At 36.7% G+C, this 530,572-nt stretch overlaps 7 protein-coding genes across 40 annotated transcripts; 2 read left to right on the top strand and 5 right to left on the bottom strand.

The window, feature by feature from the left end:
- Positions 1-26,445: 26,445 nt before the first annotated feature.
- On the bottom strand, positions 26,446-48,232 carry SLC38A11 (solute carrier family 38 member 11). Of its 2 annotated transcripts, XM_075029335.1 has the most exons (10): positions 48,158-48,232; positions 45,782-45,916; positions 44,012-44,077; positions 42,239-42,345; positions 41,607-41,686; positions 33,331-33,401; positions 32,232-32,393; positions 30,374-30,486; positions 29,569-29,700; positions 26,446-26,749 (listed from the first exon to the last, which is right to left on the bottom strand). In XM_075029335.1, exons 1-10 carry the CDS (start codon positions 48,216-48,218, stop codon positions 26,504-26,506), a joined length of 1,173 nt encoding a protein of 390 aa, XP_074885436.1. In that variant the 5' UTR covers positions 48,219-48,232; the 3' UTR covers positions 26,446-26,503. The 2 variants fall into 2 exon arrangements, with proteins under 2 accessions (XP_074885436.1, XP_074885438.1); XM_075029337.1 differs by lacking the exon at positions 44,012-44,077 and having other exon boundaries at positions 48,158-48,218.
- A 49,474-nt stretch (positions 48,233-97,706) lies between these two features.
- LOC142031643 (sodium channel protein type 2 subunit alpha-like) lies at positions 97,707-156,905 on the bottom strand. Of its 17 annotated transcripts, none has more exons than XM_075029326.1 (27): positions 156,639-156,905; positions 152,932-153,050; positions 151,942-152,031; positions 150,312-150,440; positions 149,712-149,803; positions 148,373-148,585; positions 147,953-148,016; positions 146,936-147,077; positions 146,577-146,783; positions 143,429-143,728; positions 138,767-139,132; positions 137,684-137,698; positions 136,852-136,984; positions 135,877-136,115; positions 132,798-132,971; positions 131,201-131,557; positions 129,111-129,596; positions 118,806-118,926; positions 118,062-118,216; positions 116,868-117,041; positions 110,524-110,646; positions 108,267-108,548; positions 104,994-105,047; positions 103,681-103,818; positions 101,870-101,974; positions 100,089-100,359; positions 97,707-99,181 (listed from the first exon to the last, which is right to left on the bottom strand). In XM_075029326.1, the coding sequence occupies exons 1-27, from the start codon at positions 156,903-156,905 to the stop codon at positions 97,989-97,991; spliced, it is 6,009 nt and encodes a 2,002-aa protein (XP_074885427.1). In that variant the 3' UTR covers positions 97,707-97,988. The 17 variants fall into 17 exon arrangements, with proteins under 17 accessions (XP_074885427.1, XP_074885423.1, XP_074885425.1 ...); XM_075029322.1 differs by lacking the exons at positions 137,684-137,698; positions 149,712-149,803 and adding exons at positions 146,122-146,125; positions 149,524-149,615 and having other exon boundaries at positions 143,429-143,721; positions 148,313-148,585; XM_075029324.1 differs by lacking the exons at positions 137,684-137,698; positions 149,712-149,803 and adding exons at positions 146,122-146,125; positions 149,524-149,615 and having other exon boundaries at positions 138,785-139,132; positions 143,429-143,721; positions 148,313-148,585.
- Positions 156,906-206,029: 49,124 nt separating this feature from the next.
- On the top strand, positions 206,030-261,714 carry LOC142031642 (sodium channel protein type 2 subunit alpha). 7 transcript variants are annotated; one of them, XM_075029316.1, is made up of 26 exons: positions 206,030-206,302; positions 209,481-209,599; positions 212,147-212,236; positions 213,972-214,100; positions 214,781-214,872; positions 215,771-216,043; positions 219,454-219,517; positions 220,087-220,228; positions 221,051-221,257; positions 222,804-223,094; positions 226,298-226,678; positions 227,690-227,822; positions 229,485-229,723; positions 230,643-230,816; positions 232,538-232,894; positions 234,515-234,994; positions 245,654-245,774; positions 246,144-246,298; positions 247,285-247,458; positions 249,593-249,715; positions 254,543-254,824; positions 255,369-255,422; positions 256,498-256,635; positions 257,753-257,857; positions 258,918-259,188; positions 260,486-261,714. In XM_075029316.1, the coding sequence occupies exons 1-26, from the start codon at positions 206,036-206,038 to the stop codon at positions 261,679-261,681; spliced, it is 6,057 nt and encodes a 2,018-aa protein (XP_074885417.1). In that variant the 5' UTR covers positions 206,030-206,035; the 3' UTR covers positions 261,682-261,714. The 7 variants fall into 7 exon arrangements, with proteins under 7 accessions (XP_074885417.1, XP_074885415.1, XP_074885414.1 ...); XM_075029314.1 differs by having other exon boundaries at positions 206,036-206,302; positions 226,298-226,502; positions 227,676-227,822; XM_075029313.1 differs by having other exon boundaries at positions 206,036-206,302; positions 226,298-226,594.
- A 21,383-nt stretch (positions 261,715-283,097) lies between these two features.
- CSRNP3 (cysteine and serine rich nuclear protein 3) lies at positions 283,098-367,197 on the top strand. 2 transcript variants are annotated; one of them, XM_075028548.1, is made up of 7 exons: positions 283,276-283,301; positions 285,494-285,558; positions 295,880-296,050; positions 341,292-341,462; positions 356,849-357,108; positions 364,019-364,315; positions 365,830-367,197. In XM_075028548.1, exons 3-7 carry the CDS (start codon positions 295,903-295,905, stop codon positions 366,871-366,873), a joined length of 1,920 nt encoding a protein of 639 aa, XP_074884649.1. In that variant the 5' UTR covers positions 283,276-283,301; positions 285,494-285,558; positions 295,880-295,902; the 3' UTR covers positions 366,874-367,197. The 2 variants fall into 2 exon arrangements, with proteins under 2 accessions (XP_074884650.1, XP_074884649.1); XM_075028549.1 differs by lacking the exon at positions 285,494-285,558 and having other exon boundaries at positions 283,098-283,301.
- Positions 360,265-407,876, bottom strand: GALNT3 (polypeptide N-acetylgalactosaminyltransferase 3). 3 transcript variants are annotated; one of them, XM_075028550.1, is made up of 17 exons: positions 404,951-407,876; positions 398,124-398,721; positions 396,757-396,929; positions 395,363-395,512; positions 394,868-395,102; positions 393,980-394,097; positions 393,397-393,597; positions 392,157-392,288; positions 391,111-391,212; positions 388,336-388,488; positions 387,405-387,855; positions 384,947-385,102; positions 376,989-377,256; positions 373,383-373,472; positions 373,050-373,135; positions 371,764-372,569; positions 360,265-360,645 (listed from the first exon to the last, which is right to left on the bottom strand). In XM_075028550.1, exons 2-11 carry the CDS (start codon positions 398,633-398,635, stop codon positions 387,733-387,735), a joined length of 1,899 nt encoding a protein of 632 aa, XP_074884651.1. In that variant the 5' UTR covers positions 398,636-398,721; positions 404,951-407,876; the 3' UTR covers positions 360,265-360,645; positions 371,764-372,569; positions 373,050-373,135; positions 373,383-373,472; positions 376,989-377,256; positions 384,947-385,102; positions 387,405-387,732. The 3 variants fall into 3 exon arrangements, with proteins under 3 accessions (XP_074884651.1, XP_074884652.1, XP_074884653.1); XM_075028551.1 differs by lacking the exon at positions 387,405-387,855; XM_075028552.1 differs by lacking the exons at positions 360,265-360,645; positions 371,764-372,569; positions 373,050-373,135; ... (1 more) ...; positions 376,989-377,256; positions 387,405-387,855 and having other exon boundaries at positions 383,521-385,102.
- Positions 407,877-408,606: 730 nt separating this feature from the next.
- TTC21B (tetratricopeptide repeat domain 21B) lies at positions 408,607-453,510 on the bottom strand. 2 transcript variants are annotated; one of them, XM_075028545.1, is made up of 29 exons: positions 453,468-453,510; positions 453,087-453,216; positions 451,902-452,012; positions 450,454-450,620; positions 448,055-448,177; positions 445,951-446,108; positions 445,464-445,548; positions 443,800-443,898; positions 443,053-443,245; positions 441,946-442,043; positions 441,239-441,439; positions 439,241-439,370; positions 438,621-438,778; positions 436,989-437,213; positions 435,956-436,194; positions 435,567-435,639; positions 434,409-434,519; positions 432,736-432,874; positions 430,710-430,816; positions 427,961-428,149; positions 424,759-424,869; positions 423,564-423,645; positions 422,655-422,805; positions 421,998-422,159; positions 421,397-421,592; positions 419,391-419,615; positions 416,482-416,602; positions 414,106-414,173; positions 408,607-413,131 (listed from the first exon to the last, which is right to left on the bottom strand). In XM_075028545.1, the coding sequence occupies exons 1-29, from the start codon at positions 453,486-453,488 to the stop codon at positions 413,054-413,056; spliced, it is 3,951 nt and encodes a 1,316-aa protein (XP_074884646.1). In that variant the 5' UTR covers positions 453,489-453,510; the 3' UTR covers positions 408,607-413,053. The 2 variants fall into 2 exon arrangements, with proteins under 2 accessions (XP_074884646.1, XP_074884647.1); XM_075028546.1 differs by lacking the exons at positions 445,464-445,548; positions 445,951-446,108 and having other exon boundaries at positions 408,608-413,131.
- Positions 453,511-455,974: 2,464 nt separating this feature from the next.
- On the bottom strand, positions 455,975-524,116 carry LOC142031311 (sodium channel protein type 1 subunit alpha). 7 transcript variants are annotated; one of them, XM_075028538.1, is made up of 26 exons: positions 523,850-524,116; positions 517,686-517,804; positions 514,329-514,418; positions 513,398-513,526; positions 512,795-512,886; positions 511,418-511,690; positions 505,768-505,831; positions 505,001-505,142; positions 504,642-504,848; positions 503,904-504,209; positions 502,801-503,181; positions 501,476-501,608; positions 500,383-500,621; positions 497,880-498,053; positions 496,881-497,237; positions 495,684-496,166; positions 492,094-492,211; positions 490,443-490,597; positions 487,562-487,735; positions 484,841-484,963; positions 469,681-469,962; positions 462,328-462,381; positions 461,851-461,988; positions 460,070-460,174; positions 459,431-459,701; positions 455,975-459,081 (listed from the first exon to the last, which is right to left on the bottom strand). In XM_075028538.1, exons 1-26 carry the CDS (start codon positions 524,114-524,116, stop codon positions 457,913-457,915), a joined length of 6,045 nt encoding a protein of 2,014 aa, XP_074884639.1. In that variant the 3' UTR covers positions 455,975-457,912. The 7 variants fall into 7 exon arrangements, with proteins under 7 accessions (XP_074884639.1, XP_074884640.1, XP_074884641.1 ...); XM_075028539.1 differs by having other exon boundaries at positions 502,834-503,181; XM_075028540.1 differs by lacking the exon at positions 512,795-512,886 and adding an exon at positions 512,605-512,696.
- Between the last annotated feature and the right edge of the window lie 6,456 nt (positions 524,117-530,572).

Here is a 530,572-nt window from a genome sequence, read left to right as displayed (position 1 = left end):
CAAATGTAACTCTCATACACAATAAACAGAAGGCTGCAAGAGGGAATACCAAGTAAATGGGCTATTAATACACTATTCATGTCTCTCCTATTGAATAGTTGAAAGAACATTTAAAGAAAAGTTCCGCAGCTTTTTTAAGCTGATCTGTGAAGATACCATTGTAGCAGTTAATGAAGTCGCAGGTTATTAATTTCACAGTTGCAATAATGTCATCCTTTCTCTACGGTTTGAGATAAAACAAGCTTTTAGCTGGAGGCATTAATCCGTGTGACAAACAGCCACCTGCTGCACTCAGTGAATGTACTTGGTGCCACTGTATATTCAGTATAAATGTTTGCAGATTAATACCCAGTTCTGATTACTGTTAGCATAACCTTCAAGTTATGCTTGTAGTGAGAACTGTTAATTCCAATTGCTATTTGAAGGAGAACCTCCTGTCTTAGGTAGAGACGTGGAGTTCCAGGCAGCTCACTAAGTATGGGTTTTTCATACAAGTTAAATTACTAAAAACAAAGTCCTGCCTGTTCTGAAAAAACAGTAACATCCCATAGCATTTTTCATAACAGTCAGGAGTTGTCCTAGATGGCTTTGGGAAAATCTCCATGCCTCCACCCACACGGTAGCACAGTGCTGGTGGTTGCTCTCCTCTGTTCAAGAGGTTGCCAGAAATGTGGAATACAAATATTTTGGGATGAAAGATGCTACAGAAATGTACTAGACCGTATGATTTTCAAACAGGTATGCCCATTATTGCCTGCGGTGAAAGCTATTACAAGTGTTAAACAGACTACAGGAGTCTTACGATATTTTTCACTGTTGCAAAGGCCTGTTTACAGGGTCTTTCTTTTAAAATTTATTCATATATAACAGCGTATTAGTGGCCTTTCATGATTTAAGGATGTAACCTGAATGCTCTCTTAATGTAGTTTTGTACACAGAAAATCATACTGTATCACACAGTAGTTGTTTTGAATAATAGTGTGCAAAGTAGGTGTGAAATAGAATATTGAACTGAAGGGTGTTTTCCTTGTTAAATTAATTTTATGATGCATAATTAAAATACATTAGAAAGTTGATCTGTTTTATTCTGCCAGTATAGCAGATATGGTAAAAACCAGGTTTCTACCCTTATAGTATGAAGATAAAACAAGTAATTATTTTATGACTTCCTTTTGTTTAAATGAAAACTAAATCTGTATGTAATTTCATTCTACAGAGCAGGCAATCAGCTTACATCGCATCCTGTTGAACAGTTGCCTTTTCTGTGTTTGCATTCCAGCATGTGGGTGAGGTTTTGGGAAACATGCACACACATGCATATAGCCACTGAAAGCATTGCTGTAGGCACAGGGACAGGTTTTTGTGCCCATCTAAGCTGTGCGCTTCATTGAAGAACACTATAGACATCTCTTCTATAAATATACAAGAGGAATAGTAAGCATTTTATTAACACCTTTTTTCTAAGGAGTTTGGGGAGCATTTCTAAATAGTAAAATGTTACCACCATAAAGAAGTTAAAATTATGATTTCTATTTCTCATGTTAAATAACCTTGGTGCCTGGAGATTATGCAATTTGCTAAAATCACAGCTGGTTAACAGCAAAAATGGATAGCACTACTTTATATCACGAGTTGTATTCTCTACTCTCATCAGCAGATGATCTTAAAGAAAACTGGATGACAATAATAAAAGGCATCCGCCTGGGTGGATGCCATATTTTTAAGTACATGGAAAAGTATAAAACTGCTTTTAAAATGAGTAGGCTCAAAATTTGCATCAGAGATTTACCACGTAGGGCACTGATACATGGATTTGATAAACATCTGAGCATAAAGACATCCTATGCAATCTGTTGATGGACTTATATTCAGGTTATGGTAGGGCTACTGGTTTTGCTTGTTTTTTTTTTTTTTAATAGAATAGAATAGGAATAGTTCAGTTGAGAGGGACCTACAATGATCATCTAGTCCAACTGCCTGACCACTTGGCTAGTTGATTGTTGAAGTGCAATGGAATATATAAAAGAATGATTTATCTCTTCTTACACAAGGAAAAAGTAGAAAATAGATCAAGTTAGGACTGTCGTATCAGTGTGACCTGAAGCAATATTAGAGTTGCCCTACAGCTGGGTTTGTACTGGTGTACTGCTTTGCAATGGAGTCCAATTACAGTAACTAAAGCACCACAGACTCCGCTAACCTAAACAGGATTACACAGATAGTACCATTTTGTCTTTGTGTTTAATGTTATATTTCAGTAATTTATATGTAGGTCATATCTGCTCTGGCCATCTACACAAAGACAAGTTTCACCCTGAGAAGGAGACGGATCATGTTATTCTAAATTGTAAGCAATACAGTTCTCTGTTTAATGCTTTGGCCTGATAGATGAACTATGAATAAGACTACAAAAAGGTACCCCATGTACTGTCAGATACAGGAGTCAGTAATTTTTGCCTTTTATAGAGGGTTTTCCCAACAGTTGCTACTACATATAGTAGTAAATGCAGGGTCAGATCAAAAAATATTTTCTTTCATTAATACTGTCCCAAATATATTTTGCTCCTAATGGGTACGTTACAGGCATTTACTTTCTTAGAGATACATTGTCCTTTTGGGTCACATTTAACATTAGCATGATGCATTCCCATTGCTACCATTATGTATTTTATTTTTGCCTTTGGATCATCAAGGTGAATGTTTTACCACATTACATGTCATGATTTGTAAGTTTGTTTGTTGAACAGTATTTTGGGGAATGCATTAAATAACAATTAGTGAGGCATTCATGTGGGATGACTTTGCACTTGAGTAATATTAGAAAGCTTCAGATGATGCGGAGTAGTGAGTGATTTAAGATATAGAATCACATATGCCTTGAAGTATCCTGTTACAATGTTAATTATTTTTTAAAACAGCTTTGTCTAGTGCTTTCAAATCATGTTAACCACAGTAGTTGCAATGAAGGATAGATAAGAATTCATTTAAATGTTAATTTTACCTAGGGTTTACAAGAAACTACAAGTTCACTACATTGCTATCATGCACTAAATTTATAGATTATGAATGTTTATATATATAACTAGGAAAGTACACTGTGCAAAAATCCTCAACACTTAAGTCTGTAAAGTCTAAACACTAAAAAATATTTATGAAGAAAAACATCTTTGGAAAAAAACACATTCGTAATATTTGTTCAAGTGATTAGTAATGCATTAACTTATGTCTCGCTGTGTCATACAAATAACACTACAAGAAACACAATCTCCTTTTCCTACTAGAAAAACACACTTAGATCCAAAAGAGATTTGGGAATTTCTTCAACAAAGATACAGAAAGCATAGCAATAGCTAAGTTATCAGTAAAGGAGTTATCTTAGGTCCCGAGAGCTATATTGCTATGGTTGTACTGTATCATGAAAGCAAGATATATTAGCCCAGGAGAAGCTTTATGCTGCACAAATTTGTATCTCTTGGTACTTTAGCTAGCTCACTCAGAACTAGGCCAAGTAACTTTACAGAGCTCATGCTTTCTGGACATCCTCTGAGGCACTACATACATTTAGGTGGAATCTAGTGCCATATGTTAAGATGCTTTTGAAGCATGTATAGGGAGTTAAATACTTAATTTGGATGTTATGAACTGCATGCTCTGATTAGATAACTGAATAAAAGGCAAGGAGAGAGGGAAAAGGCACTCCTCCTCTGGAACGCTAACAAGAAAGAGACGCTGCTCTGTGTACAGCATGCTTATTCAGGTATGCTTTAGGGACCTATTGCTGGAATGGACCCCACAACAGAGCTCCCAAGGGAAGTATTTATCACGTCTATTTTAAACACAAGATGGTACTGAGATGTTCAGCATAGACAAATCCAAGATAATTCTGGTCACATGTGTGCATACAGTGAATTCTATGGACCTGAAGAAATCTATTTGTTGAAAAAAAGGCTCATCCCACCTTCAAATGGTGGGAGTTTCAAGAATACAACACTGCACCGAGTTCTATTTAAGTCACACTGTAGGCACATATGCCGCTTCATAGATCTAGAAATTATTAGTGCTTTAAGCTTTTAGAGAGCTTGATTTTTTTTTTTTCCAATAAACGTTTGACTAAAAGTCATGAACAGATACTTACATAAAGGTTTCAGTCAGAGTACCTGGCAGAGTTTACCAACTGTGATAATTCCCACAACCTTTTCAAACACATTTTCCAAGTATATAATTTATCGCTATGATTCTAAGAAGCAAGAATGAACATGGGTAGGAGCTCAAGACTTGTGTATTACAGCTGAATGTGGCTTTATGTCTAGTATTTGCCTCATCAGGGTGAGATGAAACATCAATTGCAGAAATTCTTTGAGGTCTTCAGCTGAAAATTACTACTTATTTGAGTTTGAGAGTTTGCATAAAAAATTTCAAGTAATTTCAAAGCCCAGCTTCGACTCGGTTTCTTTTCTGCAGTTTGCCTTACAGAATTACCTCATTAGTAAGCACCTATGTATAGTCAACACAGCTTGTGCAGACATGTCAAAGACAGTTTGAAACTAGCAGCTGCATGAAGCTCAGCATGGGCTAACAACTCATTTTCAGAGCCAGGTTTCCTGGAGAATGTAGAAGAGAAATTCTTTATCTCTTTGGCTATGCTTAGCAGCAGTACACAGGACAGGATAGCTCAAGGGTAACACAAGTATATTCTCTCGTACATATGCACCAGTATATGTATCACTGTATCTGCCCTGTAAACAAAAAATGGTAATTAAGCAGCAAAGTAATCTCACACATAACCATAAGTCAATGGCAACATGGACTGAGAAAGCTGTCTAGCCTTTGTATGTGTTGTATAAAAACATAACTTGTATGGATACCTATTTGTTACTGATTTACCAAACTGCAGTGTATATATTCAGCATCTTGAAATGCTTCTAATTTAAGTAGTTAAGTTTTAGCTAAGTTTAATTTTATTTAAGAAATATATGAGCATTTTCTAGCACTAGTTTTCCCATTTTTTTTAAAGAGAACATTAAAACACCATGGGAAGCACTCTTCCTGGCACAGAGCTGCTGTTACTTCATTCTTCCTTTCCTCCAAACTGCTATGCTAAAGTCACTGCTTACTATCCACCGAGTATAGCACAGCTTAGAAAGTTTCATTCATATCTTGACACAATCAGGAGGGAAAAAAAGGCTTAACAATCTAGTTTGGTTTTGTTCTGTTTACTATGGCATAAAAACATACAATGACGCTTAGAATTCTCACATGCTAATTACTATGTATACATGGAGCAGTTTACATTGCTTTTTACTGTATGTTAACTTCTATTAATTCACTCTAGTTAAGTACTGGGTACTAATCAAAGACAAAGGTTGCATGAAATTGTCCAGATATTTTCGTTAAAAATAAAGTAAAAAAATAAACAAGCTAGGCTAGAGCTTTAAATGCTCCATATGGAACCAGCAAACAGAAATGCCATTAGCTCAACCAATTTGACTTGGGCATTAGACCAGATTTAGAAGACTGTGCAATGTTCTATGCATAGCAGTACAACTGCACAATTAAAAGATCTGAAGATTTAACTTTTAAGTAGCTCGTTAAAGGTATTTTTAACCTTTTCCTTTGAAGAGAAAAACCCAACTAAATACAGCAAAAAGATTTTGAATGCATCAGTCAGTCCCACTCCATGACCAATGTGTAGCTCCAGTGTCACACATTTATGCCAGGAAATGTGAAATTGCCATGGTCATTCTACACTGGAGCCGTAGGCCACTCAGCTGCTGTAACAGCACTGCAGCTATTTCTGAGTTTGTGGAATGGGGCCAATGTTTTTCCCAGAAACAAAGGTTAGAAAATGAAAAGAGCACCAATTTTATCTCCCCTATCTCTTCCTGGAGAAGATTGGGCAAGTTAATGGGAAAGAAATCCATCAAGAGTTATTAAATGCAAAGCACCATCTCTGGCTCAGGAAGTTCCTGAACCACAGATTGCTTGGTGATAGGAATATCTGTGGAAGTATGTATGCTTTTCCTTCATTTATAGTGTTCTCTCAGCATCCATTTTTGGACATTGTCTGAGACAGGATACCAGGCTAGACATTTGGTCTGACATAGAGAGAGGCCATTCTTATGTTCTGAGGTTCTTTAGATATATTTGGAGGTCTGACTTTAAAACAGAAGGGCCTCATTTTTTAATAAAGGTAAAGGAGTGCTATAGATGTCTGTAGTTTCTTTGAACCTACTGTAATTATTATTTCGAGGTTTTGCCTTCAGTCTTACTTTTTACATTGTAATGCACCACACCTTTCAAGCATTAGGCATTCAAAGAGCTGGTAAAGGCAGTTTGGTGGTGTTAGGAGGTAAATTGCAGCTCTGCTGAATGGCTTGCTTGGGTATTGACTTCAGAAGCTCTATGTAATGTGGTGATGCTGAATGGCCTTATTAACAACTTTGAGGCCAGCGTGTGTGAAAGTGACAGCACTGGGACAAGAAGATGTTTTATCTCTCACTAGCAGTGTATGAAATGCTTATTGACCTGGTTGAATCTTAAAAGTCAGCCCATTACAGTCAAATACAAGTTCTTGGGCTTCATTCCAGGCTAAGATTCACAAAGATAAACATGTATATGCTAATTAAATGCATCAGCATCTATTTAGGCTAAACAGTTAAAGAGAAAAGACTGAAACAGGGTTGAGCTGCCCAGATGCAGAAACAGGAGAAAATAAGGGGAAATAAAGAGTTAGCTTAAATGGTCTGTACTCTCTTTCATTTTACTACTTATGAAACTGCATTTGAGAAATAAGCAGCTGTAGACTCTGGTCAACATGTTATCAATTTGGGTTGAGTCACAGAACCATTTTTCAAGTGAACTAACTCTTCTCTCTTGATTTTACAGACAGAACCCTGCTGCATAACCCGTTTTAAGTAATTCAAGATGCACCTTAAAGAATCCTTGGCCCAAGGGCAAAAATTTTGAAACATTTAAAGTGAATGAAAAAGACCAGGGAGGTAAAGATGTACGGTGGCTCAGGAGATAGACTCCTGTGAGGGCAAAAGGAAATATTTTAAAACGTAGACTGTGATTATCAATGTTAAAAGTAAACATGACATTTTTCAGCATAAAATATGAAGACTGAGATGACAGGAGAAGAACCAAGAGGTAAAAATGCCCAGCAAGGCCAGACTACATGGTTAAGGAACATAAAGGTACAGGAACAGATTCATGGCACAAGTAAAAATAATGTTCTTGGGCTGGACAGAAGTTTAACCTTGCATACTGATGCTTTAATCCCCAAGTCACTCTGTCCTCTCTAGATCACAGTGACTATTAGGCTAGACTGTATAACTTTTTGTAACCATTTCTAGCAAATAACCTATTCCTTTTTTTTTTTTTACTTCTTCAAGCCACCTTTTTTCTACTTCATATGCCACTGATGAAAAAAATGTAGAGTGCATAAAGAAGAGTGCCGTATGAATTTTGCCACAATTTCATCCTTAGTCAAGAATGAGAGAGTTTAATGCTGGCAGTCTTCAAGGTCTGCGCTCCGATGACTTTGATCAACTAAGACTGAGTCACGAAATCAGATTTGTTATCTTAATGTATGAAAAGAATAGAAGCAAAGTGATGCAACTTCATCAAGCAATTACCATTCCTATGTAAACCTGAAAGGTAGTGAATGTGAATCTGAATTTAGGTCTTTCAAACTGAAATGGCAGAGACAACTACATTTCTAATGATCTGGGCTACTGCAATTTTTGGTTGGAATTAAAGAATATAAAATTAAATTATTTTTGCCGGTGTTTTTCAATAAAATAACAGATATTTAATCCTTCTTATGATAAGAATTATATCTGTGTCGTGGTTTAACCCCAGCCAGCAACTAAGCACCACGCAGCCGCTCACTCACTCCCCCCAACCCAGTGGGATGGGGGAGAAAATCGGGAAAAGAAGCAAAACCCGTGAGTTGAGATAAGAACAGTTTAATAAAACAGAAAAGAAGAAACTAATAATGATAATGATAACACTAATAAAATGACAACAGCAATAATAAAAGGATTGGAATGTACAAATGATGCGCAGGGCAATTGCTCACCACCCGCCGACCGACACCCAGCCAGTCCCCGAGCGGCGATTCCCTGCCCCCTACTTCCCAGTTCCTAAACTAGATGGGACGTCCCATGGTATGGAATACACTGTTGGCCAGTTTGGGTCAGCTGCCCTGGTTGTGTCCTGTGCCAACTTCTTGTGCCCCTCCAGCTTTCTCGCTGGCTGGGCATGAGAAGCTGAAAAATCCTTGACTTTAGTCTAAACACTACTTAGCAACAGCTGAAAACATCGGTGTTATCAACATTCTTCACATACTGAACTCAAAACATAGCACTGCACCAGCTACTAGAAAGACAATTAACTCTATCCCAGCTGAAACCAGGACAATCTGTTACAGAATAAATTTGTAGCTGACAAAAAGTAAACTCTAGTTCATAAAGATTTAAACCACTGATAGTTAACCTGAATACATCTTTATTCAGTTAATGTGATGCTTATGAATTGCATATCAGACTAAATATATGTTCTGTTGAAAGCAAAGCAAACAATAAAAGTGAATCTGTTGTATTCTAAGAGTCAAGGAGTCACAGAAACATGTATTGCTTCTCCAGTAAAACATAACAGAAATTACTCTCTACAAAGAAGAGAACCTGTTCTACTGATTCACTAACGCAGAACAGTCAGACACCATGGATGAACTCCAACCTACTGCCTCCAAGGGCAAGATCCTTTGTGATTCTTAGGCATGCAAATTTACCTTATTTTTCAAGGTTCAAGCATAGGTGTTTTCAAGGTTTTCCTTCTCCCTAACATTCAGGCTAAGAAGTCTAATTTTTCAAAGGTCATAGATATTTAAGTCCCATTTCTCTTTAAATTAGTTCACAAAAGCAGGTAAAAGACAGGACTTAGATAGGGATTATTTAGATGGGGAATAATGAGGAAGGGGGGATTATCTTAAACTATTTTAAATGTTTGTGAAAGCTTTTTTTATTTCTTTTTCCTAATAAATTTTAATATTGTGGACTACATGTACCTTGCTTTATATGTGACATAATACAACTTGTATACTTTTTCTTTTATTAAGACTTCTAGTCTTGATGCTACTTACAGCATTTTTTTCATGCATAGTTTATGACTGAGACTTTAATCAGAAGCCTGTTCACCTGCATGAGGCAGACAGACGGAAAATGCTGTCCTATCTTCTGAGTGAATTTGTACCAGGATTTCCATCTGTGCTATATAGGTGCCTGCAAGGGTACCAATAAAAATTACTGATCATTGCAAAGATCATCCCTAACTGATGGCTCTTTCAATGTTATTTTTGAACACATTCCACAGGTTTCTCTAAGTTCAGAGAAAGATTTGAACCACAGTGCTGAAGGAGAAAAAAAGCCACAAGGCACATTTCAGAGCAACAATTTTGTAATATATTGAAGTTCTATCCTTACACATGTCCATTTTTCTAGTTTTAACTGAGTCTCTCTCTTAACTCCAAATTAAATCACGAGATATTTTCTGAAAGTTAATTCTGTGAAAGAATCCTAGACATCTGGGGCCTATGATAAGAAAAGAAGCACTTTGCAATCTTCAGCAAAATAGAACTTGGGGGAGATAGTGAGGGCAGTGTTCAGAATTCATTATCGCAGTCACCATGAAGAGAATCTTCTCTGAAGAGCTGTAGCAATTATGTGTAGCTAACTGTTACAAGCAGGAATCTAAGTTGTATACAGTTCCTTAAAAAAAAGACTATAATCTGGAAGCTTTCTCTGATGACTGTGCAAATCAAATATCATCCAGGTAAAAAACAAGAGTACAGCACAGAAAAGGTATCCAAGTTCAGTATGATATGACAGAGAACACCAGGAATCTGTAATGTGCTTAAGTCATGACGACTTCACCGTGATGCTGGGAAGAAGAAAGTGAAATAATATTTCTTAAATCCTTCCGTGCAACACATCTTACTCCTTGTGTTTATCCAGCAAACTTGCCTTTCCAGAGATCTCTCCAGGTTGCACCAGATACCAGCGAGTATCACACATTGCAAAATGCCATAGCAGACAGCAATCTGATTAGAACTGTAGCATTTCATTTGCAAACAGTCTACTTCAGTTACAGATTAACAGAAAGGATTTAATTTATTGAAGGAGAAAATTAGTGGCTGGTAAAAGCGAGGTATGAAAAAAGCATGCTGGAAATTACAGGAAAACCTCAGGACCTGATTGTAGTATATGATTTTAGTTTTGCATACAGTTTATCATTTTTATGTGAGAAGTCTCATCAAGACAAAATATACTTTCCAGAGATTATTAATGGTTTCACCTTGTCCTATGAAAAAAAGTGATTTTACTGAATTGTAGAAGTCAGCTCAGCACCTCTGAAGTCAGGCCTCGTATTTACATAGTAGGCATGACAAAAAAATGGGACCTATTGGGAATAGTGGAATTATAATCTAATCTATTAAATTTTTTAAGATTGCCACCATGGAACTGGTGGTAAAGGAATGGGGTGGTAATGCCTTTTCCCACTTCTGCTAGAAATCTCGCTCCTTATCTGCTTCAGGATCTACTTCACCAGCAGATCCTGCTTGAATAGTACTTGTGTTTAATCTGCACTACATGAAACAGAGAAGAGGAATAATGAGATGGCTAGAATCCCCTGCCAAATTTGCAACAAACAGCAAGTTCTAACAACTTCTCCCATCCTCCCTTTCACTACCCAGAGGCATACAAAAGTCAGCTAACTGTTGCAATTTAATCTCTTTAGCAACATCTGACCTGGCAGACCTAAGAGTATTTTTTGTATTCTCATACCTAGATACATGCACTAGGCATCATAAGCCTAATTTACTAGAATATTATAGAGTCCATTGTAAGGATGGGGAGATTCTACAGAAAGAGACCTGTGTCAGCCAGCAAGAAAAGCTTTCCTGAATTTCTTCCACCTGGCAATCACTGTAACCCTAGTCACTTTTCAAATTGTTAAGGCTCATAAACTATTTTACTGGAAGTGTGAATAAGCAGAAAGGGCTCTGTATTAAAAATACGATTGAGAGTAGCAAGTCTTAGCACACCATCTGCAGTGATTGCTCTCAAATATTTATTATGTAAGTTCCACTAAGGAATAGTCAATAAGCTTTGTCAAAGAGCTGATGAGAGTTCAGAGGAGAAAGCTGTGTGTCAAGCGGCTTGTGACAGTATAAAGAGACTACAGAAATATATGCATCCAAGGGGAGAGCTGTCAGGCACTTAGAAGTTGGAATATAGCATTCAGTCACTCTCAGTTTCATGAATATGTGCTGGATTGTTACATGAAAGGAAACTGCAGTTCTAGCGATACTGTGTTCTGCAATACAGGTGCGTCTGCTGCCAAGGTTGACCTTCCTGACAAGCACCTTATCCTCATCTCAATGCCCTGGATTCTCAGTGATATACTTCACAGACACTTTGACATAATGAATACAGACTTCCTCAGAATATTGTCTTATGGCTTGTGGTAAGAATGAATGCCCAAAAGTAGAATGACTAGTCTCAAAAAGAGGCAGAAACTCCTCTTGTTCCTCATTCTCCATTTCTTAAAGCTCTATTATCAGCTGTTATAGGCTTCTAACAGTCATCTTCTCTTCCAGAGGCACCTAAGGATCAACAACTGTCTCATGAATAGGATCTCAAGTGTTCTGTGCTTCAGCTTGTCTCTTGTGCAGACTAATACTGCCCTGCCAGTGTTTGTTCCGCAGTTGCCATTGTCTGATACAATGGGCCCAGGTTACCATTTATCAGACCTGTTCTTCCAGCTAGTCTACATTCCTTGCCCCTGCCACTTCCAGGATGGGGAGATCCTTTATGAAGATACTTCCTGAGTCTCCCAAAGGGGCATGCTCCCTCTCCATGAAAACAACAATAATCACTTCCATAATAAATTTAAAACTGAAACAAATACTTTGAAAAATATTTTGAATAATAGGCCTGATATAATGATCTTTTTCCTCTTATGCTTCTTGGTTCCAAGAAAATAAAATACCATCTTTCTACACTCTTGCTTGATTTCATTATGTCTTTTCCAAAATTTTCATATTTGCAACTTTTGCTGTTCTCTGCAAGTTCAGGGCAGTCTCTGTGGAGTAGCTTTACTGAAAAGGAGTTTAAGAGTTTAGCACTGTGCACAAACTAAGTGTAAAAATTTATTAAAATGCAAAGGGTAGAAATTAGTAATAATAATTTTAAAAATTTTGTAACTGAGAATGTCGTTCAGCAAGCAAAATGGTATTTTTGCTTAGAAATATGTCTGACCATCTCTTACAACTCTTCTCACAACCACATTTTTCAGCTGTTTCATATATACCCAGCTATAGGTTCTCAGTCTGTAGAGAAGGCAGGTATGCTCAGTAAACCAAGTATCACAAGGCTCCTGATTCATGCACCCTTAACTGAGATAACCATAAATAATCCCTTGAATTCACTGTCAACTGGAGAGGAATGATGTACTGAATAGTATGAATGCCCTCTACAGGTAGAAAAAGAAACCGCTATAATTCTGGTATTGATTTCAGTTTGTCTATTTACAAAGTAGGTACTAAATAAACAAGTCTATATTAGTCCTTATTAGCCTGTTTTGACATTGTCTGAAAATTGTAACTGGTACAGTGGTATCTCCTGATATCGTTGATAGACAGTTGATAATCCATCACAGACTTTTCACCAGTCATAAAGACAGGCTGTGTCTATACTGCTGAATTATACAGAAACATGGAGCAAGATTGAACCCTGCGCCCTTGTTCATCAATGCTGCTTAATTGTTACAACACTCTTGGCGTGGTTTGACTGTACCAGCTAGTATTCTCTCCCATACCCTCTGTATAACACTATCTATGACTGTTTTACCATAAGCTGCTGCACATCCTTCACACAATTCTAAATATTTTGAGCTGAAAAAAATCTCTCTCTCTCATGCACACATGTGCGTGCACAAACAAATTATGCCTAGAGCCAGAGTAGTACTCTATTTTGTCCAGGGGACATCAAGGGCCAACTCCTATGTATCGTGGGTATAACCAGTTCTGTGCCATTTGTCCTCTGATCTGGAGACCAGTACCCACTCTCTAAAGCCTCAATAACCTATTGCAAGAGCCAGGTTTTGAGGTAATCAATACTGCATTTTCCTGAAGGGCCAATTTAGTGTGGGGGACACCATATGTTAGGTAGCCCACAAGCATCAGGTGAAAACAGCTTCCTGTTGAAGCTATTATCATAACAGTTGCTAAACCACCAAGCTTATATAGGCCTGCTCTGAGCCTACTGCTGTTTCTGTCCACTACACGTTCCCAGACGTTTCAGAGCCTCTGTCACAGCAAGCTCCTATTCTCCACAGAAAAACAGCAGTCAGCAACTACTCCATGCCTGAACTCCGTGACATTCAGCCCCATGACCTCTATCTCAGCATATCCATGCTGGTTTTCCAGTTGGCCAAGTCTACTGTGGATGAGATCAACAAAAATATAAATATATGCACTCAGTTTAAGAGAAGAATGATCTCATCCCCTAGCCAAAGATGAATGTGAATAAAAAACTGTTTGAAGACTATTATGAATTCAGAGCAGGAAACAAGGCTTTTAAACAGTCTTTACTGGAATAAGAAGACTGATGTGACATCATGTGGAGCGCAATAAATGTCATATGCAACAAGAGTAGCAAAGCAACAAAAGCACTAAAAATCAAAACCAAGAAAGGATGGTGGTGTGACAAAGAAAACTCTATGGCCATGCTTAATTTTAATAGTCACTATCATCCTTGTTATTTCCAAAGGAGCTCCTGACCAATTCCGTGAGAACATGCCCAAAACATCTTGCTTTGGTGTAGATTCACTCTAATGAATGACCTTGATCTCAAGCTGCACATGATTTGCAGTTCTAAGTTCATACGCAGTACAGAGTAATAGCTGCATTCAAAGACTCTAGCTGTATAGATAAACGACTTGCTTCTATTTGTCCCTAACTCTGCCACGGAAGTTCAGGTAACACATGCAGTCCACAAAATCAATATACACCATTACAATGCTTGTCTGTTCACTAAAAACATGAACAAATGACTTCATCCCTACATTTGAGAAAGCAAAGAGAGGTGTTCTACATACAGGAGCCTAAGCTGCCAGCAGAATAACTGAGGAGCAGAAAACTGTTTGATCAGCTTTGAGTTCAGAGACATGTCACAGCATATGTAACTTTCAAACTGGATTATTGTGACACTGGCAGTTACAAAAATACCTTTTTCTGTTCAGGCCTACAGCATGCTTGAAATTCATCAATCTCCATATATATAGCTTTGGACTTGCTGGGTAGTCTGATTCATTCTCAATCTATCAAAGATCATAAGTCATATTTAAGGTCCATGAAAATCACATTGTATGTATGCTTACACAGTTTTGAATTAAATCATAATTTACATTTTATTAATTTAATTTTTTCTGCTGGAAATGCAGCAATCTCAGTAGCTTACAGCAGAAAACCTAACACAGAGACATGCTTCTCATGGATGCTGCAGGTGTGCCAAGCACTGAGGAGTATACAGAGCAACTATAAGAGCTGTGATTATTTGAAAATGCTTTTCTGAAGGTCCTATATTAATGTCCCTCCTTTTTTTGTGCAACCTAACAGAGAGCAGATAAATCTTCACTTTTTTCCCGATGGATCTGTTGAAACACCAATGAAAAGTTTATCTTTAAGACTAAATCTATAACAATGGGCTTAGCAGCAAGAGGCAAAGACCACTACCTTGTTTTATTTGTATGCTGTGTAAACTATCTGTTTTGCAAGTTTTTCTTGTTTCTTAAATTGCATTTTCTCCTTTCCAAAGAATGTATGAGTCGTTTTGGTGTGGGGATGGGGTGGGTGGGGTGTATGCACACATATAATTTCTACTTCCTAAACTCCACTGTAGTGCATAGTCTACTCGCATTTTTCTGGAATTTATGTAACCCAAAATTTGTTACTTGCCGTATACTTCTAACCTTAATTATGAGTTCTGTAGCTGTCTCCACTGATATGCAAGCTAACACGGTATACACCCCTTTCCTGCCAAAGGCCAGTCTAAGGACATGGACCTGTTGGAGCGAGTCCAGAGGAGGGCCACGAAGATGATCAGAGGGCTGGAGCACCTCTCTTATGAGGACAGGCTGAGAGAGTTGGGGTTGTTCAGCCTGGAGAAGAAAAGACTCCAGGGAGACCTTACAGCAGCCTTCCAGTACTTAAAGGGGGCCTACAGGAAAGCTGGAGAAGGACTTTTTACAAGGGCATGTAGTAATAGGACAAGGGGTAATAGCTTTAAACTGAAAGAGGGTAGATTTAGATTAGATGTAAGGAAGTTCTTCACTGTGCGGGTGGTGAGGCACTGGAACAGGTTGCCCAGAGAAGCTGTGGATGCCCTGTCCCTGGAAGTGTTCAAGGCCAGGTTGGATGGGGCTTTGAGCAACCTGGTCTAGTGGAAGGTGTCCCTGCCCATGGCAGCGGGGCTGGAACTAGATGATCTTTAAGGTCCCTTCCAACCACAACCATTCTATGATTCTATCATTCTAATTCATCCTTCCTTCACAAAGTGCCACCACCAGTACACCATTTGTCACATTTCTGACTCCTTGTCAAATCTCTGCCTTCTTTCCAGTACATATACCTCAAGGCAGTTACTGCCAATGTTAAGCTTTTACTATTCAAACAAAACAGCTTCATTAACTTGCCAATAAATTTAATTAAAAACAGACTATACACCTTGGGTGGGGTTTACCAAAGCTCCCAAGCTAGGTTCCTTTTCACACTCTGTTGCAGAAACCGAAGTGGGCATTTATCAAGGTGGCTGCAAGTAAAATATCCAAGAAAGCAGGGACTGTAAAGCTGCCAGGTTTCAAAGTACCTGGGCGTATCACTCACAGCATCTAGAATATAGCATGTCAACAGGTTGTCACAGCCGTAGACTGAGAGTTAACAGGATGGCAGAGAATGTTAAGTTTACTGCATTTTAACACAGGCCAATGCTTGCTTTGTGAATATGAAATTAACATTGAATTTTCTGATTTGCAGAAGGTTTTATGGTTAATATATTGTGTATGAAATACCCAAGGCTCTTAGGATTACTCGTGTTTCTTTGCAGCTTAACTTCAGTTCAAGCAAGGACTTTTTCTACTTATTTTTTTTTATTTAATAACTATCATCTGCAGCTTCCATCACTCTCCAAATATCATTACAATTATTCTTAAATCTACAAGGCAAACCATCTCAGTCTGATTAGGATGAAAACTAGAGTTTTAAGATAAAACCGTTAACATTTGAACTGAAATTAAGTAATATAATAAATGATGAAATTAAAACAAACAATTATTGCTAGAAGAAAACTAGTAAGGATTCAGAGATTGATTTCCCAGAATTGTTGGGTATCCTGTTCTTCCATCCTTATTCACATTTTCATTTAATTAACAAATGTGTGTAATAACTATTCTATAAAGAACAAAAAAAAGAAAAATAAATTAATTGAAAATGCACCATCACAACTCAGTTATGCTGCGGTTAATTTTTGAGCACCATCTGCTGGTCTGCTGCTAAAACAACCACCAAATTTCTCTACTGGTAACATCTAGATACCTATCAGGTCTGTATTGACTTATCACTTATTTTGTTACATATTTATTAAGAGCGCCCGCGAGCCATGCGTTATCATCATATGAGAGGAAATAACAGAATTCATGTAATAATGGACGGCTGTAGAGGATATGTGTTGGAAAGGTTAAAATAGGTGCTCTGCGGTTAACACAGGTTGAGATAAGCCTGTCACAGTGATGTTTTTAAGCTGAAAAGGTTTCTAAAGTACACTGAAAATGAAAGCAACTTGGCCACTGTTTTCGTCTTAACGTACCATATGCCACCCCTACCACAACTCTTGTCAGCAAGGAAAGAAGAGATATCACTGCCACCTTTTATTTCTTGCAGATTCTCAGATACTACTGGAAAGAGTTGTAAAGAAATCTACAAAGACAGAACCTCACCCTCAAATATATCATCATGATTACTTCTTGCTCACCTCTTGCTCCTAGCAATACAGTGCCATCTGCTTTTCTTGTCTTTCTCCTTACTCCATTCCAGAAAGAGAAAGACCTAACATTTCCTCTAGGACAAGATGACAAGGTCCCATGTTACGAGCCTAGATTCTGATGGGGTTAACTACTGGCAAATCTGGAGCCTTACTCTTTTTTCCTTCTCCCTAGAACACTAAAATATTTGCTTAATTTGCACTTACCAAAATATTTTGTAATGTAAGAAATCTATACTTGCTTTCTGTTCAAGTTAATTTATTTCCAGTTTGAATTGTGTTGTAATGTCCAGTTTAGAAGACAGCATTTGAATCTTGCCACTTTCTTCCCACACTTCTGACAAATATACTTAAACACCACAAACACATATAATGAACTTTTTTTTTAATATAAAAAAAATCTAAATAAAAATTAGTTTCCTTATCAAACTGAAGGTACAACCTGCAAGGCCTAGATATAAAATTCTGGTCTGTCAATATGCTGAACAGTTACTTAATTAATTTGAGTATTGAATTATTGAATAGTCACTAACAATTATCAATTGAATTATTAATTTATTCATGCTCCACAGTTGCTTTGTCTACTGCCCAGAATATTGCAGTCAATCTAGGTATATTCTGTGTAATGGTCGATATTTCACAGTAGACTGTTGTCAGAGTAAAATCTTGATTCCTGCAATATTGCAACAAACACTTAAACCTTTTTTCTTTTTTTCATGTTGAAGTAAATAGGACTGCTTCTGCATTTTTAGTTAACCATATATGTTCAAGATTGAGACTTTGGAGCCCTGTGGAGGCTCACAAAAATTTAAATCCAAGTAAAAGAGCATGCAGAAGGCTACTCTTCATGAATGGAGTCTTTTCAGAATTGAAATATGCTTAATACTTCAAGGAACACTAACATTTCACACAGGAGAAAAAAAATCCAAGTTGTTTGTCTAGATCAAGATGGTTCTAAAATAAAGAAAGTGCAATGAATTTGTAATACACATTAGAAATTTCCAGGAATCCCAAGGGCATTGATACAGAGTTTCAGTTACAAGAATACTGATACTAGTGTTAGTCCAAAAGAGAAGATCCTTAAATAACATTAATAAAAATGTTTCTGCAATTCCTTTAACATTCCAATGAAGACATCAATTTTGCACTTGCAAAACAGCAGTTAAAGGTTTGGTTTGTGCTCTTTTTCTTAAAAGAGGTAGGTATACTACAATGAAAATATATAAACAACTTTTTATTTATTGTTGTTCAATAGAGAAGGAAAGTTAACTAAAAATTTTAACACAACAGTTTATCTAGTTGCCTGGTTGTTCCTAGTTCACTTCATCTTTTCACACTAACAATTTCTTTCTCTTGGGTCACAGTGATATTCTTCATTAACTTGTATCAGTCCCATGACACTCTGTCTAGCACCTAGTGACATCCTGACGCATGGGATCTGTTATTTTATAATTCTACATTGGCACCATCCCACTTACAGGAAATGGCTAGAAGCTGTTGCACAAGTTACTAAATCTCATCATAAGCAGTAATTACTTGTAAAACATTCTTATCTCAAGAATTTAAAAACACAGTCCAATGAAATGCAGTTCACATTGTTAAAATACTGATATTATGAATGAGTTCCAACTGAGTTCCCAGCTAATATCTAACTATAGCACAAGCACAATGTTGGGATTTTTTTGGCTCTAGTTTTGGAAGCATTAACCGTCAGTTTGGAGTATCTGCAAATTTTCAACAAAGTTCCTTCCTCAGTTCCAGAAGGCTCCTCTTTTGATGCCCTACTAAAGTTTCAGGATGTTTTTCTTGTTGCATCCTGCTTTAGTTCCAAGATATAAGCCCTCTTGGAAGCCCCCTACAAGTTTCACAGTCTTCCAAGGAAAATATTACAATATAACATCCATCTAAGGAAGAACTGCATCCTAATAAAAGACAGTGGGAACAGACTACCAGCAATTAATAATACAAAGTAGCATGCAACAGAACTCAAAGAACCTTTTAGAGCTAATTCTGCTCTAAGAAGTCCACAGTTCTTTACTGTTACAGATTGAGTTATGTGTGTATTAGAGGAAACAGTATTGCTATCTATTAAAGAAGACTTGCATTTTAAATGCTTATATTGATTTCCTGGTTCAGCTGACATTTAATAACAGCAGATGCTGCCAAAGTGAAAGACTAGTTTCAAGTTTCCTTGCATCTTTCTGCATTTCCCTGACTTTTTAGTCAATAGTTGCAGTTGACTTCAGAGTAGACAGAGGTGACTAAATCAATTCCAAAAGTTTAATTTGTTTACAGCAAGCAGAACTGTTAGTATCTTTACGGTTGGTGTTCTTAGGCAATACAAGATTAGATATTTGCAGAAAGCAGATAGAAGTATCAGTTCTTAATTTAAAATAACAAGCTTCCTGTACCATGTTTTCTGTATTTTGCATGTGCAAAAAATGAAATAGGGTTTCTTGTCCAGTTCTCCTTGAAGGATAATGGCATGGGTCTTCAGTGCACCTGCAGATCTGCAGGATCAACAGCTACACCATTCCCTCTGTTAAAGCTTCTCACACTCTTGTCTCTCTACCTACAAAGTTAGAATACTGATCCAGCTCACCCACACCCATGGTCTTTTCCTATTACAGTGCCCTGTAAACCACTTAATGCAATAGACTAGGACCACAGGGTTGAAGGGAGGAATTACAAGGAAGAAATGTGTATTATGCCATTGATTCCCACTGCTTTTGTAGCTAAACCTAAATTAAGAAAATTGGTGGTGCTTCACACCTACAGGGTCTAGCTCCCCTTCCTCTCTCCAGTGTGCTGGTTTAAGACTGCTGCATCCACATGCTTTTCCCACAGTTGTGATGAGTACAACAGTGCCTACCAGCAATGATTTGATATGCCACCAATTATATATTTGCGTTTCACCATTGAGGCCTACCATTCTTTTATAAAACCTGGATTAAATTACATCTGATTTCTGAAAGACCAAAAATGTCAATTATCCTACAGTAACTGGTTAACTTCACACTTGTCCCACCTCTCCAGGCAGGCTTCATGATGGTTTATGAAGTCTCTGGAAGGACCAGCATGCTAAAACTGCTCTTTGATAACCAGATTTCTGCACAAAATGGGCTATACCATAATCTTTTTGTATAGTTTAAAAAATATTGTCTTATCAGAAGAACCAATCTTTTTTTTTTTCATCCCACTGCCCAGTCATTGGATGGGAACAGATTTAATATATGCTGTTAAATACATGAATGGAGTCTAAGAGCATCATTTGTCTCGCACTGTAGGCAGACTAGCACTGTTACAAATATTTGGTGTCAGCATACAGCATGCTGCTAATTTAAAATGCTGTAAAACACTGTGTTATGGTATTGTCTTATATCTTACCTCCTTCAAAATTTAATTTTAGGGATTTATCTCTTCTCTGGAAGACAGCTAGCTACATAGTCCTGGGAAGGTAATAATCCTTCTGTGAAAACTCGTGTTATTTAAGACTTCTATTATTCTGTAGTAGGCCAATGCCAAGAATTTTAATGTAAAGAAAAACAGACAGAAAAGACTTTGCACTTCACACATCAGAGAGCTGAGCTGGGATATAAAAAGACCTGATTCAAAAGACAGACAATCCTATCTGTGAAAAAATAAAACAGAGAAAAGATGGAAAGAGAAGGACCAAGTGAGAAGTGAATTGATGTGACCTGAACATTGTTTAAACATGCTCACGTTTTATCATCTCTTTTCCAGTTTTTGGGTTTTTTTATGTTAGTGCCTAGTCAAGTGACTTCTTCAGTCAAACAGCGTAGGAAGATATTTGTATTTACCTCTTCTCAGCTAACATATCTCTTGCAATATGATAGAAAAGAGCGTGAAACTTATTTGCTGAAGTTCATTAGAAACATTCCTTTCCTGATATATAAAGGTAGGATGAAAGGAAAATGCTAGTGCTCAGTATAAGAGAAAGAGTTTAAAATATAAGTCCCTGTAATCACATAACTTTTTTGCTCTGTAGGGTCTATTTTAATCATTTACATTCTATCCAAGCAGTCAGTCAGTTTTGGCTTTAAGAGAAAATACTTGTCTTTTGCCCTCAGAATTATCTTCCTAAAGGAGTTGATATGAAAGGCCAAAATTAGACAGCTGTCACTTCATCAAATGTCATGTGACCTCAGCCATGCCTCCTTTGATAAGCTAATTAGTGTTCCAAGAGGGCCAGGGCTGCCCTGTATTTGAACACATTCTGTATAATAGGCACGGTACTGCTTTTCACAAGAGTTCTTGTGCAGCACTACAAAACCTAGAATAACTACTCATTACTTTGGCTACATAAATAAGGTGTTTGACACCTGTGTCCTTTTCAGAAGAGCCACAAAATGCAGTGAACCAAGTATGGAGACATCTTCTAAGCCTTTTTTCCCCCAAAAAAGATTTGAACCAGGACACAAAATGCAGTTAACCAAGTATGGAAACATTTTCTAAGCCTTTTTGTCTCAAAAAAAATATCTGAACCAAAAATAAAAGCAAAGGGACCCTCTGTCACCCAGTAACTTATGTTACTCATTCGTGATAGGGATAAAATATAATAGAGAAACAGCACAATATGTCCAAAGTATAATGATTACTGTTTATGTTATACAGCACCTAGGAGGCCCTGTCATCAATCAGAAGCCACTGTACTAAGCAGTATATGAACACAGAAAAAAAAAAAAAAAGCAAGCCCCTGCCTCTAGAAACAAAAGTCACGAGAGATGCGTCCCATGTACAACCACAAAATCTCAGTCAGTCAGTCTCGGCAAGATAGCGATATCACCACTGTCAGGTTTTCTGCCACTGTCAAGACAAAGGACACTGCTGAAAAGTCAAAGGAAAATAGGAGGCAAGTGGAGGAGGCTGTGTGGAATTACTTCAGTATAGAGCTTTATATTTGCTACAGCTGAGTCTGCCAAGTGTATTGCTTGTGGCAGACATAAGCTTCCCACTGAAAGCTAATTTGCATGATCCCACCTAAAGCAGGTTTTACAGAATGACATCTGTAATTTATTCCTACAGTGTCTAATGGTAATTTTCACTTATGTTTCTAATTTCCTTTTTTTGTCTTCAGCTCATTACTTCAGTACTTGTATGAATTCAGTAAGTCCATGAATTTTACTGGGAGTTTCCAGTGTTTAGTGGCCATCACCTGTCTCCTTTAGGAAACCACATGTGAAAATTCAGACCTTCCCAAAATTTTCTTGAATGCCTGCTGCATGTGATTTTGGAATTCTATACAGCAACTATAGCTTTCCCATATGGTATTGTCTTATGAAGCACCTAGAATCAACATTTAGCTAGAAGGGAACAGAAAAATAAGCAGAAAGAGGAATAATCAAATAATCCAACTTCTCTCCCTGAAAAGTTTTGAGTTATATGTTGAATTTGTAATAAGCATGTACCTGAATCATCTTCTCCAATAGCACTAAATGACAGAAACTGGAAAGCTTCTACTTATTTCCTTCACTGGCCTTCACTACGCCTTCACTGAATTCAAATTCTTTCTTTGTAGAATTTATGCCAATTCTAAAAAAAATATCCAAACAACAAATGTTGCAATACTGTTTCTAGGCTGAAACTGAAGAATTGATTTTTAAAATTAGATCTCCATGTTACATAACTACTATAAAAATATAAACCTTCTGTGCATTACGTTTGTTTTTTCATTTTTCCCCTCCTTCCTGCTATGGGAATGTGTTCAATCTCATGCTTTGCACTCACGATACATTTGTTTAGTCTACCACTTTTTTGTCTTTCCAGACAGAATCCGAGTAAATCCTCACACTACATTTAAGTTTTGCTTCCTACTGAGTCACAAATACTAAACAGTTTATCTACTAAATTGATAAATATCCTTCCTGTATTGGATCCAGATAATGTGTGTGATAGGAGATATAAAGATTATGTGTGTGAAAAAATATATAGAATTATGTCCATTTAGCAAAGCTGAGCCATTCTGCCCCCCTCCATAGAGAACCTTGAGAAGGAAGGAATATTCTCTAGGGAATCTATGGTAGTGCATGGGGTTTGCTCATCTGCCAAACTTTCTGGAGAAAGTATTTTGTGAATGTGCATAAGTCTGTGATTGATTAAGAAGCACACTGCTCTAGAAAGTCAGAAACTGTCTGCTTAGCTCCTGTAAGAATGGTAATTGTACATCTGGTGTCCTGAAATGCCTTCTCAGCTGGAAAGGAACTTGGAAGAAATAGTGAGTCACACTACCAGCTTTTGATGTGAAAAACCTGCCAGCAAGTGCTTGTGAAACATTGCTGTTCTCCCTCCACCCAGACTTCATGAAATCCTGTCACCAAGAGCATTTGGAGTTGGGGATACTGCTGCTTCCAGCACTCCTTCCACTTTTGTGCACAGCACTCCTCTGCTTGAATGCTTAAAGTACTATGATAGTGGTGAGATCCTGCACATGCTGAGGCCAGCGAGAGCATCCCAATGGATTTTACAAAGCTAGAACAAACCCCAGCCTTCACTGTCAACAAGCCAAAAGATAAAAATCTGAAAAGATACTGAGATGAAAAAGAAACTTTTATGATACTGAAAAATAAAGAGCCAGAGGTTATGATTTGTTCTGTAGTTAAGCAATGCTAAATACCTCTAGCTTACCAACCAAACCTAACTACAACTCTAAAGTATACTCTCCAGTGCAAAAGTCTGTCCAATAGTATAACACAGGTAGTAACTAGTTCTCATTCATTGTCAGTGAGCTCCATTAAAACTACCAGATTGTAAATTGCTGCTTTTGCCTTACTTTTTTAGTCACAGAAAGACACTTCTGTTTGAAGCTTAAATTAAGTATATTTGCAAGTAATTCTTTAGTGTGGTTGTACTTTCTCTGCTGTAATGTTTCCTTTTAAGTTTACATATCTTTCTTTGCTGTTGCATCAAGACTTACCTACTGTCATATTTATAACAGCTTTATTTTTATATCCTTAAATACTTTCTGTATTGCTTGGGTCATAGCTACATTGTATTTTGGGGACTCTTAACTGTTTCCAAAAAACATTGGCTATCACAGTTTTTATTATGAAATAAAAAGGTGCTTCTTTCTGTATTCAGACCTCCTAGGTCCTAAGAAAGCATATAGCATGTTACTGTTATTTGCCATTTCAATAAAGGTAAGTTACACTATGTAATACTGGAAAGGAAGAAACCATAGCTTCTATAAAGCCATTAGCCAAATAGCAGTTAACTTTAAATTCTGGCATCCATGATGTCTGACTTCCCTTTTTCAGTATACTTATGGTTGGGAGAGCCCCATCGCCACCTGGCAAATTCATGAATGCAAACCACTGAGCATATGATTACATGAATGCAATTAATTTTGGCAAAAGAAACTTTTAAGAGCAAAAGAAGCTTTATCAACAATGAAAACATTTAACTGACCATTACTACCTCAGACTTTACACTTTTCAAATTACAAAGCATCATGAAACAAATTTTCTTTAAATCTGCATTTATAAAGTAGAAAGGCATAGAAAGACTTGTTCTTCATAAAGGACATGTAAGCATGATTTAATATTGACACAGCCTCAGTAGAATCTTTAAGTTGAACAGGTAATACTACAATGCATCCTGTAAATTATTCCATTGACCTTCTAAAGCAAGAATAGCTTCTAGTTAATACTTGGAACAGGGTAACATACTTCAACAAAAAATAAAATTTTGAAAAAAACAGAAAAACACATGAGAGATTTCTGATTCATCAGAAAGATCTCATTAGCTGTCATGAGGAAATATTATTTAACTCCATTTGGCATAGAAGAAGGGGAATCTATCCAGCAACTATTCACTCACAGCTAAGACAAAATCAGCTATTGCTGGATCTAAACTGGTGAAAAATATTCTCTGTCAACAGTACCAGGTAGCTGGACAACAGATAAATTTACACCCTCAAAGTTGACTCTATGTAGGGAAGTTAAAGCACAATAAGACTCAAAAAAACCCCAACAATACTTAAAACATTTATTATGAAAGCACTGCTTTTAAAAAGTGTGTTATTCTTATGAATATTATCACTGTCTAGCTACCCTTACTTAAAGATCTTTTTAGCTAGAAGTCTTGAATGAAATAGCATTGTCATGCAGGATGAACTGTAGACAAAAACCATCACCACCTCATTTAGCAGCATAAAAAAATGGAGTAGCTTTATACATATAGTTGTCAAGGAATGGTTGGCAAAAGGAACCACAACGACCACAATAATGCAAAAACTAATTCAAAGTACACAGTTCGATTTGATAACAAAACATTTTCAAAATCCCAGTACTGATACAGAGGATACTTATATTACTAATTCTCAACTTCTAATTACTCATATTCTTTAGGCATGTGTGTGCATGTATTTTTATATATGCAGATGTATATCTTAACATACATATACATGAATCCTTAATGTTAAATGAACTTTGGAGAACATAACAAATCACCAAAATTTAACAAACCATGACAAAATCAATAGCCATGTGTTAAAAGAATCAGAGGACTAGAATGATAACCAATTTTAGAATACTTTCTTACAGAATTTGCTCAAGCTGCACATGCCTGGCATATTGCAATGTTTCAATCCAGTTTCAGAAATAGTAAATAGGGTTATAAATGTAAGAATTAAGTTACATACATCATTTTCTTCTCTGTCAATCTTGAAATTTTTACAAATACCATTTACTTGAATCTTTTTAAATTCACCTGTGTGGATTTATTCATGCAATATCTTTTAATTAGAAGACGACAAATTGTAACAGTTACAGTTGAATTGTATCAGTTACAGTTCAGTCAGAATACAAAATTGCCCTTGACTCAAGAGCCAGTACAAGGGATGCTTTCAGCACTAAAGGACAGTTATTGCAAAATCAAAGACAGAATTAACAGGGGTCTTTCAATTTAACAGCAGTAGTTTAATACACAGAGAGAAACCCAGACATACTTTTTTTTCAGGCCTTCAAAAAACCCCATAATATAGTGTACTAATAAATATACATTAAAAGATTATAAAATTAATAAAAACTAAATGACAGCAATAATACATGGGAGATGTTTACACTCCTAAACATTTCATTTATAGCTTTTAAACAACACTGCAGACTAAATTAAAAAAAATGCAGCTTTTTTTGATAGGTTTGCAAGTTATTAAAGTAATGTCTACTGAAAGGCACCTCTGAGAATTTCTGTTTCAACAGCTAAAACTTAAGTCTTATTGGGAAAAGGATGGCAGCATAAAACCAAGTGTGTAAATACAGTTATACAGTTTAAAATTCTTAGTGCCTATCAAAATGAAAGCTCTTTGTTCCACTCTCCTTTAAACTGGCATGTATGGCTTGCTGCGAGAGGTACCTGATCTAGTCTGGAGATTGATGTGCTACCTATGGTGGAAGTGTACTGTTGTGAAAAGAAACATTACTAGGGAAGCAATAGAACATTTCTTTTCCATGGCTACATTCCTGGGGATGCAAGATAGTCAAAACAAACCCAACTGTCATCACTAGCACACCGACAGCAAGAATCAGGCAGGATATGAGGTTATCTGAATGGTTCCATCGTTCTTTGGACAGCCTTAGATAACACGCTGTTGGGATGATAAAAACAAGTGGGGTAGCACTCAGAACTCCCTGTGTGTGGGAAACAACAATAGAAAAAACCCTCATAAGCATGTATATTTAGATGTGAAAATGAAAAACCTAAATTTTAAAATGGTTGTGATTAGGTTGATGCAACAGTAAAGCCAGAGAATAGAGGCCTTTTCCAGTGTTACTATATGGTAAACTTTCTTTTCAAAGTCACAAATAACTTACAAAAATATCTGTAAAAATATTTGAAAAAGTTCAGATTTATTTAAATGCTTTTGCTTTGTTGATACAGAATATTTTATGTTGCAAGTACTATTAAATCTGATTACCAGAAGTTTCTCAGCTATAGAAGTACAGTAAAAGTCCAAACATAATAGTTCTGCAATACTGTAACTGACTTAAAATATTTAAGATTGTTCCATGTAGGAGTCTAGATATAATACTGCCTAAAAAAATAAAAAAAAGTGAAAACATAATGTAGCAGTTCAAAGAATTCTGATCAATTTCTACATTTATGACCTGATTTAGGTTGACTTCACTATGAAAGCAAAGCTCCCTTTGAGAGAGTAGAACCTCCTCTCTTATTAAAAATTCAGCTCCTCTTTAAATGCTCTCTTAGATAGGGACAGATAAAAAGCACCTTCTTAAATGCTTTTTATAGTAAAGCCACGGCAGATTAACTTGACCTACATGCCAAAAGAAAGCATTTTTATGCAGAAAAAGTTGAACATTTACTTTGTCACATACTTAACAAACACTATGTTTCAACTTAATTATGGTGAGGTAGTAATCCAGCCTGCTGAATATCTTTGCATCATTGTTTGTACAAACTTTTGTATATTTTTGTGGTAGAACCTGTTAACAATGAACAGTACAGACATCAAAAATAGGCACATGCACAAAGTATCTTCTTCATAAAAACTGAGACTCTTGTATGTGAAGCAACACAAACCAGCAACCCAGTAAAAGAACAGCACAGCAAAATCTGTGGACCCTGCCCTTGATACCTGTATGACTGAATGGTTTCCTTGGGGAATTATCCCAGGGCAAACACAATGGCTTGTGTTTTGTTTTAAAACCAGAAAGCAGGAAAAAAGTAAGCAGAGTCAGAGAAACAGCAGCAAATGGTCTCTGTGGTGAAGAGCCAAAAGCTCTTCTGCTGGACAGAAAGCCTTCTGAGAAGACAGATCATCTTATTTTCACATATACAGACTGCCTATTCATATTTCTCTACTGGTGGATATCAAGACTGTTGAAGTTCAACAAGGCCAAGTGCAAGGTCCTGCACATGGGTCAGGGCAATCCCCAGCACAAATACAGGCTGGGTGGAGAATGGATGGAGAGCAGCCCTGAGGAGTAGGACTTGGGAGTGTTGGTTGACAAGAAGCTCAACATGACCCACCAATATGTGTTTGCAGCCCAGAAAGCCAACCATATCCTGGGCTGCATCAAAAGAAGCATGACCAGCAGGTAGAGGAAGGTGATTCTCCCACTCTACTCTGCTCTTGTGAGACCCCAGCTGGAGTATTGCGTTCAGCTCTGGGGCCTCCAACATAAGAAGGAAATGGACCTGTTGGAGCGAGTCCAGAGGAGGGCCATGAAGATGATCAGAGGGCTGGAGCACCTCTCTTATGAGGACAGGCTGAGAGAGTTGGGGTTGTTCAGCCTGGAGAAGAGAAGGCTCCAGGGAGATCTTATAGCAACCTTCCAGTACTTAAAGGGGCCTACAGGAAAGCTAGAGAGGGACTTTTTACAAGGGCATGTAGTGATAGGACAAGGGGTATTGGCTTTAAACTGAAAGAGGGTAGATTTAGATTAGATGTAAGGAAGTTCTTCACTGTGCGGGTGGTGAGGCACTAGAACAGGTTGCCCAGAGAGGTGGTAGATGCCCCGTCCCTGGAAGTGTTCAAGGCCAGGTTGGATGGTTGAGCAACCTGGTCCAGTGGAAGATGTCCCTGCCCATGGCAGGGGGTTGGAACTAGATGATCTTTAAGGTCCCTTCCAAACAAAACCATTCTATGATTTTATGATAAATGAAGACTATTGTTTATTTTTTTTTAATATTCCCTTTGATTAAATGTACATTCTGTGCCAAACCAGACTGACTTAATCTGGTAAACCTACTTTGCTAACTAGTAGTCTAGGACTCAAGTAGACTACGTGGAAGTTCCAGCTAACCAAAAGAGTTACATACACTTGTGTTAAAACTGGTTCAAGGCAGTAAGTGCCTTGTGTGGCCTGCCTGGTAAGCTCCATCTCTGCTATGAGGTGATACCAGACACAGGAATGTTTACCGGCAAAGCAGTTTCCTCCTAAAAATCATACACTCAGGTTATGAAATTACTCAGTTTTGCTCCTTGCTAAGTCCAAAGCAGGGAAAAATTCCAGTTACTATCTCTGTGGTCTCACTACTACTGGTTCTTTCTTTCTTCCTCCCCACCCCCCTTTGTTTTTTGCCCCTTTGGCACAAGGCAGTCATTAGGATCTGCCCCAGTGTTTGGTAATTTGCCAACTTCATCAGAAGCAGGGATTAGAGAAAGAAATGCTAGATTCAGTCCTGCAATACAGTTCGGATGAGTATTTTGGTGATTTCCACTGCAGTTTAAATACATGAGGTAAGTCTTGCCATATCTCCAGAACTGTTCTAAAAGCCCTTCCCAACCATATGAACTTTACACCCTGAACTTGCTTTCTCTTTAATTATCTGATTTTGAAGCAGTGAATACTTTTTTTCCTGCTAACATTTCTACTGACTACTGTGTCAAATTACATAAGATTTTCAGTAGAGCTGTGGATTTTGCAGAGTTCTGTTTTATAAAAAGAGTGATCTATTAAATAAAAGAGTATACAGGTTCACTTACATTCAGCTCTAAAACTATTCCAAGGCAATCATACACTAATGACACACCAGTCGCCACAGCAATGATAACTACTGTCACAACAATATGGAAAACTGTTGAGAGGTTCCCATGGAAAAACACATTGGCAATCACCTGAAACAGAACCACAATTTTAAACCTTGATTTTGCTCTTTATGTTAACAAACAGCTTATTCCAAATCTTCTAACCTTAGGAAACTAAAAGAATGGGTAAGAATATACTGATTGAACTTTACCTATCTTGCTTCAAGAAAACATCTTCACCCGCTTCCAAAAATAAATCATAACAAGCATTACTAAAATTGCAAAACACTTGTAAGACTGACTTAGTTATACCTGCAGGATTTAGGGTATTATTACTTTCTTCTCATTTGCCCAGTATAGAATAAAACCCACTCACAATTATTTATTGAACAGATGGATTTTCTAGATGGAGATACTTTCACAAAGCACAACTAGTAAGCATGATAAATATGCTATTTTTGCCTATTCTCAATATAACACCACCACTGGCATTTATGCCAAACTTGGACTTTTAAGAAGTCCTGATATTATGAAGTAATTATTAATATAATATTGGATAATATTATAATAAATGTAATACAACATTATATTGTCAGAATCTAAGCAGTACTAGTACTTCATACTCATTGCATGTAGCAGGATAGGATATGCTGATTTTTATTACAGATTAAGCATTGAATTCAGCTACAATATGTATTAATAATGTGAGAATATTATTAATATATATCAACATTGTTGAAAGGAGAATGTAATAAATTCTTACCTCTCTGGTCACAAAACATTCAAGGGGGAAGGTCAGAATTACAGTAACTCCATAACAAAACCTTCCAAATGTAGCAAAGTTGTCATCTCTACAGTAGTTTTCAAATATATCTCCTGAGGCATAGCAAAACATCAATTAGTTTGAACTTCATGTAATTTGCCTATTTGCAAACTGAAGTGTAAGTTACTGGAGTTACTGGAGTAATTGAGACTTTCTGATCCCCTCTCCTGACACATGTCAAGAAACTGTAGTTACAGTGACGAATTACATTCAGGAGGAACTTCCACCTTATCCTGCTAGTAGCAGTGTTTTTATTTCAAGTAGCATTTACTTTTCAAAAATATGTTAACATACACACAGAGTTTTTAATCTGTTATATTCCCCTTAGCACAGATTTTGTACAAGATGCTGGTGCTTATTTAAATAAATATGTGACAGATTCAGAAAGAAAGTTGGTATGTAAAAGATAACATTTCCTTTAAAAATGTAATGCCTAGAACAACAACAGTTACACAAGGAAGACCAGGGAGTTACCTCTGAAGAACTGCATTTCCCTGATAGTATTTAGTCAGAGATGGTAAACTGCAGGATTTTAAATATTCTGACCCTGAAAGCCCATTATAAACATATGGATTATTGCCTTGCAAATCTTACATCTAACAACAAAAGCATTGCTAGATAATCAAATCACCATTTTGCTTAGTGTTTACCACAAAGAATCTGGAATAATGATCTCTGAGGCACAAGAGACACTGCAAGACAGTGATCAGCTATCAGGTCTTTTCTACCCATTTACTATACCATCTTATGATTTACGACTTTTAGGATCACAATGGCACTGAAGAAGCAATAAGGTGTACTTTCAGAGAAAACAGCCAAAAGATTTTGACAAGGGAGACAAAAGGTAAGACAGAACCTGCTTACAGTAGAGTCATATGCTGAGGGATACCTGCAGTTAGAGCTTTCTATACTCGAAATATCTCAGCCAGTTTGCACTTAGTCTAGCTCCAGTTGCATCTAGGACAGTAAGTTATTCTGCATAAACAGCACTGGAAGCAGGAAAAAAGGACAGATCAACCAGTAACCCCCATCCTACTATTCCTCTGTTCTCAACTACATGCTGCTGCTCATCAGGAAAGGAAAAAGCTTGGAAGCTGCCTTCTACAATTTGGAACAGCACTATTAAATAACAGAAAATCTGCTTGCTTATGAAATGTGTATTTTTCCCCGATGAAGCTAACGCACTGAACAAATTTGCCTTGTTCTTCTGAAAGCACCTTTTCTACTTCAACAAAATGATGTTAAACAGTATGATGTAACATTGATTATATATATTTATACTTATACACATATTCATATACCCACAGAGGTGACAGTAGGATTAGTTACACCAGAATACGCTGTTACAAAGATACGAAATATCTCTAAGTCAGAGCTAGGACGCTATATTAGCATAGACAGGAAAAGATACAGGAGAATGTATAGAAATATATGCCAGGCACCCTGTAGAAAAATCAAGGCAATTTTTGTTCGTACTGCTCTCTGATAGTGAACCATTTGGCTAAGTTATAGATGTCTAGTCCTCAGAAGTATTTTGATTATGGAAGTATTCAAAGGGGACTTTCACCTGTGAGGCTTACGCTTGGGAATCTGATGCCTGTTAGCACATAGCTAACATCTTTGTATCCTGTTTTGGTTTTTGGGTAACTACAAAGACTGTCCTAACGAATTCTGTCCAAACATAGTGATTGTAAAACTGCCAAAATCATACTAAGATATTAACAGCAAAAGTCAGACAGAAAGGTGGAAATGTAAGGATTACAGCAAGCAACAAAATTGAGGGGGTCGAGCAGTTTACCTTCCGTGTATCCTGTAAAAGTCATATATCCACACGCAGCAAACACTACACTGATAACAACGGCGAGTGAGACAGACACATGTGTGACTCGAGACCAGTTCTTTAATGTGGGTTCTTCCAGAGACCCATATATTAAAAAGCTGTTATGGTTGCAGATGAATGCTGAAACAGACATGACAGTTAAAGCAAATGTATGAATTCAGGCATGTAAAATAAGTTTACAGAGTGTATATTCCAAGGTAGGAGAGACACAGCACAGTTTGAAGCCACTCATATTAAATACAAACATTAATCCTGCAATGAGTGGCAAAGATAAATGGCTTGAACTTTCACTTAATTATTTGATTTGATGAAGGTTTATATTCATCTTGAGATTATTCCATTTACATTATCCTAAAATGCCATGCTGTTTCCCACCCTCCACACCTCCATTCCACCTCTATTTCCTCTTCCTACTTTTCTTTTGCTTAAGAACTCAATAGCAATTCTGAGATTTTTTTTTTTTAAATTCACAGAGACATTTGCTGCTTTCAGACTTCCTATAACATCCATTTTAGGCAGCAGCAAGCATTGGGAGGCCTCAGATTATCGCAGCGTTAACAAGAAGTAATATACCAGACCCTGCAGGCAAGAACAGATTTTAGAATGAGGTTAATGGAGGAGAGTTGAGACTCACCTGAATGATTCATTGTGAGAAATGGGAAGCAACAGGCCCTCTCTAGCAAATGTATGCATTGCAGTCTAAGATTTTTCTGTTAGAGGTTATCTAAGAGAACACAGAATGATCACAGCCTCCTCAGTTTATCAGACTAACCCTGTTGGTGCAGGTGTTTTAAGATGACCCAGGCAGTTGAGCTGGATTCACATGCCACACCACTGTCTCTGCTACAGTGGCAATAGCCTCTAAAGGCAGATGGGCAATGGATGGGGATAATGTCTTAAACCATAACAATTAAATTCATATAGATGACTCCGTCAATTTAATTTTTTTTCCTAAATCAGCTTAACATGAATATTAAAAAATTAAAAAATGCAATTTCTAGATCCAAATATTAAATAATTTCTTACAGTTGATCTGAATATTGAAAAAATTACTTACCAAATGACATCACCCCAACGGCTTGTACTGCATTTGATTTTGCAAATATCCATGCATTTTCTGATTTGGGACTAAAACAGACATTTGTTTTAATAGATTATCCTCTTTTCAACTACCAGTTATTAAAAATAACTTATACTCAGAACTGCTAGTCAGATCTCCAGAACTCTCTAAAGTAGGCCACAGTGTTCATCAACAATAAGTCAAAACTAGGGAGATACCCTTCTCATGTCCCTTGTTTTGACTGAAATATTTCTGTAATCAGTTTTTACAGCCAAAAATGTCAGCCTGTTTCAGTGACCACTTTTGTAAATAAACTCTTCAAGTCATCATATACCAAGAAACACCAACAGGCAAGATAGAAGCTTTTACTGATTCTAAGTAAGGATATCTCAACCCAAAATCTCTTCTGACTATTTAGAGACAAATTCTTCCTTTGAATTTGAACATGTAATCCATGCAGTCTAGAAATGCTTTTTTCCTAGGCTACAAATCAAGTGAGGCAGTTTGCCTTTCTTTACACCTGTTCTAACTATTCCTCATAGTAAAGGCATTCTGCTAGTTCCCAAAGGAGTGATAAATTAAAGCATAAGAGAGTATATAGAGACTTTTATTAACAGGCAAGAATGGAATATCCCCCACATCTGCTCCTCTAAGATATGCCCACAATTTTGAACCTTTGGTGATTGTAATTCTTAAAGGAGGACCACAGAAAACCATCAGGGAACTTTGTTAAAATCCATTTGATGCATGAACTTCCTCTCTGAATAAAGAGCCAAAGTGAAGGAAAGGGGAAGGACATGAAACATCCTTTCTGGAACTACACTTTGCTAAAAATAATAAATGAAATTCACAAGCCAGTTTATTATATTTGTAATACTGAAGCACAGACAAAGGAACAGCATAAGGAAGCTTGCTCTTAAAAAGTTGGCTGCTGCCACATTTGATTGTTCTGTTTTTATTTAGAGGGAAAGCTGCTGCCACCTGAGGCCTTAGCTGCTATTTTCCTACTGCCCTAGAAAGCAGTACAGCACTCTGACATCACACACTGACATCAGTTCTGTGAAGGTAATGGCAGCTTTTTCTCTCCCTCTATCTGGTGATAACTAGCTGGTTTTGACAGCTGTAATGGCACACGCTATGCTAGGTTTCATTGCTTTCAAATGTTTAAACTCCATCCCCACCCCCTAAAAAGAAAAAGAAGACAAAAAATATGTAGCTGTTTCCCCTTTCAGGACTCATTATCTTACTATTTCTTGAGAGCTCAAATAGTCAATCCTACCTTTTCCATATTAAAAAACCAGTTTTACAGTATCTAATGCACATTTAGTTCAGACTCAGAGCACCTTTTCAGCTCTTAAGCTGTGGCTGCTAAGCTTAACTTTAAGTGAACAGAACCGGAGCATCAAAGTCAAGTTCATTTTTGTCCTCAGATGCAGTATATTGACTTGACTACTGTAACATACTGCTTCTAGACTTATGCAGCTGAGTATGGCCCTCCTAAAACATTCTCAGACTCAGCATGTAGATGTAAGAAATACTATGGATGAAATATAGATATCTGGCATTTCTCTTGTGAAACAGGAATTCTGACCTGCTACAGCTGCTGTAGTTCCTTATATAGAGTAGTCTCCCATAACCTGATGCCACTGATTGCAAACCACTAGAGATGTCTGTGGACAATTCATATTCATAATTTTAAATGCATTATTTTTCAAGAAAACTTCACATCTGATTGGGGGAAAAAAAAAAATCAATAAAATTTCAAAATAAAAATAGAATACAGAAAGCTAACATTACAACTGTTCCATTCTGTAACCACTAGAGGTCAGCTTTGATATCAAACATGCAGAATGAATTTTTTTTTTTTTATATTATTCTTTGACAACAGAATTTGTGGAAGTCTCCTCACCTCCTTTTCTATTAATAATTAACACTTAGATTATCTATAAACCAAAATATTTTTAAAATGCACAGAAATAAAAAATGCTTTTGTCTGAAACACCATTTAATTTCTGTGAAAACGGTACATCTTGTGCAACAGTATAGCTATATTATAAGCTCCTACAAACAGGAATTTAAAAAATGGAATGTAGAAAGCATGTGAATTTCAGTTGTAACATTTTGAAGAAAGTGGCCAAACAATCAATTTAAAAAAAAAATAATAAAAATCACAGGAGCTAGTTTTCCCCCTGCACAGCATTCGCTTATGCGCTAGCAATATGCAACAGACCAAAATACAGCTTTGCTTTATGGATGAATAACAAATCACATTAGGAGTATTACTGGGGGGGGTGGTGGGGTGGGGGGGTGTCCAAAAGAACAAAATCCTGCTTATTTAGCAGCCTAAGAAGATAAATTCCTTCCACTCTAGTTGCAGAACTGAGGAAGAATTTCAGATTCATGATTTGAACACTACCAGCAGATTGCAATGTCATACAATGCACGCTGGTACAGATGACATATGCAACAGTATGTGACTATTCCTTACAGTAAGTCAAATACTGCTGCATGTGTTTTGAAAAACATTTTCATACCATGGGAATAGATGGATCTCGCACAGATGTGGTACATAAACTAATTGAAAGCAACACAGTAAGAAATTTCATTTCTGACTGTTTAGAACCAAGAGTCAACAGCTCTAGAGTTCTCACTGTATCAACAACAAATCACCCTCAAGTCCAGTCTGCATACAGGACATACAGACTTATGCAAAGCTCCTGGAAAAGGGTGCAGGTGACATGAAAGTGTCCATATAAAATAAGACTTCAGACTGGGAAAGAGAAAACTGTGTCAGGAAACAGTAGCTGTTATTTATGGAAGAGCCATACAGTGAACAATCACTTAAAATGACTTACAAGACAAAGGGTACCCAATGGAAATATCAAGTATCAAGTGTCAAGGTAAACATACATACATTCATATAAATATATGTCTGTGTAGGCAGATGCATACACAGGCTGATAGAGTCTGTCACAAGCATACCAGGTAAGACTATACCTGTTCTGCTTTTTCAATCCTGATGCTACTGTTCAAGATGGATATATTTTTTTTTTTTTTTTTTTTTTGAGACAGACCTTTGTTCTAACCAGTTTGACCTACATTCTTGTTAGGAATTGTTAGGGGAAGATTTTAACTGCTGCTCATACAAGAATAGCAGTAGCTGCAAATATCCATGAATGACAAAACCAGCTAGCTTACTGCTCCTGACTCAGTGTATAAAACACAGGTTATGCCTGCATGAACACAAAGTTTTTTTCATGCTGGAGAAGGAGAAGTAGTTAGATAAAACACAACGAAAGTTAACAGAAGAAATATGTTTGTGATACTAAATGTACTTGTTGAGAGCTGTACCGTCTATCACACATAGCAGAAGTCGTAACACAAAGTAAAAGCTGAGAGGTAATAAAACTGTGATCCTTGGAAGAAAAATAATAAAAGATTGAAAAAAAAGACATTCCAAGGGAGATCCCAGATGGGAAAAAAATCTCAGCTGAAATTCAGACAACAGCAAGACAGACTGACAATAAGAACTGTCCTTAGGAAGGTAGTGAAGCCTAGCAATGAAGAAAGCCTAGAGGTTAAGAAAATAAGACTCTACTCAGTCTTCGGTAAACTTAAGGGAAAGTATAGCACAATAACCGTGCTAGTGAGTTTAAAAAAGTTTTGAAAATATTCGTGTTTACCTACATAAGAACAGGGGAAAATGAAAAGAACAAATGAGCCAGGCAAAGGTTAGACCTCCTAACGGGGTAAAAGGTATTTCACATCCAGATCATGACATAAGAGTTGGGCAAATTTGTTTGGTGGTCTAAAACAGCATATCTTCTACTTCTTGTAAAACATTTACAGTATAATATTGCCCAGCTTAAGATCCATGTTATGCAAAAAATCTTTTCTGTCATTTATGTAGAAATGCTGCCAAATATAATACAGCAACAGAGTGCATCAGAAGCAAAATATCTTTAAGGAGGGCAAGAGAAACATACATCCCTGATCTGAACCCAGCTCACAGGTATGAAACACTGACTGAAGAAAAAAAAAAAGTTAATTTCTAGAGAGGAAGCAAAGTCATATGTTTGACAGGGGTGCTACATGCTTGAATGAGCAAAAGAGTTCCATTGTTTTGGACTGAAGATCAGTGACAAACTGCCAAGTTTAGGTGCAAACCAGCAGTTATCAAAATAATCCAAGAACACATGGCAGATTAATTCAAGTTTAATTCAATGATTTAGATATTTAGGAAATTAATTGTAAAATTTCAATTCAAGCCTACTCTAAGGTAAAACACCTTTTTGAGTTTTTGTTTAATCTTTAAGTTTAGAGACACTGAAAAAGTTTATAGATGCTGAATATAATTTAAATCAATATAATGGAAAGAAAATGAGTAATGCTCACATCAGCCTTGAATTTTATATTAATCAGTCATCTTGGTTGTTAAAAAGCACAGACGAGGCAAAACTATGTCAGCCCCACTTAATTACAGCTGCTTTAACTCCTCTTTCTTCCTTAATGAACTACTTAGGAGTTCTGTAAATATGCAGTAGCTTAGTTTTATTTTTTAATTTCATCACACATTAAATTTTATCTTGCTTACTATTGGATTATTTATATGAAAGAAAGAATCAACTTTCTACTTTCAAGTTATTTTCCTGACCACTTGGTGTTTCATCCCTGTGATCAGCTGCCAGCTGAGTAATTCTCACATCCTATTTATGTGTAGCAGATAATCTTGAAGTTTTTCCGAGAGATATATGTATTATGCAGACACTGACATCATGACATTCTTTCCAAAAGAACACCAAATTAAAAAGATCCATCTTCATAAGCTATATAAAATATTGCTTTTTACAGCAATGAATGTTATTTTCAGCTTTGAAGCATGAAGTTATTCTATGCAGTATTTACATGCTGCACATTCAGTTTGAGATAATTCTAACACATTGTTTTTGATCACAGTAGAAAAACACCCAGCTATTAGCAGGTGGAAATAAAGTAAAGAATGGATTATCAAAATTATCTTAAACTTGAGATTAAACTCTGGGTCCAAAATTTTAAAAAACCCTGGATTTTATCTGCAGGTTTATTATGTCCTTCAGTCAACAATAATCATATGGATGATATTAATCAAAAGCAAAACTGGGGAAAAAAGTACTCGAGTTTCATATTTGTCATAAGAGGAAATAAATTAAACCAAGTAATCCCTCATCATAAATACATTATTTTTTTTCCTGAGAACTAACAAGAAAATAACATCCCTACAATGTCCCTGAACAACCAGCCCCACTCCCAAAGCAACAAAAAAAAAAAAAAAAAAAGCAATACTCCAAAGACTTATAATTGCTGTTTTTCAACCTACAGTTTCAAGCATATCAAATCATTAAAAACAGTAATAAAGTTGTCTAACACATTGCAGAAGGTTTCTAGGAAAGATAATATTTTCTGTTGTCCAAATAATAGATACCATTTTCAACTGGAACATGGATTGAATTTAAGCAGAAAGACAGTTTTATCATCCCCAGATAATCTTGTTGTACCTCTCAAAGGGAAGCAATCTTCACTTTGAAAAATGTAAAGGTAAGTGAGAGAGTAATTATCAAAGTGGGAAGATAACCAAACAGGATTCCAGTGGAACCTGACCTGAGTGCAGCACTTCTGAATGTACTGAGCAGTAACTTGAATGATGAAACAAAAAGTAAGAAGCATCCTTAGCAGAAAGCATGAAATGTGCAGTTAACACAAGCATGCTAGAGAACAGGGTGAAAAAAGAAAATCATAAATATGTCAGTAAATGGAGAAATCATCTGATAAAGCAGTATTCAATTCTGTAATGACAAATTCTACAGTTATTCGGAGGGAAAAGGCTTCACGAGAACAGAGGAGGGAGGGATAAGAAAACCCCACACTTCATGAAAACAGAGTAAAAGAAAGGAAAAATTGCCAGCTCACATTTCTGCAGAGAAAGGCCTGGTGCTTCTATTACACTGAAAACTCAAGGCATGTCCACAACATCATGCTACTTTCCGAAGACACAAACATCAAACTAGGTTACATAAACAGGAGTGTGGCAATCCCCGAGAGATGCAGTTGAAAGGGACCTCAAGACACTCTGCATTCTTCTCTGCTCCTCAATGGGAACGCCACAGGCAGTTGGGGCACCACCATCTCACTTTAATTTGCAGAGAACTTAAGGCAGCCATTGAGAATGATCAATAGCACAGGAAATAACAAGCAAGAGAAACACTGAAGGAACTGTGTTTAGTCTATAGAAAGGATCACCAAAGGGGAACAAATCACAGCTCTTTATAGGTGTTTGTTAAGCATTTGAAAAAGAATGAACAGTTTGCTGTCCATGTCCACTGTGGTTAGGCCAAAAAGCAACCAACATGAAATCCAGTAAGAGACATACAATACACATTTAGGAAGAATTCGTAACAAAAGTCTAGTTAAGAACTGGAATGGGAAATCACGGAATTGCCAAGAACAAACTGGACAATCAACTGTCATCAATGACAGGCATACAATCAGTTCTGAAGTGTAACAATGGTAGGGATTAAATATTGTCTCTTGGCCCTATCAAGCCTTTATCTAGGATTGTACAAATTCTTTTCCTATATGACAGATCTAAGCACTGTTTCATAATAATGATTTTTTACATCTCTTTGAAAACACCAACTTCTATTGTATTTTCATAAGGGTTTACAGTAAATGCGTTATTTGTTTCACTTGTTATAACACTATGATGAGAGCCATATTAAAATGTATTAGTGTTCTTTATTCTCATTGTATAAAAAGAGATGGCATACCATTATACCATTAACAAAATATTAGAAGAGGATTTTAATAAAGTATATGTCTATTTCTAACTGTAAAATACAAATAGTAAAAATATTAAAAATAGACATTGATAGAATGTTTGTGAGGCAAAAAAAATCTGATTAACAGTTTATCAGCTTGCTAGATGCATTTTGAAAACAATAGTGTAAAGGCAAAAACGGAAGTTTCTAAAGAATTAAAAAGCAAAACTTCAAGAATCACTCAAAACCCAACATTACTTATTGTAAGAAAAAATAAAACCATGCCTTCCATATTTTTCAATGCATCACAACCATTGAGAAGAAATGTCACCCTAGTAACAAGGTCATCGGTAACCATTAGATAGATTATATATATGTATATATATTTAACCATTATATACAACCATTCTTTCTTTTTTGACAGGGGATTTTGAGATTACCCTTTCAAATACCCCTTTAACACACAGCATGAAAAACACGCTGCTTCAGCAAGATGGCGGGGGGGGCAAGTCCCACACTGTTCTGAGGGCATCATTTTATGGATGATAGACAACATCATCTGGTACAACCTTAGAAACTGCTGTTCTAGCCATCTTCCTAGCATTAAACATGAATATCCTGCAACTAACCCAAGTACCATAGCAGTAAGACAAATTAACAATTATGCGTAACACTGCTGAAAATCATGGTGGAAAAATCCATTCCTTCAAGAAACATCAGAAATACTATATAAAACTATTCCAGTAGATAAATAAGCATTCAGTACCCACCACATTAATATATTTTCACATTTAAAGGATAAGGAAAAAGGCAGACCTTCTAGGCCATAAGTAAAGATAATAGATTCATAACACTTCGTTGCAATATAATTATAAAAATATTGCCACATGTGTACTAAATTGTCTAGAACACTCCAATGTCCAATGTTAAATACTACCTTTCACAGTATGAGTGCTGGAAAACAGTTTTGCATACTTATATTGTTTTCTCAATTGACAGAATAAAGTTTTTATTATTGTGTTCTCTTTTTTCTTTTCATTATTTGTATTCAGTTTTTATTATGAAATCATTATATTAACAGAAAAAGAAATATTCCTAAGATACTATCTATTTTAAGATTTTCAATATCAGCTGTCTGACAATAATGGACAAAATTAAAGATTTCTCAAATGACAAACAACCTCACAGGCCCATTCAGGAGCCACCTGCTATTAGCCATACCACCTGCAATTTCCAATTAACTTGTAGGTTTTTTGAGACTTTTTCTAAATTTGCTTATGTGCAATAGAAGAAAAAAAAAAGAGATAAAGTATGTTTTAGCAGTTCATTTTGTATTACCGTTAATACAGGTTTATTTTTTCAATTATCTGTCTCTCCCAAAACAGCCATGTTCCAAAACTATGCACCTATATGTAATAGTGAAATAACAGATTACATATGATCAAAAATTCACTTTGCAGCAAGTGCAAGAATACTCACACTTCCGGACTGAATGTTACTGTTCTCACCATTACAATAACCAAGATGACAATGGTTAAAATCAGAGAAATAAGCGATACCTGTAAAGGTAAAAACATGACTTCAGTCAGTAAGCTGCTGAAAGGTTGTCCTCTTATTAAGCAGCATAATGTATAATGCACTTTTTTTTCTAAGAATAATTAACAACCAAGTAAAGTTCTAAATATCAGATCAAATACTTATAATTAGAAAGCTTGTCCTATATCATCATCTTTTAATTTGCTATTCTTTTTGAGTAACTAGCCAATTGCAACTCTTTGTCTAATTTTAAGTGATATTCCCATTTAAACATTTCTAATCAACAGTGCTCAGCATTTCAAGATCAGGCCTGTATCACCCGGTGTTTACAAGATTTAAGTTCTACTAGCAGTAGATGGAAAAACTCCAGCAATTCATATGGAGACCAAAGTTTTGCTTAAACTATTCTAAGTTTTCTGATCTTTCTTAGGATAGAAGACAGTCTGAACTTTTAAAATATTTAACATGCTCTAGCCAGATGTAAATGAGTTCAAATACATTAAGTTATGACTGACACTTATTTTCTAATGGCATACAGAAAAGTAAACCAAAAATCAACTGCTATTATGATTTACCTTTCCCAGTTTTGCTATGTCTCGATATAAAGATATAGGCAAGGTAAAGACGATGGTGGTAAGAAGAATTATGAAGTGACGGTCAGTAAGCACATTATCTGGTCCAACTAAAGCAAAAAAGAAAACAATTTATTTCTCTAAGAGACTGACATGAGGAACAAATTAGTTATATTTGAAAGGCTAGGAGTAACAAACTCTGATGTTGATCAGGCTTTTATCTCCTTTACTCAAGCTAAGTAACACTGAAATAAAGACTAGGCATTAACTAACCTTGAGGAAGCCATACACAGCATGTACATAATCACAAGAATTCTGCAAATTCAAACCAAATGCTTAACATATGGGATATATTATACCAAACTTTGGAAGCCTGGCATTTCTACATATAGATTAGTATTTCTTTCATCATGCCTGGGTCAAGTAAAGCATTCTGTTACTTCTTTCTGCCACTTACTCAAGGATTTTTTGACACTGTGTGTTGACATCAATTACTGTGCTGTTGAAGATAAGCAAATTCTTAAAGAATGACCCTAAATAAGTTAATTTTGAGGTTTCTTTTGAGCACCTCCTTTCTTGCTGTCAGCTGGCTTCCACTTGCAAAATACAGATTATCATGTGAAGGCAACAATAATGTTATAATACTCCCTGCAATCAGTGGGATTTATTTGTACAACTGGTAGTTTTTTTCAAGCCAATGACAACTTAAAATAAAACATATCTCAGTTTCAGTCAGGCTACCATGAATCATGGGCTTGAATGAAAGCTTGCTGAATGATTACGGCTGGAAAGTGACTAGCAATTGACATGGAAAGTCTGTGTTCAGTTCCCTCTATTCTTTGGGAGTTTATAATGCTTTCCCACCTCTTTCCAGGCAGGCATTCTACCAGCCAGTGAAAAGATGTGCCATGCTGGGGGTTCCTCCTATTACAGAAGTCATATTGTATATAAATTATTAGACATTCACTATCACTATCAACCTGATCAGGTATTCACAGAACAGAGTGAGACAGTTAAAACTCCATCCACACCTTGCAGGCTTCACCTGCTAAAAATCATAGTTCTCTTGTGGAAATCAAACAGTTCATACAAATACTAACTTCCACTTCATTGCAGACATGTTCTTTTTAGTTTAATTTCCCACTGAAGAATGTTTTAACTTTGTGCTAAAGTAGATGGCAAACATGCACACAAATTGCTCCACTGATTCTGCTGTGAAAACTTACAGCAGAGGAAGGGTAACAAATGCATGAATTAAAAAGCTCCAAGTGCCACATCTGGTTTTGCAGTGAGTATCTAAGAGAACTGGAAGTTACATATGGAGTCCATGACCAACTATTAGAGATATATTTAAGTAAGGATTAAATCCATTATATTATTTGCAAGTAATCCAGAATTATTCACTAGATGAAGTGCAGGTTCAGTATTCAAATGATTATTATAAGAAATATCTAAAAAAGATGACAGATACGATGACCTTGTAAATATACCACTGTGGAAGATTCCTTCTATTTGCTTAGTATTTCATTGAAGCATGTGGTCTCTTCACTGACACTGAGTCCAAGGATAACCAAGGACTAGGATTCATAGGTTTTATTTGAGAAAGACTTAAAAAAAAAAACAACTCACCAAAACACACTCATACAAATATGCTTCAAGTTCTTAACTTGAACTACATTTAAGAGTAATTTAAAAGCAAAGTAACAGGTAATCCCTAAACACTTATGCTATACCCCAATACATTTGCCCTGTTCTGAATTTTTCAATGCATCTTACCTCCAGGAATTCTCTGAAAAACTTTAGTTAAAGTATCTCCTGTTATTATGTTGTAACTGATCATAGCTTAAAGAAAATAAAATTTTTTGTTAGTACAAGTCAAATATGAAATATCTGATAAGCATTTAATACACATATTTTGTAGACTTCAGGATTATATGCCACTACCCCTCTTGTATGAATTCTGGCTAGCACCAACAACTTCTCAAGTTTTAGGTTTAAAACAAAATTTAAAAAACTTCTTCAACACTCTCCTTTATTTCCTATCTTTTTTTTTTTTTTTAACAGGTACAACCTCAGCAAGAATCCAGTCCAGTAAGCAAGGCCATCGTGCTGACTTGCCATATAAACTTACTTCAGAAGATGAAAAATACACTTTTTAAAATTGTTTGTTTCTAACAGCAATTCTTTGCCAGTTTATTTTCAAATTCTTGTTTCTATTTAGTTTCTATTCCCATGTTAGCCTAACAATCAATCCTGCAATCAAGTGCACAGGACTTTCTAGCTCATGTAAAAAGTTAGCAAAAACTTTAAACCAGAAGAACGGAGGAGAAAATAGATGAAGATATTAGCTATTGAATTCCATTCCTTCCTCTCGTTAATAAGAACTGTGGCCTTAACATTCATATTTCATTCTTATCTTACTCTACGCTAGAAGTGTGTATATGTGTGCATGTGTGTGCATATATACACACAAAATATATTTATATACTCATGTGGTCTTCACCATTTAGACAGCCTACATACTGGTATTGTCCTTAACTAATGCATAAATATTCACTGTTGTGAAATTGTAAGTCATTAACACTACTTATAGAAATAAATTCAAGCACATACATACGCATAACTGGTTCCAGGGTAAGGACTGAGATCTTTACAATTCTTTTCCATATTCTTTATGAAGTAGTAATTATACTCTTTAAGTCAACATGTGTAACATTGTTGCCTGCAGTAACAGTAACTTGACTCCCTTAAAAATTTTGGCTATCTGTAATAAATTCAGATTGATTATTCCCAAAGTAGGAATTTTGATCTGGGACTCTGCGGTCAGAGTCCAGACTCTTGGTATCTCAAGTCACCACCTCTTGCAGCCCCATGTGTGAAAATACCAAGCTTATTTAAGATTTGATTTAATTATGTTACTACTGTAGGGGACAGATTCAGAATATCACTTCATTTTAAACTTCTGGTCTAATTAGTTCCTGCCCAGATTATACCTGTTTGTTCTTTTACTATTTCTTCTTCAAAGGGGTCTTGACTGCCCAATTTCCTAGCAGCTCATTGGTTATGAGCCTGAATTAATGCTTTTGAAGAACAATAACTGCACATAATATTCAAGCAAGATCTGCTCAGTGGCTTCTCCAATGACAGTAATACTACATCTTTGGAAAAATATTAATTCAATATAGTTCTAAAGTCATATTTTCCTTTTGCTTCAGGCACATCAACTTTGTGCTCTGTTATTCATTCTAGAACAGAACCTCTTCTTTGCTATTTCTCATAGCTACTTTTGTCATTAAGTGTGTGATCATGAATTTCTCTGCTATTACATTTAAGTTAATTTCTATTATTCTGGTCCTCCAATTCATTGAATTCTTCCTCAGTAGTTCTTCAGAAGACACCAAGTAATTTATTTTTTTTTAATAGGAAAGAGGCATATACAGTATATTCTTTACAGAGTTCTTAATATATAACCAGTGAAAGAATGAGGAAATGTGAAAAACCTTGTTATTTATAAAACTTAAACATTTATATTTTATGTGATCTTACCAATAAATGGATATAAAAATTGAAGAGTTGAAAGAATTAGATAACCTACAAGACCATATGTTTTTCTGACCAGCTCTTGATAGGTGTTGGTACCGGAGAGGTTTCCTCCTTTGATCAGTAATATAATGGAATAATCTGTTAAAATATAGAATAACTGTTAAAGACAGTATGAGTCAACTTGCGGTTGGTTACTTTTCATCTTTTTTACTCCTTAAAAAAAAGTCTGCAAAAAGGAAAACACTGGCACTGGGAAGACCAGGGATGAGAAATCTTGCACAGGATCTCAATCCACCAAACCCAGGAGTTACAGGCTCATATTGGAAGGAAATTCCAGCTTTCCCTCTTAGGGACAGCAGAAACAGACTCATTTTCATTGGTTTTCAGTATGGTCAAAGAGAATGAGAACTGTTATGAGCACCAAAAAAAGGAAAATTCAATTATAATGCAGAGGCTTCCTGAATGGATGAAGCCTTTGATTATATCCTGAAAGGGGGTAAAATGCGAGTACCGTCTGTGTCATGGTTCTAGAACTCTCAATCACTTTACTCAGCTATTTTTCTAAGTTTGTGAAAGATAAAGCCTGGTTAGTATTTTGTGTCTTCTCCATTGTTTATGATAAAAATATTATAAACATTATTATTGGATACTTTTAAAATAAAACACGCACAAAGTGATTTATCTGCAAAACCATGAAGCAATGTGCCTTGAGATAGAGCTGATGTCAAAGCGAAATTACTCCTAGATTGAACCTCAACTTTTTATGAAGCACAGTTCAAAATATTGCTGTTATGTCAAGCTATGCTTTAGTATTCATTTGAGCACCATGGGATTTTTCAGTCCAGATTAGGTACAGCACAGAATTTATTACCTTAGTGCAGATGTCTTGACAGATAGTAGCTAGACCTCGTCTATTCCTCATCTGGCTTTCACTTAGCTTGTAATCTATGCTGCGATAGGAACAGTTCCTTTCTGTGAACAGTATCAGTGTTTATTATCTTCTGGGAATTACTAAAATTACAAAATTTTCAGTGTCTTTACAAAGATCTCTAGCATTTGTTAATGTGAAAGCCAATCCAGAGATTCGCATATGCAATTCTTACATAATATATACTCACACTATAATTGGGAGCAGACAAAAACAGAAATACAGAATTGTTCATTATCAATTATGTTGCATACTGAGCTGATCTTGTACAAGAAATATTAAGTCTTTTTAGCAAGGGATTTTACACTCACAGAACTTGAAAAAGATTTATCATTAAATGACCTAAAATTGTATATGTCTGTCAATCTAGAACTACACCCAGCATAATTCAAAAACATCCCCCAAAATGAAATACTTTTCAGCATACTTTTCAAACAGCTATTTGCCAATTATTCAGTAAAAACTATGGAAAATAAATGCTAATGTTATATACTTAGCCTGTACTTTAAATGCTACAAGTCAAAAAGTTGTAACTATAGTTATGATTTGCTTGTGCAAGATATATTGAGCCACATCTTTAAGATAATAAAATGCTGAGTTTAATTCACAAGTTCTGGGCCTATGGCTATAAAGTCTTCAGAATACTTAGAAATGCAAAGGAAAAATCAGGAAAGTAACTGAAATTTCTGAGCTATGTTTATGATACAATTTCATTAATGTATTTTGCTATCAGCCGTAGAGAAAATTTTCCATGCATATTGAACATATTCCTTATGTTATATTCCCCTCTAGTCAAACATCAATCACTTATGCAGACCCTTAAATAATATTATAAGCAATGAAAAGCATCAACTGCTGCTCAGCGTATGGGTAACATAATTTGTGCCATTCATGCCATTTTAAGACTTGAACCCACAGAGTCCTTACAAAAATTCTCCTCTGATGGCAATGGATTTACTTATGTTTAAGTTTATTTATCATGTGATTTCACAACTTGCCCCTTTTTGAAGGTAAATCAATTTTTTTTGATGAATCATAATTAACTAAAATATTCAAAATCATAGTACAACCAAAAGTTTTCATTCTGTGGTATGTTTAAAAGAAGTGACATACAACCCACTCAAGGATCAGTCACTTAATTAGGGTAAAAACAGTGGACTACAACAGGTGATTATGAGGCACAAATAAGAGCTATTCTTCCAAATGTCACCTTGACCTAGTCTAAGAAACTAGGCTTTACGAAAATAAACTGCACACAAAAAGCAGCTTTATATGTTGTATGGTATAATTCTCTACTTTTACTAATCTGCTCAAGGAATTAGTGATGTAAGGAAAAAATTTGTCATTTTTATTGTCATAGATATACTTGTTTAAGGTAACATTAAGCTCAAGATCAGCTAAACATTGCAAGACTAATTTTCACTTTACAACAGAAACTTCTTTTAGAGTACCTGTGATATAGGCAACCCCAAATAAAAGCAGTACTCCTAGTGGAAAACCAGCTTCCTTCATTGAATATGGCAATCCTGTAAATAAAAAAAGCAGAGATTATAGAAGAACCTTTCCAAATACTTGTGATGACCAAAATAAAAAAATATTCAGATTAATAAAAATGCTATCGCCCAAATTGGACCAGCATGCTTAATAAGCTCAGAAAGATGATTTTTAGTGGACAAAGTGTTGCCTAGGTATGAAGTTCCATCAGCACCTGCCCAACCAGTTCTCTCTGATCATTATGGCAAAGAGGTGGTAGGGTATTTACCACTGTGAGATGTGATCTCAGCTGACACCTCTGCATTTTTGCATAGTAAGCAAATAAAAATAGGGAAAAATCTTTAGGAACAGCAGCAGAAAGTAAGACGACAGTATTATTCTCCAAACTGGATAGTCATACACGTATAAACAAGGCTGAACACAGGGTGGTGAAGAAAAGTATACTTACCTATAATGCCTGATCCTATGATAGAGTTGATAATGTTAAATCCAGCTGATGCCAGATCACTGTTTCCTCCTTTGTTCTTGGGCTTATTAACAAGGGCTGTTTGGTCATCTGTTTCTACCTATTTCAGGAAGACAATGATAACATTATACATGAGAAAAATAGGTGAGCACAAAGATTTTACACACAGTCTAGTCAAGATCAAAAAAAATTGTCATAGACTCAGATTTGTAGAGGTATTTTGATAACTAAATCCCCTTTTTTTTCAGTGAGAAATCAAAGGGGCATTAGGCATCTAATTCCCGTATAAGTCTGACCCATAATCTTCTGTAATTAATTCTTCTCTGAAAAAAAATAAGTGGAAGGACAGAAACATATATAAACTCAGAGGTAGGCTGTTAAACAAAGAGCTTTTTAGTCATGTTCCAAAGGCAGAAAAGTGAATCAAGTATTTTTGAAAACATTTTGGCTAATACAACTGGTCAGTAAAAATAGGCCCTCGAATCAGGGGAATGAAATCAATTTCAAGAGTTGCTAGTAAAGTATGCCAACATCTGAAGATGCTCTATTTCAAGGTTTTATCCAGCATTTTAAATATTTGTATGTCATCCAATGGTTTAGTTCATTACGAATAGTTAACAACACTATAACATTGTCTAGTGCCAGGAAGTTTATGTGGGAAGGTCTGGTACAAACCAAACTTCAAAGCACAATTTGTAGCCAGTAGCTTCAAAAATTAAAGTTTTTATCTTCAAAAAGCATTTCCTTATAAGCATGCATAAAATGGTCCTCAGATCATCACTCTGCTGTCAGAGAACATTTTAGAATCACTCATTAGAAGGCCAGTATTTTAAATCAAAAGAGGAGCATGCATTTAATGAAGAAAATGCCCACCTGTGTTCTACAAAAGCAAAACATTGTGTAGTTACCATGAAAATAAAACTACCATTTCATGGATGCAGGAGCCTACTTAACATACATAGCAGGTAGTACAAACTCAGATGCTTGGCACCAATTCTCCTGGAAAAAAAGAAAAAATGACTGATATAACTAAGTAATCTGTAGATAGTGGTAGAAGCTGCCACGCACAAGAGTGCTTCCAAGAGGGCTACATATTTAAGCAGAACCTTTTAATCTTTAAGCAATACTAACATAAGAAGAGTGATACTGGCTCAGATCAAAGGCCAGTATAGCCTGGTATCCCATTTCTGAAAGAGGCCATGGAAAGCACCTAAGGAAGACTATAAGAACATGAAAAATAGCTAGTTAGCAAATAACTTTCCTGTCCCAGCTTTCCTCAGTTTGCATAACCCAGACTTCCCAAAGCAGATATATTTTTGATGCACCACATCCCTTAATAGATTGTTCCTTCAATTTGCCCCTTTTGAAGCCATGTATACTTTTCAGCATCTGCAATGTCATATGACATCTTAATTACGCACCATATGAAGAGACGGGTACTTTTCTTTGTTCTGAATCTACCATTAAATATTTCTACTTAGCATCCCAAAAATTGTTGTATCCTCACAGATAAACCAACCACTATTCCTGCTTATCTTCTCCATATCACATGCAGTTTTATAGGTAATATTCTCCCTCAGCTGTTTCTCATCTAGACTTACAGGTGCTACATTTTATTTCACCACTGATTTGAGCAGCAGAAGCATCACTGTCATTCCCTCCTGAAATTTTAATGCTCTCTGCTACTTACAGCACAGTACACATGAAATTGCACTGAACTAGAACAGTCCAGTTCTCTCTTTTCAGTTGTTACAAGAAAATGAACATAATTTGACACATTTGATTTGGTAGAAAGGACAAGGGCAACAGAAATTGTGACACAGGTGAAATGGCTCCTGTGTGAAGACTAGCACCCTTGAAGGAGCACTGGGACTGCAGGCGGGGAGAGAATGCCTGTTGGGAGGCATGCCAGTGAGCTATGCAATGTGGAAGGCTGCGGAAGACGTGAACGGGATGCGTTTGCCTCTTGTAGGGTCCTCTCCCAGGGACTAGCTGCAGGCCATGAGACAGCCAGGGCCACTCACTATCACATTGACAGCAGCGTGCCCACCATGAGATAGGGTGCTCAAGTTCTGGTCCTCAAGAAACACTGCGCCAAGCAGCCACAGCTCCCCTACCTCACAAGAATAAGGCCCCTCAGGTTGCATTTTTTTCCCTGCGTGGTGTCTATGAGCCTTTCTTCCTCACACGAATTAGGGGGAAACCGAACAGAGATGAAAAAGCCATAGCTGCTGTCAGCGCCTCAGCACAGCCGGGGAGCCGGGCTGAAGTGCCGACCGCCCGGGAGGCTTCCCGCAGCTGCTCGCCATAAAGCCCGCCAAAACCTGCCACGGAGCCCCTCAAACGTTCACACGCTCCCATCCGCTCCCAGCGTCCCGCGGCGACGGGCCGAGGAAAGTAAAGCGAAGTCAGGTGAACGCCGGCGGGCTCGCTGAGCGGCGGAGAGCCTCCCACCTCACCGCTCCCTGCCGCCGCTCATCTCAGCCCAAGTACCTGGTGAGAGGCGGCCGGCGGCGGCTCCGGCCCGCCGCGGTCCATCGCTGGCTGCCGCAGGGGAGGAGCGGTGCTTCCCTCACGGCCGCCGCCGAGTTGCTGCGGGCCGCCGCTGCTGCCTGAGCCCCGCGGGCCCCGGGAGAGGGAGCGGAGAGGCGCGGCGGGCAGGCTGTCTCGCTCTTCCCGGGCGGGCGAGGAGCGGTGGCAAGCAGGCGCCGGCGCGGGCTCCTCTCAGGTGGGCTCGGAAGGGTCCCGCGGCACCTCCACGGGTTTTGAAAAGGCGTGAGCTTATGGGCCGGGCTCGCCGGCGCCCCGCTTGGCCCCGTGTCTGCACAGAGACCTGTTGAATCGGGGTCAGGTGCCGGGAGGAGTGCCGAGGCCTCGTACGGGCGGGAGGGCGGGCGCCGCCTCGGGGCTGTGAGGCGGCGGCTTGGGGCGCCCCGGCGTGAGGGGGGCGGCGGCGGCTGCTCCTCGGGTCGGTCCCTCGCTTGAAACTTCAGAAAGTGAGCACTTCTGCCTCGTATTTATGAGACCCCGGATTTCCGAAACACTTGTTTATCCTGAATGCATGAGGAAAGCTTTCTCTGTAGGGTGTGTGGCGAAAGCCTGCTTATTTGTTGTTGCTTTTCAATAGCCATGTTACTTAGGAGGCCTCGCTACTGCAGTCGTTTTTTCTCCTCTGGGAGGGCAGGCTACTGAAAGAGTGCTAAGTCAGCAAAACGGGGATAAGTCAGTTAAAGAACATGCTGGGCTTACAGTGGAGGTATAGGAAGAGGCCAGGCTAATTAAAAGATGCGAAATTACAGTGCTGAAAGTCTAGAGTTTGTAGAGCCCTCAGTTATCTTGAGCTGAGACCAGGCAGTCTCCAGCAGAAACATACTTTGTGAACATAGGACAAGCTACACAAAGAAATGTACATCTTAAACAAAAACATGTAGGAAGTAGTACGCAATAATAAAAAATTAGAGACAGTCATTAATTTTGTGAAATACTACTGGACGTAAAATTTACAGGAGTCAAAAAATAACTTTGGGAACTTAATCCAGTTACTGGAGGGCCCCATCAATAGAATGTGGATCCAAAATTTTGAACAAGATTAAATCATTATGGGGAAAAAAAGCCTGAGATGACAACTAAATAGCAGAAGAAAGGAGCATGCTAATTTCCTTTCTATAGTCTTAAGAACGCTTACATTTGATAATATTTTGCTAGGGTAAACTGCAGTGGTTAAAGGAGTGCATGTGCTGTGCATCAGTAATTTTGTCCTTAAAGATCTATGATGCGTATGATTTAATATGGAGAACAAAGTGCACATAAAGAGCATATATGACATTTTTGTTTAATAGTTTAAGCACATTAGCTTCAGCTCGTTCAAAAAAAAAATCTGTAATCAGCTCCATGACAAGCTACAAGCTGACATGTATTCTTGTGTGACCAGTCAGATGACATGACTCAGCAGAGAAAATTTTAGAGGCCTAAGGTGCAGAGAAAGTTCCTGTGATTTAGTAGCAACATTATTTTTTTTCCTTGGACTTTACAAAGAATTCACAGGGAATTAAGGTGTTTTGAAGCAGAGTGTAATAAAGCGTATAGTAGGTTTTCATGACAGTACTCTGCCAGACTCGGTATGTTTAAGTACTGTAGCAACTTCCTCACAAACCCTTTTTATCTAACACCCACATGCTCTATGGTAGTCCCTCCGAGTCCTGCAATTTTGTTTTAATTCCCATCTGGAGAGTGCATTTGTTACCTTAGAAAATAATTTCTGTTTTGTGCAAATGCTTTCTCCTGTATGTCCTTGTTATTAATCAGATACATTCTTCAGGCATTTATTTGATGCAAATTAAGTCAAGCTTCTGCTATGCAGCTCTTAATGTGTGAGGGGGCCAGTGCCTGAATGTGGCACCCACTTATTTAAGAGTCCTAGAATTTTACTTGTATCAGTCATACTAGCATGATTCTGAGCAGCGTTTGTAAACTTAAAAGCTTTAATTCAGTATACTAGCAGTGAATTATGGAAAGGAATTGGCACTTCCCAAAAGATTGTGAAAAGTGTCTTTTTTCCTGTATTATGAGAGTAGTCTTTGATCACTTGGATTGGTTTGTGCTCCTTGCCATGCTTTGGGATGTATGAAAAGTTTAATATTGGTTTTAATCTTAGCAATGAGACTAGTAGTGATATTGTGAATAAAATTGCAGGGTGCATGAAGGTCCATAATTCAGTGTTTGCATTATGTTCTTTGGGAGTTTGCTGCAGGACTGTTTGTATAATTGTTTACTTCTGTGGTTGTGGTGGACACAATTAAACCACAGGAGTAGGGCAATTATAAAAAAAAAGAAAGCATCTTCCAAAAAGAAGGGCATGAAGAAAGTTGTGTCCAAAAAAGGAAACAGAAAGGATCATAAATCTTAATGAAATGTGGAAACACATTAAGGCAGGCTAAAATGAGTTAGAGCAACAAGCAGCAAAAAGGAATCACCATTAGTAACTTTAGTATTTATGAGCAGAAATCCTGCAAGAGAATCCTGAGGATCCACAGAGAGTTAAGGTTGGGTGGGAAGAAGAATCATGATAAAACCAGAACAGAGAAAGTAAGGAAGTTTTTTTTGTTGTTCACTGGAGAGTATCTTGGGGAGATTTCCACAGCAGAAATTTTCCCATATGGAAGACCAGATAGAGAATATGCCTGAAACTGAATTAGCAATAGAGTGAATGGAAAAGATAAGCAGTAATGATTTGGGATGATCAGATGTATTCATCTTGGAATCATAAATTAATTTGTAGCTGGGGAAAGAGGAGTGCTAAGTTTTTGCTTAATATCAGTGGTACTAAGTGGTATTGGAAAATGGCAAATGTGTTATAAATATGACTGCCTAAAAGGACTCCAGGAATGATCCAGGAAACTAAATACCAATATGCCTGACATCTCCACTGGGCAAGGTAGTAGAAACTATAATAAATAATAGGATAAGATGGCATTGAGCTGTGTTGGCAGGGCATTGTGGAGAAGCCTGCACTGTTACAGCTTTTGCTTTGCTAGTGTTACTGCTTGAGAACTAAATTTCTAAATGCCAATAAAACCACTGTCTCATCTTTCACAAGCATTAAATACATTAAAGCAAACAAGGCATTAGAAAAATATAGAAAACTCAATACTATAAGCTCTTTGTGTACTCCAAGGATGTGGTCTAGATAGTCTGAAAACATACGAGATAAAAGATGTAAGAAAGGTTAGACACAAAGCAGGCCTAGAAAAAGAAAAGCCATGTGATGCAAACTGACAAACATAAGAGTTATTTCATTTCCTTTTATCTCTTTCTTTAAATGAATGAATAAAACTGAAAAAAATGAGCATTTTTTTTGTAGGGGATGATTGTTATAATCACATGACACTTTAATGTCAGACTTGTTAGTCCTTCCTGAAAAGGTCAGTAACCTTTTACTTTTTAATAGTGTCTTTGTCCATGAGGCAAACATTTAAAAAGAACTACTGTTTTCAACAGTAAATTAATTTAGCTGTAAGATACCTAATAGTCTGCCAGTAAGAGTGATTATTGACCCCTTTTAAAATAGATTTTACTAAGAAATGAGCCTTTGTGATGCATCTGAGCAAGGTGGAATGAAAACTGCCCAGCTTAATCAGGCACCCCTGCAAGGATAGTTAGGACTACAAGCAAATGCAGCCTCCTAATGTTACAGCTGTAAGCAGTCTGTTTGTGTTGCTTAGTTGACAAGTTTAATATACACCAAGCACCTGGTCTCCAGGAGAACATTACAGAAACTACTTAAAAGAACTGTGGTTTGAGGAAAATGTTTGTTTCTACTTTAAAAGTTCTATTGTGGCCTTCATAAGAACCTGTAGTTTTTTGTGAAGTTAGTGGACAAATGCTAAACAACTGAGCTGAAGTTACCAGTACAGTTTTTCCTCCTCTTTAAGTTGCAGCTACCATAATCTGTTTTGGATAAACATGGAGTCTTTAAACATATAGGTGATAAATCTTGTGTAGGCAGTGTTGGTAACCTTTTGTTGATGGTTCTTATTGTGGATCCTGGGTCTTCAGTCCTCTGTGGTAATGGAAATTTTTTGCTTCACGTATAACATGTCCTGCACGTGTCAGAAGAAGCATCTGAAGGGAAAAAAAATCTCAAACTGCAACTGGATCTGCCCTATTAGTTGGTTGTGACGATAATAAAGTATTTATTTAATTTAAATCTCACACAAAGCCAGCTAAATAAGATAATTTGAAGCTTTATATGTGAGTTTTTCTTATGGCAAGTTTGAAATATAAACTCATAATTTTTCTCCAACTCATTAATTCATGGGATCTGTGTCTGGGAAAATCAAAACCAAAATTATTCTGGTTCAAAATAGCCACAATGAAGCCCAGGGGGCAGGCATGCTGGTGTGGGAGGGCTGTACCAAGAACTCATGACTGTGAATTGGGAACTGCCTTGCTGTATTACACCCTGTAACTTTTCAGCTAAACCGTATGAGCTCCAAAAGAACTGGTTATTTGCTTTCCTAGATGTTTCTTTCACCCTTCTTGGAACTTGGGGTTTTTTTCCCCCCTCTTTGTGTACTTTTGAATCCCAGTAGCTCTACTGTTGATTATTTCCTATAATTGCAAAAGAAACTAAGAGAATAAATGGTTGCTTCATATTCAGATGACTTTAAGTGAATAGCATGTGAGTGTAGCTAACTGTGCTTGTGCTTAAGTAAGAGTTTAGGATTGAAATTAATATCACACTTTTATTTCCTGGATTACCTACATTGGGGGGAAAAAAAGAGAAGCTGGAAACAGAAGGCAGTCTGCTTGATTGTTTACCTGGGTATGAGTTAGCATTTGAGTGAGGAGGAAGTTATAAAAATTGGGATTTGCTTGAAGTGTTGCTGTAGCAAGTCTGCATATCTCCTTTTGTGCTGCTTGAACAGATTTGAAAGGGTAGGAGAAAGCAGGCCAAGTGTGGCCCTTCACCACTTGGAAAAAAAAATAAATCTTTCATCCTCAGTCTGAACAGATCTGACTTTCCTACAAATCATAACAATAGTAGTGAGACTGTTATGCCATGTGTTTCAAACTTGTTGCCTATGTAAAGATACAGCGTAGTATGGTTATCAAAGTTATGTTATTAATGTAGGTGTAAATCTTTCTCAGGGATAGTTGCACCTGGCTAACTCCCTCTCTGTTGAATGTTGGGCACATAGATATCTGTAAATTGTGAGAAAGATTAAAGATTTTGCCTGGTCTACAAGAAGCTTGGTTTCTGTACCCCTATAGTATGATCCTGAACATATGATTCTGTTCATTGAGGGCACAGATTTAACACTGTAAAGAAATTTGCAACCTTTGTTTAGTCAGGCTGTTGGGTTATAGGAAAGTTTGCTATTTCTAGAGCTCTAATATAAAACTTTATATAAAAGTCTGCAACTGGGGAAAAAACCACCCTAAAAAGGGTACTTTGAATTGTGAACTGATTGTGAAATATTCACAAACAGAACTTTTCAACAAATGCCTAAAACCTATCACGTTTTGCTTACAGGAATGCAGAAAATATCTGGGGGAAGAGAAAGTACGAAAAAAAATCTTTCCCTTTCCTCCTATCCCCCAGAGTAAGTGTGCCAGCTTTCACAGAGCCTGGTGCCAGGAATGTGGAACAACAAACTGTATAGTTGGGTAGCAGAGAGCAAGGCGTAAGAAACAGGGTCTCTCTGTATCTCCGAAGACTTGATGAATTGGGGTGAAGTTGGGAACCATTTGGAAGCGTGTTGGGGTTGATGACTTACATTCTGCAAAGACAAACTGGTGAGGCAAAATGTTAATCAGTTTAGAATTTTTTCCTCTCATTTTACTTTGCTATTTCACATTAAAATTACCAGTTTTACCTGGAGCTGGAAGTAAATGGTAACAGGCACTGGTTTCCACAAATCAGCCAGGTTTGTAGGAAAGGAATATTCTTGAGAAGACTTTTACAGTTTCTTCTGCAATGATTTTGGTCTCTCAAAAGTCAAGGTAAGATTTTTTCAGTGTTTTCAGCCAGGTCTACTGAAAAAGTATAAACAAACTATCTCCATATGCCTCATATTCAGCGGATAAATTTTTATCCTGGTAGCTGGTAGGGAAAGTTGACTAGTTGTCAGGAAAAAAAAATTAAAGCAATTTTAATTCATGAAGACCTATAAGAAATGATTTGGGTAGCTGCCTAAAACTTTCACCATAATAAAAACAGCTTACTCAGTTGTGTCACTCTGTGCCCCTTCAGTGTTGGCTAAATGGCGACAATGGTACTTGGCTGCAGCCTTGGGTTATTAAGTAGGCTGGCTTACCCAGCTTTTCCATTAGAAGCTTCGACTTTTAGTATCTACTATCTTTTTCCTCTTATCCTGAATCTTACAGTTTTATTTATAACAATCTCTGTTCTTCTTTATACATGTTTATGTTACTGTAAGCCCTTAATGTCAGATTTTTTTTTTCCTAGATGGTAGAGATTGGTGTGCTAATAATGTTTAAAGGAATTACAACATACAGTGTATATCATAGGTTGCTTACTTTACTGAATGTGCAATAGCAGATAAATTGATGTTTTCATGAGGAGTTGAACTCTGGGATCATCAGGCTTTTTATTTAAATTTCTCTTCTGACTACAGGATTATAGAAATAAAAAAAATAATACTACAGAATTATTTTAGATGAAAAAATATAGACATAATAAAGACAATTAGGAGACCTGGAGGCAAGAGGGTAAGTTGCAGGTGACTGATAATATGCTAGCCTGAAGGCATTCAGTGTTCAGAAAATGAAAGATAAGGGCACAGAGACATATTTGGTGAGCATGTATTATGTATAAAGGGTGTTTTTGTGAAGGGTGCTAAAAGTCTTTGCTACATGCGTAGTTTTGATTTATCCTGAGTGTAATGGCATTGTGGTTACCAGTTGGTTAGCTTAACTGGTTCAATTCTATTTCTGAACTGTAGTGGAAGATGATAATACTGCAAGTTCTGGTGTTCTGGTGTATGTTCATGAGTCGCTGATGAAGCCATGTGCTCCACCAGAGCTTTTACTATAGTATTTCTCCAGTGCCTCAACAAATCCTATACAGAAATAAAACAAGTTGATTTGATTACTACTTTTGTGCTTTTATTTTCAAAGAATTAAAAATTGGTGTTACTATATTAATTTCTGTTACTAACGCTTGCTGGTTTGGCCCTGCATTTCTGTGCTTTAATCCTTGAATGTCTTCAGAATGAATACTAATCAATGGCATGATTCCCTTGCTTTTTAGGGAATTATCTTTTCTGTGTTTTCTGAAGTGGATGATGAACTGAGTGTGTACTTGTAGTAGCTTAAAAAATGCTGCTTGTAATGTGATAAGCTGTGGGCTCATTTGGAAAACTAAGATCAATTTACTCAGTACTTTTCTTCTAGTTAACACAATATACTTTGAGTATAAAAAGACCCATTTTCCTTGTATTTTGATATGCATATTCCTTGTATCCCTAATACACAGTATTAATTCTTTCCCGAAGTTCTTTGCTAATGTTTTCAATTCCACTTTGCAGAACTGAGTGGTTCTTACTCAGGTATATACTCATACAGCTCATTTCTAAGCTATATTGTGATGAACTCGCCCATCAAGGGTTAAGGAGTACAGCTTTTTGCTGGGCCTTGGAATTAAGCATTACCGCAATCCTCCATGCTTCTGCGGCAAATTCCTATTGAAAGACTGTGCTGTTGAGGTACAGTGTTAAAAGTCAGTTGTTCGCAAACGCGGTGCTTTGCGCTGCAGGCACTGGGGGGCAATATTGGCCTTCTCTTAGTTGTGTGCTGCGACGCGCTAACGACCCCTCTATAGGTTACCGACATGTCTAGCTTAACGGGGATGGTATCTGGTAAGCACTGAAATCAGTGTCAGGATTCTCACTTACTTCAGTTACAGTATACAGGCCCTGGTGGAAAAGTTTTCTACAAACACAATGACAATTGAAAACAAATGGTGAAAACAGTGCCTGAACTCAGATTCCACTGTTGGCACTTTGACATGCTCAGACACGTTTGTCGGGGATGGAAAATAAAAATAAAATCATGTGATACTGTTCCAATTCTTTTTCTCAAAAGACAGTGTCATATTATAAGAACATGACAAAAATTAAGTACAGTAAGTGATAATTGTGTCAGAGTTTAGTCAAACTCCTGTCTTTTGTTGGCTTGTTCATAACAATCTTAGTAACTTGGCATTCCTTACAACTGTTTGTCCATTTATGAGTCTTGATAATTTTCCAAACTCATGTTTCTCTTTGTTTCTATGCAGAGAGTGAGGAGATAAGATGTTGCAAATCTGATGGAGAAAGTTGGTGTTTGAATCAAGCTAACTAAGTATTTAAGATGTTTACAATGTAAAATGTTACAGGCAATAAACAGATTATAGTTTATTTATGATGTACCAAGTGACTGAACATTTTTGCTATGCTTTTGGAAAATGTGAACTCCCCATAAGTTTTTGTTTGTTTGTCATTTTAAAATCCGATTTATGGGTAGAATATTCATGATGAAAACAGACAAAGTGAAGTCAATGGTGTAACTCCTAAATGCTCTATGGTATTGTACGAATATAGCATAAGAGCTAACCAATTTTGTAGACCTGTAGGATGTAATAGATTATTTTGTTATGCTTCTTGTGTGTTTTTGTTGCTTGTATATCTGACAGAATTGTTTGTATATGTAAAGTCCTGTAGTAGGTTCTACAGTAATGCAGGTTTGGAGGGGGTTAGTAAGTGAAAGACTGATGTGTTTTGAGAAGGAGTAGGAGAGCAAGTAGGTTTTGTTTTTCCAAAAGGGCTAGCAAGGGGAAGGAGGAAAGAGGGAGAAAACTAGAAATGGACTGTGGGAAGTGACAATTTTAAAATGATAGGACAAAAATAATTAGGAGGCGATTGGGCTTGTAAAATGCTGTTTTGCTAATGATTTCCCTGCCATTTAGTTTCTCTTTTGATTGTGTTTGCAGCCTCCTAGATTTTTCTTTCAGAAGTATTTTCTGATTTGCCACTCGTAACATTTTATCTTAGTTAGGTGATTAAGTGCTTCCCAATCACCATTCAATTTGTAATCATATCTGATTGCTTATTTTAACCCTAGATGAATACGTTTCATTGTGAAACGCAGCCAAGAAGTTTTTGGCAACAGATCTTGATTTTACTTTGAGCTACATGCAAATATAGTTTCTTTATTTTTTCATTACTATAAATAAAGAGAAGTGAAGAAAGAGGAAGGGTCTCAAGAGGAAAGAAAAAAAAAAAGTCTAGCAGATTTCCAATGTGTTGGAAATGGTCGATATGTCCATTTGAAGGTCAGTGAAACAGTAAATCTCTTTTAAAGTGTCTACTTGATGTGATCCAAGGGCTTTCGTTAACAGAGAGCAATGTTTAGTCAAATATACCCCTACTGCTATGTAGGGGCTCCATATAATTGAATACAGAGATTTTCCATTAGCAGTAGGATGTGGAGGTGCCTTACAAATATGTCTTCTGTGTCAAACCATAAATGACAGATGGTATCAGTGACACCTTAGTTCTGTCTTCTGCTTCAAAATAGACTTGCTGTCAATTAATTCAGACTAGGAATGAATTAAATTTGGTTATCTATTTTTTTTCGGTTAGTTAAGACTTGGTAGCTTCAGCATTTCCAACTCATTAGTTTGTTAACATTTGGCAGAATGAATCCTGATCCATGACTGGGGCTTCTACACATTAAGGTAGTATGATGAATAAGGTCAAATCAAAAAGTTGCATTCAGCTTAATTAGCATCATGGAACAGCAGTAAGATTATATTGCAGTATTTTCCAAAACACTGAAAGAATTAGGAATGAGAAATACTGTATTTTCAGAAAGGTATTCCTGATTTCAGCATAATTATGATGTTGAACATGCAGTACACTTTCTCTGTGCATCAGTTCCTTATTGCTTAAATGAGGATATTTTAGCAATATTTTACAAAACTATGGTAAAGGAAATGCCATTAATATTTTTCCTCAGATATTAATGTGATAGATACTATAGAAAATGCTGCAAGAAAACAACCACCACAAAAAACCCGTTAGCTTTATTTGAATTAAAAAAAAAAGTGTATTTTCAGTAAGAAGTTAAAGAATAAATTCCCTTTAGAGCAATGAGCTGAATTCATTTCACTTTTGATCCATTTGGAGAGTGACTTATGTAGGAAGAAATCTGAGAGAAGTTAGAAGTTGCTAATGAGGAGCCTGCATGAAGTTGCTAAAAAGGAAAGCTATGTAGGAAGAGCCTATAATTTTCATTCCTATCTTTGGACTTGGATTAATGCCCAGAATAGTGACAAACACAACGTCACTGGGGAAAGACTGAGAATCATCTCCATTGGCAATAACAACTAACTAAAGGAATGGATAACTGCATACAATTATAAAAATAAAGTATTTGCTAATAAAACCAATCTTTTTCTATTTTCAGTATATATAACTGACAAGAGAGACTTTTTTAACACTCAAAGTAGTATTTTCAATGGGGGGAAGAAAGGGAAATGTTGATAACTGTGTATGTGAAACTGTGTGAATATATGCATGATATATATACACATACCTATTTTCAACAAACAATTTGAGCTGAAGGTATTACAAAATATCATCTCTATCTCAAGGCCAAAAACATACTTTCTCTAGGTGAGTTATTGAAGAGACACCTTTTCGAAGAGCTTGGCATACAAGGTGCATAATTTACCTAAGAACATCTCTTTGATAGAAGTAGAGGTGGCATATAACATGATAGTTGTATTTATTGAATTTGTCCCCTCTGTCATTTAATCTTTGTTAAAAAAAACAAAAAGTACATACAGGCACACTCTGGTTTAAGTGGTAAGCACTTTCCCACACATTTTAGTCCCATATTGCTATTATTGCTATCCCTTCAGAAGCCTGACTTTACCCTCTGCTCCTCAAGAAACACTGCTTTACCTGCTCCCCCATTTATGCCTTCCTTCAGAAGATCTACAGAAAACCTCCTTGTGCTGTCTGAGTTGATAATATCCTTGGAGAAAATGGGTAACAGACTTTCCTGGCTGTCTTTGGAGCCTGAGGGAATAACAGTGGTCCCTGTAGTTCTCACCTCCCTTATTCAAAATTCAGATCGTACTTTCTGTCTGGTTTGGGAGTAAAGTATTTGTGACTGTAAGTTGTGGTAGCTCTCACTGTCTTTTGGAAGGGTTTAGAAAAGTGAGTCTCTGGCAAAAGAATAACAAAAAGAGGGCCAAATGGAACAAAATGGTGGTATTTTGTAATGAATAACTGCATAAATGATTTTTAGAGTGGTTTGTGGGAGTTTTTGTTTGTTTTTTTGTTTTTGTTTTTGTGGGGTTTTTTTATTGTTATTAACATGGTTGTATATATGGAAAAGGGAAGTGGGTCATAGCAGCTAGGTCTGTGTATGGAATAAGATGGTGCTATAGTACTGCATGAACAAAAGTTCCCCTTGTGTACCAAGATATTAATTATTAAGTTTGGGGTTTTTGGCTTCCTTGTAGTGCTTTTGAAGCATGGTTGGTCTAAAAGGAATGTAGAATTGTAAGAAGTCCACTGCTAATATTGGCCAAAAACCATCCAGAAACAAGACATGGGATTTGAACAGTAGACATATTTTCCCTGTTGAATGGAGAGTTTACTTGCAGAGATGTCAGCTCCTAAGTGTTCCTATCGCTCTAGTATTCTCTGACCTTATGACTTTCCTCATTTCTGAACATTACTGCCTTAGGAAAGGGATAAATCGTAGATGATAGAGGATCTGTTCAGGCTGGGTCTATATTGAAAGACCAGCTGACTTCATTGGATCCAGTTCATGCTTAGCATAACAAAGGTAGTCTTCCAACACCTCTTCCTTTATTATAGGAAAGTATGCTAATGCAAACATGTATCTAAAGTTAGATACATTATTTTTTTGAAGTCCTTGTATATCCTGCATGTTTTTCGTAGTGAATATAAAATTTGATTGTGACTACTGAAACAATTTCATTTTCTATAAAGAATTTCCCAGCCTTACTTCTTCTATTTGGGGCACTCCCTACTGTGCATGTGGAGTAAAATTGAGTAAAATATAGTAAATATGAAGCTTTAAAATAAAAAGCAGCGTTTTTCTTTACGGGAATAATTTTCACTATGTGCTTAAATATTTTAGGCACTTTAACATATCTGTCATGCTTTTACATATAAAGAGGCAGTATTATTTAAGGCAAAACCAAAGATGCATATGTATATTTTTATACCAGAACCAAGGCTTAATAGGTACCTGGCTTAGTACTAGCTGGTAGAGAGATCTACTTTGGGGCTGAAAGACTGCAGGAACTCAAACTAGTGATATTGCTGGGGAGGTAAAGACATGTTTTAAATATTAACTGGTATGAAATATCTTATTGAAGCCTGTTGTTGACACACATTCTTCAACAACAAGAGTCTGTTTGCAAGCAGAAATAGGAACGTGATGATACAGTTGAGCAAAATACAGTTCTCCATATTATGTGCGGTTGCTAAGGATATAAACCTTTCAGTGATATCTCATTTTAGGATTTCAGAGAATGAATAATAGCTCTGTGACTAACTATTAATGATATGGAGTGAAAAAGAAGCACTGTTGGGTAACAGAAGGTAGAATCATTTTACTATATGCAGTGATGAACATTACCTTGCACAAACAGTACAGCCTTGAAGTAGGGTGGGTGGAGGTGCAGCTGGGTGGGAGGCAGAAAAGAGGATTGAGAGAATATGATTTATGGGTGAGAAATACAATCCTGTAAATAAATTTTAACATTAGCAATTTAACACTAGAGATGTTGCATACTGGACTTTGAGTTTCCATATGCACCCTGATTTCAATTTTGGATTAATGACATTGTTATTTCCACAGCAACCATTAGTGACATTGCAGAAAGGACTGCAGCTAGAGTTTCCATTGTTAGATATAGTTATGCATTACTGCTATTGTAGTTCTAACTAATAAAGATAGTCCTCCATCAATTGCTTTCGTCTTTTCCTCACTACTGTTGTTACTAACATAACATATGCAAATAAGCATTCAATTTATATAACTGAAAACTAGCTGAACGGCCTTGCCCAGGCTTTCCAAATGTTGATTTCCTGGTATAGCAGTAGAGGGAGATCGTATTATTTAAATGCTTTTAAAGATTATTTTAAGATTATTGGTGCTACCTTGAAAACATAATCACAACTGATTATAAAATTGGAAACATCTGCATGATCCAAGTAATGGCCAGCAGGTTATTGGTACAGTTCACCAGATTTGGTTCAGAAGTGCGCTAGTGTGGTCACAGTCATTATAGGCAGGATAAGCATAGATCTGCTTAAAGCCAGGAAACACACATTGCTATGAAGGAGTTGAGTATCTTGATTCCTGTTACAGCCAAGAGATGGAATTGCATAATGAGTTACAACAGTTTATTTCCACTTAAAATCAAAATACTTTTTTTCATGATTATTCTATGCATAATTATTATTGAACTGTAATATGACATTAAAAGCTTGTCTGACTGCTTTCTCTTCTGTCAGTTTTATTTGCAAAATAAATATTTAGTAGTCCTGTGATACAGTGCCAGTTCAGAAAAGAACGTTTGCAGGTGTGTTAAATACTTTTTTCTTGCTGAATCCTCCAGCAGCAGCAAATTAAGGCCAAGGAGTTCTCTCCCATGCAGGCAACTGTTACGTCACTCCTTTCCCATTGTGCATCTCTGTTGAAGAAAACTGCACACTATTGAAACAAGTCATCTTGAGCTATTGCATTACCACACTAGCTCACAAGAGTGCAGTGTAGGGGCAGCCTGAAGGGATGTTGCAGCCAAGAATTGAAACATAACTGATATAGTAAGTCTAATTTGGGGTGGAAGAGCCTCAACAGTTGCTTTACAAATAATGAGAAACAGACTTAAAACTTTCTCAGTAGGTATTATACATGAGCAATGTTATTTTTTTATCTGTCTCTTATTTGTACTTTGTGAATGTATTTGTATACAATTTTTTTAAAAAAAACTTACTTCGTTCCTTTTTTCTTCTCAAATTGTAAGATATTTCAGTCACAATTTCCACAGATATTTTGCAGCTACCTGTGTGTTCTAATACATTCCACTGCGTTACATTTTTTAATTGATGTTTAATAATATAAGCGAATATTTATTTTACTGGAGATTAACATAATCTACAAAGCAAATATCTAACATGATACCTTTTAAAAAACACTTTCTTGTGGGCTTCGTTTTGAACAGCTGTTTCTGAGAATTTTGTTTCCTTTAAAATAATAGCAGCTTTTGTATGAACTGAATTTCAAGATGTTAAGTTATTTAATGAAGTACTGCAACACATCTAGCACATACATAGATATAAATACACTGAGTGGGCCGAGAATAACACCAAATAGATACATGTGCAAAACGCATGCTACAGTATTGATCAAATCACTTAACATCTATAAATAGCAAGGAATCAATTTAAACAATATGAATCTAGTTATTGGGCAACCTTGGCTCCAGAAGTATAGCTCACACACTGCTTTTACCCTGCTGATTGCGTACATTCGACTCAACTAGTGGGCATGGTTGATGGTTGGACTCGATGATCTTGAAGGTCTTTTCCAAACTAAATGATTCTATGATTCTAACTAAATGCAATTCCGTATGCCTTGCACTAGCTGAAGGACCTTTTGAGTAGTACATCCCTGATAGCAGAACCCTGCTTAGTATTGTAGAAGCTGACCTAGTGTAATCCAGTTTCTGAGTTTGCTCCTTCCAGAGCTGCCTAACAGCCCTTAAAGCATGGAGGATTTTTTTTAAAAAATATATTTTTTACAAGGATATTTCTTGGCTTGTTACTTCATTTCTCCCTCACATCCCCCATCTGAAGGACCAGTGGCTGGTGTTGGTGATTGTTTGTGGTGGTGTTTTTGTTTTTTTAATTGAGCTTACATTTAGATTTATTTGGTCTAAAGGGTACTCAATGGAGTTATAGCTCTAGTGACATAGGCCTTGATGGTGTTGGAGTACCTGAACTTACCTGCAGAAAATCCTGATACCAGAAATGTGATATCAATAACTGCAAGTATTCCTTTAGATAATGGTCTTAAAAAATACATCAGTGACAGTGCATGAACTAAATGAACTAAAATGTGGGATTATGAATAGTAAGATTCCTTGGTCTCATGGCAAGGGTCCTGTAGCCTGTAGAGTTGGAATTCAGGCATGTTCCCCACATGCTTTACTAGCAGTTCTAAGTAGAAAAAGTGGTTCATTACAGAATTTAACAGCAGCTTTGCTTTCAGAAGAAAAGGGTCTTAAAATTTTGGCTTCTCATTGTGTTACTAATATAAAAAAGAAAATTCAGTGTAACATCCATATATAATACAAGGCCAATAATGGTAAAAACAATGATAATGATTTAGCTTTTATATGCTGGCCAACATTTGAAATGTTTGTTTTCAAACACTTTTACTCGGCTTCCAGATCTGTACGTGTTTATGGAGACCTAGTTCTGTCAAAAGGGAAATGGTGATAAAATATGCATAGTATTGTTAATAGTGCAAAGATAACACAGTATAAAAACATCTTTAGAAATTAGTGCCACAGATTGAGGACAGAGTGACTTAAACCTGTCTTTAGATAGTCTCTATTTTAAATCCATGTGCTGTTAGGCCTTGTAGTATTTGGATTTCTTCTCTGTTTAGCTGCAGAAAGTTCTTTTGGCTGCAGATGATCAAATAGAAAAACTGTACTCACAAGTTATTTAATTGATAGCATGTGTATTAATATTTATGGAATTTGTTGAACTAAGAAAAAATATAAATAATGAATTTGAAGCAAAGAAACCAAAGTTCTTATGTTAATTCCCGAAGAATAACATTATAGCACAAAGTTCAGTTACAGGCAAGTCACTAATTGGTGTGCACCCCAGGGACTGATACTGGGGCCAGTACTATTCAACCTCTTTTTAATAACCTGGTGATGGGACAGAGTGCACCCTCAGCAAACTTGCAGACAGTACAAAAATGGTGGGGCGTTATTACGCAGTACTATACACCAAGTGGTTGTGCTGCCATTAGATGGACCCAGACAGGCTGGAGAAATGGGCAGAGAGGAATCTCATGATGTTCAACAAAGGGCAGTGCCAAGTCTTGCCGGTACATGCTGGGGGCCAAGTGGCTGGAAAGTGGCTCTGCAGAGTGGTACTTTGGAGTCCTGGTGGACAATAAGCCATGAGCCACCAATGTGCCCTCACAGCAAAGAAAGCCAACAGTATCCTGGGCTGCATTAGGAAGAGCACTGCCAGTAGACTGAGGCAGGTGATCCTTTTCGTCTGTATTCAGCATTGGTGAGGTCATATCTGGAGTACCACATCCATTTCTGGGCTCCCCAGTATGAGAAATATGTGGACTTCTTGGAGCAAGTCCATAAAAGGACCACGGACATCATCAAGGAACTGGAGCATCTGTCATATGAAGAGAGGCTGAGAAAACTAGGACTTTCAGCCTGGAGAAGAGAAGGCTCAGCAGGGATCTTGTTATGTGTATAAGTACCTGCTGGGAGAGAATGAAGAAGAGGAAGCTAGACTCTTGTCAGTAGTGCCTACTTATAGGACAAGAGGCAATGGGCACAAATTAAAACATTTGAAATTCCCTCTGAACCAAGAAAAACCTTTTTTGCTGTAAGGATGGTCAAACATTGAAATGGGTTGCCTGGAGAAGTGGAGTCTCCATCTGTGGAAATATTCAAAAGCCGTCTGGACATGATCTTGCACATCCTGGTCTGGGTGACCCTGCTTGCACACAGGGGTTGGACTAGATGATCTCAAGAGGTCGCTTAGAATCTAAACAATTCTGCAACTTCTCTTACCTTCAGATAATATGGTGGAAAAAAATTATCACAATGTCTGTGTATGTACGTAAACCTCAGGTGGTTGTGCTTAATGAGATTGAAATGTGGAAAGAAGCTGTGGTAAAATCCATTGTTGGAGCAGCAATGCATCCTGTGCTCGTATGCTTCCCCATAAACTTATTGAATTGTGCATAAACCAGTGGATTCCAGTATATTTCCCACCAGGACTTTACTGCTCTGTACAGATCCATTAGCGAAATTTTCCAGTTTCAGCTTTCATAGGTCCAGTCTGTCAGCAGGTGACGGGAAATGTTCATCTGGCACTGAGGTGTGGCAGTAAAAAGAAAGAATGGCCTAATAGAATGTTTGCACAACACAATTTTCACTTAATGTAAGCAGGTTTGATGGAAACATTTACAGACAATCTGAGATATTTAATGCATTGAGAAATTCAAAACTGAGAACTATACTAGTCATAACAGCTAGGTGGCCACTATAACGCGGTTTCTTTGCTTTCAAGCATCTAGATCTCAGGTTGTCTCTTTTTCAGATTTTAAAGGCTCATTCTTGCAGAGATAGGGAAAAACCTATAGTAAACATAATTTTGTAAAAAGTTTTTATTCATCAGCATGAACTCAGTGAGATAAGCTTTTATGGTGTATGAAAATTTTTATCTAAAACCTGATTTTGATAATTATATTTATTAAAATAGCTTTATTCTTTTTGCTAGGTTTTTCCACCTAGTTGTAAGCATGTATGAAGTGTCAGTTTTCTGCTATAGTAGATAGAAATTTTCTGCACTTGTAATCTACTGCCAGTGGTGCAGCTACTGGCAGTAGATAATGTTTTAAGCATTTGCATCAGTGAGCACATTTTACAGGCACTTTGAGCTATCCTACCATGCATCTGAAGGAAACATTGTGTCTCCTTTGACCACAAATTGAATTTACTTACACATCTCCATTTTATAAAATATAAAAAGATGTTCAGTTTCTGCCAAATTCAGTTTTGTGTTTTAAAGTCTCTGTTCTTAAGATAAGCTGAAAGGCATTTTGAATTGGGCAAATCCTTCTTGCTTTCCTGTCAAAAAATGAGATGAAATATGGGAGGTGAATACTTGGGGGGAGCAGGAAAGGAGCTGTAGGATTGTTTTTAAGTAAAAACCTTGATACTCTGTAAAAACTAAGAAATCAACTTAGTTTATGCAAATATCTGAAAACAATCTTTTATAGTGCAACAGAACATCCACCTCTGCAGACATAAAGAGAAGGTCCTACGTGTATCAAATTCCCTGCGTGTCTTGGTGTAGCCTGGTCATTAGTCTACTGGGATCAATGTTCTTGTTGATTCTAGTTTCTAAATTTGCCATCAGTGATTAGCAAGGCTTTCAGAAACTAGAAACTTAGTGGACTGCTGAGTAATAAATTCATGTTCATAATTTTGATCAATATGGAATTTAACTAGATTCAAATCTTTAAACAATTCTATAATCTTAGTAAGATTTACTCATCTAGTTTACCCTTCAATAGTTGTGTCCCATTTCAGTACAGTTAATTCTAAAATGTGTAGTGAATGAATCTTGCAATTTCACTAGAAATATTCTGTGTTCACGAACAGGTAGAATTCAAACCTAGAAGTTGGTGGGTATCAAAAATTGCTTTTGTTTCAGAACATAATTTTATCATTGTCACACCCCCATTTTTTTTAATTAAATTACTCAAACCAACTCTCTTCTACTGTGCCATTAGGTGCTGTGTCATGAATAGTGAAGTTGTGGCAGGTCCAGTGCTGAGTGCCATTCACCATTCATTGTCTTCTCCCATTAAAACTGACAAGGAACAAATATACTGAGAAAGAAGGAGTTTAAGGATATGTAGAAGTGATGCAGCTCATGATATGCTTGATCAGAGTAAGTTAATTTTGCTTTATTTTATGAGACTATCACTAATGACTTTTTTTTTTACAGAGACTTTTTTAACTGTTTGCAAGCAGCACTTGTTCAAGTCTAAGAAACAGGAAAAAAGGGAACGTTAGCCTAGAGAGGAGGAAGTGGGCATGTTGGAATTCTGTGAATTCCTGGCGTATATTAAAATTTAGGTAGTGATTAATTTTTTTTTGTCTTGTATTAGGATGCTGCAGAATGTTTTGGTTTTTTAACTATACTTGTCAGACAAATCTGTATGTAAAATGGTGCTTTTTGTTTATGATGATTTATTCTTTGAAAAAAACAGTGTATTGTTTTGAGCATTGATTTATTTTTCACTGTAAAACAGCCTAGCTGCCCTTTCAGTAAGTCAGCAGACAGAGCATGTCTCCTGTGGGTACTGATATGTATGTAAAATCTTAAAATGGTTGGCTGTGTGTTCATGTGAATAAAATGGAGGGAGAAGGCACTTACCCTGGTGGAGGTCAAGTATATAAGCAGTCAGAAAATTTCATGAAGAAACTGTTCCCCTTTTTAGGATTGAGTTCATTTAAATACATTGAGTGAATACATCTTGTGAACCTATTTACAGTGGGTGAGCATCCTTCCTTAAGGAAACAGAATATAGGTATCACAGGAACGAAACACCAGTATCAGTGTAACTTTGTTCTATTTGCTGCACTAGAATAACTAATTAGGAAGTTAAGGGCATGCCAGGACAATACAAATTGTAAGGACTTTTCAACATTTAATTATATTAATTTCTTTCCTTGTTAGTTCAATTATTTTGTAGATGGCATCATATGAAAACATTTCAGATAGGTTATTGTTTAATTCAGTAATTTAACTAAATGTTTTCTTGCTATAAATTGCTGAAGTTGCTGACCCTCTCCAAAGGGTTATCTGTTTCTTAAAGTGGAGTAGCATTTTTTGATTCACAATATCATGAACATAAAAATGCAGAATAAGAATGTAACAGAACATTTTATTTTTGCAGGTGTCCCCACAGCAAACTAGAATTTTATTTTTTTAAAAAAGTACTAGACTTTATTTGCACAAAATTCTGAAAATGCATCTTAAATGGTGGCCAAATAATATAAAGCTTTTATAAAATATCAGATGTATTATAAAGTTGTATTTGATGATAATGTAGACATTATATGTTACAAAAAGTGCATTGTTTGTGTTGAAGTTGGGGAGGAGACAATTAGATTTGAAATATCTGTAGAAGTTCAGTAGTAACTTGATTCAAATTATTTTAAGGCCACAGAATATCAACATAGATTTTGAATTGTGTTTTGGTTTTAGTTTTTTTTCTCATCTTCCGATGAAGTAATTTAACCTAACTGGAAAATAATGGATTTTTTTTTTTTTTTTTTTTCCTCCTGTGTGACTTGGGAATATTGGGAGGAAATATTTAGCAGAACTATGAAAACTTTCTTCACTGCTTAATTAACTTTATTTCTATTTTGTCTTTATTATTTAGAGATGCAATAATAATAAGAAACATAGCTTTTTGAAGTCTTGTTCATTCAGAATTTTTCTCCTGACACTAAGGTATTCTATAATACCAAATCAGTCAGACTTCTCAAATATTTTCCCTGTGATGCTAAACGATGGATTATTAGATGGAGAAATCCTTTCTTTGCAGTTCTCCATTTCAGGATAAAATATTATTTATTCCAGCTCCTTCATGATGGCAAGGGAGAATATACTTATAAGAAGGTTATAATACTGTTTCAGCTCACTTAAGGACTCTTACTCAGATCTTGCAAAACTTGAATCTTTTTGTAAATTTTTTCCACAGGTCCATTTTCTCATACACCATATTTACTACAGTCTGAGTCTAACTCAACTCAGGTTCAAATAAATCAGTGTGACTCAAGGACATACCTTGCCAAATGTATTGCATGATGTGTGTATCTAAAGTGGTTTTCAAGGGAAACTTATCAAAAATACTCTTTTCTTGTGAATGAAAAGCAATAAATTATAAGACCAAAAGCCCCGGACAGATGAATGAGTCTTCCTTTCAAGACTTCTCTCTTTTGGGAGCTGTAGAGGCAATTTTTAGCTATATCCTCCATCTGTTTAGTTAATACCTTTTCAGAAATGTTCCATAAATCATTAAAAATAAATATATACCCAATGTTTTACAGCTCTGATGCTGGTGTTATATATGTTGTGTACTCTGTTTCATCATTACTTTTTAATCCCTTTACCAGTGTGCTTTGTCTAACACTAATTTCTATGTTTATAAATCTGCGGCATCCTTCTTATTTTGAATAATTCCAGTCCTACAGACTTCAAAAAGAAATGCTTGATCACTTTCCCTTTTAAAAGTTCCCCATCTATTTAGTGATTTCTACATTATTGTCCAGGAAACTGGGTGAAAGAGAGGCAAATTTTCAGCATCACTCTTATCACTGAAAATATGCTGATAAGAATTATTTCCATTCTGAGTTATGATTATCTGAAGAGATTTTTTTTCTTGTCTCTTAGAAATTTCAGAAGCTAGTAGGTGATTTAAGTCATTAATAGTGAATAGGAGAAGGGTATTTGAAATGGGTTGTATTTGAATTGTTTCTTTTGCAACTTTAGGTTCTTGAATTATGAAAAAAAAAGTGTTTAAAGTGTCATTTAAAGGCACAAGAAATGTTTGATCAATACTGATACAATAGAGATTTATTTGTATAGTTTAGTTTCTTATATGCTAAAAATAAAATACTTGGAGATTTGAACTCCAGTTGAAAGAATATTTTGTTTCTGCTTCTTAGGGTATTTTTCTTCTTTATCAGGTTGACTATAGGTACCAGTCAAATCCAAACTACAGGCAATAGGATTAGTTCCTATGTACTTTGAAATTATTCAGCAAAAATGTTATAGTAGTAAGCACCCTGGAGGCTGGAGAATGTGACTAAATAGTTATTCAGCCTTAGAGGTACTTAGTGTTTATTTCTACATGTAAATTTTCCAGCTTAGCATTTTTAAAGCAGCACATCACATCAACATTAAAAAAAGTGCAAGCTGTTGCTGAGAGAGGCAATAGCAAAAAACCAGTGGGCAGAGCTCAAAGATAAAGGTGTGGCTGGTGGTGGTTAGGGCAAAGAAGGTACAATCCTGTCAGCTTTTGCCATTATAATGTGTCCTAATAATTTAGAAATAATACAATCGTGATGTAAAACTTAGGGTTTTTTTTCTTGAATATTAAAACAATCACAATTTAGCAAGTTTTTAGTAAACAGCGACTAAACAAATGGTTTTCCACGTTTTTGTGTGCCATGTAATGTAGTCTAGTGGCATCAGAAGTTTACGGGTCCATGTCTTAGAGTGGTTAGTGATTGCTTTCCCTGCTTCTCAGAGCACTAGTGATGTATTTTTATTCTGCTAACCCTGTATCTAAGCCTGTCCTCCCTCTCGATATCCTGTAGGGCTTGTAAGGTTCAAGTCCTAGGAAGATTTGTGTAATGCTATATATAAGTAAGTTTTTTGTGTGTTTTACAGTTGAGCAGCCTCAAGATTAACTTGCTTAAAATTTATGGATCTGCCAAGCATCATTAAAATTTATAATATACCTTTTTTTATAGCTTTATAATATCTTTTTTTTCATAGTTAGATAGAACTTTTGGATCCAACTCTTACACTCCTGAAGCTACTTAAGTCAGTTGTTTGCTTTAAAAAGGTGCATTTCCTTTTGGAAATTCTGAGTTTAAAATTCTTTAGCTTATAGAGTTTAACTGCTTGTCACTTAAGTTAAGAAAGAGGTCTGATTTATTTTTTTTAATGAGGTCTGATTTTTTTTTTTAATGGAGCAAGATCTGTTCATAAGTGTTTTTTCAATGCCTTAAGAAACCTTCGCAAAATCTTTCACTTTCCTTGATAAATAACATCTGTATGTGAAATTAATATGGATCATATGACTTGTGATGTCTTTTTTCCTCAGGACCTTCTAATTTTTTGTCAAACTGAGTTTTGCAATGTAGATTTTTAATACACATGTGTAACTTTTATGCTCTGAAAATTAAACTACTAGTAAAGGTGACTCCATGTGGTGTCTCCAGACTGTGGCAGAAAGTGAGTGTTCACCTGCTAAAATTCCTGGCTCTAATGTAAAAAGAATAGGAAGAAAAATAACAGGGTCATGTCAACAATCTGTCAGCTAACCCAGTAAACAGGGATTGAAATGTCAGCAGTTTATCTGCCAGGAGGGATGAATCATTTGTCTCCCTGTCTGGGGAGAATCAGGATAGAGTGAACTGGCTTGCCAGACCATCTGCCCAGAGGTGCTGTCCTAGAAGGGAAACAGTCTGCTGGCTAATAGGTTCTGGGATGTTAACCTGTAATCTCTTCTCAGATGGTACTCTAAGCAAATGAGTTACCTAGGAGAGTGAGGGAATGGCAGAAAGAAGAAATCCAAATATAAATTACACTAAGGCAGAATTCTTCAATAACAAGATGTGATTTAAAGAAATATCTTTTAAGATATAAAGCTGTTCTGATGGTGAAAAGGATACTGGAATTGGGCAGTTGTATGTATGTAATCTCAGGTGCGTGATAATACAGTGAATCCGAGGGGAAGTTTGTTTGTCATTTGGGGTTTTTTTTAACCTCTAATACTTGTTATTTTCTATTTCTCAAAGAGGTTTCAATTCTAGTATTTTATCTGTTATTCTAGTAATATTTCTAATAACTCCTCCTCATGAGAGTAAAAGAACATTGTTGTGGTTTAAGCCCAGCCAGCAACTAAGCATCACGCAGCTGCTCAATCACTTCCCCCCGACCCAGTGGGATGGGGGAGAGAATTGGGAAAAAAAAGGGAAAACTTGTGGGTTGAGATAAAAACAGTTTAATGGAACAGAAAGGAAGAAACTAATAATAATAATAATAAAATGACAATAACAATAAAAGGATTGGAATATACAAAACAAGTGATGCACAATGCAATTGCTCACCACTCACTGGCTGATGCCAAGTTAGTTGCCAAGCAGCAATCTCACCCCCAGGCCAACTCCCTCCAGTTTATATACTGGGCATGACGTCACATGGTATGGAACACCCATTTGGCCAGTTTGCCTCAGCTGTCCTGGCTGTGTCCCCTCCCAACTTCTTGTGCCCCTCCAGCCTTCTTGCTGGCTGGGCATGAGAAGCTGAAAAATCCTTGACTTAGTCTAAACACTACTTAGCAACAACTGAAAACATCCGTGTGTTATCAACATTATTCTCATACTAGATCCAAGACGTAACACTATACCAGCTACTAGAAAGAAAATTAACTCTATCCCAACTGAAACCAGGACAAATGTATATAAATCATACTTAAAGAAAAGGGGTGATTTTTACAGAGCTGTAGCTCAAACAGTGCATGTATTCTACAAGAATTCTGAGATTCTGTATTAGGCTTTGCATCTATTACTAGATTATGATATTGAAGAGAATAGTGTGCAAACCATATTCTCTCATAATACTTTACATCTTAAAAATGTAAAAGGAATCTCTTCTGCATGTAAGAACATGTAGATCATAATCACGTTGCTTCAGTATTCAGTTGGATAAAGTAATTAGTATGTGAAGTACTGTTTCCGCTTGTCATTATTTAAGGTCTAAAATTGTTACTTGGCGCTTTATTTTTTTTTTCAGTTTGTAAACTTTTTTCTTTTATTCTCAAGTGAATATGCCAGAATGTGATGCAAGACCACATTCCAGTCTATGATAAAGATGCCTATGTTACTGTTGGCCAAAACCAGCCACATAGGATCTGCATGGGAATGCTCCCTTGTATTAGTAGTATCTCATTTACATTTACCTTTGGATGCCAGTGATTTACATAGATATAATCAATTTCAGACCCTATATAGTTTGGGGTTTTTTTATAATACCGATTTTTTTTTTTTGCCTCAATGTCATACAAGCCTATTAAAAGGCTTCTGCAAGGCATTTGATGTCAACACAGTTACTTTGATCAAATAAACCTGTATTCAGAAAAAAGTGGGTTTTGGCAAGACTTAGTTCTCCTAAAGCTGTTCTGATGCTCATCAGTTATTCTAGCATCTCTAATTCTAAACTGATTGCAGTCTTTATTTTCCATTCTATTATTTTACCCAGGATCAGTATCGAAGTAACCAGCATATATTTACATACCTGTTCTCTTTCATACTTTGAAAATACCTTATATTAGTAAAGGGAGAAAGAGAAAAAGGTCCAAGAAAGTTGTAATTAAAAATAAAGAAACCAGGACAATTCAGAGAGTGAATTCAAGAGAAATATAAGGATCAGAAAGCACATAAATGACAGTGAGGAAATACTAATATTGACATTTCTGCACTAATGGCAACCTCAGCCTCTATTCCTCTATGTTCCTTAAATGCACCTGAGATCAGATGTTTATATAATCAGATAATTTATTTGTATATTGAATAATATTTAAGGTTTTAAATGTAAGTTCACAAAGAATGGCAATGTATACTTAATTTTAGAGGAGATTTAATTTCCTGTGACTACTCTGTTTCCCATCCTTCATCTTTAATTTATCAGGTTTTTTTTTTTATGAATGCCATAGTCTGTGGAAGCAGAACTCTTAAGCTTTCATAATATCGTGTGCTTCTCTGTAGGATGCCAGATTTTGTCATCAAAATGGTTTGTATGCCTTACATTAAAAAAAAGTAGTTTCATGGGAGAAGTCTAGAATACTTGTTTGTGTAGATGTTAAAATGCATTTGTGTAAGTGGTGACATTTGGACGCTTAATGCGGATTGAAGTAAAGAAAATATGTTAACAGTCTTGGCCAAAGGCCTGTAGTTCTGCAGAGGAGCTGGTAATAGAATACAGTCCTTTTGACCTCAGCATTTGTGCATTAACTAAAAAGCCATCCTTTGGAGCAGTGACAGGGATGGAGCTGAATTTACTCAGAATAGTTTGTTAGTATAACATAAAATAAGTTCTGGCACCTTTGTCTTCTGGAACATTTTTCAGGACACTGAGAGTTATAAATTACTTGGGTTCTTTAGCTTCCTTGAAAAATAGGTGCCTTAATGTCCCTTGGTCCTTTGACAGTTTTTCCTGTGTTTCTCTGGTTTACAAGCTCTTTGGAACAGAAATTGTTTCGGTTTGTGTATCACTTTTCAGCTTGTAGTAAGTAACACATTCAATAAATAACAGTAAATCCATCCTGAAATGCATAGTTAGATAATAAAGGATGCAAATACAATGGAAAAAATTACGAATAGAAGAAAACAGGAATAAGTTTGCCTATGTAGATACTTACTGGTGTTTAAGAGTCACTTTTCACATGAAGTGTTTGTTGCAAGTTGAGTGTCTGGATTTTTAATGAGTTATATACAAAAATTACAGGTCACTTTGTTCATCAGCTCGGAGCTTATGTCTTAATTGAAGAATGTTCTGTGGAATTACACTTTCTTTACATGGTTTATGATTTAAAAGGAATTACCCAACCAAGTCTCCTGAAATGTTTACCTCTACTGTTCTTGTGTATTTCAGCATACATTTTAGTATCTGTCTGTGATTTGTTTTATTCTCAAAGAATAAAACTGTTAATTATCCTCTGTTATTTTAAATTCTGATGTAGCTTTGTATTGAATATTAGTTAATGCATAACTGTTTATTTCACAGAAATTCAAGGAAAATAAGAGTTTGTTCTTTCACACTTGTTTAAATTTTAATTGCCTTTTCAAGTAACAAACAAGCTTCAAGCTAAGACTTGCAGATGTTGAAAACTAGGTCATCCTGTTTATGCACAAACTCTGCTTGCTGTACTGCAGTGATGGTCTATAAAAACAAATTAGAAGGATTTTCCTAGGATTAGGCAAGTCAATAAGTACATTAGAGTATCCTTATTGCATCCTGCCATGAACTAACCATTAGTTTTTTAGTAGTTATTCACCTAGTAGTTATTCACCTATTATAGTTCTATTTTTTACTTACTTGGATTTACTTTAACTATCAGACTCTGGATGAGTAATTTTTAAGGAGATTCTTCACTGAAAATGTAACCCATGGAATCAAAGACTGGTATTTAACAGGTATTAATCCAGTGCTTTCTATAATTTAGTCTGCATTGTAGGGTAACTTTACACAGGACTGGTCGCCATGAAGGGAACAGGATCATGCCAGATTACATAGTCATACCGTCTTTTTAACCATAAGGATGATTTGAAATGTGGTGACATAAAGCTGTTTCCTTCCTTTACGTCATGTTAGTCATACCATATATCCAGTAAGGCATTCAGTTTGCTAAAGTGATGCATAAACAGGCTAATAGTTCTTGTCTTCACTGCAAAACCTTATTATTTAACCATTAGTCAGAAGTATGAGGGTAAGTGGTAAAATGCTGACATCACAACTGGTTATATGGAGACTACACATGAAAATGATGTTTAGTATCATGGCGGCAGTTTATACTTACCTTGTACTGTTTTTTAGATTTGAGCTGTCATTTGTTGAGAGAGTAAAAATTTCAGGATCTCAAGCAGGAAACTAGGGTAAACACTCAAAAGACATGGTGAGATTTTTGAAAATTTTGGTCTGCCTTACCTATGCTGCCTGTTCACAGCCAGTATCATCAGTGAATTGATTCTAGTGAGTTAAAATGCAACCTGGTTTCCTAATAAAGACCTACTTGTGGTTCAGTTTTGTTTTCTTTTTCTAAATCTCTTGCCTCTTTATGGAAGTAATAAGAAAGATATTATGAAAAATTTATCAAATTTCAGTGCTTTTTATGTCAGCTTCGTAAATAGCACAAGAATAGTGCTTCATTTACCCCTGCTAGTTTCCAGTCTTGTTCAGAACAAAAATGCAAAGTTTCATGAGAACTGAAAGAGTGAAAGTTGTTAAGGTTTTATTAGTCTTAAGTTTTCCATATTATTTATCTCAGACAGTAAATGAGTAGAGTGGTCATGCTAAAATCTGTATTAATGCAACCCAAGAGATTGAGCGTTTGCCTCTGTGACATACCTTTCTTTTGCGTGTCACCTTTTTATTACTCAGAAAAAGCATAGGAATAGATATACTAGAATCTTTCTGCAGTGCTTGGTAGGTTGAGCATATTGTTCACATGAAAGGCTTATCTCTTTCCATTTCCCTGCCTCCTCCTGTTCTGCCTGCTATCTTCCTGTCTGCTTCTATTTTAGAAACACATGAATATATGTTAATAGATGATCTTGTACAATTCGTGATTTATTTAGGGATTCCTTCACTTTCTAATAGCGTGGGGTGTTTACTCAAGACATTAGCCTTTTAAACTCAGGGAGGTGATAGAACAGAAATGGAGGAAGTTGGCTTTGTTATTCAGAACATTGCTTCACTTAGAAAATTTATTATTTAAGATTAAATTCACAAAAATTACTAGCTAGGTTGATAATGTTCTGTTTTTCACTGACTGGGTTTTTAACAAAACCTCTTCTTTATGGCAAATGGCTAGCTCCTTAAAGCTAAATAACTAAAAACTGAAAAGGGTCCTGTTTTCATCTGAAATTTTGTGTTTCAATGTGAGTAATACTGTAGTAAGTAGATAATTACCGGGTTTGATGCCACTGCTTTCACTTTTCTCTGTACACTGGGTTCTTTGACTTCACTACATAGTCTGCTATGCATACTGAATCTTACTCTCCCTTCTTTCCCCCACTTCACCATGAGGGAAGAAATAACATTTCCTAGTTATTTTAATCATCACTCCTTTACAGATCAAGATGTATTACAAAGAAAAGATTAAGGCTTGAGGCAAAGAGCACATTCAATAGCAGCTATGTGACTCAACAGTCCAAGGATTAAAACGGAATTTAACCCTTGCTAGCTTTTTATAGAAGTTTTAACTTGTGATGTCTTTTATTAATTTATGCACAAATCTCTGTTGCATCACTTGAGTAACTATGCAATGCAGTCTGTTCGGATGCCATAAGGTAATTGTATAGGATGTGTAAAGTGGGGCAATAATCTCTTCATCTCATTGTCTCACTCTGAATTATTAAAACAACCACACAGAAGTTGTTGGTAATACTGGCTGCATATGTCTTACCTACCAGATGCTAGATTGGAATTGTAGGTACAGGTGGTATGTTTTCTTGGAACACTTAGTACAGTTGGCAAAGTGGCATTTGGTCGCAGAAGCCCCTTTTTTGGATCTGAAATGAAACAACAAACTTCAAAATTAAATACTGTTGAGAATAATTGGTCTCAGATTATATGAGAAAGGAGATAGCTGGTTCCTATGGACTGAAGCAGGGAGGGAGGACATAAGCAGGGAAGAGAGCTGTCAAGGTGATCATTTACTTGAGGAGAGTGATAGGTAAATTATAGCCTGTGGGACAAGAATATGTTTCAATCGGGGGTAGCAGAGAAGCCACAAATACCTTAGCTTGACCTTCAAATTCTGTTTCTGGAATTTGAATTTGGAAGGGAAGGGAAACAAACAAAACAATACAACTTAGTGAATGATGTAGTTAAGTTTACTCAATTTGCAAGCCAAATAAATGTAAAATACGTGAGAAGCACTGCAGCAACAATACTATTTTAGTGCAATTTTACAGTCATTTTTCTTCAGAGTTTTGCAGTTGTTCAAGTTGATCTGAAACATCTCGTTGTGTACTCTCTGTTAATTTTTTGCAAATAAAAAACAAGACTGTTAAATAGGCTGGCATTTTTGTGTGTGTGGGGGGGGGGTGTGATTGGGGTTTTCTTGGTTTTTGTTTTTTTGGTTTTTTTTTACTATTCTGGCAGAGGTATTCTTGATGGCATTTGTCCTCTCATAATACAGTTGACTTGCTTTAGAGACTATGTATCTTGAGTAAGTGTATCACACATAGACCCCCTGAAGTCCTTTGAAATCAAAGTAGTTAATAGTTAATGACAGTGTATTATGCATTGTATTGTAATTCCTACTGCTGATTGTATTTGCAGAATATCTGCGTTTTGGGCTAAAACTAGCTAACTGCATGAACCATCTTGGTTTTTCATTTCCACCTGTAGTAGTAGTATTTATTCCTTTTCTCAGATATTCATGATGTATTGTAAAAAGTATTAAATTAGAAAGTAATTTACAGTGTTCTGTTTTGATACTGCTGTTCACATTTTACTAGTTGTTACACTGGCTTGTTCATGGATGATTTGGTTTCAAAATTTTTTTTGGCATCAGTCTCATACCTTTTCTCCTTTTAAAAAAAAAATTGAAAGAATGATTTTTCTAAATAGTTTGCTGATTCTGTGTGCCAGATGTTGTCAAGCACATTGTCTCTAGAATATGTCTACAATATTTAAGGAAAGTGTTTGGGAGAGGAATCTGGTATTTTTGTAGCTCATCAGTATTAGAACTTACTGAAAAAACAGTATCTCTTGATCAAAATGCATCTATGAGGTATACAGTATGACTCAGTGATTTGTATAGCACTGGCTTAATAATATTTGCAGAAGGAAAAAACACCACACAGTGTACTGAAGATAGTGCCTAGCTATTTTGGAGGTTGTTTCTCTTCTTTTGATTCATACAAAACTGAACTCACTACCTGTTTGCCATGGCAACTATCTCTTGATAAACCTGTTGCCTTATCTGTATGAGTCACTCTTGACAGGTGTGATCTGACTTGTCCTAAGTGGTGTAGAAACATCCTTACACTCTCTGATGGGTAGGTATGAGGCATGCTCACATGTAGGTGGCAAAGAGAACAGGATCCCTACATTCAGGTTACAGATTCAGATTTAATGTCTGTTTTGACCATGGGAAGACATCCATATAATCTCTAGTACCGATAAATGAGACATTGTTGTCATCTTTGTGTAACACTGCTGAATCCTTGTATATGAAATTCTCTGAACTGCATTTTGTATATGTAAATATAATATATGCATATAATAAGGAAAGGCAAAGTTATAGATAACTGAAGAAATTGATTTCATTTGATATTCAGTGTCATTGTGTGAAGCATTTTTAGAATATATTTATATTCAGATATCACACCATAATCAGAGTGGGATGTCATGACCAGCACAGAGATATGGTAAGAATTTTTATTCAAAATTGCATCCCATACCTAGAATTTGGATTTGCAAACAATAGTTAGTTTTAAAGTGAGCTGAACCAAAATCTTCACGGTAATTCCCCTGAAAGATTAGTAGCTCAAAATCCATGTCTTAGTTTTGTGGCAGACTTCCATTTCTGATGAAGTTTTACTGAAATTAAGCAATGCCCTATGATGTAACTGATACAACACTCATAAGGCGTAACAGAAACAATCCAGGTGGATTGTACAAATAAATTACAAAATTATACATTTTTTCTCTGTATCTGTATTTCATGTCATATCTGAATTTGTGTACCTCTTGTAGTACTTTCTTTTTAGAAGTGGAAAAAGATGTTCTCATCTTTGACCTGATGGGTATAATCATTTTTTTTCATGGGTAAGGCAGAATTTTGACTCAACAGTCTACCAAGCTAGTCAGCCATGAAAATATTTAATGTCATCACTAAATCAAGCATATTATTATATTGGCCTATCCCACCCCCTTCTCCAAATCAGCTACACTGGAGGTGAGAGGTGACCCAAAAGAGGTCTTCTGGTGATCTTGTTTTCTCTGTGACATAGTTTTTATACCCAGCCAGGCTCATTCAAGGACTCAAAGACAGCAGCATATCTGCAACATCTTCTTGTCTATCTACTGGTAGGATTGTTATCTTTGTCTGGGTAAACAGCCAAAAACTCTATAGACGTATTTTCAGACTGAGGAAAAAAAATCCCAAATGTTCATTACAAATTTTTTTCTTTTTTTTTTTTAATAGCATTTTTTTGTTTGCAGGGACATAGTACACTATCGAGCCATACTTTCTATTGCTTTTTCTTCAGCTTTTTTCTCACTTTCTTGAGTGAAGCTGGCTATACTGCTTTAGGTAGCCCATAAAGAATCCAGGCTTCTAACCCAAGAAAGAAGCTAATTCCTTAATCCTGCTTAAGAAAAAAGTGAATCTCTTCCACAATACTTATACGAGTGACACATATCATGGCTCTAACAATAATGGCTTAAAATGCTATTTTCCCATACTTTGAATCCATTTCATTGTTTTTTAATAAAACACCCTACCTACTTTTTGCTGGGACATAACCGTAGTTTTGACTTCTCATAGGTCAAAAAGTGAAATGTGTTACACGTGTGACATCTCCAACCTAGAGTATTATTCCTATCTAGTAGAAATACTCCTATAAAAGCACCACAGAAGACTTACAGCTTTGCAATAGTCATTATGATCAGAGATTAGGGAAAGTGTCTTAAGGAAGGGTTATATTGAAATAAATTATTTGTATGTAAAGTAGAATCAATGTTTTACTGTTAATTTGATAAAGAGTTTTTATGAGTCATGACTAGGCAGAGATTTTCATTAGAATGAAAACAAATAATAATGCATGTGAAGTGTGATAGCAGTTTGGGAGTTCCTGCCAGGGACAAAGATTTCATGACACTACTGAAATTAGTCACCGGTTAAATTAATATAATTTCATAACATTGTTTTGTACTAATTAACAGTATTCCACACAGGCAGGAAAGAAGGGCTATTTGCATGTTAGAGGAGTATTTAAGCACATTTTAGAATTTATTTTGTTCTTTGATGGTCATAATTTGCTGACAGTTATATATATGGGCAAACTCTTTTGATGTTTGTACCATTGCAGATGCCATTTAGACTTTACCTTTGCATTGATGCTTGCTCTATGCCACATCCAGTTTAAGTAGCAGCCAAAGCAGTAACGAGGATGTTACTCAGCAGCTTATGACAGTGTACTTTACAACTTGTCTTAAGATTGAATGCAGTAGTAGTTCCAGGTGGATTTAATTCATTAACAGATAAGTTCATTAGCCAAAAATAAAACCCGAGTCTTGTTGTAGAGATAGATAAAATTCACTGCTAGGTTTTGATTCCATTTCACATTGAAGAGGTGACAAATTTTCTTGATTGATCTTTCTTCCGGTGTTTGGAAGAAAGAGCCTGACTTGTTTTTTTTCTTTTTTTTTTGAATTACACTGATTTATGATGTTGTCATATCATTGTTTATAACTTTATTGTTTATTTTTCAGAGTGACCAAGAGTCTAGCATAGAGCGTCTGCCCAACTAGAATTAGTACTATATCTTGGGCAATATTGCTCTGTGGTTACTTCTTTAGGACATACAATACTCACTGTGTATGTCTTACCTACCAGATGGTAGATTGTATCTCCCATTTTTCATTCAAAAACCTTTTACTGTCTACTCTTAGGCAGTTAATATACAAATACAAGATACTAATTGTAATAAATTGTAGAGTAGATATATAAAAAAAACAGTGTATTGTGGTATATACCCACAAGATGGCAGATTAGCTTATGTGACCTTCAGCATTTGCTGAATTTTGTATTTAGACATGAAGCCTTAATGGTTTATTGATGCCAGAAAGCCTCTGCCTGCCTGTTAAATGGGTATATGTTGGAAAGAGTGACTGTAGGCAGAGTGCATGAGCACCTCCTCTTTGTGCAGTGGTGTAAGGATCAGTCAAAATTGAACCAACATATCTGAAAGCACTGAACCACTCTTCATTTTTCCTAACTTCATCAAAACTGTCTTCTCTACTAACCATTTGTAAAATAAAATATTTACTGTTTACAAATGATGTAGTAAGGATGGAAGAACTTCTAACCTGATCTCCTATGACAAGGCGACCCACTTAGTGGATGAGGGAAAGGATGTGGATGTTGTCTACCTAGACTTTAGTCAAGCCTTTGACATTGTTTCCCACAGCATTCTCCTGGAGAAACTGGCTGCTCATGGCTTTGGCAGGCGTTTGCTTCACTGGGTAAAAGAACTGGCTGGATGGCTGAGCCCAAAGAGCGGTGGTGAATAGAGTCAAATCCAGTTGGCGGCCGGTCACAAGTGGTGTTCCCCAGGGCTCTGTGTTGGGGCCAGTTCTGTTTAATATCTTAATCAACAATCTGGATGAGGGGACTGAGTGCACCCTCAGTAATTTTGCAGGCGACACCTAGTTGGGCAGGAGTGCTGATCTGCTTGAGGGTAGGAGGGTTCTACAGAGGGATCTGAACAGGCTGGATCGATGGGCTGAGGCCAACTGTATGAGACTCAACAAGGCCAAGTGCCAGGTCCTGCACTTGGGTCACAACAACCCCATGCAACGCTACAGGCTTGGGGAAGAGTGGCTGGAAAGCTGCCCAGCAGAAAAGGACCTGGGGGTGTTGGTCGACAGACGGCTGCATATGAGCCAGCAGTGTGCCCAGGTGGTCAAGAAGGCCAACAGCATCCTGGCTTGTATCTGAAATAGTGTGGCCAGCAGGACTAGGAAAGTGATCATCCCCTTATGCTTGGCACTGGTGAGGCTCTACCTCAAATATTGTGTTCAGTTTGGGGCCCCTCACTACAAGAAAGACATTGAGGTGCTGGAGCACATCCAAAGAAAGGCAATGAAGCTGGGGAAGGGTCTTGTGAGGAGCAGCTGAGGGAACTGGAGTTGTTTATTCTGGAGAAGAAGAGGCTGAAGGAAGACCTTATCGCTCTCTACAACTACCTGAAAGGAGGTTGTAGCCAGGTGGGTGTCGGTCTCTTCTATCAAGTAACTAGTGATAGGACGAGAGGAAATGCCCTCAAGTTGTGCCAGAGGAGGTTTAGACTGGATATTAGGAAAAATTTCTTCACTGAAAGGGTTGTCAGGCATTGGAACAGGCTGCCCAGGGAAGTGGTGGAGTCACCATCCCTGGAGGTATTGAAAAGACGTGTAGATGTAGCGCTTGGGGACATGGTTTAGTGGTGGACTTGGCAGTGTTAGGTTAATGGTTGGACTCGATGACCTTTTGGACCAACTGAAATGATTCTATTATCTTCCACACTGAAAGATGTCATCTGCAGTATTGGGAAACCCAGTGCATGTGAATGGATCAATAGGAGCTCTAGGTTTCCAATAGCTCCTGCCCATTTAGGAAAATAGAGGTCCAACCCAATTCAGCAGCACAGCCTCTGGAAAAATCTACGTATGGTCTCTGATGGTAAATCTAAACCACAAGATGGAGAATTCTGCAGCTTGCCTTTTAGTCCTCACTCTCCAGTCACCTATTTCAGGGAACCTGTTGAACACTGAAAATCCCTACCAGCCTGCATTTCTTTCCTGGGGAAACCCAGTGTGCTGGGAAGAGAAGAGGAAGGGGATACTCGCTGTGTCTTGCCCAGTGTAAGGTCAAGCTAAGGTAGGGGCACACACCCACATCTGAGCTGTGAGGTGCCGCCTAATTCCACAACGTACACATAAACCGAAGGATAGACTATATATATGGGATAAGAAGGAGGAATTCCTCTGCTCCCATTCTGTTTAGGCTGTCTCTTGTCTGTGCTGGGATGCATTTTGCCTGCTTATTTCATTATTTATACTGTTTAATTCTTCACTTCACTGAGTGGTACCATGATAGTAGTTTAGCTAGTTTTTCTGTGATTTTTGGTCAGCTGATGTTTAGAGTCTCAGAAACTGGCAAAATGCTGCAAGCTGGACACTGTTAACTGCAGGCAAACAGTATGTGATAATCTGTGTGCATTTCCTCTGCAATAAAAGCAATGTGTAGTAACAATTGTAGCCTATTGTAAAATCTGTTTCTATAATGCCTGCGTTTTAGACTTCTGGACGTCAAGCATCCCTTTTATGATTTTATGCTCAAAATTGCATTTGGAAGAATGTGAAATATCCATTCATGTAAATTTTCAAGCCACTGTTTGTTTTATTTTTTCATTTTCGTAAGCCTTTATTAATAAATCTGGAAATTTCTTCAGATTTTATACTTTGAAAACTGTTTTCTTTGGTTTCTGTTAGGATCAGGTTATTTGGAAATGTGCTGTATGCATTCAGCAGCAGCAAAACAAAGCTTCGTATTCTGGCTCATTGCCTCTGTTGCAGGGGCAGACAGGTGGTGATGTCCTGTCACCATGACTACATACAGCCCTTAGGGAGGGCTCTTGTAAGATGATAGTAATTCCTGAATGGGGGGAAGGGCATCAAGATATACTCCTGGCTGTGGGTTCTTTTGTATGGGTTGCACTTGATTACCCACCTACCCTGTCGCATGCGTGTGCGCTCCCTGAAATGCAGGAATCGGAAAGAATACATCACTGCAGACAGTGCAACAGGGGCAGCTCACATTTACCATTTAAAGTCTTTACATGGATTAGAAAGGCAAAAGGACGATTACAGTCAGACTGCCTAAGCTTCTGCATTGTAGTGATCATAGGTTTTCCCAGAGTTAGGCACTTGAGAAGGAAAGGTATACCTGTGCTGAGGTGAAAGCAGGTTAATACAGCAGCAGTTAAGGTCATTGGTCTGAATGGGAAGGGAGGGCTCTGTGGCTTTGACGGCATGTAGTGACAGAAAGTACACATGCTGTGGTGGGAAATGCTGCTGAGAGTAAATGGAAAACGTCCTTCAGCTCTGTCTTCCCTCAGTATGTCCCAGCAATTTAGGTAAGTAGAATTAAGAAGATGGACTATGCCTAGCACACACGGACCACCAGCTTTCGCTTGTGAAAAGAGGTCTAATAGCATTTTCAGTGATTAAATGTGGCTTGACCTTGTTGATGTCATAGCTGAAAAATGGGATTGCATCATCTTTGGCTTCGGATTTGAGCGACTCAAAAAGTGCCACCTAGTGAATTGCCAGTATTTTCCCTCTACATGCTTTTCTGTGGACTGACCTGGCATGGCCTTGTTTAAACTTCTGAGATCTGCCAAGACCGCAGCTGGGTTGGTGTTGCTGCAGGACACTTGTTTCAGTTCCACTCCTCCTTTGCAGCAGCGCAGGTAAACATCTCTGCTGCTGGAGGAAGTAATGTGTTTGAGTAAGGAGAGAGAAACTTGAGAGGGGTGTAAGAGAGTTAAATAACATTAGCTGAGAAATGTTAAAGAACTGTGAGACTTGAAGGGACAGAACAACCTAAATGAAAGCTGGCCTTGTGGTTCAGAAGGGATCTTTGTTGTTGTTTATGTGACTAAAATTTTACTTTAAGGACCATGCAGCTGTCACTCTGTGTCTATATCTAATACCTGGTGAAGATGAGTTGTGGAAAAGAGTTTGTGATCTGTGATGTTACTAATATTATTCAGTGTTGGAATTTTCAGCCTAATGTTCAGCTAGGAATGCTGTACACAGACAACAGGAAGGTGTCCCTGTTTCAAATTTAGTGTGGCCTGACAGAAAGGAGAGTATAATGCATGAGGAGAGTAAAGATGGGAAGAAACCCTGCCTTTTTAATGGGGAATTAATTAGAGAGAATTGGCTAAATGGAAGAAAAGACTTCAGCTAGTACTTCCTTCAAGTGTGTAAGTCCCCATGATGAGTGAATGAGAGTTACCACCTGGATCTTAGTTTCCCAAGAGAAGACACTCTGTGTATTTTTCAGTGCTGTGGAGAAGTGTGGGAGCAGTGGTGAGCTGCGGAGAACGATTGGTCTCCTTTGTACTCCATCTTCAGATGCAGCAGTTCCTTCAGTCTGCTGCTTGCTGCCTAATGATTCAGGAACAGAAAGCAGCAGTGACCTAGAAAATATGGAAATATAATTTTACTGTAAAATATTTACAGTTTCTAGCTTCAGCTAGACAAATTCTGCAGAATGATGAATTGGGAGCAGCCATGCTAGTAAACTGCATTGTCTTCCAAAATTGTCAGTTACATATTTGTCATGGTTTAACCCCAGCCAGGAACTAAGCACCACGCAGCTGCTCACTCACTCCCCCCCCCCAGTGGGATGGGGGAGAAAATTAAGAAAAGAAGTAAAACTTGTGGGTTGAAATAAGAACACTTTAATAGAAGAGAAAAGAAGAAACTAATAATGATAACACTAATAAAATGACAACAGTAATAATAAAAGGATTGGAATGTACAAATGATGTGCAGGGCAATTGCTCACCACCTGCCAACCGACACCCAGCCAGTCCCCGAGCAGCGATTCCCCACCCCCACTCCCCCCAGTCCCTATACTAGATGGGACGTCCCATGGTATGGAATACACCGTTGGCCAGTTTGGGTCAGCTGCCCTGGCTCTGTCCTGTGCCAACTTCTTGTGCCCCTCCAGCTTTCTCGCTGGCTGGGCATGAGAAGCTGAAAAATCCTTGACTTTAGTCTAAACACTACTGAGCAACAACTGAAACCATCAGTGTTATCAACATTCTTCTCATACTGAACTCAAAACATAGCACTGCACCAGCTACTAGGAAGACAATTAACTCTATCCCAGCTGAAACCAGGACAGTATTTTAATCTGAAGTATGACAAGGAGCATTCTCATATATACATACAATCTGTAAAATAGAAGTAGAACAATTAGAACAAGAAATACAGGCTTGCAAAATCACTTTGAAAATTTACTATCCCAGCCATCAAATTGCCTGCCTGTTCCATTGACAATTAAAAAGCATAAATCACCAAGCTATAAAACAGACTTGTTCTGGACAAGTATTCTGAGACTAATAAAACAATGGGGGTCTTTGTATTTTTAGTTACCTACTAAGTTTTAAGACTTGTTCTTGCATGTCAATCATGAAGACATGTAAGGTGTCAACATCAGAGTTCTGATGAACTCGGATCATGGTATGCAAAAAGGCTACAATCATGATGGGTCTGGGAACTGAGAATTCCCCTATAGGACTGCCCACTGGAGGCCAAGTACCCCTTAAGGCCCTTTGCACTCAGTATATATTCTCATGTATATGGACAACAAGTGGGATGTTGCTTCATATCCCCATTTGGAACTCTTGAAATTCTGCTGTATATCAAAAACCTGGAGGGCATGGGCAAAGGATGCAGGTGATTTAAATACCACTGCTGCCTTTCCACGTTTCCTATTGCACAACTTGGATGAACTAGATAATTTGTTCTCATTCTTTGGAAGAAAAGGAAGGAAGAAAAAAAGAAAAAAAGTGTGCTAAATGGAGGAGTTACAGGTTTTTATGTCTAAAACACATAATTGAAAATACACATGTAAATTAAGCATTTAAAAATAATAGACTTTGGGTTAAAATGCTGCATTATGAAACAAAGATAACAGTAAAATAAAAATCATTGCTTGTCCTCATTTCTGCACAAACTCTGCAACACATGAATTAAGGATGTGCCTGGTGCAGATGGGAGATGTTAGTAACATCCTTTCTACACAGCACACATTCATGGAAGTAGCATATGCTCTGCCAGTTTTGTCCCTTGTCACTTTCAGAGTTTGAAAAGAATGTGCTGTTCCCTGGTGCCTGGAGTGGCGGTAGCAAAATCCCATCCAAAGAATAAATTATACCTATGATATGTGTCCCACATGTCAGGATCTGACTATGCCAATTAAAGCTACCATTCCTTTTTTCTTCTGTATCTTTTTGTGTTTATGTATTTCATTTAATGTTTCTTAGTTGAGAGAGTGAATTTATACAGCTTTCCCATTGCTTACTTTCACATGCTTCTCAGATCTTTCTCTGCTTATTTGCATGAAGAGGTAGGATAAGGCCTTTGGTATTCAGCAGAGTTAAAAAGCTGTTATTTTTTTCTGGGTCAGTCAATTTCCTTCCTTAGATCAGAGCTGGGATCTCTGAAGTGTATACCAGAACTGAGCTTCCTTCAGTCGTAAAATTAGACCCATCACTGTCATCCCCCTGTAATAGCAACAAGAGAAAAAATGTGAAGAAGTGTAAAATTTTGTGGTTGTTGAACTCAGTCAATCAGCTCCAGTTCTCTGGGAAAGAAACTCATAATACAACCACTTACAGTGTTTGTATGACATAATTAAAAAACCTGTGCATGTTACCTTTGAATATAGCTGCTATTATATGTCATGTTGTTAAATGGCTTCTTTTGGTTTGCTGGATTTGATATCACTGCATTAGAGCGAGGGAAAAAACAGCATGACCCACTTTGATTTAGGATGGCCGATTTCACTCATTAAGACTGTACTTTGCTGCAAGCACATACCTGGGGCTATGCCTTCTGAAAGCAAACCCAAAATTATTAGGAGTCTGGTGGGGCAGGATATTTGTGATCCATGTACAAGCTATAAAAGTTTTAGAATAAATAATCCTCTGATACTGAAATTCTCATGAGAGGCTTATTGTTTTATAAAAAAACAGGAATGCCATGTAAGGTCTGGTAAATGCTTTTTTTATATGTGTTTCCTATAAGAATGAAGAATACCTTTTAGGGCTGATACCATTTTTCCCCCTTACGCCTTAATGTAGCTTATGAGAAAAAACATTAAATGGCTTTTATTATACAGGAAATGTACTTGAAGTGTAGAATGCTTGGGAATGGATGCCTGCTTTACTGCTATAAATTGTTCATGATATGTCTTTTCTTATATGCATCAAACACAGCACTTGCTGCAGAGATGCATGTGATCTGTCTTCTCTCCTGAGAGATGGTAATTGGCTTCAGTTTACTTAGGCTACTGCAGTACAATTTATTTTCTTAGCTTAGCTGAGGCTCATGTTGCAGCATGTTTTCTTCCATGAGGGTGAAGTATTTAATTTGTAAAGTGGTGGAGAGTATGTGTTGCATTACAAAGACAAAGCACATCCCTGCTTTGTGGTGTTTAGTGGAAACGGATTACAGGACTCCACCATCCCCCTTTATCCTGTCTTGTTATTAAATTGTACATGAACTAATCATGATCTTTTAGAGAACATCCATTGTAACTAGCTCAGTAATTTGAACACATGACTAATGAACTGTGGTTACTATTTCCTTTGTCTGTTTATAATGAATTATTTCTGTGGTTTTCAGCCACAGTCACATGGTATTATTTCCCTTTTCTGAGTCTTGTCTCTGTTTGGATAACCAAACATTCTTCAAACAGGCAACAAATAGAAAAATAATGAAAACTTATTTCAAGCATAAGGTTTTGTTGATAGTTCAGTGATCTTTCTTCCTGCTCAGATTTCTTTATGGTTTTTCAAATTTATCTGTCTAGATGAAGAACTAAACAGATGAACATAAAAATCACAACAAAGGGCAATTCAAGAGAGTTAAGCTTTTCAATGTAAAATTATTCACACAATTGTAACAATTCATGTAGCAATAATAATGATGTAACTTGTAAGTCATATACAGGAGATGAACCCTCTGAGTGAGGGCTTTCCTGATTTTATTAATTCCCATCATAATTTTACCTTCTAAAAGATTGACTTTTTTTTTTCTTCCCCCGAGAAAGTATGGTGTGCAATTCATAATGGACTAAGAAGTGCTGAGTACACACAATTCCCTTTAACAAATTAATGAATTTCACAGCAAATACATTTGACTATTGGGGATCTTAATGTGCCATAATGGCAGTCCCGCTTATTGTTATTGTGGCCAGTCTACTCCTTCTTGGGGCGGGGGGGGGGAAGTTGCCACCACACACTGAGCTTTCCTCCTTTGTTAATATTGCTTCAGTGCTGAATTAGCTTCAGTTAATTCTGCAAGCTCATTACTCTTTTATGACTGTGCACATGTTAGTACTGCTGCATTAGCTCATGTGAGGCACTAGGACTTCTGGGAACACTTGCTTGGGAACAGCATTAAGCTGTGCTGCCCTATGAATTAATTTGCAATGTACCGAACAAGAATATGTCTCCTTTCTGGGCATCCATGTGGAAACTTTTTAATCTAAAAACTCATTAAATAAAGCAGCAAGTAATGAACTTCTACTACCAGAGTGACCTAGCTCTACTGTCAGCATTATTAATACTCTCGTTTTGGCAATATATGACAGATAAGGTGTTTAATACAGAGTGGAAGGCATTTTGTCTGTGGTTGGACACATTTAAAATTCACCTGCTCATGGACATGGATCAATATGGTCATGCAATGAGGATTTTAAGTAGCCAATAAGGGATTCTCCTTTGCTGACTGGAAACTGTGGAGAGGGACTACAAGCACAATGTGGTAGGAATATAAAACTATGCTTGATTGGGATAACCATCACTACTGGCTTGCCTAGCAGCATATAGGGAGTTCTTTCAAGTGGCATTTCTGTTCAAATGCTCTGGAAGCATAGGAGAGGAGTGTGTAATGTGCAATTTAAATTTTACAAACTCTATTGATTTCTATGGAAAAAGGAATAGGTAGAAGGGAAGAGGAGGTTCACAGAAGCAGCAAAGGGTAAATGGAAGGACATACATGCCCTCAAAGCAGTGAGCGTATTTAGGGTCCAGGTTAAACCAAGACCATTTTTGCTGGTCCCGTCTGAAAGCATTGTCAATGTTTTCCCACATGCAGTACTTGGTAATGAAGCTGGGTACAGTAATCTTACTTTTACAGAGTACTGTAAGAGACTCCAGGTTCCTGAAAATGAATGATGAACTGTCATTCCTTATCAGAACACTTGCCAGCCTGTTCACAGAGCAGAAGTTCTGCAGATTTTAGGTGCTGTTTTGAACAGGTAATATGAATAGGTATGAGTAAAACACAATTGTTAGATGTGAAGTCAGGGACCAAGGAAGCAGAACAGCTCCAAAAGTCTCTGGAAGTAAACTGAATCGTTTATGAGGTTAGATAAGGTAGTTAGAGGAGTGGTGGAATAAATAACGTACATAACTTTGACTTTGTGATGGATTGACCCTGGCTAAATGCCAGGTGCCCACCAGAGCCGTTCTATCACTCCCCCATCCTCAGCTGGACAGGGGAGAGAAAAATATAACAAAAACTTGCAGGTCGAGATAAGGACAGGAGAGATCATTCACTAATTACTGTCACGGGCAAAACAGACTCAGCTTAGGGAAAATTAACTCAATTTATTACAAATCAGCCAGAGTAAGGTAATGAGAAATAAAACGAAATCTCAGAACACCTTCCCACCACCCCTCCCTTCTTCCCAGGCACAACTTCACTCCCGGATTTCTCCACCAAACCCCCCCAGCGGCACAAGGGGGACAGGGATGGGGTTTACGGTCATCACACGTTATTTTCTGCCACTTCACCTCCTCAGGGTGAGGGCTGATCACACTCTTCCCCCGCTCCAGCGTGGGGTCCCACCCACGGGGTCAGTCCTCCACGAACTTCTCCAACGTGGGCCATTCCCACGGGCTGCAGTTCTTTACAAACTGCTCCAGCATGGGTCCTTTCCACGGTGTGCAGTCCTTCAGGAGCAGACTGCTCCAGCGCGGGTCCCCCACGGGGTCACAAGTCCTGCCAGAAAACCTGCTCCACGGGCTCCTCTCTCCGCAGATCCGCAGGTCCTGCCAGGAACCTGCTCCAGCGCGGGGTTCCCACGGGGTCACAGCCTCCTTCGGGAACCCACCTGCTCCGGCGTGGGGTCCTCCACGGGCTGCAGGTGGAGATCTGCTCCACCGTGGACCTCCCTGGACTGCAGGGGGACAGCCTGCCTCACCAGGGTCTTCACCACGGGCTGCAGGGGAATCTCTGCTCCGGCGCCTGGAGCATCTCCTCCCCCTCCTTCTTCACCGACCTTGGTGTCCGCAGGCTTGTTTCTCTTACATGTTCTCACTCCTCTCTCCGGCGGCTGTTTCTCACTCTCCCAACTTTTTTCCTTCTTAAAAATGTTATCACAGAGGCGTTACCACTATCACTGATTGGCTCGGCCTTGGCCGGCGGCGGGTCCGTCTCAGAGCCGACTGGTATGGGCTCGCTCTCTCTCGAACACAGGGGAAGCTTCCAGCAGCTTCTTACAGAAGCCACCCCTGTAACCCCCCCCGCTACCAAAACCTTGCCACATAAAACCAATACAGACTTCGAGGATTTACATATTGACATTAACACAATGTGATTAGAGGATTCTCTAATTCGGGTCTGGAGGCCAGGTACTTGTAAGGATGCCCAGACAACTGTGGAATGCCATGTCTTGAGCTTTAACCCCATATTCTAAGAGGGCAGGGACCAGCTCCAGGAACTAATGAGTGGTCTAGATAATTCTGTGTGTTCTTGGTAAGGCATATTTTCTGGTGTTGGTAAAGCCATTCCTGTAAGCAAATATGGCTTCCCTATTGCATGGTATACCAACCGTGAGACTCTGCTGCAGTGATTGCTGTTGCTCATCATACTAGAGATCTTAATAGATTGTAGCATTAGAATATTTGAACAATTATTTCATGGCTATCCAAGCAATTTAATATTTAGCCAAAATATGGCTAATATGGCATAATATCCACAGGTGAAGAAAACACTGAAAACATGCCAGTGAGCAAACTCCAAGAATATTCTACTGACTGCTAATTTTGAAATACAATATTTTAAATTCAAGAAGATAATATTGTGTTTCAGTGTACTATATCTTTCTGCCCTTGAACATCATGAAGACATCCATTATAAGTCAAAAGTTACTGTATAACACCTGGATATTATGACTATGAACACAGCACAGCTGAGTTTCAGTGAGGTCCCTTTCTTGTGAGATCAAGTGAAATGTTATTTATTATTTTTGAGAATTACTGGAATAAAAAGAATCACTGTACAATTAAAAAAACCTTCTGTTTGCAGTGAGCTCTTTGGCTGAATGTTATACAGGACCAAACAGAGGAACTTTGTTGGAGTGTTTGTTTGCATATTTAAGACTCGTAAGTATGGGCAGCTTTGGTAGCAGCAGTGTGGCATACTAAAACACCACTTTAGATACTGAGCAGTGCCTTGATGGTTCAGAAGGGATTTTGAGGGTTGTCAGAAAGGCTGTTGGGGTAGAATGTGTAGGTGCCCTGTGTTATCACTAGATAGCACACTGGTGACAAAGAAGTAGAAATCAATGTGGTGTAGTCAAAGTTCCCCCATTTTTTAAAAATCATTTTACATAAAAAAAGATAAACGTGAAGAATAAGGTATTTAGCTCTAGTGATAAGGAAAGCATTCTTTATTTGTACCAAAGCCAGTTTTGGCTTGCTTTAACCAACAGAAGGACAGAGACAAAGAAAAATAAATACGATATAAAAATGAAATCTTTATTTTTTGGCTCATTTGTAATATTGTTTACGTTGTTTATGATAATAACAATTTCCTGCATGCATTTCACCAACACATTACAAGTCAAAAGCATTTGTAAAAGAAAGATTCTACATTTAATGTTAGCTTGTGTATGAAACACACAATGTCCTGATGTCCTTGATTATACAAATGTGCCATTTTGTTCTTGGGAAATATTGTGGATCCTATTTGTACAAGTCTAGTGCAGCGTGATTCAAAAAGAATAAGAATAGGCTATGTAAACAGACACTGCAAGATAGCAAGGATTTAATGGACAGTGAGACTATCTTGGAACTTCTGATGCAAATGGTGCTAGAAATTTGCATGTTCCCCTAATACTTTCCTTGCTATGTCCTGTTACCAGATATAACTATTTGGAAACAAGCTGGGTTCCAGATTTACACAATTTACTTCACATTGAAATATATGCAAATATAATATTAAAACAAGATAGTCTACAAATACTCACTTTTTTTCTCATAGTGTGATGATGCCAGTTTGAAATGACCATGGTTAGAAAGTAAGTCAAGTGGATGAGGAAAGAAATATAAGAAACAGTGATCTAAACTTGAAGACACTTTTCTTATATACAAAACTGTTGCCAAATGGTATTTCTTTACATTATTTATATATGCTAACCACATCTTCAACAGGTTAAACAGTTTGCAATATGGCCTGTACAGTTCGATTCTACACCATATAGTAGCCACTTCAAATTTAAAATGCAAAACTAAAGAAGCGCTTAAATAGCTGCAAACTATTGCTTAATGATTTGAAAGAATGAGGTCTGGTTGAACAATTTGATTCACTTCACCACTGACACATGGCTTCCTATAGTGGCGACTGTGGACAGTGGAAGGAGCAAGATACAGCAGCAAAAGCATTGACATGCATCAGTGATACTCTCCAGACTATCTGTAATGACACAGAATACAACATGTCCTGTTGAGCTCTTGCAAATTACCCATACTGTGGCACATGCACATATCTGATGCAAGTCAATGTGGCAAAGCCGTTCAATTCTATGCTCAAATATGCACGACAGTATACTATTAATATTTACATGGAAAAAGGTATTTTATTGATTCATTGGATGTTGGCCATAATGAGAGAAGACAGTAACTAAAGAACAGTCTAGGAAAAAATTTGAGGTTTTTTAAAAAAAAAAGAGAAAAAAAGAACTCCCAGGTATATTTTGGTGAAGCTATTTTTCCAGTGCAGTAACCACACAATATTTTTTAGGCTGTGAATATTTTAACAAGAACAAGAACTTGTTCATCTTGAATGATTTGCATAAAAATAAGTCATTGCAGATTCCTGTAAATTAGAGGAGACTTTCCAGGCACATTAATCTGGATGCACATAATCTGGATGCAGCCATACAAGTAGTTAGAACGCCTCAAATTTAAGAGCAACCCTGAAACATGGAAGTTCTTAAAATCTTTAGCTTTGTGCAATGTCGTATTTTTATCTAGGCATGATTGACAAGTGCAGCATGCCTGTGCAAATCACTTCTATCTGTACATCATAGAGAATCTGAGAGTAGAACACCTGGTCCTCATACCTCTTTCCCCAACATAAAACCTATTACAAAAATAGTCACATATAATAGTAAACAACTTGTGAATTAAAAAATGATAAATACACTAATACTGATTTTGTAAAAATATGACAAATGTAGCAGTTGCATCACAAACAGTGAAGAGAATTACTGTTCTACGTGTTTTGCAGTAAGTGAAACACAAAAAAAGTATCGCTTTGCACTCATTTCATGCTCCGTGTTCCTGTGGAGCCACTTTTCCCCTCATTCTTTGCAGTGTCAGCTGTAGTGAAAACAGTAACTTCTTGTCAAGTTTGTTACCCTGATTCACAGAGTCACAGTTTGATGATGAAGGTTCACTGTTTTGTTATAGGCACTGACCTTAAGTATATATATAATGTATATATATGCACACACGCGCGCGCGCACACACACATATATATGTGTAAAAACTGTCAGTTTGGCATAAACCTCCTACAGGAGTCCAGTTGATGCTTCATTCTCAAAGACTGTAAACAAGTTGTCCCACAAGCAGAATTCTTAGAGCTTTATTTTTTATTTTCCCTGACATCTTTACCTTTGTAGTTCTTTTCTGCTTTATCTTTTTCATATTTTTCTTTGTCGGGCTTTGTTACACTGTCATAAGAAGGTGGGGAAGTTGTAGAGGAACTCTCATCTGTTTTTTCTGGAGTGGAGTTCCCATTTAGTTTATCAATAATTATCTCTTTTATAACTGGTCCATCTCCTTCTTTGTTTTTATTTCTGTTGTATAAACTAGACACCTTTTTAACTTTTTGCCTTAAAAGATAATGCCTGTAAGCACGCTGAATAATGACAGCAGATACCTCCTCCTGTTTGCGTTTTAATGTGGTTGTGATTGGTTCATAGGAGACTTTTGAAGGATTGGCTGCCATAAACCGATCTTCCATCTGTATTCTGAGGGCATCCATCTCCCCACTTTCCCCCAAAACACGCTTTGTGAAAGCAAACAAGATGTCAAGGCAGTGAATTCTGTCACCGCTTACCATGGGTAGATCCATTGCAATAAGCTGGACTTTGTTTGGTTTTGCTATAAGAAGAGGAGGATCTAATGAAGCTGCAAAATCTGATAGTTTACTGTATTCTATGAATTGTGTTGCATCGGGATCAAACTTCTCCCAGACTTCATAGAACATCTCAAAGTCATCCTCGCTCAAGGGTTCAGCGCTTTCTTCAGTAGCAACACTGAAGTTCTCCAGAATCACAGCAATGTACATGTTCACCACCACCAGAAATGATATGATAATGTAGCTGACAAAGAAGAAAATCCCAACGGAAGGGTTGCCGCAGTCGCCTTTAACGGAGCTCCCTGGATGGTCTTTATGGGGATCACAGTCTGGCTCCCCACTGTTAAGAATTGGGGCTAGCAAACCATCCCAGCCAGCAGATGTGGTAATTTGAAATAGGCAGATCATGCTGTTGCCAAACGTTTCAAAGTTGAACATGTCATCAATCCCAACTTCCCTCTTAACATAGGCAAAGTTGGACATGCCAAATATCGCATAGATAAACATGACCAGGAACAGCAGCAGACCAATGTTGAACAAAGCAGGAAGAGACATCATCAAAGCAAAAAGCAGAGTGCGGATTCCCTTAGCGCCTTTAATAAGACGCAGGATTCGACCAATTCTGGCAAGTCGGATGACTCTGAATAGTGTGGGGGACACAAAATATTTCTCAATCATCTCAGCTAAGAACATACCTAGAGAAAAAAAAGTGAATATTTAAAATATAATTTTAAATATATTCATTATCTATGGAAAGATTTATTTATTGCTGTCTCCAAAACAATCAGTATGGGGACTCTATGTTATAGCAAAACATCATACACGGTATTACATTTATTGAAAGCTGTTATTAAGGTGAAAGCACCTTCCTTATGTTGAAATGCTATCTAGGAGGAGGGAAGTAAGTAAAAGAAAGAAGACTGCTTCTGACAAGGTAGCTAGTGTCTGCCTAAGTTTTCAGTTATTCCTAAAGCAGCCTGGAGAAAGGAGTTTCTGTCTTGGAAATAATTAGTTCTTGAAGCTGAGCCTATTACCACCATCTTTTATGAAGGACTATATTGGCTTAATTTCTGCAAATTACTGATTTTTTTTTAATCTGAGGATCCACACTGTATCAGCACAGCCTCTCTCAGGTGTATTACTCTTTAAGACTTAAGTTTTGTCACACAACTCATTTGCACCTTGGAGAGTCATTAGCTTTCAGTTGACAGAAATCTAAATACTCACCAAGACCTTAGTTAGCAAAAGCAATTAAAAATTTCACCCCCATCACATACTTTTCAGTTTTAGTACTGAAAGCAAATCTGTGGTTAGTTTGCATATACTAGTAAACATTCCTCTTTATATTCGTACATGTTAATCTAATGTGCCAAATAGTTCCTTTATGTCTTTTGATGGGGATGATGACAGTGAATCTAATGGGAGAGATAAAAATCTTATATGCAACATTTCATCTGTTGTATGCTATAAAGTATGAAGTTCTGAATTAACATGTAAGTCGTATAGGAAACAGAAAATTTCATATTCAGTATCATAACATTCTTGAAACAAATGTTCCGTTTTCCTTCTACTAGTTCCTTCCTGAAAGGGAATTGCTCTTACCTACTATGGAGAGAATCACAACCACAAAATCAAAAATATTCCAGCCTATAGTGAAGTAGTAATGGCGAAGTGAAATCAATTTCAAGACACATTCTCCAGTGAAAAGGATAATGAACACAAGGTTAATCCGGGATAAAATTGTTTCCATTTCTTTACTCTGGTCATCTGTTTCTACCATCATTGTGACCATGTTAAGGCAGATGAGTATCATGATGCTGATGTCAAATACTTGTTTTGTTACAAAATCAAAGACCATGCCTTGGAATTTGTTCTGCAAAAACAAGGATGGAATATAGTTTACACTCTGAAAATATTTGTCTTTACAAATGCTAAATGAGAAAGCAAGTCCCTGCAAGATTTAGGAGTGCAGACCAAGACCCATTCACAATACATCTGTTAACATACACCAAACCATGCTGGTTTGTGTTTCATCCTGTTAGAGCACAAGTCTTATGAGGAGCAGCTGAGGGAACTGGGGTTGTTTAGCCTGGAGAAAAGGAGGCTGAGGGGAGACCTTATAGCTCTTTACAACTACCTGAAAGGAGGTTGTAGCAAGGTGGTTGCTGGTCTCTTCTATCAAGTGATTAGTGATAGGACGAGAGGAAATGGCGTCAAGTTGTGTCAGGGGAGGTTTAAATTGGATATTAGAAAAAATTTCATTACTGAAAGGGTTGTCAGGCATTGGAACAGGCTGCCGAGGGAGGTGGTGGAGTCACCATCCCTGGAGGTGTTGAAAGGACATGTAGATGTGGTGCTTCAGGACATGGTTACTGGGCATGGTGGTGTTGGGTTGGCAGTTGGACTTAATCTTAGAGGTCTTTTCCAAACTTTATGATTCTTTTCTATTCTATTCTATTCTAAGAAGTGTACCACTGTTGGCTGAAGGGACGGGAAGGGAAACAATGCAATAATAACAGTAATAATACTGATGATATATATTATTGGTGTAAAAAGGGTAGTATAACTTGATACCCAGCAAGAATGCCAGCCAAATAGAAACACATTTTCTTATCTTTATTCTTAGCTGGTTTTAGAATACTAACCCCCAGAGATGTCTCCCTTAAACTAATTGTGCTTGGTGAGATTGTTGGACCGCTGAAGGTACATGTCTCAAACACACCATGACTGCAATATCCTACTTTTCCTTTAGTACTTAGCTAAATGTTTATTGCCATATGTTTCTCCTTAGAAAGTCTGTTTTTAACCACTTGGTGCATAAGGTTCAACAAGTACTACATTTTTTCCAAACACTGTAGGTGTTCAGTAAATAACAGAGTAGTTTCTTAGAGACAGATTTATCCTAGTTTATGCTTTACTCCCTAGGACATTCTTTTATTCTGTAAGATTGTCTGCATCTGTCTTTCTCTTTCACATTAGGTGACCACTGCCCCCTTCTGTCTTCAGCAGCAAGGGCCAGTGCATCCCCATTTCCTACAAATGCTCTGCGAGGAATAAAAACAGAAAATGAAGTTTATCCGTGGGTAACAAGAACCAATAAATGATCCAATCAACTGTACTTTTCTAGGACCCAACCAGGGAATTGTGGAATTTATCACATTAACCTTTTTAAATCCTACAGTTCATACTTCAGAGTGTATGTTTTTAAATGAAACATGACCTAGTCCGCTGAATTAAAAAAAGGGGGGACAAATTCTACCTTTACCAGAAAATACATGGAAAAAATATTTTCTTTCCAGGCATATAACCTTCTCTTGTTGGCTAAAATCATATTCCCAAATCAATATTTAATATTAGGGGTATTAAAATCAATTCACTCTTACCACTGGCCTCGGTATAGGTTTCTGTGGCTTTTTGGATCCCAGTTTTTTCATTGCATTATAATATTTCTTCTGTTCTTCTGTCATAAATATATCCTGACCTCCAAAGTAAAGAAATAATATCAAAACTAATTACTATCATGTCCACACATGCAACATTTAACTACAGTATGTATCTCTGTAATATAATATTACATTTATATTTGATTTATATAACAAAAGTGATTTTTTCAGGTATTTATAGTGTGGATGCTCATATGCATTCCTAACACACAAAAAAACCTCTTACTGGTGCCTTGTCAGGCTGACGGTTGAGTTTTGCCAGTGTCTTCGTGCTCACTTTTGCTGACACGGCTAAAATGGTTCCTACTATACTGATGCTGTTAAGTAACTTGATGAGTAGGATATGTTTAGTGCATAAGAGCTTGACTGGTGCCTTACATGTCCTAAATTCTAGACAGACTTTTAGGATTACAGCTAACCAGGTCTAAAAGTGGTATAAGTTCGAGGCACAAGTTGTGTCAAGGGAGAGTATTTGGGTCTATGAGGATTTTAATGACAGCAAAAAAAATCACCTTTGATATAAACTTAAGAAAAGTAATCCAAATCATGCCATAGCAAATTATTAATTTGCTTAAAACATCACTGGACACTTGACTAACTCAAATTAACCTTTGTTTGCAGATGCAAATGCTGCCAGTCAGATGTGCGACTGACTGAATTTCAGTATAAAGTAAATTGTGCTTATTGATGAGTCTGAACTAAGTCAGATGGAAACACAAAGTGGATATTGAAGCCCAAAGCATGGCATAGTTGATAGAAAGTGAGGAAGTAGCCCCAGACCTGTTTATGGCTCTTTTAAGAAGCTAAAGAATATTTTCACAAGGAAAAAATTCTGTAGCTCACAATTGACTTTTACCATAGATTCTGTTTGGTGCTGCTGCTTTTTATTTGGTGATTGGATAAAACCAAACCATATGAAACTGCTTTTTCACAGCATGCAAAGATTTAGAGTGATCCTGAGGTTCTCGTTCTTTTTGTGAGTTGAAGGCTAAGAATCTTGAGGCTTCAAAATATTTTAAATGTGATTATTTGTATTTTTAGATTTTTGAAGTTATTTTAAATAACTCTATATGCATTATCAATATAATTATTTTAAACATACTTGTATGTCAACTGTGTACAGAAAAAAATATCTTTCCTTTTATACCTTTGCTTTATTATTGCTATTAAATTATAGATTCTATTTGTTTAACAAGTTCATCTCATTTCTCACAGAAGTGTTAGAAAAATAGAACTCTTTTGTAGACATTTTCACTTGTATCTTTAAGCCTTTTCATGTGAGGTTTATTGCACTTACTCTTAACCCCCTGTTTAATCAGTTTGCAGAACTATTATCTATTGTATGAACACAATGCCATGTTGTATCTTCATTAAGTGTCAACAGTTTATAAGATTAATTAAAAATTAATTTATCTTAATTCTTTAAACATAATTAAAAAAGAAACTCTTCCATGGAAGATAATATTACATCTAATAAAAAGAACAATGCACTTTCCTTTTTTGCATCTTCATTTTAGCTCTTACACAATTTGCATATTATTATGAACTGACTCATGATTTGTCCCTCCTCGCTTGTCAAAATGCTGAAATGCAAAGGTCAAAACCACATCCACAGATTTAACACGGATTATATTTAAAAAGTATTCAAGGACTTCAAATAACTTTTGATTTTTATTAGCTGTACATAAATAAGTTATTAATTCATTAGAGCTATTAATTTATAGCACTGTGGAAACATTTTAAATACTTATCTTCTTTTTTTGTTGGTTGAAGTTGTCTATGATGACACCAATGAAAAGGTTCAAGGTAAAGAATGATCCAAATATGATAAAGATGACAAAATAAAGATACATATACAAGTTGTCCTCATACTTAGGTTGATCTTCTACCTACAAAATATTATAAATTTTATTACCCATGAGAATATTACATGTAAAAAACAATGTATATAATTTATGAATAGGTATATGCTATCTCAGCTAGAAAAGTTATAAAGTGTACTTAGTTATTAAAAAGACCCAACATGTCCATTCCAATCAATATTTGGAGAACTGGAAGCTGACAGAATGTTTACTCATATGGAGTCATTAGTACTTAAAATTTTAACAGCACAAATCTAAATATTTTATATTGTGTTCAGTATATTTTCATGCAACAGAATCAATTACTTTTTCTATTGCTTAAATCTCCCGGAACAATTTTGGTCTTGCATGAGTGTTCTTACATCCAGCTAAGAACAGATGCTTTCAGTAAATTTCTAGTGAGTGTATGTTTTGTGAAATCCATTAAATTGAGGCAAATTTTTAAGGAGGATTTTGTTATTGTTTCAGTTTTCTGGATTCCACATCTCAACACCTGCACCATTACTGCACAATGTGCTACAGTGTAGAAATGCTGAAGTTAATGAAACAGGATATATTACTCTGGGAGATGGATATCCCTGTGTGATGATGGATATCACTAATGTGACTATAACCTAGGTTGTACAGAACTAGTTCAGGCATCTGTGTTGCACTTTTTTGTACAAGGTAAACGTAGTTTTAGTTTTGTAGCCAAGATAAAATTCTAATCCCTAGAAAACTTAACAGATGACCTTCAACCTTAAAATCTAATTGCAATTAAATAGCTAGATAACCTAAGTGCTCAACCTAAAGAAACAATGAAATGCAGTTACAAATTATAAAACAAGATTAATATATTCAATATGTAATAATTACATTATATAAACTTAAATTAATTCATACTCATGATTACCAAAAGAAGTGGTTAAAAAAACTCTTCTTTGTTTTTTTCATTAACATTAGCTTTTCCAAATAAAGTCGTTAAGTTAATTTAACTTATTTGGCTAAACAGAAGGAAGTGGGATTAATTCTTTCCACTACAAATTCTAAGATTCATGAAGTTACATAGAAGTTCCTTTGTAGACTAAATGTATCTGGAAAAAATATGTATTGATGCTGATTATCATTCTTAATGTTATTGTGTGTGTAGCTGTTTAAATTCTATACTCTGTAAGTTTATCAGAATATAACCAACACATGATCTTTGAAAGTCTTACACTTACATCTCGTGAATCAACAGCAGCATACATGATATCCATCCATCCTTTGAAAGTAGCCTAGAAATAAAATACAGTTGTTTATCTTCCCTATAAAAATTCATAATGTGGAAAATAACTAGGTCACAGCATTTGGACCTTAACTTTTAATAAAATCATATCTACATTTATAAACCACATTTAATAACAGGCATAATAAAATATTTTTCATAGTAATACCAGTTTTTTGAGAAATTATTTTTTAGGTATTCAATAAATATTAAAAATCAGGCTCTGAAGGTCTCAGCAAGGGCACAATGTGTTTGGAGCTGCAGATGCTTACTTTGCAGGTGAAGAATGGTAGAGTCAGATAGATGTTAATGCTGGAGATGTTCAAGTAGAATCTACTAGAATCACTCATGGTGACAGCCATTTTATCAAGTTTACAGCATGAATTGATGGAGTCAGCAATACAACTTCTGGACAGATGCCTACATGCATCTGAATGTTTTTGCTATGGTTAAACTGCCATGGTATTTTTAGAAATGTTTTAATCCCACATGACTAAAATGAATAGACTCTGTTCAAAATCAAAATATACATTGGTTCTTGAGGGATAAGATTTACAGAAGACCAAAAAGTGAACTGTGAAAGAGCTGTGATTAACTTCTTTAAAACTTTGGGCTCAGTTCCTATAGAGACTTTGTCTAGGTCTAGGTGTCTAGAATAAAGAGTAAAAAAGATCTGCCGTCATTGCTCTGAGGAGGTGATTTTCATGGACGTGGAATGTCCACTTTCTGAGGAACACCAAAGTGTTGGTGTGACATGCTAGTTGAAGGTGTGAGTGCCTGCTCATTAGCCAGAGTTTCCAAGCTTATTCACAATAACAAAAAAAAAGAGCTAAAAAGCCTGTGAAATGAACAGATAAAGAGCATCTCTCCTGAGGAGATTCAGGAGAGGAACCATCCCAAGGAGTACACTTGCATTTGTGCTTGCCAGAACTAGCTCTGGTACTTTGGTACAGCTGCTAGTTTTCACAGCAGAAAACTTGCACTCTGGGAGTGTTCATGTCCTCCTGAATCTTGCAGTGCAATACAAATTTACTAAGAAGGAATGCTTGGAGCCAGGCTTCGTAGATCTTTCTGGCTCAGTCAACAATTGGCAGCTATTTGGTGCACTTTGCATAGCAGTATTAGAAGAGGAGCAGAGTTTGATAAGAGCAATAAGTACAGAAGTGTGGAGGGAGAATGTTAATGGAGACAATCAGCTGAAGAGGTGACATGATACATGCTCAAGGATCCCTTAATCTCTGGAGGAAAAGTAAAGGGTGGAAGGGAATATTTGAAAAGGAAAATAATGAAAAATCAGAACAAAAAGAAATAAAGAAAGAGAAGAGGAATGAAAGATCCACAGTAGTGATGTAGTAAGTAAAGACCAACACTGTCTGGATGTGTGACACGGATGACATTCAGACACAGCTTCAAGAGATTAGAATCTTTCCTTATACATCTTCAGAGGCAAATATTTGTAATAAGATGGTTCACTTTAATCTCTAATACAAGGGTCACAATGAGGTCTGAAGTCAGAGAATTAGAATCATTGTTCAGTACTACTACTCCGCACATAAGAGTCACATTGACTTTAGAGGCAAAACATTTTAAGCCAGGTAGTTAATTTGGGAATTAAGGTCAACTAGGGATACTGACCTGCTCCACGACAGAAGGGACAAGCATATCATTCTTAGATAACAGTGATACCAGAGCAGTAACAATCCCATGACATTTCTGACATCTTTTCCTATATTGAAGCTGTATGTCAAGTTATAGACAAGTCATTCTACAGCTACAGAGCTCAATCATCTAAACATTATTGCTTGCCTTCTTGCTTGTGTTTTGAGTCAGCTATCAGCTATCAGAAGCTCCACTCTAAGCCAAGGAGCCTGTAAAGAGCTAAGGTCTTTATTCCTCTGGCATAAATAAAAGATATGCTCAGTACCTAGAACAAAACCGTTTCTGTACCACAGCACATAGGAAAAGGACTTGAAGTGGAAATACAATTTACATACTTTGTATAAGTAGCAGTAAATAATAGAATGAATATGCCATGCAATACAATAACATCTAATACTTCACAAGGATAATACTATAAGTAACTTATTATTTGTTTAGTATATTATAATGACTCTTTAAGAAGCATTAATGGAATATGATAGTTATAAATCATGAGTATTTTTTGTGATAAAAGTATTTCACATTTTCCTACTTTACCCACAGTTTAATGTCTTTGTAGTTTCAGGTACTTAATGAAATATATTTATTTTAACAGCAAGTGCTGTTTATCTGCAAACATCAAGAGAAAGTGTTATATGATTAATCTGACCTAATACTCAATTAAGATCTGTCTATCAGTAACTATATTCCCATGGGCAGCTCCTACTTCTCTCAGAGGATTTCAGACCTCTTACACAAATATTATAATAATAGAGAAAGAATTGCCTCCATGCTACATGAAACATTGGGTGCCCCAATCTGAGATCTTGCATTATTTATGATTCCTTTCCCTAAACCCACTTGCAGGTCTGGAAAATCAAGCCCCTATTAAACAAATATCTGCATTGGAGACACCAGGTTGATATATTTTTATTTTTACCATCTAATTTACAACTGGTTCCTTAAATGGAATATAGATGTGAAGAAAAATCCACTCCACCTTGACCAGGCTGTTGACAAAAGAAAAATTACTTCTCAGTGTCAAAAGTGCCTAGATTAACGGATTTTGACTGTGGAAGAATGTTGCTGTGGATGCGTCATGATACCTAGGAATAGATTATGTGGGAGGCACTGGCAGTAGTTGCTCACTTCAGACCAGACAGTCAGTTAGGAAGTCTGCCCTCTTTTAAGCTGCTGTCTGCCTTCCTGTCTTACAAGGTAACTGAGCTCATAAAGGAGGGGAGAGACCTTCTAATAATTAGAGGGACCTCTGAGCCTTGTCCACCATGGCGAGACTCATGAAATGCATTCCTGAATTTTATATTGTGCATGACTAAAAAGATTCTTGTACCATTTTCACTTATTATTTTCACATTATTATCATTACGATGAGATGGTATTCCCTAGCCTTAGAATGGAAAGTTACTCTACTATCATTAATAGAAAAATTACAGGTAACAATGTAATGGAGTTGTGTAAGCTGTACATCATTGCTATGAAGAAATTATTCCACTACTTAACAGTCTTAACTTGCCCATTTTTCCAAGACTTTTTTAAAAAGAGCAAAAAGAAAATATATAAATTTACTTACTACTTGAAGCAGAGCAAGATATCCAGCTCCTACATTATCAAAGTTTACTTTCACATTTTTCCATCGGGCACTTTGATTGTTTTTTATGAGTTCCTCACACTGAGTATAATTGTTGACATCACTGACATCAAACATCTCACCAGTTGTGGTGTTGACACAGTGATAGAATTTGCCAGCAAACAGATTTACTCCCATGATGCTGAAGATGAGCCAGAATATAAGACAAACCAGCAATACATTCATGATAGATGGAATTGCTCCTACAAGGGCATTTACAACCACCTAGTGTACAAATTAGACAAAATAGCCACTTAGTTTGTGAACAGAAAAATAAAAATACTTTTAAAATGTTAAAACAGTATATATATGGAATGGACAGTTAAAATATTACAGTAAAAATTTAAGGGGAAAATGTTATTTAAGGTTCAATAAAAACACTAATGAGATTGCAAAAAGGAAGAAATAAAATAATATGGAAACCAAGACAATGCAAAAGTCTGAAAAAAACTTAAAAAGCAAAATAAAACCTGTTAGTAGCAAGATGGATTCTTAGAATTTGTGTGCTCTGGAGAAAAAAAGAGAAATAAATGTTAAATTCCAACAATACAAATCAAAATCTATAAGTAGAAAATAAACCAGAAAAAGATCAAAGAATGATGATGTGGAAGACTGAATAAAAATGTCTGCATGCAAAACTATCATTACTAATGATTTTTTTCTCAGAAACTTTATATACATATATATAGGCACCAGTGTATTTTAGCTTCTACATACAGTGTAACATAATAAAGCATATTTTATTTAGTGTTTACTAACAGCATCTGCTATAAGTCTTGGTTTTAAATTGCCTGGCTCACTATAGTTGCTCTTACATTTATCCTTTAGGTTTTTTTTTTAATTGGCTGCGTTTAATACAGTTGAGCTACTCTATATGGGCAAGTGGCAGTACAAGATCAGGTGAAATCCCCTGAGAAAAATTTTCTTTTACTTATTGTGGTTGAACTAAAAGAAAGCTGCAGATATTCAGACAATAATTTTCTACCAAATCAGTAAAGACTGCAGTACTTTTTTGTGTATGCTTTTAAAAATTGTAGTATTTTTAAATTCACTAATTTGACTGAAAGTCGTCTAAGATCAATAGAGGTTTTGGCCATTTATTAGATAGGGACTTATGTGTTGTTTGCAATGCAAATCATAAAACGTAACAGTGATGGTGATGTGTCGCAGGACACACTCCCCTACAGTAGACAGTGTGGCCACCTTTAGAATATCAACAGCCTCATCCCCCACAGGAACCACACTATTTATTTGGAAACTTAAGACTTGTGACCAAACTATAAACATGTATTGCCACGTATGGGTATAGGTGAAAGATTAAAAGGAGATTTCTCAATAACATTATCTTGTTCATTTTTTGTGTATCAGTTTTTCCAGGAAATAGCACAGTCTGCATTTTCAGCAGACAGCTTGTAACAGTTGGGTGGAGTTTTTTTGTCAGATTGGTAGAATATGAAAATAATAAATTCCTCAACAGGAAGGATTTAGCTGTGTAGAAGGAGAGGTAAGATGGCAGCAGATGCATTCATATGAAGTAAAAGACACTCGCTGAGAAAATTATTTCCCATCTCTCCCCTTCTATACTTCCAACCCTGTTCTTATTTCAGGTGTATGTTCAGAGAACCATTCCCTAATACTACAGCATTTATTGTGGGTTTTTTTCCCCCCAGGCAGGTAGGCAGGGAGCTGCAGGGAGGCTTTAGTTTCTGATGTGTCACTGTTGTCAGCTTCTTCTCCTTTTTTTGGTTTGGTTCAGTTCGGTTCGGTTTGGTTTCCAGCTAATCCTGTTCCACCCTGAACCACTGACAAACTAACAGAAAATAAAAGTTAGCTACAGAAATTTATAAAATAGACTCCCTAGCTAAAATGGAGGAAAAAACCCCAACCCTCTGTTCTAAAATTTCTCGTATCCTTTTACATTTCTATATAGGTGCAGAAATCAATGGAAATTTTAACAGACAGGGGGCTGGGATAACACAACTATGCAGCAGTGAGCAGGCAAATTTAATGAGCTCAAGGTCTAATCTCCAAATGTAAGCTGTACACCAGTCTTGTGTATAAGGACATGTTGGAAGGCCTTTTTCAACACATTTTTGCATGCATTCCCATTCTGGAGTTCTTTGCAGAAGGCGTGAGTGTCACACTTCTAAATTAATTTTTGTATGCATACATTCATTCAGACTGATTAATTTTATCTCACCCTCATTCCTTCAAATCGTGACAAGGCTCTTAAAGGTCTTAAAGCTCTTAATGTGCGAAGCGATTTAATGGCACCAAGTTCAGAATAGCCCAAAGCATTGGCTATTAAACTAACCAATGAGACCTATAAAAATACAGAAAAAATATTATAAAAATTGTTCTACATTGTTTATTTAAAAAGAATACATGATCAATCAACAGAAAGTTCAACAGTGACAAATAGAAAAACACCATTCTTTCTTCTAGTGATATTGGAGGCTTAATCCCACAATTTTCATACTTGCTGGAAAGCCAAGAGGTCATAAGAAGGCATGTTTGAAAAAGGAATATATGCTATTAAATGTCTATTATACGTGGATAGGGTTTCACAGTCAGATAGAAGCACACTGTTGGTGAAGGATAAGATTTTCAGAAATACTTAAAGACAAGATAGCCATACTTTCAGTAACTTCATTAATGTTCAACCTTCCAAGCGATTTAAAGTTCTGAATACATTTGGATAGTTTATTAACTACTGACAATATTATTAATGCCTGTAATCACTAATAATATGCTAAATAATGTAGTGGTTAATTAGCTTCTGCTATAAATATTATTTCTAAGTAAGTCAAACACTCAGTTCATAGCAACAATAGCCAGGGTATCTATGAAATATATATTGACAGAGGTGGTACTTTCTCACTTGCCCGACAACTCTCTCAATAACATTTTTTTCTCTTCTAAGTATAGGAAAATATTATGGGATAGTTATTAACAGATGCTAGCATTATAACAGTAAGTGCTTTATTATCTACAACAGTAGTGAGCTCCTGATTCATGTTATCGAGATTTTAATATAATCCAGTCCACTTCAGCAAGGAGCAATTAATTTGCTTCTCAAATGGAACTGAGTTTTAAACAGTGCGAATGTGAAAGAATTTAATTTACTTACTTTGAGCAGTTTTGGAGACAGGAGTGGGGAAATATCATACCTTACTCATCTTTTATTCAGTTCTACCACCAAAAGCATAGAAGACACATAAATGAACATAGACATATTTCAGTCCTTGAAAAAAATCCCTCAAATGTTCATTTCTGTACCTCAATCTAGAGAGTTCATCAAATAATTGGCCGTACAGAAATAGACATTCACTGACAATGGTGGTAAGATTTTGCCCACTATATGAAAAGGTGGTTTCCTATGTTAGTAGTATCTGTAAAGAACAATTAGATGAATCACAAACACAAGAGTTACAAGATCATGTCTCAAAAGGACAATCTGAGAGCAGATAGGAATCAATTATTCATTACTATGTTGCTATGTATATTAATCTAACAGAAAATAGTATTTTAGTGAATTCATATCACTGTACCTTTCAACTGGATTACATGTCAGGATGTAATTCTTTTTATCAAAGGAAAGGCTTATTTTATTGCTGTAATGGATAAGTTTGTAAAGAAACTTGCTGTGATTTGTAAGCGTATTAAGAAGAAAATCTTACTGATTTTCTGTAGTCTGTAACTGAAGTCTGTTCACTTACAAGAGATAACATTATTGTTTCTGCCATTACATTAATTATTGTCATTAATTGTTATTAATAATTGTCATTAATACAATTTATTTGTCCTGTGATTCTACAGTGAGAGAGAGTACTTTTTTATCCTTGGCCACCTTTAATATATTTCAGAGATAACAAGACATGGAATTCTCTGTATTTTTAATAGAATAGTCATTGATTCACTCACATCAACAAGATACCCAGACATGACAATAAACTGTAGTGTAAAGACAGCACATTTTATGGATTAAAAATAAACTATGAAATACATGTTAAAAAAAAATATGTCTCTCACTGGGAGAGCAAGACATCTCTTTTAAAATTGAACTCACATTAATGGCTCCTTCATTTTATACTTCCTCCCCAAATTAGCACTGTGCCTTAGCTATCTTTCACAAACAAGACTCCATACAGGCTAGTTACATAGCTGTAGCTCCTGTAACTTCAGTGCCACTGTGTATATTAGCAGTTTTTTGGTTCTGATTGTAAGTCATTCTCCTGAATTGTTTTTGCTTTCCATTTCAACCTATTTGCAGCTTTCTTAGCATGGTGCTAGTGCTCTTACATCATAAACCTGACATTGTTTCACAGAGAAATACTTCATCTACTGTAAACAACACGTTTTCCTCTGAAGCACAGTTCAAATGAGAGGCAAAGATTTGCTTGGAATTCTTTGATATTAATTCTATTTTATATAAAGCATAAGTATATACAGCTGTTCTGTACTGCTCTGGTTTTCTCAGTCTTCTCAGCTTGGTCTTCTGTCATCTGTTCCACCTGGTTTGTTGCTAGTAGGTGAGAAAATAGATGTCTCTGTACACTGATAAATAGATTAATTTATTTCTTTTGAGATAAGAATGCATGCAGATGCAGTAATTTTAAGAAATGAAAATGAACTCAAAATGGTAGAAAGAATTTTTACATTCATCTCCTAAAACTGGAGGGTTGTATGTCCACATTTTTGTGTATGGATCTTCTAATGTAGACTGTTGCAAAAAATGTTTTGAAACTTAACAGTCACAATTAGCCCTGCTGAAGATCTTCAGTCAGGGTTGTCATCTGGGCCAGAGTGTTGGTCATGCAGCTCCACATTGACTTTATTTCTATGTAGGCCTAAAATTTTAATCCAAATTAATTCTGTGCTACTTGGTGAGGTGGCTAATTTATGTGATTTGATTCCAGGTCCTCAGTGGCATATGGCCCTCCTCACTTCCAACACTGCTTATCCTATCTTTCATGCAGTTTAAGTATTCAGGTGTTACACTTAACTAGGAATAAAAACAAACTGCAAGATTTGGGGAAAAAAAAAATCCAAAGATTTTTTCTTTCTATTGAGAAGTTAATGATTTTTCTTATTTTTTGAAAAATAGATACTATATTATTGGTATTCCAGGTAGGCATTTTTTACAATTTCAGAGACAGGACACTGGGCCCAATGTAGCCTTTCTTATGCCTTATGTAGCCTTTCTTATGTTATGGTCCTATGCTAAGGTAATATAATTTCTTCTATATGTACTTGGTGAATAATTCTTACTTTATGGTATTTTACTGGCAAGTATTCAAAATTCATTTTCTTTAGATGCATAATTGCAAGCTATGATTCTGTTCCCTAACTCACTGAACAAGACCCTTAGGTTTCATGCATAGATCATCCAAATATCCCTTTGAATTAATTAATTAATTTCATTAATTTCTGGATTATCCAATGCTATCATAGTGTACCACATTAGATTACACACAAAGACATATGAGACTGTCTAGGAACACAAAGTGACATCTCTTTCTGTATCTGGTTTCCCAACACATGAATATGCTCATCTTCTTATTTCTTCTTATTCTTATTATGAAGTTGTCAGGGCAGCAGTTGCCTCTTACTCTGTGCATACAGCATTTAGTATATTAGTATAATGTGACCCTGATCTTTTCCAGAATGTTGCTGCTGAGTTAATTATTCTGAAAAGCTGATAAAAAGGTTGAAAGCACAGTTTAATTAAATTACTTTACCTGTTTTAACAAAAAGCATGAAACATTTTTAGCTATAAGAAGAAATAATATATAAGCCATCAATATGACCAGCTTCTTAGGTACTATACAACAAGCCCAACTGAAGGGTTGTTTTGCTACATTTAATTGTTCAAAAACTGTACCCATTGAGGCATGAGCATTTTCAGGAAGTTCAAAGATTTCATTCCACTTACAGATTCATTACTGGCCTACAGTATTTGGCAAATACATGATCTGTTTTAAATGTTACTTATTTCCATTTCATTCAAGCACTATTTATTAACACAATAATTTAGAAATAAAGTGTCTACACCAAATTATAGGACTAACTTACAAAGTTTAAAAATATACAGCATAAAATGGTATCCACTTAAGATTATCTAAGATTACATATTGTAACAACAAACTACACAAACAAATTTAATAACTGACAAACTCATTGGGTATTCCCAGATACCCTATCTCCTTCCCTGATGTCCTATCTCCTAGCTTTGTATGTGGCAAAGACATCTTAGAGTCATTACAGCTGTAATGTGTTACGTACCTAGACATAATAAACTTATGACAGATGGCTTCTAGAAAAAGGGATAAGAGCAAAAACCAAGGTACAGGATGACATGCTCTATAGTATATAGTAACCCAGTTTTACTGAGTTAAGATATTGCTGTCTCAAGCTGTTACTGGATAACTCTGCCAGAATTAGTCCCCCCCCAAAAAGTGAGTATGTCCCTGCTTCTCAGCTGCCTGCATCCAAAATTCAGTCTCTTTGCTTATACCACTGATAAATGTGTTTGAACTAATTTACCAGATTGTGATTTTGGGTAGATAAGGCACTCCACCCAAATACCTGCTCCTTGCTACAGATATTGTTGCATCTAGCAGAAGAATGGGGTGGAGAGATGGCATGATAAGGTCTTAAACTGAGATAGCCAGATGTACCAAGAGTCATCTGTCATGGCTGTAAACTGACAGTGCTGAAAATTGCCATTTCTTTGTGTAATTATTAAAATCTAATTTGGTCACAATCACTGAGAGCAACTATGGCTATTTCTCACAGTCAGAGACTCAGGTATGTAAGATATTAAAGGTCAAAGCCCTAAAGGACTATCAGTGTTTACTCTTGAATAACTTTAGAGGATGGAATTAAACAATTTGATTAACTTTAGTCACTTCTGATGAAGAAGGGCTCACTGGTGTTCTCACTGGGAGAATGCCACTGAATCACACCTGTTTAAACTGCCTGTTAAAGCAGTGTAGATTCTCTGCTTTTCTACAGGAAGATAACATGAGTTCATGTATTTCTTTCAAGTGCTGTCTGGTGGTGCTAAAGGAATCGCTGAATTAGCCTTAGGCACAGTAAGACATTTTTTACCACTTTCTGGAACACTGAATATTATTCTTCAAAAGTAGAAGGTTCCAATCTTATTTAGTCATGCTTTTGTTTATAAAATTAAAAATTATGAGTAAAAATTTGGCAAAATAGGATGCTTTACTTATGATGATGTTCTTAATAATTCTGAGAGCCTGCTCAGATAACAGCATCTCTGAGGCTAAACTATTATTAAGAAACCATGGAGTGTGGCTTAGAGTAATCTGTTTAGGTTTATGTTACAAAAAAAGAATAATTAAAACATGAGTCGTAGTTTATCTAAAAAAAAAAATCCATTCTTAACATAATCCTGGAAGGGAGCATCTGTCTTCTGCATTAAAATCCTCTTAAGAAAACCATTCACACTGCTCCATTCAAGCACAGATTTTCAGGACAGAGCTAGAGATTGACAGTATAACAAAACTAAATTCCTCAGGTTAAAAAAAAGAGAAGGTCTTCCATTTTGAGTTTTGGGCCCATCTAGCTAGGTTTTTTCCCCTCTGGGAGTCACAAATCCGATACATTTCTATTATATATTCATAAGAAATAAGTATTTATGGGACCAGGATCTATGCAAACTTCTCAAGAAATATGGTAGCTTGGGCAGAAATTACTATAAATGCACCTTTGCCCTGAGATGCCATCTCTCAGTTCCACACTGAGAACATGTATAGCCAATGAACCGGGTCAGATAATGTGTGAAGGCAAGAGACTAAAATAATCTGGGACTAAACCCAGCTTTGATCCCTTCTGACAACATAAGCAAGGCCTTTGCACAGAAGTTTATCACAGCTGGGAAGGCAGCCAAGAAACCTTGCATTCTCTTCTATCATAAACCCTGCCAAGTCATAGCTCATTTAACTATTGCAGATTGTCAGCCTGTTAAAACTAATTAATTTTTAGACCAAATAGCCACTGTCATTCTGTTTTACTAAAAATGATAACAGGATAGTTTGGGAGGACGAAGTTCTGAGAACTCAGATGTAATCTGGACCAGATGTATTGTTTCACTTGCAAAGCTGCAGTATTTGTAGAAGAAACTTGTGCAATGTAGTGTCTTCTTTGCTAAGGAATAAGGCAGTATGATCATAGCATGATTATGTATGAAAGGTAAGTATGTAGGGTAGTATGAAAATAGCATGTTGCAAAATTAATTTTTTCCTCATAAAATCTCAAGTATGATACATCCTGAGTATGGAATTATTAACCATGAAGAATGAACAAACTTATGCCCAGCCATCCTTTTCCTTCTGGCATATAAATTTACTTTAAATAACACATACAGATCACTGCAGGCTATTACTAGTGCAGTATAACTATACAATGTGAATTATTTTTGCATGTTTATAAGAAGATCACTTAGTAGTAATGAGTTTTACAACATAATGGGCTTTGCTATAGGGAATTTTGCAATATTAAAGACTGTGTACTTACATCAACAATCAAGAAGTCCAGCCAGCACCAGGCATTAGTAAAATATATTTGAAAACCGTATGCTACCCATTTTAAAAGCATTTCCAAAATGAAAATATATGTAAAAACTTTGTCAGCATATTCCAGCATGGTCTTGATAGTTTTGCGCTGTTCAATATAGATATCTTCAAAAGCCTATGAAAGAAATATATTCAGGTATTACTAATGTTTCACAGAACATACATGATAAAAATAAGGAATAAAAAATAAAAAATAAGTAGGTCAGAGCTAATCTTTTCCCTTGTTCTTCTGCATCCTCTTATTTTACATATTTCCCAACTTTAACCAAACTACAAATTGGAGCAACTTTATGTATTCTGCCCTGTCTGGGGTTGAATATATATATATGTCCTATTTTCCTAATGAATGAAGAAATAAACTCAAAGCATGAATTTTTGTCCACAGTGATATTAAGAAACTCACATACACACACAAAAAACACCCTTTCTTATACAAAATCTGTTCCAAATTTGTATATTCCATTCTAGAAAGTGGTTAGGGAGATTACATTTCTATGCTCTATCAAACTTATCTCTAAAGGTCAAATTAAAGAGCAGTATATTTGCTAGAATGTATACTATGCACATTGATACTGTAGCAAATGTTCAACTTGAGTAAAGCTGGAAAGGTAGGTAATGTAATTTTGTTGAAAAGTGGTTGTTAGGTTTAATTTGCTATCACACTCTTCCCTATCTCCTGCTTCCAAAAAAGGAAGAGAATGAAGTAATTATTCCATTTTTTGTATGGTCTTTCGTAATCAGAATCCAAGAAGTGGCTGAGCCTGGAAGGAATTAAGGATTTAAAATCATGCATTTAGCTATATATTCACAGTTAACAATGGTCCTTTGTACTCAAATCTCTTGATAAACATGCTGAAAATTGGTAGGCAGCTTGAATCTTGAGTAGCTACGCTGGCTTAAATAAAATTGCACCAGCTTTACAGTGGTAAACCAAAAGTATTACTAAAAAAATTGCATGTGAAATTTAACAAACTTATTCAAGTTTGGGCCACGTTTCATTCCATCCTGAAATGATGGAATGCAGGTAATTTTATACAGCTCCAAGCAAAACAAGTCCTGAAGCAAATTTGAATTTTGCTGTTGCTTCTAAGGAGATATCTAAATATTTCAGCATCTGCAATTTTTTTCTACTTACTAGAGCTCCACTGCTGAGAAGAATCATGAAGACAATGAAAGTCTCAAACCAGTTGTGCTCAACTATACTGTAGCAGGTTTTTCTAAGATTCCACCAAATTTTTCCTTTGCCATCTTCTATACTTACTTGACAACATGGAAATTTCTGCACACAACCTGCATTAGATTAAGAGATATTAGGATCCAAAAGCAAACTATTTCAAAGTCAATATTTACTGTATCAACTGGTATCAACATTGTTAGAAGCTTTAACAAATTTTATAATAATTTTATAAATTAAACACTGGAATTCTCTTTTATAGGGTGCTGAATATCTGAATTTAGCTGAGTAATTTGGAGAGAATCCAGGCAATAGTGGATGTAATTATGAGTAAACTCAGTCCAAAAAACATTGATATTTTTGACTGTTGGCATGTAACTGTTCCATTTGTTGATGGAGTCGCACAAAAATTAATTTGTTGCAAATTTCAAGGGCCCTTTCAAATAACTGAGAAGCATTTTAAGAATAGAAAAGTTAATGAAGTTTTTTAGTAACAGGACATATGCAGTGGCCAGGCAGATAAAGTTACTCAAAGCCTAGGGAAACCTTGTTTTGGCATCTGATTTCCAGCACTCTAGGCTATGAGTATTTTGTTTCAATTGGTCATGAAGGTCCAGCAGATTTGAAAGTCTCAAGAATTTAAATATGCCTAGAAATAATGCCATTTTACTAATACATCTCATAAGTCAACAGTTATTCTACAACCTTCTGTAAAACAGGCTTCTGGTTCGAGAGCTTCTTCACTTTCAATTTCTGCTTGCTCGCCCTCTCCAGGAGGAGCAATATCAACTGTGCTGCCTTCTGATGAACTGGATGCATTTAGTTTCTGCAAGTAAAGTTCCAAAGAACAATTTTTTTTCATTAGATACATATTCTTTAAAAAATGATACTAAATCAAATCATGCCAGTCTCTGACTTTTGAAGAATGCTAAATTTATACTGATAAATATGCATCACCATAAGTAAAAACATAGTCATGACATGTACATTGTATAGTTTATCTTCTCACAGGGAACAATTAAATATAATTTGGCTACTAACCTGATCCACGTATTCTCAGTAGTATTAAAACTGGAGAGCTTGCATGTACCATGCTCTCGAGTTATTTCATTTTCTTTACTATACTGGATTACATTGAAAATGTGTTTTAATTTTCCCAGCAAAATGAACTAGCAGAAAGCTGCACATATATCTTCATGTCCACTACAGATGGTGTTTTCACAAACATACACCATATCTGGATTAAAAAGTTGTAAATTTAATGGCATTTAATGGCAAATTTCTGCACAGTTTAATTTTTGCAGAAAGCACAAATTACCAGATCCGAAATATCTTCTTTGCATTCCAGTCTCTTCTGCATATTGAGAGACCTCCTGAGGTCCTTTCCATCCCGAATTTTTCTATCATTCTATTACTTTTGTGTACAGTGAAATACTATAGTCCTTACTGCAGTAAAAGCACTTCTAGATCTGAAAACTGCAAGAACTGGAGAGTGATATAAAGCAACTGAAATTAAGTAACTTCTTACCAAGTACATTGAAATTTGGATCAGGTCAAGCTGTTTATCAGTCATGCATGACTGCCCATAATTTTGTCCTTTTAAGAAGCATATTTTGAAAGGACAAACCTGCTAAAGATGCATGCAGCTAATGCAATAATTGGACATAGAGTTTGTACTGTTTGTGTCTTTAATTGCTTTCATCCAAAATACATTCTTTTTTACTGTGAAATAAGGCTTGTAATCAGAAAGCAACATTAGAAAAAGCATGGTAGTGAAATACTTCTGGTTTATACTATGTAGCAGTAATACATAGGAATTTCAGGGGGTAATCTAGCATGCACCTCTAACAAATACTTTAAACTGTACAGGCACTGATGTAACAAAAGGGCATTTGGTCACAGACTAGAGTTGTGGTTTCAGCTAAGCAGATCTGGTCATGCCCTTTGAGCTATATGAAGACCTTTCTATACAAATGTTTTGAAAGAATGCTTAATACAAATTACTTTTACATTTAGCTTTCAAGATAGTGACAGTTTTAGAATATAAAAAAATACTATTCAGATTATTTGAATGATTTTGCAACAAATAATAAACAATAACTTTTTAGTGAGGCATTTCCATGTATTCTCTTCTTCAGAGACACTGCTGCAAATTAAAACTAGTTACTTAACTCTTCAGTTAAAACCCAGTCCCTTCACAAAAATGCATTGGGAGCTAAGACCTTATTTTCTGCCAGAAATTAAGTAAATGGCACATATATCTTTATATAGTTTGGTAAGCAATTCTTTCCTTATATTCAACTCTTTCATGAGATGAATGAAGTTTAAAAAAAAAATTCATGTTGGGTGATAGATAATTTCAGGGTTAAGTTTCAAGAAGCTGCCCTCACACACACACATGCAAATGTAGCCAATATATGGTCACTTAAACCTCAGGCTACATGGCTGCTACTGCATTGTGACCAAAAATAAAGGACTTGTCCCATAATAGAAAAGATTTCTGACAAGCACACAGGTATGCGTTTGAAAACCGTTCTTTCCTTTTTTAAATATCATGATCTGTCATACATGGAAAATCACACTGACAAATGTGAAAAGATTTGGATAAATACATTGAGATTTGGATTTTCCAATGGTTAATTTTTGCTTAGTAAACATGTTAAAATATCATGCTTCCTTTTTCATACTGCACTTCCTCTGTGATTTCCAAAATTTATATACGTAAAATAGTTACAGCTGTATTGCCTCTAAATGGAATCTTTTTATTACCAGTCATGTAGAGCACTAAGTCTGAAATAAAATATTGTGTACCTCATGTAGTGAGAATATTTTAAACTTTGCTTTCTGTATTACATTTACAGACCAAAATGCACATTAATGTATGCTATATTAATTGTTATTAGCACACCACCTTATTATCCGCACATCAGGCTCTCTTTAAAAAGGAAATAGTTTTGTGAATTAACTCTCTTATTATATATCATTGTAATACAAAGAAATAAGAAGTCTGAAATTTGTCACTGAAATTATAGGCAGTTTCTTCATTAAATAAAAACCAAATATTGTGAAAATAATAATCTGTCACATTCAAGTTAGGAAAATTAAAACTAATTCATGGCCTGATCCATCATCATTAAATCAATTACTGACTTAATAGTAGCAAGATAAAGGTTCACAGTAAGCATCAATTATTAATCTATATGAGTGCCAATTAAAGCAATTTTTTAACTGCATCTTCCCTTGTAAACTGTTGCAGATAGTCCTGTCAGCATAGTTGCTAAAAACCAAGTAATAGCAGTGCAATTTATAATCAGTACAAACAAAACCTACTATAATCCCCTTCATTATTTTTCACATAAAGAATTCTCTTCATTATTTTTCAAATAATCTCAAACAATTGCATTGTAAAAAAACCTCATTAAGTTAATAAAACTCCTCTTCTTTGCTTCAAGACCCTAAATTAGGAAAGAACCATTGCATTTTAAATAAGGTGACTTTAATGATCTTTTTTTCTAGCAATAAAACTAATAGAACTAATAGGAAACTGAAGATACATGATGGATTAACAAAATCTTCTTTTCACCTCATAAGTGTGATTATCAGCCTCTAGAACACGCCATGCCCTGTAAATACTTATTTGCATCTTCAGTGATATCACATTTTCCTTTACAAAGATACATTTGAAAGCAATTGCTTATGATGCAGCATTCTCAAGGCCTGAATCAGCAAAACCACATGCTTGACTAGAGCAGAAGCCTGAGCAATACTGTGGAAATCACACACAAAAATAAAATAAAATAAAAAAAACTACCTGAATGGGATTATATTTTTCTGAAAATAGTATTATAGCTACTATTGTATAGGATAGAAAATTAAAAAAAATGCTTCATCACCAACCCAAATACTTGGTTAATATATGTATAATCAGCCTCCATACTGTCCTTTCAGAGCAGTGCATCTCTTTTCAACAGCTTAGATCATTAAAACAAGCTTTGACCAACAGCATGTTAATGTGCCCATTTACAGGAAAATGCATTCACTTAAGACCCAGTCTTGCTCTCATTCATTTGTTTTTGTTCTAGATTTCAATAAGAGCAAGAGCAGGCTACTAAAATTTTAAGCTTTACAAACGGCTTCATGATTCAAGTGACAAATAAAGGGATTCAGCCATTACAAATTGCCTTTAGTAATTCAGCCATGTGATTTTATCCTTTGAATCTTGAAAGCTGCACTGTAATTGAGTGACAAAATATAAAATAATGGGGATCAATGATTCCAAAGTGATTCTAAACTGACTTTAAATCTCAGATCTTATGATATTTGACTTTTATATAATATTAAGAAAACCACTTTAAAAATCTCTTTCCTTAGAGTTTTATTTGACGTTTGAAGCATATCTTGGTTTAAAATTTAATGAGTAAAATCTCAGAATTTTCAGAATACATACCAGTATGAATTTCTTTTGGCATCTCTGGACAATTTATAACACGATATAATATGGGTAGATCATACTACACTATAATTGATGGTACAAAATGAACCATTTGGTTATCCTTTTGAAGCCAGTGAGACTCTGCCTGAAGGAAACAGATTTGAATCCTGCTATAGGACTGAAACCTCAATCCCAACAAAATTTTGACACCTAGTTTTACTAGGGTAATTTGACCTCCTTAGTTTCATGTATCTTTGGCTCCTGTGCAATATTTGCTGTCCTTATTCCTGAAGGCTCTGCCAATTATGCGTCAATGAACATTATACTTGCCTATAATGAAAAACTACCTAGGGTAAATATATATGGAATTTTATAAAAATTATGCCAACTACTCCATAGTCTTTCTAATTTGCACCAAGTAAAGTCCTCCAACTCAGTCACAGACTGCTATCGTGAAACACATTCCAAAATACCACTATTTATGAAGGAGTTTAAGGTTTAAGAAAACAGTATTTGTAAAATGCTTTGCTTCGAGAGTTTTTTAAGGTGGGTTATTTGCTAAGTATAATTTTAGCAATTATGAAACTATTGGCTCTGCTTACAGTTTATAAAACTCAAGATATGCACTGCCCAAATGAATACAGAATGTAGTTTGTAGCATCTTGAATATTTGCATTACAGTGCAATGTAGGTTTAAAAGCATAACAGTGTAATTTTTATGCAAGTAGCTACTGCAATAGTTTAAATGTTGTTCATTAAGGAGCTGAAGTTGTGGCAGTAATCATTACATAAATCACTTAACACATTTCATTAAAAATTTACATTTATAAGGGCTGAATCAAAAAGGGTTGTTTTTATTCTTTAAAAACTATGCATGCTCCCTTTTTCTTTGGCCTCTTTAACATATAACATTCCAGTACTCTTATGATTCATACTTCAAAACCTGTAGAGCATGCAGTTATTGCTAAAGACTGTATCAAAATATCCAGAAAAATCATTAGCAGAGTTAAAAAATATGTCGGGGTTGCCAATCCCGCCTGACCATGCTGTGATGTGAGTCCCGTGACTCAGCAGAGAGCAGCTGTGCATGTTTCTACTGTCTTGCAATGGATAGGGAAGGTACATAGCTGAATAGCATGCAGGCCAGTCAAAATCCATTAAAAAGTGATTATATATATATATACATATATATGTATAACTTGCTTAGGTAACCTGTGTGAAAATGGTGACACGTTGCTCTACCTGGTTAAAAAGCACCAGAGCTGCATTCTTGATTGCTCCAGCTTGGTTTTACCCCTGTGAGAAGTAAGAATGGTAGGTAGTGAAGTTCAAGACACAGGATCTCTAGTTTTCCTCTTTTTGGAATCTCTAATTCAAACATGGCTTTAAGACAATTAAAACATAATTATTAAATATTTTATGATCAGTTGGCAAAAAGGGAAATACATAACACCTGAAATGTTCAACAAACTTTTCTACAGAACTTGTTAGTTTATTTTAGAGAAATAAGAAATGCAGAAGCTGGACCTAAGAATCTGCACTCTGAAATTGTGCTTCATAAATAAAAATACAATGAATTAAATTAGTAAAGACATGGTTAGCAGGTTTGGAAAGTATTCCAGTATTTATATAGTGCAATTTGATTAATGCATATTAATCAAAATTTTAAGGGTTTTTTCTGTTTAATGTTCTAGTCTTCATTTAACTGACTATGTGATTATTTCTTATTTGCCAAAAATGTACATACAGTAAGCAAAATACTTTGAAGATGTATGTCTTCCCATTCCTCCTTCATCCTCTAATAATGGTGGTAGAACTTATAGATCTCAATGAGAATACACCTCCTTAATTTCTGTTCAAATTAAATGTAAAGTGTCATATTGTGTAAGTTTCTAGTTTAGATTTAGTATGCTATATACTTCTGACTCTATAATCTCTCCCTCTAAATGTTTCAAAAGAGGATTTTATTGGTGTCCAGACAATGGCCCATCAGTATGTCCAGAGATATGGTTTCATTCATTAGTTACCCACAGCTAGTCCACAACTTAAAGAATCTGTGACTTTTGAAGATACAGTCCCAGAAATGGGCAGTTTTAGAAAAGGGGAATTTAGATTGTTGGATATTTTAAAAGAAATGTTATAAAAAATCATCCAACAAATCACTACTGGTTGGCTAAGAAATTGATTGAAGCCCAATGGCAACGCTTAACTTTTGGGAATGCAATAACTGTGTTCCTGTCTTTTTACTTCACCTAGGCACAAAGGCACTGGTGAAGCCAATCAGAAAACTGAACTTACTCCTTGTTTTGAAAATTCAGGGGATTAGATGATGAAGGATATTTTAAATTTTATTAAAACCATCTGTTGTGATTTCAGAAGTTAATTGAGCAGCATTACTTCTCCAATCTGAATTTGTACTTACTGCACATACACTGTGGATAGAAAGGCTTTTGGAATTCTGAATGATATAGGCCTGTAGGTATATGTATTTTTTTAGTTGTGAAATAAGCTTTCCGTAACTGATTAATACATTTGTAATTACTTTTCCATGCTGAAATCCAAAACTTTATTCTATGAAGTTGTGATTCAGATATAATGAACAGTTGTTAAGTGGTACAGAAATAGAATAGCTAGGATTCTTATGTTTGGTAAGATTAACATAGTGCATTCATTTCACTGATTAGCAGGCATATTTTAGAATAGAAACAGCATCCACGATGGTAACTTTAAAAAACACTAAATTATCCCCTTTTGTTGCTTATAATTTTATTATCTTCAAAGTTAATTATCTCAAGTATCTGATTTTCAAAACAAAAATCTGTTATTTCTGATGGTTATTTCATTGGGTATTTCACCTCTATTTTCTGATAGTAGATATTAAAAAAATCCTCCTTCAAAGTATCAGTGAAATGTTTGCTTCTTTCAGGTACTTTTGGTAGTGGGTAACTTTTAAATCGAATAAATGTTATTGTCCTGTTTCATCCAGAGACTTCCCCAAATTTCTAGTAATAAGTATTAGAAAGATCTTGTTTACACCTGGAACTTGCAACCAGGTTCCAGAATGGATTCTGGCAGATTTGGAAAGTTATTAACTAAAAAATTAATTAGAAAGTGTCTTTATGAACCTGGGGGGGGGGGGGCGGGGAGGAACCAGCCTTCCAAAAGAAGCTTGGTGGCTAGTTATTTTGTACCATAGTATATAGGTATACTATATAAATAGGAAATATATACTATATAAATAGGAAAAATTACAATTTTTTTCCTCACTCACCACAGTGACAATTTCTATAGTAATGACCTGCTTTTTGCATGCTCCTCAGGGACACACAGTCCCTGCCCCACTTCTAGCATAACCTCTTATTGCTGACAGACTTTAAATAATCATTGTGCTCTTAACGTCAGTGACAGTCAGTAAGACACCAGAAAAAAAATGGTTGATTTTACAGTTCCTGTGCAGATCTAGCTTCCCACAGCTGTGTTGTTAAATAAAAAGTTATTAAAGGGGATACCTCCTGAGGGTATTTTAGATGCTATGTACTGCCACAGTTAAGGCAGGGAAAGTTCTGCCCCATCTCTTATCCCTCCTTTTGCAGACCAGGCCTTCTCCTAGCAGAAATGTTGTCTCAGTGGTATCCCTTGAGAAGCAAAATAAAGCAAATAATGGTGTACTGTTCTAGAGAGGTAACTTAAATGCTGTGCCAATACACTCTTTATCTTCTTCAAAAGACGATCAGAAGGCAGCAAAAGATTCAACAGTACTGTTGACTTGGTAGGAGAAGATTGGGAATCTTCACAAATTCCTGTCACATGCCAGAACATCTGTTCGTATATTACCAAAGCAGGTGGTTTTTTATACACACAATGAAAAACACTTTATCCTTTCCCTAAAAACCATCCAGAAGGAATGGAATAAGGAATACAGAACAGAAACTGCAATTAATATAGAATTCACAGTTTTCAGGGCACTGGTAAGAAATTCCTGTCTTATTAGGTACCATTCACAATATGCACACTTGCACTGTACGAATACATGTCAGACAGTTAAATGCTAAACAGTTGTGTGTGAGCAGAACTTGAGGGAAGCACTATTGCTCCAGCTTCACAATGGTAGTGATAATTACATTCTATGGAAATCTTGAGGCTCCACAGAAGTTCTAAACTTATCCTATCCCCATTGAAAATTTATCCACAAGTTCTTAATATAAACGCCATCCATCATCTACTGGCAGATTTCCCACAATCACCTGAAATTTTCACTTTCAAATTGCTTGTACAGACTTTTGGATTTGGTTTCTTTACCTGAAGACATACGGATACATCTAAAGTCCATAAAAAAAAAGCAAAATCCCTTTTTATTTATTACGGTCCTGAATCTTCAGGATGGCCTTAGAAGAAAAAAGCATGATGTCTGAACCAGGCAAAGATGGGAATGAACAGAGCAATTGACTTGTGAAAGTCACCCTGAAATCGGTATAATTCAGAACTTCTCAGCACAACAAGGGCTTTTAATCCATTTTTGGGGGGTGTACGTACTTCATATATTCACTTGGAAAGCAGAGGAGTTTCTGCCTTTGCAAAGCATTTTATTTTGTCTTCAGCTGTCCTGATAAAATATATGGCAGTACACTGTAAACTGAAGCATTCAATCCATCTTAGAGAAGAAATAAATAAGTAATACCTATGGGATGATGTTATTTAACTTACATCACTCTAGTGACATGCCTTATAGTATGGACCCACAAGCACTGTAGCAAAGAAAGTAAAGACTGCCAGGGGATCAGGAGCCAGGTGTGGATGGGAACTTCCCAAGCCAGCTCTGCTGCTGCAGCTAACAAGTCACGTAACCAACACATTTAGCATCTGCACAGCTTATAAGCCTCCCAACTTCCTAATGCATATTAAAAACTTTTTAAAAAGTAACATATTCATGAAATTTTTAGGCATGTAACTTCATAAGATGATGTTACTAGGAAGGCACTCATCACTGTATTTATGAAAACTAACTGCTATCAAAACTAAGGAAAGCAGAAAATTTATAGTAAAATGTCATTGTAAAGAACATCAGAATATATGAAAAGACTTAGAATACTTTGCTCAAGATTCATTGGAAAAGACAATTAACTTTTATTAGATCAGCTCAGATGAAAAATACTCTCAGACCCAGAGTAACTCTGAAAGCTTTTTTTTTTTTAATAGTAGTTGATCTCATAAATTATATCACTTTACACTTCTTGTATCTCTTATATTCTTAAATTTTTCTGGATAAGCACTACTGCTATACTATCTTATACATCTGCATTGAAAATATTTGTCTCATAACTGAACAACTGAGATGATAGAATATCTTGCTCTTAATCTTACAGTTGTTGTGCAGAGTAACCTTCTTTGCAGTTGCAAATAAACACACACTCTTTAAGTTCCTTCATGTTCTTTAGCAAAAAAACCCCAACTATGATTAACTGGATCATGTCTATCCATTAAAGTTTTGCGGTATGGTTTGGTATTGCTGAGGAATACAGCATTATTTGCAAATATGGCAGCTATACAGCTATGATACAGTAATGAATGCAGGGCTTCTTTGTAGAACTTTCTTTACGGTAACGAAACCCTTTTGTATTAATGAGTTCTCACACAACACCAGAGCTTCTAATCTAACTGAAAACATATTTATCCGTGGTTCCTGATCCCTTAAACCTCACAGTTCCTACATTTCTAATGGCATTGAATATAATTATATTCTGCTAATGCATTTATTAGCTTGTCATTGAACATTACTCCAACATACAAAGTTTTCCTTGAGTAGCACCTGTTTGTGACCACTTCTGGTATTTAAGCCACTTATATTTTGAGGCACATGGCTTCTGGTTTTTAGACCAGCTTTTGTCTCTTTGCACAATAATAATAGCAATGGTAATTTCAAGTAAACTGCTTCCACATGCATCTATATTACAGGATTATTCTGCTCTCCAGGATAACTTGAGATACTGCTTCATCATGACATTGATTGGTATTTGGATTACTTCAGCCAGCCATAGTTTCTGAACCCAAAATCTGTATGAGTATTACTCACAAAACTTTTTAGATAATCCAGAATACATCACTGCTTTATGATGTCTCAGGGTTCATTTTTAGAACTACCCTAAATACAGAAAAAAATATTTTTTCTCCACTTATATTTGATTGGGTATGCAACGCTGTGTACTCTTGATTGTTCCTTAGCCTTCTACAATACTCTTATCCCATAAATCCTGATCACATTATAGGTACTACAGAAAGAATGCTTTATGAAGTGTGTGCTAGTCCTAAAACCTCATAAAGTTGTGAAAGAGATAACCATACTGAAAATTATACATCTTTCAAATGCTAATAAACAGAGTATTAAAAACGTAAACTCTAAGGACGCCCTAATATCCCATCATGTAGGTTATTTTTTTTCTTGAATTATAATTATATAAAATAATAAAATATAAAATATATTTGTATGGGATAAGACAGCTTTTAAACAATTCTAAATATGTAATTAAGAAACATGTAAATGCATGACTACAATTTAATTGTTAAGATTGAAAAAATCCTACCTGTTTGCTTTCTTCCATATCAGATTCGCTGCTAAATTCTTCTGTATTTAAATTTTCAAAATCTGATTCTCCAACTGCAATTGGCACTGTCACAGTGAGGCCTGGGTTGTTTATGAATGACATGTAATCGTTTTCATCGATTACGTATTTTTCCACACTGCTGCCTGTGCCTACACCACTGGTAGTTCCATTCCCGTCTTTAAGATAATTCAGATCTTTGCTTATTTCAACAGCGGTATGATTGGAAATGCAGCTGTCTTTCTTGTTGTTTAGCTCTTCAAGTGCTTTGATTTCCTCTAAAGCTTTCTGCTTTCTAACAAAGGCTTTTTGGATGAACTCCTGTATCTTTTTCTTAACATAATCTATTCCCTTCTGAATCCTTGCCACAGCAATCTGGAGATTGTTCATTTCATTATCATCATCAGTAGCAGCAAGGTTGTCTGAACTAAATGAGCTCAGCAGCAAGGCCAGAAATAGGTTCAATACCTAAAAGATGAGAGAATACAGCTGTATAGTAAATACATACATATAAGAATTGAGTATTTTTACAGGATACTGTCAAATAGCACACATTGTTTTGAAAAAACAACATTCACTAATTTAGACAACCATATAGCACCTTAAATTACAAAAGATCTCCTTACTTGTTTTGATCAGTATTCACTCAGAAGATGAAAACAGACAAGCTAATACCTAAATATTTTTAACTTTTGATCTTTGTTTGAAGCAGCATGGTTGCTTAGACTCTAAAATTTTTAAAAAGTTATAAAAATTCTAGCAATACACATTCATCAGAGGTTTGAAAGGCTTCTGTCTAAATCTCTTAAAATCACTTGGAATTTAAGTAGAATTAAACAAACATGATTCGTAAAATTACATTGGTTTCTATGATGCAGATATTTTAGAAACTTCTATCTGTTAATGCTATAATAACCTACTTATACTTTCTAATTACTATTTGGAAGATTATACCATGAGACTGTGATTTTCTGTTAATTCTGGGTGTGCCTCTTAAATTCTATAAAGCTTGTTATAAAAGGATAAAAGGAATATTTAAAATGAATTTTACACTTTAATCTCTATTATTTATAATACTACTATATAATTTGTAAGTGGATTTTTTTTCCTTTTTCACTTGGCAAAAAAATGAAAATTTTGTTTGCTCTTATGTAGGAATTTAAAATGAAATAGACTTCTTTCATCAGCAGGTAACAATCTTAGCACCAGTATTGCCTGAGACTGTGGTTTATTGCCTCAGAATTTGATCATAGTTATTGTTCATTTAATATAATCTCCTATAAACTGTAGCTATTTCACTAAAGCTTGCAAGAAATTAATCATTTCATACTTTCAGTCTGTTACACCACCAAGCATCAAAAGTTGTCATGATATGGCAAAATGGCATAAATAAACTTCCCCCTTCTTAAATGTGTTTGTTAGGTCTCTCATTTGTACTCTCTATGAAATTTAATTCTGCAGACTTTCACAATTCCAGAAAAGAATGCTGAAGGTAAAAAGTCACTTGGAAGAAAGAAGACAATATGAATTTGGAACAGTATTTCTATGCTGGAATGGGTGTCCAATCAATCTGTATTTCATTTTTGTTTTTTACACCTAAACAGGCTAAAAAGTTCAGTACTTAAGTTGAAGATATATACTTTTTTTTATTAAGTCAGACATATTAGTGCTGGAATTAGCTGTAATATGTGTAAGATAGTCCATTAGATTTTTTTTCTCCAAAGAAGCAGCTTCCTAGGAGCTAGTGCAGCATAAGCTTTATTATTTCAAAAGTAGTTAGGAAGACATTTGGATTTAAAGAGCACCTCTAAACTAGCTGCAGCACTCCTATGATAGGGTGTTTGAGTTGACATTTTGGTGTATTCCTAAATTCCTGGACACATAGTGAGAGTATTTCAGTGTATGCAAATGAGTGAAAAGGGGGAGAAGGGAATCATCACAAGTTTTTACCCAAAAGCTAGCAGAATCAGATTTATGTTTTAAATAGAAGTATGACAAACATTCTCATTGCCTAGCTGTAAGTTATGTACATTTTGCATCAGAGTTAATGTTCAAAAACATTCATCACATACCACTAGGTTTCCGATCACCATGACCAGCATGAAAACAATAAGGCACATGGTTTGGCCTGCAACCTCCATGCAGTCCCACATCGTTTCTATCCATTCTCCACACAGCACTCGGAATACAATCAAGAAAGAGTGGAAAAAGTCATGCATGTGCCAGCGTGGAAGCACACAGTCACTGGAGATCTTGCAGACACATTCCTTGTAGCTTTTCCCAAACAGCTGCATCCCAACCACAGCGAAAATGAACACGATGATGGCCAGCACCAGGGTCAGATTTCCCAAAGCTCCCACTGAGTTGCCAATAATCTTAATCAGCATGTTTAGAGTTGGCCAAGATTTTGCTAACTTAAAAACTCGAAGCTGAAAAAAAATAATGCAGAGGAATCATTAATGGTACTTATGAAATAGAAGCTAGGTCCAAGTTGTTTAGCAAGATGTTTCTGTAGATTAATTTGTTCTTCAGTAGGTAGGTATTATTATTTTAATGGAAAGCAGGGAGCATGGACTATTTGCCTAAACTGCAGTGTTCAGCATTTCGTGATGCACATAGGAAAAAAACACCATAATTTGTGTTTGTACCACATTTGATTTTAGTATTTTTAAACATCCACTTACAGATGATTACTGAACAATTCTTAAAGACATTTTAGAAGTTTGTACTCTTTTCATCATCTTAACTACACACTCTTTGCTAGCTTTGTTCCACATTTCCCTCAGGACCACATTAGGTCTTCCAGGCTTAGTCAGAGGACAATTTTTGACCAAAAATTTGATGCTGATATTGTCACATCCATTCAAATCATAAATGCTAACTTAAAAATAATATTCAGTAACCAAACGATGGTATGTGAAGTAGGGTACCATTGCAACTGGTGCTAGTAAACTAAGTCACTCCTTCCTGCTCTATATATTAGGAAATAACCTAGGTTTTCAAGTAATGTGATAGCTATTAGTAATACAGACTTAAATCACGAATCTTGTGCCTCCGTTTAACATATCTATAAATTAGTATGTGTACAATACTAATTGCTATAAAAAAGACATTTCTAGTAGAAACTCAATAATATTTCAATTTAAGTCAGATTATTATGACTCTTTGTTATATGTAATGGAGTTACTGTATGTTTATTCTCAGTGCCCATTAAAATAAATGTTGTGAAGAGAGGATCTACTTAGGGCCTTTATGAGTAACACAAAGTAATGTTCACAATATAAAGACTGAAAATGGGATGATTCTTTATGTTGATGGCAATATGTATGTTTTTACAGATATTCAGCTTTGATGAATCTTAATGAAATCAGTATAACAAAGATTTACAAAATTCTCAAAAGTTAGCAGTTAGTCTTATGCTGGCAAAGGATTCCAGTAGGATAGGATATCAACAGGATAATTTGATACCAAAAGATATCAAAGGATATCAATTGACAAACATCTTAAACTTGTACTTATCAAATATGGCATGCAAATTAGGCATATATGAAAAATAGTGTGTGCCATTTAAGTATATATCTTTACAATACCGGTAATTATGACAGACATTAGCACTTTTTTTTTTAATGAGACAATTGCATGCAAATATTTAATTATCTAGGTCTTTACCAATCTGAATGACCGAAGAACAGATAATCCTTCAACATTTGCAAGACCGAGCTCCATTAAACTAAGGCTAACGATAATACCATCAAAAATATTCCAGCCTTCTTGGAAATAATAATAAGGGTCCATGGCAATTATCTTTAGTACCATTTCTGCTGTGAATATCCCAGTGAATACCTAAAACAAAATATAATTAATTAGTTCAGGTGTTATGAGAAATTTATATACCTGAGTAAATTTTTCTAATCCAGCTTGAGTTCTCATACTTGCTGCCTGTACCTGGTTACTATAAAAAATAGCTGACTGCTATCTCCAAATTGCATCTAAACACTGAAAATTGATAATGAAAAACAAATTATTAAATCAGGACAGATATAGGAGGGCAGAGGTTTGATAAACATAAAAAAAGCTATTCACCAGTCAGCAGCTCAGCTCCAGTTCATATTTGACTGCTATGTGCTGGACTATCCGTCCAGCAGATGATGTGATATGATCAGGTGTTTCCAGTCCTGTTTCTAGAGGGTAGTCCCAGTAAAGCAAAAGAAGATTTGACAGCTATTTTTTTTCCTTGCTACAGTCTAAACAGAAGTGTTAGAAGAAACTCTCTAAGTTCAGACTCCCTAAGGACAAACTCTCCAAGGTCTGTCTGTCTTTTAGGTCAGAGTTGAAGAGTATGGGTGGAATAGATGGGAAGTTGGAATTTCTTGCACTGGGCTTTTTGTAAGTATATAGATGTTTCACACACAGCTACTATTCTGTGTGACAGCAATTTCCTTTTGGGAAAAAGAACTTCACGGCGATAATGTTCTTTGAAATATCTGGAAGTGCCAAATGTGAAATTATCAATGCTCCGTAGTGTTTTGAAGTCCAGAATTTAACCCAACACTTTCTTTCAATGAATAGTGATCAGTGGTTTGTGCAGCATAATAAAGAAGTTTTGGACCATAATGCAAAACCACTAAAAACATATGAATATTCTGCACAACACTCAAAGGATATCCTAGATGATCCAAAAATCTACTAAAGTACGCCAGTTCTTTACCCAGCTTGTTCTCAGTCCTCTTACAGCAAGTTTTATGGAAGCAAAGCTGACTTTTTTGCAACACTATATAACTATACTCATGATTAACTTTTAATTTAAGAAGATTAGGAGGCAGATATAATGCTGTGGGAACATTCACCTTTGTCAAAGTGTAAATATTAACATTTTAAAAAGTGTATACTTTTGAGAAACTACAAATCTAGCAAGAAATACTATACTAATAACTTGATATATGAGAGATGTTACCATATGGTCAGAAGAATGTAACAGGTATTGCTATGTGTGGTAAAGAGAACACAACAAAGAATATTATTCTTGATAAAACTGTCATACTTGTCAAAATAATTGAAAAAAAAGCAATGAAAAACATTTCATTTTAAAATATTTCCTTCACAAAATAACCAATTCCATCCACAAACTTCTTTTTCTTGAGCATAACTGCATCCCCAAATACACAAAAATACATTTTAACAGAAGTAAACTCAAGTTTTCTTATAAATACTTAGGACTTTTGAATACTGAATGACTCAGTATTACAAAACTGAATCATTGCATTTTAGAACTATTGCTTCCTTCTCATTAAAATGCTACAGAAAAGGCAGAGTCATATGTGTCATATTTAATTTATCCTCAAACAGACCGTGATGTCACAAGCAAAGAGTAAATTAACATATTTTGAATGGAAATCACAAAATTAAGGTTAATAGATTAATACAGTGAGGAACAATTTAATTGAAACCAGCAGGAATAGTATTCACTGCATATATATAGTCCTAATTAAGGATACTGGTTTGTTACAAAGGTAGTTAACAATATGACTGTTGCTAGCTTGGAGTAAAAAAAGTTAAAATATGAGATGGGAAAAGGCAGAAGACATTGTAAGTATAAATGGTTGGAGAGAAATAATTCTAACAATATGACAGAACAACATTTTAAAATACAATATTCTGTAATCTGTGATGAATATAAGAACATGCCAGCAATTAGATTTTTGTCCAGGAGAAAGGAAAGTGTAACATGCACAAGAACGTGTAGGTAGTAAACTCAATTTTGGTTCTATTTTTAAAAAAAGTAATAGAAGGATGTATTACCAGTACATATAAGGAAAATGTTTAGACTTTGAAACATACTCTGACTGAGAAATCTATTACTGCTTCATTTAAATATTAGCAGAGTTTTCAAAACTAATCTTTTTGAGTGATTAGTTCAGAACACTTGGTTGTTTTTGATTTTCAGGATTACATGCTGTGTGAGCCAATCCAGACCTCTCCTGTGTAAACTATTGGTAGTTATGTGAGCTGGCAAAAAATTAAAAATGTATGAATCTTCTTCTGAAACAAACATTTGCAAGGTTCAGTCTTCTGCTTCCTGAGCATTAGAAGCAAGTGGAGAGAAACAGACAAGAACATTTAAGTGTTACTAACATTTAGGTATCTGCTCAGAAAAGGAATTACATGTGACCTGGATCAGGTTAAAATTGGGAAAGGCATCACTAATAAACTTACAGATACAAGGTGCTTTTTGTTAGAGAGTAAATAATAGTTTATTATTTTTTAGTTACCTAAAGTGGCAAGGACTTACTGCTAACAAGAAATATGCCTTTCTTGGAAATGTACTTTCACTGTAGTGTAACCAAAAAAAAATTCAAAGAGAAATTCTGACATCTGAATATTTCATCAATTTCTTACAGAAGAAAAGCATTTTCTGTGATGGAATATCAGTACCATGGTAAAAATTAGATAATCTACCTTAACATTTTAAAGAAAAAACCCAAGGTAGACCTCAAGATATCTGACAATGGAGTGAATACTGCACATCCACACATATTCAGTTATTTTGTTATAGGAGTTACAAAATAAATCCATGAAAGTTAATGGCTCCAGCAAAAATCACTTTATCTATGAAAATCATATATACAGTTTCTGAACTGGTTATAAAACCCAACCTGGAATAAATTTAAAACCAATGCAATGCATTTATGCATTTCTACTTTTAGAAAATGGTATTTTTACACCAAGTAGTGTATGACAAACCACTTACCAGGTTTCCCACAGAAAGTACACTGCTAAACTGTTCTGTCATTGGGTAATGTTCCATGGCCATAAACAAGGTGTTTAAAACAATGCAAATAGTTATAGCAAGATCAACAAATGGATCCATCACAACTAAATTGACGACATGTTTTACTTTTAACCATGGACTCCAGCAATCCCAGATCAAGAAAGTATTTGCAAATCTGTACCAGCATGGTGGGCATTTCTGTCTGGATTCTTCAAGCTCTGAAAAAAAAGAGGAAAAAAAAAATAACAGATAATGAATGTTCCAATTATATCCTCTGGAAGTTCTTGTTTAAAATATGTAAAAAGATTAAATCATTCAAATAAACAGCACACACTAACATGGGATTTCTCTCACCTATGTTTATCCATCTTAACGTTAAGCATTTATGCTTTTTCATATAGTACATATAATGTTTTTTTATCTTTGATACACTTACCTAAGAAAGTTTAAGAAATGCTTAAGGAAGGCAGTTCATGTGCATTGGCATGGGTTGATTACAGCTGGTTGTTTTCTTTAAAACTATTTTTTTCATTCCAATTTCCTATTGTCTATGCTTGGATTTTAAGTCTAAGGGAAATCACTGTTCTAGCACATCACTGCCTTTATCATAGCAATTCCTGTGTATCTTAATGGATTTTTCCTGTTGATGTCTTATACGAAGAAAATCCCTGTATTCTCTGTTTGGGGCTCTGGCAGTCCCCTAGCTATGATTATTTTGTCTCTGTTAGTCCACTCAATAGAGTAATGTTTTGGAAGGTGTCATGAAAAATAAATGACTAAGCATTTAGAATGTGTAAATGATCTTAGAAATGCTCAAAAGCCTTTTGTATCTGATGTTCAGAGATTTCACGTGTCCAGTTTTACATTTACAAAGGGAATTATGTAAATAATTGCTCTGTACATTAGTTAGCAGAAATTCACTGAACTGCCTGTCAGATAAAATGCATCAAATACCTTCCATTGTGTTTGTAAGTATGCTGGCTATACTCATTGCTCTTTGTCTTGCAGCAGAATCTTCCAGCATTTCCATAGAAATTTGATAAGAACTCAGTCGTCTTTTTCTTATTTCTGTTTCTGTAGTGGTGCCCTGTAAATGAAATACTGAGGAATTAAACCATCCATTTCAACAGCCAACGAACAATATTTGCTGTATAAATATTGTCGTGATAATCAAAATCAGCTTTGTGCAGCATACTAGACTTTTCTTACACACTGAAGGTTTCTGTTCCTGTAGGAATTTCTTTGTTCTTTGTTGAGGAACTCAGTGGGAATTTCATACAGGTCTACACATAATTAACTGGGGGACACAATACCAAGGCAATGTGGGACCAAAGATGGTTCTGATTTAAATGACTGAGTGAACAAAATTTTTGCTAGGTATCTCTTTGCTAGTGATAATTATTAGTCTTTCAAGAAAAAATGATCAAAGTTGAAACCTTAATTTCCAGCAGCTAGTCATGTTAAATAATTAAAGTGCGAGTACAGAAAGAGGTGAACTATTACTGAAGAAAATAACTTTGATACAAGAAACATGAGTATAATCCTAGGAATTAATTATCTAATACTATATACTGCATTCCTAACCTGGTAAGTGTGGTTGGAAAATTTTATATGAGAAAAAAATCACATCTTTTTTAATATTTCTTCTACCTAATTCTCACCCACCGCAATGCTTATACAGAATTTGTGATATATTCTTCCAATGAAAATGCAAGTCCTCTCTGTTTTGTATGGCTTCTAATTATCTTTTCAAAGCAATTACACCTAGCTCTGAGTTAAATGTGACTAACATGTCACTACTCTGTAGCTTGTAGGTGTCCTTACAGTTGCTTTGCTTTTCTCCTGGAGTGTGGCCTAGGGATCTAAACACAGGAGTGGGATTAAAAAGTTCCTGAATCTTGGTTCTTTCTCTGCCACAAGAGTGATTCATGGAAACCACTCACTCTTTTCTGATTATTCTGTCCCCATCCAGAAAAAGACTAAAAAAGCCTGCAGAACTCATAAGAGATTTTAAGGTTATCTTAGTGTGAGGAAGAAAAACCATTTCTGAGCATTCACTAGTACTATTTCTTTAGAGAAGACTCCTGAGTTAAATGGCTAAATCTTTTTTCAAGTGAATGTATTTCTGAAATAGAAGTATATAGGCGTAACCTCTGAGATAATCTGATTGAATTTCTGGTATGAGGGTCTATATCAAGATAGGAGAGAAACAAAAATAAAAAGAAATGTGTAATAGTAGCAATGAAATCTTAATAGTTATTTATAATGAAAATATTTTTCAGGTTAAATACATTGCTATTATAGCCAGCAAAATACCATACTGAATCCATATTAAAATACTATGTATGAAAAAGCTTGCTTTTTTGAAAGTTTGAAAGAACATCTTAGCTGACAGAAATCTGAGACTGAGATGTAATGTAATTGCAAAGGAATTGTACGTATTTTTCTTATAAAAGTTATGAGAGAAATTTCGTCAAGATAAATTCAGTAACAGGTATTTCTATTAACTATCACGGTAGTAGTGACTGCATTCTGCTTAATTTTTCAGGTGTTTTCCTATACATATTTCCAATTTATATCCTTAATTATATGTCAAATGTCTACCTTTGTTGATGAGGTGAAACTACATACAAATTGTTGAATTCAGTTTATGTTTTTTTTCTTTCTATGTGCAGATCTTTTGCTGAAGGCAAGGAGAATATAATACTTTACTGAGACTCAGATATAGGAGGTTGAGGACTTTTTTCCCTTATGTTCTGTTACTTAGAAACTATTGCAAGTTATTTCTCACAGCTCTAACAAATTATAAGGCATGCAGAGGTGAGCAGTAAGAAAAAATTCTGTGCCTGAACCAAACTGTAATAATTACTGGTTTATTTATAATTACCTCTGGTATAAGCTGACCAGTAGGTGAAGTTAAAGTTGAAGGTCCTCCAACCAAGGAAACTACTCCATTGCAATCCACAGTGCTGTGCATCTTCCCATTTACTGGAAGGGCTGGTACCATTCTAGAAGACACACTCGCCTGACTAATATTACTGTTGCGCCGTTCTCCGTGTCGATTTGGAACAAAGAGAGAATCTCTTCTGCTCTCATTGTCTTCAAGAGTGCTGTGCTCATCATCAGCAAAGTCATTCTCAGATCCTATATCCTTTGCACGACCTCTGAAACTGAAAATGCTTGTTTTGCTGTTGCGCCTTGGTGAGAACAGGGAACCACGAATACTTAGCAAAGACTGTAAAAGATTTAAAACAAACCAAAACAAAACAGCATTAGAACTGAAGTTCTAAGTTCTTGGCTTTTCAAAGAATAGTTACACTGCTGGAGGAAGGATAGTCACTTTTTTCTTCAATAGTATCAGTGTGTCCATTAGGGGAATGTGCTCATTAGGGGACTTGAAGTAGAGGGGGAAAAATTCTTTTTAAGGTGATGCAGCAGGACTGAGGAAAAGTTGTGCAGAAAACATAAGTAAGGTGGGACAGTTTTGAGCAAAGAAAGCAGGTTGAATTGGTCTGGACCCATGACAGTGCTGCAGACAGTTTTCAACATCCCTATCAAGGTTTTGCAGGTATTTGTCTTTTATTCCTTCTTCTATTAGAGGACAGAGCTAAAAATCTTTTCTTTTTCTTCCTTTCTTTATCCCCTGGATTCTTAGGGATAACAATTGGTGCTCACTAATCATTGTTTTCTATTCTATTTGCTAGAGGCAGAAGTGGTCTTAAGTTTGGTATTAAATTCAGTCTAAGTTGATGTAATGAACTTGTCTGCCGTCTTCACAATAGGCTCACTAGTGTGGGAACAACATACGCAGTACTCTCAAACTAGAAGAAAGAGGCAACAGCTTGGGGAAGCTCTGGAGGTACAACGTGAACATGACTAGTAGCACTCTTGGGCATAGCACTCTGGGGGCTATAGCAGGCTGCACACCTACCAGAAGGTACCACTTGGCCATCAGGCAGCTCAAAGCAAGTATTCACCAGGGACACAGTTACCTATCCTCTTACAAATGACAAAAAAAAAAAAAAATCAGTGGTTGTTGGTAATTCGTCTTTTAATTACAGTAGAAGCTGGTTAATGGAATGTTCTTCTCCCTTGCTACATATTTTATTAACAGCATTCATGAATAAATAAAATGAGTACTAATTGTGGAAAAAAGAAACCTTGCATTAAGCTTTCTTCAGTTCTACATTTGTACAAATCTTCGCATCTTGGTACATTAAAAACCTGGTTTGAGTTGATTCTCAATTTTTCCCTAGTTTTGCAGGTGGAAATTGCTCATATGTAATAGCAGTGGGTTTTATCCCAGAATAATTAAAGTGAAAGTGAAAACTGCACTATAATATATAAGCCTATATTCATACTGTGAAAACCAAACACTGAATATATACATGGATCAATCCATATGTATCTCTGTATATGCATACTCAGATTTATACATACACACACATAATGTGTGTGCTGAACCAGTAGTACTGCCTGTTATAAAGACTGGCAGGTGTTTACCATTATGAGTTGTATTTTTTCTGCTCTTACAGCTATACCAAATTTTAATAATTTGGGCTGAAATTTGCTATGCTGGCTGTCAGCCTCAGGCGGAGTTACTTGAAGAATATCAGCCAAATGGTTTTGCTAACCCATTTATGTAAACTTGGCTGGAGAAAAAGTGATGTTTTGCTTATGCTGAAAGATAATTTTATCTAAAAAAAAAGCTCTAGCTGCTATAGAGCATGACACTGAATTCTGACAAAGTGGTCAGCTAATTACTGCACCCTTTGTACATTTCTCTGTAAATGTGTTTGGCCAACCTACAGTCCTCCAAAAAATCACACACTCACTAGGTTTCATCTGACTACCACTGCTACCCTTGCTTTTTTAGAAAATGTTTCCATGGCTGCTATGTTTTGTTTGTAGTCCAGTCTTTGAAATATGTGTTAACATGCTCTGAGCACAGCTAAATGGATCAGGCCCCTCAGGGATTTGGGAGGAGTGATGCCTGCTTTGCAAGTCCCTGCTGGATTGAGGCAAAAGATATAAGCCAAAATGGTTGCAATTCTAACACATGTAGAGGCAGAAATATATGTGTCTGCGTGCTCCTGGAAAGTAAGGTCTGAAAGGAAAGCTTGGCTTTTCTCGCAGGCTGCATGCATCATTCATTTGCACATGGAATATTGTGTTGGAGGACAAAAACTCTACAGGGGCTGACTGGGCAGATTATCTCCCTTTACCATTCTAGTGTGTTTCATGCTCTGCCACCCTGTTTCACCAGGGAGCTAACTGCATGGCTAACAAGACAAACCAGCTCTTCCTTTACCGGTTCTACTGCCCGTAATCCTTCCACTCTTGTGGCAGCTTAGTGTTATTTCAGTTACATGCAGGCAACGTTTGCCCCAAAGCATTTTTACAACTGCAAAAACAATTACCAAGGCAGTCTTTAATTAATAGATTAGCCTCAATTCGATTATTTACTTGATACAAGTCTCTCTGTATTTTAAAATTTTAAATTAGTTTAAAATTTATTTATTTCAGATGATCACTTATTTCCTTCTTGCTGTGTAATTCACAACATCTCAAGATGAGCTGTTTCCTGACTTTTGCACCATTTCCTTCTTTTTCCTTTCAAATCTAAGACATACACAATATTTATTTTCACTTGATTTTAATGAATTTTAATTATTTTTTCTGCAACATGCATTCACATTTAATTTTAATGTTATCAAAAGTCATTTGAAATGCCTTGCTTTCCTAAGCTTCTTAAGTTTCTGTGGAAGTTTCACAGTTCTTCATGACAATTGACAGGATGAAAGCTTTCTGAGAGTTTCAGAGTATGAACAAATAAATGCAACAATGTTTTACTGTATGTTTATAAAGCTACAGAAAGTTTATTATCTATGGAATCCCTTTGTCTCAAATTCCCCTCCCCTTAGTATACATGCTTCTGTATTAAGTATTTTTTCTGTGCACCAAAAAATTTATTTAATATAAATGTAATATATTCCTTAATCAGTCACTTCACCAGAAGGATATAAAAGAGCATCAGGGAATTTAGACTAGACAATGGAGGGGCCTATTATCAAGTAGTTACAGCACAGGACTAGCAGTCAGAATTTCATTTCTCCTCAGACTTTGTCAGTGACTCTTCTTTAGTGTGGTAAAGTCACTCACTGTCCTCATCTATGAGGTATGGATGCTTATATATACATCTAAGTGAGGCAGGACTGCACAGTCTAAGATGAGATCTTTGGCTGCATCTCCTTGTATCAGCCTGACTCAAAGCCCATTCCAATTAATGAAAGATTTTTTGGAGCAGCTTTGGCCCAAAACTAATAGTACTTTTTATTAGATTGGAAATAAACTTTTACAATATTACTCAAAGAGGTTAAGATAGATTTAATAATTTGTTTTTCTTACATTTTATTTATTTTTTTTTTATCCAGAGAACAAGCTGGTTATTATTCTTAATGATAATAAACATTACTTCATTTCCTTAGAAATGCAAATGTATCTATTTCAGACCAGGCATCATCCCTTATACTTTACTAATTACTGAGGCTTTCTCTCAATATTAAGTTTTCCTCCCCTCAGCACATATATTTCAGTATGAAGTATTTCTGCCACTGAATCTCATATTTTATATGAGTCTGTACACTAACACAGTTGATATGAACTTTAAATAGGGTAAACATTGGTAGTTAAACATGGGTATTATTGGTGGGCAAATGTCATCTATTGGCTGAGACCAGACATGATCATTTTGAAGCGATGCATTTTGAGTGATTTTACTACAAATACCATAACTATGTGTAGGCTTGAAATAAGCAAAGGTATCCTTAAGGGACAGAAGAGATCCTTTGACTTAAGGGAGTAGAGCTTTTACGTTTGGACTAAATGATTTCCAGAGGTCCTTCCTAAACTATTTTTTTTCTACGATTGCAATGATTCTCCATCTTTTATAAGGAATTTCTAATAAAAAAGAACAGTATGAGTCAATTCTTATAATTATAAGCCCAAACGATTCCTATATAGTTTGTCTTTATTGTGGAGTACCAGAGCTACTTTCCTCATTAGCTGCCATTTAAAAAAGCTAGTTAAGTAAAAAAATAGAAACTAATGGTAGTGTGGAATTTCTTATGCAGGGTATTTGATGATGTGGTCTGCTACCCCCCCACCCGCCCCCTTTATTTGTAAAATATTGAAATGGATGCAAAACAGAGAACCTATGGTTGATTAACGGATATATATGCATACTAATGAAAGAGTCCTTGATTCTTTCTCCAATCTACCACATACATCTTCAGAAATACATTTTCAGAAATGTTTTAATTAAGTTTACAATTATCCTTGGTATGTTCTTTTTATCCCTTTGCTAATAGAATGAGTCAAACTATATTAAACTGCAACACTGTTAACGGTACTACCACTGGTTTTTTCCTTCACTCACCTTTTACATAACTCCCAATATGTAAAGCTGCTGTAATGTCAGTCAAAACTAAATTAGAGTAGACATACAGGATATAATTAAAAAGTGCTGTACCTGGTGAGGAGATGTGAACCTTTTTTCATATGTCAGTTGACTTCCTTCTGTGGAGAAGCGGAAACTTTTCCTTCTGATACTGTCTTCTGACTCGGACTTGGGGAACTTATCGATATCTCCTTTGTCCTCTGCTTCAGACATTTCTTTCTGTCTTCTTTTCTTCCTTCTGTTTCTTCTTTCTTTAGCACTTTTTGAGCTCAACTTTGATGCTTCTGAAGAACTTTCCAAGAGTTCTCCTAATCCCCCTACACCACTGAAATCTCTTGATGCAACTGATGCTGCTGCTACTGCTGCTGTTGCCTGTCAGTTTACAAAGCAAGGTATTCTTAGCAAATCCTTCCAAAAGGAACAATTTTATAGGCTTTTATCAACAGTTTTTATTATCACTGTGGTAATACTGCTGATTGTACACTCCTGAGAATGCAAATATACAGAAAAAAATTGAACTGAAAATAAACTATTGAGTTGTAGAGCTCTTCATTGTTTAGTAGCATGAGCTACTTGAAGCATCAACTTCAGCAGAACAATAGCATCACTATTACTTAAAGACTTGCTGCACAAGACACTGGCCTAAAATTAAGGTAGTCAGAAAAGTATAAACATGGTCTTTTTCATGTATTTCAGACCTGCTTCCCCATTTTCTCTCAAGAAAAATCCCTCATCATGCTCTAATTTGGCTGATCCCTTCTGAGTCCTTATGGAGAAAACTAATCCCTAACATCCACCGTATGAGTTAATGTATCATAATCCAACTAGCAGCCTGCAAGTAGTTGAATCCAGCCTTTCCTTACTGTCTTCACAGCAAGGACACTCCCCTCACTTTCCTTCTACCTTGGCAGGCAACAGGCACACTCTCTAGACAGGTATTCAAGCCCTACCTCCCTTTTCATGTGTCCCCTCCCACATTTCCCACTGTAACAGCACTCTAGGTCTTTGTTATAGATACACAAAGTTACATTCATTGCCGGTTGCTGCTGTGGCCAAGGAGAAGAAAAAGTTTAGGTTTCTTCTCTGATGGAAAGGGATGAGATGACTCACTGGAGTGAAAAGCCATCCCAAAACTCAGGACCAGTATCTTCAACTGCAGTGGTCAGCCTATCTGATTTGGTTCATTAGGGAAACTGGTTCATTTAGTCATCAAATAAAGGAAGAATTGAGAATGCGTCCAGTACTCTTCTTAGAAAGAACTATCTGGGAGAGTACTATGAAATTCTGCAGTGGAAAATATGTTTGGGAAGATGATAGGCTGCTGTGAGCTTACAAAAAAGGGTGGTGTGCTAAATGGCAAGAGATTAGGGTTATATAACTAAGATGACTAGTTATTATCCGGCAAAACATATTATATTCAATGCCAAGTATTTCAGAAATTATGAGATATCTCTCTACAGCAGGAAAGAATAATTTGAAAGCTCATAGTATGAATTAATGGCCTTCTGCGCCACAATATACAACCCGTGCTATACAAGTTGACTCAATACATACTTCTGCTAAATGGAGTATTAAAATGATTCTGAAATGTTTATCCATTAAAAAAAAGTGTTACTCAATTTTGTCATACTGTTTTCAGAATATTGTCATTCAAATGCTCTAACAGCAACAAAGGCAGCAGATGCTGAGTCATCACCCATCTACTTCATAATACTAATACCAAAGGTCAAACAGGTGAAGCTATCCAAAGACCGCTGTGATGATTTAGGTTTTGGATGAATAGGTTCAGTGTCAATGGAGTGAACAGATGGGTCCCACACTCATTTCTGTCTGAGCAACCTATTCAGCAGCTCAGTGATCCACCTTGTAATGCATACTTTCTGCTAATATTTTCACATACAAAAGGGATCTTGACTATAATACTGCTTTTCTTATAATTAATTGAGTGGTCATGCATTTAAAAAAGTAACGACTTTCCAGGGCCTTTATCCAACCTTCCTTGTAGTCTCTGCTTCATATGGTTCTGTTCTTCCTAATGCTGGATCAGCTTCATCTCTTTCCCCACTCTCAAACACACAAACATCTAGGTGAGCCTCCTGATATCTTTTGATATAATGTGATTTAGTGCCTTTCATGGATGCAATTATCAGATTAAAAAAAAAAGTATTTTTTGCTGATATTTAACTTTTTTTTAATTTGAATTTTGCAGGATTCTGCTTTTTTTTTTAGTGATTTGGAAGTGATAAGGTTTAATGACTAAAATAGAGATATGCTAATTAGATTTCACAGGTCATGCATAAAGCTTTCTTTTCAAGAAAAAGGTGGAGAGTTTCACTTTCTATTAGCACTTTATAGAATCATTCTAACTTAGTGAAAGTAGCTGTAAAATACTACCAAAATTATAGTTTCATAGAAGATTCTAATTTGCTAGCATTTTATAAACATTGTCCTGTTGAAAATGACTATATGCCAGCTGAAAAGCAATAGAAAATCAGTCCAGAAATTAGACAGAGGTCTGATTCACAAAGCTGAACTCCTGCATATATTTTACTTTCAGATAAGAAAACCTCACACAAAAATATCTATTCAAATGTCTTTTTCTCAGAAAACTTTAAATAATTTTCTTCTCTTTTTCAAAGAAAACAAAATTACTTTAAAAGAAATCTGAAGTAATACCTCTGTTACAAATATTGCTAGTCTGATCTAAGGATATATAAACTTCTGGTTGACTTCAGTGTGCTTGAATTAGGGATATGCTTAAATACCTTGCTGGATAAAAACCTAAAAGAACACTGATTGCAATCCTTCTCTCTATTTTCTGAATATTGGGGAAGAACTATTAACTACAGCAAGCCTAGCAGTTCCCACTCAGACCATAAACCAGAAGTTCATGCTGTTCATAAGATCTGTAACATAAAAGCATCATATACTATGACTACCTAAAGTCAGGTTTCTAGGATACTCTTATCACAAATATTTTACTTTTACAGTCTTTTGGTGAACTTAGTAGCATTCTTTTCTGTACCATTAGCTTGCTTTTTTGCTACTTGGTTATTTCCTGATTTTCATTGGCTATTTCCACTTTTATAACTTATGTGTTAAACAAGACTTTTTTCTTTCTGTAATTCATTGCACAATTTATAGGTGTTCTAATTCTTAAAAGATTATTATCCTTGCCTTAAGAATAAGGCTGTTCAGAAAGTACAATTTCCATCATTACCTGAGCTTCTTCTTGCTGCTTCCTCAGTTGTTCCAGCATCTGTTGAAATTCTGCTTCTTTCTGCTCTGCTTCTTCCATGGTTGCTTGATTCTGTTCTTCATAGGCCATGGCGACCACAGCCAGGATCAAGTTGATCAGATAGAAAGACCCCAGAAAAATCACCAGAACAAAAAATATCATGTATGTCTTCCCAGCAGCACGTAGTGTCTAGGGAGTAGAAAGCATATCTATGTATTATTCCACCACCTATCTTTGTTACTGCAACAGCATTATGCTTTCAGCTCATGTACAAATAAGCCTATTTATATAATTTTGTATGTCACCTACAGTTTACTTTTTATGTCATAAAAATTTCTTACCAGCTGATACAGGTTTTCCCAGAAGTCCTGAGTCATTAGCCGAAAGAGCGACAGAAAAGCCCAACTGAAGGTGTCAAAACTTGTGTAACCATAGTTGGGGTTTCTACCAGCTTTCACACATATATATCCCTCTGGACACTGCCTATGTGAAAACCAAACAGGAGGTACTTAGTCATAACTTTTATGTTCTTCTAGAACATATTAATTATCTTTTGGAACAATATGCATTATTTTTCCACAGGAAATCCATGAATTACGATTAAATTCATTCAGAAAAAAAAGTCCTAAGAAACGAACTAATAAGAGAGTAAATGAAAAATACCCTTTCCATCCGTTCACTGGTTGAAATAACCTAAATATTTAAATTCTCCTCAGTCACATTTTGCAAATAGAATCTTTATTCCAAATTAATAATTTCCTGGCAGAAATAATTGCTAGAATGTTGTTAAGGTTACAGACAGATTAAACAATATTATTAGCTAAATCCAGTTGTACTTTTAGACATCTCCCACATAATGCTGAGATATTTTTTTTTTAATAAGCTTCTTCACTGTTGCCAGTTAGGTATCAGAGTTCAGCTAACAATTCTAGGCTCATAATTGGGCACATGTGTGTGGCAGAATTTGCCATTAATGAAAAAGAGTTAGGCTTGAAAAAAAGATTCAGTCTTTAACTCTGTGCTTTCTTAATATTTTACATATTCTCTTTCTCAGTTCTAACTTTAGCTTTCATCCTACTTTCTTTAGTTAGTACATCTCAAAAATAGACTTTACAAGAGTTCAGATTTTATCATTAACACCAACATAATTTTCCAATCAAGCGGGAAGAAAGGCTATTAATGAGTATTTTGTTTAGCCAGAGAGTGAAATATTTTGACTTAGGTAAGAAATCATTGTTTAGCAGCAAAACTGTAAGTTCTGTAACACTGCTAAATATGGAGTTGCAACTGCTGTGGGTAGGTTTCATGTTACTGCTTTTTCTACAGAACATAACAGAGGATTTTTGAAAGGGTCTTACCCTGCATCAGAGCTATTACCACAAAGTAGGGCATCTCTTTGTCCTTCCAAAATGTAAAAATGAGCTGTGTAGAAAGCATTAGAAATATAAGTGAATAAGTCAAATTAACCTGAAAGTACTAGAAAGTGAAATAAAAATAAATTGTATAAAATCAAAGTGGTTAGCTGCTGGTCACTTTGTAGTTTGTTTAGGAACCCTTCTGGTTATTGTTTATTGTATGTATTTTATCTCTGTCAGTCAGTGACTGTAAGCAGTTCTACATGAGGCAGAAATAGAAACCGTTCAATGTTTGTTTGATCACAAATAGTTACGTGCTATAGCCACAAATATATTAAGAATAGTTATATCAGACATTCTTACTTTCATCCTCAATGTAATCCTTCCAGTTAAATGTGCTCACTGTCATATTAACAAATGTACCATTTTCATCCATTGTGCTGTTAAAGTAGGAAATAATGTTTATTTCAAAAGTAGAATTGTCTGGAGGCCACTGCAGGCATTTATTCCTCAAGTTGCCCATGAACAGCTGCAGCCCTATTAGTGCAAATACACTCAGACAAAACACAGTCAGGATCATAACATCCGAGAGCTTCTTCACCGACTGAATTAGGGCTCCTACAATAGTCTTTAGGCCTGCAAAGAGAAAAGATCCATAGATTTATCAAAGAGTATCTTTGTGCTTCCTATATAATTAAGATGTCATGCAGACACTTAAAAAGAAATTATTTTTTATTTTTCAAAAAGTAAAGCTTCATGAGCAGCCTCAGAGCTTGTGAGGATGAATGAAAGAAAAAGATTCTTTTTTATGAATATGCAATGTACATATATTCCAATAAATTAAGTATAAAAAAGTTGTTCTCAAGCAGGAAATTTTATCAATCATGCTTTCCTGTTATAGATTTGATTTTATTTCTTAATTTTTCTCTGCATTTAATATTCTGCCAATAATTCAGTTTCCAGTTAATATTAAATATGACTTCACAACAGTTTGAAGACAGAATGAGATAGAAAGGCAAGTAATTTTGAGGAAAAAAAATTAATATTATATATGACTTTATAACAGTATAAAGATAGAATGAGATAGAATCGCAAGTAATTTTGAAGAAAAAAAATAATTTGTGTTTGATAAACTTTCCTGTGCAATATTTATCTCCTGTTTTGTAGCTTTTTTTGTTGTTACTTGATTGTCTTTAAGACTAACGTCAATTTGAAGTGGTAAAATAAAGGAAAAAATTCAAAATCAAGAAAGCCATAGCACTAAAGCTTTATTAATGTAAAATAGGCAATTTGTCATAATAAAATGCAGAAAAACAAAGCAAAACAACCCATAGGCCTCATATTTTATGTTTCATGCAACAATCTGTTAAACTCAAAGGCTGATTTTGCAAAATAAAAAAAGCTAATGCTGAAAAGGCAAAGAATCATAATCCAGGCTTATGATCCGTGCCTTTTTTTTTTTTTTTTTTTTTTTTTGGCAACACAAGCAGCAAACAGCAAGACTTATGCTCAAAAGAAGTGAATTCAACTTCAATGGAACGAAAGTCAGCCTCGGTGTTTAACCTCGCTCTCACCTGGAATGACTGATATTGTTTTCAAAGCTCGGAGAACTCTGAATGTTCTCAACGCTGAGACATTGCCCAGGTCCACAAACTCTGTCACATATCTGTAATAGGGGAGTTCACACACAAACACAATGACAGCACACAAATAACAGTTGGAGATACGAGGGGCCTAACACCTTACACCAACTACTTCTTACCTGGGATTACAGAAATAGTTTTCAAAGCTCTCAATACTCTGAAAGTTCGAAGAGCTGAAACATTGCCTAGGTTTACAAATTCTGTTACATACCTGTAGGATTAAATCACAGTTATTCAGAATTGAGGCAGAGCTTATACTAATTACGTGGGTCTTCAAAACCTCTGTGGCAATATTAGCAATCATGCTTCCAAATTTACCTTTCTTTTCAGTACACCTCACTTTCATTATTTATTTCCATCAATTTTGTTTAAATTTCATTGAAGTGAAGTTCACTACTTTGTATTTGAACAGCTAATTAAACTAACTCTCTTGTAATAGGACGGTGACATAAAGTCAAAGGGATGGCTTCCATTCTGGTGAGCAGAAAAATGTAGGACATGAAGTTAGTGTCCCTCAGCAGTAATTACACTAGCAGCTGACACTCTGTGCTGGCTCCTGCCATATTTTACTTTGATTTATGAGTACTAAAATGTGTGATATGGTGTCTAAACTTCACAGGTAGCAGAAATTAAATACTTTTAAATCAATGTATTTATTATAATAATATTTGCCGCTAATTTCATGCCCTAAATGCTTAAAAAGTTCTTAAACCACTTACGCCATTAAAATGACACTGAAGTCAAGCCAGTTCCACGGGTCTCGCAGAAAAGTGAAACCTTCTAAGCAGAAGCCCCTTGCAAGAATTTTGATAAGTGATTCAAAGGTATAAATTCCAGTGAAAGTGTACCTGAAAAGCATCAGAGCGGAAATAATGGATTTTTGCATACTTATGCTTATAGACATTGCCATGCTTCATCAAAGATGACTTACAAGAAAAGTGTTTGGAGGCGAAAGAAGGGAATTATAACTTAACTTGCCCCAAACACTTAATGTAATCATTGTTCAGTAGATGAAATGTGAACCTGACACGTATATAGTATTCATTTTCTAAAAGGTTGATTTAATCTCAGTTTTTGTGCTTGCAAATAATTTCAGACTCTAGTATTTATATATACATTTCAGACTTTGATATTTATATGTACATTCTCTGGCACTCACAGGGCTGCCTCTTAACTTGCATTCACAAATCAGGTAGATCTCCAAGTGTTACAAAAAATGAATTTTTTTTTTAATGTCAAAATCAGTTTTGTGAAAATCAGTTCTGGATAATAACTATACTCATGCCTATAATACAGGTTTATTTCATATATAATCATTAAATATAAGAAAGTATGCCCAGACTGTTATTCTTGAAGATGTGGAGCATGATTACGGATTTGCCTGGTGTGGGAACAACCATTCATCTAAAAACATAGGATAGTCAGTTATAATCAGGATATTGCAGGGACTTCCAGAGACCTACGTGGGTCTCTGCAGACCTCCAGAATAAAGGAAATCTACCTACAGAGCCTACTGTTCTTTCAGACTTTCAGCTAACCCTAACAAGCCATAGTCACAGTTGAGCATACTGGGAATGGGTGAATTCTGGTGCGGTTCCTAAACATAGCATTCAGAGTAAAATTCCTTAATGCAGTGAAATAAATAAATAGAAATCAATAATGGCTATTGGATAACAGGAGGAAATGAAAGAAACCACAAGTGGTTAGGACCAGGTTTTTCATGAGTGGCACTACTGCAAAGGAAAACATAATATTTCAAAGGAAAACTTGTATCTGTATTTTTTTAGAGAACAAGGAAGAGAAACAGAGATACTTGGTGGTTTCCTTACATCTGTCAGCTCTTTGTTACTCCTTCATAGGTAAGGCCCTTTCCTCAGCAGTTTGAGATCCCTGTGGTTTGGGTGTTTTGTGTGCTTGCTGTGGCTGGCACTTGTGAGTTCACATCAGTGAGCCACGATGAATGTCCCACGGTGCTAAGATCATGGATACTCAAGCAATACGTGGCTGGCCTCACCAATGACATGCAAGAATTTTACATGCACATTTGAAGTTCTGGAGCTCCTTTTCCAATTTACAGCTCTGAACACCCAAGGACAAGAGCTTGTGTTTGTACTTCACGGTAGAAGTTCAGATATTCCTCAGACATAACTTTAAAGAACAAGGCATTACTCTTAAAGCATTTACATTATTCAACAGGAAACCAGAAAGATATTGATGATCTCATGTAATCTGATTCTTTGTGACTCTGGAAAAGCCCATTCTGGCATGCAACTTTCCATAAATGCTTCTTGTTTGGAGTCACACAAAAACAAAGATGTAACAATAAAGAAGTAAAAATGTTTAACTTACTCTACATTCTTTGTCCAGTCTGGAGGGTTACTCATGGTCATAAATACACAGTTGGTCAAAATAGTGCACATGATAAGCATGCTGAATAATGTAGAGTATAGTCAAGGCATGTAAGTCAACAAACTATGACAGTTTTATAACACTGAAATAATTAAAAATATTAAGTATATAAAAATATGTAAAAATAAAGTGACATTCTAAATGAAATCTGAAAATAAAGCTTTGCACATAATTTTATCTATTTTAAATCGTATGCCATCTGGCATGTTATGGTGCACTTACTGTAAAACAATGCACTACTTTTATAATTATGGCAGGTTTAGGATTTAAATGAAACTTAAACACATCCTTAAGTCTGTAAAAATATGAAATGAGTACCCAAACATAATTACTAATTGAAGCCAGAGGGGATCATTCTAAAAGATTTTTAGGAAGAGGTTGGTTGTTTACGCCCAAGTTGTTCTTTGGACATAATTGAAATCCATTTGAAGATATTCTCCTTTATTCTGACCTGGATCTTTTGTAGGACACCTACCCCCATGCTGAAAACACAATGCTGAAAAAGTATGCCTGAAAAAGCAGCTGTTTACCCATGCTCTTTTGTCCTTGCTAAGTGAGTCTCGTTCATGAATAGCGCTACTGGTCTTGGTAAAAGTGTGACCTTAGATATGTTCAAGTGCAATGGTTTGTTACTAATTTGGCCTTAGCTGCAAGGCTTAGTATGGGATCAGGTCTCCTTTTGTATATAAAGCCTGATACTTAAACTCTGACAGCTTTAGGTGGTTCAGTAGAGAATTCTCTCAGTAGGAATGAAGATCATACTGCAATTCACATCTGATCATACTTAAAAAGCAGCAATATCACCATATGTTTAGTTAGCATAGTACACCCACATGGACATAATTTGTATATCCATATGAAAAGTATTATTTCAGTAATTCAATAGTTTTAAATGGCAACCCTTAAATCAACATTAAGAAAAAAGGATATGAATGTACCAAAATCTTGATAGCAATTTTTCTGATGGGATTAAAAGGAGTTAAAATGTACAAGGCAGATGTGGCACTGAATCGGAAAATTGCCTTTCCCTTATTCAATACTATGAAAGTCTGCAAAAAAGAAATACAAAATTAAAATACAGTGTTGACTACATAAATCTTTACCTCCTTCTAAAGGATTCCATTCTCTGCCTGTGAGGTTCAAGTTCCATTCTACTGTGTACCTGTGGTAGGAAAACAACTGATTTCTATGAATACAGTGGGTTAAGCCTTCCACAGAAAATTCTCCAATTTGCTGAATTTCCCAGCATGTGGACTGAATTCTGATGTTGTTAAAACCAGTAGGAATTATCAGCACCAATGTCAGTTTATCAATATTAGCAAAATGCAGCATTCCATCACTAAAGTATTTTCAGTTTTATTTCTAACGAAGTCTTTGATTAAAGTCAGAGTTTCAAATTAATTAAATACACTCTACCTTGTGAGCAAACATGAACAAAACCAAAACAGCAAAAGGACAATTCAAAATGCCAGTTGGTGTTGGAAACAAATACTTGACAGAATTATATACACATATATATGTTGACAAGGAAAAACACCTGTCACTAAACAATTAACCATAATTTAAAAATAATTTTGCTTTCATTTTTTATTTTTAAATATTACCAATATAAATTCTATGTATTTTCTAAAAATGTATCTGTGAAAAAAATAAAAGGGATTAATAAATTGCCAGCTGTCATCATTCTGACCAGTCTGAGACAAATGTGCACCAGAATTTGGCATCCTATAACTACAAATCTTTTCTTCAAAAAAATGCTGTTTTCATTTTTAACAATATGCTCTTATTTTCCCTATATGTAAACACCAAATTTAGGTAGTTATTATCTTTTAAAATTTGACCTGATAAACCTACGGTTCATGTTCATTACATTCTGTTCCTGTTGGCGGTCATCGCCTAAGTGTTACCGTTTTTATTCCAAGTGTATTCATGTGTGAGGTTTACTGGCATCTTTGGTGCTGTTTGAAATTTCTTCAGGACATGACTATTCTTCAGTCCTTTCGCTCTTTGTCGACGGTAATGGCTCTGCTTTGTGTTACCATAATAGAGTCTTTGTTACACTCTCAGCAGAGCTATATAGTATCACTGTTCTACATGTTGATTTCCATTCTCTGTAAAAACTTGGCTGTGATCAGAAAAATGCTGCCCTCTCCGTGGCCTTTACTGCCTATCTGGTCTGCCTTCTCCAGGAGAGAAAGCAAACCTCTCTACAGTAGGAAAGAAAATAGGTAAAGGAGTGTTGCCGGTGCCTGTTCACCAAATAACATCAAGCGTAGCACTAAGGGTGACAGAGAATGAACTCACACTCATTGGCATTTCTCTCTGCCCTACAGTCTTTCACCCAGCTAGAAATGCTGGAAAGATGTTGCCTGTCCCAAGGTCACTGCTGCAGCAGGGCCTGAAGACAGACTACAATTCACCTATGATTTTCTCTGCATTGACAAATTGATGATTCTAGTTCATCATTTAAGATGTCCATGTGTTTTCTGTCGAGGACATTAGGCTGGTACGTAACTTAAATACAGATGTCACCTGTGACAACAGATTCTGCAGCTTACTAATTGCTCTTATAGATGAACAAGTCCATCAGTAGTCTGAGTTTTTACACTTTTGTCCCCCAAAATTTTACTATTTTTTCTGATCATTGGAGGTTAGAAAGTATACTTCAGTACTTCTCAGGTTTTCTGATACTTCATTTGTAGAAGACTTGTTTAGAAAACTTTATTCATGAACTTATTTATGCAACTTTGTTCCTGAATTTTTTTGCAGCTAGTCAAGAAAAGGGCTTTGTGTACACAATTATATTGTAAGTAAGAATCTGCATGGAACTGTTGATATAACCAAAACCATACAAATGAAAATAACCCTTGGCAACACTCCTTCTCTGAGTTTTCATGTCTTTAGATTTCCCTAATAATGTTAATATTTGTATTACCTACAGCACTGTTTATTTAACTTTGGCAACTGTTAGGTGATGCAATTTCATATGGATTCTGCTTTCCCGTTCCTATTACTGAAGCCATAATTTTAAAAACAGTTTTGCAAACCACAAATATAGCCACTAAATGGAGAGTGCTATTGGCATGATTTTTTCCTAACAAACAAAGTAAGTTTCTTTACAGCTTGAAACATTTTATGTCTTCATTTTTTTGTAGTTGCTCAACATCAAGTTTCGTATCTCGATGGCAGCCCGTAATGCTTCAAGCCGTCATCAGAGCAACTCTGTCCGTTTTCTTCTCTGTTTCAGAGAGACAGGAAAAGATAATCCCAAGCACTTGTCCATAAAACACCTTCTGCATTTTTGAATTTAGGGTTATCATCCACAGCTTTACCTTCCTTCACTCTCCTTAGCCACAACACTTCGCAGGTCTGTCAGGAACTGAGAGAACATCTTGACGCTGCTAAAGGAGCATGTGGAAATAAGCAGATAGAGAGTACAGAGGAGAACCTGCTCTTACTGTCAGCTGTACCTTTCAGTAACTTGTGCAGCACATAAGGTATTTTTAACCATTCCCAGGCTGGACTGTTTCAGATCCTGGAGGAGTTTAACACAGTCTACAACTGATCCCAGCTACGGAGATATATCTTGTTTGTTACATGTCTTTCTCTTAAGTCATATAATGGTAGTCTGTTTCCAGACTGTATGCATCATTGCTACAAGACCAAAGACTATATACTCTGCTGCAGATCCTGACTTTTAAACGGTCGAGAGGCAAACTTTTTACTTGAATGGATCTGTTTGAACTAGCCTTTCTATCTCCAAGTCCCTGGCTTGCGCATCATGTGAAAATGAGGACTTCGTATGACTGTGCAAATCGGAAGGGGAAGTACACCTCTTTTAGGAGTTTACTTTCTTCATGGAGCACAACTATGCTATTAATGGTCCAGTTGTGTTGTAGCCTCACACATGTAACTCAGGCACTTTACTCTCACAAATCATAACTCTTTGCTCTGCTCTTTCTGTATGAAAACTCTCAGTTAGTCTTCAGAACAACAAAGCTATTGTTTTTCAATTCCTTCATCAAAACCTAGCTTTTCTGTGGTGTCTGCCACAGGCTTCTAATTGACAGCTGTGCAGCACAGATCTATCATAGCAATTCCAAGCACCTCAAGCAACAGTTTTCATTGTGGTAGTTTTATATGACCCAAGACTTACACAGAGTCTCTATATGCTACATATATAGATAGATATATTTTATACATACATATATAGATATATTTTTACATGTGTTACATAGCTGTAACAGAAACAAAGAATATGGTTACAGCCCTTTATATCACTAACTTGGATGGATGCTACCTGGTTATCTACAACTGTCTCCACTGCAAAACCATGCTTGGAAAACCTCGTTTGTCACATCTGGTCTTACTGCTATATGGAAATGAGGAAAATTCAGTCATGCTCTCAAGTTCAGGCAAGCTCAGGAAGCGATATCTTCTGTACAATGAAGTCAATAACAAGTAACTCAATGGAAGCTGAAGGAGTCACAATATAGAAGAGCATAAATCAGTTCTGTTAAATGAAATGATGTTTCTGTGTATTTAGTGGCTTCATGGCTCTAACCTCATATCTTGTGATTAAGCTTTTCTAGTATAGAAAACTATATTCTATTTTGTGCAAAAGATTACTCACTCACTTTTTTATTGATATAATATGGGTCCAGGTCTTCCAAAGGTTCAGATACCATTCCTGGAGGTATGTCACCGTAAATAAATGGCAGTGTCTTTCCTGCCTCCAAGTCACTGTTTGGTTTTGGACCATTTTCATCATCATCATCTGCATGTTCTTGCTTGGGCTTTTTAGCTTTTTCTTCTGCAGAACGCTTTTCAATAGCTGCGAGAGAATCTCTAGTAAAATAGCGGAAGCTTTCAGGTCCTGGTGGTACCAGCAGTGCCTGTGCCATGTTTTCATCCTGCAAATTTAATTACTTTTAGCCTCTTGCATAAGAATGACCTATAAAAGAAAATTAGATAATTTAGGAAAACTACATTGTACCATGTCATGGTTTAACCCCAGCCAGCAACTAAGCACCACGCAGCCGCTCGCTCACTCCCCCCACCCCCAGTGGGATGGGGGAGAAAATTGGGAAAAGAAGTAAAACTTATGGGTTGAGATAAGAATGGTTTAATAGAACAGAAAAGAAGAAACTAATAATGATAATGATAACACTAATAAAATGACAACAGTAATAATAAAAGCATTGGAATGTACAAATGATGCGCAGGGCAATTGCTCACCACCCGCCGACCGACACCCCGCCAGTCCCCGAGCAGCGATTCCCCACCCCCACTCCCCCCAGTTCCTATACGAGATGGGACGTCCCATGGTATGGAATACACCGTTGGCCATTTTGAGTCAGGTGCCCTGGCTGTGTCCTGTGACAACTTCTTGTGCCCCTCCAGCTTTCTCGCTGGCTGGGCATGAGAAGCTGAAAAATCCTTGACTTTAGACTAAACACTACTTAGCAACAACTGAAAACATCGGTGTTATCAACATTCTTCACATACTGAACTCAAAACATAGCACTGCACCAGCTACTAGGAAGACCGTTAACTCTATCCCAGCTGAAACCAGGACATACCAACAGAAAAAAACCCATTTGCTCAGAAACCCTCTCCAGGCCTGAAATAGAAGCAGCATATTTCAAGGCTGAATGAAAGTTAAAAGCAACTGTTCAGAATTTATTTAGATATTTTATAAATTATTTTTCACCTTTTTCCTGTTGGTCTAGAAAAAGACACTACTTCTGCCCACAAACACTGCTTTGCCTGTGTCCTTAGACTCTCCCAGTTAGAGCAAAATACTGATACAAGTGTTTTAACTACATCTTTTTTTAACAGAAGTATAAATGCATATTCTATGAAGTACTCCTGAAAATTTTAAGCCTATATTTTACATTAATACATTTTGTCTTCCTGTATTTTTTCAAGTATCAGCAATCCGACTTTACAAACGTAAATGCTTTCATTAACCAAAAAAGTAGTTTCGTACGATTAATGCTGTTTAAATGACAGAACTGAATTATGGGAGGAACAAACATAATTCTTTCTTACTGACAGTTTACTGTGCTGAAGGTTAATGTTAGAAACCAAAGCAGGTTAGGTTGCATTTATTGACTGTTTGTGAGCTGTGAATCAAAACCACAAGCCTTTTAAGTAAAACGAAACAGGATGTACAATCAAGACTATGTGGGAAAAGAATGCTGTTCCTGATTTTTTGTAAGGCAAGTGTCATAATATTATTTCAGACTAAAACTAGTTTGAAATCTAAGACTCTGGTTCCCTATGAATGTCTTTGGTGCCAGTGCTGGATGATGTAGTCCCTGCTGCTTTTTCTTACCCTCTGCACCAAATTCTCCACTCTAAAATAGGTGTCTTTACAAAGCCTAGCATTGCATCGGCTGAAAGTAATGTTCTTTTCTGTCTTCCAAGTCCTTCTGCAGCAGGACCAGCTACTTAAACTGATGCATTGTACAGCACAGTGGAGAGGGTTGAATGGCTGGAGGGAGGGAATGGCAGAAGACAGGCAGATCTGCTTAAGGAGCAGTGGCACCAAGTAAGAAATGATAGCTTTATTTGATGTCTACTTTGCAAAAGTTTGTGGCATAGTGTAGTAATAATAATTTTAACTATGAAACCCAATTCTTAAGTTCTAATTGTTTTTTCTGTACCTGAAGCCATGTAGCCTTCCCTACGTTACCTCATGAATGTGCAACTTCTATATTCTGGAGTTGCCACATCTAGATTTGAGACATAATATTGTATTCATTCTTATTCATTCAATAGTCTTGTTCCTAAAGCTTCTTGCCTGTCTGGAGCAGTTTGTAGAAATTGCACACATGCACACACACAAAGTGCTATAGTAATAATCTTATGAAAAAAGTGCCTCAAAAATTCAAATCCTGTATGAAGGTAGAGGGGGATGTTAAAAAGTGCTTGAAGAATCTACAATAGAAAACTGGAGGAAAGACATTAAATAGCATATTCCTAAATCTGAATTCCCAATACAATGACATAGTGGGTAAACCTGCTCCTGTGCCACCTCAAGTCTTTGTCTCTGGCGTGGGTTCACAGCACAGCATCAGTGTGTACAATCAACACTGAGATCACTGAAATAATTGAGTCAGTCTAGATTATAGCACCAAGCATCTAAGTAACACAAGACAAGAACTGAGGTACCTGATCATAAATTCATAAATAAAATATACTGTAATGTAGACATGGAGAAAGCTTTTCTCAAGGAAGAGCCTGGAGAACGATGAGTTAATGTAATGTGTAGAATCACAGAGATCCTGGAGGGGCTGGAGGTACTGATGCAGTATAAATTGAAAAATAAATTGTTAAGCCAGCCAGAGTCTCCAGCAGACAACCTTATCACATGTTGCTATACTGAAACTTCTGCTACTAATTTGTACTTTGTACAAGATAGAAGCCTTTGCTGAGACCTGTTTTTTATTAATGCAACTCCCAGTTATAAGGATGCTAAACTCAAAAATTGTCCTTTATTTGAGAATTAAAAGCACACGCATTCTCTGGATACAGTCCACACTCCCTTGATTATTGCTTCTGGCCATCCAGGATAATAAACTAAGAAGATGTTTGAGGTTTCCCTTTGGTCTTTCTGAATAATTGATTCCTTTATTCCACATTTTAGGCAGGTCTGTGATTCAAGTTGTTGACCTAGGTGCCTTTTCTGTGAAACTAGTCTTAAAAGATGTACCCTCCCAGAGTCACCAGTGGGTCTGCCTTCTCTTTATAGTTCAGTGCATTTGGTTAGGCTGCTTTTCATCCGTTAACACCTATGGTTATGAATGCTATAACAAAATACATTGTCCTCACTAGAAATATATGTATTTGTATTGCTGGAAGTCCACAAAGGGGCCAATGGATGACTGGGAAAAGTAATATTAGCAGACTTGGGATTTCACTGTGTTTCTCAGACAATCATTAAACATACTTTTAAAAAGTTTTCTTGACAATTTGGAAAGATTACTTGACTCCTGCCTCCACTACTGTCTAGTGCAGTTATATCTTTCCTGGCTGCTGCTATTACACAAGAAGGTTTTTCCCATACTAAATATGCCCCAAGTGTTTTCATTCAGATTACAGAGTTTAATAGATCAACACAGAAATATGTGTTTGATTACTGTTGCTACACATGTAGTGTTTAATAGAACAATGAAACAAAAGTAATTCTGTTCCATGCACTGAGCCCTGAACAAGCTCTTAGCAATCCTTAAACTATGAACCACTTGTTTGTTAGTGATAGCTTCCCTCTTCTTCCTTCACTAGTTTTAAAACTGCTTGTTATCCGGTAACTAAACTGCCAAGACATGAATGATACTGGGCAGAATTCAGACAAAGAATTCTGTATATATAGTCATTTCAGAATAGCTTTCATTAAAAAAACAATCTTTAAAGGAATAGTCTCAAAAATAGATGTGGTCCAGGCCCCTCAGTACATGATACTGTTCAGCAAAAAGAACTTTAAGTATTTGAAATACAATTTGGGCCTAGATACCATATGTATAATGGTCTCTACAATTCAGTAGATTTCATTAGAAAAAATAAGCTCCAATTTATTAAAGACATGCTTTTGCCAAATAGATCCATTTAGTTATATTTGAGCATTGCATTCCATAAATCCTTTTCCAGTTTTCCTTCAGTCCCTTTCTTTAAATAATAAAATTGAGCAATAAACAGTATCCATATGTTCTTAATTTTATGCATATTTCAGTTAATTATATTATGTCCATGGATAACTTGTTAAATTTTATTTTTTAACATAATTACCTTCTCACCATTTACACAGAAGATGACTCAGAAAGTGAGTGAAATATCTGTGCTAATGATGTCAAATTAATTTTTGTGTGTCTCTGAAAAAGCCAGAAGTGGCCTGAAGGCATCTATTTTTATGATATCTTAAATTAGGCAAATGGTAAAAGTGAAAGTATTGGTGTAAGAACCAGGAGGACACTATGATCATTTATTAAAATCATCAGGTAATATAACAGGTTATTTGCATTCTGCATGAAGCAGTCCACATACATCCTTCAAAATTTTCAAGGTGGAGAATTAGCAAACCCTGCAGTGTTTCTTATGGGATGGGGTTTTTGCTTTTAGAGTACTGGCATTTGAATGATTTTCCTGCTAAAACCTTGAAAAAGCTGACTACTGAGATTTTCATTCCATTAAAACTGAAACACTGGCACACGAATGTGCATCTGATTAGGGTTGGAATAAGTGCAAGGATAGCGAATGGAATCTGTAAAATGACCAACTATCATAATTTTCTTATGCTAATCTTTTATTGGAGAGGCTGTAATTTGGGAATAATACCTTCCTCTTTGCCAAGCACAGCAATAGCCTCTCAGATGCTAAAACCTGGATTAAAAACTCTGCTCTAAATCGCTAGTGTTAGTGAGACTAGCTGTCTCACATCAGGCCAGTAAAGAAGCTTCTCCAAATCAAAAAGGTGGGGCTCCCATGGTAGGACAGACAGAAAAAACAGGGCTAGTGACACCACTTCAGCATCAGCTACAGATTATTTTCTGCAGCTTTAGAAGTAAAAAGTGTAGCTGTTCTGTGCTGATGTCATCAGAAAATTACCTCAACTCAAACTACACTGTCCTGAGGAGGAAAGAAGTGCAGAGGGAGTGTATGCAGGAAGAGTCAGAAGAAATGAGTCATCTTAACCGCCTCTTTTAGTATTTGGGGAGTTGTTTTGCAAAATTCACGTATTAGTTTTCTGGATGTCATGGTTTAACCCCAGCCAGCAACTAAGCACCACGCAGCCGCTCACTCATTGCCCCACCCCACCCCGCCCAGTGGGATGGGGGAGAAAATTGGGAAAAGAAGTAAAACTCGTGGGTTGAGAAAAGAACGGTTTAATAGAACAGAAAAGAGGAAACTAATAATGATAATGATAACACAAATAAAATTACAACAGTAGTAATAAAAGGATTGGAATGTACAAATGATGCGCAAGGCAATTGCTCACCACCCGCCGACCGACACCCAGCCAGTCCCCGAGCGGTGATTCCTCACCCCCACTCCCCCCAGTTCCTATACGAGATGGGACGTCCCATGGTATGGAATACACCGTTGTCCAGTGTAGGGTTCGGCGTTCGGAAGATCTCGCGATGTCACGGAAAGTTAGAGGGTTAGTCGCAGCCTTGTGATGTACCTGCAATCCCGCCTCCCTTTGTTAGTATAAAAGGAATTAACTGCGCAATAAAAGGGTGAAGTTGGCACTCACACTGTGTGTGTTATCTGTCTCTTTCCCTGGTCCAGGCCGACCAGTGATCTAAGCGTGGCACCTTGATATGTAGTGAACACTACAGTCCAGTTTGGGTCAGCTGTCCTGGCTGTGTCCTATGCCAACTTCTTGTGCCCCTCCAGCTTTCTCGCTGGCTGGGCATGAGAAGCTGAAAAATCCTTGACTTTAGTCTAAACACTACTTAGCAACAACTGAAAACATCGGTGTTATCAGCATTCTTCTCATACTGAACTCAAAACAGCACTGTACCAGCTACTAGGAAGACAATTAACTCTATCCCAGCTGAAACCAGGACACTGGAAGTGAAGATAAGTTATGTTTAAGTTACTATGCTCTGATCAAATTCCAAATTGGGTAATGCTGCATTCAATTTATCCTAAAAAAAGAAAGGGGATGGGTAAATATTAGTTGGTTGTGAAGATGATCTAAAATGAAACATTTTTATTGGAATTTCTCATGGCATTTGTGCACAGAGGCTAGTTTCACAAAGAAAAACCTATCCCCTTATCTGCTGAAGTGCTTTGAAGTATTTTTTTACTGTTATAGATTATTATGTTTTCATAAGTGACATTTACCTTGTTTCTCCTGGCATCTTGACACTATTGTTTACTGCTTTAAAAATATTTGAATAAGAAACAGAACTCCAAAAAGAAAAAAAGACCCCCAAAATGTCACTGCTGTAATCCAAAGTGGTAAATGCAATGCAATGCAGAGATAATTGAGATATCTGAAGAGATATCCAGTCAAAACTATCCATGGGTCCTAAGCCAAGGAATCCCTGAATGTCAGTTCCACAAAAGTAGGTGTTTTCAAGGAAAGGAGTGACTTCCTCAAAGCTGAAAACAGCCTCCAGCATTTAGCACCTGCCCAGAACCTTCCTCTTCTTTTAAGTGTAATCTACTATTTTGAACTATGATAATTTGTGGCTACAGGTCCTAACTGACTAATATGTAGGGTTTGTTTTTCTTTTTTCCATTCCTTCCAACATTTATCATTCATATGTTGTGTCCTTTTCCTTAGAATATAATTTATCTGTAGCAATGACTATAATTTTTGTCTGGATTTGTACAGTCAGCCCCAGTAGCCTATAGGCATTACTGTTATGTAACTAAATGAAAATAAAAATAATGAAATCACCACCAAGTATTTGTTAATAAAATTAATAAATCACAGAAGACAAAATACTTCTTATTATGAGAATATGAAATCAACTAATAATGGTATGGAACAGAAGTATTTCCTTAATAAAACCTTACTTTAAAAGGATTTAGAATGGGGTAGTGATAAGTGGCTGAGTATGAATTGGTTATTCGCATTGGCTGAAACCTGACTGAAGAACAGTAAATACAGGAAATACTAATGAATTAATACTAATGAATTAATACTAATGTGGTGCTTCAGGGATGTTACATGCAATTTTATTTAATATCCTCAGTAATGACTTGCAATAAAGTGTGAAAGCATGTTAACTAAATCTTAAGAACCCCAATCTCAACAAAAGAAAGTACTGTAGGAGATTGGAAATCTGGGTAGAATATAATACGTGAGGTTCAATCTGACTGGTGAAAGACTAGGCAGATAGGAAAACACTCAAAACAGATTAGATTACAGACTGGCAAGCAATCTCAGACCTGTCTGAAAGATCCAGAAGCTGTTTCTTTGGAGGATATCTTTGGAAGCTGCTCTCTCTCACCAAGATACTGCTATGGATAGTCTTTCCCCCCTCTTATTTGCCTGTTTGTGCCCACTGCTGTTCCACACTCTTCTCTTTTCTTCCCTTTCTACCTCACTTCAACATTTGCTTTTGAATTAATTTGTTCCTATTTCTTCTCTCCTCCTTCCTAGGAGTGGAAATAGCAGATTAAGATTCTTACATCAAGGCCAACATACACGGTACCTAGTAAACTGGAGTAATCAAAAATAGATAGGTTATGTAAAGAAATGAACCTGGATTCCTCATATACGTACCTGCAAGTTGTAGAACCCCCAAAATAAATTGTTTGACCCATTTATTTATAAAAATTGACCAAAACCTCCAGGGATTCTTTAAATGCGGGCCTGCTTTTATTTTCTTTAACACCATAAGTTGCCTTTGAGAAGGTGTGAAAAAAGAGATCAAGTGTGAATACTTGAAGTATTGGAGAAACCTGAAGAAGGCCAAATGAAAACAATATGCAATTGAAGAGGAAGAGGAAGAGTGTCTTTCTTAGCACATCAACCTAGTTGGAATACAGTACTTCATTAATATTTTTCAAATACCTTCCAATGTTAAAGATCCTTACATTCTAATGGAAAATAGTTACAATATATGTAACACAAATTTCTACAGCTAGACCTCATTAAAGATGTTGATTTAATTTTCCCAATGATATTTTAGTGAAGATATATAGCGCTATATCAAATGGCCATCTTATGAAGTGAAACATTATTTCTGGCTGAGAAGAAAAGATAGTCTTACCTTTGTTTTTCTAAGAAATGCCAGATCTCAGAATTTAGCCACTGGATCTTTTGCTATCAGGAAAACAAAAAGGCTGCATTTGTAGCAGATAATGGAATTGGTAAGAAAAGCTTTTCCTTGGGAGCTGAAGCTTCTTCAAGACTGAAGTTTCTTCAAGACTCTCTCATTCTTTATTGCTGTGTCCAAATCTTCTCAAAATTAATCGCAATAGACAAAGTCTACATATCCACATAAACACATTTTCCCAACCTAAGAGCAAAGAGACATAGGAAAAGCAGGATGGAACATGGGTTAGTCCACAAAACTTAGCACAGACTGAAAGTACATTTAAGAATATTATTTAAGTGATATGAGTTTCAAAAATTCAATTTATTCTGCATGCTTTAGCTAAAAGGGAAAAATGGGTCTTATTGAGATTACTGCATGACTAGTGCAGTCTTTTATAAACATGGGATAACTGTGCCCAGGCTAAACAGGAGTGTTCTCATCTGTCACTTAGGGAACTGCACAGTGTATCATTACTCCCCACTGGCTTTACTGTCTTTAACCAGGAATAGAAGTTAATTCAGTCTATATTTGCATGAAAATATGGATACTTCTTCATGTTAGTTATCTTAGAGAATGTTGGGTTTTCTTCGTGTGACAAAATTTTTCATTTATCTCAAGCAAAGTAATAGAAGAAAAAGACAATTTCTTTTCTAGGTTCTTCAATTTAAAGATTGCATCATTACAAAAGCTAAGCAAAGGTTGGCTACGGCTTCCTCAGTCTTTAAAGCTTTAATAATCTAAGTATCTAGTTCATTACATTTAAATAGTCTACTTACAGCTTACAAACTTTAGTCTTCAGCCATTGAGATTGAGATGAAATGTCTTTAAGACATGTATTCTCATTTGAACTAGATATGTTTCTGTCTCTTTCTGTACTTTTTTTACTGTTGTTATTTTGATTTTAGTCCTAGAGAAGAAAAGAGAAAGAAGACATCCTTCTTTTCTAGATCTCTTCTCCTGCTTAAACAGCCCTTAATAATACTTTTCTCCAAATATAGTGAGAATGAGCAGCCACTGTAGAAACTCTGTAGACAAAGAAAATCAGTGTAGACACAGATCGGGCCAAAGAGAACACAGAAGGTGGGCAAACAGAAAGTGAAAGCTTTCTACTACAGCACTGCTCCTCTTATTTATAAAGACAGAAGATCTACAAGTACTCCTGCAGAAAATATATTTCAAAAACTAACCTAGATTTTACCTAGTACTAGTTATTATTAATCTAGAATTACATTTTTCCCAAAGATACAATAAGTGGTACCCCAATTAGAGCTTCTATTTGTTTAATAATGTAACATTAAGTCATTCCAACGATTGCTAACAGCAAACTCTTTCAACGCTCTGGTCATTTTGAGTAAGGCACTGATTCAGCACATCTTACTGTGGTGAGTCACTACTGAAGAGGCTCCACTGAAGACATCTGAAAGCTGTGTCTCCAGTACTAACCTCAGGGGATCATGACTCTCACACTGCCACCAATGATACTTATCCACCAATGCATATTTTCCACTGAATGCAGCTTTACCTGGGGGTATGGAGGGGATTTCCCCATCCATTTGCCTATTGGGTACATCTGGATTCTGTCTCTGAAGTAGCGTTGTGGCTGAAATCCAATCTCATGGTCAGATACAGTGCAAGTAAGCAAAATGTGTAAGTGCTGTTGCTTGTAAGTTTTAAAATAATATGAAAGGCATACTATATCTTCCTAATAAAAGAGAAATCACTAATACTAATCATTCATATGACATTATTTTCAAAAGAGGGGGTGTAACTTCTATCCAGTTGTTAAAATATTTGCCAGTTTGCAAAAAGTTGAGGAATTCATCTTCAATGTGTGTTGAGGAATTCATCTTCAATGTGAAAATTGTTAATTACTCTAGGAGTGCAGGTAATTTCAATAAATCTGTGTTTTGAATTAGAACACAAGGCAAAGAACCTTTTTTTCACATGTAACCCTATCACCTAGTCTCCATCTCCCTATTTATTACATCCTATGTATGTTTGTATTTGCTGTATCTCCAATGGATAAGAGATGCAGCTTTGTATCTACTAATGCTATACATCATGGTAGTATAGTAGTATCAATGGTAGTCACAGCAAAAACTGAAGGAAGGAGATTGGCAGAATTGTGAGCCCTTTGTCATGAATTTATAATAGGCCTAGGCCATGTCAGAGTAATTTCATTACAGAATTTCAATTATTAATAACTTACCTCATGTGGTTCTTAGCATTTTTTTCTGTATAAACCAGATATTTGCAATACATTTAAAAAAAAAAACAACTTTGGGGTTTTTTTTAATCTAATGTCTTTGGTTCTCACCTCAAGACTAGAAATTTTCATAGGCAGGTCCAGATTATACAGTTTTACTGTAGCTGAAAGTGACAACAGAAAATTATTTTGGCTGATATCATGTTGACCAAAATAATTTTTATTTGGGACAGATTATCCTGATTCAGCTTCTGAGAGTGAATCATAGGTAAAATCTCAGGCCTAGTCAGAGTGATCCCTGATGGACAGACTATACTTTTTCTTTCCTGTGGGACTCTTTCCTGAACTCTTCTGCCTACGTGGCATCAGCATTTATTTTAAGACTGGTTAGAATATCCTTCAAATTCTGACACATGATATTGCTTCAAAAAAATTTTCAAACTACATCCTCATGCACTTGAGCTCCCTTTCAATGAGCTGGAAAAGATAGTTGCATATTATTGTCACATTGTCCTGTGGCAAAATGTGTGATTCCATCCGAAATGTGATTTAGAAAAGACATAGGCTTGTTCAAAATTAGATACTCTTATAAAGACTGTTATAGGACAATATGCCAGTGATGGTTTCAACTAAGCAAAATCTTGTGTTAGAGATGGATGACAGACAATTAATGGAAATCGTGGGCCACTATATGGACATTTGAAGTGTTAAGTGATTATAAAAATGTTAACCTGGTTTTAGATTAACTAGAAACAGAGTTATCCACCAAATTAATTGTCCAGATTCAGAATTATTTGTTGCATGTTCCCCATAACCTAGATTCAACTAATTCCTAATATTTTTTTGTACTCAAAATAAAATTCAAATGTGTTGACAAATGAAACACTGGAACATACACCAGTATCAACTGTGGAGGTGTTAAAGAAGTCACAATAACACATCAGTTAGCAATATCTAAATACATTGCAGTATCAATTTTGCTTTGTAAAAATAATAGAAAGGTCTGTTTGTAAAGTAATACTCTTTTCTAAATTTTTCTAGGGGAACTTATGAAAATGCATTTGCAACAGAAAATATTGCTTATGAACCTAAAAAGAAATAACAAACTAAACTCAGAAAATTAACTGAATCATTAAGAATCATGCAGCTGGAACACTTACTTTCCTAGTCTTACTAAGCCTCAGAAACTAATCAATACAAAATATGAAAGAATAAACTTTGTATAGCACAAGATTAATGGATTGTATTTAGACTTTGACAGTTGTCTAGGAAACTGAAAGGGAAAAAATTGGAACTTCTGGCTGAGAGGCTTACACACAATTCTCAGCTGAATGTGATCGCTACTACACAAGGAGGAAAATGCACAAAAAGTCAACATGAAAATAGAGTGCTTTATACCTGTGGTTTAACACAGCACATGAAAAATGTACATGGATTTCTTCAAGGCATTCATTCAGGCATCATGGAAGTGCCTAATACAATTTAACCAAGCCCTAAGTTTGGAATATTTTCCGAATGGATTATGGAATTATGACTTTGATCTAGTCACTACCTGTATGTAAAAATTCCAAAGGACCAAAGCTTATGAGTTACAGGTTCTACCACCTCTTTAAAAGGTGTCTCTTGTAATGTTGAAATTTAAGTATATTAACAAAGTAATGTACTAATTACAGGCCTATAGCTTTAAGTAATACACACTACAGAATGATAGCTAGTGTTATAGCAGCTACTAGAATTCTGGTATTCTTCCTTTTACAACACAAACTAAAGCAAATTGATGTGTACGAAATACATGGAAAATAACAAACTGGTGTTAGCAAAAACCTTTCGGGAAGACTCCTTTAATACTCAGTTACAACTTCACTCAGTAGGAACAAATCCCTTCCTAGCACAAGTTGAATTTTTTTTATATTGCTTTTGATCAAAACTTCTGTCTCGGGTCAGACTTCTTCATACGAACATTTTGGCCTTAAATATTAGTGACAGGCTTTTCTTCAGACATTTCATCTGAATGAAAGTAAACATTAGGATTGCCCTCTTTCAGTTCAATCTGACCTTGGACCCTTGGGCCTTTTGAGAGTAACTACTTATTTCTGTCAACAAGTTTATTCCATTCAGACCTAATATAACATTATAAATAGATTGCCTTTCTTATTGTAAACCCTAGCACTTTTGCTTTCATCTGTCGTACACAAGTTTTGCAGATGATTGGGATTTAAGTTAAAATAAAGTTAAACAGAATTTTTAAAAAAGATTCAAAGCTGTTTGTGGTAAGTGGAAGTTGCTTTGTTCCTTGATCAGGGGCAAGAGTGCAAGTTTGGCATATGCCTTCACTCATCATTTAAATGTGCTTGGTCTCTCTGTGTAACATAAAAGTTATCACAGGAAACTTGAATTTTTGGACACAGTTTAGATTTAGGGAATTCTTTCCCTCTGAAGAGTGCTTTTCAATGGAAAACACACTCAAGTATCTGTTCAAATAAGAACAATTTATCTGTGGTGAAAAAAGTCTTGCTTTCTAAAATGTATAGGGCTTCTTCATTCCTGTGACTTAATATCCTTTTTTTGTACTCTACTAGCTTGATCCTTATTACTTAACGACTGCACAATCACATGTACATTCAAAAGTAAATGCTCTTAACAGTAGTAACTGTAGAGAAATTTCAGTGCCCAAGGAAATCAAGTTGGTAGCATGTTAACTGCATTTGAGAAAAAAAATATCTGTGTTTTTAGGTGAGACAGAGGTGAAGTCACCTTCAGGTTTCCAGGATCACCACACATATATTTCAAATATGAATTAAAAGGGATAAAAATATTCTTGTATCAAAGTCAGTTACACAGTTGTACTCTGTGACTGGCTTTTGAAAAAGCAGGGAGAGTTTGCTAACAAAGTGCATTCTTTTTAACATCTGAAAACTTATTTGGACATATTTAAAATTAGACCAAGAACTTTGGTTTGGTTGGAGAGTATATTTTTAACCAACATATATTTGGAATTCCTCACTGTGTCCAAATATTAAAAGATAGTACAACAGCACATAAGAAAGGGCAGACTTTTCAGGATACTCAAAACAATATAGGCAAGAATTTGGAACATGTGGGCCCAAATTCAGGCTACATGGGCTCAGGAAATTTCTACTCCTATCCCAGGACTACCAGACAGTGGAAGGACATGATTTATGAGAAATGATGGCAGTTTTTTCTCAATGAATACAGTAGCCAGGCCATGTAGTGCCATGTTGCCCTATATAAAAGGAACTATTTTTCCTGTGAACAATTAATTTCCTTTTATTCCTTGCTCATTTTAATTCTTCATCTGCATTTCTGTAGTGATTTTGAATACTAACTTGTAACTTCTTAGAAACCTATATGTAATCATACATAATAATATTCTATGGTTAAGCGGACCATGCAACAATTTGTGCTAGCCCCAGATTTCACACACACATAAAGGAAGTTTCTCACTTCACATTGTTCTTAAAATAAATTACGCTAAAAGGTCAGAAACACTGCTGCCCTCTCATATCAAAAAGCAGGACCTAATATTAAATAAGCAATGTCTAATCTAAGCATAAATCATCTATAAATGGAAATTGCCTGCTATGTATCTCTATCCCAAGATCTTCCTGTTAAGTGGTTATACTGAGGTATAGTGAAGGGGATCACAGAGCCAATAGTACTGATACTCTTCTCAGCCATTTTCCATACTGGCCTCTGTGATATCCTTTCAGATTTACTAGTGTCCCTCATACTTTCATTCAGGAAATCCTGCAGAGAAGTATGAGGATGTGCCTGATGCAGTGCAGGCATAGGGAGTCAGCTGTACGTGCTGTTTAGCTGATCTATACATAATGTAGTAACTTCAACGTATGTGAAACATCAGCTTTGCTGAGCAGTTAGCTCAACCGTACAGCATGTATGCAGTTGATATACCTGGGATGTGCCAGACTCACTGCATATGGACTACACAGCCAATACATACATATTCAAAACATGATCATTTGATAAAGATATATGACATCCAGGAAGTTGACGGATCAAGTCAGGAATCCAGAGAAGTAGCAGGAAAAACAATTCCAGGTTGAAAAAGGGATCTGTGCACGTGATAGCTCTATGATTACACTTGCCTAAGTAAAACTACTCAGTAAGAAGAGATCAATAACAATAAAGAACAAATAACTAGACAAATAATTAATCTGAGCATAAATAACCTTTTCCTTAAGGTTTTTACAGTGAAAGAGCCTCATAAAAGCTTAATTAAGTTTTAACTTAGTTGCATTTTTTTACTGTAAAACACATTCCATGATCTCTCATAGTTGGTAGAGTAAGTGAACAGTAATTTTTTGTAGGAAGACATTACCAAGACTGGTGACCACTTTGAAGTTTAGCAACAATTTGAAATGACAGTTTTGGGGTGGCTTGGCTAGTGCTTTTGGTTTGGGGGTTTCTTTGTAACGGAAAGAAATAATTTTGGGATGGATAATGAACAACTGAGAGACCAGATACTTTTGTGACCTAGAATTTAACTTGCTTACTCCTGTTTAGGATTACAGTGGTAGTACGCTCACATTATGGTTACTCAAGAGCATATGGTGCTCCTACTCTATATTTATATTTTTAAGTAATACAGTCTCTGCCTGAGCTGCTCTTATCCCTCGTCCCTCTGCTTTACCTCACCATAAGACAAGGAAAATCAAGCAATAACACTATCACAGTAATATACTAGGGATTCCGTTTGTTCATAAAGAAAATTTTGATGAAAGCAGGTGAACTGGTTGTAAGATACCAGCTCCAATATCAAGGTTCTATAGGAGGGGACTCAATACCAAACTTAGGGAGAGATGCCATTGGCAATATGCTTCAGAGATATTAATCAGGAGTATTAGCTGTAATGAGTAACAGTAGCTTTCCAATGAAGAGGATGCAGTTTCCTATAGATGGATTTTATGGTGGTTGACACTTGATTTGATGGACCCACTGAAGCCACAGCTCAGAGTGTACACGTTTGTTCTGTAAGCAGTCTGAACTAGTAAGCATCAATTTTATTATGATATTTTAAACTTTTTATTTATTCAAGTAAGGATGAAAAACCAATATTCCCTCCAAATGGCAACAGTATATATTACTGATTAACAACTATAAGGTAAAAAAATATAGAAGAGATACACTGAGTGGCAAAAATGCTAATTAGACTTTTGAAAGTTAAGTTTCTAACTAGAATTTTTTGATAAAGAACAGTGTAAATGTAATTTCCTGAAACTTACTTTCAATAGCCATTTTCAGAGTTCAACAAATATATCATCTTAACAAATAAAGTACCAAATATCAGAAACTTGCATTTATTTTCTCTAACTTGCATTAAACTTCTCATTTATCTTACTCTCAAGCAGAGTTTGAGCAATTTTTTCATTGTCACCTTATGGCAAGAACAGCATATGGGTAAAAATGGCCAGGATTTGCATGTTAGAGAACAAGGTCACAACTTTCTTGCCTTGCACAAAGAACTCTCTTAGTATCTGCTATTCTCTGATCCATCAAAAGTTGTGGAACTGCAGCAACGTAATTAATACATAGCATACGCATAACAAATTACATAGGGTTGAGAACATGAGTAGCAGAAGCAAATGGATACCATCAGTCAGAAAGTTCCATCTAACATCCCACCATCCTTTTTGCTTCTAAAATCCTTAGTCTTCTGAGGGCAAATAAATTTATCTCCATGCCTAATCTTCATAAGGTACAAGTGAACTCATCTAATGCTATCTGATGAAGAAAAAGAGGTGAAAACACAAAATGTGTCATCAGCATATTGATTAAAAAAACGATACTTTCCATCTGATAGGGCACAGGGAATTGTTTCATGTTCTCCAATGAAAATGCGAAAGTCTCTACCTCTGCTAGCATCTAGTATCATCTAAACAGAACCTTACAATACTGAGCTTAATTGGCACAGCAAAGAAAAACAGTATGGACTCTTAACTTCTTCTCATTAGAGGGAAAAATCATAAGCTAACAACACAAACATAATTTCTATAAATATCAAGGCCTAATAAACAACATATCTGTTTAACAGGTGCTATGAAGCTTCAGACTACTGCAGCAGCTCACATTCTAGTCTTTAACAATCTTTCCTCCCAAAATGGAGATGTGCAAGAGAGTAAAAATTAAATATTAAACTGTTAGAGATAAAAAGTCATCTTCTGAAACTGATTTCTTGACAAATCAATTATGAAAGCACAAACATGATATGTTTTTAAAACAAACATCATCATTGTTATTATTTATTTATTTTGAAGTTACACAAGGACATGGCAGGTACATTGATTTGGCACCATAAAAAATACAAATTAAAAACTTCATTCTTTCATATCACTACTTCAGGTACAGGCCACACTTGCTATTCAGAGTACCACCTGAGACCCAATCCTGCTTTCTTTTTCTTACATGGATTGAGGTGGTGATTTGTAAACAGCGGGCTCCTTATTCTGCTGTATGTTTTTTTGTCATTTTTTAAATTTCTACTGTTTTCTCTTGAAAATAATTTCCAAATTAATACTATGATAACATATATCGTTTTAATGTGAACGTGTGTCTGTAGAACCACTATTGAAAAAAGAATTCACATATCAAAGTGATCTTCAATAGATATATTCCTTTTACCTTTGATAACTGACAGCTTTAATTATTACTGATAACAATGAATGAGACAATAGATAAATGGACAATAACATGAAGAAATAGAATAATTCTTGTGCTGATTTCTTCAAACAGTCCTATTAAGAAGCATATATTAAGGTAAACAGTAATGTTACAGACAAAATGTGAACTGTATTGTCGGTGTGGACCTCTGGTTAATTAACAGTTGGTGAGCCCCTTCTCTCATACAGAGACACACAACCATGCAAAAAAATGGCACAGAAAGAAAATATTTCCTTATATATCTTTTACAAAATCTAGCTAATAAGGGAATTTCTTCAAATAGCATATATATATTGAAAATAGCAGTAACAAGCCACATAGATTTTATTCCTGGATCATCAGAATCTGAGATGCTTAGAATCTTATGAGACCTGCTGTTCCTGAGCCTGAATATCACCAGATTTTTCTTCTTAGGAAACAAGGTCACTTCTATAAAATGCTAGGAATTAATTTAGTATACCTTGATTATAAAATGATCAGATTTTTCAAGTGAGACTACTGCATTACAACATCACATTAAGAGTGAGAGGCCAGATATCAGATTTAACGAGGTTAAAATGGAAAAAAATCACACCATCATCACAATCAGTCAGTACAAAATGGCTTTGAATTCCCCATTCCATCTTTGGCTCTACCTTAACAGCAAACCAGAGGGTACAATCCGATTCCAAAATGTGGAAAAGATCATATTGCCAAGATTTATTATGGGTACAATTAAATGTTTTGCCAGCTTACCTGATTGAAAGAGAATGACAAATCACTGCAAAGCCCAGCATCCAAAAATAATATGATAATATATGTCTCCTCCTGAAATAGTCCAGATTTCCATCCACAAAGCTTTAGTAATTAATTATAATTTCTGTATTCTCAGTGGAAAAGAAAACACAGAGACCTTTCCAGAATCCTCTCTGATTCTGCCTCCGCTTCCTGTTCTCAGTCTCACTCTATGGTACCCAACATATATCAGAAAACAGCTTATTAGGAGAAGGGGGGAGTGAAGGGTGGGGGAATGGAGGGGGAGAAGTGAAAAAAATGCAGCACCTAACGTGGCAGCTCCACCTACTGGTACAGATAATGAATGCGTACAAAGCATCCGCTCATGAGGCAGCTTTATCCCAGTTTATGCTGACCTACACTTCAAACAGCTCCTCTGGAGTTAAGTTCCTCCAGGCAAGAAACAAAGCAGACCAACAAAACCACACTGGTTATTGAATAACCCGTTTAAAGACTTTTTCTGAAAATAATTAAATTAAATTTAAACACATGTCTATATACATTCAGCAAAACATAGAGTTTTAAATGTGCTGTTTCCTTTAAAAATCCACAGAAAGAGAGAAATGTGTAAATAAGAGAGCTTAGACACTGACTGCACCCCTAACTGGTGTATGCTGAGCTTGCTGATTATCTTGATACTGTCTTATTCATTAAATACTACTATGCATTTTTGGCATCATGTTGATTTCTTTTATGTGCGTAAAATGTACCACGCATATGTGAAAAGCACAGCTCAAAGTCTTTCCCTCAGACAGGATTCCTGGGCATGTACGGATTTACATCTGCTTACCTAGGATTCCTCTGGCCATCCTGGGAAGAATTATTAGAGCAGTGGCTCTAACATCGCCCGGTCCGTGGGCAACAGTATTGAGTGAGTAATGTGCTTCAGGCAACATATTATTTTGTCCTGCCTGTCAGTTTGAGGAGTATTGTGTCTGTGGAAAGCAAGATGTAGAAACGCTGAGCAATGTCAGCAAGTGTGTGCAATATATTGACTCATAGCCTTGGGTTAGAGACCACTACACTGCCCAACTAATTTAAAATCAAGCTACCAGCTTTGTTCAGTCATGTGGGATTTAATGACCAAACATTATTTCAGAAAACAAGAAAGACGAGTGTAAGAGACAATGAATATTTTGCTCTCTATCTGGTGGCTCCTGTATTTCTTTAAGTACCTCTTCAGCAGTGGCAAGAGATAGCCCCATTCTCTGTCCCACTTGTCACATACTTCGTTTTGGAAGCCAGGACTTGAAGGCAGCCAGCATGTGTCCAGTCTGATGGCCACTAACGAACCACAACTCCACAAAGCAGCAGTAGCGGTGACAACTGCCTACAGCTGATGTCCCTTATCTCTAATATCACACAGATATCCCTATTTAAATAAGCATACTTAAACCACAGTCTTTCAGCAATTGTGTCCATTTGTGAGTAGTCCTGTTGATTTCAGTTAAGCTTGCTGCGTGCTTGACACATATCAATACCAAATTCCTGAATTTGGCTGATAACAGCAATTAGAAATACATTTTCAGAGGATGTATGTATTCTGTATGTACAGAATAATCTCTAGATATTAAGTGAAGAAGGTGTTCCCCTAGCTTGCAAATGCAACTGCATTACTTTTCTCATTTGTTTTTGTAAAACTGGCGCTCCTGATCCTGTTCAAGCAAATCCCCCCTTTCATTTCAAAAAGACTTTGAGGGTGTGAACATATACCACAGTTTGATAAGAAAAAAAGAGATTTGTTCTCCTTTTGATTTTAATGTTTACATTTTCAAACTTTCAGAAATTAAGAAGGAATGTATTTTTAATAAAAATGTTCATCGTCTCTAGAGCATTGGTTTTGCTTTCATAAGATTATGCTAATTTAGCAAACCCATGAATGAACAGAAGCTGGTGTCTTGATTTGAAACTGCTTAGAGACATTGTTTTGCAACCATATTGTGTTTTGAAAATCAAATCAGTTCTTGGATAGGACTTTCATTTGTTTACATGCTGAGTTTCTTTTATTTATTATTTTTAATCTTAAAATTTTTTCTTCGTAGTCTTTGGAAGTTTTCTTTAGAAAGTCTTTATGTCATAGTCCAAATGCAATCATCATCTAGTTACATGCCAGTTAAGGGTGGATTTTACATGTTGAATCTGCTTCTCCTGGAAAATAAAGAAATTCTAATCTACATAACAAATTATTTCAACCTCATTAAAAAATAGGAAATATAGTCCTTAATACCAGCAGTGTAATTCCAACAGAAAAGTTTGTATAAAAAGCAGGTTTGAACCTAAGCCAGTTTAGAGATTTGACTCTCTGACAAGTTTTATAACAGCATATTCTTAGCGTAACTAATTTTTATGTGCTGATGTTCCAAAAAATGGTTAGATTAACATCATATTACTAGAGAACCTCCAGTCCTGCTTTCTTGCGGTAGTACCCTTATATTGATTGCAATCTTCTATGATGTACTGGTTGGCACAATGACTGTACATAATGTATTCATCTATACCAAGACAGCCTTCTCATAGGTGTAGGTCTGATATTAGAGAAATGTTGTGTCACTGATTTAAACAATTACCAACCATCACACTAAAAAAAAAAAATCCAGAAAGGAAAAGTTTTGTTTGTAGGAATGATCATGCCACAAAAAGTCATGATAAATACTAATTTATGAATATGGCTCACATGTGGCTCATATTCTTCCTTAATCAATGTACAGGATTGCCTGTATAGTGATTCAAAGTCATTGAAACCAGTCAGAGTCTTTGATTTACTGAAACAGAATTTGAATCATGTTCTTAATACCTTAGCACTTTTTTAATCTATCAGTGGAACAACAGGGCAGAAGCAAATGACTATGCAATATGCATAAATATATATTTATACTATAAATACATCAAACCATCTATATGGAACACCCCCCCCACCCACCCATCTGAATTTTTAAACATGAAAATTTCATTTTAAAAAATGATCTTTCACCACAAATCTATATAAAGTGCATATATGCGACACATACTATGTATATCAAATGTATACATATTATGTATACAAAATCTCTCTCCCTCCTTTCCTCTGCCCCACTAGGTCCCACTGAACAGTCGACTGCCAGATCTGAAAAGCAAAAGTGGTTATTTAAAAGACAACAACAAATAGACTGCTTTGACAAAAGTAATTTATAACAATGCCAGCCTGGCACTTGTTTGTAATGTAAATTATTAGTACAACTTTTAATGAATCACCACTGAAAGTTCATTTCAGAATTACGTTTAAAAATATAACTTGAGAAGCCCTGACATTTCTAAATAATCTGTTTGTCTGGGAATCCTGCCCCAGCTGCAGTTATGCTCTCAGTAATGAGTGAATAAATGCAAAGCTATTCAGTCACTTTTAACTGAACAGCTGGAACAGAAATGTTGAAGTATCTTAGTTGCAAAGAGAAATATAATTTTGAAGTGTTAAACTCGAATGAATACAGCCCCTGTATGAGGTCTCATATAAGGGCAAACCCTGAGCATAGCTCACATGTAACTTCTTAGCAATGCGGTCATCAGCTTGTTTTAACATCAAATTTTGATTTTGTTTGATTAATACCATTATTTTTGGACAATAATTCTCTTTCATACTTCTCAGGCACTTTTGTGAACACTATACGTTACACTATTCATAATTTGTCAAAGTAGCACGTACTCAAAGGCACCAAAATACAAGACATGCTGTCATAGCTATTCCTTCAACTACTTACCAGTATTAGCCTTTGAAAGTGACCTAAACTGCAATTATTTAGCTAAGTGTGATGGATCTGACTTTAATTCAAGTTCAAGTGTATAATTGTATTCTTCCACCTTTGGTTTCTTTCTTTTTTCCTCCTTTTTGTCTCTAGAGTGCAGAATCAAAAAACCTGTTTGTAATAAATTTTGTACCAGAGTTACTAAAGTATATTTACAAGCCATGGACCTGCCATAGTGGCTTTCCAGCTAATAATCTGCATTTTTACTTGAGACTCTTTTTATTTGACTCCTGCTTAGGGTGGTAAGCAAAATTTAGGGAAGGCAATACACTCAACTGCAGTGGAAGAATCTGGTCTAACATTTAAGGAAGATCAGTGGTAGGCTTGCAAAGGAGTTTCTACAGTCTCTTTTTATTCAAAAACTTGTAGGTTGCACATGTGGAATTTCAAAACTGGGAAAGAAAATACAAAATGTGGCAAGCAGTCAAATGCTACAGAACAGAACTGCAGAACTTCCTGGGGTAAAGAGGAGCCAGAGGATACACCTCAACTCCATATCCTTGCTGTATCAACAGTAATAACATAATATTCTGTTTGTATAGGATCACTTAAAAATATAAGGACTTCACAGTAACTTAAGCCTTTGACTGCTATGATATTTTAACTGGCCATAGAACATACTATCTGAAAAATTATCTGCTCTGAGTTATTTGTAATAATATCATAATAAAGGTATGTGATCAGCAATCTGTACTTTAATGGTTGTACCTTTCAATAATAATACAAAATTATTTTAACACTAATGTTACTAAATAATAGTTAGACCCCTCCTATTCTTGTAGAAAAACAATACAAAGGCCATACCCAAATGGCTGCAGACAGTGTGGTCCCAATAATTCTGTCATTTTAGTAAAAATGAATTGAAATAATTCTCAAAGCATAAACCACCCCGACCGCCTTCCATATGTGCCTACATGTTTCCAAAATATTGACCTCTAGTTACAACTTTCCGGTCATTCAGATGAATTACAATCACAACTATAAAATTATTGTGAGTTGAACAAAATGTACACAACAATGACAGCTTAGTGATGTCTTAAAATATTCACATTATATTCACAGTATATATATACACACACACTTTGTGTTTATATATCGAAAGAGTAGGGATCTTGTGCATCTACATTTTGAATAAATAAGATTATCATGTGAGACTGATATCTGTTAGTCCAGTGGTCTTACAATGGCCAGTACTACAGGCTTCTAAGTTCAAGATAATTAGCAGCAAACAATAGTAAAATAACTGGTCAATAAAAAGATTTTTTCTTATGCTGGTGATCCTCAAGCTAGAGGCAGGTCTAGCTGGCACACTACTTGGTTGCAGAAGCTTCACAGCCAACTTGGCATTGTTAATTAGTGAGAGAGTCAGTGAGAAGTTCCACAGGTTAACTGGAAAGATGTAGGTTTCCCACCATATACGTGCTAGATGTTTCTATCCTCTAGCATGTAGCAGGCACTGCATCTGCTGCCACTACAGAAGTAGTTTAGGAATTTCTGGGTGCCAGGAGCAATATTCCTTCTCATCTTGTTAATCTTGCATGATACGACTTTTTATTTTATGTCTATTTTGGCATAAGACAGGACAGTCATAGAAGGCAACTAATTCATAAGAAAATACTTTTTGCATGACATATAATATACCTTAAGAACGTGCAGATATACAGGCCAACATCTTAGGAAGATTCTGAAAAAATTATGTGAATAATAAGAGTTAGAACAGGGAGCAGTCACTCAGATAATAAGGATTCAGTCTCTAAGGCTTGCAAGCTTCTTGTGTAACTTCCAGAACATAATGTATGTTTGTATCTCAGTTTCTCATCTACGGAATGGAGACAATAATTCCTGACTTCAGAAGGAGCTATAGGATAAATTAATTCTGTTAGCCAATTATGCTGTAGAGAACAAAACTGAAGAAGTATTTTAATTTAATATTCCCTGTAATGTCCAAAGAGGCCAGCCAGGCCTAGGAAGCTATTATTTTAGGCCCTATAAATTCACAGGACACAGACCATGTTCAAAAGAATCTACTATATATATGACAAGACAAATAAACAAAGACAAAATGCAAGCAAGCAGTTTCAGAGTGAACAAATACAATTTCAGATAGACAGATTTTAAGAGGTGGACAAATGAATTAAATGATACCTCAGCAACAAGTGCAGTAGTGCTCCCAGAGCTAGTAACAAAATCTAATAATGTTCTCCCAGGACACCTATAAACACTGAGATTGCATTCATATGTTTTCATTCCATTTATTGCTACTGAGTCATGTGGTTTAATTGGTCAGATGAAAGGTAATCATCACTTGGAGAGAGGGGAGGTTTTGTTAAGCAAACCTCAAGTTATGATTTATTTATTTGCTAGTCTTTTAAAGCTGGAATGCCTAGAAGAATTGCTCTGTTTAATAACGTGTGATTGCCAAGTTGATTTTGCATTAGAAAGTTTTTCTGCATCTCACAGTATGCCTAGCAGTCATCCGCACTGAAAATAGTACCTTTCTAAGTAAATTGTGAAAATATACTACACTGAGAGTGATGATACAAAATTTCAAACAATTGACTCTAATATGTTAAAAAAACCCAACTTTACCTTGATCCGCTTTTGGCCAAGAATAATAAAGATACAGAACACGTAAACTGTTTAGTGCACTGAATCGTGAAGTAAGCCCAAGTTAATGCCTTAATGGTTCTGACTATAGGCATACTAATGTCTCAGAGAGCAAAGATGGAAGTGATATGTACTTTCAAAAACTGTTGTACACATTCCCTTTCAAATCTGTCTTCACTGTTAGTCATTAAAAGTGACTTCAGTGTTAGCCCCAGGCAGGCAAGAAATGACTGGCTTTACATTTTGAAAATATTATGAATGTGATTTAAAATATTCCCTTCTTCAAAAGTAATTATCAAGACCAAATAGTTTTCATTGCATAGAAAATTTTTCAGAAATCTTTTAAATTCCAAAACTATTTTTCTTCTTAGGCAGAGGTAAAAAAACTGGCAGCCGGCGCTAATACATCTCAGATGCAATGATTTTAGATATGAAAGAAATGTAACAAAATTAAAAGATTGCTGATGTTTAGTAGTCACCGGGGTAATTTCTCTTAAAGTAACTCTGGAACAGGGAAGAAAATATGCTTCATATTTAGAATCATCTTAAAGTTCAGTTTCACTTCAATGAGTAATTTGCAAAGGTGATTCTCAAACTTTAAAGGCAAGAATGATAGGCTTTATGATTTCATCAGAACTAAATAACAAAGGCTGATAACTTTTGATTGAGATTAATTTATGTATTTTAATCAGATGACACATCAAGGAACCATGAACCTGTTCACTCTGCAGACCTCTTTTGCTTTAGCAATTTACAGATTCAGGTTTAGAGTTTGAGAGTTAAGAGATGTATGGATATAAAAGACAAAAAGAAAAAGTAAGGGTTTTAAATATATGAAATAGCTATTTCTTTGAGGCATGTAAAGGACAGGCGAAGATAAGTGTCTCTTGGCCAGAATAGCTACTGGCATTGCTCCTTAGGCTTAAAAACCCATGCGCTGTGGAAACTAGAGTTTGACCTTTTGCTCCATCTCTTCTGGGTAAATGTTTTTGCATGATTTAATAGAATGGTTATTTTTTATGCAGATGACTGTTAGCCATGCTCTGAGAGGCAAAGAGAAATTTCTGGTAGAAATGAGCTCTATCAGCACGGTTGAATAAGCAGAAAGATTCTTCTAGCTATCCTAGTTTTAAGACACTTAAATAAAAATAAAAAAAATCAGAAAATGAGATTTGTTCAATGGGTATTTGTTTTCATTCCTATATAATTACTATTAATATGATTAATAAAACCATGAATAAACCATGTTTGTATGTGTTGCTGGAGAGCTTTAGTAGATTGAGAATCAGCTCTGAAAGATTTACTGGAATTTGTTGATTCTCACAGTGCTCTTCTCAATTTTTCATAGAAAAATTCTGTATTTTCTCACATACTTGTAACTGGGCAAGTATGTGCCACTGACAAATGCAGTTTTTGTAAGAAAATGTAAACTTAGAAAATTCCTGTGAATTTCAGCAGTTAATTTTTTATTGTTTTTGACTTATTATGGCATTTTTTGTGGTATACATGAGATATTATCATACTTCATTTTTATTGTACTCTTCACAGAGGATTCAGAAAAGCAAATCTAGCTTTGCCAGTGAGCTTTACCATTAAGATGTAATTGTCATATACCTACAGATTAAAGAAGTGAGAGTGACAGACTGTAGAAGGATTAAGATTACAGAATAAAAAAAATAAAAAAAATTAAAACTTTCTCTGAGTTTGGGAGAGAGAAAATAGTGTTTATAATGGAGCTGAAATGCATGTTTCTTCCCAGTACTCCTTTAGCTAAATGGTTACTTCACAGCTAAGAATAATATATTAGTATTATTATAAGTAATAAAGATTAATACAATCTCCAAATTTCTTGTAATACTTCTATCTCACTTTTAATATTTCAGATTTTATTAATTCAAATTATTTTGGTTTTTTTTAGATAGCATAGAAATTCTTGTTTTGTTTATGAGGTAGATTAAATTCATACTTGAAATTTTAATGTTACCTATTCCAATGAAATGATTGTTTTGTGAAAAGTACATTCAATAAGGCTTTAGAATATCAGCTGCACCAATTTAGGCCAACAGTGGACCTCTATCCATTCACGGTGCATTTCCGTATTTATACAAAGTTGCCAAAGGACATTCAAAAGTATTTAAGGTTACGTGCACTTTGGACTCCGGCCATTTTGAAGTGCAAGGTCTTCGTGGAATGGCGAGGTGCGCTTCAGCACCACGGACAGCGCCCACCCCCTCCGTTTAACAGGAGCTTGGGAAACATTGTCCATACTTTTCAGTGAAATCCTTTTTCAGGGTATAAATAGTATTTTTTATATAAAACAGTATTTTAGAGCAAATTTCCTTAAAACAAGGTCAAATGAGAGTGTATGTTTCTGTGATAATAGGATTTCTAAAATGCTCAATCCCTGCTCGCACAATAGGTATTTTGACCTATTACTATCATTACTTGAACTATTTTAGTACTTCGGAGTTCTTTCATGGTCCAAGAACCCATTGCAGGGATTGAACAAGCATAGAAATTGATCTTTTTCCTGAAGAACTGACACTCCAAGGGTTTGTGATAACCGTTATGAATGGTTTAAGCTGATACAAATATGAGTTGCTACAGACAGGGACAGTCTCTCCAGCAATTTCCCTGTGTTGACATGAGTGATTTCTGTGGTGAGTTAGATCATGGATCCTAATTAAAAAATCCATGATTTTCATCTAGATCCATTCCTAGTTAACTCTTGCACTTTTTCCTCCCCTAAACTCCATGTTTTGGTGAGATGAAATTTTCCTCCACAGCTGAGAGTTGTTGAGCCAGCCCTGCATGCAGGTGGCTGCTAGCTGTTTGATGTGACAGAGCAGGTGTAAGTAAAAAAAAACTTTTAAGCAAATCGAGAGATAAAAGTAGACACACTCAGTTTTACAGCATTTCAGTATAAGGCATACTTTAGCAACAGTAAATCCAACATTGCTGTCATGGGAATTGTGGCTAGAGACAACTGGGGTGAGGCAGTCAACTTGCATATTAGTTTTTTATAACTAATGGTATTCGGAGTATCAAAGAGCAGTTTCAAGATGCTATAAAATGCAGAAGAGAGCCTTAGATGAAAATAAGTGAAACAGATCACCATAAAAAACTTTTTCTTGAGCAAAATAGTCCTAGCTAAATCCAAGCATCCATTCGTTTTGTCTTACATAACATTTTTTTTCCTCTGGCTTTCAATAAAGGTATAAATGTACTTTACATTTTGCAGAATCAATAATCAAAGGGAAAAAAAAGCAGGCACCCTTATTTTCTACTGTTTTGTAGTGGTGGGTTCTGAATAAAGAATGACTTCTGTATTTTTAAACACAGAGTGCGTTAGTACATAGTAAAATAAGGATAACTGGCAGAACCTTGAGTTTTCTGCAAGTATTTCTATACAGATGTATTGAAATACTTCATTAATTAAAAAAAAAAAAAAAACAACAAACGCTGTGCGGTTTAAATCTCAAACCAATTTTTAAAAATATGTAAGCATTCATTAGTCCTAACCCACTTACTTTATTTTAAAGCTGTATAATCAAGGGCTAATATGCGATTTAAAACTAAAATACAGTTTTGATAGGGTGTTAAGAATCCAGCTGAGCTCATTTCCTTGCCAGTAGGTGGAGCTAGCACGTAATATGCTGCCTCCTTGTTTCCTCCCCCTCATCTCTTCTCCCCCCCCCCCCCCTTTTTTTCCCCCATAACCAATTTTCTGATCGATGCTGGGATTCAAAGAGTGAATCTCAAAACAGGAAGCAGGCGAAGAGACTACAGAATACTGCAGAGGTTCTTTTGTTGCTTTGACGGGGAGGTTCTTTCTTCATTTCTTTCCTTTTTCATTTCAGTGAAATTAAGAGTTTACAAGCATCTTTGCCTAGGAACCTGAACCTGCAGTAGAAGGAGCCTCATCATTTACAAGTGTATGGATATTTCTTTTGCCATGATTTGTAATTCTCTTTTAATCAGGTAAGACAACATGATATTTAATTAAAATGCTTAGGCAACAAATTCCAGTTGTTTTGTACCAAGATTCTTCTGTTGTGGTGCCACACCTAGATTTCAATTAATATTAATAGAGCAAGAGGAGAGGAAATAATAGCCATCTTTGCCACTGCATGGATTTTTCATCGTATTTAATTAGGTCTTAGCACAATAACAAAAAAATGTTGTTTTTCTTTGGAGTTCTCTGGTGCTATGGGTTTTTTTAAGATTCTATGTTTATAATTAGAATTACTTTTGAGTTTGTATTTTTCATCCTAACTGTGGTAATTTGTTGCTGGTTTTTGAGGTGGTCATCCACAAGTGTTTTCTTTTTCTAGTGGAGGCTATGTTGGTGCTGTACCCAGAATACAAATTGGAGTGTATTTTAAAGCATACAAATACATCCCTGGGATTGCCCAGTTTTAATGCAGAAATGTGCTGTTGCTTCTTTATACCATCTTCAGTCAGAGGCTTTCTTTACTTCCTAAATTCATCATTTTGTTTCCGTGAGGCATAAGAGATTTACAGGATTCTCCCCTCCCTCATCTCTCAAAACAGCCTCTCCCTGATGGAAGACAGAATGGAGGACTTGCCTGTGACTAAACATGGTTTTGCACTGCTGCAAATATCATATGAAACACATGTGTTTTGTGAATTGTTTAATATATATATATACAAAAGAATGAATTTTTATTGTAAAAACTTCATTCCATATTGCATGAGAAAGAGGGGAAAAAATGCTCCTTTCACTATTTTTTTTTAGATGCATGATACACACTGGGAGAGACAGCAGAATGACTCAGGAGGTGGGAAGCTCATGCAGCACCCCCTGACTCTTCTTTCAAACCTTCTGGTTTTTTTCTTACCTTCTCTTAATTACAGCAATAATTTATTTAGTTGGGAAAAACAACATAGAGATACATTGACTTACACAGTCACAGATCAGAGAAAGGGCTCAGTAGCCAGTATATGAGAAAAAAAAAAAGTGTGATTAGTGCTTTTTGTTATAAGGTGGTAAGTAGGAAAGCACTTAATCAAAATTTTCACACACCTGTGTAAAGGTAAACTTCTTTTTTTTAGTGGTGATTAGTGAAGCAACAGAAAATTGCCTGTTGGGATTTGAATGGTAGATGCTGCCTTGGCTTTAGATGTTTCCTTACATACATGTGAAATGTTAAGAAGGTTCACCTGCATTCTTGCTGTCTATGCGTGTTGCCTGCTTAGTTGTATTTTTCTGATCAATGTTTACAGCATGCATATGTGGATATGGCTCAACTATTGTAGTTCTGAAGATATTTTCACTAGATGGTATAGGATCATCCATTCTTGAACAGATCTGGAGAAAAGATGAAAAATCGCGTCCAAATGATCTGCAATTTCCTCTGGTGACAAATGCATTAAAGAAATGGTGTTCTCTTATGTCTATAGGCCCCAATTCAACAACAAACAGGCATGTCAATGGGATGACTCACATTCTTAATATTAGGCAAGTGTATAAGTACCTGGCTCTGTTCTCTTGATTTTTTAGACTGCACCAATGCTCAAGGAGACAATAACTTTTTTTAAGCACAGAAATTTTGCAGTGTTCATAAAATGCAGTTAGTAGGCCAAATGAGCATATAGCTTCAAAGACAAGCTATAGATTTACTTCTACATTTAAAAAATAAAAAAGAAAATCCATTGAGTTGTTACAAGACTTAAAGGAAAATATTGAAGCTGAATTCTTACAGATTTTTAGCACGTTAATTGTGAACATCAGTCTTTGGGAAATACAAACACATAAATAGCTATAACATATCAAAGCATGATCCAGTTACCTTTCAGTAGCGATGAAGTCGGATATCTCTGGAGGAGTTCAAGCAAAAGTTGACCCTAAGAGAAAGGTGGCCCTCCCTACATTTTGTGAAACTTAATATTAGGGGATATTTAAGCCTTCTTGTTATTTTTGTTCATCTGAATTACTGTAATTGAAGTGTACTCTGTACACATATAAGCATCAGATCTCCGCAGCAGAGACCAGCAGACCCACTCTGTAGCCAGAGCAAGAGCCCAGCAGCAGTTACCTTGTCAGCGCTGCTTGCTCAATTTCTTCATCACAGACCTTGATGAATGGATTTGCTGGCTCACTACCTGCTCTGCCCCTGAGTAGCCCCTAAACTCTCCCCCTGAGTGTACAGAGAGGACACCGAAATCTAATATGGCCTATCATCTGCTTGAATTGTAGTAGGCACCAACGAATGCAACCGTAATACCTTCTTATGCATGCAGCTCTCAGCTGGAGTACGAAAATCACAAACAAGATTTTACCATGTTGCTTCCATTGTTTTAAGGCCACACACACGCTCACACCAACTTCTCCAGAGGACAGTGTGGATCCTCTGCAGCGGCAGGCCCTGTACTCCCCCAGAGCAGGGGCAGCCCCTCGCCCATCAGAGTCCTCCCGCTCCTTTCTTTTTGCCCTTGGCCCTGGCTTGCCAAGCAGGCGTCGGGAATCCTGGAGGTCTCCTTTCTAGAGGCTTCCCGAAGCCACTCGAAAGAATCCATTTCTTGTGGCTCCTCTCCCCTCACTGACACCTACCAGTCTCAGAAATGCTGGGTTAAAAGACATTTCTGCCAATGGTGGCCTGCATCTCCTGTTCTTCTGTTATTGTCTTTGAAAGACAAATAATGTATCTGATTTCAAAGAGGTGTTAACGAGGGGAGGCAAATGATGTTGTGAATCATTAAATACCACAAGGATAAGAATCATAAAAAAAGCTAAGGAGGAAATTGATGATTCTGTAGTCACTGCATGTTTGGGAAGATGTGCAGTAAAGGTTTGGGACCAAAATACTAAAAGAGGACAATTTAAAGAAACATTGAATAACAATATTCATGTTACTCAGGTCAAATTCTTATTTTTTCCAAGCTTGCAACTTTACCTCTCTTGTTTTTGCTCCTGAACCTACTATTGTTCCTTTTTTCTACCCTTACCTCCAATTTAAGTTAGGCTGCTTCCTCTTTCTGCCTCTAAATGGTTTGGGACCAGTGGAAGGGCTTTGTTTCTGCTCCTGGTTTCAGCATTTGATGCCTCAGCAGCTATTGCTATCAATTACACTGAATGGGCTGCTAATGCTAGGCAGAGACACAGTCAACACGTGGCAGCTCTGTAAGTATTTACTGCAAGCCGCTAAGAAGCTTTTTCTGAGCATATTTAGAAATTATTTTAGAGAAGTGCTGAATCGCCAGATTTCAATAAATTTAAAAAGGAGCAACAAAATTCAAAGTCTTTTATTGCCTGAGCAGCCTACTTGACAAAATTCAGAGTAAAGAGGTTGTAGCAGAAGTTCTCAAAAAATGGCTGGAAATATATTTTAATGTCACAGTATTACCAACATACTCATTAAATAATCACAAAAATAGTTTTAAATCTTCCTATTGAAAAATGTAACAACATAGATTAATTGTTCTTGCCTTTTGGTTTCTAAACTTGTAGACTAGTGGAATAACTTTTCCCAATAAGTCAACTACAATTGTACTTCTTCTATTAAGTGGTGAAGTTTTTGTTGTTGGTAGCACTCAAGCTGAAAGAAATAAGAAGTATCATGAGGACACATGGCTCCACATTGTCAAGTTCAGCTTTTCTTTGTAACTTCATTGAAAGAAGTATCTCACCATTTATAGTGTCATTAAAGAAAGAAATCGGGATGAGGCCAACAGTGTAAACAAATTCAGTCTCAACAATTAATGTTTGGCAAAGCTGAAGGCATTAGGAAGAGATTCTCATGATGGAAACTATTAAGCAAACAAAACTGTCAGCTCTGTTCATATTACATAGAAAAAAGTTCAAAAAATATTAAAAAATCAGCAATAACTTATTGTTTAGATCTCTCCATCTGAAGTTCAGTGATTGTTTCTATATGAAGTTTCCTTAGATTTTTTTATATAATTCTGATCACAGTTGCTTCTTGATTCTTAGGTCAGCTTCCCTTAAATGTGGGCAGAATCTCATTTTGGCCAGATGAACTGTTCTTGAACTGCTAATATTAACCAGTTCTCATTCATCTTTCTAGAGATCCTCACAAGTACTTCCAATTGTGTGGCAAAAATGGAGAATTCCCCCATCAAGAAAGAGGATCATGTTCAATAAGATAATGATTGCTCTATGCAGTGTATAGTCAGTTACCTTATTTGGACAAACTGATAACATAGAACATGAGCAGACATGCATTTTAAGACAATGGATGTCCAGGTTTTGAACACACAGCAAGTGGTGTTCTCATGGTCTACCATAGACCTGTCATATGACAGGAGATGCCTGATTTTTATGCCATATGGTGCTGCTTGTCTGGTCTTAAATAACATGCAGCTTTTGAGTACATTTAGAAGATGTCAAATGACCTGCTGTAGCTAAAAAAATTGGGTACCATTCAACCCTGCAGTAAAAAGCACGACTGCAGTGGGTAAACCAGCTCTCAGCTTAGTACTTTGGTTTCAAAGGCAGTATATGTGCTTTATAGAACTGTACCAACCCACCTGGTTATTTTGGTTACTCATTTGGCCTGCTAGCCTACCAATCCATAGCTTTCCGGTCACTGGTACGGAGCTAACTGAATTAAAGCTACAATATTTCCACATCTACTGCTGTCATTCCTCTGACAGCGGTGCAAATTTTGCTTTAGTTAAACTATTACCAGCAGGCTTTCAAAGTGGGGCAGAAACAGTCTTCCTGTTTGAATGGGTGTTATTTATACATTAATTTCTTTTCTATACCATCCTCACCACGTCTCACCCTCCTCAATGTAACTGCAAAATCCTCGGCAGACTTTGACCCCATGTAGTTTTGTTTGATGATAAATGTAAATGACTCACTCTGAAACGAGGAGTCTGACTCAAGTTCTCTAAAGCGATACACCGTGTTCTAGACTCACCCATTTGTCTCGGTAGGATCGCATATACGTTAGGAGCCAGATTCCACATACGTATACAAAATGGAGTCAGATGCATGCAAAAAAATCTGACAGTCTGTGATCTCAAGGAGAATAGTGGCTGGAGCTTAATGCATTGTACACTGCATACAGATAGAGCAAGGCCAGAAAGAAGTGTCCTTTCCCTAGACACTGTGGTCTGAATTTGCTGTTTAAAAATGAGTTCCATAAACAGGTGCCACCAAAAAGAAGGCTGAAGTAGAACCTGAGAATCTAAACAGATGATGTGCTTATAGGGAAGTGTATAGCAAATTTCTATACAACCACAACTATTATGAAACAAGATATTTGAAATTTGACAGCTGATCTCGAAGTATATTCATTGTATTTTGTTTATTTGTAAGTATTTGTACCAAATGCAAACCAGTGGAAAAATCCTACCTCTTGGGCCACAAGGCAAGCTTTGTTAGATCAGTTTTCCCCCCTGGAAGTCTTTGGCGAGGTTGTTCTAACTGGGACTGTGGCATGCAAGGTCATATCGCAGGAGTGTAACAGGTGTTATTTGTAGAGTGTGTGACCTCCATATGTTTTCTCTTTACTGAAAGTCAATAATGAAACCATGGAAACTAAAAGATAAGTACTGATACCAGGCAGAATGAAAAAATGTTCCATCTCTAGTTGTGTTAACCTGAACGCAGACATAAGGCAAACACTGCACAATTGTTTCCAGATTGAGACTTCAGCATTGGCTGCACAAACATCCTGATGGCAAATGCATTTGCACAGGTTAGATTTTGCAGTGCAGGGGTGGGTTTCTATGTTGTAGAATGGGAAGTACCACAAAAGTGCTGATGGTAGACAGCCTCCTAGGTACCATGATAATACTACTGAACAATTCTCCTAGTGAAGCAATGAGAATACGCTTTGAAAATACTGGGGTGCAGGATGAGCTAAAGTTTAATTTGGCTTCTGGAAAATACTAATAGACAAAATGGAAAGCACCCAATTTTACTGTCAGTAGTAATGGTAAGATGCAAATCTTTAAAGTTACTAAGGAAATCAATTTGATTAGGAAGCAATAGACTGTAAGTGTTACTGGGCCACATTTATGAGAGTCACTTTTCAATAGAATAACATTTTACATCTTGCAAACAGTTTGCTTTTGTAGCTTTGTTGGCTAAACATATGCAACAGTCAGAACATTTTCAAGAGTTATTGTTTCAAATGATTTTTTTTTACAATATTTTCCATTAGAGTTAACATTTAAAGCACTCCACAGCCTTTAAAACATTTGTGACTGTAAAAAGATATTTGTGCTTTTGCCAGCTGTAGTTTTTATGAATTACATGATCTTTGATCTGAAGCAAAGCTTCAGCCCTCTGAGCCAAGCTGAAGGCAGGCTAGTCTTTGCACAGAGAGAAATCTGTTACTCTACTCCACCAGTATCCTTCAGGGGAAAAAAAAAAAAAAAAAATTGAACTTGAATGTAAGCCTCAGGGTATGAAGATGATGACCTTTAATATTATATAGGACACTTGGGTGCTGTTACTCATGCTGATATCTTGCTCTGTGGAGTGGCAGAGGCTGGGAACCCAGAAGCACTCTCCATTGCTGGGAAAGGGATTATATAGCTTTTCTCAGTATTGACCTCACTTCCAAATTAGTTTAAGGATTCACATGTTCTCAAAATAATCTGTCCTTAGTGAGAAAGATGATGGATATGATGCAGAAATTGAGTGAGCTGGTATAAATATTGTGAAGATGGGCAAACAGCTTTGAAATGGTGATAAGGAAAGGAAATATCCAGTGGGAATCTAGATAAGAATGATTGATGGGGGGAAAGCAATCAAGTGTAGGGGGAAAAAGAGAAATTTTAGGAGGGTATGCAAATTCAGTTCATACGAGAAAAAAGTAGCATCCATTGTAAAGCAAATATTGAAACATGTACCTGTGTTCCTGTACAGAGGTAAGCAGTGTGGTGTGCATGGCTCCAGTGGGAAGATCTCCTTGCAGTGGTACGGCTCCAGAATGCAGGTGATACTGTGAGCAAGGAATGCTTGAGAAAAATCTTTGGGGAGCTCTTATATTCCCTCTAATCAGAACCCGTTTTGCTGGCTGATAGTGGGAAAGGAAAAACTCTCCTGAGGAGGTTTTCAACATCTGCTCCCTTGCTTTATTCACATGTACCAACAAAGTCAAATGGAATATACTCCAAGAAAAATTACAGTTAGGAAATTATTCCGAACTGGAGTAAATTGTCAAACTCCACTGAACAATTCTCAGTTCCAAATCACCCAGCTACAAAGGGCTGCACTTGTATTTTAGCCTAGACTTTTGTAGATTATTATCCTAAGCATCCTTCTTTTCCCCATAGTTATAAAATGATACTATAATGAACAAGCCTCCCCTCTTTTTTTTTTTTTTTTTTCTTTTTTTTTTTTAAAAAAAGCAGATTCAGTTTCAAGGTAGCTTTAAAAGACAGTAATTGAACTTTACAGCTGTTGGTTCTCTGGTTTGTTTCCCAGAGGTTTGATGAGGTTTTCCCCCTCTTCTGAAAAAAATCAGGAGCTAAAATAGATTAGTTTGGGGCAGATATATGGTATAACTGTTCAGCTTTCTATTTCTGGCACATTCCCATACTTAAAAGGAAAAGTGGCACAGGAGTTTTCTTAACTTCACTACCCAGGAAAGTGATGTCTAAGTATAAAATAAGGCACCCATGTTTTTGCCATAATGCTTTGCCATCAGGCAGCTTACTAAGGGATTCTCATGAATTTGGTGTGTTCCAGCTGAGGCTCATGTTAAATGAGGGGACTTTTATAAGCCATACCATGCAGAATGTCAGAATAAACACTCATAATGATCTCCTCTGATCCTACATTTATGAATATGTGTTGTTCCCTCAGGCCTTTCAAGTTTCTTGATGGAATAGTTACATTACCTTTCTGCTCTTACTTAGTTGCATATGTCTGCCATATGCACTTTGTCCCTCAGGATAACTTGATCCATAAAGATGTTTTTATAGTGTTCAGAAGATTCTCAATTAATGTCTTGATATGACAGTTAGGTTATCAGGACACTATAAAAGGCAAGCAGAAACTGGGCCTGGCAAGCTCTTTCAGGTTTTCTTTTAATGGCATTTCTATTTAATTGTGAGCCAATTAACTACTCAGTTTCCCTTCAGAAAAAAAATATCTTCTAAATTTAATAGACAGTTGTTTAATGCTTCCTAATGCTGTATATCTGACTGAGCTTTTCATTTCCCAGAGAAACAAACATGCTGGTCAGGTCACCAGGGACTAGTGATGATGTTTGCTGTCTTCCTTTGCATGGGAGGTGGTGGGGATGAAGCTGGAGCTCTTAAGTTTTCTAATGGTTCCTGTATAATGGTCTGGGAAATGCTATATAACAACTCAGCTGTGTTCTGTACAAGTCACCAACCATATTATTCATCATGAGATCTAATTTCATGCTGTTTGGTTTAATTTTTCCTTTTGGGTTGCCAAATCTTGAATATACATCCAGACTTATGTGCCTCACACTGGTGACATCTTCATTTAAAAGACATACTTAATCAACTGTAGAGATGCCTGTACTGTGACATTTTGGACAGTTGGCAGAACTGTAATAAATCATAACTATTTAAATTTACTGTAATTAAAATATATGCTAAGTACTATAACAGGAATATTCAGTTCTCACCCTGCCTCTGTTAATATGTATTGGTATGCAAACCACTTATATTTTCATCTGTCATTCTGTTTCCAAAACCACATGTGGTCCTGTTTCTCAAAATGTAAAGTGGGACTAATGTCAATAGGTGCAAAATAAGTGGCTGATATTTAATAAAGAGGTGTGGAAGTATAACATTCCACTAAATACTTCACATTTTAAAAATTGCATTAGAAGTATGTTAGTAAGTGGCAGAGTTGAGCAGTCAGTTATGGGACACTGAATTAAGGCACTCTTTACAGTCTGGTAATCAGCTACATTGATTTGTAGCCACCTATGAAAAGAGCAATTTGAGTGAATTGCCTGCCATCATATCTGAGTACTGAGTAGGATTCATCTCATCTCTCTCCCTTTAGAGTCAGTGGCGAGAAACAGGCACTTCTAGGGCACAACTTGCCTCACCTTAAGGTAGATATCTAAAATAGGTCAGTAGAATTGCCTTTTAAAGGACCCATTTTTCTCCAGTGAATATGAAAGTAGTTTAGATTGGCTTAGATGTGGATGCCTACAGATACAGACATCTGATGCCAGGGAAGGTGAATCCTACCCGTGACACAGGCAGAGGTGACATCCAGTTCTCCAAGACAGCATACGGACCTTACACAAAAGACAGTATTTTTTTGCCACATCATTATTGTCCCTTTTCCCCTTCCCGCTAGTCACTTCTCCCAATCCACGTGCAGCACCAATGAATCAAGGAAGTCTCCTCCAAAACAAATCTCACTGCTTTTAAGAGCTCGTTGATATTGTATACTAGAGAAGACAGTGAATGTTGCATTATAGTACCTACTGACGAATGAACCAAAAGTAAGGCAGACCTCAATGCTGTCATTTGAGTCCTCCTTGCTGCAGTCATAGGTGTTTTTTATTGGAGTGTTTGTACACAGTTTTAGGGAGACCATATTGGTACCCATATGAATGATCAGGAGTTATCGAATGTATGTTTATACATACTTCACAGACCTCTGAACTTGTCATCTTTATAGTCCTGTATAAACTCATTTTCAGATCTTTTTGTCCATCCTTCCAATTAATTCCAGTCCAGTTATCTCAGCTTTTTATTGCCTGTCTTGCCCATTCAGTCCAAGCTTTTTTGCTTTGTCCTATCTTGGTTATACTGGCTCCCCTCTACTCCCCTTCCCTTTTCTTTCACTTTTTTCCAGCCTTGTCTCCTGTGAGGTCAAACTGATCAACCTAGATGATTTTCTTAATCATAATAATCTACAAGTCTCTGTGCTTTTTGTGTCTCTGCAATCAGCCTCCAGGACAGCTAATTTTGAGACGATTTCTTTATCCAGGCAAACAGTTCTTCCACATATTATTTCGCTTCAGGGGTTTTTTTCTGCTGCCAATCTTTAACCCCAGATAAGTCTCCCTTTCTTCCTACCTCACCCCTTTTCCTTCTGTATTTCCTTTTTTTTTTTTTTTTTTTTTTTTAATAACCAACAGGTAGGATCATTAAGAACACAAAGATGAATGCATTCCCACTCTTAGGTCAGCACAGTCCACACAGACACAGGCTTCAGCTGCAGGAAAATCCCCTTAGCTGGATGCTGAAACTTTAACAGAAAAGGCATTATCTCTGGAATTCACACCTTTAAACCTCTGGGGTGGTCTTCCAAATATATGCAAACTAATTTTTCAAAAATTTTCAGCTCTGGGCAAGTATTATAGGTATCACTTCAATAGAAAATAGACCAAAATTCAGAATGCTGTTCTGCAAAAAGTTCTGCAGACTTGATATTCATGCTTTGAAAATTGGCAGCTATAACATTTTAAAGAGAAATACATATGCATAGCTTTTTCTTGGAAATAGTTGCATCATTTGAGTTGAAGCTTCCCTCCAAAAATCAGCCTGAGGCAAAAATGGAAAATTTTAGCCCCAGTGCTTCAAGTTTGGCATAATCGAGCAAGGGAAAGGGGGAGGGGGGGGAATAGGACAGGTCAAGCATCTCGGTAATAAACAGTACCGCCAGCCTCATCTGTAATTATCATGAAACATGACAACCCGTAACTAGTAGCTGGCTTGGACCCATCTGTACTCTATCCCTAAGGATATAGTAACAACTGCTAACCCATAAACAAACCATCATAAGAATAAAAGAATATTTAAAAGTAAGTATGGGACCTCATCTATGACTTATTTTCCAGAACCACCGAAATGACTTTGCTTCTGGCTTATTTGAAGTGGGACTTCCCTGAAACAAAGCCAGCTCTTCCATTCCAGTGGCAAAGAGAATCTGGTGGAGACCACGCATGGGAAAGGGAGTTGTGCTTTTTAGTTGTGCTTTTTGCTGTCTCTACCTGCTTCAGAGACCTTGCTATGTTTCCAGGTGCAGCTATGTAGTAGGACATGCAGGTAGGGGCATGAGTATTGCTGATGAGGAAACATAGTCTGTGGCATCCTGCCCTTGGAGGCTGATGGATATCCAGGGAGTTAATGCTTCTTTCAAGCTGCATTAACTCCTGCAGGATCCCCTCAGCAGCTGGTGCTGTGCAGCTGCAGGGAGCCTGTCAGTGGCAGTGCAGTTCCCAGAGGAAAATTCTCATATGTTATCCATGGAGATGTTTGTTTCCCCCATGTGGGATGGTCCTCACGCTTTCCGTGTCTATTGTGTTTTGGTTTTAGAAATAAGTTCCTCAAGAGGCAGTTGTGTTTGTTACTAATAAACTATCTTTGCAATTGCAGGCCTATTTAGAGAACACTCCATTTAGATTCAGGTTCTCTTTATTTTGTAAAGTTACAAATTAGATACGTACCTCCTGATGCTCTCTCACCTATACCAAAGCTAAACTCGGGGTTATTTGGCATGTGGGGGAGGAGGTTATTTTTTCCTAAACACATACCAACAGCTTGAAATCAGGACATCTTTTAAAAGCGGAGATGATGTAAAAACTGTCCCAGCACCCCGCTCCCCATGTCCGTTTCTATGGTTTTACAGTCACCATTTCCTATTAAAAAAAACCCCAACAACAGCAACAACAAAAAAACCAAAACCACAACCACCCCCACATGAAGAAGGGGAATTGGCCGACTGCAGACAGTAAGTAAGCAGCGTGGCTATCTGTACCCAACACAGACAGTAAACACGTTTAGCAGAAGAAGGGATGTCGATCCCGCCGGTTCCTTCCCGCCTTGGGGTAAAGCCTGGATTTGGCACCACCCGTGGTGGGACAGAGGGGACCTCGCTCGCCAGGGCTCCCGCCTCTGCCCGGGCTGGGGCTGGCCCAGGGCCTCAGCTCTTCCTCGCTGGTGACTCCGAAAGGCGGATTCACCTCAGCCCCGCGGAGTGAGCCCCCCCTTCTCCACGGCAGCCCCCCTCCCCCCTTCCACTTCTGCCTCTGTGACCCTGCCTTTAGCTACCCAACGCTAAATGCCTGCTCTTTTCCGCCCTCCCCCTGCTTCTCCCGTGTGATTAGGTCCTGCTGAAGCAGGCAGGGGAAGCTTTCCTTCTGGAAAAAACAATCTGCCCGGAGCGGGTTTTCACGGGGAGTCTCCGCAGCCCGCGGGCGGCGGCGCTCCCCCTGCGCTGCGCCGTCTGCCAGGCCGCAGCGCGGGTGCCGCAGCCGCCGGGCCGGTTGCTAGGCAACCTCCCCTCCGCGCCGCCATTGCGGAGCCGCGTCCCTTCACAACCCGGCAGCTCCCCGTCCGTCTCCCCAGCGGGCTTTTCACTCGGCCTTGGCGTTTCGAGCGACGCGGGGCTGCGCGTCTTCCCTCGTTGTGGCGCGGCGTGGCAACGGGAGGCGATGAGGCCCAGGGCGGAGGTTCGGCTGCCGCACCTGAGGCGTCCGGCAGCTGGGGCGGGCTGGGGAGGTGGCAGCCCGGGTGGGCTCGGCTCTGCGGCCTGCGCTCCGCCCTGCCTTCCCTCTCGTTCTCCCGCAGCGCCCGTGTTGCTGGCTTGTTGGCCCTGCGAGGTTGAAAGGAGCGTGCCGGTGGAAGCGGTTTGGGGTTGAAGCGGAAGCCGGTCGCCACGTTTTACCGAGGCGGAGGGGTCCTCGGCCCTTTGTCCTTGACTTGAGGGGAGTTGGGCCCAGCTTCGCTGTCAGAGCCTGACCTGGGCTTACGTAAGCGTTAACTGGAGAAGCACGGTTTTCTTCAGGTTGCGTTTGCGATAGAAGACAGTGAGAGGCTATGAAAGTGGAAACGCATGGTATTTTCCACAATCACTCCTCGGTAGGTTCAGAGTCATGATTGATGTTGTTCATCTAAAATTGCTAGGCAGTTGTTAGGGGATAGTAAAATCTCCTATCTACCTGGTGTCTTTTATCCAAAAGGTTATAAATTATAGATGATTGAATTTTCTGTAGCTGTGCTGTAGTTAAGATTAATGGAGATTTCATTCTAAACATCTTTACATAATGCCCATACTGGGAATGTTAAACTCGGGGTTCTGGTTTGTCAGGAAAGAAATCACAGCATGTTTTATTAACAGCATAAGTAGTCAGCACATTCTCCTATTCAGGCATCTGGAAATATCTAGCTCATCCCATACATATGGCACTTCTGTTATCATTACATCTTTGAGTTGTACAGTCACTCTCCCCACACAAACACACTAAAAATGGATGTATCTTTAGCCTGACACTTAACTTACACAAGAATGTACTTGTGGGCATACATTTCTCACAATGGATATCAGGGCACAGATTGATTTGATGAAAAGCCCACCTCAGCTAGATGGCCAAAAGGCCTTAATCACTTAACCAGCTTCATTAAGGATCTGATGAATGCTCTCCTCGAATTGCTTTGTCTCCTACATTGCTCTTTGCTCTGGAGACAGTATATTTCTCTTTTTGTAAAGAGAAACTTGAACTGTTGTTTTGAATCTTTCTCAGGTGTGCATTGCTCTTTGTTTTTTCCTCTGGTCATGGAGCAGAGGAGGAGCTCATCTGAGTCTGGCAGAAAGCTTATTTCACTGTATACAAAAAAAGTTGAGAATGGTATTTTCATGAAGTGAAAAAAACATTGTCTAATGCTAGAAAGAAGGACTTAAGGGCCTCTTATTGGAAAAACAAATAGTTTTTTGTTCATTCACTGACATTTGATTGAAAATCAGCAATTATTCAGAGACCATTTCTGATAAAAAAAGGAAAATGGACTATGTAACTATAACCAAATGCAAGTCATTGCCAGTTATTGTCTAACAGTAAGTAAAGATAACAATCAACTGATTTTTACCAATTTATTTTTCATACTCCCTTGGAGTACATCTTGCCATAGCCCTGTGGGCAGTACCCTGAAATAAGTTTTAAAGAGAGCAAGAAAATTGGTTTGAAGGAACCCCCAAACTTTGCCAATAGAGGTCTTTCTATACCTATTTTCATATTAGATGATCCTTGCCATATTTTTTGCGTAAAATGCTGTCCTGATGTCATGATGTCCATGTTGAAAGGCAGAGGGTGATCCAGGTCACCTCCTGAGCTTGGAACAGCAGTCCTGAGGCTGCTGTAACTGAATGCTAATCCAATTTGATCCCTAGATTTGCTAGTGTTTGGGCATTTTAATAAACCCTTTTGCTTTTTTTATCCTACCTATACAGGGTTCTACACCAGCTACAGGATCTGTGCTAATACTTGTGGACTGTACAATTGTTAGAGCTCTGTTCAGCTCCAGCATTCGAGTGCTGAAGATCAGTTTATTCATACTCTGGTGCCTTAAGCCCTATTGAGCTTTGTACTTAGGAGAAGCACTAAAATTTGGAAGACACTGTAGATAGTCACCTAGTCCTTTGCACTCTAAAAGTGAGAGGACATACTAAGCCTCTCAATTTCTTTCTTGTAGTGTCATGGAGCAACTCTCTGATCTGTCTGAAATCTGGCCACTTATTTGTAGTTTGCAGCCAGACCAGTGAGCTGATCTGGCTAAAATGCAGAGGTGCAAAAGTGCTCAAGCCAGCACAGTGGGAAATGACCAGAGTTAACAGTGGGTGGAGAATGGGGCTGTCCTTTCTGAAAGCACCATCTCATATTGGCTTAAGATTTTCAGAAACTGCATTTTCAAAGGTGACTTGCTAGTTATACATCCATTTAAAATGTTGGACAATGTGTAGGAAGCTGTATTTTTATATAGCTCTTCTAAGAGCCGTTTGGAAAAATTTGTTGTGTAGAAACACCTACTGTTCAAGTCTCACAATTCAGCACATAGATACTGTATGAAGACAACTGTCAGAGCTCTGACTACTGAACATACCATGCAGCTAGTATGAAACACACAAACCTCAAGCACAGGAGAATTGATTTTTATTTGCTGTCTACTAATTTCAGCAGTGGAGTAGCGAGACCATAAATCTTAGCAGAGATACTGCACCAGCTGTAAACCTTCCACCTTCAGACAGGACAATCACATGTTATACAATCTTTCATGCAGTGCCATGGGGTGCTGACACATCCAGAAAGACTATAGCCCTTTGAGACACAACAGGGTTTTTTCCAGTATTTATCTTACCTATGTATAGGAATAGCAGTGATACAAGGTGCAAGTAAGAGAATGGACTATGAAATAGCTCTTCAAACTTGATTGTTTTAATTTCTCTTTGTCAGGCTAGGGCAAAAAGAAAATACTGGAAGGAGAGAGAAGTAAATAAAGAGAAACTGGGGGCAGACCTCTCCTATTCCACACCAATGCTTCCTTAGGCAATCTTGTCTCTTTCTCTGTGAAGAAGTCCTTGGGACTTTCCTGCATGGGATGTCACTTTTTCTATCCTGCACCCCCCTGGCTCTTCAAGAACTTTCTCAGCCAAGAGTGACTGAAATCATCCCCCCTTCTTTTCTGCCTCTCTGATACATAAACAATAAGCTCTTGCTCCCTTGAGGCCTGGGGAGAAACATAACAGATGGAGCAGCACAAAACCATGAGAAACCTGTGCTTATTAAGACCCTAAACCAGGGAGGGCCTGTTATAAGTTTCATGATTCTCATCCTGATCAGTTTTGCTACAAATCTCACTCATCACTGGTCTTTCTTTTTACAGGGCCTAGACTTTCTTAAAGCCCTTGAATGATTGTGGTGTGTCTACTCTGTTCATTCTCTATTTTCACTGGTAAAATGTTTTCCTAACAAATCCCTCTTGCGCAGTTTAGTCCCACAACCTGTCTGCCTGTATGCCAGATAAAAAGAAAACAAATTCCTCCTCTTCCTTGGAAGAGCTTTCTAGACGTATAAAGACTGTCATCATATCTTCCATCAATCTTTTCAATCTAAAATTAAGACAGAAAGAATTCAAATAAATCCCATAATTCCTTACATGTTTTCTCATAAATTATGTTTTTATTGCTGTGATCTGAATTCTTTCTAGGTGGCCCCCATATTTTTTGAAATGTAATAACCAAGTTGGACAAACTGTTCCAACTAGAAGAGTAGAAGATCGTTTCACAAGTTTATAAATCCAAGTACTTGCTTTGTTTTTTTTTCTTCTGCAAGATTGGCATTTTTCACTCATGCTTGGTTTGTGATGCAGTAAGTACTCCAGATCTTTTCCTGCAGACCTATTGGTGAGGTTGTGTTCCTCATCCTGTAATTTTTCAGTTATTTATTCTTGCCTAAATATAAAACATAGGATTGTATGTCTTAAATTGCATCATATTTTGAGACCATTTTGTTATTTGTCAGGACATTTTGAATTCTAATACTGTCCTCCTGTTCACCTGTAGCCCTTGCAGTTCATGTCATCTGCAAAGCTAGCAAATATGTTTTTCAGTCATCTAGATCACCATGATTAATTTAGTAGTATAGTGTTTTAAGTAGCATGGGGGGAAGAGGTGACAGGAATTTCTTTAGATTCAGTGCATAAGATTAAATGTATACTATTTACAAGAAGAAAAAGCTCCCTTTTCCCTCTTCTACCTCTTTAAATGCAAAAAATACTATCTCATTTTAGAGCATAAACTTCAGATTTTTTTTAAGATGAAAATTCTTGGAGTAGTACTAACATTTTGCAAACTATAGCAAATACCACAGTCACCTACACATTGGTCAAAGTTGCTCATCACCACTATAATTTTAGGACAGATTTTATTTAAAATTTAATTAATTGTTTCAGCAAAGAAAGTGGAGATATGCCAATGTAATTTGCTCATATCACAAAGTTGGGAGGCATTGTCACAGAACAAGCAAGCTTGTTTGATGACTGGTGTTACTGGCATGAGATGAAATTCAGAACTATAAATGAAAAGTCATGCACTTAGGGACAATTCTAATATAGTACAGGAACACATAGCTGGAGAGTAAAAGCATCACAGAACGACAGAATGACGGCAAGTTGCCACATGGGTACATTTTAATGTTTCGCTTTAACATTGAACAAAGTTAATTTTTACAGATTTCTGAGGAGAAGCTGGTAATCTGTTTTCCTTCTGATTTTATTAATCAGGATTGTCTGTAGGTGAAGGGCTTCTAGATGGGCAGGAAAAGACTCAGAAGTTTCTCTCAGCTCTGTCCTGACAAAAATCCTTCACCCTAATGTAGAGTTTCTTTACATATGATACTGAACACTTCTTCAACTCTACCCTTTATATGGGCCATGAGCGTTTTGCCAAATGATTAAAAGACAAAGTCCACTTGAAGCGTTCAGATGTGCCACAGTACTGGGAAAGCAGATACCACTGGTGATAAAATTATTCATAAAATGTACCCATGGCTGTAGGTAGGAAGCTAGACAGCAGTGAGAATTTACCTATTACCAGAATTCTTACTCCATGTCTATATTTTAGGTAACTTTGACCAGGTTTGAACAATAGTTTTTAAATGTAGATTATGTTGGATTGGGTTTTGATTTATATTTACTATCTGATTTGATCATTTTCTCTTCCTCTCTCTACTAATTTTATCTATTATATTTACTATAGCTGTGTAGTATCTAATTATTTTGATCTATTTTAAGGATTGTTACTAGCTTCTCCTGATGTACTACTGTGGTCTCCTCTTTAGAAGTATATATATTTCTCTTTTAGACTGCAAAGATCATATTGCATTTCCTGCCTATTCTGTATCTCTAAAACACTTGTTCTTTTCACCTTACAGCCTAGTAAGACTGTAGACCCAAGCATCTAAGGCAATGGGATACAACGTCCCACTGGCTATTTCCTTTTCATCTTAACTTTTCACTGTCCTTCCTAATGCTATGCATGTAGGTTGTATAGCACTGGTGGAAATCAAATTGAGATCTCAGGTAATTTCAGGCCCATACAATAAGAAACAAATAATCAGACACTTTAACTTAATATACCATTAACAGCAGAATAAAGCTCCTTTTCCATATTGTGTGAATTAGCCCAGCTTTTCCGGTACTTGGTTTACTGTAACTTTAATAAGCAGCTGCATAAACACATACGGACATATCCACACATATAAATAAACAAAATGCTTTTGTAGTTAGGAGCTCCTTTACTCCTTTTGTGAATCCGTGCTGTCTCATAATCCTCTTATTTTGAGACTGCAGAGCAGCTCCGAGTAAGCCACAGTCCTAATTAGAGCCAGCCAGAAGTTTTCATCCAAAGCTTTTTAACAAAAAAAAATTGGTTACATGGAATTGTTTGCAAAATTTCTATTGATTTCATTGAATCATTTGTGAAATTAGAAAACCCTATCAAATAAAAGAGTTTTCTAAAAAAGCTTTTAGTGTGATTTTAAAATATTGCATAATGTTTAAATGATTCAAAAGCAAATCAATACTTCTCATGTGGTTAAATTATATTTCTCAATCAAGACATTTTTTCTTAGTTGCTGAAAATTTTGAAACCACTATTTTGATCCAGTCAATCTGTTTGTTCTCTCACAATTACCAAAGAACCAAATTATCAGTATTTGTCCCTCTCTTAATTGTCTTTTTTTCAAAGCCACAGTGGTGTTTCTTCAGCTGCTGTCGTCTTTCTTTCTCCAACCTTTCTCACTTTAGAGTCACCCTTTGTTTTTTATTACCTTCCACAGCTCCTTTAGTCCTCTTCACAGCTGAAGGAAAGGACATGGCAGAGGGACAAGTAAATGACTGCCTGATGGTCTGAATCTATAGCTACAGGAATTGCTTGGAAGGTTTGAAAGAGATTTGGGTATGTGTGAGAGGAGGAGGGAAGGGCAGAAGGTTGATGGTAGGAAAAGACAGGCTAAAAAAGTTTTATTAGTGCAGTGTGAGAAAAAGTATGAAAATCAGTAAGCATAGAGAATACAAAGAAAGCAGGAGGGTGAAAAGAAGTAGGATGGCATTTAGGTGGAGTGGTGTCCAAAGGTGATGTCTTATTGATTTGCCACATTGGAGGGGCTTGCAGTGCTCCTGATCATCTAGTCTTGCTCCCTGCTACAGTGGGTGATTTCTGTACAAGAATTCACCACTGCAGTGAACACTCAAAACTGCCATCCTTCCCTCTCATTGCTGGCTTTCACCAATTTAGAAAGAATACACATCAAATATATTGTATAAATTTATTTTAGAAAACTGATACAAGCTATAGTTTAAAATAATCCAAACTGCCGATAATTCAGTCTCAGCAACTGCTTTGGTTGTACACTGCTTGTGCAACCTCCATTTTTCTATTTCTCTTACTTTGCTATCCCTCCTACTTTCTTTCTGTGTCACCTTCACAGTTTTAACAGCTATGGTCTCATCAGCAGTAGCTGCTATATATTCAAAAGAATTTTTGAGAATCCTGAGACCTGGCTGGTTATATAAAATCATGTATTTTAGTCACAGACTCTCAGTTTAAGCAAGTGTTCGAGCATGCAAAAATGCTTTACCATTTCTGATGAGAATTTATGGATGTGTATCAGTACCATCTAGTGGCAATAAGAGTTATAGCACTCAGTAGGCTTGCACAGGAAATGCCAGATTTTACTTCAATAACCAGGATCCTTCAGCAGGAAGTTAGGTGTGGTCTGTAGAAGGAGAATTTAAAAAAAAAAAAAAAAGAGAGAGAGAAAAAGAAAAAGGAAAAGACATGATGGAATTTTAGCTGCAGTCTTCCTTGGTGCCATTCCAAACCCACATAAGTGCAAGATTCTTCACTGGTAATGAATTTTTAATTTTTTCCTGCGGTATTAAAACAGGATTATGCCCCCCCCCCCCCCCCCCCATAATTAACAATAAAATCTAACAGGATTCTGCTGCAGGACTACTTTAATTTTCCTAATTAACCCTTTTGCTGCTACTAGTCAGTGCAGCTTCCAGCAGCAGTTTGCTACAGACCGTCCATGACAGAATGCACTAGGTTCATTTGCCTGCAATGGAAGAGCACGCTCATAGGGAGACCTGCAGGAGTTGGGATGTGTGTGGATGTCTGTGTAGGTGTAAATGGCTATGTGCATATGGTTGAAAAGGAGGAGAAAGCATCGTGTTGCAGTTTATTTAGCAGGCTTCAAAAATATGAATTTGTTGCAGCTGTGCTGGAGTATGTGTATTTAGCGAGACAGTAAAATAGAATCATGCTGATTGTATTCTAACTATTGTATTGTTTTAATTTGATTGGTATATTGTCTTACTCAGAAGTTGTTACTTTTTTATTGCATTTGCTATATTTTTAATGTGCTTACTCAGGAGAAGGACTCTTGAGAAAAATTCTTGAAGGCTATGGCAGAGATCCCATTTATGGTTTCAGATCAAATTATTTGCATTGGGAATATTTTCCACTTGTTCTTTTTAACTGAACTGTCTGGAGACATTAAGAAGAGATGGTTCTGGTCTTGTTAGTGAAAATTGTGGGAAAAAAACCCCAAACCCAACGAATTGATATGGTATCAGACGTAAAAGATCTAAGCGCAGTATGTAATGATTAAAGATCATTTTTCTTTAATTCAGCATTTCTTCCAGTGCACAGTGTGTTGCCAGGCAGGGGATCTGAATACAGGTGCTTATGCCTGAATCTTGTTTCCTGAGCTGGCAGCTCTGCAAAGGCAGCATATTTGTACCCAAAGAGAAGGAGCATCTCACATTGCTTTCAAATGATCCTTCTGGCCTTACATGGCAGTAGTGGATTCTAGGAGTCATTTCTGGTCCTTATAGCTAGAGGGAGGGTTGGTCCAAGGTGCAGCTTTCAGGATAATAAGGAGGTGAATTGTCTGGAGTCTCACTCCTCAGCACCAAACAAGAAACACTTCAGAACTGTTGATTCCTCACACTGAATGTGGTGGAAAATATCTCCTACTTTATTCACTGGAATGGATAGCATTACCCTTGATAAAGGCAAGAAGATGTTATTGTATTGTATGTGACATTTTTTAATACAGTCTATAGAATTGGCAATCTATTGTCACAAGCACTAAGTTAATTTTAAATTAAATGTTTTAAGAATTGATACCTTCAAGACAACTCTAAGAGGCCAGCTGCAAAGGAAAATAGTTTGTCTTGAAATAAAAACAAATGAAAAAATCCCTTTCACAGCAGCCTCCTCTGGATGATAATTACCGAATTTAACAAGATTTCCCACAGAATATTCTATGAAGGTATATTCCTTTACATTGTTTGTAGCTATATGTGTTGCTGTAAATTTTTTCTGTGTTTTTTATATTTTTAGCACTTTTTTATGAGAGAGGCTAAACAGTAATTAAGAGGTGCAGGATGAAAAGATGGCACAATCAGTGCTGGTACCACCAGGACCTGACAGCTTCCGCTATTTCACAAGAGAATCACTTGCAGCTATTGAGCAGCGTGTCAATGAAGAAAAAGCTAAAAAATCCAAACAAGAACGCAAAGATGATGATGATGAAGATGGCCCAAAGCCAAATAGCGACTTGGAGGCAGGAAAGACACTGCCGTTTATTTACGGTGACATACCTCCAGGAATGGTGTCCGAGCCCTTGGAAGACCTGGACCCATATTATATCAATAAAAAAGTGAGTGTGTTGTATATTTCTATTGGACTTCAAGAAGATTAAAATACAAGGACCCCTCTCACAGACATAGTATTTCCAGTATTTTGGACCCAGTCTTTACGTATAATACATTCCCCCAGCAGCTGATTTAATTGGCAGAAATCTCAATTGTAAGAACAGAAGTTAGTAATGAAAGTTTGTGGGACCTCATCTGTTGGTAGAGATGCATTTAGATTTATTTTAATATACCTGGCATTTTACTAAAATTTGTAACTTTCAGTGTTTTACACACAGGAGAATTGAAGAAGTAGCACAAGAGTTATCTTTAGAATTATTATTTTATTAATTGCTGTATTATAGATGTGAAAGAAACAGATCTTCACTATGAAACCCACCCCAAAAGGAGCTAGACACCTTCTCACTAGCTTTCTTTACTGTCATGTGGAAAGCCTAGGATGCATTCTCTTGTTGCTGGGAAGGATAGGAAAGTATGTAAAGGTAATTTCTCAGGATATGCTGAAGATCATCCTCTTCCATTTTGTACTCTACAGAGGCATCATATATCTGACTTATATAGATAGTCTGGGTGAAAATTTTTTCATATCCAGATTTATATTGTTCTATGATTGTTATCAAAGAGAGGTGTTTAAAAGAGGGACATAAATAAAGAGGAGGTAGGAATTCCTCCTGGACTGTTGACAGAATGTTAGGCAATTTAAAAAATATTTTATAGATATGTTAATTTCTTAAAAAATAAAACCATATATTTCCTTTTTGCTTAAAGTAACAACAACTGTTGTGGCCAAGCACAGAAGTGCTGAACTTTAGACTTTTAACCAGATGGCTTTGGGTTTCCTCCAGAATTCCAGTCCTACAGGTTTTGGCATCATATGTATTGCACCATCATTATTCTACCAGTAAAGAAGAAATTACCAATATTTTTTTTTTCTGTTTTCATAATTTTTTTCTTGTACTTTCCTTTCCTTCCTGCGGAAATTAGCTAGTGAATAAAACCAAGTGAATTTAAAAAAAAAAAAAAAACAACAAAAAAACCCCAACAAATATGAAAGAAAAAACTTACTTCAAAGAAAAAGGAAAAAAAACCCCAAGAATTGTTAGGGCTCAAACCTGAACTGAGTTAAAAAAAAACAAATTCAGATATTTACTGCAGGAATTAGGGGTATGCCTCATCACTAATATATTGAAACAATAACAATATAGGCATACCGTAATAAACTAAACAGATGGAGCAGCTTTACAAAAATCAGCTGTACCTTAAATTTTCATTGCAGAATTTCTAAAACTCAATTCATGCTATGGAGAATTGTGAGTTAAATTTGAAAACAATGTTTTCAATGGAGAATTGTGAGTTAAATTTGAAAACAATGTTTCAATTAAATATAGTGTTCTGCTCACTTTACTCAAGTGATTTACCCTGTTGAAATCTGGAAGTAAGGCAAATGGAATTTGCGTCAAAGTGCTGATCCCTTTTCTTCCTTCTTTCCCTGTTCTGCAGTAGTAAAAATCTAAATTGAGTGCTGGAAATCCTAAAGTTAGCACATTTATTATCATGCTTTGGAAACGAGAAAAGTAATTCTGCAATTAAGTGTGGACATGAAGTAAAATCCTGCTGAATTGCTTGTTCCTGACTGAGAAATGCATAGCAGTTGCCTTGATCTTTTCCAAAAGCATAGTGGTTTCTAGTAGGAGGTGTAAGACTCCAAACTATACGTGCATTGCAATCATAATTTCTCCTATTATTTTTCTTGGTGTTCTTTGCATATCTTTGAACATCCTTGTTTAGGTCAGGCTCCATTTTGATTTTTTAATATGTCTTGATGAGTCAGCATCTCACAAATGATGTTTCATCAGAGGTTTTGTCAGAGTAAAGGGAACAGAAAACAGATGAAAAACTCTGATTTGAGGGCATATTTTCTTGAACTCCAGGAAGAATAGTAACAGAGTTGAAAAGCAAGGGTAGCAAAAAGTACAGTCCTTTCTCCTCTACAATAAAGGACCAAAGTATGGCTTGAGAATCAATGGGCATCTGGGAACTCAAATAAGTTTGGTTTGGAAGCACTGAAATTTATTATTTCAGGCAGAGGGAAACACTGTGTTTTCAGGATTTCAGCTGCTGTATTTAGTGCACCTGCTCAGAAAGTAGAGCATAATCTTTACAAATGCTGCCCTCTGATTCCAGCTGAGGCAGATCATGGCTACTGGCTGTCCTCCAGGTTTGCATGGCTTATGTTCCCTTTGGGCTTTTTAGGGCTGCCACAATGCTAGCTAGATCCTTCAATGAGCATGAACTTTCACCCATGTGTAGAAAGAAGAGATGATAGAAATAGATAGGAACTTCCCCAAATGCATGGAAATATAAATAATTTAAAAACTGACTGCATGTTAAATAAAGACTTTATTCTTCTTTATTTCCCAGGTTTTAAGAAAACTATTACATTTATAAATGCTTTTTTAAAAATGTTGGTAGTACGCATGACATTGCTGAAACTGTGGAGAGGCAGTGAAAATACATGGATTATTGAAGTCTGTATTAGGTAAAAGTAAAGCATGACATAAGAAAAATAGAATTGCAGGTATGAAACTCTCACAAGAAATAGTTGAAAAGAGAAGCAATATGTTACTCTTAGACTACAGCAAAAACTTCAGTACATTAGTGTCATGTTGAAAAACTGATTATTGAACACTCAATTTCCTTATTTTCATGAAGATCACTCTTGAAATTTAGATCACTTTGTAGTACTGTTGTCTTAGTACTTTGATGTGATAATTAATGCTGGTTATTTGATTCAGGGAATGTTGAAGTTTTAATGTCTCTCTTTTTTTAAAGTTAACGTACTTCAGTGTATATATTATAAGGTACAAAAAGTATACTAATTTTTCAAATATTATGTACATTTGTACCTTATGTACCTGTCTTTGCTTTCTAACTAGCAATATCAGGATTAGTTATGATTTCTAAATAAACTTATTCAAATGTTTTCTTGCAATTATAGTTGTTTGGCTGGAATCTACTATATGTGAACTGGACAAGGGGATTGAGATTCTGGGGGAGGTGTAAATGGAAGAAGAGTTTGACCAAATATGATTAATGATGAAATTAAAATGATTCTGGGTTTGAACTTGTTTGTAACTTGTTATCTTTTAAATGCTATTTTTCATTCTGTGTTTCTTTTTCCAGACCTTTATAGTATTGAATAAAGGGAAGGCAATATTCCGATTCAGTGCCACCTCTGCCCTGTACATGTTAACTCCTTTCAATCCTCTTAGAAAAATAGCTATTAAGATTTTGGTACATTCATATCCTTTTCAAGTGGTTAGTCTAAAACTCTAGTGATTGAGATGTTACTTAGTATTTAAATCATTCCCTGGCACATGTCCCAGGATCAATATGATCTATAGTGCTTTGTCCCTCTTCTCTCTACTATTTCTGTCTTCAGTTCTTTTTTGTATTCCCTTTTTACATTTGTGTTCATTACTGGATCTTAATATAGTAATATCAGAAGCCAGACAACCAGTCGTCATCCATTACAATTTCTTCCTGTGTCTTTTTTCTTCCTCCACCTATTTTTTCCCTTCCCTCTTATTTTTCCTATAAGCATCACATCTTTTTTTCATCTCCCCCCCTCCCCCCCCATTTTTCGTAAACTGCAGATATATTGCTCAAAATACTTCCAGTTCTTCACTGACACTTTGTGTTTAAAATCAAATCTTTGATCCCAGGTTTGTGCTTGCATGAATATTTAGTGAAAATATGGTTTCATTATTCCTTTTCATTTTCTGATTCAGATAACAATTGCAGAAGGATAGGTTGATAAAACAGCTTAGGTTTCTTGTTTTATTGTACATTCTTGGTCCTATATGTATCTTACTTGTCTATTTTATTTCTTGATCATTATTGCATTATGCACTCGTAATCCTGTAGATGTTTTAATTTCAGCCTTCAAGTAGGTCGTGAGTTTTCCACATTGCAGGTAGAGGTTTGCAAAGCCAAATGATCATAATGACTTAAGTATTATTTTGTCTTTTTCAGTGTTTTGATAGCTGACTATAGTAGGTATCCCACTGGTCTGATCCCAAATGCTGATATGACCAATGAGGGCATTAACTTCAGCAAGTCTGCTTACTTAAGGAACAAATGCGAATATTTGCACACCTACATTTTACAAGAGCCTAACATAAGCACATTGAAAGTTTTGTGTGTAGCAATCACACATAGGGATCATGGTGAATAAATCTTGAAAGGATTTTTTTCAATCTTGGTATAATGGAAGTCTGATAATGACAATGGTTGTTATTTGTTGGATGTTGTTATCAATGGCTAGCCTACAAATGACTTCAGAATCAATCACGACACTACATAGCCTGTTTTGCATTTGCTTGCTACAGGTGTCACTGCAAATAATCATTTGTCAATTATATGACACTCCTTAGCATGTTATAGAACATTATTCAATTACATGGAATAATGGAAGATCATGGGACTGAGATGGTGGTGAAGAGCTAGAGTCACCAAAGTCAGAATGTTAAAAAACATTGTTTAAAATTATGGGAAGGTATATTCTAGTTATTTCTCCACTGATGAAAGAATAGTGAGGATTTGCAACTCTTAGAGGACATGTCATTAAAAAAGATTTTGAAAGCCTGTGTAAAATACAGGCTTGTGAAACACTCTTATATTATTTTTTATGTTTTTTAAAATACCTTCCTTTCTCTTCTGCTCCGTTCATATATGAATTACATAGTGAGAAGCTAGATTCTGAGTAAAGGATTTGAAATTTATTTACTGAGCAGAAAACCCAAAGAATTGTTGAATGTAGTGCCACAGTCATTTGATAGTTGAGAAAGCAGAGGTATTTACTGTCGCTTGAAGTTTTTTTATTAATGTAGACATGCAAATAAAACTTCATGAGGGGAACCTCACAGTGCTTCCCACCCCATTATACTCAGATTTCTATTTAGGAGCATCGTGTGAACCTGCATTTTAGTTAACAGAAGCTAAAGCGCTTCTCAAAGTCGATCTTTGTCTTCTTTCTAGTTTTAGATGATGGTGCCATCATGTGGACATTTTGTGCATCATCTGTGTGGTTTTCATTTTGGTGTTTGTATTTTCATTTCTAAGAAGAAAGTAATGAGTCCTGAGAGTGAAAGGTTGTAGATCCAGAGCAGTTCTGTTAAAATAAATGAAATTATTTACGACTTGGACCTGTTCTGGAATTCTTTTAGATTTCTTTTTTTGAGAATATCATGTGCCTTCCCCTCCACCAACATTTATCTTACAAAAGCCATACGTAAAGCAAACAGTAATTAAATACTTTTCTCCCTAAAATTTCCCTATGCTCTCTCCTACTATGTGATAACTAGCTTTCAGTATATGTATTATAATGATAAGCAAAAATTTTGGTACATGCCAAATTCTATGGTGAAAGAGAAGAAAATTGGAGAAAACTTATTTTTCACTGTTTTGTATGCATGAAGTAGATCAGATTTGTCTAGATCATCCAAAACAAATGCTTTTTGTGTTATTCCAATAAATTAGAAGCTAGTACTTCAAACTTTCACATTTTTATGTGAAAAGAAAAAATCATCTAAGGCCTTCTTAAAATTAGGGGTTGAGGGGTTTTTTTATATCTTTCAGATTTTCTAAATTTTAGTATGTGATTGTTCTCTTTTAGCTATAAAGCAGTGCCTGTGGAAGCTTTAACATATTCAGGGCTTTTCCCTGAGTGTTAACAGAGCCGTGGAGGGATAAATAGCTTCTAATAGTGGAAATCTGCCAAAGCAGCGTGTTATTTGATACTCTTTTTATGAGATTTTCTGGCTTACATTCCTTAACTCTTAACCTACGTTATTCAGCATGCTTATAATGTGCACTATTTTGACCAACTGTGTATTTATGACCATGAGTAACCCTCCAGACTGGACAAAGAATGTAGAGTAAGTTAAATGGATTTTCTTTGAATAATATTCAGTAATCTGAAATAAACTGCTGTAAATTATTTTATATTAGGATGGCATGGACTGCCAGCAGCTACCTTATTGGCATATCCTTTCAAGAGGTATTCTGATGCTTGCTTCTTCTGTGTAATATTAAATACATATATTTTACCAAGTTGTTCAATATCCATCCTCCGTTTGCAGTACTAGATGGGGAATGTAAGAAGAGAAGTTAGTCTTATGATCATGCAAAAAAGTGGATTATAAATATTTTCCACTGCATTCAATGTTACATCTGTGCAAGAATGCAGGGAAATACACTATTCTGTCTCTGTTGCAATAACCGTTACAGATAAAGGGATCATCTGATGGATGGCTGTGTTCACCATAGCACAGCTTTCCTTTACCAAAGACAATCTAACAATGGAAAGCTTGTATGAAAAACAAGCTATTAAAAAAGTGTTTAAGTGGTTGGCTAACCTTACCATAGGAAGAGAAAAGGTCTGATATGATGTCAAGTGCTTGGTGCTGATATACAATTGGTGCATATTTTGTGATAGTTCCAAGGCTGTAGGCTACAGCATGAAACACTGCTCTTCATGGTGCTTCATTTTTGCAATAGCATTTTATGCTTCTGCTTCTTCTTCATTCCTAACTGCTTTGGATGATATGTACCTGTTTAATCTTCAGTAATCAAAAGCGAAATCGTAGAGCTATTAAAGTCAGTAGAGTCATTCTCATTTTGAATTCAGTATGAACATATATGTATTCAGGATGTCTAGCATATAGTAAATATTTATGAGTAAAGATAGCTAGTTTGAATATTTATTCATGTCATTACATTGTGCCATTTAGATATACAACAGAAGTCCTTCTCATCTGTTGAGTAAAGTTGTGCAGGAAATAAATTTTTTAGTAATTGAACTGAAAAAATTCACATTGGAAAATTAGTTTCAGTTTGGCTCAAGACTGAAAATCAGTTCAAGCCTTTTCAGCAGTTTAATTTGAATTCTTTTCCATTAAAGATATAAATGAAACTAAATTTCAGGATGACATCATTTGGAGATAGAAAATTGAAATGACTCAGAATGCCAGAATTAAATATTTTTACTTTTTACATTTCAATCTCATTTTTTAGTCAAAATGAGTAGCTGAATTTTGTTGGCATTTGTAAATACTTTTGGTTGTTCTTGCACAGGATTTTGCATCTGAAAGTATTTGTTTCATTCCAGTACCATGCCTGTCTTGCTGAAGGTGCAGTACTGGATACACCTACTCTGTAACAAAGTCAATGGGGAACTGATGATGGTTGGCACATTGCCAGCTCATGGTACTAAGCAACATTTCAGCATAAAAATAACACTGAAGAAAGAAGTTTTTAGTTTGGAAGCAACTTCTGAAATCCTAACATAATCCATCTGTGTGTTTTGTTATAACATGGATTCAAACTGAACATAAACGTGCACCAATGAAGTAACCAGCAATTTTGCAAGTGTCTCATTAGTATAGAACATAGAATTTGAACTTAAGCTATGGGTTGTCATTTAGTCTTTTAATCATAATTTGATTCCTCCTTCCTTATGGTATAAATTCTGCAGATGTTTAAAGTTGGTTGTAACTTCCATTAAATTCTTATGCCACTTAAAGAGAAGAAATGAGAATAAAGCAACTAGAGAACATAATGTGTAAAGATAATGTGTGTTTCTGTAAACTCTGTCTTGCATATTTTCCTCAGATACACATTCACTGGAATTTATACCTTTGAATCACTTATTAAAATTCTTGCAAGGGGCTTCTGTTTAGAAGATTTTACATTTCTTCGAGACCCATGGAATTGGCTAGATTTCACTGTCATTACATTTGCGTAAGTCTTCTACTTTTTTTTTTTAATAAAAAAATCTTTCTGATAGCATGAAATTAGTGACTAAAAATTGCCTCATATTTTGTCAGCCAGAACATTTGGAGCCTGGACTTCCTGCAGTTTCAATATGTTTCTTCTACCTCTTTTACACATTTTAGTATTTCTAACTAAGCATGTGCTGCAGAGGCCAGCATGGTGTGCCAGCCCTTTATGATTGTGAATGCCATCAGCCTGAACTGTTCATATCCTATCTCCTTTCTGCATACCAGAATTAAAGGAATCCTTTTGACTTCCTGCTATAAGCTGACCAAATTAGGTTTCAAACGTCAAGCCACTGTGGTTTATTTTGATGAAAATTTAATTTTATGGTCAGAAGCATATGTATAGTATAACACAGGCAAAATACAGTGAACGGTGAAGAGGTCTTGATCAAAGACCCAAGCAAATAGGATAAAATCTGCCTCAATTCTGAGTAACTGTGATTTAATCCTACAGGTATGTAACAGAATTTGTAAACCTAGGCAATGTTTCAGCTCTTCGAACTTTCAGAGTATTGAGAGCTTTGAAAACTATTTCTGTAATCCCAGGTAAGAAGTAGTTGGTGTAAGGTGTTAGGCCCCTCGTATCTCCAACTGTTATTTGTGTGCTGTCATTGTGTTTGTGTGTGAACTCCCCTATTACAGATATGTGACAGAGTTTGTGGACCTGGGCAATGTCTCAGCGTTGAGAACATTCAGAGTTCTCCGAGCTTTGAAAACAATATCAGTCATTCCAGGTGAGAGCTAGGTTAAACACTGAGGCTGACTTTTGTTCTACAAAGGCTGTACTCACATTTTTAAAGCATAAGCCTTGTTTGCTACACATTGTTAACAAAATAAAAAAGCAGGAGTCAAGACATGCAGTTTTATTTAAATTGATTCTTGCTTCTCCTATATTAGTTGTATTTTCTTTTCAAAAAAATCAGCCTTTGAGTTTAACAAATTCTTGCATGAGATATTTGCAGTAAACAGCCTATGTGATTTGCATCTTATGACATCAAGCTTTCCTTTACATGTTTTAAATATAAGTTAATGTTAAGCTTTCATACTGATGCAAATTTTATCATTTATTGCAGGCACTTGATATAGCAACTTAATTAAGTCATGTATAAAAAATTAAACTCTAAAGGATAGCATGGGCCATGCATGGGGTATTGTTTTAAAGATGTCTTTCTTCTCCAAACCATCACCTGTCTTATATTGTAAGAAGATTATTATGATATAATTCAAGTATGCACTTATAATGTCTTTATAATGGGTCTACTAACGCAGAATACTTTTTAAAAGGTTCATATAAGAAAGGTTTGGGCAAGAAGCATCAGCAAAAGCAAACAATGCTTTTATATGTAGGGTTGAGATATAGCATGAATAATAAAATCACTTGTTTTGGCATAAACAATGTGTTTGGTATTATCTACTTTTTATTTCTGTAGACTATAGAATAAGCATAAACTTACAGCTTTTCATTCATCTTCACAAGTAATAAGGCTTTTCATGAAAATTATTGTATCAAATATTAGACTCATTTAGTTGTCATTTTGCATGAAATCTTTATTTTGTCAGGAAAAATCACATGATTTTTTTGTGTGTTTAGTATCTGTTTAATATCATAATAAAAATCTTTTCTCTTTGCAGGCTTGAAGACTATCGTGGGAGCCCTAATTCAGTCGGTGAAGAAGCTCTCGGATGTTATGATCCTGACTGTGTTTTGTCTGAGTGTATTTGCGCTAATAGGACTGCAGCTGTTCATGGGCAACTTGAGGAATAAATGCCTGCAGTGGCCTCCAGACAATTCTACTTTTGAAACAACTGTTATTTCCTACTTTAATAGCTCTATAGGTGAAAATGGTACATTTATTAATACAACAATGACAACATTTAACTGGGATGAATACATCGAAGACAGAAGTAAGAGTTACTTATATCATCTACTGCATTGATTTTCTGGAATATTTTTGAGCAGATACAAAATCATCAGTATCTTTCCATTGCACTTAAAATGGTGTAATCTGGCCAAGAGATATAAAAGCGCTCAATTTGTGTAGTAAATAAAAGAACAGTCATAATGTAGTTTAACATACTCACAATTTTGTACTGGGTACCATAATATCTTTTTACCTTTTACTTTTTACTTATGACTTTTAGAGTAAATCCACATTGCAGCACAAAGCAGAAATTTCTGTGCTAGCCCCAAGCCTCCTGAAATAGTGTGACAGTCCTAATATGGGATCTGAAATCATATAGCTACATTAGTGCAAGATATTGCCCAATATCATAAATCCACATTTGAACATCAGTTAGTTCAGGAATACTGCCACAGCACGTAAATGCAGCTGTGTTGTTTCTTCTGGAACTTGGTGAATGTCTCTGCACAGCACTCCCTTGCACAGCACAGACATGCCTACTGGTGATTTATCCCATGCTTCTTATTCTAGCAAAATAAGAACTAGATTCCATTTTATGTATCTTAATTTGTTGCTTATCTGTGGAAGATCAAGAAATTAGCATTTTGGTCTCCTTTTTACCTCATAATACAGTATTTTCACTGGTTTAGGTAGTTAACATCACTACTGTGTTAACAAAAATTGTTTTAAAATTCAGATAGAACAACTCTGAACATATCTGTAGTAGATTGCTATTCTGTCTTTCATAATGGTAAATAGCTTCAGTCTCTCCTATTTATCTATTTAGTCCCTCCTATTTATTTTAGTGTATTTAGGGTTTTAATTTTGTAATTAAATAATCTTAGGGTTTTTTATAAAGTCTGTATAAATGTTTTAACTGATGCCTGTATCACTGAAAGTTAGGAAACCTCAGTTTAGCAGCTAAATGCTTTGGGATCTAAGTCTCATTTCCTTATAATCTTTTAATGTACTTAGCATTTCAGTATGCTTGTAGTATCATAGAAATGTCATCTTGAAGAAGATTTTGGATGATAACCTATTCTTAAAAACATCTGAAGAACAGATTCCATTCCATTCCCCTTTAGCTGCTTCTGGTACTACATAAAAAATAGAAAGTTTTTTCTAAATATCTAACCTAAATTTTCCTAATCTCAGACTGAATATATTACTACTTCTCCTGTGGATTTAGAAGTAAGATAATCATAGACTACTTTATATTAGTCTTTATGATATTTTAAAACTGTTATCTTCTTTATTTCTTACCTTTTCTAAACCAAGCAATCCTATTTTCTCTTTTGCATTTTCTATACCTATTTTCACATTTTTTTGCTTTTTTTGATTCTTTCCAATTAGTCTGGGAGTTTGGTTTTTCTTTTTTGTTTGGGAGTTTTTTGGTTATGGTTTTTGTTTGGTTTTTTTTTTTTAATGAGATGCTCAAATCTGGTACTTACTCCTCTAATAAAGTTACAAATTTGAAGTAATTACCTCATGTGCCATATATGCAACATTCCTATTACATCTCAAAATTACATCATTTTTATATCAGCACTGTATTGTTGATTCACAGTCAACTTGCAGTTCGTGACAGTCACTGCATCTTTTTGTACAGCAGTGGCTGTGGCCAGATCCTGTCTATTTTGCATTTACGTATGTGATTTTGCCTTGTCAACTGTAGCATTTTCCACTTGTCTGTATTGAAATAAATCCAATTGCTTTTGGACCAGCTTGTCAGTTTGTAAAGGTCATTCTAAATTTCAATCATCTTCTCTCCTAGCTTGATGTCTTCAGAATACTTGATGCATTTTTTCTATTATTTCATGTCTTGAGTTGGTAATGAAACTTGCTATGAAAACCATGTATAGCACAGAACCCTGGAGGATCTTCAGAAAGATGCCCTTATGCATTGACATTGGGCCACTGGCGACTGCTCTCCGAGAATCTTTTTTCTAGTATTTTGTGATGATTCCAGCCAGAACATATCTCCTTTATTTGCTTACGAAAGCGTCATGTAGGACTTGTACCCATGACTGCTATCCTGTTATTAAGTTGCCAGGAGACAGGAAGAGTTTTATATATGGCATGGTTTTTATAAACTCATATTGACTATTTTTATTACTTTATCATTATCATCTTTGTATTGAAAAATTTATTATTTAAATGTTTTCCAAAATAGTGGGCTGAGAGTTGAGCTGACTGGATGGTTTAACTGGATACTCTGCTTACCAAGTTTGAAAATTCAGCTTGGAGCCTATCTGCATCTTTAAACTTTTAAAATTTTTAAGTAGGGCTTAAATCTCTCACAGGGCATGACTATGTGAGCACCGGAATGTCTGAAAATCCACTGTTTTCTTATCTGATATCTGAGAATAGATTGCAGATGAATAAATTACGCACATAATCCCACTCTCTAAAATAAGCAGATTTTATGCTGCCTCTATCGTATACTGGTGGTGACAGAGTAGAAGCAGTCAATAGGAACTGGTTGCAATTCCCTGCTTGTCTCTTTAGCATTAGCCCTCAGTTAGTTCATGCCAGCTAAGCTAGTCCATGCCAGGTGGCAGTGAATCTCAAGGAACCATCTGCTTCCTGGGAACAGCCAGAACACACCTAATTTTGGCAACTTTAGCTTAATATGCCACCTGACCCAAAAATCTCCACTAGAGATTCCCATTTTACCACAAGAATCCCAAACTAGGAATTGATGGCAAATTGGTTTTCCCTTTCTGCCTCAAAGGAAAAGAATGTGCTGGGAGCTTTTAAGACTTCCATGTCTTTAAATTATATTGTACCTCATTTTAATAGTTAGCCTATTAACAAAATACCTACAGATACTTCAAGTACATTCCTCTGCTACAGAACTTTGTGTAGTAATTTTTTGTAATGTACAATAAAAGCTTGGTTTCTCCCTCAGCTGCTCAAGTCAAGATCCAGTTAGCAATTTCTTGTGCGTGTTGTGCTGTGTTTTCATGCTGCAAAAATTTCAGTACTTTTTCAAATAGTATTTGTATAAAACAGTATGTAATTAATAATTATAAATTAATAACACTGAATGTTATATATCAAAATGCATGAACAAAGGCAGGGAATCGCCCTCATCCTTTGTCTTGTTTTCCATGTATTTGTTCACTCATTTGCTGACATACCATTTGGGTAGGTTACTGAGAATTAGCTGTGCAACTACCTTTCTATTTTCTAAAGAAAGGCCAACTTCAAGACTCTATAGAAAGTAATTTTCCTGTCAAAACCATATTTTCCATGTTTTTTTCATTCCTAATCATTATATATTGCAGTTAAACTGTTTGTTAGTTCTGCTCATTTCTTTAAAGTGTAAAAGTCTATATTATTGCTCAATTTCCATTAGGTATAAATGATGTCTTTCTCATCACCCTTTCAATTTATTTTTTTTAAAAACAGATCATTTCTACTTCTTGGAAGGACAAAATGATGCTCTGCTGTGTGGCAATAGCTCAGATGCAGGGTAAGAAAATGGTCATCATTTTTCATTATGCATCAAGAAAAAATAATTAGCAACTTAGAAAAGCTCAGGTGGTCAACTTTAGTATCAGCTGTACCATAGAGTTGCAAATTACCAATGTTTTGCAGTTGAAGCTATACCTGAATATAACCATATATGTGATTTGAGTTTACACGGGCACTTCGTCAGCATCTTAGGCTAATTTTGTAAAGGTAACCACATGAATGCTATGTGCATAAATGTTGCTGCCAGCTTGCTGACAACTGTTTATCATCAGCCATGCTAGTTGACACTCTTCTCTTGTCCTGGTGGAGATGTGTTGATATGACAAATTGTGGGGAAGGGTAGATTACTTTTAGTTATATTAATAAAGCATTGAAATATCATTAGGAAATGGAGTTAAAAATTGAAAAGCCAATAAGATATATATTTTTATCTTAGGTATGTAGAATAAAATTTTACTTGTTCATAATTTCATTAGCAACTGGTACTCCTGAACAATTTTGTGATTTACTATAGCATATCGTAATTTAGAGTAGTTGCTAAAAATAGCATTTCCTCTTCTTTTGTAGTCAATGTCCAGAAGGATATATATGTGTGAAAGCTGGTAGAAACCCCAACTATGGCTACACAAGTTTTGATACATTCAGTTGGGCATTCTTGTCACTGTTTCGATTGATGACTCAGGACTTTTGGGAGAATCTTTACCAGCTGGTGAGGACTTATTAAAATAAACAGCACCATCACCAATACCATTACTACATAGTACTTGCATAGTTCTTTTCATTCACGTGTCCCTAAGGCCTTTGGGACAGAAATCATCTTTTATTTCATATATGTAATCTGTCTAAAACAATAGGGCCCTTGTTCATGGTTTAGGTTCCCATGTACTACTCAAATACATAATAAGAAATAGCCGCTCTTTTATGAAGGTGGTTAAGCATTATTGTTTCTTTTCACAAATGAGTAAATGAACTTAAGTTGTTAAAGCTTCTTATCCAAACATGCTGTAAGTAGATGCTAGTTAAATTGATTTGCAGTCTAGTACAAACATGCTGTCTTTGAAAAGGTTACATCTTGTCCCTGAACTACACGTATCCTTAACCTGAAGGACAGTGGTGTTGTACAGCATGATGTTTTGTATACTGTACTGTCTTTGTGGCATTGTAGTTTGGGACTGATGAGACAAGAAGGTAAGATTCTGGTTAGTGGCCCCACTACTGTTAGATTTAAAGGCTATAATATAGACATATAGTAGGGGCAGCAACTGCTACTACAGATTCTAATTGATAGAAGTTCTGAAGTATTCAAGCTACAGAATCTTATGTACCTTTACCATAGTAGACACAAAGCTTGGATTTTTTCACATGTAGCCAGGATATAATACTATTTGTATATGGAAAAAGTAACTAAATAATCTTGTGCTAAATCAAAGCAATCTTATAATGTATTTCTAGATTATAACACAGATGCTACCATATTACACAACAGTATTTAAAAGTCTGCTAAAAATGTGTATTATCTCTTTTTCTCCAGACACTGCGTGCTGCCGGAAAAACATACATGATATTTTTTGTTTTGGTCATTTTCCTGGGTTCTTTCTACCTGATTAACTTGATCCTGGCTGTGGTTGCCATGGCCTATGAAGAACAGAATCAAGCAACCATGGAAGAAGCAGAGCAGAAAGAAGCAGAATTTCAGCAAATGCTGGAACAACTGAAAAAGCAACAGGAAGAAGCTCAGGTATCCCTGTAAAGTAAAATTCCTTCTTCCATTCATGATTGTGGTCAGATGCTTTATGTCCACATATGAGAATACTTTTACTCCCCTACTCCTAACAATGTATTACCTTCAGTCTTAGAAATTTCTTTTTTTTGCAAACATCTTTAATGTTTTCCATTGCTCTGTTTCTGCTGGCTGAGTGAACCAGCACTAATAATTTGTGACAAAAATTATAACCAATAAGCTAAGATACTGGATTTTCAAATTGGAGATGGAAATTAACTTTTATACTGAGCACTTGAACAAGTTGCCCAGAGTGCTTGTGGAATCATCATCCTTGGACATAATCAAAAGCCGTCTGGACATGGTCCTGGGCAACCTGCTTTAGGTGACTGTCCTGGTTTCAGCTGGCATAGAGTTAACTGTCTTCCTAGTAGCTGGTACATGCACCAGCAGCACCGCCCTGGCTCGGTGGTTAAACCACGACAGTGACCCTGTCTGTGCTGGGGAGTTGGACATGATGACCCCCAGAGGCTCCTTTCCAACCTCAACCTTTCTGTGATTCTGTGAAATGGAGATGGAGACATAAGGAAAAAAAAAACCAGGAAATCTGCTTATTTAAGTAACATAAGCAAAACCATTGTAGGTGCTGTGGGAAAAATAGTTTAATATTTTGCTCTAGCAACATTTGGCTTTTTCTACTCCTTCCCCAGCTCTCACAGCAGAAAGCCATAGTGTTCCAGTTTTCTTTAAAACTGGAAAAAGTGAAGAAACTGGACAAAATGCTTCTGTGGTACAGACATCATGATTACATACTGCTTTGAAATTCATTTTCATTTTTTGAAGACTCTGAAATCTTTAACAGGATAATTGATAATGTCTGCTTGGCATGTGGCCACATAGAGCAGAAGTTGAACTATGTCGTCCATGTAAGCACATGACTAAAGTCAGCAATAGGGGTCTTTTTTTTTTGTTTGGTTAGTAGGTATCTGCTGGGTTTTTTACCACAACTTGTAAATAAATGTTAATCAAATGCTCCACAAATGTTTGAAACTTCAAACAGCAACAGGTCTCTAATAGCCTGCAGTTTAACTCAAATCTCTGATTATGATTTGCAAAACTGGGATAAACAATGTTACACCAGATCTTTAATAGACTAGAGAGTATTCAAAATCCAGCAAAATGGTGTAAGGAAGTGTTGCTTCCTCTTAACAGTGATTTTTCCTATTGTTTGAGCCTTGATTCCTTACTTTTACATAGTATTTCAGGTGAAAAATTCATTGCAACATATTGCTCCAATCTAAACCAGATGCTCGTTAACTTGGTTCTCTGACAGCACAGTTCTCCCTTGGGCTGCTCTAACTCCTGGTTTACGGAGCAGTGGCAAATTATGGTTCCTGTAGTATTTCACAAATTATACTTCTTATGATATGCTGGGTTCAGTGAAGTGGGATCATTGCTTTTATTTCGGAATCATTATTTTTTTAAGAATGGCAATAAATTTAAAATAGCGAGTGGTGTGTGTTTGTATAAATGTTGTAAATTGCATATGTGCTTGTATGTATAGGCGGCAGCAGCAGCTGCAGCAGCTGACTCAAGAGATTATAGTGGAGTAGGTGGAATAGGAGGATTCTCCGAAAGTTCTTCTGAGGCATCAAAACTGAGCTCAAAAAGTGCTAAAGAGAGGAGGAATAGAAGAAAGAAAAAAAAGCAAAAAGAACAATCTGAAGGCGAGGAGAAGGATGGGGAAGAATTTCACAAATCTGAATCAGAGGACAGCATCAAAAGGAAAGGTTTCCGATTTTCCATTGAGGGGAATAGACTGACGTATGAAAAAAGATTCTCTTCCCCACACCAGGTACCATAGTATTATTACCTCTTAAACACTTCTGTTGTCTACTCATCATATGAACAAAACCCTGTAAAGTAGTTTGGTCAATTTTTGCAAAAGATACCACAGATTCTTTAATATCTTAAATCAAAGTATCACCAGGTTAATACTTGCAGCCAAAGATGAAACTGCAAGAATTTGAGAGATTTTTGTTTTATTCTGAATTTATGTGTGAAAAATCAAAATAATGTGTATTACTTAAAAATGAGTTGTATTTCAAGTTTCTTAATGAAAATGGACCTATCTCCCTATCAAGATGGATATATTCAGCATGATCAGTGGCTTCAAAATTTGGTGCACACATACAAAGGAATTTCATGTTTTAAATGAGAAAGGTACTAAATCTGGGATGCAAAAAAACCAGTAGAAAATGCATAAATGCTCATGTGAAATTTGACAAATTAATTGATGTGAGACCATTGATTGTGTTATCTTAAAGAAGGTGGAAATATGTGTGGCAATGTGTCCTTGCATGTGTTCTCTTACATTGAAACACCAGTGACTCAGAGTGCCATCTGCATCTCCCATCCAGACATTTATTTCATTTGATAGTTTTGTTATCTCTTCTACAGTTTTCAGAGCTCCTCTTCATTTGCCCAGCTCCAACTCTCCCCTCAGCACTTCCAGTCCAGATGTCACATCCATTCTGCCCTTTTTCTGCCCCTTTGTGTGCCTCAATATGCTTCTTCCTTTTATCCCCACCTTCCTGATTCTCCCTGGTCTTTATGACTTGCTTTCTCCCTCTTTTTAGTCACTATTACTAAACTCATTCCTTCCTTTTTAATCCTCTTCTATTACTGTCTCTGGAAAGCCTGTTTCATCCCTAAATAGATCATGAACATTCATATTCTCTTCATGTATCACTTTCTCCAGCTCCCATTCTCAAAGAAGCTCAGACCTCTTCATCCAGTATTTTCTTATTAAGGATTGTCCTCCTTAGATCAGACTGTGGTGGGAATATAGTGTTTCTAGCTTCCTATTTCTGCCAAGTTAACTCCTCCTTCCACATACCTCCTAACGTACTTCCTTTTTTAGTAGTACTTCATCCACACACACACCCCGCACCGCCCCAGTCCACCACTGGTTTATGTTGTTAACTGTCTAACTAATCTCTGTAAGACTTCATTGCTGAATTTAGTTAGTTCATGGTTCGTTCTGTTCCTTATTTCCAAATTTTCCTTATATCCAAATTTTCACACCTATATCCATTGACTTCATGTTGAAGACCCATCTGATCCCTTAGCTGCATATTCTTGCTTGTGTCTTCATTCAAACTGCACCCTTATTCAACTGCAGCTCCTTTCATCCATCTTGTAAGCAATGAAGCATGCCTCATACAACTTGCTCCTCTTACCTTTCCATCTCCAAGTTCATTTACAGCTGTTTACTATGACAGTTTAGCAATCCTCTCCCCTCTGGTTTTCCAGCCCTAGTTCCTTTTCACTCTGGGTTCTAGCCACTAAACAGAACTTCTACTCACCAGTTTTTAATAACCTTTTCCTAGATGAAACTCAAGTTTTTATCTCATCTTTGACATTTTCCTTGACATTTCACTTGCCTTCAATGTAACTGACCATTACGTTTTTCCTGAAAACTTGTTCTTCCTAACATTCATGATTTCATCTTCTCTCAATTCTCTTGGTTTAGTTGTGCTTTAGAAGATCCTTTTACTGCTTTGGCAGTTTTCTAAGGGATTTCCACAAGGCCTTTTGCAACCTCTCTTCTCTCTCTCTTTTTCTTTTTTTAAACTCTACTCTGGACCTACAACTGTGAATCATTTTTAACTTAGACCTCTTTCTATGTCCCAATTACTGCTGTAATCATCAAGAATGTTGTTGCAAAGAGCACTAACCTATCTCATTGCTTTTACCTAATCTGCTAGTAAATATATCTACCTAAAGATATTTCTTAAATATCATAAAACATACTGTGCCTAAAGTTCCTCCCAACCCACCTTGTGTAATTACAGTAAACAAGTCAAGTCGCAGCTTTGACTGACCCATGCCAGCATCCATAACCTCCTGTTAAATTTTCAAACTAGTTTCTTTGAGCTCTTTCCGGTATGCTGCCCCTCATGCTTGGAAGAAGCTCCCATGAGTTTCCACAGAACACTTCATTGCTTTCCTCAAATCCCGGTTTAAAACTCTCTTTTACCATGCTGCCTACAGAAAGCTTGACAGGGAAGTGACTTCAGGTGAGCTAAGACCACTGTTTATCATACCCATCAATTTTACCTCCTTGTATTCCCTATCTTTTTGTATCCATCTGTTGTGTTACACTTAGATGATAAGTTCTTTGCAGAGTGCCTTTTTGTTCTGCATTTTGCAGTACTTAGAACAATGGGGCTCAGGTCCATAAAGATAAGTTGCAGAAGAGAAACAAAGATACCTCTTTGTTATATATCATCTCTGCTGTTCATAGAGGTCTTGGGTAAAATCAGGTGCTAATGCTAATCAATCAAGTCAAGAGAATCACTGATAGGAATTAAAGTTAAGAACATGTATAATTATTTGCAAGATTAGAGCACTTTTTTGACTCTGATCCTGAAAAGATCCTCCCATAGCAGAACATTTACTCACATGAGTAAACTGATGAAGATTAGTGAGACTGTTCATACAAAAATACAGGCATATCTTTGCATACTCAGGATAGCTAAGACTTTCAAGAAATAAAAACCTTTTTGTGGCCTACTTGACTAGTATCTGAAAAAATATGTATGTTTTTTAAACTAGGCAGTATTTAGGAGCTACCTGTGTGTGCAGACTGAGTCATGGGAAATTTGCCTAAAATTTTATTTACTCAGCATGTCAGACTAATGCCAACCTGGGCTAAATAGTGTCTGGATGGGCTTACTCAGTTTATGAACCGTTGGTAATAAAACAGGCAGAATGGCAGAGGTAACAATTCTGTCAAGCAATTTCTTTTACTGTAATTAAACCATTTGATTTCATATATCCAAAGTAGTAAAATAACTAGTCTTTGTCTGTCACTTATGTGCTCTTTGTTTACTACCCAAAAGGGAGTGTACTAGGGGGGGCTGTACCAGTTCATTTCTTTGTAGATGACCTTACCCTTTAAGACATATTAACACTGTGTTTTTTTCCTCTGTATGAAAACATTATATTTAAAAGGATTTTCATCTGATAATCATTGTTTTTATTTGCCTACAGTCTTTGCTGAGCATTCGCGGCTCCCTGTTTTCCCCAAGGCGCAATAGCAGAACAAGCCTTTTCAGCTTCAGAGGTCGAGCAAAGGATGTAGGATCAGAAAATGACTTTGCTGATGATGAGCACAGCACTTTTGAAGACAATGAGAGCAGAAGAGATTCTCTCTTTGTTCCTCATAGACATGGTGAACGGCGCAACAGTAACATTAGTCAGGCCAGTAGGTCATCCAGGACAGTACCTCCACTTCCAGCAAATGGGAAGATGCACAGCACTGTGGATTGCAATGGAGTAGTTTCTTTAGTCGGTGGGCCGCCAGCTCTGACGTCACCTACTGGACAGCTTCTGCCAGAGGTGATGATTGATAAAGCAGCCACTGCTAGCAATGTAAGGAAGTCTGCAATAGCTCAGGCATGATGTCCTCTCCCTGTATGATCAGCCCTGTTTCTACAAAATTTAGTCACTTGGGAATGATTCCCTTTCTGGCCATGCTGTGAAAGCTCCTTTCATATATTCCAGTTATAAGCTACAGTAGAAACTGAAATTGTCTAGCTCTCATTAACTAAACATGTGAAAATATATGCTAATTTACTGGGAATTTATAGAATAGCATAGTAAACCATTGAATAAATGTAGTATGTGTAGTCTTACACCCATTGATTCATTATGCTAACTGAACACTTAACTGGAAGGTTCTGTATTCATGTATCAGACAGGATATCAAAAGGAAAAAAAAAAATTACTTAATGAAATATATTAAATGAGTATTTAACTTCCTGCTGACCAAATATGAAACTTGTGATGTAACACTGATTGTGCAACTTACATGGGTTGTGATAGTGTTCCTGTAACATAGTTAATTTTTCTAGGGTTTTTTTTTTGGAGATGTCAACATCATTAAGTATTTTTCTTTTATTTTGTTTGAAAACGTGTGCTAGAAAATTGATAATTTATTCTAAATTGAAAGTTCTCTTAAGAAAATACTCTTTGTGCTTTTACTGCTAGGTGTGTGGGCTGTGCATTTTCATGTTTAGAAAAAGACTTCACTCACTACCTAATTAGAAAGATATTTACAGCAGAGCTCATTGACAAGCATTGTGGAACTTTTTATAGTCTAAAAACTGTTCATAGTCTAAAATCTGTTTTAATGTCTCAGCCCTGTTTCAGCAAAATACTTTAAAACATTCTTTAAGCACAAGAGCAATCCTACTGATGTATTTGACTATTTGCTGTATACAAAGTTAGGCATATATTAGTCTATTGCAAAACCATGACATAAATGGAGCATGGTACAGGACAGCAGAGTGTTTTAAGCCATTATACTTCTGTAATAATTGACAGTGTTATTCTTATTAAATGAACAATCAATAGGCTATTTTATCAGTGTTTTATTTTCAGGGCACTACTACAGAAACGGACTTAAGAAAGAGACGGTCTAGTTCTTACCATGTTCCTATGGACTACCTAACAGATCCTGGTGCAAGGCAAAGAGCAATGAGTATAGCCAGCATGCTTACAAACACAATGGAAGGTATGTAACACAGAATTTTTGTATGACAATGCCATAAAGTGCTATTAAATGTATGATACATTAAGTAGTAGTGGAGTTTTAAGGCAGCTATTTCAGCCTAAAGGGTACAGGCAAGATGAGATTTGTAAATAGAGGTAGTATTTTTTTTAAAAGATGGAATGATATATTTGGAAAAGCAGTCAAGCTTTCAATATACTCATAGGTTTGAGGTGGAAGCAGCAAACTTCCAAGTTAAATGCAAGCAGAAAGCAATTGATCAATGCAGTATTTCTCTAGAGAAGTTATGTTTTGGGGTAAAAGCTCTTTTTACATTACTGAAATGGCTATGCTTCTTGCAGTAGAACAGTCTGCTTCTAACAATTCAACAGACATGCTGTTTCACAAAGGAAGGATCTCGTTGTTCTTTCTGTCAGGCTAAATACAGTGAATCTGAATCATGGAATTAAGCAACTACTTGTAAGAAAGGGCAAAACATTACTTTGAGGCTTAAATGACTATGCCCAAAATAGCAAATAGGAAGGTAATAATGAGCAGTTTTGCACATGTGGACCATAATACTGTCTAAATAGTTGTCTGACTTCAGATTTGTTCTAAATGTTTATCTTTCATGAGGAAACTTTTAAATATTTTATTCATTCTATGTATAGAATCACAGAATGGTTTGGGTTGGAAGGGACCTTAAAGATCATCTAGTTCCAACCCCGCTGCCATAAGCAGGGACACCTTCCACTAGCCCAGGTTGCTCAAAGCCCCATCCAACCTGGCCTTGAACAATTCCAGGGATGGGACATCCACCACCTCTCTGGGCAACCTGTTCCAGTTCCTCACCACTCTCACAGTAAAGAACTTCTTCCTTACATCCAATCTAAATCTACCCTCTTTCAGTTTAAAGCCATTACCCCTTGTCCTATCACTACATGCCCTTGTAAAAAGTCCTTCTCCAGCTTTCCTGTAGGCCCCCTTTAAGTACTGGAAGGCTGCTATAAGGTCTCCCTGGAGTCTTTTCTTCTCTAGGCTAAACAATCCCAACTCTCTCAGCCTGTCTTCATAGGAGAAGTGCTCCAGACCCTGATAATTTTCATGGCCCTCCGCTGGACTCGTTCCAACAGGTCCATGTCTTTCTTATGCTGGGGCCACAGAGCTGAACACAGTACTCCAGGTGGAATTGTATGAGCGTGGAGTAAAGGTGGAGAATCACCTCCCTCAACCTGCTGGCCACAATTCTTTTGATGCAGCCCAGGATGAGATTGGGTTTCTGGGCTGCAAGCACGCATTGCTGGGTCATACTCAGTTTTTCATCCACCAATAGCCCCAAGTCATTTTCCGCAGGGCTGCTCTCAGTCCACTCATTCCCCAGCCTGTATGCCAGATTTCTAAGACAAATGCCTATTTTGCATCCTATGTAGCATTTGATTGTGAATGGTTATTTTATCTATTGAACATTTAGCATTCTTTTTACATCAAATTTGAAACATAGTGGGACAGATTATTTTTAATTGTAATTTCTTTTTACTGACAGTAGCCTTGGTTTCAAAAGGTCTACATATCAACACAGTTTATCAACAGTACCTTGGAAAACAGCATTTAGGCCTCAAGGAAATACCCAGGTGATACTGGAATAGAGAAATATGTTTAAAATGTTATTTTCATTTTTCTCTCCAGAACTGGAAGAATCCAGACAGAAATGCCCACCATGCTGGTATAAATTTGCTAACACTTGCTTGATTTGGGACTGCTGTACTCCCTGGCTGAAAGTCAAACATATTGTAAATTTGATTGTGATGGACCCATTTGTTGATCTGGCCATTACTATCTGCATTGTCCTAAACACCCTGTTCATGGCCATGGAGCACTATCCAATGACAGAACAGTTTAGTGGTGTCCTTTCAGTAGGAAACCTTGTAAGTCTTTCATGATGTGCCATGTATGTGAAATGCATTTTTCTTAAATAATTCTCTTGTGACCTATGTACATATGTTTAAAAGAAAATGTTGGCTAGATACTTATACGCTTGGGATGGTTGAATTTAAATTTAAGCTTTAGTGAATCCCTCTTTGTTGACATTTGTGGATTTCGCCACTCTTGCTTCATGGAGCAAAAGATAGTAAGATTTATTGAGTCAATATGCATTTTGATTTTTTAAACCTTTAGCTTCTGTCATTGAAGCTGGTTAAAGGAATTTATCTAATATTCTTTCTTGGGTGGATACTTACAAATCATAAGAACTTTCAGTTCCATTCCCATACCTGTTCTGCTCCTCACTAGCACCTCCTGAGGTCCTGTGTGTTCAGGGTATTATAGAGGGGAAAGTCCCAGTAAGCATGGTAGATTTACTGCAACTCCACAGGAAACAGTGAAATGGCATGACAGTGCCTTCCACTGGTCATCCTGAAGAAGAATAGATCTGCTCAACTTTCAGTACAATTTTTTTCTTAATAATTGTCCCTCTCATAAACTTATCTTTATCCCTAGAAGCAAAGAGATGTCTCAAGGGCAAAAATGAGATCTAGGAGGCAAAACTGAGCATTAAAATCAGAAGAGATTCTGTGTATTGGTATTTATACATGCATATTAGCAGACTAGATAAAAAACCATATTTTTCCCATTTACCTCTTTTTCTTTGGAAACCAAACATTGTGATGCATATGTAAGCATCAAATCTGAATTTAATTCCTAACCCCAATGTATGGCAATATAGAGAAGCTATTCAGATTTATCATGGATTGCTTGCTGAAGATATAACTTACCAAAAATTGATACCACTAGTTTTTTTAATATTTTCTCATTAAACTGGAGTAAGAAACTGTATTTTCCTTGCAGGTGTTTACTGGAATTTTCACAGCAGAAATGTTTCTCAAGATAATTGCCATGGATCCTTATTATTATTTCCAGGAGGGCTGGAATATTTTTGATGGTTTTATTGTGAGTCTTAGTTTAATGGAGCTTGGCCTTGCAAATGTAGAAGGATTATCTGTCCTTCGATCATTCCGATTGGTAAATATACTAAATAAAATATGCTTCTATGTTATATTTTTATATTTGTGCATGTATGTTGTGCATTATTTGTTTGTGCATTATATATTTATCTAAGACAGAAGATCTTTTCATAAGAACTTACAAAATACTAAATTGCATACTCACTAGATGGCATGTATCTATTATGTTGTTTGTTTTACATATTATCTTAGTAACATCTATTTCTTCTTCAAGACATTGTCAACATCAATACTGTTCTTGCAGTGAGTGTGCTTTAAGGGTTAACTTCATCAATACCAGTATCACTTAGAGTCTTTTTCTCCCTAGATGAGGGAATAAAGAAAGCAAGAGCCACAGGCCCTTACTGCCTGTAACTGAAGATTAGTAAATTGCTTAGTAAATAACAGATTAGTTAGTAGAAGTTTATTGACAGTTTTAGCTGATAGACTTCCATTACCAGTTGGCTTACATGGTTAGTTTTAGGAGAGAGTAGTGTTAAGATTTTTCTTTGGATAGGGATTTTTCATCACTGCCAGCCTTCTCCTTACCATCCTCTGCAAGGGTCCATCCACTAACAGCTTTTCTGTTCAGAAGTCACTACAGTATCTCTGTCTGTTATTAGATATCTCTGTCTTGAATAGGAACTTGAAAAACCTTGGTCTTGCTGAAGACCAGGCAAGCATGCAAGTTGATGTTCAAATCCTCTTCTGAAAAGACCTACACAGTAAGAGTCATGAAGCTAGAGTTTGTAGTCATGAAGCTCAACTTTAGCCTTAAATAAATCAAAAATATCTCATTTTAAAAAACAGTTAAATAAACACCCCTTAAAAAAAGAGGGGGTTTAAATTCATTCATTTGCTGGTTCTCTGTGTAGCATTACATTGCATTTTGCCTAAAGTCTAATATCTGTCTGGATTGACTTCTCCCTCTGTTATATAATTCTGTTTTTAACTTCGCTTCTATATATTTTATTTCTGTCTCATCCCATGAAATAATATTTAGATTTAGATTCCTTTTAGTATTCTTCTCTTTCAGTTGTCTGAACACTTGCTGTATCTGTCCAAATAATTTCATTTTTGCCTGTTTCAAGTTGTTCTTTAATATAACACTTTCCTTTGTTTTTCTCAATGTTGTATGACAAACTTTCTAAGACATATTATGCTTATTTTTAATAACAGAAATGATATTGTTAAAGATACTTGCGACTAATTTGTATGCCTGTCATTAAAAACTCTAGCTTGTTTCTCTTTCTAGGAAAACCATTTCTTCCATCTCTCTGCCAGATAAGATGAAAGATCTGGAAGTGTCTATACACTCACAATCCTGTTAAACTGATCACATTTCATATGTGCTGGTTTGTTTTTAGTAATATTCTCTTAGAGTTAACTAAAGGAGAAAGACTGTTTTGTCCAACTTGTCCAACAAGTAGCACTTGTTTATAGATATCTGAAGTCACCAAAAGAGTCAAAGTCTGAATTGAAGACTTTGTGATAATTGCAGTGTAATTCAAATGAGCATAGATACAGTATTTTTGATTTGTTATGACTTGCATCAGGACTTAAGACTGCTGATGTCTAGTATTGTACAAAGAACTGGAAACATAAATTTTGTAACTAAAGTTTCTAAAGGTTACATGAGACATGATTTAGACACAGGGTAACTGAAATATGAAATGTATAGCAATAATTTCATTGCAATTAGTAACATGAATAACTGTATACTATTCTTCTGTTTTGCAGCTTCGAGTTTTCAAATTGGCAAAGTCTTGGCCAACTCTAAACATGCTGATTAAGATTATTGGCAACTCAGTGGGAGCTTTGGGAAATCTGACCCTGGTGCTGGCCATCATTGTGTTCATTTTCGCTGTGGTTGGGATGCAGCTGTTTGGCAAAAGCTACAAGGAATGTGTCTGCAAGATCTCTAGTGACTGTGAACTTCCACGCTGGCACATGCATGACTTTTTCCACTCTTTCTTGATTGTATTCCGAGTGCTGTGTGGAGAATGGATAGAAACGATGTGGGACTGCATGGAGGTTGCAGGCCAAACTATGTGCCTTACGGTCTTCATGATGGTCATGGTGATTGGAAACCTAGTGGTATGTAATCAGTGGAGATTTTTTAAAAGTATTAGAAGATATTTCCTATTTTTCATGATTTAGAAATCAGAGATGAAGACTGGAGGACTCTAGGAGGTCATGTAATTCATTTGCCCTTTCTTTAAACCAGGTTCAAATATACCTTGATCATTTATGAAAAATGTTTGTCTATGTTTTCTTTTAAATCTTCAGTAAGTTTATAACCTCTTTGGTAAGATCAGTGCTGAATTATGCTTATAGTTATAAATGCCTTTTAAAAAACCATCTAACTTAAATTGCCTTTTACAGCCAGTTAAACTGACTGGTCTTGATAGTGATGGAAAACAGTTGGTCTTTGTGACAACGTTTAAAATACTTAAAGCCTTACTGTTTCCACTTTCAGTCTTTTCTTTCTGAAACAAAATAAGCTTAGTTGTTCAATTTTTTCTCATAGGTGATGATTTCTAAACTGCTTATCCCTTCTGCTACTGGCCTCTGAATTCTTGCCAAGCAGCATTTTGGATAGACACACAAGTACCAAATAATGTTGAATGATTATACTTCAATGTCTTACACCCAATATTCCTTGTGGTACATCCCCAAATGACATGAACTTTCTGTGCCAGCATTACTTTCCTGATGCAGCCTATACGCCCTTTTCTGCAGTGCTTCCACCTTGCCAGTTTTCACACCTTCTGTATATGTAGTTTTCATTTTTTGTAACCAACATTTCCACACTAGTACTTCAGAATTAAATACCATATTGATTTTGAATCATTTCAACAATTTACCATGGTTATGCCTAATTGTAGTTCCTTCTTGTTGAGTGCTAGCATCCCTTCTCTTTTTTGTATCATCCACAAATTTTATAAATATGCTTATCCACAGGCATAAATACCAAGTTTAACCAGACTAATGTGAGATTCCTGTGGTATGCCTTCTAAGATATTCTGCAAGTTTGAACAGGAAGAATTGACAAATATAATTTAAATATGTTTTTAAATCATTTTTGCACATAGTCTGTCATAATTACATATAGTCCTAATTTCTCTTATATGTTTGTAAAATGTCATGCAAGAAAGTCTGAAATGGTTTCCTAAAATTGAGGTGCATCACATCTGTGGACTCTTTATCTCTTAGCTAGTTTTCCTACCCAAAACAAAAATATACTGATACATTCTTGGCAAATAGATAAGTTTATTATATTCTGAGTTAGAGACACTGAAACTATGGTCTGTTGAACTGTAGAAGACTGCAGTCTGCCTGCATTGCCCTCACCTATGAACACTACAGCGGATGTAGCTTGCATAAATTACTACATCATGTTGTATCCTGCCTCCTTACGTCATTCTCCAATTTGAGGAGCAGACCTGCACTACTTCCAGTGTTCAGGAGAAAGTCAAGGAACAGCTCAGATTTTCACTATATTAGTCAAGTTAAACAAGCAAAAAATATTTTTGCAAGTTATAAAAAAATATGGGGGACAGGGATTATGGACTGGAAAGAATAGCAGGAAGGTGGGTTGAGATAAAGTGCTAGCTGTGAAATAAAAATTATGTCATATTGAACAACCCATAATGGAATTACTTTTATGACTTAAAAATAAGAGATCCAGTATATTTTCTCCTTACTGTCTTTTAGGTTCTCAACCTCTTTTTGGCCTTGCTGCTGAGCTCATTTAGTTCAGACAACCTTGCTGCTACAGATGATGATAATGAAATGAACAATCTACAGATTGCTGTGGCAAGGATTCAGAAAGGCATAGATTATGTGAAGAGAAAAGTGCGTGAATTCATCCAAAAAGCCTTTGTTAGAAAGCAGAAAGTTTTAGATGAAATCAAACCTCTTGAGGACCTAAACAACAAAAAAGACAGCTGTATTTCCAACCACACAATAGTAGAAATAGGTAAAAACCTTGCCTATCTTAAAGAAGGGAATGGAACTACCAGTGGCATAGGCAGCAGCGTGGAAAAATATGTTGTTGATGAAAGTGATTACATGTCATTCATAAACAACCCAAGTCTCACTGTGACAGTGCCAATTGCTGTCGGGGAATCAGATTTTGAAAATTTAAACACGGAGGAGTTCAGTAGCGAGTCAGACCTGGAAGAAAGCAAAGAGGTAAGACTATTTCTATATTTAAAATACTCTGATGCTTTTCTTTTTTTCTCCTAAGGTTACTAGTGTTGAATTCAAATCTCTAATTCCTGTATAACAGTGTATACGAACTTGTAATGGTATTTAAGGTAAATTAATGTAAGGTTGTGGGTTTCGAATGACATGGTAGTACAGTATTGCTTTTAAAGTAATAATCAAGATGCATAAGACAAGTTTGTAGAAAATTAATACTTTTTAATATTTTATTTAGTTAAAATCATTAACAAGAAAATGAACCAATTTAATAGCCCTGGATACCAGAGGTCTTACAAAACGAGTGTGGGTTGTGCAAGTTTCTCCATGTTTATTTCATCAGTGCAGTTTAATTACTCTTTTGTCTGCTTTCTGGAGTGCCTCCTGTCAAATTAACAGTTCATTCTGATGCTTTTAGCCTTTTTGATATAGTCAAAATGTATCTAGATACATCATAAGTACCTTTGAATACTGGACCAGCATCACTAAACGATTTCATATAAATCACTAAAAAAACATCAGATAGTAGCAGAACCACTGAAGAATTGAAGTAATGGCCTTATGGTAAAAAAGTTATGAAGCTTTATATCTCAGCATAAGATCCTTTCATACAGTTACCCATTGTAATTTTCAAAGCTTTAAGACACTCGGATCTCTTACCTACTGTGACTGTAATAAAATATACCTCTTTCTGGCCCAATGTGGTGCCAAATGGACAAATCCAAGCTAGAGCTTAGTGAGGTACAGTGGATGCTGAAGCCTTTATTATTGTGTTAACCCAGTGCTCTGTCCTGCACAATCGTACATGGTGGAGGCACACCACCTCAAGTGGAATAAGTCTAGGCTATGCTTAGTACCAATGCTAGTTCATTCAGCATTAGCATGGGTATTTTTGAACACTACTGCATGCTACAGTGTAGACATAAACTAACATGAAGGTTTTCATGAGTGATTTCCTCGTGCTTGAATCTGAGGGTATAAATATGGATAAGATTCTAGTAATTCTCACCCCGAGATCCTTTTTTGTACAGACTGCATCACACAGTCATATTTTCTTGTTTCTTATCAGAAATGTCTTTACTGTTCTTTTAAAAATATTTCTTTTTTGCAGATTGTTTAGTATTAGTATTTATCTTACTCTTCAAAACCATGACTTGGGTGTAGAACAAAGCAGAAGTTATTGTAGTTTAGCCTTTAATTGTTTTGTGTAACGAAAAGGGTGATTATATGAAAGTTTCTTGGTCTGAATGTAGGATTTTGGTTGATTCTATTATATCTTTGTACCTAGGATAAGAAAAGGAATCTTCTTCAGGCAGCTTTACGCCACATAGGCCTAACGCATTGTTCTGTCCTTCCATTGTTCTGCTGTTCCATTGTTCTATTGTCCCATTGTTAACTGTTTCAAAACTTACTGCTGCCAAAGGAACAGCAAATTCTACTGCTAATCTGGTCAAATTCCACCTATCAATGAGGTCATCCATAATGATTGCATATGACAGTAATGGCACAGGTTATTTTTCTGTCTTTTTGTAAATCATGTAGTTTCTTAGTATAGACCTGGTCCTTCGGGGTCTGTTCTTTTTTCCTGCTAATCATGTTCAAGTCCGTCTGTCACTTTCAGCCTTTTCCCTGCTTAGCAACTAGTGATAGCCAGAGGATGCACTGAAAGTTTGGGAATAAAGTGTCTTAAGTTAAAGTTCAGTACTAGGAAACAGAATACTTTGGATTTCTTCCTCACTAAGTACTTATTGCTGTCTTGGTGGAGTAACAAATACATGTCTGTCATTCTGTATTTGTCTGTAAAGTTAGCATAGTATTTTTATCAGTTTCAAGGGTGCTGTCAACCCAAACCTATAATTTTTCATAAAACATTCTAAATGCCTCAGTTGGAAAGGGTGAAGAAGATACTGTTAGTTTATTCTGCAGATATACTGTAACTGGCAATGATGCTTCAGATGATATTACTGTATAAATGACACTAAAAGAAAATCTGACACAGATGCAGTCTAAGAAGACTGTGAAGTCCCAGTATGATCAGAAGTATGCACTCACGAAAACTCTCCTCTCTTCACTTCTTGTTTTGTGCTCCCACCCATATCAGATTAATTCTGATGTTACTGATTGTGATATTACCATTACTCATGGTAGTAGTAAACCATGTTTTAAATTGTCCTATATACTTCTCCTGTGCTTGTTCTTTTTTAAAAGTTATGAAGTTATGTATGTATTAACTGAAGTTTTATCAAAATAGATTATAGGTCTGATAATTTTTAATTGACATCATCTATGCAAAAAGTAATTTGGAAGTGTAATTGGATTCTACTAATTTAAATACTATATGTCATTAAAATGCCTTAGAAAGAAGTAATTTAAATATTTTCATTAGTGATTATTAGATTAATTAGCTGCTGAAGTCTGTTTTTAAAAATGTAATCACAGGAGTGTTCTGTACTAGTGGAGTATTCTCCATTTCTTATGCTGAAGCTAAAATTGTTGTACAGAAAATAATTAGTGATTCACTGAATAGTGGCAGCAAGGAGGAATGTGACTTTTGGTAGTGCCTAATGATTAAGGCATCTGTTTTGATAATGAAATTTTTCCCTGCTACAAAATCTGTTTATAATTTTTAAACAGTCAATAGTCAGTGGCTAAAATGCAGAAACTGCCTTGAAATAGGGACCAAAACCTGAATTTCCCATATGAATTCCTTAATCACTGAGAGCATTATGTCAGTAGAAGAGATGGAGGATGTACCTTATTCAAACCTATAGGCTGGTGGCTAGCAGGACTAAGTATGACCACAATGACAGTGGTGCATCAATTTCTTCATTGTATAACAGGATGGTATGACTGCTGACTGTCTTCATTAGCCAAATCTTCCTTTTCCCAATGGAAGGACCCAATGGGGTTATTCTATAAGGTGACAAACATATTGGTTTGAATTCCTATAGGGAAAATTTTAAAGCTGATTTTCCCACATTTGAGACATGAGCTCCAGTCATTAAGCTTCCACCATAAAAGAAAGGCTTTCTCCTCCAGATACAGTATTTAAAAGAAAACAGTGTCCTCATTGCACTCTTGGAGGCACTTAATCCTGTAAATGTGTGTAGTAATCATGCTTCAGGAACTGCAAACTGCTCAGGTGATAAGACAAAGAAATGCATACTCAGTCAGGAATGAGGTACTGCCAAGCAGTTTTGACTGGTCAAGCCTGAAACTCTTCTGAGCATATTCAGGATAAAAATTTCTTACTCTTGCAGAAGTTGAAGGTGAAAAATTGAAGGGAAATGTTTACAAATTTCAGGCACCTTCAAGAGAGGCCCAGCAGTTAAGAAGAGACATTGTGAGCATATTTCTTAAGTACTAAATTTCAAATAGATTTTAATCACAAAGGTGCATTTTTTAATCTTAATCCTAGTTCCCACTCTTCACTAGATAATTCTTATCCACCATGGTTTTTGATATAGAGAAGAGTGATGACTTATTAGTCACAGGACCAACGCTCTTGTCATGAAAACTATCCATAGCAAAAGGCATTTTTTAATATTAAAAAAGTGACTACAAATGGCTTTTTGTTCAAGACTTCCTCTTTTTTGCATGCCATAATGTACCTTCGAGTTCTGCCCTCTCATGTTTTCCCATTTATATGATTCTGTTGTTGCTGAGTGTTGGTCTGCCAGTCACTTCATTGCTTATACCACAAATTAAAAGAACTGAAGTTAGAAACTGCCACCAAACCACGTTCAATTAGAGGTATCCCAAATAAAAGGCAGCTTAGGCATCCATGTACTGTGAGAACATTCTGCACAAGATAGCCAGATGCTAATGAGTGTGTGTCTGTGTGCTTTTGCTTTTCTCTATGTATATACATGCATACACGTATTCACTGTGGTATAGGGCAGTAAGTTGAATTTTTACAACGCAATTATCATTTATTAGCAAGTTTTAATTAAGTTCATTAATGTTTGTTGAATTCGTTATTATAACATACATCTTTTCCAGTATTTTGATGGACATGTTAACTAGATTATGCCTTTCTAGAAACAATACATAGAATATTGTACATGCTAGTAGGCGTGAATTTACAAGGAATTTTCTAGAAAATTGCCTGAAGCCTAAACCAGAATTAATTATGAGAACATTGTGTCTATAGGAATGGTAGTGGGGGAATATAAGGTAATAAGGGAATTAGAGAATAAATCCTAAATAAAACTTTACCATGGAAGTAGGGCCACTGACAAATATAGGGCCACTGTGCTGAGTCGGTTGTCCTATATGTAAAAGTCTGTGGACCTAAACTGCATTACTACTATCCAGCATAGAAACTATAAAAATAATTTTTCCTTTTTAAGTCCTTAAGTACTATGGAGACAGTTTATATAGAAAATTTTGTAGTGCATGTATAGCTGTGTAATAATTAGATATTTATGCTAACTATAACTTCTAGGCTAGTTATTACACCAAGATATACCAAGTTACAAGATATTTTTAAATGCCTTGAAAAATATGGGATCTCCTAATGCTGTTGCAGACACCTTAATAATGTATATTTTACTTTAAGCAGTATTTAGCGCAAAAAAGCAGAGGTGCTGTGTCCTGAACTTCATTTCCTACCATTCTTACTTCTCACAGGAGTAGAACCAAGCTGGATCAGTCAAGCGGGCAGCTCTGGTGCCTTTTAGCGAGGCAGAGCATCGTGTCACCAATTTTACACAGGTTACCTAAGCAAGTTATACATCTATATGTATATACTATATAATCACTTTTTAACGGATATTGACTGGCCTGCATGCTCTTCAGCTATGATCCTGTCCCATTCATTGCAATGAAGTACAAACATGCACAGCTGCTCTCTGCTGAGTCACAGGACTCGCATCACAGCATGGTCAGGCAAGATCGTCAGCCCCAATATTTCTGTGGTTCAGATGCTATACTTTCCATGATATTTTAACAGTATTTCGCAGTGCATGCTATGTACCTTTCCCAATCTTGATGGTAATGTTTTCAAGATTCTATTTTTGAAGGATTTTCTTTCCTTTTGAAGAAAGACAGAATATGTAACACGTAAGCTATGTTTCTCATCAGAAGCTTATATGAGTCCATCTGTAAATTGTGTTGATAATGAAAATCTGCAAGCTGTTTTGGAAAACTTTCATACTATTGTATTTAAGCTTATAATGGAGGTAACTTGCAAACTCATAATAGTAACTTTTTTATTTTTTCACTTTTTTTTCCTTAGAAATGCTTTTCTTCAGTACTCGTATAAGCATTTAGTTATTTTGGAGATTAATATGCAGTACTTCAAGCACTATTCAGCATGAAATTAATTTAATTTCCACAGTCAAAGCATGTGACCATCTTTTGGTTAAAAAAGCTCATACAAAACTGGTATTTGGCTGGTCAAACATTCAGAGATCAGTTCTGCTCTTACTTACGCCCACACTTAAAAGTGTAGAGGTGCAAAGAGAAAACTTATAGCAAGATCTGGCCCAATTCAGTCTTACCATAGCTCTTTAATTTATGCTCACAAATTGACTACCTCCCCAAACATCTAAAACTGTCTGCCCTGAGAAACTTCAACTTATTCTCATTTTATCAGTAATAAATAAAGTTCAGCAGTCTAGTGAATAAGCTACTGATTTTGGACCAAAATGTCCCCAGCTTCAGTATGATTTACATCTCACCTACTAAACATTGCCATAATATTTACAACACCATAGTTGTATGATGCTGCTTTCAGTTTGGTAAATCAGTGGAATTAAAACATACTTATTGCACAGTTTTTTGTCTTATATTTTCTAAGGAATAGTTTATCTGATAAGTCATATTTTGATTTAAAAATATTCATTATTCAAAATCCTTTGATACTCTGAAGAATTTAGGCTTTGGATTGTTTGAATTGTGAATTGGTCACATCCTATTGGCATATTGTGATTCATGGTGGATGATATCAAGTTGTTAATATTAGAGTTAATTGGAATTTGCTTAATTAATCTTTACAAACAGCAGTCTCTTGCTCTGTTTCAGAAATATGCTTTCACTATTGCTTGTGTGAATTAAAGAGCCTTAAGTAGCTTCCAGTGGGAGTGCTTTTGCAAATATTTCCACTGCTACTTACGATGCTTTTGCTTTCATCCAACATTCTTGCAAATATTTTAATTTATGAAATCCTCATAAATAAGTAGACCAAAGCAATTACGAATAGCAATAGAGTGGACTATAATTTAGGGATCCTGGTTTTTTGCAGTATTTGCAGACAATAATCATCAAGGAATGCTTTGCTTTGATTTACAAAGTTCTGGGTTTTTTAACTGATAGAGTAGTTATGCCTGACCATATAAGCACTAGAAAGAGTGACATCCAGGTTCCACTTAATTATACCAGTGGAACTACAATGATATTTACCACTTGATCAATTTTATAGGTGATATAGCTGTACTGAAAAAGACTGTATAAGTTTGGATATATTATTGCCATTTACATCACAGAACATCTCATTTTCATATTGACATCCACACAGCACTGAGAAAATAAAAGCAATATAATTTCCATTATTTAACATTTTCATAGGTATTTGGGAGGAAAGGAATTAAAAGCAAAACCAAAATGGTGGTTTCTCTTGGTGCCATCTTCCTGCTCATGTCTGTTCTGCTCTTTGCTCCTTCAGTCCCTTAAATTATGATTTCAACAGCTATTAGTGGCATCCTGGCTAATTTTGAAATTTAAGGCATTGTTAAAAATGTTAAACTAAGAGCTGCTCAGCTACTTGCAGATGATCATCTTGAAACAAAGAAAGAAAGAAATGTTAGAAGCTCAAAGTGGCCTGGCTGTAAGTGAAGCAGAATTGTATGAATCTATGAGATGTTGCCAAGGTTCAGAAAGTAATTATGTCAAAAACTTCCTGACCTAATCTTGGCTGCTGCTTTTTGCAATGCTGCTCTGATAGGCAAGCTGCTTTCCACTTTCAGTTTCTATTTTGAAAGCTAAACTAAAATTTATATCTCATACTGTACTGTATTGCTGACTAAAGCATGACTGGCAAGGCTATTGGTAGATGTGACATAAAAGATACATGTATCTCTCTGTGATAATCAGTATACTGCTGCTTTAGAACCATGTAAGTACTTTTGTCCCCTTACCGTCTTCTGTGAAAAGGAGATGGACTATGTACCTTCTGAGGTTTTGAAAAGTAGATTTCTCTGAGAATAATTTCCTTAGCATACTATTCAGAAAAAATCTAGCATCATAACTCTCGAAGAGTGTCTAATACTTTATCCTGATAAACCTCTTATAATCTGGGTGACCGAATACTTTTGAAACCTAGAACCATGGTATGAAAAAGGCTTAAAAAGGACTCACTATTATATCAAAGATAATGTTTGGGTTTGATGATTATCTTGTTTCTACAGGTTCATTTTTTTAAAAAGCTGTATACATGTTAGGTATATACCACTGCCTAAATCTAGTTTTTGTGATGCTGGTGAGCAGAGAAGAATTTATCAGGTACAAAGGTAACTTTGAGACAAGTTAAGGTAAAGAACTGGGACATATGCTACATACCTAACATACCAGGGTCTGCAATTAGGGGTAGTCTAGCTATCCAGCTGAATTCCGTATCTGTGAACACTGGCAGGTCACAGTAAGTGGTAGAAAAAGTCTTCCTATGTATTAAAGCATATGCACAAAACGTAATTAGTAATAACATGGTCCATTCCCAGGTGATGTTGTGTTGAATACCTAGAAATCAGTACAACATCCCTGGGTCAGTTGCTTTATACCAGAGCAGAAGTTTGCTGTGGAAGTATGTGATTGTTACTGAAAAGTTTTCCTAGCATACTGAACTTAATTGATTTGGTAAAATTTTAAGATGTCGTATCATAAAACCTTCCTAGCTGTTTGTAATGCATACTAGACTTTATAAATATTGTATAGAATGCCATACAATAAATTCAATGTTTAAAATTACAAAGAAACAAACAAAAAATTAATTATTTCTGTTGAAAATTTTTAATTTTTTCTTCCCCAAATGATACTGAACTATGAAAGATTGAATTTATTGAATATTTTTTATAATATGCTTCTTCATATACTGATCAGGTTGGGGCTAAATTCAGGTATAATAGAACAGCATGCTAAGGAAATACTCTGTTACATCAACAGAAGAGTAACTGAATTCTCAGTGGGATAAGGCATTTAATTGTTGTGTTTCAAGTATCAGCTGCTGTTGATTCAACTTAGGATTTTTCTGTTTAGCTTAACTCCTATGATTATTATTACAGCTATTTAATAGAAGCATACCAGATTTTCAGTGAGAAGAGCCTTGTAAGATACAATTCACCATACATACTGCCCCACATAAAGAAAGATGGCTTTCTGATGTTTCTGATAATTGACTGTTCTACCAATAATTTTCCACCTTTTCTACCCGATCTTTTTGATCTCTCCTTATAGTGGATATCTCTAATCTTCTCTCTTGAGTTAACTGTTAGTCTTATGCAATTTCAGTAATAGGAATTCATTATCCCTTCTTAAAATTAACATGTGGTGATTAAACTAACTGCATAATATCCGAGTTACTGAACTCTTCATTTTCCTGTAAAAGAACGGACAGTAGGTCTTTCAAACTTATGGTTTAACCAGTTCATAATTTTTGTTTGCTCTGCTACTACTACAGCATTCTGCTAGAAATGCTGTCCAGATCGGAATGATGCAAGCAACATTTTAAGAAAACTCTACAGAATACAAACAGATAGGCACTTCTCAGTTTAAAAAATATTTAGTCTATTGTATTGATAAATGTTAATTTTTAACACCATATATAAATTTCTTTAGAATGTACCTTGCGTTTATGGTATTTCTGGCCTTTCCTCAAACTGATGATTGACTTCCACTGATGTTTAAATGCTGCGGTCCTTACTTGGGGACTACAGTATTTATCCCATGCTTTCCAGTTTCTCCATTTTAGAGGCAGTATTCCACAATGATCAAACTGCCATGCATTATCTATAATTTGAATATGTTGCAATGGGAAATTTGTAAATAATAATCTGCAGAAAAGTGTGCATCCATGTCTGTACATTGGACATAACCTCATAGATGCTAAAGCTCATGCACAAACAAGAGACATGAATATGTAGGCTGGGATTTTCAAAGAAACATAAAGGAAATGGGTGTGCAGATATCACTGAAATTACATGCATAATACACCCTACAATAAAAGTTTCCATCTGTTTGGTCTTCCTCTAAAATGTGGGCTATAGTGTACCGTGGTACACAAAAATCAAAGTTAAGCCTATGTCAAAATCACAGCAAAATGTATTGTCAGTGTGATTTGATAAAATCAGAGTGGGGGAGAAAGGAATTAATCTTCTTTTTGTTTGAAGAACATACTTAATATTGTTTGCAATGTAAAATTCCATTAAAGTCTTATTGTACTTTCTGTATTCACATACTAATATTGTTTAGATTTCCTTTACAAAAAAATGTATAGAATTTGGAGCTTCTCAAACATGTTTTAAAGGAATAATGCCTCTAAGTTTTAAGTGTCAGCAAAGATATATCTTTAATGTTACCATGGACCATGTCTCTGTCTAATATTAATTCCCTATAGACTGTATTCTAAATCTGCTTACATCATTCCCTTTACAAAATTAGCTACTTATCAATGCAGCCATTTTACTGATGTTATACGCCACATAGTGATAACATTAGAAGAGTCATAGAATGCCGTGACCAAACTACTTTTACTTATTATAGTACTCATATTTGTCTGTTGCCAACATAACGTGATGGTGTGAAAGAATCATTGTGAAGATTTGGACGATATTATCAGAATGATTCATTGGTGCAGTATTGTTTTATGATGGTATTGTTTTAAAAGCATTTGTTTTCATTTTACTCTTCCAAAAATATAGATTTTTTTTTTGGCTTTTATAGTGATTGGACATGTATGTGTACTGTACCAAAGTAATAAGTAGTTTCAAAACGCACAATAAATTCAGAAAATGCATTGGCAAGTGAGAATGCAAAATATCAGCTACTGCTCTTAAAGTAATGTGCTGCTCTTTTGGAAATAAAGAGAATTAAACTATACTATACAACACATAACATGTGTTTTCATGTCAATCATAATGAAAAGTATATTTTCAAACTTTTTAGATTTTACGAACTTGATAGAATAACATTTACTTGAGACATGAAAATACATCTGTGCAGCTTGCTGTTGGTTTGGTCATGATGTTGGAAAATTACTTGTATTAACACATGCTGTCTACAGTGTAATCTAAAATGCAGCCACATGATTGGAATAATTAAACAGTACAAAGTGTGAAAGGCACGCATTCCTAACTTACTGAAATTTCATTTCAGAATCCTTATGTGTGGCTCAGAATAGTAGTCTAATAATTTCAGCAATTCCTTGTATGAAAATATCAAAATATTTTCAATAGGGAAAACGCACATGATGTAGTTTCTAATCTTGTGACCTCACCTGTAGTAGAGCAATTTGGCATTATAGATTGTAGATATGAATTTATTTTAATGTCAGAGCACGGAATACATGCAAAATATTTTGGTATGCATTTCAAACATGAAGTTCTATTCAAATTAAAAAAAATTGAAAAAAATAATTATGTGGGGTTTCATTCACAGAAATTAAATGCATCCAGTTCATCAGAAGGCAGCACAGTTGATATCGGACTACCTCCAGAAGGGGAACAGCCAGAAGCAGAACCTGAAGAAGCTCTGGAGCCAGAGGCTTGTTTTACAGAAGGTAGGCAAAGCAAAAGATATGCAAGGTGATTAGACCTAACTGTGTTGATCTGGGTTGGATTCTATTTTTATTTAAAATCAAGAAGCAGCTTTCTGATTATAGTTGTATTTTCTGTTTGTATGAGTAACTCCTTCAGAGGTACTGCCATAGATGTACTGTTCTCGTGCTCTCTCTCTTTCCTTGGAAGGTATTATAAGAGTTACAAAACTTTAACTCCAAATATTGAAACAAAAATCCTCAAATAGGAGATACTTATTTACAAGCATCTAATGCAGTAGCACTGAAATAAACCAAATGACTTCTGTTCATTGTGATTCCTGATAAGTATTTACCTTATTCTTACATCTCAACACTTATTATCTCACGTAGGCTGTGTGCGGAGATTCAAATGCTGTCAAGTCAGTGTAGAAGATGGGAAAGGGAAAATCTGGTGGAATCTTAGAAAAACCTGCTATAAGATTGTTGAACACAACTGGTTTGAGACCTTCATTGTCTTCATGATTCTTCTCAGCAGCGGTGCTTTGGTAAATTCAGTGTCTATTTTAAGCAGCAAGCACTTAGAATTACAGTTAATTATATAGCTGCAGGTAACATCAGAATTTAATATCCAATTCATAAATGTTCTAATGGCAACATATATCAACAAATATTTGGCATATACTGTAGGATATGTAACAGTTTGCTTACAGGCTATGAAACAAATTGTTTGGCAAGTTCAAAATGTAGTGTTAATGGAAATAAGAAATTAGTTATCTCAGACTGGTATTCACATGTCTTCATATTGATGATAATAGCCTTTTTTTTTGTTTTACACACATTTAAACTAAACCACAGCTAAGCTAGGAACTTATTAACAGCAACCTGAATTGTCAAACTGAGATGTAAGGTGCCAACGTGATTCCGTCAGGTATTTTACCAGATTGATGTTAAATCAGGCGCACGGAGTAAGTACTGAAGTAATTAGTTCCACATAGCAGGAGCAAAATATAGTGACGGTACTTTCTACACTTGAGTCAATGCACAGTGATTCACTGTCAATGTAGACATTTTCTTTTGAAAAGAGAGTTATTAATCTCTGTTCAGGATTGCTTTGTGGGTTAATATGTATAGTTTGGTTTCAAATATTAGTTCCTCAAAAATTGTGTATCACAGAGTCATTTTTAAATTCCTCATATAATTTTGATATAAAGTTGTAGCTACCACAAAGGAATTCCTTATATCATTAAGCCATTGCTATCCATGGAAACAAATTAAAATGAGATTTGGAGAATGGTATTACAGCAAGTTTCGTGGATCATTGTTCAGCTCAGCTGAAAGCTGAATATTGTGTTTTGACCCAGCTTTATGAAAAGACTACAGTACGGAGTGAAAGCAAAAGTTGTGCTTGAGGGAAGGATATATGCCTTATCATCACATAGATTTTTCCAATTCAAATTCTTTCTTGGCTATGATATATCACACTGCAAAATGTGAAGACATTTAATTATATCTTCAAAAATATTTTTCACAGGCATTTGAAGATATATACATAGAGCAACGTAAAACTATCAAGACCATGCTGGAATATGCTGACAAAGTTTTTACTTATATCTTCATTCTGGAAATGCTTTTAAAATGGGTGGCTTATGGCTTTCAAACCTATTTCACTAATGCATGGTGCTGGCTGGACTTCCTGATTGTTGATGTATGTATTCTTTTTCATTTTCTGCACAACAGGCTCTAAAAATCAGAATGTTATGTTTTCAGGATAAGATATCTGTTCTATTCAATTGAAACTCTATTTTAAAACTGTTGTTGTGGTATGGTTTATAATTCTGTTCAGAAAAGAAAAAAATATTTTGATATACTTATTACTCTAGAGATGTTTTGTTGATATTCTCTAGTTTTATGAATTTGTAATGCTTTATTGAAATGATGCTTTTTACTTTTTTTTTTTCACGGTGTGGAAAGGATGCTGTTCATCCTCTTCAGTTTTTGCTGTATATGGAATTTAAATATTTCAAACCAATTTCTTTAAAGGTTTCTAACATTCTAATCCATTACTGTAAGTGTCCTGTCACTCTATGTAATATGAAAGGAAAATACTGCTAAGAACTCTCAGTTCCATGGTACTATTCAGTACTCTTGCACTTTTCACTGCATCACATGGGTGACCTAAAAGAGACACTTGGAGAACTGTAGATGAGCTCCTTTAGAATAGGACAAATGGTTTTCAAAAGGATGCACCACCAAGGAGCAGATACACATTGTCTAAATGAGACCTAGTGAGAAGTGCATTGCAATTTCAAGTCTACATGCTCAACAATATATGCACGGTACTGGGTAGCATAAATGGAAGTCTACAGATCTTTAACCATATAGCAGACATTCATTTCCCTTCCTGACAGCCTGACTACATCTGTCTGTGCCAATAGGGCATCTCTCAGTTCCACCTATGTAATTCCCATGGAATGCAAGGTAAGAATGTGTCTTGAATCACTTGTTCGCTCATTCTGAAGAGCAGCAGAATTCTGTAGAAATTACTATGTATCTCCCTAAAACTACCATGATACACTGTGAAGTCTTTACTATACAGAGCTTGAAAAACATAACTTTTAAATCCATACCAGCATTGCAGATCCTATGATAAAATATGACTACACGCACACTTAGTATTCTTTGGTTGAGTCTGCATCCTTGTAAAACATTTATTGGCTCAGTCATCAGATGTGTAAATTACCGTGACCAGTAGAGCTTTACAGAGACAGCACAGACAATACTTTACACTATCATTATATATTTATTGTATTTATCAAAAAATATTTAATTCTTATTTGATGATCTGTGGTTTAGTTAATTCTGTGAACTTTATAAATAACTTTATTAGTTTTTCATGGCAACCTTACCCTGGTGCAATTTTTTTCATGGAAAAAATTAATCTCAGAAGCATTTTTTAAAATCTTTAGTCAGGTGATTGAGATAACAAAGTGAAAAGATCAATTTGGAAGTGAAAGAATTAAGAGACAACAGGAAGGATGGAAGGGAAGGGCATTAAATGGAGGGAAATAGAAGATTTTTTTTTTTTTTTTTTTTCTTTACTAGGGCCACTCTTTCCCAATGGTTTACTATACATTTCTAAGGATTATTGATGAAAGATAATTGTATTATTTATTTTACAGCTATTCTAGTTTATTTATTCATCTGCCTGCAGACCAGACCAGCGTTATGCAAGCCAGAATTGATGAAGTGGTTAAAGGAGTCACAGGGAATGTAATGAAGTGTGGATATGCCTAACAATGAAGCTTCTACCATTGTCTAACAAACGGTTATCAGTCTTGATTAGTCTGGTTAAATCTGAACAGCACTGGTAGCTATGGCTGTTGAATAAGATTTTCTGGACACTAGAAAGTTACATTTGGCCAAAGGCCAGGTCTGGATGTGGTTTTTGAGAGTTTTTACATTCTCATCAAATTCTGAAGATATCACAGGAAGTCCTGACCTAAATTGGCCATTCCAATTCACCCAACTTTTGGGAGTTTTCTCTTTGCATGTGACTTCATTTTTCTTTAAGTACCACCAAATTTTGACTGGTTTATGTGAATGTAGAAAGCAATTTTATACCATTCTACCAACATGATTTCATCAACAGGTACCTAGAATATACTTTTATTCTACTTTGTCTGACTTGAAAGATCTTTCTGCGTTATAGAGGGATTCCTGGAGAAAGAGGTCCAGCCTTGAATATTCTTGAGAAGTTCAGGGCGTACATCATTCACACCATATGTATGGGAAGGATAAACAAGATGAATGAGCAATATTGCCTTTCTGTTTTTGTGTAGGTCTCTTTGGTTAGCTTAACAGCTAATGCCTTGGGCTACTCAGAACTTGGTGCGATTAAATCCCTTAGGACACTAAGAGCTTTGAGACCTCTAAGAGCCTTGTCACGATTTGAAGGGATGAGGGTAAGACAAAATGAAAGAATCTGAAATAATGCATGCGTACACAGAAACAATGCATGCAGACTAATCAATGACAAATCCATGCAGATATGCCACACTATCATCCTATATATTTCACATTTTTCACTAACATATAAGCAAAAGTCTTCATCTGCTTATATGAATTCATGTGTTATTGCACACACTGTTACACTTATTTAGGCTCCTTGGCTTTTCACCCTATTTCATATTTTCCTGGAGAGCCCCAGGATTTATCAACTGCATGGATCTATGCAATGTTACTACAAAACTGAATTTATCCCATATAAATAAATCCTGCTATAACCAGAACAGTTTTAAAAAACCAATACTTATTCATAAAAGTGTGTACACATATACACACATATATATGCACATGTGTATTTCATACAAGTATAGAATATCATGCATAGTCTATCAGATGTCTTTTAACCTATGATCTGTAAATATTAATTGGGAATTTCCATTACAATTTAAAAGTTTTGTAAATAATTCCTATTTTAATAAGTAAATTGGCAGTGTTAAAATACCATCTCTCTTTCAGATTAGAACTATTGCATTCTATTTAAGACAACTTTTCTAGTATATCAAAGATGTAGCTGGTTTTATGATTTCTGGCCTAAATTGGTTGCTTACTGCTTTCCATATTGATTTTTAAATGTTGATTATAATCTACAGAGCACTAAGCAGACTGAAAACATATCACAAGACTTCTGCTTACAGCGCTGGGTTTATTTGAGAAGTTACGGTCCCCAGCTGTTTGGGGGTTATCATCATGTCAGTTACCACAGCTGAGACCCTCAGCTGCCCAACTGGGCTCTCAGTCTATTCCAGTGCAAAGTCAAACTGATTAGTTTAGATCACTTCTTTAGTGCACTGAAATGGACAAAGACCTTATGTATTCTGCTATGACCTGAAAGCTCTAGAAATGTTTCTCTTAGGGGCAGTAGTTGATACTACTTCTCAACAACTGGAGATGGTAGATATTTCTAGCTCCAGCCACAAGAAGGTGTCTGACTTACACCTTCAAGGTCCATGTGTCTGCCTTGGACATATTGCCATAGATCTAATCAGCAGATGCACCTGAGCTGAAACCCTACTGTATTTAAGAGGGATCCTTGTGTGAGCTCCCTACTGCAATCACTGATCTTTGGCACCCCAGGCTGTAAGCTGATTAACAAATTTATAAGTCAACTACAAATTGGTGAGCTTCTGAGGAAAATGTGGTGTTCTATGCATGTGGAAAGTAAAGGACTTCAACCAAAAAGGAAACAGGCATTGATGAGAGGTTATAAATTCAAAAAAGAAAATACCACTTCCTTGCCTCCAGCAAATTTCTGGAACTTTGCTGAAGTAAATTTGAAGATTTGGGATGCTTATATCAGCTATAAGGCTTATTTAAAACCTCAATAGTATCTTGCTAAAAAAAACATTAGCTGTTTTTTTATGAGAATGATTAGCAAAAAAAAAATACAAAATATTACAAATTTTAGATGCACAGTAAATTGCTTAAGTGGCAATTTAATGTGGCAAGGAAGAAAACAATCACTTTGTCATGAAGGTTTATGGGTAATTGTCAATCCCATAACTTCCATGTTGGTGTAAACTTTACCTACTGATTTGATCCTGATCTGCTAACTGTATCTCTTTGTAAAATACCCAGATAAGGAGATTTATGACTTTAGCAAAAGATATAATAAAAAATAGTGGCTGTAGTTGGATAACTTCAGACTAGAAATGTGACCTGTATTTTTATTAGTTAGGCAATTAACCATTTAAATTTTCCTGTGAATATAGTGAATTTTGCCTTATTTAAAGTAATCAATTTTGGCCTTAATGTCTTTAAAGACACAGTAGCTCAAGTTGGTGAAGAAATTAATATGAGAAGGCTTTAAGATCTGATATGTGGAAATTCAAGATGTCCGTTTATAACATAGTGATTTCATTGGTGCTTAATATCTATGAACTGAAAATATGGCAATATAGTATGGTGCATATATTTGCATAGGCACTTAAAGTTACTTCCAGTGAGCATTATACTTCCTATATACAAGCAAGAAATACCATTCTACACATCTAATATATTTAATCCACCATGCTGTTCTCTAGGATCAGGACTTGTGCCTGCCAAACTAATAATTAATAGAAAACATTGCTCCTATAGAAAACATGATGTTTCCCCTGCATCTTCCCACCACTACTATTGCTAGGGGAAGTACACTTTAATTTGCACTTGGGACTTCATGAAAGTAGCCTGTGGGAGTATAATCAATCTGTCTATGCTCTGCCCCAAGCACTATCGCTCACTGCTATATGGTGCTAGGCACATGCTACCTTTTTTTTAACCAGTAAACAAAGCTTTCAATGTCTGTCTAATGCTTTCCCTCCTTTCACTTGCTGTCTAATGCTTTCCCTCCTTTCACTTGCTGTCAGGCCTTGCTCTCTTTTCTCACACCCCTACTACCAATGGAAGCTAGGAGGTGTCTGGATCAGTGTTTTCAGTGATGCTCAACAGTATGTGTTGAGTGTCTTCAAATGATTCATTTTACAAGCTGGTCCTGCTATAGCTTCAGGACTCAGACGAAAACGAGAGAAAGTAGGTCAGCTGTAGAAATCCAGCAATTAAAGAACGAAGAACATGACTGGACCTGCAGCTGTAGCAGAAAGAGGAACAGAATTCTTGGGTGTAATGAGACTGAAAGCTTGAGGACAAATTTTTTCACTTCATTAACTATCCCTTTATATCTCAATATTATTTCTGATGGATGATATTATTACAATTAACAAATCTACTTATATTTTTAAGTAGAAGAATTGAGATAACTTTAAATAAAAATAATGTAAAACTAGTAACTAACATATATTTGGAAAATATTCCTGAGTTGGGAAAAAATTATGTCACCCTTTATTCTTCCATTCAAACTTCCCACTAAAATCAGTGAACTCATGGATTTCCAATTTAAACTAATTCAGCATTATTATTAAACTATTCATTTGTTTAGGTCAAACTACTCCTCATGGCCTTCCAGCGTCGTGTCATTGACAAAGTTGAGAGTACAGGTCTGTCAACATAAGACAGCACTGTTGAAATAGTCAGAAAAGATTTATCCATTAGTCAGGGAATCCTCTCTGCCTGGCTGATGAGTGATAAAATGCTATATTATTTTTGCTTATTGATTTATAATTGGTATTGCTAAGGAGATTTTTAGTATGCGTAAGAAACTATTTTGATTTTTTTTTTTAATTTCCCCATTAGAAATAAACACTTATTACAACAGGTAATTTAAAATATGTGGGAAAAAAAAGCATGGAAGCTTTGGACTTCATCCACCATTCTGTGCTTTTATAGAGTCATACAGTAATTTACATTGAAAGGAACCCTATTTGGTCCAGCTCCTTAATTTAACATAACAACAATTTCATTGAAGGATGTCAAATAATGTCCAAAGTATGTGTCACTCCAAAGAGGTATTGTTTTGGAATGGAGCCCTGAAAGTATAACAAGTATTTCTCCATTCCTTCAGCCCAAGTCTACTATATGGTATACATGATAGAGGTTCATCACCTACCCTAACATTCAAAGGTTTTATTTTCTATTATGTAAAATGGCAAGGAATGAAAGGTGATCTACCTAGATGACTAATCTTACAAGTAATTGATTCTATGGAACCTATTAATTTTAGATATGAATGTAACACCAAAATATTTTACAGGCTTAAGCTACATATTTGTATTTCAAATAGAAACAGATAGCATAGTGTGCTAGAGGATCTGCTGTAGTACTTACATCATATAAACTAAATGAATTATAAATAATCTCATCCATATAATACCTCATGTCCTGCATTTTTTTTAAAACAAAATCTTCATCAGGTTCTAAGGATCTGATTCAGTTGTTTTAGCAAAATTGGCAGCGGTGCTCCATAGTTATTAAATTTTATATTGTTAGACTTACAAACAGATTTAAAATAGGAGTTTACTACTTTAGCAGTTCATCAATTCCATCATTAAAGAAATCATTCTCATTCATAATGGACCTACTTTCTCCCTAATTTTATTTTCTTTACTATTTTATTTTCATTCCGGAATGTTTTCAATCATCGCTCATCATCGTACATGAACTCATTTTCATATTTTTCTTTCTTGAAGCCAGGTTTTCCCCAAAATTCATTCGGGAATTAAGTCAAGCCTCTTCCTTCTTTAAGTCTTATCTGCCACTTGCCTGAACACTACCAGCTTTTCTGTGTTCAGATATTCAGCTGGTTTCCTGGTTTGAACATGTCTGCTTTTCTCTTTTTATATATAACCATCCAAATGAACATGCATACATCCCTGAGTTTTCTTTTATTTAAAAGAAGTCTTAAAATTACTTTCAGTTAAAAATTTGCTCAGTAATATTGATTTGGACTGTTCATCCAGTAAACATGTAATAGAAAAAAGGTTGTTGTGTTTGATGCAATCAGTCACGAGAAATATTAGGGATATGGTTTTGCAGACATACATTAAATAAATATTCTAAAAAAAATTAATAAAGGCTTATTTATTCTGTTTTTTTTTTACCTGTTTGTTCTTCTTTTTTGCATTCTTTAAAGCTACAATTTTCTACTATTTGTATGATTTTCTTTCTAATTATGTTGACATTTTCTCTTTATATTGCTTTTCTTACTTGTTACTCTCAACAGTTAAAAAAGTGTGACACAGATATTAGAATTAAAATAGAGTGTTACATTTAAGAAAGGCTGATGAAACATTTGTAAGATACTGGTTCCTATGTTCTTACACTGTCTGTGTTTGGTTTTATTTGTACTCTAGGTGGTTGTGAATGCCCTGTTAGGAGCGATTCCATCCATTATGAATGTGCTTCTTGTTTGCCTTATATTCTGGCTAATCTTCAGTATCATGGGAGTAAATCTATTTGCTGGAAAATTTTACTACTGTGTTAACACTACAACTGATGAGAGATTTGATATCAGCCAAATCAACAACTATAGTCAATGTGAGGAGCTCATAAAAAACAATGAAACTGCCCGATGGAAGAATGTGAAGGTTAACTTTGATAATGTAGGCCTTGGTTATCTTTCTCTGCTTCAAGTAGTAAGTCACCACTCCTTAATTTCTATTTCTCTTTCTACATCTCTGTTGTTTACTTGTAACAGTAAAAAATAATTTTTCATTGTTTCATTCATTTAGAAATCTTGTCTCTCACTTCTTGGTTTGGAATTATAAAGTGTGAGATAAATCCATGACTCTACAGAAATAATACAAAGCATAAAGGCTATGCTAACTATGAGAAAAAATACATAATTCAAACCTAATTCACCTGAGCTGCATTGAATCTATATCAAATACACCTAATTTGCTCATACACAGAAAATAACTTTTACATCAGATATTACTCATAATTGATAGAAGTTCTTATTAGATGCTGTGTCCTCTATAGTCAGATCTTAGAATTTGCTTGCAATTCTTATATATGAATGAACCATACAATAGAAGGCAAGAGTCACCGGTTAACATTGCACTGTGCTGGTGTTTATGGTGAGCACTAAAGACACTTAGTCTTCAGCTCTTAAGCAACGTTTCTGACAAGACATTTTCCAGGCAAAGCATGAGGTAAACACCAGTGTTCTGTTTATAGGCTACATTTAAGGGATGGATGGATATCATGTACGCAGCTGTGGATTCTCGTAATGTAAGTATAGTCCCTTGATTCCATTTGTTTTGACTGTATGAGCTCCAAGATTTAAGAATGTAATTTTAACATCTTTCAGAAATAACAGTAAAAATGAGAGAACAAGGAGTTATTATAGTTTTGTAGTTAAAGAAAATGGAAACCATAGGAAAAATACAAGAGACAAAGGAAGTAGAGGAGCAGTCCTAAAGGATTCCATGTTCTCTATGGTGCAGTTGGACCAAAATTCCTCAATTCCACAGCAGACTTAACTAGTGCCATGAAATGCCTTTTCCTCCTCTCATTATGTGCATTTAGGCATTATTTACATTTGGAAGCAGGCACCGATACACAGCTTAGAGATCATTTTTTTTGTAACACTGATCTTTTTTTAAAGTTGAGACTTTCACTGTGCTCTGCAAGACACCTGACTCCTTTCTTCAGGGCACAGTTCCTATTCTTAACTCAGACTGTACATTTTCGTACCCTTTTGCCTTCCCCGTGCTCCCTTGGTGCAAGGTGTCCTCTAGTTCTAAGTAGACAACTGAATAAACTATACTGGTAAAACTCCAGCTTTTTTGGCAAGCTACACTCACAGCCGGAGGCCTGTTGTAGCACAGTAAATGTGCATAACTGTACCAAGAAAATATGCTTACTCTAAACATGGTTTGGATGCCTCTCTTCCATAATGCAGGGCAGTTTCCTAAGTGCCTGTAGCAGTGAAAGCTCCACAAGCCCACATCAGGGGCCTCCCATGAGATATACAGAAAAGTTGGCAGCTTTACAAGCTGGTGTTTCTGGTTGTTTATAAACTCAGACAGATGGTACTATACTAGTTTAAACCAATTGTGTCTTCAGTATTTATTCTATGCTCATATAGGCCAGTTATATTTTTTAAAATGAAATATCAAGTTTGATAGCAAAGTTCTTTGTCAAGAATGTAACTTCATAGATTGAAGATCAGTGGGATGGATATGTAGGAACTTGACCATAAGAAGCAAAGATCAGAGTGACAGAGCCCTAAATTCTGTCCAGCAGATATTTGGCTCTGTGCTCACAGTTAAACTAAGGCTTAGTTTCTATGCCTTTTTTGCAGGTTTTGGATCAGCCTAAGTATGAAGATAACCTGTACATGTATCTTTACTTTGTCATCTTTATCATCTTTGGATCATTCTTTACCTTGAACCTTTTCATTGGTGTCATCATAGACAATTTCAACCAGCAGAAAAAGAAGATAAGTACTTCATCATTATTCTGAAAAGAAAGCTAAAAAAAATTGCTTATTTTTGGTCCACACACAATAACTTTATTCATAAAACATTATTTTTTCATTTTATGATAAATTAATATGTGCTCTGCATATTAAATACATTAAATTATTAAAGCTTATGATTTGGCTTGATGAGGGTTTAATAGACAAATGACAACATATGTCTGTCCATGGTTAGCGAAATACTGAATGTCATGTTTGTAAACATGTGGATTTGGGGCTGCAGTCTATAATAGACTCATAAAAAGGCTAACCATTGAAATAGGTAAAGGTAGCTATAAAAACTCTTAGCTATACTACCTTCATGTCTCAGAGCTCAGCAGTTTAGATTTCGGAACTCTAATAATGAACACTGAATTATCTTTATTTGTACTCTCTAGTCTTCGTATTTTGTCAATGCTACCTTAAAAGGTATCAGTTGTTCAGCTGCAGAACTTAACTAAAGTATCTGGCTACACAAAGTGTTATTGGAGTGGTGGAAGTGCTGTTGGATCCATGTGCTGAAATGGGTTGAGATGGAGAGAAATTGGCTTCTTTTTCTACTCATTCCACATAGTAGTTCCAGGATCTCCTGCTTCAAGTCCTGCCCCAGTGGAGGGAGAAGAAGAGGTTGTGAAATGTGACCGTCTGGATACCTTCTAATTCTTCTTTGGTATCATAGATGTCAGTCCTGAAATTTTGCCAAAATTTACTCTAAAGGAAAAAAACAAGAGAGGGGGATTGGAATATTTATTAGTTTGTGCCTCCGTAATAACTGATGGAATTTAGTAGAACAAAGGAAAAGCACCTCTCCTTCCTCTGTACCTCCCCTCTCCCCAGTGAAAAGCAGAGGTCTACCACAAACAATGCAAGTTCAAGAGCCTCTCAAAAAACCACCCTAAACATTAAGAGTGGAATATGTAAAGCAATTCTTCTGTTACCAAAGTACTAATAATCATGATAAAGGGTTTTTTTATGTCTGTCTTAACTTTTCCTGCAGATGAGAAGGTGAACAATAGTGATTATTACTACTGAGTATCTTTGTTTATAAGTAATCAATAGAGATACATGATTGTAACCAGTTTTTGTCTCTTTGGTTTACTTTGGAGGTCAAGACATTTTTATGACAGAAGAACAGAAGAAATACTACAATGCAATGAAAAAATTGGGTTCAAAGAAACCACAAAAGCCTATACCTCGACCAGCAGTAAGAATAAAAATCTTTTCTGTTATTTTTACATTTATTTAAAAATGGTAGTGCTTCAATTAGGCCTTAGGCTGAATTAAGCTGTAAGCTAAAAACCCAAGTGATATAAGAAAAGCCTTATTCATCTGAAATCCAATTTTTTTCTCTTTTGTAGTCTGCATATGGAAGACTCTTCTTCCCTTTCCTCCCCCCCCCCCTATTTTCTCTCTACTGATGGCAATGACATTTTATGTGGCAATTTTTCAAAACACTGGTTTGACTAGAACCTAGAATTAAATGTGGCAGTGTATTTGTCAAAATATGTGAAAGCCTTAGGGCACAGGCCTTTTCAATCATCGAGGAAGACTCTGAAACTGTTGTATGGGGGCAAGCTACCATATCATTGCCTGAAAAAAAGGCCTTTTGCCCCTCACATTCCTGTTGCACAATCCATACAATGGTTTGCTCTCCTGAGCAGGGCTACCCTAGCACTACAGAGCAGGGTTTGGCTGGGGCAGAGAGTGATTCTATCTCTGCAGTTCTGCTTTGGATTGTGGAACCTGCTCAGTGGCTAGTCCAGCCATCAGTAAATTCTCTATTGCTGAAAAATGGAAGATATTATTTTAAAGGTGATTTTGGTGGCATGAAGAGCACTGAACTTGGGGCTCAAAAACTTTGTAAGTTTTCTGACAAATGAAGTGCTATTAACCCTCAGCCTGCTTACATTCTACCCACCCTTCACTTAGTTTTTTTCAAATTCTGCCAAACTAGGTGTTCAGTTAATAGTTTGTGTCACAAAAGGTTACAGTGAACTGGTTCAGGGTGGCAAAGTCTCCTTTGCAACTTTAAAAACAAATGCACCATGCATATTTTGAAATCATCCCTTCAATGCTTATAAACACAGTATTTGCATTTCTATTTAATTTGTGTTTACATGTACAAACTGGAAAATTCACAACAATGGAGAACTTCATGGAGAACATGAAATCCTCTTCATACTAGATTTCAATAATTTCTAACAATTTTGAAAAAGAAATTTTACCTAATGCATATTGTAATGAATCTTATTTTCCCCCCCCAGAACAAATTCCAAGGCATGGTCTTTGATTTTGTAACAAAACAAGCATTTGATATCAGTATCATGATACTTATCTGCCTTAACATGGTCACAATGATGGTAGAAACAGATGATCAGAGTGAAGACATGGAAAACATTTTATATTGGATTAACCTGGTGTTTATTGTACTTTTCACTGGAGAATGTGTCCTGAAATTGATTTCACTTCGCCATTACTACTTTACTATAGGCTGGAATATTTTTGATTTTGTGGTTGTCATTCTCTCCATAGTAGGTAAGAACAATTCATTTTTATGAAATGGCTAATTCTGTGTAAACTGAAACATTTTTGGCATGTAAAGTCTATTTATATTTTGGATCAACATTGTCACTAGACAGTCTGACCACCATTTTTCTTTCTTCTGATTTCATATTATCAATAAAATAATTGAACAGTATGGTAAATTTTTTAGCAATAGGTTTCACACACTCTCACTTTTCTATTAGTTGAAATTAGATCTTTATTCTGAATTCAGTAGAAATTCCACAGTGTAGAAAGAAACCCATATATGAAAGGCGATTTTGATATAAACTAACAGTGGCAGTTGCAGGAAAAGAGTCCAGCAATCCAAAATCCAAGAGCAAAATCTGTGGGACTGTTGTTAGGCTAGCATGCAAGCACCCCAGACAGCAGGGTAAAACCCTCAGCTTACTTCAGAGTTTTGTTTGATCCTGGGAGGTTTTATGCCTGAGCTAGAGCGAGCAACCAGAGAAGCAGAGGCGAAGCAGATGTAGTAATACATGGTTCCACTAATCTTTGCTTTATCTAGAGCAGAAAACCTGAAAGAACTTGTGTAAAAATTCTGTCATTTTAACTTCTCAGAACTCCTTAATATGCAAATTGGGTTTGCCATTTTTTAATGGAAACAGGATGTAGTTATTTTTCTGCTTTGAGGCACATAATAGAATGCTCAATTCTTCTGCTCTTCAGTGAGTTCTAAGAAGCCTTTTTATTATCAGTTTGTTTATGTTTGGAATTGCTGTGTCATTAATACTAAACTTGTAGTCATGTTAGTTCACGTGTGATTAAGAAGTTGCAGTTTCCTTCAAACATACATATTTTCTTTGAATACCATAACTTGATTTGGTGGCATTTTAATACTACTATGAATATGATCTTTCTTCAGATTAACTGAAATTATTTTTGTTACAATTAAACAGAAAGATATTCTTCTGGTCTCAGCATTTGCTAGTCTTCATACACTAGTTATGAATTTGTCCTGAAAAAGATTGATTTTGTGTATTTGTGTGTCTTTTTGCATAGTTAGTCATACAATTAACGCTTAGAAATGTCATTGATGTAGTTTTTTTTTTTTTATTACCCTGCAAATTACTTTAGAATTTCTATTGGGATTTATGGGTTTCCAAAACATACCAAACTGTAAAGGTTTTGTAAAAACAACTGAATGGCTAATTTCTAAAATCTCTTTAAATATCCTATTCTTCTTAAAGTTCTACAGTGTTTGTAGGATAAATCTTTAGCAGTGGTTTTTAAATCTAATAATATTCTTTACTAATTTGTTTTTCAACAGGTATGTTCTTAGCTGAGATGATTGAGAAATATTTTGTGTCCCCCACGCTATTCAGAGTCATCCGACTTGCCAGAATTGGTCGAATCCTGCGTCTCATTAAAGGCGCTAAGGGAATCCGCACTCTGCTTTTCGCTTTGATGATGTCTCTTCCTGCTTTGTTCAACATTGGTCTGCTGCTGTTCCTGGTCATGTTTATCTATGCGATATTTGGCATGTCCAACTTTGCCTATGTTAAGAGAGAAGTTGGGATTGATGACATGTTCAACTTTGAAACGTTTGGCAACAGCATGATCTGCCTATTTCAAATTACCACATCTGCTGGCTGGGATGGTTTGCTAGCCCCAATTCTTAACAGTGGGGAGCCAGACTGTGATCCCCATAAAGACCATCCAGGGAGCTCCGTTAAAGGCGACTGCGGCAACCCTTCCGTTGGGATTTTCTTCTTTGTCAGCTACATTATCATATCATTTCTGGTAGTGGTGAACATGTACATTGCTGTGATTTTGGAGAACTTCAGTGTTGCTACTGAAGAAAGTGCTGAACCCTTAAGCGAGGATGACTTTGAGATGTTCTATGAAGTCTGGGAGAAGTTTGATCCCGATGCAACACAGTTCATAGAGTTCAGTAAGCTATCAGATTTTGCAGCTTCATTAGATCCTCCTCTTCTTATAGCAAAACCAAACAAAGTCCAGCTTATTGCAATGGATCTACCCATGGTAAGCGGCGACAGAATTCACTGCCTTGACATCTTGTTTGCTTTCACAAAGCGTGTTTTGGGGGAAAGTGGGGAGATGGATGCCCTCAGAATACAGATGGAAGATCGGTTTATGGCAGCCAATCCTTCAAAAGTCTCCTATGAACCAATCACAACCACATTAAAACGCAAACAGGAGGAGGTATCTGCTGTTATTATTCAGCGTGCTTTCAGACGTCATCTTTTAAGGCAAAAAGTCAAAAAAGTTTCATGTATATTTAATCAGGATAAAGGTAAAGATGAGGACGATCTGCCCATGAAAGAAGATATGATTATGGATAAACTAAATGAGAACTCTACTCCAGAAAAAACAGATATGACCCCCTCCACAACCTCCCCACCATCCTATGATAGTGTAACAAAGCCAGACAAGGATAAATATGAAAAAGACAAATCAGAAAAAGAAGATAAAGGTAAAGACAGCAGGGAAAGTAAAAAGTAACACAGAATTCTGTTTGTGATAAACTGTTTACAGCCTGAGAAAGTATGTATTTGTGTCAACAGGACTCCTGTAGGAGGTACATGCCAAACTGACAGTTTCTACATATATAAATATATATATAATTATATATATATATAAAAAAGGTCAGTGCCTATAACAAGACAGTGACCCCTCGTCATCAAACTGCAACTCTGTAAAACAGGGTAACATCTTGACAGGAGGTTGTTGTTTTTATTACCAGCTGACACTGCTGAAGAGAAGATAAAATGGCCAATCAGATTGTAGGGACCAGTTAAAAAAAAAAAGGTGCGAACGTATGAATCTCTGCGTTTAACATGAAACACACAGTACAAAAATTGTATCCACTGTTTGCATTTCAACAGCCACATTTGCCATATTTTTACAAAAATCAGTGTTGGTGAACTTATCATTTTTTAATTCACAAGTTGTTTACTATTATATGTGACTATTTTTGTAAATGGGTTTTATGTTGGGGAAAGGGGTATGAGAACCAGGTGTTCTACTCTCGGATTCTCTATAATGTACAGACAGAAGTGATTTGCATGAAGGCATGCTGCACTTGTAGTTCATGCATGGAGAAACATGACGTCGCACAAAGCAGCAGAGTCTGACTACTTCCATGTTTCAGGGTGGCTCTATATTTTGAGGTGCTTTAACAACAGTATCCATCTAGTATCTCATCCAGACAAATCTTAATGTGCCTGTAAAGTCCCATAGAGTCTACAATAATAGAACAGATGTTTTATTTTTTCATTAGTCATTTAACTGTAGTTGAACGAACTCTGCATAAAAAATTTACTGAGGGACATAGAGTCCATTTTTAAGTATTCTTCTGTAGAAAACAGCTTACCTGAACTTGGGAAATTGAATTTACCAAAAACCCACAAAACTTAAGGATTATGAAGTTGTTCTGCCTCACCCTGCAGTATCGTTTAGCCATCTTCTGCTTTCAGCAAGGTTGACATTGTATGTGTTGATTAAAAAAGTATCGTCTATGTAAATAGTTATTTTATCCCGTGGTGCATGTTTGAGCAAACAAATAATGACCTGTGCACAATATTTATTGCATCAAATATGTACCACAGTAAGTGTAGTTTGCAAGCTTTCAACAGCTAATATGAAGTATTCTGTACCATTATAGATAGTTTGGAAGCTATCACCGATGCATGTTTATCTTGCCTTTGCTGCTGTAATTTTACTCCTTCCACTGTTAAAAGTCTAATATGGGAAGCCATATCTCAGTGGTTAAGTGAAACAAATTGTTCAATCGGCCATCATTCTTTCATGACATCAAGCAATAGTTTGCAGCTATTTAAGAGCTTCTTGCTTTGCATTCTAAAATTTTAAGTGACTACTGTACGGTGTATAGTCAGACTGTACAGGGTATGTTGCAAACTGCTTAATCTGTTGAAAAATACATGGATAGAATTTTCTAAGAAAATATAAATATTGTAAAAAATACCATTTTATTTTATTTTTCAGCATTTTGTACATAAAATAAGAAATGAGAATTATCTTCAGGTTGATGTCACTGTCACTTTTGTTACTTTCTATCCATAGCACTTTTTAATTCAAGAACTTCACAAAATAAGAAACAAAGGAAAGAATGGGGTAGCTTTAGGTTTCTGCTTTTTTATTAGTACTGTATTTTTGCACATATTTTAATGTGAAATAAGTTTCAAACTGAGTCCAAAATGCACTTGCTTCCAAATAGATATAACTTGTAATTGAAATGTGGTGGGGAAGATTTGTTTAAAATTCTAGCACTGCCTGCATCAGAAGTTTCAAGGTAGTCTTTTTATTCATTAAATCTTTACCGGTGTTTGTTTACATAGACTATTCTTATTCTTGTTGATTCATGCTGCACTAGAACTGTTCTAAATATAATATGGGATCCACAATGTTTTTTTTCCACAGGAATTAAATAGCAAACTTGTATAATTGATCACATCAGGACATTTTGTGTTTCTTACACAAGCAAAAATTCAATGTTGACTCCTCCTTTTACAAAAATATTGACTTGTGTGTCGGTGAACTGCATGCAGGAAAATGCTATTACCATAAAGAACAGTAAACCACATTACGGTTGAGCCAAAAGAATAAAGACTTCATTTTTTATTGTATTTAATTGTTCTGTCTTTGTTTTCACCACTAGAAACTATTGGCTATCAAGAAAATAAAATATGAATTTATAAAGTGATAGAAATCAGGAGTAGTGATTAAAACTCATTATAATAATAGATTTGTGAAAAGTAAAATACTGAAGCCCTACACTTTCAGAAAGATCTTTCATATGATTTGCACTTACACTCTTCAGGTTATTAATACTATTTAAAACTATTCTTTATTAGGATAATGATTATGTGTACATGACGCCCACTTTTTCATGTCAGGTATTCTGAGACAACTAGAAAAAAAGATGTTAAAGAAATTGTCTAGCTATCAAGGCTGCAAACCAGTATGTATAATTTCAATGATATTTTACATTTGAAGTGAAGCATTATTTTTGTGTTTTAAGAAAAATGTTGCTTACTACATAATTTGTAAAATATTTATAAGTTATTATTTTGCTCTTAGGACATGAGGGATGGAAGTCAGAAACTGCTGAAAGTTTTAGTAAAGCATTAAATTCGTAGGGTTTTTTTTTAGTCTAAGGGTGCTGAATGCAATTACAATGTGAAAAATACTATAATTTTAAACTTCTATGGTGAATTTACAGACAGTATTTTTCACTGTCAGGGAGCTGGTGTACACATCAAGTGACGCGTAGGTGCCTGTGGAAGGGCTGATTGATAGCAGAATACAGGAGGTAGGTGGAGAACAGGCATTGCAAGAGTGGTGGCGGTGGAACTGAGAAGAATTTTGAATTTGGGGGCAAATAATATAAATAAGTATTTATTGTGTCACTCTTGTAATGAAAATTACCTAATCACCACTTTACAGAATCCCTCATGCAATGTTTGGAAGTATGTTGGAAAAATGCCTGGTATCAAAGTATTTCTTTTTCCCCTAGCAGGGCTTCCTATACTTTGAGACACAAAACAGTTGCATGAAAAACTGAGGGACAAGAAATCGTCATTAGGCTTTCTTCTGACTATGACATACGACTATCTTCTCAATGCATTAAAATGGTATTTCATTTATATTGTTGCAAAGTCATCTCTGATCCTGTAAAACATGCTACAGCTGGTTCTGAATAAAACAGCATTTGCAACACTGAAAGCAAGAGAGCCAAATTTTTGGGTAGCGATCACATTTGAGTGCTATTTCTAAAAAGAAATTTTCTCTGTTGTAAAGTAATGCCTTGAAGATGGGATACACTGAACAAATTAAAAGCTAAGGAAAACATGCAGAAACTCCAATAATCATCATAGGTGTGCAGACACATATCTCTGTAGACCTCAGGAAAACCAGACGTACCCAATCATGTATGTGATGCAAAAGTCTTAGCTTTGGCTGTGGACCCCAGCAGAAACGCTTCTAAATGGAGCAGTAGGATGGTGTCCTTCATCTCTTCTCTCCACAGTTTTCAACCACCAATGCTCCGTTGAGATTGTTTACTCCAAAAATGAGTGTTGCTAAACTAATGTAGCAAGCATTTAGACTGCAGTGTTGCAATTAGATTTTTTACCTCTGCCTATGAAAAAACAGTTGTCAGGGTAGGGTCTAAGATACGAAGAGATGAGAGAATCTGAAATTTTCTAAGTTAAGGACCAAAGTTATGGCTGGCTGGTTAGTGTTGTGGAGGGAATGGTATCGAAGAAAATGCACAGGCATAGAATACATTTGTATGAATTAGACCACTCAGAAAATAATCAGTATGCTTCTTGCAGGGATTTATACTTAACAGCAGCCTAGGACAGATAGAAAAAATAATTAAGTACCTCAAAACTGACAAGCAGGCATGTTTTTGTTTGGGTTCTCCCCCCCCCCCCCCCGTTTTTAACGTATCTGTAGATCTACAAAAACCGCCTGCTAACACACTGAAAACCAATTACGCACGGGTTTATTCACCACAGCCATCTCCTGCATTTTACCCGCTGGGTTACGGAAGGACCCCCGCTCCCTCCCGCCCTCTGCGGCACGGGGGGCCGGACTGAGGTACGCGAGAAACGACCGCTCGAGCGGCCCTGCTGGCCTGTCCCTTGCTGCTGCTCTTCGCGAAGCCGCAGCGAGCCCCCCCCCGCCCCTCGGTGAGGCGGGCGGCGCAAACCGGGCGGTGGCCGCTGGCCTCTTCCCCGGGGCCTGCCGGGACGCGGCTCCCGCGGAGCGGGCTGGCCGGCCGCGCCGGGTTGGGGCAGAGCGCCGCTCCCCGGCCGCTCCGCGCGGTGCGGCTCGGCCAGCGCCGCCCCATCGTCCGCTCGGACGGCAGGCGCGGCGCGGCGCGGCGCGGCGGAGCGCGGCATGGAGCGGCGGGGGGGGGCCGTCTCCCGGGCGGGCAGGTAGCGAGCGCGCGCCCGCTGCCAGCACCGGCGGCCATCGGGCGCCTCGGGACCCGCCCGCGTCCGCAGCCGCCGGGGACAGGTGAGGGGAGCGCGGGGAAAGGCGGACCGCCGGGCGGGCGGTGGGGGCGCGGCGTGTGCCGCCGGCCGCGGGGGGGGGGGGGGTGGTGCCGATTTCGAGGGGGAGCCGGCGAGCTGCGGGCGGGAGGCGGGGGCCGCGCGGCACGGCTGCGGGCGGCCCGCGGAGGGCGCGCGGCGGCGCCGGCCCAACGGCTGGCGGAGGTGGCGCGCGGCGGCCCCAGTCTAACGGCTGGTGCGGGCGGCCGCGGGGAGGTGGCGAGCGGCGGCCCCGGCCCGGCGGCGGTGGCGGCGGCAGGTGAGGGCGGCGCGGGGGAGGCGGCAGCCTCGGGGAGCCGCTCGGCCTGAGCCGGCCCCGGAGCGCGGGAAGCGCCGCTCGCAGGGCTCTCCGCCGGCGGCGGGGCAGGCGTTCCCGTTACTCGCGTGTTCCTCGCCGCTGCCGGCGCAGGACCGATTAACCTCGGCGGTGGCAGGATTAGGTGGAACGCCCGTTTTTCAGGCGAGGACCCGCCAACGCGTTGGGCGTTCCTGACCGCCGAGGAGGCTGCGGAGCAGAGATGCACCCGTTGTTAGCCCAGGAGCTGGGGGGTTTCTTAGTGAGGCGGAGAGCGAACTCCACTAGTACGTGGGTTTGTAAGTTGCCCCGACAGAGCAGTTGTCTGCAAATCGGAGATTTTCTGGATCCTCGCCTATAAAACTGTCTGCCCTTCCTGGCCTTTCTGACACCTGAGGCGTACGGGGGTGAGGTGAGGTGGCCTGTGGCACCCCTTTAGGGCTCCACAGGTTTCAGCTGCCCCCAGGCACCGCAGGTGCCCCAGCACCTTGGCTCCCAGCTGTGCCCAGCGGCTCAGAGCACCTTGGTGGAGGTGGGTCTGGGCCAGACTGGGGAACGGGAGGGCTGGCCTGCAGGAGCACGTCCCAGCCTGCCCGCCTCGCTGCACAGGTGGTGGCGGAGACGGTGTGAGGGCAACTGGCGATGGCCAGCGTGGCCACAGCTGTCTGCTGGGGTAGCGGAATAAATGCAAAGTGTACTCTGTGGCTCTGGATAAATCCTGTGCTGCTGCAAGACTCTGCTAGTCCTGTGTGAGAAACTATGTTATAAATCTGCTCAGCGCAGCAAGCTCTGGAGTGACGTATACCACCAGTTCTTTCTTTGCCCGAAACACCTTCTGGTCTAAGTAGGCAGGAAAGACAAACTGTTGGGCAGGGGCAGTGGCTGATGAAGACTAGTAGAGCTAAAAAATAAACAGGTTGCTTCAGGATGAGAGGCATGCACAGTTTCCCATGTTCTTTTACTCATACTGGTGAATTGTACCTACCTGATTTTGCAGTGTTCTGAGTGAGGGTGTGTTTTACTGGGGGAAGATTTGTTAACTAAAGTCCACCACAAATGATTGCACATCCACGTTTGTCACCTTTGTTTCATCAGTGCGCAAACTGGAGAATGGATTCTTTACATAGTATGTGTGGAAAAAATAAAGCTCTAAGAAGTTTGTAAATTTTAATATATTTACTCTGGGAAGTGGTAAAGTAAATAAAGACAGCAGGGCACAGATGCTAGAGTGACTCCAGGACGACTTCTGTGCTGTTTAGTCTTGGTAGAGGAAAGCAAGCTATAGTAATCTCTAAAATGCTGCTTTTAAAAATTGACTGTAAGGAGAGGTCTGCCCTTTCTGTGTGCCTGTTCTTATCTGTGGTTTTTGTTTTATGTTATTTTTGTGTTTGTTGTATGAAGCATAGTTCAGGCTAGCCCAGCAACGTACCTCACTAGTTGAGGGCAAGTCACTAAAAATCTCATCTCTCATTGGTTTAAGATAGAGAATGCAATAAAGAGCAGGAAAACCAGAGAACTCAGAGAGATAGTTTCTATTTATCTTTGTGACCAAGCATCCTTTATTTTAAAATGTTCTTAGGTATCTGAGATGGAGCTCTTCAGATCTATCTAGATTTTATCATGAAATACACAGAGCTTTCTGCAGTATGTTGTGTAAGTTTGGTTGAACCTAGAGAAATCTATTTGTAATTTTGAGTTAGGTAGTCTCAGACTTCTACTTGAAGTAGGCTGGCTTCTTCACTCTGTGGGGACCCTCTACTTGCATAATAGACTAAGAAGTGTTTGCAGGGTGCAATGTTACCTTACTGTGAGTTTATTGTTATGTATCTTGTGCCTTACTGCTCAGATTTTGGATTCTGTCAGGTCGTTCTAATGACAGTTTAAAATTATTTCCTGCCTTTGTGATTGCATAGCAATGGCTGGGGGGGGGGGGGGGGGCGGATAAGCAATAAGCAACTGCAGGCGGTTGTAATTGTGTTGTTACAACACACATCCACTATTGTAAATTGTTGTACTTTGGAAACAAATGGCTTCACAGAGAGGCTACAGATCAGAATACAGCCTGGTTTGGTATTTGTCACACTGATGGAACAGCAGTAGAAGTAGAAGCTCGCTTTAACTACAGACAGATGTTATGGCACTGATGTAATACATCAATCTGTTCAGAGTGGGGGGTGGTGGTGGTGGTGTGTGAATGGGGCTGAACTGTGGTTTGGTTTCTTTTCTAAATAGCTAAATATAAATAGGGGACCCTTCTACAGGTGCTTAATGGTGACTAATTTAGAGAAACAGTGAGCCAGAGGACCAGGAGAGTTGGATGTCCCTGGCAGCGAAGATGTCTGCCTAACATTTGTATGAATCTGGGAAATGCAGAGCATCTGTATTACTGAAATAATGACTCATCAAATAGATGCAGTGTTAAGTGAAGGACTGATAACATGCAGGTAAAATGATCTAGAAGATTAAATATTTTCCTGCATTTTCTTACTATTTGTAGTATACCTTGTTGTATTATATTACTTTTTTACTCCACAGCCCTTTTTCCTCACCAGTCACCTCTGAGGAAAAGATACTTGTATTTGCTAATTCTAAAAACTTGTCAAATGAATAATGCCACACTATTCTGAATATAAAATTTTACCTTTAAAAGTATTGCACACGTTGTTGTAATTTGCTTGACTTCTTGTGCCCAATTTAAATACATTTGCCATTTTTGTAAGCCATAATAAAGATGCAGGTGTCGCCTCCCCCCTCCCCCCCCAACACCATCATCCTGTTTACTGTATGGCTTTGACAGGTTAAAAAAAAAAAAAAAAGCCTGTTGAATTTCCCAGGTGACTACACTCTCCTTTGGAAGTGCCTTCCATTACTCTGAATATCCTCAGTTATTTGATGATTTGTCCGAGCATTTCACAAGACCTGCGCAGTTCTATGCCAGGGTATGCAGGCTAGGTCAAAAAGGAGAGTGGGCACGGCTAAATTGTAGGTAGCTGTCCTAATCTGCTCGCTGGGGAGGGGGATGAAATGAAGAGTTAATCAAAACTAATTGGTTTTAGTGGTACTACATTCTGTATTATGTGCTGTCTGATAAGCAAGTGTTGTTAGAACAGATAAAAAAGTATGTATTTAAGAACAGATAAGAAAGAATGTATTTCCTAATTAACGGTTTTGCAGAGCCATCTGGAACCATGAATCACTCTGCAGATAAGACTTGTACTTGGTTTCCAAGGTTTCTTTTTAAAGTAGTTTGTCATAATCTGATAGTTAAGTAGCTATAATGTTAAATGAAAAATGTATTTCAAATGTATATTGAGACTGCTTTGATGCGCAAAGGCAATTTTTGCCAATACTGGTCTGCAAAACTGTTTTCTCCAGGGTTCTTCCCGACTTCCTTGCTGTGTTACAAATCAGCATATGGCCTTGAGGTCACAACGTTTCAACAGCATTTTATGCGGTACTTTTCATGTGGTGTTATCAAGACATTTTATATCATATACATATTTGACAGGAAAATAAATCTAGCACTTCTATAAGATTATAACGGGGTGCTGAAAAGGGTGTGTTTGATAGTATGAATTCCATGTTGTTATATGGATCCTTTGATCAGCGTGTTTGGGTTTTTTTATTCACACTTCTGGGAACTGTTTGTGTTCAGGTGGGAATTGCATGACTCTAGGTTTGACACTGGTTTTCCACTTTGCTTTGAAGTGCCAACAGTCTTCTCAAAAGGCATGATATTCTATTTCAGTAATCAAATGTTAGTTTTTGTTACCTGGTGAGAACACAGATACAAAGGGCAAATTCCACATATAACTAACCTTGAAATACTGTTTTAAACCATTGCATTATAAATCTCGCTTTTTACAGTCTGTCTTATGCAACATTCTCTTTTTGTGTCGAGTGCTTTAGTTTTTTTTTCTTTTTTTGGAAAGATGTTTGTTGTCCTATGTGTAGAGGGACTGAACAATGTAAATCATCAGTGCACACTTGGTACCAAGTGTATCTGGAAAGGACATATATACAAGTTGGTATTCTTGCATTGTATACAGTACATCTTAAACACTAATTTGCTTACCTTGTTTTGTATAAACAATGTGTGTATATGAGCAGGTTTTAGTGAAAATTGGCAAAATGTTTGTGGATGGAGAGTTTGGAAGTAAGATTAGAGGAAGTGTTTTGGTTTCAGGTTGAAAATACCCAAGCATTTTTGATACAAAACCCTGGACTACTGGTAATTTCCAAGCAGACACGTTTCTGTTATAGCCTTGCTATGTCATGACTGGCTTTTTTTGCAGTTCCCATGGCAACAAGGATTTTTGATCTGCAAAGCAGAATACTGTAAATGGTTTGAGAGGGTATAAATTTTCTTTATTGCAGAAGAAATTCTGATCTATGAAAGCTGATCAGGCACCCTGCTGTCCCCCCTCCCATCCCTCCCCTTAATAATCTATGTTTTACCCATAAGATTACACATAAATGTGAATTCCTATTTGACTAGAATACAGTTATCTGTTCTAGTTTTTGACTTAAGTGTAAGAGGTGGTGGAAAATTTGTAAAGGCTTACTGTAGTGATAGCATGGAAAACGTGTCATCTTCCTGGTGGAGTCTTGACAAACAGGAGGCTGTTGTATATGCATACAAATTTGTATGTGTATGTATTTGTGAACATTGTATTTGCATATAAAAAGTAATGAGAGTTAAAGTTGCTCAGGATTTGCATTGGCTTCTGCTAATGTTTACTTTGGCTTGGACATGTTTCCAAGATGCATAAAATACTTTTTAAATGGACTTAACACGTTTTAACGAAAGAATCTCAAAATATCTTACCTGATTCACAAACTAAAATTTGTTAACAGTGGCAATGATCTTGTGTGGTTTTGTGTCTGTGTCTATCCTTCAGCTTCTCAGATGAATACATGGGTGGTATGGGATGTATCCTGAACCAAATAGTTATAGGAGAAGCCTTGATAGAGTAACTATGCCTAGGGCATGGGTCATTTTTTCTAAATTAGACAGGTTTTCTGTGTTGTTGTTGTTGTTTTTATTTTTGAGCACTCGTTCCAAAAAAAGAAGCCAATTCAGATTTGTTGAGTTCCCTCCACACCCATGCTAGTTTAGTTTGGGTGTGGGTGTGGGGATTTTTTGTTTTGGTTTGGTTTTTTGTTGTTGTTGTTGTTGTTTTGTGTTTTTTGTTGTTGTTGTTTTTGTTTTTTGGTAACTAGTAAAAAAGGAAATGGGAATGATGTCGTTACTGAAACAAACAGTATAGGTAAACTAGGCAATTACTATTTATGTTGTAAAAGCCTCTGAATAGTACATCTAAGGAAGATACCTTCATGACATCTGAAAGGCAATTTAGAGATACATTAAAAACAACTTTGGAAAGTAAAGTCTGCTGCCAGTGGCCTTCATGTGGTTTGGACTGGGAGAGCTCTGTCTCCCCCTGCCACCATCACCAGACACATATGGTAGGATTATTATGGAATCATGAAAATGAAAAACCACCACATTGATCTCTGCAACTGAAGCTACTCATCCACAGACATGCAGTTCTGCTGGAGAAGTATTATACAGGAGTAGAGCAACCTAGTATTTAGGTGATAACTTCATCCAAATACCTGTTTGTAAAAGGTTTTTCACTAGTACTATCACCTGTGTATATGATAGCTGTGACAAAGTTAGTTACATATACATGAGAGAGAAGCTGAGTTTAACACCCATACCCAGGCATGAATACCCTGGATGCAGATCAGATTTTTTAAGTAAAGCTAGAAGTTCTGAGATGACTTAATTTTTATTTTTTCTTTCCACTCCACCCCTGCCCCTGCTGTGGTCTTCCAGGAGATGGATTGAACATGGTAGGTGCATGTAGTTTAGACCTCTGTGTCACCGTTCTCATGAAGAACAACTTTCAAGTCAGTTCAGTGCTAATGTTGAAAAAAAGCTTATAGCCTGCAGTAGTGTATCATTCAGAATGCTGTATGTGATTCTGGAGCATCCTTATGTTTGGGAATTCAAGAAAATCGAGGCGTGAAAACTAGAATTTTGAACATGGGTCTGTAGAGATTTATGGCAGTTGATAGCATCTGGCAGTGTATTGTATACCACCTCCTCCCCTGCCTCCCAACACAACCTCAACCCATTTGTAAGAGCTTGAAGGTTTATTTTGATACTTGTTTTTTCTGTCTTTGCTTGTAATACTAGGCAGTGCAGTTTTTCACTGGATAATTTGTTCAGTGCTCCCTGAGAAATCAAGAGAAAAGACAGTTGCTAGCTTGGGCTTTATGCTTGAGCAATGTGTTAGTTTAGGAGAAGGGATCCCTTAAATGCAATTAAAGAATAAGAAGAGTTGTGAGTTGCAATGTCAGATGTTTTCCATTGTATATGGAGAGGATGTGGGGCTGGTGATTCTGCATGAAGCTGGATGAATAGGTCAAACAGCTAGCTTCTGCGTCTCTGTTGAGACGCATTAGGAAGAGTGACAATGCGATGACATAATCGCTGACCCCAGATTGTTCTCAGCTATAAATCCTCTGGTTGCCGTCTCCACTGTTCCTCAGCATGTGCCGTTCACGTTTAAGGGCTTTTCAGATCATGTCCATCACCATCTGCTACATAATGGAAACAAAACAAATGTGCTGTGTGTAGAGCCAGCTGACTCCCTGAGTGGAGATGGAGGTTTGCAAAATACATCTCAGTCTCTGAGAACTTGTTTGTCTGGTTGGTCTCATTGACACACTGTGCACTGGTCACTAGGCTGTCGTTATGGATGAAAATTAAAATGAGGTAGTGTGACTCATTTACAGGGACGTACACTTTTTCCGAGCAGGTGAGATACTGCACGCTGTATGTGTGTTCTCATGCTTGTGTACAAGAAATACTGCACATCCTAATGTCTCTCTAATTAGAAGAAGGGAAACGTAGTCTGTATGTGAAACGTCAGCGTAAACATATTGGTAACATTTGTCCTGCATGGGCAATGAGAAGATAAGCAACGGGGTTTCTTAACTGCAAGTATTCACTAGGTGTCAGTGCATGATCACACTGAACTGATGTTGTCGCTGAGAAGTTCTTTGATGATTGTGGTACCTCCCTTATGAGCAGGGATTTTAAAGAAAATCCCTACTTTTGTCTCCAGAATGCAGTGTGGATTAAATTTAAGAATAACTAATGATTAAAAGTAATTAATTCAGTCTTGGGTTTAGGAGCAGTCTGATAAAAATGCCGATTAAAAACATCCAACATGTTTTTGCTTAATAAAGGTAATGTAAAGACTTAGAATAGCCCCTGTGTTGATCATTATCTAGCTTTCTTGTCAATATCTGGTATATTACTGATCAAACAAGTGATACTGCTGGTGATTCTGGGTGTTACTAAAATTCCTTTTAAGATGAGGAAAAATTACAGTTTTCATAGTGATTCGTTATCTGTAACACAAACACATTAACTTAATTATTTGCAAGAGTATTGTTTTCCTTAAGGGATGTAGAAGATCAAGTCTGTAAATGTCAGTCGAAGTGAAGGAAAACCCCATGAATATAGCTAAAATTGCTGGTTTTCTGCAAGAAAATCTTCTTGTTCTCTTGCCTGATCATGTCACTAGAATGAAATATCATGTTTGTTAGAATATCTTGTATTACTTGCATCTCAGTATTAGATTTTTTTTTTATTGTTAAGCAGATTTAAATTCATAATATTTAGCCTAGTTTTAGTGATAGGTGATTAGGAAATGTATCTTTTCTATCTGTAGAGAGTGATCAGCATTCATCTAGAATTTTAAATTGTTGCAAAATGGTTTTTTTCTGTCTTGTATTTGAAAGTATTTGGTGAGAACTGTACATTAGTAGGTTAAAATAGTAGAAATAGTTATTCACTTGATAAATGCAAATATTTTAAATGGCTCTCCTGTATCTTCCAGTTTGTACTGAACTTTTGCCATTACATTTTAATCCATAGCACTTAGTGAATGGTAAAAACATTTACATGTTACCCTTTTATATCTAATCTATTTACAAGTGAGGCCTTTGTTAGCACTATTCCCTGGCACTCTAAGGAAAGTGTTAATACTCGTGCTAATAGACAAGAGAAGTTAGTTTGGTTACAAATACACGTTTTTTGACTCGATGCTTAACAGTATATTGCTGCATATTTGGTATGTAGCAGAAGTACTGATGTGGTTGGCCGATGGCTGACATTCGGTATTTTCCCTATTATTGTAACTGTGTAAGAGGACCATCTTTGATGCAGTTTTTGTACCACTTAGCTGTTGGGCAGTTACTGTCTGATCATCAGACAAAGGCATATTTCTTGCACACTGGTGTCCTTCTGGTTACATCGTGCAATGACGTTTAAGCGCTACATCTCTCATCATGGGACACAGCTACCTGCCTGGCCAGATTTTAAGACAAATTCTGATCGAGCTTGTATAAGAAGGTCCATAAGAGATAAAGTAGGAAGACTGTAGAGATTAAAATAGACCATTGCCTGACATACACCTCTCCCTTTCACAGACATACTGAATATAAACACATGCAACAAGTTCTAAATAAAGGAGAGCTTGAGTGACTTCTCATTGCGTCTGAGGCTGTCTCTCTGAACATTGAATGAAAGCCCATTCTCCAGCTTCCGTTGCTCATTAACATCGCCAGAATTACTACCTATTCACAATGATGAAAAATAAAGCAGATTCTGTCACTGTCTTAAGAATTGTTCCTAACTAAGGCTTAACAATTTATGTATGAGGAAATGCTGATTTTTGTTTTTAATGACAACTTTGGGCTTCTTCCCAGGACTTCTCTTCAGAAGTTGATGTGTCTGAAAAGAGATATCTCTGCCCAGTGACAAAATTTTTATCTTCCCTTGTTTGACATGCCTTGAGAACTTAGTTTAAAATAATTCCTGGTGCTTGTTTTCTACTGTCCTGCTTTTCATTGCTAACCGTGACATTCTGTTGGTATGGTTCCTTTGAAGTTCATGATTCTGCTAAGCTTTTTCTTGCAGGCCTACTGCTGCACTGAAGGTGATAATTCTTAATGTTTTTCCACCTTTCCTGTCTGAATTAGATGTTTGTAGCTAACTGCAGTATAGCTGCTTAGGCTCAGAATATTCGGCTTCACACGTTTGTGTTTTTGGACTTTTTATTATGTTGTAGTACTCTCTGGAGTGAAAATTTCTGAAAGAACTACTAAAGACTGTCAAGAAAGGAAAAATATTTGATACCTGTTTGTTATTCAGATGTACTTGGAAGTTTATTAAATACACACACATGCACGTATGATCTCTCAAATCAAATTTCAAGCATTTTCTCTAAATGCAGGTTCAGTAACAACATCTGTGGGAATCAATTACCATGAGCAGTCCATGTAAACTATGCTTGCTTTTGAATAGGAACTTTGATCGCATGACAGAAGTACAGGTATTAAAGACTGATGATGTAGTTTCTTCATCAATAAAATCCCTTATTCATGGTCCTAAAAGAGAGAGGAGGGGGAAAATAGTTCTTATATGTTCCATGTATGGTCTTTGGTATTTATGGAAGTAATAAAAGAATTAAAATCTCCAGGCAACCTGGGACATGTGGAAGCATTTTTTTTTTTTTTTTTTTTTTCCCCAGGCATCTGTAGGCATAATTGCCAGCTAGGTCAGAACTGGATTGACTCAAAATCAGCTTAAAGGTTTCATCAAGTCAGTGCATTAGTAGAGGAAGAAGGAATATAAATAAAAGAAGAAAATCATCTAACCTGCAAAATAAGCAGAAAGAAAAAGAACCCTTATTAATCTTTCAGGTACTCAGCTGTGGTGACTAAGTAAAAATCTCATAAGGTGCCTGTCATAGCAGTGAAAAGTGGTATTCTTCCCTGACCTAGCTGCCAGTCTGTGTTCCTTCCAAAAGGGGTGGTACCTCATTTTTTCTTACTGTGCTGTGCCAGCATTATATTCCTCACTGGAGCAGATATGGCTGAAAACCAAAAAATTTTTTTTACAGCTAATAAAAACTGGGATAGTAAATTTGTTCAGGTTTGCTTAATTTTGCCTTTCAGTCATGAAGTCTAGGTTATGGTTCGAAAGAAACTTGTTTTTAAAGTCTGATGTTTTAGGCTTCTGTACTGTTACTTAGTTCTGAGAAGTCGATTCCTAATTTTGGGAAGAACTTAGCGGACTTAGTTGTTGGTATGTAAATAAGCAAAATTGGAAATAATTTCCATGCTAGAAAGCTGCTTTATAAGATAGTCACAGATGAATTAATGGAAATCTATGTATACTCTTGTGCAGAAGTTCTTGCTTACCTTTTCTCTCTTTTGTGTCATTTATTATACCACTTGATTTCACTGAAGGCAGATGACTGTACTCTTGAACTGATTGAAGGAATATAAATGGATGTTGGTAAGTGGGTGGGAGTCTGAGAAAGTTGAAATTTATGTAACTTGTATTTCGAAGAGGTGAAAATTAGTCTGCCTTGAAAATGGTTCTCAGTTTTGCCCTGAGATTTGTTCCAACCTGGCACTATTTTCATGGAGGTTTCTGGTTGGGGTTTGGGGGGGGGGGGGGGGTGTTTGTGTGTGTTTGTTTTGTTTTGGGGTTTTGTTTGTTTGTTTGTTTTTGTTTTTTTTAAACACAAGCTCTATATTTATTTTTTTTTAAGAGGAGAGGAGAATTTGTTTTGATTTTGCTTGCTTTTGTTTATCGGGGGTAAAACCCCCTATTATAACAGAGGTGCTGCAGTACTGCTTCTCTTAAGGAACTAACGCACTCTGCTTTTGGCCTTCAGCTGCACAAGCAGTGTAGTCTCCCCCCCATCTTAGAATAGTTTTTACAGCTCCTTGATAGATAATTCCTTCTGAAGTAAAATGTATTGTATTTAAGTGTCAGATCCAGTATGGTCATTTTCTAGCGTCCTCGTGTGCCATATGAGAAGGGCTTGGTTTGTTACTGTTCTGAACTGGAACAAACACTGTTCAGCATAGCTGCTTCAGAGATGGCAGAGTCTTCTAGGTTCTATTAAAGAGTAAAAATGTATGAATGCCGTGGTAAAGTAATCCTATTCTTCTTTCCTGAAGCAGTTTCGATTTTCAAACTATAGGGTGATGTGTTTTCACTGTGCATTGCCCATAATTATCCAGCTTCTCCAACCCCAACAGTCACCCCTTCAGGCTTCATTAAATGCAGTCAGTAGGGCATTGAAGCCAATGTAGCTTTTTGTATGGCTTCGGCATTTTAATACGTTGCTATTTCTGACTGCGGAGTTCATTTTTTTTCAGAGGCCCATGGAAACTGTTTCACGCACGTCCTATTTGATAGCTTCTCACTATTTAAACCTCAGACTACTGGAATCCTACGTGTCTTCAGAGATTTCTAAGGCTAGTAGATGATGGCATCTGTCCACCATTTGTGAGAAAGCAATCTCAATTCTCCATTTGTTTTCAGGCATAAATGATAAGTAATTTCCTTGTAATGGCAGCAGCTTCAAATTAAGGAAACCTTGGCCTGGATTTCATAATCAAACATCAGTGGATTCTAGTTTTTTTGACCACACAGGATTTTTCCAGGCGGCAGCCCTGAGTGCGTACCAGTAAGTCATACATAGTTCATTTGTCACTTTCTTCTTTTTACTCCATCAGTGTTTACTCTGCTTGGGGACCATGCTGGTACGTTTCTTAATGACACTGGATGCTGAGTTGCTGTATGGAATTGGCAGTGGCTGGGAAATTCAGATAGTTTTGTTGCTGCTTACATGCTTGGTCCCTCTCTGTTCAAGGATCTTTCCACAGACATGTAGGATGCTGAGAAACAAGGTGGTAGAATGTCTCTCTCAGTTCAGGAGATCTAGTAGATCTAATGTGTGGAACATGACATACCTTCTTAGGATCTTCCTAGTGGAATAGTGAGTAAGATCACTATTTCTAGACCACGTGTGAGAAATTTGTTCTGAAGTCCTAGTAACAATCTTTCAGGAGAACGATTATGCTGTAGGAGGTCTGACCTCTTCCAGCATTAATAGGTGAAGTGATAGCTCTTTTGCTCCTGAGCCAGACAGTAGCTGCTATTTTTCTTAAGCAAATGCCTGACCCTGCAGTCAGTAGCCTGGTGAACAAACTGGTAGCAGTCTTAGATGTCTGTGTGTAGCTTTCTCTAAATATCAAGTTCTATCTATGTCTTCATGAAGACATGTTAGGGCTGATCTCACACTTGACAGATCTACAGTAATTGATTTCTAATGAAGGACTATGTGATCGACTATCACAAAGTTACATAACCTGAGGACAGCAGCTGGGAGTCATGCACTGTATGAGTGCCCATGTGGAGTATCAAGTGGAGATCGAGAGATGTTATTCCAGAGTTCTTTGAGATATGTAAATCTACAAGTACCTTTTGCACTGGCCATCGTTTCCCTTTCCTTCTCCTACTAGCGAAGACTTGCATTTCAGAAGAAACTAAAATGGTGCAGAAGGTGCTACTCAGTATCCTAAACATGACAGTGGGCGGGAAATCAGCACATCCTATACTAGATTGCAGAAAGAAAAAGTGGTCTAGTCTTGAAGTGAATGTACATGTGAACCATAGGGGACTACAGTTACTGATGAGCTCTCATCTCCATCTCACTATATACCTTTTTTTTTAAAAAAAAAAAAAAAGTGAAATAAATGCCACTAACAGAAAACTGGATGCAGAACTTAACAAATCAAGGATCCTCTTTGGTATCGAACATGGTTGCAAACAGTTTTTAGTGTTGATATAGCTTTGAAGAATTTTAACTCCTCTGTCTTTACGTAGAATCCTTTATGATTCTAGGAAGGAAACTGGTACGTGCACTGAAGGAGGATGGATCAGATACTGCATAGAATAAAGGAAAATAATCTGATAAAATAGAACAGCTGCAAATATTTTTTGTTTAAAAAAAAAGCCTAAGGTGTAAAGAGAAAGGTAACTGGACTATCGATAGAGTCTACCAAGAGAAGGGAGTTGGAACAATTAGCTCTGCTGAAGGAAGAGGCTGAAAGCAGATATTGTGGGAAGTATCATGTTTAGTTTTAGCAGTGTATGTTATAAAATAAGAGATTTGTTTGAGGTTCTAATTATTTACTAGGGTGTGTCAGTTCATCTTTACACTCACGGTTGTCTAAAGTGTTAAGATAAACACAGGTTTTTTTTGTTTTTTTCCCAGCATCCCTGAGTGTGGAAGTGTGTATGGTTTAATCATCATCATAAATAACTTGCACTATATGAATGTCATTTTGGTTGTCTCCCATGGGTCTGTGCAGCACCTTTCAACTTTGTGTTCACCATAGTTTATGATTAACTCGAGTGGCAAGTAAAAATCTTGACTGGTAAGCCTGGATGTTACAGAGAACCGTGAGCTGCAAGTGAAGCCTGAACCAGGATCCATGAACGGTTTGTAATGAACCAAACCAAGTCAGGAGCTGCCTTCAGCCCTGATGGCATAGCTATATAGATTTAGTCAAAGGATGCAGGCAGCCTTCTTGTTTCTGATTTCAGCGTGCTTACATTCTTTTAATTTACTTGGTCAATACCATTATATGGTAAGGCAGAGTGGATTACTGAAGTGCCATTTTCTCTGAATTTTTTCTCTGAAGCTTTTTTCAGGGAGGAGGTGATCCTGTAGCATATTATCCTTTCATAAAGGGATTGCCAAAAGAAGCTTCATTCTTTGTAGAGTCAGAGAAAATGGAAGCAAATATTTTAGTAGTAACAGACATAATGAGGGAAAGGAGAAGTGAAAAAAGTCGTCGAAGGAATCTGCTTCCCGATGAAGCCTTCCTTTTGTCCAATGTAATTGCTCTGGAGAAAAAAATTAAAATGTATGTTTTAAGGAGTATTAAGTATAGAGAAGTTTAAAAAAAAAAAAAAAAGCTGGACTAGCCAAAAGAATATAAGCACACCCACTATCACCTGAGTCACAGCAGGGATGAGGTCCAAACCTCCAAGAAGGACCCAATTTCCCTTTCTCCATCTCTGTGTGTATGTGATGAATTAGTCCAATAATAGCACTTTGGAGCCAGAAAGCATTGTTAAGGCTTCGCAGGGGCTGGCGCTGGAAAGGGACAGCCGGGTTCAGGCTCCGTGTAGGGGAGCAGCTGGGGGCGCAGGCGGCTCGGAAAGGGCAGGTGAGCCGGAAGCTGAAGGCGGCCCAACCGGGCGGAGCGGGTCAGGCCGCGGGATGGCCGCCAGGCCCAGTCAGGCGCCCGGCGGTCCGGTTCGGTCCGGTCTGCAGCGGAGAGGCGGGTCTGAGATCAGCCCGAGGCGGGCGGGCAGGTAGGTCTGCCGTCAGCCTCTCGGGGTCTGGGTCAAGCGGGTGCCTGGGCAGGTGCAGGCATAGCTGCAGCAGAGCGGTGGCCCAGCTCGGGCAGGGGCCGAGGGCAAGAGGCTGAATTTAAAAGCGGTGTCCTGGCGGAGGGTGGGCAGGCCCGCCGCGGGGCTGCGGCTCCCTTGCTCTTTGAACGCCACCAGCTGTGCTGTCGGGAAGTTGGCCTTGTGCCCAGGCAGCCAAACCCCCACCCCTCACAGGGCAATGTCCTCAGCCTCTTGACCTGCTAGCAGAAGTGAATTTCATATATTTAAAATGCATTTACCAAGTAAATGACTTATTTTTTGATGTGCAAATTTGACAAGGACCATCTGGTGTTACGTAGAATTCTGAAGAAACTGGTGAGCCTAGGTTATGGAGACTGCACAGACACCACTCTGCTGGGGAGGCTTGTGTGTGCACCGCTTGGAAAGTGCCGGGGAAACATCAGCCTACTTAATAATTTTTTGTAGCAAGGCTATTTGTGTTTTATTTTGGAAACACTGTCTGTATTAGTGTTGCTTCATTTGGGGACTACTTTAGAGGTGTTGGATTTTTTTGTTAATAACCTCCTTTTTTCATAGTAGATTTTGCAGGCCGTTCTGATTTACTTGTTTGTACTGTCCGTTTCTCTGTGATTAGTTACTCTAATAGTGCTTCAGGGCTGGAACAGTGCTGCACCTTGCATCTGTATTGAAAAGATTTTTATTAAATGCAGGTATGGCACTAAATTCTGTATGTCTGTGCATTTCCCTCAGCAGGCGGGCTGGTTGAGAGGTGAAGCCTTGGTGCTCAACTCCAAATTTCTTTCTGCAGATAAAAAAGAAAAAGTTGAAGATGTTTTCCAGGCAGTTGCTTATCATGGCAAAATGTCCGTTGAGGTTTTCCTCAGTGCTCCCCACAGTTCCTTCCCACTAAAGAAAATTGTATGGATTGTCTGGATTTGAAACCTAATAGTAATTTTAGTTTTTTAATGCTTGCAGGAATGGATTTCCATTTTTCTAGGCATCTAGGAGGAAGTTTTATATTAAACTGAGGTAATTTGGTTTAAAAGACACCTACTTGTTAAGACAGAATCTGAATGTTATGCATGGGATCCACTGGCAGTTTGTTACGATAAGACTGACAGCTAATTTTTTTCAGAAGTTAAAACAGCTATTACTTTATAGTGAAAGCACGCTAATTGGTATAGTCTTGCTGTGGTTAAAGATCAATAATTCAGTGAAGAGGATAGATGGTCTTATTTAAAGGAATTCACAGTTAATTTTATTGGAAAGCCATAGCTGAAGATCAAAATTTGTAAACATAAAGGTATTTGTCAGCTTCTGCTGCTTAACATTTTCCTTTCAAGGGGAAATCCTGGAGTACAAACGCTTTGATGTGGCGGTAAACATTATCTTAGCCAAGACTGAAGACTCATTCTTGATTTTGATTTTAATTTTAATTAAACTGTCATAAAATGAATCTGATGCTGTTGTCTTCAGCTGATCTGATACCTGATTTATATGCATATATAGAAAATAAAAATCACCTGATCTTGGAAAACATTTTTTTTTCAACTAGATTTAAGAGGCTACAAGTAAACTTAATAATATATTTGAGGCACAGGAATTGAAAATTGTTCACCCAGTCATTTTTTGCATTTGAGTTCTTATTTAGGTAGAAAGTTTTGAGTGGACAAAGTTCACAAAGCACATTGGATTTTGGCAACTGTATTATAAATACAGCAAAAATAAATGCACATGCACCGATTATACAGGTAGAGCTTTATATAGGTAGAACTTCAAGAAGAAGTAGCTAGTAATTATTGTCTTTCAGGTATTTTATAAATACTGCGTCAAACAGAAGGAAAATGTTTGGTAGGAAATTACTGGCATCCATCTCTAAAGTACTCTAATTTGCATTGAGATTTCAGATTCTTGCTTTGTATAAAAGCACCACTGTTATTTTGATAATCAGAAAATTTCCTAAATACACAGCAGCACTCTTCACTGAAGATCTGGATGACTGAGTCAGTCTCAAAGAATGTATACAGGCAGTAACTGTGTTCCTACAGCTGTTTGCTTGTTTTTTTCCTTACAAAAAGGAGCTGAAAGGGAGAATTGCTATTCACTAGTGGAGCTGAAGGTTATTAATAGACTTATTTTTTTCTGTCTTTAAATTTTGTCATTACCTTCCAGTACAGAATGTCCTCACTGATTACAAAGTAGCTCATTAAAGCTGTTTTTGAGATGTGCTTTTTTGTTTTGTTTTCTTGCTGTTTTACCATTTTGCTAGCATGCAGATGGGGGTGGGGAGTGGGAAATAAGGGAGAGAGCATGTTCCAGAGGATGCCAGGATGACTTCAGTTATTGGATGACTGCTGTCTGATGGATGGAAAAAGGAGGAGTAAACCTTTCAGTCTGTGCTGACGGAGCTGAAACACAGAAACCCGATTCACAGGTAAGGGTGAAAAAAATTCCTGTTCTGAATAGCTATTCTTGATCCTTGCCACAACCTTTCTTGGGTATAAAAAAAAATGCATGTGCAAGCATCTTGTTTGTTCCTCATTAATGACTTTGAAGCAGCTTTTCAGGTTGTTATTTCTCCTGCCTAGGAGGTTTCAACCAATGTGAGATCCATAGATAGTGAAATCATAGGCGTGCTATCTGATGCTGACAACTTTCTCATGTGACAGTATAGGCATTGCATCTCATTGATGCTGAAGTGTTCAGTAAGCTGTAGGAAGAGAGGTCTTTTGTGTGATGGAAATACTCGCTGTTGAAAATACAGGGTATGCTACCAGCAGGAAAATAGTGCTTGAAGATCTAAAAATGTTTTCTTTGAGTTTGGATAGGAAAACGGTTTACAAATGAACTGCTGCTAAAACTGTATGTGTTCTATTTAGTGTTGAATATAGAGTAAGAATGGCTCCTCAGAGCAACTCTTAAAGTTCTTGTGAATTTTTGATTATTTTTAGGTTTGGAATGAATGTGGTTTATAATTCAGTCATAAAATTATCTTTGGCATAAAGAAAAAACATGATGCATATAATTAAATTATGTGTACAAGACAGAAAAATCTTGTAGTACCTATAGCAGTTACATATCAGTTTTAAGAAACTGTTGAAATAGCTTGTGTGAAACCTGTTCTGCTGAGTTTGTATTATCAGCAGCTGTTAGTTAACAGACACTGGATATGATAAGTAGCAAATAACTTTATACAGAAAATAGATTTGGTTATCAAGCCACATTATTTGAGGATATAGCACTACAGGCAGAAGTCCTGGCCCCACTGAAGGAATTGGAGATTTTGATATTGGCCTCATTGGGGCAAGGATTTCAACATGTCAGCTCTCCATTGACTTATTTCTACATCTTATGTGTAGCAAATAGTTGTTATGCTACAGGACCCTGTTTTTTTGGTTTGAAGCAGAAATCTTCATTGAAATAAATGAATTGTGATTATCACTGGTTTGAGAGTATATAGTCATAAAATACATTTATAAAGCTAAAATGCTGGAAGTTTTAATAGATTTCAGAGATTAAAATCACTAAATGCGTGTATCCATTTTTGTTTTATTTACTGGGTGAACTCTCTTAGAGCAGACCCAAAACTATTAAAAAGTGATTTTATTAAAGAAAAACTGGACAAAGTCAATTAGAACTCTTACTGAGTACTAAGGAGGACTGGAAGAAGCTTTGTCCTCTGTCTGCTTATTTATACACCTTACCAGCTGCAAGCATCTGGAGTGGTGTCCTTTTTTCCTAGCTGTTACCTCAGAGATTGGAGCCTGATATGTTTGCTAAACAAACAATCAATCAAAAAACAAACAAAAAACCCCACCAAACCCCCAAACTTACAGCAAATGTCAGCAATTCACAAAATTATTCTAAAAGACTGAACTGTATTTTTTTTTTAATACTGGAATGTGAACACTGGTAAATAATACTGACTGAAAAATAGATGAGTTGCATCCTAACATTTATTATTTGTTGGGAATGGATATGTATCTGAAAGCATAAGCACAACTGTTAAATTACAATCTCAAATCTATGTATTCCAATCGCTTTTCCCCCCTCAAATGAGAAATCTGGCTCAGAGCAGCTCCAGTAACAGAGAGGAGTTGATGAAAACAGAGATCTAGTTCCACATGTATTTAAATTATTCTGTCTCCTTGGAAACGCTGCTGCTGCAGATGGATTTGGCTTTTGGTGGCTAAAAATATCTACCACTTAATAATGACAGCATGAAAGATACTGAATAAAACTACTGTGTTGTCACTAGTTTTAAAGTTCCCTAATGATTCAGGTATTCTACATGAACTACAGATTTGCATTTTCTGTCCAGTATTCCCTATCAGCTGCTGCCAGCACTCACCAGCTCAGTGGAAATGAGATAAGCTCATTAGCATTGGTTAGAGACCTACTGAGAAGGGAGCGTGTGGGTGGGAGGTAGGCTAGATGGAGAGTTTGAAAGCAGGTAGAAAGTTGGGGGAAAAAAAAGTTCATGGTGGTGGTGCGGGTATGTGTTCTGTAATATTTGAGGATACAGGCTTATTCACAGGGAAGTCTATGGTAGGAAGAGTATGCTTAAGCCCTGCCTTTGTAAGTTAACAATTTGTAAATAAAACAATGTCTTTTTATTTATCGCAGAATCTTCAGTGAATGCCTCCTTATCAGTTGTACGTATAGGTGATTGAAATATCACACAAACCACTGTAAGTCAAATACTAAATTACCTTAAACAAAAGCCAAAACCTAAATTACTAAAGAACTTGTAAGCAAGAAATAACATTACATTACTTAGCATTACTAAATTCCATCCTTTTGAAGAATTAATTCTTTTCAGTTAAGGAATTCTTTCTTTAATCCAGTTCTGTATTATTTATTCCTTCCACATATCACAACTTCTTTTGCTGTTAGCTGGTATTCAGTATATATGAAAGATACCACTTCTATTTTTTGATCTCTCCTTCATTTCCATTGGATGGCTTCCTGCTTGTGCCCAGAAGACAGAACAAATGACAAATATTTCCTCAGTGCTGCATGGTGGGCTAAATATACCTCTTTTATTCTTTTATTTTGTTAGTATATATGTGATTTGTTGTAGCATAGATCAAAATTGCTGATTAATTTTCCATTATTGAATAAGGCATTTTTCCTGTTCTGCAGTGTCTTAAAGACAACATTAAAATATTACTAGGTATTGTTACACATATAAATAATTAATCCTCTGCAAATTAATACTAAAATCCATTTTTAGCTGACAACACAAGTATCAAAGATCATTTAAAGTAAAAGTTGAATACTTGGTTTTGATTAATTGAAATGAGTAAGAGGAAAGGATCTGGTGCCTTTCATTCTATAAGAGACTATTAACGTATTAACAAGGCAGATTATTAAATGGATTATAGAAATTTTTCTATGAAGAAAATAAAATTTAATCATAGCAGGCCGTCTTACTGAGAACAATTTGTTTTGTATTAAGATGAGCAAACCCTTGTTGCTTTAATTTTAAAACCTCCTTTCCTATAGTATGTAATTTAAGAGTCTGTGGAGATAAGTAAATCTAAACATTATTTGAGGAAGTAAAGGTTTGATAAGCTGGAAGTAGCATCTGTGTGTTTTGCAGCAGTAGTCAAGTTGTACCAATTTGACATGAATCCTTTGATTTCTGGATATAGAAGCAGAAGTTCTCTTCCGCTGAAAATAGCGATGAGAAAGTTTGTTGCACATTGCCTGTCATGTCTATGTTATGGAAGACAGTGATGGTAGCACAAAGTACTGCGCTTTTTTTTTTTTTTTTTTTTTTTAATAACAAGTTGCAGGCAGATGAATTGAGGTTTCTGCCAGGCTAGGTTTTTCCAGCAATCTTCAGCATTATTTGTTCATACCTGAAGAGAGTTCTCTGCTATACAGCTAATATCAGACCATGTAGATGAAGATAGACTATCTAACCACATTTGTCACTCTCCAAAAAAAACCCCCAAACTATTAATTCGTCTTGTTTCTAAACTCTAATCTCCTAAAATTAGACGTTTTTGATCTTGTCATATGTAAGTAGTACCATTATTGTCAATAATTATGGCAAGGTATGAAGGATTTGGTCCTTTGTTATCTAAAATTTGCGTCTACGTTCCCCTGTCCCCCCTCAGACACACGTACACACCACTCAATATATAAACTGTTAAGTGGGAAGAGTTTGCTTCTGTCTTTTCAGATAGAAGAGGAAAACCTACTTCAGAGTTACTTTTGCAAGTATGTTCCAGTACATTTTTGTGTCACAAGTTCATACTGCACTTCTTGGAGTTCAGATGTTCTGGTTTTGGGGGTGTTGGGGTTTTTTTGTGGGTTGATTGGTTGGTTTGGTTTTTTGAAACTCTGTTAGAGGAGAGAATGGCTAACCCTGTGTCAAGATGCAGAGATCGTGGGTCAGAAGGGGAGAGCAGTTGAATTCAGGCTTACTGTTTCGGCTTTGATGGCAATGGTGAATGAGCAGCCAGGTTGTGTGTTAAATAGCATTCAACAGGCAGCTAAGTAGCATGTATCAGGGCTGTAGAGGTGTGAAGGCCCCTTTGGCATATACCAATCTTGACCAAGCTGTACTTTGGTAGGAGCATACCGAGATACCATGTTGTGCAGTTCCTCTGCAGGCAGTGCACAAAGTTGGTGTTCATGAAAGAACAGTGTGAAAGATCAGTACTGACATAGTAGGAAGACATGTTGCAGTATGCCAATTAGTATTATTACCTGGGCTAATCTGAGCAAAATTTATATTAAAGACCTCTTATTTCCAGCATTCTGTAAGTTGATGGCATTCCAGTCTCCACTATAGAGCTGGACCCTGCTGCCATTCATGTAGCTGGCAGCAGCATAATGCAAAGCCGCTGTGCCAAAAAGATGCTGAAAACACTACTGCCAGTCTTAGAACATCACTCCAGTTGCTGGGGAGGGGCTAAGCAAGCCAAATGTTTTCTGCCCCTTTTGCAAAGGGGTGCAATTAAGATGTTTTGTTAGTATGCTGTCTCCCATAGAGCAGACAGACCAGTTTTTCCCATCACCTGCATGCTCACTCTTCTCTTAAAGGCTGTGTATCTGTAGAAGCCAATAGGACTGGTGGCAGTGTTTTTCTGTTTTCACATTTCAATTTTATGAAGAGTTGTGACATCTCCTGGCCAGAGCTCAGCTGTAAGCAGTCCTGCAATACAGTCAGAATATTTTTTAGTAAGTCTTTTCTGGGAGCCCACATACAAACTTAAAAATTTCTTCTGGGATACAGATACTTCTGTAGTGGAGGTCCAATACATTGCACTCTTTTTTTTTTTTTTTTTTTCTTTTTCTTCAAACGAAAATCTTCAACAGAGACTTTGGGTGAAGAGATTTTAATTGATGAAATTCATCATCAGAGCTTAAAACCTAGAAGAGAAGTGGCCAATACCAGGTCTTCAGCAGTGTTACCTGAAGACTTTGGAAAGGCCTTCATGACAGGCCCTGCTAAAAGTGGCCTAGATGACTTAGACGGAGGTTAGGCATTATGAACCTGGGTTTATGACCCACTGTCAGCATGACTTTCTCTTGAATCCCCTGTTTGCCTCTAGGGCTTTGTGTCATTTGTGCATCTTTCATTCTTGTAGAAGCAGTTCTTGCTGCAGCAAGGTTAGAAAATTATTATAAATGAAACACAAGCTCAAGCTAAACAGCTTTTGTGGGCAAATCTCCTCTTGACAGGAAAGCCTTCTCACTGAATGCCTCTGAATCCCCTTCTACGAGGTTGCACCTTTGTCATTGTAGACCTGAATGCTAAGCTCCTGGATGCCTGGCTGAATTATCACTGCCTCTTACTCATCTCATTTTGCTCTCTGGGGAGCATGCTGAGAGAAGACTTTGAAGAACTAGCCTAGAATTTTCTTCTGTTGGCCAAATTATACAAGTGTTTCATTTAACTGTTGACATCAGTTGATACAGCTAAGAACTGAACTCAGACATCAGAAGGCCGTTTCACTGCTGCTGTATGCAGGTGGGTTTTTTTATTAGGATGATGGAGAGGGGGATATTTACATCTGTGGTGCATGTACAACCTTATGAAATGCTTCTGGAGGAGTAAGGGAGCCAAATCTACCACCATTGCATCTGTACTGTGTGTAGAGACAGGAGGTGAGCATATGCCAACATCATTTCTGCATTCTTAATTCATTGCCAGTGGAGTTAGTTGCCTTGTGTTAGAGTGTACAACAATGTGTAGGCAGTCTAGAAGATTAGTGGATTAGTACTCAAGTGTGAAATCAGGAGTGCTGTAAAGTGATGGTATAGAAACCCTGCAAAGAGCAGACTTGGCAGGATTTGACTTGCAATGCCAGAACAGATTCCCCAGGTTGAATTGCGCAGCCTTATCCTGCAGGATTTGCTTAGTGCTATGGATTTAGATAGACTGAAGCAAACAAGCAGAGAAAAACTTTTCCTAGTTTACGTCTGTGTAACTTGACCACTGCTATAAGCACAAATTTGTGAGTAGGATTATACTAATGGTATTCCCTGTGCCTATACAGAGCAGTCTCTTTAGTGGAATTAGCTTGCTATGTGTTTTTAATTTTTACAGCTTGTAGTAGTGAAACTATCAGAGCCTACCTCTGGCAACTGGTGCTTGTGATTAGGACTGCCAAATACAGCAAAACATGTATTGCAAACATTAATTTGAATTCTGAACAGCTGTTTGATTCATGTTCATGTACCTCTGTTGTTCACTGTTTGCAAGCATTCATGCAAATGGATTTTTGTCTGAATTAATGCAGTCCTTTACATGAATAGTCATTTTCACAAGCAAATAATATTCTTTGTGTGAGTGATGTCACTGTAGATGCTTTTGGTTTTGACCCTGTGCCCCCCCCTTTAAAACTTAGTTACACAAGGAGCAAAATAATTAAGTGCAATATGTGGAACCAAGCAAACACCTCGATTAGTTCACGACCGTCTCTGCTGCTGCTGCTTATTCAGCAAGTAAGAAAAATGCCTTTAAAATCAAGCTTTGTTTGCAAGCTAAGAAAAAGACCTAAATTCAAAAAGACTATTAATCACAACAAATAACCCAAACATCTCTGCTTGTGAGCATCAATGTTCATGATTTCACTGTGAAATTATGTGCCAAGTCTCCCTAGCATGTTATAGCACATGCTGATTGACCAGTGGGTGGGAGTTGTTTGTGACGAGTACTTTCCAGTAATGTTTTATGTGTAACATCTGTTTTCTGCATCCTCCTGTTCAGTTTGCAGTCATTTGTATGGAAGTGGTTTTTGTTCAGAAGCAAATCTCTATTGCTACTACAGACTTTGTCTAGATTTTTTCTATACTTAACAGTTGATACATTTGAGACCAGGCAAAATGCAGTGTGACTCATAGGTCAAGTCTTTGATGCCTGCCTTTTATTTTTATTTTTGTTTTTATTTTCAGATAAGAATTTTTATCCGGGTAGATTTTATCATGGTATGTGATCAGATCTCAAGAAGGAATTAGTACAAAATAAAGTTTCATAAATGAATGAGAAGCAGTTAATTGAGGGGTTTTTTTCCCCCCTAAATGCCAGTGTGTTCTTGGACTTTTTCTCTTGTTTTTCCTGCGCTTCAGTCAATAACTGATTCCTATAGTGAGGCTTTTCTGTAAATCATGAGCATATATAATCTGATGCAGGGTCCTATTTTATTATTTCATATCTGTTTTGTTATGCTTACTGCATATGGTACATATATGAAGTTTATGTTTTCACAGGTATGTTCCATACTTGTTCAATTTCCCATGTGATGTTGTATGAGCTGTATACTGTATACTATAGTGCTGAATTCTGCAAAACAGTAACTTATTTGAAGATTTTGACTAGGATGATAATGTCTTTGGATTTGTCTTTGTCACTGCACAAAGATTTTGTCAATTCCTTATTTCCATATTGCAACTTGTCTGTTTTATTAGTATCTTTTAGCACGTTTCAAAGCACTAGCTGAAGTGCAAGTTAGAAGAAATGCTTTTACCTCTCTCTATAGTGCCTATCCAATGTGGTCCTGGAGCTTTTGGTTTGTGGATTATTGGGTTTTTGTTGTTTTACTTTTTCTGTCCGTGGGTGTCAGTGAAACAATGAGAATATGGCAACTTAAAGTTAGGTTTTGTAGAGCAAATTTGACAGTGTATGTTATGGGGATAACATTATAAGAAGATGCTTCTTTTGGGACCACAGGTAATGCACTGTCACCCCTCCCCTCCACTCAGTAATTCTGATGCCACTCTTTTTGGGCTTTTCACTGGGGTATGGAGATACCTGCTTTCTAAAGGACTACTGCAGTGAGATTGTTACCATGGTTTTCTAAAATTTCCAGCCTTTTCGGGTACGGGAGAAAATCAATCTAGTCAGTCTTTTGCTTTTGCATTATTTTACTTTGTAGGTTCCAGGTAGTGTTGTGACTGTTTTAAATATATGCCCCACATTTACATGGGATTTTTGTCTTCTAGTAATAACATGTTGCCTCTGAACTTTAAATGTACGATGCCTGCCAATTATCTGGCATCGTAGCAAGGCAAAGCGTGTTGCCATGGAGCTTTGAGGACTTGCTTTGCCAGTCAGCGTACCCACAGCTAGAGAACTGGTTAAATGATCTCTTCGTAGGAGTAGTTTCTTCAGGGTGGAGGAAAACTAGGAAAGAAAGGAGGAGAAAATGGATGGGGGGGTGTTTAAGAAAGATATACTGTTCTCGCAGCCCACATCTATCGTATGCTTCTGCTGTGTCAAGTTGCCATTTCCTTGAAGAATCCTTAATTGCATCAGGCAATTGGTGTTTGAGCTCACAACAACGTGTGTACCTGATTTTCCTTGCTTTAATACTGTTCCCTCTGTTTCAACTTCATTTTGCTTTGCTGTGGATTAATGCCATGTTAGCATGGTGAGGAGCATGGCAGAGGATGATGTATCACATTGCTGTGCAAGGATTTTTTGTTGTGAAGGTATCAACAAACAGGAAAGCTTCCAGTGCCTGCTTGTTACTCAGTTGTGTGAATCAGCAGGATGCTGCTCCAAATCAATCTTAGCTACTAGACAGCTTATTTAATAATTCTCCAGAAAGGTCTGTTTCTAATTGAACTTTACAAGCCAACTTTCTCCCTTTTTCACCTAAACTGACAACTTTGATGTAGCAGATCTCTAACTGTAGCGGTGGTTGTTTTTCAGTGTTTGCCTCTGAAGGCTGGACCTCACTGGTGTCTTACTGGAAGTCCAAGAATATTGACTTACCACTTTGTGTATTTGTTTCTCTTAGTCATGTGATGTTGTTTGATTCCTGTAGTCAGTCATGGACTTTTGTATACTGGATTCTATGCAGAAATATGCACATTTGCTCATTTTTCTTCAGAATATACATATTTCTATAGTACTTCTGTGTTTGAGATTATTCCCATCCTGTGTGATGTACTGTCTTGCATGCTATAAGTGACTTTTGTGTTAGCAAAATTGTACCACTGTGTAGTTATATCACCCTTGTGATTCCTGTTATCAGATATGGGGTTTATTTATTGTTTTACTTTCCATTCATGTATTGAAAATTTGACTTGTGTAAGTCTTTGGTGCCTTGTCCCCTAAACCTGTACAGTCTTCAGTTCACGTGGGGTTGGATTTGGATTTCTTTGTGCCTGCAGTTGCTTCAGTTTGATTGCCCAAAATCTGAAATTACTGATTCAGTCGTAGCTATGGTGCAGGAAAAAGAACAACAATTCGAGTTCCCGGTCCTGGTTCCCCAATTCTGGACTTAGGGAACCTTTAGAGATATCACAAACTTCGTGGCCTCATTGCTGTTAGAAGTTTGACTGATGCTTATTCCTGTTGGTCTCTGTCTTCCGCTAGGATATGCAAAATAATGCCTTCATAAACAGCATTGTGTTGTGTGTCACCATGCTTATTATCTCCTAGTTCCTGGAGATGTGGACCTCATTCAGGTACTACAGGATGCCAATGTAAACGAGGCGTGGGTTAAATGTATCAGATAGAACATGCTTCATGTGCTACTGTGCAGATGTGCCTCCTTCTGAAGAATATTGGCTTATGGAGCGGCAGCTGTTTATACAGATGTTATTCTAAAGGGACCTCCTGCTGGTACATAGTGTGTACAAACAGTTTTAGATCTCTTTAATCTAGCTCTGTGATAGTCAAGCTCTTGAGTAATGGAAGCGTCTCCTTTCCCTGTGTAGTGTTTTCCTGGGGAGACTTGATAGCAGAAAGACTAGAATCAGAAGATCTCAGGCAAGTGGCAATGCCTAAATTTTATCACGACTACTTTGTCAAACAACCTTCTTGATAATCTTCCTGGAAAAGAGTCAGAATAAAAATTGGGCAACAGTGATACTAAATGTATATAATGGATAGCTATGCCTTCTTTATGTGTTGCAGTGATACTCAGGTTCTGCAGTATTCCCGTATCTCCTGGCTTATCTTGATCTGCTAGCTGGGTGTAGAGCTAACCTGTATGCCACTTCCAAGGATCCTGGGAATCATGTGTTATGGTTCGTTACATAAATCTTATTAATGAAATGGCTTTGCTGCTACCTGGTCATGACACTTGGTGCAAATGTAGGCTATGCTAAATGCAAGCAAATTTAAAACCCTTTGGTGTGAAAAATATTTTTCTGCTATTAGCTATAAACAGTTCTGGCTATTGAGACCCTCACTATCTGCAACGATTTTACTGACGTGCAAGATGCATGTTAGTCACCCAGTCACTGTGTGGTATACTTGCAGAAGACAATGTCTGACAGAAGGGCTTTTGTCTGGAAATCATCTGAGGCTATGAAATTAATTCTTGCTCTCTGACAGCCTGCACACTGGTGATGATTGCAGCTCTTAGGTTTGCCTTGCAGTGCAGTTGTGACAGGTTCTTGGGACCTGGAACTTCATGACTCCTGTAGCCACAATTTCAATGGGCTCTGATGTGGATTTGACCTAGGTCTCGCTTGTATGATAAACTCTTTGTCAGCCCGTTTCTCACTCTCTTCACTGAGATGTTTGAATGTAAGCATTTTCTTTCTCACACTCCAGCTGCTTCTTTACCCTCTTCTGCAGTCAAGCTATAATCCTGTGGTTTTGATATTGCAGGCTGTTGCCATGGAAATAATGGTGATTTCACAATTTCGGTGTTGTAAGCACTGCAGGAGGCAATGGAAAAGGTGGTTGGCAAGAAATATAGTGAGGACGTGGGGGACAGTTCAGAGGAGTTGTTTCTGAACCTGGCTTTGGGGGAGGAGGGGAGTGTCTGCCCCCTCTTTATTATTGTGGGTTTTCAGTGTGTGAGTTTTGTTCTTTTCTCTTTCTTTTTTTTTTTTTATTGTAAATGGGATTTTTATTGAAAGGTTGATGCTTAACTGTTTCATGTATTCTTACATTTTTTGCAAAGGTTATTACAAAGTGATGCTAAATGCTACTTTCCTTGTCCTCAGAATAAAAATACAATGCTTGGCAGTTTATAATAATTCATTTTTGGACTAAAGGGCAAAGGTTGAGATCTAAGCACATTCTGTTTAAGTCATGTCTTTAGCCTGAAGAAATCCCTTTCAGGAAAACATTTTTTTTCATAAATAGTAAAACAAGCTGAGAACATCAGGACAGCCATATGCATTTAAAACTGTGTGACTGGCAGTATTCAAACCTAATATATTCGTTATTTAATTTTTAGTGTGCTCTGCATACAAACAAGTTTGGTGCTGAAGATCATCTTACGCAGCATCTGTTCTTAGCATTATGTCGTGATTCCACATCTATACTGAAATCTTTCTCTAAATTAGACGGAACCATAAAGGTAGAATGAAACTTACTGGAGGAAATAACTTTGTTATAAAATGAATTGAATTGGCAGCTTAACAAGCTGAAGGCAAGTGGCATTCAGAAGAATGAGAATTTGTGATACTATACGCTTGAAAGCATCAAACAGCAGCCTTTTTTCCCCAGCTATTTACAGCAACATTCCATTGATTAGTGTAGTCAGAGAGTAGATATTATCTGTAACTTTTAAATTAAGATCTTAAAATTAATTCTCAGGCTTCAGTAGGATGTAATCAGTAACGATGGTGACAGTAAACTTTAAGATCTTCTTTTAATTGAAGATAGAGAAAAAATTGTTTCAGCCTATCAGATGCAGTAAAATGATCTAGGAATTGCTTTAAAAATATTTTGATCTTTTTCTGCTTGGTATTCCATAAATGGAGATTAAGATGACCAGCTGTTATATATGAAAGGGAAACAATAAGGAATGTTCAGCATGACTCTGGCTTTGCTGCGCAGTGTTATTAGGAAGCCAAGTTCTTAAGGATAGATTCAGTCCCTTGATACTTTACTTGTGTGAATGGAAATAGTCTATGTGTGTGTCAGTACTCATACCTGAATTTCACAAAAGTGAAATGACAAAATGAGCCAGAACTGTGTTTGCAGGGTCTGATCTGAAAAGATGCTAAGTATCTCATGCTCTCAAACCTAATTGAGAATGTGGGTATCTGATAGTACTGAGTATTACATAAATCAGACCTTTAAAATAAATCAAAAGAGAGAACATTTTCTTTCTGAAATATATTTATTAGTGAACACTGGTTTTTGTCATGTAAACTTTCTTGGTGCCAAGTAAGTTTTTAAGTGTTGTATAAAGGTGCATTTCTGCTGAATTATATTGGATTATATATACTTTCTTCTTGGCCCAAATTTGCTGCATAACTGAAATACTTGTATCTTTTTATGCATGAGATTGGTTATAGAATTTTGCCTGCACTGGTAGAATATAGGTAGCATTTACCTACTGTCTTAAGAAGGAAAGACTGCCTGTAAGAAAGCCAGTGAGATGATGAATATACTGATGGTAAGTATTTTTGACTTCTTCCTGGAAAAGTTGTTTAAAACTCTTGGTAAGGAGCCATTTAGCTACAGGTAGTAGTATCTGATTTGATAAATGAACTCCTCCATGATAAATGAATTTGAAGACCTGGACAGCAGGCAGGTGTTTCATTGCCTCGTTGTCTCTGTTCCTGTTACAGGTGCCTGTGACAGCATTGCAGTGATGAGTGGAATTTTAAAGAGGAAGTTTGAAGAAGTTGGTGGCACCTCACCTTGTTCCTGTGTGTGGGAATCAGATGATGACATTTCTAGCAGTGAAAGTGCTGACAGTGGAAGTAATGTCCATCCATCTACTTCTAATCATTTTACTCGTAAGTACTAAAGTGGTGTGTAAGGCTTGATACTCCTTTTTATACAAGCTAAGAAAGGGTCATCTTACTTGGAAGAAACACAGTGTAGGCTATCTGCTTTTATTTTGCAGCATTTTTCTGTTTTATTACATTTAAATGTTGACACCATGAGGAGGTACTTTTTTGAAAAAGACCTATTTCCTCTGGTAGTTGTTTATGTAAAAAATTTGTATGTCAGAGTAAGTTTCAGAGGAAACTCCACTTTTTTACTATATCATTTACATCTGGATAGTGTGAAATGTTTCAAGTATATGGGAGAACATCTTCCATTTGGGGTGATGATTTGGGGGAAGAGGGAAAATTGGCAGTAACAAAGGTTGAAGGCCAGGTCTTCTGCTTGACCCTGTCTGTTCAGAGTTGAGAGTAGTGTGCGTGATCTGTGACAGAATAGCTGATCCCTCTGATCATTCATCCTGCCACCTCAGCCAATGCAACCACACAGCCCTCAGTCCTTTTCTTTCACTCATTACAGGAGTACACAGAGGAAGAAATGCATAATTCTCCCTGAGATGATATTAGATTCCTAGTTGATGTCTCCATGAGACACTTGAAGAACAGAAGTCCTTTTCTTGTTCCCACTCAACCAGCTGAACATGAATAGTTAATTTACAGCATATTTTTCTTTTTGACCTCTCAGGTTGAGGTTACCCGTTACTAAACTTGCAGAATTTGTGGAATCTACATAAAGCCTCATATCTGGAGTAAACCATGTGTGTATATGAGTAGCAGTAAGTGATCTGGATTTAATCTGACAATGCATATGTAGCAGCTAGAAGGGTGTCTGCATTTTTTTTTTTTTAATTATCTGTCTAATAAATCTAGGCTAGAGCTATTTTTGAATTACAGCTGGCAATAGGGTTAGTGTAGTTCCTTACCTGAAAAGGTAAAAAGCTCCTCTGGGTAACGGACACTTCTGTATTGCCTTCTCTTTGAGTGGACTTTTCAAAAGCACGCTGAGGACTTGGATGTTCAGCTGAGGGTGGTGGTGAAGGTGCTCCTTGAGGGTGCACCACAGGAGTCTGTCCTGAAACCTGTCCTGCTTAACATCTTTATTGATCACCTGAAGGAGGTGACGGAGTGACTTGCATCAAGTTTGCAGAGAACATTGAGGGGAATAGTTGATGCCCTTAAGGGAAAAGCCCCATTGGGAGGGACCTAGGCAGGCTGGAGGAATGGCCTGACAGGAGACACACAAAATTCGGCAGAGACAAACGCAGAGTTGTGTATGTGGGAAGGAAGAGCCCCTTGCAGTGGTACAGGCTGGGAGCCGACCAGCTGGGGAGCAGCTCTGCAGAAAAGGCACTGGTGGTCTTGGCGGACAGCGAGAAAGGTGAAGGTGAGCCAGCAGTGTGCCCTGGCAGCCAAGAAGGGCAACAGCCTCCTGGGCCGCATGAACAGCAGCACAGCTAGCAGTGCAAGGGAAGCGACCGTCCCCCTCAGCTCAGCACTCTTTAGACTGTACCTGGAATATTGTGTCCACGTTTGGCCCCCCCAATGCAAGACCGACATTGATAAAGTGGAGCAAGCTCATCAGAGAGTCACCAAGGTCATGAGGTGACTAGAACGCTGACCCTGTGAGGAGAGGCTGAGGGACCTGACCTTGCTCAGCCTGGAGAAAGGGAGGCTGTGGGGGGACCCAACAGAAACCGTGCAGGTACCTATGAGGAGCTTACGCAGAACGTAAGCAGGCTTTTCCCAGTGGTCTGTGATGGGAGGGTGAGAGACAAGGGATGTAGATGGAAACAAGAGATCTTCCAACTGAATGTAAGGAGAAACTTTTCACCGTGAGGACAGCTAGGCACTGGAACAGGTTGCCCAGAGAGGCTCTATAGTCTCTATCCTTGCAGGTTCTCAAAACCTGACTGGCTAAAGCTGTGAGCAGCCTGGTCTGATATCTTAGCTAACCTTGCTTTGAGCAGGAGGTTGGACTAGAGACCTGCTGAAGTTCTTTCCAGCCTGAATTATTTTGTGGTTTTATGGCTTGTCTGCATCAGAGATTCAGAGAGCTGAAGTAGTACTGCTTGTTCTTATTCCAGAACCAAGTTCACTGGTAAGCAGAGAGTGGTAGCAGCAAGCATGTTGCCTAGATGCGGTTTGTACAGTACTGTGAAACCTCGACTAGACTGCTTTTGGGCTGTTCTGATAAGTCTGTAGGGAACTGTGTTTGCTTCATCAATTTACTTGCTGAAGTCTCTGCTAGCTCTGAGATCTATTTGCCACTTTACACTGCCAAATGCATGTGTGCATCCCATGCTCTTATTTGATACTTCCAGTTTTGCTGCCTCACCTCTGTGAGTGCAGCCGGTACTGAGTGGTTTTGAAAAGCCTAGGTTTTCTCTAGGCTTCTTGCTGAATTAGAGTGCTAGTGGGAAGAACAAAGACTGGGATGATTTGAGACACAGGTAGATGTGAGATGTCTCACTCCCTCCCCCTCCCCAAATCATTACCCTGCTTTGATTTTACTTGAGGCTCTTGCTGTTGGCTCTTGGAACTTGAACTCTGCAGATTTAGTGATGGGTTTTTCAGCCTGGAATTTCTTCCACTTGGCAGTCTGCCAGTGCTTTTGTCTACTGAATAGGCTTCAGGGCATGATGCAGATACATTTATTTTGCTTAGCTTTCATTTGTTTTCCATTTTTTGTGTGTTGGGTGGGTTGTGGTTTTTTTTTGGTTTTTTTCATTGTTTCATTCTTGACAAAGCCACAATCTATTTGCTTATGTTTCTGTAGGCAATGGCAGTACTTTTCTAATGCAGCTGTCTAGGTAAGTAGTTTGTAAGTTTTTTTTGTGGAAAAAGAAAAACCCTAAAACATCCCTGACTGCTGTGACAGCAGACTTTATAAATCACAAAGTAAATGAACTAGTTCAAGTGTTTTTGTAAAGCAGAAATAAACAAGAAAGACTGAGTTTAAGGAGCTTGGCTGTCCATGGTTGAATCTTGTACAATTTGATGGCATCAGAATAGAATCTACTTCTTTTCACAGTGGTGTTTACATAGGGTGGTGAAGAATCAGACCTATAGCCCAAGAAAATGTAGTATTTAATGTAAATTAGCTGAGGAACTTCTGGCTATTTTCCTGTTTGTTACCTCAAGGAAAATTCAGCAATTCCTATATAACAGTTTTATTTTCCCAATTTTACTAGCATCCATTGTTTTTTGGAAGTATACTTTTATATTTTTCTGGGGAGAGTGGGTTTATTGGAGTGATTAATGCAACAGATTACTACCTACTAAAGGTTTTTCAGGGGATCTGGAATTACACATTTTGTATCAGAACTAATTTCTTTTCAGTCAGATTCTGGCAGTAGCGGTTTCCAGATTCCTGTCCTCTGTTGTTGTTGTTGTTGTTGTTTTCTATTAGTCATCAGCTTCTGCAAAACCCAAATGACAAATTTATTAACAGTCCAAAAATCTTTAGATGTAAAATGGAAATCAGTAAGAATATTTGCAAATAAAGATTATTTGTGTGAGAAAGTTGCGGGATTCGGTTGGCTAATGTTTGAATATGGGGCAAAACAAGGAAACATGCCTTGCTGTTGCAGACAACTCTGTCCTCACTAGCATATGTTATATGCCTAACAGCAGGCTTTTAGAATATGTAAGATGTGTTTTCTCTAGCCTCATCTGAGATCAGTGTAAAATTCTTTCTTCCTCAGCCCACTTTATGCAGTAATGTGTTTATTCTGCACACGTGTTCCCTGAAGTCTGGGTTCCTACTGTGTGCCCAAAGCTGCTCTGCTGTTCACAAAAATCTAAAAAGAGTCATATAAATTCTTCTCACTCTTCTTTATCAATACATGTGCAGATTCATTGCTTCTCCAAGGGACTGCTGAGACACACAACAGCAATCTAAAAAAATCTTCTATTATGCCATGCGCTCCAGTAATCCCTGTCAGTACACAGTAATTCTTTGTGATAGTGGAATGTAATATTATAACAGTATTTTATAAGCTGCATGTAGATTAAGATTGTTGTTAATAATTAATACTCAACATTTTACATTCATCTTTATATTTCTTTTTCTGTGATAGTATGTTTTATTAAAAAATAAATTTTGGGCATATCCAAATCAGTTAAATGATTACAGTAGCATTATATTGCTTTTCATTTCCTCAATGGCATCCATGGAAAGGAATGTGCCTTTTTCAATAAATAAAGATACAGGTCTGTGTGCATGTGTACACATGTGTGCCTATATTTATAGCTTGAAAAAAACCATAACTATATATGTGTGTGTATATGTAATTTGAAGAAGCATATATATGTGTTTGTGTACATTTATGTGTACAAGTGCAGTACATGTGGTAATGGCACACAGAAGTGTTGAGTGATACTTTAAATGTAAAGCTTGTGACAGAATGCCACAGAACTGAAGAGTGAGAAGCTACAGGATTTTATACATATTGTTACCAGTCATGGTAACTAAAGAAACACATCTGTCTCTCTCCCCCTAAGGTTTAGGGATTTGTGTGTATCATTTACTTCTTTTCTAGTAAGAAGCCTGCACAATATATGCAGGAAACCAATTCATGCCATTCTTGTTAAGGAGACGTGATTTGTGGTTGTTTCTTTGTTCCTTGAAGAAGTTTATTATTTCACTCATGGATTGTTTGCTAGTCATTTTACTGGAATCAGGATTTCACTTTGTTTTAAATCAGAACTTTTTTCTAAACTCATGGTTAGGGAAGTTCACAGGTGTATTTGTGTTGGCCCAAACTTTATCTCAGGTGCAACTGGAAAGTTTCTCTAATTTGTCAGTTAACCTTCTGTGGATTGCTGAAGCACACTACAGACCAACTATGCTCACCCCTGCCATTAAATATAATTCTTAAGCGGGTGGGGGGTGGGGGGGGATGTCAGTGAAGTTGTTTAACAGGTCTGGAAACTGCTAGATGCAATCATGATAAAACAGAGTTTTAAATTTAAGATAATTCTAGGAAAGCATAGGGAACACCAGTACCTGTTTGCTCTCTATTCAACTTATGTGTACCTAGTTATTTGAAAGAATAAATTAAAGCTACAGAGGGAAAATATGCCTGAAGGAAACTAGCTGAAAACAAAAAAAAGTCCCTTAAATTTCTCAATAAAACTCAATTCAAGGCTTCTGAGATTTTTTTTTTTAAAGATCTGAGTACTACCACATTCACATTGCTGTTTTTCATATTATTCCCAGTTAAGCTACTCAGTTTGCTCACCCGCAGTGAGGCCAGCCCGACGATATTCCTGTGTATTATTATTATTTTCTTTTCAGCAAGATGGTCTCTGCTTAAAGGGCAAATGGTTGCAGTAAGCCAGTCCTGTCAGTTAGCAATTATGAAGTGTCAAGTGGTTCCAGTAAAAGGCAAGAAGAACTCTGGGGTGTGGTGTTGGTCTGTGAGTTGGCTCTGGGAGATGGAGAGTGAAAGGCTCTTGTAGCCTTTGTTAGTCAAGAGTAGAGTTTTATTTTACCGAGTTTCACGTTGTAGGGAAACAACCTGAAATAATGTTTGGTGTGGAGCTGGACCACCTTGGGTTGGGGCAGAAGCCTGCAGATTATTTCTTTTTCTAAACAGCGTATGTAAGACACAGAAACTAATGGCAATATAGATTTTTAAAGGGATTTGCCTCAGTTTAAAATGCCAAAAATGGGATCTTGGGAATGCTAAGAACGCTGACCAAAAGTCCTTCCAGGGTATCTCAGACATGTGATCAAAGAAATTCAGTCCCCTTAAGTGGAGACTTGTACTGATTGTTCCGGGAAGAGTCTGTCTGCTGTTAATGTAGCCAATGTGTAGAGCAGGAGTCATAAATACTTTTACTTTCCAGACTCTGGATTGTTAAAAACAATAATCATACCTGTTGTTACATGGTTCTTTGTTAGATTTGGGGAACTGCTTGACTCCCTAGTTAAATTCACTGAAGCATTTCCAGCATGAAAACCTGAGGCAGCAGAGATTTTCCATTATCCTGTTGTTATGTCATGACTGACTTCAGTTTTTGCAGTTTCTATGACAACCGTGATTTTTGATTGGTAAAGAATAAAGTGCTAAAAGATTTTTTTTTTTGACTGTACGGTATTTTTCCATCAAAGGAGTAGAGTGAAAACATCAAGATACATTTCACTAATCAGTATTGTAATTGAATTGCTGCCTAAATGTGGATATGTATTTGTGGCAGACTCCACATACGCTAATTTTTCAAATAGAACAGATGAGAAAATAGCCCTATTACAGTTGCCAAATAACTTTCTAGAAAATGAATGATAATTTATATTTGCAATTTAAGACATTCTTATTTTTCAAATCATGTAGATATTTACATTCCCATTTTAACCCTTAAAGAAATCTACTTATCAAGACACGGCTCAAAGCAACACACCAGGTTGTTTTCTAAGATTCTTTGGCAATTTTTGCAAGTCATCAGCAAAATGTTACTTGGGAACTAATGATGGCATTTCATAAGGTGAAAGTCAAAAAAAGGAGAGAGAGAGGAACAAGAACATGACTTGATGGATTATAAGAGAACAAAGGGAGGGGTCAGAATGCACTGGTGAACAATTAGTGGTTACTGGGGAAATACAGAGAGGAGCTAATAAAGAGCTGATCAGGGTGGGAAGACGGCTTGTTGACTATGTTATTATGTATGAAGGAAAAGAGAGAAGGAGGTTCCCTGAGATGAGATGAGCTTGACAAGCAACAGTGTGTTTTTCAGTAAGAGCAAGAAAGCAGTGGTAACAGATTTTACTTAGTAAATATGTCAGTTTGTAGAAAGGGCTACAGATTGGCTGGCTCATAACTGGGAAAAGAGGGAGGGCTAATGAACAGAATGAGAATGAGCCAGCTTATCAAGATCAAAGGAATTTAATGCTCCAGCAGTTTGCAAATTCTTAGTCAGTGAAAGTGACTCATCCTCTTTCACTACATTGATGTGTGTGGAACATATTTCAAAAACGCATTAGAAAATTACTGGGAAATGTTGATTGGGATTCTGTAGCACTTCCAGATCTGTTCTATGTTTATTAGTTAAAGAAAAGCACCTTGCACTAAGAACGTGTGTATAAATCCTGGTCCATATTCAGCAGTATGTACTGTCAGCAGGTCTGGAACTATCTTTCACAGGCAAATCAGGGATCCTTAGTTCAGAATGATGCTAACACAATGAATTAAATGATATTTGCTGATCGGTTCTTGTCTGTGAGATTTGCTAAAAATTAAACATGATGGTTGGATTTTGTCCTCGATTTGTGATGCAGAATAAAAATTAGAATCACAACTGGAGTAGTATACCAGATTGAGTCTTAGCTACTAGTTTTAGACTTTTTATAGCAGTTGATATCTCTAGATGCTATTACAATATGCAAAATAATTTTAATAACTTTACAGTCTATAGATATAATGTGAAGTTTATCTTTTCTCATCTGTGACATGTGCATGCAATTTTGGAAACACAAAATCATGATGGCCATGGCTTTCTTGACAAAGAGGTATGTACTGAAGCCCACAGTCTTTAAAATCCTTTCAGAAGTTCTTCTTTTCAGCTAACTTCTAGCTCGGTTTTGAACTATTATTACCCAACATCCTTTTCTGGAGAAACCGTAAGACTGGGATGTAGATGGGCTTTATTTTAGTGAAGAGTTGCTCCGTGGTCTTTGGCAAATAATACAGAATTTTAAAATGTGTTTCTAAGGGTGAAAACCTTAAGATGTCTTGGGTACTAAAAGTAGCTGTCCTGCTCTTCAGACATGAAGAAGCATTATGACAACATGTGCGTACCAGTGAAAGCTGTGGGTGGCCTGATAACATTAGCTTCTGCAGGGAAATCACTGATGAATCAAATCACAAAGGAAGGAAAAATGGATTTTTCTGTTACCAGTTTATAACATCTAATAGCTTCATTTTTGTCAGAAAAATTTTCCTCATGCTTGCTTTCTCGAGACTGTTCTGTCCTAACACTAGCTTTTATTCCTAGTGAGAGTCCCAGTGGCCTTTCAGCAGCTTTCTTTGAATTTGCTTTATGTGCTCTTCTAAAGCAAATGAAGCTTCAGAAAGACTATTACAATATCCTCTCTTCTTATCTAGTGCCATGTTTTGTTTCATATGTTTAGTACGTATTCTGCATTTTATACTGGTTTACAGCTTTTACTACCAGTCTTTAAAGATGGCTTTAAAGATGTTTTGAAATTTAAAGCCAAGTTAGAATTAGTGATTTTAACAAACTATATTGTTTTATTGTCCATTACTGTAAACCTTATAACTAATTTGAGTATGTACTACCCTCAATACATGAGCCATTGGGTACTTTGCTCCTTGCTGAACACTACTTTGCTGTTCTTTGCTCACACAAGCAATTGATTTAGCAGTAGGCACAACTGAGGGGAGTTAATACCAGAAGGACAGCGACATAAAGGCGCAGTTTCTACTGGTAGTGAATCTTCTTTTAGAGGTTCCTTCCATCCAGTGGCTTGTTCCTGCCCAAAGGTTTTTTTCCCTATCAGTTGATACAACTTCCAAATCTGTTGTTTGACCATGCTTGTGAGAGATCTTAAGTCTCTGGCAGTGAGCTGGGAATAGCGTTCTGTGTGGTTTTTGTTTGGTTTGGTTGGTTCGTTGTTTTTTTGTTTTGTTTAGTTTTTTGTGGTTTTGTTTTTGTTTTTTAAATCGACTAGCAGTTTTGCCTGCAAAGCAGAATTGACAAGCAGATGAACTTAGGATTTTTATCTTGTCTTGGTGCTTCATGATGAAACTGTTCTAATGCTTACAAGAAAGATGCAACTGTATCTTCTGATCTGTGTTTGCAGTATTATCAGCCTTCAGTGATCAAGGGTTTTATATTCTGATTTTTATTATGTCATTTGTATTGTACTAGGGCTTTTGGCCCTACTAGGCCTAGACTTGCACCTGCTTAAGATGAAGGCCTGTATCTGTGTATAGAAAATACAGACAGACTTCCTCAGATAATTTAAAGTCTTGTAAGACAGCAAGCACATAGGGTAAACATGGAACTGTAGGGAGGAATGGATCCATGGAAATTACTGACCTCTGAGCAAAAAATTAAAGAACTTTGAAACATTAGGGAAAAAGCAAAGTATTCTGCCTGCTGGAGGCTGTATTGGCTTCTTGCTTTCTTCTTCCTCTGTAGACCAGCATCATCTCCCACATGTATTGCAGTCTTGCCGTTTGCCAAGATGTCCTGGTGCTCATGGCAGTGCACTGGTGTGCACCAAGTATGAAGTGTATTGAAGATCCTGATCTTTGCAGGAATATAAAGAAACAAAGTATCAGTCCTTCCCCCCCCCCAAAACACCGTAGTGACGTTTTCAGCAGCTCCAGTTAGGAGAATATATACAAACTATTATTTCTTTGGAATGCATCAATTCAGTGAAGTAAAAACAGTTTATGTGATTTTTGCTAAAACTTATGGAAACCAGACAGCTTTCTCAAACTTTCTGTGTTCCATGACAGCTTGTCTGTTTGGCTTCCTAGCAATCTTGCTGTGGTGTCTTGTGTTCATCTATCAGTTGTTTTGAGCTTGCAAGAGTTTAAAGCAAGTGAGGGGGTGTGATTCTTCATTGATGCTATTCAACACCATTTATTATCATTTTTCTGTTCACTAAATATGTAGCATTTTTGTGTTTTGATTGTGTACTTGAATACTGATGCTACCTTACTGCATTGTATTTGTAGCATTGAGGCGCATGGGTAGCATCCAGACTTCAAAGCTTATATTTCAGAGTTTTCATAATACCTGTAAAAAAAATAGGTAGGTAGCTGGTCTAGTCTGAACTCACATAATGGTGAAATGTCTCTGTTCTAAAGGGGAAAACCAGTTAGCAGTTGTCAAGGGCATTGACTTGTCCTGTTATTTCCCAGTTCACTATCAAAGCCAACTAAAGTCTTTTTGTAACATGGAATCTCTTGTATTTTAATGAATTCATCATCAACTATGTATGCCCCAGAGTAATAGTGGTGAGAAAGGTATTTTCACCATCAGACTGACTGAAGACCATACCACTTCCTCCCAAGTGAGGCTTTAGCTGTTACTATCCGTGGCTCCAGCCACGACTGGGTTTCACTGTGCACTTGTGTGCAAAATAATAAATAATATGCCAACCCATTAACTCCCACTTGCAATGAATGTAGTGAACACACCATAGCAGAACTCGCTGTGTGCTTGTCAAAGCTTAACCTAATGTGAATGCTTTCTGAACTTCTGTATTACTGATATTTAGTGGATTGCTCAGTATAAATATTTTTCTTATTAAGTTGTCTCCATTGTGGAGATTCCAGGCTTGAGATGCAAAGAGTAGATTTTTAGTACTGAGAATTAGTTTTTGTGTATTTCCAGCTGGTTAGCCAAGTAGTTTATCTACACAACGATATTAGGGGATACCTTTGAAAAATGTTAAAGCAGCAGTTATGTTTGGAAGTAAACTAACAGTAATTCCAAGCACTTCTTTAGCTCTTTCTTATTTTAACTGAGGTATGGCTGTATCTGTACATCACCTGCTAGTAAAGAAAGCAGCCATAGGCAGTGGTCATCTGTAGAGCTATAGTTCAGCAGTGGTTACTATGGAAACTGTAGGTGACCTACATTTTACCAAAAAGTGATAAAGTTTCTGTGATTTTTATTTATTTTTTTTTTTAAATGAAGCACATCTATTGATTTCTACTACTGTTTTTCATCTTTTACACATTGTTTTACTCGAGTAGTATTCTTAGTTTTGAGTGATCAGTGTGGAATGGACACAAAAATCTTGGAGCAGAGATACCATTTTATTGTTATGCTACTATTTAAAATTAGTAGAAATTGTTACTTTTGCTGTCATGTCTAATTGTATGTCCTTAGGAAGGAGGTAACAATTTAATTAATTACAGTGTGTGTTATATTAATGTATTATTTATATAGCTACCAGAGTATGGTCTATAATGGCTTGCAGTGGAAAGGCTCATTCTTGTGAATTTATCTATTTGACTAACATTACAAGTCAGTAGGCTACTGTATGAATAAAGTTACTCAAAGTTACAAGTTACTATTGGATTTTGAGTAAGCGTCAAAAATGCTTTTGGCTTTAGTAAATTCAGCTTGTTATTGCCTTTTAAGGAAGTGAGAATTTTCTGAAAAAAGGAGAATATACTGCAGACATTGTTAGAGAAAAGAGCAGCCGGAAGAGAGGACAATGTGTGACAACTGAAATAAACTTTGAGTTAGCATTTTAAATATACATTTCTTACACTGTGATTAACATAGAAGGGTAAGTGTTGGGCTAGAGCACTTGTCTAATGAAGTCATTAAATGTTGTGATTTATCTAGAACTTTGACTTGCAGATGAGCCAGGCCTGGATTTTCAGAAAATTTTGTCAAAACAGATTCTCAGAGAAAGGATTTAGATTTTAACATTTTTTACTTGGGTGGCTTTGTTGGTATTTAGATAAAAACCCTGTTCTACCTTGAATTGTTTATTGTACTTTGTAGTGTGAAGGAATCTTTAGTTTCATAGAAATTAAGAACAGAGAAAAACTAAAATACAGACTTGTTTGGGACCGAATATATTTCCCTCATTACTTTATGGACCACCTGCTAATTGCTGAAACCCTCTCCCATAGCCATCAGAGTCTACCATGACGTTTGGTGGGACTACTAGAGGCTGAGGTGGGACTATACAGATCCATAACTGCTCATATTTTGTAGTCCTTCCTCACTGTTCACATGTACAAGATCATATGCATCCTGCAGCTGATAATGGAACCACCTCCTGATTTCTCCTAGATTTCCCACTTTCTCTTTGCCCACACATCTTCTATAGCCCTGTTTATTGCTCTGAAGTTCATACAGCCTGCTGAGTTTGATCTATAGCGTGTGGCATGCTGTGCTGCATCACTTCAGTCATGTGTTATTAGATTAGCTACTCATTTGCTTGCATACCTCAAAAAATAAAAACATTTTTTGTTTGTTACCTTCTTTCTTGCTCCAGAAAGCTCGAGTTGTATGCATTGTGTCCATCTGCGTACACTGTGATACATGCAAACAGCAGCAGTAGTAGTGGCAAGAAATATTAATTACCTGTGTAAAACAGCCAGTATTAAATGCTTCTGGGAGTTGATCTAGTTTGCCTTTATGATGCAGACTTTAATTATCACCTAAGCTTCTTGTATCATGATCAAAACCTTTGTTTTCCCAAATTAGTTTGATCCTAAAAAATCTTAAGCATGCCTTAAATAGAGGATGGCACAATAGCATGTGTTGCACCACTGATGCTCAAGATCATAGCAAAGACAGTGTGTAGGAGTTGTATGCCCAGAGAGTCATGGCCTGTGCTGAAGGAGGATATGAAAATCACCAGAGGTCTAACTGGCTTCTTCGTAATCATGTCGTTATGAACTAGCTGTGAGCATAAAATACCAGGCACATTTGAAGTGTGTCTCTGCTGCTTCTGGCCATAAGCCTGTCTCCAGCTGTGCTCGATTTTCAGTGCCACGGAAGAAGGTGAAAAATGATCAGTCAAACTATAGAAACCAGAAATGTTGAAATTAATATTCCTTTTGGATCCTCTGCAAGTTGAGCTGAAATACTGAACCAAGATAAGATTCTGATGTTATTTTAAAGCAGGATCACAAGTGTTAGGGGCCAGAATGGAAAGTGACACTGACAGGCATTTGTAATGGCAAAGCCAGAGCTGTTGCTGGCTTGTGCCACCAGTCCCTTCTCCCTTTACCACAGCCACGTCCACAAGTGTGCAGTATGGTTCAAATGGTTTTTTTCAAAAACTGTATCCAAAAATGTCTTTTAGAAAGATATCCAACCTTGCTTTAAGGACTTCAACAGATGGCAAGTCTGTCACCTGCCTTGGTAAGCAGGCTTAATGTTTAATTGTCCTTGCAGTTACTGAATTTTGTTCTGTTCAGTGAAATACAGGGAGGTTTTCAGACTCCCTGTTGTGTCAGAGCAGAAATAGCTCATGTATACCAGAAACCAAATGTGCATATTGGCTGTTTTCTCAAAGGTTGTATGATCATTTATACTAAAGAGTCAGGTCTGCTCTTCTGAAATAAGAAATATTTCATAAGTTAGTCAATAATTGTTTGCAATAATTAAATATTTTAGTAAAATAACTTCTGTGACTCATACATGTGACTCACATGCTGTTCTGACTTTTTTCCCCCTAATATGCTAATTGGTTTCATTGTAAACAAACTGAATTTTCTATTCTGTGAGTGTGCATAAGGCATCACTAATACTTTGATAGAAATTCTAAAAGTTTGTTGGTATCATTTTAACAGTAATGAGACATGAATTTCATTTTTTTAAGGACAGATTAAGGAAATGTCTACAGACTGAAAACATGATTTCAGAGGTCTAAAAATCTCCTGAGAGAAACTGGCGTTCTTTGAGATCACAAGGTCAGTAGTACAGTAGCAGTTATTCACGTGCATATATCTATATAATTATGCAGGCCCAACTTCAATTTTGTACTGTTTGATGGTACAAAACATTATGTTATATTTTACATCTCTGCAAAGACTTTATTAGCAATTTTGGAACAACATTAGTAAAAAATTCCAGTTTCCAGCTGCAACTTTATGTTTAAAAATGCTTAAAATTCATGCTAAAAGCTATTCAATTAGTATACATCTGCAGCTTCCAAAGTAATTAGATTTATACAGGAAAAATATTCCTAACTTGTTGCCTGTGTTTGTAAATGAATTAATTACTGTGAATTTCCATTTTTCTTCACTTGCTTGCGAAAGTATAGGCTGTTTAATATTTTGGAAGAGGAAATGCAGTGTTTTCTGAAGAGCTTTCAAAGCTTTTGTTTTGATTTGTCACATCACGATGTCATTTATTTTTTTCCAAAGACTGGAAGTAATGGATATGATTTATTCAGCCACAAAGAGCTAGCCAGCACATCTCAAGTAGTAAATGTGTTCAGAGAACTGTGTGTAATCAGTGTAATATTTTAGTAACGTCACAAAGTAATTTAAAACGCTTCATAAATAGTAGGAAAATGATGGTAGCATCTTCTCTTGGATGACGTGTTCATAATTTGTTGTAAGCTTTGCTTGGATACTGGAAAACATGTATAATTGTTATATTTTAGGTGTTTGTTATTAGAATGTTATTTTTAAATGCTGCATGTACTGATGAAGAAAAAAGCAGAAAGCATGACTGCAGCTAACTCTTACCCTGAAGGGTCTGTTTGGATTATGGGTTAACCATGATATGAATGCAGACATTAAATCTGGCTTTTCATGAATGGCTGTGGGTCTAAATGTAGTAATATGTTGCTTGTGTATAGCATCGTGTGGACATGCACATGTAGGGCGATAGTCCATCACCACAGAGCTACTGATCTTTTACTGTTTACCTTATTGAATGTTTTTATAGCCTGACTCAAATGAACTTTTTATGTGATTTCTTTTTACCTTATCTGGATTATCATTATCACACATTACTGAATGCAGTTGGCAGCTGATTCTCTTTCAGTAGCTTAAGCCATATATTATGTTGTGTCTGATGAGCTTCTACAATGAAGAGGCGGACGCATGCCGCTTAATGAAGGCTCACTTGGCCCAACTTTCCTCATCTTCAGTGCATAAGTGAAAATGAATTCATTAGAATTTTCACGTAATATTAATTTAAAAAAGAATAACACTTTCAATACTGAATTATTTTTCTTTTGCTATACTCAAGTGATGTGAAGTGTGTTCCTTTTATTTGTGTGGTTAGCATGCATTAAGGTGGAACTATAATGAAAAAAAATCCCAGAAAACAGTACTGCTGACTTAAGAGGTGCTCAATTAAGTTAGATTGGTAAATGCTGCAGGAAGACTTTCCAAATGATCCTTGGTGTTACCATTGTTCCACTGCTGGGTGCAATTAAAAATGTGATTTAGAAAGGTAATAGACCAATATTCCTTTAGTGGCTGCATCAGAGAGGGGTGTTGTGGGGAATTTTCAAGTACCAAGTAATTTACATTAAGGCAAGTTGAATAGCTTACTGTTAATCTGTGCCCTTCTCCTAAACAGATAGGATATATATGTAAAATTTTGGGAAGATCTTCAGAAGCGTGTTATGTTTGTGTTGCAGTATAATAACAACTTCAACTGGTTTTGAATTATGGTATATAAATAAATCTTGCAACATAATGCTTAATCATACAGTCGTTACTGAAGAAAAACTTTTGAAAATAAGGCTTAGTATCTGCATGACAATGCTGTGTAACTTTATTTTATGCCCTCACCTTTTTGACTTCATTAACTCTTAATGGGTTTTAGAGATCAGAGGAGGCTTGGTCAGGACTTACTAGCAATAACGAATCTGTAAAGAGGTTTGGCAATTAATGGATGTGCAAGCACATGGAATCCTTTGCATCGTTCCTTCAGAGCGTAACGCTGGCGAGCACCAAAACCAATGCACTAAGCTCTGTTCTGTCTACAAACTGCAACAATTTTATATTAAAATTAATTTTAATTCAAATCTTTAATATTTACATGAAAGGAAAAAATTATTAGGATTTCTGAAAAGCACATGATTTAGGAATCTAAGCCTCATTCTTAGTCTGAAGGCTTGTCATTCAGTTGTGTACCTTTATCAAATTTCTGTGAAATAACACTGTGTCACATTGTTAAATCTTTTCTTGGTAAGAGTAATAGTTTAGAGCTCAAAGGTACTGTAAAGGAACCAGCGTCTAACATAACCTGTTTACTGGATAATACTTGCCCTGATCTTGCTTATCATATTTTAACATTTATAGTTTTCTTGAAAATGGGAAAAAAAAGAAAAAAAAGGAAGAAAAAAAAAGTCCTGCAAAGCAACCTAGACCAAATGTAAAGAGTGGAATTGTTTGTGAAATGTAGTTGCATGTGATAGGTAGGCCCCATACTACCATTTTACGTGGCAAATCTGTGTCGCAGACTCAGTGAGTTGAACTTTTGGAGTCACTTGCAAAAGATTCATGAAGAAGAAAGACTGTTACCTGCTTTTGTATGGGTAATGTCCAGGAGAACCTTTCACTCACTGTCAAATCTGTGGATAAAGAAAAGGACCTTAAGCAGCCCCACTAGAGGAGGCCCTGATTCTTGTAGCAGTCTGGACTCCTAGTCCTCCTGCCTGCTAGTAACACATAGGCACTGGATATAGGAGTTTGTGTTCTCCTTCATTGCCATGAATAAACATTTAGATAAGACGACAGCTTTCTCCCTCCTATTTTTCTAATTCTCACAATAATGCATAAAAGACGAGAGCATGTGATTCTTCACTCACCATGTGATTTGATAAGTATCTTGGACCTGTTTAAAAATTGCCTTTTTAATAAACAAAGTGCTTCATTTATTTCAGTAAGCCTGAAAACATGCGTCAGATTTCTGGAATTAATTTCGTACATGCCTAAACGTTACCAAACTTGCATACCTTGTTGATAAGATTGTACCTAAAATTCTGGGTCACCATCAGTCACTGGAAGACATTTACTGCCTACTACTAATTCCTGGTTATACCTGCTATCATAATCCCGCAGTGTGAAGCCAAGCTTTTGTCCTATTGTTCTGGTTTGAGATGTGGAGGAAGTTTAAGAGTCCGTCCGTCCGTCCGTGTCCCCCCCCCTTCTCTCTCTCGTGCTTGGAGTTAGGTTTTTGGACTACGGAAGAGAAGTTGAAAGGGTTTTCCTTTTCCAGGCTTTATTTAGTAACTAATGTAAGTAACCTGTCTAATGTGTGAGATAATAGCATAAATAACAGAAGTTATCCATTTTTTTGGACGTTTTTTCTCTGTGCCCTTCCTTTTGTGAAGACAAATTTTGTTCTATGTGCTTTTTAAACAGCAGGCTAACTGCTGTAGCTAATTCACAGGAATAAGCAAATTCCAAAACAAGGACAAGCTGGGAAAATTAATACTTTAACCTCAGATAGGTGGGGTCTGCACAGAATTACAATGAAAAGTTTTTGCAAAGGCTTTTGTGTTAACCAGTTAAGTTTAAAGTAGCTTTAGAAGTGCTTATTCTGCAGTTGTTTCATGACAGACTACAGTCTGCCAGTTCAAGTGTCTTGTCACTTCTGTGCCTTCTTCAGGCAGTTACCTATCTTTTCCATGCTTAGTGGACACCCCCTCTACACATCCCTTCCCATACAATGTCACAACAGCCTCTGCTTAATTTCTGCCTGTGGATCAGCCTTCCTCAGAATTGTTAACAGTCTTCACAGCCTCAAAAGAGCAAGTGTATTAAGGTGTACGCTTTGATGCATCAAGCAAAGCCATTTTTCCATTTCTGGTGTGGTTTCCCCTCTCTGTATCTTACTGGATTTGAATTTCTGTTTCAGTTACAGAGCAGACAAATGATAGAAATTTCTGCATATGTGTAAGATGACAAATACAGTTTTGATGAAGCACGTTTTATCTCTACCATACATAAGAGGGAGGAATTGCTAGCTGGTAACAATTGTGCTTTTGATCCCCCCCCCATGGTCAAACATAAGGTTCCTGTCCACTGTTTATCTCCACACCCCCATCTCAGGCCAACAACAAAGGGAAAAAACCACAACACAACAAAACAAACCAACCCCCAAACAAAAACCAAACCAAACCCCATCTACAACTCTTGAAGTGACCATGCATTTACAAGGTCCAGATGGTGATGGGGACGAAAAATGTACATACTCAAATCTGAATCCACTGTCTTAAATGGAGGGAAGCAGAGAGACAGTATAAATCACTAATCTAATTGTGCTGGAACAGCTGCCCAGATACAGCAACTCTGAAACCTGTAGTAGAAACCTGATTAAGTTGGCTTTTAACCACTGTGTCATCTAACTTAGCTTTATGTGCTCTGTCATAGTATCTGGGTCCAGTGTCTGCTTTAAGACATTTTATGTGGTGGGGATAAACCCTGATGAGAGTTACTGCACAAGTACAGTATGTACATCCCCTTCAGTGGTGCTGCCTTGGAGCTAGCATGTGTACTCACTTAGCACAGGGAGATATGAGACATGCAGAGATTTATCAATAGCTGTAAATTTCTGAAGGAAATGATCCCCACTATCACAAATGCAACAGTTTTCCCATGTCAGGATCTGTAAAATTGCAGGACAACTGAGCAGAGGATATTTCAGGAACAAATGGCACAGCCTTATTTTTAAAAAGGGCATAATTTAATTTTATGTGACGGTGCCTGCATTTTAATGCATAGCATAATAAAGCCTGAACCCTTTGGCTGAGGTCAGCCTATCTACTAGTGTCTAATTTTAGGAGTAGTTAAGAATGTAAAGAAAAATTCTTCTCTTCCTTTAAACACTTTCTAGCGGTTCAGTGCAAGAGTTTTTAATCAGAAATCACAATGTATGGGAACTTGGAAGATTTATGTGACTATAAATTCCCTCAGCACTTTTATCCCTAGAAGTTAGAAATATAGAATGAAAAGATAAAAAGGCATGTGTCCTGTGTTCCAACTGAGAGAACAACTACTACAAAATTTCTCTTGTAGTACTAGGGGTTTGTATTGTGGGTTGTGGGGCTGTGGTTTCCTTTCTGAGAGTTTTTCTCAGATACCAGTATTAGCTAAAAAAAATTATTTACTGAGGATGGAAAAAACCAGTATTTTGAGAGCGAAATTAATTTATACGTTTTGTACTTCTTATTATGCAAGCTATAAAAATGCATGAGTTGTCCGTTTCACCCAGTTTCAAAATCCTAAGTAATTCCACTGGAGAAGGTATGTATTATGTAAAGAATAAGCACTTTCATAATATCTCTACTCTTTTGTCTTTGAAGATACAGAATTAGTTGAGAATATGATGTAGTGTTTGAAATGTGACCTAGGGACTTCAGAGACTTGTATTCTAGGCTCTAGAGTTTCCTTCCATTGGGAATTTGAAGAATTCATTAAATAAATCTGGTGAGGAGAGATTAAAACCCTCTTTCAGCAAGGTGCTTAAGTTATAGTCATGCCTAATGAGAATAACTGTGCTGGGACCATTGTTTTTTAATATCTGTTATCACTCAAATGGGGCCTTAAAAATCCAACCATCTAAAACTACAGCAGACTAAATGGTTAAGGATGGTGATGAACAATTTCAAAAAAAGCGTATTATTCACACTTAAATATTTTAACAATCTATTTCTCCCTACCTCTGTTTGTTCATCATCATCCCTATTATCATTTTGATTGTTTGAAAAGCATTATAATTCAGTGGTCTAGTTTAGTACTTAAATAAGTCCTAGACATATTCTTGTTATTTCTAATCCATCAAGAGTACCCAACAGCTCCTTTATTTTCTTTATAGCATTCTAATGAGGTCAGAAAGGTCAGAAGAAACTAGCAAGAAAGGTCAGAATGGCTTATGCATGGGTCATTTTCTGTAGGCTGATATTCAGCATGCTGGGAATAGGTCAGGCTGTAGCGTTTGGATTGTGCAGCAAAATAATGACATGACCAATCTGACAAGTAGTCTTCATTATTCTTTCCCACAAAATGTATTTCCACAACTAGAGCAATTAGTAGGGATTATCTTTAAGAAGAGAACTAAATGGCTTTTAACCACTTTGTATGTACTAAAATAATACTAGATGGTTTAAATTTTTCCTATCTGAAGAATTTCTTTTTTTTTTTTTTTTTTTTAACGTTCAAGTGACAGGATATCACCCTGTACCAGAAGAAACTACTTTCCTATCCACTTACTGCTATTACTTAGAAATAGAATTGTAAAATTCATATTAGGCTGAAATTTTCAGACTTGCTACTATAATTTTCTTTTTCCTTTTTTTTTTACTTTGTTATTGACAAAAATGCAAAATAACTCCCGACTGATTTTTTTTTTTTTTTTTTAATTTATTATTATCATTATTTTGACTTGTTCAGTGAGACAGATTCTTTCTAACTGGTGGTCTTGAAGTATACCTTTTAATCCCTAAGAGCACAATTGTGGGGTAAGTAACAATAAGATATAGTTTGGTTTTGGCTTTTTTTCCTCATATGGAGAAGGAAGCTAGGCATGGAATAGTTACACTGCTTGAGGTCTCACAAAATTACTCATTAAAAATGGCTTTCAGGTTTTTAACTGTTTATGGAAACTGATTTCAGGTCTATGCTGCCAGTCTAATGCTAGCAGTTAAATAGGTTGTCCATTTTCCAATCCAGAGAATAGTTTTTAAAGATAGCCATTAGTTACAGTATTAATAACACCTGTATAGTGAAAATAACAGTTGTGTAGCAATTAATAAGTGCTTGGCAGTTTCTTTCTAATATTTCTCTATTAAGAATGCATGCTATTTGTTGCTACTTTTTATTCCTACTGTTGAATTGTACACAATCAGGCTATGGCTTGAGAATCCTTATTGGTTACCCGCTGTCTAAAAATTGTCCTACATTGTATTTGACATTTAATGTATATGTGGGCCTCTGAATTTTTGGCTTTGCTTTCTGAAGATTTGGCTTTGGCTGGTGACTGAGTGTTGGATAGAGGGTTCCAGTACGTCTACCACTAGCAGAGTCACCTTGTTTGTGTGCTTAGATTGAACAAATCACTGGATGGGTGGATAGGCAGGAATTTTCAGTCCAGTTCTGGTTTGGGCTACATTTCACTTAGCTGTCAGCTGGTCTAGCACTTTGGGTTTTGGCTTTCCCCACCCCCATTTGTAGTAGTCTGAGGTCACTGGTATGTTTTCACCAAATACTCTGATTTTGTGTAGCAGAGTGATACCTTTCATATCTTCCACTTTTTGCTCAGAACACATTATACATTGTGAATTTTGCCTCTGATTTTGTTGGAGGGTTTGGATGCAAAGGAATTGCTTTTTATTACTTTTTCTTTTTTTTTTTAATGGATACAATTATGTTCCTAGTATAAGTTGGCGGTCAGTGTCACAGTGTGGTATTTCTGGTATTCTCATTCATTTACTCTGTCATTCAGTTACTTTAGGACCCATGTGCCTTATTTTCTGCCAATATACGTTAGATATAAATGTATTTCCTAGATCTCAAAATAAACATTTTGGCCTCATCTTCCACAACCCATCTTCAAGAGTTTACCATGTTTCATCTTCTGAAATGTTGGCTTGCCTGTGCTTTTTTCCACTCTTGGTTCTTGTGTTCTTCTAATTGCTACTCAGTTTATTTTCAAAAAGACACTTTGTTTTTTTCCTTCCCTATCCTACAACTTTCTATACAGTTATATTTTTAGTAGCCTTTTCATTTCCATCTGTACTTTTTCTGGCTAATCTGAAAAAAAAAAATAAAAAAAATTATGATGCCTATGCTAACAGTAGATGTATCCCTCAGACTTTCACTGTAAGATCATTTTCCAGTAAGCAGTTTGTCTCTTCTCCAAGATAGTTAACTGAACTCAGCTGTGAAGCAAAAAAATCTTATGCAGACTTTTTAGCATTTTCCATTTCAAGTATCACAAAATCCTGGCCTTAAAAGAATACATTCTTGCTGTATTCTCATGTATATCTAACGCTGCTTCAAAAGTGATGTTACTTTGACCTGCTGATGCATATCTTTGTAGCCCCTTTAGCATCACATTTATTTTTTTTACTGTCATAAATGTATATTCTTTGCCCCTGTCTCTTGAAATAGAGGCAAGTTCTTCTTGATCTTTTCGTCTCCCGCTTTCCTGTCAGAGTTCATTAATACTGGTAACTGTTTCTAATGTTTTGGAGCAGTTACTGCAAATGTATTTCATTGGTTTTTAAATTCTTTTGTAAAACTCACCTTTGCCATTATGTGTATAAAATTTTCAGTTGGCATGTAAAAATAACTGTTACAAGATGACAAGTAATATCTCTTTGTTTTCTCTTCAATCTTCAGTCCTTGAATCCACCTTTGTTTCCTGCTTGACATTTAAGATACTTAGCTTCTAAGGCTATGTATCAGAGAGCCTTTTAAGGCTATATATCAGGTTATATACAGCTTTTAAGGCTGTTAATGCTGTCATTATTGTGGTGTGATAATCTAAGGATAACCACCTGGCAAGGTTTCTGGGGAAATTAGTATTTTTTAATTGGATTAACTTCTGTAGTTAGAAAAATAGGCAGGCTTTTGTGTGTATGACCCCTTTCTCATGTCCTCAAAGGGTGCAATTTTCCTAGTCATCTCAGCTTGTCTACTCAAAGATACTGCTTTTCTCTGCAAACTCTGCCTATGTCATTGCTTGACACACTGAATGTCATGACAAGTCTAGCAATTGTTGATCTGCGTCTGTTCCAGTAGATGAACAGCACAGAGTATGAACCGATTTGCTGTTTTAAGTATGTCACAAGCTAAATATGATGACTTTTCAGGATTTCTCACAGTGCTGGAGATAATAAGAAAACTGCAGGATACAGAATGCACAGTTATGAACTCCTTGCTGTTGTAAAAGACGTGAAATATGTTTTCTGCATGTAAATGGGGCCACTCCTGTCTCTCAATCCAAGATACCCAGGGCAGCGAGAACATCTTTTGCTCTGGAAAAGCAGAACAGTTGGCCCTGGCAAATCTTTATACTTCTTGAAATCTTAAATGGCTGAAGTCTGCATTTACGATCCTGTATCCTGGAGACTTACATAACCGCTACCGACAGTGGACTTAGGGCAGAAGGAGAGCAGTTCCAGGCAGGCAGCTGGAGCAGTGGTAGGGTCACTGAAATCTGCCCACCCCAGGAGATGGAATGAGACAGCCAAGGACCTTGACTTCATGCTCTTCAGTCACAAAACTGGTGAGTTCCTCTATGAGCTTGGAACTGTTAATCTGGTAAAAGTCTGTTAACAGCAAATGACAGCTGGTGCTGTCAGCTTGCACCTTTGCTGTAACCTGGAAGGTCAAAACAGACATGTTGGCTACACTCTTTCTAAATATCTGACAAGACTAGTATTGTCTCCACTTATCATAGCAGAAACAAACAGGGTCCTCGTGTTCCTAAAAGGAAAAATATTGTGATGGAGACAACATTATCCTCAGTGCTTGAAGATGCTGGGCCAAAGGGATAAATCTGGTTGAGAAACCCCATTCACTGCAGGAATGCCAAAAATCACACTGAGGTAGTAATATCTTCTTTTCTGCAACATAGGAAACTGTCAGATGATGCAGCTTCCTATCAGGTGATATCCGTGGTGCCTACAGTCCAAGTTTTGTCTGTGCCATAAATTGGTGAGCCTTATTCAAAGTATTTGAATATAATCCTGCTTGGAAGTCTTAATTTTTTAATCTATTCACTGGAAACAATGTTGAATAATGATTAAAAAAAAACAAAAACAAAAAAAAAAACCCAAAACAAACTCTACTCCACTGAAAGTGCACCAACACAACATAAAGAGGCTGAAAAAACTGCAGTCTTCAGGGACAGTAGCCTGACATACTTGACCCATGGCTATTATAGTTCATTCTAGGTGATAAGTGTATCTGCTGAATTCTGTGAACAAAAATCTAACTGGAAATTTAAGTCCTGCAGCTGGAAGGTATCAAGCAGTTTAATTAAAAAAAAAAATCATGAAGGTTTCTGAAATGCTGAAATCTTGAAAGACATTTGGGCTATAAATTGCTGTGAAAGTCTTTATTTAGTTGTGATGGCTTTTAGGTAGAACTCTCAGATAGATCAGTCACTTGATAACTGCTTCTACAAAAGAACTTCCAAACTTGAGCATGTTGCAGAAATGTTGATCCTTGCACAGATTCAGGGCACGTGACTACTGCCGTTATCCTTTGTACTCTCGGAAAGTTAGCCCGAAAACAGTGTGTCTTTGAACAGTAGTTGAAAAATGTGTAATCAAATTGTAAATCAGCAGTCCATTTTGGTCATTGAAGTCATGGATTGATATCGGTGCATCCTAGAACTGTCCACTGATTTACTAGTATGAATGTGGTTATTTAAATACTGCAAATCGATCTTCTTATATGAAAGAAATGGCAGTTAGTATTCCTTAGAAAGCATATTTCTGAATTGGAGGGGCTTACTTTCTGATGCTTTAGAACATTAGAATGACATAGTAAAAAGTTTGCTGTAAGAGTATAGTGGTTCAGGTTCTAGCATGATGAAAATTTTGTATATATGCTATGAAATTTATTTTGGATGTTAAAAGATACTATGAGATTTTTCATTTAATTTCTTTAACACTGATTTCAGGGGAAGTGAAATCATTACCGTGTTTTTAGGGCATGAGCAGGGGCATCTCCTGCAAATACTTTTACTTTCTTAATGTAGTCTGCTGTCATGGAACATATGGGGGAAAAATGTGTTGTGTTCTACTGGTAGAGAAGACTCAACATAAGCAATAAAATTCCCAGTGCTGTGCTGATGTTATCAGTGATGCTGGTACACAGACAAAGAAGTAAATAAAAATTATTTTCAAGCTCTGCTGGATACACATAAGGGAAAGAAATCAATGCTGGCCAAATGGAAATGGACAGAATTATTAAAGGAGAATCAGCTTCTAGGCTTTAAAGGTTATTTGAAACAGTGAAAAGTTACCATAGAACCTAGAATTCAGTGTCCTTTTAAGCTTTAAATGACAGATCTAAAGTGGTATGTGGGATGTACAAAGGTGGGAAGAAGTGTTGCAGCAGATTCATGTCCTGTGGAATGAGATCTTAAACTGATGTTTAGCAATTTAAGGCAGACACCTTATTTTAGAATTTATGTATCTTCTTGTCTATAGATTAAAAGTCCACTATGTATTTTATTCAAAATAGTGCATTGAAAATGTCTTGTGTTGTAAGTTGGGATGCTTCATAAACTAACTGCTATAAAATGTAAAAAATTGTTTACGTTGCTGCTTAGATCTATCTGTGTGTCTTATATTTTTATTTCTGTCTCTGGTCAAATTAAAATACTTGTGTTTATGGTAGACAGGAACAAATTAAAAAATTGTAACAATGAAAGATTTATTTTCCAGTGGAAGATAAAAACTAAAGAGCTTGTCTGCTCCACTGTGGAAATTGAGAAAGCGAGGAATGAGGCAATGTTGCTTGTTCAGCAACAGTGGTGCTTTAGAAAGTTCTGTTGATGACAAGTCCAGTAAGGAAAGATGGTCTGCTTCCTTCTGAGTGGATTTTACTCCTGTTTCAACTGTGTTGACTCAGTAAACTTTTTTGGTTTACTGTGGTGTAAGGGGGACTAGAAGAACCGAACAGTTGGAGAAAAAGAGAAAATATTAGCTATCATGCTTTCTTCAAATGTCTCTTGATTTTATTCATTTTTCAACTTTTTGCTAGTCAACAGCAAGTGAAATTGTAAGTTGGAAAATGATACTGTGACAAAAGCTGTGCTTAGTAACCAAGCAAGAGAAGAGGGGTGGAGTAGGGAGTATGTCAGTTAATTAAAAACAAAAAAGCACCTTTGTTTCTTCTGTTTATGTCTTGCAATTTCTAACCCCACCAAGCATAGCTCTGTGTAGTTCTGAATTACTCCCTGGCATGGATCATGTTGCTATGTCTGAACTGTCATGGAAACTGGCCGGAGCAAAGCTGGTTTATGAAGCACATATGAGACAGCACCGGCAATCTCTCTTCTTAAAGCATCTGCCTTCTTCTAAGTCTTTATTTTTTTTCTTTTTTTTTTTTAACACAATAACAAGCAGTTTGCTCTTTAAAACAGAACTTACTTTGTTTTCTTTGAGAAACTCCATGCTCTGTTGGTGTTTTGGACGATGGCTGTATCAAGCATTACAGCAACACACAATTAATTGTTTTGATTGTTCACATCATCTAATGCAGCAGCAGTCAAGAGATTGTTTTGCCGCTTGGCTATACACCTCTCAGTACATTAATTTGCCTGCCAAAGTTAATATGTTCTTTGATTTTGGTAGTTAACCAGCAGTTTTGAGACAGGATGTGAAAGAAACCCTGTATGTTTGCTACAGAGGAGTATTTTTGTTTGCATACAGTAGCTCTTCTAATGCATAGTACCATTCAGTGGTACTTTCAGAAATCTGAAAGTAAGTGCGCTTTCCTCTGAGATTATCACCCTGGTGAGAGAGTTTGTTTTATCTTAGAAAAATGGATGTATTGTAAGATGTAGCCAGAATATATCATTAAAACAGAGGTTGTATTCAAGAGCTGTTGTGCTAAAAATCATTAGGAAGTGGTACGCTGTTGTATACCTCGTAGTATGTGTAAAGAGAATTCACTGTTACTCTGTTCCTGCTTTGCACTACATGATTTAGGGAGTTGTTCCTGGTCATGGAGACGATTTTTAAGATTCAGAAAGAAAGGAAACTATACATGGTGTCCTTCAAATTGACATGACAGGGCAAATGTGCCGAAAGTAGGAGTGAAGGGTGGCACTGGCAGCCTTACATTGACACGCTAGGGGTCACTGTATGAAGTTTGGAAATGAGATTGCTAAGGTGCCAGAAATCAGAACAGCTTCTCACAGTCCTGTCCTTCGGTTATAAGTTTTGCTTTCTCCATCCATCTCTTGAGCTGAGGATGTCTTCTGACCTTTCAAATAGATTTTGTCTGTTTTCCTGCATTTCACTAACTAGACTCTTACTTCAAAATATGGTTGTACTTCCTTGTCGAAAATGTCATTTAGGTATATTTGTGTAATTCAGGAACCCAAAGTATGTTATTCTTTCTGGCAGGCTACTGAAATCCATCAAGTCCCAGTATTTGGAACTGAGTAGTCAATGTGGCACTAACTGAAGATAGTTTAGCTGTGACTGTGATGTATCCAGAGAAAGCAAGACATTTGGGGCCTGAGTGAGGAAATTTATTTGATTAAATGATATTTGGTCTGGAAAGAATATGTAGAATTCATATGTAAGATCATCCTACCTCAGTGTTACTGACAGTAACTCCAAATGGAGAGCTTTCATTAATATGACACCATTTTTTCTCATAGATGTGCATTTTTAATTCTGTAGAACAGCTTCTGTAATGGCAGAGTTCCATGGGAAGTTTGCAGCTGTGCCTCATCCTGAGCTCAAATTAGAGGAGTTTGCATGGGCAAGGTTTATAGATCCTACCAAAAGAGTGATCACAAACTATCTACTTCCAAACCTGAAAGCTAGTGCTGTGGCATTTGGAGTTGCTGCTGCTGTGGCTCATAAAATGCAAACCAGGGCGTGCAAACCATGCTGTTTGAAAGAGCTGGAGTAGAGCATACATGGTCCGCTGAACACGTTTCGTAAATCCTGGACTTCAGATCTTTTTTGGCACTAGACTGCAAGAGAGTTTCAGCAAAACCCTCTTTTTCTCAGCTGGCGTGGAAGTTGCTGCATTTCTGGTGTACTTGGAGAAACAGGAGCTCTTGCATTTTGTTGCAAGGTACAGGATTCAGCACTTTAGAATAACAAGGCATTAAGTGCAAGTTGCCTCTTTTTGTTTCATGAAATTGAATGGTGCTGTCCCAATAATTGTTTTGATTCATATCTGATTCACCTGACTGTGATAGAGGGTACTGAACACCAGATTAACCTCAATACCTAACAAAATAATTTAGTTGTATAAGGTGGGAATGTTTCGAAGTTCAAATCATAGGCTTAGTCTGTTTTGTGATATATGGCTGGTTTGGGGTTGTTGCTGTTATGGTGGTTTGGGGTTTTTTTTGTTGTGCTTTGTTTTGTTCTTTAATGCTGTGCAAGATCTGTATTTCAGTGCATATAACCTGTGTAAAAATATTCAATTTTAAATGCATATAGGGTCAAATAAACTAGGCTTTATGTAATTATTCCTTACTAATGATGGAGACGATTCAGAATCTGAATTTCCTTAGCAGTTCCCTTTTGCCGTAGCTTCTGTGGAATGGGAAAGCATAAGAACATTCCTGTGAATTGCTTTTCCTACAAAGCAGATGTGGGATCTGACAGTTTAGCCTTATTTACAATTTGTCAGCAGGTTCTTGATTCTGTTTTTGTGTGGATTCACAAGGAACCTTTTATTAGAGAGGAAAGAGTCCTTGCTTACCTTGACTCCCATGGGAGACCTTGGGTGGAAGAGACTGCTAAGCATTTGCATATCACTCTCCCACTGTCGTTTCAAAGAGAGTTGAATTTGGATTCTCCTGAAGAAGTCCTGTCTGTTATAGGTTGGGTACCAGAAAATATTGTCTCATTTGGACCTCTTCTTACTGGGGAGTGACAAGGGAGGTATGGGTTCAGGGTACTGTGAAACTCTTGGGTGATCTTGAACTCCTTTCCTGGTGGCAAAAAGGCACTTCAGTACTCTGTTTGGGCAGAAATTTAACAAAATGGCTCTGACAGAGAATTCCTTCTATTTAGTAAACCTGGAAGAAGAGAGTATGGGATGGAATATAATTTAGCTACCTAAAAATGTCAAGTTAGAATTAGGAAATCCCAAATTCCACTATGGAGGATTGAAGCTCCCCACCCCCTGCCCCCTTTGCCCCCAACCTTGAAGAACTGATTAACTGAGCCTGCCTTCCCTACAGCATGAAGACTGCTTGCTGCTATTGTCTCCTGCAGAAACAACACTTTCCTGCTAACTGGTTTAACTGTATGATGTCCTTGAACATGTTTTCCTCTAACCTCTTTTCAGGATTTGAGAAGCACTCCATAGTGTATATAATGACACCCAGAAAATGTGACAATAGTGCTCTTTTCCTGATCAGTTTTTGTCTTTTCATCTGTGAAACATTTGGTTTTTCTTTTTCCCCCCCTAGTGCTACTGCAGCAAAAATGCCTGCCTTTTGTTTATGTCTTCCTACACTAGCATCGTGACATCATCAACGATAGCGCCAGGGGAAAAAAATATGCATAGTTGTAGCTAAACCAGCTGTTCGTTAGCAACCCATCTAGTCTGCTTTCGCTTCTTCTCATTAATGTATATGCTGTAGTGTTTCCTTCTTACGAGATGTAGAAGGTTCTCAGCCATGAACCATCTGCTCGGTCCGTGTCTTTGGGTAGATAAAAATGGTGGCACTTTAAAATACACTCATTCTTGATAATGGAATTTTTTATTAATCAAAATGAATGTGAGAGTCTAGAAGATATTCATCACTGGATTTAGTTGCGGGTAATTCTGAATCCTTTACTACTCATCTTTTGTAATTCAGTGTAATCATAGAGACTGCATATCAACTTTTAGAAAACCTTTAATAATACACAATGAGCAAGATGCCGAGAACAATAAAGAAATAGGGAGTTTTGTCATTGATTTGCATGACGACACAGTAAAGCACATGAATCTGTGTTCGTCACGCTTGTCCCTTCTTCCATGCAAATCAGTGGCCAAGCTTCCACTGACTTCCATAGGACCAGAATAATGCCAACAATGAGCAACAAGCTGTCATTTATTCTAATGAGGGAGATCTTGGAGTCAGTAGGTATTTCATTTGTGGAATGTTAATGAGAAAACCGTTTCTTTTTGCCATCTTATATTTTCAAAATGCTATGAATTATTCCAGAGATAATTGACTATTTCATAGAATAGCTGCGTCTTTCCAATGTTAATATTATGGTTAATTATGTGTTCAGTACCTGTTTTCAGGGTGAAGGAGAGATGTTCATTTATCATCACTAGCTGTATGTTAAGAGTTTTACATTAGAATATTTTGGGAATTCACCCTGCAGTAGGATTTAAGCTATCTCCAAATATTCCAAAATGGATCCCTGATACTGATAATGTATCAGTGAAAAAAATCATTAAATATCTATCTTTTTATGTAAGTGCTTTTGTAATTTTGAATGTAGATATTAACTTACTCCAGTATAAATAGGTAAATATTTAGGTTTTTATTTTAGGTAAATATATGGGTTTTTAACCAATATGAAATATTAGTTAAATTTATAAATTTGTGTTCAAAAAACTCAACAAAACCAAAACCCAACCCAAACCAACCAACCCAGCCCCACAAAAAAACCCCAAGCATCACCAAATATTATCAAGAAGAGATTAGACTTCATTGTACTATATAATTTGTCATTTGGATTTGAAACTAATCGTTGCTCAAATGGCCAATTCTTATTCACCTGAGTAGTCTCAGTGAAACCAGCAAAACTAATTTTATGACCAAGGATTACAGAATAATGCCCTTGACTGATGAGACAAATTTAAATCAAGGGGCTGCTTTTTAGGAACAATTTTTCATTCGGAAGCTCATCCTCTACGTAAAGGATAAACACTGGCAGATTAAGCGTTGGCAAAATATTACCTCTTCAGAATATTAATTTCAGTGTGCACTGTGTGTGGAGCGATGCAGACAATGCACGGGTTTTGCCACTCCCCACAAGAAAAAATTACTTTTAACAAGTCTCTTGAATTTCTACTTGAATCTGTGTTACAATGGGAGTAATAATAATAATTAAAAAAAAAAAAAAGTTGAGGGGATTTCCATAACAGTTGCTGTCTTAATGAGCTAAAGAAGCCTTAGAAATTGTTATTCCTTCCTCATAGTAGCCCTCAGCTGATAAAAATATCCATAGCCGGTGAAATCAGTGGCATGCCTGGCTTTCTCAGACAAAACTCCCATGTGATCACACAGGCAGCCTCAGTGAGCCTGAAGCTGCTCAGCAAGCAGTAGGTAATGAGTCTTTGTGCAGAGCGAAGCTCTTGTGGCTGAACAATAAAGCATATGGTACCAGCAATAAAACACAGTGCTGGGAAATTTAAGAAGATTCTGCTGGAACTAGGAAGACAGTGAATATGTCAAACGTTATAAAATGATGATCAATCTGGTTTGGTTCCTAATTAATAAAAACAGTGCATGGATTGGAAAAACAGCAATTTGAACAGGTCAGTTGCTTTACAGATTCTTCACACACTTGAGTATTTTAAATATAAGCGGGGTTTTTGCTATTTCCTTATTAGTAGTAAAGCCAGGGTTTTTTTGCATTTTGTACGGTGGGATTGGAAGGATGCACATCAATGTGATACCAAGCTAAATAAATTGTGTAAGTTCTGTGATCAGATTCATTGTAAAAATGTTTTTACTATTATTCCTATGCAATTCAAACTTCAATTGTGCATGAAAAACTGGATAGCAAGTAAAATTAAATTTATGCTAGATGGATCATTTACCAATATCATAAAATATTTAGTAACAACAATCTATTATTCTGCTACGTATTCAAGACTAATTCTTTCTCAGTAGGACATTTGTGGTGTCTGTGTTTTTGGTTAAAAATAATGTAACATTGGAGCCTAGCTAAGGGTGGACTTACATTTGTTTTCTTCCTCCACGTTTTTCGTGGATAATTTTGAAAGTGGTGTTTTGTGTTATTTTTAATGCAGTCTATGCACACAAGAACAATACTTTATATCCCTCTGCATTTGTTTCACTCTAATGTTAATGCAAAATATGTTGTTGTTTTTCAAGCAAGTATTTATTTCTCATATTAGTTCTTAGTTAATTATACACAGTATTGTGTTTTTTGAAAACTGCCCCAGTGGCCTGTGTTTGTCTTACAGAGGATAGACATCTGATTTCTGTTGTATCACATCACATCGAAATTAAGGGTGTAAAAGTTTTTATCCATAAATCTCTTTATAGCAGTGGTTTTCCCTCTTCTCCAGCACTCAGAAATCATGCACTAGATGCGCTGGCAATGCCTCAAAGAAACAGCGCTGTTGGGTTTTGGAGAGCGTTTCAGCAGTAGGGAGATGGAGCCCTGGAACAGGGATCGGGGAAATAAACAAAATAGAAAACGCAGAGACGGGGCAGTCATTTTCCTGCGAACTTGCGCTTTCAGTGGAGAAGCGTTCTCTGTAAATGCCCCTTCCCCTCGCTTGCGGACGCCTAGTCTGCTGCCGTGTGCCGGGGCTGGCGGCGTGGGGCAGGCGCCGGGGGGCACGGCCGGGCCCCGGGCGGCAGGGGGGGGCCGGGCGCTGCGCCCCGCTCCTCCGGCCGCGGTCGCCTTACGTTCCCACCGTTGTACTATTGTGTCTGCGCGTCATGCTAATTCACGTGGGTGAGTTGAAACAAGCTGTGCATAAATTAGAGCCAGCGCTTCCCCCAGACCTCCCTGCCCTCCGTAATTAAAAAATAAGGAGGGGCGGGGGGAGGAAGCCCGGGCTGAGGCTGCAGAGCCGGGGCGGGCTGTGGTGTGGGTCTCCTTGGAAACCGCCGCGGCGGGCCGGCTCTCGCCCGTTTTCGGGCGGGGGGCGGCGGCGCAGGCGGGCGGGCGCTGCCGCCTGTCCCCGGTGGGGGCCCGCGGCCGCGGGGGGCGGGGGGAGAAGCGAGGGGAGGGGAGGGGAGGGGAGGAGGCGCGACCGCCCCTGCGGGCCGCCGTCCCGGAGGGCCGTGCCCGGCATGCCCTGCGGCGGGGGCGGGCCCATGTAAATGAGGGGGCGGGCGCGGCGGGGGTTGTTGGGCGGCTGGCGCTGCCTCCAGGTACGGCGGCGGCGCGGGGGGGGACACGGGGACGGCGGGCGGCGCGGGGCGCGGCGGTTGCGCGGCGCCCCGGCGGAAGTCCTGGGCCGAGGCGGTGTGCGGTAGCGGAGCGCCGGGCTTCGGACCTTGCGCTTCCCTCGCGGGCCCTCCGGGGAGCGGTGCGGACCCGCGCCTCGGCGGCTGCCGTGGGAAACGAGAATCGCCCTCGCCGGTATCTGCGCGTGGCTCTTCTTCGGGAGGGGGCCGTTCAGCCCACGCTCTTGTCGATTCGGAAATTCGGTGCGTCTTTAAGTGCAGAATCTTGCAGTTGCGAATAGTGCTACAGCCTAGGTGAAGGTGCTTTGTTTGCAATGACCGCGTTAAAACACCCCTATGAAAAGCAATCCTCGATCAGAAAACAGATAAGGCTTGGCATCTCCCTGAAAGCGGGCTCGCTCGCGTTCCAGACAATAGATCGGAAAGGATGTGTAAAATAAAGCGTTGGTCTCATCGTGCTTCTCGTACGCAACTAGCGATTTGTTTAACAGAGAACAGTGGTAAAAGCATAGTAACACTTGCCGTATTTACCATCGGATTGGATGAGAGACGCTGAACGTGTCACTATACGCTAATTTAAGGGGAGAAAATAAAGCAGCATATAGTCGTGCAGTTGTCATATAATTACCATATTTGTCTAAAACGAGTGCAGCAGATTTTAAGTTTCAGTTTATGAGACAGGTACTTACAGTAAGTACGTACATGGATAACTGTGCACTAAAATAACAATAGGAACATTCCTACGGAACAGCGTTCCCACTGTTACAATGAAATCACGACTTTGTAATACACCTGCATTTTCCATATACGCACACAGGAAACAAAAAACCCAAACATTTTTCTGGTGGATCAGGCGCTTCATGATCTAAAGCGCTCCCAGTATTAAGTTATTTAAAGAACTTTAAAGAAAAAGATGCAAAGAATTCCTGAAGCAAACAGGTGTTCTGTGTTGCTGCTAAGTTATGGTAATTCTGAAATACACTTCCCCCCTCGCCCCCCCCCCCCCAACTCTATTGAAACTGTGGTTTATGTAAACATTTTGTCCTGCCATTTGAATGCTGCATGTTGAGCTCCCTTAAACATCATAAATAGAACCAAATCTTCTTGCATGTATCAAACATTTTGGAGACATGGATGTGATTCTGATCTCCTATATTACTGAAGTTCAGTGTTAATTCTACTAGCCTTAATTTACTTCTAGATCTGAGAAGCCCAAGTTTGGCATGTAATGTTTTCATTTGAGCATGCACAATGTTTATTTTGTTCCCATTTGTTTATTGGAAAGAGGAGTTTGCTTTTGTTGAAAAACACGTTGATTTGGCCAGATGCAATAGTTGAATAATTAAGTTTAATATTCATTGAAGACACATAAGTCATGGTTTAGGGTGCATAATGGCAAACGTTTGGAAATTCATTCCAAAGCTTAAACATTTTCCCTGAAATAGTAACAGATGATTCTGCCATCTAGAAGTCTTACTTGCTCTTAAAAGGTACTTCTAGTAACTGAACCTTGAAGTTTAGGGTTTTTTTCCCCCTGAGCAAGCAGATGGAAGGTCAGGCTGAAGCAAGACACTGTCATCTATTGCAAGATTGGTAAAGCTGTCTGAAAGATAAATTTACATGTAGTCTGTCAATATCTGTCTTTGTCCTTGCTCTGAACTGGTTATGATGCTGAGAAAAACTGGATTGTAAACATGCCATTCCCTCAGTAAAACATCACCAGACAGTTTGAAGTCCTACTGGTGAGTTTTGATCACTGTTCCTTCATTGCTCTTTTGTAGGTTTTTTTTACCCTGAAAAAGGGATTGAATGTAGATAAAAGACAGATATGACTCATCTACAAATGCACACAAGCCAGAAATATTTACTAGGTTAAAACAGCTCTGGGATAAATAGCCTGGCTTTAATTTTTCCATCTCGCTGCAAATATGGATACAGTATTCTAATGAATCTTATGATAAATGGGACTTGTGAATGATTGCTAACAAAAAAAAAAAATCTGGAAAATAGTGGGTTTTTTCCTCTTTCAGATTTACATATAATTCTCTCCAGCAGCTCCCTTTTCTCTAGTCTTATCCCCCACCCTCCAAAAAACTTTGCATTTTTAGGACCTCTGCTTCAGTTCTCCATTACTTCCTATCTTTTTTCCCCACAGTGAAATAGGGAAAATGGGAAAAGGAACATAAATATGTATCACCATAAAGATTTGGTGGAAAATCCGCTTAATGTGTAAGTTGTCTAAAAGCAAAATTAGGGGTAAAAGGAAGAGGAGCTGCCTGAGTTTTTCAGGTTTTTGTATGCTTAAATGCAAAAATGTAAGCAGGGATTAAAACTCAACATCAAAATGGATTGGGGCACCTGCATTTAGGCTTTCTCATGAAAAGATAGATGGCTTTTGGTTACTACTTCATAAATAATTTCATGAAATATTTAACTTGATGTGCTGATTGAGTTTGTGGCTAGTTAGGATCCTGCTCTTTCATAAGCAATAGGGATTTGCATATTTATTTTATTGTCTAGTGTGAAGTAGGAAATACGGGCTACGTGGTATGGAGCCTGACCCTCATCAGTCTTTCTGAGGGATGTGGGCAGGAACTAGAACATTATTTACTGTTTGTAGCTTCACCATCCTGTGTAGTCCTTGGATTTTGATGAGGAAATGCAATCAAGTGATGCTGTTGCGTAGGGTGAGGCTGCAGAGTAAATAAGCCTCCGTGGTAATGGTAGCTTTCATTAGCGTGCTGCCCCTTCGAGGGTAGCGAGAGGAATTTGGGGTCGTGTTACATTTATTTATTTCACACTGGTAAATCGCTTCTGTGCATGCCTATAAATAATCCGTGTTTTTCATCTGTGCCGCAAATCAGGATAAATTGGTCTGCGTTGAGCTCTGTGCTGCCGCAGCTATTCCGGTGCGAGTGCCTCCTCTCGCTGGTCCGAAGCTGGCCCGGGGTCTGCAGCACCGAGCGATGAAGGTGCCGTCTGCTCAGAGCAGCAGCGGGAACTGCTGGCGTGTTTCTGCCACCGCTGTCGGCCCACGCGCGCCCACGCGAGCCGTGGAGGGAAGGGCTGACGGACCGGCGCTGGGGCTTGCGTCGCCCTGGCTGGGGTCTCGGTTGGGGAAGGGGGCTGCTGCTTCCCACCCATCACCCTGGGCTGCCTGTGAGGGGCCAGGGCTCCCCCGGTGCCCGTGGGCATCTCCCACCTGAGGAGGAGCTGGCGGGTACTTGGGGAGGATGAACCAGGCTGACATGGCAGTGGTTCAGGAGGAGGGTGGGGTTTTTCGGAACAGGGAGCTGGATTTGATAATGAACTTCTCACCGATTTAAAATCTGTTCTTTATTGTAATTGAACAAAGTCTCCTTTTAATGCACGAGGAATACGTTAAAAAAGTAAGCTGTATTACAGATGTTTTCAGTCGTAGTTCCTAAGCGGCAGCCGTCTCTAGTAAATGCCGTTTGTGTGGGGGTGAAAGGGTAAGCAAAAAAAATGTCGAAAGCCACAAAATGTATTTATTCATTGTTTTTAGGGTGAACAAATGATAGCAGCTCTTACTTCCAACATGAACTGTGACAGCTGACCAGACTATTCTCAAGCAAACGTTTTTGTCTTCAAGTATTTTACTGGGAGGGGGAGGGAAACCCCATGACTCTGGGGGGACTTGGAGTGCTTGCAGCGCTGCCATTGTTTTGCTCTCTTGTAGTACCAAAGTCTTTATTGAACCATTCACTTTCAGAGTAGCTCAAGGTTTAACTTTGTAGCTTTCAATTAAGTCAGTCAGTTGTTTACCATTATGCCCTCCTCACCCACTCTTATTTCTAAACAAACATCTTTTAAAAAATAAAATGGAAAAGTGAAAATTACAGAGTATTAACCTTCTCATCTCATCTCCCCTGGAAAAGACAGAATAATCAGAGATTTGATAAAGCAAAATATCGTAAAATATATCAGCCCCCCCCCCCCCCCCCCCCCCCCCAGGTTGAAAGTGTAAGCCACATACCTTCACAGCAGTGCTTTTCAGGAGAGCGTAGGGCAGATAATTAATTTTGTCCCAGCAGAGTCCACCGGCTGAGATGTCGGTGAATGGTCATAAGGTGCTTACAAGTCAGGCAATGCTATGGGAATGGGCTAGCTGCTTAGTTTCTATTCATCACTGTCTCGGTGACAAGAGTGCCTTGGGAATTGGATGGGTACATACTTATTAGACCTGCAGCTCTTCTCTGTCAGCCTTCTGGAAGAGTTTTCAGCTTTGAATTATAAAGTGAACTGAGAGGGATTTTTTTGACATGTTTATTATGATGCTAAGTTACTACAGCCATAAACTGCAGACTTCCTTTAGTATTACAAAAAAGTGAAGAGAGTCAACGTTCAATTTTATAACACAATTGGGATTTAATTTTAGGTCAGTCTAACTGTGGTCTGTAGCTTTACACATTCATGTTGTGATAACACCATATACCCTTTGTGTTGACTATACAAAGCTACACATGCACAAGTGAGTAAGGATCTATGTGTAATTTTTGCTGGCCAAAAGTATGAAGTTACTATTGGAAAGAATGCCTGTAATTGAATACGCGCTTTAAAAATCCTACCTCTTTGACGTTGTCAGTTATTGAAATTACTGAGAAGACTACTGGCTTACAGAGAAATGTTTTAGTTTGTTGGTTACGCATGTTTTGTCTCTTCCTAAAAATCAACTGTCTCATTCTGTGATGCTGTAGTCACTAAATTGGGGAATTTGAAATCTTAGTGTAGGTGACCTTTTTGACTGATTTTTTTAAGGAAATTAAGCTTACGCAGTTACGCTTTCCCTGTGACCATCATATTGTTCGATATGTCTGTCGTATTTTCCTTATTAGTTTTTTTGAACCTGTTAACTCATTTCAGCTGAGCTTGAAAGAGAAGTAGTAGATCTTCAAGTATTGTGGAAATGGGGGTGAGACAGAAAAGAGAGAGACTGTTCACACCAGTGAAAAAACCCTGCACTATGACTAAGTCCCTGATTATCAAAGTAACTACATAGGGGAATGCTTAAACACCATGACCCTGGGGAAGAGCGTCAGTGGACCAAACCCCCTACTATGCCTCAGGTAGTCTATACTGAAGAGGCAAATCCATAAAGAATCAAGTTCTCTTGGTTTCTCAGAATTTTTTTTAGGTTTTTTTTTTTGTAAACTTGAAACTAAATTCTGCTTGTATTTTCTAGCTGGTAACTGAGTAGCTTATTATTATCTTGTGCTGTTCTTAGAGGGTGAATTGTCAACGCTCTACATATGTGTCTGTGGCATCTTATCAGTTGTGGTATAAATTCACTGTTTCCTGCATTCAGTAATTTGTTGTGCAAGTTGCGGGGGGTGTGTGTGTGTGTGTTGTGAATTTCCCCCATCAGTGTTTAGTGTTGAAATAATATTATTGCTAAAAATCTCCAGGGTTTTTTAAATAAACGTACTGGTTTTCCTGGTTGAATAAATACACCATGTATGGTGAAAAGTTAAAAAGCAAATGATAGAAACAAATATTAATTTTACATCTTTTGTTTTTAAGTGACATTTTTTGTTGGCCTGAATGCCTACTTAGGACTGTCTTGGGTGTGCATTAAACCTGCAGATTGTAACATTATATGTTGGTTGTGCATTGTCCTTGATTTAGATAGAAAGCTTGAATTATTACAGCCATAAAGCTATTTTTGAGATAGTAGTTTCAAAACATCACAGCCTTCCAGTAGATATTAATAATTTATATTTTCCAGTACCAGTAGTTTTATTGACTCTATTCTCCAGGGAGAAAGATGCACTTAAACATCTTTTTACTAATTTTGGCTTCACTTGAGGCCAAGCCTTGAATGAAGCCATGATTTTACTCCCATGACATGGAGCTATATTAATTTCGTTGGTGGCAATTGAATCTTAGCTCCTGCTGACCAAAATTGTTTATGTTTACAGGGGCCTGTTTTGTACACTTTCCCTCAAATATTTCTGCTAAAAAGCTACAGAGTAACCTCTTCAAGACCTATTTAGGGCTACCAGCATGCTAGTCTATCACTAAGTTGCTACTGATAGCTGTGCCAGATATTTTTTGGTGTCTTAAACATGCACACAGTCCTGTGAGTGTATTAGAGATTTGGGTTAATGATGTTGTTTCTAATTCTAAAACTTATTACAAAGATAAAAACAAGGTGTTATGGGAGATTTTTATGCTTTTGGTGTTTAAAAAAAGAGAAAAGAAAATGGAAAAAATAAAAAGCCCATGAACCCCAAATCTTCTGATTGGTTGCTTTTAAGTTGTCAGATGCAAAGAACCAAGCTCATATCATAACATTTAAATGACTTGTTACTGAAGTGGCAAGAACACAATCTGACTACTGTAGTATCAGGGGCTCCACACCAGTTTCCGTGTTCTCCCTCACTGAAAACCTAGAGGCTCCTGGAGCTCCTTAGATCTGTGCCAGCGCTTGCATAGGGATAGGAGAAGGTATTCCTGCAGCTGTGCCTTTTATTGGGTGGATGTGACAAGACAAAGGCATCGGGCTGGACAAAATCATCTGCCAAGCTGGAATTTGAACGCTGAATTCAGGAGAGGGAAGTTGAAACAGCCTCCATCAGGGAACGTGCTGAGCATGCCTATTGTATAACGCTGCAGCAATACTAAAACGCAAATGGCTGCTGGCTGTGCACAGGCAGTTCTTTAATATCTCAGGATTTGGTGCGTAATAGGCCAAGACCATTTTTCTTGCTACCTATGCGATGAATTCTTATTAACAATATTTGTTAAGGCATATTAAACATCTGCATTAAACGTTTGTACATAATTAAATTTTACCAGTGTATGACAGAAGAAAGCCGATGTTAAAGAGCAACAAAATTTGCAGAGCTAAGCAATGGATAATTGGCAAATAGCATAATTTTTGGCATCATATGACCCTTTACTGTGTGTTTATTTTGATAACTAAAGCAATGTATATTTACACTTCAGAGATGCCTGTTGAAGCTAAGAATATATTTCACAAGAGTACTGCAAATGGTCTAACTGTATTAGGGCAGCATTCTGCTTCACAAATTAGTTCTGCTGAGAAGCTGGGTGTATTAGTACAACTGATCTACTTCTGCTTATTGTGCTGGCTTGTTCAAAAGCTGAGCTAATGCAAATCCTTAGCTGTATATTCAGATACATAGCATAGAGGAGTACCTGCTGCATGGTAACACTCAACTTCGAGGACACCCATATTTTTTGTATCTGTTTTGTTTACCTTCTCCTTTATAGCTGGCCTCCAGTGATCGTGATCGTGACAGTGCATGGCTTTGCTGTTTCATTTGTATTTCTCTTAAACAGTGAAGGAAACTTGAAACTCGGTATTTTTGGCTCAGAGTCCAACTTCTGTAGGAAATTAATTTTTTTATAACCTTCTACTTCAAACCGTTCTCATCTGTTTTCCTCTTTCCAGTTTTACCTCTTCCGTTGTGCTGTTATTCAGTCCATATTGTCATTCTCAAAACCTGACTAATTTAGCAAATTTTCATGTGTTTAGGCACATCTTTGGCATTTGAGAGATGTCTCCTCTAAAAATTTCAAGTCTTTCCCTTGAAATTCTTGGGAGTGAGAGTGCTTTTTGACCACTGTAGTTGCAAGATTTTTTTTTAATAATCATTGTTTTTTACCACAGGTAAAACAGTTTATCTCTTTTCACTTTTTAAATATTTTTGCCATGTTTAAACATATATGAAGGTATGTATGAAACTTGCAAAGGAGATGAGAGAAAATGGGCAAAAAGTGGGAAAATAAGAGCAAGCTTTTCATGTTCCCCTTTCCAGAAGAACGTATTTAGAGGTCAGAATAGCCAGCATAATTGATTCCTGCCAGAGGCAGTATGAATTTATATCTTTACCCTTGACTTGACTTTTAGCCTGTATTTATTTAGCCATTTAAATTGTCGTAGCCGTTTCTTTTGGCCATCCCCTTGGCAGTCTCATTGTTGACACTTTCACTTCACTTCCTCCGCATTTGAAGGCATAATGACTGGAAATATTTTTGAAAGAAAGCGTGTAGGCTACAACTAAATACTGTGTCACTCTAATTCCAAGTGTTAATGCTTTCTCAGTTAAAGCAAGCCTTGTGTAGTATAAGGTATATTTTCTTATAGGGCAGTTCTGACTAAGTATTTAAATTGTAATCTTGAGATCACATTAGTTGTGATACGCAAACTTAATGTTTTAAGATGTAATGAAGGGTGTTAAGAGAGCTGAATTGATTTTAAGGTGGCCAGAAGGTAAATTAAAGGAATCCAATTGCCTTTTATTGAGGGGGAGAGGGCTTAATGTTCAGAAAAAGAATTTTGAAAATGAACAGGCCAATCTATCATTACCCCAGAGATCCTATTATTTAATACATCTGCTTTGTTTTTCAAACATGTCCTTTTCAAGTGTTTTAGAATTGATCAGAATCCCATTGTGTTTGAAGACAAGGCAAAATTACGGTGCCAGCAGAGCTCGTTTACTGGTGCAGAGGTCCAGTAACATACTGTAGGGAGGACCGTATGTTTCCTAGCAGTGTCAAGATGACTGTAAAATACCTTGTCCTTCCAGTGACTCTCTTTGAGCAGAAATACTTTTTTTTCTTGTGGTAAGGATAGGCTGTGGTCATTGAGGACTGCAGGTCTTTTGCTTCTGAGTAAGGTTTCAGGATTAGTCCCGAAGTGATGTCCCCTTAATGAAATAAGAAGCAAGGCAATTAGAGGTTAGGTGCCTGAGAGTTAAATGTTTTAATCCCCAATGTCTGGGCGGTTACCCTTCAGCATGGACCCACAGCTCAGCTGTTTGCTGTCAAAGCTCCCTATGCTCCACGGTCCCAGTCCAGTGCCTGCTCCTGAAAGCAGGTGCGTAAAACCTTCCCTTTCAAGAACAGAGCATAGGTCGCTCTTCCTCTTAAAACATCTTTCTTGTAAAGATCTGCTGCTGAATGGGTGTCCTGTAATTTACACAGTAGTTCAGCAGCTAAGGAACTCACCAGGACACTGGAGAGCTGAATCTGTTCTTCAGTAATTGCTGCCTCTAAGTTCTAGCTTAGCGGAGAGCACCCTAGTCCTTTGCTTAGGTGGAGACCATTTCACTGTATAGAAAATAATGCCAAGATTCATAGTCCAAAGGGAGCGTGCACAAGTAGCATGCCAAGTGCTGTACTGTATTTACCGGCCTTTGGGTACATAAACAGTCACTCATGGGTTTGGGCCTGGTCCAACCTTTCCGTCTCTGTTCCTTCTCGACGTGCTCTGCACTCATACTTTGTTTTCCTTTTGTTCCTAGACACCTTGCTTGGAAGAACACCAAGTTTCAGGCTCCCAGGGAGACCTGGACATGAACTTTTTCAGGCATCTCAAATCTATGTAACTTCTGGGTATGCGCAGAAGCAGCCTTTATGGTAGGGGAGCTTCAAAGTGAGACCCTGAAAAAGCTCACATGCCTTTGAGGAAGACAGTTTGGTGACAGATGGGCAGAGGAAGGGGGTTTTGATCTGAGGACTGGTCAAAGACAAGGGCATTGGAGCCATTTAAAAGTTACTGGTTTCTCAATGGAAAGGAGCTATTTCTCAGTGGACAGGCAGTAATCAACCATTTGTATGCCCCTGTGCCCTTGCAGGGGGTAGGCTGAGCAGGTGTAATTGGGGGTGGCAAGGTGTACCTGTCGGGGTTGCGCATCACTCCCACTGCTTTTGTTTTCTGGCCCTAGGGAATCTGGCAGCAGTTCCCAGAGCAGACTCAAGACTGCTGTGTCAGGGACCAGTGCGCCCTGTGTGTTACTCTCAAGAGTTGGATACCTTCTGATGGGAATCCGTGTCTTGTTCGGGGAATCATTAACTCAGAATTGGGAAGAATCTCTTTGAATAGTAACTGAGTGCACAAGTGTTTTCAGACCCGCACAGATTTTTGCTCATTTTCTCTTCCTTGTTCTGGCTGATGAACACTTTAGTTACCACATTAAAAGTGGAATAGTGTCAGCAAGAGGCTGTGCTGCCTTGGGGAGTTCCCCAGAGGCAGGCTGTTGAGGGCTGCACAGCTGTGAGATTGAGAGCATAGGCACTAACATGCCGGGTGCTTTCCAGCAACTGCAGCAGTCGGCCAGACTCCTCAGCTTTCGGATGAGTAACTCCATGCTGCAGTTCCATTTGCCTCTCCACTGCCATTCCCTCCCTTCACCCCCACCCCACCCCCAAGTATAAAGGCGTTTCCTAATTCTGTACAGGATCAGCAGATGCACTGCACCTCCCTTGTAGTATCATCACTATTGGCGACTGAAATGGAAATATCACTATAAAACAGCAAGATGACCTCGGTGACCTCTCTTCAGCCATTTCCACTTTTTGGGGAGTACCTGTATGTGTGGAGTTCTATCTTGTACAGCATGCTGCTAGACACTGGCATGTTTCTGCTGCTGCTTACTGTCCAATACCATAAAGACTGAAACTGCTGCGATTTTGAAGGATCCGTGGCTACAGTTTCAGGAGATGTGTTTTGTTGTGGGTTTTTCCCCCAAATAAACTAATACAAAACTTCTTGTCTCAGGAGAGCAAGTCGAATTTATAAGAGGCTGTGTATGTCGTATAGCAACATTTCAGCCTTATGCTTAGGGGAAATTGACTGCAAGGATGAGGAAGCAGAGCCTTGTATCTGCAGTGGTTGTGGCTGGATTTCTCATCCCATTGCTTTCCGCTGAAGCGTTAAATACTGACTACTGCTGGAGACAAGATATTAAACTTGGTGCAATCATGTATGTGCTTCTCGGAGCTTTTGCTTCATAATAGGGGAATGAACTCCCTTATTATAAAACTTCTGTTCTAGTCCTTGTAATTAAATAGTATCATGAAAATGTTGTATAATGCCTCCACAGTTTCTAGCTTTGACTTACACAGGCAAGTTTAAACCTGCTCATAACGCCTTCCTGGTGCGCTTAGGAGCTGGCAGACAATGTAAAATGCTTCGTCAGCAAAGCAGAACAAATAATTAGAACTAACTTTCTGTTGCACTGGGATGAAACCATGATATTCTTGCCACCTCAGTCCCTGGATTTCCTATAGACAGACTTCAGTGTTTGCTGAATTATGATTTTGAATTAGTCCTACAGACTCTGTAACCTGGTGAGCCCATCAATTTTAAAAAAAATTTTTTTTTTGTAGCTCTTGGCTTCTTACACCCACCCTTATCCTGCTCTAGCTTCATATCAGGACAAAAGGCGGTTGCAAACCTCTCCATGCTCTCACTTTGTTTTTTCCAGGAAGGAAACTGGTGTTGGGGCTTGAATGGAGTGATAAGATGCATAGGAGACATTGAAACTACTTGGTATTAGACCAAGTGTGAGCAAAGAACCAGAGAATCTACTGAAGTGCTGTGCTTACAGGGTCAGAACATAACAGCTACATCACTGAGACTATCTCTATATTAATTAAAAAGATAAAAACAGATGCAGGCTAAGGAAGTGTTCTCTGGCTTCTGCTGCCAAGTGGCAGGGTGGGGTTCTTGTCCACAGTGGGTAAGCTGTCAGCCCTCTGCCAAAACCCGGGTGCCCTCATCCAGCCTGCCTGCTGGGAATGGTTCTGGCACCTGCTTCATCCTGCGTTATCCAGGAGAGCGCAAGATGGCCTGGGCCAAAACTCTGAAATGTGCTAATTGTTAAACAGTATGGCCAGTACTGGAGTCTCTGCCTTAACCTTGTCTTCTTTACTAGTAGTCATTTAGCCCAGCATATGCTAGCTTCCTGACAGATTTATTGGTTTTTTTAAACATATAACTGTAGAAATCTTGGTTGGAAGTGGGCTCTGGAGGTTATCTAGTCCAATTTCCTGGATGGAGCAGAGTGCAGCTGGCTTGGAATTAATGAGTCCTAAAGGTAGCTGTGGGGATTTAAGAAGTTCTGTTTCAGTGAGGAATGTAAATTTCTTTTTTTTTTTTCTTGCTTTCAGTGGGATTTGGCAGAACCCTGTAGTAAGCCCGTCGTGCTAGGTTGTGTGTCCTCCTCAGCAAGTCTAGCATGTCATCAATCCTAGGCAAACTTTTTGCCTGGATAAGTATCAGCAGGGCTTGCCTCTGCGATGCTGTGGGTGGCGTGGTGGCAGCTGCATGTCCTCTCAGCAGGCTCCAGCTGTTCTTGATCTTGCCTCAGTTAGTTAAGGGTACACTTTCTCCTTAATGATGTGCAATTCATGGTATATTTCTACCTCTGCTGCTAAATTTCTGCTTGAATACTTTGCTTTATAAACTTCTACTCAACCTCAGGAATGTATTAGGCATCTCATTTCTTAATGTGGACTTTGGGAGGCAATTGGTGTCTCTGACTGGAGTGGGGAATTTCTGAATTCCAGGCATTTATTGAGCACTAAATTGGTATATGGTCTGTGTGACTTCATTGTTTTTTATCTGTCCATAATGTTGGAATTTCTCAGATGGATTTCTTATAGGGGTGATGTGAACACTGATTAGGTCACATATATTTGGCAATGGGAACTGTGGTGTTCCAGACAATTTCTTCTTGGTTAATTTCATCCCTGACTGTGAATATTCCTTCCACCTGTGGCAGCCAAGGGGGAGACCAGGTGAGGGTGTTTGAAGAGAAACTCCTATTTTTCCCTTGTTTGAAATTTCACAACATAACCTAGAAATCAGGGATGCTCTTGACATCAAAATGGGGATACTCCCTAAAAGCAACCTGTTACACATTGTTCTAGCAAAATAACCATCTCCTTACATGTCAAGTATGACTTATGATTTTTTTTTCTTTGCTATGGCTTCACTGTCTCGTAATTAATTGTATCTAATTTCATACAAAATGGTTATTCAGGACTTGAAGTGACAACTTATTGGTACTTCTAAGTAAAAATTACTTTGGAGGTTATGACTGCATACTCTGCAGTTGGATGTTTCAGTGCCTCATTGCTTCTGTTCCTGTTACAGGTGCATGTGACAGCATTGCAGCAATGAGTGGAATTTTAAAGAGGAAGTTTGAAGAAGTTGATGGCTCCTCACCTTGTTCCTCTGTGCGGGAATCAGATGATGACATTTCTAGCAGTGAAAGTGCTGACAGTGGTGATAGTGTCAATCCATCAACTTCTAATCATTTTACCCGTAAGTACTAAAGTTGTGTATCTAAAGAATTCTTCCTGTTCCTCAAAATAAAATAAATTTCATGGTTAGATAAACATGATGATTTTAAATGGAACAGATGATAAAATGGACTCTCTGTGGTGTTCAGTTTGTGACTTGGTCAAAACGACTTAGCAAGCTTGCATCCTTTAGCCTTCCTGTTAACTATATAAAACTATTTGTCACTGTAAAAATTTGAAGTCACTTCGAAGCCCCTACCTATTTACTATTTGAATGATGTGGCTGTTCGTAGTTAACCGTGGGAGCTCTGCTTAAGGTATTTCCAACAGGTACTGTAGGGAAGGTGCTTTAGGTAAGTTTGTTTTCTTTAGTTAAGTGTAGTGCAGCTGTCAGCTATATGTGGTATTGTATTGGTGAGAGTTCTCCTCCAAAGGAAGTAATAAGCTTTCTTTTATTTGGAGTTGAGCAACATTTTTTATGGGACACATTATTGCAGTAGTTTCTGTTCTTCATGTAGGGGAGAGTGTCTCTGTGCTAGGCCATGGTTTTGTGTACAGGTAAGAATTTGGTTTTAAGTTAGCAAAGCTACATGTGCAGCATATATATCTAGGAAGAATAAATTTACAGCTTTTATTTGTAGTTATGATATTTGTTTTAGGTGGTTATACTGTTTTAACAGTGAACTGCATGTTTTAAAAAGCAGGCGTTTGCCTCCTTCAACTCTGTTGCATACAGATCTTCCCGCTGGAGTTAGTGCCTGTAAAGCTGTTTTCTTAAGACCGTGGGCCAAGGAGTAGGTGAGGCTCCTCATCACTGCCTGTACAAAATGTGATCCTTATAACTATCTCGTTTAGATTGTGGCTAGAAATCATATTGGTGCCATGTGATATGAATGTTCTTATAACTGATTCATCTACCAAATGCTGCTGTGCAGCTTGAGCTAGGGTTTGGATGTGAGGGTCCGAATCTTCGTTGCTCTAGTATGGAACACTCTTGTGCGAAGGGTTACACAGGCACAACTTTTCAAATGTGTTTACATGTAACTATTTTGTTGGTATTTTATGTTTAAGATGCAGTACTAGTAGAGGACCTATTTTATTGAAATGCCACAAAGGAGTAAGTGACCCAGTAAATCTCTTTGGTAGTATTAAGAAATAGCTTGGTGGCAATATTATCTGCATGCTGATCTTTTAACTTTCGCATCTGTTTAAGGACTTAGATGATTATTCACCATAGACTGAAAGCAGTCCTTTTACATCAGTCATTGCCACCCACATAGAAGACAGCAATTTTATTGTGAATACACAGATAATACAAAGAAGGCTCGTAATTCAGGGGAGAAACTTGGAAGCTGTAATACATGCATGTAACAATAAGTTTTGGTTGTAGATGACACAATAAATAATTTAGTTTTGAATAAAATCTGTAAGGGAAACTACAGCATTTCAGTGTTATGATTAATGATCCATATAACTGAGATATTTGTGGCCAGAGTAATAAATGTTTATCTGTGCACATATTTGCAGACACACACACATACATAGAAATTGTACATACTACATTTTTTTTAAAAATACATCTACATATCAGTTGGCGATCTGGAAATAGAGTAAATTGTTTGTATGTGAATTGATACTACTGTTTAATAAGTATTGTCTTTAATATAAATGCAGCGACCTAAATTCCAAGAAATCAATTCAGAATAATCCCAGTATTATATGGGGCTGGTTTGGGAAGAAAAGAATTGAACAGGTGGCCTTGGTGCAACAGTTGAATAGGCAAATCTCAAGGTCCTCAAGGAAAAGACTCTTGGTGACTAGTTTCTATGCCACTGGAACGTGGCATCTTTCAGTGTCTCACATTCTGCTTTGCTCTTACTGTAATGCAGCGTACTTTCAGGAGCTTGATAAAGGTGATAATTTTTTATTGGTAAGAAAACAGAGGATGTTGATGCTCAGATGAAGCATAGAATGGAAAGGTGATTTTATCCCTACCTAATTACTTGCATCTTGCATCCAGACTCTCTTCCAGTGTGCATCATTATTTCGTGACTTTACCAAGAACGCTCCATCTTACACCTGATGGGGAAGTCAGATTTTGTTAATTTACTGTTAAAATGCTGCAAGTGAGATTTTGCACCTTCTTCTTCTTTCTTAATATTAAAGCATATCAGTTATATGTTTACACAATCAACATCTACCAATTGAGCAGTGTTAGAAAAATCACTTGGCTAGCCTTAGGCGTATCTGCTATATATAAGAGTAACTCTGCACTAAAAAGCTGAGTCTTAGTGATGATGTATGATAGTAAAAGTTAATATGTGTTTGCAATAAAAATTAATCATGTTTATATTTAAAATAAAAGGAGTAAAGATAGTTGACAAATGCTGAAAGATGTTTTTAACTTGATAAATGACTAGCTCTAGAAAAAAATTTTTTTGTGGAGATTGGATTTTTATTTTGTTTTATTCTTCTCACATTTTCTTGAGTCTTCATGTGCTTTGATTCTGGAAAGAGTGTTTTAATTGGACAATTGGTGAAATTCTTATATGCACAGGATTTGTTTTCCTTTTGGTGTGTATTGGTTGACATCAGTTGTATGTGTGATGCTGGATGTTCTTCAGGGCAGGAGCACTTTTCTTTGCATGTACTTTTTTTAAAGTCTAGATTTTTTTTAAACAGTATTATTTGAAAAAGCATATTCTGAGTTCTAGGAAGTGATAAAAAATGAACTGATCCTACTGAAGTACTTGGCCCTGTCTTGTCAAAGCAGAATATGTGGAAATTGCCCATGTTCCTATGTCATGAGTACAGGTGCCTTACACAGCTAAGTGATGCTCACTTGAAAACTATATGCAGATGTGTGGTACAATAATGAAACTGTTAACAGTGTACATTGAAATGTGTTTTGTTCACTTTTTAAACACATTCATCTCGCAGAATAAAAGATAAGAGCTTTCCTATGTTGAATATTTGAATCCATACTTTTAAGGACATGTGGAAAGGAAGAGTTCTGTGGGACTTTTTCAGTAAACAGACTGAAAAGAGCCTGTGCAGAAGAAAGGCTGGCCAGATTCCTTGCCTCTGTTATGTGCCTGAGTACCTCCTTGGTGGAGGTTATCTTTCTAAGCCATTTCATGACACTTTGTGCCATTTTCTTTTCTCTTTTGTGAGACACTTTCAGATCCAGTGTACGGTCTTCCTTCCAGTCTGTTTTCATGTAAGTAAATCTGAAGTTCAGTATAAACTCTCTTTTACTGACTGGAAATATGGGGGTTGTGGGTGACCTGTAGTCAACACCAAGATCTATATGTTAGTTCTTTAACTGAGCTTTTAAAAAAAGCCTCATGTGGCCCTCTAAGTCTTATTTTTTCTTTCTAATTGACCTGACAGAGATTATTTTTTAATCTCTTGGAGCTACAACTCTTTCAGTGCTTCAGCAAGCAGGCAGTTTGCATATAAATCTATCTAGAATAGCTGATGCATCTCAGTATTTACACAACCCTTGAAACAACATGTATTGGGTCAGATAAACAAGAACCTTTCAGCTATCCTGCTCCATTACCCTTAAAGGTCAGTTTAACCTGCCAGCTAAATGAGGCACACAGCTGCTGTGGATCATTCAGGTGGGGCAAAACCACCAGAAGATAGCTTTGATCTCAACAATTAACCCTGTAGTGTGATGGCAGAAAATACATGACTGAGACGTCCCTAAGTGCTATCCATTGTGACTACTACACAGGGAGAGGTACAGAGTGTCTTTAACAATATAGCCATTTAAACAAATCAAGACAGCAACAACAACAAAACCAACAAAACCCCTAGCCTAAGTTACAGACGTCTTTTCCTTAGTCAGGAAATGAAATTACAGTCCATAAAGCATAGACAACTGTTACCAGGTTCATAACCAAAAAATAAAAAAATGTAGTATTTTCTTGGTCAGGTATATGTATATATATATATCTGCACGTTTTTAAATCTCTTATCAAATGGTGATGGAGTGCCTTCATTACCACTGGCAGATAGAATCCCTACCGTCTTTTTTGCTTTCTTTTTTCAGTCTGTTGAGGTCATTCCAGTTTGATTCAGCAGGCCATTAGTCACACCACAGATTTACCTTAATGGATGCCAAAGCATATTACTAACCAGTCCACGTACCTGTCCCATTTCACGGCCCTTCCTCCATATCAGAAAGAGGGATGTTCATCTTCAAGTAGCAGTCCAAGCATGCATTGACATTATTAGTCAGGACTGAGAGCACTTGTTCCCCTATTTCCTTAGAGGCACATGAAATACAGGGCAGGAGCACACGCAGTGCCATTTCAGCTCCTTTAAATTGCCCTGTTGAGCTAGGACACCACGCTGCTGTGTCTCATCAGCTCCACAGCAAATTGTCTTTGGAATTGCCATTCAGGATGTCAGTAAAATGCCCTGACAGTTCCTGCGATTGTGGGTGCTGAGGGATGCTGGGTTCCACGCTCCAGCTCAGGTGTGGGGGATTCTTCCTGCTGTGTGGAGGTACCTGCCCCTAAATGCTTGATCTATTTTTCTGATGAAGAAAAATATCTCAATTTAAGTTGTAGAATTACATGCAATTGAAAGACCTGGGAAGACCTCATCAAGTCCTGTCTTTTGCAGATTGGTGCTGATAAAAAATCCCCATACCACATTAATCACAGATGCATCTCTTAAGAAACACACTTAGAGGAGCTGCTGCTTTCCTCTGCCATTTCAGCTTCAGTGTAGTGTAGCTGAAACTTTCAGAGTAATGCCTTTATTGCAGAGGCTCCTCTTCTTCACTTGCAGAGGCAGGTGAAATATCCAGCACCAGCTCATCTGATAAGGTGATCTTCACCAAAAGGAGGTAGAACCATTGCAGAGTCTAACTGATAGCCTCCATCAATTATCTGTATCTTGCCATTAACATTATCACTGTCATTAGCAAGGTTATCCTGCAGCCAGCCATAATCATAGGTCCTGTCATTCTGCTAATTAGGGTACTATCTTTAAGAGTATTGGATGCCTTAGGTTCATTACAAATGTGGCTGGTCAGTAAGGGTTCTGAGAAAACCCTTTGGTCTCTAAATGCTCTTGCCATCTTTTCATTTTACCGTTAAAGATAATGATGAATTTGAAAATAAAAATACATCGCCATTGCACTTCTTTCAGTATACCCTTAAAGTACTTTTTGAGTATTCTAGAGGTGCTAATATATTGAGATTGCCTCATCTATGTGGCCATGCAGGACTTGGAAGAAGGTATCAAATCTTTAGGAAGGTCTGGCTTCTCTTAAATTACCTTTATGTGAAGGATAAAATTTTGTTTGGTGTAAGGTCAATAGCACAAGGCATTACCTGAGCTTTAAGCTTAAGCTGCATTTTTAATTGCTGGTTAATGGTAAAATCTAAATGACTTAGAAGTGGTGGTGCTGGCTTATTATGGGAAAACACTTAGGTGTAGCTAAATGAAGGCATTCTTTTTTCAGGGTATCTTGCAATTATTTATATTGCCTGCAACCAGGCTTGCCTGGAATTTCCTTGTTAATGAGGAATACATTCTTACCCTTATTTGTTGACTCACATTATGAAATGCAAACAGACTGAGAGATTCTTGGTTTTGATTTTAAAGTAAGTCGGCTCACCTGGGCAGTAAAAACCAAGAAATGCAAAGAAATTCAGTGAAACGTAGTGCAATGTCTTTGCTCAAATACTCATACAGAATGACAGAGCAGGGTTTGCCATGACAGGATCTTGCTTGCTGTCTTTCATCTGGAATAGCGACTATTGTAGAGGGAGTTTTTAAAAAAAGAAGGGTTAGGAGGCAGGCTCCCTCTGGTTTTTAGAAGGATTTGTGCAACTAATTCTATATTTTTGAGAAGTTCTTTCCTATAAATTAATGCATTTCATATACTATACAAACAGAGGCACAGGTTTTTCCTTACATGATGGTTTTGTTGGCTTAGATAACATGTAAACAAATTTTTTTTTGTTGAAGATGTTCATGACAGATACACAGAATATTTTTGCAAATGCAAAGTCACAGACAGCTGAATGAGTAGTTGTATTTGTATCAAATGGCTGTTTGCAGAAGTCACCCATAAGATGGGACAAAGGATTGCCTGTAGTGTCTTAGGAGAGTTCAGCAAATACAGTTGTTATGCATGGGTGTTCCTGCAAGGATCCGTGGTTGCGTCTTTCCTCATCACACTGGTCAAAGGTGGGGCCAAGGTCAGAAATAATCATCTACAAAACAGCAGCTGGCATTTAGAGTAAATGCTGAGGCAGAGAGCAGTTAGCTGTCTCCACTTCTTCCCGCAGGCTGATGATATTTGCAGAATGGAGAAACTGGACTAGTATGATGAATGTCACAGAAAAGCATTCTGGAGATAGAGGGTGCTGAGGAAGTAAACTTAAAGCTTTCACTGAAATTTTAGCAGTAAAAATCCAGCTTTTAGCATGCATCCCAAGAATTTAACATTTCTGTGAGATTTCAGACAAAACTCTGACAGTGAGGTAAAATGCTTAGCTAAAGTACAAATGAAAAACCTCTCCTATTCATGTCAAATTTGTCTGTGAGCTAGTATTTTTCAAAAACCTTTTCATGTGACATAAATAAATCTAGCATGAGGCAAGCATTCCCATCAAGCCCTTCCTGTGAGGTGAATTTAGCTTTGGCTTTACCCAAGAGAAAGGTACCAGAAGGATGAAGCAGTGAAATGCTACCAAGGTAGGTGTTGCTGTTCCACAGCTTTGTCCCTGTCCTGTCCAATTTGCACTACTCAATTTACGCCTTTCTGAGTATGCAGTTCCCTTCAAGACTTGCAGGTTCAAATTAATTTTAGAAAATACCCCCCTGCCCTGAAGCTCACGTTTCTTTGGGAGGGTATATTGTATGTCACAGCATTTCCTCTTCGTGTGGATTTCCAGCATGTAGGAAAAGTGTTTCATCATTAAGGGTTTAAAGTTTGTAAATTTAGTGTATGGAGACTCCTAGAAAAATATCTTTTGGGAGGCAGTGGGGTAGGAAGTGAGGTAGGAGGCAGAGGTAGAAGCAGTTTCTGGAATATAATCTTTTCCCAAGTTCCTGTTTTCTATGAAGATTGCAAAGCGAGCAGGCTTTTATAAGGGGTGTTCTGACCTGGATTACCGTGATGGATTAGGCTTTGCTGTTCTGTGGTGTTAGACTTGATGAAACACTGCGTGGGAAAGTCACGGAGCAGGTGGAGAATGGTGTTAATCCTTCCTGCCATAGTGGTTTATGTGGCACTAAGAGTATGTAAAAAGCAGACAAATGGGTAGTAGAGAATAAGAAAAGCAGCATTTCCTCTGGTCTAAGATAGAGCTTTAATCCAAAAGGCTGCTTCATACACGTTTTTTCCAGCCTTTTGAAATTTTCATGTGCCTAGGATATTTCTGCGCTGGTGACAGTGAATTGCTTTTCCCTCATTGATGCAAGAGTGCTAGTAATCTGCCGGGTAGCCATATGGTTCACATTTATTTTAATGTGTCTTTGACATCAGGAGAATAGCTGAGACAGCAGAAGAAAGTGCTTATGTCTTGGAGTTCAGCCAGAACTGAGATCATTTATGTTTCGTAATCAAAGAACTACCACTTTTCTCAGTAAAAAATGTTTGAAAAACATGATGGGCTTAAAATGTCATTCCTATCAGGATTTTGTAAAATTAGGAAGCAGGCTTTGCATTTCATAGACGAATATAGCAGCAGCAGGATCTCTTCCCAGGTGGGGGGGGGTTGGATTCTGATTTGGCTGCTAAATGCGCAGAAGGAAATGCTCAGAAGGAAATGCTCAGTCGTTCACAGGTTTCACATGCTGTAGCTCCACTGCCCAGAGAGAATGGGGATGTTCAAAGGCGATCAAAAAGTGCAGCTGTATAGTCCATTATGTGTATGTGAGAGTAATTCAGGAAAACTTCGTTTCAGTCTGCCAGCACATCATTACTGTTGCTTACCTATTTCATCAGTTATAATTTATTCATATACAAATGAGACTTGGATTATTCTCATAAGGGGACACTGAACTTCTAGTGTAAATGTTGATTTTTTTTCCCCTTTGGAAAATTACTTTTCTTGGGGTTTGGGAGTTGGACGGGCCTATGATGACATCTGTTACCAAGACATAAGAAATATGTTATGAATAACTACTATAAAACCTGAATTTTTCAAATGCGGAAAGAGTTGCAGGGTTTGTATCTTTCATTTTTCACAAATACACAAATAGATAAATACGGTTATTCTCAGGGGAGAGAGCAGAAAACACAGCTTGAGGTGGAGAAGTAAGGGGCACCAGAAGTAGCTTCTGAACTTTATACCCGTTGTGGGAGGAGGCAGTGGCTGGGGATGGTGGGTGCAGGTGGCACCAGGCATTGTCTTCCCCCGACGTGCCTCTGGGCTGGGGTCTTCCTAGCTTGGTTGGTTCCCGTGGGCAGGAAGGGCTAGTGGATAAACAGCTCACCCCCGCGTGCAGAGGTCACTAGGAATCTTCTCTGCTTCTAGCTTTCCACTCCCGTGCTTTGAAAATACCCTGGTGTGGGGTAGGGAGAGGAAAGAAGGGCGCACAAATTCAGAAGTTAGAGAGCTGCCGATATATAGCTTTGAATAAGCTGTGGAAAATGAGCTAGTAATAAAATTTAGTCTTCCAATAATACATAAAATGAAGAACAAACTTTATTTGCAATACAGAAGGTAAGTGCAAAAAAATTCTTATAATTATGATCCTGTTGGTAGGAATAAGGTGATGGCAACCATTATTTGAAACTAATTTAGCAGCAGGACTTGGTGCCTTTCTTCCATATAACTACAACACTAAGGAGACAGTCTCTAACCATAGTGTTCTAGTTACATTAAAATATATTACAAAAATATTGACACTGTTTTGTTACAAATCTGTATTGCTACATCTTTCTTCACCTTGTCTGGTTGCACATTCCTCTAGACATATGTTTAAACTTTTCTGCCATAGAAAATGCTTTATTCCCTTTTATTAACTGTTGATGAACAAAGGCCTTTCTTTGTTTTCCAACCTCACGTGACTTGAATGGCTCTCATTTTTCTTACCTTCTTCATTGAGGAGTCTTTCTCCAGACCCAGAAAGTATTTCCTCACTTGCTATGTTTGTTTGGTGACAGAATTCCAGCACAGATCAATGCTTTATACAACATAATTTAGCCAGGATAAATCTGATAGGGAGGTTTTATTGTCAAGCCACTATTTGTAATATTTGCCATTCTCCCATTAATTGTCATTGTGACAGAGATCTGTGTGATGCAGCAGCCTACGCAAGAAAGAACAGCAGCCATGGGAGCTATTTTACAGAACAGTTTTATTTTTTAAGGCTACTGTTATTTCCATGATAGCTGTATTTTTTATTTTTTTTTACATTGATACTTTCTTCAGTTTTGACTTTAAAGTTTTATTTTTAGAGTATCTTTGAAAAATGAATTAGTGGGGCCTCCTGTTTCATGCAGACATACAGGACACACTGTGCCCGGAAAAATCATTTAATGCACTTGATCAAGTACCTATAAGCTTAGAAAGAAATCCGAGGAACACTTGTCTTTCTTGTAAACATCTTGTATGCCATTACTGTTAGCCACTGGGCGATAAAAATTGTACTTTTTGTTTTGATAGGTAAAATGTTACCAATTTAAATTGCAACCATTTTAATAAAAATGATGGTAATAAAAGTTATGACTTGGTGTCCCAGTGTAGGAGATGGTCCTCAACTATGTGTATAATTTACTATCTATGGGAACACCCAGAATGATGTTCGTGTGTTTATTCTATTTTTAATCTTATGGCAGTTGATCTTCCCATGTCTTGTAAACCACAGGTTGGGTAAGACAGCCTTAGAGTCAAACCTTAATCTGTGTAATTTGGAGGGGTCCGGGGGGCGGGTGGGGTGGTCGTGTAGAAAAAGGTTGTCTTGAATTAGACAAAGTTTGTTTCATCTCAGTGTGAAGCCTTATGAATACATTGCTGAAATCTTAATTTCTTGAATGACTGCCAAACAATCATCTCTATTCTGTACTAGTCAATGACTGAAAAGGGACCTTACTCAAATATTGAAAACTGAAGGGCTATAATAAAAAAAACTTGATACATAGCGTTTAGGCATTGCACTATTCTGCAGGTCTCTGGCTTGCCATGCGGACGTTGTTAAATTGTGTGTTCAATAGCCAGAGAAGTGCATAAGCCAGGAATTGTGTGTAAAGAGAAATGGCAGAAATATCATATGTGGGCATGAAATAAATTAAAACTGCTGTGGAGGGAGAGAAGTTAATAACTGAGGAAAAGATGAATAAATGCATCCTACTGTGCATGTGTGTGGGCACATCATGAACAAAAAATAGCAAAAGGGTAAACACAAAGAGCAGGTTGTGTTTCCAGGATGGGTTAACCATGCTTGGGTTGAACAATATTTTGCTATTCAAAGTTTTCCTTTAATTCTTTTGGCCTCACCTTTAGGAATTTTGTTTACAGACAATTGCCGGTTTTGCCATAAACGGTCTGTGGCACAGATGACCTGTGCTGTGGATGTTAGCTCGGGTTGAGAGCTGCACGGGTGGGGCTGTGCTGCGTCCAGATACAGCCCTGAATCTGCAGCAGCTGCTTTTGCATGGCAAGGAGCTGCTAAGGCTACAGGACCTGACTTGAGTCCCTGAGGAGGCAGGCCAGTTGCCAGCAGGTTATTAATTTGGGCTCTGTTCTGCTAAACCCAGAAACTGAGCCACTCAAACGTCAAATGCCAAAACCCCAAATTTTGGCATTTGATATTATTTCAGAGGAGGAATTCTAACAGTCCTGTTTGAAGACAACTATGTCTGAAGACCTTGTTCAGATATAGTGACCTTTTCTGAGAGATAGTTCTCTAGCGATAATTATGTGCTTAACAGTATCATCCTTCCCTCAGATAACTGATACATTTTATGCATTACAGTACTTATGCATCTGTCAAAAATACTTAATTCCATATAGTCTTGAAACATGGAACTAAATATTATATTAGTTTTTTAAATACATGAGAATGGAGTATTTTTTTCCTTCCATGGAATATATCAGACTTGTAGTATATAAATGTGTTAAAGATCACGTGTGATCCACAGGGCAGTTTTAGGTGATGATGAATATTCCTGTTCCCTCTGGCATCCTCGCTCGCCATGAACTGCTAGACCCAAGATGGTAGTGTTCATTTTCAAAAACCGCCTTCTAGTTCCTGTTGACAGTGCGTGTCCAGCAGCTGCTAAAAAGCCACATCTCTGCCTAGCAGACTGCCTGGAGTCAGTATCACCCGTTTTGCGCAGAACAGATGATAGTGGCATCCACTGATATCACTTGTTACACGGGCAGATGGCATGTAAATACTTTTTTGAGACTGGCCAAGCAAGGAAGCCGTTACTAGATCTCTTCTGGAAAAGTGTGGTATTTACACTCTCTGTGGATAAATTTTTAGGTTATGAGCTTTTGCTTCCCTGCAAAACCTTTGAAACTGACTCCAGAGAGGCATGCAAGCTTCGCACAATCTGTGTTCTTCACTCTGAAAGGAGCTTACTAATTGATTAATGTCAGTAAATTTTGTCTGGGCACATGTTCATACTTTGTCATATATCAGTAAATTTGTATGTTGTATGTTGTATGTTCTTCTGCTCTGTCTTGAGTTAAGCAGTGTCCTTAGCAGTAATTACAACTGATTTGAACGTACTATTTAAGGCACAGTGCATGCAAAATAACATATGCCTCTGACTCTTGATAAGATGATCTGAGAATCTGAGTTCTGCTTGGCTTGAAGCAAAAGGACTGAATGAGTTGTAAAGCACTTTGTCCCTGATGTTGGAAAATGTTCAACATTTCCATTCAATATCTAATAATAATTTTTTCTGAGGTCACATTAAGGCAGCCCTGTGCTCAGAGATTTTAGAAAGTATAGTAGAGCAAGAACATAGTGCCTTTGCAGTGCTGACTGTGCTTCCTTTCGTGTCCTTCGTTACTGAGGTGATTGCAATTCTCCAGTCCCCTCACTGACATTTCTCATCTATGCTTTTGGGTAATCAAATAAAATCCTGTAATCTTTTGCAGTTCCTGCCTGATCTGTTCTTGTAAGCAACGTTCTCATAAATATGAATATATTCTGGCTACTTCCTAGCAGTAACATAGAAGAGATGACTATAGAGTTATTCGCGGAGCCTTAGCTCTTCCCTTTAATGAGCTCTTGCGTGAGACAGAAGCAAACCCAAAAGGCAGGATGTGTTTCAGAAAAAAGTAATCCGGTGTCATCTGAGGGCTCTGAATGTTTACATGCTTGTTTACTTATATAGATTATCATATAATTTGTCTGACTCAGAACTATAACGTTAATAAATAAAACCATGACCTTTAATAACATTTACAACAAATGCATGTCAGCTCTCACGCTGTCTTCAATACAGTTGTGTAGTGCTGGGTTTATAGTGCTGGTGGTGGTGCAGTTACAGTATGCCAGCATTTTCTTGAAGTTCAGCTTAATTCTATTTTAATACAGTTTTTGTCAGTGATATATTAAAAAAACCCAAACAAACAACTTTGATGATGTGGCATTGACAATTTAATTACTAAAAGTGTTAAGAACTATAAAAAAGTTCTTATGCAGAAGAAGAAATGCATTAATGGGTTCTTTAAGACAGCTCATGACAACTATAGTCTTACATTATTAATGTTAGTGGGTAGTGTGTGAATAAAACTTAAGGTTGATTATGTATAGAAAGTAGTAGGAAAGTAGTATGTCTTCTGTGAAGAGACTGACAGTCTTAAAAAAATGGAAGCACTTTTATTGCAGCATTTGGTATTCCTGCCAGTAAGCAGCCATGTCAGGAGTTCCATGGCTAAGGTCTGTACCAAATTACTATAAATGTAGACCTTATGTGGTAGATACAGAAGTTTACAGGTAAGGATTCAAAGGCGTTTGCTAGCTTGTGTGATTTACAGGCACAATTATCTTCTATTTCCTCATGAAGCTTTTTTTTTTTTTTAATAAGATTAACCTTCTATTTTTCCTTTCCTTTAATATTTTACTGTAGCTTTATCTCTCATTCCATTTGTGGCTGGTTCTTTTACTTGGTAAAAAAGCTGCTTGCCCTTCAGTAGCTGTCAATATTTCTTCCGAAATAGAGCCAAGATCTAGCTGAGATCCAAATAACATCAATACTGTTATATCAGAAATTGGATACATCCAAGAATGCTTTAGATGCCTCCTTCAGCAGAAGCGGGATTATTTTAATATGAACTTTCCTGTGTGTAAGAGCATATAGGCAGTGAAGGTTCTGACTGAGTATTTGCTTTCATGCTAAAGTGAATGAGAATGTCACAATATCAAAATCAGCCTGTCTTCCAAAATTTGCTTTTATTATAGTTTTGTTTTGAAACTGTGGCATATATGAAAAAGAATAGTACATTAAACCAATATTTAATTAATCATGCAAAATTGACACACCCCTATCAACTAGTCTCTTCTAACAAAATAACCATCTTCCCCCACTAAAAGCTTGCTATAAATATTTTTGACAGGCTTTTTTGATAGGAGATTTGCTTAAACTTGGATGTAAGTTTAAACATGCCTAATGTAACAGAATTTGTCTTTTGATTCCTCTGTGTACATCGTACACCTTTTTTGGAACACCTTTCACTGAGAGCATGTAAGTGAATATAGGGCCTGAGTTTATTTACCTATTTTGTATTTATAATCTAACATACCTGCAGCACATCTGTAGAAGTGCATGTTACTTGTATAATAAACCATGCTTTTAGCTGCTTATCAGTATTTAGGAAAAATAATAATATTTCAATGTTTTACTGAGTCCCAAATAGTTTTATGATTATGTCAGTAGGGCATACTGTCTGTAATTTGGTTACAGGACTATATTTTCTAATATACTTGGTTTCCATATAGTTAGGTAGATTATGCTATTTTTTGGACTGAATCACTTCATGTAAAAGTTTGGGGTTTTTACATTTGTGGTGATTAACATTTCACTACATAATAGTATTAGAGAATGAACTATGTTTAACTGTGACAATAAACCGGACCTGTTACAAAACCAAGGCTGAAGGCCAAGTGCTTCCAACCTCTAGAGGTGGTGCAATTTTAGATTAGCAGTGAACATCATGTTGCTGTTATTGCTTTTATAGAATGGTTCCAAGTCTATCAAGGGTGGTCAGGCACCTTTTAAATCATTTTACTGCCTGAATTCTGGCAGTTAGGTCTCTCATTCACACCTGCCCAATTGTTGCCTGTAAACTGCAAAGCAGTGACTTACTATCTACCTTCTCAACATCCTTTTGCCATTTTGCAATAAATCAAATAAATCAGGCTGCTCATCTTAAAACCTAAGGAGTGTCTTTTATCTTTCTCTAACGTTTGTGTCTCTTTCATTTTTTCTGTAAAGGCTCACCACTGTTACCGGTGAGAAACAATAGATCAGTATCTTTGGAAGGCGTTACTAAATGTCTGTAGAAAAAAGAACCATATTTAACAGTTAAAATTTGGCATTTGTTTTTAAACAAATCCATTTCATATGATACTGCGTATGTTTATAAGAAAAACTGAGCATGAGATCAGAAAAGAATTAGAAAAACTAGATTTAATTTTTTGTCAAAATTTGACACATTAGACTATATACACACACATGTATTCAGTGGAAGGCAGCAGAAAGAAGGATGAAGGTAAACAAAAAGGAAGTGGATCTGATTGTTAATCAGCATTATTCCTATATTATTCTGTGGTGTTGATGATGGTATGAATTTCTGAGACAGTCTGAAACACTAAAAACATTGCCTTTATAGTTTTTCTAACACTAATTTCTCACATTTTAGATTATAAGAGATAGGAATCTCTTCTGCCAATGTGATCCAGTGCTTTAAATCTGTAGTTACAGATCTCTACAGCTAAGCCTTGCTGACAGAATAGTAACAGTTTGTATAGACCTGTGAGGGACTGGGTCCACTGTTCTCCTCACTGCTGTCACATGCAACGTTGTTTTGTTTGCAGGGGTTTGAAGAGGAGCAAGTCGCTGTCTTTGAGGTGACACTGTGAAAGAAGTTCCTTTTGCTGGAATTTCTTGGCTTCCTTGGTAAAAGGACAAAACGTTTTTATACCGCTATGGGAAAACACAACTGTCCTGGCCAAGAATTTCTGTTCTAAAGCAGACAATAGTGCTTATGATTGTAGCAGTTTGTAATGGCTTCTAAGTTTGCATATATGGTAAATATTTCTAAGGTTATCTCCTCATTTAGACTACACACCTTGGAACTTCAATGTGTACATCGTCAGGTATTGTTAAGGTAAATGGAACTACACAAGTGATGGATTTGCTGTATGACTCCAAGTTATCATTCATACTGTAATCTGCATCTGTTCTAGCTTCTTCAATCCTGAAGAGAGAGAAGCGGAAGAGAACAAAAAATGTGCATTTTAACTGTGTTACTGTGTATTACTTCACAAGAAGGCAAGGCTTCACCAGTGTTCCCAGCCAAGGGGGAAGCACACTGGGAATGTCTACTCGCCACAACAGTGTACGCCAATACACGCTTGGAGAGTTTGCAATGGAGCAGGAAAGGCTTCACCGAGAGATGTTAAGAGAACATCTAAGGGAGGAAAAACTCAATTCTCTAAAATTAAAGGTAAAAATTATTCAAGTCTTTGATCCCTGCCTTATTTAAGTAAATGACCGGTGTCAGGGCTATATGGACCCAATGTGTTTCTTAAACAAAACCATTTCCTTTCCATCAACTCCATTTCAATTGAAACAATGGCATTTTTCTTTTTTTTTTTTTTGTTTTACTGAATACATACTGATATTACCAAGTGCTGTTGTAGCTCTTATTGATGCTTTACAGGGAGACTGTTGCTTACTCCCTGTTTTCTACAGAGAAGAAAACAAAGGCAGAGAGTGGTGGAAGTTAGCCTTGAACAGGGTGTCCAGCAGAAGTCTGGAAGTGCCAGGAAGAGAACAAGTCTTCTGAGCCCTTGCACAGTGCCCTGTTAGACAAGGGAAGGGTAACATCCTAAGTACAGCAAGTGAAACAGCTTATTTACTTGGCCAACTTGAGCAAATTTGGTAAAAAGTAAGAAACAGTAATACTAAAAATGTTTTCTTTTTTCAGTGTACCAATTTGTATGTTTGTACGTCTTTAATATTTCAGCAAAGGATGTCTGTGTTAGAAGAAACGTGTCAGACAAATTAACAGGCTACATCAGTTTAGCTAGTCAGAACAAATCTTGGCTAGAGTTTTGAAGCTGTCGATTTAAATACAGCACAGGAGAGGAAAGAAACTGTGTATTTGAGTAAAGGAGAACAGAGAAGAGGATTGTGCTCTTGGAAGTGTCCCTTCTGCCCCTTTAAAACTGATGGCAAAACTTCTGATTTTGTTATGTTTTTGTACTGGATGAAACACTTCCTGTTTAATGGCTTGTGTTATATGTATACCCAGGGCTCTTTTTCAGATTAATCCTGTAATTAAAAGTGAACAATATTTAGAATTGTAACTGAACTGCTGTGGTCCATAGCCCCTTCTTTTGTGAGATTATATCTGTTTCAGATACTACTACAGTTGTCCAGAGCAAACTGGCACCCTCTAAGTTTAAGAAATGCCTTTCAGCACTTTTCCCATATAATGAACTATGTTCATGAGTTCTATGTCTGAACTCCTGAAGGAGTGTGTAAGACCCTTACTATTACTTTTCTCAGTCTCCTAGTTGTTTTTTATTTGAATAGCTAAATAGATTCTTAAATAGTTCATAAAACTTGAACTGTCATAATGAAAACAAACATAAAACCACTCAGGACAGAGGCAAATTAAAGACAGATATTTGGACAGGTTGGAAACCAAAGGCTAGAGTGTTAGTGACTTATCACTAGATAAAAATTATACCTCTAAACATCTCGCATCACAGGATCTTCAGAGCATCAAGTGTGAATTGAGCTGTGTCATTGTAACCGATGACTCTGTGTAGATCCCTTGGCTGACTTCCAGGAATCAGCTCAGAGAGAGGAATCCCCAGTGGAGTAAAGGATAGTAAGGCATGCAAATATTTCACTTTTCCTTTTCTTTTTAGAGCTAGAAAGTAACTCAAGAAAAATCACAAATCCTATTTACCTGTAAAGATTGGACGAGGTTTTTGAGCCTTCATCTGTATGGAGTAGAGCGTGGCTCTTCGTGCTTTCATAATTCTCCTCTCAGCTGGGATGGATCTCCTTTCTTCATTAGCTTACTTCAGCCCACTCTTTTTTTGGGACATAGACTCTACTTTCTGCTCCTCTTCCAAATACAACACATTCTTCCATCTCCCTAGTCACTTGTTTGAGTGGATGATAATCTTTACTGTGACTGTTAAGTTCCTCTTTGTAAGTACTCAGTGAATAAGGAGAGCCTGATTTGGATTCCCCCCTGTGTCCTAATCTTAATTGTTTCCTTTTACCAAATAGAAAAGTCCTTCCCCCTACACCTAATTCAGCAATGGTGGGATTCTTTCTTCACTGAATCCTGAGAGTGGCTTAAAAATGGTAACATCTTACTAGTGTAAATCTTTTCCTAGAGTAAAATATTTCTCTTCACTCTAGAGCATGTATAAAAACATAGGGAACAGAAAACTTCCTTCTTGAACTAGTCCATTAAACTCAGCTTCGTTGCATCCCTGATTATACGCTTGTGGTAAAAAAATGAAATAAAAACCACTTTCCCTCCCAAAAGCAAACCCAGGAATCACTGAATTAGTGAGGAGTCACTGTAAAGCACTGGGCATTGTTTTATTTGCTGAAGTCAACTGGACCGTTCCCATTATAGAGATGGAAGAGCTGCTTGGTCATTCACATGGTTTCTAAATGAACACAGAAAGAGAGTGCTGCAGCGTTTTCAAGGTGATGATGTCAGTAATTATGATCTTTAATGAAAACGTACTAATCAGGATTTGCATCAAAATTATTGTACATCTGCACAGAAAAATGAAGGAAGTGAGAAAATGAAGTAGGGCAAAGTTTGCTCAAAAAGGGTTTTCTGTTTGAAAACCATTATGCAAACAGAAAGTAACATTTTCAATGTGGTTTTCAATTTGTTTCCCTGGGTTTTTAAATTTTATTGCATTGGATTAAAATATGCAAGTCTGTAGATAGAAAGCATTCTCTCTTGTAGAATTTGTTAAAAAAATAGAAATACAGGAATATATTAAAATTTAGTCTCCATAATTTTAGGTACTGCTTGTTATTTTACTTGCTAAAAGTGAAGAGGCAAATAAGAAACTTCTCTTAATTAAAAGCAGATAAAGACTTTAAAATCATCTTCAAGTCACTTCAGCCATTTAGCACCAGCACTTTGGTGTAAACACTGCTGACAGTGGCATAAACACTTGTTAGCAGCAGAGTGTGAAAATTCTAATGGCAATCTGGACATGAAAGCCATCTTGTCAAGATGAAAGGTACAAGGTAGGCTTTACTTTAGTACATTGTCATTTAAGAAAACATTATGAGTAAGCACAGTAAATTAGCTGGAATAGCCCTTATTGCTTACTCATAATGTCTGCTCAAATTAAGATCTATGAAAATGATTAGCATGACCCTAGTGATGTTAAGGCTCCCAGGTCTGTGGACACAATTGGTTTCTTTTGTGGGAAACTGTAAGGAATAATTTCCAGCTAGGGCAGGCAAAGGTGTCTAACCTAAATTTTTCACGTTTTACAGAGGTAGAAGTGAATTTCACCCAAAGGCTTCACATATTCACTGGCCTTTGCCTTGTTCTGTTGTTCTGACATTAACCTTTAGCTTTATGCGAGAAATTCTTCCCATCTACATATCAAGTTTAATTCACATGAGCAATATTATGACAATCAAGAGAACTTAATCTTCCCCTGAAGTTCTGTATTGGAAAATGTATTCATTGGTTCTTGATAATCTTCTTCCTCTTGTAGTTACCCAGTTACTTGCTTGAGAAATGTTCGAGTCTTTCATTTCATTAATTCATTTGTTCTTTGTGTGACAAAATTGAGAAAAAAAGTCAGAGGAGACAACAAGGAAGTCATCCAGCAAAGGAGTCAGGAGCTAAGGCGCTCTGAAATGGCAAACTGCTGTCTAACCCCGCTTGATGCCCAGGTGTTTCACTTTACAGTCTGCTGGATGCATACAGTATTCAGCACGTGACTGGTGTCCGTTCCTTAGTGCTCCACCGCTGTGTAGCAAAGCAGTTCAGATTTGCAGGAGAAGGAGGAGAAGAAATACATGATGGGTTTGGTATGGTTCTATAGGTGCCTTTTGTAAGCTGAGCAGTTACAGCATTCACCTCATGGGTAAGTAAGTGCCTGAAACTTAATTTTTATTAAATAGTAATTGAATAAAATACTGAAATAATTAGAGAAGCAGGAGTTAGAATTCTTCCCCTTCCCCAGTTTCAAACTGAAATTCTGGTAGGCAGTTAAATAACAGTGATCTGCTTAAGGAGTGGTTTGAGCCTTGTGTATTTAAAACTAGAGAAATCAGAATTCTTAAGTAGGTCATTCTCCAATTATATTAAAAAAAAGAAAACAAAGAAACATAAATACACTGTACTTAGTTGTACCTAGCTAATAAAAATTGAAAAATATAAAAAAAAATCAGGGATGCCATTCTGGATTTGAACATTCAGGCTGAGTTGCACGTACAGTGGACTATTCCCTCCCACTAGCTTCAGGCAGCTAATTCAAGATACATTTAATTACTCTGTGGACTTACCTGTCTCTCACTGTAGATTATACAGAAAAAGGATGACTGTTAATGTTGTCTTTCCTACCTTACTGAACAAATATGTTGAAATACCTGGTGTAAATAATCTCTCCATTGCCCCAAGGCCAGGCAGAACTGATTAGGGAGCTATTGCCCTCCCTTTTCCTAGCCACTGTAAAGTGAAATGAATAATACAAAATAGAGTAAGAAGACAATCCGAAGGAAGTTTGAGAGGACATTTAGAAAATGCCTGCATTTAAGATGAAGAAAGAGCTAGAAGTATATGCACATAAAGGGATTTGAATGTTATAAGGATAACAGACATGGTAAATAAACTGAAACATGAAATAAAATGAAGGCACTAGACTCTGAAGGCTGCAGTTATGGAGAACGATTGAGAACACATTGAAAAGAGAAGGAAACAATAATGCCTATAAAGTGGAGTTGTGGAAGTGGCAGAACACCTCTGCATGAACTATATACAGTGCTGAATTGCTAAGAAGGGATGATTACTGATCTCGGGAGAATTTTTCTTCGTGCAGTGTAATGTGCACACGTACACTGTATGTAAGGACTACCAGTCATGACAATAGGACTCTTCTTCAGAGCGGAAAGTATTGCTTTTAACCTGACTTTACAAGTCAGGAATAATGAGGGTTTTTTTCTATGATTGTCCTACACAGTTGTTATAAACACAAAACTGCAATTGAAAAAAAGAGTAAGCAGTCAGTAGAGGAGTTCACCATCGAGTAATTCAATAATGCCGTAAATGACAGTTACAATCCAAAAGAATGTGGAAAGGACAAACTGTTAATATAAACGGGAAAATGAAACAGTTGGGAATATAATAAGAGCAGAAATAGTGGAATGTGTAAGATTTGGGACTGCTTTCTTACACATAAGATGCATACCTAGATGGAGGTGACAGGATTTAGTAGCAGAAAAATGGGGAGTTACCTTTACAGTGATAATTGTTAAATGTCTAAACATTGAAATGCACAAGAAACAGTCAATAGTGGTTATGACTTCAGTATTCTATCTGTATTTAAAACTGGTGTCTAAAAATTTATTGGGGGATACTAGGCCAAGCTGAAATTTTCTGCAAGTAGATAAGGCAAAACAGAGAAAGAACTTGAATAGCTGTTTTTCTGTAGATAAGAAACATCAAAACTACATTCACTGAGGCCCATTTTCTGCGGTCATGGTGATGCCCATGATGAAATCTCACCAGTGTGTAATTATCACGTAGTTGCACCATGTTTTTTTCACAAAAGTATGAGACCAGGTGCTTAGCTAGTGTAAATCAGCAAACTCATCAATTGACAGCATCACCTAGAGCAGGGTGAACATTGGGAATCTGTTTTGTTTGTGTGTTTGTTTTTCCATTTTAAGCAAAATTATTTCATAGAACAATAATAAAAGAAAAAGGATTTATTATATGACAAAATATATCCCATAACTGCACTTGCTTCATGTTTGCTATGTAGTACAATGCTCAGTCTGAGTAATTTGAGATTGAGAAAATATATTTTTTGTAGTGAACGTCATCATCCCTCTGAACTTTGTCTTAACATTTGATACTCTTTTGGGTCTCAAGCAGTTTTCTCTGTAGAACTTTTATAAATCCTGTAGTTGTGTTATCTGGCAGATATAACCAGTGAGCTCTACCATGGATGGGAAAATTAACTTTCCTTCAGTGCAGTAAATGTTTTTTTCTTTTCTCCTTGAATATATACACCCCTTTCTATATGAGATGAGTTACAGGAGTATGGTACAGAAGTGTGCTATCTTATGAAGGTGGCACTGGATGTTTGTGCCTGATGCTTGTGGCCATTTAATTTTGAAACAGTTTTTGAAAGGTTTGAGAGCTAGACTATACATAGGTAATAATATAGTGCCAGGATACTTGTATCTACAGAGGCTCAAAAATTCATATCCCTAGGAAAGGAACACGAATCCTCTGATTAACTTTTCTCGAGATTCTCCACAAAAGGTTAACAACTTAATTCCTTTTTTCTAAGTTTATTCATTGATTAACTACCTAAGAATAATTTGGACTGGTTAGTGAGGTACTAGAATCCATGACACCACAAACCTAAATGAGTTTATTTTCAGGACCAAAGAGGACTAGAAAGAACTTCGGAAGAGCTACATGCATCAGCACTATGAAATACATTGTAAATAAACATGAAGTAATGTAGGTGGAAAGGGGCAAAATTAAATGACTTCCAAGCTTTAAATTGCGAACTCAAGAAGCAAATATAGACATCTGCCTAAACGATTAAGTGGAATCGCTGCTTTGTGACCTCAGCTGTACAAACATCAAACAACTTGTCAAGCTGAAGAGGAACACGATAGTGAATAGTATATAAAATACACAGGTTTACAAATCTGTGATGCACTGTAATCTGAAACAGTGTTGGTAGTATAATTACTATCTCAAAAGGGATATTGAAGAATTTCAAAGAGCCCAGAGACAGGAACTAGAACCAATTAAGGGCTCAAAAATTATCTTATGAAACAATATAGAAAAGACTAGAATTTTAGAAAGGCATGACATCTGGCAAACAGTGACAAATGATAAAGGACTTAAAGAACAGATAAGAGATTAGAAACTTAGAAAAAAGATTAGCTTCATGACAAATATGAAACTAAAAATGTGTATTTAATTCACACGTTAAAGGGGAAGGAACTGCCTTTTCACCCCATCTGTAATATTCTGGTACTTACTGGCAGTCATGCAGCATTTTTACGTACGGCTTTCCACATTCATAATGCATTACACATACTTACATCTATGACACATATAGTTTAAGGACTTTGTTAATTGTTCTATCCAACAGATGACAAAGAACGGTACAGTGGAATCTGAAGAAGCTAATACGCTGACACTGGATGACATTTCTGATGACGATATTGATCTAGACAACACCGAAGTAGATGAGTACTTCTTTCTACAACCCCTGCCAACAAAAAAGCGAAGGGCATTGCTGCGAGCTTCTGGAGTGAAGAAGATTGATGTGGAAGAAAAACATGAGCTGCGGGCCATCCGCCTGTCCAGAGAGGATTGTGGCTGTGACTGCCGTGTGTTCTGCGATCCAGAAACTTGCACTTGCAGTCTTGCAGGCATAAAATGTCAGGTAAATGTCTATATGATTGTCATTATTTAACCATCAAGGGGAGGGGGAGGGGTGTGTGTGCATGCACACACATGTACTTTTCGTTGTTAAAGTTATAACTACTGGAAATTAATTCAGTTAATTATTAGACAATAGCACTTGTGGATCTCAAGCCAGTTTTTTAAGGCCCAGATTTAAGAGTATACAGTGTGCAATACAAACAATCTCCTTAAACATCTTCATTTTATGATTGGTTGTAGGCACATACATTGTTTAAGTGGTTTTTTTTGTTCTTATACAAATATTCTGCTCCTCATATTCCTCTTTGGCCTTTATCTAAATATGCAGATAACAGAAGAATAGGTAGCCTGCAGATTTCAGAAGGGATATTACATGTTATTTTAGAGACAAATCACATACGGTCTGAATGTGAATTATAGTCCAAACTCAATGAGAAACAATAAATGACACACTGTGGTATTGTCCTTTATTTAACATGCATGATACTTAAAATGCATGCATGATAACTTTGCATGTAGGCAATAAAAATACATCTGCTAATATAGCAGGTAGTTTTTCCTCAGCAGACTGAAAGGGTATTTTGTATTGTACATTTACATAGTGTCCTATGTACAGCTGTAAATGTCCTAAAATGTTCCCTAAAAGATGTTTCCACTAATTCTCCTGAGTTGTTGTTATGCAGCTGAGTTGATTTCTTCCTGAATGCTTTTTTCATCATCTCTTATATCCAAGCTAAACTTTCTCTATTTTAACTAATATATTCTCTTTGCTGTTCCTGTTTTCATTTTCACATGTGGGGAAGATGTACTAGGTTGTGTTATATGGTTCTCCTCCGCATCATATTTGATGTTTAGGTATTATAGTGTAGATGAAAATCACAGACCTTAAGCTACCTAATCGAACTATCCAACATGGGGATTCAGTCACATTTTTAAAAATGAAGCTGGCTATTATTAGATATATAAGTTCTGCCCACAGTCTGTTGAGCCTTCAATATTGCATCTATAATTGACTGGATTATCTTTTAAAATGTAAATGAGTTTTTATTCCTACTTCTGTGGTCAGGTGTCCCCATTGGCAGCTTTATAAAGGGGTTTATATGTAATTCATTTTGTTTCAATAGGTTTCTAGTTCCCATGATTTTTACAGAATTTTAAGACTCTTTCTGGTAATGCTTTTGCCTGGATTTGAGCACAACATGAAGTAAAGCTGTAGCAGATCCATAAATAGAAAGATTACCCATTTTTTGTTCCACTGTGTAATGCTTTCACCTATGGAACAGAAACATATTTTTCCTACTCTGCAACATTGTTGCATGTATGGGTCCCTTACTGTTCCTATCAGTAGTGCTAAATTCCAGGGCTAACTCTGAATTATTGTTAGGTTTGACTGTTCTTACAAGTACTTCTCAGGGTGAATCCCACTTCACTGTTGCATTTCTCTAGGCTGCTAGGTTCTGTCGTATCGCCAGGCTTATGCTACGTATTGTTAATCTGTATTCTTTTTTTTAAAAGGTGGATCGTATGTCTTTTCCATGCGGTTGCACTAAAGAAGGGTGTAGCAATACAGCAGGTAGAATTGAATTTAACCCTATCCGTGTACGGACTCACTTTTTGCACACAATAATGAAACTTGAATTGGAGAAAAATAGAGAGCAGCAAGTTCCGGCACTAAATGGCTGCCACAGTGAGATAAGTGCACACACTAGTTCTATGAGTCCAGGACCCCATCCAGTTGAATATTCAATTGCAGAAAATTTTGAGATTGAAACCGAACCTCCGGCTGCGGTTATGCATTCTCAGTCAGCCGAGGACTTGGACTGCCCAGGGGAAGAGGAGGAAGAGGAAGATGGGAGTAGCTTTTGTAGTGGAGTTACAGATTCTAGCACACAGAGTTTAGCCCCTAGTGAATCAGATGATGATGAAGAGGAAGAGGAAGATGAGGAGGAAGATGATGAGGAAGAAAAAGCAGATGATTTTGTAGAAAGCATGGGCTCCCATGCTGATATGGTGCCTCTTCCTTCTGTCCTTTGCTACTCTGATGGAACTGCTGTGCATGAAAACCACTCTAAAAATGCCTCATACTATACTAACTCTTCAAATCTGTATTACCAAATAGAGAACCACGTTGCTGGCACTGCTAACCAGATCGGTGAGACTTACTCAGAAAGGGATGCTGTCAAGAACGGTAGTCTTTCTCTGGTGCCTTACAACATGACTTCAGAACAGTTTGTTGACTACACACGGCAATCAGAGGAAACTTTTAGCAGCTCTCATTACCCTTCTGCAAACCCCTCAGTGATTGTTTGCTGCTCATCTTCTGAAGGTGACAGCAGTGCTCCATGTAACAGTTTATATGCTGAGCATAGGCCAAGTCACCCTCAAGTGGAATTTCACTCATTCTTGAAAGGTCCTTCTCAAGATGGCTTTGTTTCAGCTTTGAATGGCGACAGTCATGTACAAGAGCACCCTGCTGAGAATTCACTAAACCTCCCAGAAAAGAGCAGACTGCATGAAGAGTGCATCAAATCACCAGTGGTAGAAACGGTACCTGTTTAATATTAAAATTATTCTAGGACTGACTTCCTATATTAAAATGCACTCGCATTGGATTTCCTAGAATCTTACTTTTTTAAGAGGTAGACAACACTTGGACTATAGTCAATGTTCCAGACACATTTTGTTTTCGTATGCTACACTGGCAGTGGTATTGCACAAAACTAGTTCATGTAAAGATTTAAATAAAAATAATCAAACTGTCTTTTGATAAAAAATAAAATGCATAAGTAAAAAACACACCCAACATATTTCAAAGTAGCCTACCTATCAAAGTATGTGAGACCTGCCAAGCTATCTGAATCAAAGCTTCGTGTTTTTGATTGTCGGGCCTGTGCAAGATTGTTAAAAATGATACTTTGAAATAATCATGTTTAGAGTCCTAATTTTCAACATATCTGAAAAGATGGTAAGTTTAATGTAAAAGTAACTACTGTACAAAAAAAAAGTTTTAATTGTTCTGTACTGTATGTATTTTATTTATGGTAGTTTAGTACTCATGTTTTGATAAAAATGAACAGCATGTTCATTTGAGCAGAAGATCCATAGCTAGTTACAAAGAGCATGTCCACTTTTCATCTGGAGTACCTTGTATTCTTCCTTTTGTTTTTTCAAACCATTTCTGGTAAATTATCTTGAAACGCATTTTTAGAGTGTACTATTTTCTCTTTTACTGTTCTTGACAAACAGAAGAGTCAGAAAGGGGGCATTTACATCTTCTAGAAAGGTGAAAGGTAGACAATCCTCCATTAAAATTAAAATCAGTGGCATTCCAGAGCTAGTACCCCCTCCCCAAAGAAAAATGATCTTGTATATAATGGCAAAGTAGTAGCTTAAGCTTGCACAGCACCTTTTAGCCCAACAAACGTTCAGATACTTATGCACTTTAGTGCCATTTTGCAGTACTGTATTAACTGCGGGAACTGTGAACTATTTTGGAGAAATGCCATAGCTCCAGACTCCGAGATGTATGTAAGATCTTAAAATTCATTGTAACAAAACCTGTATGTTTTTCCCAAGCCAGTTTATGAATATGTCAGTAGGTCATTTATAAAAGCAGAGTCCTGCTGATGTAAGTTTAAATGAAGCATGAAAAAAAATGTGGAAGGGTCTAGATTTCCTAAATATTTAGCAGTTTTTATGAAATATGAGCCTGGCTTTTATGGACTTCTGATGGTATCTATCTCAAATTTACAAAGTATTTGGTCTAATTAGGAACCAGTAGATTCAGTGAGGAAACACAGCTTCAGAAATTTTATATCTGCTAAAGTTTGCAAGCAAAATAGCACATGCATCATATGGATACCTGTTACCTTGCACTGCATTTGTTTTTAAATGAAATGGGAATTAAAATACCTGCTGATTCTCAACCTTTAGTTTATTAACCAACCTTCCTTTCTTCTAGAAAAGGAGGTGTAGGAACTTGCTTTTCTCTACACTGATAATTCTGCACTGCCTTATTTTGATTTCAGAATCTATTTTAACATTTTTGTTCTTCTAATACTGAAATTTTATTTATTATACATCAAGTGGGTTGAAATGTAGACCAGTCTTGTTTGTCAAAATAAGGATCACATCTTAGTTTTTATCTGTCAAATCTAGATGGTTAACAGTATGCATGTAAACACAGTGTAAATTTTAGCTCTGTAACAGTGACTCTTCTGGTTAGAAGCTCTTTAAAACATCATGTACAGTACTCCAGTAGAAAAACTGCCAGATTTAAAATATGCTTTTTTTAAAAAATAAGCTGGCTTAATTGTTTTTATACGAAATCTGGGCAAAGTGATTTCTCATTTTTATGCTAAATTAGCAAAATACTTTTACTCCATGTAGTAGCTGGAAAGGTTTTTTATTTACTTGTTTCCACAAGAAGTCCTACATGTTTTATATGAACTGCATTGAAAAGCCCTAGTTCTCTAGGGACCGGATTCCACACTTGCAACATATTCCATCTCCTGGGAAAATGCAGTCGTGTTGGTTATCTGGCTCAGCAGTTCCTTAGCCTCTGTTCCTCTTAGCCACAGAACACTCTAGTCTCTTTCTCTAAAGGCAGAGTAGCCAGGTAAGTGCGTGTATTCTCTCCAATTCATACAGCAAATACCAGTCTTTAGTTTTAAAGAGAAACATGTTAGTTCGTGAAGTTCTGCATCTAAGAATAATATTATTCTGTTCAAGATATTCTATGGGCAAATGTAACAAGTCTCTGTGTATATAGGCATCTTGCATTAACAGCAGGCTTAAATCTGGCACTCTCACTCAACACCAGCACCAAAAGCACAAATCCCTTCTACTTGAGCTGGGACAGCAGCTGTGAATCAGTAGCAGCTTTTTAACCTCAGAGTGTGTTGGAGGATCATGCACACTTTACCAGGGTGTTTCTCTCAGGGGAAAGTTAAATGAAATATTCTGTTTCATTATTCACCCCTTACTGAGCAATAAGAAATTATTTTCTTGGCTCCTGTGCTTTCACATGAAAAATATCTTTAATAATATTAGCAAGCACAGTAAGTGATTAACTTTATAAAATACATTTCAGCTAGCTTTAAAATACTGAGATGATGGTTATTTAATATTTTCATTGGCACAGGCTTCAGACCCCAGGCCTCCTTAATACTAGCATTTGTATAAACTTCTGAGTACTTAGATGTATATGTTATGTTCCATGCTGTTGGGGCATTGGGGTGAATACAGCTAAATTCTCTAAAGCTTGCAGCATAGGGTAACAAGCAGTAGCTTGTAATAGGTAGGGTAGAGAAGGCAGTGACTAAAGAACTTGCGCTACACTATTTTCCCTTGTTTAAAGTAGCTAATTCCTGGGAGTCACAAAGTAGAACATGCAGAAGAAAGATTTAAGTTGAAAAAATATTCTTAACTACCTGGTGATAATTTAGATAGTAATAACCTATGTTTTGTGATCAAGATTTGATCTTGGAATACAAAGTAAACAAATCTTCCTTAGTTCTTGCAACAAGTTACAAAGTTAAGTCTGTTTATAATTCATGGAGATTTATTTCCTGGTAGCTATACTAGTAGTATCAACAAGCCTTCTAACAGAGATAAACTCATACTAAGGGAACAAAAAACCAGAAACCTCTTTTTTTGACATAGGCTAAACCTGTTCCCAAACAATTCCATACCAGCAAATAACAAAGCTAAGGCCTTTTCTAGTATGTAGAAGTTGACTAGAGTGGGGAAAAAAAAAAAAAAAGTCACAGCCCTGACCCAAACAGATAGGGTAATTTAACTATGAAATCTAGAGTAGGCTGTAGAAATCAGGTGAGTGTCAAGATTCCCACCCCTTGATTAGACTTTTATGTTTTGTTTAGAAGAAAAAAGTAGTCTTCATAATACGGAAAAACAAATCATGGGCTGGAAAATGTTTTAATGTTATTTTCTGGGCTAGTTTATAATAATATATGATATGTCCCATTTTCCAGTTGGTTAGTATTCAAGTTGATAACCAGTCCTTTCATTTTGGGTAAGCTTACTTCTGCGTGATAAAAAGTGTTATGTTACTAAATGATAAACAGCAGTATTTGCTTCTGTATATATCATTTGTGGAAATGTTTACTTTACTGATAGTTTTATCAGCTTTATTTCCCAAGTTACCTGGCTACTGATAATCACTCCTAAGAAGCCAGGTAATAAATTGGTAGATAGTTTATGATTACATCACGTAGTTCAGAAAAATGAGTCATAATGAAAGCATTTCCCTCTGTTAAAATAAAACAGAATGTTCACACAGATCATCACTGGAACAGCACCTAAAACTGGTTGCCTTTTTGCCTATAATGTGAACTTTGCCTCTCTTGGAAAAAATGCATTGTTAAAGTTTATATATAAAGCTTTGACATTAGATATAAAATTAGAATGTTTCTGGCAAAGTTGCAGCAATTGCAATTGTCTCCTAAGAGCTATAGCTCATGTCCACTGGAACGTTCTTTAAAAAATTAAAAACTCCTCAGTAGAAGTTTCTAATATTTCTTTCCTTTTTTTTAAAAAAAAAAATCTTTTATGAGCTGTATGCCATTTAGATCAGGAGGTTCTAGATTTGTAAAAGTTCTATTGTTTTTCATTTACATAAGTTCCTGCTAGTGAATCATAATTTGAGTTGACATTTATTTATTTTAAGGCCATTGATTACACTATCATAGTAACCATCACTTGCTATAAATATGGTTCAGCCTGCTCACTGATCTGTTAACTGAGTCAGTTAATAATGGGATCCTGCCTTTTGTCCAAGTTCTGCAGAAATTGCCTGTAGTATTCATGGTGTTACTCACTGGATTGCTAACTGATCCAGATCCAGTTTCTAATCTTACCTGGGTGTTGTATTTCAGTAAACGTGCTAACAAACTGATGATGTAGCATTCTATGCCTCACAGTCGGGTGGATATCTTCATGAAACACAGCTAGTTTGTTAAAGATCATATACATACATTTGTATGCAAAACAGAACATATATTATGTTTTTTTAATATTTCAGATGTTCCGGACTCTTTGATATAAATGTGATATACTGGATAGAGAGTATTGGGCTCAGACAGAGGAGACCTGGGTTCTGTTGGCTTTGCCTTTGTCCTGCTGTGTCACTTCCATTCTCTATGCTCTGGTTTGTAAGGTACTTGGAGATATTGTGATAAAAAAAATAATTCTATAGAACAGGCAAAATACCCTTTTTTGGCATCATAACTAAATTTTTGTACAGCAAACTAAGTCACTTTCCCAATAAAGCCCAATCCAGCTCAGAAGTGAATAGAAATTTTATCACTAACGCGAAACACAGCAAAAGCAAGCTCTTCTTTCCGTGGACCAGATTAATGAGCAAAAGTTTAACAATAAATTTCACAGTGAAAATTAGAATAAAAGCTGTGTTGAACATACAACATTTACCTTTTGAGTGCTTAACATTTGAGCAGCAAGGTTGTAGTTTGCCTGCAACACCATACTTGGCAGCAACAGGCAGTCTTATTCCCCTGCATGTTGTCATCTTCTGCCAGCTGAATTCCCTCAGTTGAAACTCCTTGTCTAGGCTGCTCCTGTAGTGAAGCAGGTGCCCTTACTCAGCGCTAAAGCAAGAGAGACCCATGATATTGTTTTAAAAGGCATTTGCTAAATAAACTCCTGTGTTACAGCTCATGAGTTGTATAAACTCATGTTCATTGTGCCAGTTTAATTTCCTGAAGCTGTCAGGAACAGGGACAGAAGAGGATGATACAGGAAATCCTTAAGATGCTTTCCCACTGGGGCTAAAGAGTAATTCTGTCATCTACTTTGTTATGGTTGCAGAACATTTGTTGTAAAATACTTAGAAAAACTAGAATTAACTCAGAGAATATATTCTATAGAATTTATTTCTAAAATATTAAATCCAATTACTATTTTTTTAAAATGGTAGAAAGCTACTGTTATTTTCAAAACAGAGTCTAGTTCATTAACATGTTCCTTGGTATGAGAAATCTCAACATTTGCCTTTTCAATGTTTCCAGATTTTTTTTAAATATTCCTTAATTTTGCTGTTCTCTGTAATCACTGTCCATGTGCAAATTATTAATTGTCCATTTTCTGCAAGAAGTGTGAAATCCAAAGCATGAACATTGTGAAGTGATGGACAAGTACCATTTAGTTGTAAAGATGTCTGAGTGAACACAGGCTTGAGGTCTTCGTAAGTGCTTCCTGTTCACTGTCTCTTCCCACTCCTAAATCAGAGGCAGCTTTTAATTTTGTTGCTAATAAATGTGCCAGAGTATTGTTTTCACTTAAGGAGGAGAGTTACAACAGCCTTGAGAACTTTCTGCTACCCTAATGGCTGATACCAAGAATTTTACTTTTTATAAGAACATCCAATTCATGAAACATCTGTTTTGCAGCCTTAGTCTTTTCTTCTTAATTCCTTCCTCCCTTCGTCTTAGGGTCTGGGAAAGGTCTGTTGTACAGTAAGGCTTTTCATTAAAATTGAGCACAAGGGCAACTCTAATGTCCTCTGTGCTAGCTATCCTTTTTTATTTTGCCAAGAGTTCATTTCATTTTTCACTTAACATTAGCATGTAGATAGATCAGAACTGTGGTGAAAAATAGTCCCCCATTGGCTCTGAATATGAGTCATGAGGGAGCAATCCCAGTGGGGGTCTGTAGACACTCCCTTTCTGTACACACAAATGAACAGGAAGGAAACCTACCCCACAGGCTGCAGAGAGCTGCAGAGGTGTGGTAGGGGATCCTCGTTGTCTCTTGAGGCATGTAGATCCAGGGGAAGAGTGTCATTCTTGATGCAGCACAGCCCAGTACAGGATGAAAATCCAAGATTAGGGAAAGCAGAAAACCATCACTTAGGGGAGGAAAAAGTTTCCTTCAAACTACTGTTACGATTTTTTTCTTTTTTCTAATATAAGTAATGAATAATAAATCAAAACCAACCTTTTATAAAATAGAAGTGAATTAGATCTTAAAAAGGAAAAAGTTAAAATTTGTATTGCTTTTCTGCTGTATAGTCTTTATGGTTAGGAGGATACCTGGTACACAGAAGGTCCCACTGACTGGAGAGTAGTATTCATGATGCTCTGTGTTGCCGTGTCTCAATTGAGAAGATGCTAGTCCTTCATCTAAGGCAGGGTGGGGGTGTGGGGGAGATGGGACAAAGAAAAAACAAAGTCAGAAGGCAAACTTCATTTATTTACTCAATTACCGTAATTTGGATCTTAGCAATGACACGTTTGTTTTACTTAGGTATTTTATGAATGAATGTCAAATAGAACTAAGTCAAAAGAAGTTTGCCTCACATGTATGTTCTTCTCTAATTGTGCACTTTTCCAACAAGCCATGAAGACCGGATTAGCTTTTCTTGAGGGACAGGAAAACTGGTGGAAGATACAAATGAACACCACTGTCCTAACAGAAGGATCAAGATAATCCTTTGTCTTGAACCACGGGTGGATACACCCTGGAGTGAGTGAGGATAGAAAGCGCAATTTAGAGCAAAAGGATGAAGGCAAGAGGTAGATTGACGAGGACATTCTAAAGGGCAAAAGAAAACATTATATATGGGGGAAAAAAAAAAAAGAAGGAAAAAAGGAAATTAAGATATCCCCAGAGCAAGGATGGAAAAGCATGTGCATGTTCACTACAAGCTTGGCCATGTTAGATCATTATATTAACTCTGTTGTTTAATATATTTTAAAACTAACATGAACTCAGTACAAACAGGAAATGTCATTTTTCCATACCAGTTGTGTACAGGCAGACATAAATACATAAATAAATAAAAGACTTATCCGAAAGCATGGGGTAAAAACTTCAAAGCAAAGCAACACCCTAGAAGCATTGCTACCATGTCTTTTCTTTGCCTATGTCAATTGCAAAGTCATGTTCAGTATCATTTTAGTTAACTCTGCTCCCAGGCACTTGTTCTAATATAACCTGTTTCTCAGATAACAAGAGACTCTAAAAGCAAGTAAGAAATAGGTGTCCCTTTTATTAGTGTTTTAGCTGGGGATTTTCAAATGAGACTTACTATGTTATGTCAGCTAATTCTTTTAGGTTTCTCCATCTTTTTAAAGATGTTCTTAATGAAATTTTGGGTTGGATTATGGGTGAAGCTCAACCTTGCTGGGGTACTGGGGGATCACTGTAAAGAACCAGCCATCCATTTGTGAGCCTCTGATACACAGAGTTTTCAGCTTCTTGAAAAGATTGCATCATTGTGTGCACTGGTGCATTGTGTGCAGCTGGTTCCCTTAAAAACAGAAGCAAGCATGCTGTTTTTTCAGACCATTTCACACAAATCCCACCACTTCAGTTCTCACATAACAATGCCCATGTAAACAATGCCTAACAACTGGGCCCTTCTTTTAATTGACTGATTGTAGGCACTTCTATGGAAATACGTCTGAAGTGTAGTTTGTGAAACATGTTAAAAAAGTGTTTGATGTAAAATAAGCGCTAGACATTTAACAGTGCAAAAATAGTCAAAATCTGTAGATGAAAAATCCATTCCTAAGAGCCTCAGCCTGTAATATTGTCTTAGTAAAGTTGATCTTTTAAGTTAAATTGCATTCTGGTGTAATAACCTTTTACAAATAAAGTTAATAATACAAATGTACTGGTTAATACCTGTTAACATAAAACATGGCAATTGATTATTTTGATTTGTCTCCATCTACAGCTAATAGATAGCAATTCTGTTAAAAAAACAAAGTCAACACTACATTTTTTTATGTTTAATGTGTTTTCATTGTTTTAACAAATACAAACTACATAACATTTACACTGTCTAATCCAGCCTTGTCTTTTAGGAGGTTCATCTCTCTCTGTGTATATATATATATTTCCCCATAAGAATATACAATTGCTTTTGAAATTTTTGTTGGCAAGTGGTAAATAATACACCACGGCATGGATTCAAAAGCACTTAAGTTGATGGTCTTTCAGATGTGTAATCAATTCAAATGGGACTAGTAAAATTGTGGTGTAATTGCAGCCATTTGTTTAAAATTTGTACATTAATTATTTTTCTCAAAAATTAGTATGTGAAGTACTTACTTAACATTTTCCATTACAGATGATCTTGCATACTAAAGTTATGGAGATCTCAACAGTAAAGCAACATATTTAATTGGACTGCTGCTTTTAAACTGTTTGAAGAAGTGAGGGGAAATAAAGTTCATCTTAAAATCTGTACATGGAAATAATTTTAAGCTTCATGAACTACACATTTCTTTAATTTCCTTTCTTTTTTTTAAACAAGCTGTAACATCAAAGATGCCAAAGGGTAATATAAGCTACAGTAATATTCAACAGAACTTAACCTAGACCTTATGTTGTAATAATTTATTCAAATTAACTGTATTCTTCTGTATTTATATTTTCGGTATTTATTATGAATGATATGGAATTTGATGTATTTATTGTGGCTTATTACTGCAGTGTATATATTACAAAAATGAGCATTTTTAAGTCTTAACATTAGTTTTTTTGTTAATTAGTGGCACTTGTATCGGCTGTATTTTTATTATATATTGTACAATATATATTGTCCATTTGTTTGCAATGAAGTAAAACAGGTTTCTACGTTACGTCATGGCTGCCAGTGCATTGTGCATCTTATTTCTACTATGCATTCACTAGACACTCCTCTCTCATCTAACAGAGCCAGAATTAGTAGTGTACCTCCTCCTGCAGAGCCTCTAAAGATGCTCTGGGAAATTTCAAGCGTTTCTCCCATTCCTCATAGTCTGATAGCTTGAGGAGAAACAGGTTTGGTTTGCTTTTTGCTGTTGGTGTTGTTTTTCTAATTTAATCAGCATATACATATTTAAGAAGTGAACAGAAATGCCTTGTTAGGTATATCCATTTGCCCTTTATCGATACTACTGCCTACACTTTTTCTTTGGCCAATGTAATAAACTACATTGATTCATCTGTACCTATCATGGTGAATGTTATAATTTTGGTTGTAAGTTAATGAAATAATCGTTTTCAACAGCTGTTGGAAAAAAATTGGCAACAGCTCTCTCTGGTGGACAATTTGCAGCAATTTTCTACAACAAATAATTTCAATGGCTACAATGGCACATAAAGCATACTGTTAAATTTCAGAACAACTGCTTAATTATTTTGAAAACTGATCACCATTGCTTCGTTATGAAAATAGTCAACAATCACAGGTCTCTGCCATCTTTTTATGCTGATATTTCTTAAAATTGAGCCGTACATTTGTAAAAGGTAAGTAAGTTATCCTTAAGTGTGCATTAATGACAAATTGCATATGGCTAAATTATTTGTATTTACAAAAACTGATAAAGGTCAGATGTTCTCTAGACTATGAAAAAATGTTCTCATAGTATTTACAGTAGCATTTGTTTTTAATTTGTTAGGCTTTACACAGAATGGAATAGGTTAACATCCACTATCAGACAGCTTTTTGCATTGCCATGAACTATAGTCAACAGTGCTGCTTCAGGGCTTGCTAAGCCATACTGTTACAAAAAATTTTGTAAAACAACTTCTAGCACTAGTGTTCTAATTCAAGACATCAGGATCCCAATTCAGAAGTAAGACTTAAAAATAAGGTTCAGTTTTAAGTTGATCTATTAATAGTACTTACGTAATTCTATACTCACGCTAGTATAAAGCAGCAATTACTCCTGAGGGTGATGAAACAAAATCCTCAGGTATGGTGAGCTGGCGAAGTCCCACTGCAGTTAATGGTGTCATAACCAGGTAGAGCCACGAGCAATCAGTGGGGCCTCTTGTTCGTGGGCAAGGAGCTGCCCAGAGCCACAGGCCCTGAAGTCCCAGAACATTTAGGACCTGCTTTGTCTTGCTGGGAGTAAGACTGAGCTGTCCTTGCCTGAAATCAAGCCTTCTTCAGCACTTGTGATTACTTTCCTGGATGTATAAGAGAACATGGTGGAATGCAGGTTAACACTGATGCTAGCTTTTCTGGTAATCTTTAGTTTATATAGCCATCTGATTGATGTATATATTTTTACATGCTGTATATGTAACATTTCTTTTTTTCCCTTCCATGGAGGAAGAGCATAATACTATTGCTGAAAGTGCTTCAAATTAAAAAAAAAAAAAAAGCAGTAAAAGAGCCAGAGAACCCCCTGCAACAAACTCTTGATTTTCAGCATGCCACTTATGTGAACATGAACAACATCCAGAAGAGCTGTAGATAATATGAGGCAGTTGAAGAAGTTTTAGTTGGTTTTTAGACATGTCATCCAGCATTTAAAAAAAAAAGAAAAAAATCTTCAATTTGATTAGCTTGGAGGAGAGTAAAGGCTTATGATTTACGTGTCTGAGTTTATACTATGACCACAATGTCTGCTGGACAAATGAAGATATTTGCTAAATATTTTAAATAGAAATTTCAGCAGAAATTTCCTGCTAACAAGAGAGAAAAGTTCTGGAAGGAGGGTGACATGGTACAAAGTGGAGTGTAACCCAAGGGAAAATTCAACTGATTTTTAAGCTCGCTCAGGTACAGTGATATAGCAACCTAGAGTGTTTGTCTAGGGTGTTTTGGATTATGTAACAAACATTTCTTGGTTTCTGATGCTAAAATGGGATTTAGTTTGCACAAGCTTTTGTTTGTATGGCTTAGTTTATATGCACACAACGAAATGCACTATGTGGGCAGACTGCAGAAACCATTTTTATTTCCACATTAACTGGTTTGAGTGCTAGAAGCTGTGGATAATGGGAAACCAGCCTTTGCAGAAGACACCTTCCAGTTATTACCATGCAAAAAGCATTTTTAGTTCTGTTTCTTCTAGCATTTCCCTTGGGCTTTTGGCTCCAGTCCCAAGCAAGTATTGGAAATGCACCTGGGGCCGCACATTACCTTTTTGGCCATACCTCCGCCTCTTCCTTCCCTGTCACATCAAAGGCACAGGCTGCCCCTCATCTCACTTGGCCTTTGCATGTCTCCATTTTTCCCCAAACTCCCATCTTTCTTGCTCAAAGTTGCCACCAAAAATTAGGCTCTGCTTATGGCAGAGCTAAAGCAGAAGCCCAGCTTTTAGGCAGGCCCAGCCAACCCACAGAAACCAATTTTTGTTCCACAGCCAGCAAAAACATTGCAAGTCTACATTTCAACCACAGGTCTTGAATGAGTCAATAGGTGGCCTTCAGCTCTTAATTTCCAGTTAACTAGACAGGGAGGTAGTAGCCATGATTTGCCCTGAGCTCACCAGCTTTATTTCCCTTATTCCTTTTTCCTCTCGTTACACATTCCAGTCCCTTTTGAAAATACACACAGGAGCTCTTGGATTAACAGTCAGGCAAGTATATTCAGTGAATATTTCCTGGTCCTATAGTAGCAGAGTTCAAGATTTTAGCTAAGTGTGCTGTGTTATTGTGAACTGGTGTCCCCTGTTAAATTACAGATCTTATTATCTCATAGAAATCACTTAATATCAAAGCAAGGGTTAATAATAAAGCAAAGATTTTTAATTAGATGCAAGGGAATCTATGTAGACCAATATTATTTTACTGAGCGGCCTTTAGAAGTACAATTAACCAATAGGAAGTGATAAAAACATACATAATGATCTTCGTTGGCAACAGACCCAGTAGATAGCAGCCTGTCAGCTGACCAGTTATCAGTCACAAGGCATGTGATGATTTCTCTGATAGCATACCCATTGTCAACCACTTACCTTTTCCTGACAGCACGGCATGTCTGAAGTACAGAAGGTTTAGCCAAGTGGAGAAGAAAGCATCTAGACTTCTCACACCTATATAATCTAGGAGGCACTGAGGCACTCCAAAAGAATCACTAATTCAGTAAACTTTGGTGCAAGTCATCATTAAGAAACCTCAGCAGCACTTTGTGATTCTAACCTTGGAGCTCTTCCTTAAAGTGCCTACATATTTTTCCTGTGTGAATGCAATTTCTGACAATATTCTTCCCACCACAGATTCCAGATTCCTTGCTACTTCACTTTTCCAGCTTCTCCTCAAACTCTTACTGCCCTTCACTTGCACTGCTGTCCCACACTCACTCCTAGAGGAACCCGTCCCCTACTTTTCTTGCTTTTCCTCCCACATCTCTGCTTTCCCCTAGCATTTCTCATAGTCACTTTTCCAAGTCCACTCTGTCCTTGACTTAGCCACCCAACTTTCTGCCTTTGTCACTGCTTTTCAATGTTATGCTTCTGTCCTTCAGGCTCCGTCAGTTTTTCCTTCCATCAGATGGGCAGGAGGTTCCTTTTTCTCTTCCTTATGTATAAGTTAACATCTGCTAGGTGTAACCTACATTTCTTCTGCAGCTGTCCTCAATAGCCATTTGCACACAGCATAGACTGTTTGTATTCCATGATGAAAGACTATATTATTTTCACTTCAGTCATTTACTAGTTTGAAAAGTTTCTCCATCTCCTACACATTCCCCAGGACTTACTGCTAGTTGCAGTGGTTTCAGGCCTCAGTCATACTGACTGAACCTGTATGGAAATTTGACTACATACAGCTGTAGCACTATTAAGTTTCACAAACCACATATTCACCTAAGTAGATCATTGTTTTTGCAACTGCATTGCCAAGACATTGCCAACCATACTATTGGTTGATACTGGTCTATTGCACATTGGGCTGTCTCATACTCCATTTCAGACTGCTAAAGACTTCCACCTTTCTGCTTCTTTTGAGGCAAAAAAGAGCTAAGAAAAGAAGGGAAACAAAATTAGTGATAACAGAAGACTGGGGAGGACAGCCCCCCAAGCTCCCACTTTAGAGCCCTAGTTTTCTTCCACTTAACTTCTGCCCTCCCCCTAAGCCTCTTTCCTGGACAAATTCTGTTCTCTTTGCTGTTAACCTTTCAGTCATCCAATCCTTCATACTACTGCAGGCATTCCCTTCTTATACCAGACGCTACCGTATGTATTTCTCCTTCATGAACCCAAGCATCAAATATTTCATCCTGGAAGTTGAACACCTTCTAACTTTATCCACAATATTTAAGACATTATTGGCAAGACAGGATTTACTTTCAGCTGTCTTTAGACTCTAGAAATACTAGGTACAAAATTATAACTTAGTACATAAAGTATTCTATTCTGTAGGCTTGGAAAAAAAAAAGCACCATGATTGATTAAGAAACTGTGAAAATATTTAGCCTTATCTCGACACGATAGCTACAGTTGGTCAAGAACAATGAGAGAGGAAGAATAATGATTTGTTAAAACCAAAGCATTTTTACAGAAATTGTACTGGCTTTGGAGAACATTCAGTGAAACATCAGTAGAAAGAAAGTGTTTCTTGCTAATTTACCATATATGTTTATTAGACAGCCAAGATTTTTAAGGTCTGCAGAGCAATCCCATTAACTACACTAACTAGGGATACAGGCCTTGGTACCCGTCACTACTTCAGTGGGTGGTCTTGAAGGATCCAGACACCCTAGAAATGCAAAAATCAGGTCAAGGAATCCTGGTGAACCAGAAACAGAGCATATACCTGATTGACTCCCGTTAAGCAAAAAAATTGTTTCAAAAATAAAAATGGGCATTTCCAGCAGAAATTTTATGAAAGACATTCAGAAAAGCAATGTTATGAGAAAGTAAATTCTAACAAGCCAAAAGAACCTCAGTATGTATTAACCTATGGCTGTTGAGTCCCCCAAACCCTGTCTGGCTGTCTTACCTTCCAGAGGCTCCTATTTTTGCCAAAAAAAATGCACTTAAGCCTTTGAAATTATGCTACTGCATATGTCCAGTGGCACCAACATTCTGGCTGACTTCCTAAACAGAGTTAAGGAGAAAACAGATACTGAGAATCTAGAAATCAGGTTATCTTTGCATTTAAACTGACATAGGCAAGCATGAAAACCATCCTGGTTATAGCAGTGGCTTCCTTTTGCCCTGGAATAGGTGGATGATTGAGATTGCTCATGGTAAAGAGAAGGCAGACACAACGATGTCCACTTAAAAGTTGGGAGGTTAAAGGGACTGTCAGGAGGAAGGAAGAAAAAGCTAGTGGGATAGTCACATTCAAAAGAAGAACTACTTGATTCTCATCCCTCTCTATGTACTTTGGAGCAGTCTAACAGTAATGACATACTACTAGTAGCAGTTTCTATTGCTGCATTTGAGTTGTGCTGAGTCAACTTATTACAGTCCAAAATTCAGCTGTTTAATGAAGGGAGACAGCTCTCCAGTCACCCTCTTACTTTGGTCTGGTAACTAGCTCTACCTGAAACACTGAAAGGATCTTTTTAAAACCCACCAAATCACAATGGATTTCATATTCCCAAGATGATGGCTAACCTGCCTCAATCAGGTAGGCCATAACATAGTGCCTCAGCCATCAGTTGATACCTTCCACAATTAGTCAGTCTTATCTTAGGACAAGCCAGTCCAATTCAACTGAGAATAAAATTTCACATACAGTATCTGGGAACATAATATTTTAGAGTAGCATATTTATTTTGAGGTCATTATCCCTAGGAAATTCTCCACTCTTAACAAAAAGCTTTCCTTGTGCTTTGTGCACTCTAACACAATGCAGCATGAGAAATACACCAGGGATAAAGCACAGGAATTTTAAAAAAATAAACCATAACAACTAGCCATTTTAATGTGCACTGTTCAAGTATAATATAATAAAGTATTATTAGTGGTAGTAAATAAAGTGTGTGAAAAGTTGATCAAATATGTATCTAAAAAGGGAAGCCAGGATTTAAAGTTTTAGTAAGAAAGTAACAAAAGTTGATGTATCACATTAGCCGTCTTCTAGTTCAGTTGCAGACAGAAACAAAACGAAATGAGAATAAAGGTATTTCATATAATAATAATAATAATAAAAAAATCAATTTGAAGTTTTAATTCCAGTTGACACCCCTTCAAAATTTGAAGCTGTACAGCACCAAGCTGTAACCCAGAGAGAAGAAAAATAATGATTTGACATGCAAGCCATAGATTAAAATGAGAAAATAAGAACTTAAATTAGGAACAGGAAAAAAAAAACCTACAAAAATTAAAATATTAAGTGAACAAGGGTACTGTTTGAAACATCTATGTTTGAGATTAATTTTTGTAGGGTTGCTGGTTGTAGTAGTAAATGCCACTTTAGCAACATAAACATTATTCATTAAACAATTCTTATTCCTTACCGGCAAGCTTTTTTATTCCTGAAACTCCTCTATCCAATGTAAACAGATACAGTACCTATCAGAAAATACAGCATTTCTGGTTTTTATTTTGCATAAGGAGCTGAATTGTCAGTTCCTAGCTTTTCAGTGTGTGAATATAATGTTGATCTGATTCTAAATGACTTTTAAATGCAATTTCCCATCATAAAACCAATCAACCAGAACCTCCATCATGTAAAACTATTTCATGAGGAAGAGGGTTGGGCAGAAATATGACATTCACTTTTGGGGGGATTTTACTTTTGTTTGCTGAGCCTGGGAACATCAGTGTGTAATTGTAGTCTCTGTATGGAATGCTGTACAATTTTAAATCATTGTATCCATTCCCCCCAAAAAACAAAGGGCACCCAGTCTAGACAGATATTTCCAATACAGCTCTTTCCCCATCCATCTAGCTCCTTCCTAGTCTGATTTTCTTTTCCTCTTCTGGTTTCCAACCCTTTGATAGTGTTTTACTTTTGAAAGGTTTTTTTCTTCCTTTAAAAATGGTACTCTTGTATGAATTTGTCCCTCAGACAGCATAGAAACTGAACAAGACATGCTAAAGTTATTATTGCTACCCCTTATAAAACATAAAGTCAAGCTAACATTTACATTATAAAGGACAGAATCAGATATTGTAGATTTAACTTTAAAAATGTACTTTTCAAAAACTTTTGAAGAGGGCAACATAAAGTGAAGGGTTAATGCAACAAAGCTTTTTAATAAAAATCCATGGGTTTTGGTTTTGGTTTGTTTTTTTTTTTTTTTAATATCATAATATTAAACTACTACTTGAAATATTATTGTGCTATTGACACAAGCGCAGGTTTGGACAGCATGTTTTAGCAATTAAGTCCCTACTTGAAGAATTCAGGAGATATATTAAAATACAGAAAAGATTACATGTCCCTTCCTTGGAACATTTGATAGAAAGTACAACCTTAAAGGAGATCTGTGCACAAGAAGTTCAAAGGACTGGCTATAGTTCTGACAGCCACTGAAATCAAGACCCCGACATCTCAATCTAATATTATAATCTTGATCAGATGCATAAGATTATATCAGGCTAATTCAAAAAATGTGGGAGATTATTCTTTAGGAGGAAAGTAGTTTCCACAAGTTCTTTCAGTTTCATGTACTTCTCAGTTACAGTAATTCAACATATTTAAAGAAATATATACAGCAAAACATAAAGTACAGAAAAGTTAGTACTGCACTGTAGAACATACTATAATTACTCAAGAGAATCATGTTGGTGGAATAAGTTATGTCAAGGAGAACATCTGCTTCTGCCCTCTAAAAAACCCTGTAAAATAGTTTAGTTTTCAGGAAAGATTGAAGGCTGATGGTAGAAAAGCACAGAGAAGATGCACAATAACTAATACTTGAACTGCTTGCAAATTTGCTTACTGCTGCTTTGTTATTACTTTTGAAAAATGTAATTAACTTTTAAAAAAAATCTTTTCTAAACCTCCAATCATATTTACAGATCTCCTATTGATATTCTGAAATTGTATGATATCTATATGTATACACACACATATATGTGCATATTTGGAAGTGCAATACTCAATGTAGACAAAGAAGTTAATTTCAGATGTTCAAACAGAACAAAAAAAGTCACTTATTGTCTTCCTCTGTTTATAGATCTGCTTCCCTCTCTTCTGGTAGGTAGTAGGGAGTCGAAGTAAACTCAATTGCTATTGTAATAAGTACTGCAAAAATACAGACTAAAATGTCACTCATAGTTTAAAGAACAGATAGTAAGCATTAAAAAAAAAAATAAAAAATTAGAGTGTTTCCAATAGTAGCAATGGTTAAAAAGCCTACATTAAAGCATATTATGAATTTTTGACTATTGACCTATGCTAGGCCAGAAAAGAAATCTCAAAAAATGAAAGGAAAATCTTAAAGAGGATTTTAAATCACAGAATAAGTTTTCCCCTTCCACAGCTAGAACTGAACACAAAATATAATAATCAGGTGACCTACTATACCTAATCTTTGTAGAAAACAGAGTGACAAGTACATATATTGCTATATCTGCTATAATATGGTCTTAGATTACCAACTAGAAAAACAAAAAAAGACAAAGTGGAGCTCCTCTAGCACTGCTCATGAAAAGATTCCCAACTCCAAGTTCAACAGAACACTTGTTTCCTTGCAATTTAAATTCTATCCGGGTTTGGAATTTTACCTCTAAAAAGAAAAGTGTGTAATGAGTAGATAAATGATGTTTCATATATGCAAATTCCAATCTAACAAGTTTGCAAGAGAAACAGGTTGCATGAAGAAATTTAGTGGTATTAAAAATAATATAATACATTTGCTGTATAACACGAACTAGGAACTTCAAGAACTCAGGTCCTTTTAAACAGTTATGCTAAATACCTTGTCTTCTAGAACAGGTTCCTTGAACACTCAGTTTCCATTTCATACCTGGGGATCAACACAGCACAGCTGCTGTCTTACGTAATGTCCCATCCTCTATTCATATTTGTTGAACAATTTTCTCATTGACCTGCATCCTATTTTTCCTCAACTCCTTCTCCAGTTTGTCAAGAACATTTGTTGCCCTTCCAATATTGGTTTGATCTGTGAAAGTAATAAGAATACTTTGTATTCCATTACTGAATTATGGAAATATTTATCAGAGGGCACAGGCAGATCTTGCTGCAATGCCATTCGACACAGCCTTCCAGTTTCATGTGGCATTAATAACCCTTCCCAGTACAGTCTTTTTAACAGTTTATGTCCACACTGTAGCAAGTTATTTTAATTCATACGGCTTTAACTTCACAGGATATTCTCACAGGTATCAACAAAACCCTTACAGAAGCCAAGACATGACTTAAAGGCATGATTATCAAGCCAGAAAAAGAAATTAGCTTAAATTAATGCTCTGACAAATTCTTGCTGGTCCTTGCTTATTCACTTCTTGTCTTTTAGATGACTTAGAACTACTGAAAGGATTTCTTCTTGCTTTTCTTCAGAAGCTGAATTCATTAGTCAGATACTGTTAAATTAACCAGATATATGTTCCCTCCCCTGTTAGAAATAAAAAACCCCTACTTCATCATCCATCCATCCACCAGACTCTACAGAGAAATTAGTATGTATATGTAGTGATATTGTTTATTTACCAGGACAAAAGGACAAATTTAATATTAGTGTATTTTGTCCTATTCAATCTTTAATACCCACCCCTTCAAATCTATTCTCAGCTTTATACTTGATCATGCAGCCAAATATTTTTCTTTGTCTTCACTTTAAAAATTTGAATTTCATTTTCTTTTGGCAGCCATGAAATTTTCCTTAATCACCCTCCTCTTATAAGTACAGTACTTAAAGGAAATACTAAGCATTTCCTAAAATACAGTTACTAGCTGCATCTAACTACACCTGATCTTATTGCTCAACTTTCCACAGTTATGTGCACCTTTCTTGAGATTCTGATGATTAAAGAGTATATTACTAAGCTGGTTGCTATTATATCTCCTATTTTCTTCCATTTGAATAGATACTATAGATGTTCAACACAATTCTTTCAACAAGATGCAAAGTCTAAGTACCTTTCTACCTTTGATGTTTCCCATGCTTACTTAATAACACTGGCACTACTAGACAACAGTAAGTCTTTTCCTTGTCTTTATTCTGCTGGTTCCTTCCCTTCCTAGAAGTTTATTGTTTTAATTTCATAGCCATTTTCCTCCCATATCATAACACATGCAAATTTAAGGTTATTTTTAAACCTCCATAATTTGCATAAACCAATTAACTCTTCTCCAGATCAGAATATAAAATTTTATTATGAAATAGAGTTTGCCTTATTAAAGTGCAATTTTATGTGATCTTAGATGCTTTAAGGGTTGGATGGTCATTAATCTCACATTCATACCCTGAAGTAGACATTTTCAAGTAAGCATATATCTGTGTTCCTAAAGAGCACATTTCTGTGTGAAGGCCTAAGATAATCACAGTCAGAAAATGGGCATGATTGGTGTTTGCAAGGGAAGACCAACTGGAGGGTGTTTAACAACAATGCATCCAGTAAAATAACCAAAGAAATATATATGTATGTTTTTAAATACTTAATCAAAGGAAGACTATTTATGAAGTCATAGCTGTACGTGACCTATTGAAGTATACTTGCAGATGCTTACAAGAATACAATATTTCATGAAAAGGGCTAGCAGAATAGTTAGGAAGGCCAAGGTCTCACTTTGACTGATAAAACTGAGGTCAGTCCTTTGTAAAAAAAGGGGGAAACAGCAAGAAAAAGAAAAAAAAAAGAACATGCAAATGTTTGCACAAGAAATTACGTACAGATAACATTAGGAACCTGTTAGCTAAACGTTACATAAATCACTAAAAGCTACCAAAAAAAGTGGGTTTAGTAGATAACATGTACTTTAAAAGCAATAATGAGCAAAATGCTGAAAAAATGTGTTAATGTTAAGCAGCTCGGAAATCTATTCCTATATAACTTCATAATAAATTTTAAATTTTATGAAATATGAAAAACCTATACAAAAAGTTTTGGCTAAACAAAAAGATATTAATGTCAGAATAAGCAGATTTTCCATTAAAATAATCATACATACAAATTTCAGTAAGAATGATCTTTTTCTTCTAGAAAAGAAGAATTGACTTGCTAGAAGCTGAGCACAGTGTGGTAGCCTATTTGGCTTTAACCTGAAGGTAAAATATTTAATTTTTCAAGTGAATGAACTTAAAAAATACTGAGAAAGGTGCAGTGAGTAAATGATTAAAAAAAATTAAAAATTAGTCAACCAATTGAGCATAAAAATATACATATAAAGTGTCTTGGTTTTTAGACAGTATACAATAATTTCTCATAATTCTACAGAGAAAACTAGTCTTCAGAAGTACTTACAGTATGTGGAAAAACAATATACATACGATCCCCAAGGTGAAAGAGGACTATAGGATCCATGAATCAGTGGTCAATATATAAAGTCTTATCATAGAAATATTGTAAACATTTTTCTTAATTTGGATCTCAATCATCTTTGGTATAACAGACTCCTAGGGAATCTCGGATGACACATTTTACATCCAACTTAAATAAGAGGGAAAAGAAACTTTAAACATTTTGCATTTGAAGTATGCATCACTTAAAAATGCAGTATACATATATGATCACAGTTTAGAATGGATCTTTTCTTTTAATAAAAATGCTTCTGGCCTATAAATATCAAATCTTAATTGTTCTGGCCAAAGATCCACTTCTGGAAGGGGTCTGAAGGATTACAGGATGCCAAACTCGGATGCTCTCCGTTTCCTGTAAGGCACATATGTAGTGCTGCATTGTACAGAGTTTGATCCTAAAGTGAGTAAAAAAGGAGGGAAAAAAAAGAAAGTGAACAAACAATGAGCATGCTATTTCCCCCCAATCTTTTTTTCCCAAGTTCATTGTTGTTAAAGAATAAGGCCATACAGAGAGTGCAGACAGGGGCCAGCAAACAAACATTAGTAGTATGCAAGTTCCAACTTAATTTTTTAGGAATTTTTAAAAAAAATATAAAAAAAACCCACCACAAAACATTTGGATTGACTTCCAGACGGATGCTCAGACACACACTAAAGGACTGACTGTTTTTGTAAGTGAACTAGTGAAATTATCAAGTTTTGAGCTGGTAACTGAAAAGCTGAAATTATCTACATTTTCCTACCAGAAATAAAATTACTCCTTTTTGGCTTTTGAGTTTTGTTTCATTGGGGTTTTCTGTTTTGTTGGAAATCAAAAATTAACTCATATAAAAAATCACTGATAAAAATGCTGATTCACTGCACAGTCCAAATACCTTTTGATGCAGCCATTGCTCTTCTCCAACAGTGAAGGTTCTCTGGCCTTTGTAGTTACATTCGCGAAGATGCACAGGTCCTTTAGAAGCATGCAGACAAAGTTCCTTCTGAATGTTATGTCGAATTTCATGATGTGCAGAATATTCAAAGTACTATTTAAATAAGTTTTAAAAGGTTCAGTAAATAAACACAAACAAGAGTATTAAACTAAATTTACCCTTTGAAATTCCAAAACACAAATAGATTTGTTATTCAACAATTTGAGACTACAGAATAATTTCTCTGATCTTTAGCATGTATGCTTTAAAAGTGGTTACAAAACTGAAGACATTTTTTAATACTAATGCAATGGAATATATTTAGAAGTCCTTAGATGTATAAATTGCAAATGACACCTTGTGTATTATGATGCAAGATCTCATTGCTTGCTCCCCCAGGAATCATATATAATTCAAGGAGACAAACTGAAGAGTTGAGATAGTTGCATGGATAACTTAAAATTTGGCATTTCTTAACTTTAAAAATCTTTATTCAATTTTTGTTGCTGGATTTTGTTTTTCCTTAGAGCAACAACAAAAAAATCATTTGTTACATCGAACAATACTGATTGCTGTACATCAACTTTTGTTGCTTGATCTAAACCATAATGCTAACAATAGGATGCTGTTATGTTCTCTTATGAGCTAGCCATTCAAAAAGTAATGGAAGCATGTATTTTGTGAGTGAATTTCACCAATTTTTCCTGACAGCAGAGTACTCTTAAGGCTCAGGAATTCTAGGCTATAATTCCAATCTTAAAAGGGATTTAATTCTAACAGTTTCAGACACAGCTGTCCTTTTATACCTCTAGTCCTACCCTACCATCCTGGTCTCTTCCTTTTCTCCCTCATTAAATAGCAGAGTTCCTATCATTACATCCCACTACCACTGTTTCTTGTCTCCATGTGTCAGCCTTCTTCACCATATCTTTCCTTTGACTATTAAGAACAGGCTCAGTTAGCTCCCTGTTGCTTTCAACTGTCTGTCCAATTGGTCAGCTTCCGCCTCCTCACTGCCTTGGCATCAATGGGAATAACACTGAGGAACAAACACGCATCTCACTCTTAAGTCTCTGTGCCCAACTCCCTGAAACAGGTACTGATAGGAGTGACCTACTTAGTTACTTAGCTCTCAGACATAGTAATTAAATCTGTTACTCTGACTTAATCTGTTCTGATTTATCTTTTGCACTCCAACATCTCTGCAAGCCCTGAAAATATGACTTGAAAGCTAGGTTTAATATTGGATATTGAGATGCTATTGAGATGGACATGTTCCCAGCCCCAGAATATTCTAAAGAGGAAAAATGATAAACAGTTGATGTACAACTCTGAAAACTAGGTTCTCTCTTCCACTCCATTCTCCTACCTCAAATATATGCATGAAGACAACAGGTAGCACAGAAAATGTCAGCCTACACTGGTAAAGTCTGGTAAAGAACATAAAACTGAAAATAGGGTATTGTAATGGGAAGGGTTAAGTAAGCAAATATGCACACCTCTTGTGCTTTGCCAACAAAACCTATATTAAAATTCTCTGAAGGTTGGCATTTAAAGGGATTCAGACTGTTATTTTATGGCAGGAGGAAAAACAAAACACACAACACTTGAAAGCACGGAGTTTTAGTACAGTCCAAGATAACTTAGAGAGAGATGACAATAGAAGCATACAGCAGATCTCTTAATACAGTGTCTTGGTACAGTGTTCTGCATTAATGACTCTGACAATGTGAAAAGGCTAATATAGTATTAATCCACAACAGAATAAAAAAAAAGTTCAGTACTGTAAGAAGCTAACATAACAGCATAGATTTTAATCTAGACAGTTTTGCATCTCCCACAAAAATTGATTAGGAAAGCATTAAGTAACTAGGATCATGTGTCTGAGTTTTCACAGTGCCATCAATGGATGGCTTTTAAGATTGAAGATTTTATTTAAAAAATGAAAAATTACAACTATATTCTAAAAAAACTTTTAAACCTTTGTTGACCTTTAGTTTACAGTTGATAAATTTTATTCACCAAATAACTCTTTGAGGCAACAGAGAAGTGTTCATTTCTGGGCAGGGAAGGAGACGTTACTTTTATTAGTATTACAGCAGTGCCTGAAGGATTCAGTATCTGACATCTATTGCAAATTATACTGTAGAAGAAACAGAGCACCGTTGCAGCCTCCAAGAGCTATGCACCAAAGAGAGCTCCTCTTGGACAAATTCAATCATATTATTCACTTGCATTAGCCAGTACAGGATAGACCACTTTGACCTCACATTATGAGGCTGCAAGCATGATAGGGAAGGTGGCTCAGTCCTGACCACTTGGTCTCTCATTGGCCGGATTCCCACCATCTTCCTTGACAGTGCGAGTCCTGGTGGCAGAGAAAGAAGCAATAGGAGGAAGCATAAGGAAAGGAAGAATTAAGAAGACAACACTTACAAGAAAGTAGTAAGGGTAGGATGAAAAGATTTTGCACAGAAAGGAGAGATCAAGTGAAGCAGGGCAATTGTGTTAAAAATCTGAATCTGTATGCTGAACGTAAAATGTTAGAATTGGGACACAACATGAAGAGCAGTATGAAATTTTCCTTGAAAAATATATATAGGAATTAACACTTTAAAAAAGTGAGAGAGAGATTGCATATTAAAAATTAGTCCATTTCTCTAAAGTAAATTAAAACTTTAAGATGGTAAGGTTACAGTTGAATAGATCATAAAAATCAGGTATCAAATATCTTACCTGATTTCCTCCAAGTCCATGACAAGAATACATAATCAATGGTTTGCCACCATGGTTATTTTCACCAACATCCAGACACATGCGGTTACCTGTATTTTTTAACTAAAGAAAGGATGTTACCAGAAAAAAAAAGAAAGAAGCTCAGTGGGGACGACAAAAAATTAAACTGTCTCATTTGTATACAAAACTAACCTTTGGCTTAACAACAATTACAGCTGTTAGTTCATTTTTACTTTCTGCTATGCTCAAATCTAAAAATCCTTGTCTCAGTTAATCTTTTCTAACCCAAAGCCTAGTAACTATGTTATGGCTGTCTACAGCCACACCCTGTGAATTATTAGGCTACTGGTGTACAAGGTTACTCTTACTTAAATTACGATTTGAACAGATACACATAAAATATTCAAAATTGGAGGAAGGGAAAGTTTTATTTGTAAATACATGCTAAACCATCACATTCACCTCAAACTAAGAATTATTAGTTGTTTAATATTTTTTTGGTTTTAGCAATGCAATGTCTAAGAAGTTATTTGGCAGAGGAAATGCAATGGTCTTTAAAAAAAACATACATATAACTATAAACACACATTTTCTTCATCACAAACCTAATTCTGAGAAGCAAACAGCTGTCCAGTTTTCCTTATTAACACAAACTAAAAATTTTCTCAGACTTCTTACTATATAAAGCTAAATTTACCTTGATAATTCAGGAAATCTCCCACCACCGGCTTAGTACTTTTGTGTTGTTTTAACTGTTAGTGATAGGCAGAATGTTGCTTATCTTAGCAGGTTGTAAGATCACATTAAGCAAGGCTACTGTTAGTTATCAAGAAGCTTTGCTTAAATTTCATATCGTCATTGACAAAGCTATAAAATACTCAAATAGCAAGGTATGCAGAAGAGATTCTTTGTCCAGAGCAGTGACAGAAAACCCTAGGGCAGTTAATGATAGCCAAAATGTAAATACAATGGCTAAGGTAGCACAAAAGATTAGTAAACTTCTTGGATTATGGAAGACTGTAGAGAATAATTAAAATTAAACTTACATATCCAGAAAACAAAGGATTCAGGTCTGGCACATATGCTTCTGGATAAACATTACTGAGATACCAGGTAAAATTTTTACACTGCAGACGGTGCCTTAAATCAAGTCTCTTTGAAATGTCTCCAAATGTTTTCTGTTAGAGGAAGGGAAGTAAGGGTGGAAGAGAAATATACTAAGGTTACTAGTATCAATTTTGTACATATAAATCTATGATATTCTGTACTGTAGTATTAAACAAGTTTTAAGCTTCATTTGTTGATTTTTTTTTTAAATACTGTACTACTACTGTTACTGCTGTTTGTTTTTCAGTGTCATAACACCACTGACATCCTGCCTGCAGCATTTCAAAGCACAGGCAAGAAAAATACAATACAACATGGAAACAAGAGAAGCATCCTTAGTCCCAAGGGTTAACACAGCGCCATGAACTGGGAAAGTACAAAAAAGACCATTCGGATGGCAGCTATAAAGCTAACTGATCTCATGAAAAGGAGTGAGCCAAAATAATGAATTAGATTAATTAAATAATTAGCATAGTAGTGAATACAATGCAGAATGTTCCAGAGAAAATTCAGTTGTCTAGCTGCTAAATATGCTTAGGAAATCTAATGCTATTCGTGATACAATAGTCACAAAGATTTATCATACGAAGGGAGAAAAAATAGCTTCTTGAAGAAAACTCTAGATTCCAGATGGTGAAAGACCAAAGCTCAGAAAACACAAAAATAAATAAACCAACAGCCAACCCCCCTGAATTTAACTTAAGTTTTTAAGCAGATAGACAGGATGGATATCTATCATTGAATAAGCTTTATTCTGCAGCTAAAGAACAACAAAACCTGCTTTTTAAGTAAAATTGCTAAGCAACTTGAGAGTAATGAGAAATTATGTTTCTCACTCCAAAAAAGAAGTTAGTTTGCATTTTGTATGCTCAGTAGCTTTCCTCATGCTCTTCTGGCAGTTCCAGTAGCTTCTCAATGCAAACAACTCAGGATTTTAGAGAATGTATGAAAAAACCCCTACCAATCAAAAAACCCACCACACAAAATGACACTATCACCACCCAAACACTTAAGTTTTTTCATGTTTGTTGGGCCTATACCATTAAGCAAACTGAACTCTGTCTTTTCATTAAAATATCTAGAATCCTTACGTACTTTGTCAATAAATAACTTTTGCTCACCAAAACTTTCAACGCAGCAAGTGTGATTTCTAATACCACCACCACCACCACCACCTACTTGTTTCACAATTTTTGCTGCCTCTGTGTTTCTTCGGTAAAATATTTCTTTATATTCATCCATCCACACTTCTGCAAGGCGGACTTGATTACGTGTGATCACTTGAGTACCTTTTGGGAAAGTATGGGGACTCTTGCTGCGAAAGACATGGCCAACAACAGAGCAAGGCATGATCTCCAACTGTCCACCACATTGCCATACCTAATAATAACATTTTTTGTGTAAGTGCACTGCAATTAAAATTAAGGGGGTGGAAAAAAAAAATTCAGCAATGTTATTGTTTACCAGAAAAAACCCCAAACCACTAACAATAGTGCATATATCAGGCATACCATAAGTGAATTTCCCAATCAGGTAAACCCTGGAAATGTACATTTCAGCTATCAACCCTAAACACATATTAAAAAAAAAATAAAAAAATTCTATTCAGTTCGTATTTTCTTTCATAGGTCATTAGTAATTCATTTTCCATGTCCTAGTTGGCTGAGTCAGCAGGGAAGTCAAGACCTAATACTAATTTGTCCTAAAAAATCCTGTACACTGTCAGTATAGAGACCCCTGTTAATTAAGTAGCTAAACTTACTCTGAAAGACATTTCTATATTTTCACCTCCCCATATTTCCATTTCTTCATCATAGCTTCCAATGTGTTCAAAGTAGTCTTTTGATATTGAAAAGAGACCTCCAGCAAAAGTAGGTGTTCTGCAAAAAGAGAAATTTACTGAGGAAGATAGGATTCAAATAGGTAGGTTTTTTTGAATATAGATGTAAAAGCATGGTATAACTGTTCTAGGAAGTTCCCATGCATTTGTCAGTGTTTCACTACATTGATATATTTTCCTGGCATAGATAATACTTCAGGTAATTAAATCTGCCCACATCGAGTCTCATTTGACAGTTTAATTGTCATTTCTTAACAACCAGTTTAGACTAATGACTGCTGGTACAGAAGACAGCATCAGGAAAAATAATACATTTTTTTCTGTGTAGAGGATATCAAGTGGTTATTACTCCTCCAAACCAGTAACCTGTCTGTGGCCAAAGCACATAAAATTATCATCAAATGCACCACTGTAACAGTCTAGTATTTTGGTGCTCTGAATGTTTGTTATTATCCCTTCAAGGTTGATGAATGAGGAGCCAGAACCTGTGGTACTGTCTCTGAAAAGAGCTCTTTATAATCCTCCTCTTCCCTCTCCCTCCTGATGAAAAAAATATATAGAAATTGCTTACTATGTTCCTACTGTATGTAGAAAAAAGGTAAAGCAGAGCAATTACTGTCTTAAGGAAACTATATTTTCACGAAAGCTTTAAAATTTACAATGTGGTTCTTAAAGTATTACAAAAACCATCTAAGATGCTAAGACTTCTGATCATAATCATCTGAAGAACCTGTTCATTTACAAACTGCTGTTCGTAACAAAAAAACATGAAAAATAAAGGATTTAAAATATTATTCAAATTATGTTTACCGAATTGGATAGGTTTCATCTTTTCTTCTTTTATTTTCATGTTTAGGAAGAGACTCCCATCCAAATGACAAACTCCAGTCAAAATTTCCTCTGTTGTGGCTGTGCCCATAAGGAGATGGTTTACTGAATTCAAAAGTATTGAGATCTATAGAAGCAATATCAGGGCTTACAACAGCAACAGGGTTCTCAGCTATTCTTGCCAATAATGGCTCTAACCAGCCATAAAAGCATTCACCTATGGAGAAAATGGGAACAAGCACTGAATTTTTACTTCACTATAAAGTAGTACACAGGGAATATTTTAACATGCCCACAGCAAGCCAATATGCACTGCTTTTAAGTAACATTGCTAGTTATATTTTCAATAATATAAAATAGCAATAGGAAAGATGATACATTGCTAATGTTCATAATTGATAAAAAAATCTGCATCATTAAATCAAAGAGGAGAACAGCATTATAAACAGACTTGGCATAGTTACAGGTTACACTTACAGTGAGCATCCAGAAAGGTGAGGGTCTCTCCTGTTGCTGCTGAAGCTCCCAACAACCGTGCAGTGATTAGACCCTTTCTTTCCTTTTGACGGACTACTTTAACTATTTGAAATTGTTTCACATATTCATCTAGTTTATCATGCAAGTATTCTAGAAAGACAAATCAGTTTCAGGATATTGAGTGTATATACGTGCCACTGCCTAAAATTTTACATTATTAAACTAACAGGATAAACAATTCAGATTAATCCCAGGAATGACCTCAACACCAAAGCAGTAAACAATTCCTGACTCTGGAATGTTATTTTAGAGGCTGCGTTTTGCTGGGGGTGGGGGCGTAGGAAGAGGTGACTGGCAGAGAACAGGAGGTGGAACACAAAAAATATTCTAAAAGAGAAAGGACATGTGCTAGTACATCTACATCTCTTCTGCAGTATTAACAGTTTAAGTATCAATTCAAAATTCATTTTCAGAGCAAATGGATCATGTACCTAGTTACTCAAGTTATCTACAGAACATGCAAATTTTTTCCTTAATGATGGCACATTTTACACACAGTTTTCAAAGGCTACAATATTTACAACAGCAACAGAAGCTACATAAAAAGTTCTTTAAATGTGCAAAATTTGAGAAACAACCCCACATCCCTCATTAAACATCCCACATCATCTTCCTTCCTCTGTCCATCCTTATTATTAATCTGTATTACTAAACACACTTCACATCCGAGTGTGGCAGTATCAGAACCCAGGACAGTCAATATACTAAATGCAGACTTGCAAAAAGTGTAAATACATTAATATAAGCATGTATGTATAGACATGTTAATCTGAAGTTAAGCACATAAAGTTTTTTGAACTTGCATTTATGATCTCACTTAGTATACATTCAATTATTTTTGGCAGTCAGCTTGAGTATTGAAGATTATTCTTCCATTAAATAATTTTACTTTCTAGGAAAGACATTTCCCTTCATATTAATGTAATTAATTTGCATAAAGACAATCACTATGATAAAATGCAAATTGCTACAAGCATTGGATGATTTATCCTTGGATACTTTGTTCTATAAATTGTAATTGGTTTGAAGCACAAATTACAAAGCTACTTGTCATGCAACTAGTTATGCAGTTTAAGCAGCACTAGAATTGGAATAATCAGAAATGGGATTTAAAAACCTTTTAGAGGACAATAATTTCATATTTGACTACCTTATGAAAAAAAGATGGGGGAGAACTATTTTATAGAAAAAGAAAGGAACAAAACCACTTAGAATACCATTATACATGTTAATGGTGGTTAAGAGATATCCTCTTTTAACCAATTTATCTGCAATCCTAACATGTCTTAAATTAAAAAAAAAAAAAATCAAGAGAAAATAGAAAGACTTCTTACCATCTACACTGGCATCATCCACCAAAATAATCTCCTTTAGCAGTATGGCAGGAGATGTGTACATCACACTGTGAACGGTTCTGAGCAGAGTAGACCATGCTTCATTATGAAAAACTATTATAATACTTGTGGTTGGCAATGGCGGGCAACGCTTGAACTTTTGTTCAATACACCTACAGATTAGAAAGTGTCAAATGTTACAAAATGGACAAAGAGTTTTCACTCAAACTCTTAAAAGAAACCCTTCTCTTTCTAGTACAAAGCTTTATATGTATGGACATTAAATATTTCAGCTTCTCAGCTTTCCATCCCAGTTTTGGAGCACAAAGGCAGGAGCTCCAGCTGGAGAAGCTGTATAAAATATTTTTTAAAAATATGATGAATAAGAATGCCACTTGAACAACTGACTCAATTCTGCTTCTGTCTCACAAACATTTGAGGACATTTCATATAGCATCCAGGTGTTCAAAAAGAAATGTTATTGTATTGAGCTGCAAAATCAGACTCCCATTCAAGTGAAACAATTTTAAACCCACAGTTTTTCAAGATTGATGTATTCTGAACATAAATTTAAATCCAATTGCAAGTCAATATGACAAGACAACACTTCTGTATTCATAAGCTGCACACTTACAGTTTATTGCCTGTCAACTTTAGAGACTGGAAGACTCCCCAAGGTAATTATCACAGCCATTGCCTCACAAAGTACACAGGCAAAAACTCACCAGTTATGCTCTAGCAAAGGTTATCGTGAGCTGCATCACGTGTAGCGTGATATTCATACTACCAGCAGCAGCTCAGAAAGGCTAGTCACTTCTGACACAGATAGTTGAGAACATAAAATCTGACACTGACAGAGAATGGTCATAACCAAAACCCACTCTACCCAAGTCCTACAGTCCTCATTAATAAATTTTTTCAATACTACAAGACTGCTGAGGTGTTCTATTGCCTTCTTAAACAGTTTACAATTCTAATTATGCTGGTGGTTTTATTAACACTGAATACTAAAAAAAAAATGGCAGGGGGAAATGGTGTTTTAAACTGGGAAAAAGTTTAAACTACATTTTTAGTTCTCTTCTAAGTAAAACTCAGCAGGCTTCCAGAAAGTCACTCAAAAATTGTATCTTAAAGGCAATAGCAGAAAACCTTATTTAAATATGTTTACTTGGAATGCAAAACCATGAAAGAAGTGAGCCGTTCTAAACTCTCTTGGCTTTGGCACTGTGGCTCATTATGTACGGCCAACCATTACGTATAGCTAGGAGACTTTCTTAAACTATCACCTAATGCTGAACTTAAACCACTTTGCAGTCTGCATTTCTGACAATTTTTTCAACTATCAGGACATACACGTTTCAACATACTCAGGAGGTCGAGTGTCTGGTCCAAGATCTCGGTGTAAAGAAATCCTATCACTTGCAAATGCATTAAAACAGTGTTTTTCTTCTCCACGCTGTTTTTCTTTCTGTTCTTCTGAACTTAAATTGATGGGTTTAAATGCTTTACCAGAAGCTCCAGGAGCATTAGGATCTTGAAGGGGTCGATCTAGAAAGGGTTTTAGTTCCACTGCAGTATAGTGTCCTGGCAAACAGCGTCTCTCTCCAGTAATCTTAGTTTGCCTAACAGGTGCTTTTATCTGCATTTTTGGCTTTGCACCTTTGATATTGTTCATAGCATTTAACATGAGACCTAACATATGACTTTTCTTCCCAGCAACTGGCTCAATCCCTGCTTCATCTTTAAAATCTTGAACACCCACTTCTTTTTGTAATAAAAATAAAAATACCAGAAAGACAAACACAATAATGCTAAACTTCCAAAGTTTCCAGTGAAAAAATAATTTCTTGAATAGTTTAGGTGTTTTTTTCAAAGCCATTCTAGTTTTAAAAAATTATCATAAGACCAAAGTTTTGTGGATTATGTTCTTCAAATAGGTCACAGCATTTCTTGAAATTATAACACCTGTAAATTAAAACAAAAAGTATTAACTTAGACATCTAGTATATTCAACAATGTAAAACCACAAGAAATTAATAGGCAGAATTTTTTTACCACCCCAACTCTCAAACATTATGTGTCCATCACTTAAAGATACATCAAAACTATCTGTAAGATACCTAAAAAGCACTTTCCCTCTTTTGGTTTGGTTTGGTTTCGGGGGGGGGGGGGGGCGTTGGTGTGTTTTTTTGTTTTTGTGTTTTTGGGGTTTTTTTTTAATACACTTCAAATAGAAGAACCAGAATGCAGGCACACCACTAAGAACAAAACACTATTTCTACACAATGCCAGTACTTCACATTAATTTTCTCCCAAATGCTGAAAATTAAGTTGTTTAAAATCAGAGGAAAGTGTTGTTTTAAGTCTACCAGAAGCAGGGATTTTTAGGTCAATGATGGGATAGAAGAAAAACAGATGGAATCAATACAGTAAGTTCAAGTTGCATGTAAGAAATAGCCACATAAAAAGTGAACTATAAAGACAGGAAGAACTTCTCAATCAACTTATTTCAGCAATTTGGAAATTTTCAATATTAAAAAAATAAAATCCATTTCAAGATCACACTTAAGTAATCAGACTTCAAGTGGGAAATTTTTATATTAATTTAGTTATGTAGTATACATGTTCAATGCAGGCTTACTACAGGTAATTTGGAGTAGGTTAATTTAGCCTGAGGAACAAGTAATCATTCTGTATATTTTTTTCATTCACTTGTACTGCATTTTCTGTCATGTGCTGCTGCAACTCATCAAGAGAACATGTCAAAGAGCTCTCCTCTTTCAGGAACTCTGCCACTATTTTTTTCACAGACAAGTAATTATGCAGCAGCTTTCAAAGATGTGGAACTATGAAAAACAATTGAGGGCTACCAGAATGCAAGTGATTTGAATTAAATTCTCTCTGCAAAATTGGCAGTTTACAAGAAGGGGAAAAATAAAAACCAGCCTGAATTCAAAGCACAGCTTTATTTTTGTGTAAGTTGTATATATATATGAACTGAGAAAAGAAATAAGCAGCATCTAGATAAAAGCCACAGTTAATTCCCACTTAATAACTACTGACCACAGAATTGCAAAAAAATGCTTTTCTATTTCATCCATTGAAATACAAATAGATTCTGCATTTCTTACTTGCAATTAACATATACTCAGGAAGAGATATAGCTTATAGAAAACAGAAAAAACCCTCACCCAGTGTCCTTGAAGAATTTGCAGGATAAGTTAAGCATTTGGATTTGTTCACATTATAGTTTATTTCAAAGCTTATGTCAGCTTTTTTAATAAGCCCATACATTCAAACCACAGTATTACCATAGAGCTATTGTTATAAGAATGCAGAGGGTAAGCTCATTACAGCATTGCCACATAGATCCTAAAAGGTACCAAAAATGTGCTTCACAAGGCTCACAAAATTTCCAAGAAAACCCATTAAAAACATCCAGTCCACTTCTGTCTCACACGTTATTTTCCCATTTTAATTTAGTGCTGAAAAATTTGTACTACAACACTGATACCTATACACTGCAAGACTACGACTAAAAACTTTCTTTCCTGATGAAAGGATTGCAACCAATTTACCAAAGCGCCCCATTAAAAATGCCTTGTTTTCTCACAATGTCTGGTGGGTTGATCTTGGCTGTCTGCTACACACCCACACAGCCACTCTTTCACTCCCCCTCCTCAACATGACAGCGGAGAGACAATAAGATGGAAAAGCACATGGGTTGAGATAAGGACAGTGTGATCACCTACCCGTTACTGTCACAGGGAAAAGAGACTTGAGGATGATTATTTTTAATTGGCAATAAATTAAATTTGAGTAGGATAGTGAGAAACAAAGACAAAATTAAATCCACCTCCCCAGGCTCAACTTCATTCCTTCATTCCCAACTCTTCTATCTCCTTTCTCCCAAGTGGCATAGAGGGGATGGAGAATGAGAGTTGGGGCCAGATCTTAACACTTCATCTCTGCCACTGCTTCCTTTTCACACTTTTCCCCTGTTCCGACACGGGTTCTTTCCACGGGGTACAGTAGTTCAGCAAAAAACTGCTTCAGCATGGGTCATCCACAGGTCGCAGTTTCTGCCAGGATATTGCTCCTGCATGGGCTCTCCATGGGCTGTATCTTCCTTCAAGGCATATTCACCTGCTACAGCATGGGGTTCTGCATGGGCTGCAGTATGGATATCTGCTCTAGCATGATCCTTCATGGGCTGCAGAGAATTATCTTCTTCACCATAGTCTTCTCCATGAGCTGCAGCAGGACAACCTGCTTCACCATAGGCTTCTCCATGGGCTGCAGGGGAATATCTGCTCTGGTGCCTGGAACATCTCCTCCCTTCCTTCTTCACTGACCTTGGTACCTGCAGGGTTGTTTCTCTCACGTTTTCCTCACTCCTCTCTCTCACAGCTGCTGTGCAGCATTTTTTAGCCTTTCTGAAATACCTTATCACAGAGGCACTATCTGCTACACTGGGTGGCTCAGCTTTGGCTAGCAGTGGGTCCATTTTAGAGCTGGCTGGAACCAGCTGTGTCCAGCACTGGGGCAGCCCCTGGTCTCTTCTCACAGAAGCCACCCCTGCAGTCATCCCCACGTCTCAACCTTGCCATGTAAATGCAATACACTATGTAAGCCACTAAGCATAAGTACAGATTAGCACGCAGCAAGAAGACTGTAACTTGTAAAACTACCATTGCTAAATCTGCAATGGCTCTGCCTGAGTCTACAGCCTCTGCAACCTGGTAACCAGGAATGTTTACATAACACCATAAAAAAAGAAATCACATTACTGTTTCTCAGTGCACCATGCACAACCACATATGATATTAGTAAATCTTAAAGCTTGGGAATCAATAAGTAATATATCTTCCTCAAATATAAAAAAGAAAACACATCTTATTTTTATATTTGAAGTACTTAATATTATATGAGAGGCCTGGCAACTTCTTTATCTCACAAGCAGTCATTAGGCACAGTCAATCAGGCAAACACCCTGGGAGCAAGGCATTAGCATCGGTTGGCTGGTTGGTTTGTTTCCAAACATTGTTGCCCTCAAATTTCTTTTATATCACTAAACATGCAACAATGTTGCACCTTCCTCTAGGCCTCTTCCTCGTGGTAAAGAGACTTAAATTTGTCCGTGACAAGGGAAAGGTTAAGCTTTAATGAACACTACTTAAAGGGTAGAAAAATTACATGGTATGGCTACATATCTGTTATCTGCCTTTGTACCAGAGAAATCTTTTAACTAATTTAACAATTACCTTAGAGAGTTGAAGTTTTGGTTGTCAGATTTCCACTGTATATCTTCAGCATTTCAATTAATGCAGCAATATTTACTTATGCTACACTATGTCATAATTTTTTTTTTCCTCCTAGTTTTATGTTTACTACAGGAACTTTGGCATCATTGCCTCCAGCCACAAAAAGGAAAAATGGACTACAACTTACCAAAGATTTCTTCCATAGATATTTAGCACATACTTCAGACTTTTGCTGCTGCTGCTTTGATGCTAACACACTAACTGATTCTTCACAAAACATCAAAAGTACATATGTACATTTTTAGCAAAAACTTAAACTAAATTACTGTTATTTTTATTTGGGATTATTTCCTGCACAAATCGAGCATATACAAATCCTTAGAATACTCAAGATCAGTACAACACAATGTTCAAGATACCTGGAAATCAAAATCTAAATGCATTCAGAACATTTCTTGCACTACCTGTGTTTTGCGTACATCTGTCTTCAGACAAATAAGTCATTAAAGACTATAATGAGCAGACCTAATGAGCAACCAAGAACATAGAGTAATTTATTCAGCATTTGTTTTCTTATGTAACTATATTCACTTTGATCTGCATACACTGACTTATCTTTGACAACATATTTCCTTGTATTGGATACACCCGTCTTGGCTGCTCACGTCTAACCACAGCAGGCTACCATAACACACAGGTGAAATGTGTCTGTCCCTAGAAATTAAAAGACAACTCACCTGAGTTAAGTTGTTGCAACAGAGCAACACAAGTTAACCCTTTCAATGTGGATTAGTATGCTACAGTAGCATACATGGCAGCACGCTGTGCAAGAAACAAGTGCAAGTGGTGTTTCTTTTTTAGAGAAAGGATCAAGTGATAGCCTTGGGATAGTATGTGCAGCAGAGGTGGACAAACATGGGCTTGTTTGCCACAAACATACAGCAAACTCTTTGATATAGACAAATGCTGAGTATAGTTTTATTGACAAAATATCCCATAGGGTTATCGCTTACAATAAGACAAGAGCTCTTTGTCACACAGAATAGTAGCAGCTTCCAGAACACAGACTACATTGTCCAAAGAACTTCTGCCATGAAAGCTGTATCTTCTTCAGGGGTTTTACCAGGATAATTTTATTGTCAGAAATAGAATCTTTATTCCCCACAAATGCCTCACACATTTTTATGGCATAGCAATGTCAGTAAGCACAGACCAAGCTACTGTTTCATCCTCCAGGACATGCTGAAGAAATATGTGGCATGATTAAACTCCCTGAGGTGACTGTTCAGCAAAGTGTTTCATCTTCTATTCATTAGTGTTATTTTCACTAATAGTAGTCTAGATTCTTACAGTACTTTGAAATAATTAGCCCTAAACATCAAAAGTTGGATTTTAGGGGGGTTTTTTTCCTCTTTTTTTTTTTTTTAAGAAGAAAATAACCAGAAAACTATTATGTACTACAAAAGTCTTCTAAAAGTGCCAAAAAGCAGCTGCTACACTACTTCAAACCACATCACGTGGGTAGTGTGTGAATTCAATACACAGCCTATGTTACATTATGCCACCCACTAACTCTGATGTCAGACTGTCTGCAAAAACTCTGGCTTACAAGCAAGCCTCACTACAGTAGCCAACATGTACACAACTCTGACTTTTTGTTAGTTTGGTCTGAACAACACTGTAGACAATCATCTTTTTAAAAAAAATTAAAATGTCAGAATAACCCAAATTAGCAGAAATTCTTTCAGACCAGGTCAGTGAGGAGAAATTTATTGGGGTTAGTATCAACAATGTACTTGACCTCCATTTTTTTAATAAAACTGTTTTAAGATCTACTTTTATCTGACTGTTGAATAGTGTTCTAATATTTCCAGAGAATGTTGCTTATGGAACATAAAAAAAATTAACAATATAAAATACTAAGTAAAAAATACTAAAAAAAAGCTTAAGAAAAAAATAACTCAAAAAAGAGAAAAATAGGAAAAAAGCCCCTTCAGAATTATTCTAATCATAACTACTTAACTACACAAGTTTGCTTCACCCTTAATCTCTTCTGCGACTCCAGAAGCACAGTCTCATTAAAAAGCTTGTCTATTTTTTTCTTATTATATAAGTATACAATCCTTTCATCAAGACCTTAATGCCCCCTTAATCAGAAAGTGGGTGTGTGAGTAGAAACACTGAACAAATTCTTTAGAAAAAAAAAGACCTGACACTCATGATTAATTGTTCTCACCAAATTAGCAAAAGGCTGCCAAAGATGTACAATAACATATATTGGGATACTTTACCTGTAAGAAGTGCTACTTTCACCACTGGTATTTCTGAAACTAAAATTCTAGACAGGGCTTTTTGTTTTCTTTGCATGAATACCAATGTAGATGCTACTAAAACATTAGCTACTGAAATAATCAGTTTGGTAAGTGATATTCTCGTCTTCTACCACCATGGAAATAGTGTTTTTTCTAGCAGCAAAAAAAAATTATAAATAAATCACTGAACAAAACTGTTTCCACTTCCTAGGAGTACATCCCAGAACATGCACTTACATTACCACCTCTTGTGACAGACTAAGAAACATTCAATTTGGAGTGAACTTTTCATACAGGTTTAGCTGAATATAGAATACAAAGTCTCTCCATACAATCAAAACCATTCAAAAGCACTTCAGAATTTGGGGAAAATGAACACAATTATTGAAGTTTACCAAACTATGCTACTGTTTACAAGAATTTTACAAGCCCTTGGCTTAAATAAAGGAAAAAATTATAAAATGAAGTGTACTGAAGTTAAAGATTAAGGCTTCACATGAAAAGGAGAAACAGAATCAGCTGGCTAGTTTCTATCTCTACACTTGCCACAAAAGATACTTGCTTCTCTGCTCCACTAAGAATTCCTACTGAAAACAGTCCTAGATCAGGCACACATACCTAGAAGAAATAGATTCACAAACCCAGATACTGTTCCTCCGGGTACATTCTTTGACGTTCAGCCAGTAGAGATGTGGTTCTACTCCTGAAAAAAAGTTTTAAGAGGAATACTGAATGTATTCAGTTCCCGAGTCTTAGTTTTAGAAACATTAAGGGCACAGATTATTCTAGCAAAGACTGGACATAATCTGCCCCAGTGATTATTACAGAAAAATCAGAAGCTGTAACTGATAACACAATAGGCTGAAGAAATTCAGAGCAGCAGCAGCCCAGAACGCCTAGCTGGAATACAACTTTGTAAACTATCTTCTTCAGCAGTTTCTTTGAGATTAAAAAAAGAAATCCCCCCCTCCCCCGCCCAGTCCCCTCCTTCTATGTATTTTAATGGAAGCGCTTTCAAAAACTCTTTCACAATGAGAACTACTACTATTTTTCTACAGCTAAGCACTGTACATGATAGGCAGGAGATAGTTCCCTGTGACAACAGATAGCATATTAAAAGTATACAGTAACCATATATTATAAAAAATATTTACAGCTTATTTCTACAGTCCTGGGACTATAAACATGCACTGAACTCAAATTGAAATTTCACTCAACTCTGCAGCTTCCTTTTTTTCTTGGCCAGATTGGTTTGGGCCTCTTAAAATCTTTTTAGACTGTCCCTAAAAATGCCGTGATGACAAGTGAGCACCATAGCAGCTGTAAAGTACTGTTTTAACTTAGAAGGATTAGTGTCCAATTTTCACTTAAGCACCAGAAAATAATCTCTGGATCGTAACCAAGGGAATTTTTTTTTGTTTGTTTTCCAGATTGTAGTATGTTTCTAAGATAATAAAAGCATCTGAGCATTAAGTGCAGGGCTTGAAATCACAGTTTTACACCCTAATTGGCCTTAAACTTTTAAGTTATTTAAGTGGTAAGTGTAAAGCAAAGCAAGTGTCCTCATGGATTTTTTGAGATTTACTGAGGTTTATTGGGTCAGCGACTGCTAAACTAATCTTTGTCAGAGTCTCCCAAAGGTGTCTTTGCTTTCCTCCTCTCCCCACTTGACTGGTTCTTTTCCAGCTATATTTCACTGCTGAATAATCTTACCTAACAACAAATAGTCATTTGACTATAGAATTTAATTACCAAGTTGCTGTCGGTAATTTTCCAACATGATTTCTCTGTTTGTAAGCAGAGCTATTTCCTGTGGCACGGTATCAGTTAATCTTAGGAAAAATTAGACAATGGTAGGACAGACAGCAAGTGAATAAAATCATGCTTTACGCAAGTAGACAAAATCTAGCACTTCGTGGTCTAGAAATTTGAGGCACTTTCAAATCTTCTAGAAGATTAGCACATAAATGAGCAAATTAGGAGGAAAAACTCATCAGTGCTCGTAGGTACCTTATCAGCAATTCATATTACGAACATGATTCTCTACATTGATTCCAAAAACCAGGAAGCCCTGCACTAGATATTGGCTCTCAGAACCGAGAGACCAGGCAACAGATTTATGCAGAGCAAAAAGGAATGTCTCAAAGCAATGCAGTTTGTCACCTAGAACCACAAACTTCGGGGAAATGACACAGAGAGAGCAATTAAATCTTGTTCCTATTTTGGCAGAAATCAAGATATCCAGGCTGCTGCTGATATTACCCCGCCCCAAAAAAGGGCAAAGTTAAATGGCAAGAGCAGTTACGAGGAGGAGGAAAACTGGTCTTCTGTTACTTCCCACAGCGCAACAAAAATAGTAGTTTGGGCTGTCTGTAACTAACTTAATTTTTACTTTGCTATGTTATTGAGAAGCCTTGAGATGATAGCAGCAGATGCCAAACTGACCAGGCCACTGAGCAAACCTAGCTAAAAAAAGAAACCAAAAGCTATAAGTTGGCTGTTCCGTCTCCATCTTCAACTTTGTCGCTTGGCTCGGCAGCATGATGCTAGCTTTAGTCAAGACTGAATAGATCAGTATAATTTATATTTTTTTGAACAAAAGATATTGCTTCGTAACAGAAGACTAACAGGTAAAACACTACTGAGGTGCACATGTAAAATTTGTATTTCCAGTAAGATAGTTTTTATTTGATGAATAAAACCCCTTATTAATAGATACTTCTTGGCACAGGCATATTTTCATGAAGTTAAAAAATATTGCGTGTCTGACGCTAAGGTCATCTATGTTACAATTCACTTTTCCTGTCAATTCTCCAGAGCCAAGAAAGTATTCCTAAGTACTGTCACCTGCCACACAGAAGTAAGACTACCAAACAATCTAGTAACTTAAAAGCACTTCATACAGGTTGAAATATACCAGAGGAAGCTGGCAACGTACACCATGAAACTATCACCCCGCTGTCATGAAATCAGCGCGGTGCTACGAACAAATACTCGGGCGGGCTCAGTACGTGGCAAGAGACACCTCCCTCGGTCAATACTTCTGGTTCGGACAGCGCGTCCGGCTGGTGGCCGGCACTTCGCGGAGACCCGTTTGCCCAGCTGCCAGGCAGCAGCGCCCTTCTCCGCAGCCTGAGCTCCTCGCCCCGTCTCACGTTTGCCCAGCGCGGGGCACGCAGGGCCGGCCCGGCCCCGGCCCCCTGGAAGGCCGCTGGGGCTGGCGGCGTCGGCGGGACTGGAGGGGGCTGCGCGTGGGGCGCGCGCGCGTGAGAACGTGCGCGGCTGGGGGGCAGCGCGCGTGCAGGGGTGCCTGAGGGGGATCCTCCGCCCCGGCCCCGGCCCCGCGCCTGCCCCAAGATCTCTTCATCGTGTCGCGACTCCCTCCCGCCTGTTGTGCCCCCGCGCCGCGCCGGGCGCACGCGGGCGGTTGGCGGGGAACGGAGGAGAAGCGGCACCGGGCGCTGCCCCGCCGCCGGCCGGCCACGGCCCCTCGCCACGGAGGAGCGGGGGGCCCCGCGGGGGGCTCCCGGGGCCAGCAGGCTCCCCCCCCCCCCCCGCGGCTCCCCCACTCACCTCGTCCGGCGGCAGGACGACGAAGGCGCTGTCCGCGCAAGCGGCCGCGGGCAAAGGGAGAACGCGGCGCCCTCCGTCGCTCCCGCCCCGGCCGGGAGGCCGCCCACGGCGCCAGGAGCCTGAAGCCGGGCGGGCTGCTACGGCTTCCGCTCAGCGGCCGCCAGGTGCGCGCGGGCGGGCTGCCGGCCCTGCGCTTGCGCGCTGCCCCGCCCTCACCTGGCGCCCAGGTGCGCGAGGCAGCTGCCGCCGGCGGGCTGCGGGGGCCGCGCGCGCCGCCCGCGACTCCGCGCTGGGGAGCGAGGCCTGGCCCGGGGGAGGGGAGAGAGGAGACCCTCAGCGGGCGGGGGGGGGACGGGACGGACACACACCGGGGGCGACAAGGGGACCAGGGGGCGACAAGGGGACCAGGGGGCGACAAGGGGACCAGGGGGCGACAAGGGGGCGCGGGCCCTGGGCCGCAGGAGCGCCTGCAGGCTCCTGCCGAAGGAACTCAAGAGCACGCGGGCTTGTGGAGCGGGAACACTTCACTCGTCCCTCTTCGACTCCTGTACCCCAAGGAAAACGTAATTTTTAGACAATTACATAATGCGCGCCGCAGCAGGGCACGACGATCTGTGCGTGCTTTAACATCCAAATTACAGAGTGCGTTTTAAGCATCACGGCAGGGTGCTGTGGGTTTTTTTTCTTCAATCACCTAAGTGTTCTGTCCTGCAAGATGGGGCTGACCGAGCGCTCCCTGCTCACGTTGCTGGGAAACAGAACACAAAATCCCTTAGAGGTGAGATCAGAGTTTGAGAGAAAGGATATCACACTGAGCGCCCGTCCTTCACAATGCAAAGTTTCCCAGAGGGATAGATATAAAATCACTTTTATAGAAAAACATGGCTTAATGTTGGGGAGGAAAACAAAAAAAAAAGTAAGAATCACACACACAGTTTACTCCTAACTTCCCTTAACATAGCGTACACTCCCTTTCTTCCTACTTTCAAATAAGAAGTAGCACAATTACAGTCTCAGCATTTCAAAGCCAATTTCTTTCAGCTTGCTGAACTGCAGGTAGCTAAACGTGCTCAGCAAATACATGGTGAGTTGGCAGTAGTTACACTGATTGTACAGCAGTGACAAAAATGTTAGTATTTCATAATTGAATTCATCTTCCCCAGGAACACTTAATGAAAATTTAGACCAGAATTAATCACAATTAGCATGTTCTGGTATTTCTAGCATGTTAAAATCCTTCCTTATGCCTTTGAAAGTTGAGGCCTGAACAAGTACTACATCCAATGAGATGTGCATAGCCAACATTCAACTTTTTGTAGCACAAAATTCAAGTAAGCCAAATTCTAGTGTGAACACTTAAAAAAGCTGCTGTTTTCCAGATAAAACCTGCATTAACAGACATACTGACTCCTTTAAAAAAAAAAAAAAAAGAAAAAGTACTTCAGAACAAGATTTAGACCATTCACTTAGCTCTTTTAGGAAGCACCATGTCACATAATTACCAAACCAAGTTTTAGCAAAGATAAAAGCATGTGATTTTTGCAGTAATGGTCCAACTCTAAACATTTCAAGGCCAGACAATGTTTAAAAAAAAAAAATATTTCTGATTTCATTGCAAGATGAAGCAAGAGATAAAACCAGAGTGAATGAAGCCAGAAATCAAAATCACAGTTGTAAGGAGCCCAAACTGACAAAATAGTGATCTTATTTTTAAAAGTGGCATAGTTACAAGCTGATGGAAAAGTACTTGCTAGTGAAATTTTTCCTTAATTTCTTTTCCTATCTTTTCCTGTTCAGCATTGCATAGGGAACACACTAATGACTTCTTTATGACCAACTTCTGAAGAGCCGGAATCCACCCCCACTACCGAGACTTCCCTGAAATGTCTCCTGGACCACTTTTAAAGATAATTCGTTCAGAAAATTTTCAACAAATCCTCTAACACTATAAACTCTGTTTACATTATTATATTTATAAAGCTACTCACTCATCTAATGGGTAACAAGATTAAGGTTTAGGTTACTAAACCAGAGTTGCCTGATTTATGAGCCTTTCGAAAAATTGCTGTAGCCACATTTGAGAAATGACTTGCTGTAGTCAAACCTAGTAAAAAATGGGAAGAAACTGCAAATTACTTCTGCTCTATTTTTCTGTAAGAGTCTTACTAATTTAGTTATTTTAGCTAATTATACTAATTATTACCCCTAATGATACTTTCTAGACCATCTTTCTAGTATTGGTGCAGATCTGAAAAAAAGCAGTATGGAATTAAAACGGAAGTATTATTTAGTACACTGTTATCAAAAATGTTTACACATCCTCTAGAAGATATTCTAGGCATTCTGTACCTGCAGGGGAAAGGGGGACAAGAGAATAGAGGAATAGACACCTATGGCTTATGTTGCTATAGCTACAAGATGCTTAGATTTCCAGTTTCAGTGAATGAATCAATAGAAACCACAGCTTCACTCTCTTCTTTTATTCACCCCAGGCAAAACTGGAAGATGGGTTGCTAAGCAACACCACACTAAAGACTGCAGCTCTTTGAAATTAGCATTACTGACTCCCCTCCATCCCAGGAGTCTCTTCCATTCAAAACCATTTATTAAGAAAGAGGCTAAAAAAAAAAAAAAAAAAAAAAAAAGCTACCAGGACATGTGTTTTTAAAAGAAGAAACTGTAAAAGCAGAAGGAAAGCTGAAATTAACACTTTCAATTAGTTGGAGTAAAGAGAAATGAAACAAAGCCATTCCTTCCGCAGAGAAAGTAAAAAAAGATTTAGTAAGGACAGGAAAACTTAAATTGGCTTATATATACTGAAAGGGAAATGGAAAGGCCATTTATTTCTTCTGGGAATACTACATTAAAGCAAGATTTTCTCTAAAGGACTACTTATAGCCACTTTTTTAAAAATTGAAATCTGAAGATGTGCCTCATTTGCACTCTTCTTTTAAAGACCTCATGTATAAAAAGACAGTAATGGCTAGATATACATGCATAGTATATGAATAAAAGCCCTTCACCAAAAGTTAGCCATGAAAAGCTCAAAGTTTCAGTTAAATTTCGATCAACTAATTTCTGTATCTTATCATTGTCATGACCTAAACTATTACTCATCTTATGCTCATGATAAAAACAAAGTAGATGTAGATGCAGATTACTCTTGCCTTTTTTGAAAGCATCTTGCATTTATTGATATAAACCCATCTATTTTTATTCTAAACTTCAGCTAAACGTTATTCCAGTGCTATTGAGGAAGCAAAACCACATTGATGCTATATGAATAGCTCTGTGTACAAAGAAATGTTGTTTTACTAGAAACTGCTTTGATAAGGCCTGTGTACTTATTCTTTTAGCAGTGGGGAAAAAAACCAAACCCAAAACAGCATAGTTGAAGAATTCATAATCTCCTGAGCCCCACAGCCCAGCTCCCTTACAGTTCCTCCCAGCCTCCACATTTATCAGATCCTTCCACGTTCCTCCTTCCACTCCCATACCATCAGTTTTTCCCCAGTCTCCTCAATTTTCTTCCTCAGATCTCCATCACGCTGCACAACTGGCAGGCAAAAACTAGGGAGCCTGTACTGTGCCTGGTACGGTTATGTACACACTGATTGCCAGTGCTCAAACAGAAGGGATAAGGCTACAGCATAAGTTTCAAGGTTCCCTGGGGAAGGAGAGGCCGCTTATTTGGGTCTTTTCTCAATTCTAACATTCACACAAATCTTGTAGAAGTCTTATAGTCCTGAGACACCTCTATTAATTTTAGTTAGGGTGACCAACAACTCAAAAGTTACTGGAATGCAGAGCCTGGAAACCACCAGTAGGTAGCATCATTGTGTAAGTGATGCATATCAATCTATTTAGGAAACAAGGCTATAAAGTTACCTGAGATACAGCACCCAGTTATTGATAAGCAAGATAAGATACGATTGTAAACAGGCTCCCTTTTGGAGCCTTAACATTAAGTTGACATAAAAAAGAAACCCAAAAATCAAATGAAAGTGACTTTACACAATGTCAACATGAAAAGCTAAAAAAGGAGGAAACTGAAATTGGTTATTTTAAGAAACATAATCACTAGTATTAAGAATTCTCTTTTCATGCCAAAACATTACTTTTCTAGTCAAATACATACAACATCAAGTGCTGTTTGAAAACCAAATACAGCAATGTAACAGTGTTTTTTGTTAGGCACCTATTTTTTCAAAAATTCTACATCACTGAAAAAACCTCCTGATTATTCTCCTTTCTCTCATTCATTGATGACACACTGTTCCTCCCTAAAGATCCACAGGTACATTCTATATGTAAGACAAGATCATAATCCCATGTAATCAAAACAATTTCTCCAGAAAGGTGTTTTATATGGATTAAACAAAATAAGTGCTGACTTCTGCACATATGACTGTACTGTCTACACATACAATGCTGAAAGACTAAACACTCCAAATTAAAAATGTCAGATTTCCATGAAGAGAAATGTTTGACAGGTGGATAACAGACAGCATGAATAGAAAATAAATTCTGTGATAAGATTTGCATGATCTATAAAAGCATTTACTGAATATTTACATAAGGTCTTACTTTTAAATATTAGATTTTCATTAAAAATGTAAGTTCCACTGAGAACGATGTATGTAGCTGTTTTTTCAAGATTAAAAAAATAAAGCGTGCTTATAACATATGTAAGAATAAAAAAACATACTTTAGAAATACACCTGTAGTAATAAAGATTACACTATAATTATGAATAAATGGTTTACACAAACTGAAATCCAGCATCTTAACAATGCACCTGCACTAGATAGGATAGGCTGTTGTTTTCAGTGCTATTTCAAATGGACAAGCCAAAATACAAAGTTGTATGCTCTAAAACATTTTTATAATGCCAATGACACTTTTTTATGATGCTGGATGACACTTCACATAGCACACATGTAAGCAGTATTCTCTCCTGAATAAGAATAAATGCAATTCCTTCCAGGGCTGCAGATTTTTCTTGAAAATAATCCAGATCTCTAGTATCATTAAGTTAATAATATTCACAATACTTTTGTGCTGATACGGTCTCTGTCACTGCAGTACTTCATTCATAGTTTACGAAGTCAGATTAAACAAACAGTCCATAAGCCATACAAAAAATATTCATGTTCTTAGTGATGCACGGGCCTTGTCAAGTATTTCCTTTCTGATCTTTGGATAGTTTGGATGTGCTTCAAGAACCTGTCAAAAGACAAAACAACCCAAAAGCTCTGTGTCTAAAACGAAAGAATACTGTGTTTGTTTATCCCCCTCATCACTGAGCTTACACATTCTAAAACTAAAAAAACGTGACTAGTTTGTTTTAAGAATGCATAAAAATTTAACTGTGGCTGGAGACTTCTATGTATGGAGGTCAAGAACAGCTTTATCAAAGACGCCTTGTTTCCCTTTCATGCTGCCCTGTCACCCTGGTGCAAAAGACACAGGGGTCAATGGCTAAAGCCTCTGGGTGGCTTGAAATGTGTGCATACAGAACAGTGACCTCTGGAGACATTTCCAAGGTTTTAAGTATACTTTCTCTGCAATGATAAACTGCTCTTATGTTTTCACTCCCTCAGGCTCTTTCTTACTATACTCTACCCACTTCATCTTCTTGCCCTTCAAATCCCTCCTTTCCTTTATCCTTCCATTCAGTTTGTCCTTTCTAGTTATCTTTATTTCCCCCCAAAAGAGCAAATACAATTTATTTCATTATTAATACTAATCATTATTAATTCATAATATTCACTCTGCTTCTGTAATAGTAGCCCTTCCTCTTATTCTGGATCTGCTCTATTTATGTTTCGACCATACAAAGATAATACTGGAAGTTACTTTTTAACAGTGTCTTCTGATATTAACATTTGATTAACTTCTTCAGCTATACTTCTGTCTGGATTTACCAACTTGCAACCACAGGGCCAAAAGAAGGTGCTGCCATTTGAATATGCTTTCATATATGATAGCCAACCACTTTATCTCTTATTTACCTGGTGGCCAGGGAGCTCAAGATAAAGCAGATTATGTCGAGGATATTTAATCAAACTTATTAAATAGGGTGTCTTTCTGACATTAAGCCATATATTTTAGAAATTTAAACTCAACAAAAAAAGGATCATTATGCAAAAACATATCGCTACCACAGACAGAGTATTAAGTACATAAACAAATTCTACCTTATGACAAACATCGATTGCATCAACATATCTCTTTCCTTTCAGGTAATTGAAAGCCAGCTTGTATCCTGTAAATAAAAGGGGCAAAAAAAGGCAACAATTTCAGTTTCTGTATTGAATAATGAAAATATTGCATTCAAATGCATTTTGGTCACCATATGTTTCTAAAGTTAGTATATTTGTTTTCTAGTATTCTCTCATCTAAGCCTGTAGAGATCAAAATTTCTACTGAAAGTCACTTCAAGTAGTAAATAAAAGTCCTTTACATGCTGAAAGCTATGTTTGAATCAAAAGGAGACATTATTCTGGAGAGCATGTGTTACTACGGAGAATACATAATGGTTGTCCTCTTTCAATTACTATGGTACCCCACAGAGTTTCTCACTGTGACCTATAATACACTGTCCCTCTGTAAAGGCAATTCTGTTATTAAAGGACAAAAGAAGAAGAAAAAAATCAGGATAGCAATAACAAAACTAGGGAATTAAAACGCTATTCTGTTCCACTGTCAGCAGACCACTGATAAAAAAGTCACATGGAATAGCTAAGTCGCATAGCAACATGCCAGGCTGATGCCTTCAATATAAAAAGTACAGCTCAAGTATACCAGCCTAGACAGATATCAGGACTGAGGAAAAAAAGGTTATAAGCATGGAATTTCCAAAATTTGAAATTTTAAATCTTCGATTTATGAACTTATCCTCACTAGCAAGTGAGTATGAGGAATCTCATACCATTTTTTACAGTTTTACTTGCCAGAAGCAGTTTGTGCTCCTTTAACCATTTTAGTTTTAATGCATGACAATTCTCACAATGCTGTATGCAAAACTAGGAAACAATGTGCACAGAGTACCTTTACTATCATACTCTCACTGTTTATATGCAAGATCATTCCACAGTTTAACTTCACTAAGGCATTCTCCTGTCTAGACACCAAATGATTTTGTAATTTGTTCAATTCCTACCCTCTAGAGGGTTTCAAAGTAGCAAAAGTCCTGATCTGTTATCTACAAACTCAAGAAATCACACCTTTTTACTGTTAAAATTTCTTCTAATATGTTTTATTTGATCAACAACTGTAATATCTTAGCCAAGACATTCACAGGTCAGTCTACAGGAGCAGGAACAACTAGTAAAATTACTGCATCCAAATGCAGGTATCTAGAGATTTTCCCACATAACCTAAATCAGATTTCTATCAGTCATTTTTATTTCTGTTTTGACATCTGAATCTTCCTTCTGCTTTGACCCTCCTCTTTTTTTTACTCACAGTACATAGGGTAACATCTAGTTTTGGCAATCCATCCATGCATGTGCATTTTTATATCTTTAACTGTGTTATAAAAGCAGGAGCTAAATCACAAAACATTTAGTTCCATTAATAAAACACTACTTTAATCTACAGATCATATTAGATAAAATCATGAACCAAACCACTGCAGCATCCAGAAGCTACAATTAAAGAAACAAGATGTATGGCAGTTCATATGCATAACAGTTACTATCTTGTTAAAAAAAACCACTTGTCTTCCCATTGATGCCAAAGGCTCTCTCACCCTAACACTAAAAAACCTAGGGCACAAAAAAAGACCACAAATTAAAGACCGCAAGATGTAAATATTTTTGAGGTGCCATAAGCATAGCCCAAAACCTGGAACAGAATTTGTGTAAACTACCAGCCTTGGGACCTAGAGACAGACTCTAGGTGTTGAGTAAGAAAGGGCATTTATCCTATGTATCAACTTCATAAAGGGTTCCTACATTCAAATAGTCTAGAAATGTGACAGTTTAGTGTAGACTTCAATTAATGATCCAAATTAGAACTTGAATAGTATCCCAAGTTTTCAGTTAACCATCTTTTTTAAACCAGATATATTTAAATATCTTTAAATAATTTATTTTTAAAATCCTTACTCATGTATATAAAACCTTATCCATATAAATAGATAATTTGTCTGATTATCAAAAGGAAATAATTAAATTAATGATCTGCCACCATCAGATATATACTGGGTATTATAAAAGGTTCTCTACTATAGATAGTACATACTGCATTACTATAAATACATTATTAAAAATTAATGCTGTACTTAGAGAAAGTTGTTCACAAAGAGCAAACTAAAACTGTTTCAGACCAAACCCTGCACTAACACAGTAAGCAGAAACTTCTGAAGTATCACAAAGCTGCTACCTCTTGCACCAGGAGCTTTCCAAGTGACTGTTACATACACCTTTAAACATCTGTGGTTTTTATGTGAGGAAAGCCAGTGATACTCTACCCCTACAGAAAATTAAAAGCAGTCTTTCCAGTAAAGGGTAGCTGTTTCATTCCTACTGTAGTGCCTGAAATCATGCTTATAGGTTATATATACATGCCTATTGTTGGATTCATTTGGTTTCCATATTTCCAGGCCATCTCATAATTTAATGCTGCATCCTTATATGCTTGTTCCTTTTCCATTATGTATCCCATGTATTCATAAGCCTTGCAGCATGACTGCAAAATATAAATATTAATTCAAACTTTTATTTAGGTAAGCTTATATATAATAATACCGACAGCTTAATTATTTAAATACTTCAAATCTGTACAACTGGAAAGCTAAGTGATACTTGTACTAACTTTGATGACAAGCTGGTCTTGATTTAAAACATCTGTAATACAAATCAGTTATATGGAATTCTGCACAGTGCCTTCCTAAGTTACTCCGAGTCAAGTACAGAGTTCATCACAGAGGACACTGCAACTACGCCTTCAAAAATGTTTAGAGCCTCCTGAAACCCTGTAGATACCACTCTCAGTTAATAATAACCGTATGGCAGCCACATTTCAAGTCCAGCGGGAAAGTGTTGGATCTTCCACAAATATTGTTTGTTTCACTTTTTCTTAAAAATGTATTTTCATAGCCTTATTTTTGGAAACTGTTTTACATTATAATTTTCTACTTAAAGCTAAAGACATACACAAATATCCTAAAAAGAACACCAACCATTAAATATTCCATTTTGTATAACTCCAAGTGGCAAGTTACAAGCATCTGGAAAACAGGTTTCAAAAACTACTAAGCGCTAGATGAAAATACTAGCCTTGCTTATGTTATGCATACACATAAATCAATTTAAATCCATAGCAAAAGTCAGTATGAAAGACACAGTAATTCACACAGAAATCTTAAATTTAGTACATAAAGCAGGAAAAAAACCCCACAAAAATAAGCAAAACCCTTACTACCATATGCCCTTACTGTGAACAGCTTATAGTATCATGCTGCCAATAGGTCAAATATTTGAGAGAAAAAATGAAGATTTTATGAAAATATGCACCTTTTTTTACATCGGCAGAACAAAGAATTGCTACTATATAAATTACATTCCATCTTTAACTTCACTATTTCCAATTAGGCTTCCAAAATCTACTGATGAAAAGCTTTCAAATCACAGCATACTGGGATAAGCAGTATGGGAATGCCTAGAAAATGAGGACAAAAATATACTCCCCCTCTCGTTTGTGATAAAACAAAAAGGTCAAATTCAAGAATAGTAATCAGTAAGAAGCCCCAATTTCATAGAAACAGTCTGCTCATTGGGATCTCACTAACCAAACCTAAATATTTTAAAATCAAAACAAACCTGTATTACAAGATACCAGACTTACGAAGTTTTCACCCAACACACTTACTTAAATTATATATATACATGCACATATATCCATAACATTCGATTCTGGATGATAAAAACAATCCTAAAAACTAATTCATCACAATAACGTGTTTTCTCAATCTAATAAAATCTTCCAAATTGGAGAATACCACACAAAATACTGTCTTGTGAATTAACAAGATTTGTTAAGATCTAAAATATTCAACATCTGTTTGTATAGTAAAAGTCCTGCTTAGCTGCTTTGCATACAAGTTGGAGAAACGTCAGTATCTTTACTATGCTGTTTTAAGGAACCAGACTTCTAATTTCCATCCTCTTTCCTATCAAGCAGAACTTGTTTATCTAAGCCCCTCATGGGTCCCCAACTTTTTAGAAGAAAACAAATTACTTGGTAGGCTATGTTTTTGGAGCCGCTTGGAATTTCTGCAACAAAGTGTCATTTGTGGTACATACCTGCTCAACTGACCATCTATTTCAAGGTATATCTTGTTTTGGGAGATGACTCATATTTATCCTCCAGTGGTAAGGATTTTGCAACTTCCCTTGGCCATCTGGACAAGTGTGTAACTGACCTTAAGGTAGAATTTTTTCTTAACTAGATTCAAACTCATTTTCTGTAAAAATGAAATTGAGTACATCCTATTTTAAGAGGCATCTCCGCAGAGGTACATGATACCATTATACCAAGAACTGTTGCAGCTGCCTCTTGATTTTGTATTTAGAAATAAAAAGAGTACAAGTTCAAAAAAGTCTACCTCTCAAGGAGGTTGTAGAAATATGACTGAATAATGAACCTTATCTTCTATACTGATGAATTCAGAAAAACAAATATACAGCATCAGGTCCTTTTCTAAACCAAATCTGTGCACTATAAACAGTATCCTGAACCTGCAGCATAGTATCTATGGAAAACTAGCCTATTGGATGTGCCTTGTGTGAAGGAAAGTGAAGTGTATAGATGGAAAAACGTGGTAAGCAAAAAGGGACAAAATGAAAAAAAAGCACATAAGCTAAGATCTGTCCTTGTTCCTATAGTCAAAGCAGAGTATTGGGCAGTTTGCCAGCTCAGAAACCCTGAGGCAAGAACATCAGAGCTTGTCCCCAGACAATCTACCAGACAGTATCTTCACAGCAGAGAACTAATACTAGCATTAAAAAAAAAAAACAAACCAAAGAAATAACTCTTGTATAGTAGCAGGCTTATGAACATAAATGTTTAAAAACATATTTTAAGATACAAAGATAACATCTCTTAATAAATGGAGCAAGTTTCCAAAATTTATATGGCTACATTTTTCTTCATCAGGTTTGCAAGACTCAGTAACATGCATCTCTGACGCTCTATAAACACCTTAAGCTTCTAGTGTCACCACAGCTAAAACTGGCATAAGTTATTACAGAATATGAATAAAAATGACTAAGCAGCATTCACAGGTTTGTTTACTACCCTTCAGTGTAAAGTTGCTGGTTTCCTGGCTTGTTTCGGTCTACTTCTCCTTAATAAGTGAAATACCATGCAATTGGAAAAAGAAATGCAATTCAAATAATTTTTCAGAGGAAAACTAAACATTAGAGGAATTAAAATAAAAGGTTACTAAGGTTACTTTTAATGTGCATTCACTTACCCTGTTATGACGAAGGCACCGTTTTAATAATTCACCTGCCATATCATATTTAGCAGATTGAATATATATATCTGCAAGCAGAAGCCAACTCTTTTCAAACTCCTCTGCATCAATGGGATTCCAGCTCATTTTTGAAATCCGTTTTAACTGATTTCTGGCTCGTGGAGTCTGTTTCAAGATCATGTAGGCTGTGGCCATTCCCAAAAGTGCTGGTATATGATCCTTCTGCAGTAAAAACCACAGTGACTGCTTAGTGCTTTTTTATTTTGCTTTTAACTTTTTTCTTTTTTTTTTTAAATAAGACTTTCACCAGGTATCTAAACTAAAAGCTAAATCTCAGGAAATAAAGATAGATGTTACATGTTACATGTTACAAACATGTTTTCCATCTAGTGCTATGATTATTTCTGTAAGACTAATCATGATAAACACCACATTAAATATTTAAGAGGCTGAACAGAAGTTTGGGCTCAAAACAATCTTCTTCAGGCTCAGGAAACGTTGAAAGCATCCACAGGTATTTCGTCTCAACAAGAAACATTCTGATACCATCAAGATCTATCCTTTTGATACACAAATAAATACTTCAGATAGAAATTGAACTCACTTGAAGTTCCAAGTGGTATTTTCTACTTTTAGCAGTTCCTGTCAAATATCAATAACAGGGACACTAATTCCTATTATTAGGTGTACAGCTCCTAAAAATGTAAGTCTACACTGCCCATATCCAGAAGCTATGTATAGCAAACAGGATTCTTAAAAGCCACCATTCTATGCAAGAGCCTCAAGCAAGCAGTAAGAAGTGCAGGAGCAAGTGTGATTTTTAAAATGCTGCCTTTATTAGCACAGGGTATAGATGAGAATGGGGCTCACATCCTGAAACTGCTTCCTAAATGCAGAGAGTAGTTCTATTAGCAGCTAACTTAAAAGCTTCTTTCTCCCTCTGTGTTACTGCCTCACTATTGGCATTCTACCTTTACACTTCTTTGTAGGGTTGTGCTGTAAATAGGCTTGCCATAGTGGGTTAAAGAAAAAAGACCCCACCAAAAACCCCTCTTCTGCATAAGGATCAGCTCATCCCCCCTCTCCCTCAATAGTCACACCTAGCATGGATCAATAACCTCTAAAGTCTGAAGAGATTAAAACTGTATACTTTATGCAACCCTGAAGAGAAGACTAAATAGACTGGAGCATTTTCTTCCTGCTGGAACTGTGTCACCATGTCAAAAAACATTCAATATTCACAGGACCTCAGATCAACTCTGAGCAAGACTGGGAAGCCAGTACTGAAGGTAGAGGGACCTTGTTTGTGATTCTCAGAACTGCCTTACACACAAGGTAAGCACCAGTATACTCAGCTTAGCCAAGAAGCAGTTTAGCACACAGTTAATGGGTAGTTAAGTATTTCTTGGCATTCTGATAGATTAGATGTGTCCACATGTGCTTAAATAAAATCTGTTGAAAGGTGCTGGTAGCAAAAGTATCTGTTGTTAATCCTAAAGCTAATGACTACAAGTAGCTATAAAATAATGAAGATTTCCATCATAAGGATGAATTTTAAGCAGATGGACAATCTTGCCCTGGAATCTAAATTCTGTCAAATTGCCATGAAGTACATGAAGGCAGCTTATATTTAATTGCTTTTGCTTACAGAATGAAGGTATTGTATAGACTTCTATCATCAGACACGCTGCTGGCAAGACTGGGAATTAAAAAGCAGACCCAGCAACTTGAACCAAATAGCCTATCCACATTTCAGTAACTGGCTACGTTACCATTTAGTTGAGTTATAAATTTGCAATCCACTTGAAAACTTCTAAACCATGTTATTACAGCATGGGTTTTTTTCAAATTTTATGTAAAATATTCTTGAATAGGAAAAAAAATCCTTAGAACAAATAGCCCTAACACATGCCACTATTCCTGAAAGTTAACTGTGAGACTAGTTAAAAAAAAATGTAGTAAGTGTGAAAGAGAAGACTGAGGAAATGAGACAGGTTACTAACCTCAGCCACTACTATTTCAGTGAAAGTGTTCAGTGCTCGTTCAACACTTGATTTTTGTTTGGTTGCCATGAGACAGTAATTTTCCATGATTCGCAGCTGAATGTGACCCTGAATGGTCTGAGGCTTGAGCTCCTTCAGAAGATTTTCTGCTGTTCTTACAGCCAACTGCACGGACTCCTGCTTCTCTGTTGAATTACTGTTATCAGAAAGAAAGTGCTTGTAAAAGCTTATTTTTTTAATATACACCAAATTAATTACAAGCTAGTACCAATTCCATGCTACAGGCACACCATTTTGTACAAGACAGCTCTGTTATATAGGAATTCTACATTGATTCTCTTCTGTAACAACAGCAGTTCCAACCTAACAAGCTCTTTTTAACACTGCAAGTGACCAGGATTCCAGATAAAATCTTCTATATTTTCTGCTTAAGACTGACTTACTATAGTGTAGGATGGTCTCTCACAATATAATAAGTAGACTATTCAAAGCATTAGATACGCTTAAAGTTCTAGCAATTTAAATTAAGGCACTTTATTAAGGGGCTGCAGAGGAAGGGGATGACAGAAGAACACAAGCAATATTTATTTCATTCACTTACCCTATGTCAGCATCCAGATTTTCGAAGACTTCACCACCCACAGTTTCATTATCTGGGTTCAAACAAATTTCAATCATGTTGTAGACTGCATTCTGTCCCCAGTCACTGTCCTTTCGAGCTTTATTAAAATGCCGGAGTGCATCATTTGGTTCACCTGTATACCTAGATAGATAATTAAAATATTTAAAGCTGGGCAAGTGAAATTAGCTGCAACAAATCCCACCCAAATCCCAGAAGAAACCCAAGTATTTAAAAACAGATGACACACTTGCACACATTGATAATGCAGGGTTTGAACAGCACACATACTATTGCAAGGAACTTGTTTTTTGCAGACCAAAACCAATCTGATAAATTCTAAAATTTGAAAATAAATAATATTGTATTTTTGAATCAGCAAGAATATCCCTTTTAACAAGCAGGAAATATGAAAGATGTATGCGAGACAGATAACAGCTTCATTTTAAAGAGGAGCTCATTGGAAAGTATTTCAGAACAGAAGAGGAGACCTTTCCTAAAATCCTAGCACCTTAAGTAATTAGGAAAGCAGTGCTATATTACTTATCACACTGTATGTACCACCTTTGAATGATAATGGATGACGAGAAAGTTAATACATAATCAAATAAACCTTATCTTATTTATAATTGGAAGTACCAAAGATACAGTCCTTTGCAGTAGTGAAATCCTGGTTCAAGCTTTGTTCTGGAAGAATGTTTTTCAGCCATTAAAAGAAATCTTGGGACTTCTTCTAATTTCCCAGCTCTTCTTAACAGATCAATTAATTGTGAAAGAGTTGCATAGTTATCTAAATATACAAAAAATTAGGACATTGTAATTCTAGTTATTTGCTGTATAAATAGCTTAAGAAATAAAGAGCCTGCATTGTTTTTTTCACACACAAAAATTATATATGGTGTAATACATAAGGCATATTATTCAGTAACCACATGTTAGCAAGAACGAAGATACCAAGTGATACTTGCAATACTTTTATAAAAACCTGTACAAAGATAAGTATAATTGTACTTCACTTTCAAAAGCACTCAAATGAAAACATTTGCTGTACTGTCAAAACTTTTTTCACAAAGTCCACTAGAAAGCTTTACATTCAGTATAGTACTATTTTAATAGATTTCTCTCTGGTCATAATTTGCAAATTGCTAAAAGAAACTTATTCCTGTCCAAGACAAGTTTCCTTTATTAATCTTGAAATAAAATGCTAGCTTTGTGTTCATGCACTTGGTATCTAAATACAAGAGAAAGTGCTTCACAGTTACAAGTACATAACACCCTAGCTATATTTGGCTTGAGGTAAACAATGTACATTACATTGCAGCATTACATTGCAGCAAAGTAAATTACTATAAGAAATAATTTTCTTGTCTTCCCCTACAATAGCTTTATGCTTTTATATACAGTAATGGTCTTCGGTTTTAGTATCCATTACATTATAAATCGCACATTCTTTTTAATCATACAAAGTATTTTTTTAGATATTTATTCCTCTACCTCATTGGAACTATGTATCAGAAAGAATTAAAAATATCACCGCTAAATATTCACCTGGCTTGCGTTCTAGGAGCTGCTGGAAATGAAAGACAGCTTGTTCATAATCTTGCTTCCTGAACATGAGATCGGCCATCATCTACAGCATTGACCAATATAGAGAAAACAAAACAAAACATTGTAAATTGTGGTTTATAATGAACTCTAGTTCTGTGAAGTGGGGAGCTGAAACTATAGCTTTAAAGTGCTGCAGGAATTGCACAAGTAGTGAACCGAGTTGGGTTTTTCATTACTCTCTGGAAAATAAACACTATATACAGACACACAGGTTAATGAGCAGGTACAGGCTCATATCTCAACTTTTCACTTAAGGTAAAAATTAAGAGAAAATTAAACACTTTGATGTACCTTTCAAATATGTTGTTTGTTTGTTTTTTTTTACTTGTATAGTTTTACTTCTAATTTTATTTTCTATAAATGCAGATTAAGTATATAGAAAGCAAAGTTAGTTTAAAGTTAGGGAAAAAGAAAGATGATAGCCCACTTCAGCAGTGGAAGTAAAACAAATAAAGAGTAGATTTAATAACATACATTAAGAGTGCTATTATTCCTGTTCTTGCACCATACTAGGATAAATTCCAGATGTTAGACTGCTGTGAGAAAATATATGATTCTCATCTTAAAATAATTTTGCTCCTAACTTGTTAAATCAAAAGTTGCTTGGTCTACTGAGTTGTCTTTTAAGCCAAGAAGCATACAAATCCTGTACAGAGAATCTGCAGCTGTGATTAGAAATGGTTAAGTAGGAATATGATTACTATGATTATATAAGGATGTAAAACCACCTTAAGAACACAGTTCTTTTCTTCTGGAAGTTTTTTTTTTTTCGATACTCGCTTTAATATTACTGTGCTGGAAAAATAACTTCTTCCCTGACCATTAGTCAATTGTTAATAGAACATGCATTAAGCCATGCTTTAGTCAATATTACAACTACTACTTTTTCCTCTACTAGTACTTTTAAAGACACATTTTTGCATTGAGATAGAATGAAGGCTGTGATTGCTAGAAACTTCATATTGAATCATTATCCAGCATAAACAGAAAAACATTTTGTTCCAATGGATTTTTCACATGTTTGAAATCAGAAGCTGTAGGCTTTCTTAAAAGTAATATTTTATGGACTCATCACGTTGCAGGCACATAAACTTCAAAAAAACTTCTGATACAGGATTAGTATAATAGCACATACCATTGTTGCTGCTTCATTATCTTGGTCATTCTTCAGTAGTAAGGAACACTGATGTTGACAGGCATCAGTATCATCTTGTGCAAGATACAAACGTGCAAGTTCCAACATTGCCTGTATATTAAAATATTTAACTATATGTAATTCAAAAGATGAAGAAGCTGGTTCAGTTCTACAAGTATTAACCTGGGATTTCAGAGCCTCAGGGAAAATTTGTTTCTCTTCTAAAGAGAGAGCTTTCTCTGTTGTTTCCTGTGGGCTCTTGGTCAGGTAATTTAATTCGTTTCCATTCCCTCACCTTTAAACAGATAAACTTTTCTTCTTCAGGAGGATATTCTGGAGGTAGGTTGAAAACACAGCTGCTTAGATAGTATTGCTCTGAAGACTGCAGTATTTTGGTAAGAATAATTTTCTTGGAAAAAAATGTAAGTGCAAGTAGTTTTAAATTCACTGACACAAGCAAATACCTCATTAACATTCACCAATTAGTTCTGGAGTATAAGCAAATTCCAGCAGAAACAGTTTTCTTATTTGCATTTCCAAACCTACCACATTAGACTGTGTATGGATCCATTTCTGAAAAGCAACTGCAGAATAAATATTAACAAACTGAAATGTACATAAGCATGCATCCTTAAGATGCATCATAGACTATTCTCAATAAAATGCCACAAAAAAGTTTATAAACACAAGAGTTACCACAGATTTAATCAAGTTCCCATTGAAGCAAATGGGAGTTAAACAAATCACAAAGTAAAATTAGCAGTAGACAAACAATAAGCAATGTCACTCCTGCTTAATTCCATATGGTGTTTTGATTATTTATTTATTTTTTTCCAAAAGGAGGCATTTAGAATTGCATCACAATTCTCTCTCTGATTACACTTGTGAAAGGCACTTCTGAATCAAAATAATGTTTTGAACATCCTGTTCAGGATATGAAGGCTACTTCCATAATATTTAACAACTGTTTTCTTCCTACTTCCTGTTATTTACATATTCAAACATATACTATGTAAATCTGAAAAAGAATGGCAGGTAGGTAAGCATTGACATGATATGGAGATAGCATGCATGTAAGTATTTTAACTATGAAAGCTTTCTTCAAGCCACTGTTCTGATGTATGTAACACAGTGGAAGACCAAAAAGTAGTCTGCTAGTCAAGGAACGCTTCCTGCCTTGGGCAAGTCAGAGAACAATGCCAGTTAAACTGGACTTCTACTAGATTCTAGTGACTGGAAGTGGTTTCTAAATTTTCACCTCCAACCCAAAAACAATGATACTGTGAAATGATGTCCTTGATGCACTCTGTGATCCACTTCAAGTCTGCATCTGGAAACTGCCTTGCCTCTTATCTCGTCAGAGAAATGAGGTAGGGTATTGCCTACCAGATTTAACTATGTAAAATGAAACAACACAACCCAAAACCCTTATGACATGGGTGGCAATCTTTTCACATTTAGGTGAATAATATGTTTAATGCAACATTTCAAATCTGGCTTGGTTTACTTTGGCTAGAATACAGGAGATTTTGTTCTGATGAAACGAGGTACAGATAGCTTCAAAGGAATTTCCAATACTTTCATATATAATTTTAAGGAAAGTAAACTCTGTGAAGACATCAAGAAAAAGGCAGGTGTTTTAACAGCTCAAATTTATATTTTAGGATTTAAAAGAATTCAACTCCAACCTTGTACTAGCAATGCTTTTAAAAATCAAGGGAAGAAAACACATTCAAATCTACTGAAACTATAGAAATAGAGTAAGATGACTCATTTATACTAGTTGTGGGTAACCAAAAGTATTTTGCTTTCAGTACTCTAAGGAGGGAATAAGTTCTTAATCAGAAATTCAGTCTTAGGTTTTCTAAGATGTCATTGTATTCTGTGTTGCTAGCGAAGTAGGATTAAAGCAAACATCTCCAGTAAGTGCATCTAACAGAGATATTCAGTACAAATGTCAGTGCACAGCATATCTTGTAACAATGGGAATCTCTCAATAGTATGATTTTAGCAAGAATTGAAGGGAAATGCCATGCTGGTATTTCAGTACTGGTGTGAAAGAAAAAAAAAAGGTTAAGGCTTTGATACTGAATTACTCGGATGGCATACCACAAAAGCCATAGCTGTACCTGTACTATGACAGGCAGTCTCCTCTCTCGTAAAGATAGAATGGGGAAGTCACCTCCTTTGAAGATTTTAAGGATGTTTTTATTCTTCTCCCAAATTATTTTTTTTCCCCTTCATCATTCTTACAAGATGCCTTGAGGAAATCCTGTCTCAAAAATGCTGAAGCTGTAGTTTTAGGAAGGACCTAGATTCTTGAAACCATAATACACAAGTTCAAGTATTAAAACTGGGTGATACACTTGTAATTTAGCAGCTGGTGAATCTGACAGCTGTGCAGTAAGAAGCAGCAAAATAAGACGTCTTCACATATACCTAAATATACAACACATGCTAGAATATCGTGGAAATTTGACAAAAATTGTATTTATTTATTTTTAATCTAAAAATACTACTAAAGTTGACACTTAATTTTGGTGCTCATTATAAATTTCTTAGCCTTTTGCTTCTCCCTCTTTTATCTCTAAATCTCGGGGCTGTGAAAGAAGAAGGAAGGGGATAAAAAATAAGCTCAAATTTACCAACATTTATCAACAGGCAGGCTTGTGGGAAAGAGACAGTACAGGGAAGAGAGAAGCAGTGCAATAATCACTGCTCAACAACAGCAACACTTTGTGACTAAAATCAGAATCCTACCAAGTCCAGATAAAAGTCTAAAACTGTTAAAACAGATACAGAAGAGACAGAAATTGTCTGAACTGACTGAAATCACTGGGACTTCATTCCACAGGGCCGGCAACAAGCAAGATTGAAACAAATATCCATTATTACTGTGCTGTACCTTACATGTCCTCAATTGCTACATGAAGACAGGCTCAATACATGATCTAATGGGCAACTCTGAGTGCATGCAGACCACCACTTGAATCAGGAGTTTGTGTAAGAGACAGAAATTAGCAGTACGTACAACTATTTTATCATGATAAGCAATGAAGGGGACAAAGTTCAAGGCTCTATGTGTACCAAAGCAGAAATAATTCCAAATATACTTCTACACTGTGGATAATTGGAAAAATGTATTGCTAGATATCAAAACTGAATGGAAAAACAATGCAAAATAGTCAGAGGAAGAACTGACCTTGTTATCGGTTTCACAGTGAACAAGAGCTTCTTTGTAAAATTTAATTGCTTTTTCATAGTTTCGCTGGGCTGTAGAATGTTTTGCAATCTCAGCACAAATTTCAGCCGCTAACTGTTTCTGTGCAGGAATTGCATCCAGCTGTTCTATTTGAGCCCGTTTAAGCACTCTGGCTTGTAATTCCCGAGCCTAGTGTGGGGAAAGGAGTGAACAGTCAACATTTTTCAAAGGAATGAATTTTGTATTATCTACTTTAAAATAATGTAATTAAATTTTTAAAAGGTTCTAAAGCATGCTATGTATTTGATAGAGGAAAACCCCCAAATAGTAAAAAAGCAGGTAAAAATGTCTCCACTATAAAAAACATCAATGAAAACAAGCAAACCAAAACAACCCTCCCCCAATATCTCTCCCTCAACAACCTGTCTCAAACTGCCTTGCTTCCCCAAAATTCACATTAAAAACATGCTGAAAAGCAACTTAAGTGTTCAACACTTTCAAGATGGAATCCCAATACACTTGTTCTAAAAATACTCCTTATAACAACTTCATGTCAATCCAATAATGTATAATCTACACTTTACGGACCATAATTTTAAGATAATCATACATACAGTGTTTTGTGAAACGTAAGGAACAGGACATTAATGCAAAAAGCCAGGGAGGGATCCAGTTTACCCCTTGTGTACTTGAAGAAAATGGTGGTATGAAAAAGCTTATTTAATACTCCATCTAAGGAATATTTAGGTCAAATACATTCATTTGAACAAACATGACACATTTTTATTGGTCTAAATTTCCCCCGTATTTCTGTGCCTTGCATTATTTATAACTAATCTCTTCCCCAATTCAAATGGTTATGTTCCAATTTATAAATACTAGCAGAGTTGTAATCACAAAAAATGCTAGTGTAGGACACAACTGAATAAATCCTCATTATTAAAGAGAAAAGCAATGCTTTTGCACACAAGCCTTAAAGATTTGCTTCGAACAATTTTATCATCATCTCCATGGGTTCCCGTTAAGAACTTCCTTAGTCTCCAAGCTACCTTCCTACATTAAGAATATTCAATAGAAGTGTTACATGCCTTTTCCCTCCCCCTTTTTTTTTTTCTTAAAATTAAGCTTTTGATAAGGTATATAAACAAGACCTCAAAGGCCAAAACCCAGAAGGTGTATGTACTTAACTCCTTTATTAAGCACAGAAAACTCAGCGGCAGGGAAGTAAAAAAAGCTTCAAACTTTATTTTCTGAGGTCCTTCATTTAGGGAGTGATTAAGAAAAGTCTAGCAGAAGCACAGAGGTCGAGCTCTTTGTTAATAGCAGATGCCCCAAAAGAGGGCAGATAAAGAAACAGCTATGCCTAATTCTGATTATGGCTGATCAGTTTTCTTTGATTTCAACTGGAATTCTAGCCGATTAACACACATGAGATTTCCTCTTTCTGCTCAAGCAGTTTTGTAACTATCTTAACATTGAAATAAAATCTCAGAAGAGCTGCTTCACTCATTTAAAAGTTCATAAGTTGAAGAGAAGGAAACACTAATATTATCCTGCTTCTTCTCACCTCCCTACCATTTTGCCTAGCAGGGAAGGAGAATTAAAACACAAAGTAAAATCTGGGGGGAACTTCTAACTTCACTCTGAAAAACAAGGGAAGAAACCTGTTCAAGAAGAGGCAATAACATAACTGAGCAGTTAGTCCTGCTGAAATAATCAAAATAGTTGGTTTTGTGTAAGTCAATGTGGCAGCAAAAGGAAAAGGAGCAGGAAAAGATTTCAAAGAGAACAGGTACAAGGAAGGAGAGTTTTGAGGGCAGTAACAAAAACAACAACAAAAGAAAAAAGGGGAGAGACACAAACACAAGGTTTTTGAAGTGTGATATAGTGAGAAACCTGAAAGAACTATAAAAGTAAAGAAAAGAGTAAGAGAAGTAGACTGCTTTGGGGGAAGTTTACTAAAGGAGAATGGGGAAAAAAGTCAATTTTGAGAAAGAAAAAAGTACATTATGAGGAAAAAAGAAGTAAGAATTTAACTATAGATTAAATAGAAATATCAGTAGGATTTTAACTCCTATGTACAATTCTCTTTCTAACCAATCTACATAGTTTACTTTTCTTGCTAGTCAGAAGATGGTACCAAGGCTTACTGTTTCTGTAACACAGTGGAGGTATAACGGAAGAGAACGTACTGACCTAACCTCTTGCTCAACCTTTATGTTGAGAAAGTGTCTTCTAAATGGATTAAATTATCTCTAGCTTCCAACTTTGTTCTTTCAAGCCTCAGTCTGAGTGACAGTATTCAACTCCAGAATGAACAGATCTTACTATTGCTATTTAAAATAAACAGCAGTACAACAAAATTACAGGTAGCCATTGAAAGCTGTTCCAGATTGTTCTGCGAGTGGTGTTCAACGCTGAGCTGAGGATATGTAACCAAGCTGTCCCCATAGCCCATTTTGTTTTACCTGCTCTGCTAAAACTATGCTCCACACACAAATGAAGGCATAATACGAGTAAAAGCCTGCATTCTGCTCTAAAATTCAGACAACACTGCTCACAAAAAGCTTAGAATTTCTAACCACATATGTTCTTTACATTTCACACCAGTCAGTGATGCTTTATCCCTACCATGTATGTGTTTTCCTCATTCACAAAAATAATATGGTTAGAATCTTGGATAAAAGTGAAACCAGGGATAAAACTGAGAACATTGCAAGCTTTCATAGGGTTTTGTTTTCCCATTTACCTGTTGTAATGAAACAATAGCTTCATCAATCTTCTCCATTTTGCTGTAAATTTTTGCCAGAAGCACCTGGTAACGTCCATCTTCCATCAGAGAAGATAATTCATTAACTGTAATAATTACATTAAACAAACATTATTCTTGTAAGAACTGATCCTGCTAAAGTCAAAGAAAGACAAAGCTCTCCACATACTCCAGGCAAGAGCTTAAGTGAAAAGTTCACAGCTTGATCTTACATATTTAGGATTGTGATTTGACTCTGTGTGTTGTTAGTGGGCAGAGTAAACATTACAACCTACAGAGTGAGATTTAAGGCCAGAGACATTGAAGGATGCAAAAGGAAGATAAAAAAATTGTCTGTCTAGTCTATTTGCATTCTCAGAAACATGAGAGAAAAGCTATTGATTTAAGTGGACCGGAAATAAAGTCACTCCTGACACTTCTGGTCTAAATCCTCCTCAAAGTCAATGAAAAATGTCCAAATTGATTCAATGAGTGCTACTGTACATTCGAAAAGCATAAGACTGTTTGATGAAATTTCTAGTCAGACCTCAAACTACCTTTCTTTTGCGAGAGTCTGGAACAGACATGAATAGAGTTATTTCAACCAAGTATTTCAGAATCTACTCTAAAAACAGCAAGCTACTTTTGAATAATGGTTAAAATATACATGCATAAAATAATATTTGAAGAATACAAGTTCTCCCTGGCTTGTATTCATTTTAATCTATTGACAAAGAGGTATCTTGAGCACAGTTCCACATTAAAACAAAAAAGTCACCAAAATCCATGTTATATCTTCACTAAAATTTGAAAAAAAAAAAAAGTATATTGAGCTATACTCTATTAGCAAACTGTCTTCAAAGTGTTATAATTGTGACATGCTGTTCTATATCAGAGATTAGGCCATGTAGCCAACCATGTAAAATCATCCCCTCCACTACGTTTCCTATATTTCGTTTTTCTTTCACAAATGATGGACATTTCAGCATTTCTAAAAAAAGATATTAAACTGTTCAATCATTTTCCAGTCAGCCAATGAGATCAACATTTTTTCATGTAGAGAATACATGTATATCAAAGATGTACAAAAAGGATATTGGCTTATGTGCTTTTTGCTTTATTGTAAGATGCAAGAGAAGATTTTAAAGTACATGGGACAAGCTTTATTTACTGCTAATTTATCTTTCCACACTAGAAGGTCAAGCTGTCTTAAGCATGATTATTAAATTAGACAGATCCTCAAAGGCTTAACTAAGACAGGAATATAATGTTAAACAAGAGGATTTTTTCAGTAAGAAGTAAACAAGACAGAAAACTAACATTCCCCTGCACAGTAAGAAAGACCAGTAAAATAGTGACATAAGAAAAAACTTACAGAAGGGACTAGTAATAAGACTTGCTAATACTAACTGTTTCTGTATTCAGATAGCCACAAAAGTTAACAAATATAATTAAATCACTGCAAAAAGATTTCCTTAATTAAGGGTATAGCTCAATAACTCACACTAAACACCTTAAAACTTCTTAATTGCCTCTTAACAAAACCAAGGAAAAAAAATCCCAAAGTTTTAGCTTTTTAAGTGCATATTCCTAACATGTAAAAGAGGGTCTTAAGAGACATCTTCAATCAGTTCAATTTCTTTGCTCTGAAGGATACTAGGTAGCATTTACCACCTAAACAACCATTCCCTAACAGCAGGAACAACTCATCTATACTTGATCAATTCAGAATCAGAACATTTGTTAGCACAGAAGAGAAAGAACCTTGCATGTGTGGAGCTCTGCTATTGTATTTACTGACTTCACTTATCACAGATGTTCCAAGTTTAAAAGTCCTGGCAAAAGCACCTTTAAATATAAGTGAAGTTTATTTTAGAGTGCATTTCACATTTATCACTTAATAGTTTCCTGTGGTTTACAGTTCAAAAAAGTTTTATATGGAACTTCTTTATTCCTTAGAATCACACAGAAAACACAAACAACAGTAGAAATTGTATGTTTTGCTGTAAATTAATAACGTTCCTACCAGGGTCATGATCTAAAGCTTGCTGAAGTACTTTTTCTGCCTTTTCATATTGCTTCAGTTTCATTAAAAGCTCAGCCAAATCATAGCAAAGGAAATTCTGTTGACCGCTTCTCAATGCGGCCTCGTAGTAACTGATTGCCTGAAAGGAAGAAACAAAAATCTGAGTATTATTTAAAGATAAATCTTAAAAGACAACAACCTTGCCTAGGTATTGAATGACATGCTGCTCAGAGTTTTCTCTGCTTTCTTCACTTCTCCTGGAACCAAGTCATTTCTAATAAATACTATATTAAAAAGGTGTTATTTGGTTGTAAGTTCAGGCTTCCAAAAATATAATGCCAAATTAAAGATAAATAGAATAACTAGAACACACTTTTTGATAAATATGCATTTACATAGCCTAACCACATTATCACATTCTGTCTTTGACAGGATCACTGCCAATTAAACTACATTTTAATTAGCTGCTGAAGTTTATAACTCCAGTCTGACTGGAATTATACAAGTTCTGTTTTACTGTATACAAAGGACAAGTATTTTCCCAAAGTACCTGCAAAACATGAAGATAAAAGAAGTAATGAAAAGTTTAAAAATACCAACTAAACATTATCTAATAGAAAGGAGTCTTCTCTCTCTGTATTTTTAAACACAAAAACTGACAATCATATCAATTAAAAAAGTCAAATATTTACTCAAGAAAAAAAAGCTATGCTCCAGATCAATAAACTACTATTCCATAATTTAAAAAAACCCAAACAACCCAAAAGACTTCAAAATAACAACTTAAATACTCTTGAAATAGGATGTTACTTCTTTAAGCAAAGGGAAAAATGAGAACTGGAATTATGTTGAAAAGTTACATTTCCAAAATGAATTTGAAATATTTTATTAACTTTTATTGTTTTAAAATAGAACATGTTTAAACATGCATAATAGTGCAATATCGGGCAGGTGACCTACTTAGGCTTAAGCATCCTAAGGATAATATAGCTGAAGCCTCAAAATAAAAAAATTTAAGCACAGAAAACACCCATCAACATATAGATTACAATTTTTTTCTATAGTAACTCTAGGAACCCTCACAGTACATTAGATTATTACACATACACAAAAAAAGTTTAAAGTATCATGGAGCAAGATAGGAATCATATACTGAGCTGCTTGTAATAGTGACCTAAACAGAAGCAAGTGAAAATTCTACCACTGCAAACGTAAAACAGTTTGAACACACCCTCCAGTAGTTTGAGGTTGCCCAAATAAAACCATTTGCTCCTGCAAGTTTTCCCCAAACATTTTCTTCTGTTTTTCCTACAACAAGAAGTTAAAGCCTCTATTACTACTCTCCTAGACAATGTTAAGGCTAGGAGATATAACAAGACTGGGTCAATGGAGAAGTAATTAAACATGGTTTTGAGTGCAGGCCCAAAAACACATAAACTGCAAGTCACCAGAACTACAATTCACCAGATTTGTATCCACCAATGTTTAACTGTGCCTTTGGCCAGGTATTTTGAAGGGGATCTACAAACTTACTTTCAGGATAAAAAGTCTGTTCAGCGTTTTAAAGTGAAATGCTTCTTCTACCCAACCTGAAAACAAAATCAGGCAAAGCCCACATGTTGACAATAATGAACACAATACTTAATTAGCCTAATGCAGTACTTATAGAATACCTTTGAATAGTTATGTGTTTTGATTAGGGCTTTTCCAATTTTACTCGCTAAAGCTGGATCTTTTGGATTTTTCTTCAAGGCCTGCTCGTAGACTTCTATGGCTTCATCAGGCTTCAACAGTAAAAGATATAAACACAAAAGTCAAGGATTAGAGATAAAAAGGGTATGAAGAAAACAAAATCTGGTAACGCCTCCAGGTATGACTGCCAAGTACTACTGGTTCATAAGCTACAATGCTTCTCAGAGAAGAATGGTCACTATGAAATTGCTGGAAGTGTAAAGCCCATGTAAATTTATATTTCCATGCTAAAACAGAATGTGGAGAAAACTTGGCAAACAAATGAGTTTGAATTAATCTGATTCTTTTTCCACTGAAATCTCTCTACTACTATTTTGACTAGTTAACGAACTTATGCAAACTTACTACTGTGTTGGACAATCATTCATATCTCTCCTCTAGCCATGTTATAGTAGATCTAAACAAATTCCCTTTTGCTTTATAATTCTTCATTAAGGTGAAAACTACACACAAGCGTTAACAAGTAAACAACCATTAATCACCTACAGATCCCCAAACTAGTAATCTAAACTATTAGTTGCATGTCCTAACCCAACCTATTCTTTCAAAATATGAATTTAAATGTCTATCATTCAAATTCCTATGTCTGCTTGACTACATTGTCTTCTACAAATACTGAATACATTTCCAGTTCATCAAGAACGAAAGGTTGTAAAAAATATATAAGAATGCAATAATTTAAAATTTTTAAATAACATTTTCAATATGAGAACTAAGGTACCTAGAATTATTCTAAGCTTCAGAACTCTATTCTAAACACCTCTGACTTCTTTCTGAATTTAATTTAGCTCTCACTTTGGATTTTTGTTAGTCTTATGCGTCAGTGTTCTTCCAGATTAAAATTCTCTCCTTGGCTTTCACCCAGGCAGTTATCAGAAGAAATACATTTTCAACAGCTTTTTCTTTGAACTTAGAACAGTTACATTTGTAGCCAGTAATTATTATTTTTTTTTTTTACATCCTAAAGCAGTTTCTGTTTGCCAACTACCAATCAATAAGAGTCAGCATGTTACATTGTCTCAACTTGCCAAAGTCAACAAATGACTCAATCATTCTATTCATCTCCAGCAAGCACTTACCTCTTGAATATTCATGTATGCATCACCACGAAGAAGAAAAGTATGAGCACTTGGCAGTTTTTCTACTAGCTCTCTGGAAACAAAAGACAGAACCTTGCTCAATATTTAACATGTCAATATTGGTATCTAAACAACAACAAATAGGGCACAACAATTTTATCCTCTACAGGTTTTAGTTTTTATTTCTGAAAAATGAAACAAAAACAATCTGATATATCTTTCCAAAATAGGACTTCCAATTATGGTTTTAAATGTTACAACACTTACTCAAATGAAATTATGTCACTAAATATTTCTGACTTAATTGTAGTAGAAAGGCAAAAAACGAGCTCACTGTGCTACCATTAAACACCTAGGAAAATATATACACACACAACACAAACTTTTACCTATAGCAGCCAGCATATAACTTCTTATCTTTCCTGTACTGAAGATAAACATCTGCCATTTTTTCTTTAGCTTGTACAAAGTAAGGCTGTTCAGGTGTAATATTTCGGAGCATGGTCAAGGCTTGTTCAACATCTCCTTGTGCAATTGCCAGATCTGCATTTGCAATCACAACTCTTAGTTCCTCAGGAGTTCCAGAAAATTCATTAATGGCATCTTGCAGTATTATAGCAGCTTCATGCTACAAATAATAAAACCAATAGAATTAATGTATTCCCTGTTGCTGAACAGCCAAAAATAAAGACAACATAAGCAAATGAACATCTAGGGGCATTACACAAACCAACCAAAAAAAATCTACAAAACCCCCCCCCAAACCTTACTATCCATTTTTTTCGCTAAAACATTTAAAATTTTTTAGCTCTTGATTTTGTAAATAAAAGTTATGTGATATGAACTACCAAAAAGAGTTTTAGTAGAGAAAATAACACTTGTATTGCATATATACAAGGAGATGCTCAAAATTCAACTGGACAATGCCTTTAGCACCTTGCTCTAACAGGTCCTGCTTTGAGCAGGATGACCTCCAGACATCGCTTCCAACTACATGATTGTATGGCTTCTCTTACATTCTTACGTAGCGTCCTACTGTTTATTAAAATACAGCTGACAGTAAGGATGCTGCTACACAAAGATAAGGACATGATCCCAAAACATTTCTAATAGCATTCTGACAGCAAAACAGGAATCTATGTGCCAGCAAATGAATATCAACAGTATCTCCTCCTCAAAATTAAAAGGGGTTTTATAGACTCAAAATTGAGCACCTGCAAGTAGCTTTCTTTTCTCTGTACAATTTAAGGTACAAGCTGTCAAGTCAGATATTAACACCTTGGAAATTTTACCAAGCAAATCCTCTTGGTAAAAGAGGTGATGGTTTTCTACTCTGAACAAATGAGAATAGACACTTCTGTTAATGGGAAAAGGAAATTGTTTTCAGGTATGTATTACATCTTAACAAGTTTGCCATCTTACTGGTTCTCCATTCAAACGATGAGCTTCTACTAACTCTAGGAAAACTGACACACGATCACTTGCATCAATTTCAATTCTTTTTCCTTTAGTTTTTGAGGAAGCTGTAGGTTTTCTCATTCCAGGCAAATTCTTTGCCATCTGTAAGGTCTTAATAGCTTCTGATAATTCTCCCATCTTCTTCTGGGTTTGGGCCTTAATTAAGTGATAAACAGGATGTTCTCTCACCTAAAAAAAAATAAAAAATAAATGTAATGAGGTAAGGACTTTCCAAATTTTACTTTATGCATAGTATTGACACCCCTTGAAAGAAGATTTTTAATTTCTTTTTTTTTAAATATTGACCTCAGTTCCTTATTTCCTCCAAATATATCTGATTTCAACTTCAGTAATTTCCTTATGAAAATACTAGAATTTTCAAAGATTATGCAAACTAATAATTAAGTTTTCAATTAAAAAAAGAAAAACTATTACATGAGATGAGACTTTGGGATAGAAAAACATTTATTACAGCATTATTTGAAGCTAGACTGACTTTTAAGGGATTTTGAACATCCCCCACACTGCTGTATGCACACTTCATCAGGCTATTAATTAAAAGAAGTGCCAAATAACGATTGTACACAAGTCCTGCTTGCCATTTCTCCACCTTCTTAAAACATACTTCACATGAAAAGGAAATGTCGATAAGGGAAATGTAACTGTGTACAAAGTTGCAAGCACGTCAGTGTCTCCTAACTAGGTAGTTAACCTTCAGCTTTCTTGCATCACTTGGAGGAAGGAACCAAGATGGGAGCATGCTTGCAAAGAAATGGTAGTTTGCCACTTTTCAGCTAAGCTCTGTCAAGAGACTTAGCACAACTCAGACCTAATAAGTGTTGTGTAAAGTGCTCCCAACTCAGCATTAATCCTACATGAAGTTTCACTGACGTCAACAAATCAAAAATCCCATACTGCAATGTATTAGCCCCAAGAAATGAAACCGGTGAGGACTATTGCAAAACAGTGAAAGTTTTTTCATACAGTGCTTAGTTTACCAAATTTGCTCCTGAAGGGACAGAAAAGATGGACAAAGATGTGACATCAATGGAAGAGAGCACAGCATATGGTTACTCTCTTAACACTTCAAGTGCTTAAAGCAGCATGAATTGTCAAGAGGTAACTACAGACCCCTTCTGATCCCCTCGCGCATCTGTGCGTATCTTCATCAGCAATTGTACATCTGAGCAAAAAGTCGAGAAACAACATTGGATCACACTTCAAGTCCTTCTACGTTGGCTTTTAAAGACTGTTGCAAGGTTAGCCTAGAATTACAAATTCTGTTTAAATTAAAGTTTTTATTATTATTAAAACTTATTAAAGTTTTTAATATTTATGTAAGAATTTGAGAAAAAGCTACCATTTCTTTCTTTTGTATTTCAGAACAATTTCAATATGTTGTAATAAGGTGTTAATCTTGCCTTTATGGTCATTTCTTTGATATGTATTCAGAGACCATGTTCATATAAACATTTAGATATTAAACTTGTAGCAGAAGAGTCATAAAAAGTTCACTTTAAAAATTATTATATACAAAAACATACAACTTCAGATGATTGACCGAATAAAATAGTTTCATTCTTTTGTCCAACTCACCTCAAAATTGTAGCTCAGACAAAGTTCCAAGGATTGAGAACATAGTTTAGTATTGTTTTGAGCCAAATACACCTGGGCCATCAGTAAGTGTGCATCTGCATAAGAAGGATTCCTTTCAAGACAGTAATGTAGATTACTATGGGCTGCTTCAATATCCCCTAGAAAGTTAAAAAAGAGAAAATGAAAAAGTAGTTGATATGAAATACAGAGGTTAAATATAGAGCATTTATTAATTATCCACCAATTTTATATTTTTTTTAAATTAATGTGAGCATTTAGTGAATAAATTCATATACCAAGTACTATGTGGCTATGAAATGAAATCAAAACCAAGTCAAAGACAAGATACTTTCCCATTGTTCCATCTGTAAAACATAAAATAAGTGATCTTTTTTGGAAGCAACAGATAAAACCCACCATATTTATGTGCCCATACAATTAAGATAGGCTCATACAAATCATAAAAAAAGGCAGTGCAAATGTCCTTAACTTAGCTGTAATGTAGTGTTCTGCAGTGAAAGAAAAATATTCATTATGATTTAAAAGTGTGAAATTATTATTTTTTTTTTTTATTAAAGAAACTAAAGAGGTGGATAGCTAACCAGTCATGTAACTATTACCTGACAAATATTTCACTTTTGCAATTAAAAAGACAGCTTGTTGAAGACCAGGCACAGTTTTTACCACAGTTTCGAGAACAGAAGCACAGTGCTTGAGAAGTGGTGAAGCAGACTGCCCAGGACTTGCAGGCTAGGAGGTAAAAAAAAAAAAAAAAAAAAAAAAAAAACAAAACAAAACAACAAACCCAAACACTTCAGTTGACAGGTTTTGGACTCAGATTTCATTTTCATTGCTCACTTTAAACTCTAATGAGCAACAGCAAAGCATTGTTATTTTCTTCAGCCCGAAAAGCTGAAAGCTGTCATTGTGAAGAAATATAAAAATATGTTTTAAATTTAAGGGTGCAACTTCTTGCTATCAGCAGGAACACAAGACAGCCTAATGGACTTCAAGGATGATAAAACACTTCAGACCTGGCATAAGCTGAAGAGTTAGTCCATAAAATTTGGCGACATACTCTTAATTACTGTGCCAACTCATCCAACACAATGGTAACACAAACTAAACTTCAAGAGTGCTGAAGCTGGAATGAGTCACCAGAAGGATGAGAAGAAAAGGTTCTGATCCTATCCCTTCTACCCTCATTCCACACCACAGAACATATCAATACTGCTAGTAAGAAAGTGAAAATAGCAGCTGAGAAATAGCTCCTGTCACATAAACTGCTAGTACAAGTGTACCAAATTTTAGTTGCTCATTATCAGAAATGTTGTTCCATTTCCCTCTACTACTTTAGCTAGTTGCTAACTGTTACATATAAAAAAAGGAAAAGGCAACCTAAAGATCCTTCTGTTCACAGCTAACATTTCCACAAGACCCATGCCCTGGGGAAGCAGCAATCATCCACTACCAAACTGGAAGCCTCCACCACCTGGCTGAACTCCTCACTTTCTAGTATCACAAACTCCTTTTTGCAATAAAGAGATAATGAAACTTCAGGAAAAGCCTATCTTTTCTTTTACAAATCTTTCTATGGACAATAGTTCAGGAAAACCAGTTTTCATTCCAAATTAAAAACCATCATTGCCATTAAGTACTTCTGGAATATACCCCAGGGAAATCGTTAGACAAGACACTACCTCATAGAATGACACTTCTTATTTATCTCCATCTGTGACATGAAACTATCATTGCTACTGATGTTTTAGACCTTCAAACATTACCATTTCATTATAGATGGTGGGACAGATCATAACAATGGAAAACTACTTGTTTGCCTATTAGATTTTAAAACTGTACATAAACAAATATTTATGGGAAGGTTCTATAACTAGACTAGAAATCTGCTAATGGCAGGATAACAGAATTCAGCTCCCAGCTATTTCAGAAGAATAATCTATTTAAGGAAGACACTATTTAAAGAAACTGTAAATGTGTTTCTTCTGCTTTAGAGATGTCAGGTCCTCATTCAATTTATTACAGTCTACATGCCTTTGTTGCCAAAACTAGCACAAGCAAATTCAGTTACAGATTAGCCATCTAAATAAGTGAGATTTTTTCTTTGTAATTAGTAATAATAATATTAAAAAGTAGTATTCCACTGATTTTCACCAACACAGAAAAGAAACTGATACAAAGAAAAAAAGTATGTATATTGAACAGATATCCTGAGCTGCCAAAATATTTCAAGAATAGGATCATAAGTGTGAAAGTCCTAGTTTCCTATTGAGATGGCTCTATTCACTGCGTTGTTACGACAGTTTCCTGATCAAAAGAGATATTAAAAAAGTATATATATACACACACAGTGCATTAAACAAATATCCCAAGTTTCCTCAGATGTCATTATTGCAACTTGCTCACTTTACAATAGTTGTTTTTTCATAGTTATTTTGATTAATTAGTGGTATAATATCTTAAAACACACTTACACTTCAAATAAATTCACATCTTAAGAGGGAAAATATTCTAAATTTTTGCTTCATGATTAACTGATCTCAAAATGAAATCAAAGAATAATTTCCATTTTCAGACAGATGTGATCTACAGCTGCTTACCTGTGCAGGGCAAAAATTAAGATATTCCCTAATGATTTCTAGCAAGAAATCAGGGTTTAGTTTTTCAAAGTATTCTACACCAAGAGGAAAGCCATGCAAAGACGAAAAGTGAGTATCCAGAACATCATTCAATAATGCAATAACTTCTTCTTGTCTCTTACGTTTTTTCATAGCTAGGACTGCACGCAAGAAAGATAATTCCTACAGGAAAAAAAAGAAATAAAACACCCTCCGTATTCCAGATACATTAATCTGTTACTCATACAATACTAAATAATTATTAATGTTAGCCATTTCTTCTTTATATTTAGGGATACTATAAGACATTTAGTATGTTCACTGTCAATGACACCGATGATGATTGTATCAATGTATTCCTTTAATTTGCACAAGCTCTACATTTTTCTGAGCACAAAATCCTGAAAATAATTAATATCCCTCCCTTCCTGACACTTCAAACTTATGTTCAGAGATAAAGCACCACAGGAAGGCAACGATGTTTTTGCTCTGCAAGCAAACAGCCTTGTGTTGCAAAGTTAGGCAACACATTAGCTTAGATTGTTAGGAAGAAAAACTGAAATTTAGATTTAATGGTACTCCATTAAGAATGCTCTGCTAAAGTGACTGAAATACAAAACATGAAGTAGCTAGTAGACCACAATTCAGATTGTAATCAAAGTATTTTAGTGAAGGAAGATGCTGCCTACCCCAGATTTCCCAATGGACTGCTGAATTTCATTAAGAAACTCCAACTGCTGCTCTGCATCTTCTAATTGTCCTTGCATTAGCTGACAACGGATAATTCCTGCAACATATTAAAACACTTTATTGCAGATTTGTCTTCCTAATCAAGCACATGCTTTGTTTTCCAGAATTAACTTTTTCTTTTCTCAACCCCTTCATAAAGTGGTGATACAAGAAGAAAGAATAGATGAAGACTTATGGTAATGCAGATTTTATGTACTTAGAAATACCTAGGATAGATGATACACGATTGATACATTAATATATGCAATGATATAAAGCAGTTTCATGGAAAGATCTCATCCCTTATATCAGAAAGTTTAAAACAGTAAATCTTCAACTGGTTCCAGACTAAGTAGAAGCACCATAAAGTTTGGCTTCTAAATTCAGAACAAGTACAAGAAGCAAGATGAAATTAAAACAACCCCCACACACCCCCAACCACACACACAAACCACTCCTACCCTCTAAATTTTTTGTACTGTTTGAAGTTCCAGATTAGAAGGCAATGGCATAGTCAAGAAGAAAAAATGCAGGGGAAAATCTGTGAAACAAGTACGCCATATTTACTCTCCATTTTCTTGACAGCAATTGGACTTTATCAAAAGTTACCTTTTTTTCAAAGAACATAACATGTACATCAAAAGTGTCAGATGTTTTGACTTCATTATGTTTTTCAATCTAATTTAGACACGTATGTAGCCATTGACAGCTTGTTCTATCAACTTTCCTTGATTTTTTTCATTTTTGTAGTGTCTAAGAGTTCTTTAGTTCGTAGGCACTACAGAAATAAATAATTAAAAAAATACAATCACATCTCTGTCCTCACCATTACTTTGAGAGTTCTAATTTTAAAAAGTTTCACTTTTCAAAAGGAAGACCCAAAGACATATCCAGTGAGGAGAAACTGTTGCTACAAGAAAGATGTCATAACAGGAAGCAGTAAATACTGCCCAATGTTCCTGTTCTAATAGTTCTAGATTTTCCCAGGAGCAGTAGTAGGAAAACTTGATCAAAAAGCATCATCTGTCTTAAGACCATAAAAACCAAACGAAAGTGTAAGACCTTACCAGTTAGTGCAGAAACACTCGTTTCATCAAGTGTCATCGCAGTCTTGTACCATTTTAAAGCTTCTTTCTCTTTGCCTTGCAAAATCATTTGGTAGCCAAGTTCAGTAGCAAATTCTGCATTGTCCGATGCCAAATCAGATGCTTTTTCAACTAAGGTTTGTGTATGTTGAAGGATGAGCTGGTTCCGGCCACACTAATGGTCAGAATAATCTTTAAACCTCGAGTTTTTCTCATTTTTCAGATTCATTTAAAAAACCACACTGAATATTGCTGTAGCAGTTGAGACAACCTCTCATATACAACTAATATAATCTGTAACAGTTCTACAAAAATTGAGGCATTAAAGTGTGCTGGATTCAAACATAAATACACAATACCATACAATAAGGAATACTTGATAGAATCGTTTTAAGGAAGCATTCAAAACAACTGATAAATACAAAGATTAAATAAACCTTCAGTTTCAAGGCTATGTGATTAACCTTGTCACTTTCCTACATCAAGAAGTTTCTCATTTAAAAGCAAGCAGTAAAAACATTTTTGGAATGAGATGGCTTAAGTATTGTAATTCATACTGAATGTAAAATGTTAAAAATGTAGTTACCAAAGGCTACACAATGTAATCTATTTCAATTGTCTGCGATCTTCTACTTTTTAGTAGACATTTAGCATCTGTCTACCAGAAAATAAAACAAAAACCAGGATAGATACATAGTTGTACGCTGCTTAACAAAAAAGCATACTCACTGTTCTACTGAAAGCTAAAGCCATTTTACAGAAGAGCTGCGAATTACGTGGTTCTAACCTGTCCAGTGCTTTAATTAGGTCTCCCAGTCTTGCTGAAGCCTTGGAGAAAAAGGAGTAACATAATAAGTAATAGATAGAATGAACAGATTAGGACAATTGAACAGTTTTCACTAAAAACTAGTCACATATCTTATTATGCAGTAGTATCTTGAAACCTAAACTCAGAAGTTTTGAGGGCTATGAGTTAGATTTATTTTGGAATTCCTAGAAAAATTCTTTGGAATAGTGAAGTGGCAATAAAGTAGATCATATGTCCTCTATACATGCTCTAAAAAAAGTGAAAGATTTGAGCCAAATCTGATATAACAGAAGAGTCCCATAAAGCAAGATAGTCTGAGGAATCCGATCTGTGAATCTTGTTCAGGCTTCAGCGTGATACAGACACACATGCTCAAAACCAAAGCACTTCCAGATGCTCAGACTCTTAAAAAAAATCAGTTTCTCAACCCACCAAAGGTACTTTAGACATTTCTGGGGTTACAATAAGGTACATGGGTTTTCTAAATAAGATTTTAGATGTAAACACCTGAATTGTGTTTAAAATTCATCAGGCTTTTTAATTTTTTTCCTAGACATGGGTCTTAGTCACATGTAACATTTTACCCCAGAATCTTTTGTTTACAACCTACCATGTACAGCAACTTTCATTCCTGGATGGCCTTATTGAATTGGAGTCTGCAATTGTTACTGTTTCTCCATATTTCCTATGATTGTGCATAAGTAAGACTTAAATTTGATTATGAATACACTAATGACTAAAATGCAATAACTAAAAATGTGTTAAACAACCTAAAATATCTTTTCCTCTAGAACTTGAAAAAAAAAAGCTACAAAACACTGAAAACACTTTATTTTTGCTATATTTCCAGTTATATTATACCAGCATCCTTGCATAATGAGAAAAAGATATTTAAAATTATTTTAACAGTTTTTCGTGACAATTTAGATAATATATTTTAAAATTTCCTGAAAAATGGCACAAGCACCATATGTACAAAATACATGCACATAGCCCTGTGCAGTAAAGGATCTTGGGAGTAGAAGGAAAAGTTAAAGAGAATTCTTAGAGCTAAAAAACCACCCAGTAATTGTCAAAAAAAGGGTGAACAAAGCATAGGTTATACTAACTAACATCGCAGACTGTTGTTAAGTGACTATGACCCCCTTCCAAAAATTTATCAGTACAAGACCTCATTATTTCCCTTATTTCAATTAATAAAATACTTAAAATTAATGGAAGGCTTACAATAACTTATGAATTTACCAAACGAGCATTTAAACAATAAAAGATTGCTTTGATGATTCAAATCAACATCATTCAATTAACTGTCCTGAGGAGACTTCCGTTTGGCTTGATTCCTGTTCTCTGGAAAGATGGAGTTAAAAACTTGTGTTTCCCTTGGCATCCAGAAAACACCTCAACAACAAGCTACAGCAGCCATTTGAGTCAGAATAGGTGAATATACCTCTTCCTGCAGATAAATAACATAGCACAGGACCAGAAAAAGTACACAAGGAGAAGAAATAAAGAAGATAGTGCATGTGGCATCTAGTCTCTACAACGGCTGTGTTATGCTCAACAGTCTGCTAATAAAAAGACTCACCTCAGATATATTTCCCTCCCTGCACAAATAATGCAGGGCCTCCATTCTTATGGCTTCTAAATTGAGGGCATCTTTCTGCAATAGTCTAAAGCCAAACACAAGGTGAATGTAAAGAAACCAAAACAAAACCTTTGCTCAATCATCTGCTTTATCCTAAAAGGGGAATAAAATAACTTGTATTGCACAGTCACTTTAAATAACAGCTCTCAATTGTAAGCACAGATTTGTTACTTCATGCCTATCTTGAAAAAAGGTCCTCTTCATTCCAAAATGGATTCATGTATTGATGTAGTATCCTCACAGAATTGCAAGGCTGGGTTCTAATAAAACTTAATTTAGTTCAAACTGATTTTAAAAAAACCCAACTGATTTAACTAATTCAAATTCATTAAAAATGAATGGAAACCTATCTACTTTTGTTTCAAAGTGTTCTTACAGGGTAAACATGGCAAGAACACAATTAGAGGTGTGCTACTTCATACTCAACCTATGTGCCGTTTCAACTGCCTGCTCCCAGTCCTGCAAGGCTAGTTGTAGCTTCATTTTCTTTATGAAAGCAGGAACAAAGTTTGGAAAGTTTGCAATTATCTGGTTCACAGTTTCCAGAGCTCCTGAATAATTCTGTCGGACCTCAAAATACTGTGCCTAATGGAAGGAAGAAAAGTTGCATCAAAAGGCTGTACACTCACATAGGTGAGAAGATTCAGTTCTTTCATACAGAAACCAGGAAAAAGAGCTAGTGAGAGAAGTAAATCTTTCTTTAAGTAATAGCTTTACTTCAGTATCAACCACAACTAGAGATACTGCAACAATTAAATAGCAAAAGATAACGTGTAAAACCCAGTGTGTGGTAAGCACTCTATAACAAAGGTAATTGCAGCATTTACAAGTTACTAGTCAGTTACAAGCAAGAAAAAGACAGATGTAGCTGAAGAGTAAAAATTGTCTTATTAGGTTTCACATAACTTTGTATAAAGCATCTCACAATTTTAGGATATTGAGCACAACCCACAGATTAAACATTTGTTCAAGCCCTGCAGTACGTACCATCTAAAAACCCACACTCGGTAGGTCATTATTGTTGTTGCCAGAATTATCAATTTTTTAATTGTAAAGCAATTTACAGGGTACTTCAGATACAAAACTACTTCAGAAGTATCAAGTATCACAGTTTTAAATGAATTTGAGTAGAAATCAATTTAGGGCTTAAATCCTCTATTTTGCTTTGACACTTAAAATTTACTTACCATATTCCAGGTGACTGTGTGGATACAGTCATTTCATATTTTTCAGACAGAAATGGTGCACAACAGTTTGAGAGTTAATTTCTTAAGCCACAGCAAGATAGCTGTCTGTAAAATCTAATTCAGTAACTAAATTTGAGATAGACTGGTAATTGAACACAACAGTCCTCATACAGCCAACCAAATACCATTATGCACACTCTCCTAAACTTTAGTCTTCTTATTTTCATTGAACAATTTTTTTCTGCATTTAGCTTTAGAATATTAAACAAACATTAATATAATGATTAACAATATCTGCGATATAAACAAGTAGTATACTCTGAAACAGAAAAATGTGTAAAGAAAATCATTCATGCCACTCCCTTAATGAAATACAATCAAAACGAACACTTGAAATGGACTAATGACAATTTAAAAAAAGAGTGCTAATGTTCATAGATGATCACACTACAGTGTTAAACTACTACTTTTTTTGCCATGGCACACAGTAATTCTGTGATGTGGACAGGCGTCCTGTGAGGAAAGGAAGAGATTACACATACTTTTACATTTTCAGGTAATTTGAAGCCTCATTTCTTACATATAAACACATGAATAAAAACAGTTTTTCTTGTGTCTATAGTAAAATCATAAGCTCGATATACATTTAGATTGACTGTATTTAATCTATACCTTTCTTTTTTACATTGTGTCTAACAGACCCTAAAGTTTCATCTGGTAGTTAATTTTATTCCAAAAAGAAAAAAGTGCATCATTTTAATATACTTAAAAAAACCACAGATGTGCAGAATGACACAGTTACCAGTTCCAGTTCATTAAAAAAAAAAAAAGTGGAAATTTTATTTAGTGAAGCAGTATTCCCCTGCAGCAATGTTTTACACTAATAAGAGAAATGTAATAATACAACAAGAATGCCCCAGAAATTCATAATTATGTATATAGTAACAGACACAGTGTACCATTACTGCAACCCCGGCATGCCCCTTTGTCTTAACCTACAAAGAAAGTGAGAAGTCTTATGAACCTTGGCTACTCATTAAAATTAACTACAATTTCAAATAGGCTGTCTACCACAGGAAACAGAAGTGTCAGTATATTTTTATTGTGCTAGTAATCAATTTGTATGATAACTGTTCTATATTCCTTAAACAATTTAATACATTAATTCAAACTTCATTTCTGCTAAAACCTAGTCTTTTCAGCTGAACAAAAAGAGTATGACTGAGCTATATTTCTACTCCTTGGACAAGCTCACTTATAGACAACTCTTCTCAGCATCTCTCTAATTACTCTATGAGACTAATATGACATTTAGGAAGTGTCAAAATCATGAAGTAAACTTACTTTACCAAGCAGAGCAAAAACATCATGGCCCTCCTGCAGTGCTTCATCAAAGTATTTCACAGCTTTTTTGATGTGAGTTTCCTTCCCACAGGTGAGATCAAGCCATGCTTTCAAAATCAACCCCTGTAAACAAAATATAAATTGGAATTCTTCACTAACTAGGTAGTAAAAGTATACTAGATAGAGTAGTAAGTAGAAATAACCTAAAAATAAAATAAGACTTAAAGTATCTATTTTTAACTATTTAAAATGTATATTTGAAATTATAACCAGTCTACAGCATAAGCTAAAACATTAGTAATTCATTTCAGCATTAAATTGATCAAATAGTATATTTACTTACAGGATTAAAAAAACCCCAAATAACAATGGTACTTAACTAGTCTAACATGCTCAGCAGACAGAACAAAACCTGGCAGAAGTGATGGCATAAGACATTAAGAATATCTTCTGCAAACATTTCTGTAGAATATGTTCTGAAGATTTTGTTTATATGAGACACTAAGAAACATACGGGGTGCTGAAAAATGAAAGAAACTTGTTTTTTTCTTCTGCTTTCCCATTAAAAGAAAAAACTACGTACAAAAGGCAAAGATCTGACATTTCCCAAATCTCCAATAGTATTATAAAAAAAAGAAAAAAATATAGTACTTAGAAGTTTTAAAAGGTGAAATGTGTCTTTTCATTGAAGGAATTATTACTTGTAATTAATTAATTTTATTTCTGTTATGTGCTCCAGACATTTAATTATAGCTTAAGTAAATCAAAACTATTTTGAAGTGCTAGATTATTTAAACAAATTATAATTGCCATCAGAACAAAAATTTAGATTATAAAACATCACTAGCTCTTTTGTAACATAGAATTAAAGAAGTGAGTAATGTATTTAAAACTCAAAGGTTAGTAGAAGAGCCATATTTTGTAATTGCTAACAATCCAGGTCATGGTTTTGTTATGCAACAGAAATTGGCTGAAATCCATACACTCATGCATTTTAAAAAAAGGGAGATGTTTTACTTCTATATAAGGAGTACATAAAGTATCTTATCAAAAGGAACTGCATATACTAAGCAAATCATATTTCACTAAGTTTAAGCTCCCCTAACCACCTCCTGAAAAAAATGAAGTGCACATAACTTTGTATTGTCAAACTAGGAAAAGGGATAAGCATAAGTGAACTTAGAAAAAAGGAAAACTATTTGTTTTCTATATATTTAAATGCTAATGTACATTTTTATGTATGTGTATGACCCTCTGTAAAAAAAAAAAAAAAAAAAAAAATTTCAAGTCCATTAAATACTTCAGCTGGAAATATTTCCCACTAAGCAACATTCCCAAATACGGTCTCTTAAAAACAAAAACAAGCAAACAAAACCCAACTACTACGGTTTCAATAAGCAAAGGCATAAATACTGTTATTTTACCAAAATGGCATATCCCTAGTCTTTTTAGAAATTAACATATTAATGCTTTGTGATGTCCTTAATTATTTCATTAGTAAAAATTAGCCAGTAATTAAAAATAACTAGAAATTTTAATAAATAATCAGTGACAGTTCAAAAGCTAAGGCATTACTTAAATTCATAATGTAATTTCAGAAATTAGTGTTTAGAATAGTTGCAGATTTCTAACTCACGTAAATATAAACCATAAAACTAGATTACAAATTCAGCAATGTACTGAACCACACAGAGGAACAATTCAGAAACATTCGTGTTTAATACTAGTGTCATAAGAGAACAATTATGCATTCAATTTTAACAGCTCTGCCTTGAGGGTGTGTAACTACAAAAAAAAACCCAACTTTTTTTTGTTCTTTCTCTCCTTGAATTGAAGCTGATACCTCCTTTAAAAAAAAACCCAGCAAGTTTTCACAAACCTCTTTAGAGATTAAAGATTCTAGTGAAATTTGATGTCTGTATATAAATACAGAAGACATTGCTACATACAACACTTACACAGATTTTAAAATAAATTACATTCAGTAAAACTCTAGGCAAATTTTGCCTTTAACAACTGCTGAAAACTTAAATCCTTGATCCTCTGGCTATTTTTGAGTCTTCAGATTCAAAACAGATGTCTCCCTCTAGTGAGACTATCACGCTTAGTTTTTTGCGGGGAATTATGATGCTCAGTATCAAGTAGAAAAATTGGCATAACTACATGTTATTTCCATTGGTCAATGCAGACCTCTCATGTATTAAGTGAAAATGAATACTTAGCGGACAAAAAAAATCATTATGCTGAATTCTACCTGGCCCTGTCAAATGAATTTATGACATTAAGAAAGAATTAGAACACAAAACACTTAAAGGAAACCTCCAAATAGCATTGGTGCAATAAGTCTAACTTCACAGCATACATGGTCCTATTACTATTTTATATAGGAAAAACGTTACCTCTTTACCACCACCAGAAATTTTGATCATTCTATCAACATATTCACGGGCTTTGTCCTCACGACCAAGATGCCACAAAAATAGCCCAGCAAAATACAGAGCCTGCTGTCCTGCCGTTTTACGTTGCTCCTTCATTTTTGCATCCAACTCTAGAATAGCATCTCGATCTGAAAAGGTTTTGATCAGAGCTTTTGTTGATAACATCTCAAAGTATTACAAAAGAGCAGCACATAACCCAGGGGTTCCAAAGCAAACCTTGTTTTCTGTATTATATGTTGATAAACACACAGGCAATGCCTCCCAGTTGAAAATATTAACCAGGTACAGATGTAAAAGACAGAAGATGGCTCCCATCAACACAGTCATTTGTGCAAGAACCCTGCTATTTATTAAACCTTAGATTTGTAGCTAAGACTTCTGCCAGATAAATGGAAACCTGACAATAAGGTTCACTTTTACATCAGTGTCTGCCAAATAAGTAAACAGTTAACTGTAGAGCCGCCTAAAATGCTGAACACAAGACAGTTTAGCTCCAGAATCCCTGGAAAATGTGTGATGTGTTTCTTAACTCTAAAGTTCATTTTCTTACATCCTCATTGTTACTGTCAGTTGCTCTCATCAGGTTAATCCCAAATAATAATTTCATTTGTTGCGTGGGACTTACTGCCAAATATTTTTTTACCCACATTCATTTCTGGTCCTTTTTTAGGAGCCATTAAAATCAAATGTCTGACTCTTACTGCCATGACTTTCTCAGAGTCTTGAAATGCATGATAATTTTGCTGCCCTACAATATTAATCTTTAGGGACTCAAATAAGAGTGATGTCATTAGTCAGAGCTGTTTCACATCATACTGCTTAACAAAATTGTCAGTAACAGTTATAAATCTGCACAGTCAGGAAGATACCAGGGCAATACTTTAATGACAACTCAGATTACTTGATAAACCAACTGTGTTTATGAGAATATAATTCTAAGAAAAATAACCCAGTTTTCAGATTGGAGAAAGGAATATCAATGTTCACAAGATTGTCTTCCCCCTTTGTAAGGTCAGGGTAACTTGAAAGATAGAAACAGCACGGCTTTAATGACTTCTTAAGTTGCAGTTCTGCTCAAAAGTACCAATATCAGACAAGAATGAATCACAATCACAAGAAGCTTAATTATTTTTTTTCCATAAAAGATTTTCCATCATGGTAGATAAGTTAGTTTGGGTTTGGGGTTTTTTTGGTGTTTTATTTTACCGTTCAGTCTTACTCTTCACAGTTCTGTGTTTTGGTATTTTTGTTTACAATCTTGGTAAGTGTCACTCAGCTCACGACTAGATACTATGTCAAATGCAAAGCTGGAGTATACCTTTTTAAATTAGGCAGAATTAGTCTACAACTCTCAGATCTTCACACACAGCTCTCTAAAACATGAAGCAGTATTGTCTTAATGAGCATACCTGGATTAGGGCTCTTTTTATGGGCATAAATGAGAGCCATCATTGTACAAAGTGACACCTCCTGTTTGTTTTTAATAGACTCCAACTGACGAATACCCTCTTGGATGTCACCTAGTGAAAACAAGTGCAGAATAGGCTATAACATTTTTAAGACAGAGAATAACAGCATCAAACCTCAATCTGACTTAAATTTTTCCCTCTATTTTTTCTTCTTTGTTTTTGAAAACACTTTCTTCATAACTTCCTTCATTATTCACACATGCATTTTCACTTGTTTGTGCAAGTCTTTCAAAAAGACACAAGAAAGAAAAAAGCATCTCAATGCAGAGAACTTGAAAGGAGCTATGTGCTAGTTCTGCCAACTGCCATAAAGATGAAAATCATCTTTATTATTTGTTTTATACAGGGCATTGAGCAGCTCTTTTTGTTCCTGTTTCTTTATATAGCCAGGATTTTTCCCTTGTTTGTGTGAATCTTTTGAACATCAACAGAAGAGACAATAACTTGAAAAACAGGAATGTATGATTGTAAAACAAACAAAGTCAGGGAGTTTGGAAACAGACCGACCACCTCAAAATCTTTTGAATCCTTCCTAGCCCCCTGCCACAGCCCTCCTCCACTTTGGGTTACTTGTTAGTATTCTGTGACAGACTTGAAATATGGATTTAGCTAAATAAACTCCTCAAAACAGTTTAATGTACAAAAAGATCTTCCCAATAGGTATTAGCTGTCAGCTCCTCTGAGGCAGATGAATACAACAAAGTTAGATGCAGCTGCACTGAAGGGAAGAGATATTAGCTGGAACAAGCAAATTTATCTTTGTGATACAATGCAATGGGCATTTGGGCAGGGCTCAAATTCCCTCCGAGGAACCTGTTTACCTGACTGACATTCATGTAAACATTTAAAAAAAAAAAAAAAAAAAAAAAGGAGAGATACTCATTATTTCTAACTTCAGCACTATGTTCTCTAGATCAATTTCATTGAAACTGGGGGGTGGGGGGCAGTGATAGATCATGAAACACTAGTAACCTTTTCAACATGAAAAACATTCAGTCTCCATAACACTGCTTTCTTTCCATGTAGTAGACTAAAGACTGAATTTGGTGACGCGAGGAAGACCAGCGTTTTGGGAGGGTGGTGGAGGGACAGTGCTCAACAACCAGCTCCCCAGCCCCACGTTACCTGTCCTCAGGGCGCCGTAGGCCCGGTAGAAAAGGAACACCGGATCGCTGCCCACACGCCCCAGCGCCTCATCCGCCGCAGCCCGGACGTGGTGGAAGTAGCCTTCTTGGCAGTAATAATTGAGCAGGGCCTGCGGAAGAGGCGGCCTCGGTTCACTCGTGCAAACGCTTCACCCCGGGACGGCAGGAGACCGCGCCGACCATCCCGGACCGGCCTCCTCTGGCCGCTCGCCCTCCTGCCCTAGGCTCCTCCTGCCCTAGGCTCCACCGCCCTCTCCTGCGGCTCGCCGCCCTCCCACCCGCCGGTCCCAGCCCCTGCGCAGCCCCACGCCCGCGGAGAGGCCCGGGACGGGACGGGACGGCGCCCGGCGGCAGCGCCCACCTGTTGCACCTCGGCGTCCATCGTTGCTACCCAGCGTCGCTGAGGGGGCCCTCCGGAAGGGCGAGGGAGAGCCTGGCCGCACGCTGCCATTGGCTGGCTAGCAGGAGCGCCCGCTGCCATTGGTTTGGAGGGAAAGGAGGCGGGAGAGACACGGGAAGAAAAACTTGGGGAAAACGCCGGAGCGTGTTTGGCGGCCTATTGGGCTCTCGGGAGATGGGGGCGGGACCACCTGGACGGGAGGTCCCGTACCATTGGGTGGGAGGCGGAGGGGGAGGGGTTTGAACGCACCTTGACGGGCGGTGCTGGCTGGGGGTGCGGCGCCCCCTGTCGGCGGGGACGAGTGGTCTCGCCGGCTCCCCTTCAGGAGGGCTTACAGCCGTCAGGCAGTCACTGCCCGAGCGCTGGACGGAAAGCTTTGAGAATTCGTTTTCTTGCTTTTTTTGGCTGGACATACGACGAAGTGGCTCACACTCCATATGTTTCATAAAGTGTCTCAATGCTGAGCACTTCAAGTTATGTGAAGCTTCTCTGTAGAGATGAAATTGCAATGGGGTAAAATCAAATACAGAAAGTTCTTTTTTTTTTTTTTTCCCCTCTTTTTTTCCTCCTAGGGAATTACAGAGTTGCAAAGACTAGTAAAATTCAGGTTTTCCCCTGGAGGTGAAAGCATCCTCAGTCATTGTTTCTAGACACCAGAAACAACCAACCATTGCTAAATAACGGTACTTTAGAATGGCTGTGTTGTCCGTGCAACATGAAAACCGTCAATAACGCCATTTAGTACAAGGAGACAAACCCACCTCGCACTGAATTGGTAGGTGAAGCTGATTCTTCTAGCGGGGAGCGCTCAGAGTAAGCTTTCCTAACAAATGCATCACACATGGCGGTACTCCATTACACACTTCTCATCCCCACTGTCAGGAAGGTGCCAAAGAAGTAATATGTAAGAATATTTGTTTTTCCCTTGTTGGCCAAGATGATCCTCAAAATTTCCTGTTATGTTTAAGTGGTGCTCTATTTGTTCTGAAGTAACATTTCAGCTTCTGTAACACTGAAAACCTAGAGCAGGTATGAGAAACAAGTATTTTTGCTGGCCATGACCTATGAGCTGCAGTGACAGTAGCATAGTTCTCATTTATCTAAAAACTACTTCCTTGAGAAAAGCAAAGTTTAAAAAGCTGTGTATAGAATATTAAAAAATATTATTCAATTTACTACCTTAAAGCAGTCTATTATTCCTGTCAGTTTGTGGATAATTTACATACTTTTAAGATAACCTTTTAAGACATATTTTATCTACATATTAATCTGAAAATATTTATCTTTTAATTTTGATACTTACACTTTTCTATCAAAGTTTTTGACTTTTTTTTTTAATAATGCTTTTCAGAACAATTTGAAGGAAAAGTTTCAAGGAAGATGCTATCAAATTTTATTTCTGCATTAGCAACTGAGCATACGGAATACAATTGCTCATAAACTGGTATTATACTAGGTTCAGTATTCACCTCTCAGTGTTTTCATTGTAAGTTCATAGAATCATGGAATCACGGAATTATTTAGGTTGGAAAAGACCCGCAAGATCATTGAGTCCAACCGTCAACTATGTCCACTAAACCATGTTCTGAAAGCTGTAGGGGAATGCAACATAAAAATATGTAAGCATATAAAATGAACATTTTCAGAAATTCACTGAAGCAATTGATAAAGAATAACCAACAAGCCCACTTTCCAGCTGCATTTGCATTTTTCCATATCAGTATCCACAAATGATAGCTTCTAGTAATGTGGTGCTTCCAGAGAGATTCTTAAAAATTCCTCAGGAAAAGACCAATGGTTATTCACTCTGATGCCAATTCACCTTTTTCAGAAGTCCACTTGAATAGAAGACGTACTATAGCCTATCTGTGGATAGTAAGTAGCAAGAATAAACTGGTTCCATAATCCAAGTCGGGGAATGTCATGTATCTAGTACTATTTTCAGTCCCCTTTTTCTCTTTGTAAACTCATGAATGCTCAGTTCTCATTCCTCTAAATGCTCTGAGCCTTCTGGGACACACTCAGGACAGCTCTGGTATTTGATGGTTGAGTACCCCACTGCATGGAGCTGCTGCATGAACTCGTGAAGTTACTCGGGGCACTACTGTTGATACATGCAGAATCATCATGCTCAGTGTCTAACATGCATTGAATTAGAAACTCCTCATTGGTGACTAACAAGCAAGTCCCAAGAATTTGCTTATGTGGAAAAACAGTATAGTTGACTGTAAAGGTTTTCAGTATCCTCTCCTTCTGTGGTTTTAGAAGCATACCTTTTTTATATTGATGTCAGATAATAAAGACAAAAGGAACATACAATAAAAAATGGAATCTTTATTATATCGGCGCATTAATAATGTTCTTTAGCATCAGTTAGGGTAATAGTAGCATTTTCCTGCATGCAGTTCACTAATACAGTATTAGTCAATAATTTTAATAAAAGTAATCTATATTTAATTTTCCTGTGTAAGAAACATAAAATGTCCTGATGTGTTGGATTATACAATTTTGCTACTTTCTCTTTGTGAAAAAATATTGTGGACCCAAGATAACATTTAGAACTGTTCTAGTGCATCATGAATCAGAAAAAAATATGTGAGTAAATATGAGAAAAGATTAAGGGTTCTGTGAAAGAAAGGTTGTATCTGAAATCTTATGATGCAGGCACTGCTTAGACATTCAATTTTAACTTTACACCATTTCCCAACTGCAAAAAAACCTTAGATTTTTAGAAGCAAATTATAAACTTATTTCGCAGAAAGTATTGGCATGTGTGCAGATATTGTAAAAAATAAGAACATACAGCTATCCATTCTCTTAGTTATATCTTGTTCTCTGGAGTTCTTCTGTGAAAAAGTGCTATGGACAGAAAGTAACAAAAATGGTGTGGTATCAACCTGAAGATAAAATTCAGTTCTTGTTTTATGTACATAATGCTGAAAAATAAAATAAAATGATTTTTACAGTATTTATATTTGCTTATAAAATTCTAACATTATTTTCAACAGGTTTAGTAGTTTTCAACATGTCTGTACAGTTTGGATATACACTATATGCTTTTCACTGAAAATTCAAAAATGTAAAACAAATAAGCTCCTAAATAGCTGCAAAATATTGCTTAATGGTATGGAGGAATGAGGTCTTGTTGAGTAGTTTATTTCATTTAGCTCTGATGTATGGCTTCCCATATTTAAGAATCCTGGACAGTCAAAGGAACAGCAGCATAGGCAATATAAACATGCACTGATAGCATCCAAACTATCTATAATGGTAGATAATACATAATTTTACCTGTTGAATGCTTGCACACTACATTTATTGTGGTACATATTTGATGCAATAAATGTGCTAAGGTCATTATCTGTTTGCTCAAACATGCACCACAGGTTAAAAATTACTATTTACATAGCAGAGGGCTTTTCATTAACAGGTACAACATCAACCTTACTGAGAGCTGAAGATGGCTAAACAATACTGCAGGATAAAGCAGAACAACTTTATAAAGGGCTCTTTTTGATCAATTTGGAGGGCTGAGGCAGATTCATTTAGTACTCGTAGGCAGAAAGACATTTGACAAAGACAAAATCTGTGACTCCAGACCTAGAAAGAAGTTTGCACTTTCTGAAAATTAATGGTCTGTGCAAAAAATAATCTGTCTCTACTGTTCTTGTGAGTTATAGGGGACTTTACAGGCATACCCAGACTTGTTTGGATGTGGTACAACATGAATACATTAATTAAGCACCTCAAAATCTGTTATTCCTTTCCAGAAACACTGCGCTAAAAAAATCTGTTGTTCTTTGTGACTTAATGTTATTTTCATGCATGATCTATAAGTGCAGCATGCCTTCATGCAAATAATTTCTGTGTGTATATTAGTCGTATAATAGAACACCTGGCCCTTGTACCTGTAAAGGTGTACTTAATGCCCTTCCCCAACAGAAGCCCCATTTACAAAAATAGTCACATATAATAAACAACATATGAATAAAAATAAGATGAATCCACCAACACAGATTTTGTAAAAATATGATGTGTGTGGCAGTTGAAATGCAAACAGTGGATACAGTTACTGTATTGTTTTATGCTAAACACACAAATACTTGGTTTGCACCCCTTTTACTGGTCCCTACAGTCTGAGTAGCCATTTTTTCTCTCCTCTTCAGCAGTGTCAGCTGGTAGTGAGAACAGTAACCTCCTCTCAAGGTTGTTTCCCCATATCACAGTCACAGTCACTGACGAGGGGTCACTGTCTTTTAATAGGCACTGACCTTTAATGTACAGTATATTTGTAAAAATTGTCAGTTTGGCATAGACCTCCAGCAGGAGTCCTGTTGACGCAAACACATGATCCTTACAGGGTATGAACAATTTTGCACATAGATGATTTTGCTTGGTATTTGCTTTTATTTCTGAACATCTTTATCTTCCTTTTCATGCTTTTCTTTGACTGGCCTTGTTACACGATCATAAGAAGGTGGACAAACTGCTGTTGATGCAGTTATATCGGTTTTTTCTGTAAATGAGTTTTCATTTAACTTGTCAATAAGGATTTCATCTTTCATACCCTGACCAGCCCCTCCTTCAGTTTTGTTTTTGTTATAGATAAAGGAAGCTTGTTTTACTGTTCGTTTTAAAAGGTGACGTCTATAGGCCCGTTGAATAATGACAGCAGATACCTCCTCCTGTTTTCTTTTTAATGTGGTTGTAATTGGTTCATAGGAAGCTTTGGAAGGATTGGATGCCATAAACCGATCTTCCATCTGTATTCTGAGGGCATCCATCTCCCCACTTTCCCCCAAAACACGCTTTGTGAAAGCAAACAAGATGTCAAGGCAGTGAATTCTGTCACCGCTTACCATGGGTAGATCCATTGCAATAAGTTGAACTTTGTTTGGTTTGGGTAGGTGAAGAGGAGGCTCAAGTGCTGCTGCAAAATCAGACAATTTCTCAAATTCCATGAATTGTGTTGCATCAGGATCAAACTTCTCCCAGACTTCATAGAACATCTCAAAGTCATCTTCGCTCAAGGGTTCAGCACTTTCTTCAGTAGCAACACCAAAGTTCTCCAAAATCACAGCAATGTACATGTTCACCACCACCAGAAATGATATGATAATGTAGCTGACAAAGAAGAAAATCCCAACGGAAGGGTTACCACAGTCGCCTTTAACGGAGCTCCCCGGATGAGCTTTGTTAGGGTCACAGTCTGGCTCCCCACTGTTAAGAATTGGGGCTAGCAAACCATCCCAGCCAGCAGATGTGGTAATTTGAAATAGGCAGATCATGCTGTTGCCAAACGTTTCAAAGTTGAACATGTCATCTATACCAGCTTCCCGCTTAACATAGGCAAAGTTGGACATGCCAAATATCGCATAGATAAACATGACCAGGAACAGCAGCAGACCAATGTTGAACAAAGCAGGAAGAGACATCATCAAAGCAAAAAGCAGAGTGCGGATTCCCTTAGCGCCTTTAATGAGACGCAGGATTCGACCAATTCTGGCAAGTCGGATGACTCTGAATAGTGTGGGGGACACAAAATACTTTTCAATCATCTCGGCTAAAAACATACCTAAAACAGAAAAAAATAAAACCAAGATACGTTACCACTTAATCTCCATATCATAGTAGAAATTTAGAAAAATAGTTTTTAAATTGGTGGTTCTATGTAGCATTTAAAGATATTCTGTAGATTCCACTTGCATAATTTCTGTTATACTTAATATTTGCAGGTGCAATATATGTTGAATGGTTGTAACAGTTTTGATGGTTAGATTAGGTAAATTATTAGATAAAATGAAAAGTTGCATGACTTGGTTGTAAACCTTGCAATGGGAAAAGCCAACCATATAGCTCTATTTGAGTAGGAGTTTATCTTATATCAATTTTACTCACTTTTTAGTTTAATAAACCAGACTTACCTACTATTGAGAGGATGACAACTACAAAATCAAAAATGTTCCAGCCTATAGTGAAATAGTAATGACGAAGTGAAATTAATTTCAGGACACATTCTCCAGTGAAAAGGACAATGAACACCAGGTTTATCCAGTATAAAATATTTTCCATTTCTTCACTCTGATCATCAGTTTCTACCATCATGGTAACCATGTTAAGACAAATAAGAATCATGATGCTGATGTCAAATACTTGCTGTGTCACAAAATCAAAGACCATGCCTTGGAATTTGTTCTAAGGAGAAAAGAAAAAAAGAAACATCCAATACAAACTGTAATTGTTTTTCTTCTCCTGTTAGAAGAAAGTAGAAAAGTATTTGCAGTAAGGCCTATGAGACTTCAATAAAAATGTAACTAGTGATCTTAAATAGAGTAGTCAAATTAAAGTGAATGCAACAGCTTAGTTCAACCTTCTTTGTCTGTATATTCATGCCTAAAATGGTTGCAAGGGGAAATAATTTTTTTTACTATGTTTTTATTTTCCATTTTTGCTGATACACTAGTTAATGATAGTTTTCACATGGGCATATTTCTGCTCCATCATCAATAAAAACTCAGCTGTTCATAAATAGATATTGGTCTGATGTATATAAATAATTTTACCCCTGGTCTTGGTATAGGTTTTTGTGGTTTTTTGGATCCCAGCTTTTTCATTGCATTGTAGTATTTCTTCTGCTCTTCTGTCATAAATATGTCTTGACCTCCAAAGTAAAAACATGAAATCAAAACTGATTATAATCACATTTATATGCAGTGTTGAAAAAACTCTTAAAGAGAAACGTGATTTATTTATTTATTTCATGAAAATCAAGAAGACCGAATTGGGAAAAATCTCTTTGGTATCAAATGCAACCTATGCATTTAGTCCAGAAGTTGTCTGAACATCCAGTATTGCATCTCACTAAAAATAATGCAGCATTTTTCTATATTTTCCTTGAACTCCAAGAAATCCTTTTCAATACCTCTTTTGTAGGAAGAGATGCAATAAACAGCATCTGAGATAAACTCAAATAGTCTGGGCTGCTCAGTACTGTCACTTCTGAACTGTGATTTTAATGAAACAATGGAAGCAGACAAAGTCAGGTTTTCAGTACATGGATGCATTAATGCTTTAGCTATCTCTAGTTTAGCAATCACAACATTAACACTGAGACTCAAAGTCTTCAAGGTTTTTGAGAAGATAGATTATCAGACTTTGGAGAAACTAAGCTGAAGATTGAAGTGTTCTTGATACTGTTAACAGCAAAATACTCTCAAGTCTTTTATCTTGATTAGCTTCCATGTTCAATTAAGTTCTGATTAGCAAAAGCCAGAACTGGCCTTTGGAGTCTGGCAGTGAAGATAAAGAGAGAATTATGGGTCTTTCATGGCAACCTAACCAAAATCCACTGCCCATAGTAACTTTCTTGTAGAGACAGCTTGAATGAAACCCCATCAGACTCCACATACGTCTTGAAGTAAATTTTTCCTGGATAAAAGATACGTGCAGACATCTAATTCCAGGAATGTCTATGAACACATAGGACTGGATGCAGCCCTTTTGTGGAGGAGTGTTTGGGAAGCTTGAAGACATGAGAGTGCATGCACAGTACACTGGAAAGGCTCCCTAACCATATACCTCTAGGCCTCTAACATGTAGAGCTTCCAAAAATCTTAGCATCTCTCATTACTAACATAAACCCAAAGAAAGTGATGAAGTCCAGTAAGGTAAAATTAAACTAGTAATTCATAGCTGCTTATGTCCTTTAGCTTTCATTACCTTATCTATTTACAGAAAATGATTTTAAAGATGAGCATCTGATGCCCAGACCACCTGTATGTACCAGTGAGATTAGCTACATCTGCACTATGAAACAATAAAAAATGGCCCTGAGATAGTTACAAACCACTCCTGTTCTGTATAGTTTCAGACTGTTCAGTTGCCACAAAATAGAACTTGAATACCTGGGATCATTAAACCAGCATCTGTAGTAGTGTGATGAAATAATGCTTTATTTTTCATAACCACATAGCTATTTTTTGTGTGCTGATAGAATCACTACAAATCAAGAAGAAATTCATCAAGAAATTACAAGTGCTCTAATGTAGAGGCCTAAATCAGAAGTTTGATCATATAAGGAGATTTCATGAAGTTTAGGCATAGAAAAGCAGATGACTTGAGAAAGACTAAAATGGACATTGAAAACAGGAGGGTCTGTCCCATTCACTACAATGTAAAATCTTATGACATTAATGCATACTACATCTTGGTAAGATTTTTTATCCTAATATACTTCAGCTTTTTCAATTTTGAACAAACCTTGGGTGTACATTCCATATATCATGCACATGTAAAAATGCAGTATTTTAGAACATCCTTAGAAGATAAATGAAACAATACTTATCTTCTTTTTTTGCTGATTGAAGTTGTCAATAATAACACCAATGAACAGGTTCAGGGTGAAAAAAGACCCAAAAATGATAAAGATGACAAAATACAAATACATGTACAGGTTGTCTTCGTACTTGGGTTGCTGTAATACCTAAGAAAAAAAAATGTGAAATATCATTCCTAAGATATCATGTGAAAATTTGAACTGAACAAGCAGCAACCTTGGGCAAAATGTCCTTAATATTTTGTGTTTGGACAACACGCCTGTCATTTATATCAATGTATTTTGTCCATTCCATCTATTACTGACAGCATCTGGTAGTTTGCATTTAGTTTTCCAGAATTTGTTACAGCAGAATCTCATTTTAGTTAATTTAATTTTGTTTCATTCTATTGTATGGATATGAATTGCTTTTGGAAGATATATAAAGACACACTTGTTGATAGAGAGACATCAAGAAAAAAAAAGATAAATATTTGCAGTACTTACATCTCTTGAGTCAATAGCTGCATACATAATATCCATCCAGCCTTTAAATGTAGCCTGTAAACAGTACACACCTGTTTAAGCATAGAGCTTGAAGACAATTCATATAATTATTTCCAGCAACTGAGTACAGCACCAGGAATAATTAGCATAACATGAGATTTCTAGATAAATTTGTCTCGGCCTTTTTCACAGCTGCTCATCGGATACACTGCTATGTATCCCCCTATTTTGTTGCTATATGAACATTTTAAGCAGTAAGTGTAATTAACTTATTTCTAATTAATTAACACAAATTATAGAATGCAGTGTCATTTTAGTGGACTAAATGTTCATCAAATCATGTCAGCTGCAAAGGCTATATACAGCTGAGAAATAGCCTTATGTAACTGAGTTGCCACCAATGAAGACTGATGTGTAGTCCCTCCCTCTCAAATCAGTCAAAAAGGTGGCAACCAAAGGGAACCAAAAATTTGATCAGCTCAGATAAAGTATTTTCCTGTCAATCAGAATGTTTAGTTTTCTCTACTTTGAAAGACTAATTTAGTAATTCTATTTTCACTTTAAAGATATTGTATTGTGTTTTACAGAGGCTAGATCCCTCAGATATGTTCTGAGATAAACTGGTAGGAAGAAGATGTGCTTTATGTGATCAAAGACTTAATATGCCTCATAGGTGGTAGCACTCAGTGAATTTTTATAGCTATTTCTTCTGCCCAAAATCTGCAAATTTTTATATTTGATGGTGAGGTGTAGATTGCATCATCTGAGTGTTCAAAACAGAAAGTAATTTTCTCTTTGTAGCAATTAGTTCTCTTTTGACTAGGCAACATCTCCAAGTAGAAATCACTCAGCTTTTAATGCAGTTGTGCCCAGAATAAAACAAAGTGAGATAGTTCTCTGTCACTTAATCTCTATTATAATTTTGCTGAACAAGGCTGCAGATCATTGGTTCCTTCATATTCCTTGCCATAGAGACCAGTCACAGAAACAAGTCAGGAGTGGAACACTCTTCATCCATGGTTATTGCTGTATCTCCATCATCTTGAGGTTTCATTTCTAGTGGAGATTTCAAAAAGGCTTTGCTTATGCAGCATACAAAGCAGCTGGCATCATCCTGAAGTGAACTTAAAATGAGAAGGAATTATTTTCTTAAAGGAAAAAGAGGTCCCTTACAGTTTTGAAACGTGGAATACCAAAAAGAGCGTGATTATCCTGAGACGCAAATCCAGTATGCAACAACTTTCACGTCTTGGGGCCAACACAGAAAATATGGAGTTCAGGCAACTTACAGTACGATGGTGAAATCAGAGAACCAATAAATCAATGAATCTGAAAGAAGTAGAAGTCTCAGCTGAATAATTTAAAGTCCTTGTGGAATAGTTGGACTGCAAGGGATTAGGAGAGGTAGGATCAGCTTTATTTATGTAATTTCTAATACATGTTTAACATGTTCTCAAAGACTTTTAATGATGGACACTCCACAATCTCATAAAAAATATTTATTCTGACACTTGTCTTTATTGTTTCCTGATATCTAAATCCTTCTGTTGTCATTTTAGACTGTCACTTGTGGTAATCATTACATATCTGGAGAACAGAGTACTAATCATCCTTTGTGCAGCACCTTTTACTTATTTGCAAACTGATTGTTGCTGCCTTTCTTCTTTAGGTTGTGATCACTGTTCCTTCAATCTTTCCATGTAGATCTTGTTTTCCAGAACTCTGGTTATTCTCATTATTTTCCTCTGAGCTCTCTTCCACTAGTTCATCTCTTGAAATGGTAACCAAAACTGGACTCAGTATTTCAGCTGAGCTCTTACAAGGTCTAAATAGGGCATGATGATTACTTCACATCTTAAAGGCGCAACTTTTGTTTCTGTCTTGGTACATTATTTGCATTTTTTGGAATGTCATGTTAGGTGGAAATCAGCACTTCAACCTGAAACACTAAATGCAAATAATGGGCATACTTTTACATCAGAAAGGTGATGCAAATGATGGAGTGGCTCTTCTGCAAAGTGTGTGCTGTTGCCTCAGATTCAGATACATGGTGATCCTTGCATATCACTCCAGGGAAAGTGGAATTATTGTTTTTTGTAAAATTTTTGGTGTAGCCTAGACTAACTAGAGTGAACAGGGAAAAAATAGACTAATTTTAAAATATTAAGCTTCACCATCATCAGTAAAGTACTCCATTATAAACAGACAGTACCTTTCAGCTAGTGCTAGGAAAAAGAGCTGAAAAACTGAGCTGTCATATTATTATTATTATTATTATTATCATTATTATTACTATTATTAAAAAGGCAACTTGAAAAGAGTGTGCGGGTGAAAAAATGTAAATGTAACATATTTCTGTCTTGCAGTTCAAAATATGTAAAGCACAATGTGTATTTTCCACAGTTTCACAAAACCATATTACCATTATTGAAGAAATGAAGACAAAAACCATTCCCAAAACCTAATTAAAATTAAGTAATTTTAATAATAAAATATGTTCCCTCATGATATTATTAATTTTATTTGTTTTTTTACTGAAAATCAGTAGGAATCAGTGAATGTAATCATTATGCAAAACCATTTACACTAGTTGAGAACTTAGCTGTGAGAAAAGAGATAATACCCAAAGCAGAAGCGTCAGTTCAGCAGGAGAACTTGTAATTTTTAAATATGTTGCCTGAACAATAGCAAGTAATGGAACTGGGGGTTCAGTGTCAAGACATCACATTTAATGAAAGAGTATTATTTCTACTGCATTCAGTAGAAGCTTAGGCCTGCTTAGGCTAGGTATAAATTTTTCTGCAACACATTTTCTTTAACTGGAATAAGGTATTATTGAGGCATTTGTGCATACTGAATAGAAAATAACCCAGAAATGACTAAGACATCAAATTCTTAGTTTCCTTTTTGTATATTCAACTATAAAAATATATTGTATATTGTTAGTGACACTGAATCAGGAGTAATTCATTGATTTCAAAGATTACAGCAGTGTAACTGAAATCAGCATCTGTTCCAAACATTTTTTCCCCCCAAGGAAATTTGAAAAACATGCATACAACTGCAGATTCAAATGTAGTTGGAAAAACCAACAAGACAAAAATCTCCCAATCTACCTTACTATGGTTAAAAGTATGAAGACTTTTTTCTCTAACCAATAATTTCTAATGAAGTCATAAGTAATGCTGGAGTTTCACCACTCCATTTCTTTACCAGAAATAACCACCAGGAAGATTCACATTCCCTTTTGAAGATAGCATCTTGCTTTTAAAATATTGACTTGCTGGAACTTTGAAGCCATCCTAATCTTATAGACCTAAAATTCAGCTTCTGATCTTTTTACCCTACACTTCACAAGGTGTGTTTTCTTATTTATATTATTAACAGCAGAATAACATAACATTGTGCTTTGAGACCCACTGGTTTGCCACATTTTATCCTGGTAAGCAGGATATACGCTTACCAGCAGGATAAAAGCAGGCCTCTGGGAGATTTACTTACCAAAGGATCCAAACACTAGGTTCAAGTTAAAAAGGCATATGGCCATAAAATTATCAGGGCAGATGCCACATCTCTTTGTGTACACCAACCTCTTCCGCTTCACTCATTCATGCATGAAAATTGTGAAAGGAATTTCTCCAGCAGATCTGTCTCTGCTTTGTTGCTTTTCTTTAGGGACAGAAAAATACTCAAACAAGTTCAGACCAAGAAATGAAAAAAAGAAGTTTGGAGATCCACATAGACCAACATGAGCTACTCTGCATCATAGAAGAAAAAAATTCTTATAGAGAGAATGAGTACTTATATGACTGATGGCATGAATATTTACACTCCAAATTATGTAAGAATTTTGGAAAATAGTCTCTGATCAATGAAGTCTGTAAAACTTGGTTATATCAATGGCATGTATTGTTAGCCTGTATTTTGGGGCAGAAAGAATTATAACATTGCTATCAATACTAAAGATTTTCCACACACACCCCTCCCCCAAAAGAAAAAAAAATACAACATGCAAACCAAAAATTAGTTTATGTTCTTTTCTTAGGTCCCTCATTCCAGAAATTCATTTGCCATCACTGCCAAGGAAACTCAAGAAAGACCTTGTCAGAGAGTTCTTTTTGCTTAAAAAGCCACACATTTCCAATCTATTTTTTTGAGCCTAGAATATTTCTTTCTGAAATTATCCCACTTCTTTTGAGTATTTCTATGTAAAATACCTATGTTTCTTTTCTATATTACTCTTTAAAAGAGTGGTTTATTTCTGCGATGAACAGACCCATATACTACCAGAAACGGCTTTTTGTGATTCAAAACAAAAATTGTTCATGGGACTAATTTATGTCATTCCCAGAATAATAAGGTCCTCAGTGCTAGGGTTTGGACTTCTTTTGGCTGGTTTTCATTTGGATTTTTTTTTGTTATGAAAATGGTACTACTTCCAGTAGTATTCACTCCAGATAGAAAACCTCAGTGATACAGAAGATAAATGTGGTATTATTACCTATAACCCAGCTGAAGGGATATACAATATTCTTCTTTGACTGGCTCAAAAGGCATGAGTCAGAGGGTAAAATGGAGAATGGAAATAATACTGGATTGTAAGAGCAGCTTTCTGTAGTTAGTTTCTAGCTTCCTGAAAAAGGGACCTTGTATCAGTACCTCATGCATTGATACTTCTCACTGAGTTTGTCATTAGAAAAATGACATTGACCACTATGGGTTTATTTTCTCAGGTCCATCACAACCTAAACAAAAGTCTGTGCCTGAGGTTGTTAAGGTGGAGAACCAAATGACTTCAGTGGACTTTTCAACTAATCATTAAGATGTTAAAAAAAGGCCATTAATGTTCACATTGGGTGCACAGAAAGCATATCCACTTGCAACCATGATTTTTAATCAGACTTTTCAGGCTTAATACCTTATTTTGGGCCAAATACTCACATTTCAATAGCTTTATCTTTGTTTCTAACTTAGTAATGGATACCTCTAATTGAGTAATGCCTTAGTATTTACTCATCTTTACTGTTACTACAAGCTGATTAGGAAGAGTAGGGAAATCTAGGGTTATGACATACCTATTCACTTCTCATGTTTCTTCTGAACACAATGGCTTTAGAATCCTGTTCTAGATTCTCATCCAAAGTACTTTATATATCAGATAGAAAATCACCTTATAAATATCTTCTATGATTGAAAAAGTAATGTAAGAATCTCAAACATTTATGAATTGTGGCCTTTCCTGTGTTCTTCAAGGTGAAAAAAACATAGAATCTGCACATTTGAAAGCATTAACTGAAATCAAACTAATATTTTGTTTTCTCCACTCTAGGGCTTTTACCATTCCATAACTGCAAAATCACTACTAGTGGCTTACTTACCAAACCCTGAAAGATGCAGGGCCAAGCGTCTGTTTTGTGCAATGTCAGAAGTGCCCTGCTTTTTTCTGGTATGTCAATTGGCAAATTTCTCCCAATTTGCCTGCCAGAACAATCCAATAATTTAAGAATCTAAGTCTTCATGTTAGAGATATTTGTTGCTTTTCAATGAAGAGGAGATGGGATAAGATGCATAGCTGGGACACTTACAGATATATGACTGCAAGTAGCTGAGGGGTGGTGACTGTGGCCACAAAGCCAGGAAAAAATGTACCTGGTGTTATCCCTGTCCCAGAACAGACTAGGCTACTACTGGAAGAAGAGTTGCAGACCACTTGGAAAGAGTTTTGTTGATGTCTTGTTTCTCCTGAACATGTGTAATAAAGCATTGTGCCCCCAATGCCAAGGGGTATTCCAGGCCAGTGGATTTCAAAAATAAGACAGAGAAAATAAATATTTAAAGTCTTTCTGTTACAATTCAATTTTGTTATCAAAATAAAATTCTATTCAGTAGTTTATTTCCTTAATACTGCTGGTCCCTCTGTGCTCTTTCCTGATGTGACAGTAAAGGAAGTAATCTTTATTAAGACAGGCTGAGAGAGTTGGGGTTGTTCACCCTGGAGAAGAGAAGGCTCTGGGGAGACCTTATAGCAGCCTTCCAGCACCTAAAGGGGGCCTACAGGAATGCTAGAGAGGGACTTTTCACAAGGGTATGTAGTGATAGGACAAGGAGTAATGGCTTTAAACTGAAAGAGGGTAGATTTAGATTAGATGTAAGGAAGTTCTTCACTGTGTGGGTGGTGAGGCACTAGAACAGGTTGCCCAGAGAGGTTGTGGATGCCCCATCCCTGGAAGCGTTCAAGGCCAGGTTGGATGGGGCTTTGAGCAGCCTGGTCTAGTGGAAGGTGTCCCTGCCCATGGCAGGGGGGTTGGAACTAGATGGTCTTTAAGGTCCTTTCCAACCCAAACCATTCTGTGATTCTATGATTCTAATCATAGTAAAATTTAAATTGTCATAGTTATCAGCCACACAGGTGAGAGCTACATTAGCTGGGAGAGGCAGTTCACAATGCCCAGAACTATTGTTTTAGACCCTGTGCAGGGCCATGTCGATACCACTGTATCATGTTAATGATTTGTATTATTGAGATTTCTTATGCCAACATAAAAGCTAGAAACTTATTTTAAAACTATAAAAATGAAAACTAAGATTCTGCAGAACTAGATAGTAACCTCAAAAAAACATAGAGGTTGCTGAATGCACACAATATGGGTTAGAGTCCAGCATTTTCTTGATTAAGTTGGGTCAGATTATCAGCTACTCCAAAATACGAAGATAGCATTGTGAGGACACAATTTTTAATACCGAAGGCATAACCTTATAGTATCTTTCTGCATATGTTGTCTTCCTTCTCTTCTTCCCTCCATTTTTGCTAAGTAAACTCCACCAGGTGCTTATGCACAGAAATAGCAGGGAAAATATTTCATAGATTATAGTATCTAATGTTATTTTTCTTTTCCTCTTTCTCTTCTGAATGAGAAATTGTTTCTTAGATCACATAAGTCTGCATGGTGGCAGCCACATAACTGAGAGGGGATTTCCTACCTGGAGTTCTTCTGTGTGACTTAATCACACTAATGCAGATTTTTGTTTTTTTAGCAACAGTAAAAGTTAAAGTATTCAGATAGCTGAATACCATTCCTAGATACTTGTAGAAACTTTTAAAGGTAGAAGGGGCTGGAGGACTAAGAGATCTATAAATAGGAAGAATAGCACTTGTTCTGTCAGATGGCCTAAAAATTCTTAGGCTCTACTTGCTGCTTACTATGAAAAGAGTAATCAAGTATCAGTGCAGCAGTATTACTAAGTCACAGATAAAAATCATCAGTTAAATATGTTTTCTGTCTTTGTTGCTAGAATTGCTTTTCACTATTACATATCAACAGTAAGAGGTATATATAAAGAGTGATCACTTACTACTTGAAGTAAAGAAAGATACCCAAATCCTACATTATCAAAGTTTACTTTCACGTTTTTCCATCGGGCACTTTGATTGTTTTTTATGAGTTCCTCGCACTGACTAAAATTGTTGATTTGGTCGACTTCAAACCTTTCATCAGTTGTGGTGTTAACACAGTAGTAGAACTTCCCAGCAAACAGATTTACTCCCATGATGCTGAAAATTAGCCAGAATATAAGACAAACGAGAAGCACGTTCATGATGGATGGAATTGCTCCTAAAAGGGCATTCACAACCACCTAGTACACAAATACAGGGGGAAAAAGAAAAGAGTGTAAGAATATTTACAGCAATAACATTTTGTATACTGTTTTACCAATACTTAATAAATGCTTGTTCAGAAACTAATACTATAAATGTTAAAGCAGTACATTAATAACTGTAGTGTTGCACTGTTCTTTTAAATACTTAACATTAGTATATGTAATGAAAAGAAAATAAGTGAGAAAATTAAAATAATTAAAAGAAAAACAAAAGAGAAGACTTTGTGGTAGTAAGATGAAGCCTGACACTGATGTGTTCTATATAAAAAAGACAAACATGTTAAATATAAACACAGACATAATAAAATTCTAAAAATGCATCAAATCATAGCTTAAAAATGCTTAAAGAAAAATGGCAACCTGTAGATTTGATCAACATAGCTTTGAAATTTAAGCTGAAAACACAAATGCCATGAATCTAGAAACTAAGCTCTACATTAAAAGGATTATGCAGGAATTAAATACATATCTTTATTGCCTTATTGTTCCATGCAAGAATATAACAAAGATTAATTTCTTTGTATAGAAAAGCAAGACAGTTTTGCAATATGTGTCTACTTGAATCAACATAATTTATTTCAAGCTCCAGTCTTATTGTTTCATGTATTGAGTTTAAGTCAGTAATACCCTTCATTTATCTAAAGAAGGACATATATCAAGGACATATTTAGGGGTTTTGATTTTGCATTTTAAATTATTTTTGGCCAGTTGCCTTCTCAGCCCCTTGCAAGCAAGATGTCAATAATTACTTATGTAGATAAAAAGTGTATTTTTCTGATGTATACAGTAATTAATCACATGTGTCTGTCAGAGCTATCGAAATTTTTGTGTTATTTATTTGGCTAATAGCTGAGCAATTATCTCCCCTGAAGTATCCAATACCAGATCTCATTTCCAAGTTATATTTTATTTTAAATTTTACTTTTTTTCTCTGTAAAAGTTTTAGGACCTTGTAGGAAGGTAAAGTAAAATACATAGTAGGGCTCTGATTCTCAGTAATCCAATTCCTGCAGTAAGACAGGAAAGGATTGGCATGGATACTTGGGGCGTATTAAGGTATCTTAGTCCATCTTTGTTCCCTGCTTTCTGCAACATAGAGGGATCTTCCCCACTACCAACATAATTCTGAGCAAACTCAGAGCTGCTCAATCTTACTACCTGTATTTCACAGCCTCTTGAAGGCCTTTGGAAGCGGAGTATTGTGGTTGTGTTACTCGTCACTCAGCACCCTCCTCCTCCCAAATGTTATGGCCAGGAATTAGGACCTGTTTAGAGATCTTAGGTAGAAATGTTATTTTCAGGGCATATTTTCTTCTTATTTTAAGGGCCTCCTCCACTGCCAGAGAGTAGAAATGGGACCTTTCTGTAACTGAGAATTATCCTTATCTTTTATAAAACCATGAATTTTTTAAAATTTAGCTTTTCTTGGCAGCTTCTATTTTTGGTGATAACTTTAAAGGAAGCATGCTTGCTTCTTGAGATTTCTGTTATAGAAAATGTGAAGTATCTAGGTGATATATGCATAAACTAGCCATTTAAAAAAAGGCTAACAAGGTCCCAGTAATATTTTGAACATAAGAAAACATTTTCAAAGAAGTGAGAGAAATGGTTTTTTTCCTATCCTGTAGGGAGATGAAATCTGTTGCTACTTAGCTTGATGGAACTGAGAACAACATAAAAATTAGGAATGCAATGATTCTGGAATTTATTCCAAGTCTGACCTGATCTATGACACTGTATTATGCTATTGCCGCTTTGAAATTCTAGGCCAGCTAGTGCTTGTCTTAGCTTTTTATTTCTTCCCCCCCCTTTTTTTTTTCTTCACCCTTAAAAATGTTCTGGATGTGTTATATTGATTGAATTCCTCTGTTTAATCTTGGTGAAAAACCTGAAAATAAAGATGTCAAGAAAGAAAGATGGGGATTTAGTCCTGCAACTTAAATAAATTAAGGTTACCTGTGCTCACACAAAGAATGGTTTTGTGTGAATTAGGTGCCTGTAGCAGTTATCTTTTTAGCAACCCTGAGATCCATTGGACCACAGCACAGATCCAGAACAGGCAGCAGAATACTAACAGCTACCATAATTGTTGTAACAATTATGAACTGGTAATAGTTGTAGAAAGAAAGATTTCTACAAAATGCCATCAGTGTGTCTCACATCTTTAGATGAACAGGTAATGCAGTCTCGCTACTGAGACTGCAAAAAGATCAGCCACCTCTTGAATAAGAAGTGAACAGCTTCTAGCAACTGTTCCAACAACGGTTCCAACAACTTATTTCATATAGGTCACTGAAAACCCATCAAATGGTAACAATTTTTGGTCACTACTGACCTGGCCTGGATGCGAACTGGTGACCTAGAGATGAAAGGCTCTGTATCCTATTACCAACCCCTTGAGCTATCCAGTCCCCCTGGAAGGTTTTTTAAGAAAAGAAGAAAAGAAAATTAAAACTCTTAGAAGTCGTTTTCTGTTTGCTTTTTGTTTTTGTTTGATTTTTGATTTTTTTCCCCACCAGTGTTGAGCCTTTGCCCTATCATATTTATAACGTAAAACTGCATTTTTATATGCTGGTCAGATGCTTGGCTGACTGTAAAGTCCACCTCAGGAAGAAGTCTTTAATTTCTTCAACACATCGGTTGGAAGCAATTGCTTTATCAGTGTTTTCTGTTTACTTTTTTGGTATTTGCTTTGGGAATAGCTGAGGTATATCAGGATAAGCAGGACATTAGCTTGCATAATATACATCCAGGATAGCACCCATACATACACACATGACACCTACACACATCAGTTACAGCAAATGGACAGAAAAAAGTGAGAACCAATTCAAAAGTGAACTGAATGCAAAAGACCAATTAGCATTTCTTAATGAGTTAAAAATTTAGCAAATAAAAATTGTCAATCTTGTCTTGTTGAAAAGACTCTGTAGTGGGTTAAAAGAACGTTGGCAACCACAGCTCTTATTTTTGCTCTTTCTTCAAATCTAGATCAGATGTATATGATTCTAAATGTATTTTTTATTTTAAAAGGGGCTGTTCTTTTGGGCCTATTTTCTGCTACTCCTTGGTACAGAATATAATGCCAATAAATTGGGAAAAGATGTTTGCAGAGTTGTTTGTTTGTTTGTTTGTTTTAAATTACCTATGTATTTCCTCAACGCTGGGCTGTTGGTGGTCAGGCTGACTCCAGTAAGCAAGCTGCAAAAGCCCAAGCTGATTCTGCTTGTTCACCTTCCTATAGCTTCAGGTAGGTGGAATAGCAATAAGTGCAAGTGAGAAGCAACACCTGACACCTACAAAGACAAACAGGCTCTAGCCTATTTTACACCTCAGTTGATATTCATCCAGGAAAAAAAAATTGTTGTGGCAAACCATGTCTCCTCTAGAGGAAAGCAGTATCTCATATATATATACACACACACAATTTTTTCATGTTTACATTTTCATAACATTTATCTTCCAACATCAGATATATATGTAAGATAAAAGAATTACTGCAATGCTAATTGTCTGTCTTATCTTCTAGCTGATATGACATTACGTCAATACAAATTAGTAGTCCAGTTAGGTTTTGTTGTTGCTGTTTATATCTTTTTTTGGACAACTGTCCAAAGAAGACAGCAAAATGGAACTGGGGAAAAAAAAAAAAAAAAAAAAAAATCAGTTTTGCTACCAGAGCTGTGCATATGTATAGAATGAGGACTGTGCAAAATACCAGCTTATCCCTGCTGTATGCGTAGAAGATAAGAAAGCTTTACTAGATTCAGCCTTGCTGTGGGGGACATATCTGAAACACATAGTGAGATATAAATGTATTATAGTTCCCACAGCAAAATAGCTTCAATAGATCCTAGCATCTCAGCAACCACAGGCTTTCCAGGAGTTCCCATATTGGACCTGATTAATAGATATGTCAGGGCCTCCCAATATCTGTATACAAACCAGGAACAATCTTCATTGGTACTTATCCATTTTTTCCATAACTTTTGCAGCTTCCATGAAGAAATTCCAAACTCTGTCCCTGGTGCAAATGAGGAGGAAGTTACTATCTTCAGGATGGAAAGGAAGATTATAGGATTATGTCTGGAACATTCTTCCTACTTAAAATGACAAAGTACTTTATTTGCCTCCACTTTGGAAGTTGTCAACTTCATAATTTTATGCTTAAACAGGAAAAGTTTCCCAAAGATTTGATGTGCCAGATCTCATATCAGAGTCTTTGAAGGAGTCCATCAAAGGCTATAGAGGTTATTTAACTGCTACCTCGTTTTTTTTTTTTCTGTGTGTACACTCTCATGTGAGATTTGCATACAGAAGCACTGAAAGCCAAATAACTTTTACTTCACCAGGACCTGTATGGATGAAATCAAACCTTATATTCTATGCATGCTATATGGCCCTAACAAGCATAAGACATGTTCCTCTTGTACTCAGTTCCCTGATAGCTGGGAAAACCTGAGAAGCATTAGGGAACTCCAAGGAAGAGGAACAAATTGTGAGCTTGAATACATATGTCAAAAAAAGAGAATAGTTTCTTTCCCTTTAAGTAACTAACTATCTGTCTAGTCACACAGTCGTAGACTTCAGGTGGTGCTTGTTACAAAAAGCCATTCATCTCTCTCTTAGCAGTACAGGGATTGAAGAGCCATTTGTTCAAAGACAGCAGCATGCAGAGGGAGTTTGGCAATAGCATACGTAGCATAAGCTGCATTAGAGCAAAATATGAAAATTCATTCCTGACTCAGATGAAACACTGACACTGCCTGGGGCAGGATTTGAGAGTAAGCTATGAGTATTGCCTTGTTTTGAACACAGATGAGGTAAGAACATCTGCCATAAGATCATGAACCTCCCCTGCTCAACTGGCCAAAGCCTAGCTGTCCACAAAGCTGCCAGAGAGAGCATTTGCACTGAAAGATGAAGTGAGCAAGTAGCCATTGGTTTAGATTCTTGGTCACCGCAGAGGTAAGACTGCTGGAATGAGCAGGTAAGTATGCTGTGAGGGGACAGCAATGGAGGCTCAGGTGACATACATGATCTGAGTTTAGCGTGTTCTCACAGTGAAGGACTTCGATGACATCACACAAGGAAGGCTAGAAGATGCTGAAACCACACTGACTTGACCAGGTGGTGGGTATCAGGTAACAGACAGGTGTATTCTCTCTTAAACTGTGGAGGAGTTGAGGCAAGGGAGGAAAGGCCATAAGGAATACAGTAACTTTCCCAGTCAGGGGATTGAAAGAGCATCTCAGGTAGACCATGAAGAAAGCCGATACCTGAATCAAAAAGATGAGCACTGTCTGATAGTCCAAGGCAAGGAATCTTTGAAACAAACCTCTGTCTTGAGAATTATCATCCCTTGCTCTTTGCATTCATGACTCAACAGCTATAAAAGAACCAGTGAATCAGCTGATTTATTTGTATTATGGCAGCATAAGCATACCACTGGACCTTCACAGGCCAAGCACCAACACAGTGAGATCAGCTGTCCAGCACCTTGAATTCAGTGTATGGCTCTCCTTCATGTACTTTTAACTGATAGCTTTTCCACTATCACTGGATCCTCTATCGTAAGTATTCTATGCATTTTCTAGTTTACCCATCACGAAACACTGGCACATGTTCCTGTCAGATGAGTCAGAAATATATAATAGGAACTTCTCTATATGGAAATAATGGTGTTTTCCAAAGACTGGTGCTTACAAAAATAGACAGATGCTGATAAGGTGACATGCAATCCAAAAATCTGTTATGCAGACCAAATTTAAGGGAGGTATGCACCCATTCTGCTCTTTTCACAGAAAGGAAGACCCCTACATCAAAGAAGTTCAAAGGAAAAAAAAGAAACCAAACCCAACACCCCAAACCCCTGGATTTTACTAATTGCACAGCAAAACCAAATCCACAATATCAATTGCCCTATTGACAAACCCTTTTGAAAGGTAATTAGAAATGCAAAGGTAGGTAGTATAGAGCAAAAAGTTCCCAAGAATTCTTTAGAGTACCTTCCCCCCAAAATACTTGAACAGCTCCTCAGTCCCCAGGGATGAAATTAATCTCATAACTGCACCTATGAAGAATGGGAAAATTTGTGCAGAGTATCTCTTAGTAAGCTTTTCACACTTTGGTGATCACAGATGGCTTTGAGTTTATGAGATGGCAGTCCCTGGCATTTCACTACTAAAATTGTATACACAAAGATAATTTGGAACCTTGTAGATATGCAGTGTGACGTAAAACACGGCACTAGATTTCTAGAAGAGAAGTACCTTAAGAAACGTGCAATTCCTTCAATTTTCTCATTTGGTTTGTCAGGTAAAAAGAGGAAATGCGTGGACCTGCAGGGCAATCAGTGGTGATAAAATCTTAATCAACAAACAAAACAGAAAAAAATCTCAGCAAATACAATTTTCATCAATTATGAGATCATCTACCAGTGCAGTGATGAAATTTGCTACTGTCCAGGTTTGTGCAAAGATTAACAAGAGTGAAGGTGAGCTTAAACATTTAAATAATTCAGATTAAAATTGTGAAATCCTTAAAATAATTCAGTTGGAAGATGCCCAGTTGATGATAACTATTTGAGTTCATTTTCATTGTGAGAGCATCTTGTGATGGACAGCACTGAGATCATGATCAGCAATGTGATAGCCCTATGTAAAGTGTAAACAATCTCTAACAAAATAGGCCTAATTCTTTTTCATAGGCAGAAGTTTTTAACGGGGTAGGAGATGGGTTTGAACCTGTGAAACAGTGAATTATAGCTGTTAAAAATCAAGTCAAGATTTCTGCTGATATTTTACTCCAAATATGAGGATTTGTACAGAAGTATACACATGCATGCACAAGAAAATATTTTTTCCCTTTTTAAACCTAACATCTACCATCTAAACATCAAACCTTGTGTAATCCTTTTTCATCCTAAACAATTCAGAGCAAGTTATAAAGTTGAAAGGACTGGCACCTGAATGGCAAAACAGGGATTTCATCTGCATTTCTACTGTCTTAAAATTCCCCAAAGCCTGAACATTCAAAGCACTATTTTCTCACTCAGTAAACACGACACTTGGGAGCAACTTGTTTTCCAAAAAAAAAAAAGAAATCACTTCAGAATTTATCAATAATCCCTGGTTTTTTTCAAGGTACAGTATACATGTAATGTAAACATCTTGCACCAGTAGTGTAGTACACATGCTGGTTGTGTGTTTACAGTCCCTACTGGAAGGCAGGGACCATTTTGTTTCTGCAATATCACATGAAAGCAGCACCTTCGCTCCTGTTGTCCCTTCCCACATGTGACCTGCGAGTGTTTGTAAGGTGGTAGGGGGCTCAGCGAGACAAAAGTGGTTGGGGCAGTCCCTTTCTTCTGACCAAATAATAACAAAAATGCTGTAATAATGGCTTCCTGCTCTCTCCCTGGTACTACAAAACAGATGATGAAAACTGCCTTTCTCTGAAGTTAGAGTCGCTTCTACAAGTCATAACACAGCAGAAAGTCAGTGGGATCGGAGGAAATGGGTATGGGATGTAAATTAGGAGAAGCTACGTCCGTTGGAATTGTTCCTCTCACAAAGGCAGCGGAGGTGCCTGGCCTGTGGGCCAGCAGACAGAATACAAACACTGCCCAGTGCAGAGGGTTAAGACTGATCTTCAGTGGAGGCTTTGGGCTCTTTGCCGCAGTTACTTAGTGTGAGGTTTGGAGCTGCCCATGAAGGAAGATAACTGATGATGCAGTACAGGAAAAATTTTCCCACACAAGATACCCTGTCTTGTCTGAGTGTACCCATGGAGTTTATTGGAAGAGGGATGTCATGTATAGATATATAAGGATTAAAAGTTCTTAATGTCGAAGGGATAAAGTATATGTACATTCCTACAGCAGTAATGTAGACGGGAACTTTATTCAACGATAATAAAGAAAATTTATCACATTTTTCCAACGTTTATATCAGGTAGTACAACATATCTGACAGCGCAACCTAGCAGGTGAGGACAGAATAGGGGAGGGAGAAAGGGAGAAGAGGGGGAGAGAAAGAGATTGTGATAATTCTTTTACTTGCCAATACATACTTTAACAAGACACCTCAAAACTACATATTTTTCTCATTGAGTAGCTTGGAATGGGTACACTGAGAAGAAGCATGCTGCATATGCTTGATGATCAGCTATGAACTGACTTTGGAGACAACAAAGGATAAGAATTAAATATTTCTGTGAAAGTGCAACCTACTTGACATGATCCAAATAATGATTCTAGGGAGGAACTAAGGTGAATCTAAAAATGTAAATTCATCCAAGTTATTAAAACCTTCTCATTCTCAACTAATTACTCCTCTCTACTTTATCTTAATGGACTTCTTGTGAGAAAGTGTTATAACTTTGTCCCAAAACAGAAATCAGGGAGGTTCACCATGTTTGTATGAATGTGTGATCTATAATCCACTAATTAAGTTCCACTGTTCCAGTATTTACCTCACTGTAAAAAACAAAACTGAACCAAAAATTAAATACCCCCCCCAACCACTCAAAAAGAAATAACACAAACCTCCCCCAAATTCCTTATATCAAATAAGAATCTCCCATAACCCAGCTTGTGTCTGTTGCCTCTTGTTATCACTGTGCACATTTGAGATGAGTCTGACTTTGTCTTTTATCTATCCTCCAACCAAAATTAGAAGTAGCTTAGTGATTTTGCCTTTGAGAAGTGCATAGAAGAACTGGAATATTGCTACCTTTGCTACACAGTTTGCCTTAATGTCATGTATATATAGATAAATTATTCTTAACTACATGACCTGTGATTATGTAAGCCCAGATTCAAGTAACATTTAGAAAAATGTTTAGAAAAGTTAGAAGTAAAGGAAAAAATAAAACTGAAATCTTATTCTAGCAAACTAATGCTTATCCTTAATTTGGGGTCACTACAAAGTAGCAAACAGAAAGTTTGTAAAAGTAAATTATGGTAGTGAGACTAGAATATTATTTAAATCAAGAATAAAAGCAAAAAATGTTGCGTTATGAAAGAAATCAATGCATGTTTAGAACTGGCATGAGAAGCACCTCACATGTGAAACAACTGAAAACATTTGAATATTTATGACAAGATTTATGACAAGGTTTTCAATTCTTGAGTAAAATGCAGACTGTATTGGAATACAGGGTGAAGATTATTAGAAAACTACCATTTAAAGCAGCAACTGTAAAGAAAAATTTGGATTTACCTAAGAGTATGCAAAGAAAAGACAGGCAGATGGAAAGAATCAGAGAGACCTGACAAGGAGGTACAACTAAATCTTAATCTTAACAGTAATGAACAAATGAAGTTGAAGCAAGAGATAAAAGATCTCAGAGGAAAAGAAAATCACTCCCTTAACAAGCCAATTGCAGTCTTTTCTACTTTTCCTTAATTGTTACTGTACAAGTGCAGCTGACTGAAGAATGCTTCTGCTAGTGAATTTTATCTTCAAAGAAAGTAAAATACTTCCTTAAACACTTAACACAAAAACTATTTTTATAACACTTTGTGCTGGAAAAATTTCATGCTATTGGGCGGCGAGTTTATATCTTGGCATGCTAGAACTGTTAGCAGGGAGGTTTGACCAGCTGATCTTAGGAGGTCCCTTCCTACCTCAATGATTCTGCAGTTCTGCCCTGGCTTTAATAAGAAAATTTAACTTGGTTAAAGTAGTAACAGAAACCTTTCTTATTCATTTAACAGTCTATTAAAAGCAAGCTACACTGTTGAATTTAACAAAATAATGGAGTTACCAGAGCAGCTTTGATTCTGTTTTTCACCAGAAATCAAGTATATCACAAAATACTTCTGAAGACAGTATAGAAGAAAAGACATAATTTAACATACTGTATGACAAAATACAATAATTATCTGCCAAGCAATAAATCACATGGCTGCATTTCTTTGAGAAGACCTGGTAAATATTGTTAAATACACACGAGCATGAAAACAGAGTAATTATTTGATGTGGGAACAATATCTTCAAATTTCACCAGATGCAGTGAAAAAAAATAACTTCTTGCTCTTCCTGTTGCATAAATGAAACATTATTGACCTTTATGTGTTCTTTAATATTTTTAATTAAAATGCAAACTATATTATGTGTCTCATTCAAATTTCATTAAATTTTGATCCTAAGAGTAAGGTTTTTCTTCAAGATACAACAAACACATATCCAGACAAAAATTTTATCAGTTTCAATTATATAAGAAACTCCTTCAAAAGTGCTCTTCTAATTGTAGAATTACAGTCTAAGAAAAATCTCAAAATACTAAGATATGTCCTGTATGATTTATGAACATTTATATAAAGAGTCTTCTTACATCGAAGTTTGCAATTTTTTTAATTGTCTTTCAGAGATATAACACTTCTAATACATTTTCCTTAAAACTCAAAGGTAATGAATAAGATCGCAGTCCTCAAAAAATCCTTCAAAGTGCATCATCTTTTGATCAACACAATGTATTCCTCTATATTTAAGAGAAACTTGCAGAAGATAGTGAACACACTTTCCTGAGAGTGAATACATAATTCTTAACTGTGAGATGAGATGCTAAATTTACAGTGAATGGTGTTTATGTTGATACATCATTTACACTGAAGCTATAAGCCCCCCTGCACTAATGATACCCTCCTACAGTTGGTACTTGCAAGGGTTGTAGTCTAAAAGCTGGATTTTTCTAAAGATCTCATAGTGAATGCAAATTTTGTACATCACTGACATGTCTCCTGCAGGACATTTCTAAACTCTAAGAAAAATGCTATAAAAACAATACTGTTATTGGCATTTTATAAAAATTACAAAAACTAGTTTCCAACACAGGGCAAAGAAGTCTGAATTCAGATTCCAAGAAAGGATTATTTATGTTATACAATGTCTTGTGTTATCTATATACACTTCGAGTGGTTTACTTAATGTAATATATATCGGGGTTTAAAAATTATGCAAGAATTTAAACTGCAATTATATAAATATCTGTAGTTGTGACTATTCACATCGTAGTGTTTTGGTGTGTGCTTAATGTATTAAAAGTTCAAACCTTTCTATGGGATATTTTGGAATGTATGTAGCTATAAATTGAGTAACAGAGTAAAGCACAGATCTTTCCAAAACAATGTAGAAGCCAGATTCAAATTTTAAAAGAAAGCCATTTTTTAATCTCAGTTAAAAAAGTGTCTAAAAATCTAAAAATAGCTGAGGTACCTTTGTCCTGCAAAAAGAACTCAGATCACTCTAAATAACGATACTGATTTTCTTAAAAGATTTCATGTTAATTCTGTAACATCAGAAATTTCAAAGGATTATTTCCAGAGATTTAAAGCAATTAAGAAGGGGGTGTAGGGTGCTACTGCTACTGGGATTCTCAGATGAGATTGTCTCTTCTTCTAACCCTGAATACACAACGTAGTGATTAGTTACACTGTAATCATTAAGGGTAGAAAAGGGGGAAATACTGTACCCATAATACAGATAAGGGGAGGAACCAGTGGTCCACCCCATCCAAGCTGAAGAAAGGTTATCCTATATGAAATAGAAATATATAGCCTGTTATTAGTTGTGAATCTGTAATGACAGACACTTGATGTTATGTTTTATAACTCAATCATATGAGAAAAATTTCTTTCCTACTAATCAAGTTTAGAATACTCTTGAAAATGCCTCATTATCGTTTTCCTGGTAAGGGAATCTAAGGAAGAGCCACTGAATTTTAGAGGATATTTAAGACATCAAATACTCTAATTTAGTTTTACAAGTTATGAAATTGGACTGGAAATTTGAAATACAGTAAATGTTTAAAGCCATCAGCCAGAAATATGCATAAGGCATGCAAAACTGAAAATGCAAGTGGATTTCAGATTGTTTGCTGCCTTCTACTATTTCTCTAATAAATAAATCAAGCACGGCATGACATGCTTTATTTTGTGAAATTAGACACAAATGCATGCTTTATTGTCACTTAATTCTCTAACTCAGCAAAGCAACATATACTCAGTATTCTACATTTACAAGTAGCATACCAATTCAGAACTAGCGCAAAAGCGTTATATTGCAAGTACTAAAAAGCTAAACAAAAAGCAATGGGTATATTCAAATCTCAGTTTGCAGATACTTCTGCTCAGTACGTACACTGAGATGAGAATATAAGCCCTAAGACAGAAATTTAAATTAAATTAAAGCAATTCTTTACTTTGCCTTCCAGCATCTGGGTGGAGTCGGTTTTGAGATTCACTATAGAAAATATAAAAATTTCTCAGAATTCAGTATACTAGCAGATATTTTAAATGCCTTTAATATGTCAAAATTCACTTCTGTGCTCAAGGCAAGCACAAGTTCTGGACCACTTGTCCCCTGTTTTGTTGCAACTGGTTCATATATCTTATATTCACTTTGGAAAGAGAATTTATCCCATTTATGAAACGGCATAATGACAAAATTAAGTTGTAACTACAGAGTATAACTGTAGACTTATAAGAATATAACTTAAAAAGTGAAGTATGTTTCATATTTAGGGATAACAGAATAGTTATTAGTATTTACTGACTATGTAAAATGCTGTATTCTTCCAATTCACTGGAATGGTAAACTTATTTAAGAAAAGGATTGTTTTAAAGTAGCTGAGAACTTAGCAGATTGTTTTACAGAATGATGCAGAGCTTTATACATCCAGGGACTTTTGTGGAATACATGCGATCTCTTACATTTTCAAGGCAAAATTTGCACAATTTTGAACATGGGGTTAAACATTAAAATTATAAATACATGTTGAATAAAAACTCAGCTTATTTTGTCACAGCTCAGCATAGGTATAGGCAATATAAGAAAGCAAAGAGGGTTGATTTTACTTTCTGTTGGCAGATAAAAGAATCTGCTTTTATGGATTTTTATGAAATGAACTCAGTTTCTGAGAAGACTGTAATTTGACTATAGTCTTATTATAAGCTGGTCAATTATTTATTATTTGAACCTTTTTACTGTTCGTGAGTCATTCATAAAGTAACGCTACTATCTGTCAATGAGCTGTTGTGAATACTTGCCAAGTGCTTCGGAAAAACCATTTTCAGAAGTGCATGTAACTAATAGTAAAGATAAGGCCTATACAGTTGGCCAGTCAAATTTGCTAAGTGACTGGAATCAGGTACTTCATTGATTATCATTAATATTGGAGGACAGAACTGAAACCTTTTTTGCTTTTCCAGGCCCTTCTGTGATTCCTACACAGTAAGTTGCTTGTGAATTATTCATGTTGTGTATCTGAAATTCTATCATATGATTGGGCTTCTGGCATAGTTTCATAGTTATTCAGTGAGAAATAAGGGAAAGCAGTAAATAGATTTCAAATAACAGGTACTTTTCTTTGAGCATGAGTATCCTAAATCTTTTAAGTGGAAAATTTAGTAAGGCTATCATGTAAGGATACAGAAAAATTGAATAAAACCTTTGGCAATCAATTTTGACATTATCTTTCTAGAAACAATCTGTTTTTTCCAACGTCATCTAAAAAGCTGCATTTCTTGTCCCTGTGTAACTTCTATACTGGTCTCCAAGTCCTCCTGCAGCTGACCAGAACATTATTAAAAAAGTAAAGCTGACAGCAATTTCTCAACATTTCTCCACACAAAACCACAGTTATCTGAATGTTCATGAACAGTAAGTACAAAGAAAGACAAAGAGAAAATGGGTAAATCAAATAGTCATTCCATATTTAAATGAAAATTTGTACATTCTATAGTACTTGACCAGCTCTTACCCTGCTGAATATCAATTCATTAATTTCAAATGCTGAGAAAACTGTTAAAAGTCAATTTGCTACATGAAACTGAAATTTATTAATCTAGTAATCATTCATTAGCAATATTTTTTTCTGAAGCATTCTGAAGTAGAGATATGTAGCCTGATGAATACAATTTAAGGAACAGAATTCTAAGCCTCAGTTTGACTTGATTAAACTTAGGTTTGTATCTAAAGGTTGTGCAGGCTATTACACTGGTTTATGATTGACTTGAAATTCATTAGCGCGTTGTTTCCTCTTATGTTTCCGTGAAGTAGCAATGACATGCATATAGAGTTAGTTTGTATTCAGTGGCTTTAAGGAACAGAAGGTGTAAACAAATGAAAAAATAAGTTGAAATGCTTTCTTGAGTGAGATGGATAGTAAGCAGGGCCTCTAAGTTACTCAGAATAAGTAAAAAAGGACTTTCTATACATTGTATTGAATATTGAATAGAGATTTGTTGAAATAAGAAAGGTATTAACCTTACAAAAAGAATGATTTCATAGAGAAATCAAATAACTTGATTTGGTTTTAGTCAGCCAAACTCAGAAATAGATTTAAACCACTAGTGGGTATGAACATATCTCTAGTACCATCTAGTAAAATTCAGTGGGGTTAGACCAAAGGTGGTTTATCAAATATAATGAAAAATGAAGGATTTCAACTAGTAACAGAAAATATCTTTATTAACTAATACTGAATTAGATTCCTGTATAAATATTGTGATATGTTTATCAGTAATTAATCATTAATAAAATCTTGCTACATTTTATTCATTATTAGGAGTCTGTTAAGAGAGTTCATAGTTGGTAATTTCAAACCTTATACAAAAAACTCCTGAGATTGGCTAGAAAGTAAAGTAACCTTAATGAATGTAACTTCTATGTGATACTGCATATGGATTTAGGTGAATTGATGAAGCTTTTTGCTTATCTGTTAGTAAAAGATATGCAATAGATAAAAAGATAGTGCAGCCTTTCTGCATGGACTTGTCATTCCTTATTCTGCATGCATGGATTCTTTCTATGCATGCATAGGTTCAGATTCTGTCATGTTGTCTTACCCTCATGCCTTCAAATCGTGACAAAGCTCTTAGAGGTCTCAAAGCTCTTAGTGTCCTAAGGGACTTAATGGCACCAAGTTCAGAGTAACCCAATGCATTTGCTGTTAAGCTAACCAAAGAGACCTATATGAAAACAGGAAAGTAAAAATTATTATATTGTACATACTACTTTACATACCATAGATGTGAGATACAAGCTTCTTTAGAAGAATCTAATTTTGGACCACTTTCTTCAGGAATGGGAAGTCTTTTAAATAAAAAGAAATTAAAAAAAAAAAAAAGAAAGAAGTAATATGAAAGAAGAGTAGGATAGGTAAATAAACAAACAAAAATATCATAAGGTAACAATATCTGGAAATATTAATACTTCTGAATTTCATATTTTGCTAGTGATTTGAGGGCATTTAAAACCACAAAAGCAAATTAAATTAATCTTTACTTTTTAGCTATTTAGGTATTGCTCTCACTTTTTCTTTGTTTTACAGTGCTGTTGGGATCAGTAGTTATAGTTGATAATGCACATTTGATTGCCCACAACTGAAAGGGAAATGATTGAAGCCTCTTTTGAATTAACAGATAGGTCACAAAGCAACATTGCTCCTCTGGAAATTGGTAGAAAGAAATTCATTTTTCTATATTCAGTTACACTCATTAATCCATTTGCCTGACTGCTGAATTTATGTGCTTTACAGCCTGACATTAACCTGGATTATGCTGTTTCTTAAAGACCTTATAAAAACAGTTCCACAGGTGGTAGAACTCCACAGGCCTTTATATATTCTATGTTCTCACACTACCTCAGTGAGAAATAACATATTCTCTATATTTGCTATGGCTCCTGTCCAAAATACCTTCTGTTTTTCTCCCGTTTCCCCTAAATGCTCCTTCATTATGCTGTTCTAATTCCTTTAACTATTTATTGGGCCAAAAATAGCATAATGGTCTCGTGTACTCTTTCTTTATAAAGAACAATGCATCAGGTAAAGAGAACTCTAGGGCAGTGCTCTTCATGAACCATATTTAAAAACAAGCATTATACGTGAAATCTTTAGCTTTTGAAAATTAACAGCTTTTCTGTACTTGTCAATCCTGAGCTCTAGCAACACACAAAACTAGGTTCTTCTGAAGCCTGAATTTATTCCTCCAGCACATTCATCACACTACTGAAAACTTTCAAGCTTTCAAGCTGTCATAATCTAAAGTGAAATTAAAGAAAATATCCAGGTGTAGAAATCCAGGATTCAATCATGAGCTTATTCAGACACTTGAATGTGTGATACCTTCACACAAAGAAGTATTCAAATTTTCACATTCACAAGATGGCTGTTTGGGATATTATGATTTAAATGAGGTCAAATATTAGTGAAAATGAGTTTAGAAAAGGAACAGGTGCTTCTGCTTGCATGCTTCTTCAAGCTTTTTTGCTATAGGTGCCACTTAGGTACCCATTTTGAGAAGAATTTAGATACTAAAGAACTAACGTGTTTTCCAAAAAGAGGGTGCTTGCTTTGTGTGAGTACTCTGTTTGAACATGGTTATCTGTAGTTGCATATATGAAGCTGAATCCTAGATATATTTAGTCCATAATATACAGCAATCAAAAAGGTTGTAGGCACCCATCACAAAACAAAACTGGAGAAAATGAACTGCTTTGATTAGCCCTTGTATGCTGGGAACACATTCAGAAACTGTTGAATTTTTAGCAATTCTTTGGGTCAATAACTGCATATGAAGTTTACCTTTTACCTATTCAGTGTCTGTTTCTAAGTCATTGAAACCAGGACAAAATGTATCTTAATTTTAAAAAGAGCTTGTTTAATACTTGTTTTTCCTATAAGTTTTACCAGAAAATTCTATCTTAAAAATGTAGCTACTGGTTGTGGTTTCATAACTGTGTAAACCATAGTATTTTAGTTTCACACACACAACCTCATAGACTGCAGAAACAGTATGCATTTCTGCACTATGGAGGTTTTCTCACAGGGGTATACTTAGGACATTAATTCTTAAATTGTCCATAATTGTATCAATGCATTAAGAAATGGTCTCCCTCATTTCACAGCACAGCAGAGTTATAACTATGAGATAACCCTTGCAGGAAAGATTATTAACCCTGATTTCAAACACAGCTGTGAAGACTGCAAGTTTAGTAATATTTATTGGACTTTAGTACTAAGTAAGCCATACCACCAATGCTACAGATACATCTTGCATTTCTTGTAAAACCCTAATTCAGCCATACGCTGACATTTGTGGACATGGCATTCGTTTTCTTGCCAGAGGACTTTTAATTCAGGTGTGTGTGTCTGATGTCTGGTGGACCAGACACCCATCTAAATGCTGGATGTGACTTAGACCACAGCAGGAGAGAAGGTGGGTCTGAAGGTGGGAATGAGCAGCCAGGGGCAGAATGGAGGACAGCATGACGTCTTTCAACAGCAGTGTTGGCATAAACCCTTTAACTGCTTGTGGGGCTACCATGTGAGGTTCTTCTGTTAGGGGGAGAACTTCCAGTCTTAACTCTGTGATATAGGAAGGCAGTGTTGTAAGTATAAAGTGAAAGACAGAGAAACACGGATGTTTTTTTTCCACCTACCTTACGTTTTAAATTGAAAAGTAAACTAGTTGGTATACATAGGTATTGTGGTTGTAGAGCAAGTAATTTAAAAAAAAACAGGTAAAATAAATATAAGAATAACACCTAGGAAATATACTACATACATCAACAATCAGGAAGTCCAGCCAGCACCAGGCATTAGTAAAGTATGTTTGATAGCCATAGGCCACCCACTTCAGCAGCATTTCCAGAATGAAGATGTAAGTGAAGACCTTGTCAGCATATTCCAGCATGGTCTTGATAGTTTTACGCTGTTCAATATATATGTCTTCAAAAGCCTGTGAGTAAAAACATTCAAAGATATTTGTTGTTCCCTTTTGTTACTGCACATATTTCAGGTTGTAACAAAAAAAAAAAAAAAAAAAAAAGGCAATGAAAAAAGAAAAGAAACCCTCTTCAGTAAAAGGCATGGGATTGTCACTTTTATCTAACTTTTTCTTTTCTGCTAACTCACTATATACCTGTTATTCCCCTATGGAACTACATTTTCCAGCTCACAGGAGGGAGAAGCAGATATTAGACAGCAACCACTCCACTGGTCACATTTATTTATTTATTTATTGTTTGTTTGTTTGTTTATAGCGGATGGTGAATTATTCTTCTCAGATAGTTTTCAGTACTCACAAATAGCATTGATTCTGCACAGTGGTGTACCTCAACTGAATTCTACTAAGATCATTTGGTTTGTATGTAGGTAGATCCATTTTAAAAATCCAAGGCCATAGCTGTAAAATTTTCAGTACAATGACAATACAATTGACCTTTTCTTTTTAAGTCCTGTTGCTTTTTGAAAACAAGTTCTTCCTTTTGTAAAAAAATATTTATCTAAATCAAATACCTGCTTTACTGTATTATTCACATTTTATGAGATACATAAAATTTCTGAGATGCTTGCAATGTTATTTACACCTTTTGTGTGTTTTCATTTTTAGACACTTGAAAAGACATGCAGCTTCTGCTTTTCAGAAATTCTTCCTGTCCCCCAAGATATTTTCCCTTTAATTGCTTTTAAATTTGAATTATGCTGCTATTTCTTATGGAGAACAATTGATTTTATTGGTTCGAAAGGACTGGAATGATCTGCTAGCTTGCAAAGATTTGGATATTTATTGATGCTAACATTCATTTTTACCCAGCCTGCTTTTGAATCACTTTACATCTGTCAGTTCAAATGATTAGCGTTTGTCTATCAGTCATCAAATTAACGTCTGTGAATCAGTAATTTTGGATACTTAGATCAAGCACTGCGGTACCTGCCACTCGTGTGTCGTCACTAACAAACAACTTTATCTCACACAACCGGGAAGAGCCAGCACGCATCGTTTCCTTCTTACAGGTGGGAGCATGCCGGCGGCTAAGCTAGCAGGCTCTCGGCACCTAGCAGCGTGTCTGCTCCCGGGCTGAGCGCCCTGCGGCGGGGGGCTGCGGGCAGCCCGCAGCCTGCCTCTGCCCGCCGCCTGTCCCGCCTGCCGTGACAGTCAGACTGGTCTGGAGGGTGGTCTTGGGCTGAGCGGTGGGATACGGTACTGGCGGGTCCACAGACACCTTTCCACTACCACAAAGGAAGCCCAAGGCAGAGCAGGGTCTCACATCGCCAGAGCCTTGGGCTAGTCCCTTGTCTCTGAAGCACTTTCACAACATACATGTGCTGTGGATGACACACACCTCAGGCGCACAAGCGCAAGATGCTAACGCTGTGGGATCTCATCTCAAACTTCCTCTAAATACGATGATGGAAATTCACCTTGATCAGGTCTCTTGCTAGTACTTCTCCCTCACTTAAATTCTTGTCACTAAAGGTTTTCTCCACTTGGTAGCATGAGGCAAAATTCAATAGTGTAGACATGAGTCTTTGTTATTTTGAGGGTTTTAAATCACAGGGAACATGTCACATGGTGTTGAGTAAAGTTGCTTATTTGATGGTCGTGTTGACATTAGAACAAGCAAAAGCAGAATGATTCTTATTTAACCAAAACTAATGGTAGGTATAATCATAAACTGCTAACCATTAGCAGCATTTTAAGGTGTTGGAACTGATCTGAAGAGTTTATAATACAATTCTGCAACACAAATTTTTTTTTTGTGATGTAGGAACTTAAGTAATTTACCAAAGGGTAATTGCATCTACCAGGGTAGATGCAAGATATATTCTATGTTATTTCGGGGTATGTAGTTTACCTAAGAAACTTCAGCTCAGTATGTATCCAGGCTTACCTTTATTTAACAGTTCATCTCCAATTTCTTTATTCTTTGTCATTATTTGTATTTGTGAAATAACATATCATTGGTATGTTTTGTTTCCTTTATTGTTATAGATTTATATTAGGGTTGGCTTCTTTTTATTCTGCCCCCACATTCTTGTTAAACTTAAAGCAAGTTCATGTTTTCACAGATATCCCTTTAGTCTATATCAGTATGAGGCAGTAGAAGCTGAATTAGAAGCATAAATAATAAATTCTTATTCTTAGAATGGACTAATTATAAACACACAGTATTAATCTTTCTTGCTGTTCTAGCACATAACATTTATAAGAGTGTGTAAGACTCTGGCTCTTGCAAGGTATTGTGAGCTGTTTATGCCATTACAGTTACTTCCAAACTCTTCTTTTTTTCATCACTGACAGTTCTTTTCCCTGAGTTACATGAGTAAACACCAGTAAAACTAGAGAGCAAACTCAAATAACAAAGTATGTTCTCTTCTTCCTATGTTGTCTCTCTCCCTGCTTCAGGCGTATCACTATCACTTTCAGCAAAGGAGTTAAGCTCTCTAATCAATTATGTCTGCTCTTTTTTCGACACATTTTTGAGAAGAGACTTATTCTACCATTCTTTCAAAGACCTGACTAAAATTTAGCCCTGTCATTTGAAAACATGGAATTGTGTGTTCTTTCCGGCAGAGAAAACTAAGTTAAAACAATGTCTGAGGAGCCAACTTTTAGGAAGATATCTGACAACATTGTGACACTCTGTTCATCTTTTACTTACCAGAGCTCCACTACTGAGGAGAATCATAAAGACAATGAAAGTCTCAAACCAGTTGTGTTCGACAATCTTGAAGCAGGTTTTTCTAAGGTTCCACCACTGCTTTCCTCTCCCTTCTTCTATACTTACTTGACAGCACTTGAACCTTCGTACACAGCCTTTAAAACAGTGTATGTAATGGGGGAGAGATTTTGTTGGATTGCATTAATTTTGATTATGCATTCTGTTAATGATACAATCCTACCTTTCCAGAAGGTGTGCTATTTAGCAAAACCCCAATAGATTTACACCTAGATGACCCTCTTTTTCTTCAAAGCAAAAAAATTTAGCACTGAAACATCTGGAATTTAGAATTAAATGAACAACTGAGAAGAAAGTATTTCTCATTTATCAAGAACTAAGTGCTCAATACAGTGCACCCCACAAGATAAAAGTCCATGGAACATCCATGGAACGTGAAGCCAAATTACAAAATACAAAGTATGAGTAAAAATATACAAACTCATCCAAATCTATAGTAGGTTTAGGTAGTAAGATATGGGCAAGTCTTATTAAATTGTACTTTCTTTTGTTTGGGATACTAAATTCAGACAATGTTGCATTTATTGTATGAAAAAATCTAGGCCTCCTATTGAGTTCTGAGCTTTTCAGTCCCAGCTAACTTCTCTAACTTGTGCCCTTAATTTATTTAAGCTTTTATGATTTAGCTGCTGACTTGATTTTGTTTCTTCTCCCATTTGGGTAGAAAAATACTAGTAATTAATAATGGTATTTTCTTTGCCAAATCTGCCTGTCACAGTACTATTTCTTACTAGTTCAGTGTAAATTTCTAAACAAATGTCTGTTATCATGTCCAGAAATAACCCAACCCCAGCACTGACAGTAGCATTTTCCAAACTCTAAATCTAACTTTTGCTTACGGGTACCAAAAATGGCAGTTGTATCCTTACTTTACTGTTTTAAACCTATTCCTTTCCCCACTTCCTTCACATGCACACATCCCTAAAGTTTCTCACAAGAAAATGCCTTTGCAAATAAAGTTTATCACCAGATTCTTGTTTTATTGAGTTGTGTAAAAGGGCCAATAGAAGGAAGCATGAAAGATGAATGAGTTCACCAGGTGAGACTGTTCTTGCCCCAGGTGGCACACAAAGGCTCTTCCTTCTCTTTTTACCAATTTGTAGAAGGTTCTTTTAGCATTTTGCACAAGACCATCCAGGTGCAGTTTTTATTTACTGTTCAACAGCTGTTTCAGTAATGTATACTTTATAAAGCACTTTGATAGATATCTATGAAGAATGCTATAAAACTAGTGTGTTCTTTTATTATCTAAGAGACTGTAACTAAACTCAGAAAGTATAGTAGTTCATAATAAAATAAAACTTTCAGTAGTATATTTTTCTTATTTTAAAAATAACGATAAATTTCTGATAAAATGTTTTCTTAATCATTTACCTGGTATATAGTATAATTGTGGTATCAGTATCCATATGGTAAATTATGGTCTAAAAGTACTACTGCTAATAATCATATTTAAACATTAACGAAAGAGTAATTCAATACATAAATATTAATACTTAGTTTAAATAGATAACTATTCCATATTTAATGAATAAGTATTATTAGTAAGTATTATAATTTTTGTTCCAAACACCTTCTGTGAAGCAGGCTTCTGGCTCCTGGGCTTCTTCAGGTTCAGCTTCTGGTTGTTCTTCTGCAGGAAGTCCAATATCAACGGTGCTACCTTCGGATGAACTAGACGAATTTAACTTCTGTAAAGGGGAAAAAAAAGCATCACAAATGCACAGTAAATATTTTTAAGGCAAATATTAGTTGTGTTCAGAATAAGTAAAGAATTCTGCTATGTTTTTGAATGTTCTAGTATTCAACATAAGTAAATTGCTGATAAACGTATATGAAATTTGTGCAACCATTGGTTTTCCTTCTGCATTGTATGGATCCATTAAATAGAAGGTGTATCAGTGATAGATAAGGCTTTAAACAAAATTATGCTTTAAACTGAAAAATATGAGTGATGATGCTAAGCCTGCAAAGATTTATGACCACAACTACCCATAAGTGCAAAGATCTCTTGTCATACATAGAAATAATGAAGCTGAAATATGTATCCAGGAATCTGTAGCGTCTACTGAAAAGCAGGTAAGAGCCTAAATATAACTATATAAATGAGGTGGGAGCTCAGAGGAATGAGGGGAAAAAAAGCACAGATCAGCAGAGGATATACTTTAGAGGTGTGCAAGTCCAGATTAAAACTGCTGGAAGTCTAGCTCAGAGTGAGGGAGAAGCTGCATACAATAAGGCTGAAGTAGCTTAAGGGTGGCCCATAAAACGTCAGGTTGTGTTTTATAACCTAATTACATTTTCGATAACACAATGAGCATACAGAGAGAGAAGTGGAAGGTGGAAACCAAATTTTTAAAAACTGAATGCACTTAAACTAATCCTCATCCTAAAAATTCTAAAAGTGTTGTAACATGCAGCTGGAGACCGGTTTCAATCTAGCTGGTTGGTATCATGGCTAAAGACTGGGTAAAAATTGTGAAGGAAACATATTTAAAGATGTAGAGGTAAACAAAATAATGGAATAAATGCAATACAGCTTCATTAATGCTAGGTTGCAGCAGGCTTTTTGATATTGAGGACGAAAAAGTGCCCAAACCCTAACAACAGAGCTCTTACTAAAGGAGTAGCCAGTCCATTTTTCAGTAACAATTCCAAGACTCATTGATATTGAGTTGCATGGTGCTTAATAAAATTGTAATATTTAAAGTAGCCAGTTTTTAGTCAATTTCATCTTGTGGTGACTATAGAGATTGGAAGAACAATGTTGCAACTTTATTAGGAAAACGGGTTGATGTATCCAGTTTCAGGCTCTGTCATTATTTGTCACAAGAAGCAATTTATAGAGGTTTTTTTCCAAATTACATTACAGAGTTGCGTCTCTGATATTTTTACAAAAATACCATATACTTCTAATAATCCAATTTTCACAAATCATCCTTTGCAGTATGGTTTACCACTTTTCAAAATAATTCTGCAAATACTTTTCAAAACATTTCCAAAGCTTTTTTGTTTTTGAGAAAAAAATTTTCATTTTATTTCTATTTTCCTCTAAGAAGCAGATTTTCTGTAATATTAGTCAGCTACTTTTTGCACACTAAAATTAATCTATTTGAAATTAATTTATAATTTTAAGATTATTAATATGTTAATTTGCTAAAGGAGAAAAGAGTACTCAGCTGAAAACCAAACCAAACCAACTCACCAAACAAAACCCCCACAGAAACCCACTGCTTTTAGAGCAGACCCAACCAGCAAAAAAGGATCCTGGACAGCACTGTAAAACTCCAGGAATGGTGCTGAAAAACTCAACATGGTCTGAAGCCAGCTGGAACTCACCTGTTAGTGCCTTCTGGCCTGAGAAGTAGGGGATCCCTACAGTCTTTTCTAAGTGGGCTCGCGTCAAAAAACTCAGCTAATTCAAAGGTTCTGCTTTTCTAGTGTTTATCATTTCTTTTCTACAGCCCAATTATACTAGCAGTCAATATAAAATAAGGTGGTAGACTCAGATCCAAAACAGCACTGCTGGATGGATTTTCCACTGAAAACTATGTAACAGAGCTGCTGGAGGAAGGCCCAAGTGTCATACTACTTTCTCAATGGGATAAAAGGTAACCCTGGTCCTATAAGTAGCAGCACAGTTACAGAAAGCTTTCCTGAACTGAATCTATTCCCCATTGGTCAGTCGTAAACCGGCTTGTGTCACTCCATTTGACTGCCTGCTCTATGATGGGTTAGAAGACTGGACTGGACTGGCCAGCATTAAGGTAGTTGTGGGGAGAGTAGATGACCAGTAGTTGTTATTCTCCAATGGATCTTTGTTTAAATGTTGTTTTATTTAGAAATTCTTCCATCAGGGGCAAGTTCATAATGTGCTCAAATACATTCTTATAACGTCTACTGTGGCAGTGGTTCAGAAGCTTGAGTCAAAGCCAAATTTTTGGCTAGTATTTAGCAGGAAAAGAAATGTTAATGCTCCAGATATCAATTGGGAAATGGGAAATAGTGTCTCTGAAATACGTTGCCATGGGGAGAGGCTGCTTTGTACAGGTCTCCTTTCCTGGGGGAGGATCCAAAGATTGCGCTTAGCTTAACACTGGGTTTTTGTTAAGAACACCAGAAGGCTTATGCACACTGAAGTGGCAGCAGTACAGAATTCTGCTAGCCTAAAATCAGGTGTCTGAAGTACCGTTAGCAATACAGCAGTGGGGGGCGAAGATGAGCTATCCCACAAAGAAACTGGATTGCTACCAGAATGCAAACTACCTAGTTTAAGGTTGAGGTTCCTCAAGCCAGAAAATTAATTTTTTTGAGTGTCTGGAAAGATAATTTTCTGATTTGACTAAAATGTCAACAAGCTAAGTCACTGAGGGTGTAGTTGTTTTGCAAATTATGTTATCAAATCAATGTAAATTATCTTGTTAAAATAGCCACAGACAAAAAGTCATGTAAAGGAACAGTTATAGCCTTAATGTGTTTTTTAAAAATACAGTTCTCAACAAGGCCCTATATCTATAGCCTGCTTTGGCATTCCCTAACAACATGAGATATTTTTGTCTGTTGATACTACTTTTCAGTTTTAACAACTAAATGAATTTGAAGTATATAGAAGTGTCTATGGTTAAAACTTCTTTTTATGGGAATATAGGTCTAGAAGAGCTGCCAGTTTTAAAATCTAAAATAATTGCAGTGTCTAAAGGAAATACATAAACTATCTCTGTGTTTTCTGGTTTATACCCACTCACAAAAAAAATCCCACAGAGGGAGATTTTTTGAGTGGCAGAGAGATGAGGTATGGCACTCCTCATGGGACCCTTATTACAGGAGGCAAACAAAAGTTTCTGGTGAAATAAGGCTGTGGCTAGGGCACTGCCCTACTCTACCAGTTGTTGCAACTACCATATGGACCATAAACAGTTCTTATGGGTTAGTTTGGTCTCCCATTGCCTGACCTCTTATCTCCTCTTGGAGACTGTAATTTTTAACTCATTCTCACACTTTTGTTCATCAAGAATTAAACCCTCCTTTATACACTCATTTATGCCCATGTACAAAGAAATGTCAAAATAACAAATGATCAAGAACTGAATACTCTGGCTTATTCTGAAAAAAACAAAAAAATACTCAAAAAATCAGAGAGAAATGCACAAAATATCTAAATACCTCTTTGCTTTCTTCCAGGTCTGATTCACTACTAAATTCCTCTGTGTTTAGATTTTCAAAGTCGGATTCACCCACAGCAATGGGCACTGTCACAGTGAGGCTTGGGTTGTTTATGAATGACATGTAATCACTTTCATCAATTATGTATTTTTCCACACTGCTGCCTGTGCCTATGCCACTAGTTGTTCCATTTGCATCTTTAATATAGTCATGGTCCTTGCTTAGTTCCACAGTTGTATGGTTAGAAATACAGCTATTTTTGTTGTTCAGATCTTCAAGTGGTTTGATTTCATCTAAAGCTTTTTGTTTTTTAACAAAAGCTTTTTGGATGAATTCGCGTGCTTTTCTCTTCACATAATCAATGCCCTTCTGCATTCTTGCTACAGCAATTTGGAGATTATTCATTTCATTGTCATCATCTGTCACAGCAAGGTTGTCTGCACTAAATGAGCTCAAGAGCAAGGCCAAAAATAGGTTCAGTACCTGCAGAAAGATAAAAAAAGGATGTTCTAGACTTTCTTTATCCCAACAAAGAACATTTCTTTTATTAAAAATTGTCATATTAGTGACATTGAAGACTGAAATCCTGATAATTCACCATAACCAAAGAAAAGCACCCTCAAAACTTTTTCTCTTCTCCATAAAAATCCTGACCTTTTAAAATTTTGTTTAGGTTCTGTTCACTATTCCAAAATATTCCTACACCTGACTAATATCTGTAAATGTGTCTTTAAATCCCCACAGTATATAAATATTTTGGTGCTAAATCTTATAATCTAAAAATGGAGATAACAGATTTGCTGTTCAGCATCATTAAAAAGTTTAAATTATCCCATCACACAGCAGAAATCAGATTATTTAGGTGACTAATCATACAGGATAAATAATAAAAAAAATCCACAGCAAATGGTTTATAAAGAGCCCATAAACTAAAATTATTTGAAGCACAAAATATTTACAAAGAGCCAAAAGACAAATTAAGAATGTGATTAAGTGCTCACTCTAACATTCTTAGGATTTTGATATTGCAGGATACTTTGTTCTCAATCCAAAAAAGCTCTTAAGCTTAACTTTAAGCATCGCTTGAAACCACCTGCGTAAGTGCTTTGTTGAAGCAGAGCCAGAGCACTTAGTTCACTTCAGGATTGAGCCCACTCTATTGCCAAATAATTTTTTGCTAACGCTTTGATTACATACCACTAGGTTTCCAATCACCATGACCATCATGAAGACAGTAAGGCACATGGCTTGGCCAGCAACCTCCATGCAGTCCCACATAGTTTCTATCCATTCTCCACACAACACCCGAAATACAATCAAAAAAGAGTGGAAAAAATCTTGCATGTGCCAGCGTGGAAGTTCACAGTCACTTGCGATTTTGCAGACACATTCCTTGTAGTTCTTCCCAAACAACTGCATCCCAACCACAGCGAAAATGAACACGATGATGGCCAGCACCAGGGTCAGATTTCCCAGAGCTCCCACAGAGTTACCAATAATTTTTATCAGCATATTTAGTGTTGGCCAAGATTTTGCCAATTTGAAAACACGTAACTGGAAGAAAAGAAAAATATTGTTAGGACAACCAGCAAGAAAGACATAAAGATATTTTAAAGTTAATTTGTGGAAGGGTATTACTGCAAAATAAGCCCTGAGTATGACTGTTCAGAAGGTATCCTCTTGTCTAAAAGCATGAAAATGGAAGGTTCAGTCAACAAAATTTTATGAAGTCAGAGCTTGTTGTCCTCAAAGCATAGTTTTTACTGAAGGCCAAAGAAGCTACCAGTCATATTAGAAGGAATTTAAAATCTAGGATTCAACTGTTAAAATCATCTGGGCCACTTTTCTACTGGTATTTGCAGAGCAGATCTATTCCCAGGATGCCAATCAGAGCACAATACATCTAGTGAGTTGATTTGTTTCTGCATAGCAGGATATTTAAAGTGTGTATATAAAATAAATACATTGGAAATAGGCCCAAGGCACCCACTGCTATCTATTTATCTTGATCTCTGTCAATTCCCGTCGAAGACAGTAACATACCACAAGTAATAAGGGTTTGTACTAATGAAAGAGACATCAGGATCAGTATCATGGCAAACATCAAGCAAACTTTTAAGGCAAAAAAATTACATTATTTTAATGAAGTCCCATTGCAAAATCAGTGCAATTGATGTATATTTACTGTATATTTACCAATCTGAATGATCGAAGAACTGAGAGTCCTTCCACATCTGCAAGACCAAGCTCAACCAAGCTAAGGGTTACAATAAAACCATCAAAAATATTCCACCCTTCCTGGAAATAATAGTAAGGATCCATTGCAATTATCTTGAGAAACATTTCTGCTGTGAAGATTCCAGTGAAGACCTGAATTCAAAATGCAGTTTGTTATTTCATTGTGAAATTCAATATTACAGATTTAGCTGTTTTCTAGGTTTTTAATCCAAGCTACATACCTGCAATGTCTTATCCAAAACTGATACTTAAAAATAGTTCAGTGTACTGTAGTGATTTATTATGCCCACCTTCCCTTAACAAGTGCCATACAAACTAAGTAATTTTTTCAATTAATTAAATTTTATACTAATCGAGTTACATAAATTTCTGTTTTATAACATTTATCATCTAATTTCAACTCTATGAGGATATGGACATTCTCATGTACTGTGCAGACAATATCCCAGATTTGATTTTCACAACATAAACCAGACTGCTTTCCAAGAAATTACATGGTATAACATCTTTCTTGGTATACTAATTACAGTATGCAGCAGCATGAATGAGGCCAAATCTAAGACTCCAGAGGGGCAGCTCCTTTGCTGGTATAACCTGCCGTAATCCCATTCAGTTCAACAGAGATGCAATTATTTATACCGTATGGGGAGCAACTGAGATACAACAATGTGCTAAAGCTGAGGAACTTCTCCCTGGGTGTTGCCAGTAAGTTCAGTGAAGTTGATTGGCTCAATCACTTTGATGACAGGAATGAAAGAGCATTTAAGAATGCATTTTAAACATGATATTGCTGGTAATGGTTTCTTATCATGGGATGCTATGCTGAACAGAGTAGGAATCATATTTAGGAGCCGTCAAGGTAGTGACCCTGAGTAGGTTTGAGAGAAGTCTTAGAAGAATTTCCTGTAGGATAGAGATGTACTAAAGCCACCATTAAAGGCTGCCTGAGCCCTGGTCTGAAATGCTTTCTTTTTTTGGTTTTGATAACCCATTTTCAAGCAAGCTGAACAGAAAATGGGACAGCTAAAGAGAATAATCTGACTTGCTCTGCCTAGGAACACCAATGCTCAAGATAGATTTTATTACAGTCTTTAAATACATTCCAGATACAAACACTGGAGAGGGAAAGGTTACTATTTTTTAAGCTACAGGATTGGAACCACTGAGGAAGTAGTAGGAATTAATAAATACAGGCTGAAACGCTGACTTAGGTTCCTAACGATCAGGACAGTGAGGTTCTCAGGGAGCTTTAAAGTGGAACTCCTGGAGCAGGTGAACCCTGAGAGCCTCTGTATAGCAGAAGGAGTTTATGTCAGGGAGCCTAAGACTGGAAGACCATGGTGCTTATAGACAGGTTCTTTCGCACTCCCTTTGTAGCCAAATGGACACCAAGACTTACATGGCATTTTCTTGGTTGAAAAACAAACCTATAAAATGCTACAATACAGGATTTTACATTTTACTAGGAAACTCAGATTCAGAGTTCCCCTTATTTTAAGTATATGAAAACCAGCTATGTGTTTATCTATTAATTCTTCCTTCTAAATCCTGTAGTTAGTTACATGGTCTGAGGCATTTTTTTCCTCATTACAAAACAAGGATTATTAAAATTCCCATTATAAGGAATCAATTCTTAAAATAAGAGACAAAATATAGGACTGCAGCTGCAGATACTTCTATGTGATCAAACCTGTCAGTTCAAAAGCATCAGAGCTACAACAAATTAACTCCTGAATTCTTTAATAATTTATCTTTTTGAAGTAGAAGGGAGAAAATATAGTTGACAACATGAGGAAAAGATATCTTACTAGTTATCTGATGATAAAAAAATATAAAAAACTGTAAGAGGAAAAAGTACTGCAGGATATTCTTCATAGTTTTACATAAATCATATAAAGAAAACAATCCACATATCCACGTAAAAAGTCTTTTACAGAAGAAAATTCTAGAATTGCTTTTAAATGTTGGGGGTTTTTTGGTTTTGTTTTGTTTCGGGGTTTTTTTTTAGCTATTGTAAACCTATCCTGAGGAAACAGCAATTAAAAACACATTCATAATTTAAAGATTTGTCTTGTATTGATTGAAAAAGTAACACTACGTTTATTTGCATAGTATCTTTTTCATGGAAGTAATGCATTTCCTGGTTTAGTAGTTAGGCAAATCAACTTCTGTTTAAGATGGACTTTACTTAATGCAGCATTGGTGTCATTTTTTTAAATTTTTAATTTGGCTTTGCAGAACACTGCAATGTATTGATTTTACAGTATCCTAAGTTACATGAGCCAGGGATGATAATGAAATTTCCAAAAATGTTCTGATAGTCGTATCTGGAGGCCAATAAATGTCCAATAAATCTACTTTCTAAAGAGTAAAAAGAAAAAAAGCTAATAAAACTCTTGCCTTCAGTTATTTCAGACATAATTCCTTCCAAATCATGAACAGAAAACCACAACCTACTTACCAGATTTCCAACTGAAAGTACGTTATTGAATTCATCGGTCATCGGATAATGTTCCATAGCCATAAAGAGTGTATTTAAAACAATGCAAATTGTGATAGCCAGGTCAACAAATGGGTCCATTACAACTAAGTTGACGATATGTTTTATTTTTAACCAATGCGGACTGCAGTCCCAGATCAAGAAAATATTTGCAAATTTATACCAACATGGTGGGCATTTCTGTCTTGATTCTTCAAGTTCTGTAGGAAAAGAAAGTTCATACAGGTAACTATGTAATTCCTCTAACATTCCTCAATCCTATATGAATTGTACCAGTCAAGTTGTCAATCTGTACTGGTACTGATTAACCTCCTATAAGCCCTTTTTTACAGGGCTTTTCAAGAAAGTCTTTGAAAAGTGCTATCAAATGTATTTATTTTCTTCAAAGCTTATCTATCAAGCACAACTTCTTTGTATTCCAATCACTATGCTGATCAGTATCAATTTAGGCATCGATTTGTATTATGTATTTAATTGTTCCTTGATTACACTTCAACCTGTTCCTCCCACTTACTGTTCAATTATGTAAATATTTTTATTTTGAAATTTGTGGTGTTTAGGTAAAAATTTTCAATACAATTTTCATTCCTAGTTCAAGAAAAAAACATTTTTATCACCTTGAATAGCACTTCTTTAAAGAGTAACTGAATAAATATAAGTGCTAAAAATACATACATATTTTAAACAATATTTGAAAAATGTTCAGTGGCCTTCTTGTGTGCAATAATATATTTTTAATTACTGTGCATAAGCATCCACTCAGTTATGACCATCAGACATAATTCTGTAGTTCTGATAACTACAGGAGGTAGGTGGTGGCAAAACAATGAGAAAGAAATGCTTACATATGTAATAACTTTAATGCTTACTTATGTAATAACATTAACGAATAAAGAACTTTAGGTTTCCTGATAAATGTGTGTCTGTCTGTCTGTCTGTGGGATTGCATCTGTTAATTAGGCTAGTTTAGATCAGTTTTTAAGTTTCAACTCAATTTTTCCAAAGTCCATTGGAAAAAACAGGTATTAAATATTAAGCTATGCATAGCACACACCTTCCACAGTGTTTGTGAGGATACTAGCAATACTCATCGCTCTTTCCCTTAAAGCTGGATCTTCCAGGAAGTCCATAGAAACGTGAAAAGAGCTTGATATTCTCTTTCTCATTTCTGTTTCTGTAGTGGTGCCCTATACAGAGAACAATAAAAGGTGAGACCATTTTTGAGAAATGAGATAAGCAAATACTATATAGAACCCTGTTATTAATGTCTTCGCTTGGATACGTGCTTCGTGCACTTCAATTATTATCATGTCAGACTTTTCTTACTTTTTAGTATCTTTCAAATAATTTTTAAAAGGAATGAGGCAATAGTTACCTACTGTTCAAGACTGAGAGAGTCCATTTACCTAACTTTCACAGTTCTTTCCTTCAAGCTATGAAAAATGATTTAAATAAATGGAAAAGGATTGAGTTCAAAATATTGTATTAAATTTTTGCAAACAGTAATTTTTTTCCTTGATCCTGCTGACAGAATATTCTGGGTTTTGTAACATAATAGTCTTTTCCCCTAGGCAAACTGTAGCAAGTAAGAAAAGTCTGACTTCCTCATGCTTCCTCATGCTAGTATTTTTTTAGTAATGTGAGTAGACAACTTTGAACTAAGCAAGAAATTTTTTTGAGATGTCTTCTCTTACCTTGCATATGGTAAGAGAATGGCAGCAATACGTGCTGCACGTATGTTCATACAGACTTTTGTATTTTTGGAAGTATGTATTGAAATGTGATCTTCCAATGAACCGTTTGTTATCTACACTACAGCACTGCACCAGCAACGGATGGAAAATATATAGGAATGAGAAGTGAAAGAGAATAAAGAATTGACAACTTCCTTACATTTTCAACAGGGCTGATAAGGAAGAATGTTATCAAAATTAACGAATAATGCTAATTTTGATAAAGTGATAATAGCAGCATCATATTGACTGCAGTTATATTATAACATTTTTTTATACTATTTTCAATTGTATAGTACTACGATTTTGCAGACCATAGCCAGATAGACCTTTAGATCAGCAAATGTGAAGTATAGCACAGTAATATAGAAAAGCATAGTGCTTTTATGAATGTGTAAGTAAGTTAATATTTTATTACTTGGAAACTGCGAATTGCATTTGTTAGTTATGAGAGTATTTGTAAGTAAATGCTTAGGTTGCAAACCTATCATCTTAGCTGTTTTATTTTTTAAAGATTTTACAAGATGCAGGAGCATTCACAGCTTGACCAACCAGGAAGCATTGCCAAGGATTCCATTCTGTAGAAAACACTGGCTGGTGCAGTAAGAAAAGGCCACCATGCCTAAGCTATTTAAAACTTTCTTACATTGTCATCAGTAGGTGGTTTATCTATTATCACCTCTGGCAGAAGCTGTCCAACAGGCGATGTAGGAACTGATGGTCCACCGACCAGGGAAACCACCCCATTGCAATCCACAGTGCTGTGCATCTTCCCATTCACTGGAAACACGGCCAGCATCCTGGATGACCTACTGGCCTGACTAATGTTACTGTTGCGCCGTTCACCATGTCTGCGCGGCACAAAGAGAGAATCTCTTCTGCTGTCGTTGTCTTCAAAAGTGCTGTGCTCATCATCGGCAAAGTCATTTTCTGATCCTATATCCTTTGCTCGACCTCTGAAGCTGAAAAGACTTGTTCTGCTGTTGCGCCTTGGGGAAAACAGGGAGCCGCGAATGCTCAGCAAAGACTGCAGGCAAACAAAATTTGTGATTATTAGCTGAAACCTTCAAAGTTAGTGTTGTTATTAGGATAGCGTAGGCAGGTTTTTTCTTAAATGAGAGTAACCATTTTTCCCAGAAGCTAAATGCTGCTGTGAAATTTTTGCGTGTATTTCATTATATGTGTATTTTGCAGATAGAAATACCACTGTCCATGGATTCTTAAACAAAACCAATTTTGAGCACTCCTTTCTCCCAATGTCAGCTAGAGCTGCTGAGTAGAATAGTTGCACAATACCCATCAAGAAAAAAAAGGGAGTCTATACATGCACATTGTTTCATGTATGCAGCATCCTGCACATATTGAACCAGCCTCCAAACATCATTGAAGCAGGAGGAAAATATGAGGCTATCATAATGGAAAAATACCGTAGCACTTTAATAAGTCTAGGTAATATATAATCACTCTACCCTCCCCCCCAAATCCATCAGAGAATATTTTAATATGATTTTTAAACAACCCTATTACAAGAATAGAGATATGAGGTTACATTTAATTCTCCGTGTTTTTTCACAAGACAATCTAGCAGCTACAGCATTTTCTCTCAAGCACTAGCAACAATAATAAAGTGTAATGAAAATCTCAGTGTTTCCTTTCTTTAGGCAGTAGGGTCATATTACAGTACATAGGTTGTAACAGCTGATGATGCTTTAAACGTATGCTTCTACTAAAAATAACTATATGCAATACCTGATGTGGAGAAGAATACTTCTTTTCATATGTCAGTCTATTGCCTTCAATAGATAATCGGAAACCTTTCCTTCTGATGCTGTCTTCTGATTCAGACTTGTGAAATTCATCTTCATCTTTTTCCTCTCCTCCAGACTGTTCTTTCTGTTTTCGTTTTTTCCTTCTATTTCTCCTCTCTTTTGCACTCTTTGAGCTCAATTTTGATGCCTCTGAGGAACTTTCTGAGAGCCCTCCTGCTTCTCCCCCAGCGCTGGGCTCCCTGGACTCTGCGGATGCTGTTACTGCTGCTGCTGCCACCGCTGCTGCCTGCCATGTTACAGAATGAATTTGTGTCACTGAGCAAACCATGGCATCATGGTTTTTTTAAATTTATTTATACAGACTTTCTAGTCCGAACTGGATCTTAACACTTTTCATAGGATATCCTCTCCCTAATTTTTTCTAATATTTATCACTCAATGGACTCAAGATATATGTTGGTCATAGCCTTCTTCCATCTTTCATGAGTAGTTTTTAAATGCAGAAGCCTAACAGACTATTTATGACACTAGACTAAGAAAAACATAATGAATCATGTATACCTAGTTTTGAATATTCTTTCTTGATTATGGCTGGCTCATTCACAGTACAATGTCTTTAGTGCAGAATAGAGTATCTCTAAGCTAGTTCTGTTGTTGAAAGCCCAACAGGGTAAAATTATTTCCATACACTTCTGCATTACTACACCATAAATTATACCTGAGCTGCTTCTTGTTGCTTCTTCAGTTGTTCCAGCATCTGTTGAAATTCTGCTTCTTTCTGCTCTGCTTCTTCCATGGTTGCTTGATTCTGTTCTTCGTAGGCCATGGCAACCACAGCTAGGATCAAGTTGATCAGATAGAAAGAGCCCAGAAAAATCACCAGAACAAAAAATATCATGTATGTTTTCCCAGCAGCCCGCAGTGTCTGGAAATAAGAATACATTTATAAGCAAGAATAGGTATACAAAATCTCTGTTTTTCATATAGTAAATATTAAGATAATATAAAATTGATTCTAGGCCTCTTGCATTATTGGTACAAACATATTTAGTCTATTTTGCACTAAAAAATTCTCACCAATTGATAAAGGTTTTCCCAGAAGTCTTGAGTCATCAAGCGAAATAGTGACAAGAAAGCCCAGCTGAATGTATCAAAACTTGTGTAGCCATAATTGGGGTTTCTACCAGCTTTCACGCATGTATATCCTTCTGGGCACTGCCTGCAAAGACAAACTGGGTGTTACCTTATATAGTTATTTTAATATTACCACCTGGAATGTCCAGGAGAAGATTGGGATTAAAAAGAGGATTTTTCTTTCGATAATCAGACTAGAAATAATAGCAGTTGTGATTTTTAATAGAAAATGATTTTAAAGGACACTAGAAAAATTGAGCAGGAAAGGCACATAAGAATTAGTGTCAAAAGTTTAATCTAAGCTTCTAAAACATAATATTCCAAATAATTTCTTTAATTCTTAATGTTGTAACATTAATGTCGATGTCAGCATTTTCCCCACTGTCTGAGCCTGTTAGCACTCATATGTGCAGCTGGAACTGTGAAATAACATGCATTTTCCAGCTGCTGTGTCTGTTACTTCTCATCCAGGCAGGAGCTACTCTAATATCAAATTACTGATTCATTCATGCAGACTAAGCTCATCTAACCAATCCACTGAGCTCTGACCAGGAACAAAAATCCTCATCACAGCGTAAATCCTAGCATTTCTCATGTGAAAGAAAGTAGTCACTCAAAATATAGCCCCCCTCCAACTGCACATCTAAAGAACATGGATCTAATTATCTAATTTGTACACAGTGCAATAATATGATGAAAGTTGGTCTTACCCAGCATCAGAACTATTTCCGCAAAGCAGAGCATCATTTTGCCCTTCCAGAAAATAAAAATGACCTGTTTAGAAAAGAATTTTTAAAAAATTATAAAATACTGAATATGAAAGTTTTCTTACAGCTCTATGAAATAAAAAGTCCCGCTCTAAAAGTGTTAAGGTGATTTCAGATGCAATTTTAAACAAGCAGTATTATTTTTTTCAGCAGGACAATAACTTTAGAGTAAATGACAATATGAATTGCAGTAAGTGCTATCACTCACAACACTTACTGTTAAAATGCCAAAATGTACTAAAAATCCTGTCAAATGCTGCTGGATGTGGATGAAATGTGCAATACTCCCTTCAGTCTGTTCACTGAACTAAATCGCACTTTGTGAAATTATATTGTACAGTTATTTATTACAATAATTAAATTGTATCTGAAAAAAATATACCGATAATTTATTTCAAACTTTCTGATCAGTATTGCCAAGGGTTCCAGTTTGTCACTTACAAAGACTTATGACAGTTATTTAACATGTGAGCTCTGCAAAAAACCAGCCAGCTGCCAATGGCTCTAACTGTTACAGGTACATACACACTGCAATTAGCCGGCTGATTGGTATGAAGGCCCTGGTATACATCTAAATTGAACTCGGACGGAATTACTGCAACAGTCACCAACTTGCGTAGGTAGGATTTTAGGAGTATATGATGAAATTATTGATCACCTTAGGAAAGAAAAAATTGGGTAAGTTCCACCAAATCACCCTGTAGCCAACCATCCCATAGTCTTTACAGTAATCCTGTATTTAAAGGAGATTTTAGGTGGTTTAAACAACAAAAGCATTGACCTGTCTATCCTTAGAAGAATAAAGAGATGATGCGCAAAACATTGTGCTTATTACGATTCACTTTGACCGTATCCTTGAGAAGTGCTTTGCTTTTTCCCCTCAAAGCAGATGCCTACAGTTGCCAAGCTCTTGATTTTGGAAAAATTATGACAGGAGGAGCTTCCTCCTGTACTAACGATCTCCCATTTGGTCACAGGCTTAAGGATGCAACTTATACAGGGTCGGACCATGCAGCCCAGTATCCCATTTCTGATGGAGACCAAAAGCGTTGCCCCAGGATGTCTGTAAGGACAGGGCAGGGACACGGCGATACTCCTCTGAGCACCTCCCCAGCTTCCAATACTTCTGAAGCACAGCAGCTTCGGAGTTAAGGTGGTACTTTTTTTTTGCTTCCTGAGAAGATTTAAACCATGCATTGGATTTCTTTTCCATTGGACTGGCCTGTTAGAGTCCCTTAAAATGATCTCGTTTCAAACACTACCAGAGCAGCTGAGTTTAAACTTGAGTGTGGCTGTGGTGGCTGTGCTGCACAAGTAACAAGGGTTACTACCGAAGCTCATGAATTCTGAGTCTGGGGAGGTGTCACAAACTACTGGCTTAGCACCTTGATTTGCTGCAGGAGGGACCCAGCACCCAGACAGCTGCACCTCTCCAAGCAAGAGTCACCATTTGGAAAAGTTAGGTTTTAAGCTGTATGTAGACCTTGTTCTGACCCTCTGTGAAGGACTCAATTTCAGTGTCTAGTGAAACACTTGCGACTTACAGGGTATAATCTTCTGTACTGTACAAAGTGCACAGCCCTATGTGCGGCCGCTGTCATTCCGGGCTGGTGTGCATTGCAGAACTGCACTGCGCTGAAACACAGCTGTAAATAGTAAAGTTAGCTGACGTGATGCTGACCACAGCTGACCCTGATGAAGCAAACCTTATTCTGCATTATGTCAGCTAATCACGATTAAAACATGCTGGAACATAACAGCTGGTTGGGAGGAACACAAACCTGACTTGATATAGTTTACATAGAGCAGTCAGTCACGATCAGTACTGCATCAGTTGAGCTGAACCGCTAAAACAGGGTCTGTATTCAAATTCTGTGGTTCAGACAAGGTGTGCCCTGTAAGCATGCTGTACTTGCCAGCTCCGCAAGAAATAATAGCTGCCCAGGCTTTCTCTGAGTGCACTGATACAGCCGTGACAAATGCTCAAAATATTGTCATGATAGGAAGTTTTTATAGCAACAGAAGCTCAGCAGTATACGCCTGTGTCCCTAACTAGATGCAAAACTCTGAATTGTATTTTACCCAAGTAACGTGAAAAGCCCCTCACCACATCAAAGGCATATGTTTGGCTCCTGTTTATTTGATTCGGAAAAGGGAAAAAAAACCTGGTAGGTGAGCACTTTACTTCAAGGGAATTTACAGTTGTTTGGGTAAACCTAGGGTAATGACTGAGAATAATTGTTATTCCACAAAACAGATTGTGAGATGTTGTTTCCCAGAAAAAATTGCTTATGGCAAACTTGCCAAGATAAACTTATCTAGCATTAAGTTTATCGGATCTGCTATCTTGGAAAAAGAAAAAGGAAAAAAAAAGAGTGCTTGACTCACTCATGCTGGGTGTGCTTACATAAAGTCTTGCTAAATGGTATTTCCAAAAATGAGCTCAGTGGCAAAATTAGGGTTTACATGCCTTTTTTGCATAGTACACACAAGTACTGGCATAAAAACTTGTATAATTCCTACAAAAGGCAGTGCCATTGCACCGGTTTGAGTTCCAGGTAAGTCCCTTCTTATTACCCTGTGAGACAGCTGGTTTAAGAACCATTTCTGTATCCTGTCTGCCCATCTACAAAAAGAGAGCAGGAAGCTGTGAGAAGATAATTTTTCTGTTTGAAACTGCTGGTAAGCAAGGACAAGCTTACTAACTTCATTAAGACTCATAATTTCATTATAAATTTCATAATACATATGAAATCCCATGTAAATATACAAAAGATTCAAGTAGCCATTCAATGAAGTACCTTCTGTAACTAATTCAATTCAGCTTTGTTTTTTAGAGGGCTTCAGGTCTTCTTTAAATCAAATGAAATCAGAACTTGTATTTACAGATTCTTGGTTAAAAAGCCAGGAAATGAAGTTTGACCTTGAAGTCAGGTCTTCATTAAACTTTGCTTATACTTTGTTATACCCTGTCGCATGGGATCTCTGTGAATTCACATGTTCAGGTAAAGTGAGTTTCACAAAAAAGATTGCATCTTGATTTAAGAAACTCAGATGGAAATCCATCATAGTCATTGATCAGCTGTGTGATCACAGTTAGAAGCTGTCTTCAATTTGAAATTTGTCTGGGTCTGACTTGCAGTTATCGAACCTGTTACATCTTTGCCTGCTAGATCAAAGATATGTCTATGATGAAATTTCTGTTCCCCATGAGGTTTTTCTCAACTGTGATCAAATCAACCCTTAAACCTTCTCTTTGATATGCTAAGTAGGTTGAGCTCCTGGTCTATCTTGGTATAAAGCATGTTTTCCAACCCTTTAATCATTCTGCTCTTTTCTGAACATCCTCCAATTTTTCAACATTCTACCTAAATTGAACTTCATATAGTATTCCAGTAGCAACTGCAGTAGTGTTACATACAGGGGTAATACTGCCTTCCTGGCCAATAATTTATTTATGCGAACAGGATACTATTTACCTTTTTGGCTGCAGAGTTCTAGCATTAATATTTCAGAGTCTTGGCTGTTCCACAGTGCCATAGGTGCCTTAGCCTCTCTATTACTAAGGGCTTTCCAATTGCATTTCTATATCCTGTTTCTCAGCTGCAGCTCTGCAACCATTTACATAAGCTGCTGTGGCAGTGTTTTCCAGAGCCTCCGTGGCACTATTTTTCCTTTGTTCTCATGCTGTTTTTCATGCTGCTTTTATTCTCATGATGTTACACCTGCAAACACATTACTGTTGCAGCAGATACTCCTGGGAAGCAATTGTCTCTGGTGTGAGATTCACCCCTCTTTCTCTCCCTTTTTCCTACTCCTTGCTTGTAGCTTTTGGTTTATATTAGGTGATCTAATAACATGCATGTATGAGCTTAAAAACCAACTAGCCATGCAGCACCCGCCCTGATCAAAGTGCTTTCCAATTAGTGCTAATAGCACTGTAAGCAGGAACAACCTGTAGGGAGTTTGAGGAGATGCTAATGAAAAACACACAGTTGCTATGGGAAAAGTATGACGGAGGGATTGCTGCTGCACTGGAAAGGGTACCCAGGGGAGGAGACTCACCTGGGGACCCCACCACTTCACTTCACATCTGGGCACCGTAATCAGTTTTCCCTTTCCCCTTCCCTCTTCTTTCTCTCTCTCCCCTTTAGTTCTTATTTTTCTCCAAAAGTGTCTTTCACTGTTAGAGCTGATGTATGCCACAAGCTACAGTCTTTATGCGTGTGAACCTGTCCCCACATGAATTGTGCAGCACTGATTTTTAGGATAGGGAGCTTAGATTTGTAACCTCACATTTAACTGCACTGAAATGCATTTCTTTATCTATCCTCAGTTTGCCAGACTGCTCTGTATCAGCAAAACTGGTTGGAAAATCATACTTTGGGAAATTATGAAATGGAAAGATGCATCAAAACAACTTCTGAAGAGGTTTGTCCGAGATTGCTGCTATTCAAGGTTTTAACTAAACTAGATGATGGAAGAATGCTTACCAAGTTTGCAAATGATACTAATCTGATAAGAATGGTGGTAAGTTTGAGGAAACGATTACAGTTTAAAAGATCCAGGACAGTTGGAGAGATGGTCTGAAAAAATAGGGTGCTGTTCAGGCCGGAACAATTAACTGTGCAAATACAAGTGGAAACTCAATGAGGTAAAAGGCTGTAAAAGATTCTGGAGCAGGTAGGCCACAAGCTGAACAGGATTTAATGAAGTTACAATTGTAAACAACAGCAAGCCCTAGCCTAGGATATATAAACCAGAAGTATAAGTTACTATGCTACCACATAATCCTTCTTCTCTACTTAGTATGCCTCATGTGGAGGATGAATGCCTAGATGAGGGTACTGCACTTTAAGAAGCATGTTTATGAACAAGAAAGGATCCAGATGAGAGATCAAGATCTAGAAAATAAATTGTAGGAGAAAAAGGTTGATGATCTGGGCTGATTAGCATATAAAAAGAAGACTGAAAGAGGACAGAACAGGGCATGGCAACAGAAAAACAGTGGTTAAATACCTTGGAGACAGTGATTAATGATAGGGAATAATTTGGTTTTGATGCCTGTGGTGAAGTTGATAAGAACAATGAGCTTAAATTGCAGCAGGAAAATTTGTTAGACCTTAAAAAAAACCCTTTCTAATAATTAGTGAAGCACAAGAATGGATAGATGGTGAAAATACTGAGGACTCCATCACTGGAGTCCTCACTGAATGTCAGAAGTCTCTGATATCTGTCAGAAATCACATAGCCAGAAATCGCATAGCAATCTGTTGCTGATCTTGCTTTAGAGTATAGGAATGGAAAGTGTTTAAGACTATTAAGTAACTTTAAGAACTCCTTTGGACCTCTTCCTGTCTCAGGGGAGATGTGGATTTCGCAGAGAAAGCTGAGAAAAAGAGCTGTATCAAGTAGAGATACCATGTTCCTTGTTCCCTCTTCCATGCCGGCCTTTGGAGCAGAGATATGAGAAAGAGAGAAAACACTTCTCCTGCTCTGTCTTAACTAAATGTATCATTCCTTCCCCTCCTTATTTCTAAGAATTGGGTCAGCCACAAATCACTTTGGTAAGAATTATGCTGACAATACTTACTTTCATCTTCAATGTACCCCTTCCAGTCAAATGGAGTCACTGTTGAATTAACCAATGTACCATTTTCACCTATGGTGCTGTTTAGCTGGGCAGTAATATTTGTTTCCAAAGTAAAATTTTCTGGAGGCCACTGCAGGCATTTATTCCTCAAGTTGCCCATGAACAGCTGCAGCCCTATTAGTGCAAATACACTCAGACAAAACACAGTCAGGATCATAACATCCGAGAGCTTCTTCACCGACTGAATTAGGGCTCCCACGATAGTCTTCAAGCCTGCAAATGCAAAGGAGTTTTTATTCTGATGTTTAAAACTCTTTTAAAGCATAAAAATGACAGTGTCTCCCAGTAAAGTTATAGATTTCATGCAGAAGCCCAAATAAATGATTGTAATGTCTGTGAAATAACATTTTTGTGAAGAGCTTTTTCACTTGTGAAAATGAATAAATAGTTGAAATTTATGTTCATTTGAAACTGTGAATGGAATGGGTTGCATATATTTCAAAACACTTGTTTTAATGCTAAAACAAGTGACTTTTTTATTCATGCTGTACATGAATCTCACATAAAAGTCTTCTTTATTTTTATTTGTCAATACCTCTTGCCCCAAACCTTTGCTACTATCAGTTTTATAACATACTAGATTTAGAAGACAGTGGTAAAAAGCCTGTTCAACAATAAATAGGATTAAAATTTAATGCTATAAAACTGGAGATGGTTTGGAAAATCGTAGCATTTTAAGATAATAAAACCCCCATGCGATGCCCATGCTGTTCTTTATTATCTTATTCCTTCATCTTCTTCCTAAGTCAACATTTTGAACAGTTCTATTTTTTAGACACAAATATTCACGACAAATACCACATAACATCATGTAGGTAAGATACACATGGGTAAGAAAACTTCAGGGTTACTGATATTCGTTGAATGTGGAGAAGAAAGCTTGACATCATACGATGCAAACCACACACACTGTGTACTGCAATGTCTCATGCAAGAATCTGTTAAACTCAAAGGCTGATTTCAAGAGGAAAGAGCTCATGTTAAAAAGCAATGAATCAGAGATCTCAGTGAATTCTAGTATCTTCCGATTCCTGCTTTTTTGTGAAAGAAATAAGACTTATGTTTAAAAAATATGAATTCCGTCTTAGTGAATTAAAGTCAGCCTCAGTGTTTAACCTAGCTCTCACCTGGAATGACTGATATTGTTTTCAAAGCTCGGAGAACTCTGAATGTTCTCAACGCTGAGACATTGCCCAGGTCCACAAACTCTGTCACATATCTGTAATAGGGGAGTTCACACACAAACACAATGACAGGATAAAAAGGAACAGTTGGGAGGTACAAGGGGCCTAACACCTTACACCAGTTACTTCTTACCTGGGATTACAGAAATAGTTTTCAAAGCTCTCAATACTCTGAAAGTTCGAAGAGCTGAAACATTGCCTAGGTTTACAAATTCTGTTACATACCTGTAGGATTAAATCACAGTTATTCAGAATTTAGGCAAAGTTTATGCTACTTACTTGGGTCTTTCATCAAGACCGCTTTGGCGTTTTTAGCAAAAAATTAAATAGCAACAGTCAGAGGTTTACCTTTCACTGCAGTTTGCCTTGTATTAATATGCTTTCAGAGCCTTCAGTTAAATTAAATGTCTCTGAAGTGAATCACAGTGATTTAACTTTGAAAGCCTAAAATTTATCTAGACTAGATTGGTAAGTTTGGAGAATGAAGTCAAAGGGATCCTCCTTTTCTGCTCAGAGAAAAAAATGCAGGACATGAAATTAGCCTCTCTAATACTAGCTGTACTAATGGCTTCTGCAGTATTTATGTTTACATCAAAATACGCATCTTAGAATGTGTTTTAGACAAAAGTAAATCCATACAAGAATTTCCATTTAATGAAGTTGATATGTATCGATACTAATTTCATGCCCTTTTTGCCCTTCACTTTCAAAGAAAAAGCAAAAAACAAAAACTTACGCAAAGGTAATGACAGTGAAATCAAGCCAGTTCCATGGATCTCGAAGAAAAGTAAAATCTTCTAAGCAAAAGCCCCTTGCAATGATTTTTATGAGTGACTCAAATGTGTAAATTCCAGTGAACGTATACCTGGAAAATATAGGAAAATTTAATCAAAATAAGTAGCAACATTTTCCATTGGTATTCTGATAGAAACCTGATGATCAAATGAAAGAGTTTTTCACTTCAAAACTGGGAAAGAAATACAGTAAATAAGTAATTTCTTCTAAAATGCATTATATTCATCATATATACTTGTGTATTTACATGCATTTGTTGTGACGTGCTGTTGAAGTACAGCAGTCCTGATCTTGTACATAAATCAAAACAAATAAATCCATCAAATAAATAACATATATTAAAAATTTACCGGTGACACTCAGTTTAAAAGTATGCAACACTAGATCCGTTACTGTTAACCAAAAAAGTTGTGAGCATAAGTTACTGGATACTGTCTGAATCACTAACATCTAAAACATCTAGCATTAACTCTGAAAAGGGAAGAAGGCAAGCATGCACTGAATTCTCACTTTAGGAATACTTTTGCATATATGCTGTCTTTAACTAACATGTACAAATAGATGGCCATGGTTCTGCTATTAATGCAGTAGCCTAAACAAGGGCTAAAAACATTGGGTAGATGCTAAACCGTGAAGATGAGAGAAAACTAATGGAATCTCAGTAGAATGCTATCTGTAAACAACTTTCATTTTTTCTACTTAATCATGCTACTAGAAGGAGATAGAAATAATTATTCAACATTTCTACATAGTTTAGAGAGGAAATAGTAGTAGCGTCTCATAATAGGTCCTGCCAGCACACATGACTGCAGTTACTGGCATGCTGACTCCTAGAGGAACAAAGATATCTTTAAATAACATAAGCAACTTACTCTACATTCTTTGTCCAGTCCGGAGGGTTACTCATGGTCATAAATACACAGTTGGTCAAAATAGTGCACATGATAAGCATGCTGAATAATGTAGATGTAGTTAAGGAAAACACAACAGTAATTCATACAATATCACATCAGCCATATATCTTAAGTACTGTAAAATATTGCCACCTACACAAATCTTTTAGACTTTGGTAAACATTGCACGTATATTTTGCTTAACCTGGTAGTTTTCACTTTAGCACATTGAACTTTAATGTAAGTCCTAATTTGTTGATGGTCTGATGTTGATTTGTTGATGTCCTCATGTTTTGCTTTCAGCTGGTACTGAAAGGTGAAGGAGACTGCTCTCACACGCCTCGGAGGGAACGTGAGATGAGTAACAGCCAAAACCGAAATAACTTGCAGAAGAATATGGTTTTACTTAAGTACCTGACATGACTGAATAAGTGTTAGTCTTTCACTTCTACAGTTTTGGTACTAAACTCAACAGCTGGCATATGCAAGGTAAAAAGACTTTATCCTATTTACCATGAGTCAGAGCTGTAGAGAAAGCACATACCACCCCAGCACAGCCAGTCTGTCAAAACCACAGAACACTGAATACTGTTTTTAATTGCAGGTGACTGTATTCCATATTTGCTTGTCACTAGCTTAGCAGTACATGCTTCAGTCAGTGAAATAGAAATCCATAGAGAGATCACAGATTAAGGTGAATCATTTTCCCATACTCTATTTGGGCTGTCTCAAAAACATGTTAGCAGCAAAAGACTCATCCCGTTCTACCAATGCTGTAATTTGAAAATGGTTCAATAGTACCTTGTGGTCAATTGCTTGAAAAGCATGGAAAACTGGTGAACATTAGAATGAAAATGATTTTTTGTTTAGAGTTCCAGCAAGGAACAGTTCTGGGACTATGGAACCCAGACCAACAGCTCACAGGGGCTTGTGGTAGGGAGGTGGGACAGTCCACTGGGGCTTCATTACACCCAGTGCAATGTTCTTGGTTTACAAGATCACTGGCTCTATGAACAGTGAGGTCTTTCCCTTTTCGTGGCAATAAAGTAAACTCAATTATTCACATATTTGGAAATACTGAAGTAACCAAACGAGACCACAACCTGACTCAAAATGGCCACATGATGGCAGCAAAAAAGTAAGAACTGCTACACCTTTATGCCGAATGGTTAACTATTTTTTCCTCTAATCTCTCTAAATGATGTGTTCCTTAAAAATAGTTGCACCCACATAACTGGCAAAGAAGCTAGCTTAAACTGAAGAAAGCCATTTATAGATAAACTTGTATATAAGAGCCCAGGATTTTTAATTTCTTTCTTTCTTTTTTAATCACGTAGATAGCTTTTTGTTGTTTGGGGTATATTTTTATACCATGGACAAAACACGCCCCCAAAAACCAACCCTTCACTCTAGGTGAGGGAGGAATAAGAGAAGTAACATCTTGGCCTAAACTTTGCAGAAGATCATTGCTGCTGAACAATTCAAACTTAGGCATATCTTTTCAAGTAAAGATTGAAATCACAGGGAAAGATTCAGCCACCTGATTCCTATAGATAGGTGTGGGTGACCTTTGTCTAAATGCCTGACCAGCAGTGAATATTGTGATATCTTTCATTAAGTGACTTAACTTATTTTGAAGATCAAGTTGTCACACAAGCTCTGTACAGTAAAAATTGTTGTTCAGTGGCTTAGAATAAATGATTAGAATGCCTTACAATGCTTGTCCTCACAGACCACAGATAAAAAGATAAGTCCGCCCCCCCCCCCCCAAACCCTACATCTGTATCTAAGATAAAAATAGCTCATCCCATAGTTGGCTTGTTGGAAAAGAAATCAGTCCATATAGTGAAAGGAAATTTTTCCTATAATAGACCTAAATTACATGATCGCACAATCAGTTAACAAAAGGAAAAATATTGGAATTGCATATTGGTGATTAGAATTGCTTTTGTTCTAACTGCCATCAAGACCAGCTGGGTACTCTCTGAACACAATTAGGAGGAACTTAAAACCAAAACCAAATGCAGTAATCAGCATGCCAGTAAAAACATTACCCACAACTAGCACAGATGCAGGGTTGGAAGGGATTGTAAATCAGAGTGTATAACTTGGATGGATAAGCATTCATTAGAGGCTTCAGTCTGACAGTATTTGGCTGCATCTTCTCATCATCACCACCACCGTGCCTGCAGGTCTCTGTCAGGTCCCTTAGCTACTGTCCCCAGTTGCTCCCTGACTCCTCTCCAGACACCTCCCCCCCTTCTCTCACTGCTTTAACTTCCAGTGAGCTCAGAGGAAAACATCCTCTGAGTCAGCAGCAATCAGCCTGGTTTCTTCCTTTTTCCAAAGACCTAGAAGATTCTGCCAGCAGTCTCTAATAATAAGACTTCTGCCTTTGACTAACTGTTACTGTCACACTGAAGTTTTCATTTGGTGACTACTTTTCCCAGTCCTTGGGTTTTGCAAGAAAAGCACACCAAAACCTCACCCGCTAGAAATTCCCATCAATCTGTTATGAGCATCAGGCACCAATCCCACATACCAGTCTAAAACTTTACCTTGTGCATCATCCCATCAGTTATGGTCCCCCAATCTGTCCACCATCTGCACATACAGATGCTTTCCAAACTGCTTGCAGGACTGCTGCCTCTGCTTTCTGGCAATGTATGAAATTTGGCAGAGGGTTATGGTGCAACTGGGCAGGTTTGGGAGTGTGAGATTCAGCATGCATGAACCAGGCTTCCAGGCACACTGCTGCAACAGACTATAAAGCTGGTCTTGAGGATGGCCCCAGAAGGACCCCTAAAAGGCAATATAAACATACCCCTGAGCTAGCAGTTCCTAAGCAGGAACTGCATATTTACCTAATTGCTTGCAAAACTCAGAGCTCTTCTGGAATTTGTGAGCACAAACTGGTTTCGGTTTGGTTTTGGTTTTGGTTTTTTGTTGTTTTTTTTTTTAAAGATGTAATTATTTTATGAATAAGCTTCATAGTGCAAAAAAAGAATCTGGGATGCAAAAAATGTCATTGTTAAAATAAATCTGAAGAAACTTTTCTGAAAAACTGATGAAGATGGATTCTTAAATCCATCTGCAGATTTGTACAGCAGAAGTATTGAAATTCAACAGAATAGCTAAAATAAATCTATATGAAATATACATATTTTCTAGTATTTATAAAACCTTAAGTCTTTCACCTTACCATAAGTCTTTCACTGTAAAGTAAAAATAAAATTAACAGCCTATGAAAACCTTTATTTACAATGAAATAGAAAGAGTTATGAGTTTTCTTAGTTTTGGTGTGTGACATTTTGAACAACCATTGAAAAAGGATATGAATGTACCAAAATTTTAATAGCTATTTTTCTAAGAGGATTGAAGGGAGTTAAAATGTACAGGGCAGAGGTGGCACTGAATCGGAAGATTGCCTTCCCTTTATTCAATACTATAAAGGTCTGAAAAAGAGAAAGAAAAGACATTTTATAAGTGTGTATTCACTGTAGATGCTCATTTTAAAACTGTTCCTAGTGACCAATCAGCAAAATTTTAACTTTTTGAATAGCTAATACACAAAAAAACACTACCCATTTTAAAAATAAAACTTATTTCCAGTACTTACCTGATGTACCTGACATATGAAAATATGATTTTAAATTAAATTTATTAATGTTTTTACATTACTTCTTCATTAAATAACCTCAGTAAAGTAATGTTACATTTACATGTAAAAAAAGGTGCAGAAATGATTAAGTAAAATTGTAATTTTATTTCCCATAGAAAACTCTCTCTTCCTGTTTGAAATACCATAAGCAGGGAGACCTTACCTGTGGATGTTAATGGTGTGTTAGTAAGATAAATCCTTATAGAAACTGATTTAATAGACTACCCACTTGATGATATTTTTTATTCTACCCTGTTTCTTGGTCTTTGTGCTAAGGAGAGAGGGAAATAGCAGTAACACATATAGCCACGATTAGGTAGATCTCTGAGGACAGTGGGCATCTGAATAAGCCTTACTGGAGGAGAGCAAGAGATACAGCCCAGATGACCTCCCTGCAGAATTGTGGTTTGCAGGTGCGTAACTTTCCAGAACATACATACTTGTTAAATTTAAATTTTAACAGCTAAAGAGCCTATCAAATTTAAAGAAACTTAAAGGCATGCAAGCCTTACTTCAGAGAATTGTAGAAGACTGTAGGCTGAAAGCTTGTCTATTTTTCTCAAATAAATCTGTGAGCCAAATATAAATGGTACGAGAGCAAACCCTACAAACTGCTTTGCTTCCACTGTAGGCCATCACAGCTGCAACAGCATTGACGCTACAGCACGGGAAATGTGGACTGTCAGGCTTCTTTGTGGCACTAGGGTGCTCTTTGACTGCAAGATCAATCAGACAAGAATGAAAAACACTGCAGAAGGAAGGCTCAGGAACTCAGAAAAAAGCTGCATGCAGTGGAAGGGATGATGCAAGAATTATAGCCTAAATTCAAACTGAATTAAAGGTATTGAAGAATCCGCCCAAGAGAAATGTCCAAAATTGCTGTTGCTGTTTTGTCAGAGTTGTATATTTTGTAAATAAGCTATGGTAAAGCCTCTTTGTTTTTTGTAATGTTGCTGACAAAGTGAGCTGTAAACTAGAATGCCAGTGGAAGTGTGGGAAAAGGTATGTTGGTCTTTTCTGGTGCCTGTGACATCGAGCATTGCTTCAAGACTGTAAGCAAGTGGACTACAAGGCTTTTTCTGGGAAGGCTGTTAGACAGAGAAAATATGCCAAGGAGGTTCAAGAAGGACAATTCTTCAGTCTGCTTAGATTTGGGAAGCTTAGTATGTGTGGACCATGAAGTCCAGATACAAATATCTAGGAGCACCCAGGGGGTGGAAAGAGATGTGGAGATGAGGGTTTCCACCAATCTGTGACAGATACCAAGTACCGAAGGCAGAGGAGAAGCAGGGCTTAAGCCCTGAGGAAAAGCTGTCCCAGTCCCAACTCACTTGCTGGCTTCTTTCCTGAGCTGTCGTCTCTCATAGCTCTACACAGCACACATCCCTATACAGACCAAACCCCTTAAAAGAAAGGCACATGCATGTAAGGGACTTTATATTGTCTTGAGTACAAACTCAAGATGTGTAGAAATGGTATAAGTTATGTATTTGATTTCCACCCTTCTGCACAGAAATGGAGAAACTGTGGATGAAGCTGAGGACAGTGGGATAAAGCCTGAGTTAATGTTTCCAAATTACACTTCCAGTTATGGATTACAGATAATAATAACCTTCAAAGTGTAACTGTAGATGACCTGATCTTAAATGAAGTTTTCATTTTAAATACTGAAGCACCCAAGCAGATTAATGATTTTTTAGCACAATGTTTTAAAGCCTGACACCCCAAGGGGTAAGGTGAGTTTCCCCTCCCAGGTCTGTCCCCAGCCCCCAGGACTCACAGCTCAGAAGCCTCCAGCTCACACTCACAGTTTTTGTAGCTATGAGGTAACTGACAAAATACATTAAAAATCACACTCCTTACTAACTTTGTATCTAAGACTACACCACCTACGTTTAGTCAACCTACATTTAAAAAAAAACCTTTTAACACAAGCATATTAAACATACATCTCTTTTCTAACGTGCCTTATGGAAAATAACAGCATGCTGGCACAGCTCCAGTTTCAGTTGGAAGCTGCTGCTATTTTAGCTGTTCTACTTTCTGCTGCCCTGCATAAGCACAACCAACAAGACATGAATTCCCTACCTCAGTTTTAATTTTTCACTCAAAGCATCTTTGTGACTGGAGCCTTCAGAATGACTTTGTTGGTCCTCTGACTTCTAGCCTTAAATGTGAACTAAAATTTTATCTTATCTCTGAAGAAGAATTTTCATAAAAATACAGATAACAGCTGATAGCCAATCCCTGTATAAGCTTCTCTCCCTGATAAGCCTGCTATATCTCATTCCAGTCTCAACCCAGATGCAAGCCAATGTGTAGGCAGTGTGGATGAACACGAAGTATTGTACCCAAAGCTGTCAGGACAACGTAGACATACACTGAGAAAGGCTAAATAAATTCTAAACAAATTGTAGGATTAATGTTCGTATATGAAGGATTATGTATACTTTTCAGGGCTTAGGTTTTATAAAGTGCTTTAATCGTTTTATAAAGTCAGGAAACCTGCTCACACTCAAAGTATTCAAGTGTGAATATAAATTCAAAGAAATCCCTAAAAAGAAGTCCCTGATTTCCTGCTTTTGCATCTGTAACCTGGATCCCAGTTCTGTAACTTCTGCCATATTTGATGTAAACCCAGAAATGGCATTCTTAGCAGGGCAAAGAAGGAGGAGTATTTTGAAGAGATGCAGCTAAGAGGGAAGAAGAGTCCACACTGAACAAAGATATGGTCTTCGAGAACCCCTCAGGACAAAAAGTTCCTCAAACCTTATTTCCCCTCTTCTTCCTCCCAGTCAGCTTTAAATGTAGTTTCTGGAAGGCTACATTTAGCGGGCCGATTGCTACTTCATTGCGCTTCCACTTCCTACAGTTAAATAAACACCACGTAAAATCTCATAGGACCTTCTGTAAGGCAAGAGGTGATGTATTGGTGAGCTGGGTCCTTAGCTTCTTGGGAAAAGCCCCAGGGGCAGCTAGAACAAGAGACTCATGGCATATTGGAAGTTGGCATTTCTTGGTTTTCTGGTTACCTTTTGAAACCATGTTTTCTAGCAAGAAAGATAAGTTTTTGCTTTGCTAGAACTTTTCCCTTAAAAATTCTTTCACTTACAACTATAAAAATATCTAAAATCACTAGTGCATTCACCTTTTCCAATGTAATGAAGTTAAGTAAAGCAATTTTACAGAATCTTTTTGTTTCTGCAACCCAAGGCAAGTTTGGGAATCCCAGGAGCTAGTGGTTTGATCAGATTAGGGACTGATATTACCAAGCACCAGGAAAAAAGGAGGCACCTTTGCTGACAGACATCGTTCAACATCCTTCTGGCAAGAGGCAGGGCATAGAGTGGCAATCAACAAGGCTAGATCTATGTTATAGCAGGAGGAAAGTGAAGTGAGACCCACTTAGTCCCACCTATTCTTTCCCTCCTCTTTAATGTAGCAGCCTAGGTTCAAGAGAAAATAGCCAGCCCTTCAAGTATGAAACCAAGTGGACCAGATTTTGATGCATGCCTGCAGGTCAGGATCTTAGGGGGTTCCAGCTGATCCTTTCTCTATAGACAGTGAGGTGAACCTCCTTGATCCTTTGTGCTGGCAGCTTGAGCACGAACAGGCAGTCACTATTATACTGGCAGCACACTGACTTGCGCTTACACAGAAGTGGAACGCAAAAAATGGATAAAGTCCAAGTTCATTTTTACTCAGTTTTGGATTAAAAAAAAAAGACCATTGCAACCATTTCCCCTTCTGAGACTTGGAGGAGCATCAGCTGCTACCAATACTCTCAAAAGACAAATGAAACGAGAAAAAACTATTTCCAGAATTCACATACAGCTAGATAAGAAATTCTAGGAATTAGGTATTTTAAAGTCAAATTACTGATGTAAAACTGAAACAGATGTTGGATTCCTGTCAGGAAAGTCTATTTTCCTCCTACTGAAGGAAGAAAAAATTGAGAGAATTTTAGTGTGTGAGAAATTTTTGTCTTGTCTTTGACTGACAGGGCTGTTTCTATTTCTGTCCTGTAGAAGATTAAAGCACATGCATATAGAGGACGTGTGGACTTCAGCCCAAAGAAGAAAATCCCAGTGGGTATGTGACTTGCCCGTAAAAGTTTAGTGTGCAAATAAAAAGATTGTTCATTTCAAATAGTATAGAAACTTGGCTGAATATGTTCAGCTGGTTTCACTCAATTTCTTGTGACTCTGTCATCAGACCTGGCTGAAGTATTAAGGTTTCAGTTCCATCTGTGAAGGGACCGAAAGGGTCTTCCACTTCTAAGGGCCGTAGAAGCATACGTGTAGGTCATACCTATTATGTATCTGGTTTCACTGTAAGACACACAAGACAGACTGATTTGACTATAAAGGTCCAGGATGAGCTGTGGGCAGGTCGGGATATAATTATACGGGATTGTGTATCATAACCAGACACAATTAGTACAGAACTCTGGAAGGCCTGCTTTTATAGAAACACATCTTTTATCTTTGTAAAAGTAGAACTGTGATTTAAAGATAAATCTTCGTACACTGTGAATGGCAGATAAAGGCTCCTTCAGAGGCATCAAATAATAAAGATAAAAATATTGTTCTTCCACAGAGTATTTTCTCTCTTGTCAAAATAGGACTCATAAATCGCATGAAATTTAGGAAGCTAAGACACTTAGAACACAGCACTTTGTGAAAATCAGAATAACTCCTGTCTTCATATTTATAAAGTTTTCATAATCACAGTATCTAATAATTAAAGTATCACCCAAGTTAGCTATCAGTATAAACCATGAACCTTTTCTGCTGCATATGGGCTGTGCAACAGAATCATCCTGAAAGGACTTCAGAGCTGTTCAAGGCCAGTCCCACCAGAAAGTTTTAAATCACTTTTACACTCTCTTTATGGTATTTCCTGCTTATCTGTGTGTTTCTCTATTGATTCCATAAATATCCTAATCATTTGCTATCAAAGCAGGTTTCTGGGAACAAAATGTGCTATGCATTGGTTCCTGCTGTCAGTTTTAAATCTGAATGACCTTAGAGAAAGCGTGGCATATTGGTGTACTCAGTTTCAATATATATTCACTTTTTTAAAGTTTGCAAAGTATGTAATCTATTACATATACACATTCGTATAGGTATTATATATTGCTTATAATCAAAGAAAACATACTATGTTTCAGCTTTGATATAAATGTTCCCTTAATATAAATTCAATTATATCAAAGGAATAAGTTTTGATGTAAACTAAAAGAAAATGATGAAAGATTAGTAACCATTAAGGATTATGGTTTCTGTCCTGTACCATAGAAGACAGTGGGCACTTTGCTAATGATTGAGAGAGCAGTGAATAGAAGTCTAGATTTTCACACTATTTATTTATACCTTGCTACATCCATTTAACATCCATATTATACAATCAGTCATGATGTTGCATTTATTGCCAATTTTATTAATTTAATTCTAATAATAATATTACTGAAAAATTCCTCCTTATATAAAGCAGGAGAACCAGTGTGCCAAGGGCACATGAGGGCAAATGTATTCTAAAAACATACATTAGCTAAATCAACTTTTTATACCCAGAAGATATTAATTATTTATTTACTAACTTTCTGGAAGGTGGAATTTGTATGTATCACTGGCATCAAACATTTTCTGCTCTTGTTGTACACCTAGTGTTTTCAGCAGTGCTCAACTGTTTCCACGTTATTAGAGCGACATATTCTACATGGTTGCAAATTAACAGACTGAAGTAACAAGCTATATGACCCACTCCACGAAAATGAAATGAACATGATAAAGCACTCCAAACATTGGCGTATCAACAGGACTGATATTAGACTCACTTTTTTATTGATGTAATATGGGTCCATGTCTTCCAAGGGCTCAGACACCATTCCTGGAGGTATGTCGCCATATATAAATGGAAGTGTTTTTCCTGCCTCCAAATCACTGTTTGGCTTTGGCCCATTTTCATCATCATTGTCTTTACGATCTTGTTTAGAATTCTTAGCTTTTTCTGCAGCAATGCGTTGTTCAATAGCTGCAAGAGACTCTCTAGTGAAGTATTGGAAGCTGTCTGGTCCTGGTGGTACAAGCACTGACTGCTCCATCTTTTCATCCTGCACATTTTAATTACCATTTATTCTTCTGCATAGGAAAATACTGAAAGGAAGCAGAAAATAAAATTAAAACAAGCATGTTAAAATCACCAAGTAAGAAAGATATAACATTTATTTTTAAATGCTTTTGTTTATGCTGTGTTGGAACGTTCAAATACACAATATTGACAATTACATAAAGAAAGATAAAATAAGCAGTTTAGATGGTGATTTGACCTTTGTAAGAGGCACTTGTGGGGTTCTTATCCTAGTTATATAAACTGCAATGATTTTTCAACTCTAGGACTATAATGGTCTTTTACTCCAAATAAGCAAAAGCATGATACTTAAGAACAAATCAGATACATTCTTTCCTCATAACTCTAATCATCTTAAAATCACCTCACACTCCTCTGGAATCAATCAGGATTATATTGGTAACTACAAATAGCACAGTTCATCAGAGCTAATGCAGAAATTTCAACTGAGTTTAGCAAGAGTATCTGAAAATAAGCACTGTAGAATCAGAATTTCTGTTAAACAAATAAAAATCAACTCTGCATATTATGAGGTAGTAAAGTAGTAGTTCCAAGTAAGTTTTTGTATGGGTAGTTATTCTAGATAGTAATAAGAACAACTGCTTATTTTTATTTCAATTTTACTGTTACTATATACCTGGTTCTTTATTCAATATCTGCAACTGGATAATTCTGAAAGTATTCTAATATACGTGTGTGTTTATATATCACAACCAAGAAAATAAACCAGATGGGGAGGGGGGGGAGAAGGTCTGTTAAAACTATGGATCTGGCACCTTTCATGCTTCTGAATAAGCTAGAGATATGGAATGACAGAGAATTAAAAATACAAGAGATGGTTGGTGGAAAACATATTAAAACAAATGAAAAGGTGACAACCAAAACCAGGAATTATGGGAAGAAGCTGAAAAAGATAAGGAAAATAAAGCAAAAAATGGAAACAAGAGGCGACTGTAAATGAATGTAGAAAAAAATAGGGGAGAAAGTCAAGAATATGAAAAGGAAAAAATAGGAAGACTGGAAGATTAACAGTATAAAAATGCAGAGATGAAACCAAAGAAAAATAAAAACTTAGGTGGAAGAACAGAACACTGGGAAAGGAGCAGGAAGGGAAGCAATCATAGATAGGGTTAAACTTTCTATTAAGGAAAAGTCAACAAGGAGAATAAGAAATCAGATGAGAAATAAAGGGAGAAGAAAGAAAAACATAGCTGGAAAATGAAAAAGAAGGTCGCTAAAATATATTAAGTAATAAAGCCCAAATCCTCTAGATCATTAATGCCAGGGTAAGCACAAACATCTTGATCACACATATATATTGAGAGTGGAGTATAGTGCATACAATAAGAAAGAGGCATCAAAGTGCTTATGGGCTTTATAACCCCAATTTTCTTGATTTCTCAGAAAAATTAAAAAAACGTATTTCACTTGGCTGTATAGAATCATCACCCACAATCGGAAGAATGACTTCTAAAGAATCAAGGTGGCAGATTTCTCACTGTAAAAAAATTAAAGGGAGCTAATCTCCTACCAAAACAAAAAGTATTCACCCATGCAGAGTGTAGACTCATGCGAAAACAGTTCTCTAAAGTTTTCCTTTCTTTCTAATCCTGAAAGGAAATGGAATTGTGCTGTTCTCTCTTCATTAGGGGGAAAAAGAATATAAGAAATTGTACCTCAACCAACCAACTCCCTCAACCAGAGACCAATTATCTCTTCCTCCACATAGAGAGCATCTTCTAGACATCCCCCAGCTCCCCATTTTGTGGTTCTGTTTACTTCTGGGGATTGACTCTTCAGTCTCTTAACTACTGAAAAGTTATAAACTCACAGTTTGTACACTCTGACATTATTTGTTAATGTTCAGTCACACCTTGTGGATATTGGGAAAAGAGAAAAAACTGCTAGCCACACCACTGACCTTGCTGATCCCCAAACTGATCCCCACAAATGGCACTGTAATTTGGGAAGCAGATGTCATACTAAGAGACTATTCAAATATTATGGGAGCCACAGCTGTAGGTGGATACTACTTGCTCTGTGGGCTTCAGGGAAATACAAAGACTTGAGATACAGTCAGGCTCTTGGAAGGGATGAAGGCCTCCTCCTTTTCTCTCTTCCTCTTCTCTCCTTTCTCAGCCTAAGTATAATTCCACGGGGACCAGCAAATGAGGCTACACAGCCATGCCCGCCTTTTCCTCTCCTCCTCCTTGGGAGACCCAGAAGGTTGGTTTTCCCCTTTGCCATTTTTCCTTTGAAAATTCCCTTCATTGTCCAAAAAGCCCACAGCGCAGGGCGCTCGGTGTTCCCTGCCGTGGTGGCCGGGAGGGCACAGCAAGCCAAACGAGTCCTAGCGCAATGGGAGGGAGGCACCGGACAGTAGCAAGGGCAATCTCGTGTTTTGAAGAGGAAGGAAATGGACGGCCAGCAAGCAGTCAGCAAGGATGAGCTCTGAGACCCCATGGTGCTCTCTCGGGATCGCCTTTCGGTTCAGCTGAGTGTCCCCAGCTGGCACGCAGAACAAGATGGTAAGCCTGCAGGTGCACAGAAGCAAGCTACTTCTCATAGCCATTAGTTATGTTGCAAAAACGTTGGATACAGCCACTGTATTACATACTGAGTTTAAAAACAGCCAATGCCATGGGCTTTTCTAATAATACTTGTATTTTTTTCTGTAGAAAGAAACTTTACATTATTTTTCTATAATTAATCCTAGAATGTTCTCAAGTCTGTCAAATGTGCATGGAGCTAGCCAGATACACACCTTTAGATGTATCTAAATCTGAGTAGGCTGTACTTAACAAAATGTTTCAGGAGACTTTATGAAGATTAAATACTTTTTATCCTCTACTTAGCAGATTTGAGGATGATATTCCAGATAAATTTTCCTTTTCTTCATGCATTTCCATGATTATAAGTCTTCAGAATTGCAAATAGAAGTCATCTATAATTTTAAAGTCAATATTAACTACGTACAGAATTCACTACAGTCTTAATCCCAAATCACTTTCATCTGTCATATCACAGTGGTTAACCGAAAGTTTGTATTTCCTTTATTATAGTCGATGAATTTATTCTCACTTATCTGTGTAGGGGATGGATAACAATTGATGCCAGGCCAATTAATCAACTTATATCCTTCCGATATCTATCAAGTGATTTATTAAATATTAATTGAATAACTACAGATTGCTTACACCACCCAAATGGAGTTTTTTCTTTTCTTTAGCATAGCACTGGTAATTCAACAGAGGAAAGAAGATAAGAATACACAAAATATAGATTTCTTACTAAATTTTTTCCTACTCTCCTTCTGGAGTGAATGGGATTTTTCTTCCTTCTTCATCTCCAATTGTGCTTTCTTATGAGCAGTGTATCAGTAGGCAAAACATTTCAAATTTTGGAAAATAAGGTGCTCAGAACATTTGAGAATAGAATAATTGTGTTTCTTCTGAAATTTTGCAGGCAAAATATAGCCATATATACTTTGTAGTATACACTGTTGTAAGAGAGATAATTCCAGAGCCCACTCAATGTACTCTGTGTGCATGGACCATCTGTAAACCGCATGCAGAATAACTCTGGAGTTATTCAGCTTCATCTGTATAATTGCACAATGCACAGTTGATCTGCCCATGCATATTAAGTCCAAACCATCCGGAACTACACTGGATTTGCTAGGCACACAATCTGGGAAATATACATGCAATTGGTTCAGAACTCGCTAATGGATGTCATCTACTGTACACTTTGCGTAGTTGTAGGTCTACACATACTTAGAGAATAACTCAAGCTGTCAAATAGCCACGGAATTTCTGCAAATTTCACCTAAATTAATTTTATAGACAAAATAAAGGGACATGTTGGCAAATAGATGGAGAGATTGTGCCTTGTCTAACAATGATTCCAAACTAGTTGCACACTAGCCTTTGAAGAAGTCAATTAGACAATACTAACTCTCTGAAAAAGAGACTGGTTTGAACAAGACAATTATTTCCTAACCTGATAAGCATCTGGTTTACTGTTAGCTTTCATGTTCTTCATGCCTTCATAATAAATAGTGACCAGAGTTTCTGGAGAGTTTGGTTAGGAGGACTTTAGCATCCATGTGGAACTACAGTACTGCAAATACCTAAATTTTACCAAGCTAATTTTTTAATATTATCCATATGGTTCAAACTAAAACTGTAACATGCTTTGATGTTCGATCTTCTGTGACAACACCCATGAATTAAAATTTAGTTTCCATTTGCCACAGAATATACTGAATGTTGAGATGTTGAGGGTCCATTGGACCCTATGTACTAGAAATATAGGAATTTGATCATAACAAAAAGTTCCAACAATGCTTGTGGTGCAGCAAGCTGGTTCAGCTTTATACTTTCACCTACATAAACACCTATATAAAGCCTTCCATGATCATCTTTACATCCAAATGCCGAAATCAAACCTGATCTCTAAAAACCAATCTTTTTCCTGCCTCTCCCTCCATCCTTCAGGTGCTAAGATTCTCAGCAATATAACTTTTAACATTAGCCAGCATTTAATTTTAATCAATTAACATAGCAATATGATTAACTTTAAAAAGCTATAGCTTCTCAGATTTACCATATAGCAATGTGCCATGTTTTCTAGAACATACTAAATAGATGTTCAGTTTCTTCTATGGTTAACACTGCAGGTTCTGAGTGATGTGAATGTTTCTAATGTACAGACACAGTGAATAGACCAGAATGGTATTTTTGCTCTTCTCTTGGCCTAGTCATGTCACACACAGATAAACATGTGACAGAGATGAACTAGAGAATATGCTCTAGAGGATAACTAGAGAATAATTTCTGTTGTTTACTTTTGAAGGTAAGACTTTGCATACATTGGAAGTAGTGGTGAATTAATACTTAATGCCTCACCTGCCCCACTCTTTTTTTCTGTATTCTCCAATTTCTCAATTTGGTGAACCACCATTGAGACTAGATTTGTATACTGCTACATGATGCAATCTGGGATAGCACAGCTATGGTTTGCTGGATGTGAATGTGTGTCCAAGATGAAGTGGAAAGGTGAGTGCAAAAGGAAATGCACATGAATCTTTCAACAAATACATTGCACGTTCTTTTGTGCTGCTACTTGCAGAATTAATGACTAACAGGACTCTTGTTACACTTGGTCATGTAAGAAATAAGTCATCTCTCACCACTAACAGAAAATAAAAAAGACACGACATCAAATCAAATATTAAGAAATTAGCAAATGAAACTGGACTGGTCTCACTGCCTGGTTAATCTCCCTTGGATTTCAGGAAGGTACCCTTAAAAGTCTGTACAGACTGCTGTTTCCTTGTACTTTCCAGCACTGTGAAACTGATTGCTAAGGGAAAACTCAGGAAAGAGAATTCTCCTAGAGTAAGCAGAATTTAATCTTTGCCCTTCACTTCGCCCTTGCCCTGTGACACACGTTATGGTTTTGCTTTTGACATAAACTGTAGCATTCGCTACATATCAAGGTGCCACGCTTAGATCACTGGTCGGCCCGGACCAGGGAAAGAGACAGATAACACACACAGTGTGAGCGCCAACTTCCCCCTTTTATTGCGCAGTTAATTCCTTTTATACTAACAAGGGGAGGTGGGGTTACAGGTACATCACAAGGCTGCGACTAACCCTCTAACTTTCCGTGACATCGCGAGATCTTCCGAACGCCGACCCCTACAATAAACTACCAAATCAGTTCTATTAAAAAATCATGCATCTTACTGTTTTGAAAAAGCATCAGAGTAGTATACAGTAGCATTGATATTTTGAAGTGCTCTAGATGCAATGATGTAACATTGGTAACTTCATTTTTATAAAGAGACTAAGTAGGTATTAGCAAGGTTATCAGTGATATGCCCTGGGAACATCACCTGGCTGATTCAAGGCACAACTAACAGACCACAGCTACTACCAAATAAAGATAAATCAATGAATTTATATGTAAACCCACAGAGCCCAAATCTCTGTGTTCTATTACTTCTCATTGTTTATTGGCACAGTTTCTCTTTATTTTTGATTTATCAACTCCTCATTATGATTCTTGCCTTCAGAATACAGACTAAATATAAATTGCCTTCCTCAAAGTGTGGATTTGTGGGAGGAGAGGAAGGAAGGTATGGCCAGCTACTGCAGTTTGTATGTGAGGCCTTAGTTAAGGAGAAACCCCTGTTCCTTTCTTCACAGAAGCAAGCCTGTATCCGGCCTGTTTATCTCTATTTTAGGGCAGCTACAGGTAGCAAAGGTAGGTAGGATATCCAAAGCAACACACTTGGCAGAAGGACAGAAATCAGAGTAGAATATTGGGACTGTGCAACTGTTTATGACTCCCTGTAGCTCATATATAAAATTACATTCAATTCTCATGGACAGCTTTATAAGGGAAACATGGATATTACCAG

Source organism: Buteo buteo, chromosome 5 (genome assembly GCF_964188355.1).
Source record: "Buteo buteo chromosome 5, bButBut1.hap1.1, whole genome shotgun sequence".
NCBI lineage: Eukaryota > Metazoa > Chordata > Aves > Accipitriformes > Accipitridae > Buteo > Buteo buteo.
Note: the sequence above shows the minus strand (reverse complement) of the source record. Positions and strands in the feature narration are given on the sequence as shown.

Bases quoted from the DNA above. Each gene is read 5' to 3' on its own strand.
- LOC142031643 (XM_075029317.1), bottom strand. From the start codon at position 156,905: ATGGCACAGGCACTGCTGGTACCACCAGGACCTGAAAGCTTCCGCTAT. The intron at 136,985-138,754 runs GTTTGGTTCAGG...TTTCATTTACAG, and splicing joins ATAAACCAGTAATTATTACA to GGCACCACTACAGAAACAGA. The intron at 118,217-118,805 runs GTTGTAGAATAA...AATCTAATGCAG, and splicing joins AGAAGCCTGTTTTACAGAAG to GTTGTGTGCAGAAATTTCCA.
- LOC142031642 (XM_075029316.1), top strand. From the start codon at position 206,036: ATGGCACAATCAGTGCTGGTACCACCAGGACCTGACAGCTTCCGCTAT. The intron at 221,258-222,803 runs GTATCCCTGTAA...TTGTATGTATAG, and splicing joins AGCAACAGGAAGAAGCTCAG to GCGGCAGCAGCAGCTGCAGC. The intron at 254,825-255,368 runs GTAAGTCACCAC...TTCTGTTTATAG, and splicing joins ATCTTTCTCTGCTTCAAGTA to GCTACATTTAAGGGATGGAT.
- SLC38A11 (XM_075029335.1), bottom strand. From the start codon at position 48,218: ATGAAGGAAGCTGGTTTTCCACTAGGAGTACTGCTTTTATTTGGGGTT. The intron at 33,402-41,606 runs GTGAGTATTCTT...TGTCTGTTTTAG, and splicing joins GTAACATTCAGTCCGGAAGT to TCCCAAATCAGAAAATGCAT. The intron at 32,394-33,330 runs GTAAGTAATTTT...TGTCTGTTTCAG, and splicing joins CGTTGGGGTGATGTCATTTG to CATTCATCTGCAACCATAAC.
- TTC21B (XM_075028545.1), bottom strand. From the start codon at position 453,488: ATGGACGCCGAGGTGCAACAG. The intron at 445,549-445,950 runs GTTGAGTATGAA...GTTTGGCTTTAG, and splicing joins GCAGTTGAAACGGCACATAG to ACTATTGCAGAAAGATGCCC. The intron at 419,616-421,396 runs GTTAGTAACCTG...TTTTTACTGCAG, and splicing joins CTGAAATAGTAGTGGCTGAG to AAGGATCATATACCAGCACT.
- CSRNP3 (XM_075028549.1), top strand. From the start codon at position 295,903: ATGAGTGGAATTTTAAAGAGGAAGTTTGAAGAAGTTGGTGGCACCTCA. The intron at 341,463-356,848 runs GTAAGTACTAAA...CATCTGTTCTAG, and splicing joins AACTTCTAATCATTTTACCC to CTTCTTCAATCCTGAAGAGA. The intron at 364,316-365,829 runs GTAAATGTCTAT...TTTTTTTAAAAG, and splicing joins TTGCAGGCATAAAATGTCAG to GTGGATCGTATGTCTTTTCC.
- GALNT3 (XM_075028550.1), bottom strand. From the start codon at position 398,635: ATGGCTTTGAAAAAAACACCTAAACTATTCAAGAAATTATTTTTTCAC. The intron at 395,103-395,362 runs GTAAGTGTAACC...TTTTCTCCATAG, and splicing joins CACCTTTCTGGATGCTCACT to GTGAATGCTTTTATGGCTGG. The intron at 394,098-394,867 runs GTAAACATAATT...CTCTTTTTGCAG, and splicing joins GATGAAACCTATCCAATTCG to AACACCTACTTTTGCTGGAG.
- LOC142031311 (XM_075028538.1), bottom strand. From the start codon at position 524,116: ATGGAGCAGTCAGTGCTTGTACCACCAGGACCAGACAGCTTCCAATAC. The intron at 512,887-513,397 runs GTAAGTTTTTGT...TTAATCCTACAG, and splicing joins TTCACTGTCATTACCTTTGC to GTATGTAACAGAATTTGTAA. The intron at 504,210-504,641 runs GTATAATTTATG...GTAACATGGCAG, and splicing joins AGCAACAAGAAGCAGCTCAG to GCAGCAGCGGTGGCAGCAGC.